At 40.9% G+C, this 576,716-nt stretch overlaps 10 protein-coding genes and 2 long non-coding RNA genes across 25 annotated transcripts; 7 read left to right on the plus strand and 5 right to left on the minus strand.

The window, feature by feature from the left end:
- The first annotated feature begins 7,816 nt into the window (after positions 1-7,816).
- Positions 7,817-102,232, plus strand: DENND2A (DENN domain containing 2A). 2 transcript variants are annotated; one of them, XM_032221559.1, is made up of 20 exons: positions 7,817-8,173; positions 54,046-54,144; positions 56,200-57,399; positions 58,266-58,393; positions 62,566-62,684; positions 67,475-67,672; positions 70,344-70,440; positions 71,315-71,365; positions 72,344-72,531; positions 73,569-73,678; positions 76,030-76,099; positions 78,363-78,440; positions 78,895-79,035; positions 80,437-80,585; positions 91,999-92,176; positions 93,563-93,604; positions 97,012-97,129; positions 98,411-98,650; positions 99,394-99,480; positions 101,473-102,232. In XM_032221559.1, exons 2-20 carry the CDS (start codon positions 54,059-54,061, stop codon positions 101,502-101,504), a joined length of 3,312 nt encoding a protein of 1,103 aa, XP_032077450.1. In that variant the 5' UTR covers positions 7,817-8,173; positions 54,046-54,058; the 3' UTR covers positions 101,505-102,232. The 2 variants fall into 2 exon arrangements, with proteins under 2 accessions (XP_032077450.1, XP_032077451.1); XM_032221560.1 differs by having other exon boundaries at positions 70,347-70,440.
- Positions 102,233-110,736: 8,504 nt separating this feature from the next.
- Positions 110,737-160,200, minus strand: LOC116511003. Its single transcript, XM_032220721.1, has 19 exons — positions 160,083-160,200; positions 158,588-158,709; positions 155,747-155,861; positions 152,888-153,062; positions 151,090-151,201; positions 146,563-146,669; positions 145,063-145,189; positions 139,617-139,737; positions 136,433-136,518; positions 135,452-135,582; positions 134,636-134,695; positions 129,793-129,859; positions 127,353-127,447; positions 126,378-126,506; positions 119,285-119,399; positions 117,478-117,615; positions 114,740-114,906; positions 113,091-113,179; positions 110,737-111,834 (listed from the first exon to the last, which is right to left on the minus strand). Exons 2-19 carry the CDS (start codon positions 158,697-158,699, stop codon positions 111,639-111,641), a joined length of 2,142 nt encoding a protein of 713 aa, XP_032076612.1. The 5' UTR covers positions 158,700-158,709; positions 160,083-160,200; the 3' UTR covers positions 110,737-111,638.
- A 14,061-nt stretch (positions 160,201-174,261) lies between these two features.
- Positions 174,262-187,160, plus strand: MKRN1 (makorin ring finger protein 1). Its single transcript, XM_032221013.1, is given in 10 exon segments — positions 174,262-174,401; positions 175,807-176,027; positions 179,397-179,620; positions 182,515-182,729; positions 183,443-183,551; positions 184,027-184,063; positions 184,066-184,103; positions 184,105-184,158; positions 185,435-185,489; positions 185,492-187,160. Coding segments are annotated over 10 exon segments (1,248 nt in total). The 3' UTR covers positions 185,647-187,160.
- A 3,872-nt stretch (positions 187,161-191,032) lies between these two features.
- RAB19 (RAB19, member RAS oncogene family) lies at positions 191,033-206,103 on the minus strand. 4 transcript variants are annotated; one of them, XM_032220973.1, is made up of 4 exons: positions 205,928-206,103; positions 195,735-195,958; positions 194,498-194,681; positions 191,033-192,239 (listed from the first exon to the last, which is right to left on the minus strand). In XM_032220973.1, the coding sequence occupies exons 2-4, from the start codon at positions 195,927-195,929 to the stop codon at positions 191,974-191,976; spliced, it is 645 nt and encodes a 214-aa protein (XP_032076864.1). In that variant the 5' UTR covers positions 195,930-195,958; positions 205,928-206,103; the 3' UTR covers positions 191,033-191,973. The 4 variants fall into 4 exon arrangements, with proteins under 4 accessions (XP_032076864.1, XP_032076862.1, XP_032076865.1 ...); XM_032220971.1 differs by having other exon boundaries at positions 205,680-206,103; XM_032220974.1 differs by having other exon boundaries at positions 206,040-206,057.
- A 52-nt stretch (positions 206,104-206,155) lies between these two features.
- On the plus strand, positions 206,156-246,842 carry SLC37A3 (solute carrier family 37 member 3). Its single transcript, XM_032220984.1, has 15 exons — positions 206,156-206,240; positions 211,860-212,040; positions 212,973-213,087; positions 216,360-216,452; positions 219,044-219,127; positions 219,867-220,012; positions 222,714-222,810; positions 223,040-223,124; positions 226,545-226,744; positions 228,595-228,736; positions 229,872-229,973; positions 231,188-231,235; positions 233,471-233,622; positions 242,574-242,639; positions 245,564-246,842. Exons 2-15 carry the CDS (start codon positions 211,946-211,948, stop codon positions 245,654-245,656), a joined length of 1,518 nt encoding a protein of 505 aa, XP_032076875.1. The 5' UTR covers positions 206,156-206,240; positions 211,860-211,945; the 3' UTR covers positions 245,657-246,842.
- Positions 246,843-296,124: 49,282 nt separating this feature from the next.
- Positions 296,125-297,709, minus strand: LOC116511451. The gene is made up of 2 exons (XR_004255747.1): positions 297,517-297,709; positions 296,125-297,206 (listed from the first exon to the last, which is right to left on the minus strand). It is a non-coding gene; the product is annotated as an uncharacterized LOC116511451 (long non-coding RNA).
- A 73-nt stretch (positions 297,710-297,782) lies between these two features.
- KDM7A (lysine demethylase 7A) lies at positions 297,783-356,546 on the plus strand. 2 transcript variants are annotated; one of them, XM_032221994.1, is made up of 20 exons: positions 297,783-297,962; positions 318,173-318,258; positions 324,011-324,128; positions 324,505-324,665; positions 325,028-325,169; positions 326,675-326,861; positions 327,120-327,282; positions 328,439-328,526; positions 330,609-330,715; positions 334,164-334,255; positions 334,363-334,452; positions 334,894-335,100; positions 335,942-336,066; positions 336,720-336,862; positions 337,630-337,727; positions 339,104-339,252; positions 339,380-339,585; positions 348,744-348,826; positions 349,657-349,930; positions 351,675-356,546. In XM_032221994.1, exons 1-20 carry the CDS (start codon positions 297,847-297,849, stop codon positions 351,767-351,769), a joined length of 2,730 nt encoding a protein of 909 aa, XP_032077885.1. In that variant the 5' UTR covers positions 297,783-297,846; the 3' UTR covers positions 351,770-356,546. The 2 variants fall into 2 exon arrangements, with proteins under 2 accessions (XP_032077885.1, XP_032077886.1); XM_032221995.1 differs by lacking the exon at positions 297,783-297,962 and adding an exon at positions 298,295-299,324.
- A 779-nt stretch (positions 356,547-357,325) lies between these two features.
- Positions 357,326-381,738, minus strand: LOC116511222 (cystine/glutamate transporter-like). Of its 2 annotated transcripts, XR_004255729.1 has the most exons (13): positions 381,218-381,738; positions 377,920-378,046; positions 376,329-376,444; positions 371,900-372,025; positions 369,552-369,651; positions 368,856-368,900; positions 365,409-365,532; positions 362,118-362,221; positions 360,871-360,967; positions 360,364-360,513; positions 359,535-359,712; positions 358,161-358,294; positions 357,326-358,055 (listed from the first exon to the last, which is right to left on the minus strand). XR_004255729.1 is itself a non-coding variant. In XM_032221091.1 (12 exons), exons 1-12 carry the CDS (start codon positions 381,429-381,431, stop codon positions 358,230-358,232), a joined length of 1,446 nt encoding a protein of 481 aa, XP_032076982.1. In that variant the 5' UTR covers positions 381,432-381,738; the 3' UTR covers positions 357,326-358,229. The 2 variants fall into 2 exon arrangements, 1 of the variants encoding a protein (XP_032076982.1); XM_032221091.1 differs by having other exon boundaries at positions 357,326-358,294.
- A 10,550-nt stretch (positions 381,739-392,288) lies between these two features.
- LOC116511376 (cystine/glutamate transporter-like) lies at positions 392,289-426,386 on the plus strand. Of its 3 annotated transcripts, XM_032221345.1 has the most exons (14): positions 392,289-392,406; positions 394,137-394,173; positions 402,849-403,152; positions 406,402-406,528; positions 408,522-408,637; positions 409,759-409,884; positions 410,818-410,917; positions 411,013-411,057; positions 416,189-416,312; positions 417,284-417,387; positions 419,803-419,899; positions 421,577-421,726; positions 423,332-423,506; positions 425,278-426,386. In XM_032221345.1, exons 3-14 carry the CDS (start codon positions 402,957-402,959, stop codon positions 425,340-425,342), a joined length of 1,425 nt encoding a protein of 474 aa, XP_032077236.1. In that variant the 5' UTR covers positions 392,289-392,406; positions 394,137-394,173; positions 402,849-402,956; the 3' UTR covers positions 425,343-426,386. The 3 variants fall into 3 exon arrangements, with proteins under 3 accessions (XP_032077236.1, XP_032077234.1, XP_032077235.1); XM_032221343.1 differs by lacking the exon at positions 394,137-394,173; XM_032221344.1 differs by lacking the exons at positions 392,289-392,406; positions 394,137-394,173 and adding an exon at positions 394,744-396,028.
- Positions 426,387-430,369: 3,983 nt separating this feature from the next.
- On the plus strand, positions 430,370-446,753 carry LOC116511770 (protein mono-ADP-ribosyltransferase PARP12-like). Of its 4 annotated transcripts, none has more exons than XM_032221955.1 (8): positions 430,370-430,880; positions 435,521-435,658; positions 437,745-437,868; positions 439,888-439,984; positions 442,461-442,572; positions 444,494-444,609; positions 445,308-445,459; positions 446,381-446,750. In XM_032221955.1, the coding sequence occupies exons 2-8, from the start codon at positions 435,563-435,565 to the stop codon at positions 446,659-446,661; spliced, it is 978 nt and encodes a 325-aa protein (XP_032077846.1). In that variant the 5' UTR covers positions 430,370-430,880; positions 435,521-435,562; the 3' UTR covers positions 446,662-446,750. The 4 variants fall into 4 exon arrangements, with proteins under 4 accessions (XP_032077846.1, XP_032077845.1, XP_032077847.1 ...); XM_032221954.1 differs by having other exon boundaries at positions 444,494-444,624; positions 446,381-446,748; XM_032221956.1 differs by having other exon boundaries at positions 442,491-442,572; positions 444,494-444,624; positions 446,381-446,745.
- Positions 446,754-458,396: 11,643 nt separating this feature from the next.
- On the minus strand, positions 458,397-540,470 carry AKR1D1 (aldo-keto reductase family 1 member D1). Of its 2 annotated transcripts, XM_032220545.1 has the most exons (9): positions 540,228-540,468; positions 497,613-497,780; positions 481,423-481,539; positions 477,481-477,558; positions 471,954-472,076; positions 469,293-469,402; positions 463,934-464,099; positions 461,803-461,885; positions 458,397-458,707 (listed from the first exon to the last, which is right to left on the minus strand). In XM_032220545.1, exons 1-9 carry the CDS (start codon positions 540,345-540,347, stop codon positions 458,665-458,667), a joined length of 1,008 nt encoding a protein of 335 aa, XP_032076436.1. In that variant the 5' UTR covers positions 540,348-540,468; the 3' UTR covers positions 458,397-458,664. The 2 variants fall into 2 exon arrangements, with proteins under 2 accessions (XP_032076436.1, XP_032076437.1); XM_032220546.1 differs by lacking the exon at positions 497,613-497,780 and having other exon boundaries at positions 540,228-540,470.
- Positions 540,471-550,850: 10,380 nt separating this feature from the next.
- On the plus strand, positions 550,851-558,065 carry LOC116511595. 2 transcript variants are annotated; one of them, XR_004255753.1, is made up of 4 exons: positions 550,851-550,983; positions 556,431-556,683; positions 557,187-557,337; positions 558,028-558,065. It is a non-coding gene; the product is annotated as an uncharacterized LOC116511595 (long non-coding RNA). The 2 variants fall into 2 exon arrangements; XR_004255752.1 differs by lacking the exon at positions 558,028-558,065 and having other exon boundaries at positions 557,187-557,519.
- Positions 558,066-576,716: the final 18,651 nt, after the last annotated feature.

Here is a 576,716-nt window from a genome sequence, read left to right on the forward strand (position 1 = left end):
CAGGCAGGAAACAATCAATATCAATATAAATCATAAGGATTCAAAGTTACAGTCCTGCAGTCATAAGTGGGAGGAGATGGGTGATAGGAAGCATGAGAAGACGAATAGTAATGCAGCCTTTGACCGTAGAGAGGGAATTATTTGTGAGCAGGTGATAAATCCTCCTAAAAGCCAGAGGATGAAAACCGAGGGGGGGTGGGGTGGGAGGTGGAAATAGGTAATTTAAGAATATCATCAAATACAAGTCAAATATGTTCGGGTATGCAACAATGCTGAGGCTGGTGTTATTTTTTCACATAGTACATGGAACGAGTTAACTGCAATTTTGATCTTATGTTTTCTTGACAAAACCCAACGCCCCCTACACCAAGAGTTCCATGTGTCCCAAGAACTCAGAAAATAGGGGTGAAGGAACCACAGTCCATGATTGCAGATAAGCCTATCAGAGGAGATCAGACTAAGAAAGTTGAGGCCACCATAATAAGAGGATTATTACCAAGGCAGGTCGCTCACTGGAATTTGTGCTTAGTATTTTTTAAGTACATTTCTCATGTAGAAATGTACTAAAAATTCTACATGTAGTCCTTGACTTACAACAGTTCATTTAGTGCCCATTCAAAGTTACAGTGGCATTGAAAAAAGGGACTTATGATCACTTTTCACCCTTAGGACTGTTGCAGCACCCCCATGGTTATGTGATCAAAATTTAGACACTTGGCAACTGGCTTGTATTTATGACCATTGCTGTCTCCCAAGGTCATGTGCTCACCTTTTGCAGTCTTCTCACAAGCAAAGTCAATGGGAAAGCCAGATTCACTTAACAACCATGTTAGTAAGGAAATCAACTGCAGTGATTCACTTAACTGTGGCAAGAAAGGTCTTAAAATGGGGCTGAAGTAACTTAATTGTCTCCCTTAGCAGCACAACTTTGTTGTCTCAATTGTGGCCATAAATTGAGGACTATCTGTGTTGACTTCTCTGGGAGTTTTGTGCAGTCCAAAACCCACCCTTAGTCTCTGAATGTCATTCAGGAACAAGCCCTTTTTATTTCAGCAATAGTAATGTTTACTTTTTAAAAAGGAAGGTAACAGTGTTCCATGCACCTTCGCTGTTTAGTCATGCCAGCCATTTGACCACAGAGACGTCTTCAGACAGCGCTGGCTCTTCGGCTTTGAAATGGAGATGAGCACTGCCCGCTAGAGTCAAGAATGACTAGCACATATGTGCGAGGGGAGCCTTTACCTTTTATACAGGAGAAAGAACAAACTGGATGTTATATGACATGGGAGCTATTTTATGGATGGTTGGAGAACAAAAACAAAAGTTGGAAATAAATGGAGATCAGTGAAATATAGGAAATACGTTAAATGAGAGATGTGAGCCGTGGCATGACATAACCGTGAACGTCAAAAGCGTGCCGACAAAACCGCGGCGCTAAAACCGCGATGTCAAAAGCGCGCCGACAACAGCGCGCCAACAACAGCACGCCGACAGAAGCGCGATTTAAGTTAAGGTAAGGTTTAGGGTTAGGGTTAGGTTTAGGTTTAGGGTTAGGGTTAGGGTTACGGTTAGGTTTAGGGTTAGGTTTAGGGTTATTTTTAGGGTTATGTTACAGCACGCTTCTGTCGGCGTGCTGTTGTCGGCACGCTTCAGCGCTCATTCGTCTCCGTGGTTTTGACGGCGCGGTTTTGTCACTGCGCTTTAGTCACACGCGCTTTTCTCGTACGCGCATTTGTGGTGGAACCGATGTGAGCAATATGATGATTCTTACAAATATGCCTATTAAGACCATTGTGTTTAATATTACTATTATATTCTTATTAGAAGACATGTTAGGAGAGAGAAATGAATAGGTTTATTATGCTTATTATTATTGTTGTAAGATTAGAGAATTAATATCAATGTAATGAATACTGTAAATTATGATTGCACAGAGATATTTGTGCCCAGATGACACACTGTTTAATGGAATATGAAATGTTCAAATAAAAAAATGTTTAAAAAAATATTTTTTTTAAAAAAAGGTTGTCCTGGCCAAAGCTGCCACTCTTCTTTGAGCAGTATCTGTGTGTCCAGGAGAATATCCAGGTTGTACACGAACCTCAGAAGGGGAAATGCTTCCTTTAAGCCAACTCAGATTTAGGTTACACAAGCCAACTGAGCACTCTCATCCATAATACAATCAAGGACAAGGGCAGACATATTTCAAACCGATTTGACATTCACAAGTAGCAGAAAGAGATTAGGCCCCTCACAGATGCAGTCACTTGGAACCAAGGCTGAATACTGAGGACTAGATCCCTTGATCATTACTTTGCAAAACAAGCACCCTAATACTAGACTATGTCCTGCTGCATTCAAAGTAATTTACAGTACTTCTTAATAAGCCTAAATAGAATTATAGTCCTGTTCCCATGTACTTAACTGCAGATAAAGTATAATTATCTGGATTAACCTGCTCTGCTTCTTAAAGTCTAATTACAATGATTTCTCATTATGCCTCTTTTCTTTATTAAGAAAATACCACATAGTGTGGTTGCCTAATGCACTGGTTTTGGATATATTTATAATATAATCTCCTGATTCTCTTTTCCATCTGCATGATGATTAAACGAAGTTTGGTAAAGGAGACATTTTTTCTTATCAATTAAATATAAAAATTAGCTGCTGCAGCTTGGAGAGAAGGGGTTTTATTTAATAGCTTCAGCTGACTTTTCTGTTTGGGTAACTGCAATAATGACCATTTAAAAGCTTTTTTTTAAATGTTCAGTGTTTGAAGAAAATTATTGTTTTAGATTTAAAATACGTGAAATTTTAGAATTTTAAAATATGGAAAAGGACAGCTAGTGTGGTCCAATGGTTAAGGCACCAAGCTAGAAACCAGGAGACTATGTATACTAGCCCTGCCTTAGGCATGACAGCCAGCTGGGTGACGTTGGGCCAGTCACACTCTCTCAGCCCAATCCACCTCAAGGGTTGTTCATGTGGGGGAAAAATAGGAGGAGGAAAGAGTATTATGTATGTTTCCTGCCTTGAGTTACTTATACAATAATGAAGGTGGTTAAAAATAAAGATTCCCCTCTCACATATCTACTTGTCGTTCCCGACACTAGGGGGTGGTGCTCATCTCCGTTTCAAAGCCGAAGAGCCAGCGCTGTCCGAAGATGTCTCCGTGGTCATGTGGCCAGCATGACTAAACCCCGAAGGCACACGGAATGCTGTTACCTTCCCACCAAAGGTGGTTCCTATTTTTCTACTTGCATTTTTACATGCTTCCGAACTGCTAGGTTGGCAGAAGCTGGGACAAGTAGGGTTTGTAAACTATGTTTCTTGGCTTAGCATGTAGCAGGATCCCAAATATTGTGTTTATTTTTAAAGAATTTCAGTTTTTTTTATGAAAGGCTAGTTAGTTTTATGTTTTGTAAAGCTCCATGGTCCCTGGGGCAAAAATACTACAAGTATCTGGCCCAATGAGTTTTTGTCTAGGATGTTTAATGTTGTATCCTAAAATATATCTGAAATGTTGTCAGGCTGAGCTTAAAAATCCCCTAGTGATGAAGAAATGTGATCATGTTCCAAAAACAGGAGAGCCATAATCAAACACCCACCACTGTGCTAGACTGTCCTATATTTCCTTTGTTTGAAGCCCAGCTGATAGGCGTGGCAGAGCAGATTGTGCCACACCCGAGCTGTTTTACTCACTGAAGGTAAGTTTTAGAGCTGTTTTGAAATGAACTGTGCGCACTCTCAACAAACCAGTTGTTACACCGGTTGAATCCTATTGCCTAACATGCTTGGAAAAAGATTGTAGAACCAAGCAATAAATGTTTGTTTAACATTACTAGTGTATTTTTTTTATCACCTGCATGCGAGGAAGGCCCTTCTGGACTTTGGTGACTGAGGTTGTTGGGTATTCTATGCCACAGGAATAAAATAATTTTCAATTTTTCTTGAGAAAGAGGCCGTTTGGTCAGCCCAAATGGGAAGAGACGGGCCTTAATTATGTAATTTATTCCTTACTCAGTAGGTGGCAGTCATAGAATTTACATGGAGATTGTTCAACCCTACACTCCTCTCATTGTATAGAAGTAACCTATAATGTTCCTTTGGGTCAGAATTTCCCACTTTTAAGGAACAGCATTTCTACTTAGTTGTCCCCTGATAGTTGAGAGGCAATATGTAAAAAAAACCAGAAGTTTTATGACCATGTTTTGCCATGGTTAAGTGAACCATATCAGTTAAGTCAGAAGTGTCAAACTCAGGTTGTCACATTGTCATCATGTGATATATTGTGACTTTTCCCCCTTTGCTAAACTGGGAGTGGGCATGACCAGCGCATGATGCATTTGGCCCCTGGGCTGGGGGTTTAACACCCCTGAGTTAAATCACATGGTATTAAGCAAATCTGGCTTCTCCCATTGAGTTTGATTGTCAGAAGGTGGCGGAAAAGATTGCAAAAGGCCATCAGTCTGGGATGCTGCAAATATCATAAAACAAGGCATTTGTCAAGCACCTGAATTTTGATCACATGACCATGAAGATGCTGCAATGATTGTGTGAGCAGTGATTGTAAATTACTTTTTCAGCATAGTTGTAACTTTGAATTGTCACTAAATGATTGGTTGTAAATCAAGGACTATCTGTATGTATTTTTTTTTAAGTCTGGGTGAATTGGATGGGATTAGGTCACATCTCTTTAGATGGGTGATTATATGAATAAACTGTGATAATTAAAACAGAAAGCTGTGAAGGTTAAAACATTATAGCTAGAGATAATGAGGGTGAAAAATGTGCTTGATGTATTTGTACAAACATTTACAATCGACAGATCTCTTCCTTTACTCCCACAATAAGTGACAGAGAAGAGAAACAGTAAATCTTGTGCTTCCTTGAAATTATTAAAGCAAAAAGTTTTTAATCCATTTCCATAGACGCACAAAATGTTATTTGACATATGGATAACATCATCATTATGTACACTCGCAAATTTGTCTACAAAAGAAAACTATGAGGTCACCTGGAAAGGAATTACAAATATACATACTGTCAATAACATCTTCATATGTTAAATCTTAAACCTGCAAATTGACAGCTCTACATAGATTCTAGTCCTGTTATATTAACTAATGAACTGAAATTGATGCTTCCATGTGAAAGTGTCTCGGTGAAAATCCTGTATTTAAGAATGCAAAAGTGGCTTGAGATATTTCCTTTGTTCAGAAAATTCCTCTCCAAATATTTCTAAATTAAAACACCAATAGCCTAAAATAATACAGTCAATGATGGTGAAGAAAATTGAGGGAACCATAAACATCCCATCCTCGGTTCTCTTAAAAACAACAAAGTTACTCCACTCAAAAATATAATAGGAAAGTAGATACAAATCAGTAGTGGGATTCAAGATTTTTTACTACCGGTTCTGTGGGTGTGGCTTGGTGGGCCTGGCAGGGGAAGGATACTATAAAATCACAATTCCCACCCCACTCTAGGGGGTAAAATCTCCATTTCCACCCCACTCCAGGGGAAGGTTACTGCAAAATCCCCATTTCCTCCAGATCAGATAGGACTCGGGAGGCAGAGAATAGATGGGGGTGGGGACCAGTCAGAGGTAGTATTTACTGGTTCTACAAACTACTCAAAATTTCTGCTACCGGTTCTCCAGAACTGGTAAGAACCTGCTGAATACCAGCTCTGATGTACTATGGAATCTGCTGAACACCACCTCTGGTGTACTATGGAAAGTATTTTCTTTTTTTTTAGAATGATCACTTATCAAGGGCTTATGTCCCACAGAGAGCCAGTTTAGTGTAGTGATTAAAACATCAGAATTAAGGCATGAGGTTAGAAATTGGGAGATGGTGAGTTCTAGTTCTGCCTTAGGCATAAAGTCAGCTGGTGACCTTGGGCCAGTCACTTTGTCAGCCCTAGGAAGAAGGCAAGTCACCTCACAAATATAGCCAAGAAAATTGCAAGAATTAGATCAGGCAGTCGCCAGAACCAGTTGTCAGAAATCAAAGACTAACTCAAACCCATCAACACCCCACCCCATATATTTTGATAGGATGTATGCAATTACTGGGTAAATTTATATCTCTTTTTTATTAAATATTGCATCACCATAGCCAACTACAACAGGATAACATTCAAGCAATGTTTATAAAAGGACCGGACACAAACATATAGAAAACAAAACAAAAAGACCCTAAGATAATTCAGACATACCATCTGGTAAATTAAGCATTCTGCAAGACAATTTGAATGAGTCAAATTCCCTCCTTGTATCACCAGTAGGGCTCTTTATTTATTTATTAAACATATTTCTGTGCAGCCACAATCAAAACAAGTCTTGGCAACTCACAAAGAAAACCACACAGTGTAAAATACGGAAATAAAAACACAAAAGCCTTCCACATTACAAAGAGAAGAAAAAGATGACAACATCACATCAAATCTAAACAAATCAAGAGAAGGGTCCCTGAAATAGCTTCAAAAACTTTTGGGAGCAAAGAGAGAACTGGGCCTCATGAATCCAAGGAAAAATCTCCCATTCCTTCCCATCCACTTCCCCCAAAGTAGGCATGGCTCTTTTTTGGTAGAAACTACAGTCATGTATAGTTACTGGAAAAAAATACTTTAAAACTTCCTTGTACAGGTGGCTACAGCATTTTTTTTTTAATAGAATAGGATTCATTCTTGGCCAAGTGTGATTGAACACACAAGGAATTTGTCTTTGGTGCATTTGCTCTTAGTTTGAAAGTAAATGATCTGAGGAGAAACTATTTAACCTTGATAAGCTTTGTTAAAAAGCATGAGTAGAGTTGTAATGTTATATGTGCATATATCTCTAGTCTTTGTCTAGTTTTCCCCCTTTCCCTTGTCTATTGTGAGCCGCCCGGAGTCCTTCGGGAGTGGGCGGCATACAAGACAAATAAAATAAAATAAAATAAAATAAAATCAGTTAAGCTGAGTTCCTATGTTCTTTTAAACTATGATTTATTTATGGTTTGTTGCCTTAGTTGTAACTGGTTAACATATTGTGCTTGCTGACAAGCCATGGTTTGCCATTCTTAGAAGCACTAAAGGCACTAGACTCAAAGACATTCAAATAACACAATGTGTTATTTGATTTTTTTTAATGTGATCTCAGTCGTTCCAATTTATAAATTTTGGTTTGTGTGTGATTTGTAAAACCCGCTAATTGTACTTTTGTCAACAAACCACTGTTAAACAGTACCTTAATAAAATAACTCAGTTAATAGGTATGGGTACAACTGTGTGACATTCCTTTGGACCGGATTCAGCACACTTAAGCCAAAATGCTAGATGAACTGGGCCAATGTGATTTCTCTAAACATGATTTATGACTAGGCATGTTGTGTGAATCCAGCCAGTTATTCAGCAAACTGTGGTGAAGCTAACTTAGCATGTTGTACTATTTTAATTCTTCTGCTTTCAGTCCCACAAGGCACATCCCATAAACACACCTCCTTTGATAGCAAAATCAGGGAGAATATTTTTTTAAAAGATTTTTCTTTCTTTTTTAAAGAGCAAAAGCCAGCAGAATTGAGATGCTTCCTCTCTTCAGTGCATCCTCAGGGACTCCGAAGCGCCAACAGCACCCCCTCCCCAAATTCTCCCGTATCCGGGGTTTCCATAGAAACAGGGCCTGTTTTTCAGCCAGCAGTAGATTAGCTCACTGGAAGGGAGTCAAGATGGGTCAGGCCGGGGAGGGGTGGGAAGAAAAGGCTTCGGAGGGAAGAGGCGGAGGGGAAAGAAAGGGTGGTATTAACATCCTAAGGCTTTGAAAGGGAGCGAGAGCGCGCCGCACGCTCGGGGCTTGGGGGCGGGGAGCCAAAGCGCCGATGCTCGCGGGGAGGAAACAGCCGCCGAAAGACGAGAGAAATCCGGGCAAGGAAGCAGCTGCGAGGGACGGAAAGCGGAGCGGGATCCTCGCAGAGCGCCCAGCGAAGGGCTAGTTCGCCGAGAGCCGGAGCGGGAGGGAGAGGCGCGTCCTTCGGAGCCGCGAAGGGCTAACAAAAGGGAGGAAAGGCGCGGGGGGGGGGGGGCGGTGAGCGAACTATGCGACCCGAGGCTGCCGCAGCCGCGGCCCCGCTGCCATCGGAGCGCCGCAAGATGAGGACGGAGAGCAGCCCGCGGATCCTCGTGGAGCAAAGTAAGTCGGCGCCGGGGCTGCAACCGCGCGCCCTTCTGCGCTCGCTGCCCGCGTCGAGGGAGGCGGAAAACGGAGGAGGGGGAGGGTTCGGGCGGAGGAATTCCCCGTGGACTTTTTGGGAAGAAAGGAAGGGGGGGGATTTTGTGGTTTCCTCCGCGCGGGGAAGCTTGGCGGGTGGGATGGATGCGTCGCGGGGGAAGGTGTTTTGCTGGGTGAAGCCGCGCTGGAGAAGCGGGCGAGCGAGTTTTTACGCGCGGCGTGGCGCGAACGGAGGAGCTGAAATAACGGGTAAAAAAAGGTCGCGGGTGGAAGGACGAGGGGTGCGCTCATAAGGTTGGACGTTGAGCGGGATCTTTGGGCACCTCATTCGGGGACGGATGGGTGTCCGGCCTCTCCGAAGATTGGAAGGGCGGGACGTGGGGCTAGAAAGAGGATGGTTTGGCGCATTGGATTCCCCAGAGGCGAAAAAGAGTGACTGGCTGCGAAAAGATGCGGGCGCTCCTGCTGGAAATGGTTAGTTTTACTACGAGGTTCATAGAAAAGATTTGCTTGATTGGGGGAGGGGGGCTCTTTGGGTTTCTCAATTCCGTGTTTCCTCAAACAGCTCCCCCCAAGGGGCTAAAACTTTCTAGGGATCTCTTTAAAAAGCAATTCCAGGGTTTGGCTGGTTTGCTACAGGCCTGTTGGATTTAACTCTATCGGGAGTCCATTTGTATTTTGCTACACTCTGGGTGTCAAAACAAGCTCCCCCCCCATGGAATGGGGCTTGCTTCTGAGCTACATCTGTCGAGCTACTTCTATGCTGTTCTATAAAACTTTTCCCTTCCCCTCCCTGCATTGAATAATTCATTTGGGCTTTGTGATGCTTTCAAGAAGACCAAGGGAGGAGTGATGGTGTGTTGTTAGTTGTGAAGTCATCCCAACCCCATGGACAATGTGAAGTCATCCCTGACCCATCACAACCCCATGGACAATGTTTCTCCAGAACTTCCTGGCCTCTACCATCCTCTGGAGTCCATTTAAGCTCACACTGACTGCTTTAAGTGACTCCATCCAGCCACCTCATTCTCTGCCCTCCCCTTATTCTTTTGCCCTCAGTCTTTCCCAGCATTAGGCTCTTCAGTGATGGTGTTATCTAAATTTAAAAGGAGAAAAGTTTCACAAAGATCTGATGGGGTGTAGTGAAAGAATCATAGATAATTCTTTAAGGTGGATAAAGCCTTGGTTTGAAAAGTACAGTAAGTGTAAAGGGGTGGGAAATTATTGCTTACAGATTCCTAGGTTGTTTCTTGTTGATGAAGGTTGTTGGATAATCCTCCATTTCTTAAAGAAAATGATTTCATGGAAGGGAATGTACGTAGCTCCTGGGCTGAATGGTGGAGCTCTTGCTACTCTCAGAGTTTGGTTGCTTGTAGACATTTCATTACCTGACTAGGGAATATCATAAGTATTAATGAGGGTGGGGTCAATAGACACATAGAAATAAACCACATTTACGTATCATTCAAGTGAGATAATTTAAGAAAGAAACAGACCACAGTACATCCACTCCAGCAGCTAGCACCTAGATAAGCAGAGATTAACACCAGACAAACAAGCAAGAAATAATACCCTAGTCAGGGAACTTTTTTTTTTGCTTTGTTCAGCTAATAAACAGATAAGCAGGGATTAAACACCAGACAAACAAGCAGAAAACAATACTTCAATCAAGGAACTTTTTTCTTCATTCAATCCTTTATGTGTGTCTGATTCTGAGAGACTTCCTGTGCAAGTCCCTGCAGTTTTCTTAGAAAGGTTTTCAAAGTGGCTTGCCATTGCCTCCTTTCTAGGGATGAGATAAAGTGACTAGCCAAAGGTCATCCAGCTGATTTTTGTGGCCAAAGTGAGACTAGAAGTCATGGCCTCCGAGTTTCTAACCTGATGCATGAGCCACATCCTCACCAATAATGACAAGGCAAACCTCACACTTACTTGCAGTGTTGATGTTACACAGTTGGAGAGGGTGAAATATCTGCAAGTAACAAAGTGGTCTCTGAGGTTGGTTACTAAGGTTTTTGTCCACACACAAATGCAATCCTGGAAAAAGATGGACAAATACATTTTGTGGCGACAGTTTTATTCCCTCATGAGCCACCTGTACATTCTTTTGTATGTTTCTGTGTCACACATGCAGGTATTCTGACATATACATTCCTGCCCACAACCTCATCAGGCTGTCTGTTGGTAGGTAAGGATAAGTCTAGATTCCAATCATACTTCCACAGTGAAATGGAGAATCACTGAATAGTTAGGAAATGGTGCATTTCAGGTGCTGATTATTGGGCTAGTGCAGTGGTTCTCAACCTGTGGGTCAGGACCCCTTTGGGGGACGAGTGGCCCTTTCACATGGTCTTAGGAACTGAGACATCAATTTTATGGTTAGGGGTCACCACAACATGAGGAACTGTATTAAAGGGTCATGGCATTGGGAAGGTTGAGAACCACTGGGCTAGTGCTTGTAAATAGTTGCCATCTGGCAATTAACATTTACCTTTTAAGCCCATGATAGCAAATCTATGGCACGAATGTCAGAGGTGGCATGCAGAGCCTCGTCTGCAGGCCCACCAGCCGTCGCCCCATCCCAGCTCCACCACACATGCATGCACACCTCCCGCCGGTCAGCTGGTCTCCAGGTCCCTGCCGCACTTGCGTGGGGTGCATGTGTGGAAGCTCACATGCCTGCATGGGGCACGCATGCACTGAGCCCGCATACATGCATGGAGGGCACTCGCATTGCATTTTGAGGGTTCACCTGTGGGTGCACCACACCGCACCCTGTTTTGGACCTGGAAGGCCTCCTGCACCAACCTGGAAGCCAAAAATGGGTGGAGGGGCAGGGCACATGTTTGTGTGTGGGGGATAGGGCGGGACACATGTGCATGGACATTTGCTTTGCATTTTGTGGGGGGAGGGCTGCTTTGAGCACTTGGCACCAAAAAGGTTCACCATTGCTGTTTTGAGCAATAGAAATTCGGCAGTGTTTTGATTTGAGACACCCTTCCAATCTTTTATGACATCTCCCCTCCCCAATATTGTGTATGTTTGGAAATGACAAGTTTTCTTAAAATTGTGATATTTGTTGCATTGTGTCAGAGCTTCTTGGATGTAACTATGAAATGTTCCATAACTTTGTGCAATGTTTTAAATTTCTAGCACCAGATGCCTAAGTAGAACAACAGAGAGACACATTTTTCCACTAAATTATAACATTATAGGAAAGAATGTGTGTGTGTGAATGGGGTGAGGTGGGTTGGGATGCGATAGAATAAGGAGGAAGAAGCCAACACATTTCTGAGACTTGTAGCAATGGCTCATTTCTACCTTTATCTTTCTACAGGTCTCAGTTGCCTCATTTTTTTCATCTTCAGGTACATTCCTTGTGCCTTTTTTTGATATCCTGGAGTATAATTGTAATCCTACCTGCCAACATTAGACAATTTAAGGGCAGAAGTGTATTTAAGATGGAGGCATTGATATTTTTAAAATACATGGAGAGGATGTATAGTTCATTAGATGTTTCTTTAACAGAAGAAAAGATGGCACTCTTGCAGCAGATTTTGTCTTTGATTACCCTTCACTATTTGCTTCTGGTGTATGCTTTTTAAGATGAAATCTACCATAGAAATACACAATCCAGATGCCGAATGAGCCACACACCCCTTCCCCAAGGACTGGATCCTCAAACAGTTGCCAACAAATTACAATAATGTGACAGAAGGGGAAATTATTAAATATACAGAATCATATTTTCAAGTATATTTTGCGAATGTAATGTAAATTACATATGTTTTGGTTTCTTCCCCCTATTTTTATGTCCTCCTCTTTAGTGAATACCTCTGCTCTGGCATGTCATAAAAAAGATAAATTCAGCTCATTGTCCCAGACAAGTTGGTATATTATATTGTACTAGGTTGGATGTATGTGATTTCTTTCCTGAAGGCAGGGTTTGCCTGCAGCGTGAGGAAGCTTTTTACAACATATAGTAAGTAGCTCCTCCTAGAAGTGTTTAGCTCCTTCTAGATGCTATTCTGGAAGTTCTGTTCTATGAGTTTTGCAAGTTGCAATCCCAAATCTATGTGGGGAAATTGACTTAAAGCAAGGGTGTCAAACTCAATTTCATTGAGGGCCACATCAGGCTTGTGTTTGACCTCGGGGGGGCATGGGGTCATGGTCAGGGTGGGTGTGGCCAGCTCAACGTCATTCATGTGGGGGGCACCTGTGGTGGCCAGAGTACTCTGCCAGCGAAAACTGAGCTTGGGAGGGCAACGTGCCGCCCTTTTGAGCTCCTTTTTTGCTAGCAGAATGATGCAGGAGGCCGTTGCAGGTTGGGAGAACCGCACACCACCCTCCTGACCTCTGTTTTCACTCGAAGGGGCACTGCGGGCTGGTCCTTCACTGTTTCCAGGGTGGCCCCATGGGCCAGATCTAAGCACCCTGCAGTCAGAATCTGGCCCGTGGGCCTTGAGTTTGACACCCTTGAAACTAGAGAATATTCTCTTGCTTAGTATTCTTGATATAACATAGTTGTATCTGCAGTCTCTTTAATCTATTCTACTCATGTAACAGGAAGTCCTTGACTTACAACAGTTCACTTAGGGACCATTTGAAGTTACAACGCACTGAAAAAGTGACTTATGACTGTATTTGATATTTAAACAGTTGCAGCATTCCCAATAGTCACATGATCAAAATTCGGATGCTTGGCAATGGATTCATATTTATATTTATCCCATATTTACGTGATCACCTTTTCCGACCTTCTGATAAGCAAAGTCAATGGGGAAGCCAGATTTATTTAACAACTGTGTTACTAACTTAACTGCAGTGATTCAATTAACAACTGTGGCAAAGGTTGTAAAATGGAGCAACATTGACTTAAGAGCCTTTCACTTAACAACAGACATTTTGGGATCAATTATGGTCATAAGTCAAGGATTACCTGTACATTTATAATACATATGGAGAAGAAATCTAGTTGCAGAGATTTGCAAAGAGAGCAAGGAATGGTTAAAATTAAATGGTATGGAAAATGCAAGGGCACTTTTGGTGGTAATAAAGAGTTTAGAAAGTGGCTGAAGACAGCTAAACCAGGAAATCAGCAGTGTGATATCTACCTACCTACCTACCTACCTACCTACCTACCTATCTAAATGTGTGTGTATGTACGTGCGTGTGCGTGTGTGTGTTCCAGCGTAACTCTGGAACGCCTCGAGCAATTTCAACCAAACTTGGTATACAGATGACTTACTCTCTGGAGAAAAATACTGTGGGGGTAAGACACCCCCAACACCCCTCAGGGTGTGTGTTCTGTTAAGATACAGCCGGTTGTGCCTTAAAATGGCTTCTTCTGTACTGCCATAATTGGCTTCTACTGTACAGTGCAGCGGAGTTGCCATGATAATGGCTTCACAGTACTCCACAAGGGGCTCCCTCTCTTAAGGGGAAAAATCCAACATTAGAAATTACATTGGGTCCAGACATTTCCCCCCTATAAATAAATACCCTGACAATCCTGGGTTATCGGCTAGTTAATAACAAAAATGAAATGCTTCACAAAATCTCTTCCAATCAAGTACGGTACATAGTTTCATCTATTGCCTTCCCTATCTAGTAATCTGGGTGTAACTGTGCAAATACAAACAGTTGTGCAGCCAATCCCTCGTCTTCTTGCCACTCCTGCTTACAAACTAAAACCTCACTAACATTTGGAGAATGCATCTTGAAGTGTTTAGGGAAAAGGTTCATGAAAAAGCTTCTTCCCTTCCTCCCACCTCGACAGACATTCCACATAACAGTCAGTAGCATCTGGTTTGTTCCAAGTTAAATTACCAGCTTGTTGGGTCTTCCATAAGCTCAACCTCAAAAGACTTTTGAAGGTTGTAATTTTTTAAAGATGAAATAGTAGGGGGACGGTTAAATGATTGAGCGACATAACTATGGGGCAAGTTAGTGTGTCTTCTACTGCTCCTTTTTCCTCTGTTCTTCTCTCCACCCCCCCCTCCCTTCCTTATTCCTGGGAGTTACTTGGTAGGTGTATTAAAGGCCTTGGTTAAAAAAAAAACCTAATGTTTTCAATGTTTAGGAGGAGCAGATGTGGCTACTTTAATCTGTTTACATCTGTGGTGTTCTAGATGCATCTTGAAAATCTCGTGTTAAGAGTGATAAACCACAATATTGCAAGTTGCACCTGGACTTAACTTAATGTTTGTTGACACTTTTGTGGTTATCTCATGTGACTCTTTTGCTCTCTGGTGGTTATGAATGTACTTCGGGAGAATTTTGTGTTACTGTCCTAATAAAACACACATGACTGTTTTTGTGGGGTTAGGATTGCAGCAACTGATGCGGAATTGAATTTGTTCCAGTTCTCCGGCAAACGCTAACACCCCAGAACTGTTTGCTTTTTAGAGGACATTTCAGGGGAGGATCCCCCCCAAAAAAACCAAGATGACAGCCACAATCATGTGGTGATCCTTTCAGAAACCTTGATCCAAGATCTGTCAAGTGAGAAAATTCACTCCTCTAGAACAGGGGTCAGCAAACTGCAGCTCTGGAGCCGCATGTGGCTCTTTCCTCTCTCTGCTGCGGCTCTGTTACCGGTCAGCTCGATGTTACTTGTGTCGGGGGTGTCTGTGGTTGCCTGAATACTCTGCCAAGAAAAATGGGCTCCCGAGCTCCGTTTTCGGCTGTGACAGCCTCCCAAAATCCTCTGCCAGAGAAAATGGAACTCCCTGTCAGGGTTCCGACCAATGCCCTAATTAAATCATGAGCCTCGAGCCAAACTTCAAAAGAAATCCAGTTATTTATTAGGAGCAGCATGTCGGCATTACTCAAGTGAAGCCACCTCTGACCCCACGTAATTTATGGCCCAGGTAATGACCCTGTTTCCCCCCTCCCCCCAGGGTATGTCATAAATCACATTCTCCATCGGAGCACTGCCTGTGGCCCTCCTGAGCTCCATTTTTGCTGGCAGAGGCACTGCAGGCCGGTCCTTTGCTGTTTCCAGGGTGGCCCTGCTGGCCAGATCTAAGCACACTTAAGGCCAGATCCACTCCTCTGGGCCTTGAGTTTGACATCACAACTTTAGATCTTTAGACACAAGAAGCTTTTATAGGTGCTTTATTGTGCATTCTTTCCTCAGGCATAATAATCGATTAGCAAGCTTTCTGTGATTAAAGAGTAGCTTTGTTACCCACATAACTATAGGCGCAAAAAGGGGTGGAATTCTGGAATGTTTTAAAAAAATTAATAAAGCATATTTTCTGTTCAGTTATTTGTGTGGCTGTAACCTCCTTCCTTCTTTGTGTGAAAGAAATTCCGTCTGGATTGATACAATGCATAATGCTGTAAATGGGGGCGGGGGTATTGGATTTTGAGTTGGTGGGTTGCATGAACCACACCAGAACGCATTACAATACATGTGTTGGGATAATGATCTCCATGAATGATTCTTTCTGCTCTAAGAGAAGTTTCCCTTTTCTCCACAATTAAGTTTGAGAGCACATTTCTCCCTCTCTGAAACCTCATCCAACCATCATGTGGAAGGCTGCCAAAAAGCCTAAGACAAGCCTTCTGCCACTTATATCTACCGTATTTTTCGGAGTATAAGACGGACCTTTTTTCCTCAAAAAAGTGGCTGAAAATGTGCATGCGTTTTATACACTGAATACATTTTTTGCCTCCTGCCCCCTTCACCAAAATGGCTGTGCATACCCTTATGGAGGCTTTCAGAGAGCTGCTGGGGGCTGGGGAGGGCAGAAATGAGCAAAAAACGGGCTGCTTTTTTGTTGTCCCCCCCTCCAAGCAGCACTAAAAAAACCTGGCCTGTTTGCACAAAAAATAGGCCATTTTTTGCTCATTTTTGCCCTCCCCCGGAGCACTCTGCAAGCCCCCCCCCCCAAGGCTATTCATGCCTTTTTTTAAAAAAAACAATGGGGCCGTTTTCGTGAAAAAGGGGCCGTTTTTGGGAGGTTTGCAGAGTGCAAAAACTTTTTTTTTCCTTTTGGAAAGCTCTTTAACTGATTGATGAGAATTAGATTGATCAGGTGCTGTGCCAGCAGAAACAAAGTCTTAGGTGCTGCAGATTGTCAGTGATTTCCTTCTCCAGCACATGGATAAAAATACCTGGAAATATCTACCTACCTACCTACCTACCTACCTACCTACTCTTTCTCTCCTAACCTACTGTATTTCTCTCTCCCCCCCTCTCTACCTACCTACCTACCTACTCTCTCCCTCTCCCTATCTATCTACTGTATTTCTCTCTCTCTATTTCTCTCTCTCCCTCTACCTACCAACCTACCTAATCTCTCTTTCCCCTGCCTATCTACTGTATTTCTCTCTCTCTTTCTATTTTTCTCTCTATCCCTCTACCTACCTACCTACCTACCTACCTACCTACCTATCTACACACACTCTCTCTCCCCCTACCTACTGTATTTCTCTCCCTCTCTATCTCTGTCTATTTCTGTCTGTCTGTCTATCTACCTACCTAACTACTCCCTCTCTCCCTACTTACCTACTGTATTTCTTTCTTTCCCTCTATCTATCCCTCTATCTACCTACCTACTTTTTTTTAAAAAATGGCTCTTCAAAACCTTGGTGCGTCTTATACTCCGGTGCGTCTTATTCTCTAAAAATATGGTAGTTCTTCTGTTGAGAAAAATGGTGTTGATAAAGAATTCAGATGAATCCCATTGGTCTTCCGACAAAAGTATTACTGAGGGCTTCCCTCCTTCCTATGCCTCCCTCTTTATTACCGTGTTTTCAGACTATAAGATGCACCAGTGTATAAGACGCACCAAGATTTCGAAGAGGTAAATAAGAAAAAAAAGTTTTTGTAATCCCCGGCTCCCAGGAGCATTCTACAGGCTTCAGCAGGGCTGGGGGAAGGCAACAAGGCCCTGTTTTTGTGGAAAACGGGCCATTTTTTGCAAAAATGGTGGCGTTGTTGCTTTCCCCCAGCCCTGCTGAAGCCTGCAGAGTGCTGCTGGGGGAAGGCAAAAAGGCCTCAATTTTTATGAAAAATGGGCCCTTTTTCACAAAAATGGGGTGCGGGGACGGGGTTTCAGGAGGCCAAAAATGGCTGTATTTGGTGTATAAGACACACCAACATTTCCACGCTCTTTTAGGGGGGGAGGTGCATCTTATACGGTACTTTAAATTGTAAGTTTAAATCAGCAATGAACACTGATGGACCGTATTTATAGACTTTAGTGGAGAGTAAATGCTTTTTCACATTGGCTCTTCCTTGAGTGACCAAGAGTAGCCAGTCTTTTGCAATTTGTTTAAAGGTAAAGGTTCCCCTTGCACAACGTGGTAGTGGTTCCTGACTCTAGGGGACAGTGCTCATGTCCATTTCTAAGCTGAAGAGCCAGCGCTGCCCAAAGATGTCTTTGTGGTTATGTGGCTGGCATGACTAAATGCTGAAGGCGCACGGGACGCTGTTATCTTCCCGCCAAAGGTGGTCCCTATTTTTCTACTTTTTTACATTTTTACATGCTTTCGAACTGCTAGGTTGGCAGAAGCTGGGATAAGTAACGGGAGCTCACCCTGTTATGCATCATTAGGGATTTGAAGTGCCAAACTGCTGACCTTTCTGATCGACAAGCTCAGCATCTTAGCCACTGAGCCACTGCGTCCCTGCAATTTATTTAGACTAGCTTAATTTAATAGATATGCTAGATACAGACTTCGTTCACCTGGGGAAAAAATCATGGTTTCCTTTTAGGTTATTTAGAGAGATGAGAAACTGATGGCTTTCCAGGAATTGTTGAACTGTAACTTTGGCTGATGCTCTTTTTTATTCTTCCGGGCAACTGAAACTATGATTAACATTCATGCGTCATCCTTAATTTGACTAAATGATTCAAAGCAGTTCCTTCATTGTGCCTATTAATAGAAACCAGTTATTACAAGCAGGCATCTTCACGGCTTATTAAAAATCTTAGGAAAACTATGTCTTATTCTTGATCGGGATTACTAGCCAAATATGATAGGTGGAATCCAATTACCAAATGTTAATTGGTTTACAATGTTAGGGTAGTGGTAGTGATATAGAAACCAGAGACATGGTGATCAGACATCTTTAGCAAATGCAAAAACAGTTAAACATTTGTAGTTCACAAGCTGATGAGGTCATGCAGGAATAGACAAAGCAAAGTCATAAAATCACGGGTGTCAAACTTGATCATGTCACTTGACGTATCACGATGTTTTTTGCCTTTGCGGAGCTGGGGTGGACGAGGTCTGTGTGTGACACATCCGACCTGCAGGCTGCCAGTTTGACAGCCTGACATAGATGATGCTCTTATATTAGTTTGTTCCTAATAAGGCACTGTATATCTTCTTCTGTATCTCTGGTTGAGATGCTATTTCTCTTCAGGAGTATCTTGCAGGCTTCTTATTCCTGTACTGTTAGGCATCTTATTTGTTCTGACCTAAGCTTCCTTAACAGGCAAGAAGTGGAGTCTTGGTCCCGGCAAAACCCCTTTTATTTACACGACTGTGGATTCCTTTCATTCACAGTTCACAAGGCTTAGCGAACAGTCTTTCAGAGGGTTGTTTATCAAATACGAACCTTATCTCGTTTGGCGAGCTGCCAAATAACTACTTCCAAACACAAGGCAAGGCGAAACTTGGCACAGAGTCTCTTATAGTTACAAACAGAATTTTTCTCTCTTGACATGACCAAATGAACTTATTGTTTCCTGCCAAAGCCCACTGCCCATTCACTCCTCTTTTGTTTCCTATGGGAGGGGCCAATCACCTCCAAGGTGTGGCTTTATTCTTAAGTCGACCCTGCTTTCTTAATTGTTTGTGTCTTCTGGCATCTCTGCACATGCACGCACAGGGAATAGGCTCCAGCTGTTCCTCTGCCTCGCTGCTGTCTATCTCCCTCTTTGCCTCCGATGCAGAGTCTTCATCTGAGCTTTCCTCAGCCCCCAGGACTGGCCCATGCTCCTCTCCAATCTCCTTGCTGTCCGACTCTGCTGCCATCTCCGCAGGCCGCCGGCGGGCTACATTATCCCATTCTAGTCAAACACTTTTCTATCTTTAGCTTGCTGTCTCTTGACTTGAATTAAGTATGCCTCTTGAGATCTCAGAACTTGATGAGATCTGTCTACAGGATTATACTTGGTTGTCAGCGCTCCAAGTGTTATTGGAGATATTCTTGTCACACCATCACCATATATCCTCACACAGGATTTAGTGGGTTCCATCTTGGACAAGAACTATCCTACAATGATCGGGTCAAAATGTGATACGTAATCTCTGAATCTTTTTGTATATATTGATTTGTCTTTTCATTCGTTTTTGAAAGCAGTGGGCTTATTTTGTCCTTTATTTGAGTGATGAAGGCTTAAGTAGAGCAAACAAACCTTTTTCTGTGCATAACTTCTTTTTTCCGTGCAAATATGCCAGTAGTGGACGTTTTGGATGTTGTATCTTAAATAGGGTATTGGAGGAATTCATTGATTGTAGAATGTAGAAGCAATCCTTATGATAAGGCTGCAAACTGTGTTATGTAGACTTCTCAGATTAGAATTTTAAAAATGGGATGAGGTTTTATATGCTGAGAAGAGTTGATAAAAACAAGTTTGGATTGAAAATTGAGCTGAATGTGGTTGGGTGTTACAAAGAAGAAAGATCCCCCAATATATCCCAATGGTTTAATGCCATTGATTCAGAAAGTTGCTGACTCCCCCATTCTAAGCTCCCCTTCTTGTTTTCTCCTGGTCCCATGATTCAAGCTGATCTCTTATACAGCATTTGGAAAGAATTTCATATTTATGCTGTGCAGGTTGCTGTACCTCATTCGAAAGGAATTGTTTTTAAAATTATCTAAAATGTCTTCCCGCACGATCTTCTAAACATGCTTGCTGCAGAATTGCAAACAGCACAAGAAATGCACTTCCTATTTAAAAGTGGAATTAGAAAAACAGGAAGATACTTTCAAAAGGGAGATAGGAACTCGGGCAGACGCTGGAGGCCTGGCAGCATAAGATGGGAGAGATGGGAGAAATATTTAGACTAAAATAGTAAAGTGTAGATAGAGACAAAGATCCAAGAGAGGAAAATGGGAGGCAAGTCAAAAAAAACGAATAAGAATTGAAGTATTAAAGTGGGCAAGAGATGATGGATAGAAAGGAAATGTCTTTTAATATAATGGTGGCTTGACTAAAAGCTAGAATAGAGATAAAAATAAGAATACACATTTTTACATAAGAGAATAAAAGCAATAGCTAGATGGAAAGATTAGAGGTTGAAAGATGGTATTATGTATGTTTAAATAATACAGTGACTGGCATTAGAATGGTATATTGAAACATTGAACAGCTAAACAATGAAGGACTATATTTCAATACAAACATGTGTATCAACACTAGGACTAGTAATGGTGGCCTGTCCAGAATCTTGTATAGAGGTAGACATAAGAAATAGGGGAAATATTAGTAACTTGATGCATAAGGGCTTGTTTTGCTCAATGATAGGACTTCATGTATATGAATTCCATTGGATTTGTTGGCATAGCTTGTAAAAAGGAAAGGGTATCATGGCTGGGAAAGATGATTATAGCCGGGGTGAGTGGGTCTATTTTTAATTTAAGAGCTTCTAACAATATTTTCATACTATGTAGACTGCTGCTGGAAATTCCTTCCTGTTTTGATACGGCACCGTAGTGCCCTTTTAAAGCATATAACTAATTGACCATTTGCTGAGAGGCCTGGGTAGATGGAACCCAACTTTCATTTTCTAAAAGAGCCTTTTCCACATGGTTCCAGTTACTGAAAAGACATTTACACAAATCCATCAAAAAGTTAGAATTAAGATTGCCAGGAGAAATATCAGCAACCTCAGATATGCAGATGATACCACTCTAATGGCAGAAAGTAAAGAGGAACTAAATAGCCTCTTGATGCAGGTGAAGAAGGAGAGTGCAAAAGTTGGCTTGAAACTCAGCATTAAAGAAAACTAAGTTCATGGCATCTGGCCCTCTCAATTCCTGGCAAATAGGTGGGGAAGAAGTGGAGGTAGTGACAAATTTTATTTTCCTGGGCTCCAAGATGGAGATTACAGCCAAGAAATCAAAAGACGCTTGCTCCTGGGGAGGAAAGCTATGGCAAATCTAGACAGCATACTAAAAAGCAGAGACATCAACCTGCCAACAAAAGTGTGTATAGTCAAGGCTATGGTTTTCCCAGTTGCCATATATGGCTGTGAAAGCTGGACCATAAGGAAGGCTGAGCACCAAAGAATTGAGGCCTTTGAACTATGGTGCTGGAGAAGTCTCCGGCGGTCAAACTGGTCAGTCCTAGAGGAGATCAACCCTAACTGCTCTTTGGAAGGCCAGATCCTGAAGAGGAAACTCAAATACTTTGGCCACCTAATGAGAAGGAAGGACTCACTGGAGAAGAACCTATTGCTGGGAAAGATTGAGGGGAAAAGAAGAATGGATGACAGAGAATGAGGTGGCTGGATGGAGTTACCGAAGCAGTAGCCGTGAGCTTAAATGGACTCCAGAAGATGATAGAAGACAGGCCTGGAGGAATGTTGTCCATGGGGTCGCAGACACAACTTCGCAACTAACAACAACAACAATCTTATGTACCAATTGCACACATTCCTGGCTCAGGAGGCCCTACTCACAGTCACTCATGCCTTCCTCATTTTTTTATCTGGGTTACTGCAATACCTATATTAGGATAGCTGTGACCTTACCTGCCATTCAAAAGGTTTTAAAGAAATGATTTTCTGTAGGCACTGATTGGGCAGGATATTTTGATTGTTTCTCATTATTTGGGTTTTTTTGAAGTTGCCCCTGTTGCAGTATGTTCTATTATATTTTATAATAATGGGTGCTACCCTGAATTGCAAGCCAAGGGGGCAGTTATATAAATCAATTTATTTTCTTATTTATTTAGTTATTAAATTTATACGCTGTCCATTTCACTGTCAGGCAATTCTACCCAAACAAACTAGTGAAAACCAGGTGGATAACCTTCAGATTGATCAGACTTTAATTCTCATTATTCCTAGTAAGTTCTTTCTAAAGTATATAGAAAATACATTTCGACACATGTTGACAGTAGGCATGTATGGTCAGCATGATAAAATCATGGTTGCAGATTCAATTTCTTTGTTGAAGTCTTCAGTGGCAGTCTTCATTAGTGCAATCTGTTAAGTGTGAGCGTGATGGTTTCTTTGCCAGCACTGTATAGGAACAGCAATGATTACATCAGCTGATTAGTATGTTGGACTAAGAGGCAGGGGTAGGGTCAGCATTACCTCCTTTTCTACTGCTATTAGAGCCCATTTGGCAGATTTTCATTCCTTTTCATGATAATCGGATGGCTTCTTATTCCACCTTTGCTGTCTATAATCCATGATGGTGAACCATGATGGTGAACCTATGGCACGCAGAGCCCTCTCTGTGGGCATATGTACCATCGCCAGATGCTCTTCTGGTTTCTGATGCACACATGCGCTCAGGCCAGCTGATTTTCACAGGCACCAGAGCGCTGGAAAATGGCTTGAAAACTGTCTGAAAATGGCCTGAAAAATGGCCCCCAAACAGCCCAATAACTCCCTTTAAAATGGCCTGGAAATGGCCCCCAAAATGCCCCCTAAACAGCCTGAAAACTGTCTGAAAATGGCCTGGAAAATGGCCTCCCAAATGGCAAAAAATGGCCTGAAAATGGCCCAAAACCAGCCTGAAAACTGTCCAAAAATGGCCTGAGAAATGACCCCCAAACAGCCCAATAACTCCCTTTAAAATGGCCTGAAAATGGCCCCCAAACACCCCAAAAACAGGAATGTATATGCCAGCTAGCTAGCTGGTCTTTGGGTTTCCGGTGCACATGCGCACACACATTCCGATTGGTGCACTTGGTGCTGAAAAGTTTTGCCATCACTGCTGTGGATGGTGCAGGCAATCCTTTAGCTATTCTAAGCTTTCTCCCTCAATTCGAGCAGCTGTTGTAATTTTTTGCAGTGGTGCTTATACACAGGAAAATACCGTCTTATCTTGCCCGAGTCAGTGGTGGCTAATAAGCAACAGAGTGGATTCTGAAATTGTAGTGTTTTGTCTGGAGGGGAATACACTATCAGTTTTGCCAGAGTTGAGGTGCTTATCACATTTATTAAAGAAAAAAGCCAGCTACTAAATAAAAGTTCAGCTGAAAACCTATCATTCCGGACTGGGAGGGGGAAAAATGACTTTAATGTTTCACATTTGCCATTAATGTTCGACAGGGTGCATTACTCAGAACTTGCAAGTTGCAAGAGAGACCCCCCCACTCCCCCAATTCATTTCTATCCCCCTCAATAATCTGAAATTGTACTGGTCAAATTTGACATCAACATTTGTGACAATGTAAGGCTAAAAATGAAGCAGCGGGGGGGGGGGGGGCAAAAGTCTTTCATCTTCTCCCTTTAACCCTCCAACATGGGAGAGGCGAGAGGAACAGCACAAAATGGCGCCCAGGGTTCAGCTTGTTTTGCTGTAAATAAACACCCAGAGGTAGTTAAAGGGGGTGGGGGTGGGGAATGGACAGCCTATTGTCTTCCTTCCTCTTTGCCATTGCCACCTTTAAAGTCACCTCCCCAGCCCCCAAGGAAAACATAATGTTAGATTGGTCATTCCTCACGGCCTCCTGCAGCCCTTTGAAAAATAAGAAGACTTGAGTTGCAATCTTCATGGCTCAGGTGTCGGCTTAAAAACAAAATTCTATTCTCCCTCTTAAAATGAAAATAAAAAGGCTCAAATTTCACCCACTCTGGAAGACACAAGGATGCTGGTTTGTGCATAGAATGGTCACTTAGATCAGGGGCCTCCAACCTTGGCAACTTTAAGCTTTGAGGACTTCAACTTCCTTTGCTAGCTGGGGAATTCTGGGAGTTGAAATCCTCCAGGCTTAAAGTTGCCAAGGTTGAAGACCTCTGACTTAGATCCTAAACAACCTTCCCAAACCTGTCGGTTGTCTGGTGGGCTGCCTTATCACCGGTGGCTATATTCCTAGCCAGGTTGTCACATCTGGAGTTGTAGACTGACACATCTGGGAGAAGCTTGGTTGGGGGGTTGGCTGGTCTAAGAACCGGCTTCTGCGCCAAAGGAGCCTTTCTAGCATTCAAGCACTAAAGCCAACCCAGAGAAAGAAAAGAAAAGAACCTTTCCTCCCACTCCCCCTTCTATTTTGCAGATGTTCAGTTATTTTCTTGCCAAGGATATTTTTAAAAAATTCTGCAGCCGTAATAAAGAGAGGAGTATATGATGCACACATCTGTGAATAGCCTAGGAGAGCTAAGGAAGAAGGGTGGAAGAAGTCCTTTGAGTAATGGTTTAGAAGGATTTATTGTTTCTGCTGCATTTTGAACATAGCAACATTTCTATTTATTGTTTGCCATGAAGCAGAGCAGAATTTCAAGGAGCAGCGTGGTAGGTTGTTTTTTTTTGAGGGAGGTGTCCAAACATTTTCTTCAATCACCAGCCTCAAGTGCATATTGTGTCTTAGGACAGTGATGGCGAATCTTTTTGTGCTCGCGCAATAGCACATGTGGTGGGTTGCAGGTGGTACGACCCAGTACAGGCATACCGGAGTCTGCCAGGAGCACTGGGTACTGTTCCAGTATGGTGCTCCGGAGGGCCCGCCCTCCCGAACTCCTTATCTGTCCTTTAAAGACTTCGGCGTTTCCAAGCATGTGCATGGCACTATCATGTCACAGGGTAATCATGAAGATACAATATATCTCTACCTCTATCTCTCTATATCTATATCTAACATAGGAGTGTCAAACTCAAAGCCCTGGGGCCAGATCCGGCCCACGGGGTGCATAGATCTGGCCCACGGAACTGCTCTAGAAACAGCAAAAGACCAGCGGTGCCTCTGCCAGTGAAAACAGAGCTCTGTTTTTGGCTGCAATTGCCTCCTGCCCAGAGTTGGGTTGCTCCCAGTTCTGCCCGGATCGGGTGAACCGGTCGTAGCGGTAACAGGAGGCTCCATCCACCCGCCGCAAAGTAACAAAAAAATGGAAACTCACCGCTGCTCCTGTCACCCCTCCACCCCCGCGAGCTCCGTTTTCACTGGCAGAGGGCTGCTGGAGGCTGTCACAGCTGAAAATGGAGCTTAGGAGCCCGTTTTCATTGGCAGAGCGCTCTGGTCACCACAGATGCCCCCAACATGTTGAACTGGCCATGCCCGCCCTGGCCACACCCACCTTGACCCCCCGAAATCAAACACAACCCTGATGCCGCCCTCAATGAAATTGAGTTTGACACTCCTGATCTATCATCTATCTATGAATCTTTCCCCCTCTCTTTCTGTACATGCAGGTACATGCTGTGGGAGAGGGAGAGGAACTTCGATATTATCATTTTCTGTAATCTTTTGAAACTACCTCAGCACATTTTTTTATAAAGTCCACCAGAACAAAATGGAATTGGATCATTCTCACTCCCTGGCTCAACTGGGCTAACTCAGAAATGTCACAATACAATATACATCCCATCAATTTAGAGGCAAACACCCTAGAAGTGATGGGATTTGTAGTCTGATATAATTGGAGAGAGCTGGACTGGGGAAAAATGTGGTCAGCCCCTTGGATAGAGTCAGAGAACATGTTTATGCTATGTCGCCTTTTCCAACTCTTGAGGATCAGTTTAGGATGGCTTTTGTTTTTAAAGAGAAGCTTGTAAGTAACAGCAAAGACTTTCTTCCTTCTCCCGTCTTTAGAATTGTTTCCAAGTGTTCATCAAGGGGATATTTCTCTCTGTATTATGATCTGGAATCAGCTACAAAGAACATTTTCTGCTAGTACTAAAGATCAGCTGGCTAGGATTACATGACTAGATTCAGTTCTTCAGTATAAAAGTCTTGGTTTCTCTCTTGCACATTCATTGGTATGTTTACTGAGTTTTTATATGCATACATATTTTTGGGAAGCCAACATATTTTGTGGAATATCAAATCCTTTACATTCCTGGATAAAAACTTTAATTTTGCAATCTGTATGTTTTCCTAAGCCTTCTAACTGATTTCATTTTGATCATCTAGACCAGAGGTAGGGCGCTATGCAGTGGTGGGATTCAAAAACTTTTACTTCTGGTTCTGTGGCCATGGCTTGGTGGGTGTGGCTTGGTGGGCTTGGCAGTGGAAGGATACTGTAAAATCTCCATTCCCTCCCCACTCCAGGGGAAGGATACATCAAAATCCCCATTTCCTCCTGATTAGCTGGGACTCGGGAGGTAGAAAATAGATGGGGGCGAGGCCAGTCAGATGTGGTGTTTACCGGTTCTCTGAACTATTCAAAATTTCTGCTACCGGTTCTCCAGAACTGGTCAGAATCTGCTGAATACCACCTCTGATACTATGGCCCCTTTATGACCTGCAGACCTTAACTCTCAGAATTCCCAAGCTACCGTAGCATGGTTGTTCTGGGAGTTGAAACCCCACAAATCATAACAGGGCCATAGTCCCCCACCCGTAGTCTAGACCAGTGTTTCTCAACTTTAGCAACTCTTAAGATGTACAGACTTCAAGTTCCAGATTGGTTGGCTGGGGAAATCTGGGAATTGAAATCCACATATCTTTAAGTTGCCAAGGTTGAGAAACACTAATCCAGCCCCTTGTCAATGTGGATTCAGTTCCATATTTGGCCGAAGATTGGTCTGGTCACCCAGGGTTTGTTCTGGAGAAAAGTTAGGGAGCACAACCTTGTTGATATTCCTAGATATTTTAGGGACGTTTGTTCCCATTACCTTGGAGCATTTGAATGTTAGAGACAGGAAGTTCTACTTTGCATTGCTTCTATTATTTATTTGGTTGCTGTCAGAAGGTGACACTGAGGGATATGCGCATGTAATCTTGGGAATTGGGAGTGATTCTATTTCTCTTTCATATTATTTAATGCTTATGAAGCCACGGGAAGATTCCTTTGCAGGTTTGCCGTTTAGCATCTCTAGTTGATACTTAGCTGTAGTTTTCTGCAAGCTGAAAATTAGATTTTTTGAGAATCTCCACGTATGTCTAGATGTTTGCGGACTGGATGTTGGGAGAACAACATAAAAATAACAAGATGGAATTGTTTCTGATTCTGAAAATCCATTGTTGAGGTGATAAGGTTGTGCTGGATGTAGCTGCTTTTCTGCTTAAGAAACAGCTTTGCAATTTAGGTGTTCTGTGAATGGAGAACTAATATAGAGAGTCCTTGGGTTATGTCCATTCACTCAGCACCTGTTCCAAGTTACGATGGTGCTGAATGAGTGGTGTTTATGACTGGCCTTTGGTGTTCTGGCCATTGCACTGTCCCTGTGGTCATGTGATTCCATTGTAAGAGTTTGGCACCCAGCTCATAACTATGACGTTGCAGCCAGCCAAGTTCATTCGATCACGATTTCTGATGTTCCCTGCCAGCTTCGCATCAGCAAAGTTAGTGGGAAAACTGGTAGGAAGTCTGAAGGAGTCCCACGAGTCCCACGAGTCCCACATAGTCCTCACTTAATGACAGCTGGAACTGTCAATAAGCAGCAAATCATGCTTTATGCTCAGCAACTATAATTCCAGTCCCAACTGCTATTGTTTGCCAAAGATTACCTGTTCCAGATAATTAGATAAGAAAAGTAACAAGTGGTTGTCACCAGCTCAAATGATTAATTAAACATAAATAAAAATATTTATATTTAATTGTTACGCTGCTAATGTTATTTAAGACTTTTTATTGTTTTCTTTTACTACCTTGCTTCTCTGAAAATAAGCCCTAGCATGATTTTTTCAGGGTGCTCATAATATAAGTCCTACCCCCCCCAAACAAGCCCCTGTTAAGATTGTCAGTCAGGGATGCATTTAATACCATGTTCCTCCCAAAATAAGACCTAACCAGAAAATAAGCCTTAATGAGTCTTTTGGAGCAAAAATTAAGCAGGTTACTTCTGCTTGCTGCCAGATGCCTGCAATTTGGCCATTCAAATTGCACCAGGCTCAAGGTTGACTCAGCCTTCTATCCTTCCAAGGTCAGTAAAATGAGGACTCCAATTGTTGGGGGCAATATGCTGACTCTGTAAACCACTTAGGGCTGTAAAGCTCTATGAAACAGTATATAAGCCTAAGTGCTATTGCTATTGCTATATATTGCCTAGGTTCATGTTTGTGAGATAGGCAGCTTTATAAATTTGATAAATGGATAATTTAGTTGCACCCCCTGCCTTGAAATCAAATGTGAAAGATCACATACTGAAGAGGCCTTTATCACTGGGCAGATCCCAACTGTTTACTGCTCTATTGTTAATCATATTTATGATTACTAAATGTGGAGGCGAGAGTATCGGTCAATTTTCTGTAGTTTTGGTGGGAGGGGCTACAACAGGGTTTAGTCACAGCCTGATTGGTCCAGAGACTGAGGGATTTTTCTTAAATATCCTCCTTTCCCTCTTGGCTCCCAGTTTCCCTCAGTCTTTGGTCCAAGCACTAGCTGTGGCTCCAGTGAGGTACAATTCAACTTGTGTATTAATTCAATTAATTGGATAGCCTAAATTTGATTAAAACAGACTGCAGCCAGAAGAGACTGTTTCAAGTCTCACAGAGAAAACGGAGGGGGCTTTACCTCCTACCCTGCAGCAAGTCAGAGAGATGTCTGCTCCTTCAGAGCACAGCGGCGGCAGTTTCTCTAATTACAGTCTCGGCGGCTCAAGTGAGGTCTCTAGCAAATTAAATCTTTCTGCTTGGCCGATATTCGATCTGCTTTCAGCGCCGATGCTGGGGCTTCGCCGCTGCTTCAAAGAGCTGCCACAGCCTGATACAGTACCAGAGGGCGCGCCTGTTTGAATTCACCGAACGGCGCGGCACAGCCTGTGGAAGCAGGAGGACTGCAAGTCCAGGCGCAGGAGTCTCAAGGACTCGGCTTGTCGCGAGGCTAACCCCTCAGAGCCAATTTCAGAACCCTGCGAACGCCCGATTCACTACCCACGAGGCACAGCAGCCATTTTTGGTGCGACCTCATGGGCGGTGGCCTCTTGCTGCAATATCAGCAGTGGCCTGCATCGGGGCTACTAATCGAGGCTCGCAGACGACGAGGCACGGCAGGATTTGCACAGTGCCTGCAGGCAATCACAGTCTATCCAACAAGCACATGAGTGAGGCATGGCCTCCACAGTTCAAGAACCTGTGCAGGCCCAAGGAGATCTAGAGGAGAAGGGCCAGGGCAGACTTAAGGCCAGGGCAGCGGCCTCTAGGCCTACAGCCAACCAGCGCCCTTCCAGAGCATCCATTTGAGATGAATCCAGAAGACCAAAAACCCTGGAAAAACAGGTGGCTAGGACAGAAAGGCTGGCCCAGGCAACTAGGCCTGAATCCCCCAGCAGATCTAGATCCTCGATTAAGCCCTGGTCTCACACCTCTGGTTCGCCTCCTAGGGGCTTCAGTCCTTCTTCTCCCTCAATTTCCCCTCAAGAAGGGTGGCCTCTCCTTCACCGCACCATCTCACCTAGAGCTTATAGGGAAAGGGTGGAGGATCCAGGAGAAAGAAGATCTCAGGACTACCTCCTGGCCACCCAACTTGCCCCCCTCTATCACGGGACCCTTCCAAGGAAGATTTGGAGGATTTGGACCAGCTGCCTGATAGCATTAGGAGACTCATCTTTGCAGCTATATCTAGGGGTATTTCCTCGGGCCTTGCCCAGAGGGACCGTTCCTCCCAAGGGGTGCCCAGACCATCCACGGTCTCCAGGCGCAGGTCCCCTTCCTCCTTCAGGGGACAGGATAATCCTAGGCCTCCTTCCCCTTCGGTAGTCAGCAAAGGTTCCATCTTGGGGGAGGTGACACACCCAGACTTGGGTTTTTTGGCGGATGAGGATTCCGTTCCTCCAGAAGCCCCAGCATTCCCGGGTCTCTTCCCTCACCCCTGCCTTCAAGCCCATGTTACACAAGGCCAAAAAGACTACTCAGATTGGCCCTGGGGCTCCCCCAGTATCCCAGCACAGGGGTCCCAACTTGGCCATGTTTATAAATCCCAATACAGTTAAAGAGGAGGTCCCAGCCCCTCCGCTTTTCCTCGAAGTGGTTAAAAAATCAGTGGGTGAGGCCTTCCCCCTTGCCCAATCCTGGGAGCAATGATAGGCGTTATTACAGTACGGAGCAGGCCTTCTCTCAGGCTCTGCAACTTCCCACGGTAGATGCCCCGATCGCCCTTCTTGCTAACACATCCACAGTAGTTTCGGGTGACGTGGCTGACAAGTTGAAGCCAGAGGACAAGCGTGTGGAGCTTACTCTCCATAAGAATTTCAACGCTTTTGCCTGGGCAGCCGCGGCAGCGTCCTGTTTCAACCGCACAACGGTCATGTGGCTGCAGCAATTGCAGGACTGCATCTCGAGCCAAGATGTGCATCTTCACCAAGATCTCACTAAGATCATTTCAGCTACCCAGTTCTCGGCGGACGTCGCCCTGGATTCCATTAAATTCATGTCCAGAGCTCTAATATGCCACAGTTGATAAGTGAATCACTGTAGTTGTTAAATTAGTAACAGTTGTTAACTGAATCTGGCTTCCCCATTCACTTTGCTTGTCAGAAAGTCGCAAAAGATGATGGCATAACTCCAGGACATTGAAACCTGTCATAAATATGAGGCAGTTGCTAAGCATTTGAATTTTGATCACATGACCATGTGGATGTTACAATGGTCGTAATTGTGAAAAATGGCTATAGGTCACGTTTTTCAGTGCTATTGTAACTTTGAACAGTCACTAAATGAACTGCTGTAAGTTGAGGACTACCTATAATATATTAGTATGAATGTACTCTATATTTGTCCATAAAATTCCAGGTATCATTGAGGCAGGTGATCTTAGCAATCAGTCGATCCAGTTAATTTTCTACCTTCAGCAAAGTAGCTGCATTATGTCCTTTCAGACCAGGGGTGTCAAACTAGCGGCCTACAGGCCGGATGCGTCACATGCAGGCCACGCCCACCTTAGCTCTACAAAGGCCAAAAATGTCACAATATATCACATGACACAACCGGGTTTGACACCCACATTTTAGTCATTACTTTGAGATCTGAAGTTCTGGGCTGGGGGAGAGATATAATGACCAGCTGAGACAAGAAAAAGATATTGTTTAAGCCAAAAGTTTCCTGTGTGTGGGGATTGTTGTGTCTCTTAGCTGCTACTACTTCTTAATTTTCAATCACTGCCTTCCTTTCTGCAGCTAAAAATTGCAGAGTAAAAAGCTAAACCGATCATACTGTAGAGCAGGGATGTCAAACTCGATTTAATTGAGGGCCCCATCAGGGTTGTGTTTGACCTTGGGGGGGGGGGCAGGGGTGTGGCCAGCTTGATGTCACTCATGTTGGGGGGGCCTAAGGTGGCCTGAGTGTTCTGCCAGTGAAAGTGGGCTCCCGAGCTCCGTTTTCAGTTGCGACAGACTCCTGCAATCCTCTGCCAGCGAAAATGGAATTTGGAAGGGCTGCCCAGGGCAGTGGCACCATGGGTTGGTCCTTTGCTGTTTCCAGGGTTTCCCTGTGAGCCAGATCTCGGCACCCCATGGGCCACATCCAGCCCCCAGGCCTTAAGTTTGACTCCCCTGTATAGAGAATACCAGGCATTAGGTAGCCATTTAGACTAGGCCTCTCAAACTGGTGGCCTATGGACCAGATGCATCACGCCCACCCTGGCTTCTCAAAAGAAAAAAAGTCACGATGCATCACGATACATCACATGTCACGATTGAGTTTGACATCCATGATTTAGATCTTGCTATAGTGATCAATGGGCACAATGGCATATTTGGTGGTTTGTATTTCAGCTCTCTGAATTTGGAGGCCAGGCACGCATTCAGATTGTATAATTGCAATAATGGGTGTCATGAAATAGTTAGGGCCAAATAGTTCTTTGACCTCTTTTGTCTCTTCCCATTTTATCTAAGTACACAATCCGATAAATCCACAGATTAAAATTCTAATCCTCCCTGTGGTTGAAGAAAAATTTGCTGCACACACATATTTTTGCTTTGCTTTTCTTTGTTTCCTAAAACCAACAGCTTTCGTTACACCATCCGCAAGAATATTTGTTCATCTGGGAAACTTTGGCTCTGCCCCTTCTGATTCTATACAATGCAGGTCAAAGTCTTTTTTGTTGTGACAATAGAGGAAATGGATATTTTGACCTATGCCTGTGCTTCCTAAGGGGAAGTCCCCACTTTCTGCACGCAGAACATAGTAATATTTTGTGTATGCTTCCCTGCCACAGGAAGTGCTGAAAATAGAGAAGAGGATGAGATGGAAGGCGTTTGGACTCATGTTTTCCCTGATGGGAATCCAGGGTTACTCCTGGTTTTCCTGTTAGCGTTTTGTCTTCTGGACATCCGTCCTGTTCACTGATGCTTATTGTTGTCTCGTTGGTCACTTTTTAAAAAGTTTCATTGTTTATTAATGTTGAGGTTGAAAACAAATCTCTTCCTGTAGGATTCAAGTGATGATGCGATGAAATGGCTTAACTAATATTTCATCACAGTTGTAACTGAACGATTGCTAAACAAGATGGTTTGGAAGATTTGGAATGTTGAGAGCGTGTCAATGGGCAGTTCTCGCAATATAGCCGTCCTTGAATTACCTCCACTAAACCAATTAGATCCCACAGATTAGGCCTCCTCCGAATTCCATCCGCCGGCCAGTGTCGACTGGCAACTACCCGGAGGAGAGCCTTCTCTGTGGCTGCTCCGACCCTCTGGAACGAACTCCCCGTGGAGATTCGAACCCTCACCACCCTCCAGGCCTTCCGCAAAGCCCTCAAAACCTGGCTGTTCCGACAGGCCTGGGGCTAAAGAGCTGTTGCCCCCGTCTCTAATGGTATGACTGTTGTGAGTTTTAAATTATATATTGTTATGTTTGTTTTTTTAAATTTTTGTCTGTATCCCCCTTCCCCGGTTCGAGTTGTGAGCCGCCCTGAGTCCCCCTTCGGGGGGAAAGGGCAGCATACAAATACAATAAACTGAACTGAACTGAACTCTAGGGTTCAGCAACAGCTGGAAATGGTCACTCATAAAACATTCGCTTATTAAAAGAAAAGCCATGAGGTTCTACTACCAACTGTTTCCAGCCCCCTCTCCTCTCCTCTGTCTGCTTCCTTACCCCCCAAAGGCTGTCTACCACACTGGTTCTGTCTTCACATCACATTAGTCTGTGTGTAGCTGGACATGCAGCTAAACCCACCTCTCCTCCAATAAAATAGACTGTGTGCGTAGATTTGAATGCTTTATTGAAGAACAGGATATGGTGAAAACGGGGAAAACAGGAATACATACAATGAGAATCAAATAGAAGCTAGGCAGCATTGAGTTACTGCTGAACATAACAATTAATAAATACAAGCAATCTAAATCTCACCAGCAATGCTTTGTGTGTGGAATGTTGGTTTGTTCTTGGATGACCACATGCCACAAATTAAGATGAATTTTTCTTTGTGCTTCTGCCTTCTCCAAATGTTAAAGGAAATGGAATCTGGCTTCTCAGTGTGCACTTGTTTTGAGAGTCCGGGCTGATGAGTAAAGAGGTGGCGTCATCTTCAAATCATATACTTGGTATTTGTCCCTACAGCCACTAGATGGGGCTAGAGAACAACCACAGTATATAAAGATAGTATGTTGGGCAATGTTCCCTCTAATTTTTTTTTCAGTGTGCGCGGAAAAGTATAGTGTTTGAGCGGCACATTTTCATGCCTGAGCTCCTGAATTTTTACTGCCCGGTAGCTGCCCAATCCCCCCCCCCCCCGCATTTTCCCGACCCCTTCCAGACCTTGACCTCTGTGTAGTTGGAAGTTGGGGGGGAGTTGTTTGCAGAGAAGGCTCAGCCATTCCTCCTTCATACCCTGAAGTTCATTCCAGCGGCCGTCCAAGAGAGGCTTCCAGAGGGAGTGCCAGTCAGAGAAGTTTGGCCGGAGGGAGAAAGAGTCTCTCTTAGGATGGTGGAGCTGTTTGAAGGGCCGTCTGAACATTCCCAGAGGGGCTCTTCAGCTCCGCCTGGCTCTCTCTACAAAATGCTTGGCTGAAGCCTGAAGGGCGCTGGAAATGGAGCCTCTCAGGGCTGCTGAATCCTTTGACTGCGGGGGCAGCAGAGGGAGCCTCGGTGGGGCTGAACACTTTTGGCTAATGGGGAGGAAGAGCACCCTCTGTAGGAAAACATATTTCCTCTTAATAAAATCACTGTGCGGCAGTTGGAAACTGCTACGTGGCGTTTTCTTGTCAGGTGCGCGGCCGCGCAGCTTAGAGGGAACATTGATGTTGGGGCATATTTGTCCCTCCGACCAATAGATGGGGCTAGAGAGCAACAACAGTGTATAAAAGTTGTATGCTGGTGCATGACAACATCAATTAATTTTGTCTTGATTGCTGGTCAGAAGAACCAGCTTTCAGCTAAGTATTTTCATACAGGCAGTCTGCAATTTACAACAGTTCACTTAGTAACCATCCAAAGTTACAACGGCATTGAAAAAAAAAAGACTTATGACCATTTTTCACACTTGCAGCATCCCCATGATCACATGATCAAAATTTGGATGCTTGGCAACTGACTCATATTTATGACGGTTGCAGTGTCCCGGGGTCCTATGATCACTTTTCGTAGCCCTCTGCCAAGTAAAGTCAGTGAGGAAGTCATATTCACTTAACAAGTGTCTTACTATCTTAACTACGGCAGTGATTCACTTAACAACTGTGGCAAGAAAGTTCATAGGGCAAAGCTCACTTAACAAATGTCTCACTTAGCAATAGAAATTTTGGGCTCAATTGTGGTCATAAGTCAAGGATTACCTGTACTGCCTCCAGATTGTACTTTCTGATATTATCCATGGGTCCCAGAGACAGTCTTCAATATAAATTAATATGAATGCTGATTCTGCTTTGTAGCTTGCCATGTTTCCATTTAATACTTTTTAAAAGGATGGAAAATCTAACGGGAACCTACAGATAACTGGTGTATTGGTTCTAAGGATACAATATTGCGGAGCCCAACCTGAACAAAGCTGTTCTGTTCTCCATCAATAAAAATAAACAACAGGGCATCCTAAAACATTGGTTAGAATTGAAGCTAAGGTGATGGAGTGGGCAGAGATGCCAAGATTGACTGTTTTAATTAAATAGAAGGATTTATCTAGTTTTGTTTCTACGTGGAACTGCTTCTGGAATTTGTGCTCGAAATTGAACAAGTGAAACTTTGATTTTAGGTTTTGATGACTAGATTAATTTTGCTATAGAAATAGTTTGAAATAGAAATGTAAAGAAAAGGGCTGAGGTTGTAGCTTTTTTGGTGTAGTTTACTGCACTGAAAAAGTCAGACCTCAACTATTTTTTCTTTCCTTTTCTTTGCACTTCTTTCTTCTTTATCTTTCCTGACTTTTGTTTCTAGTTGCATTTTATACCATAACACACTTTAATAAAATATTAAATGGAGCTAATCCTTTTGACAAATACTCCTTGATATTCTTCTGCCTTCTGTATTTTTATAGTTCAATTACAGTTTCCACTCCTAACCTACCAATAATATGGGTTGCAATTATGGGGGAAGAGAGAATTTAGAATCTGTCCTTTCAGATCCACAACAGGTCCTTAATGCTCTTTCTGTAGCACTTAATTTTCTTGACTTCTGAGACATTGTACATGCCTATCTTCCAGAATATTTGATGATTAGTATGCAGACCAGTAATTTTTAGTAGTTATGGAAAACACACATGCACAAGCATACATGAGTGATTGCTACATTCATTGTAAATAGAAAAAAGAGGATGCAGGTCAAATGATGGGGAATTTTAGATTACTCAGATGAACTACCCATAGTTTCCACTGGAAAAGACTCCAGGATGTGGAGTCCTAAAAAGCCACAGAATCATTGTGGATCTGGAGAGGATAGAAAGCAAAGCAGGATTAGGCATAGGAGATCACTACAAAATACGAAGATCGTGAAAGGAAGATACAAAGAATTTCCTTGCAATTGTCAAGAAAACGACATGGATAACTCAGAGGAGACTTTAACTTTTAATTGTGAATTATATGTTACACATATGTTATTTCTCACCAAGCTCCTGTTTCACATTGCCTATATATTACTGTTTTTTAAATGCTGTTATCAGCCTTCTCCAGATGGGTATCCACTTGTTTTATGATACAGCTCCACAAGTCCTGTTGGCTTAATTGTCAGTTTAAGTGGACTATTAATGTTTGATAAGGAGTGTATTCTGTTCAGCACTACTTTGGATTTGTACCAACGGAAAACAAAATGCGTTCATTTCTGGACCATCAAGTATCATCTGATTTCTATGGAAACTGGTGCAATATTGTTCATAGTTTCATTGCATTTAGAAGATCTTTGAATTTCTTGCCTGTTTAATTATGCCAGTTGCAGAAGATCTTTAATTTGCAAGGCCAAGAGCCATCTTTGGTGAGATGGAAAGCTATATAAATTTGATTAATAAATCATAAATAAGTTGCTTTTATTTATTTTTGACGGGGGGGGTAAAGGAAAGATTGGCAATAATTGAGATAGATACCAATTTTGTTTCTTAAAATAAGTTTGGGCAATTTCACAGAATCCTGATTTCAATATGATTTTTCTTTTAGGTAAATATATACAAGTGAAACTCGAAAAATTAGAATATTGTGCAAAAGTTCATTTCTTTCAGTAATGCAACTTAAAAGGTGAAATTAATACATGAGATATACTCATTACATGCAAAGCAAGATAGTTCAAGCCGTGATTTGCCATAATTGTGATGATTATAACTTACAGCTCATGAAAACCCCAAATCCACCATCTCAGAAAATTAGAATATTACATGCAATCAATAAAACAAGGATTGTACCTAGTATAATATCGGACCTCTGAAAAGTATAAGCATGGATATGTACTCAGTACTTGGTTTGGGCCCCTTTTGCAGCAATTCCTGCCTCAATGCAGCGTGATATGGAAGCTATCAGCCTGTGGCACTACTGAGGTGTTATGGAAGACCAGGATGCTTCAATGGCAGCCTTCAGCTCTTCTGCATTGTTTGGTCTCATGTCTCTCATCTTTTTCTTGGCAATGCCCCATAGATTCTCTATAGGGTTCAGGTCAGGCGAGTTTGATGGCCAATCAAGCACAGTAATCCCACGGTCATTGAACTAGGTTTTGGTGCTTTTGGCAGTGTAGGCAGGTGCCAAGTCCTGCTGGAAAATGAAGTCAGCATCCCCATAAAGCTTGTCTGCGGAAGGAAGCATGAAGTGCTCCAAAATCTCCTGGTAGATGGCTGCATTGACCCTGGACTTAATGAAGCACAGTGGACCAACACCAGCAGATGACATGGCTCCCCAAATCAAAACAGACTGTGGAAATTTCACACTGCACTTCAAGCATCTTGCAGTGTGTGCCTCTCCATTCTTCCTCCATACTCTGGATCCTTGGTTTCCAAATGAGATGCAAAAGTTGTTCTCATCAGAAAAGAGGACTTTGGACTGCTGAGCAACAGACCAGGTCTGTTTTTCTTTAGTCCAGGTAAGACGCTTCTGACATTGATTTTCAGGAGCGGCTTGACACGAGGAATATGACATTTGAAGCCCATGTCCAGAATCTGTCTGTGTGTGGTGGCTCTTGATACACTGACTTCAGCCTCAGTCCACTCCTTGTGAAAGTCCCCAACACTTTTGAATGGCCTTTTCCTGACAATCCTCTCCAGGCTGCGGTCATCCCTGCTGCTTGTGCACCTTTTTCTTCCACACTTTTCCCTTCCACATAACTTTCTATTAATGTGCTTTGATACCGCACTTTGGGAACATCCAACTTCTTTTGCAATGACCTCTTGAGGCTTTCCCTCCTTATGGAGGGTGTCAATGATGGTTTTCTGCACAACTGTCAGGTCAGCAGTCTTTCCCATGATTGTGATTCCTACTGCACCAGACTGAGAGACCATTTAAAGGCTCAGGAACCCTTTGCAGGTGTTATGGCTTAATTAGCTGATTAGAGTGGGACACTTTGAGCCTAGAATATTGCACCTTTTCACAATATTCTAATTTTATGAGATTGTGGATTTGGAGTTTTCATGAGCTATAAGCCATAATCATCACAATTATGACAAATCACGGCTTGAACTATCTTGCTTTGCAAGTAATGAGTCTATCTCACATATTAGTTTCACCTTTTAAGTTGCATTACTGAAATAAATGAACTTTTGCATGATATTCTAATTTTTTTTTGAGTTTCACCTGTATTTTAAAACTCTGAAAGATTGTATATCTTTATTCCAGTCTGCTATATTATTTTTTCTCATAACAAAATGCAGGGAACATCTCAGTAAAGCTGAAATGGTTTGAATAAAGTTTTGCTTTGGAGCATAAATTAAGTAGTTGCTTCTCAACTAGAAACCCATAGCAAGCAACAGAAAAAGGAAGATCTTGCCCAGATTGCACATTTTCTTGGCCGCACTTGCTGAAAATTTATACTATTTTGTTTTGTTTTTAAACATACACTACTTGAATTTCTTTTTCTTAGTTAAAAAAAACTTGAGCTGGTGGGAAAATAAAGCTGTCTTCAAAGAATCTCAGTGTTATTGACTGAACCCTTCATATAGCCTTCCCCTACACTTGATGTTTTGCTGATACATTGCACTGCACTTCTCATCAAAAACCACGTTTAGCGGAGGTGATGGGCTTGAAGTTCAATCCAGGGACCAAAATCCCATATTGGGAGGGTAGAGAAAAATATCATCAGGAAACATCCGAAGTAATTTTTTCCCTTTGAAAGAAAAGTAATCCATCCGCGTTTTGGTTCCTCAGGATAAGAGAGATCTGAAATTAGAAAAGAGCAGTCCAAGAGCAGCTGCTGGTGAAAGGTGATTACAGCTTATTTCAAGGCCATTTCCTGCATGCCAGCGATAGGACAGTAAACAAACGCCTCTTCAGAAGGACAAAAAAACCAGGCAGGAGCTGATGTGTGGAAGGAAAGGGTCATCACAGGGTCTTCTTCTGACTGGCAAGAGGAAGTGCTTGATCACGGGGCCCTGGGAATCCAAAGCAAGCATGCCTGTGAGGAGCTGTGCTCAGCCACTTGCTCTTCTGAAGTCTTCTTTTTTTAGTGTCCTTCCCACCATGTATCTAATCAGAGAACTTATTTGCTTCTTTTGTTACTCCTTCTGCATAACAATAGCACTTATATAATGCTTTCACAGCACTTTACAACCCTCCCTAAGCGGTTTACAGAATCAGCATATTGCCCCCAAATAATCTGGGTTCTCATTTTATCGACCTCAGAAGGATGGAAGGCCAAGCCAGTAAGAATCGAACTGCCAAATTCTGCCAGTCAGCAGAATTAGCTTGCAGTACTGCATTCTAACCACTGGGCTGCCATGGCTCTTCACCATGGATGGTTGTGCTTTGTGTGTCTACTCTTTTGCAAGGTGGAATTGACATTCCTAAGGCTATCGGCTTATAAGGGGACACGGTGGCTCAGCGGCTAAGACGCTGAGCTTGTCGATCAGAAAGGTAGGCCGTTACTTAGCTTCTGCCAACCTAGCAGTTCGAAAGCATGTTAAAATGTAAGCAGAAAAATAGGGACCACTTGGTGGGAAGCTAACTGTGTTCCATGCGCCTTTGGCATTTAGCCATGCTGGCCACACAACCACAGAATTGTCATCAGACAGCGCTGGCTCTTTGGTTTAGAAACGGAGATGAGCACCGCACCGTCCCCTAGAGTTGTGAATGACTAGCACCTATGTGCGAGGGGAACCATTACCTTTAAGGCTCAGGAGATCCAGGTGTGGCTTGACCCCTTTCCCTCTTGCCAGTTGATATCCCATGGAGGCTAACCACAGGACCATTCAAAAGTGGTAGCAATAGCACCTAGACTTATATACCACTTCACAGTGCTTTACAGCCCTCTCTAAGCGGTTTACAGAGTCAGCATATTGGGTCCTCATTTTACTGACCTCGGAAGGATGTGAATCGAACTATTGGCAGTCTAACCACTGCACCATCATGGCTCTTTGCTGCCTTTCTGCTCTTTCTCCAAGTTCCCATTATGATGCCATCTGTTTTTGCCGTTCTAAATTGTTTCCCTGCCAAACCTCTGATCTGATGGAGAGTTTACTTGGTGCCGAGTTTTATCTCGGTTGCGGTCAGAACATGTGAAGAAGCTGTAAAAGCTTTGCAGGCATTCTGAAATAGTAGTAGGCAGAACACTAAAAAGCATTTAGAATAGTAAACTTGCAGGGAACAAATCCCTTCATCTATTAAGGTTTTGAAGAGACCAAGCAAGAAAAGAGAATTTGAAACAGTTAAGTCTCTTACACGGTTTCCATGAATGTTCTTCATCATATATTTCCATAGTGCCCTCTTGGTGATTTGGCATTGGGGAAGAAGGGGGTCCATCTCATTGCCAATTTGAAGATTTCATTGTTCTCAGGAGTTCAGAGTGTAGGTTGGCAAGGACAATTGGGACACTTGCAGGGGTGGCTGTGGCTTCCCTGCTTTATGGAAAGCAGCCTCAGAGCCTTGTGGTTCTGTGATTACTTGCTATCCCATAGGCCCGTGATAGCGAACCTATGGCATGCATGCCGCAGGTGGCATGCAGAGCCCTCTCTACCGGCATGCCAGCTGTCAGCCCAGCCCAGCTTGACTACGCATCCACGCATGTCTCCCAGCAGCCAGCTGATCTTCAGGCCTCCACTGCACATGCACAGGGGGTGGGGCACATGTGTGGGAGGCACTCATATTGCATTTTGGGGGTTTGTGCATACGCGTGCCCATTTTGGGCCTGGAAAGCCGCCTGCACCTAGAAGCCAACCTAGAAGCATGGGGGTGCTGTGAGGGGGGGGCGTGCCCCGTTTTGGGCCTGGAAAGCCGCCTGCACCAACCTGGAATGCAAAAATGGGCGGAGGGGTGGGGCGCATGTACGGGGGCACTCGCATTGCATTTTAGGGTTTTGCACAAAAGCTATGGACACTCAGCACCAAAAAGGTCAGCCATCACTGCCGTAGGGTAAGGCAGGATGGAGGATAGCCAAAAGGGTGGGGAAGAAATCATTGGCCTGGGGGAAGTTGGGGGGCAGTTCTTTAACTTGCTGAGGCTTGGATTGAGTGGGTCAATGGCTAATGACCAGTGAAATTTGCATAATGATAGTTACTTGGACTGCCAGGATTACAACCGCTAAACAATAAGATGACCTGCTTTGCAACCACTGAAATTCTGATCCCAAATAGCGATCATAAGTCAAGGGTTACCAGCATGAAGGCATGATTTGTTTTACTCCTGGTTTGCTAAGATGCATTGGCTGGGGTTTCACAAAAGGCTAAACTACAAACAATCACCTGCCGTCCACAGTGGTTGTATTCATCCAGTTTGCTTAGCCAAAACCAAATAAACCACACTATGGCTTAGAGAGTAGAATAGCCATATCGGGTGTTGTTAATGGAATAGTACATAGCGGAATAGAAGAAGATGTAAGAAAGTAACTACATTTACAAACCTTTCCAGGCCACAATGTAGTTTGGCCCATTGTGCTGTGCGGTCAAGCATCACACATAGCTTAGTGCAATGATGGTTGTTAACCTTTTTGTTGTTGCGTGCTGAAAGCGTGCAGGGCACATCCATACCAGTGGTGGGTTCCAGATCCCGGTGCAACTGGTACGGTGCAACGGGGCCGGGTGTCCACCACATGAATGTGTGCAGCATGCGTGCACACATGTGTAGTTACCGCCTACAATGCTCTGTGATGTTTCTGCGAAGCTCCAGCTGCTCGGTGGAGCATCCGCAGGAGCCATATGCTCCGTGCATGTGCGCGGAAGCCCCGAACAGCTCAAATACAGGTAAGGATCGCAGGTGGGCGGGTGAGCCCTTCGGAGCACCATACCGGAATGGTACCTGGTGCTCCCAGCAGGCACTGGTATGCCTGTACCTGGGTGTACTGGTCACATCCCACCACTGGTCCACACGCATAATGCAATGCATGTGCGACACCCCCATGCCCCGTTTTGGGCCTAGCAGGCCTGCCTGAAGCCTCCTGGGGCCAAAAATGGGGGGCTGCCACACATCCCCAAACCCCTGATGCATTTGCATGCAACCCCCCCCACCTGTCATGCATGCACACGCATGCGTGGCAAAGACCCAAAAATAAGCTACGTGGCAGGAGGCACGCACATATGCGCAATGGAGCTGAGCTGGGGCGATGGTTCGCGTGCCCGCAGAAAGGGCTCCGATTGCCACCTGTGGCATGCGTGGCCTAGGTTCGCCATCACGAGCTTAGTGCAGTTGATAAGTAATCAGTGGCTAAGCTGGGTCCTTAATCCCAAATGGGTTTAAATATGCCGAGTTCTCCCTCCCTAGCCTTCTATCTGTAAAGAGAGAGGAGCTACTGATTTACTTTGCATGACTTTTGTGAGAAAATGAGAATATAGATGAGAAGCTTTCTGGATTGCGGGAGGAAGGGAAGCATAGTTAGATAGACTTGATCATTGGTCTCTTGATTTGCAAACATCACTTAGGGGTACGAGGCATCATGGGGGATGGATCCCCAATAAAGCTGCCCCTTATCCCCTCCTCCCATTCAGATCTTGGACTCCCGAGAGGAGGCTCCTATTTCTTTCTGTGTCCAAACAGGCCTCAAGAAGTACTTGTTGCACTGCTCTTATTTCCTGCCTGTCTTTCAGATGGGTAGGATCGGTTCTGCAAGATCTCATGGGCTTCATGGTCATCTCCCCCCCTCCTTTCCAAAAGGATTGTGTAAGAGACAATAACTTTATTCTTACAGTGGAAAAGTCCCCCCCTCTCTTTCTCTCCCCCCCCCCAATTCTTGGCTTGTGGGCTTAGCACAATGCCCTCTTAAGAAGCAGTGAAAGGGGAGAGGCCGAGAGCTGCTTTTTCCAAGCAAAGTGGGGGCAGCGGGAGCCTTTTCGCTTCGTTTGCAGTGAATGTGGAGCAGAAGCCCTTCCTCCTGCAGCTGTAGAATAGAACTCACTTTCGCAAGAACAAGGGAGCTGTGACCTCAACTAGCACCAATTATTCCTTAGAAAATCTTTAGAGACCCTACCCATCCATGGCCTTTGGAGCAGCACAGATTGCCTGCTGTTGCCCTGGGAATGAGCTGAGCTCATTTGGAGCCTTTCTCTGTTGATCAAACAATATCACAAAATGCTGCAGGCTTTCTGATTGATGTCCACTGCTGCCGTCATCATAAAATCTCTCCACTGTCTCTTGTGCCTCCCAAGAGATTGCCTTAACAAAGCACTATGTGTTTTGACAATCTCAAAAAGGGGTTCTTGCTGATTTCCCCTGGTTTGATAACTCATTTTTACTGCTTTGGTTTGCTTGCTTCTTTTTATTTTTATTTTGGTAAAATGAAAAAAAAAAAGAAAAGCAAATGTAACAAAACAAAATAGCACATGAATTTATGTTTCAGGTACTATATAACTGTGGTGCCAAACCTATAGCACATGTGCCACAGGTGGCACATGGAGCCATCTCTGAGGACACGCAAACCATTGCCCTAGGTCAACTGCAGCGTGAATGTTCATGCCGGCCAGCTGGTTTTTGGCCTTTGAAGGGCCTCCAGAGGGCGGGTGAGGTTGTTTTTGCTCTCCCCAGGCTTCAGGAAGGCCTTCTACCGGGCCTACCGGAAGTTCGGAAATGGGCCATTTCTGGCTTCCGGAGCGGCTTTGGGGGGAGGCAGTTTTTGCCCTTCCCCAGGCTTCAGCAAAACCTCAGAAGCCTGGGGAGGGCAAAAAAGGACCTACCAGGCCTACCTATGGGCCATTTCTGGCCTCCAGAGGCTTCAGTGAAGCCTGCTAGGCCCAAAATGGGGCAGGGGTGGGTGGGTGTCATGCGCTCATGCGTGGGGGAGATGTAGGGGGGGATTGAGTTATAGATGTGGCCACCCGAGCCAAAAAAGATTAGCCATCACTGCTATATAGTCTAGATTACGGTTTTTCTGTTTTAATGTTTGTGGAAGATATGGCATGGAATGAGAGGTGGATTTCACATAAGTTTACCACCAGTTCGCCCCGCACGGGGCGGGGCACGCATGCACACATCATGGAAAACGTGGCTAAATAGGACAGCATAGAGCTGGGGCGGAGGGGCGGACCCACCCGCAGGTCACCACTCCAGGTTCGCCCGTACCGGCTGAATACCACCTCTGCATGGAATGGATAAATACATGCATAGAAGTGAAGTGGAGTTGTAATTATGAATGAAAGGGCTTACCATCCAAGGAAATTCCCTGACTTACGGGATACAAGGGAAACCAATTTATGGAGGAGCCAAGGATTTGATGCCACCCTGATACTGGTGAGATAAGATGTGGTGAATATATGATGTAGTAAAGTAGGAGGGCAGAGTAAATGGTGTTGCCTGCTTGCTGGCCTTCTCTTGTTGAAGGTGTGAGTTGTTTGATGGCAGTTGTATAAGAAGGAGTAAGTGAAGCATAATGATTCATGTCGGGAGATGGAACCCAAGTGATAGAGAAAGTAAACCTATCTTGGTTGTGATGGGTTGGGGAGGATAAAGCAGGAGCAGGGGAGCAAGGCAAGCCCTTTTAGGAGAGCCAACAGTTTGATTTCAGGCCCCAGTTTCATCTGGTAGCCCCTGTGTATTGATGGCCTGTGATCTTAGTTTGTCGATGGTAAAAGTGAAAGTGCAAGGAGCATAAATCCTTCCGTTCCTCACCATCCAGCTGAAGAAGCTTCTTGGATGAGAAGGGAAACGTCTTCAAAGAAAAACTAGAAAGTCCAGTTGCCTCTTGAAAAAAGCACCTTTGGGATAACCATGACCTGGATGATTGAGAATCTCCATGGACATTTTGAAACTCTCATTTTACTGCTACATAATTTAATTCTGAGTTGTGTTTTGTTGTAGAACTGTTTGGGTTTTTTTTTTCCATTCATTTATTCAATTTCTATAGCCACCCACCTCAAACTAATGATTCTCGCCATCTCTGTGGTGCCTTCATTTATTATGAATTGGTGGCATGTACATGAAATTGATGGCATATAAATTTCATAATAAATGTGTCCTTGTATGAATCGTTGCAATGTCATTTGTGAATGCATATGAAAGTAGGAATCTGAAGTCTCTTGATAATTTTATGTTATTCTCCAGTGAGTGGTGATAAAGAACAAATCAGCGATGAGTTTGGAGAAAATTGTACAATATTGTGAATGAATGAGGGAAAATTTATCCCATTACATGACATGAAAGGATGTTTGAGGATGACGTAGGAGAGCTAGAAAAAGTGATAGGCCCATTCAGAAACTCAAGAATGAATAGGAGGGGTAACTAGTATATTTCTGCTTAGAAAAGGTGATTGTTTAGAATCACATTGTTTTGTTCAGAATACATGATTTGAGTATTAATCTGTATGTACACATGGAGGAAGAATAATATAAAATAATAAAATTAAGAGAATTAATATAGGATACAAGTGTAATAGGGATGCGGTGGCTCAGTGGCTAAGATGCTGAGCTTGTCAATCAGAAGGTTGGCAGTTCAGTGGTTCGAACCCTAGCACCGCGTAATGGAGTGAGCTCCCATTACTTGTCCCAGTTTCTGCCAACCTAGCAGTTCGAAAGCATGTAAAAATGCAAGTAGAAAAATAAGAACCACCTTTAGTGGGAAGGTAACAGCGTTCTGTGCACCTTTGGCATTTAGTCATGCTGGCCACATGACCACGGAGATGTCTTCGGACAGCGCTGGCTCTTCGGCTTTGAAACAGAGATGAGCACCACCTGCTAGAGTCAGGAACAACTAGCACATATTTGCGAGGGGAATCTTTACACTTTACAAGTGTAATGAGAGATTTTGAATGTTAGATGGACTATTGTTTGGTGGTAGAAAAAGTGGATCATTGAGATAAAAAAGTAGGCAGGAAAGAAAGAAAGTGAAAAAGTAGATGAATTTTTAGTGAAAGTATAAGTGTAGAGTCTACCAGAATGAATGAAAAAGTCAAACATTGTGAATATGTTGAAAAATTGTAGGTCTACAGATGATATACCAGACAAATGTTATGAGAGCCAAATAGGGTACAAAGGGGGTGTAACTGTGTGACTTTATTATCTGTGTGTATTGTGCATCTGTGTCTTGACAATTGGAAGAATGTTGTTATTATTCTCCTATCCAAAAGGAAAGGTAGCAAGTGTGAATGCAAGTATTACAAGTGACTCGCTTTGCTAAGTATACCTGGGAAACTGCCGAAATTCTGATTGAATGCGTGGAAGAGGTGCCAATGTATAAAGTTCTGGAAATGCTGACGGATGGATGGCAGAGCAGATATTTGCTCTTCTGCAGGTCATTGAGAAAAATTTATTAGGTTTATTGATTTATTAAAATATTTGACAATAAGAATAATGCTGAATTGTTTTCTGCAAATACAAGGTTCAAGATATGATGCCCTATAAAATATGTTGGGAATCCACTTGTGTGATTTCTTGGCACCCTGGCTGTGGAGAGTAATAGGAATTGTAATGCCAACACATCTGGGGAGCACTAAATTGGAGAAGGCTATTTTGAATTGTTAGATGCAGCAACAGACTCTCCTGGGAAATAGTTTTGTTTCTTTTGTTGAGAAATTTTGAAGCAAGAGTGGGATTGCTGTTTCTTGGGGTTGCGATAGCTGTTGAAAGATTTTCCAGCTCTGATTCGATTACCATATTTTTCAGACTAGAAGATGCATCCCCCCCCCAAAGTGTGTGAAAATGTTGTTAAGTAAGCTCCCAGTTGGGAGAGCGAGTACGTTCAGCGAAGCGTTGTGAGACTTGTGTTGGAGAACAAACAAACCAGCATAAAGAGACACTGCAGTTTAAATAGGCTTTTACTTCCGTGGAAATAGAGATATCAGAGTCCATCAAACAGTCCAAGTCATACACTGATAATTCAATCAGTCATCAATGTCTTTCAGTTAAGGGATAATCCAAATAACATAGTCCAGTATCATATAATCAGTTCAGTATCAAAGTTTGCTAGCAGTTGCAAAACCCAACCGTTAGATTATATTCCTAACAAATGTCTGTGTGTCTTATAGAGCAAATATTATGGCGGGGGGAGGGGAGTTTGTGTGGCGCTGATCAGCTGTTCTAGGTGGTGTTGATTGCCACCGCCTATTGCTGCCTATTGCCACCATTGCTATCCATTCATGGCAATCGGCGAACAGGCTGCAGAGGCAGTGAACGGCGTTGGCGAACAGGCCACGGTGGCAAATGCGGCCATAGTGAATGGGCCACGGCAGGTGCAAACGGGCAGTGGAGGCAGAAGCAGATTTTTTTTCTTGTTTTCCTCCTTTAAAGCTAATGTCTGTCTTATAGTCTGAAAAATACAGTAGGTCTTTTAAAGCAGTGGTCCCCAACCTTTTTATCGCCACGGACCAGTCAGCCTTTGATCATTTTACCGTGGCCCGCTGAGCGCGCGCAGGGGTGGGGGGGGGCATTGTTCGCGACGACACATTGATTGTTTATATATCAGATTGTTTTGATTAAACAACTTTTATTTTATTGTATTTAAACATGCCTTACAAAATAAAATACAATTACATAAATATAAAGTGCAAGGCTACGCTACTAGCGCTGTCTACGCTAGCCCTACGTAGCTGCGCAGGCGCTCTTAGGTTTTTTTCAGGAATCGGCCAGCGCTGAAGCGCTGAAAAGGAATGAGAAGGGCGGCGCTGGACACAGAGGTGCGGTGGGCCGCTGGTGATGTCAGAGTGCCACCAGCGGTCCAGTAACACCCCTTGTGCCAGTTAGCCCTAATTTGCATACAGAAAGAAACTATGGCCCCCGGCCGCTGCAGCGATCATGCCCCCCAGCCGCTGCAGCGATCATGGCCCCCGGCCGCTGCGCGGCCCGGTGCCAGGTACTCCACGGCCCGGCACCGGTCCGCGGACCGGGGGTTGGGGATCACTGTTTTAAAGTATTCTCTGGAGTCTGTCAATCTCCCTCTTGTGCTATTGGAGATTTGGAAAGAAGTTAGTGCTGTATTTTCTCCCAATCAACACAACAGAGTGTCCATCATTCAATGGCTAAAAGACATTCATGACACACTTTCAGCAATTGGGCAGAAAAGCCACAAACATTAAATTACCCTTTGAGCAACATTTGGCTCTGTGAAAGATGCTGTGCTATGAATTGTATTGTTGCTTGGACAAAAAGTATTCCTTCAACCTATGGTATTTTAACAGGCTTGCTTGCCAAGTTCAGCTCTCCAAACACTGACAAAATAGGAAGACATATGTAGCCTCTTCAGAGTAGCAAATCATGACTGTTATTACATTACGGCCCTATTGATTCATACAACATACTTAGCTCGGTTTTAGGGCTGCGGGGTAAAGCAGGACTTCAAAACCAAGTTATCTGAGGCAGTCATCTAACCTTGAGAGATTAGTTTTAGCTTCAAGAAGGTCTGGGTTTGTTTGAGCTAAATTAACTCCCCCAGGTTCTCTCCAATTACTTATCTGAAGTGTAACTGATCCTTCTAATAACCATGAGTGAGATGAAATTCTCTCAAGGTCCTGCAGAGATGCAGTTTCCTAGGCTCTCTGTCTCATTGGACATTTGGATTGACACACAAAAACATCTCTTTAGTCCTTCATGGGGACAAAAATAGGTATAAATGGGTGTGGAAAGGTTGGTACAATTATCATTCCTCTATTATTATAAAGTCTTCAAAATCTGAAAGATCTGCTTCCTGCTTATAGTAAGCACCCTGAAGACAAGGCAATCTTGAAGTTCTTTCTCACTTTCTCACCTCTTTCTGTGCTAAGCCATGTGAAAAACAGCTGCAGATTGTGGGTCTAGCTAGTCTAAAGAAAAGAATAATTAGGGGTGACATGATTGCAGTATTTCAGTATTTAAAGGGCTGCCACAAAGAGGAGGGGGTCAAATTATTCTCCAAAGAACTAGAGGGCAGGACAAACAATAATAGTTGGAAACTGATCAAAGAGAGAAGCAAACTGGAACTAATGAGAAGCTTCCTAACAGTGAGGACAATTAACCAGAGGGACAGCTTTGCCTTCAGAAATTGTGGGAGCTTCGTCACTGGAGGTTTTTAAGAAGAAACTGGACAGTCACTTGTTTGAAATGTTATAGGGTCTCCTGCTTGAGCAGGGGACTGGACTAGAAAACCTCCAGCTCTATTATATCCTAATTATTATTCTAATCCAATGCGTCTATAATAGCTTCTCTGGCATTTCCCCCCCCCCCTGAAGTTTACATTCATACTTCTCTACAACCCCCCTCCCTCAAAGGATGTCTGGAAAGAAGCTATTCTCTTTAGCCAGGAAAATAGAAAAACACCACAAAAATACATCTTGCACTGATGAATATGATGTCATTTATTATGTTAGTGAATAGATGCAATCTGATCTTTTCACATAAAAAGGAGGGAGGGCCCAACTCTCTGCATAGAAAATCTGGGACAAACAGACAAGAACATGGCTGCCTTGAAATTGCCTCTATGTCACAATTGAGGCTGGAACGGTTGTGTTTTTAACATTTATTTTCCTTCTAACAAATCCAGATAGATTTTCACACCGATTCATTCAGCAACTGAATGTTATGACATCACTAACCAAAGGGTCCTCTTATGTTCAGCCTCCCTGTGTGTTTGTGATTCAGATGATGGGTGATTGGTTTGCAATTATAACATCACAACCACTGTTCCCTCTAAGGTGCGCGGCTGCGCGGCCGCGCACATGGCAAGAAAACCCCGCGCAGGACTTTTCAACTCCCGCGCAGAGATTTCTTTCATAGCAAATGTGGGGAAGTCCTTTGCAGGCAGCTAGAACTGGCCGCCCGCAAAGGACCTCCCCAGAGGAATCTCATGTCCTGCAGCCCAAACTTTCTCCTCCCAGCAACTTGGCCTGTTGGATACAGTTGTGGCGGGGGAAGAATGGGCTGGGTGGGCTGGCTGGCTGGGGAGGAGGGAGCCCTTTAAAGCCCTGCTGCCGCATCTTCCCAGCAAGACTTCCTTTCGGCTCGCGGTTTCCCTTGCCTGCCTTAACCAAAGCTTGGTGCCCCGCCTCTGCTTTCGCTCTCCCTCCCTCAGCTGTGCAGCAGCAGCAGCTCTCAGCCTAGGGTGGCAGCGTCACGCAGGCTGTGGAAGGAGGGGGAGGAGGAGGGAACCAAAGAGAGGCTTTTAGGGGCCTGCGCCCCACAGCCAGGACCGTCCTTGCGCCTCAAGCCGCGTTTCTTCGTGCAAAGCCCTTCGGGCGTCAGGCGGAGCTCTCGGGTTGCCCAAACCAGTTCCTCCCAGGTTCAAAACTACGGAGGGAGGAACTGGATTGGGCAACCCGCGCTCACACACACACATACACACAGAGAGATTCGGCTGCGTCCGGCGCTCATTTGCAAAAAGCCCAGAAAAGGAAGTCGGTCGGGGGCAGAGGAGAGGGGGGAGACCCGTCGGAGAAACCTCCTGACCCGACAGTCCCGAGGCCGGAGGAGGGGGGTTCTTCCCCAGACAGGGCTCCCCAGGAGAGGGCGAGGCACCCCTCCCCCATCTCCCTACTGTCAATGTCGCACAGGAGGGCTGTTTCTATCTCGGTGCTTTCATGGAGAGTCAGCGAGAGATCCAAGCCGTCCAGCGAAGACAGACTGCTGTTTAGTAAGAATGTTTTAAATATTGCATTTCAGCTTATTTGTCATGGATTGGTGGTCAACCTACTTGCAAATACAAATTCTTTTTCATATGGCGTGCTGGTGCTCTGCAGATTTTATTTGATTTTAGAAAAAGAAAATAAAGGCTTCTTGGTCCACTTGGACCGGAAAGTCAAAATCCAGAAAATTAACCTTGTTTAGGAAAGTTTTGCACTGATGGAAAAATAGTGTTTTCCAGTGAAAGTTTTTTCCCTACTTTTCCTTGTTTGCTTTTTTGGCCTCTATTCCTTCTCTCCTCTCCTCTTTTCTTTCTTCCTTTTTTCTTCCTTTTTTCTTTCCTTCCTTCCTTCTTTCTTCCTTTCCTCTTTCTCTCTCTTTCTTTTTTCTGCCTCTTTTTCTTATCCTCCCACCCTCCTCTCCCCTTTCTTTTTCTCTTTCTCCTCTTTCCTTTTTTGTCTCTCCCTCTGTCTCTGTTTCTCTCTCCCTCTCCCTTCTTTCCTTCCTCCCTTCCTTCCTCTCCCCTCTTTTTTTGCTTCTTTAAGTGCTCCAATTGCTAATCTACATCAGTTGGTAATTTATTCATAACTTGCTAAATCACTGCAGACTATTGGATAGTAAGGGGGAAAGTATAGTCCTCAACTTACAACAGTTCACTTAATGACTAAAGCTACATCAGCACCGAAAAAAGTGAATTACAGCTGTTCTTCACACATGATCATTGCAGCATCCCCATGGTCATATGATCAAAATTTGGATCTTTGGCAACTGCCTCATATTTATGATGGTTGCAGTGTCCTGGGGTCACCTTTTGCAACCATCTGCCAAGGAAAGTCAGTAGGAAAGTCAGACTGACTTAACAACCAGGTTACTGATTTAACCGCAGTGATTCACTTAACTGTAGCAAGAAAGGTTGTAAAATGGGGCAAAACTCACTTAACAAATGTCTCATTTAGCAATAGAAACTTTGGGCTCAATTATGGTCGTAGATTGAGGACTACCTGTATAGGGAGATTTCTTTACTTAATGGATATTTACATGGTAGAATTGAGTTTCAAATAACACTAATTTCGTTGTCTTGGGTGACATCTATGAAAAATATCCAGGTGCTCAGGTATGAAAATGTGCTGCTCAAACACTATACTTTTCTGCTCACACTGAAAAAAAATTAGAGGGAACATTGATCACAACATCCTGCGGCCAAGTGATCACTATTTGCAACTTTCCCTGCTTCCTCTCACAAAGTTAATGGGAAAGCCACCAGGAGGTTGCAAATGGGGATCACATTACTGTGGGATGCTGCAACCACACAAAATTCATCTAATAATGGCAACTGGGACTACTAGAACTGTCGTCATGCCTTATGATTACATTGCTTAGCAACAAAGCTTTTGGTCCCAATTACCATCAGTAAGCGAGGACTACCTGTACTTTTAATGGGAGCTCTAAGCATCAAATTGCAAAGAGGAAATTCTGGCAAGATGCAGTCATCGCTTCCAAGCATTTGTAGAAGGAATTCTTGAGTGCAGTTGGATCTTTGGCTTACAGGACAACTACTGCCTATGTAATTATGGGGAGACAACATACTGTAGGTAATCCGGGCCTTTGTATATGCCCAGATAGCTTCGACTATAACCTAGAGCTGTGATGATGAACCTATGGCACGTGTGCCACAGGTGGCACAAAGCATCCTCTCTGTGCGCACACAAGCTGTTACCCTAGTTCAGCAGGCGTGCCTCTCGCTGGCCAGCTGGTTGTCTGGTCTCTGTTGTACATGCGTGGGAGTGGGGTGCATGCCAGGGCGCATGTGGGGGGATCATGCGCACATGCATGTGGGTGGGCATGTGTGGAAGGTGTGCATGCATGCACAAGAATGTGGGGCATGGGGAGGTGTTCATGCGTGGCTGATGGGCGCATGCACGGGGGCTGCGCGCACACACATTCACACGTGCACTTACTCTGAAAAGGTTAGCCATCACTGACCTAGAGCAGGGGTGTCAAACTCAAGGCCTATGAGGCCACCCTGGAAGTTTGTTCCCTAACTTCTGGTTGGGCCATTTTTCGCCTTCCCCAGGTTTCGGGAAAGCCCCTGGAGCCTGGGGAGGCAAAAACTCCACGCCCCATATGGGTGGTCATTCACATGCGCGGGGAATTGTGCACACATGCATAGGTGGGTGGGCACATGCACAATAGCGCATGCACACACAATTTTGGCACACCTTTAGAAAAAGGTTAGCCATCACTGACCTAATCTCTGCCAACTGAGCCAGCCTGCACCAATATCTCTTCAAGTGCCCCTTTTCTCAAAGTACCTTCTTCGGTTAATTCCCAAAGTGCAGGCTGAGAATCTGTTTAGTTTCAGAGTCTGAAAAATCTGACTGAACTCATTAACCTAGTTTAGTTTTACAACTATAATTGAAATGGGGGCATTTTATGTCAGCGTTGGCAGCAAACTTTCCTAGGCCCCCCCAGAAGGGGAATAGGATTCAAAAGCAAAGGGGAGAAAGGAGGCTGGAATAAAAACGTCAGAGATTACATAATCCTCATCAGTGGTTGATTACTGTCTTATCATCAGTGTTTTAAATGGCACTCTGTTTCCTAAAAGCAATTTCTCCATGGGTAACAGGACAGTTAACAAATTTGTTTCTTACATTTCTTCTGAGCCTAATCACTATCCCTGGCTTTTAATTAACGTAGCTCTTTTTCCAGTCTGTGGGCCCCAGATATGATTGTGCTAAGGATTATAGGAATAAAACAGTGGACCACCCAGAACAAATCAAGTTGGGGAGTTTTCATAGAAAACAACATAAACAACTACTAAATAATTGTAGCATCTCAAAAGCTGCATTTTGAAGAAGGATGAACCCATAGTATGAATTTAGGAATCTTATTTTCACCCTATTTTATTGAATAAATCACAATTTTATTCAAAATACTATGTTTTCCAAAATTAAGGCAGGGTCTTATTTTCTTTTGACACACACCCCTGAAATAAGCACCTGGCCTTATTTTTGGGGAGATCTTATTATATTTGAGGTACAGAAGGTGGCGAGCGTGGTCACCTCATGGCTGCTGCTGTGTTGCAATATTTTGGGGGAGGGTTTATTTTAGTGCATGCGCTCAAAAGCCCGATTGGACTTATAATCTGGGGAGGTCTTATTTCAGGAGTATAGATGAGTAAAAAAGTATCTACTGCAAATCACGGGTCGAAGAACTCAGCTTTTTATGTATGAGTTGTTTTATGTGTTTCTTCCTAGGTGGCCTGAAGCCATGCCAGCTGCTAACACGATGACGGGGAGCGCTGTCCCCAGTGTGGAGAGCAAGCCCGAAGTCATTATTTGCAAAAACATTGAGAGGTGAGTATTCTTAATATTCTGTTTGTGCTGATTTCCAAATGAGGGAAGGGTAGGCAGGTATTTAGGCAGTCCTTGTTTAATGCCCAGTCACTTACAACTATTTGAAGTTACGACAGACTCCCTAATAGTTAGTTACAACCTTTCTTTGAGGTTATGACTGACACAACACATATCCTGAGGTAATGTAGCCATATTTTGGGTGCTTGACAATTGGCTCACATGTGCAACCATTTGTTACCTCATGGTCACACGACAGAATCTTATGATTTATTTTTTTGTTGCTGGCATAAAATGACCATTTGAGAAAATGGATTCCCTTTAACTATCATGGTTTACTTAACGGCTGCGCAGATTCATGTTACAACCATTGTAAAAATAAAGTCATAAAGTCAGGACACATGAGCCCCTTAATGACTACCATGACTTACAACCAAAGTTTCGAGCTCAATTGTGGTTCTAAGTCAAGGGCTTCTTGCTTCCTCCCCCAACTTCTTTTTTTATTCAAAAATACTTAGCCAAATTTTAAACTTTTCCAGAAACATGCACAGATAATGAAATAAGTTCCTGCAATTTACAAGTGCATTCTGTTGACCTTACTTTCACTAAGGCGCTAGTGGGGGATTTATTTTATTGTTTTGCATGGGGGCAGGAGATATCTAATCCCCATATTTATTTCTGCTTTACTGTCATTAATCATGGCTTTAGAAGCTTATCCAGGACATATAATAGGGGAGAAGAGGGAAAATTTAAAAGAGACAGTCAAACTTATTCATAAATTCTTTTTTTTTTTTTGAACCAAGAACCGGATCTGGATTTTGAAAGCTTTGCTAGAAATACAAACCTTCATATTTCAGTACTACACAAACACATGTCCGTCTCAGGCCTTTTGTTATATTAATATGTTTTAACTATTGTGCTAAATTGATCTTTTTCTGTTACTCTGACAGCAGCTTTTATTGTTTATATTTAGGAATGAAACAAACCCCTTATATATTCTAAGCTGTGAAAATAATCATTTTGCATATAATTTTGTATGTTATAAATAGGACATAACTCTTAAAACTGTAATAATAAGTACTCTGTTTCCCCCAGAATAAGACCTCCCCCAGATAATAAATCCAATGGGGCTTTTGAGTGCAGGTGCTAAAATAAGCCTTCCCCTGAAAATACGTCCTCCCCAAAAATATTGCAACACAGCATAAGCCATGTTCACCGTCTCCTGCACCTCAAAATAATAATACCTCCCCGAAAATAAGGCCAAGTGGGTTCAGGGGTTAAAAGAAAATAAGACCCTGTCTTATTTTTGGGGAAACACTAATAAATTGCCATTTAAAATCCCTCTGTTTAATATGCCCTCCTTTCAATATATTAACTTGAGGATAAGATTTTAAGAAAATCTCAGCACTGTATTCATCTCTGGAGCTACATATCATTAGTTTAGCCTCAGATAATAAACTGTTAAGTAGAAAGGTTTTCAGTCTAGCTTAAACATACATTTGAAGTCTGTGTGCTCTAGTTTTTATGTGTAAAGGCATGAGTAGTGTCCATACAAATATTTTCTTAATATAGATAACCCATCTAGGACCTCAAAACTAAGATCTTATCTAGGCTTTTCAGAAAGGAGGGTTTTTTGAATAGTTTCCAGATGCCCTCAAGTTAATCGGCTAATATAGGGAAGGGGGAAAATACCAAATAGTTTTATGTTGACAAATGTATTTATTTTTGGCATGAGCTTTGGTGTGCTCAAACTAATGGATTTATGCAAGAGTAAATGTGTTTTGCTTTAAGGTGTTTTGTAAATAAATGAAGTGTGCTAGATGTTAATGTTTTGCTGAAAAGATAGAAAAGCACTCCTCTTTGCAAATAAATTTCGATTAGTGGGAAGACAGTAAAAAAAATGCAGGAAAAACTAATAATTCTACACTCCTGTATCTTTTAAGTTAAAGTGTCATACATTTAATATTCAGCTAAATATTAAATCCAGCTCATGACATTGTACTGAATGACGAATGGCAACCTGTACATTTCTTCTGACCCTTGCCCTTTTTTGCCTAGGATCAGGTTTGCAAGTCTAAATAATCCAGCTGCAAAAACAACATTTTGGGGTGGGCTTTCAAAGCATAATTGGTCGAAGAGTGTTGCCTTCCCAGCCAAGCTCCTGCTGAAAGCAGAACTAGATTCCAGGGCAGAGAGCCCATTGAAAACCGTAGAGAAATTGATGCTGGATCCAAGGCTGGACTGTTTTCAGCAGAATATGCTAAGTCCCAAGATGATCATCGGAGATCCCTCAGTCGATCTCAACGTGCGGGAAAGCAGCAGGATTCTAAGGAAGCAAATGGGTGGCTGTCCGAATCTTCGGTCCGTTGGGAAAGTCAGCATGAAAAACAAGCCCTTAAGTATCAAGGACAAGATTTCAGAATGGGAAGGAAAAAAGGAAATTCCAGCTCAGGTGTCCCTGTGGAAGGAGGAGGACCAAAGTGTTAAAGAGGAACCCAGTCCAGTTTTGGGTGTAATGGAGAAGATGGCTAGGCATAGTGTTGCAATGAGAGATGTGGATAATAAGAGGCTCCCGAGTTGCAAGGGGCCAAGCAAGGAGGACGACAGGCATGTTGGAACTTTTAAAAACGCCGGGCAGCATGTTGTAAGGAAAGCTGATGTGAAATCCAGGGAGGAAGAATGTCATTTCAATGTGGGTAAATGTACTGAGTTGAAGGACAGTAAGAAGGAAGTCCAGAAGGAGAACCTATCTGTCTTGAGTCAGGTCAAGAAGCTGGAGCAGGCCTTGAAGTGTGGCTCATCTGAAGCCCAACCCCAGCTACCAGGTACTTACTATTCTCCACATTGTCTGCAAGAGAAGACAGGAGAGGATCAGGAGCCACCTGAAGGCCAGGAAAGTACCAACCGCTTAGAAGTAAGTAAGTGGCTCCTTGGCTTGGACACTGAAGCCAGAGAGCCAATCTTCGGGACTTTGGAAGAGGTGAAAGCATCTTGTGTGAAATGCAGATCTCGCAACGAAGAAAATGTGTACACAGAGCCTGGCTTGCCGGAGAAGAAACCTTTTATCAATCCGCTTCCTAAGCCTCGACGGACTTTCAAACATGAAGGTGAAGAGGGATGGATTCTGCCAGCTCGGAATAAGAGGCTCCTCCCCCCTCTTCCTTCTATTCCACCCCCTCCTCTGCCTTCCTCACCTCCCCCCTCAGCCATTAGTAGGAGGTTGAGGAACGGGAAGCTTAAGGCTAACGCAGATCACAGGTATTACTGTATATACTGATTATATCTGTTTATCTTAGTTCTTTTTAATGAGCAATATAACCTTTTGTGTATTCTGCTACATAAAATGGGGATATACTTCTATTTAAATTTACTTATACCATGCTAGTGGGACTAACAGAATGAATCGAAAACTTCATGAACAGATTTTGAAGAAGGATTTGGAAAGAATGAAAGGTGGATTCATGCAGATAGTCTAGGAATTGATCCAAGGCTAAAGAACAGGGGAGAAGGGGGGAAAGGGGAAATCTCAGAAGCAACCAGAAATTTTCAGATAGCCTGAGACAAAGAATCTCTTGACATATTGGAGAAAGGAAAGCCATAGCCTAGGAGATTTAAGTTCTGAAGCAAAACTTTTTGAGGGTTGCTTAAAGATGAAGGTAAAGGTTTCCCCGTACATGCTTGCTAGTCGTTTCCGGCTCTTGGGGGCAGTGCTCATCTCCATTTTTAAGTCGAAGAGCTGTCTGAAGACGTCTCCTTGGTCATGTGGCTGGTATGACTAAATGCCGAAGGCTCAGAGAATGCTATTCCCTTCCCACCTTGCATTTTTACATGCTTTCGAACTGCTAGGTTAGCAGAAGCTGGGACAAGTAACGGGAGCTCACTCCGATATGTGGTGCTAGGGATTCGAACCGCTGAACTGCTGACCTTCTGATCGACAAGCTCAGCGTCTTAGCCACTGAGCCACTGCATCCCTTTGGGGGTTGCTTACTGTGATATAAAGCTATAAAAATACACGTTTTTCTCTCTCCAGTATTACTTTGAGTGATTTGCTTTATGGTATTCCTTTGAGATATCTACCTTTTTCCCCCACCGCCTCTTCTGCTCTTTCTAAATAAATGCCCTAGGAAGTCCTATGAATTTGAAGATTTGTTGCAGTCCTCTTCTGAGAATGGCCGAGTGGATTGGTACGCTCAAAGCAAGATGGCCCTAACCCGCACTTTATCAGAGGAAAACGTCTATGAAGATATTCTAGGTAAGCATTCTGGAGATGAAAAGCACCTAGGGTGACCTTGAATGTTACTCTGTGGATGTGTGAATATTTAGCGCAAGTGTATGCGGCATTTTTCAAACCAAAGGTTTTAGTAAATGGAATAGTATGTACTAATTGTTCTGACCTAGGCTTCCCCAGTATCACAAAGCCAAGTCCTCGTCCCGATAAACCCCTTTTATTTAATTTAAAGTGAATTCCTCTCCAGCAAAATCTTTCCTCTCCCACAGTCTTTCAAGATAGTTCACCTTTATCAGGCTTGGAGAGTGGCCAGGCCGATATCTTTCAGACCCCACAATATTTGGCAAGAATGCAGGAATGAACTAATTGTCTCCTGCAAACACCCCTCCCCTTTCTCTCCTCTTTTATTCCCTATGGGAGGGCCCATTCACTGTCCACCTGTGGCCTTACTCCCAAGTTGACCCCTGTTCTTTAGTTGTTCCCTTCGTCTGCGCATACATGGGAACAGGTTCCAGCTGTTCATCTGCCTCACTGATGTCTGACTCTGAAGGCAGTTGATAACTGTCAGACGGCCCTGGCCCCCTCTCTGCCTCTGACGCAGAGCCCTCATCAGAGCCTTCCCCAGACTCCAGGACTGGCCCATGTTCCTCCCCAACCTCCTCATTGTCCGAATCTGCTGCCAGCTCTGCTGGCCGCTGGCGAGCCACAACACTAGTTTTCTAGAAGACAAGAGGGGTAGAAATTATAATAATGCTCTGTAAAAGTAAGAAAAGGAAACCAACAGTTCTCCTGCTATTGTTGAACTCTTAATTTCTGCAAACCTGAGTATTGCCATGCTATTTGGGGCTGATCAGAATTCGACATCTGGAAAGCTGGGTGTTGCTAGTTTGCATGTTTAAAATAACATCTCCTTGGTCTATTAAGGCATATACGGTATTTTTCGGAGTATAAGACGCACCAAGATTTTGAAGAGGCAAATTAAAAAAAAATGTTTTTGCACGCTGCAGATTTCCCATTTTTTTTGTCAAAAAGGGCATGTATATCCTTTAAGAGGCTTATAGAGTGCTCCTGGATGCTGGGGGCAGCACAATGAGCAAAAAACGACCTGTTTTTCGCTCATTTTTGCCCTCTCCAGCCCCCAGGAGCACTCTGGGAGCCTCCTAAAGGCTATGCACAGCCATTTTTTGCAAAGCTGGTGGGGTTTTGGGAGGCCAAAATGCTGTGTTCAATGTATAAGACACACCCAGATTTTCACCCTCTTTTTTGAGGGAAAAGGGTGCGTCTTATACTACGAAAAATGTGGTATTTTCCAGACTATGCTGTTTCTACTGAAGGTGAAGTGATCCAGCATATTTCCAACTCCTGGGTTAGGTGCTCTCCCCTCTCAGATTTTCACCCTCTTTTTGGGGGGCGGGCGGGAGGAAGGTGCATTTTATACTCCAAAAAATACAAAAATATATACATAATTTTTGAGATTACAATGGATTTTTATGGCATGCAATATCCTCTCATTTGTAGGAATAATATGCAGTGCATGACAGAACTGTAACCCTGGCAAGTCAGCAGAAAATAGTAGATGAAACCAACACAAGTTAATATGAGAAAAGGACAAAATACACTATTTCAGTGGTGTGTGTATACAGTATGTCAAAGCAAGGCAGACATTAGCATGTATATGTATGCTGCTTCCCTGAGTAAAACCTGATCCAAATGTGATCCATCACTTTGCTAATATGTAGTAATTAATGAGTTCTAAACAAATTGTTAATGTTCACCTTAAATTAAAGTAACAGACACAATCCAATCCAACATAGAATAAAACATGAAAATCAATAGTCAAAAAGCACATTTTACTGATTGACTCATAATACTAGAGATTTTTTTTAAAATTACTCTGTAATGAATAAATTGGAATAGGCTGCAGCAGTAAACTGTGTGCTGAGCCCAAAATAAACAAATTTCATTATAGATTTAATATGATATGTGAATCCAACTTCTATGTTGAATTGTACCTATGAGAAGTTGAACATTTCCAGCTTAGAACACACCTTCAGCATATTCTTCTACTTCCAACACGTTTCAGTACTTTCTTTTTTAATATTTCCTTTCTTCAAAACTATCCTTCAATTTTCCTCTCCTTTTCCCCTCATGCCATCCAGTCATGATATTGGCATTGGCTACTGATGCTCAGGTATGACCTTCACTCTCTTAAAAAAAATGAATGAATGAAGAACAATTGTTGGATCCTGGTTTAAAAGCTCATTTTGGACCAGTCATTCTCTTTCAGTCTCAGAGATTTTTTGGGGGGATGGATAAAATTGCTTTCTCATTGTTTAGCATTAAAGCCAACTTTCTGCAAAGTTGAATGAATACTCATTCGTTAGATGCAGCTGTTTACAAATTCAGAAAGAGAAACTACTGTAATGAATGTGGTATAAAAGTTTGAATAGTTTTCTAGTTGAATCACTGTTACTTTTTTTAAATGTACAGTTATCAGTAAGAGCCACAGAGATATGATTCCTTAAAGGTGCAGGTGGAAACAATTCCACAAGTGAACAAATACCCTGATTATTCTAATAAAGTCAAGTTGTGACCTTCATTCACAGAGGTGGTGTTCAGCAGGTTCTGATCAGTTCTAGAGAACTGATAACCGAAATTTTGAGTAGTTTGGAAAACTGGTAAATTACCACCTCTTACTGGCCCTGCTCCCATCTATTCTCTGCCTCCCGAGTCCCAGCTGATGAGGAGGAAATTGAGATTTTGCAGTAATCTTCCCCTGCCATGCCCACAGAACCAGTAGTAAAAAAATTGAATCACACCACTGTTCAACCACCTTAGGCTCCCCTAAGTAGCCATCTGAATATGTATTTGAAAATGAAGATAGATGGCTCTGCGATTATTATTATTATTATTATTATTATTATTATTATTATTATTAATGTAATTCCATGTTTAATGAATAAAGTATAATAATACTAATCAAGAAATTGCAGCTTCCTGCAATAATACCAGTGGAACTGCAAAAAACTGTGCTACTCGGAACATATATTTTAAGAAGATACTTGGTTGATACGTAGGACGCTGGCAGCAACCCGTATCAACCATCAATACCAGTCAATGATATTTGTGACGCATTTTTAAATGTTCAGTTGACTGAGTTTCATGTTTAATGAATAAAAAAGATAATAATAATAATAACAAGCTACCAACCATGTCGAAGAATTTTACAAGATACATCAACAAATTGTAGCTTCCTGCAATAACACCAGCAGAACTGCAAAAAACTGCGCTACTCGGAACATCGTATATTTTAAGAAGGTACTTGGTTGATACCTAGAATGCTGGCAGAAAACCGTATCAACCATTAGCACCAGTCACTGGTATTTGTAATGCATTTTTGAATGTTCAGTTGGTTGAGTTTCATATTTAATGAATAAAGTATATAATAATAATAATAACCCTTCACATTTGTATGTGGAGATTGTTTTGACTTAGGCATATATTGAAACATATGATTAACCAGTGGGTGCCTGACTTTTTCATTCAATTATATATACACTGCTTTTAGTTCCTGGAAGAAGTTTCAATCTAATAAATGTATTAGTCAATCCTTCCTGTCCCGATGCACCCTAAAACAGATTGATTTGCGGATCATCTACTCATAGAGCTGAATTTATAGTTCAGTGTACAGGTAGTCCTTGACTTACCATGGTTTGTTAATGACCATTCAAAGTTACAACTACTTATGAGCATTTTGTCACACGACCGTTGGTGTGTGACCATCCCCATAGTCGCATGATCAAAATTCAGATGCTTGGCAACTAACTCATAGTTATGATGGTTGCAGTATTCTGGGGTCATGTGATTACCTTTTGCCACCTTTTGACAAGCTAAGTCAATGGGAAAGCCAAATTCATTCAACAACGTTGTTACTAATTTCACCACTGCAGTGGTTCACTTTAACAACTGCATAAAACAAGATTGTAAAATGGGGCAAAATTCACTTAACAAATTTTACTTAGCAACAAAAGTTTGGGGCTCAATTATAGTTGTAAGGGAGGACTCTTGCATATGCTGGAGGTAGTTTATGAATGATACGGAACCTTACTTAAACCTTACAACTGTTGTTTCCAAATTCTTAGGAAAAAGTTTTATTTTGTTTTATATGCATTTATTGCCTTGGTTTTCAATTCCAGATTTACCAGCAAAAGAAAACCCCTATGAAGATATCGAGACAAATAGTCATTGCCTAGGGAAGAAATGTGGCCTGAACTTTCCAGCATCTCCTTCTTCTATTCCTGGCACACCCACAAAGGTAACCTGGCCTAATCTGAACAGCTACTGCCTGCAAACTATACTGTCAGGGTTCCAGATGCCCTAATTAAACCATGAGCCTCAAGCCAACCTTCAAAAGACATCCAGTTACTTATTAGGAGCAACATGTCTGCAGGTACCCAAGTGAAGCCAGCTCTGCCCCCACGTAATTTACAGCCCAATTATGATCCTGTTTTCCCTCTCCTCCCAGGGTGTCATCAATCACATTCTCCAATGGGAGCACTTTTGCGGTCTGTAGAGATTAGTCCCTTTGGCTGTTGCAGGTAATCTGGGGTACAGCCTTGAGAAAGGTATGGGTGGAATATGCTTCTGGTTGCGGCTGCCCTGCTGCTCTGTCAGTTTCCCCACCTCCTGCCTATGGCAACTCGAGAGCAGGATGCTTTGCGAGTTGACATATACATTTTGATTGTTATTATGGAGATACAATGGTCAGAAAATTGATACCTACAGGGAAGAAAATGACAAATTCTTTGTTCAGCTTGGTTTCCCATCTTGGATTAACTTCCTAAGGGAGTTGATTCCTCCCCCTGCTAAGTGAATTTGGTGACTTTAAAGGAGTAAAACTAAGCTTTCTGAGTCATGATGGTTTTCTGGATTTAGAAATAGGGCACTCTAGACTTATTCTCACTGTGGATATTTATTGATAGTGCTTGCCAATTTGTAACCATAAAGAAATTCTGTAAGACCGTATACCACATTTCTAGGGTTGGTTAGAAAATAGAGGTTTGGAAACAACAGGAGACCTTGTTTTCTGTGAAATCATTCTTTCTGACTATGAGCTTATGAGGTTTGGCTTGGGAACTTATTGAATATGTGTGGGCAAAGTCAGGGGCCGCAACATAACCTTGCAGCATTCTGGAGCAGCGGTCACCAACTGGTTATCCATGGACCACCGCTGGTCTGTGAGAAAATGTTGGTGGTCTGCAGAAAAATTATTTCCATTTTTTATATTGCGCTAAATCAGGGGTCCTCAAACTTTGGCCCCTGGGCCGGATACATGCAATGAACGTTTGTGTTGCTGCAGAGAGTCTCCCCCTTCTGCGTCTTTTTGTGTGGGTTGGAGGGGGGGGGCAGAAATTCTGAGCTGGGGTCTGCTTCAGCCTCCTGGTGCGGCACTTTGGGCAAAGGCTGGAGGGAAGCACCGCTGGTGACGAAGAGCCAGAGGGCCTTGTTCCAGTGGGACTGCATCTGGAACTGGCTGACCATCTTAGCCTGCTGAGCCTCCAAGAGCTGGCACCTGACCTTGCATTCCTGCAGGTTTTCCCTCTGCTTGGAAAGCCTAGGCTCATAGCCCTCAGTGAGGGGCTTCTGCTGAGCCTTTTTCTCAGTCAGATCCAATTTGAACTGAGCCAGCTGTTTTGCCAACTCTTTCACATGGTGACTGCTTAGCTCGAGCAACTTCTTCCTGTTGGGGGGGCCCTAACGAACCCGGGCAGGCAGGTAAGGAGTGGCGAGTAGAGGTTGACAAGAAGCCCCTTGACATGAGTGACATCAAGTTGGCCACGCCCACCCAGTCACATGACCACCTTGCCACGCCCACCCAGCCAGTCATTAGGCAGATCATATTAGTGGTCCGTGGGATTTAAAACGATGAATTTAGTGGTTCCTGAGGTCCAAAAGGTTGGTGACTGTTCTGGAGGACTGTATGTAGTGTTCTGTTGACCTCATAAGAAGAGGTGAAATTCATTTCTCAATCCTTTTTAGGGAGATTAAGAATGAGAATAGGGAGATGGCTGGGCAACCAGCCCATTCTCAACTTTAATACTGCTTGCCCTCCATATAGTCTAAAATTCAGGTGACGAAGCAGTTCTTCAAAATATGATGGTTGAACAGCTGGATTTTAGTGGTGAGATTTTAGGTTATTGATGAGAAGGATTGAGAGCAGTCTTCTGTTTCCAGTTTAAAATCAATCCACTTTTGGAAATCCCAATTTTTGCTTCACATTTTGGGAGCTGTATCTTGGATTACTGGGATGTATGCATATGGCTTGTGTGGCCTGGAATTTCACACCTCCATTCTTTGAAGAGTTTCGGGGATTTTCAGTACTTGGTGGTAGGAAAAATACTGTCCAGTTCATTACCACCACAATCCATATTTGGGGTAGCGGAGGAGAGGTAAGAATGAGGTTAGAACAGAAGTTGAAATTTTCTATATAAAAATAAATAATGACCATCAATAGAGCAAAAGACAGAGAATATTGATTAATATGGAAAGTACAAGGGGCTCCATTAATGATTGTATGTGTTTAAACAGAAATGCAAATATTTAAGCAGGACTCTGCATATATATGTATTTGATAACCTATTTGGGATCTTTAGGTGTTCAAAGGTTAAGCTGCTGTACAGAGACAGAATACTCCTGTGTTACTACTGGCTACTAATCCCTAATTGTTCTCCTGATAATATAGGAATGAATCAGGAAAAATATTAGTCGTTTTGGATATAGAGTTTTGTGTAGGGAGGGATTTGTGGAGGGAGTTCATTTCAGCAACAGCAGTCTGTACTTTTGATATTCAGCCTGGAGATAAGATTCAGTGTAGCTGGCTGCTGATATTATTTTCCAAGTGATGGGGGATTATTTTTTGTTTTGTTTCCCATCTTAATACACGCCACTTCCTTTTTAACGCCATTAGCAGAATGAGAATGTGTTCTGAGAGGCTTTTGGTGCTCTCTGAGCTTGGTTGTTTTCTTGCAGATGTTTCATTACACAAAATAGGTAACATCATCAGTGCTGATTATTTCCCTGAGCTAGAAATACTGTCCCTAGAATGTGGTCTGTTGGAAAGAGTGATGACGGTGATGAAATTACTGAAGGCATTAACTGAGTATCTTTATTGGGGCAGCTCCATATCAAATTCTAGCAATTTAGGAGTAAGGCTGGACTAGACTCAATTCATTAGAAGAGTTAAGCACACACAAGAGATACACAAATGAAAAACCTGATGTCCAAATGAGTTTCAATCAAAATAGAGCAGGACGGGACCTTGGAGATCTTCTAGTCCAGCCCCTGCACAAGCAGAAACCCTTTCAGACAAGTGGCTGTCCAATCTCTTCTTAAAAACCTCCAGTGATGAAGCACCCACAACTTTTGAAGGCAAAGCTGTTCCACTGGTTAATTGTCCACACTGTTAGGAAGTTTCTCCTGAATTCCATGTTGTTTTCTCATTGATTTAGTTCCCATCCATTGTTTCTTATCCTGCCCTCCGGTTTATTTGGTTTGAATAGAAGTTTATCTTTAAGCACTAAATTGCAATAGAAACTCTAGTGAGTACAAAAGTCATAGGCACCTAGTGTACTGTAAGTGAAATTCAGTTTGAAGATGGAGTGAGGAGAAAAATTGAGAACTTGGCCAATGTTTCTGTTCTGAAAAGACTGGAACAAATTTCACAGTTCTGGTATTACTAATCCTTGAGTTCATTTGTATGTATTTAGATGGGTGTTTGAAAAAAGGGAAAATAGAGACAATTCCTCACAATCTTCATTATATAGGTACTTCGACCAGATCATACCATATTTTTTAAAAGCATCTAGAACTATAACTGGGAGGTGGTTTTTTTTAATCTCACAAAGATAAGGAACATTTATTTATTTATTATGCATTATGTAAAATAAATGCAAACAGGAATTGGCTAATTAGTAGTCTGATTTGTTGTATAGTTAGCACTTAATATGTTTTTGACTACTGCTCATTGAAGAGAGAAGAATTTCATTCAACAGTGTACATATTTCACCATATTGGTCTTTTGCGAATTAAAAAGAAAGTTGCCGTGGCTGCAATCAATACCTGGAGTTTCTTTGTAACCCTGATTTTGCTTTATGCTCTCACAACTGCTTCATTTCAGCTTTTCCAGGAGCCAGAAATTGAAATTGGTTTTCTTTAAGGTTTGACCTACTGTGTCCTAAGAAGCTCATGAACAAGTGCCAGACCATTCTGTTATTTTACTGGATAAAATCAATAGCTAAATAATAGGGTCAGGGAACGCACGGTCCATAAATATGCAATTGTATGGTTGCTGAAACTTGCTTCTGAAGCCACTGGTGATGAGCATTGGCTGACAGGCTATTGGACCATATAAATTCTGGGTCTGATGTGGTACAGTAGCTCCTTATTTTTCCAATCCAAGTGTCTGTGGTTGCTTCGCTGGTTAGTTTTGTTGGCTCTGTTCCATCGAGCTCCTGAAAGCTTATTGTGCAAGCAGTAAGAGCTGTTTCTGTCACACTAATGAGACTTCTCAGCAAACTTGTGGAAAATATACCATTTTTTTTTCTATTGATCACCTAGATCAGGAATTGGCAACCTTAAACACTCAAAGAGCCAGAAAGGTTCTAACCAGAAGCTCCCCATTCAATTCTGGAGCCAACCGGAAGTTGGGTTCCCCCATCATAGTCTCCTCCTAGTGTGGTGTCCTTTTTCCTTTGCTGACCAAAAGTCAGTTCCCCCACCATAGAGTCTCCTCCTAGTGCGGCTTCCTTTTTTCCTCTACCTGTCTTAACCAAAAGCTCTATCAATTGACCAGCGACAGGGAGCCGCAGCAGAGGGATGAAAGAGCCACATGCGGCTCCAGAGCTGTGTGTTGCTGACATCTGAGTTAGATAATCCTGTGGGGGGAGAAGTGTTAAGTAAGTGTTAAAAGTTTTTTGGACACTAACAACCAGCCAAGAATTCTTGCAATTAATGTTTTAATGTTTCTTATTTTGATTTTTTTAAAATTGTAGAGAAATGCAGTGTCTGATACTCCTCATTTGCCCTCATTGTGGTCTGTCTCCTTAGGTCCCCTCTAAGCCCATCTTCTTTAGGCAGAACTCGGAACGCAGGAGTTTCAAACTACTAGACATACGGAAACCGAATCGGGATGGGACTTATTCTCCATCCAAAATCAGTCCCCCTTCCACTCCTAGCAGTCCTGATGATACTTTCTTCTCCTTGGGTGATTCTCAAAATGGCAAGAAAAGAAGGAAAATTTCCAAGGTATTTTTTTTTCTTTAAAGATTTTATTTGCTGACTTAGAAAGGACTGTGAAAGATTAGAGGCAGTGTTCAGAAAGTGTTATTTTAAGTCTTGTCTATGGAATTAAGTATTAATTTCACATTGGTGGTCCTGATAATTCTCTGAATCTTGAGAATGTTAACCCTTTTAAAATTAAGTATATACATTGCCCTCCAAAATTGAACTATATAGATTTTGTTGTTAGTTGCGTGTCCGTAAGTCGTGTCCATAAATGATTAAAATTAACAAAACAGTAGCATTAATCATCATCAGAAGGTTATATGGCCATGATGGTGAACCTATGGCACGCGTACCACAGGTGGCACACAGTGCCATCTCTGAGCGCACATGAGCCATTGCCCTAGGTCAGCTGCAGCGCACATGTGCGTGCCCGCCAGCTGATTTTCAGCCCTCCAAGGGCCTCGACAGGGCTAGGGGAGGCCGTTTTTGCCATCCCCAGGCTTCAGGAATAGCTCTGAAGCCTGGGGAAGGTGAAAAAACGGACCTACTGGGCCTACCGGAAGTTTGGAAATGGGATGTTTCCAGCTTCCAGAGGGTCTTGGAGGCTGGAGGAGGCCATTTTCACCCTCCCCAGGCTTCAGAAAGGGGGGTTATGCACGCATGCACAGGGGGCGCACAGGGGTGATTGAATTATGGGTGTGGGCATGCGCGCTTTCGGCATCTGAGCCAAAAACGTTAGCCATCACTGTTATAGAGTGACAAGGCATTCTTGTTGTGTAATCTTTGAAGTAATTGTCAACTGATCAAGGGAAATACTTGCAAATAATTTTGCTTTCCTGATTACCGATGCAAATGTATATAATTTTACCTTTTTAACAAATATAGCAATAGCAATAGAGCCGAGGTGGCGCAGTGGTTAAATGCAGCACTGCAGGCTACTTCAGCTGACTGCAGTTCTGCAGTTCGGCTGTTCAAATCTCACCGGCTCAGGGTTGACTCAGCCTTCCATCCTTCCGAGGTGGGTAAAATGAGGACCCGGATTGTTGGGGGCAATATGCTGACTCTGTAAACCGCTTAGAGAGGGCTGAAAGCCCTTTGAAGCGGTATGTAAGTCTAACTGCTATTGCTATTGCTAACAAATATGAAAGTATCAGTGGTCCTCAATTACAACCATTTGTTTAGTGACCAGTTGAAGTTACAACAGCACTAAAAAATGACTTATTACTGTTTTTCACTCTTATGACCATTGTGGCATCCCCATGGTCATGTGATCAAAATTCAGATACTTGGCAACTGACTCATATTTATGATGGTTGTAGTGTCTGAGGAAGCCAGATTCACTTAACAACCATGTTACTAACTTATCAACTACAGTGGTTCACTTAACAACTGAGAGAAAAAAGATCATAATATGGGGTGAAATTCATTTAACAAATGTTTCATTTACCAACAGAAATGTTGGGTTCAACTGTGGTCCTATGTTGAGGACTAGCTGTACTCTAGCGAATTAGGGAGGCATCTGTCTAAGATGCGTCTGAATATTATCTAAACATTTCAGACTTAGGGAAAAGTTTTATCCCTTGTCACCTTGGCGATAGAGCTTGTCTATCAACATCAACTTCCTTAATCTCTAGTTATATTTGTTGAGGACTACCGTATTTTTCGGAGTATAAGATACACCTTTCTCCCCCTAAAAGAGGGTGAAAATGTGAGTGTGTCTTATACACTGAATGTAGACCCAACCAGCCACGGACCCAACCCTTTACCCTCTGCTTCCCAGCAATTTACCTCTTTGCAAGCAAACAGGACTTGTGGAGGCTGCAATAGGCTATAGCAATCCCTGCAGCCTGAAACAGTTGATGATCGGGAGAAATTGAAAGCGAAACTTGCTGTTTGCTCCAATAGCAATAGCAATAGCAATAGCAGTAGACTTATATAACGCTTCATAGGCCTTTCAGGCCTCTCTAAGCGGTTTACAGAGAGTCAGCATATTGCCCCCAACAATCTGGGTCCTCATTTTACCCACCTCGGAAGGATGGAAGGCTGAGTCAACCCTGAGCCGGTGAGATTTGAACCGCTGACCTGCTGATCTAGCAGTAGCCTGCAGTGCTGCATTTAACCACTGCGCCACCTTGGCTCTCTCCACCAGGCAAATTGCTGGGAGGCAGAGGCAGATATTTTTTCTTGTGCTAATCAGGCTGTTTGCTGCAAGAAGCTAAGTCAACAACTATAAATGCCTATAGAATGTTCAAATTATTAGACTTATTTTTTAAAGATTGCTTTATTATTATTCTAGACAACTTAACAAAATGAAGAAGTGCTATTGTTTTAAAAAGTGCTGTTCTTTTAAATAGCAGAGAATAACTATACTCCCAGAAAGCACATCAATTTTAACAGTATCTGTACAAGTATAGCCTGAAATATAACACTACAAACAGTGTATATTGTCTGTACTGTTTGCTGTTTGTTGCAAGGAGGAAAATTGCTGGGAGGCAGAGGCAGATATTTTCCCCTTGTTTTCCTCCCCCAAAAGCTAGGTGCATCTTATACTCAGGAGCGTCTTATACTCCAAAAAATACGGTACCTGTAAATTGCCTTGGTGGATAAAATGATGTAGGCATCATTATTTTTATATTAAAAAACTGGTTTTGTGGAAAGGAGAAAGCATTTACTTTTTCTTCTTTACGTTAAGCAGCTGGTGTTAAAAATTAATGCCATTTATGAGGCTCGAAGAGGGAAGAAGCGAGTCAAGAGACTGTCACAATCTACAGAGTCCAGCTCAGGGAGAGGTAAGGAAAGATTGTCGCTGGATCACTGGTTTTGCGGGCACCTTGACCTGGCTTTTGTGCCTACTCAGTATTGTTCAATATTAAAGGGATTTCTTTAATAATATAAAGGACATAATGCTACTGCCCCAGTTTTCTATGTTGAGCCGTGGTGGTTTAGTGGTTAGAATGCAGTACTGCATGCTACTTCTGCTGGCTGCTGGCTGCCAGGAGTTTGGCAGATCGAATCTTGCCAGGCTCAAGGTTGACTACCATCTGGTCTGCCACGCCCCAAACCAGTTCTGTTGGTGGCACCATTTTGCTTTTTGCTTCTGCACATGCGCAGAAGTATTTTTTAAAGTACTGTGCATTCACACATAGTGTGCATCAAGTATGCGCGCGACCCTGAGCAAACCACCAGCAGCCGGAACCTGCCTCTGTGGTCGGTAAAATGAGGACCCAGATTTTGGGGGGAAATATGTTGACTCTGCAAACCACTTAGAAAGGGCTGCAAAGCACTATGAAGTGGTATATAAGTCTAAGTGCTATAGCTATTTAGTACTACTTGCCCTATATCCTAGCATTGTTACAGGGTACATTTGAGCTTCCTCCCTCCATTTTCTTCCAATCTTTTTTCATTTTCCCAACCTAATTTTGGTGATGTTTGGGGTTGTTCCCAGTAAACAAAAATCGGAATGATTTACTGCAGTTTTCTAGAAATTCCTTAGTGGTTCCTGGCTTATCTTCTAGCTACCCTAACTAGACATCCTATATTTTGGGGGGTATAAGAGATCTTGGGAGAACTGATTCCGTGATCCATTCTAGGTTTTGCTTGCTATTCAGAAAACAATTTTTTTTTGAAAAGTGATGTTTACTGTGCTTTTCTATTTCCTCCTAGTTACAGATGAAAATAGTGAATCAGACAGTGACACAGAAGAGAAACAAAGAGGTATTAATTGGGAGATGAACTTTAGAGAAGGTTATTGATTCTTGGATGGAAAATTGTGGGTTTTCCCCTTCTAGTTTTTTTTCCTTGCCCAAAATAACAGGATATGTTTTATGCCTGTAGAGCCTTCAATTATTGCAAAAGTGAACTATCGATTATTTGTCTGTTATGATGGCTACATGAACATTCATATCCCTAAAAAAAAGTTCATTAGTCAACATTCAGCCCAATCTTTTTGTCAAAAAAGGGCATGCATAGCCCCTAGGATGCTTATAGAGTGCTCCTGTGGGCTGGAAGGGCAAAATCAAGCAAAATAACGGCTCGTTTTTCATTCATTTTTGCCCTCTCCAGCCCCCAGGAGCACTCTGGAAACCTTCTAAAGGCTATGCACAGCCATTTTTGCAAAGGGGATGGGGTTTCAGGTGGCCAAAAATGCTGTATTCAGTTTATAAAACGTACTCAGATTTTCACCCTCTTTTTTGAGGGAAAAAGGTGCGTCTTATACTCTGAAAAATACGGTATTTTCCAGACTATGCTGTTTCTACCAAGGGTGGAGTGATCCAGCATATTTGCAACTCCTGGCTTATGTGCTCTCCCCTCTCATTTTCTGTGAAAAAAATTGTCATATCCACCAACTAACAACACTACATTTTTTATCTTGATTCTCTCTGTATAATGTTTCAGAATGTTTTGATATCCTGGTTACAACACAACATAATTCCAGAATATTTAAGTTGACCTTTCTGTACTCTGGTGCCCTTTAGTTGGGTGGATTTCAGCGCTTACGATTATCATCTTACAAGGTCCTTCCTTGGGAATTCTTCATGTTGACATTCACACATCTGGAGGATGACCAGGTTAAGAAAGGCTGGCTGAGTTCATGGAGAATACGTAGTTTGAAGTAAGACAGAACTTCTAATTGCTGTGGGAACCTCACCCAAAACGGTTGTGTTGATTTTGTTGGCTTACCTTTTTGTGTAGCTCACAGTCAACGCCTTGTTCATGTAAAATCTCGCCTGAAGCAAGCCCCCAAGTATCACACCTTGGAGAGAGATCTGATCGAGTACCAAGAGAGGCAGCTCTTTGAATATTTTGTTGTAGTATCATTACACAAGAAACAAGCTTGTGCACCATACGTCCCTGAAGTTACCCAGCAGTTTCCATTAAAGGTAGGACAGGATGATGGAGATTGCCTGTTCGGAGAAAAGCAAAGGAAGGATTCCTCTGCTCTGTTGGGTTAAGATTCTCGAAGTTGAAACTCCGCACACCTCGGGGATGCCAGATTAGGAAAGCGAGTTGCTCAGAGGTGGGCAGTCAAGGGTCCACAACATTTTTAGGGACAGGGATAGTCACAAAAGACAGGGCAGTGAAGCAAGTGAACTTTCCAATGCATCCCTATGTTTTAAGGTGAAGTTTGTTGCTGTCTACTTTCTTAAAACAATGCTGAGTCTATTTCTGGATTTCAATTACAGGTTTTGTATCCCTTTCCTGAGGCTGATGCAAATCTGTGCTGCTGATTTAAGCAGTTGTGTTCATAACAAACACTGGGAACTGTATGCAGCCTATGATTTTTACATGGCTCATTCCTTACCAGATCTGAGGCAGTTTGCTTTGTCTGTTCATAACTCTTAACAGAATGAAATTCTTAAAATATGGACATCAGCATTGGTGTAGTAAGTAGCTAAAAGATAAGGGAATTCTCAAGATTTGGCTGTAAATGGGAGCAGGAGTGGTATTCACTTACTTTCCCTACCAGTTTGCAAATGTGAGCACATGCGCCCTGTCCATGCATGCACTCGGCCTTCCATGCATGCGCTTTGATCATGTGCGTGACTTGCACACATGCACACGGTTTGAAAACGTGCCTAAATAGGATGGCATAGAGCCTGGGTGGGCGGGCCCACACATGATTTCCGCTACCGGTTCAGGTGAACCAGTCCAAACCGGTTGAATACCACTTCTTAATGGGAGGGAGGGAGGAGGGAGGCTGGTTGGCTGAGTGATACACATACACATTTGTTAGACATAAATCCGGTGAACTAGGCAAACAGCTATGTTATTACCCTCCAGATGGACGTGTATTCTCTATCATCACTTCTCCATTTATTTAGGAAGCAAGGTAGATGGAGAGGGGAGGGGGGAAATCATGCAATTTTACTTCTACCTAAATAATTGAAAACATCTCCTCCTCCTTTTCTTCTACTAGCTTGAACGCTCCTTCAAATTCATGAGGGAGGCAGAGGACCAGCTGAAGGCCATTCCACAGTTTTGCTTCCCTGATGCAAAAGACTGGACTCCTGTTTCTCAGTTTAGCAGGCACGTTAAAGGATGGTTCCTTTCTTCCCTTCTTACCAGTTCCTAACCTGCCATTATGCATAATGTTAGCCAGGGGTGGCTTTCACCTACCTTCCCTACCGGTTTGCAAATGTGCACGTGAGCATCCACGCATGCGCCTAGCCTTCCGCTCATGTGCTTTGCTAAAAAATAGTCCATAAGTAGGACAAAAGAGAGCTAGTGCGGGTGGGTGGGCCTATGGGCCCACCCACGATTTCCACTACCGGATCGGGCAAACTGGTCCTAACTGGCAGAATACCACATCTGATGCTAGTTTTATTTATACCAGATTGGTTTTTTTATGATAACATCAAAAACAGTTTTGACTTCAGCGTGAACAACTGTAGAACAAGCACAAAACTAGTGACCGGAAATATTTAGGGAATCAGTACATCAATATTCAGCCATCCGATCCATTCTTGCTTTGTCTTTGACCGAAGCAAAGTGTAACATGAAAGCTACAGAATTAGTCACAATATTAGCAGTAATTTTAAAGTAGTCCTTATATATAATCGGTACAAAGAACTACAATGTTAAATAGATGTAACTGCACACATCTATCTAAACATTGCCAAGAAAATTGCCTGGACTTGTCCATGTAGTTGCCAGCAGTCAAGATTGATTTGAAAGGATGCATGACCACCAACAAAGAGCTAATGGTCCAATGGTTAAAGAAAATAGGTGAAAAACCAGGAGACCATGAGTTCTAATCCTATCTTAGGCCTAGAAGCCAGCTGGGTGTCTTTGGGATAGTCAGTATGTCGCAGCCCTAAAAAAGAAGGCAAGAGTATACAAATATATTATAAAGTTCGTGTAAAATATAATTATCCAAAATACTTTAAAGGTATGACTTTTAAAAACTATACATCTGGCCATCCCCATCCCAAATCTGGATGTATTAAGTGGCAATTCAGAGTGACAGCAGCACTGCAGAAATGGTACTTACCCCCAGTGCCCAAAGTAATAGCTGTTGCAGCAGCCCTGTGGCCGTGTGATCAAAATTTGGGTGCTTGGCATTGGTACAGATAAGGACAACTTAATCTGTGTCATTCATGGCCTGGAAGTGAGATGGAAGCAAAAACAGCCAGCTAGATGAGTGAGATGGGGGGGTATAAAAATTTAACAAATAAATAAATAACATAAGGGAATGACAGAAAAAGGATATTGTCAGGATAATTTTATGCTGCAACTAAGTGCTAGTGGGGAAAGGCAATTAGTAGGAATGCACAGAATTAGTATTCCTCTAATGGAAAGCCACCTTTCAAGTTACTGGGAAAAAAGGTAGAATGTATCGTATTTTTCAGAGTATAAGACACACCGGAGTATAAGAAGCACCAAGTTTTTGAAGAGGCAAATAAATAAATAAAGTTTTTGCACTCTGCAAACCTCCAAAAATTGGCCCGTTTTTTGCGGAAACGTCCCCCCCTTTCCCCCCCCAAAAAGGGCATGAATAGCCCTTAGGAGGCTTGCAGAGTGTTCCGGGGGTGGGCGGGGAAACAAGCAAAAAATGGCCCATTTTTATTTTTAAAAAGGGCATTAGGAAGCTTATAGAGTGCTCCTGGGGCCTGGGGGGACAAAACTGAGCAAAAAAATGGCCCATGTTTTGCTCATTTCTGCCCTCACCAGCCCCCAGGAGCTCTCTGAAAGCCTCCTACAAGCTATGCACGGCCATTTTGGTGAAGGAGGCAGGGTTTCAGGAGGCAGAAAATGCTGTATTCAGTGTATAAGACACCCAGATTTTCAGCCTCTTTTTTGAGGGAAAAAGGTGTGTCTTATACTCTGAAAAATATGGTAAACATAATAGAGAAAAATACGGTAATAGAGCTGGAAGGAACTTTGGAGGTTTTCTAGTCCAGCCCCGTGCTCAAGCAGGATACACATTTCAGACAAGTGACTGTCCAGTCTCTTCTTAAAGACCTCCACTGATGAAGCACCCACGATTTCTGAAGGCAAGCTGTTCCACTGGTTAACTGTCCTCACTTTTAGGAAGTTTCTCCTTAATTCCAGATTGCTTCTCTCCTTGATTAGTTTCCAACCATTGTTTCTTTTCCTTCCCTCCGGTGCTTTGGAGAATAATTTGATCCCCTCTTTGTGGCATGAATGAATGATGATTATTTTCCTTCGCCTTAACCATATGAGATCTTAATTAGGATGATGGCATATATCATGCATGTTTGTTGTGAAGTGTTCTATTTAGACTTGTAAAAAAGAAAAAGATGAATGTATAACTTAAAAAATATATAAGTTCTTTTTAGCATCCATATGCATATTTTCTAGAACTGAACATAACTTTGTCATTGAAGAAAGTTTCTTTAAAACTTTCTCTTTTTCAGTGAGACATTTTCATTTGTCTTGACTAGTGAAGATGGCAGCCGAAGATTTGGCTACTGTAGAAGAATACTGGTAACTATCTAGTTTCGTCTTCAGAAATTGAGTAGGATGGTCTCACAGCAGTGGTGGGATTCAAAATTTCTTACTACCGGTTCTGTGGGCGCGGCTTGGTGGGTGTGGCATGGCGTGGCATGGTGGGCAGATTAGGCAAAGGTTACTGCAAAATCCCCATTTCCTCTGGATCAGCTGGTACTCGGGAGGCAGAGAATAGATGGGGCGGGGCCAGTCAGAGATGGTATTTACTGGTTCTCCGAACAACTCATAATTTCCACTACCGGTCCTCCAGAACTGGTCAGAATCTGCTGAATACCATCTCTGTCTCACAGGCCTCCTTGGCAGTGAGGGAAGAAAAGATTTTGACCCACGCTTTGTGGCTATTATTGCTGAATCATAATTTTCTTTTGGTAGCCAAATCCAAGCATTCTTCTCTGTCTCATCGTCATTATGGAATATCTGAAATCATGCAGCTAGAAAATTAATGGTATTTTTCTTTTAATGGAATGCAGTACTATATTCTGCAGTCAATCTTTTGCAATTTGCTGCTTTTTAGAGAAATTAGGCTTGGATTAGGATTATGGGAAACAATCTAGCACAAAAGGATAACTGTAAATCAGGAAATAGGTGCCTCAGAAGTGTACAGATCAGGGCTGTCCAACCTGTGGCCTGCAGACTGGATGCGTCACACGCTGGCCACACCCGGTTTAGCGAAGGAGGGGAGTCGCGATACATCACATGATGACACCGTGACAATGCGGGTTTGACACCTGGTACAGATAGTCCTTGACTTGCACGCATTCGTTCAGTGATGGTTCAGAGTTACAACATCACTCAAAAAAGTGACTTCTTATGGTTTTTCATACTTATGACTGTTTCAGCGTATGGTCATGTGATCAAAATTTGGTTGCTTGGCAATTTGCTTGCATTTATGACGGTTGCACTAATCTGGGTGTGTGTGTGTTTCATATGATCACCATTTGTAACATTTCCAGCCGGTTTCTGATCATCAAAGTCAGTGGGGCAAGCCAGATTCACTTAACGACTGCAGTGATTCACTTAACCACCATGGTTAAATGAGGTGTAAGTCACTTAGCAACTGCACTTAGTCATGGAAATTTTGGCCTCAGTTGTGGTGCTAAACAGGGTGGGATTGAAAATTTTTAGCAACTGGTTCTCTAACCAATTTCGTTGTATTTAAGTACAATGACAATGAAGATTATACTTACTGTCTGGTTGCTGGGTGGGAGTGGCCATGGGGCATGGCCTAGTTGGCTTCCTGCACCACGGCCGGGGGGAGGGGGGATTTTCCCCTTCCCCAGGCTCTAGACGCCTTCTTTTAGCCTCCGGGAGGGTGAAAACGGCCTCCCCCAGCCTCCAGAGGCCCTCTGGAGGCCAGAAACAGGCCTATTTCCGGACTTCCAGTAGGCCCATTTTTTGTCCTCCCAGAGCCTTCGCACAGTCCCTGTACTTACCGCGCATGATGAATGGGCCACATGGAGACTCCTGAGAGGAGTGGGACGGGGTCAGGCGGTCCTTGTAACTACCAGTTCGGCAAACCAGATTAAAATTAATATTCAGTTCACCTCAGTGGTGGGTTTCAAAAATTGTTCGAACCTACTCTGTGGGTATGGCCTCCTTTGTGGGAGTGGCTTGCCGCCCATGTGACCGGATGGGTATGGCTTGCCGCCTATGTGACCGGATATGAAGATGCTGATGACACTTGTCAGAACCACCTTAAATTACCTCACACACAGCACTGCCATGTATAAGAATATGATGTAAACTTGTTTTTTAAAAGGCATCTTTGGTTTGCGTTAAAACAACTTCAACACATGCAATGTTCTGATTGTGCCGCAAACGCAGTAGTCATCCTTACCTTTCACAGAGGCACTGAGTTTTATAAATATGAGCATGATAGTGTAGAATAATCACATCCAAGGACCAGTGGTGGGTTTCAAAAATTTTTGGAACCTCTTCTGTAGGTATGGCCTGCTTTCCGGGTCCACTGGTGGAACCCCTTCTAACCGGTTCGGTAGATTTGACGAACCGGTTCTACCGAATAGGTGCGAACTGGTAGGAACCCACCTCTGGTTCACCTGAATCAGTCTGAACCGGCTGAATCCCACCCCTGGTCCTAGGTTGAGGACTATCTGTAGTAATAGGTTAAGTTGGAAGAACTGCTTTGTGCATGGAATAGAAGGTTATTGTGATTTTGGTTTCTTCTTGTTCATCACTCTCTGTTTATGTATATCTGTGTTGTGTCTGTCTCTCTTGAAAGCCCAGTGGGAAAGGGAAACGTCTTCCAGAAGTTTACTGCATTGTGAGCCGCTTGGGTTGTTTCAACCTCTTCTCAAAGGTGAGAGGGACAAGGGGCATGCAAACCGCCCCCAAAGCGAGTAGGGACAGAGGAGAAGAGAGATCCTTCTCTGGCCATATCCGGTCCATTGGAAGTGCAATTCAAACCAAGGGGATTGAACATTTGGTCCTGACTGATCATTCCGTACATTTGTTTGCTGTTGTCAGATAAGAATCTCACCCAAGTTCTTTTTAAAAAGGGCCAGTTGTTTCTGCTTTGGAGTATGTTAAATGCATTTTTCTCCTTTTGCCACCGAGAGTAGATACTGAAAGAGAGGCCCTTTCCACCAGTAACTTCTTTCATTGAAGTGGGATTCTGATGCTTGACTGTTTTGTGTGGCATCAAACAAGGATATGACAACAATGAAAAGCTAGCTAGAGGAGAAAAACCAGTAGATTCCTGAAGCAAAATACATAATGTTCTCCTTTCTATTTTTTCTTTCTCTATTGTTCAGATCTTGGATGAGGTTGAGAAAAGACGTGGCATTTCTCCTGCCTTGGTCCAGCCGCTCATGAGGAGTGTCATGGAAGCCCCTTTTCCAGCCCTGGGTCGGACTATCTCCATCAAGAACTTCCTGCCTGGTTCTGGAACAGAAGTAATGCTGGCTGGAGAATTCTGGGAGTTGAAGTCCACTAAGGGCAAAAAACTACCTATCTAGATTAGAACCACCCTTCAAAAGTAGATGAAGTAGCTAAGCTTGCAAGTTCCCATGTATATGTTTTCCTTTGAGTCCTTCAATTACCGTATTTTTCAGAATATAAGACGCACCGGAGTGTAAGACACATCAAGATTTTGAAGAGGCAAATTAAAAAAAAAGTTTTTGCACTCTGCAAACCTCCCAAAATTGGTCCGTTTTTTGTGGAAACAGTCCCCCCTTCTTTAAAAAAAAGGGGGGGCACGAATAGCCCTTAGGAGGCTTGCAGAGTGTTCCTGGGAGGGGGGAAATGCGCAAAAAATAGCTCATTTCTCATGAAAACGGGCCCGGGTTTTTCCAAAAAATGATATGCATAGCCTTTAGGAGGCTTATAGAGTGCTCCTGGGGGCTGGGGAGGGGGGTAAAATTGAGCAAAAAACGGCCTGTTTTTCACTCATTACTGCCCTCCCAAGCCTCTAGGAGCACTCTGAAAGCCTCCTAAAGGCTCTGCATGGCCATTTTGGTGAAGGGAGCGGGGTTTCTAGAGGCAAAAAAATGCTGTATTCAGTGTATAAGACGCATCCAGATTTTCAGCCTCTTAAGGGAATATACTCATATACTCCGAAAAATACGGTAAGTGCTTTCTGCAGATTTTTTTTCCTCAAAAAGGAAAGAAAATAGGCTTTCTGCATAGCAATGTGCCAATCCGGATCTTGCAGACACATTTAAAAATTAAAAATAGTGATGGCAGTCAAGTGTTTTTCTTTCAAGTCTGATTGTACAAAAGGGTGGGTGTGGGGGAATGCAGGGGCAGGAGACATTCATTGGATGTGGAGATAATAATTAGGAATCAGCACATTTGTTTCTTCCAGTGAAATTCAATTTTTTTACTACCGGTTCTGCGGGCATGGCTTGGTGGGCATGGCTTGGTGGGCATGGCAGGGGAAGGATACTGCAAAATCTCCATTCCCACCCCACTCTGGGACCAGCCAGAGGTAGCATTTGCCGTTTCTTTGAACTACTCAAAATTTCTGCTACCGGTTCTCCCAACTACTCGAAATTTCCGCTACCTGTTCTCCGGAACCTGTCAGAACCTGCTGGATTTCGCCCCTGGTTTCTTCATGATAGAAGATTCCAATGTGGAAATACATAGAATGGGGGACGGGCTTTTGAATAAGGCAAATTTGCCAAACAAATTTCCATTAGTCTGGAAAGGCTGCAATTGGTATTTTCAGAGTATAACACCTCCTCCACACACACACATTTACTCATTTTAGAATAGGACTAAATAAGTTGCTCAGGTCAGAACTGACTTTTGGGTTGATTTTACATCTTGTATGTCTCCTGCATTCTTCGTTTCAGGTTATAGAGCTGTGTCGACCACTTGATTCAAGACTTGAACATGTTGATTTTGAGTCCTTGTTCTCCTCGCTTAGCATTCGGCACTTAAGCAGAGTCTTTGCTTCCTTGCTGTTGGAGAGACGGGTGATATTTATAGCAGACAAGCTCAGGTAACCAACCGTCCTTCTCCTATTTCTCTGCCTTACCTGGTGGACCAACTATTATCCAGTCCATGGGTCTCCAACCTTGGGAACTTTAAGACGTGTGGACTTCAACTCCCAGAGTTCCTCAGCCAACTTGCTGGCCAAGGAACTCTGGAAGTTAAAGTCCACAAGTCTTCAAGTTCCCAAGGTTGGAGACCCCTGATCTAGTCTCCTTAAAGCCAGTTTTCATCAGTTGCCTACATCCTAGAGTAGTGGCTGTCTCTCTTTTCCTAGGTTCAAAAGGCAGAAGTGTATCTTCTGCACAATTAGAGTTCTGGAGCTGAGACATCTGTGATGTATATTTCTCCTTTCTTGGCTTCCACTGATGTTGGCTTCAAACGTTAATGCTTTCCATGTAAAAATTGCAGCGATCCCTAACTAATAGGAGTGTCTGGCTCATCTTGGTTGATCGCCAGCTATGGATATCGCTTTGGGACAGTGGGGGTGTGGCTGCTACAGTCAGTCTAGATTCCTGGGGACAAATTTGTGCAAGATGTAATGATAGCTCGGCTTTGCGGATGAACTCCAGAGCTGAATAACCCAAAAAAGACCCATATGAATAGCAGAATATATCAGAGGATGGAGACAGCAGGAGCAGCTGGGCCTCCGTATTCTTTCTGTTTCATGGTTAAAAACATCTAGCTGGCAGCTAGACAGATGATCATATATGTTTTTATAGATGCTTGTTTTTTTGCCTGGATAAATAAACAAAAAAGGCATGGCTTTGTAAAGTCAGATACACTGCATCTACTGGCAGTAGGCGGTCTCTCAAGTATCCAGATCCACTACCATGGAGGGCTTTATGGGTGGCAAGTAGCACCTTGAAGCACACCCGGAGATCGACAGGTAGCCAGTGCAGCTCGCGGAGGATAGGTGTTATGTGGGTGAAACGAGGTGCACCCACAATCGCTCGCGCGGCCGGATTCTGGACTAGCTGAAGTCGCCGAATACTCTTCAAGGGCAGCCCCATGTAGAGCACATTGCAGTATTCCAGCCTAGAGGTCACAAGGGCACGAGTGACTGTTGTGAGAGCCTCCCGGTTCAGGTAGGGGCGCAACTGGTGGACCAGGCGAACCTAGGCAAATGCCCCCCTGGTCACAGCTGACAAGTGATGTTCGAAAGTCAGCTGTGGGTCCAGGAGGACTCCAAAGTTGCGGACCCTGTCTGAGGGGCGTAGTGTTTGACCCCCCAGCCTGAGAGAGGGAATACTAGCCAAATTGGTGGGAGGGAAACACAACAGCCACTCGGTCTTATCTGGGTTGAGCACGAGTTTGTTAGCCCTCATCCAGTCACTAACAGCTTCAAGTCCCTGGTTCATCACTTCCACCGCTTCATTGAGTTGGCACGGGGCGGACAGATACAACTGGGTATCGTCCGCATACTGGTGGTATTTTATCCTGTGCCGCCGAATGATCTCACCCAGCGGTTTAATATTATTTATAACTAGCTGATATTTATTTATAGGGGGGAAATGTCTGGACGAAATGTAATTTCTAATGTTGGATTTTCCCCCTTACCAGAGGGAGTCCCCTTGTGGAGTACTACGAAGCCATTACCATGGCAACTCCACTGAGCTGCACAGTAGAAGCCATTTGAAGGCACAACAGGCGGTATAGTAATAGAACACCCCCCCACGAGGGGTGTTAGGAGTGTCTTACCCCCCACAGTACTTATTTCCAGACAATAAGTCATCTGTGTACCAAATTTGGTTGGACTTGCTCAAGGCGTTCCAGAGTTATGCTAGAACATACACAAACGCACACACAGCCATTTATAGATAGATAGATGATAGATGATAGATAGATAGATAGATAGATAGATAGATAGATAGATAGATAGATAGATAGATAGATGATAGATAGATAGAAGGACTTAAGATGAACATGAGTGTTTCTACATTAGTTGTTTACATTGAAACAAATACCATTTTGAACTTCAAAGGATCCATATCACGGGTGTCAAACTCGATCGTGTCACGGGCCAGATCGTGACGTATCATGATGTTTTTTGCCTTTGCGGAGCCTGGGTGGAAGTGGCTTGCGGGGAACGTATCTGGCCTGTGGGGCCGCCAGTTTGACAGGCCTGATTCAGATGATGCAGCTGTTGAACAGCTGAACAGAAGCGTTTGCAGGATTGCCCTTCCATCTTTTCATTCTAAGGATTTGTGTGACTTCAGTATCTGTAACTTAAGAAGTACTTGAGTTTATGTTTTACGTGTTCTGCACTATTTCAAAATGGGTTCTCATCGTTTTGAAGCAGAAAACACATATAAATAGTCCTGGAATCTGTTGATAAGCAGAAAGTAGCTTTCACTTCAAAAACAAAACAAAATCCTGACCATTATCCAAGTTCTCTGTTCTAATTATTGTAGTTTACAGCCATTCAAAGATATCCAGATTCTTGATTCTTTCCCAGTTGTACATAATCTGCATGATTATTCAGAACACCTCTCTCTACCTTTATTGGGTCTTCCTTAGTAGGATTATATACACTGCAATAGCTAAAATATGCTCACAATGTTGAGCAGGAAGTTTTCAAACCTTCTCATCCCCCTGCATAGATAGCCTTTGTTTTTCCGCTCACCAATTCTTTGGACAAAAACTTCTTCCTCCCACACCTTGGGAAAAAGGGGGCCCAGATCTCTTTAAGATTTTCTGCAGCTGGCGCCTGGCCCTCATCCATTTTTAAAAAGGATGGGGAGAGTAAATTTTTTTCCTCCCAACTAGAAAAGGCAAAATTTAACAGATGAGTAATGATTCCTATTCAAGTTTCAGCAGCCTGCCTGTTTTCACAATTCCCAGTGAGTCCCGCTGCATTCACGGGACTAGGAGAAGGAATGGTGAAGCTGCCAAAAAAAGAAAGAGGAAAAATCATTCATTCATTATATTGCTGTTTTTTAAAATGGACAAGAGCAGCCCAAATTGATATAGTAGATCTGTTGCATAAAATGTGAACTGAAGTTTAAATTCTTTATTATAAGTCAATTATAAGAGGACAGGCAACAACTGCAGCAATTTACTTAATAACTGTGGTGAGAAAAGTCATAAAATGGGGCAAATTCACTTAGCAACAGACATTTTGGTCATTAAGTTGACTACCTGTATAGTCAAGGTTTGTGGGAGCTGAAGTTTCAAATACCTAGCAGGTATCAGGCTACCCTGCTTTTAAGTGTCTTAAACAAGATTAGAAAACAGTAGAAGTGTTTGCAGAATTGTAAATAGTGTATTTAGAATCTGGGTTTTATATATACCATATTTTTTGGACTATAAGATGCACTGGAGTATAAGATGCGCCAAGATTTTGAAGAGGTAAATTCTTTGTCCCACCCGCATCCCCCAAAAGGGGCATGCAGAGCTTTTGTAGAGTGTTCCTGGGGGCGGAGGGGAGGCAAAAACGAGCAAAAAATGGCCCATTTCTTGCAAAGAAAAGGGGCATGCAGTGCTTTTTGGGAGGCTCTTAAGAATGCCAAAAATGCTTTATTCAGTGTATAGCAGTAGTTCTCAACCTTCCCAATGTTGCGACCCTTTAATACAGTTCCTCATGTTGTGGTGACCCCCAATCATAAAATTGGTGTCTCGGTTCCTAAGACCATCAAAAATATGTGCTTTCCAATGATCTTAGGCAACCCCTGTGAAAGGGTCGTTCGACCCCCCAAAGGGGTCCCGACCCACAGGTTGAGAACCGCTGGTGTATAAGAAGCACCCAGATTTTCACCCTCTTTTTTGAGGAAAATTCGGTACAATTTGAAGGAAGTACTTCCAGCAAGTATTGCACTGCTCTGCGATAGAGCTTCCTCCTCCTTTTTTTTACAAGCTTATTTGTGAACTCAAGAAAAAGATACTGCTGCTTTAAAAGCCATGTTGAAAATGTGTAACCTTGATGATTCAGTTTGTGAAAACAGCAGCATTCTCTAGCTAAAAAAAGTTACATTGCTTAAATGAGTAATTATATGCAAGTAAAGTATACATGACTGTAGTAATTGCACAGATTTTCTTGAGTAATAGATGTAACATTTGGCACAATCACAGAAAGTAACAGTCATGGAATCATTATTTCTGTGATTCCAAGGAAACATGTACACTTGAGGTCTGAACGATTTTATTTATTTATTTAAGGAGCATATTAAAGTTCAATCCTAATTCATGTAGTTCAAAACATTTGAAAATGTATTCAAATTCTCTTACCTGGAATGTTTGGTTTTTAACATGTGAAGGATATAAAAAAAGCATGTTCTGTGTTGGAATCCAAATATTTCTTTTGCAAGTTTTTCTTCTGACAAATTAAGGTTATCGCTTTGTTAACTAGATTGAGAGGTTTAAGCAAAAACTGTGAAAGGCCAATCAAAGTATGGGTTGTATTCATAGAGCCATGGAAATTTGAATGTTCCAGCTGGAATTCAGAAGAGGAGATGTTTGCTCAGATACTGTATATACAAATCGCATCATTCCATTGCACAGATCATTATTACTTGGACACAAACCAAGTGGTGATATCATAGTCACTACTTTAGTATGTCGGAAACATGTTTTATTAAGTGGGTGGGGAAATCATTTTCTATTGCAACCTGTCACTCTGCATTTTTCATCCTTTTTTCCTCTGACTGTATCGTATTTGGCAACTGTGGTCATCCTTAGGAGGTGTAGAATTACTCCAGGATCATCATAAAGGAGGCTCTACTTGCCTTAGGGATCTTTTCTCTGCCTTTTGTGTTATTTTCATACTTCTTTTATAAATGTGCCATGAAGAGCACTTTTTAGTATTATGGTGCACAGTTTAGGAATTGGAATGAAGGAGAAATCCTCAAGTTTAACACATAAACAATAACCGTTTGCTTGGGAAAATGGGAATTATTTTATGTTTCTGAAGGGAGATTTTATTTCTGTTTAGCTTCTCATTTGGTTTCCCTCTTCCCTCACTTTCTTTGTTAAAACCCAGACCTGAAGCAGCTGTTTGAAATTGTTCAATGGTTTGGAATGTTTCAAGTAATTCAACAGAAGGTATTTAATGAGTGCATGCCCATTTTTAAAAAGCATAGGAGAATTTGGATTTATCACAGTCTTACTCCAACCGGTCATATTCATATATGACTCACTTGTTCACTGAGAGAACTATTTACTAACTATACGTGAAGTGGCATATGGACCCAGGTCGTCTGGCATTGCCAGTTCCTCTTCCGGGTTTCTGGTGCACATGCGCATGCGATAATCAGCAGAAACTGGAAGAGATGGTCTTCCATTTTCTTGCATGAGCATGCGCGCTGGCCAGCTAATCGGTGCATGTGCATGTGTGGCAGTAACTGGAAAGCTTGCTGGCCACACGCATGTGCGCTCCAGAAGCCAGAAGTTCATTTTCCAGCGCACACATGCCTCCTACGCTTCATGCACACGCATAAAGTGTTCCCTTTTCGGCACTCGGTGCTACATGTGCATGTCATCACTGAACTATACATACCTTGGACATCAAGAGCGATTTTACATTTGGGGTAGTGGACTTAGGATCTTGTGAAACGGCAACCAATTCTGTTGGTTGTTTATTTTAACCATAAGAGAGGGGTCCTATGCTCTTTGATGGAAAGGATAACATTGACTTTGGAAAAATGTTTTGAGCCAGTTTTGGTACATGTGGTTTCTTCCATCTTTCTGCAGCTTTCCATGAAAGGAAGAGGCTTTGGCCAGTCTTGAGTGTACGTGTTGTGGAGCATTTTTGAACAAAACCCAAACCAGGTTTAATAAGCACATTTATTCATAAATAAATTACTGGATTGCCTTTTGATCCAAATAAGATCATTTTGTAGGCAACTTCACAATAGAAAACTTTAAAACAATGTGAAAACCTGGGATACCAACCAAAGCAAAACAATAGGAAAAAGTTCCCTTGAAGCAAAGAGAATACATTTGAAGTTATTTAAAAGGCATGCGGAATAGGAAAAAATGTTTTAACAGCCCATCTACAACTGAACAAAGATGCCAATTTAAGCTACGTGCAGAAAGTGCATATCTTGTTATTTTTCTTTCCCTTCTCAAAATCCTTTCTGTTATTATGAACCTAGAGAGTGGAAAGGGGGTGGGGAAAACTTATTTCTTCCTCCCTTCCCCCCACCTTCCCATAATATAACTGTAGTAATTGCTCTTGTCAGCTAAAAAAAACCTTGGATGTGCATGTTTTCATTTTTCTATTACATTAATTTGAGCTGCTCAACTCTTGCACAAAGCTTATCATTGAGATAGGAAGAATCCAATAATTGGTAATTCAAAAGAACTCTGATAGCCAAAGTACCTTCCTATTTTCTTTTTAAATTTATTTTTCCCTGGAGTGAAAATTACTCCATTGTCATTTACAGCAGCCAGCAGCTCATTTACAGTTTCGTGGTTTCATTTAATGTTTTACTTAGGATCCAATTTTACCAACATGTCATTCCATATTTTAATTAATTATATAATTAATTAATTTATCCCCATCCATGTATGTATGTATGTATGTGTATATATATATATATATATATATATATATATATATATATATATATATATGTGTGTGTGTGTGTGTGTGTGTGTGTGTGTGTGTGTGTGTGTGTGTGTGTGTGTTTTATTTGTGCTGATAAATAAATAAAGGGAGACTAGTATAGATCTATTTCAAGCTATTTAGCTCTCATCAGCTAGCCATACCCTTACTGGGATTTGAACCTGGGCTATATTACATCCTAGGCAAACTTCTTAGCCATTAGGCCACAGGCTCTTATCCGTTATCAGCGAAGCCAGGGTGAAAGGTATCTATTAGATTTTTACAACCCCTGGTAAGCCCCAATTATGGGAGGAAGCTAACTGCTTCCATCATCTGTCTATCGGCTCGTCACAAGAGTCCATCACGACAGAAACCCAACATTTTTTACTGTTGCCTTTGTAATATTTGTGTTTTTTTTATTTGTGCTGATAAATAAATAAAGGGAGACTAGTATAGATCTATTTCAAGCTATTTAGCTCTCATCAGCTAGCCATACCCTTACTGGGATTTGAACCTGGGCTATATTACATCCTAGGCAACAGTAAAAAATGTTGGGTTTCTGTCGTGATGGACAGAATAGACAGATGATGGAAGCAGTTAGCTTCCTCCCATAATTGGGGCTTACCAGGGGTTGTAAAAATCATATATATATATAAATATATATATAATCAATATGCATTTATTAATTATATATATAAACATAGATGGGGATAAATCCAACAAAATAATTTGAAATTGTTGCTTTAATACAGCTGTGACATTTAATCTTTTATTGCATTATTTGAAAGTTTTAATTTTTTAAAAACATGTTTAAAAAGCTTCTGAAAGCTTGCAGTGGCAGGATCCCAAGAGAAGTATAAAATAGTAGGATTGCATCATGGAAATGTAATAAATAAATATTATTAGATGAACAAATCACAATTAATCACATTCCTCCAATCCTCTCGGTTTAAACAGCCTGGTCTCAATGCAATTCCAAATCTGTCTTTTACAACCCAGGAATTCTAATTCCAGAGTATCCCTAATGATCGGAAATAGTGGAATGGTCTGTCTATGGAGATTCTCAGTCATCCAGGTCATGGTTGTCCCAAAGGTGCTTTTTTTTTCCCAAGGGGCAACTGGACTTTCTTGTTTTTGTTTGAAAACTTTTCACTTCTCATCCAAGAAGCTTCTTCAAAGAAGAAGATGACTGCTCCAAAGTGTTTGGTGATGAGAATAGGGCTCCATGGTTCCACCACAAAACCACGGTAGACTAAAGCGCGTGTGACTAAAGCGCGGTGACAAAACCGCACCGTCAAAACCGTGCAACAACAGCACGCCGACAACAGCGCGCCGACAGAAGCGTGCTGTAACATAACCCTAAAAATAACCCTAAACCTAACGCTAAACCTACCCTAAACCTAACCCTAAACCTAACCCTAAACCTTACCTTAAGTTAAATCGCGCTTCTGTCGGCGCGCTGTTGTCGGCGCGCTTTTGACATCGCGGTTTTAGCGCCGCGCTGTTGTCGGCGCGCTTTTGACGTTCACGGTTATGTCGTGCCACGGGGCTCCATTACTCATGATATCCTAACTTCTTTCGTCTTTCTCCCAAAAAGTCCTTTTAGCAACAATGGACTTTGAGAAAGATTTTGGGCATTGACAGATGTGCTATAGACTTGAGTGATACACTTTCCTAAAAGCAAGTTAGACTTGCTGTTTGGGTGGCAGGTTGATAACGAGGGCAGCTTAAAACCCATGTCGTCTTCTGCAAGCAATCTGAATCCAGGTTCCCGGAACGGAGGACAAGCAGTGCTGATCATAACGTTCATTTCTGTGTAGTTAAGAAGACCAGAAAGATAAAGGGGTGGGTGGGAGGAGTGAGTTTAGAATTCAACACTTCACATCTCATAGAAATTTTAGTTTTTACAAGCATGAGGGATAGAAATTTTATTCTGTTAAAAAAAGGTTCTTAGCCAGCCAGAATTGTTGCATACCACTTCAGTCCTCCTCCTCCTCCTCCTCCTCCTCCTCCTCCTCTGCAAGTTCTTTCGTTTTCTGCCACATAACTGCAGAAATTGTTGTCAGGCGTGGAATATTCTTCCTCCACCAAGCCTTCCCTTTTCCCTCCTCAGCATACATTCTCTCATGGTGCTTAACTCAAGCCAGCTGTAAGTGGTTTCCTGGCCATATGATTCCTTTAGGCAGCACAATATATCTCCCTCCTCCTTCTCTTCCTCCCGTCTCCATCCATTCAAGACCTGGCTTACAAACCAAATGATGTTATGGCTCTCTTTCAGTTACATGCGCAGCTTCTAGAAAAATTCGGGCCTACACACTGATGAGTGGCTTGTCCTCTTGCCTATCTCGGAGGGTGGGGTTTGAAAACTCTTGGTTTTGATTATGAAAACAGCATTACCATATTCTTCTTTTACAAAAAGACAGTTTTCTGGCAGTTCTTTTCCTAAAATCTGAAAGACCCAAAGTGTCTCCTAATCTGGGGGCTTTATTTGAGCGTAAGCTCCATGTCACCCATATCCAAACTGCAGGTCATCCAAACATATCTAGAAAGGCTGCCATGATGCCATTAGTTCTCTGCCTGTCTATTTATTCATTTTTCAAAGTACAAGACAGCTTACAAGATTCTTTAAAAATCATGAAAATACCACTATCATCATCATCATTATTGCGGCTCCATTATTCAAATGCACACTGATGAATTTTGCCAAATAGAAACAGCAAAGTTCTTTTTATGCCAGCTGTTCTCAACCAGATCTATTTAAAATGTATTGGACTTCAACCCCTGTTTCTATAACTTTGCTGTTCATTCCATGCTTTCCCTTATATTTCCCCTTTGATTAGAAGTATTTCAACTTGATCAACAGGAGGAATTTGTATTGGCACAATCTTGGTGTTTTAGAATCCCGGCAATTTGAGAAAATGATGGGTTGTGGTAGATCACTGGAAGAGCTGCCTATCAGTGGCTGTTATTTTAGATGACTGGATTCTCCCTCCAGAATTAAAAGCTCTCTCTCTCTCTCTCTCTCTCTCTCTCTTAGTGTGTGTGTGTGTACGCACGCACGCACTCTGTGTCTCAAAAAACCATCTTTTAAGGAATGGCAGTAGAAGAGGATCATGCTCATGAACCTTTTGGGCTCACCTGTCATACTACTATGACACACAAGTTAACTAGATGGGCTTTGAAGCTGATCCCACAAGGTTTTTTTTAAAAAAAAAATACTGTACCAAAATGCTCTGAATTATATGTACGTCAGAGGGTTCCATGGGATTTTTTTGTTTATGCCAACTTCCCCACAAATGGCTGATTTCAGCAGAAATGCAGGCTCGGTTTTGATAGCAATTCCATTAGCTGGCAGGAAAAAGTATTAGGAATTTGGGACGACTCCATGCCTTGCCACGTGTCAAAGGCAACAGTGTGAAATCCAAGCATTTGGTTAATGCTGTATTTCCAGGAATCCTTGTACTCAGGGAGAAAATGGGCCTGAAACTGAGATGTAAACCCCAGGAAGTAATTTTGAGAAATCATCTTGTCTGCACTGTAGATTGCTGGGAGAACTCAGCTAATTCTGATTAAATCAATCAGGTGTGCTTTATGGATGCAACACAATGGTGGGTTGCAGGAGGTACTCCCTGGTACGGGCATACCGGTGCCTGCCGGGAGCACCGGCTACCATTCCGGTATAGTGCTCCGGACAGCCCACCCGCCCGCCTGAGCTCCTTACCTGTATTTGAGTGCTTCTGTGCACGCGCATGGAACATACGGCGCCTGTGCGACGCTCCACCGAGCAGCTGGAGTGTCACAGAGGCGTCGTGGAGGTAAGGATGCATGGGCGCACTGTGTGCTGTGTGCTGTGCTGCGGGCTGTGCGAGACACCGGGCCCCGTTGTACCATACCGGTTGCACCAGAATCTGGAACCCACCACTGATGCAACAGAATTCCAGGTTTCTGTTGGGAACCAGTTTGGGTCTTTTATTCCTATAAGCATTAATGAGAATGCGAACACTAGCATTGAACAAAAGCCGTCAGCATTGTCTCTTTCAAGGATCCGAAAAAGGTATGGATATTTCTATGCAAAAAACTTTTAGCATGCAATTATTTTAAAAGCTAATATTAAAAAAAAAATCAGAGAGATGTATGTTTTAAAAGTCTCCCTAGAAAAATTAGTCTCAAAGAAAAAAGTTTTTTAAAAACTATTTGCATTTTTTAATGGTCTTGAATAATTAACATTAAGTGTACTTTAGCTGTGAATGTAAATGATTTTGCTTTTCTTTTTTTCTTAAAAAAAAAAGGTTTAAAAAGCCGCTTAAAATACTGTAGTACAGGGTTGTCAAACTCGCGGTCCATGAGCCAGATGCGTGACGCGCTGGCCACGCCCAGTTTAGCGAAGGGGGGAAAGCCCTGATACATCATGTGATGACGCCGTGAAGCCGTGACTTTGACAGCCCTGCTGTAGTATAAGCACAATAAGACAGACTAGATTTTTACAACTCAGTTTTTGGATTAGACTTTAAATTATCAGAAAGCCAGTTGTGTTTGTTAAGGCATGTTCATGTTGTATTTATGGATTTAAAATGCTTTGGAAGAGCTACTAGAGCCTCGGTGGCGCAGTGGTTAGAAAGCAGTACTGCAGCCTACCTCTGCTGCCTGCCGGGTGCCTGCAATTTGGCAATTCAAATCTCACCAGGCTCAAGGTTGACTCAGCCTTCCATCCTTCCGAGGTTGGTAAAATGAGAACCCAGTTTGTTGGGGGCAATAGCTGCCTCTGTAAACCGCTTAGAGGGGGCTGTATAAAGCACTGTAAAGCGATATATAAGTCTAAGTGCTATTGCTATTGCTACTACAAGGAATCTTGATTGCTTCTTTCATTTTTTTCTTCTAGTACCTTGTCCAAATGCTGCCATGCCACAGTGGCCCTTCTCTACCCCTTTGCCTGGCAGCACACTTACATCCCGGTACTTCCCCCTTCAATGATTGACATTGTCTGCTCACCAACCCCCTTTCTGATTGGCCTGCTCTCCAGTTCCTTGCCCCGCCTCAAGGAGCTGCCAGTGGAAGAGGTGAGATCAGAAGAGCTGGAGGTTGTGTTAAACCCCAATTTGGCTTTTAAGCTGCATGTGTGAAGTCAGATATGGGACATTTCAGTATCTTACTAGCCACATACTTTAATAATTTGCAGGGTGCATGTTTTCGGCTGGAAACATTATTGTGGCTCAGAGGGAGATCTTTTTAAAACAACGCTTTTCAAACGTGACATTGTTAAGATGTGACCTCAACTCCCCAAATTCCCAGTATGCCGGCTGGGGAATTCTGGAGTTGAAATCTGCACATCTTAATGTTGCCAAGTTTGAAAAACACTGATTTAAAACATGTATTAAAATTGCCTGCAAAAGTCAATAGACGGCAGTAGTTGAGCTACAGGAAACTGGGATACACTCTGTAGAAATTATTTCTTTGAGAAGTTACCCTAATGCCTGCCTTCTCGTATTTTTCCAGTCCTTTTAGTCTATTTTTTTAAAAAAATCTGAGGTGTTTTAAAGGTTATCTGAAGCCTTTTTTTAAAGCCCATATTTATACTTGCTTTATCTTCTTGTTCCAGGGTGAGATGTAGATTTTTTTCAATGTTGTTTTGCAAATGTTTACGTGAGATACCTTCGGGGGAGGGGGAGATTGCTTTGAGATGCAGCAGATCCATTTTTAAAACAAATAACCAAATTAAACACACATTGACAATCCTATGCTTCCATCATTTAAATGCAAGCAGCTATCTCTCATTTTAATTCAGCCCATTGCTGCTGTCTGTTATGTGGCAGCTCAGGCAGGAAATATTCCTGAGAGAAAGCTAGCTAGTGCTCTCCCTTTCCCTCCCTCTTTCTCTCTCTTCCTCTCTTCCTCACTCTCTCCCACCCTCTCTCAGAGAGAGGGAAGGAGGGAGGGAGGGAGAGAAAGAAAGAAGTGAAGAACAGCTTCCATGTGTTTCAGTTGTCAGCCTGTGGTTTTGTGGTTAAATTCATAAAACCACCCTATGATCAGACTGGCTTTCATATCTTTTTGTGGCTGATGGGATTAAATTGATGAGATGCAGCCTTTTCTCCTGAAAGCTGCAGAGCAGGCAATCCTTTCCTCAAGGACATCAGTCTACTTCTTCCCTCTATCCATGGATCAAACCCTGAAGGTGTCCTTTAACTGGTGCAATGGGAATGTCTCTCCCAAAGGCGTGGAGCCAGGGCAAAAATGTAAATTCAATTTCCCTCCTATTTACTTGGAAGAAACTTAGCTATACTTAAGGGAATTCTTCAAGAATTTCCTTTTGTCATACCTAAAATTACACCTTGCTTAACAATTTTTGAGGCATTTTGAGTCCTGTATGCAAGATATTTGGAGAACTCTTCTGCTCTAATGTTCTCTCCCTCTCTCTCCTTTTATGTGTATTTATTGGTGGCCAGGTCCTTGTGGTTGACCTTGTTAATAACCGGTTCCTTAGACAGGTAAGCATAACTTATTTGTTCAGTCTTTCCTTTTTCTTTTTAATTTGTTCGGGGAGAAGGGAAGGGTGGGGAAATCTTTTGCTTAAAATCATCTGATACTGAATATAGAATATAGGGCCGCAGTGGCTCAGTGGCTAAGATGCTGAACTTGTCAATCAGAAAGGACGGCGGTTCGAATCTTTAGCGCCGCATAACAGAGTGAGCTCCCGTTACTTGTCCCAGCTTCTACCAACCTAGCAGTTCAAAAGCATGTAAAAAATTAAAGTAGAAAAAAATAGGAACCACATTTGGTGGGAAGGTAACAGCGTTCCATGTGCCTTTGGCGTTTAGTCATGCCGGCCACATGATCACGGAGACGTCTTCGGACAGTGCTGTCTCTTCGCCTTTGAAACAGAGATGAGCACCACCCCCTAGAGTCAGGAACGACTAGCACATATGTGTGAGGGGAACCTTTACCTTACTGAATATAGCCTATCACTTTCTTAATTCCTGCAAATTCCTAAGAGAGTCATGGGAAATCTAGACTAGAAACAGATAGCCATTCGAAGCTGAGAATTTAGCTTTTGAGGTGGCATTGCTTTTCCCAGTTTGCATGCACATTTTCTCCTCCTGACGTCTCCTCTGATCAGCAGTTTCAGAAGCATCAAACCATCTTAAAGCCTGCCAGAGTTACTGGCTGCCAGTGAAAGCATAGAAAGGAAAATAATTGAAACTGTGACCTTTGGCTTTGAGAGAGAGAGAAAGAAAGATTGACTACATATCTACTCTTCCAGCCAGAATTCATGTACTTTGAGAATATTTTCAAGAGTGATGTCTTTTTTTTTTTTAGATCAGTACGTGTAGTATTAGAAACCCAGGAAAATCATTTAGAAATGAAAGTTATAAAATAGACAAAAGTAAATTCCACATCAGAACCAGCCCAAAAAACTTCAGATAACCGCCAAGGCCCTATCAGTAATGAATATACTGGTTCTGAATATACTTTTTGCCAACCGTATGGTAGAATTTAATTTTTGAACTTTTTTTGGCAGCTGTGCAGCAATTGCCAAAAAAGCCCACACAATTTTAGGCTGCATGAACAGAGGGATAGAATCAAGATCATGTGAAGTGTTAATGCCACTTTATAATGTCTTGGTAAGGCCACACTTGGAATATGCATCCAGTTTTGGTCACCCCGATGTAAAAAAAGATGTTGAGAGAAAAAGTGCAAGGAAGAGCAACAGAGATGATTAGGGGACTGGAGGCTAAAACATATGAGGAACGGTTGCAGGAACTGGGTATGTCTAGTTTAATGAAAAGAAGGACTAGGGGAGACAGTGATAGCAGTGTTCCAATATCTCAGGAGTTGCCACAAAGAAGAGGGAGTCAAACTATTCTCCAAGGCACCTGAGGGTAGAACAAGAAGCAATGGGTGGAAACTAATCAAAGAAAGAAGCAACTTAGAACTGGGGAGAAATTTCCTGACAGAACAATTAATCAGTGGAGCAACTTGTCTCCAGAAGTTGTGAATGCCCCAACACTGGAAGTCTTTAAGAAGTTGTTGGATAACCATTTGTCTGAAGTGGTGTAGTGTTTCCTGTCTAGGCAGGGGATTGGAGTAGAAGACTTCCAAGGTCCCTTCTAATTCTGTTATTCTAAGAATTTACCTATAATTCTTTGGAATGTGGTGTATCCTAGGACATTGTGGGAAATTTAAAATGGCTTCCCCCCCACCCCAATTTAACTCAGTTGCTATCGCCCAGAGGGCATTTTTTTTCTCAGCCCAATCTTATCTTGAAGCTGGCCAGGAAATGGTGTGGATTGGAGTGTGCATGGCATGTGCTGGTTAGCTATGCTCATATGGTGCACTGAAAAAGAAATGTCTTTAAATCCCGGGGGGGGGGGAGCGGGGTGTGTGGTTCCTTCTGGATCTTCTGGCAAAAGTTCATGTTGAAGAATCAGCCTCTGCATTCAATGCCTTCTCCTCCTTTCAGTGTAATGCTCCTAGTTCAACTTTCTGACATTGTCTTGACATCTAGAGACAATAGTTCCCAGGATATCCCATTAGCTTGGCTTGGAGTTAAAATCCCAATACATCACTAGGGTCATAATCTGCTCATAATTTGGTGTAGTGGTTGAGGCGCTAGCCAGGAGTCCTGACTTAGGTATGAAAGCTAGCTGGGTGACTTTGAGCCAGTCAATCTCTCTCAGCCAAACTGGTTGTTATGGGGAAAATAGGAAGAAGTAATATTGGTATTTTGCCATTGAGTTATATGTGTACATACCCACTCACACACACTTAGTGAAGAAGGGGGGCTGCCAAAAGCCCTGCTGAGGGTATCAGAAAAAGAGGTATGTACTGTATTATAATTACCAATGCAAAATTGTAAGGGTAGTTTGCAACTGCCAGTTGTATGCTGTGTTGTCTTTCATTGGCCATTTTCCTGTGTGTTCTATTGCTCCTTTTTCCCTGACCAAAGGAAACCAATTAAGGAGAAAGGATGGAATATCTTCTCAGTGACTTAAAGCCTTGGTAGCATTAGGATCTGTCCAATTAGAAGCTATTTTCATCCCCAGGGCTGAGTCTGGAGCTAATTACATGAAGCCAATGGCCCAAGATGGAATCTATTATAATTGTATTCCTTCAGCACTTGTAGGCGCCAAATGCCATTTAATGCCTATCCTTTTAACTTGACCATATCCACAAGGGGGGGATACGCCCTCTGCATTTAATACAAAGTGGGGATTTTGCACATGTCTGTGAAGGATCAAACAGACCAATTTCCAAAAAGGTTCCGTCATTCCTCCCCCCCCCCCACCCCGACTGTCCGAAGCTCAAATAGCTTTGAGTGTGTAAAATACCATATTTTTCGGAGTATAAGACGCAGCAAGGTTTTGAAGAGGAAAATTTAAAAAAAGTTTTTGCACTATGCAAACCTCCCCAAAACGGCCCGTTTTTCAGGAAAACGGGCCTGTTTTTCCCCCCAAAAAAGGGCATGAATAGCCTTTAGAGAGCTTGCAGACTGCTCCGGGGCGGGGGGGGGGGGGCAAAAATGAGCAAAAAATGGCCCATTTTTTGCAAAAACGGGCCCGTTTTCCATAAAAAGAGGGGCATGGATAGCCTTTAGGAAGTTTATAGAGTTCTCTTGGGGGCTGGGAGGGATGTAAAATTGAGCAAAAAACAGGCCGTTTTTCACTCATTTCTGCCCTCCCCAGCCCCCAGGAGCTCTCTGAAAGCCTCCTAAAAGCTGTGCACAGCCATTTTGGTGAAGGGGGTGAGGTTTTGGGAAGCAAAAAATGCTGTATTCAGTGTATAAGACGCACACAGATTTTCAGCCTCTTTTTTGAGGGGAGAAAGGTGCATCTTATACTCCGAAAAATACGGTATGTATGCTCTGTCACAAAAAAGCATGTTTTTCTTTTTTTAGATGGAAGACGAAGATTCCATTTTGCCCCGGAAGTTGCAAGGAGCGCTTGAACACATCCTGGAGCAGAGAAATGAACTGGCAAATGAGAAGGAGGAAGTCACACTCAATGGCAAACAGGGTTTGGATTCTGATTTGTTTTTAATTTAACATTTGGTAGTCTCTCTCTTTTTTTGCGGGCGGGGGGGGGGACAATGATTGTTTATCAGTTCAGGACTTTTGTATTTAGCATAACAGTGCTTATCAACCTTTTCACAGATAGAATAGAACAGAACAGAACAGAACAATAGAACAGAACACAACAGAATTCTTTATTGGCCAAGTGTGATTGGACACACGAGGAATTTGTCTTTGGTGCATATGCTCTCAGTGTAAATAAGGAGAATGAAATACATTCATCAAGAATAAAAAGATACAATGCTTAGTGGGAGTCAAGGTTACTAATAAGCTATCAAATCGTACTAGGAAAAAAAATAAAAACAATATAAATTGAAAGATACAAGCAACGTAATGGTTATAGTCATAAGTGGGGAGAGATAGATACTAGGGAGGAACAGAAGAATAATAGTAATACGTTCTTAGTCAAGTATTTGACAGTGTTGTGGGAATTAGTTGTTAAGCAGAGTGATGGCATTTGGGGGGAAACTGTCCTTGTGTCTAGTTGGCTGTGCAGTGCCCTATAGTGTTGTTTTGAGGGTAGGAGTTGAAACAGTTCATGTCCAGGGTGTGAGGGGTCTAAAGGTATTTTCACAGCCCTCTTTTTGACTCTTGCAGTCAAAGGCAGATTGGTAGCAATCGATTTTTCTGCAATTCTAATTATCCATTGAAGTCTGTGTCTGTCTTGTTTGGTTGCAGAGCCAAACTAGACGGTTATAGAAGTGCAGATGACAGACTCAATAATTCCTGTGGAACTGAATAAGCAGCTCTTTGGGCAGTTTGAGCTTTCTGAGTTGGCGCAGAAAGAGCAGGACATGACAGTATTTGAGTACCACCCGTACGGACGACAACACCTTAACAATATCTTAACAATAATTGTTCTAGAATAAGAAATGGCAGATTCTATATGGCTTTATAGGGGTGTTTAAACACAGATTGAATGGTTGTTGGGGTTGCTGTAGTAATGGAATCTTGCTCTGGGCAGGAATTGGGCTAGATTGTATCTCCGATCCTTTCTAGCTCTTATGTTCTGTGATTCTGTGTTGAAGATAGTACAAAAAACTTTTTGAATGCAAAACAGAATTGCTGTCCATGAAAGCGCTCGGTTTTCTTTGATGTAGTGGAATAGATCTGGAGGCTAGCCAAAAACAGTTAAGAAAGATCATTCAACCCCAGTATATTTTTTCCTGATTTTATTTCATTCTTTGTTTTGACTTTCCTCAATTTCCCTACCATGTCCCCTCAGAGGCCAGCCCTTTGAATGAGGTGGTGTCGGAAGCTTTCGTCCGCTTCTTTGTGGAGATTGTAGGACACTACTCTCTCTTCATGATTCCTGCTGAGAAGGAAGAAAAGGCTCTCCAGCGGGAAGCTTTCCGGAAGTCCGTTTCTTCAAAGAGCCTTCGGAGGTTCCTGGAAGTTTTTATGGAGACTCAGATGTTTGGAGGCTTCATTCAAGAACGAGAATTACGAAAGCAGGGAGCCAAAGGTGAGTGGTCCTCTTGACAAGAGGATAGTGCAAAGAATCCAGCAGATTCTTTACACCAAGTCATAGTATTGTTCTGTTTCCTTAGCATTATCATCACTGATACCAGTTTTCTAGGACAGGGATCTCCAACCTTGGCAACTTTAAGCCTGGAGGACTTCAGCTCCCAGAATTCCCTAGCCAGCAAAGCTGTTCTTGAAGTGCTCCAGGCTTAAAGTTGTCAAGATTGGAGGCCCCTGCTCTAGGATGTTGGAATAGAAGTTTCCAATCCTTTTTGGAGATGCCCAGGATAGAACCTGAGACCTTTTATCTACAAGGCATGAATTGTCCTACTGAGTTACAATAGATTCCTGATAGTTGGTAGATCTAAGTACAGTAGAACAAGCACTTCTGACCATGACTTAAATTGGGTGCTGACCAAAAATGTTGCAGATTTTCTGCATCTGATCATGAACAAATACTCGGGTGGTGATCAAACACAGCTATGGCGATTTCCCCTCCTGTGCCATTTTTTTTTGTATGCGCATGTGCAGTCAGTCTTGTTTCCAGTCACAACCAAATCGGTTGTGACCGAAGTTCTGGAACGGATTACGGTCTTGACCGGAGGTTCCACTGTACAGCCTTACTTGTGTAGATGTCTGCTTTGCTTTTTTAAGCATCATACTGTTCCCCAATTGGTAGTAGCAATAAAAACCAACGAACTTAATGGTTAGTTTTGTTATTGTGGCTGTTCTGGATCTCTCTAGGTTTGTTTGAGGTACGTGCCCAGGAATATCTGGAGACCCTTCCCAGTGAAGAACAGAGCGGAGTTAATAAATTCTTGAAAGGATTAGGTAAGGAATTCAAGCAAGGGCAGCTGCTACAGTGTTCATGATTTTAATATATATATATGTGTGTGTGTGTGTGTGTGTGTGTGTGTAGTATTTGTGCTGATAAATAAATAAAGACAATAGTAAAATATTGGGCTTTCTGTCTGGATGGTCTCTTGTGACAAGCCAATGGACAGAGAATGGAAGCAGTTAGCTTCCTCCCATAATTGGGGCATACCAAGGGTTGTGACTTTATATGTATATATGTATGTATGTATGTATGTATGTATGTATGTATGTATGTATGTATGTATATGTATATGTATATGTATATATATATATGTATATATGTATATATTTAAAGTCACAAGCCCTGGTATGCCCAAATATGGGAGGAAGATCACACTTCCATTCTCTGTCCTTCGGCTTGTCACAAAAGACCATCCAGACAGAAACCCAATATTTTTTTTATTTTATTTTTTACTGTTGCCTATATGTATATATATATATTTACTTTACCATGTTTAAATCACACAATTGTGCACCTGTTACCTATGTTTTAGATCATGGGTCTCCAACCTTGGCAACTTTAAGACTTGTGGACTTCAATTCCCAGACTTCCTTAGTCAGCTTCATTGGCTGAGGAATTCTGGGAATAGAAGTCCATAAGTCTTAAAGTTGCCAAGGTTGGAGGCCCCTCTTTTAGATCAGCGGTCCTAAATCTTTTGAGCACTGTGGACCAGTTCTGGGGAAAACAATTTTTCCAGGGAAGTGAGGGATGGTTCCACACACTTCCTAGATCCTGCATGTGTGATGAAGCTTTGTTTGCTTGTGTGGCCTGGTTCCTAACAGGCCATGGACCGGTACTGCTCTTCAGCCTGAGGATTGGGGACCCCTGTTTTAGATAATGTAAAATAAAAAAAGCATTTTTTAACCCTGCGATGGCAAACTTATGGCACGCGTGCCACAGGTGACACGTAGAGCCCTCTCTGCAGGCTGTTGCCCCAGCCCAGCTCCACCGCATGCCTCCTGCCAACCAGCAGCTCTTTGGGTCTCTGCCATATATGCGTGGGGGCGGGGCGCATGCACAGGGGTGCTTGCATTGCATTTTGGAGTTTCGTGCACGGTCACACGTGCATGCTTTGGGCACTTGGCACCAAAAAGGTTAGCCATTACTGTTTTTACCTGAAAGGTTAGCCAATATTAACTATAGTAAACATTTGCTTCTTACCTTCCAAAATATGTCCTGTCCCATCACATCCCTGCTTCATAAGAAAGGAGACTTGCACATAATTTGATGGTGAACATATAAGTTTAATAATCTTCATAGAATCACCTCCATCTTCTATGCCTACAGAATCATGACATTTCTAAAACAATCCAAAATTCTCATGGCATAATTTCTGCAATTGCAGGAGATTTCAAGTGAAATTGTAGGGCATGGGTGTCAAACTCTATTTCATTGAGGACCGCATCAGAATTGTGTTTGATCTCCATGGGCCAGGGGGCGTAGCCAAGATGGGCATGGCCAGCTCAACGTCACTCATCGAGGCCCCATTTTGAGCTACAACGGCCTCCTTCTGCCAGTGAAAACGGAGTGGGGGGGCAGCTCTATTTTTGCTGGCAGAGTGCTGGAGGCCATTGTGGCTGAAAATGAAGCTCGGGAGCGCTGCATGCGACCCTCCTGAGCTCCATTTTAGCTGGTAGAGGCATCGCGGACTGGTCCATCACTGTTTCCTGGGTGGCCTTGTGGGCCAGATCTAAGCACCGCATGGGCCGGATCTGGCCCAGATCTGACACCCCTGTTGTAGAGGGTCATTTTGTAATCTCCCATCAAGGCATCCTAAAAAATTGCAGAGCTCTCTGCAGTTTGGCCTCAGCTCCACAGAGATGCCACGTGGAAAGGTTGGAGACTCAAACTTTAGCCTTTTCTGCAGGTAAAAAAGTTGGCTTTTTCTTTCTATAAACATTCTCTCTCTCTCTCTCTTTCTTTCCCCACCATTAAATCCTCTCTAGGTAGCAGAATGAAATTTCTTCATAAGAAATAAGCATTTGGAGCACCACCAGGAGTGGAGAGGAGGAGATCTTTTCTAAGCATTTCAGCAGACACAGCATGGGCTCCGTTTGTTTTTCCCATTTTAAAACCAAGTCCAGCTTAGCCTGCTCCAGGGGTGGAGGAATCTCCAGAGAAGCAGGGTTTAAAAGCTGCACCTGGGTGGACAGCTGACCTTGTGGCCTCCTATACAGCATGGTGCAGAAGGATGAAGAGCATGCACTGGACAAAGCACTCCCCAACCTCTCTGCTCACTGACCCTTTTGCAGACTTTGTGGTGATTTTGAGATCTTATCTATTACGGTTTTTTGTTTTTTTTGGTGAAAATGTTTCTTATTTATACTGAGGTTAGGAAGACTTATTAGGCAGAGACATTTGTTCCATTTACTCTCCCAAGGGATGACAGCAAGGATAGGCGCGGCCTTAACTTGGATAGTATAATTGTAAAATGACATGAAGTGATACAGAAAGAGGAGGAAGACACACAGACGTAGCGATGGGAAAAGAAGAACTCGTATGCACCAGTAGGTGTGGTGGTAGTGGTGGGGGGACTACTGAATCCATTCAGAATTTTATCCAGCTGACCACTATGTGATGACTTTCTGCCCCTTCCTGGAGTTTGGGATATATGTCCACACTCTTCTTTCGGAGTAAGTCTGATCTGTTGTAATTGGAAGTATGTGTTTATTAAAACAAACTAAAGCATGTGCTTAGTTCAAAGTATTGTATATAGTTTGTTTGGTTTGTGTGTATCTTCTTGTTCTGACCTAGGCTTCCCAAGAGCATGAAGCAGACTCCTTGTCCCAACAAAAACCCCTTTTATTAATTTACTGTGAATTCTGCTCACTCACATCCAGCAAAATGTTTCAAGGGAGGATTTATAGTCACATACCTTATCTGGCTTGTAGAGCTGATAGGCTGATATCTGCAAAACTTGGCAAGGGGTCTCGGAGAGTCACGAACAAATTAAGTGAACTCATTGTCTCCTGCAAACTCCACTCCCCTTTCGCTCCTCTTTTATTTCCTCTGGGAGGGGGCCATTCATCATCCACCTGTGGCCTTAGTCCCAAGTTGACCCTTGTTCCTTAGCTGTTCCCTTCGTCTGGCAACTCTACACATGCGCGCACTGAGAACAGTTTATCCACCTGTTTATCTGCCTCGCTGATGTCTGACTGTGAAGGCAGCTGATAACTGGTATATGGCTCTGGCCCCCTCTCTGCCTCCAACACAGAGCCCTCATCAGAGCCTTCCCCAGATTCCAGGACTGGCCCATGTTCCTCCCCAACCTCCTCACTGTCCAAATCTGCTTCCAGCTCCACTGGCCACTGGCAGGCCACAACACTTCTGGAGTAAAATTCAGAGGGTGATTTGAAGGGCAGAAGCAGCCCTTTGGAGAACCTTCCCACTCACCCACTCCCCCCCCCCCCAAGCAACAGAAAAATGCCTGAAGGGTTTTAAAGGATGAATTGGATGGTTTTGATGATGGGATTGTATGCGCCCCCTAGTGGCCAGGACAGTTGTGAAACAGTTACCTTCGGTCCTTGCATTCCTCTTGGATTTATTCAGTGTTTGTTACACTGCATGGCGATTCATTCATACATGCAAGCATATCATTTAATTTTGTTACATTTATTTACACAACAGTGATGTGTGACATTATTGAAAAGTACCATACCTAATCAAACCGTGATGTGGAATTTGTGGCAACTTGTTTGTACCTTTGAATCAACCCAGCATAAAGGTTTGGGGATAGGGCCATGTTTTCATCCACACCTTTCTCTTTCTGTACATCTCAATAAAGAGAACTGTTTCTGCTCTTGCTGACAAGAAAGGGTTACCTTGAAGTCTTAACTTCAAGGAAGTCTTAACTTCAAGGAAGGCAGTTGATTGTGATGCCACCAGATGTGGGGTTTCAGTTTTAGGTGTGATAACTAATGGGAATGCACTGAAGGGATTCTGGATCCTGGAGAAAAGTGGAGGCTGACCACCGGTGGGTCTCTTGCTTAAAACATTACATGTGTACAAACTCTACTCTTACTTCCAGTAAACTTTAGCCTAGCGATAAAAAAGGGAAAAGCAAAATCATAGCTAAGTAGGATGGGATTCTACTGGTTCAAACTGGTTTGGGTGAACCACAGTGGTGGGATTCAGCTGGTTCGCACCTATTCAGGAGAACCGGTTGTTAACTTTCTAAGCACTTCGGAGAACAGGTTGTTGGAAGAAATCTCATTTTGTTTTTTTCCACTTTACTGGGCTAATCCTGTAAGGGAGGCAGGAAGGAAACAGTCTGGTGTTGTTTCTAGCCTAATCTTTAGTGCCTTGCTTACAGAAACTGACTCTCCAGTTAACCCTTATTGCATTATAACAGCTAAGGCAAAGCGCCCATTGACTGGAGTGATGTTGAGTTGGCCATGCCCACACAGTCACATGACCACCAAGCCACGCCTACCCAGCTCGTCATTAGGGCAGAGAACCGATTGTTAAATTATTTGAATCGGACGAACCAGTAGCTTTGATGATCAGCTGGGAGTGAACCAGTTCATTCCAATGATCAAGTGGGCCCACCTGCCCGCCCCTGTGCTTTACTGACCTTTTATCTTCTCAGTTGAGTTGCATGGCAGAGTGGATTGCCACACCTCAGCTGTTTTCCTCCCCAGCAGTAATGCGGAGGATAAGTGTTCTCAAAGCTGTGCGCACTCACCAAACCGGTTGTTAAACTGGTAAGATCCCACCACTGTAGCTAAGAAGTAGGGCACACAGTTTGGTATAGTCAACTCCAATGTCTTTAAGAGCAGAGAAAACCTATTTTTAGACATTCTGGAGAGCCCCTGAAGCACATATATGTACAGCCCCCATCACATTACACCCTTTCAGATTAAACAGTGTTCTACAAAATGAAGAACAAGAAGTAATAAAGCAAAATAAATAAAAGGAAGGTGGTAGGGGGCAGGGGGAGAAGGAAATCTGTTTGAGGGATTTACTGCTCCTCCAAGGTGAAATCATTAAGATAAAGGCATCCTCTTCCTTTATGACACCTTGAATAATGCAGGTAAGCTTGGAAAGGTTGCTTATTTGGCAGCAGTTTTCATGGCCAAGATTGTTTAATTCATCTCCATCCCCAAATACACTGTTTTGGATCAGCTTTTCACTGAGACGGTATATTTTATCTTTCCTGGATACTCTGGAGAAAGCCACCTGGAAAAGAAAAATACAGAATATGAAGAAAATATTCCTGGTTGACTTATCAGCAGCCACATCTTCCTGAGTGAACCTATGACTTATATGGATATAGGAAAAGCTTGGCTGGAATATGCCCAAGGATTGTAGTATTGCAATGGTGAACAATGACAGGTCATTGCATATGTTAAAACCACCCCTTGAAGATCAGAGTAAGGCTGGGGACACATGTTAGCGTTCCTTTTCCTTCCATCCTTCCCTCAGAAAGTTGGATTTTCTCCAGTCAAAAGATGGGAACACCACTGGAGCAACACTGAAAAATTACAAGTGGATATCAATGACAGAAGCTGAAGATGAGTGAGAATGTTGCAACAAGTCCCTCATTTGAAGCAGCTCTAAGCTCTTAAACCTCTTTGTCAGAGATGACAAGGTGAGAATTTGCCTTGGACTTATGAGGCACAGCTACTTGTGTAAACAGCATGCCAAGTCCATGTACCCCAATTTCCACAATAGCAAAAACATCGTAAGTAGCGAGAACATGCAACACCTAAGTGATTATACAGCATCATGCAAATGGTAGCAAATGGCTTCCCCTATGGTGCAATACAATTGGGAAATTAGTTCTTCCACATTATATTTTTATTATTAAATTTTATTAAATAAATTCATTTGCCACCCATTATGTATTTTGGGGTGACATTGAGCACCATAGACTTGCTGCAAGCAAGTCTTCCAAAAATTAAGTGTAATACCCTGTTTCCCCAAAAATAAGACCTCCCCGGATAATAAGCTCCCCGAAAATAGTGCAACACAGCAGCAGCCATGAGGTGACCACGCTCACTGCCTCCTGCACCTCAAAAATAATAAGACTTCCCTGAAAATAAGGCCAAGTGCTTATTTCGGGGTCAAAAGAAGATAAGACTATGTCTTATTTTTGAGAAAACATGGTAGCAACCTTGCTAATATGTGCATCACTTAAAAGTTTTGCATGACGGACTGAGGAGAAAAACACATCAGTGCCTTACATTGTAGAAACTAGAATGCCAGTTTATCAACATATCTTCCCCTTGTCATCTTCAACTCTGGAGCATTTCTATGCCAGGAAAACCTTGTCAATTTTAATCAAGTTTGAGATAACCACAACTACTGTGTTTCCCCGAAAATACAACATGTCCTGAAACTAAAGCCTTGCCACATTTTTCAGGTGGGCAAAAATATAAGCCCCCTGGACAACCCCCCCTCCAGCGAGACAGAGCACCACTCACCGACCTAGCAGTATCCTGAAGGTGCCAAGCTGTGGGAGCTGGGGGGGGGGGCGGAATAAAGGCACTCACGTTGTTTGGCACCTTCAGGATACTGCTAGGTTGGGGAGTGGCGTTCTGCCTGGCTGGAGGGGGGAGTTGCCGGGCAGCTGCTCCCTTGCGAGCGGGCTCCCAAAGAGCTGGGTACAGCCTCAGGGGCGAAGCAGCCATGAGGTGACCATGCTCGCAAGCAGCCACCCAGCAAACCCCCTCTCCAGTCAGGCAGAGCACCATTCACTGACCTAGGGAGTATCCCTAACGCACCAAGCCATGTGGCGCTCTGCCCGCCCCCCAGGTCCCACCGCTTGGCACATTCGGGATACCCCCTAGGTCAGTGCATGGAGCTCTGCCCACCTGGAGAGGGGGTTTGCGCGAGCGCTTGCTCCTCCCCTAGCTCTCATGCCTCCCAGCCTCACCATGCCCTGGGCCAGCTGTCCTTGCAGCAGCTGCCAAGCTCCGAGCAAAACGTCTCGCCCAGCTTCCAAACTCCAGAACTCGGCTTCTGATTCTTCCAGCAGTGGGTGCTCTAGGAGTGTTTTCTATGGTTATGGGCAGGCTGCCAGACAAAGTGTTTTTGTCCTTGGATTTTTTTCCTTGAAAATGATTTGCTTTTTTTTGATGGTCTCCAATTATGGTGAAATTCAGGTCTTAGAAAGCATGACAAAAAGCTCACTAAGAATTTGGGAAGTCCAGAAAATCTTGACGGTAATGAGTTAAGGATTTTTTTCCCTTTTCTTTTTTCCCTTCATTTGTGGTCCCAAGGCTAAGGTTTTGCATTTGACCCTCAAAACAATAAGCTGCAATAGGAAAGATACCCAAATTGTCAATGAACAGTGTTCATAGCTATGATGCCATTTTTTTCCCTAGAGTGGCATTTTGATTTTACATTTTGGGACTAGGTTAAAACTGATTTAATAGCTTTTTCTTCTCTTTGGATTTTTTAAAATCCCTGTAAAGATTCCCATCGCACATAGGTGCTAGTCATTCCCAACTCTAGGGGCAGTGCTCCTCTCCGTTTCAAAGCCGAAGATCCAATACTGTCCAAAGACGCCTCCATGGTCATGTGGCCAGCATGACTAAATGCCGAAGGCACAGGGAACGCTGTTACCTTCCCACCAAAGATGGTCCCTATTTTTCTATTTGCATTTTATGTGCTTTCAAACTGCTAGGTTGGCAGAAGCTGGGACAAGTAATGGAAACTGACTCCATTACGTGGCGCTAGGGATTCGAACCGCCGAACTGCCGACCTTTCTGATCGACAAGCTCAGCGTCTTAGCCACTGAGCCACCACATTTTTAATGTGCAAATTACAAGTCTGACTTTGCTTTTTTTTCCCCAATAAATAAACCAGGAACCTAATAAAATGTTCTCATTGGTGAAGGAGAGAAATATGTTGACTCTATTGCTTGATCCAAACTTAGCTAATGGCATGTATTTTCCCTCTCCTTCCTAAGAGGCATCTCCTGCCTAGTCACATAAACACAATTATGGAGAGATACACTTTATAAAATGTATACAAGTGCCTTGAATTAATCAGGGAATTATTTTTAAATAGGAATAGGGCCACCACGAGATCAAACATGAGCTAGATTATTAAGATCAAGGCGAGAAGGAAGGGCATCGTGGGTGCATTTTTAAAGGACAAGGCTTCGGTTTTGTTTTGTTTTTTTAATCATTGCAGGAGAAATTTGATGCCAAAGCCAATGGCAAAAACTTTCACATGTAGCTTTTTTTAAATACATGAGGAAAAGAGTAGCGTACAAAGATTGCAAAAGCATTATATCAGCTTTTCATTCGGTATGACCTTACACCGCCCTCTGTTGCCAATTGCTTAAAGGCAGCATTTGAAACCCTGGTTTAGCAGCTTTCTTACTGTGCACAAAGTCAAATCTAGTTCTAGACATCACTATGGCAGTGTGTATTTATACATATCTGGAAAGCTTTCACTGACCTCTAATTTCTTGTGGGAAATTTAATTTTCTTTCTTGTATTAAGGATCATAAATGTGCAATTTTCTTCTATGGAACGATCCAGATGTAAAGGCATTTATTTAGACATTCAGATTAGTCACTACTATTCCTTCAAAAGGAAGGAATAATATAATTTGCTCTCTTTTGGTGTTTCTCCATAACACCATCTGGCAAGTTTGGGTTGAGTTATAGAGAGAGTGAATATTCTATTGGGGGTCCTTTGATATTCTTAGGTGTTTTCTTGCAGACATTTCATTACCAAACTAGAAACATCTGCAAGCTAAGAGAACAGCAAAGAGCCCACAGTTCAACCCTGAGTTTCAAATATTCTCTTATATTGATAACCCTCTGAGCTTCATTGTTGAAGTTGAATTTTAGTTTGGTTCTTCCCCCGAACATCAATCCTAGTTCAATATTTTAGTCATTACATCACACTAGTGCTCAGTGAGAATAAGCACTGCATTGATCTTCATAAGGAATATTTGAAAACAGGAGAAGAATCTCATTCACTTTTACTTTGATGTACTGCTTAGTTTCCGTGGTACCTGTTTGTCGGGAAACTGCTTTGAAGTCACACCTTCCTTTTGGAAGTTTGCAAGTATAGAGGCCCAAGCAGCCATCGCAATCAGACGGTTTCCGGCAAGCTTTCAGTAGGATCCCAGGGCAGGAATACTGAGAAGGAAACAAAAAAAACCCTGCAGATAAGACGCATTGTTTGAAAATAAGAAATGCTGTCTCAGTAATTCATTAACTTGCTTAGTATTTCTTGCTAGACTTATATTTTTATATACATACATACATACATACATATACATACATACATACATACATACATACATACATACATACATTGACTCACTTAACAACTTTGGCAAAGAAAGGTCATAAAATGGGGCAAAACTCACTTAAATATCTCACTTAACAACAGAAAATGTGGGCTCCATTATGGTCATAAGTCGAGGACTATCTGTATTTCCTTACTGCGGCTTGATGAAATTAAAAAAAAATCTGTATAATCTCCTAACGAACTGCAGTTCATCCCTTCGTCACATTTAAGTGCCACACTACTGTTCCCCTGCTAATCTGCCAAAAACTCAATTGCAAATAAAATTTCATTTCCAGCAAGAATTGGAAGAGCATTTCAGGATCAGACCAAAATCAATTTTTAAAAAAATATACATGACTCACCGTATCTGTATTAAAGTTCCCATGGCCATCCAAGTGGGCCTCAAAGCCTTGACTCTTGCCCTTTGGCGGGGACACTGGGAGGAACGGCCTCTTGCCACTGGGCTTCTGCTTACTGGTTCCCAATTGCAAGCTGCTTGCTTTGCCATACTCTCCATCATCCAGTTGGGCTTCTCCTTCTGCAGCCTTCCACAATCTAGGGGAAGGCTGTTTCCTCCCTTCTACATCTTTGTCTCTGTGACTGGGGTGGAGGTTCTTCCTAAACGTTGGAGCTCCAGCCGGGTTGACTTCAGCAGCCAGTCCTTTCCCAGTTTGAATCAGAAAATAAAATGGCATGGAAAGCGCGAGGATGGTCATTTTGGATACCTTCATACTGTTGTCTTGATTGTTCTTGCCCAACTATCTCAAGACTTGGAGTGTATTGGAGCAATTTAAAACAACCACACGGGCCGGAGTGTCTGTGCTCTTCCATGCATGGATGGTGGAAGCCTTTTATGCCGTCAGTGTCCCAGCTCGTCCCCTCCCCCACCCCATCCTTCTTACACAAATACACATCCTCCCCCCCCTTTGTTATGATATCAATTTTATGGCTTGTATCGTCTCCTTGGAAATTTTCTTCCTCTTTCCTCCTCCCCCTTTCTCCATCCCAGTAACACCCAACCTCTTTGCAAGACCTGTGCCTAATGCCATCTTTCTCCTCCATTGTGATAATGGAACATTTCCTACTCCTCCCTTTTTGGGGGGATGAGCAGGTGCTCGAAGGCACTTTAAGAACTTTGCTGGTGAAAGAAAGAAAGAAAAACATTCTGCCTAATGAGCAAGTGATGAGTACATCTCTCCCCACCCCCCTTCTGTTCTTCTGTAGAAGTATTGATCATTCCTGATTTTGTTGTTGTTTCTCAACTGTTACAACTGGAAACAAACAGATCAGTCCATTTCAATGGCAGTGATAATCCGCTCTGTTCAGGGTTGAAATCCAGCAGGTTCTAACAGGTTCTGGAGAACCGGTAGTGGAAGTTTTGAGAAGTTTGGGGAACCGGCAAGTACCACTTTCGACTGGCCCCAGAGTGGGGTGGGAATGCAGATTTTGCAGTTTCCTTCCCCCAGAAGTGGGGAGGGAATGGGGATTTTGCAGTATCCTTACCCTGCCACGCCCACCAAGCCACGCCCACAGAACTGGTAGTAAAAAAAAAATGAATTTCACCACTGGCTCTGTCCCATTGTTGTTACTAAAACTATTATTTCTCCTTCTAAAGCTGAACTTTGAGGAATATTTGAGTTTCAATGTATTCATTAATTCAGGGAGATCATTTAAACCAGGGTTTCCCAATCTTTTTTTGGCCATGTCCCACCTAAGCATCTCTAAAATCCTGATGCCCCCCCTCCAATGACATATAATTCTTACTTTACTCAAAAAGTGAACTCTACTCATGCGGAGGAAGCCTAAAAGGCCACTAGCTTGGTTTAAACAAGGTTCAAAATTGCCCCCATGAAAAACCAAATTGCTCCCCTATGGGATGTGGGCCTCACTTTGCGAACCACTGGTTTAAACACTTATTTAATAATATAGCCTAAATCAAGTTCTCCAACATCATTGAATCAGTTTCACTCTATTAGAATTATGAGTAAAGGCATTTTCGAGATACCTCATCAAAAGACAATATATCTTACAATACTGTACTATTTCAATTAAGCAATATGTAAAATCAGATTTCTTAGAGCTTTGGAAAGAGTGCACAAAAATGAGAATATTTTTCCTGATTAACAGCATCTCTAACTGGAAGCTGCACTGCTTTACCTAATATAATGCTTATTCCTATAGCAATTAGAAGTAGAAACCATGCAGATTAAGGAAATACCTGCAAATGTGCATGATCAAATGTAGATATAATTATATAGTGTGTGTGTATGTGTGTGTGAAAGGTTTAGGATGAGCTTTTCTGTAGAATTTTTTAAAATTATTTTTCCATTAGTACACAGTGGTCTGTCCTCACTACACGCTAGTCTGTGTGCATCTTGACATGCAGCTAAGCCCACCTATCCTCCAACAAAACAGACCATGTGCACAGAATTGGATGCTTTATTGAAAGAACAGGATATGGTGAAACAGCAATGCTCTCTGTGTAGGATGTAGGTTTGTCCTTGGAAGAACATGTGCCACGGATTAAGATGGACTTTTCTTTGTGTTTCTGCCTCCTCCAAATGCTAAAGAAAAATGGAGTCTGGCTTCCCAACATGTACTTGTTTTGAGAGTGTGGGCTGATAAGTAATGGGGTTGGGTCAGCTTCAGAACAATCTAGATTGTTATTTGCCCTCTGGCCACTAGATGGCGTTAGAGAGCCAGAACAGCATATATAAAAATTATATGCTAGGGCACGACACCTAGTAAACAGAATTAGAATAATATAGAATGCGGCACAGGGAGACTCAGGCACCCCTTTCCCCACCTTCACCCATAAGACTGGAGAAGAAAGGGAAGAAAATCTTCAACTCCAGTTAAGACAGCTTCCATATCTTGGCCACAGGCCATCTCTGAGCCTTGAGCCTTGTCAAGCTCACACTGGTGCTGTTGATCAATGGTGAAACAGGCTCATAAGAGCGGAGGGAAAGACTGGCTGAGAGGAGGCCCATCCGGACGCAGTGATCTGTGTCTTCCCCAGCAAGCAGCCCAGCGATGATTCCAGCCATTAAGCTGCAAAGAAAAGAGAGCTTGTGGGCTGAACTAGACTAGGTTAGGGGATAAGCATGGAATATGAGCGTTCAGAACATTTTCCTCACCCTTATCCCTCCCTACCCTCTGAAGAAACTTCACAGCATATACTAGAAGCATCCCCAAAAATTGTACCCAGCAAGAACCATGCCTCATATTAGTGGTCCGCAGGATTTTAAATTATGAATTTAGTGGTCCATGAGGCCCGAAACATTGGTGACCACTGCTTTAAACTATTTCTCAAGGCATTTTCATGTCACAGTAAATAGGACATATAACACACTATTGTTTCTGTCACTACTGGACAAGAAAGAAATGTACACAGCAGTGGTAGGTTCCAGATCCCGTTGCAACCGGTATAGTTGCAATGGGGCCCGGCGTCCACCACATGAATGCGCACAGCGCGTGCATGTGTCTTTACCTCTTGCGACGCCACCACGACCCTCTGTGACACACCAGCTGCTTGGCAGAGTGTCGCACAGGCGATGTGTGCTCTGTGCGCTTGCGTGGAAGCGCCGAAGAACTGAGATACAGGTAAGGAGCTCGGGCGGGTGGGTGGGCCCTCCGGAGCACCGTACTGGAACGGTACCTGGTGCTCCGGACAGGCACCGGTACACCCATACGGGAGCATACCGCCTGCAACCCACCACTGGTACAGAGCCAAGAGTACTTTCTTACATGGTTTCTATTGGCACTTTCTTGCAATGAGATATATAATATATCTCATATTACATTTCCTAGCAATTTAGGTAACTTAGTGCCAAAAAAATATGAATAGGTTAATACAAAATATATACATAACTTGTGTACTGAATCACATTATCCATAAAAAGGAATAGTACATGAGATGGACTTCAATTGGACTTCTACATTAATAAAAGTACCTGACCCTCCTGGGGAAGACATCCTAAAAGGTTGTGTGATCTTTTCACAACAGTTGTGTCTCCAAGCACGTGGAGCAAAACTTCAATTATCTTCCAACAACGTAACCATAAAATATAACTCCATGTATTTTTCTTTCAGAACAAAGCAGAAAAGTGACAGCTTACAACAAGCTTTCTGTCTCTCATCATGTCCAAATAAATATTTGGGCTAGTGCTTTCCTTAGCAATGTGGCATACCTGTATGCACTGTTATGTCCTCATAGCAACCTAAGTTTCAAAGATCTAACAGAGGGAGGGGGAACACTGTAGGGCCACGGCATGCATTCAATGAACAATTAGCAGTATATACAGTACCTATCACCAGCTCCAGAGACATTCACTATCTCTTCGGTGGGGACAGGGAGCGCTGGGTAGTGAACAGCACGTAATTCCTCTGTACCATTCTGTAAAATGAAATGGGAAAATTCAAGGAACTAGGCCTGGAGGCAACTATAAAGTGCCTTCCTGTTCGTCTAATGAATACTAACGTTCTGGGTAGCTAAAGGTGAACATGACACAAGAGGATAATTTCCTTACTCGCTTTATCAGACCTGATTGGAGAAAAACGATGGTAGTATCATGAATTGAACTCATAGTCCTCAAGTATTACAGTTGAAATAGGGGAACTGAGCAGGATAATTCACTATAATCAGCCATTGAAAAGGAAGGACCAATGAGAAGAGGCACTATTCCCCATATTCAAGTCTCCATCTTCATGTTTACAAGCACAAATCCATAATTTAAAAATGATGAGATTTTCATTTTCAGAAATTCTTATGTTTGGTCTTTCAAAGGCAAGTCCTCACTATTAAAGGGGAGATTTCTGCACGGACTTCTGAACTCTCAAATCCAAAGACGGACTAGTGTTCTAATATTTTTCCTTTACCTTTTTAGTTTCATTTCTTTATCCCAAGGGTCGGCAACCCACAGCTCTGGAGCCGCATATGGCTCTTTCCTCCCTCTGCTGTGGCTCCCTGTCGCCAGTTGGCTCCACAATTGATAGGGCTTTCAGTTAGGACAGGTAAAGGAAAAAGGACACTGCACCACTCTATGATGGGGTAACTGGACTTCCAGTCGGTTCCAAAATTGAACGGGAGGCTTCCAGTTAAGACTTTTGTGGCTCTTTGAGTGTTTAAGGTTGCCGACCCCTACTTTTTCCGTAACAAATACCTAAAGGCATTTCCATATTGCCATTCTATCAGTTACCATTTCTACTATCCAATCTCTCAAAATCAGCTAGCGATGATCCATAATTATCTTCACTAGTGCCAAATGACCAATGCTAAGAACAAAAAGAAAGAATCACTGTCACATTCCAACCCACCACAAGGTATTCTCCCAATTATTATTCATATTGGGAAACTATCATATTTTTCACAGTATAAGATGCACTGGATTATAAGGTTTTGAAGAGGAAAATTTAAAAAAAATTGTACTCTGCAAACCTCCCAAAAATGGCCCATTTTCCATGAAAATGAGCCGATTTTTTTTTTCAAAAAACGGGCATGAATAGCCCTTAGGAGGCTTGTAGAGTGCTCCGGGGGGGGGGGGGGCAAAAACAAGCAAAAACAGGTCTATTTTTCACAAAAACAGGGTCATTTTTTGTCCAAAAAAAGGGCATGCATAACCTTTAGGAAGCTTATAGAGTGCTGCTGGGGACTGGGGGGGGTCAAAAAACGGGCCATTTTTTATCATTTCTTCCCTCCCCAGTCCCCAGGAGCTCTCTGAAAACCTTCTAAAAGCTATGCACCGCCATTTTGGTGACAGGGGCATTGTTTCAGGAGGCAAAATGCTGTATTCAGTGTATAAGACGCACACAGATTTTCAGCATCTTTTTTGAAGGAAAACAGTGCAGCTTATACTCCAGAAAATACGGTAATCACCTACAAGTGCCTATAGCTGTAGCATTTTCAAATAAAAAGCTAGTTTCACTATTTTCCCATCTGTTTTTCACATATTTTTACCTCAGAGCATGTTTGTGGGTGCAGAGAGACACTTCCACCCTTGCTTCGGCCACACAGCAGGACTCCATGTTGACCAAGAGTTACTACCACACAGTGTAGCCCTCTCAATAAAGGATAAACCAGAGCAATAGCAGTCTTGATAATGTCCTCCATCTTTGATGGTAGATCTGTAGGTTCCATTCCAGAAATGTAAGAGTGAAACCCAGTAAGATAGCATTGAATTCATAATCAGACCATTCACTTGAGGTTTTTCAATATCACCAAGAGGAACTAGAAATTAGAATTTATTATTTACCGTACTAAATTTCCATTTCAAAAGAAATATGGGAGTGAATGGTATAAGGAAGTATATCAGTAACTATATCTGAATAGTGCCATTGACAATAATTATCTTCACAATGAGAAATCTTTGAGATAAATTGCAAATATTTGACCGGCTCCAAATAATCTATGGACAAAGGATATTAAGGTTAACTTGTAGTTGCTATAGTAATCCCCCCCCCCCCAAGAACTGTCCTATTAGAACTTTCTGTGTGCTGAATTTTTAATCCTTTGGAAGTTCAAATCCTGTCATGGTGGAATTATTTCAGCTATCTGAACACAATAAAAGGAAGGAAATTGTTTTGGAATAATACAACGGCAGAAAAAAAACGATACTTCCAGATTGACTCCTAAAAAGGAGAACCATATTTTATGGAGTATAAAATGCACCAAAGTTTTGAAGAGGCAAATTAAAAAAAAAAGTTTTTGCAGTCTGCAAACCTCCCAAAAATGGCCCATTTTTGTCACAAAAAGGGCATGGATGGCCTTTAGGAGACTTATAGGGTGCTCCTTGGGGCTGGAGGGTGGAATGAGCAAAAATTGGGCCGTTTCTTGTGGCTGTCAGTTATCTCAAACATAGGGAGGCTGATATCAGATTGCGATGGAAACTAACAATAGACTACTGAAAAATAATTTACTAGCCTGGTTGGTCACTTATATTTCAAACATAAATAATCCATGAAAGTTGAAATATTTTTTAATTCCCTTTATGCATGCCTTTTTTTTGTCAAAAAAATGGGCCCATTTTTGGAAGGTCTGCAGAGTGCAAAAACTTTTTTTTAATTTGCCTCTTCAAAATCTTGGTGTGTCTTATACTCCGGTGCGTCTTGTAATCCAAAAAATATGGTAGATCAGCAAGTCTCAGTGAAAGGAAATCCCTTATAGACTTTCTGCTGAAAAAAAATATGAACTTGTGATTTATGGGCTTGAAGGTTAGAAAGGGTAACTTATGGAAAAAGAGACATTATGATGTAATTTTAGAGATGGGGAAAAATATAAATTTATCTATAATCAACTTTCAAGACATTCAGAAGCTGCTTCTTTATAATTTTTCTTTTCTTTTCTTTTTTCTTTTCTATTTTTTCACTATTATTTTCTTTCTTATATTTATTTTTCTTTTGTGTTTTTACTTGATTAAAAATTTCAATAAACAATATATTAAAATTGCAATAATTATTGCTGTCATTTATGATTTGCTTTTATTATTTGGTTTCCATATTGTGGCTACCAATAGAGGTTTTTCTCCCTTCAAACAGATTACAAGGTTGGTTAAAACATTTCAGGTTTCTTCTTTGAATATTTTTATTTTAACCAACTCCTAATCTGGCTGAATCTCTCTTCTGGGAAAGAATAGTTTTTTAAAAAATATATTTTTGTATGTTTTTTTTAAAAAAATGTGATATCATTTATTTCAGAAAATGTTAAAGGATTCCGAAGTGCAACTGAGAGGAAGAAAAGTTTTAGTAAGCTGAAATTGTTGAAGCTGGGGACGGGGAGCTTTTTTTCACATTCTCTTGATAAAGAAAAACTTTGACCCAGATAAATCAATTCATTTCACAAAAAGTAAAAATTCAAAAACTGCCAGAAGAGCAGCAATATTAAGAGATACCCCATCTTTATAGCTGACTGTAGGCCTAGACTAGAGCTTTTTCCCACTGCTTGGTCAAGATGTTATCTACCCAACTTTAAGTCAGCAGGACTACCCTGTCATGAAAAGTTATTTATCCACTGCCCATCTCTATTGTACTCTGTTGCACCGGCCCCTTCAGCCTGATTGCTGAAATGTGTTGTCCTAATTTTATTTGGGCAAAATAATTTTGTTTGGTATAAGTTGATTTCCTTTTTTCTCTTCACCAATGATACTGTGTTTCAGTGCAAATTAGAAAAGGCCCTGCGTGTGGTGGTGCCTCACTTATCATGGCTGGCTTAGGGGCCACAGATAGCAATAGCACTTAGACTTATATACTGCTTCACAGTGCTTTACAGCCCTGTCTAAGCGGTTTACAGAGTCAGCATATCGCCCACAACAATCTGAGTCCTCATTTTCCAAACTCGGAAGGATGGAAGTCTGAGTCAACCTTGAGCCTGGTGAGATTTTAACTGCCAAATTGCAGGCAGCTGGCAGGTAGCAGAAGTATTCTGCAGTACTGCACTCTAACCACTGCGCCACCACGGTTCAAAGGGGAACATAGCTGAGTGGTAGACTCCATGTTTTAAAGACATAAAGTTCCAGAAACCATCTTTGTTATCTCTAAAATTTTCTCACTAGCAACAAAGGCTTTGGGGAGCCACTCCTAAGCAGAAAGATGGTATGGAATTGTTAACCAGGGGCTGATAATATGTAATGTAAGTTTAACATTTCCAAGCTATAACTGATAAATACTTCTTTGTTACAGTCATTGCCAAATGTGCTTCACCTGTTGGCACAGGATTTCCCAGGGTCTGACTGATGGCTCGGAGTTCCCGAAAGTTGGGAGATACGCAGGTCAGACCTCTCCAACTCTCTGAAAGAAAAGGCTTTGAAGCTTTGTTCACATCCGTGGGTTCATAGTACACTTGAAAAAAGCATTGCATTTGGTCAGTGATTTTGACAAATATAAAGCATCCTAATCAGTCAAAACGCTTCTATCTTTGCTTTTTTGTTAAAATGTCAACAGTGGGGGGAAAAAGATAATCTGGTTGGCCACTGGATTAAACACAGCTTTGAAGTTTTAGTCAGAGACGCTTCTCATGTTCTGATCATTTGAAAGGATTTGGCTGAAATTAATGTGCCTGGATAAGATACACTTATCTTGCTAATTGTCTGATTAGCACAAAACTACTTTCTTTGTTGAGTTCTGGATGTCAAGTTTGATCCCAACATTTCTCCCTCAATCTGTGGACAAACTAATATATTTCTTAGCACCCTAATACTGGCTGAATGTTAGAATGAAAATTAGGACAGATTATAGGTAACAATAATATAAATGCTATAGATCAGTGATGGCAAACATTTATCACCTCAGGGACCAAAAGCACATGCGTGTGCTCTATTGCGCTTGTTCGTGTGCCTACCCCCATAATTTAAAGCCACATGCACGGCTTTCTTGGAGCCTAGGGAGGGCGAAAAACACCCCACCATGCAAACCAGAAGTTCAGGAATGGACTTCCAGGTTGCCCGTTGAGCTGTTTTTCTCCCAACGGAGGCTTCAGGCTTCCTTGAAGTCCGTTCCTGAACTTCCAGTTTGCACATTGGGCAGTTTTTCGCCCTCCAGAGACTTCGGGAGGCTTCAGGGAAGCCTCTGGAGGGCAAAACACGCCCAAAAATCAGCTGGCCAGCTGCCTCACATGCCTTCAGAAATGGTTCCGCATGCCACCTGTGGCATGCGTGCCATAGGTTCACCATCATGGCTATAGATGCATTTCACAATAAAAATTAAAACTTAAACACTGTGACCAAAATTGTTGGAACTACCCAATTCATTGCAAGCACTGGTTTATCCAGTGCTGATATGCCGAATGGGCTGCCTTGGACAGATTCTGAAGCTTCTTACTGTAAAAGCAGGTTTAACAAGCATGAAAGTCTCAAATGAAGAGCAAATAACTATCAAAATCCACCAATCAATAGTAAGGGCAAAAAGGAATACTATTATCTAGAACAGGACTGTCAAACCTGAGGCCCATGGGCTGGATGCATTACGTACTGGCCACCCCCACGCCCTGTTTAGCAAAGGGCAAAAAAGTCTCAATATGTCATGTGATGATACCATGATGATGTGAGTTTGACACCTCTGGTCTAGAAGGAAGCAACAACATACCGTGTTTCCCCGAAAATATGACAGGGTCTTATTTTCTTTTAACTCCCGAAATAAGCACTTGGCCTTATTTTCAAAGAGGTCTTATTATTTTTGAGGTGCAGGAGGCGGCAAGCATGGTCATTTCCTGGCTGCTGATGTGTCACAATATTTTGGGGGAAGGGCTTATTTTCGGGAGAGGACTTATTTTAGCACATGCACTCAAAAGCCCGATTGGCCTTATTTTCTGGGGTGGTCTTATTTTCAGAGTAGTTCAGATGGGAGATTAATTAGGTAAACTCTCATAAGATTACATTTGTAAGTAGCATCATTTGGGGCTCTGGAAGCTGCATTGAAGCCCCCAGATTCTGCTCCTTTGTAATGATAACTATTTAAAAAAGTAGAAGAATGAGACTGTATTTCATGCCTGTACCATCATGTTTCTTCTTACCTGCTAATTGATGTTCTCTGGCAATCTGACAGATGTACTCAATGGTAGAAACTGGCACATTCCCATCAATGCATATCATTGGAGCCAAGCACAGATTCTCCTTGAACTGTGACACCTGAAGGGAATAGCAGGAGACAGTTGCCAATGGAAAAACCAAGTAGAATCTATGAATGGGACAAAGGCAGGATATGAATTTTGTAGGTTGGTCATGTCCCATTTGGGCAAGATGATCAATCTAACAAGTCCTTTTGAGGGAGTGTTATCCTAAATCAATGTCATTTGCATGAAGGTGACGTCTCCTTTGCGTTGGGCTCAATTTAGAGTTTTCACAGTAATATAGAATTAGTTTGCTACTGTCTTCTAGGATGTTGCTTAACATCTTCATCTAACCTACAGCCCTGGGACCTTCCATACTGTTTAGCTCATATAATGCAATATCACGTCTACATTTCTCCTCTCTATGTGCTAATGTTTTTTATCATCCCACAAATTTACTACTGTCTGAATGAATTAAAGTTGACAATCAAAGTGCATATCTCTCCTTCTTTATCTGAAGGATCAGGGCCTCTTCCTTGTAGCCAAACTAATATGCATTCCTCAAGTCCTTGAAGGACAGAAAAGTATGCCTGAGTAATTTGTACCGCCAATCAAGCTGAACATTTTGCTCGATAGATTGCATTAGTCATGTTTGAGTAAGCAGCTGGTGACAAAGGTCTAACCTTGCTAAAGGAGAGTCCAACTGAGCAATGTGACACCACAAAATGGACAAGGCTCTGCTTTGCACTGCTGGTCTTATAGCTAGGTCCCCCCCTTCCCCCCTTTTTAAAGACTTAAATTTTCTTTAGGGATCACCTAACAGTCTTTTGTGTCTTCATTAAAACTTGAGAAAACTGAGCTGCTGATTCTCAGAAAATAGACTAGCAGCCTACATCAGAGTGGAATTCCCTGTGACAAAATTGCATTGCAAAGACACAAACCCACCTTTGACGTAGGTTTCCTGCCTGCCCTGCAACCTGCTTGTGTCTCAAATTTGGCTTAAAGGAACAGAAGGAAACACAGCCCAGTGCTTATGTGGTTGAGGACGACAAAAATTATAAGCAATTTTGTTGTTATTGTATAAGAAAATATATATCACTTAATGGTTATTCCTCTCTCCCCGCCTTGAGAGCCGAGGTGGTGCAGTGGTTAAATGCAGCACCGCAGGCTACTTCAGCTGACTGCAGTTCTGCAGTTCGGCTGTTCAAATCTCACTGGCTCAGGGTTGACTCAGCCTTCCATCCTTCCGAGGTGGGTAAAATGAGGACCCGGATTGTTGTTGAGGGCAATATGCTGACTCTGTAAACCGCTTAGAGAGGGCTGAAAGCCCTATGAAGCGGTATATAAGTCTAACTGCTATTGCTATTGCTATTCACTTCTTTGGTTTAATGTTTTTCTACTCTGGTATTGGAGAAGACTCTTGGAAAATACTGAGAAACCAATAAATCATCAAACAACTCAACACAGAGTTTTCACTCAAGGCACAAAAAGATCAAGTTCAAATGATCCTAGTTCAGACATATTATGGGAAGACATAGCTCTATGGGGAAAGCAGGAAAACTGGAAGGGGGGAAAAAAGAAGAGGATGACTAGGACCAAGGTAAATGTCTATGGAGATTCTCAGTCATCCAGGTCATGGTTGTCCCAAAGGCAAAGCCCAAAACAAAACTGGCCATTTTTTTTTTTTTTTTAAATATTTTATTCAATTTTCACATTCCATTTGCAATCATTTATATACAGGGTATTTACTATAAGAAAAGAAAAAAAAAGAAAAGGGGAATAAAACGAACAAATAAAAAGGAAACACAACTCATCATTCACAACCCCACCTAACCCTTCCATCCTCCATACACCCCATCTACCCCCTCCAACTTTCCTTTCTCCCTCTAACACTCCCCTCCTACTTCCCTTTCCCCTCAAACCTTCCTTCTCCCCTTACTCCCCGGACACCCTCCTTACATTCCCCTTACTCCTTCCTTACTCCTCCCTCTTCTTTCCCTCTACCTCCCTCCTTGGTGTATGCCTTTATTCGAGTGTTGTTTGATCTGATAAAAGTAAAATGAACCAAGGAAAAAAAAGAAATAAAAAAAGGAAAAAAAATAAAAAAAGAACCACCGTATATAAATACATTCTTGTTCTTATTAAGACTATATTAACACCCCCCACCCCACCCCCCACAATCCCCATCCCTAATCCTCCCGACTTCCCAGGGCCCACACCTGGCACTACCTTCTATCTAAAATATCTTGTATACATATGGATTAAAAATAAAAGTAATATATCAAAAAAAAAAAAAAAAAAAAAAAAGAAAAGCAGAGAAAGAAAAAAAAAAAAAAGGAAAAAAAGAAAAGAGAAAAGAGAAAAAAGAAAAAAAGAGACCACTCTTTGTGTTGATCTCAGCCCCCCATCTTTATCTATGCTTAAATAGTATAAATCATTCTATCTATATTTTATTCTCATCTCTTACTTCTTTGCTATTTACCCCGACCTTCTGTAGGCTCTCCCGTTCCCTTCCTAAACCTTATGATCCCTTCCAATAAGATTTAAGCAACGTGGTTCATGCCATATATTCAAATATAACTTTACAGACAAGTAATCAAACTTTCCCTTCTAGTAAAATTTAAACAACGTAAGTGATCTTTCTTTACCCCTTTTTCAAACAGTAATTCAAAATAATCTAACCAGATTTCCCCTTCTTAGTAAAGTTAAGCAGCGTAGATCAGATATTACTTTACACAGGAATCAATTTCTATCTTAAGATAATTCCAACCGACTTCCCCTTCTAATAGAATTTAAATAACTTAGTTCATTCCACATATATTTTACCCTCATCCCCCACTTGTCTGATATTTACCACTATCAAATTTATACTACCATTTGTTTAAAATATAACTCAGAGCGATTTGTAGCATAAATCATTCCACATATTCCAATAATACTTTCAGCAAGAATCAGTTAACCTTCTATTTTAAGGTAGTCGCTTCTAACAAAGTTTAAACAACATAAATCATTCCGCATTCTTTTTACAGTTATCTTAAAATAATCCCAAGCGGCTTCTTATTCTAATAAGCTTTAAACAACATAAATTTTGCCCTCTTCCCTTGCTTGTCTGGTATTTACCTCAAATAACGTAGTTCATTCCACATGCATTTTACCCTCATCTCTTGCTTGTCTAATATTTACCACTATCAAATTTATACTAGCGTTTATTTGAAATGTAACTCAAAACTATTACAACCAACTTTCCCTTCAAATAAAAGTTAAATAGCATGGATCATATTCAAATAATACTTTCAGCAGGAGTCAGTTAACCTTCTATTTTAAAATAGTCCCATCTAACAAAGTTTAAACAACATAAATCATTCCGCATTCTTTTAACCACTATCAAATTTATGCTAACGTTACTTTAGAATCTAGCTCAAAGTAGTTTCACCCAGCTTTCCCTTCTGATAAAAATTAGTCCACTTTTTCTACCGGAGAGAGGTCTCAAACCCCCATTCAGTCCTCAACTTTAGGAAGTCTTTTGAAGTATCTAAATTCTCGATCTGCGTTCTTCTGCTTCTCCGAGGGAGGAGGGGCTACCCCCTCCATCTTGCAGCCGCATGGCCAGCCGTTTGCTTTCTCCTTCCGCTTGTCTCTCCTCTCTTCCAAGCGCATCAGGAAGTCCCGCCTTCAGAATCCTACAATAGAAATCTTGAGCCTCTGAAACAGAATTAAGACGAAATCTTTGATTCTCAAATGTAACCGTGATGCCGGCAGGGGCCTCCCATCTGTATCGAATCTGTTGACTCCTAAGCTCTTTAGTTAAAAAGGTATAGTCCCTTCTTGCTTTCAACATCTGGGAAGGTATATTTTTGAAGACAATCACGTCCTGGTCATCAACTCGGAGACTGTTATTATGAAACTTTTGCACAATCGCGTTTCTAGATTCTTTGGTAGAGAAATGTATAATTATATCCCTCGGGAGCTGTCGCTGTTCCGCTGTCAATGAGTTCTGGCGATAGATTTTCCGAATCTGCCAATCAAAGTTAAGTCCCGGGCTTCCCAGCGCATGGCTGAAGGCTTCAGCAAAGGTCTGTTTCAAATTCTCTTGCTCCTTTTCACGGAATCCTCTGACTCTTATTGAAAATGCCTTCCTATCAAAATTTAGCATCATAAGCTGTTCTTCGTTATTTCTAATTTTTTCTTGTAAAATTTGAATATTGGTAGTCAAATCAAAATTAGCCTTCTCCAGACTTTCCAATTTGTTCTCTATTTCAGCAGAGTAATCCGACAGGGCAGACACGGCTGCAAACGTATTCGCCTTCATTTGATTAACTTTAGATTTTAGATCATCATAAAGTTGCAATACAAATTCCTTAAGTTCTTGCTTAAAGGCATCAAAAATTTTAAAGAGATATTCCTGTGTTAAAACTTCTCCAGTAGAGGGCGTAGGAGACAAAGGCTGTATTTCCAAAAAAGATTCTTTAAATTCTTTAGACACATTTGTAGCAAGACGCTTCTTTGATCTGGGTGCCATAATAAATAAACAAGTAAGCAGCGCTTCGCTCCCCTCTATTTCCAAAGAAAAAGAGTTTATTTTGTTAAGGAGCGGTCTGCAGGAAGATAAGCCCGGCTAAGTACATCCAGTAATCATCCACGGAGAGAAATCGCCATTTTGAAGTCTATTTAAACAAAGAAGTCTTTAAGACGAATGGTGCTGGTATTTAAGATAGTAATAAAAGCATAAATCTCACAGGGGTGGTACCCTCCCGTATCAAATCTAGCTTGAAAAAAACTTTGTTTTGTCCTGGGGGGGGCTAGCCTGTCTGGGGCTGCCAAAAAAAAAAAAAAGGCAGCTGAGAAGAACTGGCCGGAGATAAAAGCTCCGCTTCGGCTGGATCTAATCTCTTCCACAGCCAAAAAAAGAAAAAGGCTGTGGCTTACGAATAGACCCTAGTCTACAGAGCTACCCTCCCTGCCCCTTTCTTAGCCAAAAAGGGGTGCTATCTATGATGTTATTTAGATATACAGACCAGATCTCTGAGGAGCTCGGTGGAGCCCTCCTCGGCAACAGGCCACGCCCCCACTGGCCATTTTTTTTTAATTGAAGACATTTCGTTTCTTGGATGAGAAGCAAAATATCTTCAAGGAAAAGCAAAGTCCACCTGTCTTTTGAAAATGCACCTTTGGGATAGCAGCAAAGTAGGTAAGGTAAAGGTAAAGGTTCCCCTCACACATATATGCTAGTCATTCCTGACTCTAGAGGGCGGTGCTCATCTCCATTTCAAAGCCGAAGAGCCAGAGCTGTCTGAAGATGTCTCCGTTGTCACGTAGCCAGCATGACTAAATGCCAAAGGTACACAGAACACTGTTATCTTCCCACCAAAGATGGTCCCTATTTTTCTACTTGCATTTTTGCATGCTTTCAAACTGCTAGGTTGGCAGAAGCTGGGACAAGTAACAGGAGCTCACTCCGTTACATGGCGCTAGGGATTTGAACCACCGAACTGCAGACCTTTCTGATCGACAAGCTCAGCGTCTTAGCTACTGAGCCACTGCATCCCTCTTAGCAAAGTAGATAGGTAATGTATAATGGTGGTGGGAGCACCATTGGAAGAACGTAAGAACCACATTAGGGAAAGATCATCATAGAGAAAAAAAATCTATGTACTGGTAGTTGCTAAGAGTCAACAATGATCTGTTGGCATATAATCAAATCAACCATTTCTTTGGTAAAGCAAATGGGACTTTCAAGAGTGTGGTGATGCGGTGAGAAGAATGAACACTGTTTTTCCCTTTCAAAAATGAATTTTCAGTTTCTTAAAGGTCTAGCAATAAGTGATTTACTGACATGCATAATTCTTTCCTAAGAAAATATGATCAGCTGTTAAGGGCAGGGTCTTAGCATTCATGGGGGAAAGGGTGGAGTTGCATCTGAATCACTGTTAATCGCCTCTTCCATTAGAGTCCTAAAATATGCCTCACTCATCAAGCAACTCATGATTACTTGTATCTCCACAGGTAGGCACGTATTAGAAATCAACATCTGGAAGGAATTGTGGGTGGAGGCCTCAGAATTGAAAAAGTGGCTTTCAGCAGTCCATCATAAGCTCAGAAGAACAAATCCACTACAGGCAAAAATGTCTAGAATTACAGATTACCTGGGCCAGCCTTGAGGGTAATGATTCACAGGGGCACAGCATGGGGATTTTTCCAGTAGGAAAACAAACCTGGAACTTGGAAACATCATTTCTACCACCCTAAAATCTTTCAAAGGCAAATGAGACAGAAATAAATGAAAATGTAGCTAATGATAAAATGTAGATGTGATCAAATCTCCAGGGTAACACAATGCATAATATATCTTTTCAACTCTTTGTTTATTTAGAAGACGGGTACACAATACAGCCTAGAGGCTGCATGTCCCCTCTCCCAACACCTGTCAGAGTTAGCAGGGCCAATATTTGCTGGATCTTTTTGTTTCGGGGGGGAAATTACAGCAGGCTAAAATTGGATGACACAAGTGCCTTCAGCCTCCATATTTCATCTGCCAAAACCCTGATGCAACAAACTGGGAGAAAAAAATGGCTTCTGCTTATTTCATAGATGTTCTGCCATCATCAATCACGTTTTCTGTGGTCATTGAAAGCTCCTGACTGGAAAATACTAGAAATGGAAGTTTCACTCTGTGAACTGCAAGACAGATTGTGCTTCAATTCAGTAAAACATCCAAAATATATGATATCCATGAAAGTGATGACACAGTAATAGGATAATAATAGACTAAAGGCTAAAGGGATGAGGAGGAAGGAGAAACTACTTTTATATCTAATGATGACTTGTAGGCTGTCCAGTCAGAGGCTCAGGACCAGGTGAAGATGACACCGTGTGACTGAAGGAGACAACTGATATGGTCAGCACATGACTGCCCTATGATAAAGTGTAAATGAGGACAGGATGTATGTTGAATATGAAAAAGCTGCACTCTGCCCTTAAGAAAGCAGACAATGACAATGATAAAGAAAATCCAATCAATACCAGACACTGTAATCAGAAGAACACAAGAAGACCTTACATATTGCTCTGTTATCTGCTGATGGATTTCCATGTCTCCCAAGCCCAAGGTAAGTTCTCCAGTGCCTGTGATTACAGCACAGTAAGTTGCTGTGTTGCGTCCTTTCAGTTGTAAGACTCCTCTCATATCCTTAAAGCAAACCAAGAGAGACAAAGTCAGCAACGTTTATTTCGCTCTCAGAAATTGCTTTTCTACTCTTCACTTTTTCAGCTCTGTATAGCAATTGAGTTGCAGGATGGCGTACTCCTATAGACTCCTTCCTAAAAATGATCTTCTGAAGATGCTCCTTGGATGAGAAGCAAAACAAAGCCCAGCTGTCTTTTGAAAAAGCATCTTTGGGACAACCATGACTTGGAGGACTGAGAATTTTCATGGACATCCTTCCTGAACTCTTAGGACATTTAGGACTTCACGGAAATACCTTCTGCAAGTCCGCTTCTCTATGGCGCAACCTATACCACTTATCAATTTCATTTATTTATATTTATATATGACATCTCACCATTATTTAAGTGGTTTACAATGAAATTAATAAACAGTAATGAAAGTAATATTTTTAAGATATTAGAAACAAAACATGGGCATAATTTGCAGTTTAGGTACTGCCCATGCAGAGGGCAAATATTTAAACTTCATCTTCACCATGTCCAACTTGAAAATTAAGCCATGCAGCCTATGATAGAATATAACAGTTTCCATGGTATTGCCCACGTAGTCTGTTATTTAAAAGAAGATGCTGGTTTGATAAATATTGAGCAAACAAACATAAAAATTAAAACTCAAAGTTATAAAATTGAAAGAAAGGGAAACAAAAATTGAAAGCAAATAAAAGGCTTTACAGTAGTTTTGTTATTCACTGCCCAAAGATGGGCCGCTATATAAATTGAACAAATAAATAAGAGAAAATTGGAAGTACATATATTGTACTAAATGTTGTAAGATCATAAGTTAACAATGTCAAATGTTGTAAGCTACCATATGCCTGCAGTGTCGCAGAACAGATTCTGAATGCTCATCTTTCCCCATGACTGAGATAAAAACAGGCATCTTCCCAAGACGACTTAAGCAATCTAAAAAACAAAAAGGAAAAAAAATGTAGCTAAACTTGGTTGGATATTTGAACCAGAATATCAAAGTCAAAGGCTCTTGGGATTTTCTGCTCTTTATCTGCTGTGTCCTATCATTTAGTGAGCTGACAACAAGGAGGAAGAAGAGCTGCAACTATTGGCACCTTGTCTTGTGCCATTGTAATGTAGAGAAATTAGCATATGATACACTGCAAAGGAGGTTGCTGTGCATTATGAACAAGGATGTCATTGTTCCAAGGTTTCTGCTCAGCCAGAAGGCTAGGTGGATGCTTCACCATTTTCCCACTGAAATTCCAAATAGCTGTGTAGCAGATGGACAGATAGATGCATGGATGGTCTGCATTTATAAGGTTATCCAGCTCAGCAGTCACTCTGGATGGCATGCAGATTAAAACAGATACAACAGCAAAAAGCAAAGGAAGTAATAACACAGCAGCAAACATAATAGGGAGAAATAATGTATAATGTAACCAAAACTGAAACTGCACACCTTGACCTATGCTTTTCAAGGATTGTTTACATGTCCGTAGGATTGAATGTGCCTGTACCTCTGGAGAGGATGTTCTTTCAAAGGAAGGTGCTAAGACAGATGCTGGAGATGGAATTTGAAATCTTCTGGATGCAAAGCGTATAGCCTAGCTTTGAATTATAATTCTCTTCCATTTAGGGCTTAGTTTGCGAGGATCAGAGAGGAATAGAACCAAGCCAGTCAGGAGTAATTTGATCAGGGAAACGATATAGGTTTTTCAGCTGAATTAATAAGGGAGAGATGAATGACCACTCTGCTAAACAACTAAGTCCCACAACACTATCATACTATTTAGTAAGGCTCTATTACTATTATTCTTCTCATTTTTCCTATTACCTATCCTATTCTCCTTTTCTACTTATGACTATAATATTGTTACTTGTACCTTTAAGATTTATGTTGTTTTATTTAGTTTCCTAGTATGATTTAGGTCCGTGATGGCAAACCTGTGGCACGTGCGCCAGAGATGGCATGCAGAGACCTCTCTGTGGGCACCGGCACCCTCGCCAGCTGCTCTTCTGGCTTTTGGCACACACATGTGTGCTGGCCAGCTGGCCTTCATGAGTGCCAGAAAATGGCCTGGAAAATGCCCCCAAACCAGGCCATTTTCTGGTTGTTTTTCTGGCCATTTTTGGCATGAAAACAGCAGAAAATGGCCTGAAAAACAGCAAAAAAACAGGCATGCACACACTAGCCAGCTGGTCTTTGGCTTTCCAGTGCTCTGGTGCACGCATGCACACGTGTTCCGGTTTGGGCACTTGGTGCTGAAAAGGTTTGCCATCATTGATTTAGGTAGATTGCTTATTTAGTATCCTATGGACTACCATTAAGTGTTGTATCTTATGATTTATGATGGATGTATTTTTACGATCACTATGATCATGATTTATCACTTGTAGCTTTTATGTACACTGAGGACATATGAACCAAAGACAAATTCCTTGGGTGTCCAATCGCGCTTGGGAAATAAATAATTCTATTCTATAGAGAATTCTATGAAGCCTGTTTTCTTAGCCCAGTAAATTTGTTTGCTGTGACTCAAGAATAGAGTTTGGGAAAAGAGAGTGAGTATCGTAAATTACGGTTAGGGGCTAGGCTGGGTGAGGGTTGAAACTCAACTACAATTCTACAATGAAGAGAGAGGAAGCATAGTGCAGTGTATGTGTGGAGACTGAGAGTAAAGCAGCTGACTCTTGAACAGCATATTTTGAATTATATTAGTATTTGTAGAACTTCCCTTCTTAGAGCACATCATAGCTATCTCTCCCACCATTTTTAGCCTCGGTGGCGCAGTGGTTAGAGTGTAGGACTGCAGGCTACTTCTGCTGACTGCTGGCTACCTGCAATTTGGCAGTTTGAATCTCACCAGGCTTAAGGTTGACTCAGCCTTCTATCCTTTTGAGGTCGGTAAAATGAGGACCAAATTGTTGGGGGCAATATGCTGACTCTGTAAACCGCTTAGAGAAGGCTGTAAAGCACTGTGAAGTGGTATATAAGTCTATGTGCTATTGCTATTGCTATTTTTCTTCCAACCATATCCAGTGCCATGGATGCTTGCAGGTTGGGAGTACACTATTATACTAATTATATCATGAAGATGAAGCAAATTGAATAAGATCTGTATTTTTATAATGGCAAGCTTTAAAGTGAATTATACAATGAAACAGCCTTCCCTAGTCTGATGCCGTGCTAACAGAGGGAGGGGGAGAGGTAGTCCAACAGATCTGGATTGGTCAGAGGGAACTATGGTAGAAATTGTATACACCCACCCACTGTGGAAACAATTAGAATAAATTACCTGCTAGATTTTTGCCAACACCGCCAAAAGATTGTCTCACTGTAGACGGATTTGTCTGCCCCCCATCCTGAAAGTACAGAAGATAAAGCAATAAGGTAAAGCACAAATTGAAGTTCATTGGGATCTTGATTTGGTGGACTACAATCCTTTATCTTCGACATAACAACAGTTCATTTAGCAACGAAAAAAGTGACACGACCATTACAGCATCCAAAATTAGAGCATGTGAAATATTTCAGCTTTCAATTTCCAAACATTAGGGGTGCTCAAAAGTTGTGACAGGCCTTGGGGATCATAAAGATATTTTGGTTACTTTAATAGAATTTAGATGTGCTTGGTAAGTAACTACATAAATATCATAACTTTTAAACATTTTGTTAAAAAGTTTCATTTTGTGATCAAAATTCAGACGCTTTGCAACTGACTCATATTTATGACGGTTGCAGTGCGCGGGGTCATGTGATCCCCTTTTGTAACCTTCTGACAAATGAAGTCAATGGGAAAGCCAAATTCACTTAACCACCATGATATTAAGTTAAGAATTGCAACGATTCATTTAACAACTGTGGCAGAAAAAGTCATAAAATGGGGTAAAACTCACTGAACAAATGTCTTGCTTAGTCACAGAAATTTGGGGATCAATTGTGGTCGTATGACAAGGACTACCCCCGTTGAATCCAATAGAAATTTAACTCATACCAATAAAGATGTGGGGTTAATTTCCTTCTACTATCTCAGATTATAGAATAATATTAGTGGCATTCACACTCACTACTTCTTATTACCATTTCTAACTGGATATTTCACTTCTATATGCAATCAAAAGTATAAGAGTTACTAAATATTGTGATCAATGTTTCAGGGTTCTGATGGATGCCTTAATTAAATCATGAGCCTCAAGGCAAGCTTCAAAAGAAATCCAGTTATTTATAGCAATAGCAATAGCAGTGGACTTATATACCGCTTCATAGGCCTTTCAGGCCTCTCTAAGCGGTTTACAGAGAGTCAGCATATTGCCCCCAACAATCTGGGTCCTCATTTTACCCACCTCGGAAGGATGGAAGGCTGAGTCAACCCTGAGCCGGTGAGATTTGAACCGCTGACCTGCTGATCTAGCAGTAGCCTGCAGTGCTGCATTTAACCACTGCGCCACCTTATTAGGAGCTTCATGTTGGCACGTTCCCAAATGAAGTTCTGACCCCACGTAATTTATGCCCCAATCGTGACCCTGTTTCCCCCCTCCCCCCAGGGTCTGTCATCAATCATATTCACCAATGGAGCAGTTTCACCAAGTTGTAGAGATCACTCCCCTCTGGCCACGGTGGGTAATTCTGGGAGACGGCCTTGAGAAAGATAAGTCTGGAATGCACTTCTGTTTTTGGCTGTGGTGTTGCTCTGTCGGTTTCCCATCTCCCTTGCCTATGGCAACTCAAGAGCAGGCCAGGGATGCTTTGCGAGTTGATACAATGATCATTGTTAAATGAAGGAAAACATTGTTGGAGATACTTTGGCTCCTTCTGTATCTACTTAACTAATTCATCACTGCTCATTTGGAACTGGTTTAAGCAATAGGGAAGGTGAGGTTTGTGAACAGGCTCAACTAACATATCTATATAACAATTGGCAAGCAATACAGCAGAGGCAGAAGACAAAATTTTATGTAAAGGTAACAAACACCCCTTGGCATTTGTTAGCTTCTAGTATAAATGGATTGAAGCAGGACTCAGGAATCTGCAACTCTCCAGATGTTAAGAAGGAGGCTGGATCTGATATGGTATGAATTATAATCCACCATCTGGACAGCCATATGCTTCTGCGTTAGATCAACTAATTCAGGAGATGATGATTTTGCAAACAAATTGTCAAGTTGCATGCAACAGCATCTGAATTAATCTCTCCCCATTTTGACAGAAGATAGATAGAATTATTTATTAGCCAAGTGTGATTGGACACACAAGGAATTTGGCTTTGGTACATATGCTCTCAGTGTACATAAAAGAAAAAAAAACACATTCATCAAGAATCATAAGATACAACACTTAGTGATAGTCACAGGTTCCTAATAAGCAATCAAATCATACTAGGAAACAAATTAAACAATATAAATCGTAAAGATACAAGCAACATGGTTATAGTCATAAGTAGAAAAGGAGATAGGTAATAGGAAGGATGAGAAGAATAATAGTAATAGTGTCTCAGTAAATAGTTTGACAGTGTTCTTGTGGTAATTAGTTGTTTAGCAGAGTTTTTAAAAAGCCCAATCAAAACTCTTTTTGAAAAGTAGTGTATAATAAGCTAAAATGAAACAAGCCATACCGGTTTTTTAGCATGTTGGATAAACCCAGTTTTAAAATAAATAAGGGAATTTAAAAAGAAAGTGCTATAAATGAAGGTAAAGCAGCAAGTGGATTTCAAATTATTTCTATAGTCCGATACATTTCAATTAAGACATCTAATGTAGGAATGTCACTTTTTGGTCCTATCACAATATGTCTCTGTCTCCTGGACTGATATCAGGAATTCCTACAGCTGTCTTTTATTAAATTGATTCATTTACCTGCCTTGGTCCTTGCAAGTCTTCTAAACTACAGGTTGTCCACAATTTACGACAATTAAACCTACAATTTCTGTTGCTAAGTGAGACATTTGTTAAGTGAATTTTGCCCCATTTTACAATCTTTCTTGCAGGTCAGTCACTGCAGATGTTACATTAGTAACATGGTTCTTAAGTGAATCTGGCTTCCTCGTTGACTTTGCTTGTCAGAAAGTCACAAAAGAGGTTTAGTTTACTTTACTTTATGGTCATTGCACATCGTACAACGAAATTAAATGCCATCCTCAGTGTGCATTATGACTATAAAAATAAATCACACATCCTTCATATGCTATATAATCAAAATTGAACACCCGATCTTGCATTAATATTGCACTATACTATAGAATTCAATATGGTTACTGCCCTGGGATAGAAGCTGTTTTTCAGCCTGTTTGTCCTTGTTTTTATTGTCCTGTACCATCTGCCAGATGGTAATAGTTAAAAAAAAAGGGTGCCCAGGATGAGATGGATCTTTAAGAATGTTTTGAACTTTCTTAAGGCAACGGGAGCTATAAAGCTGTTCCAGAGAGGGGAGAGGGCAACCAATAATCCTCTAGGCAATGATGTGAACCCTCTGGAGCGGTGTCCTATCTGCCACTGTGCAATTGGCAAACCATACCCAGGTGCACATGACTCTGGGACACTGCAACTGTCATAAATATGAGTCAGTTGCCAAGTGTCTGAATTTTGATTGTGTGACCATGGGGATACTGTAATGGTCATAAGTGTGAAAAATGATTGTCCCATTTTTCAGAGCCATTGTAACTTTGAATGGTCATAAACTGTTGTAAGTCGAGGGTTACCTGTATAATAAAACATTTCATCTGGGCTCACAGTATTTATCACAGTGTGTGTTTTCTTTCTGTCTCTAAGCATTAGGAAGGTTTTTCTTAGTTCATGTTAATGAAATCTCATTAGCTGCACCTCTTTTATTCTTCTGTTGAGCCACCTGTCAGATAAATCACTGACAGTTGGAAATGCAACAAAGGTTGGTTTTCCCCAAAGTTGTCTTTATATCACCTGGCACCAAATGTTCCATCTAGGCACAGAACAAAGCAAACATCTCTATTCAAGCCATTGCTTAGGTAAGCAGCATCTGCTATGAAACATTTCCACTGCTTTTGATTTGCGGAATTAGCAATATATTCCCACTGGATGGGATTTCTGGACAGCTATTATTTTTGAACCAGTAGTATCTGTAACCCACAATCAACCTGCCCAATACATTACAATGGGACGGTGTTTAACTTAATGCTGCCATCTGTTGTAAAAGACGGCCTACCATTTCCCCCCCCCCCCACTTCATTAAGAGGCCAGGGTCTCAACTTGTTGCTTTTGATGGCAGAAGTCACTGGAATGACTCTCTGCATCTCAGATGTGTAACATTATCAAAACAAATAGATAAAAGAATGGCCAGGGGATAAAATGGACCAATAGGCTGCAACCTAAGTTTTGTGGTCTACAGAGCTGGGATTTACTTCCTTCCCTACTGGTTCGGGAATGTGAACACACTTCTGAGCTCGCTACGCTTGCAAGTGCCTTATCTACCCATGCACACCATCTTCTGCGCATGCGCAGTGCTCGCACATTATGTTGGGGTGGGTGGGCGGAGCATCCTGCAGCCGCCGCTACCAGTTCATCTGAACTGGAGAGAACTGGCTGAATACTAACTCTGGCCCCTAGTTCTTCAGGCTCAGGTACTGTTCAGATCCTGAGCAATCTGCACTTACAGTTGCATAGAGATTTCTGCTTATCCCTACTTTTGATTCTCTAACAACACAAAGGCTGCTTTTACATCAAAAGTTGAGGATCTCAACTTTCTGACTTCTGCTGCCGTATTGCTGCTTTGTTGTTCTGTGGTTATTTTTTTTTAAAGAAAATCTCTCTGAAAATATGAGAGATCAGCTTCATAAGGAGGAAGTGTTCAATCCTCCCTATATGTCTTTTTTTTCCAGAATAGATGGCCTTGGTGATCAGAATGAGGTTAGTCAGCAATGTGCACATTTAAGTTTTGACTGAAGACTCTAGAAAACGTTTTTTTCCTTTGCTTAAGCAGGCAGTGGGTGATCTTTGCTGCATTTCAAACTTACTTGCAATTCTACAAGCAGTTTGAATTTGACTTGGTCTCTACAGTCTATTATTGCTCGAGTCCAGCCTGCATACCTCTTATTCAAAGGAGAAGATAGCAAGTTCCGAAGTCACAGACCAAATGGAGAGTAAAATCTGAGTATTATTAAATGCAATTACTTTTATTGCTGCAGCTTTTGCCTTGGCTATGATGTCAATGTTGATGCCACCAATGACTACCTGATAAAGAAACAGAAATGAGAAAATGTTATTAAGCACTCAGTTGGACTTTGATTTGACTTTTACAGCTCTTCCACTTTAAAGTATGAGTTGAACATTCAAATAAGCAGATAAATTGATCCAAGAATGCAGAGCAACTAGCTGCTCAGGGCCTCCCATTACCTAAAATTACTTTCCTATCAGATCTTATGCTTTTCTATGGCCTATAATCCAGTGAATAGTGCTGGTTGATAGTACAAATATCCATTATCCAAGACATCTACACAGTGAACATTGACCTAAATCAGAGGTGTCATACACAAGGCCTGTGGGGCGCACCTGGCCATGATGTGGTTGGATACAAACCACGGGGCCATCCTGAAAACTGTAAGGGGCTGTCCTGCATCCCTTCAGCCCGGTCTACCCAATGCAAAGAGGAAACATTGGGCCAGTGTGGCTTTGGCCCAGTCTATCCAGTGCGAAGAGGAAACATGCCAGCAGTTTGGGCAGTGACATCAAGCTGGCCACGCCCACTCAATTGGCCACACTTACCCAGTCAACAACACCCAGTGAATGGCATCAAGCTGGCCACACCCACCCAATCACCCCCCCCCCCCGAGGTCAACCACAGCTCTGAGGTGGCCCTCAATGAAATTGAGTTTGATAATCCCGACCTAAATGATTCAGACATTATCTTTCGTGGTAACAATTAGAATGATCCAGCTCAGTCAATCAATCATGCACCAAAACTCTTAAAATACAGGATTAAGTACTCACTGGTCTTGGCACACTAGGTGTGTTTTCATTTTGAGACAAGCTGCCTCTCCCACCTTGACCTCTTTGGAGCCTGTTCAGGGCTAAAGCAATGCGGCTGCCCACTATGGCATTATTCTTGATCAATGCAATATCTGATACCAATTGATAAAGAAAAATGTAACAAGCCAAGAACTGGAACAGTCAGTAAGGTATGGTAATTAGGATATCAAACATAGAACATTCAGATATTAACTTCCTGGGTAATTGTTACAGGGATAAAAAGAGAAGGAATGTTTCACTTCCATGTAAATCACTTTGCATTCTCAGAGAAAAGATGGGATATTTATGCAATGAATAATAACCAGGAAAGAGAAACATGGACCCAAAACACTCAAAGCCCATCCTGTTATCTAAAGCTGCTTTATGCTTTCTGGAATGGTCATATAGACATTTTTCATTGAACTTTAAGCATTTTGCAAATAGGAATAACTTATCAATCACGGCTTTCCTGAAGGAGCCATTTGGATTCATGGTTGTCTGTCTCACAGGTGGAGGAACCATGCCTGCTTCCATACTGCCCTCCATTCTTTGCTTTCTGCCTGCTTCCCTTGGCTGCCCACCCTCAGAACAATTTGAGCTGTTTTGCTCCTCCAACTTAGCAAATTAGCAAAAAGATGCTTTGGGTGCAACTCAGTGACTTTTGAAGGACAGTTCAGGTAGCAATAGCAACAGCACATAGACTTATATACCGCTTCATAGTGCTTTTACAGCCCCCTCTAAGTGGTTTACAGAGTCAGAATATTGCCTCCAACAATCTGGGTCCTCATTTTATCCACCTCGGAAGGATGGAAGGCTGAGTCAACCTTCCTTCAATCTGAGTCAACCAGCAATATTGCAGAACTCTATATGGATAGTGCAAGAAGAAATCATAAAGTTGCATTTGGGGGGGGGGAGGAGTGGTTGAAAAGTTACAGACGATGCTGTGAGGTTAGGAAAGGATACTGGACTTCAGTGACTCTCCACCAGATAACTCATTTACCCTCTGCAGCAAAAAGGGTGTAAGCTCCTTTCCTGTGATCTTTTTCCCCCTGTAAGTGGAGCAACAAGCATAGCCATGTGTGATTGATAGCTAATCCATTTACAGAATTAGATCATTTGCAAAAGAAAAAGAAAAGGAAAAACCCCTTATCAAAATGTTTCTGATTGGGTGGAACTTAGCTGCCCGGAGTCCTTCGGGATTGGGGTGCCTATAAATTTAATAAATAAATTAATTAATTAATAATAATAATTAATAATAATTAATAATTAATAATAAACTGGTGGGAACATCAGCCTGAAAAAGTCACCGAAAATCAGATGGTCAAGATCTTGTGGGATTTCCGTATACAAACCGACAAAATACTGGCGCATAATACACCAGACATCACACTGGTTGAGAAAAATAAGGTCACAATCATAGACATCGCAATACCAGGTGATAGCAGGGTCGCTGAGAAGGAACATGAAAAAATCGCAAGATACCAGGACTTAAAAATCAAAATTCAATGACTATGGCACAAACCAGCAGTGGTAATTCCAGTGGTAATTGGCACACTGGGTGCTATTCCAAAAGCACTGGAATTACCGTATATACTCGAGTATAGGCCGACCCGAATATAAGCCGAGGCACCTAATTTTACCACAAAAAACTGGAAAAGTTATTGACTCGAGTATAAGCCTAGGGTGGGAAATGCAGCAGCTACCGGTAAATTTCAAAAATAAAAATAGATACCAATAATGTTTTTGAATATTGATTTCAAAGAAAAACAGTAAACTAGCGGTGTATTCAATGAAATACTTCACTCACCTCATGATGCTGATGTCCCGCTGTGATGATGATGTCCCGTGCAGCCGCGGGAGCGATGTCCCGCCTCCTATGACACACGGCACAGTGATTCCTATCATTGGATCACTGTACCAGAGGAGGTGGGACATCGCTATGTGGCTGCTTGCCATAACAAGGAGGAGGTGGGACATCGTTGCAGAGCGGCAGGAGGGGGAGGAAGGGGAATCGTAAGACAGCCCTGCATTACATTAGAACGTGAGGAGGGGGGATGGTGCGGTGCGCGCTGCGCGGCAAACTGACACAGAGGGAGGGGAAACTCACAGGGGCACTGGGCCATTCATGAGTGTCACCCAGCGGCATGGCCCCGCCCCTTTTTCTCCTCCATTTCGGGCAAATTTTTCACTGACTCGAGTATAAGCCGAGGCGGCTTTTTTCAGCCCAAAAAGTGGGCTGAAAAACTAGGCTTATACTCGAGTATATACAGTACATTTAAAACAGTTAAAAATTGACAAAATCACCATCAGTCAAATGCAAAAAGGCGCACTGCTTGGATCTGCATGCATATTACGAAAATACGTTACGATGTCCTAGGCCCCTGGGTGGGGCCCGACTAGTAACCAATGCCAAATCCGGCGAAACAACTGGCCGCTGTGATACAATTGTATAATAATAATAATAATAATAACAACAACAACAACAACAACAACAACTTTGAAGGAAGTTTCCACAAGGATGATACAATTTTGATGGGAAACACAGTAGGGGATCTCTGATTACATCTGCTCAAACAGTGAAAAGGGTGAATATTGGGGAAAGCAACCTGAACTGGGATCCCAGCATTATTTACCTAGTTCAGGGTTCAGCAACCTTAAACACTCAAAGAGCCATTTGGACCCGTTTCCCACAGAAAAGAAAACATCGGGAGCCATAAAACCATTCCATGACTATTTCCTGAGCAGCCACAGAACTAGCATATGTAGTTGAATAAAATGTTCTGTTTTCTTCTGAAATTTTTCTTTTCTTGGATTTATCCATAGTTGACCTACCAGGGGTTGAAAAGCTCAATAAATCGCATGCCGGCAGGTATCACACATTGTGATGCATATTTTGAGTGACAGGGAGCCACAGCAGAGGGATGAAAGAGCCACATGCGGCTCCAGAGCCGTAGATTGCTGACTCCTGACCTGGTTCATTCTGTCCCTGAAGCTGAAATGTTCAATGAATGCAAAACAAGAGTATCTCTTCCTTTGAATCATGGCAAGTTTTGAATTGTGTGCAAATGTCCCAGGAAAAAAGATTTAGCCATCTATCAACATTATGACCCTAATATTGTCTTTCAACAACATAGTAAGAGATCTGATTGTACTGTAGACAATCCACTACGTTAACTTCTTAACTGTTGCAGAAGTTGGAAAATATTCCTAGGTGTGTGCAAAGGTAAACACCCAAAAACAATCTTCCATGGAGGCAGTGGTATCCATGGGGGTAGGTGGGGGTATTAATTCGCCATCGTACAGATTTGCTGTTTAGTTAAAATTTAACATTCCTAGAATTTACATTGCTCTGATGCTGAATATTCAAAGGACCAACCTATACAAAACCACTACAGTATATATATGCAACCTGAAATATCAGAATGATCAAGTCCATGTTACACTTGGGAGATTGGGTGAGGACAAAATAATGAAAGATATAATGTAAAGGAATCTCATGAGCTGATCCATCAATCAATCAATCAGAATAGTACAAAATGAGTTTCAATCAGAATAGAGGTGGAAGGGACCTTGGAAGTCTTCTAGCCCAGCCCCCTACTCAAGCAGAAGACCCAATATGATTTCAGACAAGTGGCTGTCGGTTTCTTCTTAAAAATCTCCAGGGATGAAGCAAGCAAACCTTCTGAAGACAAACTGTGCCACTGGTTAATTGTCCTCACTGTTAGGAAGCTTCTCGATTCCAGGTTGCTTCTCTCTTTGATTAGTTTCCATCCATTGTTTCTTGTCCTGCCCTCTGGTGCTTTGGCAAATAGATTGACCCACTCTTCTTTGTGGCAGCCTCTCAAATACTGCTATCATGTCCCTCTAGTCCTTCTTTTCTCTAGACTAGCCAAACCCAAATCCTCTAACTGTTCTTCATATGTTTTAGTCGCCAGGCCTTTAATCATCATAGTTGCTCTTCTTTGCTCTCAACATCTTTTTTGTAATGTAGTGACCAAAACTGGATGCAGTATTCCAGGTACGGCCTTACTAAGGCTTTATAAAACAGTAATATGCTTGAATAGATTTGAACTGGAGATTTTGCACACCTATTGCAGTGTTGTTAAACTATAATGTGAATTGATCATGTATTAGAAAATAATCTTACTGAGCCTCGTCCAAAGCTTGCTGGATTGCTTCTTCAATAAGCTCCCCAGAAGCAGCTTCATGTGTAGGACAGGGAACTGCAATCAGGACTCCACTGCCCAGCTTCAAAGTTATTGACCTGGCTGAGAAAAAGAGAGTCATTGTTGGACTATGGCCCTATCTTTGTTAGCAATAGCACTTAGACTTATACACCATTTTACAATGCTTTTACAGCCCTATCTAAGCAGTTTTACAGAGTCAGCCTATTGGCCCCAACAATCTGGGTCCTCATTTTACTGACCTTGGAAGGATGAAAGGCAAGTCAACCTTGAGCCTGGTGAGATTTGAACTGCCAAATTGCAGGCAGTCAGCAGAAGTATCCTACACTACTGCACTCTAACCACTGCACCACCTCGGCTCTTAAACAATTCAATCAAGTTTTAAATAATTCAATCAATGGTTAATGTTTCATACATGACATATGAAGCCATTCAGAATTATTTGTTGAGATGGGTAACCCTGCAAAAGGAATGAATAAACAAAAAAGCAAACAAACATACATGGCACAAAAGTGTCTCACACATAACTCAAGGAACAAAAAGACTGAGATAGATAGATTGAACTGGGGCTGAAGGTGAAGACAACATGGGTCTCCCCATTCTGCCTCCATTGTGCTTCACTGTTTCCCACTACTGATTACAACACTTTATAGTGTCACTAAGTCATAGTGATATAAAGCCTATCTTCATAACTGATATATTGGTGATGGTTGGATGCGGCTGTAGATCAATAGTGAACAACAAGTCTCAGCAGAGTCTAAAGAGTACAAAACAAATGTTCTACTCTTGAAAAGTATCCAAAAGTTACAGTTGGTACAAAATGCGGTGTTTACCAGTGTAAGATAGAGTGGATCATAGGATTCTGCACTGAAAAATCTGCAATGGCTACAAATTAATTACCATAAATAATTTAAAGTTCTTGTGTTATATTTTAAAGTCCTAAACTACTCAGGTCTGACTATTATTTTCCTCCCAACTTGTACCTAACCAAGACATAAGCATGTCTTATCAGTGTATTTTCCTGTCATGCATTAAATTAAATTGCCTTCATCCTACCTTCTAGGCAACAAATGAGATAGCCTTAAGCTCCTTAGATGTATCGATGTTTTTTTTTCAATTTTGGCACAAAGGGGAATCTCCAGCATGTATTTCTGTCTGTCTACTTTGGAGAAAAGACAAGTAGTTGCAACAGGTTAAAGTAGGATGGGGATGACCCAGGGGATTAGCAAATTTCATGCTAGTTTTCTACCAAATCAAGCAGCATCTGAGTTCAAGAGAAGAGAAGATCAACTTAATAACTCAAAAGGAATTAGCACAGAAAATTAAAGCGGCCAGACAAAATTACTTTGAACAAGCCAACAAACCTGGACGATGGCTGGCATACAGACTGAAGAATGAAAGAGAAAAAAGGATGGCATATCAATTAAAAGATGATAAGGGAAGAATTCAATATAAAGCAGAAGAAAAGAAGCATATTATTCAGAAATACTTCACAAAACTATACGCGCAAGATAGTATGGAGGAAATCAAAATATCACTTCCCTTTGTTCTTTTGAGATTGGTGTTATCTTTTCTGTGTTTAATGTTTTAAACAGGCTAATAACATTAGCCACAGTGGAATTAGTCCTGAAAAACCAGAAAAATAATAAAACCCCAGGACCAGACGGAATACCGGTGGAGTTATACAAATATAACAAAATAATATTGGAAGAGCTAGGAGTGGAAATGTTTAACGAAGTTTTAGGAAAAGCCAAGATACCTGAATCATGGACAGAAGCAATAATATCGCTAATCCCGAAAGAAGAAACCAACCTACAAGAAATTCAAAATTGCAGGCCAATCTCATTACTAAATTCCGATTATAAAATATTTGCAGCAATTATGGCAGGAAGAATTAAATAGGTTTTAAATGAATGAATACACCCGGACCAAAACGGATTTTTACCTCACAGACACATTAAAAATAATACAAGAGTCATCCTAGACATAATAGAGTATTATGAGGCGCATCCAGAAAAACAAATGGTACTGGTTTTCCTTGATGCACAAAAAGCATTTGACAACGTAATCTGGAAATTTATAATAACACTATTGAATGAGATGAAATTCAGAGAAAAATTTATAAAAATGATAGAAGGATTTTATAACAGTCAGACAGCCAAAGTCCTGATGAATGGAGACTAACAGAGAAGATCGAAATAAAAAAAGGAGTCAGACAGGGATGCCTTTTATATTAACTTTGGAAATTTTATTAAATGAAATTCAGAAGGACCAGGGAATAAAAGGTTTAAGACTCAAAAATGAAGGATATAAGGCCCAAGCCTATGCCGATGCCTTAGCATTTGTTCTAGAGGATCCATTAGAATCTAGCCTGAAATTAATTCAAAAATTAGAAGAATATGGCAAAGTGACAGGACTAAAGATCAATAAAGACAAAACAAAAATGATAACCAAGAACATGACAAAAAAGCAAGAAGAGGAACTGGAAGTAGCAACCAGAATGCTAATAACTAAGAAAATGAAATACTTGGGGATCTGGGTGTCAGCAAAATGTTCCACAATTAAAGATGATAATTATAATAAATTAGCGATACAAATAAATAAAGATTTAGAAAATTGGAAAAATATTCAGCTATCACTCATGGGATGTATAGTGACAATTAAAATGAATATTTTACCAAGAATCTTATTCCTGTTGCAAGCCGCACCTATTAATCCGGGTAAACAATTCTTTCAAGAATTAAACAAAATAACCGCTAGGTTCATTTGGCAGGGACAAAAAGCGAGGATTAAACTAAAGTCAATGCAAGACAGCAAGGAGAGGGGAGGTTTAGCATTACCAAATTGGGATTTATACGCATCAGCAGTAACAATAACATGGGTGAAGGATTGGATAGAGCTAAAGAATAAAAGAATTTTGACCTTAGAAGGCCATGATTTGCAAGCAGGCTGGCATACATTCCTATGGGATGATAAAAATAAAATGCACAAATACTATCAAAATCATTTAATTAGAAGAGCGTTATTGCAAAATTGGCTAAAAATTAAAAAAAATCCACTATGTGAAAATCCTGAATTGGCTATCACCGACAGAAAGGACGACCTATCCAAATTTTATAGATTTGAACAAAATGCTAAGAGACAGAGACTTAATTGATAGACAGGGAAATTTAAAAACAGTTGAAGAATTGGCAGAACAGAACATGAAAGTTGACTGGCTAACTTACCTCCAAATCAAAACTAAATACAATAATGATACTAAATTATATGACATTAAAACAGAGCCACACAAATTGGATAAAATTATTCAAAGCTCAAATAGAAATATGATAGGGAGAATATATAAATTCCTCCTGAAGTATAAAATGGAAGAGGAAATTGTGAAAGAACAAATGATAAAATGGGTGCAGAACTTTGGCTATAATATTGAATTAGACAAATGGGAAAAATTTTGGAGAACAAACTTAAAAATGACACTATCAGTTGCATACAAGGAAAACCAGTACAAAATGTTTTACAGATGGCACCTGGCACCAATAAGGTTAGCTAAAATCTTAACAAATACCTCTCCAAAATGTTGGAAATGCGAATCAATACACAGAACATATTATCATTTATGGTGGACCTGTGAGGAGGCTAAAATTTTTTGGAAAAGGATCAAAAATTGGCTGGAGGCAATAACAGGGGTTAAAATAGAATAGAAACCTGAAGTTTTTTTAATTAGGAATAATGTCTGCGAAATACAAAAAAGAAATCCAGTATTTAATATACATATAATTACGGTGGCAAGGATTGCCTTTGCCCAGAAATGGAAAAACAAATTAACTCCAAGCGAAGATGAAATAATAAGAAAGGTTATGGATTGTGCTGAAATGGACAAACTAACTAAAGAAATCCAGGGAAAAGAAGAATCAGAATTCTACCAGATATGGGATAAATGTATAGGTGGATGAAGGAAAGAAACAAGAATCAACGAAGGAATATAACAAAACTCAAAAAATAATAGTTATGAGTAAAATAAGAGGGTTAAGAATGGTGAAATCCAAATGAAATACAATAGAAGGGGAAATAATATAAGGTGAGCGGTATCAATTGATAATTGCTATTAGAAAGAACAGGAAGCTCCTGTTTGCATTGTATTGTGTAAATGTGGTATACGTCTAAGTTTTGTGTGTGTGTATTTTACATGTTTGTAAATAAAAAAAGAAGAGAAGAACCATCTCTAAGAGATTGTCTATCCCATGATAAATCTGACAGATATGAAGAGTACCAGCAGAGGCCTTTTAAAGAAAGATGTCACACATAGATTCTTCTTTCTGAAACATGAAGGGAATCCTCTTCTGCATTTCTCATATGTTAAGGAATGCATTCTTTTCAAAGTTGAACTCCCTTCCAACTCATAGATTTGAATGTATTTATTTTCTCATCTTTTTAATTGCATTTATTTGTTAATTGAATCTGTAGTGTTATTTTTTATATTGTGTCTCCTTTAAATCTTATTAATGGCTTTGATTACTTGCCAGACCAGAAGGGTGGAATATAAATCAAATGAAAATAGAAGCCCTGATTGGGACAAGAAGTACTGAACAGATATGGGGATCTTATAAATTACTTAAAATTGGAATGTACCATTGGGTTAGGTTTGGTTAGGTTAGGTTAAGTTAGGTTAGGTTAGGTTAGAGGTTAGGCAATTCTCTAACCTCTAATAGGTTAGAGAATTGCAAAGATAAAAGCAGTAGAAGCAAGAGACGTTGATGTCTGTAGAAAGACAACACCTGCTTTGTACAACATGTGGCAACTGAGTGTTCGAAGGCTGCAGTTCAACAGAATCAACATGCTCTACATGTTCTGTTATATTTAAGATTTCATATAAGAATTTTAATGCTTCAATGCTTGTATCAGAAACAAAATGCACATTGAAAAACAGTGAAACAAGAAGTCAACTAGACCCATCTTCAGTGGGGTTTTGGTGGTGAGCATTGGGTGGGTTTTGCTCAGAGTGGGCCATAGATAGCAGTCAACATGTCAACTTCCAGTGCAATAGTGTGGTACAGTTCAGAAAAAAGTCTTTAACACTTAATTGTGTAGCATGTACAAATTGGGCCTCGGGAATTGCTGAATAATGGCAGTTGTGGGTATAGGATTCAAAGCCTGTAGAAGGATAGAGCAGAAGACATCAAGGAGAAAGAGAGACAAAACTGTTGAAGATAGGGGAATTTTGGGATGGCTTTAGTTTGATCCTATGTGTACTAATGTAGAAGAAAACCTTAATGAGGTCAGTGAGCTTTTGACTTCCACTAGGTGTGAAAAGCATTGCAGCTGTTGACAGAGAAATTGAAAAACTTATCAGCTAAAGTTCCATTCAGATTCCACTCATCCAAGATGCATCTTATTCTACTGACAGCTCACCAATCAGTTGAGCAGCAGCGTTCTCATCCTGCACCTGATATGGTGCTTGGAAGCCACTTTGGTGAGAGAAGAAGGCTGGGAATTCTCTTGATTTTCCAAAGGTGGCCACACAGACACCTTGAGTTTCCTGCAGAGGTAAGACAAGAAAGGTGAATTGAAAGAACACAATGCCATGTAGAAGGAAAAGCTCATACCCAGTGGAGGTTTCTTCTTTTAAAAATTGGATAACAATCTGTTAAGGTAATGATGATTTAATAGCTGACCAGCTGCTGTAAGGCTGTGAACCGAGATGATGCAATGAGAATGAGTCAGCAGGGTTATCACTTTAAGAGGCTGTCTATATAAGAGAGGCCCTGTGAGGGCGGCTCTCTCTTTCCGTGTGTGCTTCTGTGTTATAGTTGAAGATTGATAGATTGCCTGGTTTTGCCTAGTACATATATGTATGTATATATCAGAGGTGTAATGCTACCGGTTCGCACCGGTTCACACGAACTGGTAGGGATGAATGTCATTGGTTCTGTGAACTAGTAGTAAAAAAAAAAAAGCTTCCAAGGATCACGTGGCTCAGCTATGAGCCGCACAATCATCTGAAGCTTTCCCCTGCTTTTTAAAGCATTTTTTCCTGCCTATTCACTTGAACCAGCAGGAAAAAATACTTTAAAAAGTGGGGGAGGGGGAGCTTCCAATGATCACATGGACAGCTGTGAGCCATGCAATCGTGGGAACCTTTTTTTCACTTTTTACAGAATTTTTTTACTGCCTATTCACTTGAACGAGTAGTAAAAAAAAGCTTTAAAAATGAAAAAAAAAGGTTCCCACGATCGCACAGCACAACTGAACCTCCCCCCCCCCCCCTTCTTAAAGCATTTTTTTACTATCGGTTAGGGCAAATAGGTTGTAACAAATGCTTTAAATTTTTTTAAAAAGATGGCCATGCCCACCCAGTCACGTGACACCCCCCCCCCCCCACCAAGCCATGCCCACCAAGCCACACCCAGAGAACTGGTGGCAAAAAGTTTTACATATATGTCTTGTAGATAAACCACTGTTTGAAAGAAAAAATCTCTGTGTACTGTATTTTGCTTCTGGGTTGTCTCAAAATAGTAATGCTCACTCTGACACAATCTCTTAATGTTGGGATCATTACTTCTATTGCTGCACAACTTTGTTTATTATGGTCTAGAAATTTCAAAAAGGGATATGGTGGCTCAGTGGTTAAGATGCTGAGCATGGAGATCAGAAAGGTTGGCAGTTCGGCAGTTCGAATCCCTAGCACCATGTAATAGAGTGAGCTCCTGTTACTTGTCCCAGAAGTTGTCACAGAAAAAATAACGTACAACATTCCTAGCATTTTAACATATATGTATACTCCAGTTACCAACAGATTACTTCAATCTTTCCTTCAAATGGGCAAAGATCCCACTTCTTAGCATACCAGACCTGACATTTTGAGACATTGAACCAATGATTACTTTGAAATTCTGTAATTTTATAGCTTACTAGATACTCCAGTGTCCTGCCAATATCAAGTACAGACTTTACACCTGCAGAAATTACAGCAACTGGAGTACGACTTAACTCAGTCAGATCAGCACTCACGTCCAAAGCTGAAAAAGATAAAATATCAGTACAAATTATGGAGAACTTCTCATGTATCACCCAATTTCTTTCACGCTTCTCAGGAGAAAAATATTAAAATGCTATAATGAAATAACATATGAAGTTGCCCCAAAGGTACTTTTCCAAAATGTAATTCAATTTTCTTTCTTTTTCCTTGAAAACATTTCACTTCTCATCCAAGAAGCTTCTTTCATTTTAACTGAATGATTGGAAATGGAAGGTATCCATTCATCCTTCCATATGAAGTTGCCTTATGCCTGTGATGGCGAACCTATAGCATGCATGTCACAGGTGGCACATGGAGACATATTTGGTGGCATGCCAGCTGTCAGCTAGGCCATGCATGCGGACTCCGGCTATCTGATTTTTTGCCCTTCTGGAGGGCAGGGGAGGCCGTTTTCGCCCTCCCCAGGCTTCAGAAGTGCCTCCGGAGGCTGGGGTGGCCGAAAAATGGCCTCAACAGCCCAACTGTAAGTTCAGGAACGATCCATTTCCAGCTTCTGGAAGGCCTCTGGGGGGTCAGAGGAGGCCATTTTTGCCCTGCTCAGGCTTCAGGAAAGCCTAATTATACTCCATAGAAAGAGAAGAGAGATGTCATGGTCAAAAGATGACACCAACGTTGTTGTGAAGTGGCAAGGAGGAGAGAACAAGAATTGGATTAGGTGATGGCTGCATGACTCCAGGATCAGTTTTTTCCTGAATGCCATCACTCTGTTAAACAACTAATCCCAACAATACTGTCAAATTACCTACTAAGACTGTATTACTATTATTCTTCTCTTCCTTCCTAGTACCTATTTCTTTCCACTTATGACTATAACCATGTTGCTTGTATCTTTAAAATGTATATTGTTTTGTTTCCTAGTATAATTTGATTGCTTATTCGTAACCTATGACTATCACTAAGTGTTGTATCTTATGATTCTTGATGAATGTATTCTATTTTACTTTTCTTTATGTACACTGAGAGTATATGCATCAAAGACAAATTCCTTGTGTGTCCAATCACACTTGGCCAATAAAGAATTCTATTCTATTCTATTCTATTCTATTCCATTCCAATTTCCATTTCCATTCCTTTTCCCATCCCCATCCCCATCCCCATCCCCATCCTGAACCCCTTCCCTATTCTATTCTATTCTATTCCATTCCCCATTTCCATTTCCATTCCCCTTTCCCTTTCCTTTTCCCCTTCCCTATTCTATTCTATTCTATTCTATCAAAGTCAGGACAAATAACATAGAGAAGGAAAAACAGAGAAGATGTGGGCATGCTCCAGAATGACAACAGAAAAAATGATATGAAAGCCATTGACCAATGCTACTTACCACCCACAAAGCCCTCCATGGTAGTGGATCTGAGTACTTGAGAGACCGCCTCCTGCCAATTACCTCCCTACGACCTATTAGATCACACAGATTAGGCCTCCTCCGAGTTCCATGTGCCAGTCAGTGTCGACTGGCAACTACGCGGAGGAGAGCCTTTTCAGTAGTAGCTCCGACCCTTTGGAACGATCTCCCCGTGGAGATTCGCACCCTCACCACCGTCCAGACCTTCCGCACAGCCCTCAAGACCTGGCTATCCCGTCAGGCCTGGGGATAAAGATTCTAATCCGTCCCCACCCGAATGATGAATGAATGTTGTGTTCTATTTTTACTTATGTATTGTCTCATGTCTTGTCTTGTATTCCCCTCCCCATAAATTGTAAGCCACCCTGAGTCCCCTCAGGGGAAAGGGCGGCCTATAAATAATAAACAAATACAAATACAAATTGAGGAAAATTCTATGTTCATTATGGTTACATCAGATTGCACTACTTTTCTCTCAAAGATGATTTAACAGGTCACAGATTCTTAAATGTTAAAAGACGTTAATATAAGATTGAGTTACAATAAACGTTCCAATCTGACTGCTTTGGAAGTTGTACCAGTCACAGAAGTTTATGAAAAGAATTATTCTGAGAGACTAGAAAAGTGCTGTTATTCCAGACATTAAGGATTGGCTTTTGGAAATGTGCACTGTACCAGTTTTACTATATTTTCCAACTAATTAGAAAATGAAATAATATATTCTTCTTTGGTATAGATAATGTGATTGAAAATTCTAGGAGATATAATTGTAACACACCTAGAAGGCAGTAGAAGAACTAAAATTTGGTTAAAATGGTATTACACAAATGCTTTAAGGTATTTCTATTTTCTAGTCCTGATTCTGGTACAAAATGCATTCTAGAAAAATCCAAGTGGTTTTGACTCTTCTCTTTCTTGTAACTCTTCTCCTGTGTAAAGTAACTCTGAGCATGAGTAGAACTGACCAGAAAAAATAAATGTCATAAAGACAGTTTCTATTTTCTTCTGATAGACTAGAAAGAAAAATACATGCGGTCCTTCACTTATGACTACAATGGGGCCTCAAATTTTTGGTGTTAAGTCAGACATTTGTTGAATGAGTTTTGCCCCATTTTACGAACTTTCTGGTCACAGTTGTTAATTGAATCACTTTAGTTGATAAGCTAGTAACCCAGTGATTTCTGGGTTCCCTCATTGATTCTGCTTGTTAGAAGTTTGCAAAAGGTGATCACATGACCCTGGGACACTGCAACTGTCATAAATGAGAATCAATTGTCAAGCATCTGAATTTTGATCATATGACTATAAAGATGCTGCAAAGGTCATAACTGTGAAAAACAGTCATAAGTTACTTTTTTCAATGCCATTGTAATTTTGAATGTTTACTACACAAACGTTGTGAGTCGAGGACTACCTGTAGAGATGACTGAAATGTTCTATGTATGCCTGTGAGTATTCCTTTCGTAAGAATTTGGTCGTGACAAAAAATAATAAATCAGGTTTTATAACTATTTAGCTGCAAGAAATACATTATTTGGATAGGCATAGTTTAGCACTTAGGTGATTCTATCCTACCAGGAGAAGATTGAAGGAGCATGTGTTTGTTCATGTGTGCTTGAGAAAAAACACAGAAGGAAGTGACCTCAAATTAGCAATTCTTAGACAAACAGCAGGCAGAGAGATAGACGTGGAGAGACACAGGATACATTTTTAAGTGTTATCTATTACGGGTTTTTTATCAGGAAACTAGTGGAGCAAAGAGACATAGTAATCCAATAAAGAAAGGAAAATGAGAAAAATTTGGAGCAACTCAATCTAGTTGAATGACAGAATTGCTCTGACAGGCTTTCAAGATTCTGTTACATTACCCTCTTAACAATAAAGATCCTTCCTTACACCAAGAGGTTCTTTTCCCCTGAGTTTGCCATCTTTGCAGGACTTGACATAATTTCTACCTCGTTGTGAAGAGTTGAAAAGAAGGAAAAGAAGGACTAGAAGTGACATGATAGCAGTGTTTCAATATTTAAGGGGTTGTCACAAAGAAGACCATCTATTCGCCAAGGCATCTGATGATAGAACAAGAAGCAATGGGTGGAAACTAATCAAGGAGACAAGCAACCTAGAACTAAGGAGAAATTTCCTGACATTTAGAACAATTAATCAGTGGAATAACTTGCTTCCAGTAGTTGTAGGTGCTCTAACACCAGAAGTTATTAAGGAAAGATTGGACAACAATTTGATGGTGTAGAGTTTCCTGCTTGACCAGGGAGTAGGATTAGAATACCTCTAACTTTGTTATTCTTTGAAAAAGAGTTGCTGAAAAGTCAGTGAAGCAAAAAGTCCATCAGCAAAATAAGCCACCTCTTCTTGGACTGAGAACGAGTGATCAAATGCCCAAGATGCTTGTTCTCTTCTATTCTAAATGGACTGTCAATTTCAGACAGAACAAAAAACTTAAAATGAAGTTCCCCATCTATGGAATGAAGAGAGATATAGAGGGATTTTGTGCAATTGCAGGCCCAGTCATAAAACTGATCACTATGGGGCTGATTCCCATTAGAATTTCCATCACCGTAGATTTGCATCTTCATCTCCTTTGCCAATTCCCTATGTGCCTGAAAATAGCAGTTTTTGAAAGATAAATGAATTAATAATAAAATTACTACTCTCTTTATATTTAATAAATCTGATACATTGTTTGGTTCTTATGTAGAAATGGACTCCCCCTTCCCCCCCATGCTCGGTCAGAAGTCTTTTTTTAGCATCCATTAACTGGAAATCTTTTAAATATTATATACAAGACTCAGTGAATAAATGCATTACACAGAGAAACTATATTAAATATTTTGAACAAATGAAGTTTATTTCTCTTTACGTATTTACTTTATATCCGTTATTTAGCCAACTGTAGAAGAGAATATATGCTGAAACAGCACGACAACAAATAAGTATTGAGTACCTATTAGGGCTCTGTCAATAGGAGATAACAAAGAGGTAGATGGGTTTTGTAATACAGCATTTGGGAATTGATTTGTAATTAAAATGATGTTTGTCTTACTATTTTCTCCTCCCCGGTGGACTCCTCCAATTCCTCCAGTTACAAAAACTGGAATTCTTGCTTTGTGTGCCACAATCATGGTTCCGGAAACAGTAGTTCCCCCAGACAATCCCTGTCATGGAACAACCAATAATTATTCAGATTTCATATTTTTCAAATAAGGAATAAGTGATATGTGTGAAAGGTTGAAATGTTTTCAAAGATAAAGATGGAAATTTTTAAAATCATGATTTGTTGAACAATCCATAATGTCTTTCACCTACAATACTAAGCTAAAATATTAGATTCCTATATTATTCTGAAGAGAAAAACATAACAATATGATTTAGTGCAATGTGTGAACTAATCCATTGCCAATTCAGTCTGAAAATTCAGTTAAACCCCAACACGTCTACAGAGATTTTCAGTCATCCAGGTTATTTGTCATATGATATATAATATAATTATATTATATTAATATAATATAATCTTATATTAAAAGGCAATTGGACTGTTTTTTGAGAAAGAAGTGAAACATCATCTTCTTCCTCAAAAAACAGCCAAGCTCCCTTTTAAAAAAAATAAAATAAAGCACTTTTTAGCCCCAATACTTCGTATTTGCCTTATGGCATTATCTTTGATAACAAGGACCTGCCTTTGTTCCCAAATGTTTTTTCCTAGACATTCAGGCAGCGGTGATAATAAGTAGCGTAGGAGGAATAGCTGAGGAAAAATTACAGGGTGTCATAATAAAGACTTCAAATATTTCAAGAGCTCTTGTACAAATGGCATGTTCTCTGTTGCCTTGGACACTGAGATTAACACTTATAAATAATATTTGGAGAAAAAGCCCTGTCTTGTGAAACATTAGGAGAAACCTCTGAATAGTAAGTACTACTAAGCAGTGAAAAGAACTCCTTCAACGCCAGTGGGATTTAAGATGCTGAATGGGTATCTGAGCCTAACTCTTAAGGTTTTGTGACTCTATGAATTGAAAAGCAAACATGAGGTTACCGGATGTATGGTAACTTCCAAGCACAAGCAAAACAAATAGACTGAGAACTAGTTCCTTTTCATACTCACATGGAGTCAAACAGCCATGTGCCTCCTTTTTATAGGCTGGATGAAAATCAGGGTGGCAATGCCAATGTTTCTGACTCCAGTGTGAAAAGCTTGCTCATGGGCTGATTAGATTCCCTAGAAAATGAAGGCACTCTGTGAAAACACTAGGCTGAATGTAAGAAGGATGGAATAGGCTTGGGGCTGGTGGATATATCTGGAATGCTGAGAGCACATTCATAAGGTATGTCATCAAATAGCTTGTATAAGTGGCTTACCTATTTACAGAATGGATGCCAAGATGTCTGGTTACAAAACAACTAAAAAAAAACCAATTTGGCTTATGGTATAAAAGAGACTTCAATCTCTTTGTAGACAGAGACCACTCTAAACTAAGAAACAAATTTTACTTATTGTCAACTTTTCTGTTGACCTAATTGCTTGTCTGATTGCACTTCAGATAATTAGCTTCGTTAAGCAGCAAAGAGTAGCATAAATGAAATCCAAGTGTATTTCAACATGAAATGACAAATATTTGTTTGGAAATAGACTCTCCAAAGTTTCTAAGGAAAGTTCACCAAACTCTAGCTGCCAACTGGAGATGGTTTTGCTTAATCCTAATCCCCTGTCAAAAAAACTCTGACTCAGCTGTTTGAGTACTGGTTTTGCGGATTCACTCACAGGAAAATTTCCACCAATTGAGCCTTGTCCCTAATTTATGTAACCCAAGCAAATTAGAATAAGGAATTCCATCAAGTACCTGGCTGAGAACATAGGGGAAGTCTCTGCGAGAGACTTTCACGACGTCCTTGGCTGTTGCCAGAGTGTTCAGTTCTTCATCTTGGAGGCCCACATGGATGTGGCCATTTAATATGCCAATAGTTGCTGGCACACACCCATTTGCTCTGACAATTTCTTCCACTTCTCTGGCCATGCTAGAAAATTCAATATATGGCAACATAGACAGTGAAAGAAAAGTAAAGAGGGTAAAAAACCAAAATATTTAAGTTAACACAGAACTAGTTCCTTGGCATCGTATCATTTCATTTGCACAAAGCTGAGCAAAGACTAAAAAGTAAAAAATAGAAAAGATCAGCACCATAAAGATGGCTGTGTCACAAACAACTCTTACTTAGGATTTCTCTCTGCTTTTTCTCTTTTCTTTATATAAGTGACAAATGATAACTCTCAGATCCATCTATGCTCTCTGTTTGAGAGGCAATTGCAATAACAAGAACACTTAGACTTATATACCGCTTCACAGTGCTTTACAGCCCTCTCTAAGCAGTTTACAGAGTCGGCCTATTGCCCCCAACAATCTGAGTCCTCATTTTACTGACCTTGGAAGGATGGAAGTCTGAGTCAACCTCGAGCCGGTGAGAATCAAACTGCTGAACTGCAGCAGCCGGTCATGTGGCCAGCATGACTAAATGCCAAAGGCTCATGGAACGCTGTTACTTTCCCATGAAAGGTGGTTCCTATTTTTCTACTTGCATTTTTACATGCTTTCGAACTGCTAGGTTGGCAGAAACTGGGACAAGTAACGGGAGCTCATGTTACGCAGCACTAAGGATTCAAACTGCCGAAACGCTAACCTTTCTGATCAACAAGCTCAGTATCTTAGCCACTGAGCCACCACATCCCTCTATAAATCTATAAGAAACCAATAAAAATGGGGTCTCTTCGAAACTCTTCATTTCCAGGACCACCATATCTGGACTGTGTTTTCTCTTCATACTCCAACTGAATTTCTCCCCTCCATCTGCTCCCCAGTTTCTCACAGGCCTTGTGGGAAGAGGACACATGTCTGCATCAGCCTGAAACTGTCAATAAGTAACTATAAAGGAGAATATTTGTAGGCCAGAGTTGAAATGAGGAGTCCTTTGTGCTCTCTGAGCTTGGTGGTTTTCTTGCAAATGATTCATTTCCCAAACTAGATAATATTATCAATGCTAGCAAGGAATGGGATTTGTTCACAATTTACTAGTGGTTTGCCCTTTCAATGTTGGTGGGAATGGTCTTGGAGGTTATTTGGTTGGGCTGTTTACAATTAGCTTGTTTGGCAGTTCTTTGATTGGGATATTGTTTACTTTTGATTGCTGCTTTATGTTAATCTATGCTCATTCTAGTTGCTAATTGCTGGTGGGGAGGTGTTTTTGTCATTCTGTGCCTTTTTGGCTTGTTGACTATCTCTTTTGCCGACTAAGTAAACATTGTCTATGTCTAGCTTTCTATTGATGGTCATATTGTCATAGTGCCAGGCTTCCAGGAATTGTCTAGCATCTTTGAACTTGCTTTAGTTTAGGATGGTCACAATAAGTAACTCTCTGATCCCATGGACAACTGATCATTTGATTTTGCCTCTTATGTAATGGACAGCAAAGATCTCTCACACCTGCTGCTATCAGCCGAGGTGGCACAGTGGTTAAATGCAGCACTGCAGGCTACTTCAGCTGACTGCTGTTCTGCAGTTCAGCGGTTCAAATCTCACCAGCTCAAGGTTGACTCAGTCTTCCATCCTTCCGAGGTGGGTGAAATGAGGACCCGGACTGTGGGGGTGATATGCTGACTCTGTAAACCGCTTAGAGAGGGCTGAAAGCCCTATGAAGCGGTATATAAGTCTAACTGCTATTGCTATTGCTGTCATCAAATGTTCTTAGCTTCAGAGAGAAAATAGTATTTTAATGCTGGTATATGTAAGGATGATTTAAGCATGTCTGTTTCATGAGTGGGAATAAACCGAATGGTTTCTTAGAATAACGGCCTCCAAAATTTTGGCCACCAGGGACCGGTTCCGTGGAGAGAGGTTTTCCCACGGACTGGAGGGGGTGTGGTTTCATGTGCTGCCTGCATCCTGTGGTTGGGGCTTTGCTTGTTTATATTGCCTGGTTTCTGGCATATTGCAGCCTGGTGCCAGTCCGCAGACTGGGGGCTGGGGACCCCTATCCTAGAGGACATAGTAGAAAAAGAACAATTTCCAGAGCAGGTTTTTACTTATCTAGGTGCAAGTAGGGGAAGATTACCATATTTTTCAGAGTATAAGATGCACCTTTTTCCCTCAAAAAAGAGGCTGAAAATCTGGGTGTGTCTTATGCACTGAATACAGCATTTTTGGCCTCCCCAAACCCCGTCCCCTTTGCAAAAATGGCCGTGCATAGCCTTTAGGAGGATTCCAGAGTGCTCCTGGGGGCTGCGGAGAGCAAAAATGAGCAAGAAAATGGGTCGTTCCCTCCCCCCCCCCTTCAGCCTCCAGGAGCATTCTATAAGCCTCCTAAAGGCTATGCATGCCCCTTTTTTTGAGAAAAAAACAGGCCTATTTTTGCAAAAAATGGGGCATTTTATGCTCATTTTTGCCCCCACCAGCCCCCAGGAGCACTCTACAAGCCTCCTAAAGGCTATGCATGTCCTTTTTATGACAAAAGGGGCCCATTTTTGGAAAAAATGGACCATTTTTGGGAGGCCTGCAGAGTGCAAAAACTTTTTTTAAAAAAAATTCCTCTTCAAAATCTTGGTGCGGCTTATACTCCGGTGCATCTTATACTCTGAAAAATACGGTATTCAAAAAAGTCCATCCACCTAGTATTAATTGAAGCATCAGATAAAAGCTTGAAGTACCCACCTCAGATTCTGTGGATATGGCATGCCATGTGTGACTATGGTGCTTTCCAAGGCAACAACTGGTTTTCTACTCTCCATAGCTTCTTTTACCAAGGGATGAATGTTGAAGTCACCATCTAAAATAAAATATATTCAACTACTCGTTATTAATGATTCCAGAATGAACTAAACTGCATTTCTGCCTTTCGTCCATGTAACAAAACAAAAAAATGTCACGCTTATTTTTTTATTTTTTTCATTTTATTTGACATTTATAGGCCGCCCTTTTCCCTGAGGGGACTCAGGGCGGCTTACAATTTGTAGGAAGGGAGTGCAAGACAAGACACAAAAAGAAAATGTGAAATATAATAAAAAAAAACAATAAAACACAACATTCATTCAGCATTCGGGTGGGGCGAGATTAGGGTCTTATCCCCAGGCCTGACGGGATAGCCAGATCTTAAGGGCTGTGCGGAAGATCTGGACGGTGGTGTGGGTACGAATCTCCACGGGGAGATCGTTCCAAAGCGTCGGAGCTGCTACTGAGAAGACTCTCCTCTGCGTAGTCGCCAGTCGACACTGACTGGCGGATGGAATTCGGAGGAGGCCTACTCTATGCGATCTGATGGGACGGAGGGAGGTAATCGGTAATTATGCCATGCAATTGGTATGGTTTTATTTTCTTATGCCCTACAGGGCGTGGATGTTACTGCCAGAATAATATATTAGCATTTGATTGTGATAAATATAAAGTAGACATGTTTAGAGTTAGGCAGAAACACCCCTCCCCCCAATGAAATGTTGGACAAACAGAAATTGATCTAGTTTTCTCTTAATACCAACCTGAAATTTAATATTTCAAGCTGAAGGAATTTTTAAATAAAAGCATTAAGATGAAAGGCTGGTCCAAACAAGAATGGTTCCCTACTATTCTGGACCAACCTGGCAGCAGATGGTGTGCCTTATTCTCAGGTTATTAAAGCAAAAATTATAATACCAGATATTACATGGCATGAAAATATAAGGCTTATATTAACTTGATCAATTATATATCTTCCAACAATAATCTTTAAAATGGTTTTATGGATCATAAAAAGTACTCAAACTATTTGAGTATGGAAATAAGGACATAACCATTGTTTTTTCCAGCACATCAACATGTTAGCTACTAGCTAAAACTGACTCCTATGGCCTAATATACAGAATATAGGCTACATAAATTATTGTCTATGACTTATTTAATCCCATAAATAATTCTGGTCAGTTTATTGTGTTACATTTTACATTTTTTCTGTTGTATTTTTTCACTCACGTTTAAGCACTTATATAGTTTTTTTATTGTCCATGTGTTTTGTGTTTTGTTCCTTTTTTGTCATTATTTTAAGAGCAATTCAAAATTATTTTAAAAATTGTAATTCAAAAATTACATATTTAATTCAGGGGTGAAATGCTCTGCAGCCTGCTACCGGTTCACTTCGCTGCGTGATCATCGGAACATTTTTTTTTTTACTTTTAAAACCATTTTTTACTACCAGTTTGGGTGAACTGGCCAAAACCGATAGCATTTCACCCCTGATTTAAGTCATATTTCTTACAATTTGAACAAATCAGGCAAATGTACAATTTGAATAGAGAATCAGAGATGTGTTCTTAAAGTGTGATTTTTCCTTGTTGTGTAGGATAAATACATCTTCCTGGTATAATAATTAAAACCTAGACTGGGACATAGTTTTTTTTTTATATTAGACAATTTTTGTAATGAAAATTGGGTATTATTGTGTAATATTGTGTAATATCTCCATTTGCTGCATTATAGGGGAGACATAAGCCACTTCATTTGCATTAGGTATCTGTTAAATAACTTTCAGTTAGAAAATCTCCTATACTATCTGCAGAATATGATCGCTCCCTTATTCAAAAGATCAGAGATTATTTATTTAGATTTATATGACTACCCCTCTGGCTACAGAAGCACAATATAGGTCCCTGTTAAAACATACAAAATACAATCCAAAGAAGAAACAGTAGCTGACAATTTTTAAAAACCTACAAAATAATATCAAACCATCCAGATTTCACTAACCTAAGTTTAAAACAGATACATTTTCTTTTTTTAAAGGTTAAGAATTTTTATATAGCATGAAAAAAGAGATGCAAGATATTAAAGAGACAAAAGAAAATAACTTGTTTAGAATATATGAATAACTGCCTATCTTTTTAACAGGGAATTACAATCTTTTCCCCATTCCGTCTTAGACATCATCATCCCTTCAGCCCCTAATTCAATCACATCTTTCTTAATCTTTAAATCCACATATCATCATTTCTTTCAAAGACAAGGATATTTTCATGATAGCATAAAGCCCTTATAGTCTACAGTCTAGAAAATAGTGTATTTTTTATTTGAAAATCTAGAATTAAAATGACATTTCTTTTTACCCTGTTTTATTCTTATGACTTAACCATAAATATACATAATGATTTTGCATTGTTTAATTTGGCTTAATATTATATATTTCATTCTATTCGGCAATGATGTCTTATCAATCTGTTTTCATCTGGAGGTGGGTAAAGTTTAAAGAAATGTTTGTGAAAAGCAGGAGTCTGGTAGCAATTTTCCTAATTAACAAATGATATTCAAAGGCATACACTCTGTAATGATTAAAGTTGGAACTTTAATAAAGAAAATAAAATTTGGTCCATTCACTTAAAATGGAAACCAAACCAAACTCTGTGAATCTACAGTCCAGACACAACATTCCATTTTTAACAATTGCATGCAAGTTAAATTATGCCTGCCTCTTTTACATTTGATCACATCAGTCTCCAAAATAAAGGAGTAATCTTTTCAGGGTACACTCACTATGCAAAGATCTTCGCAAACAGGGTAGATAATGTGCCAATGCAGCATTGCTATTCCACAATATAAAGTGAGTCTTCCAATCATTTTTTGCCAGAACAGAAAACCAATTCATGAGTGCAGATCTGCAAAAAATAAAACGGTGGTAAATGTGAAAGACCAAATAAAAATATTTGTGTTATAGAAGAATGTGTAAAAATCCAGACAGAGATCAAATTGACAAATTAGGCAGTAACACAACTTGTTGATTGTCACTTTGATTGCAAAATGCAGCCATAAAATGTTTTGTACCTGCAATAAATTCAAATCATGGTTTTGTGGTATGTGTGAACCCAAGGCAGTAAGATATTATCATCTCCATTCAGATCTGTAATAGAACTGAAGACATTCTTGTGGCATTGGGACTGAAACTGATTATTTTAGTTCTACTTAGACTCAATCCTATTTAATCACATGATTTGAGTAATATATGAATACATATGTGTTATTACATTGCAACCTGAAATGAATCACTGTAAAAATGGGAATGCAATAAAAAAAATCTGTGAAATTTGTCTATTATATTTATATACCAATTCTCACAAATGAAGGCAACATATACATATTCCAGGATGATGTTGCAGGATCCAGTCTGGGTTCGTTCACCAGAGGTTTAGTCTTCAGACTTGTGCTGGAGCTCAATTCCCAGGGAATTTCTCTCTACCAGAATGTGTGTATACAGATTGAATTCTGCAATATACCAATTATTTTCACTAAGCTAAAAAGTGCTTTGATCTGTACATAGTTCAAAGATAAGTAGAATAGTCGGATATTTAACTGTAGTAGAGTACGTTAAACTGCCACTTTGTGCAGCAAAGGAGCAAGTGACTTGTGTCCTTCCAGACTTAAAAAGATTAACGTAGACAAAAAGCTAAATAATTGCATTGTGTTATGTTATATTTTAAAAGCATAATTCCAAACCCTTTCAGAAGTGCAACTCCACTTCAGTCTCTGTTAGGTGGGATCAAGGATAGCTTTTCTTTTTATCTTGTAACATTTTGTTTCTGCTTCTATTAAGAATAATTTAAAATATTTTGTAGGATTATTTCTTGTAATCAGTTTTAACCACATTCATTTTAATTCCAGCCTTGTATCTATTCCTCCACTTCAACATTGCAAAAGGTATCTCTTTGGCCTTGCAGATTAAAGACTTGTAACTCTAGTTCAGATTCCAAGGAAGGTTAAATTAATATACCTCTCAATCAAATGATGTTTGATTTAATTTCAAATCAGCTTAAACCTCTGTTCATGCTTACTTTAAAAATTAAGCACGTTTCACCAGTGTGTTTCTAAACTTTCCCATCTATCTCAGCCAATACTGTACAGTATTCTCAGTAAACTATTTTGGATTTTTATGCCAAGAAATTTTTGTTTCCCCGTCCATGAAGTGATCTAACATTTAAAGAACATTAATCTTTGTCCTGGAAAAAAAAAGATGGTCCTATAGCCAACTCCTTACCTCTGTCATGTATTCCTTGCGATCATACACTGACTGAAATTTTAATGGGAGCTGGGTAGAATTGCAACAGAAGAATCTTGGTGGCTTCATCTGTGCTGCATTTCAGCTCCAGACTAGTGTTGACCAAGTCCATTTATCATTAACATCAACAGAAAAAAACAGGTGGGAGGCTGGAACCATTCAATGCTCTGAAGAAAGGGGAGACTAAAATATCAAATTTCCAGCACCAATTGAGAAATTTCCTTTTGAGAAATTAAAAGCAGATTTGAATAAATCTGAGGCACTATGTTTTCAGAAAAGTTCAATGAAAGTTCAAAAGATAACTGTATTGCAAAAAGTAGTTTTGTCAATTTATCATCCAAAATAAGATGAACTTGCTCCTGTCTAGACACTTAACTTACATCCATCCTGGCTATTATTCATTATTCTTTGAAACCTCTACCACTATTAGCTGTCAGGGTTTAAATTTTAGTTGATTGAAATAAGACTCTCATCACCTGCTCAGTCAAGGAGCTATGATGGAATGTTTAGAAATATTCTTACTTTTCAGATATAAACTAATAAAAACAACTCTCCATGCTTAGGACAGAAGGACAGATGAAGTTATATTTCTGCTGGTGATATGTGTCTATTGATATGTTGATCAATTGATTCATGTATTATCCTAAATTGTAATTTAATCATTTTATCAAATAAGTCATAGTTGGGCTTACACGACATGCTAAGTTATAATGTTTAAAAACTAAAATATCTGAATCCACGGAATATGTTCAAACCAATTTTTAATAAACAAATTAATAATAGTGTTTAAATCCAGCTCCCGGGTTTACATTTTCATTAACCCATAAATCAACATTGAGTTCACAAATTGGTGAAACATATTTTAGCTTAAGAATTATGTGTCATTCCTTAGTACAAAAATCCTAGTTTTTCAATATTACTTAAAATAGCAAATTATTCATTTTAACTGAAAATATAGATTGAATTCATTAAAGTGGAACAGATGTCATGTTTCTTGTACCATTTATTTTGCATTGAATGATTTATCCCAAAGGTGCTTTTTCAAGAGGCAACTAGACTTTCTGGGGGCTTTCTTTGAAGACATTTCACTTCTCATCCAAGAGGCTCTTCAGCTCTGATGGGGAATTGAGTCAGAACCGAAGAATCTCCATGGACATTTAATGATTTAGTTTTGAATGTTGTTAGAAGTTTTTAATAGGACTCTTAAAAGTTATTCCATCAATGGGGAAAGTAAAAATATTTTTTCCTGCACTTTAGGATGGTCCTTGCTGTGACAAGTAGCAGCAACATAACCCTGCTGTGCAATGGTGGGATTCAGCCAGTTCGCACCACTTCGGGAGAACCAGTTGTTAACTGTCTGAGCAGTTTGGTGAACTGGTTGTTGGAAGAAATCATTAGGGCAGAGAACCGGTTGTTAAATTATTTGAATCCCATCACTGCTGCTGTGTGAAGTCACCCTGCGTCAAGAATAATCCAAGATCTGAATTTTTATTTCTACATGTATCCTAAATATAGGCACTGTATACACAGAATCTACTTAAGGGCATTTATTTTATTTTATTTATTTTGTCAAGCATGTATAGCAGATATAAAGATAAACATGATTATGAATACAGGGAATGGATACGAATAAGTGGGGACAGTAGGACAGCGATGGTAGGCACTTTGGTGCGCTTATGCACACCCCCTTTACGGACCTCTTAGAAATGAGGTGAGGTCAACAATAGACATTTAAGGTTAAAGTTATGGGGATTTGGGGATGAAACCACAGTGTCAGGTAGAGCATTCCAGGCATTGACCACTCTGTTGCTGAAGTTGTATTTTCTGCAATTGAGTTTGGAGCAGTTTACCTTAAGTTTATAGCTAGTGTGTGCTCATGTATTGTTGTGGTTGAAGCTGAAGTATTTATTGACATGTAGGACATTGTAGCAGATAATTTTATTTACTACACTTAGGTCAGATCAAAGATGGCGAAGTTCTAAGTTCGTCTAAGCCCAAAATTTCGAGCCTGGTGGTATAAAGTATTCTGTTGTGAGCAGAGGAGTGGAGGAATCTTCTCATGAAGTATCTTTGGACTTGCTTAATTGTATTAATGTCTGATATGCAGTGTGGGTTCCAGATGATGAGCTGTATTCGAGAATAGGTCTAGCAAAGGTTTGCAATACAAAATTACCAGCTACCAAAGATTAGGATGACAATTCTTAATGCCTTTTCGGCAATGCTATTACAGTGAGCTCTGGGACGTCGATCATTAGAAATGAGTACTCCTTGTAATTGTTACCCTGACATGGCACTGTCTTTTCAATAAAGTATTTTTTTTAAAAAAGGAATGAGTACTCCCACGTCCTTGACAGTGAGGGTCATCCATGAGGTCGAAGCTGAAAACGTCAATAAACGCCGGCTTTGACCTGCTTGTTTCTATTGCCTGAATGAGAATCCTTCCCCACGTGTACATGCAGCGCACCACGCGAAAGGCAACAGAAACAACACGCCACGCGACTTAATTTCTCCACGTCAACCCGCCCGCCACGTGCAGACCCGTGACGGTTTCCGAACGTTCCCTTCCACCTCCCACCCCCAATTCCCGCCTCCTTCTCCTCATCCTCCAATCGCATACTCCCCCCATCGCAGTTGGCGGGGCTCATCGTAGAAGAGCGCCAGGGAGCAGAACGCTCGCCTTATTTCCCTCGCCCCGCCCCAAGCGCAAAGGGAAGCCAAACTTCTCCTCCTTTCTTTATCGCCCCGCCCCCTTGAACTTTGCCCCGCCCCGTGCAGCCAGCCGGAAGGATGCGTTCCCGGAAGTTCCGGCGGGGCCGTCGCTGTGTGGGGTAAACAATAATGGCGGAGGCTGCGGTGGCCCCCGGTGGTGGCGGAGTAGCGGGAGCGGCAGCCACGGCAGCGGTTGTCACGGCTTCCAGCGCTGGCGACTCCGCCACCACCCTCACCACCACGGCCTCCAGCCTCCCCGCAGCCGAGCCTCAGCCACCGTCCGCCGGAGCCGGAGGGGGAAGCATCAGCTGTTGGACGAAGCAAGTCGCCTGCAGGTAACGTGCTGAGACGAGGGCGGCTGATGGCGCCTCCGGTTCCTCTTTCGTCCCGGCCATTCCCGGTCCTGACTCGCCTTTCTGGGAGTCCGTCGACGCGCTTCCTTTCCTGCTTCCCTCGCCCTGAAGACAAAAGCAGACTTCGGCCTCCGCTTAAGGTCATCTCCGACCTGGCTGGCTGGCTTTCCCTGGCATATTTTGTCCCTCTTTTTTGCATAGAAGAAGCTGCTTTAAATCGCGATTGCGCTCCCTTCTCTGCAAGTCTTGGCTGGTTTGACTTTATTTTATTTTATTTGAGTTAATGAAGCCAAGCTGACATCCGCAAAAAGCTCAGGGAAAAAGGGCTGTGCGAACACGGTGGAGACTGGCGGGAACCTGGCTCTGCCTCTTTTGTTTCCCTCGGTGTTTTTCTCCCTTTTGGAGCTGGCTGGATAGTATTATTATTGTTACTATTATTATAATGTACTTTATTCATTAAACATGAAATTCAGCCAACAACATTCAAAAATGCATCACAGATACCATTGACTGTTGCTAATGGTTGATACAGTTTGCTGCCAACATCATAAGTATCAACCAAGTACTTTCTTATAAGATATTCCGATTATTATTATTATTATTATTTACTTCATTAAACATGAAATTCAGCCAATAACATTCAAAAATGCATCACAAATACCATGACTGGTGCTAATGGTTGATACGGGTTGCTGCCAGCGTCCTAGGTATCAACCAAGTACAACCACAACAACCACAACAACAACAATATCCACCCAACGTTTTGCTTTGGTTACTACTTCCTTACAGCAAATATTCCCTGCACACTCTGGAGTCTTTTATATTTCTCTTTCTTCTCAGCCCTTCTTAAAAGTACCGCTGTGGATTCCTAGGCATCATTCTGGGCAGTTTAAGATTGCAAGTGTCCTTATGCCGTTGTTGGTATCTCTGCCAACAACCTAACAGTACTGCTCCGTCTTTTGGGTTTTAGTATTAAGGTTCACGGTTTTTCTCTCTCTTTCTTCTTCTTTGATGCTGCTTCTCTTTGACAAGGCAGCTGCAATCAGGATGTTTATTAGGTGGAAACGTTTAACATTAAAAGTAATTGGATTGTGCAAGCCGCTTTGTGATGGGCAAAGTTAAAAAGAATTGCCCAGTGTTTGAAACTTCAAATTGGAATGCATTCAAATTGCTATCGGATACAGGAAAGTATTAAAATGAGCTAAGTTCATTTTTAGGGTTTGATCTTGTATGGAAATGGTTGTACTACTGACTTATTGTGCAATGTAGTGTATTTTGTTCTCCAGTTTGATATTATTTAGAACTCTTTTCCCCTTCCTTCCTTCCTTCCTTCCTTCCTTCCTTCCTTCCTTCCTTCCTTCCTTTTTCTGTCATGTTTTCTTGTTTCAGAATCTAATAGAATTACCAAAAAGTCCCAAAAGCCTGTTCTATTAATGTATATTATTATTAGCCTTGAATAAATGTCATTATCTGTTGCTTTTTATTGTTTATTTTGGCTTTGGATAGTATATTTTTCTTCCTTGATTTTGATTTTTTAATTACTTGCAAATTATGAGAGGGACAGCTTTATAAATCTCTTAAATAAATGCATAATCTAATAAAATAAAGTTTGAGCTATCAGTAAGATTTGAAAACAAGAAATTAATATATTCAAGGAAATAATGAGTATTATCTGCAAAACTCAAATCAGTAAGGACCATATCTATTCTTTTTTTATTTTTGAAACAAGAACACATAATTTGGGAGAACTCCCAGAATCTTGTTCTGCAAACTTTTGCAACTTTTAAGTCATCAGTGGATCCAATCCAGTCTTAAAGGCCTAATAGTTTACCTTAGAGTAAATAGATGAGAATTTTGTTTATCCTTGTCAATTTGAATGCATTAATATGATTTTGCCATAAAGAGAAGTTGATATTTTCAACTTCCAGGAATGGGATATAAATGGAGAAATTGTACAGAAAATAAGTATCTCATCCTATTTCTTGGCTTATTTATATATTTTTGTAATTGTGGGAATTAGCCGTAATTAGATATTTTAACTGGTGTTCTAGATTATATCTGAACTTGTTTACCATCATCAGTTACTAAATGGCATTTGTGAAGGTCATCTGAAAATGTTATGAATATTCAACTGCAAATATGCGAAACTTTGTTGCTAGGCTCACTGCTGATGTGCCAAGTTAAAAAAATCTAAATGTAAGGAGAATATGCACACACTGTATTAGAGGGAAGAATTTTAATCTGGTTCCATTTTGTTCTTTGATAATGTGATGAACACGGCAAGTGTTTTTCTCTTTTTCAAAATATACAAAAATATCAATTCAGTGCTGTGTATGGCTAGAAAACTTCATAGGAAATCTGGATAATTAGACACAGAATTTTCAGTTTCTCTTATTCATAAATTATAGGTTTAAACAAGCATGTAGAGATTTTTCCTCCCCACTTCTGTCCAAGATGAATAAGCTAAGGATGGATTATTTTGGAATAATAGATGGTTCTATTTTTAACCTGATTTTGGCTCTAATGAATTTTGGAAAGTGTCTCTTTTGATGCTGATCCTGAATCTTTGAGCTACAAGTTTTTATTTAAATTTATATTGAGTAGGTATTCTAAAATTGAGCATACCTTAGACGTCATTCTTTTTTTCTGTCTCTTAAATTATTAAGTTAAGGTCTCTGGTTGTGGTCTCTTGGTTTCTAGTGGCATGTATAACATGAGTTGGTTTCTGATTCAAAATAGTCACCCACTGTGAATCTGAATAAAGAACAATGTGTAGTAATTAAGTCAGGAAATAATATAATTTCAATACCTTAAGCATAATTTCCTATGAGTGTTTATTACAGACTGAATTGGGTACAATTCCCTGATGTAAATAGCAAGGCAGCTTTTCCATGCCCCAATGAATGCATAATAGTCAGGTAGCTAAAATGGGTCACAGCTAATTAAAGGGTATAGAATCAGAATCTATTTCACTACTCTTCAAAATTGCTTTTTAAAAAAAAATCACATGCAATTGATTTAAAATGACTACATCTAAGGAACAGAGGATAAGAATCATGTTAATTATGCGATGTCACCTCAGGCTAAAGATTTCCTCTCAGTGAAATTGTTAAAAACACGAGATTTTGCTATGTTATGGGTTCACTTGAGGCTGTTGTTAAAATGAATTGGATTTAACCAGCTGGCCTAAAGCATCTGTACTGAATACATGATCAGGTTTGGAGTAGGCGTTGTTGAAACTCAATCTGTACAGGTCAAATTGTACTGCACAAAAGATTATTTAAAAGATTAACTGTTCACTTCATATTTGACAATTGTAACATTTACTGAGTCTGGCCTTGTGTGTATTTGTCTCATTATACTCAAACACTATATGAAAAATGCTGGGAAAACCTGTCTTCAAATAATGTTAGGTGAAAGCCATGAAAACTATTTACATTTTTTCAGTTTTATAAACATAATTAGTGTGTTTTTATTACAAATTATTTGCTCTACTACCATCTCATCTTATCTCTAACTTTCCCTTACCCAAGCACGTCTATTTCCCCATTGCTTATCTGTTAACAAAAGAGCTTTACTGTACATTATTGAGGTCATTGTAGAATCTAGCAGCAAATGTGCATGATCAGATTAAAGTAATGAAATCTCTGCAGGCAGCACATAATCCAAGTTAATGTTTCAATTAAATACAAATTAGAAACAATGGAGTGCCTTTCACCCTTGGAGGTATTGTGTATTTTAAAATCCCAGACTGGTTATTGCTACAATTGTTTTGATACTTGTTTCTACAGAAGAATGTGATTTAATAATAATGTAGCAAGTTTGACATAATATGTTGATTCAATGAAAGGAACGTCCTAGTTTTTTATGGGCTGGAGATTGCCATTGCAACTTTACAAATTAGGCAGTTGCTCTTTTTATAAATGACCTTTGTGCAATCAAACTGTTTGTAGTACATGAAGGGGTAAAACAGATTGTTTCATTGTACTGATGTGTGAAAATAATTTACTGTGTATATGGATTTTTTTTTAATGGATGACTAGGATGGGTTTAAGTGACACATCCATATGTAATACATTTTAACTGCTAGTGTCCCAGTTTACCTCATTCAGACCTTGCGCTTCATGGTTCCACCACAAAACCGCGGACGACAAAATCGCGGTCGACGAAAGCGCGCATTTGACGTCATCACAGCGCGATGAAAACATCACGCTGTGATCGAAAAATGTTAAAAAAAGCGAAAACCTTACCCTAACCCCCCCCAAAACCTAACCCTTAACCTAACCCTAAACCTAACTGTTAACCTAACGCTAAACCTAACGCTAACACTTAACCTAACGCTAAACGTAACCCTAACGCTCTAAACCTAACCCTAACCCTTAACCTAACCCTAACTCTAACCCTTACCTTTATGTGAATCGGCTTGCTTTAATTTTATTTTTATTTCAATTTTAATTTTTTTCGTCGCGCTGTGATGACGTCAAATGCGCGCTTTCGTCGATCGCGCTTTTGTGGACCACGGTTTTGATGGGTCACGGCGCTTCACAGCTCCCAACGATCCTTCATGCCCATCCGGATAGGAGCATAGAAAATGTTATGGTGAGCTGCTGCAAACTTTTTAAAAATTGATTATATGCCACCATAGAGCTGCGATGGCGAAGTGGTTAGAATGCAGTATTGCAGGCTACTTCTACTGGCTGCTGGCTGCCTGCAATTTGGCAGTTCGAATCTCACAAGACTCAAGGTTGACTCTGCCTTCCATCCTTCTGAGATGGATAAAATGAGGACCCAGATTGTTGGTGGCAATAGGCTGTTTCTGTAAACCGCTTAAAGAGGGCTTATATACTTCACAGCGGTATATAAGTCTAAGTGCTATTGCTATCAAGTGATTCTGACTTCTAGTGACCGCATTGACAGATTTTTCTCCGGATGGTCTATCCTTAAGGTGGTCTTTTAGGCCTTTCATTGTTCTTGCCACTGAGTCCATCCACGTTGCTGCTTTTTGTCCTGCTTTTTTTCTTTCCTGCCACTTGTTTTAGAATTAAAATCTTTTTCGGGGAGCCAAGTCTTCACATAATGAGTCTGAAGTAGGATAAATTTTACTATTATCTGTCAATTAATTTTCATTGAAGAGATTTTTTTTAGAGAGCAAGATAAATAAGTAAAAGAAACCCTGGTAAATGAATAAACAAGCAAACAAACAAGAAAAAGAGAAGAAGGTATAGAGAAGCAGCTTTAGATCTCTTTAGAGCCATTATAAATGCATTTATGTTTTCCTACCTGTCTCTATAGTTACACCATGATTCCTTTCCATATGCCACTCTTTCTGATATCAAAACTATCGTGTATGTGTGTTCAGCAAAAAAATCTTTAAAATAACTGATAAATGTAGTTTTTGTCTTTTCCTTAATCGGACAAAGTCAATTTTGCCCTCTCTGCAAATTCTGTCATTTTCACCAACCATTCCTCTGTTGTGGGTGTTACACAGTTTTTCCATCTTTGTGCATATACTAATCTCACTGCAGATACTACCAGTATAAACAAAAGCAATCTTCCGTTGGCCTTTTCTAGTCTGTTCATTAGTCCCAACAAAAATACTCTTCTATTTTGAATATTTAATATTAATCTTTAAAATTATTTCTATATGTATATTTGAATTAAAATGCTCTAGCTTCTTACAAGTCCACCAGGTATGATACAATGGCACTTCATGTTTTCCACATTTCCATCATAAGTTTGAAGTATCTTTCTACACTCTATAAATGTTTCTGGTGTGGTTTTACAGTAGTTTTAATGAAATTTATTTAATACATAGTCTGAATTTAAATAAGAATAGTAAACAATGGATGAGCCTGAAATTTTGTTACTAATTTTGTGGAGAATCTGACAGGTGTATGTGAAATACTATCACGGTGCAATCAGTAGTTAGATGAGCTGTACAAAATGTATTTTTAGCAATGGCCAATGTATTGATCTTAATTAAAAGAAGAATCACATTTTTTCCTTTTTAGAGGATTAATGCAACTCTATTAAGCAGCGGCTTTAAAACATCCTAGCTTAATAGAATATTTGGAATATTGCATCTAGCAATTCAACTGCTGAAGAAGTAGTAAGAAATTCTGCACTTAGGGCATGATCTCAAGAGCGCACATGTAGGTGACAAAGGTAGCATTATTCCAGCAGACACTGTATCCCAAATACGAGGTAGCTTTTGGGGAGGGATTTATCTGATTTCTTGATATATTTTTTTAAATTCACACAATTCTCTGTAAATTTCCAATGGAACTGAGTTTCTCCTGTTGGGAATGACTCAGGCCCTCATCATTTCAAGCTTAGACTATGCAGTGTGTTCTGCCTGGGGAACCCTTTGAAGGCTGTGGTAGAAACTTCAGTCGGGATAAAATGTTAGCTGCCCACTTCCACGTGAGTAAGAACCCATTTAACAACATACGCTTCTTTTATGGGCGTTTCAATCACTTGGCTAAATGATGGTCCACTCAAATTTAATGTCCCAGTGTTTATATATAAAGCCCTATTTAGAAATAAAGTGCTGGAATGGCCTCTTGTTGATTTTTTTCAGGGACCGGGTTTTAAATTTATTGTGAATGTTTTAACTGCATATTTGAATTATAGAGATGCATATTTTGAATTTTAAGGGATTATGTTTCAGCACTGTGGATTAGATAGATTTGAGATTAGGCAGTATATATATTTATGTAATAAACTTGTAAAAAGGCCATTTAGTGGGGTATCTGAAATCATAAAAATAAATTGTCAGTTACGTTAAGTCTCATCGGATTAAAGTGTCATTTGATTAGCAATCTGAAATGAATCCCCCCTTTCCTTTCACTTGGTTTTTTCATGATTGTAAAGTTTTATTTAATAGTAGGGATACTGTCTTATAATTGGTTAATTTTAGATATGCAATCAAATTATTCTTTGGGAAACATTGATAAAAGTGAATTAAAAATTAATATGTTAAAATTCTGTCTCAAATTTAGCTCTTTGTGCATTTCTTCAAATTGCAGCTAGATGTTTAATGATGCCAGTAGATTCAGGAGTGTTGAAAAAAGTGCTATAATATCTGCTTTTAGGAAGAGATTTACTGCTTTGAGCAAATGTATTTTTAATTGATGGCAAAATTTGTTTTGCTGCATGAAAGAATAGGGTATTTTACTATCCGTAAGTCTGGATTTTATAGTTTTCCCACTTATTTAATTAAGAAGACCTTTTGGCTTTCTATAAGATAGGGAACTTTTTAAAAATGAAGAGTATTTTTCATACTTGGAAAATTGTCTTTCAACTGATCTTTAGGGACTGAAGCTGTACTTATTCATTATATAATATTGATCCTGCTGTGTACAGCTGTCTGACATATTTTACATTCAAATATGCTGTTTCAACCCGACAAGTATTCCAATACTGTGAAATCTTAGTAGAAGTATTTCAAGCTCGAATATAGGATTGGATGTGTCAAAGTACTTCTGATAAGTTTGTGTCAAGCTTGAAATATTTTGCACATCTGTTCTATTCCGTGGTTTTCTTTTTCTGGCTGGATTTAAAAAATGATATATCTGTTTCTATTAGCTTTTCAGTTACTAATCATTTGCAAGTAGCTGTATTTTAATAAAATAATGATGATTATTAAGACATGGCATGAATGACTTCAATAAAATGCAAACCTGCATTTAAAAGCATACAAATTGCAGTTTAGAGTGGAAGGGCAAAATTACCAGAAGAATAAAAAGCAAGAATCAGACTATGTAGACATAGGCTTGATTGATCAATTATAGCTTCAGTTCACTTATTAATAAGTTCTCTGGTGAACTGTTCATCTAAAGCACCCATAAGCAGCCAAAAAAACAAAAATAAGTAGCATAATACAAAAAAATATTAAAATCTTAATTGCTCCATAATTCAAATATCTTAACATTTTGAAATCACGGAATGTCCTACTCAGGATTATAGTAGGTTTTCTTGAGACAATATTCTGTAAGTGTTGGATATTCCACAGCTCTGTCTGATGCATACCTGCCTCTGGAATCCATATGTGAGGTCTTTTTTCAATATAGGTTTATTTTCTCCAGAGAAAAGGAAATGCAGACAATTTGATACTAAATAGACTTCATTGATTGTCCATTATTAATGGTATCATGAGCAGTAACAGATTTGTTACTGTTCAGGAGCGTGTTCTAAAAAGAGGTGTTTTCTAATAAAGAGTCACTTTTCAGAGTGAGATGGGTGTCCTATAAATTTAATAAATAAACACAAATAAAATTAGACAACATCCAGTTCCAGCATTCCTTTTCTTCTCATAGAAAGTCACTCATAATGCTTATTCCATCTTTACAGGTAGTCCTCAACTTATAACAATTCGTTCTGGTTTTTTTGTCATTAATCATTGCGTTCATAAATCAAATCATCCCATGACCCGACCTGATTTTATGGCCACTTTTGCCATAGTGTAAGTTGAGTCTCACAGTTGTAAGCACAAACCCAGATTAACCAATGGCATTTTTTGCCAGAAATTAGCACATAACATAGCAAATCACGATCATGTGTGTGTGTGATGCCATAACACAGGCATGTCAAACTGGCAGACCATGGGCCAGATATGTCCACATAGGCCACTTGCCCCTTGGCTCCGCAAAGGCAAAAAAGCGGCCTGATATGGCTGGCGATGCAATCGGGTTTGATTCCCATGCCACAACCTGTTACAAATGTTAGCCAGTTGCCAGTGATCATATTGTCACCCCATGACCATGCGGTCGAGCAGAGGTTGTAAGTTCAAATTTAGGTCGCAGCTGACTTTTTGGGGAAGTTGCCTTAATTTGAATAATTATTAAGCAAAAACATATGGAGGGGTACCTATTACCCTCCTTGCGATTCCACAATTAAGGGTAAGAGGACTACAGACACTTTTGCAAATGCTCCACTTGCATAGGCACAATAAAAATAATATCACCCCAGATTGCATAAACGTAATGACTTCCTGTCACAAACCTTCATTTTTATTTTTTTTTTTTGCAAATGGTGGAGGATGCTCAGGATCAGCACCAAGACTCAAAGCGATGTTCCTCAGGAAGTTTAACAACTAATTTGCAAGGAGGGAGCTAGACAGCTAAGTACCAGCTCTGTTACCAACAGGCTTGGTGGTGTGTGTGTGTGTGTGTGGTGTGTGTGTTTTCATAGATTTTCACGGGTGTAGGTATGCTGGTCTTGTTGTATTCGGGTCTTTTCCCGTGTAAGATTGAGATTGTCTTGGCAACGTTTCAGCGTGGTCTCACTCGCCATCTTCAAACACCAGCCTGAAGATGGCGAGTGGGACCTCGCCGAAACATTGCCAAGACAATCTCAATCTTACACGGGAAAAGACCCGAATACAACAAGACCAGCATACGTACACCCGTGAAAATCTACGAAAACATGTGTTTGTGTGTGTGTGTGTGTGTGTGTGTGTGTGTGTGTATGTATGTATATATATGTAGGCAGCTAATGCCAGCCAAACTGCCTTTTGCTTCTTAATACGTAACAAATCACATTTAAAAGATGCCAAACATTTTGAGTGCTTGATGAAAAATTTAATATAAAATACTATACTATACTATACAAATACTTATACTGTCACTACATAATATGCAAGCCAATTCATAGATGACATAAAACTACACAGTGGACACCTAATACCATGCTATGCAGGAAACCCTGTAGATTTCCTTGCATACCTACATGCTTCCCACTTCCACTTGGGACACACAATCAACTCTAAATCTGTGGTCATGTTGTATACTACAATTAGATTTGTTTTGACAAAGATGCTCAACTGACGCCGACTTTACTTGCTGCTATTCTAGAATTTTTATTATATTTCTAATATCTTTGCTTTGAAAAAATAATTTGAGATATTTTATCTGTCTCAATCATCTCTCTCATTTAGTCTTTAGTTTCGTATAATATATGTGGGTATATGCATAATTTTGTATTTATTTGTTTATTCATGTTTATGTAGTGTATAGTGGAGGTGGTGACCCTTCGAGAGTTGTATGCAATGAAATTTCATTTTAATGTATGCCAATTAGTGTACGTTCAAAGTGACAATAAAGCTGTTCTGTTTGTTCTGTTCTATTATTTGACTTAAGTCATCATGTAACCATGCCCAATTTTATGATCTTTTTGCCACAATCATTAAGTGTATCTGGCTTTGCTTGTTGGAAGCTGTTTGGCAAGGAACCCTAACTCTGTTATATTTTGCTCTTAGGGTGTTAATTTCTGAATAAAGCTTGTGGTAGTTTTTTTTTATAATTTGACCATGCTCATCTGGTTTACACGCTTTCTTTTGAATTCTGCATGGCATCCTACCTTATTGTAAGAATGTTTATTTTGTATAATTTTCTTAGAAAATGATTTTCAAAGTTTGAATTTAGTGCTGCTTTGCTGCTTCATTTTATAATAATATGAATCCTGCAACAAAAGGGCATGCATTTTATTCAGATAAATATAAATCCCTCTCTAGGGCAGAATGTTTTTTTAAACTACAAGTAGTCCTTGAGTTACAACAGCAACTGAGGCCAGAATGTCTGTCGCTAAGTGGTTGTAAACTGTGACATCATGTACACTCATTACTTAGCAACGGCAATCCCAGCAGTTCCAGGCAAGAACTGTGGAGCACAGGAAATTCTACAGGCAGGAGAATCCTGTCGGCTTGCCACTATTAAGTGGAGACAGGTGAACAAGCAGTGGGAGAGGAAGCAGCTTCCAACTTCCTGCTGGCTTCCCAATTGACTTTGCTTGTGGAAAGCCAGCAAGGAACCCTCGAAACCACATGTTCGCATGATTACAATATGTGTTTATGATATTTTTAGTCACACACGTTAGTGGTGGCGATTGGTTTAGGTAGCTGTAAAATGTAGCTAGAAAAATCCATAATATGCCAATTATCAATACTAGAGCCCATAATGACTAACGTGTTGAGTTTAGCACTCCAGAATATTAGGATTATTATTCAGGAGTGTTTGTAATTTGTTTTCCATTGGGCATGATGGAATGCCATTAAAATGACATAATAGTCTTTCTGGCTCAGCCATATTTATAAATTTATGTCTTTCAGATATTTCATGCATGGTGTTTGCAAGGAAGGGGACAACTGCCGTTATTCCCATGACCTCTACACTACCCACTCTGGCATGGTGTGTAGGTATTTTCAGCGAGGATGCTGTGCTTATGGAGATCGTTGCAGGTATAGAAATGCTCTATGTTTTTACAAGGAGCAAATTGCCTATATTTATGGCTAGTTATCCTCAGTGGCTTTTTAAAGAGATAAACAAGTTTTAGTTCAATGAATGTGATAAAATGTGAGCAAGCCTGATCATGGAAGTTGCACATTACTCATTTCAGGTGTTACCACCAGTGCTGATGTAGTAGCAGCATTACTCAGTATAGTGGAAGCAGCCAGTATTATTATATTTGTAAGAACAGGATTGTGATTTGTGGTTTCCCATCCCTGGGAATCTTCACGTAGTGTGTTATACAGATACATTTTGTATTCTACAGAAGCTGGTGCAGATACTGAGAAAAAGGACTGTTAGGCAGAATTTTAATCATAAACTGAACTTGGAAATATAATGTCAATGTGAGACAGTAATCGCTACTGTGTTTATAACTGCCTTCTAATTGCTATTTTCTGTACAGCGCAAAACTTTTATAGAAGCAATTTAGAAAGCAGGATCACAACAAAATAAATATTTTACTGCTGTGTCCCATTTCATTGTAGCTTTGCCTAACCTGATACCTTCCATCTGAGATGCCTCTCTAAAGTCACTCTAATCCCCATTATCCATAAATGTAAACCATACTCCAGGCTACAAAATATGTGGAGATCAACAGAAGAGAGAAAATTGATCATCTCTCAAAAGTTCACATGTCTAATCCAACAACTATATTAAAGCCCCATAAAACATTGAAGTTATTTTGTTTTCGTTTCCAGATAATCGATTGGTGAACAGTCTACATGTAGAATAATAAAGTATATATTCTTTAATGCAAATGCAGTCATTGCAAAGGGGCTCAGGAAGAATGATATATAGTAATCCTACATGCATGCAGTTTAATTTCTTCTATTTTTTTTAATCTTCTGATGTAAAAATAATATATATCAAAACACTGGATGTGAAAATATATTTAAGATGAAATAATTGGAAGCAGAGAAGAAAGATAATTCCTAGGGTAGAATCCGGTACTGCAATGAGTGGAAGTCCACAAATATGGGAATGCAGATTCCTTTTCTCTCACTGACCTTCAGAATCTGCTTTAGCAACCTTTTAGAACAGATTTTGATTTCCCAATAATTGCTTTCTCTTACTGATCAAAAAAGTTGATAAGTGGATTATATCTCTCACATATAAGGGCACTTATATCTGATGGCTCTTCCAGCAGTGCTAGAGAAATATTTACCTCAGCAAGCTTAACAAGTCACTTCAAAATACATTGTCAAATAACTATTTAAGGCCACTTCAAGTATCTTAATGGGGCTCTCTTTCCCATCCCATTTTCATATAATGCATTTCTGTTTCCTTGAAGCAATTTCTTCCAACTGGAGTTCACATAGCATTGTTTTTGCAATTTCTGTCTTTGCTCCTGATCAGATATGAACATACTAAGCCATTGAAAAGAGAAGACACGACTACTGTGAGTCCAGTTGCAAAAACCTATCCTTCGGCCTCAACGGATGTGACCCCATCTCCTGGAACACTTGAAGTGAGCAGCGGTGAGACTGAAGACAAAGAGCTGGCAGCTGCAGGAGCTGGGGCTGAAGATTGGGTAAATGCTGTGGAGTTTATTCCTGGGCAGCCATATTTTGGTCGTGGTAAGTTGATTCCTTGTAATAGTGATAAATGTTCATTGCCAACTGCGGCTTTTTTGTTGTCTCCCTAGACTTCGTGTCTAAGCAAGAGCTGTATTCATTTGAACAGTTGTTCTGCTTTGTGTTATAAGCTGCCTTATAATAAATCAAACACTGATTTATGGGGTTCCTTCCCAGTCTTGCCACTGAGGGCAGTGCCTCCCTATGGCCCATTTAGTTTAGCCCAATTGGTCAGCCATCTTTTGTGGTCTGAAGGTGCCAAATATTCTAGGAGGCTTTTAAATTGCATATTTATTGAAGGAAGGTCCACTGAAGTCGCTCATCTAAAAAAATATATAAAACCCTATACATAATATAATAACAAATGAGGGATGTGGGCAGCAAGAGGAAGTTATATATGCAAAATGCTGCTGCAGTCTCCAGATTTTATCAGCTAGGAGGCATTGGATTTGCCTTTCTGTGTCATTGCCTTTCTATAGTTTAGAGATAAATAAAGAATACACATTTGTCCAAGTAATTTATCCCTCCTTTTATTAGGAATATTTCCTTATCCAAGTGATTAGATGTTCTTTTAAGATTGAAGTGGGGTTCATTTTGTGTGTGAAGTGAAAACATTGTAGCCTCTGAAGATCACAAGGACTGGAACCATAAAGTCTTTTTATCTTTAGATCCTCAGCAAACCACCATTTACAATAATACAATACAATAGCAGAGTTGGAAGGGATCTTGGAGGTCTTCTAGTCAACCTCCTGCCTAGGCAGGAAACCTTACACCGTTTCAGACAAATGGCTATCCAACATCTTCTTAAAGACCCAGTGTTTCTTCTCTGAAGATTAAATGTAATCTTATAACGAACAATATCTGATATAATTTATGGACTGAATGCAGAATTGTTCATTTGTACTTCAAGTGTATCACTTAAAATATCAGTTCTGAGGATTAGGCTTCTTTGATTCTTCCCTATGTCCAATTTTTGTAGTGCTTTGCTTAATTAAAAATACGGCAAACACATAAGCTTGCACTTCTTATATTTTAGTTCTAAATATTTTAGTTGGTTCTAATAATGATCACCATTCAGGTGTAACGTTTGGAGCTTTTGCCACATTTATAGCAATAGCAATAGCACTTAGATTATATACTGCTTCACAGTGCTTTACAGCCCTCTCTAAGCGATTTACAGAGTCAGCATATTTTCCCTAACAATCTGGAATCATCATTTTATCCACCTCGAAGGATGGAAGGCTGAGTACAACCTTGAGCTGTGAGAACCGAACTGCTGGCAGTTGGCTGTCAGCAGAATTAGCCTGCAATACCGCATTCTAGCTACTGCACCCCCACGGCTCTTAAACTTAGCTGTGATTGTTTTTCACGTTATTGTAGTAATTTTCAGTACAGGTTGTCCTTGATTTACAACTGTTAGTTTAAACAAGTGCTTGAATTCAACAACAGCCCTCTGAAATGTCAGTTGCAATCCAAATTTGAACTTACAACTGTTGACTATCCCTGCAGTCATGTGATTGCAATTTGAGCACTTGGAACGGGTTTACATTTAAAACCAGTTGCAACATCCCATGTTCATGTGATCACAATTTGTGAGGTTTTTTGGCCAGTTTCCTGACAAAACAAAAAACCTGGACAGGTATTACCATTGGTTAAGGACTTATGGGACTTATTTTATCTCCTATGCTTGACTTGGTGACATCAAATTGGGTCTGATCACAATAATTTATGATTGAAATCCCAATCGCAATTGTGTTTGTATGTTTGAAAAACTATGTGTATTACGTTTACATTGTTCAGATGATTCTAGCATTACTCAGAGATTCTAATAAGAGCATATGGCCGACATTGTTCAGCTTACTTCTTGTGACCTCAGCTTTTTGTTTTTTGGTGTGCCGATCTTGTTGATAGCCTTTGTTCCAAGTAATTTCTCTTCTAATCCAGTCAAGCTGTTGATTAATAACTCCTCTCTATTGCCCTGCATACATTTCCCAGTTGTCAGTCACTGTCTTTAATAATATGTTTAATTCTCTAATGACATGTTTAGGAAGGAACCTAGCTATAATTTGTTACATATTACTAGTCAAGTCCTGGATACACCAAAATAACGCAAACAGGCATGTTTTGAACTAAATCATTCCTATAGTTTTATCCTTGCCATGAAAACCTGATTTACACAGAAGATTTCTAACATTTTCCTGTATATGAGAATTATTTAGAAAATCAGCAGTTTTAAGGCACTGCCACTCTTCTAAGAGTCCTGCTACATGAGCAGGGTTCCACTATTAAGCTGATTTGTGTTAACTTTGGAAAAGACAACTGAATGCTTCATTCTCTGGTTTTCTACTACCAGATACCAAAATCCCAAACATCATGCACATGTTTATAATCATTGAAACTAATAATAACTGTCAATACTTACCACCCCCATGGTTGTCCTTCACATAGTAGTTTGGCTACACTTTTAAAAGTGGTTCTTTTATATGTCACTCTGCATGCATGCAAAATCTGCACATTAGCATATCTCCATGCTTTTCATATGCAGTACAGTGTATATGTTGGAATGGACCACTGAACTAAATGCCATATTTTCGGAGTACGTACTGGAGTATAAGTCGCGACGCAAGATTTTGAAGAGGCAAATTTAAATAAAAAAGTTTTTGCACTCTGCAGACCTCCCCAAAACCGCCCATTTTTTGTGAAAACCGGACCATTCCCCCCCCCAAAAAAGTGGCATGAATAGCCTTTAGGAGGCTTATAGAATGCTCTTGAGAAGGGGGGCAAAATGAGCAAAAAATGGCCCATTTTGGGGGGGGGGAAACGGGCCTGTTTTTTGTCAAAAAAGGCATGCATGGCCTTTAGGAGGTTTATAGAGTGCTCGGGGGGGGGGGGGGCAAAAATGAGCAAAAAATGGCCCATTTTTTCACTCCTTTCTGCCCTCCCCAGCCTCCAGGAGTACTCTGGAAGCCTCCTAAAGGCTCTGCACTGCCATTTTGGTGAAGGGGTAGGGGGGTTCGGGAGGCAAAGAAATGCGTATTCAGTGTATAAGATGTACCCAGATTTTCAGCCTGTTTTTTGATGGAAAAAGGTGTGTCTTATACTCTGAAAAATATGGTAAGTGTGTTTTCACTTCCTTCGTGTTTTCCGAATGCATTAAAAAGATCTTTCATGTTGTTTCAAATAATTTGTAAGATGGTAGTATTTTGTGTGGAAAAAGTAATTTTTGTGTGGAAAATGAGAAAGAGTGATAGAAGACTGACCTATTTTCCTTAAGTAAAATAATTTGTATGTTTTACATTTTTTTAAAAAGGGCTACTCAGGCTTTACCATTCAAGAATCAAATGTTCTATGTCTCCATTCTGATTGCTCTAGCTGCTCCTTCCTGCACTGAAACTCCTCTGCAGGGAATGGTAATGAAGAGGAATACGAAAAACAGCAACCAGCTTAGAGATGAAGAAAAACTATGTCCCTATGCTGCAGTAGGAGAATGTCGTTACGGAGAAAACTGCGTATATATTCATGGGGATATCTGCGACATGTGTGGCTTGCAAGTCCTCCATCCCGCTGATGCTGCACAGAGATCATTACACATAAAGGTAAGTGGGTAAAATAAGTGAAATAACTAGTTGCTGGAAAAAACACAGAAACATTTGAGTTATTGCAAAGGGTTTCTCGGGTCCAGAAAAGAGCAACAAAAATGATTGGGGGGCTGGAGGCCAAAACGTATTGAAGAATAGTTACAGGAATTTCATTAGTCTAATAAATAGAAGGAGGTAGGGAGGGGACAGACGGACATGATAGCACTGTTCCAATATTTGAGGGGCTCCAGAAAGATGAGGAGGACAAACTTTTCCAAAGCACCAAAAGAAAAGGCAAGAAGCAAAGGTTGGAAACTAAGGAGAATATCAAACCTAGAGCTAAGAAGAAATTTCCGAACGGTGAGAGCAATTAACCAATGGAATAGCTTGCCTTCAGAAATTGTGGATATTCTGTCACTGAAGGCTTTCAAAAGTGATTGGTCCAAGAACACTCCCAGATAGTGTGCCTGCTCTTTTGGGGAACAAACCCTGTCCAGAACAATTTCCATGGATCCCAAATGTTTCTGTACTTACTGTATTTCTGTCTCCTGCGATTCAGTCTTAGTCTGTCCATAGACTGGGATAAGTTTGAGTGTCATCAGTATATTGATGAAATGGAACCACAAACCAATGGATTGTGTTTCCCAATAACTTCAGGTAAATATTAAGCAAATATGGGGGAGAGGTACAGTCCCAATGTGTCCTCCAGTGAAATGCCAAAAACTTGATCCATCTTGGAATTCTGGCCAATTCCAGAAAAGAACTGCTGCCAAAGTATGCTCCTAGTCACCAACCTTCAGAGAAGATCCAAAGGATGCTGTGGTCCAAGAGATTAAATACCACTAAGACCATGATGGCAAACCTATGGCATGTGTGCCAGAGGTGACATGCAGAGCCCTCTCTGTGGGCACATGCCCCATCGCCAGCTGGCCTTCGCGGGTGCCGGAAAACGCCCCCAAAACAGGCTATTTTGGGAGGCATTTTCAAGCCGTTTTTGGCCCGAAAGCAGCAGAAAAACGGTCCAAAAAAACGTTCAAAAAACAGACAATGCACACACCCTCCAGCTGGTCTTCAGGTTTTCCGGCGCACGCACACGGGCACGTTCCACTTTGGGCATTTGGTGCTAAAAGGGTTCACCATCACTCTGCACTAAGAGGTCTAACAGGACCAAGAGAGAAGCACCCTTTAGACCTGTTGCAAAACAATTAAGGTTGCTTCTGTGCTGTATACAACTGAAAGCCTGAATACAACTGAAAGAATTCCAGATAAACCATCTGATCCAGAATATCCAGGCAGCAAGATGGTTTTCTGCACTTGATCATTCTCGTTTTCCTAACTCTTCCTTTGAAGAGGTGAGATAAACTACTTGGTGGTATTTTGCTTTCTAAGATATGGATTCTTAGAAAATAAAGTATTTTCATAACCTGCCATCTGTGTGGGACACATAGCATTATGTGTTTCCCCTTTGAAATAGATTGGAGCAATAGTTGGGAAAATATGTGTTTTAAGTTAACCACAGACTTTAAATATGAGAAACTCTTTACAGCTGACAGTGTGCTTATCATTATTGCACTAAACATCAGTGAGAATCTGATATGAAGTAAATTTCAATGATAATACGAAGGACCAACTTTAAAAATAAAAAATGGAAGAACTACAGACAAAGCAAATCAATAATAAATGTTTGTGAGAAATGATAGGATTCTGAATATCCTTCTGAAATGTGCTAATAGCACATTTTATCCAGCTCCTACCTATAACTATATATCATATTGTTATGGTCAGTAAATGTTAAATGTGATTATCCAGTTCAGGTTAGGTCATTCTTAGAGGGATGAAATACATGATTATATCTTTTACAGTACTGGTCTTCAAATGAGAATGAATGAATTTCAAGATTTATATTAAAATCAGTGTTCTCAATTTAATTGTATAGAAGACACAGCACAGAAAGAAAATACAATATCCTCGTACACAATATGTATATTTTCAGCTTACTCACTGCAATTTGATAGTATGTTTCATTTCCATGGATTTGGAGGGGTAAAGGAATAAAAAGCTCAACTATTTCTGAATATGAGATAGTTTGACTTCCTGTTGCCATTTTTCATTTACAATTTCTTCTAGTAGATACAAATGGAACTTAATTGTGGCTAGATACCATGGGGTTGTTACATTACATGCATTTTATTTATATATTACCAGTCTTGTTTCTGCTGAAATATAACCCACTTACAGTAAAAATGTATTTTATTTCAGTATTTTAGTTCTTTCTGTCAGAAGAATTAAAAAAACCAAAACAAAGACAAGTTGCCAAGAAAGCAATATAAAAATTAAAATATCACTCATTCTCATTCTTTCCATGCCAAGGGTGGCATTTTATAATCTGAAACACTTAAAGGAAAAAAAATGACATTTGAAGTTGACAGAGCAGTGATGGCGAATCTTTTCGGCACTGAGTGCCAAAAAGGGAGCCCACACGCTTGTCTGGGCCACAACCTGGAAGAGGAGCTGCCCAGGGCTCATATGCACACCTGAAAATGAACTTCTGGCTTCCAGCATGTGCTCCAGCCAGCTAGTCTTCCAGTTACTGGAGCTCATGTACACGCATGATGATCAGCTGGCCTTCATGCATGCGGCAATGCTGGAAACTGGAATAGCTGGTCTTCTGTTTTCCTGTATGAGCATGTGCGCCAGCTATCTGATCGTTGTGCACACATGCATGCCAGAAACCCAGAAGAGGAACAGGTGCCACCGTACGTGCCACTCCGGGGATGCATGCCATTGGTTCACCATCACAGGAGTAGAGCATTGTAGAAATTGTAGACCTCTCAAATACTTTCACAATTTTTTTCCCCTCTCACTTTGACTTTATGATCAATAGTGTCAGTTTCTTCTCCTTTCCTTCACAGTCTTGCATCGAAGCTCATGAGAAAGACATGGAGCTCTCTTTTGCGGTTCAGCGTAGTAAAGACATGGTGTGTGGCATCTGCATGGAGGTGGTATATGAAAAAGCCAATCCCAGCGAGCGTCGATTTGGGATTCTATCCAACTGCAATCATACTTACTGTCTCAAGTGCATTCGCAAGTGGAGGAGTGCTAAACAATTTGAGAGCAAGATCATAAAGTGAGGCACTTCCCCATGTCCGTTGTGCTTTGTTTCCTTGGGGAGAATTAGTATTTTGTGTGAACTGGCAACTTCATCCCTCTTTCATCCCAAGACTGCGTTTAATACATAAGTATGTTATCATTCAGCATTGAGGGGTTTTTATTTTTTATTTTTGGATCAATTTTCTGACCTCAGTACTCTTGACTGGTCAGCAAGATCCACTGAGTTTGAATGTTAAGTCATACTTTTTTGTTGTTGTTAAATGGAAGCAACCTGCTGTTCTGTTGGTGGTTGCTATACTAAAATCACTTGGGTTCAAATGGTGCAAGAGACAGAAACTCCAAACATGTGTTTCTTAAGTCTTTTCTCGTTCCTTGCTGAGCCAGTGGCCCATTCCTTTTTAAAATCTGCTTGGAGGAAAAAAAAACCAAACCAAACCAATATGGACATCCAAGAAAACAAAAGTTACAAAATAAATTTATTTATATCTAAAGAAAAATGAGTCTGTGTGTGAAATGTTTTCCCCTTCATGTCTTTGAAAACCTCAATCATGTCTTGGGTTGGGGGTGGGGGGGGGCTGAGGGGATGGGGGGGGAGTTTTTAAATTGTTTAAAGAAATGCAATAGACCTGACAGAGATCGATAGACTGCTTGTAAAGGTGGTTGTATGTCTGTGCTGGGAATGGCGCCCCTGTCATGTAGAATTTTGCAGTGCAGTCTGTCGTTTCCCAGGTCCTGCCAGAATGTCGGATCACATTCTAACTTTGTCATTCCAAGTGAGTACTGGGTGGAGGAGAAGGAAGAGAAGCAGAAACTCATTCAGAATACAAGGAGCAATGAGGTATGAGCATTGCAGCCTCGAACCGAGTTTGACTACGGAGGTTAAAGTAGGTAGCGTTACATGGAGAAAAGTGTTACCTGAAGTCCTCTCATGCCTCTTTCCCACCCCACCCCATGAGATGCATCTTTAACCACGAAGCAGATGCATGCTGCGTACACAAGTAACCTTTGTGCCAACTAGCCTCATGTGCTGTTCCCTTGTCCACCCGGTATACAATTAGTCATAAAATAATAGGCACATTTTATTCTGGAGTGTTTCCTCTGCATGCACTTATCCATACGCACACCTTTTCAGTATGCACATCCACGTAATCCACTGTGTTACATATGTTAATTAATTTAACATGGTTTCCGCAACAGTCTTACTTTTTTTTTAAAAAAAAAAGTCACCTGGCTTATAAAGCAAATACAGTACTGAAAATCTGATTGGCTATGCTGTGAGTAAGGGTTGCGATATTTTCCTTTCCAGCAACAAGCCATGCAGGTATTTTGATGAAGGCCGTGGGAGCTGCCCATTGGAGGGAACTGTTTTTACAAACACGCATATCCTGATGGGCCGCCGAGAAGAGCCCCAAAGGCAGAAAGTGGGAACTTCAAGTAGATACAGAGTAAGTCCCACTGCTTTTGTTGACTTTTTGTCCCCTTTGCAATAGAAAGATAAGTTTTGAAGTAGACAATTGAAGATAGCTGAATAAAAAACTATTTTGACCTACAGGATGGGACAGGGGGGGGGCATCAAAAGAATAACTTTGTGGAAGCAAAAACTTCATATCCTCTTGTAATTTTTTTCCTTCACTGTTTTTTGACATTTTTTTTTTAACCATGAAGGGGTAATCAACCTAAAGTCTGGGATTAATGTAATGGGCATGATTATATGTAACGTAGCCAAATCAGAGCAATGCCGATACTTATATTTTATGTTGAATGAAGTTTCTTGTAGGCTGACTTGAAATAGTAGTTGATTATTTTTGTGAAATGTACATTGTTCTACATACACATTAGCTTAGTGCTACTTAGAATAATGTAGTCCCCGTTACTAATGTCTACTTTAATTATAAAAGGGTGGATAACAATGTAGCTTAATATTTTATTTTATTTTAAGAACAATCAAGTACTCCTCCCTTGAATGAAATCGTATCAGAATTAGCAAGAGAGTGTTCCTACCAACTCTAAATTAGTAAGAAAAATTGAAGAAAGCCTGAGTGTATCCCACCCACTAGCCTGGAACCTATTAGGCCTCTATTGAGATCAACTAAGAGCTTAATTATCCCCTTCCATCATCCCTTGTTTGGTGTTTCTTGAAAGTGCAGAAAATGGATAGTAATCAAAGATACCTCCTATTAGGTAGATTGCAATTTGCAGGCTTGTTATAATGCTCTGGTATTTGTCTGTTTTCAGGCTTTATCTTTGACCCAGAGGTACACCTTGCGTGCAAGTATGCAGAATGTCTGCCCAACAGAAAAAATAGTTGTAAAAATATCAGGATCACGGTTATATTTTTATCATCCTAATTCCTTGCACCAGTATCTGTAGAGATTTTCTTTGACTTTCAGATACTGGTAGCATTACAGAGGCAATCTTGACACTCTAAATCAGGGGTCTCCAACCTTGGCAACTTCTAAGACTTGTGGACTTCAACTCCTAGAGTTCTTCAGCCAGCAGGCTGAGGAATTCTGGGAGTTGAAGTCCACAAGTCTTAGAAGTTGCCATGGTTGGAGACTCCTGTCCTAATAATCCCCTTTTGACCGAGCTTTCTCAGTTTTATTCAGTGTTTGATAATGAGGAAGGAGTAGTATTGGAACACTAGCTGTAGGAATCATCTAGGTCTAGGTTTGTTTGGGGAATGGCACTCAGGTGAGGCCAGTAATTCTGCTCTACTTATAGGCTCAGCGGAGAAACCGGTTCTGGGAATTCATTGAAGAGAGGGAGAGCAGCGATCCTTTGAGAATGATGAGGATGAGGTGGTGACCTTTGAGCTGGGTGAAATGCTTCTCATGTTGCTGGCGGCAGGAGGCGATGATGACCTAACAGACTCCGAGGATGAATGGGACTTGTTCCATGATGAGCTGGAAGACTATTATGACTTGGACCTATAGCACATTTTTGTGGTGTTTGGACTGTCTGCTCCATTTCCCCCCCCTCCCCTCCCAGGCAGTAGCTCTTTTTCCTGTGGTGTTGTGGCAGTGCCTGTGTTTTCTCCTAGGCAGGCCTATCAATTCCAGGTGCTGCTGTTATAATAACTCCCCACCCCACTCCCAAGATCTGTCTCCTTTTCCCTCCCCTCCCTCCTGTCCCCTTCTTCCAAGCCCTAGGAGTGTGTTTCTTTTTCTGTTAAACAAATGACATAAAATAAACCTTTAAAGCGTTAGTTTTTTTTTTTTTTTTTTGTAAAAATGAATTTAACTGTCAGAAGTTAGATTAGACTTGTTGCTTTATATCTGTATTCCTGACAGGATTCACCCAGTTCCAGGGTTCAAATGTTTACAGGACTTCCATACTCATCTTTAAGAGCCCAGATACAAACCTGAGAACACTGGCTGTACAGCAGGGGGGATGGGCAGATGTTGGCCAACTGCCTTGTTCCACAATAAAGAGACTCTGAAAACCAATTTTCCTACTTCAGATTTCAGGCCAGCACATATTTTCTTGGCTGGCTTTAGCTCCATTCCAACCCCCCCTCTCATGTACATGTGTTCATTTGTGGTTTTGGTCTCTTGTTTACTTGCACATTTACTATTTACTACTGTGTAACCAGAACCAGGTGCGAATGTTCCGGTTTTTACTGTTCGGCATGAAAGGCAAAATGTGTTTGTGTGTGAAAGGAGAACTTTCTATGTATGTATATACAAATAAAATACAGAGTTGTATCCCAAGGCTGGGCAACTTGGTATATGTGTGTATTAACCCTTCCCTCTGTTCTTCTCATTCCCTTCTTTACACAAACCTTTTGGTGCATGATATCTTAACATTCAACTGGATTTTGAAATGAATGTTGTGGTCTCAGCAAATTCTGTGGAAATAGTCTTTAAAACAACTAATAGAGTAGACACTTCCTTATTGACACCAGCACTCCATTCTCTTCCTAGTCATCCTTCTACTCCTTTTGGGTGTATCTGAGTCACACAGGTGTAGGAATATTGTTAGCCAGAATTTGGACCAAATTATCCACTTAGGGGGGTAACACCATATTGGGGTTCTTGTACTCTCTTCATCTTTGCAAAACTGTAGAACAGTGTGATAATTAATCAGAGTTAAAACCACGAAATCCCTGTCTCTCTCATAAGGATCCTTGCCTTGCAGAACACCTGAGTTCGCTAAGTAGCTGTATAACATGCATGTTGCTACATTATCCATAGAAAAAAAGCAGCCAGGCACCAGTTCTGCTAGGAACTCTTGAGGTCCTCAAAATCTTTCTCCCTCTTTTCCCCTCCCCTCTTCAAGGAATTTTAACTTTCATTACATTTAATGCTGCTGGGTTGTCCTTGAATTGTTCTGCTTATGTCCTTTTAGATTGCATTTCCTTTCACTTTTAATTGGAATCAAAATATGTTGCTGAAGTCTGTGTACTTTGCAGCTGCCTTTTGTAAGAAGCACTTTTCCCAAATAAAAAGCAAAAAAAAAAGTATGATCTCTGTATTCTTGAGATTTTATTGGGATGGGGGCCAGCGGTGGGATTAAAACCTACCGGTTTAATAACCAGTTCGGTGATTTCATGCTTTGCATGCCTCAGTTTTGAGAAAAAGTACCATCCGCATAAGTGCTGGGGAGGAAAACAGCGGAGGTGCGGCAATCCGCCCTGCCACATGACTCAGCTGAAATGATATAGGTAAGTTAAGCGCACGGGCCCACATCATCGTTAGAGCGAACCAGTTCACCCCCAGCTGATGGTTGGAGCTACCGGTTTGCCTGAACTGGTAGAATCCCACCATTGGGGTGGGGGGGGGGGCAGATCAATTCGGGAGGCGGAAAATGGCTTTTTTAAAATTTTGCAGCAACTTGAGTATCAGCATCAATTTCTATTTAAACACTATAATAATTGCAGTGATCTAAGGTAACCTACCATAAATCTACCTGGATTATAGATTAGGACAATTAATTTTACCTATAGATCTTCCAGGTTGTCACTGTGAGAAATCAGCCTTATTATCTCTGAATAAATCAGATGCCTTGTTTAATGGATCTAATTTATTTTGTTCAAAACAATTAACAGCTTTTGGGACACCTATTTTAAGTAAAGACAAAACTGGCAGAAAACGCAGTATTCTCAGTGAATTAAAATAAATGATTGTGCTAAGTATATTTGTGCTCAGTATATGATCTGATCCTTGTAAGTTATTAAGATGAATTGACCCAGTAATATCTAGTGTATTCCAAACCTCATTTCTTTTAGCCTTTCACCATGCTTCTGTTAATGTAAATAGCCATTAAAGACATTACTTTCTCATTTCAACCTTTCATCATTTTAGAGCTGAATAACCTTGGAAGAAAGGTTTTGGCTTTAGATATGGAGGTCTAAAGAGATAATGGGCTTTATGGCTAGAATTATAGAAACTCACTCCAACAATGAGTATATTTGACCATACAAGTCTGAATGACCAGAGACCTTTCTCTACTCACATGCTCTGCTTGTGGTTGTAGTAGAATGGGGGAGGGGGGAATGCAATACCCCTATTTGGGGATAAACACTGTCACATGGATTTCAAGAAAGCGAGTGTCTGGCACACACTTGTGTATGTTGTTCTGTGTAGTTCCATGCTCCGATTTAATAATGCGTCATTACTTTAATGTAACTGATAGAACTAGCTGATAGCCGATAGGATTACAGCTATCTTATAATATCAGACCAAAGCACTCAGAGAACATTTGCAAAATCCCTATCACTTTTTAAAATCTGAAATTGAAATAAAATAGCACTAGAGATATGAAGGGCTGAAAGACTCTGGTGGGAGCTATGAAATGATTTCTGAGCCTCTGAGATTACATAAAACTTTCTAACCCTATATTGTGTGTTATTTGTATTTAGAGCTAGATGTAATGAATTTTGGAAGCGGCATCCTTGGTTCTAGAAAGATTACAAGAGTGACTCCCTATATATTCAGAAACCCTAACTATACTTTGTCTTCTGACTGGGAAGTAAATATATTAAATAAGAAAGAGTAGGCACTATACCTGCGCAAGTTCTTTGAAGAGATATTTTGGAATGGATCAAGAGAGATGTTTGTTGTGAAGTCGTGTCCGACCCATTGCAACCCCATGGACAACGTTCCTCCAGGCCTTCCTGTCCTCTACCATCCTCTGGAGTCCATTTAAGCTCACGCGTACTGCTTCGGGGACTCCATCCAGCCACCTCTGTCATCCCCTTCTTTTGCTGTCAATCGTTCCCAGCATTAGGCTCTTCTCCAGTGAGTCCTTCCTTCTCATTAGGTGGCCACAATATTTGAATCTCAACTTCAGGATCTGGCCTTCTAAAGAGCAGTCAGGGTTGATCTCCTCTAGGACTGACTGGTTTGATGGCCTCGCAGTCCAAGGGACTCTCAGCACCAGTTCATCTCCAGCACCATAGTTCAAAGGCCTCAATTTTTGGCGCTCAGCCATTCTTATTCAAGAGAGATACAGAGCACCTATTTTTGAATTCATAAAGCAGCTGTTCTTTTTTCTTGGTTAATACAATGACTCTGAAAGTTGTTCCCGAACATTTTTTTCCCTATCTGATCAAGAATAGGACCTCAACCTAGATACAATTCATAACCATGTTCTGTTGCATATTCAGGTGGCCTGGTTCACACATGTGAAAACACTTGATTTATTATATTAGGACCTTGCAGAACATTCTAATTCATGAATTAAGCTTTACTGATTTAATCCAGTTAGCTGATCTCACACTGTCTACTCAATCATAAACTAACCAAACTGGCTAGTTTTATACAAAACATTGTGGCCCAGGGGTGTCAAACTCAAGGCTTGGAGGCCGGATCTGTTCCATGGAGTGCTTAGGTTTGGCCCACAGGGCCGCCCTGGAAACAGTGAAGAACTGGCCCATGATGCCTCTGCCAACAAAAATAGAGCTCAGGAGGTCCCTCTCAAGCTCCATTTTTGCTGGCAGAGGGTTGCAGAAGGCATCGCAGTTGAAAACGGAGCTCAGGAGTCCATTTTCTCTGGCAGAGTGCTCAGGCCACCACAGGTGCCCCCAACATGAGTGACGTCAAGCTGGCTACGCCCACCTCGGACCCTCGAGGTCAAACATAACCCTGATGCGGCCCTCAATGAATTGAGTTTGACACCCCTGCACTAACCAATTATATTTTTGTTTAGCTCATTTTATAGCCCAGTCAATTATGTCTTATTTTAACAAATCATGTAATAAAAACCATCACTTGGCATAATGTGTAACTCGATGGTGGGAGTTCTCACCCACCCACTGGGCGCTAGTTCTCATCTATTCGGGAGAACCGGTTGGTAACTTTCTAGGTAGTTCAGAGAACTGGTTGTTGGAAGAAATCTCCTTTTGTTTTTTTCCACTTTACAGGGCTAATCCTGTAAGGAAGGCAGGAAGGAAACATTCTGGTGTTGTTTTTAGCCTAATCTTTATTGACCTGCTTACAGAAACTGCCTCTCCAGTTAACCCTTATTACGTAACAGCTAAGGTGAAGCGCCCATCGACCTGAGTGACCTTGAGTTGGCCACGCCCACCCAGTCACATGACCACCGAGCCCCACCTACCCAGATGGTCATTTAGGCAGAGAACAGGTTGTTAAATTATTTGAATCCCACCCCTGGTGTAAATCCACCCAAGTACCATGTGTTTGAGTATCTGATCCATGTTAGTTATTTTAAAACAAATATTGAATTTCAATCTGTCTAGTTTATTTCCATAATGATACATTACTTCAGCAATAATGGAAAAATCCCTTATTTACTAGAATCTTCATTTTACCTTAAAATCATGTAAAAAGAAAAGGCTTTTAAATATATATTAGTGATAGTTATTCAGTGCTAGTTAGAGAACCAACCTTTCCCTTTAAAATTAGGCAATTCAGCAATAAACGCTTGGGCGTGGATAATAGGAAATTGACTTTAAACCAAAGATCAAAGCATCAACACTGTACTGAGGCAGGTCTTCCCCAAACCCATAGCTTCCAGATGTGTTGGGACTACAAGTCCCAGAATGCCTAGCGTATCTGGAGAGCCGATTTAGTGATTATTTCATTTCTCCCCCCAATGCTTTTTTTATCAAGTTGACAAACACAAAAAGCACCTAATCAATACAGAAAACTCACAATCTCTCTCTGTTTTAAGAAATAAATTTAGAATTATTTCTTAAGAAATGCCTTGCTTGGGAATGCAAGACAAAAGAATCACAAATACCTAAAAAAAGAGAACTCAGTTCTTTGATTATTAATACCCTGGTCGGTGATATTAGCCTTCCCATAATCAAGTAGTAAAAAATTTACCACTAAGCTATTGTGATGCTGTACATTGACAAATGCCTTTCAGTAATTTTGAAATGTTGCTATATTGACTTTTGACTTACTGAAAACATCCCCGCAATAAATTATGATAAATATTAAAAGCTATTGCTAAGTGCTATTTTTTTTTAAAGCTACATTACAATATATAGTTTATCATATTTATGGAAACTTATTAAAAACAGACTATTTTAGTGCTTGTAGTTTTAGTATATTTCTGGAATGGTCTGCATAAGTCTTTTGTTTTGTGGAACCATCTCTTAAATAGTTGTTACACATGCTGGAAAAAATGACATAACTGAAATCAACATTTAATTTCATTACAGGATGTTCTCCACGCACTCTTTTAGGTATATCGCTTGACCATCACAATCATTCCCTGGTAATCGGTGGGCTGCACAAAATCAAACAGTTAAGGAAGCCAAAATACAAACTAAATAAGATTACCTTGTTAAACATCAATTTAAACACACATTGTTATAGTAATCCGAGATAGGAAACTGACTAGACAGAGGCATTTCTTAGATAGGCAGAAAAACCCTGCAGAACTTGTTTTTGTACTTGTTCAGATTTCGATTTCTTTTTAAAAAAAATCAGTATTTACCTACAATAATTTGACTTGATTGCTACCAACAACTCTCTCATCCCTGAACTAAACACAGTATGTACAGTACAAGAAACTCACCATTTTTTTCATAGCTAACTAGTGAAAAGCAGCCAAAGGCTGATAGAAGCTTATCAGAAGTATTCACAGACAATCTTCTCTGTATCAGCTCATGTCTGCCAAAAAAAAAAAGTCCTTCATCCAGTGTTTATTGCTGATCAGTGGAAACAAGAAGCTGCCTATTTCCAAAGAACGACATTTCAGCAACGATGGCATGGCATCAGGATGGTATGGTGGAATGATACCTGGAGATTCTTGTAATGGAAGAGAGCGATGGGATACATAGCTCTTGATCAACATGAACAGTTGGATGTCTCAGTCTGTGGAACCATCACTGGCCTAGCGTCCAGATGGATGTTGTGCGAAGATCCATTCTCCCCATGAAGTTGTAAAGTATTCCTAGCCATCAGTTCCTTAGCCATCAAGATAAAAACCTCGTCAATATTTTGGGCCTCCTTGGCTGAGGTCTCCAGTACAGCTAGAAGGCCGTGTTTCTCTGCCAACGTGCAAGCGTCTTCAAACAGGACTTGCCGTTTCTCTGATTCGTCTGATTTGTTCCCTTTAAATTGGATTAAAGCCAGGTTTAGATTTCCAGTGGATAGTAGAGGCAAATAAACGGAGCAGGGAGGAAAAAACTAGGAAGCAAACCCAGGAAGCACAACATTCTTATGCCATCTCTTTGCTCCTCCTTCCACAGTGGTCCTACTCTTCACATTTTCTCTCCCGTTACCCTGGCAGCTGTTACGAGCATTACTCTGAGGATCATAGGTGGCACAAACCTTGATGATGTCATAAAATTATTGCATGAATTATACAAATTTGATAAGCGGTTGTGTGTGCAACTGATGCAAATTTACACAGTGTGTATCATTGTAGCATGGCATACATAACAGTATATCACCGAAGTGAGAACACCCTGTCACATTTTTGTTGCCAGCAGTTTAGACATTGATGGCTGTGTGTTGCATTATTTTGAGGGGACAGCACATGTACACTGTTATACAAGCTGTATACTCACTACTTTACATTGTAGCCAAGTGTAATTCCTTCAGTGTTGGCACATGAAAAGATATACTTAAATGTTTACAAAATGTGAGGGGGTGTTCTCAGTTCGGAGATATACTGTACTGTCACTTAAAAATCCCAATTCCACAGATATCTATGTCGAATTCTCAAGACGACACACTCTGAACAGCCATGGCAATAGCATGCCGTATACTGAGGACCACTTCAGAGCCAACAAAAATGGGTGGCTGTATAAGTCTATACAAAAGAGGTACAGTGACTTACGACCACAATTGAGCCCACAATTTCTGTTGCTAAGCAAGACATTTGGTAAGTGAATTTTGCCCCATTTTACCACCTTTCCTGCCGCAGTTGTCAAGTGAAGCACTGCATTTGTTAACTTAGTAGTAATAGCACTTAGATTTATATACCACTTTACAGTGCTTTTACAGCCCTCTCTAAGCGGTTTACAGAGTCAGCCTATTCCCCCCAACAATCTGGGTCCTCATTTTACCCACCTTGGAAGGATGGAAGGCTGAGTCAACCTTGAGCTTGGTGAGAATCGAGCTGCCGAACAGCCAGCAGAAGTAGCCTATAATACTACATTGTAACCACTATGCCACCACAGCTCTACTAAAATGATTGTTAAATTAATCTGTCAGAAGGTCGCAAAAGGAGATCACATAACCCCAGGACACTGCAACATCATAAATATGAACCAGTTATCCAAGCATCTGAATTTTAGTCATATGATCCTGCAATGGTCATGATTATTAAAAACAGCCATAAGTCACTTTTTTCAGTGCCCTAACTTCAAATGGTCACTAAATGAAATGATATAAGTTGAGGACTTCCTGTACTTCAGAGAGCTGTACATTTTTTAAATGCAATAGACTTCTCTAGAGGCTGGCTGGAAGAACAGAGAGTAGAGATTTGCTCCAATTCATTAGCCATCTCAGCTGATCAAACAGCTGTTTACTCCATAAAATGGAAGGCTAGCCCTACAGCAACATTTGGTCCCTTCGTTATCTAGCCCAATGGCCCTCAACCTTTTGGGCACCAGGGACTGCTTCCTTGGAGAGAGGTTTTTCCCCACAGACTGGTGAGGGCATGATTTCTCATGTTGCCTGCATTCCGCGAATGGGACTTCACTTGCTTGCACAGAGCAGTTTCTGGCATGCCAGTCCATGGACCAGGGGTTGAGTACCACTGATCTAGCCACAGGACAGGCATTGAAGGACATTTTATTATCTTCACTGAAGATTTCTGGTTTCAGATTAACAATATTTTATTTTTATTTTATTGTCCTGATTCATCTACCAAAATAACCTCATTTTATCTAATATTAGGGCTGCCCCCAGGGCAATTAATACCATAATTATCGATCATTTAATTGTCTAGCCCTATGATAGTCACATTTTATCACAAAAGATGCTTGGTTTTTTTTCTCTCAATTGTCTAAATTGAACAACAGACTCATTATTATTGTAAATGTTTTGACAAATAGATTAACTTGATTTTAGTATTTTACCTAGAATTCGTTACTATATAAGAGGATTCGTGTTTATTCCCCAATTATTGACTCTGTGTTTTAAGAGATAAACTTAGAACTGCATCTGTTAAAACACGAAGTCAATAACTGGGAAATAAATTTTCTCTTAAGATGTTTATACAAGATCTTCAATATTTCTTGCCCACCAATTCTGTTTCAGTAAAATAAGTACTATTTGCCCCCCTTCATTTTAAAAGTAACTCTCAAACTTTCCAACTAAAGGGTGGAGGGGAAGAGATGGGGTAGACTTCAGAACTTACCAATCAACATTAGGACCAAATTTGCTGCGCCAAATTTTTCAATTTCATAAATCCAATGAGGAATAGACTCAAATGTTGATCTTTTGGTTATATCGTAGGCGAGAATAGCGCCATGGGCACTGCGGTAATAACTTTGAGTTATTGTGCGGAAGCGTTCTTGGCCTGCCGTATCCCATACTTGTATCTGAAATTGGAAGGAAATTAAAGAGAGGCAGAAACAGAAATGGTCTCTCCAAGCACCTTAACACTAGAAATTGTTGCTCAGTCACAACTCTACCTTAAAAGACCAAGTTCCCCTTGCACATATGTGGTAGTTGTTCCCGACTCTAGGGGGCGATGCTCATCTCCGTTTCAAAGCCGAAGAGCCAGCGCTGTCCGAAGATGTCTCTGTGGTCATGTGGCTGGCATGACTACATGCCGAAGGCACACGGAACACTATTTGTTACCTTCCCACCAAAGGTGGTCCCTATTTTTTCTACTTGCATTTTTTACATGCTTTCGAACTGCTAGGTTGGCAAATGCTGGGACAAGTAACAGAAGCTCACTCTGTTACACGGCGCTAGGGATTCGAACTGCTGAACTGTCGACCTTTCTGACCGACAAGCTCAGTGTCTTAGCCACTGAGCCACCACATCCCCTTCCTCTATCTTAGCCTTGTGTAATTATATTTACAGTAAAATCTCTAACACAGCTATTCTCAGGCAAGTGATGTATAACTGTATTTCAAAGCTTTTCCTGACTTGGGTACTCCAGATCTTTGGGAATTACCAAATATTATCCCAACTGTAGCTGTAGAAAAGCTGCCAAATAACCTTTATACTAGCCTTCTCTGGGTCTGGAAAATTTACCTGGATCTCCTGACTCATGTGATTTCCCAACTTCTGGGATTTTCCCCATTCAAAGATGTGATGAAGCCAGGACTTATTCCCTTCCCCCTCTTTAGAAATGCTTGGAAATAGACTTTACTGTTTTCTTGGCCCAACTTCAATGATTGAAGTTATAAGGTTATAGTGAGGATGAGGGTGGAGCACTGGCTAGAATTCAAGTTTTACCTCTCCTCTGCTGCCCAGTTAAACTGCCTCCTTTCCTTTCTCATTACCCAAAGCCCAGGTAGCAGCTATAACGACATTCATACAATGGCATGAAAGTGCAAGAAAGATGAGAAGTGTGAGGCTAATGGCTGGGTGGAAAAAATCCTATCCATCATCAAAAGACACAATAGAGATATAACGCTCACCTTCACCTTCTTGCCATCAATTTCCAGGGAACGCACTGTAAAGTCAACCCCAATAGTGTTCTGCTGCTTCATATGGTATTGTCCAGACTTGAAGCGATGAACCACACACGTCTTCCCCACATTTGAGTCTCCAATCAGAATGATCTTGAACAGGTAGTCAAACGCATCATCCATCTCTGCATTGGTGAAAGCCATGATATTCTAGAGTTTTGAGAACTTTGGCCCTAGATTAACAGGGGAAGGGGGGGATGAATGCAAAAATGAAAACCAGTGTACATTTTAAAACCTAATTAAATTATAAGTCACTTAAATGGTTTTGATAATTTGGTGGTGCACACAAGTGATGTATTCTGATTTAGCAGATTCATCAGTGTTTTGTAAACAAATAGATTTCTTAGCTACTACAGATGGTCCTCTTTAACAATCACTTGTTCAACGACACTTCAAAGTTTTGAGGATTATGAACAAGTGGTAGTTATGACTAATCCTCGAAGTTCCAGCCACTGCAACACCCTTGTGGTTAGATGATTTTGATCCAGGTGCCCAACAACCAGCCCAGATTTCTCCCAGTCATATGAATGCTATTTGCAACCTTCCTTGACAGCTTCCCACAAGCAAATTCAATGGGGAATCTGTCAGAAACATAGAAGTCACCATCACATGAGGTCTTCACTTAAAGACCCACACAGTTCTGTCTTAACAACGGTAACCAGGCACTGCTGGAACTGCTGTTGCTAAGTAGCATGGCTACATGATATCACACTCTACTACTGCATCACATAGCAATGGAAATTCTGGCTATAATTATCATAGTTAACCAAGGACTTATCGATATTCCTAAAGTCAACAGAAAAATTTACTACCCCAGAAGCACCTGTAGCAAAAAATGAGGATTGCCAGAAGGTTTCCACAATTCTTCCAGTGTGGTTGCTTTCCTAGATTCAAAATTGTGTGGCAATTCAACTCTTGTTGAAATTCATCTTCTTTAGAAAGAGGCCATACAGGCTATTGCAGTGGTATGTTGGAGAAGCTGGGCCTTTTAGCCTACTGCTGAAACCAATGCTTGTGAAATCTAAAGATTATCAAGATGTAACCTTTTCTTTAATAACAACTTGTAAATAAGATTGCAGTAGTTCTCATCCTCATCATATATTAAATACATCAGGATTTTTGTTTTGTCTTGTGCCTTCAAATCAGTGTTGAAGTGGAGTATTCTCCAAAAGCTCTGCAGTTTGACAAGATTTTGGAAGTGGTTCACCATTGCCCCCTTCCTAGGGCTGAGGGAAAGTGACTGGCCCAAGGTCACCTAGAATGGCTTTGTGCCTAAAGACAGAATTAGAACTCACAGGTTTCAAGCCTGGTGCCTTAACGTCAAATTGGTACTCTATCACATGTATCTCATGTTAATATTAAAATTTTAAAACAGGAAGGATGAGACGGGGAGAGAGAGAGAGAGAGAGAGAGAGAGAGAGAGAGAGAGAGAGAGAGAGAGAGAGAGAGAGAGAGAGAGAGAGAGAGAGAGAGAGAGAGAGAGAGAGAGAGAGAGAGAATGAGAGACACATCATTTTGGAGGAAAATAAAAAAAACTTCAGTATCTTTCAAATTCATCACTACAAATACAGCTAGAAAAGGAGAAGAAATCTTTCCTTAACATGTATTTGAAAAAACACTCTCAACCGATCAGCTTTGCTTTGGGAACATTTTTAGAAGACATTTTAACAGAAAAATAAAATTATTAGATGAGAATATTGTATTATACTGGTGTCACCACTTAAAAGGTCCTGCTCCTTATTCTCTTTTATAGTGGAAACTGAAGCAGGACCCATTTTAAAGGTGTTCAAGAAGAAATCCTCCAGAGAAGTCTCACAAACTACCGTATTTTTTGGACTATAAGACGCACCAAGATTTTGAAGAGGTAAATTTAAAACAAACGTTCTTGCCCTCCCTGGCCCCCCAGGAGCACTCTGCAGGCCTCCCAAACCCTCTGCATGCCCCGTTTTTCACAAGAGAGTTTGGGAGGCTTGTACAGTGCTCCTGGGGGGCTGGGGAGGGCAAAAACAAGCAAAAAATGAGCCCGTTTTTCATAACAAACGGGGTGTGTAGAGTATTTGGAAGGCCTACAGAGTGCTCCTGGGGGCTTGGGAGGACATAAACACGTTAAGCACCCATTTTTGCTCATTTTTGTCCTCCCCAGCCCCAGGAACACTCTGCAGGCCCCCCAAACCCTCTGCACGTCCATTTTTATGAAAAACGGGGTTTGTGGGGCAGAATTTCAGGGGGTCAAAAATGCTGTATTCAGTGTATAAGACGGACCCAGATTTTCACCCTCTTTTGGGGAGGGAAAGGGTGCATTTTATACTCCGAAAAATACGGTAGGTGAATACCGTAGGTAGGTGAATACTATTTTACCTCAGCAATGGAGAAAGTTCTTTGAGAAAGATAACTCAAAAACACTTTACTTGGAGGGTGAGTTTAAAAGGGCCTAGTACTGCTGTTATTGTTACTGTTTGTTGTTATTACTGGTCAATATAATTAACCAGTCAGAAAAGTTGCCCCAGAGCGTCTTTTATTGTCTATTTGGCTTTCTCTTCTGGGGAAGAGAAAAGTGGCATAGCAGTAGAACTACAGTTGCTCGCCTGTGGGTTTTTTTTCTTTTTAAAGGAAACTGACTCTAGCCTGCATTACAGAGAATCATAAAAACAGGAAGGTGAAAAGTAACTCTTGACCGACCCTGGGGGACTGAACAAGATCAAAGTGACAGATTGCATCCAAAGAGATACCGTGCAACCATTCTACCGCCTCAGGTATTTAGGAAGCTGAGATATTATTAGCTTTTTAACTCTGTAAACAACCTCTGATTTTGCGCCACTGTTTCCCTTTCTCTTTCCCTGACTACACATCAGAATCAACAGAAGAGATGCTGTTCCTAAAGGTTTCCTGTAGCACTGTGGACACTCTATTTAAAAACACATATTACAGCCAAACCCTTGTAACCATCCAGCAATGCTATTTGGGACGGACTTATATTGTGGTCCTACTTAAAACGTATTACAAGAATCCTGTCTGTGATCTATGGGATGCTATTGTGAGTAGTACAGGCAGCTGCTCTCAATACTTCCATTTCCACTTTCAGTCAGATGTTGCACCAGTACTGCAGAGTTAAGGGTCAACCTATCCTCTAAAACTGGGATCTCCAACCTTGGCCACTTGAAGACTAGTGGACTTCAATTCCCAGAATTCCTCAGCCAGCAAAGCCCTGCTCTAAAGCACCTGAAGGCAGGACAAGAAGCAATGGAGGGAAATTAATCAAGGACAGAACCAACCAAGAACTAAGGAGAAATTTCCTGGCAGAACAATTCATCGGTGGAACCACTTGTCTCCAGAACCCTGTAGGTGTTCCATCACTGGAGATTAGACAACCATTTGTCTGAAATGATAGCTTCCTACATGGGCAAGGGGTTAGACTAGAAGATCTCCAAGGTCCCTTCCAACTCTGTTTCAATTGGTGGCCTCAGAGAGCAGATTGAGGGTATCAAAAAATGCTCAAAAATGAGGCTTATACAGTCACAGTAGCAAAATGGTCTGGTCAAGAAAAACGTATGGACTAGAAAGCTAATGGGTAAAGTTGATTCCTGTCACATTCTCTGCGCTCCAGTTTCTCTATCCTCTTAGCCGACACTTGGGTCTACTTTAGCACACTGTGAATTAAAAGTGTTTAACCACTGTGACTGTCATTTTTACTTGATGAATATGGGGTATTCTTGGAAAGGCATCTGAGAAGAAAACCAATGATGATACACCAAAGTTGGCTGTGAGTCCTAAGCTGTCTATCTCTGCCTGAGTTGAATGTGGTTAGATGCTTGGATATGAGAAGAAGCTTATTAAAAGAATACTGGGAAACCACAAGTGGTTAAAATGGGGAAATAAGACAGAAAGTTTCCCAAAAATGCCCATCTCTCCTCTAATCATTTGAGCTCTGAATGTAAGTAGATTGTGTCTTACCCAAGCTTTTGATGGTGATACAACAAGCAATTTAACTATTTAATTATCAAATACAATTGTGCACTCAGCTGCAACTGCTTGCTCTTGAGCTTCTAGAAGTTTTTAAAAAGATACTCTTCCCACACTGAAATAAATAGAACATTAAACCAACTAAAAAGCAAACCATGCTGATCTCTGAATAATAACATTTACTGCATAGCTACAATACCCATCCAAACAGATATCATCTTCAAAGTTTTGGAAAATAGAGATTGCTTTCTCGCTACTCCATACTTTAGTAAAATCTTTGCATGTGTAAAAAGGCAGCTGGTTAGAAGGGCACAAACATAAATCACCATTAAGGGCAGAAAGAGAGAATAGGTTTTCACTTCTTTCCTTCCGGTGTCTTTCCTTTGTAAGTTTGTCACATGTTGATATATATATACTTACTGACTTCAGTTTCTAGTCAGCCAAAAATAAAAGAAGCAGACCGTTTCCCATTATCAACAGATCTTAACCATCGAAACTATCCTTGTTTCCTTTTTCTACCTTTCCTGTTTTCAGCAACCTGTTTTCACAAAAAAATTCCCCCACAAAAAACAACAAACACCAACAACAAAGTAAAACTTTAAGCACTCAACATAAGTTATATGATAACCCAAAGCACCAGAATCCTTGCTTCTTTAAGCGTCAAGTCACCCCTTATTCACCCTTTTGTCTTACCTGCATGAACAGGTACAGCTTTCTTTCTATTCTCCCCCCACCTTTTCTAGTTTTCTTACCGCCTGATGGGAAATGTAGTTCATAAATTGAGCGCTTTCGGTCTCCTGCTGGTGAAATGAACCTGACCCAGTCAAACTTTTTTTTTTTTAAAGAAACACCACATATAAAAGATATGTTACCAGATTAGAAGTTTAACAGGGAAACAAATCACTTCCTCATTTAAAATATACTATGTCTGCAAAGGAAATGTTGCATTATTGCATGTTTATTATGTGTATATCCTCAGGTGACACAGGGTAGAAAATACTAAAAACTGGCATGTGCTTACATGAGAGTAAATCCTGCTGAATTGCATGGGGTTTCTTGTAAGTAAATATACAAAGAACTGTATTACATAATGATATAGAACACACGCTTTCGAAAGAGAATAAGCCTAGAGAAGACAAAAAAGCTGCTGCATTAATTTAACTGTGGTAGTTTTATACCTGCCTTGTTTTTTTAAAAAAAGCTTAACATTCTATGTGATAATTTTGAATATATTTCTGAAATTCTAAGTGGAAAAGGAGAAGCAAATATCCTAAAAGTAAAATCTTGATGCCAACATTTTTAAAGAAGTAATCCAGTTCAACTCTTTTCTAAATTTATGTATTAATTATAATAAAAAATTAAGCAGGTGTATGGTATCTTTTCCAGCTAATACATTTTATTAAAAGGCATAAGCATGAACAATTGATGAAGTGAGCTGCAATTCATGAAAACTTATGGCTGTAATAAAATATATCAGTTGTAAAAGATGCTACCAGACTCTGTAATTTTTGTTTTTTTGTTTGTTTTATTTTGTTTTTCCTACCACAGAGTAACAGGACTCTACTCTTACAATCAGATCTGCCTGTAGGATTCCATAATATGTGATATCAATACATGTGGATAGATATTGGTTGCAAGATAAGACTAGTACATAGTATTTGTATTCACATATCCTGTTTCCCCAAAAATAAGCCCTCCCCAGGTAATAAGCCCAATCGGGCTTTTGAGCATGTGCGCTAAAATAAGTCCTCCCTTGAAAATAAGCCCTCCCTGAAAATATTGCAACACAATATCAGCATGAAGTGACCATGCTCGCCACCTCCTACACCTCAAAAATAAGAAATCCCCCAAAATAATGCCAAGCACTTATTTCAGAGGTCAAAAGAAAATAATACCCTGTCTTATTTTTGGGGAAACACAGTAGTTGTAGATTCACATAGTTGCAAATAGTACATAAAGTTACAAATGTAAAACTTGAAATATTGAATTTCTGTAAACCATTCTATATTTTTTTCCTTTTATGCAAAAATAAAGTTCTCCAACTTTCTAAAAAGAGCCAACTATCAACAATTTTGTTCTAGTGGCTGTAAGAAAACCATTATTCAAACTTTGCAACAAAACCTGTTTATCTATTTCCATTTCCTCCACACATTTGAGGGTTTTTCTGTTGTTATCAGTATTTTATGCGTTAAGGATGTAGGCTTACAGCTATCTCCTTTGTAATGTCTTGGTGCTCTAATCCCCTAAATCAGCAGTTCTCAACCTGTTGGTGGCGACCCCTTTCACAGGGGTCGCCTAAGACCATCGGAAAACACATATTTTCGATGGTCTTAGGAACCAACATACCTGCATGCCAGTGTTTGGAGCCAGGGGAGCGGCAGTAGGTGCTCCCTTGCGAAAGAGAGGGGCTACCTGACAAGAGCAGTGGTGTGAGGACAGCCGGTGCCCAGCCAATTGCGACATGAGGGGCACTGGTGGGTGGATCGGACGGCTGCGCTTGACGAGAGGAGGGGGAGAGAATGGAGCACCTGAGCACTGGCAAGGCAGTGCCCTGAGAGATCTCCCAGCAGGGAGGGGAGGGGACGCCGGGAAGAAGAAGCTGAGAACTGAGGTGGGAAGGATAGTGATGATGTCCCTTCAGTCCGCAGCCTCCTCCTCGGAGACTCAGAAGTTCACACGGTCACTCTTCAGCAGCTGGCTCCAGACATTTGGGTTTTCCCTTTTCTGTAAAAACCTCTGTCCATTCACAAAGAGACCCGCCTTCGTTTCCTTCCCGCAATATCTATGAATGAATGAGTGGTTGGAAAATTTGGGATCGAGAGGATTCCAGGAGTAGAATAGAATAGAATGAAATAGGAATAGAATGAAATAGAAATGTTTCTTGGTGAAGTGTGATAAGATAAACAAGGAATTTGTCCCCAGTGCACCAACTCACTGTACATAGAAACAGCAAGTAATAGGTCATAGGTCATAATAATAATTACAATCATTAGTTACAAACAATAATTGATAAATCATAAAGAACTAGTAGGACAAGATGAAAAATATAATTACATATTGTTTTTGTGATTAATCACTATGCTTTAATTATGTTCAATTTGTAATAATGAAAATATATCTTTCATATCAGATATTTACATTACGATTCATAACAGTAGCAAAATTACAGTTATGAAGTAGCAATGAAAATAATTTTATGGTTGGGGGTCACAACAACATGAGGAACTGTATTAAAGGGTCGTGGCATTGGGAACGTTGAGAACCACTGCCCTAAGTGATGTGACAAGCAGAAGTTCAACAGGCATTCTTTTGCTATCCATTTCCTTCCTGTCCTGTAGCTGTTGAAAATACATGGGGAAAGTACACTTTAAAAGAGGGCATGTTAAAACCAGGATTTAGCTTTTAAATACATGAATGTCATACCCACAAGAGATGTAATTTGGCAATTAGAATTGTCTGATGGTACAAGAACAAAAATTGTGTATAGTCAAGGCTATGATTTCCCCAGTTGTAATGTATGGCTGTGAAAGTTGACCATAAGAAAAGCTGAGCATCGAAGAATTGAGGCCTTTGAACTATGGTGCTGGAGAAGATTCCTGTGAGTCCCTTGGACTGCAAGGTGATCAAACCGGTCGGTCCTAGAGGAGATCAACCCTGACTGCTCTTTAGAAGGCCAGATCCTGAAGATGAAACTCAAATACTTTGGCCACCTAATGGGAAGGTAGGACTCACTGGAGAAGAGTGGATGCTCACTGGATGCTGAGAAAGATTGAGGGCAAAAGAAGGAGACCACAGAGAATAAGGTGGCTGGATGGAGTCACTGAAGCAGTAGGTGTGAGCTTAAATGGACTATGGGGGATGGTAGAGGAAAGGAAGGCCTGGAGGAATGTTGTCCATGGGGGTCACGAGGGGTCGGACATGACTTCATAGCTAACAACAAAGGAGAAGCTATTCCCATGACTGCATCTCTTTGGCAGGAAAAGCTATACCTGTGAAATTTTACCATTTTACCCCTTTTAGAAACATAGAGCCTCCCACAAATCTCTGGAAATGAATTAGTAAAGAAAATATCCCCTCTGGTGTATGTGGCTTTTACTTATAGATTAAAATTCTCTCATATAAATATATTTCAGATAGTGGTCGGTAGCTATTTCCCAACAATGGTCTATTCAGTCATTATTTTCCTTTTCTTCTTGGTAAAGATTTCAGGGTTCTATAGCTTGCCTTTCCTCATTACACGACTACAGTATTAGAGCTCTTATAGAGCCAGTTTGGTGTGGTAGTTAAGGGACTAGGCTAGAAAGAGGAGACCATGAGTTCTAGTCCAGCCTTAGGCACATTCTTGGCCTAGTTACTCTCTCAGCCCTTGGAAGAAGGTGGCAATTGCAAATCACTTCCAAAAACCTTGCCAAGAAAACAGCAGGAACTTGGCAAGGGAATATGTGTGCACAAAAACACATCCTGTAGGGCATGGGTGTCAAACTCAAGGCCTGCGGGCTGCATTCAGTTCATGCGGTGTTTAGATCTGGCCCATGAGGCCACCCTGGAAACAGTGAAGGGCCAGCCCATGGTGTGTCTGCCAGCAAAAACAGAGTTTAGGTGGCTGCGACGGCCTCCTGCAACCCTTTGCCAGTGAAACCTGAGCTCCCGAGCTCCGATTTCACTTGCAGAGGGTTGCAGGAGGCCGTCGCAGCTTCCCAAGCTCCATTTTCTCTGGCAGAGCAGTCAGGCCACCACAGACGCCATCATGAGTGATGTTGAGCTGGCCATGCCCACCTTGGCCATGCGAACCCACCCCCAAGGTCAAAGACAACCCTGAGGCAGCCCTCAATGAATTTGAGTTTGACACCCCTGCTATCAGGTTAGAAAGAATGTACCTTAAGTATTTTCACAGGATGGTTCACACACACACAAACATTCAAGAACCTCCAGATACAAAAAAAAGAATTGTGCTTTGAACTGGAAAACTGTTGCTGGCCAGTGAGAATATAGGGCAAAAATGGTTGGTTGTCCTTCATGTGTTAAGTTCCGATAAGAGGTATGTTACAAAACTGCCTTCAGCAACTACTTCAGCAGACATGGAGATGTAGTGATAGTTGAAATGACTTTTGAAGGGTTTTTCGACACCACACCTCAGGGACGACTCACACCCTGGTCAGCCCTTTTTTACTCTCCTACCATTGGGTAGGAGCAGTGGTAGGTTCCTACCAGTTCTGCCAAATCGGTACTCGTTCGGCGGCCTGGGTCGCTGGAACCAGCAGCGACCCAGGCCTGCCACGCCTCCGAACTGGTTCTCTGTGTGGTGCCAGAGCCTCCATCATCTTGTTTTTTGCTTCTGCGCAGAACAATTTTTATTGCACTGCGCATGCGCCCACAGCGCACCCACAAGCAAACCGGCAGTAGTGCCTGCCAGAACCCACCCCTGGGTAGGAGATATAGAAGCAGAGGAAGCTGCACAAACAGGCTGAAGAACAGTTTTTATCCATGGGCTGTCAGACTCCTGAATGAAAAATAACCTTACAACAACATAGTACAATAAGATTTGCGGGCAGCCACAACATGCAATGCATTCATAGGACTGGATGTACGTTAATAGGATTCACTGGGCTAAGGACTTTTTTGACTTTCACTGAGAGTTGTATTGTGTGTGTGTGGGGGGGTGCACGAAAGGAGGCTCAGCCAATCTCTACACATGTTGTACCCTGGCAATAAAGGCTTGAAAAAGGAAGTTCAAATGTGTCAGGTTAGTTTGGGAGGACAGGCTAATAATCTGGTGGAGAGTCAGTGAAACCGAAGCCCCATTTACTTCTGTTTACTCTCGACACATATGCATGATTTAAATATGAATTATTTCCCAGTCAACTGAAACCTAGAGCCAGTTTGGTGAAGTGGTTAAGGCGCGAGGCTAGAAACAAGGAAACGGCGAGTTCTCACGCTTTGGAGTGATCTTGGGCCCATCTCTTTCTCTCTCTCTCTCTCTCTCAGCCATAGAAAGGAGGACGTGGCAAACCACTTATGAAATCTTGCCGAGAACACTGCAGGGACTCGAAGGAAAACCAGCACAAACTGGAAGTCAGCAGCACTCAGTCCTTGCCCGAGTTAACTTGGCAAGGCAACTCAGTGGACTGCAGGTCTGAAAGCAGCCCGATCGTTTTCACGTGTACTCAGAAGCAAAGAACAACCCATTGCTCGGTAGGGTCCCTCTCGAATAAGCAGGCAGAGCCCTATGAGCCCCCAACCGGTCACTCGGTCGCGCCACCGAAAGCTGCGAGTTCCATTTCCAGCCCGTTTAACCTCTTCTTTCGGGCTCCGGGGCAGGGCTAGTTCGGAGGTGCATTCGAGAATTCCAGGGGACTGCAATTCCCAGAGTGCACCACGAGGAAGGGAGACGAAACGGGGTGGGTGGGGGGAGGGAGGAAAGGAGAAGCGGAGCGCGAGCTCGGAAGAGGCGCTGGTCATGTGACTTCCAGGAAGTTGCCTTGGAAATGCGGACAGGTGAGCAGTGTTTACGTGGAGGTTCCGTGGAGGGGGATGTAATTAACGCGCCGGAGGGCGAGCGCGGGGCGGCTTGATCGCCGTGGGATGAGGCGCGGTTGCCCCGTGGCGGATGAGGCGATCGGAGCGCGAGGAGGCGGCTGTCTCGCAGCCTGCCCGAGACCGTGTTGGGTTTTTGCAGTGTTGGCATGCCAAGTCGGCTCCCGTGCTACCCTCCCGCTTCTTTCAGGGATGGCCCGGTGCCTCCGGGATTCGCCCGCTGATTCCGCGACTTGCGCTTTCTGCTGTTGTCTGTGACAGCGGTGCCCTGAACGGCAACTTTCTGCCACGTAGCAGTTGAACTAGGGACATCTTCCCCCGTTGTTGCAAAACCTTTTTTCAAGGGCTCACTGCATACCTTTCTTTCTTTTAATGAGTCTGTGTGGGTGTGCATGCGTGGTTTAAAACCTTGGGGATTTTTCTTTTTCTATATATGAATATGCACACACATATACATACATGCGTGGTTTAAAACCCTGGGGATTTTCTTTTTATACACACTCACACATAAATATAAGATTTCTCCCCAAACTGACTTAACACAAGTCCTAGAATGCCTTCTCCAAATGATCTGCATCAGATTAATTTCAAATTGTAGCCAGAAATTTATTATTTGTTTTATCTTCCCTGTGGATGCGATCCTAATGTCATCACTTGCTGATGATCCAGGATGGATTTGTCTTCCCCATCCACCCATATGATTTAGAGCTCATTTGTTTATGTTTTATCATCTGGGTTAACAGTGCTGGAGGCTAAATCAAAACTGCTCCCAAAGCAAGGTATAATTATAAATGCATATCAAGTCAAGATTTTGAATGTTTGTTTGGAAGAATCTTGGGGTTAGTTTTATTCTAATCCTAAACAGGAGGTAATGTGAAAATATGATATCGAAAACAGTGGAATGATTACTAATGGGGTTCATAACCTAAATCCATTTAGAAATCATACACTTCTCAAACTGGAAACCTTTCTGTCCTTTTTTGGAATTCCTTTGGGAATGGGGTTGTGACTGAGAATTCCTGGAATTAGCAGTCTGTACCTGCAATACATTGATTTGTTTAAGAGATTCTGATAGTTTTCTCTCTCTCTCTTTCTTTTGTCCTTGGACTATGTAATTATACACTGCAATAGAGTGTGTTGATCGATTGGATCAGGGATGTTGTACATAGTACCTTTACAGATAACTATTGTGGGCTTTATATACTGCAAAAATATAGTCCTCTCAATAACTGGACACAAAAATATCTCTATAATCAATGGTTTTTGTTCCTTAGTTGCATAGTACTTAATCAGAAAATGCCAGAAGGAACCATGTAATTGATGCTATCTGTTGAAAATTCTCATAGTACATGATTAAATTAGTTCTAATGGTAAAGTGGGCAGTACAGAATATAGAAATTTGTGATAGAAGCTACCATCCAAAATGTTAACTTTAATTGAATATGAATGGTTTTCTTTCTCACTAACAAGACATGCCCTTATACATTTCTTGGCAAATATTTGAAAATGTTTTGCTACTCCTGTGGTTTTTTAAAGAAACTTTCCAGTCTAACTTTTGTAGCCTTGGGATTTTGTGATAGTCTTCAACCTGAGTATTAATCGGATCAAGTACCAATCATTTACTTTTGAGGTCCTCTAAGGCAGGAGTCTCCAACCTTGACAACTTTTAAGACTTGTGGACTTCAACTCCCAGAGTTCTGGGAGAATTCTCAGAATTCTGGGAATTGAAGTCCACAAGTCTTAAATTGCCAAGGTTGAAGACCCCTGCTCTAAGGTTTCCTTTTTTTTGCCCATCTCTCGCCTTCAATCTCATGGTGGTTGTCAGGAAATATATGGATCAGGGAGCATTATATATGCTAGTTTGTGAGGCTGGAGGAAAGGTTAAGATCTAATAATAATTTAATGTATGCAAACACCCCAACATACATAATGTCAGCCTATCTTTACAAGCATAAGGTACAATGTGGCTTTCTACTCTTTTTAAAGAAGGGAAGGGACATGCTGAAGGAATACTGATTTGTTACCATACCAGATAAATTCCTTGGATTGCATACTTCCTTGATTACATCTCATTCTCTGTATAATTCTAAAAAAAAAAAAGATAGCAAATGTAACACAGATAGTCCTTATTTAGCAATCACCTTGTATGGTGACTTTTTGCAATTAAAACAATGATGAAAAAGTTAAAAGTAATATAAAAGTAATTTTATGACCAGTCCTCGCATACATGATAGCAGTTAGACTTATATACCGCTTCATAGGGCTTTCAGCCCTCTCTAAGCGGTTTACAGAGTCGGCATATCGCCCCCACAGTCTGGGTCCTCATTTTACCCACCTCGGAAGGATGGAAGGCTGAGTCAACCCTGAGCCGGTGAGATTTGAACTGCTGAGCTGCAGAACTAGCAGTTAGCTGAAGTGGCTGCAGTACTGCACCCTAACCACTGCGCCACCTCGGCTTCTCAGGTCTGTAAAGCAAAGCAAAGCTGAAATAAAATCATAGACACAGTCACAGTTTCACTTAGCGACTGTTGCACTTAACAGTTGAGTTGAGGGTCACAATTGTTGATAAAGGAAAATCAATGAGAATTTAAAACTTTCACGTTTTCAGGGAATAGAGTTTGGATCATTTTTTAACGCCAATGTACAGTTATAGGAAGAATTGCTACCAGAAAATCTTGCTCCACTTCTCTTGCATTTGCATAATGCAAATGTGCATTATGCACATGTGAATGTGTAACCTTGGAAGGAGAGTTGCTACTGATGATTTCTATCATGTGACAACAGTTCTGCTACCCTGGTTGAGACGTCCAAAGACTTCCTATTCATAAACAACTGGAATTTACAAATTAAAGTATGCATATAAGAGGAAAGACCCTCTCTATCTGTAGACTACTACTTACCTTTTATCTTATCTTTCTACTTAGTAGTTAATTTTCTTTGCCCTTCCACCTCCTGGCTCCTAGGAGAATTAGCTAGATAAAGGATAGATAAGGTAAGTACTGATAAACCATAGGAAGAATAATAGTCAGCATATTGCTGTTCCTTAGGTGTTTATCTACTCTTACCTCCAGAGTATCTAGCAAGTCCTAGCAGACCCTTCAGAGTTCTCCAATAGTGAAATGATTTCCTGTCTTAGAAATGATCTCCTGTCTTAGAAATGATCGTGTTTCGTGCAGTTACTGAAACCTGTTGTCAGATCTCTAAAAGTGATACCGCCATTCAATTGGGAGGAGGGGAGCCTCGGAGTTAAATCAGTAGCTACATCTGAAACAACTGAGTTTTACAACTTTACAACTGGTTTCCTGTCACCGGGAGACTGAAGGTCCCAACATCTCTGGAGGGATGTTTATGGTAGCCATGTGGGATATATAACTTTAACTAGCGATAGCCATGGGAACTTGTGCTTTATTGACTCCCAGGGCAGAAGAGTTAAGGAAGCATCTTCACACTTGTGTATTGGTCAGAATCTGCATTCGGAGAAAGGGGTGGGGTCATTATCAGCTTAATCCCATTTGCATGGCCTAAAGGTTTTCAGATGCTGCTTTGCTTCTAATGGTTTCCATCCTGCTTGATTAAAGGTTCCTTTTGAAATAATCCGTTTCAAGAGTCTTTACTTTCTCAAGTTAGGAGAGGAGCCATTACACCTGTAACAAGAGACACATATACTGTAACCTGAAAAACATAGTAGTATGTTCTAATTAATGTGCTATGCTTGAAGAAGTGAATAACATCTAGCAGCTAAGTGCTTCTTTTATTCTCTGTAGATGATCAACTGAGTGAATACTGTAAAGTTGAGAGGGAGGCTCAGCCCTTTATTTCATGGACCATAATCGTAGTTATGATGCAAAACTAGCATTAAAACTAGCATATAAGGGGAGAGGTCATAGCTTCCTTCTAGAACACAGACTTCACATGTATAAGGTTCCAAGTGCAATCACTACATCTTCAGGAAAGGTTTTCGGAGGTGTGGCAGTCGGAATACGAATAAGCAAGAAGATCTGAGCAACTTATAATCCATAAGCAGGGTGTATGTGATCTAGAGGGACGTGGTGGCTCAGTGGTCGAGCTTGTCAATCAGAAAGGTCGGCAGTTCGGCGGTTCGAAACCCTAGCAGTTCCCTTGTCCCAGCTTCTGCCAATCTAGCAGTTTGAAAGCACATAAAAATGCAAGTAGAAGAATAGGAACCACCTTTGGTGAGAAGGTAACAGTGTTCCGTGTGCCTTTGGTGTTTAGTCATGCCGACCACATGACCATGTAGACATCTTTGGATAGCGCTGGCTCTTCGGCTTTGAAATGGAGATGAGTACAGAACCCTAGAGTCAGGAACGACTAGCACATATGTGTGAGGGGAGCCTTTACTTTTATATGTGTTCACAGGGGTGTCAAACTCATCTTGACACATTATCGTCATGTGATGTATTGCAACTTTTTCCCGCTTCGCTAAACAGGTCATGGCCCGCTTGTGAGGTATCCTGATAGCGGGCCATAGATTTGACACCCCTGTCCTAGAGACAGCAGAGCTGAGAATATGGGACTCTTTTCGGTTTGGGACAGAGGTGGGTTCCCTACCAGTTTGCACCTATTCAGTAGAACCGGTTTGTCAAATCTACCGAACCGGTTAGAAGAGGTTCCACCAGTGGACCCGGAAAGCAGGCCACACCTACAGAAGAGGTTCCAAACTTTTTTGAAACCCACCACTGGCCCTTGGATATGATTATTCTATACCATCATGCTCATATTTATAAAACTCAGTGCCTCTGTGAAAGGTAAGGATGACTACTGCCTTTGTGGTGCAATCAGAACATTGCGTTTGTTGAAGTTGTTTTAACACAAACGAAAGATGCCTTTTAAAAAACAAGTTTACATCATATTCTTATGCATACCAGTGCTGTATGTGAGGTAATTTAAGGTGGTTCTGACAAGTGTCATCGGTATCTTCATATCCGGTCACATGGGTGGCAAGCCACTCCCACAAAGGAGGCCACACCCACAGAGTAGGTTCGAACAATTTTTGAAACCCACCACTGGTTTGGGGAGATTAAATTCTCCCGCATTTTGCCTTGTTTAATTTCCCCCCCCCCCCACACACACACAAACTCAAAAAACTAAAAGGAAACAAGTACCTTTGTTCAAGAACTTTTAAGCCACTGTAAGAATTTTGCATTTTTAGTCCCTCCAAAAAGATAAGAGGTAAGCAAGTATAACATTTTATAGGGGATCGTGTATGTTTGATCAATAGCATTTGCTGCAAACTCATGTCAATGTTTTTTATGAACTTCAATCTAATATTAGCAGTAGTAAAACAAACCCAAACCATATGAGTTAATGTACCAGTTCCCCAAATGTGTCTCCAGTAATACAGACAGCTAACCATTCCTTATTAAATTTCCTTCTGCTTTGTCAGGAAATGTGAAACATTATTTCCCTGATATTTCAATTGACATAGGATATTATATGTGCACATACAGGTGATTGAATACATTTTCTTAAAAGTAGGACTTAAAATGTTTATACTTTGCTGTTGCTGCCTTTGTTTCGATATTCCTTGACTTTATTTTGCTTTTATTTTATTTTTAAAAGGTGAAGAGAAATGACATAATTTACATTCCAGCCTTCCGGGGCAAAGAAAGCTGGGGGAAGAAATTGGAGAAACCTGAAAGGGAGCTATGCCTCTTACTCAGAGGAGGCAGTCTACTAAGAAAAGCCTTGTGTCACAGTTCACACATCATCATGTTGCTGTGTTCCTCCTCACTTTCTTCAGGTAGGTGGCTGTAGTTGCACCTGCATGGGATTCATCTGAATTCTTGAGCAACCTGGATGAAAGTAGAGCACTGAAAGGTTCCTTTTATAAGGTAGAATCAATATGTCGATGCAGAACAAATGTTGCCTACAAACTTCTCATCAACTATAGTTGTATCTCACCCATTTTTTAATCCATGAAAGATAAGTCTACCAATTATAACTATCCATAGCTATATGGTTGCTGAGGAAAACAGGATGCTGGATTTAGATAGGCATTTGGTCTGATCCCTCAGGCCCTTTTTTGAATGTCCATCATACCGTAATATCTATTAGTCCCAACAGCATAGCTAATGTCAATGATAGTTTCTTATTAAAGTATTTCTGGCATGGGCTATATTAATAAGATAGGCAATGCCATTCAGCAGAGACCATGAAGAAGAAAATTCACAATGCTCTATGATTAGAATACTTTATTACATTAGAATATTTTATTGACCAAGCGTAATTGGACACACAAGGAATTTATCACCGGTGCGTAAGATCTCAGTGTACATGCAAACAACAAAGTAATATAATAGTAAGTTACCAGTAGGAGAAGATAGTAGAAAAGATGAAAAGGATAATAATGATATAGCCCTACTGCATGGGTAAATATGTTTAGACATAAGACAGTGTTGTGGTAATTAGGTAATTCGCAATGCGCAATGATAGCATAAACTAAAATACAATTTAGAACACAATTGTAACATCATTTGCACCCCGCTGGTTCTATTTGATTCACTGACATTCTTATTCATAACTAACGTTCTCCTTGCTAGATGCAAGAATTAAAATTAAACATATATTACCTCAAATCTACAAGAAGTCTGACTCCTTGTATACTTGAGGTAATAATAATATATGTTTAATTTTTCTTTCTTTTTTTGTAATTCTTCTTTTTACAATTCCTAGCTACTCTCTTCTCCATGCCTCCCGAAAGACCTTTAGCAACGTTAAGGTCAGCATCTCCAGCCAATGGACCCCCTCTAGCTTTAATGACTCTGCCTTCATTCTTCAACCAAACGAGGTAAGGAGGTTGACTTTTACTGATTTTTCAAAGCCTTGCACAAGTTAGCATCTCCCCAGAGGGTTGGCCTACAGAACAAGCAAGCCAACAAGAGTTTAGTGAGGGATATCAAGGAAGCAAGACGCTTTTAAAAATGTTTCTCTTTCATCAGAGTAACATTGAGGTCAAAGGAATTAGGACCTGCAAGGTTATTTGGAGATGGCAAGAATTATCTTTGCTTATATGCCCAGACTATCTTGGACATGAAGAGGCAGAAGCTAAACCTCTATTTAGGAAAGAAGAATAATCTTAAATTAGGCATCAAAAAGTGACATGATAGAGACATGTAACATGATATGAAACCCTAATGTTATGACAAAGAAGTCTTATACTGTTATACTCTGGAGCTTCAGAATAGATTCCATATTTTTGCTATTGAGATGTTTGTAGATCGCTGAAGAGCAGCTACCACAAGTCTCAAGGACTGAGGAGGATTCTGTCGGTTTTGCAAAGGGAAGGATTTGCCTGCCTCTGCATTGAGGAAATACAGTGAGGAGTTATGGTAATTAGTGATTGTTCACTGAGGACTCAACAAATGTCTCATTTGACAACAGAAGTTTTGGGCTCAATTGTGGTCGTAACTTGAGGACTACCTGTACGACATAATTTAAATAAAGCCTAGTATGTAGCTTATTTACAGTCACCATTGTTGTTTATGTATTTATTAAATTTCTACACTGCCCATTCCCCCTAAGCGACTGAATGGTTTACAACATTAAAAAACATATAAATACACGAAGAAAAGCATAAAACAGTTAAAACAAGTTAAAACTTATAAGTAAAAATGAATAAAATTAAAATTCAAAGATTAGGAGGTTATTCTGATATTTTTCCTGGTTTTCACAATACATTCCACTTTATGTCTAGTATTTTGTACTATTTTAAAAGGGGATTTTTTTTGTTAAAAACTTCTTGCACATAGGATCATATAATTGCCCACCTATCCTTGTGCTTGCAGGATTTTAGAGGGTTTCAATGAATTTAGTCATCTTGAGCTTTGGATAATTCAAATTATCCCCTATAATTTTCTAAAATTTAGTGAAGGCAAGACACTGTGATAAATTCTGCAATTGGACAGGCTAGAAGTGCCACAACATTCAGTCAGAATTATGGTAGTCCACTGTATTTCTTCACTGATGTATAGTTGTGGGGTTTAGAAGAAGGGTCTGCTGGAAAGAAAAGACATCCCCTTCCAGATCCATGATGTAGAAAGAAAGGAGGATGGCCTTGATGGAGAGAGAGGAAGATGTATTAATATAATAACAAGGAGGGAAATGTTGCTTAAGCACAAATGGTGATGGAGGAATGCAAAGAAACCAGGCAGATCCCTCTTTAATTTATATTAGGAAGAAGTAAACCTGTGTTTTTCAACCTTGGCCAGTTGAATATAGGTGGACTTCAACCCCCCCCCCCCAAATTCTCCAGCTAGGATTCTGGGAGTTGAAGTCCCTCCTCCCCCACCCCACCCCCCAATCTTCATGTAGCCAAGATTGAGAAACATTGAGGTAAAGCATAAGTAGACTTGCATGATTCTGTTCTCTTAATGTGTAGTTCATTTCTTGGTCTGATCTATATTCTAGACACATGCTACCTGCAAATTTTTAGATTGGCTCAAGGGAGCAGAAATCAAAAGCAGGAGAAAGAATCTGTGGGTTGTTTTAAAAATCTGGGGCTTCTAGGAATTGTAATGCAGCAGGATCTGGAAAGTCATTAATTCTCACATCTCTAAGAGTGAAGAACTGGCTTTCGACTAGTTAAAGCAGTATCATGCCGGGTTTTTTATATATATATAGACAGGTGTTCAGAGGTAACCTTGTCTCCATTAAATATTTACTGAGGATTGATGCTGGATAGGTTAAGTATAGATAAGCTTCGGCAAACCAGGGGAAAAGGGAATTGTGTGATGTCTTCTTTTTCTAGTGATATGCTTTCTAGGAGTGTTCTTTACTCTGTAAACACTGGCATTTTCCATTAACAAGAAGTAGCAGGGCAAGCTGCTATGTTCCCTGATTAAGAGGTTGTCCTATGAGAATTAAAGGAAGCATCTATGCATTGTAAATTAGATATTCCAGTTTCAGTGTTTTGAGGCTTCCTTCTTTTCACTTTGTAACAAAGCCTGATTCATTCACGAGAAATGGTGAAGTTCTGTCTAACAAATTAGTTAATGAAGCTCTTTAATTGGATACCTCCAGTGGTGGGATTCAAATAATTTAATAACCGGTTTTCTGCCCTAATGATTTAGTCCAACAACCGGTTCACCAAATTGCTCAGAAAGTTTACAACCGATTTGTCAGGCCTGCAGCTGGTTCCTTTTAGGATCTTTGGCCTGTCACACTAATATTCTGTTGTACTATACTGTTTCATTAGTACGCCCAGACTCGATTCAGGAAGAAAGCCAGCTTATCTGGGGTCCCATCAAATGTTGATCGGAACCATGGGATGTTCTTGTTATTGTTGAACCATGGGTCTGCCGGGAGCGCTGATTTCATTGCTGTCGTCAGCTTATCCTGGTTTCGGATGGTGACTTGGGCCACCTTTTGGCAGGAGGAAGAAAGGATGGGGTGAACCATTTCTTCCTTCTTACTGTCGTACTGCAGTTTTCTCGACAAAGCATCCACCAACAAGTTCTTCCCTGCAGGGATGTGTTTCAGTTCGAATTGGAACCTTTGGAAGTATTGTGCCCAGCGAACTTGTTTTTGGGATAGTCTTTGATGGGATTTGAGAGCTTTGAGGTTTTTATAATCAGTCCAGACCTCGAACAGCATATCCCCCCTTCCAGGAAATGTCTCCCGAAGTGGTGCGAACTGGCTGAATTCCACCACTGGATACACCTGAGATACTTTCTACAGAAACCCAGCCAGATGTAGTTCTTACCGAAGGAACTTCTCTGTCTCAGAAACTGGAAATCTTTCTCTTTTTTGTAGAAGTGAAACTAGAGAGGGATCTTTTTAAAAATTCAGTTTTACCAGAAATTACAATGAATATCATGAGTCAGGATTGCTGTGTTTCTGTGTGCCTTAAATAGCTTGAGTGGGATGGTAAATTTAACACTTTATCTCCTAGCCTTTAGTATGGGGATTTGGATTACATGGCTTCAGAAATAACCATGGCTGGAAGGACTAAAGAGATTAAGTGGGGGTGTTGTTTAATATTTATGGGGCTATGTTGTATTAGCTACATAATTGCTACATAATTGCCATCTCATTTTATAGTAATCTGACTTTTCTTTGTAGCTTTGGAACAGCAGTCATCTATTTCCTAATGCTGAAGAAGCTACGTTGTTCCTTGGAACATTGGACACCATCTTCCTGTTTTCTTATGCTGTGGTGAGCAAATTCTCCTTCTTTGAACAGTTCTTGAATTTTGAAGAAAGAGGGAGATTAAATCCATCAGATTCAACATAGGGTATAATTTTACAGGATGACTTGGTGTAGATTAGCATTGATCTATGAAGCTCAGTATCATCTACCAAGCTCTCCAGGTGTTTTTCCACCGCTGCCTCCATTACCCTTCATTATTTGACACTAGAATTTATGACAGCTGGAGTTCAGCCCAGAAGATCTTGCATTGCTAGAACTGACGGGAGTTGGATTACAGCTTGCCTATAATTACAGGACTCTCTTAAGTCTTTCTTAGCTTTACAAAAAAATAATTGAAAATGGGATCTTTTGAAAGCTTTCACTGCTGAGCAAAGATTCCATGCTAACTTTATTGGAAAGCTATAGTTATTGTCACAAATGATAGCAAATATAAGTGTCCAAAAGCTGATAGGGCTAAACTTCTAGTCCTGGTGAATGACCCAAATTGGATCCTGCTGTATTCATTGTCTCTTATTAGCTCGTGGTGTTAAACACCAGGTTGTTTCATCATAGTTTGCTCAATAAACTGCAATGGATTAATTTTCTGTCACACATTAAGCTACAAAACATGACTTGTGCAGTTGTTAGATTTCCATCACACAATATGCCAGAGCCAAAGAAACCATTTTATGTGTGCATCCAGCCAAAATCTAGTTAATATTGCACAGTTTTTGAGTATAACAAAAAGGGTACAGTATTGATTACTTACACTGTGCCAAAAAAAGAAACAGACATGAAAAAGAAAGCAGCAATCTCCAGGCTGACAGCAGCAGCCTTTCCTGATCCATTTCTTCTACATGAGCTTAGTTATTTGCTAGTTTATATCCCACTTTTTATTCAGGAACTCAAGGAAGCATACCCAGTGCTCACTCTCCTCCTATTGTTCCCACAATAACAGTCCCAGCAAGTTTTCACAACTGATCATGGATTTGAAGATATGTCTCACTTGTTCAATCCAACAACTAAACAATACACCAAATTGGTTACAATTCCATCATTTGCTACCAAGGGGATAGACCCCTTACTTTTGACAGGCATCTGTTTGGAAAAAATCTATGGTAGTCTAAACAGGAAGAGTAATTTTTGAATGCTCTCATTTTATTGTGTAAAAATATTAATGCATCTTTCAAGTGGGCAAAATCATATATTAATGCTTGTGTCATCCCCCCCCCCCCCGGCCAAATATTTTAGAGTATTGAGATATTTTCCATTTGTTTTGTGCTGCTGATCATGTTCTCAGAACACATGAAATGTGAAAAGTTGTTCCTTGAGTATTTCTTTATTTTTGCTGTTTTTTTCTCTCAGATTTTAGCATCTTTTTCTCAGAGATGACAGGATAATCCAAATAACATAGTCCAATATCATATAATCAGTTCGGTATTCAAAGTTTGCTAGCAGTTGCAAAACTTACAATAGCTCACAGCACTTTCTAACAGCCAGCTTCCAAAACACTCAGATCAGATCAGCCCAGCATCTAACAAACAGAGAGCTAACAGTCATTCTGGCTCCCTTTTATGGCCGATTGAGGAAAACAGCAACCAATCACATTTTACAGTATGATTTAAAGAAACAGGTACAGCATTGTTACATGATTTATATATTGCCAACCCAACCGTTAGATTATATTCCTAACGTATCATTCCAATAGCAATAGCACTTAGACTTATATACGGCTTTACAGTACAGAATTAACTTTTAATGGGGCTGTTATGGCCTGATAGATTACTTCAAAGTTGATTCACATTTTATTACATCTGAGTTCTTCAGAGCAACTTCCTTAGGGTTTAATTTTAGTCATGATGAGGTTGCAAAATACTTCAAAGTGGGCTCTATGCCTTTGACTCCAAAGCCTGAAAATGTTTTGCCAAGTGCTGCATGTGGGGTGAAACAACAGGAAATCCTGGATGCACCTGATAAGATAGCACTTAGACTTATATACCGCTTCATAGTGCTTTTACAGCCCTCTCTAAGCGATTTACAGAGTCAGCATATGGCCCCCAACGATGTGGGTCCTCATTTTACTGACCTTGGAAGGAAGGCTGAGTCAACCTTGAGCCGATGAGGATCGAACTGCAGGCTTCCAGCAGTCAGCTGAAGTAGCCAGCAGTACTGCATTCTAATATTTGCTCAGTGGCAGATAAGATATTGCATAGTTTAGTTATTGATTTTACAGGGCTTGAAATTAGTCTCATCTGAATTGTATGACTTTATGACAAATACAACCTTAAAAAGAATAGGAGTGGTGTGATGGGCTAGAGATGGAGCTCTCACCTCACAGTTGGGAGACTGTGAGTTTGATCCTAGGTAGAGGCAGATATTCCTCTCTTTGGGCACAATGAGAGTATATCTGCTGAACCTCCGCATTGGCGACAGGAAGAGCATCTGGCCATTAAAACACTCTGCTAGTTCCATTCAGTTGCCCAGACTCCACCCTGAAAGGGATTATGGGGTCATTAGATGATGATGATAATCTTGAAAAGAATAATCATTTTATTGACTATCACAACTTTCTTCAGCTGATTCTTACTGAATAACAATTTTTATTATTATTATTTTAGGGCCTCTTTGTTAGTGGTATTATTGGGGATCGCTTGAACATGCGCTGGGTTCTGGCCTTTGGGATGTGCTCCTCTGCCTTAGTGGTAAGCTGGAAAATCAAAGTTGGGAAAATATGCTATCCTGGGTAGTAGTTGACTTTGAACATCTGTAACATTTTCTCAGAAATCACTTCTAAGTAAATGAAGATATTGCATTCAAGAAACTCAGTAGGATCTTCAGCTTTATAAAAGAATGCATGGACTGAACATTTTGATGTATCTGTGCTGGAGATTGTGTTTTATAGCCAAATGATTCATTAATTTGATAAAATATTCTTGAGATTTCAGCTTCTTAAAATATTCTTGAGAGCAAAAATAGGAAATATGATACTTGTTGCTAAAACCATTTTATTCCAATTATAGTTGTTATCGTACAGGGTAATTTTTATTTTAAAAAAATTAACAATGTGCCAGTTCTGTACATTCTCTTCTAGATCAGCTGAAGCTTGTGCTTGGAAAAATGCAGTTTTCTGTTTGGTAACAGACATAGGAAAAAAAATTACTAAAAAGTTTTCTTGCCGTAGTAATTAGAGACGTTGTGCCCAGATAGATCTTAACTTGTAGCCTATAAATAATTATATAGAGCAGTGTTTCTCAACCTTGGCGACTTTAAGTCCTGTGGACTTCAACTGGGGAATTCTGGGAGTTGAAGTCCACAGGACTTAAAGTCGCCAAGGTTGAGAAACACTGATATAGAGCATGGCTAGAAAGCATCGTGAATCTATTTGGCCAGACTAATTTGGGATTGACACTCCATTTTCTTCTTTTTCTTGTTTCTTTTTAGGTGTTTGTGTTTGGCACTGTTACCGAATGGCTGCATTTCTACAACAAGTGGTTCTACTGCTGCCTGTGGATTGTGAATGGCTTGCTGCAGTCCACGGGCTGGCCCTGTGTGGTAGCTGTCATGGGAAACTGGTTTGGCAAAGCTGGGTATGCGAAAGTTGGTTCTTCCCCTTGTATCTATTTTTTTAGTGGCTTTCCTCTCCACTGTGTGGTTATTGTGCAAGGCTCCTCTTCCTGTTAAACATATGTTGCCTGTGTGTCCACATTGTTTTGTTTACTGAATGCACTGGCCATGTGATCATAGTTGGTTGGGCTGCATTCCTGCCAAGGTGAAATTGTGAAACTCTATCCTATTTATAAGGACAAAGGCTGGTTGTCGTTTTGGAAAAGAATCAGTAAGACTTAACAAGGATTTGGCTGCTAGTGTTCGATTATTTAAGTACAAGATTTATTAGTGCCTCAATCTTCATGGACTCTAGTTTTATGGCTGTTAAGATAGCAGCAACAAATAACGTACTGTTAAGAATATAAAAGGGACGCGGTGGCTCAGTGGCTAAGACGCTGAGTTTGTTGCTCAGAAAGGTTGGCAGTTTGACGGTTCGAATCCTAGTGCTGCATAATGGAGTGAGTTCCCATTACTTGTCCCAGCTTCTGCCAACCTAGCAGTTTGAAAGCACGTAAAAAATGCAAGTAGAAAAATAGGAACCACCTTTGGTGGGAAGGTAACAGCGTTCCGTATGCCTTCGGCGTTTAGTCATGCCGGCCACATGACCACGGTATGTCTTCAGACAGCTCTGGCTCTTTGGCTTTGAAACGGAGATGAGCAGTGCCCCTTAGAGTTGGGAATGACTAGCACATATGTGCAAGGGGAATCTTTAAGAATATAAAGAATTATAACAAGTATGTCTTGCATGTTGAAGTGATACATATGCAAAGAAAGGTCTCTATGAATATGTGTGAGGAGCATCCTTATGTCCAGGGACAAGCTATTCCTCAGGAGGAGAACTGCTGCTGAGAATGCTAACTGTTGTGCCTATTCTCCTACGCTTCTGTTAAATAAGGCCCCTCTGGCCACCAGGGTTGAATGGAAGGAATCTAAATGAGAAAGGTGGTATCTTTGATGCTCGGGCTCAGAACCATTTCGGATTTTAAAAGTATCAGCCAGCATCTTGAATTGCATTCAGAAACACTGAAGCATCTCTTGCAGCAGTGGTTAGTACCAAAGTTGGCCATTGAACATGAGGACTGCTATTCTATATCAGCTGAAGTTTCTGGATGATCTGGATGGGTGAATATGACAGGGAGATAACAAGAGCATGAGTAACCCCCATAAAGCCTGCTGTTCCAGAATGTTTAGAAGTAGCTACCTGAAGAGCAATTAAATGCAGGGCGCTATCTATGACTTCAAAGACACTGTGTCTCATATCTCTTCTTATTTTCTTAATTGCTTGCCTCCAGAATCATGAGTGATCAGAAAAACATATCTGTATATTCTTGTTATGTATAGACTATGTCTGTACGTTAAGATATTGAGCTGCGGTGGCGCAGTGGTTAGAGTGCAGTACTGCAGGCTACTTCTGCTGATCATGGCTGCCAGCAGTTTGGCAGTTCGAATCTCACTAGGCTCAAGGTTGACTCAGCTTTCCATCCTTCCGAGGTAGGTAAAATGAGGGCCCAGATAGTTGGGGGCAATACCCTGACTCTGTAAACCGCTTAGCAATAGCAATAGTAATTAGACTTATATACCGCTTCATAGGGCTTTCAGCCCTCTCTAAGCGGTTTACAGAGTCAGCATATTGCCCCCAACAACAATCCGGGTCCTCATTTTACCCACCTCGGAAGGATGGAAGGCTGAGTCAACCCTGAGCCGGTGAGATTTGAACAGCCGAACTGCAGAACTGAGTCAGCTGAAGTAGCCTGCACTGCTGCATTTAACCACTGCGCCACCTCGGCTTAGAGAGAGCTGTAAAGCACTGTGAAGCGGTATGTGCTATTGCTCTTGCTATATAGCTACATGCTGCATATCATCCTCAGGTTATCTTAATTTTGGTGTAGATTTTTTTTTCATACAGCATACATTATTTTACATATGAACTTTTAAAATCAAATGAATACACTTCAGTTATTCAAGTTTTATTTTTTTTTAATCCAAAGGATGGCTTCTCGTTCTTCTCTAATTCTTAAATCCATTATTTTCAGTTGTCCCTTTCTGGGTCTGAAAAGTGTGTATGCTGAAACAAACAAGACATGCACAGCATGATAACACACTTTCTGTACCGTCCTACCCAGAATATTTCGAAGTGCTTGGTAACAGAAGCTTTCCGTTAGAACATTATTCACCTTTTTATGGGGTAACTTTTTATAGCAATAGCGATGGCACTTAGACTTATATACCGCTTCACAGTTCTTTACAGCCCTCTCTAAGTGGTTTATAGAGTCACCTATTTTCCCCAACAATCTGGGTCCTCATTTTAACAACCTCGGAAGGATGGAAGGCTGAGTCCACCTTGAGTCTGGTGACACTCGAACTGCCAGCAGTTGCCAGTCAGCAGAATTAGCCTGCAATATTGCATTCTGACCACTATGCCACCACAGCTCCTTTATAGTAGCAGTGTTGTGATAGTCCTAAAGAAATCAACTTGTAAAACTGAACTCCTGTATATGCAATGTTGTTTGAGGGAAGTGAATTTTAAAATGGTTTTTCGACGAGTCGATAGGAAATGCTTGCATCTGCCTTGTTCAAATTGTTAAAGGGGAATAATTGCTTTAGATTTTCTTTTCTTTTATTGCCTGACTCCCGAGTTATTACCCAACTTAATTTTTTTTTTTTTTTAAATTTCACATTCAGGAGAGGATTTGTTTTTGGACTCTGGAGTGCCTGTGCATCAGTGGGTAATATCCTTGGAGCATTTCTTGCCTCATCGGTTCTGCAGTATGGCTATGAGGTGGGTGAGGCTTCCTGTCATTGTCCTACCTGGATTAGAGCCAGTCGTATTTGAGCGTGAATTGTGTGTTTTTATTTATTAAACTTCTCAGCGTTTCACTGTGCCTTCCAATAAAAATATGTTGGGACTTCCTATACAAGCAAAAATAAAATACCGGAAGGATTAAGATAAGAGAATCCAACAGTCACCCATGAAATATCCTCATTGGTTTTTCCCTATCTCCTTTCAGTATGCCTTCCTGGTGACATCATCAGTCCAGTTTGCTGGGGGAGTTATTGTCTTTTTTGGCCTTGTGATTTCTCCCAAAGAAGTAGGTAAGTAGAAGCACCTTTTCACTTGTTTTGTCTTTCCTGCTCTCAAACCCAAACTGCAAGTGGGGCATAGTTAATTTTTGACTTGGCACGCCAGTCAAAATCCATATTAAATATTCAAAACCGCGTTGGATACTAACATTAAGGGCAAGTTTTTCCCCCCATTTTAAACGTTAACAGGTAATCCTCGATTTACAACAGTTTGTTTAGGGACCGTTCAAAGTTACAGCCGCACTGGAAAATGTGACTTGTGACCGTTTTTCAGAGTCATGACCTTTGCAGCGTCCCCATGATCGTGTGAGCAAAATTCAGACGCTTGGCAACTGGTTCATACTTACAACGGGTTGCTGTGTCCCAGGCTCACGTGATCCCATTTTGCAACCTTCTGACAAGCAAAGTCAACGGGGAAGCCAGATTCACTTAACAACCAGGTTACTAACTTATCAATAGCAATGATTTACTTAACAACCGAGGCCAGAAAGGTCGTAAAACAGGGCAAAATTCACTTAACAAATATCTCACTTAACGACACATGTTTTGGGTTCAATTGTGGTCATAAGTTGAGGATGACCTATACTGTGTATCCTGCCCAATGGTGGGATTCAAATCATTTAACAACCGGTTCTCTGCCCTAAAGATTTCTTCCAACAATCAGTTCACCAAATTGCTCTGAAAGTTAACAACCGATTCTCCCGAAGTGGTGCGAACTGGCTGAATCCCACCACTGAGCCTGCTTTTATAACAAGTCTAAATTGGTCAACACAAGAACAAAATGGGATGCACGTTTTTGAACTTCATAACTAAAAAGACAACTGCAAGAACAATAATACGGCAGTAATAAAACCGTTCCAACATTTCGCTTGGCAAAATGTCTGCAGTGCTGCATCTGAATCGAGGCTGATGACTCGCAGTACAGAATTAACTTTTAATGGGGCTGTTGTGGCCTGGTAGAGTACTTCGAAGTGGATTCACATTTTATTACATCTGAGTTCTTCAGAGCAACTTCCTCAGAGTTTAATTTTGGTCATGATACCTCCAAGAGGCAGATGAGGTTGCAAAATACTTCAAAGTGGGCTGTATGCCTTTGACTCCAAAGCCTGAAAATGTTTTGCCAAGTGCTGCATGTGGGGAGAAACAACAGGAAACCTTGGATGCACCTGATAAGATAGCACTTAGCACTTAGACTTATATACCGCTTCATAGTGCTTTTACAGCCCTCTCTAAGCAGTTTACAGAGTCAGCCTACTGCCCCCGAACAATCCTCATTTTACTGACCTTGGAAGGATGGAAGGCTGAGTCAACCATGAGCCTGGTGAGATTTGAACTGCAGCTAGCAGTCAGCTGAAGTAGCTTGCACTGCTGCACTCTTAACCACTGCGCTATCTCGGCTCATGGGTTGGGATGGAATTTCTATCCTGATGTAAGGCAGCCTCTATGGATTTGTGAGTGTGCAGATCTCTGCCATGAATCCAAAGCATGGCTGTTATATATGCCATCTTCTGTATAGCTAAAAAATGGTGGTTTAGATGTTCTAGATAGGAAGGGAAGAACCAAAGAGCAACTGATTTCCTTGTAAGGTTGGGAAAAGAGCTTTGTTGTTCACCTCTTGCTATTCAGATGCAACTAGGTAGATGCTGCTAGTGGTTATAAGACCAGAATGTTTATTTTACTTCAATCTTATTTGTTCTTGTGATTACCAAAGCACTTTCTTTGTTTGGACTCAGCGATAGCGTCTGTAAAGAAACACAGTATACGCATCCTTACTTTTTTATGCTTGCAGAGGAAGCCCAAAAAGTGGCAGAGAAAAAGTTAATTTGTTCAAATGCTGAAACTGGCTTGTAAAAACCTGTTGTGGGGCATCTTTCTTCAAGTCTCATCTGCCCATTAGAACTGCGTCTGGTAGAGCTTTGAAATTGTCTCTATTTATCAAATTAAACAGTACCCCACCCATCTTACAAACAAGTGATTCCAAAAGACGTACAGCAAAGCTAAAAATTAATGTAGTGACCAATGCAGATTGTGGAGCAGAGGTGCAATATGTATTCTAGGAACACACGTAACTTAGACTTAGTGTAACTTTATTGTCACTTTGAAGGTACACAAATCGGCATGCATTAAAATGAAATTTCGTTGCATACAGTTCCCAAAGGGTCACCACCTTCAATCTATCTATATAAAAATGGCTGTGTGTGTGTATGTTCTAGCATAACCCTGGATCGCAATTTCAACCAAACTTGGTACACAGATAACTTACTCTCTGGAGAAAAATACTGTGGGAGTAAGACACCCCTAATACCCCTCGGGGGTAATAGCAATAGCAATAGCAGTAGACTTATATACCGCTTCATAGGCCTTTCAGGCCTCTCTAAGCGGTTTACAGAGAGTCAGCATATTGCCCCCAACAATCTGGGTCCTCATTTTACCCACCTCGGAAGGATGGAAGGCTGAGTCAACCCTGAGCCGGTGAGATTTGAACCTCTGACCTGCTGATCTAGCAGTAGCCTGCAGTGCTGCATTTAACCACTGCGCCACCTTGGCTCTTGGGTGTGTGTGTTCTGTTAAGATGCAGCCTGTTGTGCCTTTAAATGGCTTCTACTATACTGCTGTAAACTGGCTTCTACTGTACAGCACAGTGGCCATGGAAACGGCTTCACAGTACTCCACAAGGGGGCTCCCTCTGTTAAGGGGGAAAATCCAACAGTAGAAATTATGTTTGGTCAGACATTTTCTCCCTATAAATAAATACCCAGGCAATGCCGGGTTATCGGCTAGTATACACTTAAAAAACATGATGAATAAATAAATAAATATGCATATACCCACATACCCAGTACATATTATTCTATGACACAGAAAAACACCACAGTCTAATTTGGATGGATACATGTACATGGCGAGAAAAATGAATCTTGCGAGTTTACTAGGCGAATGGCATAGGGAACAAAGCTGTTACAGAATCTGCAATCACCTACAGTGCTGCTCTCTGTATCAGATGAAGCTTCCAGATACTCTTCAAGGGCAGCCCCATGTGCAGTGCATTACAATAATCCAAATGGACTAGTAATACTGTAAATTTAGTCACACTGCAAGTACGTCATACCAGTCTTGCCGTTGGAGAAGTCTGACTCCAGTCCTAAAGGGAATGCATTAATTTGTTGGGTCTTCCAAGTAACGGCCAGACATGTACAGTGGAGAGAGTCGGTGTCAGGATCACACAGGATTCTTTTGAGTGTGTCAGAATAGAATTTGGGTGTTTCTGCACAGCCCCATCCAGAAGCATTTCTCAGCCCGAGGAAAGGGAAAGAAGAGAGCGTAAGGGAGCCGATTCAGAAGGGAAGAACCATAGCTCAAAAGAGCAGACACGAGAAGAGGGGATTGTCCCTTCCTTTGTTTTTTAGGTTGCCTTTCTGTGATTTCTCCTAGGCCTCCCTGAAATTGGCACAGAAGGGGAGGGTGAAGCTGTTGAGGAAGATGCCACTGAGCCATTAATTAGCAGCCACGAGAATGAAGATTTCGATGAGCAGAATCACACCATTCAGGCATCAGACCTGAGCAGTGGTAGAAATGCTCCATCCCAGGCCATTGGATTTTTTCAGGCGTGCTGTCTGCCTGGCGTCTTATTGGTAAGGGTATTGTTATCATCCCCTTCCAGTGATAGATAGATAGATAGATAGATAGATAGATAGATAGATAGATAGATAGATAGATAGATAGATGATAGATAGATAGATAGATAGATAGATAGAACGAACTAAGAAACAAGATCACATGATATCTATGGGCACAAGTATTTTTAAGGATACTGTCTTGGTGCCTGCCCCCCAAATCTCCTTTCCCCCCTCTGGTATTTTTAGTCAAGAAAGTTTTACTTAAATAAAAATGGAAGCTAGCATGCTGCAAAGCTTTGTTTTTATTTCTAGGAATATCTTTAGTGCCCACATGGGGCAAGAGGAAATAGAAGAAAAGGAACAGTGGACAGCTGCACACCAATTCATAGCTTAGCAATATACCAACCTGCCCCCCGCCAAAAAAGAGAGGCAGAAGTAAGTGAAGTGATAGACAACATCTTGGGGTGGTGAGGAGCAAACTAATTAAGTTTCCTTCCTTGTCAATGTGTGGTTTCTGACTGGCATTACCCTTGAGAATTCCGTTACATACTATCGACTTCCAAAAGTGTCCCATCTGCCCCAGGGGTGAAATCCACTTACCTTTGCTATAGCAATGTGAGCTCGTGGGTGGGTGGGTGGGTGGAGCCTGCTACTGCAGCGAACCGTGAGGGGAGGGGAATCCGCTGTGCCACATGATTTAGATCAGTGTTTTTCAACCTTTTTGTGCAAAGGCACACTTTTTTCATGAAAAAAAATCACGAGGCACACCACCATTAGAAAATGTTAAAAAAATTTAACTCTGTGCCTATATTGACTATATATAAAGTGTTTTTCCCACGGCACACCTTACACTATGTCACGGCACACTAGTGTGCCACAGCACAGTGGTTGAAAAACACTGATTTAGATTATCTAGAAAGCAGGAGATCCTGCTTTCTAGCTAATATAAATCGTGCATCACGGCTGATAGTCGGAAAAACTGATGCGCCCGAACCAGTAGCATTTTTTTTTACTACCGGTTCGGGTGAACAGGTAGCATTTTTACTACCGGTTCGGGCAAACTGGTCCAAACCCGTAGCATTTCACCCCTGACCTGCCCCTAAAGTCTACCTCATCCAGTATTTCTAAATCTTGGCAATTGTAAGATGTTTGGGTCTCTAACTCCCGGAATTCCCCAGCCGGAACTCTGGGGAGTTCTCCACCTATCTTAAAGTTGCTGAGATTGAGACTCACTGACTAAGTCAATATTAAATAATGCTGCGTAGACCTTGTGGGAAGAGACAGCGTCACTCATTCTGCATTTTTAAGAAAGCCAGGTAGCGCTTCCCATTGTTTGTTTCTCTCATACTGGTGCATTGAGTTAGACTGACAGGCGGTAACTGATTCCAGTTCATCCAACCTGTTGTCTAATGGATCAGGTTCAGATTTTTCTATTCAAGATCTGACAGTCTATGTCAGGCATTCCTTGAATAGAAAAAAATGAACCTGATTCACTTTTAAGTTAGCCAACCTTGGCAATAAATACATAAATCAAGAGGGCCACTTCCAGAAGCTGAATTCTAGAAATTACAGAGATCCAGCAAAATGACAGAAGGAATTTCAACTAAAGCTTATGATTCTTCAAAATCCTAATTATCCTAACAACTGAACAGCAACAATGTCACTACTCTCACTTGTGCCCATCCTACAGCTTTAATAAAGGTATAATCATCTGGCTGGGGAATTCTGGGAGTTGAAGTCCACAAACCTTAAAGTTGCCAAGGTTGGACACCCCTGCTCTATAGAATTACAAAGCCATGCTAGCTCAGCTAGGGTTGTTTTGATTCTAACAGATTTTCTTTTGGGATGGTATTTATTTGTTTCAGTATTCCTTGGCCTATGCTTGCCTGAAACTAGTGAACTACTCCTTCTTCTTCTGGCTGCCTTTCTACCTCAGCAACAATTTTGGTTGGAAGGAGGCAGAAGCCGACCAGCTCTCAATCTGGTATGATGTTGGAGGCATTATAGGTATGACTATGAAGCAAAAGACAAATTCTTTTTGTTGTTATATTTCATTTTCAGTTCATTGTGGGATTAGAAGAGGACGTGGCAGGATGTGGGTGAGAATTCTAGTTTCTAGAAACTAAGTAGACACCGCTTGTCTACCAATTAGTGACTGACAGGCAAAATGATGATGGATGTAGTAGGAGGATGTCAAATGTATTTATTTATTAGAGTTTATCCTGCCTTTATTATTTTATAAGTAACTCAAAACAGTGAACTTACATAATACTTCTTCCTCACACCCACAACAACAATTCTATAAGGTGGGTGGGCTGAGAGAGAGTGACTAGCCCCAAGCCGCTTAGCTGGTTTTTATGCCTAAGGCAGGACTAGAATTCACAGTCTCCTGGTGATTGGTCCAAAGTCCTTCCAGTGGGCTTTCATGCCTAAGGCGGGACTAGAACTCACCGTCTCCTGATGATTGGTCCAAAGTCCTTCCAGTGGGCTTTCATGCCTAAGGCGGGACTAGAACTCACTGTCTCCTGATGATTGGCCCAAAGTCCTTCCAGTGGGCTTTCATGCCTAAGGCAGGACTAGAACTCGCCATCTCCTGATGATTGGTTCGAAGTCCTTCCAGTGGACTTTCATGCCTAAGTGGACTAGAATTCACAGACTCCTGGTGATTGGCCCAAAGTCTCCCAGTGGGCTTTTATGCCTAAGTTTCACAGTTTCCTGGTTTCTAGACCACACCTTAACTACTATATCAAACTGGCACTATACCAATCTAATTGCCTACAGCAGCTTCCCCACAGTTGGGCACGCCCCCATCTTCAAATCCCAAAATTCTTACCAGTAGTGTTGCTATCTGGGCATTCTGGAAACTTCAAGTCTCACTTTGGAGAAAACCAAACTGGGAAAAAGATGGTTTAGAACAGTGGCTGGAGAATCTTCCAGTCAACACAATGTATGAAAGACAGCTAAATTTGTAGCCAATTGTGCTTTAAAAAAAAGATTACATTTATATGCCTACCATCTCACTGTCCAATGATTCTGGGTAGCTTCCAGCATTGTAAAAACAGTAAAGCAATAAATGTTGATTCTTGGTGCGCATAATGATTACGATCTGTTGTGATAGTCTTTATTCCTTCTATTTCTACAGGTGGTACCATCCAAGGTTTTATATCTGATGTGCTACAAAAAAGAGCTCCTGTATTAGCTATTAGCCTCATCTTGGCTATTGGATCTCTCTTTGGATACAGCCGTGAGTATTTTCGTGCACAATAGGTTTTGTGGCATGAGCTTGTTTATCTAGCCTCCTTATCTTATGCACGAAACATAGGGAGGCCCTGTTTTCTTTACCGTATTAAATCAGCAATTGAAATGGGTTACAATCAACTCTGCTTTTGAGTTTAATAAGAGATAGCATTCTCAGCAACCTTCAAAAAATAATAATTACAAGAAGCCTGCTGAATAAGCCGGGCAGGTAAAACTCTTCTGCTTTCCTGCTTTCCATCCTGCTTTCATTAGTGGTGAGCCAGGTGCTTCTGGGAGATCCACAAACTGAGTGTTCCATTGTGTGCTGGAATGAACAGGAAAAGGAGAATATTCTTTTCCAGTAGAGGGCGCTATCTGCACTTGTGCAGATGTACCTTTATTGGATCATTGCCGGTGTTCAGGCCACGGGCACAAGTGACAGTAGTGGTTTTGCTACTGCTCATTTCTTAGGGTAATTATGGCTTTGAAGTATCATAAGCTTTAGTTGAAATCCATTGCTTCTATCATTTTGCTGGAAGCCCTGTAATTTTTAGAATTGAGCACCTGTGGGTTTCCCCCTTGATTCATTCCTTTTGATTTAACCCTTTCTGGGTTAGAGCAGTGAGCAAAAGCAAAGCTTGTTATTATTTTGGAGGTTTCATAGATAGCCCTCAAGTCTGCACTTCCGTTGAAATATTGCACTAGCAGCTTCCATCACTCACTCTTGGCCATATCGCTTGATTAGATCAGTGCTTGGCAAAACCCCTTTTGCTGAATTCTTGCTTTCAGTAAGAAAGGAAACAAGCTGTTCCCTTTGGTTTTGTAGGTTCATCTATGAAATGTAAGGTCCTTTCAGTCCAGTGTTCTTGGCTGCCTTGCTAAATGTTCTATTCCACTTCAGGGAGAATCAAAGTTTTATTGATCCAAAATTGCTCCAGCAGTTCAACTATGGACCCAACTGAATACAGCTAGCATATAACTTCTCTTGTCTTCCTCATCTTCCTCCCCTGGTTTTGAGAGGGAAGCATACTTAACCATCAGTGAAGGCAAAGTTAAAGAAACCATCTGTTGCATCAGAAGATTAAGGCACTGTTAACATACCCCGTCAATGCATAATCTTGTAAAGGGTCTCTTTTATAATCCGCTTTTCATCCAATCCTGAACTTTTTATCTGTTGTGGCAAAAAGAATTATGACCTTTTTCTTTTCTTTGTTCCCATAGGTTCCCCAAATAATAAACCTATCAATGCTGTTATCATGGCGATTACAGGTAAAAGATCAACATATTTTCAGGGACAGTAAAGATCTGTTTTCATAACGTCATATCTTGGCTTGTTTCAATGTTTTCTTCCAGCCTTAGCCTGTCTGGCTTGTTGGTCTTTGCCTAGTGTGATAGGCAAACCTAACCACTGTTATTTGTAACCCAACAGATTTATAACAGCAACTTCTATAACCAAATGGGTTATTCAATACTAAAATCGTGGTTTACTGCAACGTGTGAAGCAATCATTTGAAGTCTAGTATGTTACAAGACTTTACTGCCGTCGGTGTCTGGGTAGATTCTCAGTCATCCAGGTCATGGTTTTTCCAAAGGTGCTTTTGCAAAAGGCCACTGGACTTTCTGGTTTTTCTTTGAAGACTTTTCGCTTCTCATCCAAAAAGCTTCTGGAGGAGAGTATAAATCTTAGTATAACTAAAACACTCTGGTTTCTCTTCAGATCGTATCAATCTTCTGGATGAGAAGTGAAACATCTTCAAAGAAAAACCAGAAAATCCAGTTGCCTTTTGAAAAAGCACCTTTGGGTCTACTGCCATAGCATTTAAGGAATACTGTAAATTTTGCTTTCCCTTCTTCCAGAAGTTCACAATCAGCAGCTTTGGGAGAGGGGAGCAGACACATAGGTGGTTATCTAATTTCCATTGACTAATGGGACACTATACCAGTGTCCCCCAACCTTTTGCGCACCAGGGACTGGTTCCGTGAAGAGAGGTTCTTCTGCAGACTAAAGGGGGTGCGGTTTTGCATGCTGCCTGCATCCTGTGGATGGGGCTTCACTTATTTGCGTGGGCCAGTTGCTGGCATGACCTAGACCAGTGATGACGAACCTTTTCCAGACCGAGTGCCCAAAGTGTGTGTGTGTTGCGTGTGTGTGAATGCGTGTGCGTGCCCAAAGCCCCAAAATGCAATGCGCCTATGGGCCTTGTGCATGTGTCCCACCCCTACACATGCGCACACAGCCCTACCCATGTACCCTGCCCCCCCCCGCATACACCCCACCACCTGCGCATGCATGGCAGAGATGCGAAGGCCAGCTGGCCAGAGGGAGGTGTGCATGCATGTATGGCAGAGCTGAACTGGGGCAACGGCTCGCATGCCATCAGAGAGGGTGCTGTGTGCCACCTCTGGCACGCATGCCATAGGTTTGACATGGACCTAGACTATGAAAACTTAACGATGAGAAAGGCACGAGCAAGATTTGCGAATAGGCAATAGTTTAGACCAGTGATGGTGAACCTTTTTTGGCTCACATGTCATAAGCGCGGGGGAGCGCAGGGGGGGTGCGTGGGCATCCCACACCCATAATGCAATGCACAACACCCCCCAGCAGGCGCTCCCCCATTTTTTGCATGCTTTTTTGTTTCCCCAGGCTCCAGAGGCTTTATAGGAGCTTGGGGAGGGCAAAAACAGCCTCCCCACCCCCACCCACCCGCCCCTCTGGAGGGCAAAAAACGACCATATGAGCAAACTGGAAGTCACTTCCGGGTTGCTTGTAGGGTCAATTTTAGCCCTCTGGAGCGTTCAGGAGCCCTCAGGAGGCTTCCCTGAAGGCTCTGGAGGACTAAAAACGGCCCTATGAGCAAACTGGAAGTGACTTCTGATTTGCTTGTAGGGCCGTTTTTCATCCTCCGGAGCCTTCAGGGAAGACTCCGGAATGCCCCTGAAGGCTCCGGAGGGCTTAAACCAGCCCTACGAGCAAACAGGAAGTTCGTTCCAAAATTCCGATTTGCCTGTAGGGGTGGTTTTTTGTGCTCCGGACACTTCAGGGAAGCTCCTGAAGCCTCCGGGGGGGGGGGAGGCTGTTTTTGCCCTCCCCGGGCTCCTATAAAGCCTCTGGAGACTGGGGAGGGCAAAAAATGGCCTGACAAATGGCTCCACATGCCACCTGTGGCACGCGTGCCATAGGTTTGCCATCCCGGGTCTAGACCAGTGTTTCTCTACCTTGGCAGCTTGAAGATGTGTAGATTTCAACTCCGAGAATTCCCCAGCCAATGGGGAATGATTGTATGATTGCAAACTAACAATGACTCTAAACTAAATCAGCACATTTTAATATTTCCACTGATGTTTGGATGGATGACTGGTCTGACTTTTTGACAGTTTTCTTTGGTTAAGGGGCAAGGTTGCAAGTTCAGATGAAGATAGTCTTGCTTTGTATCGGAAACAGAGCCCCGCCTCTTCCATCTTCTCATCCTTAGCTGCATTTTCCTTTTGATTGTTTCGTAGGCTTTTTTATTGGAGGCCCTTCCAACATGATCAGCTCTGCCATTTCTGCTGACCTGGGACATCAGGATGCGATCAAAGGAAGTAGCGAGGCTCTTGCAACCGTGACAGGGATTGTGGATGGCACCGGCAGTATCGGGGCCGCTGTGGGTCAGGTAAGACAGATCTGAAAAGCAATCAGGATCGTTGCAGCAATGAAAGAACTCATACAGTTGGTCCTTGATTTACAACCATAAGGAAGGTTGCTCATTCTGGGTGGAAGTGTTGATGGCCATAAACCAATCATCACAAGATAGACCCAATTTTACAATCTATTTTTGCAGCACTCATTACCGTGTTTCCCTGAAAATAAGACTGTGTCTTATTTACTTTTGACCCACAAAATATGGCTTGGGCCTTATTATCATGGGAGGGCTTATTGTTTTGGGGTTGCCAGGCGGCTGCTCCCTTGCGAGCGGGCTCCCAAAGAGCCGGGCACAGCCTCAGGGGTGAAGCAGCCATGAAGTGACCATGCACACATGCGAGCTGCGGCGGAACAGGCGCTCGCGCAACCACCCTCTCTAGCTGGGCAGAGCTCCATGCACTGATCTAGGGAGTATCCCGAATGTGCCAAGTTGCGGGAGCTGGGGGGCGGGCAGAGCACCACGTGGCTTGGCATCTTAGGGGTACCCCCTAAGTCAGTGAATGGCGCTCTGCCCAGCTGGAGAGGGGGTTTGCCAGGTGGCTGCTTGTGAGCGTGGTCACCTCATGGCTGCTTCACCCCTGAGGCTGTGCCTGGCTCTTTGGGAGCCTGCTCACAAGGGAGCAGCCACCTGGCAACTCCCCCCTCCGGCCAGGCAGAACGCCACTCCCCAACCTAGTGGTATCCCGAAGGCGCCAAGCAACGTGAGCACCTTTCCCTCCGGCTCCCGCGGCTTGGCACCTTTGGGATACCACTAGGTCGGTGAGTGGTGCTCTGCCTGGCCGGAGGGGAGAGTTGTCCAGGGGGCTTATTTTCAGGGGGGACTTATATTTTGCCCACATGAAAAATGTGGCAAGGCCTTAGTTTCAGGACAGGTCGTATTTTTGGGGAAACATGGTAAGCAAATCAGTATGGTCATTAAGTGAATGTGCAGTTGTTAAGCAAATGTGGCAATCATGAAATATATACATTGTTTGCTACAGGCCAAATAAAGTAGGTAAATGCCAGATTTGCTAAAACAAATATTGGTTATGTGACCACAGGATGCTGCAAACGACCATAAATTTGGACAGTTGCTCAGCGCTCAAAATGCAGTCATGTGACCGTGGGGGGGAAGTAGCAGTCGAAACTTTGGAATTGGGTTGTGAGTTTGTTTTGGGGAGAGGAGGTTGGAATCGGTTGTAACTTCAGTCACTTAGCAACTGGTGGAGAACAATTTGTACTGAAGTGAACATTTTATTGAAAATTTAAGATCCCACAGGCTTTTCTTTTCAGCATCGTTTCATTAAAGGATGCATTAATAGTAATATTTGTTATATCTCAAGGAAAAAAAGGTTAAATGTCAGAGAAAACATAACTTATTGGGGACTTTTGGTTTAGAAAAATATGCTTTCAGCATATCCAGAGGACATTCAAATCACTGCAGTCAAATTCCCATCCTGTGGCTCCTGCTGACTTATTCATACAAACGTCGTCTTTTGTGGGGCTGCTAACTTGTATGTTTGAAAGCCTGCTGTTTCGGGAGATCTTCCCTATGGCAAATTGCATTTTTTAAAATATGCTTTTTTATCTTGTCTTTATTATTTTTATAAATAACTCCAATATTGGTAAATCTCTCTCTATATATAAGTGTTTTTGTGTGTGTGTGTGTGTGTGTGTGTGTGTGTGTGTGTGTGTGTGTGTGTTTTCCAGCATAACTCTGGAACGCCTCGAGCAATTTCAACTAAACTTGGTACACAGATGACTTACTCTCTGGAAACAAATACTGTGGGGGTAAGACACCCCTAAGACCCATTTGGGTGTGTGTTCTGCTAAGATACAGCCTGTTGTGCCTTACAATGGCTTCTACCGTACTGCCGTAAAATGGCTTCCACTGTGCAGTGCAGTGAAGCCGCCAAGGTTACAGCCTCACAGTAGTCCACAGGGGGGCTCCCTCCGGCAAGGGGGAAACATTAGAAAATAAGATGGTATCACTTTCTTTGATGCTTCTGAGGGCACAGGAAAAACATTTGGAACTAATTTAATTGTTACCGAAATCAGGGCTTTTCCTGTCTAATATAAGATTAGGATAAAAAAATACCCAGGCAACCCCGGGTTATCAACTAGTAGCCAATATTATTTTTTCCTCCTATTTTCCCCACAACAACAACCTTCAGAAGTGAGGTGGGCTGAGAGAGAGAGAGAAAGACTGGCTCAAAGTCACCCAGTTAGTTTTTATGCCTCAGGCAGGACTAGAAGTCACAGTTTCCTGGTTTCTATATTTTATTTTTTTATTTTTATACATCTCATTGCGTGAATGGTTTGATTCCTGGGAGACATACAGTTCAATACAGTATTATTCCTAGTAATTACATTTCATTTTCATTTTTACTAATGTAATTTCTACTATCATCCTTCAATTCTAAACCTTCTCATAGTTCTACCATACATTGTATCATCTTAACATCGTTTTTGCTATTTCCCCCCTCTTATTTCTACCTCTATTTTAGCCCCCTCCCTCCCCCCCTTCCCCTTTCATTCTAATATCCAAAGACATGATCCAGTTTCCTGGTTTCTAATCTTGTGCGTTAACCACTAGACCAAGCTGCCTCGCTTTTCCTTCCCTTTCACCTTTCCAACCTCTTAAGGTACCGTATTTTTGGGAGTATAAGATGCATCTTTTCCCCTCAAAATAGAGGCTGAAAATCTGGGTGCGTTTTATACACTGAATACAACATTTTTTGCTTCCCAAAACCCTGCCCCTTCACCAAAATGGCCGTACATAGTCTTTAGGAAGCTTTCAAAGAGCTTCTGGGGGCTGAGAAGGGCAGAAATGAGCAAAAAATGGCCCATTTTTTGCTCAATTTAACCCCCCCCCAGCCCCAAAGAGCATTCTATAAACTTCCTAAAAGCTATCCATGCCCCTTTTTTAACGAAAAATGGGCCCATTTTTTGCTCACCCCCCCCCCCAGGAACACTCTGCAAGCCCCCTAAAGGTTATTCATGCCTTTGGGGGGGGAATGGCCCCGTTTTTGCGAAAAACGGGCTGTTTTTGGGAGGTTTGCAGAGTGAAAAAACTTTTTCTTTATTTGCCTCTTCAAAACCTTGATGCGTCTTATACTCTGGTGTGTCTTATACTCTGAAAAATACAGTATATGTGTGTGGGTGTAATGGGGAGGATAATGCACAAGGAGAGCCAACTTTGCATATTTAGCGATGTTGCTGTCCAGGAAGATGGAGATATAAATAATTTCACTTCCTACTATATTTCTATGCTTATGGCTTCCCTTACTCATCTCTGTGTCACCTAGAAAAGAGAATCCTCCCTGTTTCTGCAGCGGGAAGAAAGAGCCTAGGGCATGTTTCTCACTGGTTTGTATAGTATTTACAAGGCATCAAGTTAGAAGCCAGGAAACTGTGAGTTCTAGTTTCATCTTAGATATGAAAGCCAGTTGGGTGATTTCTAATCAGTCACTTTCTTTCATCCCTACCCACCTCAAATAGGAGGAAGAAGAAATGCTAGGTATGTTTGGCACCTTAAGTTATTTATAAAAAAATAGTAAAGGCAGGATATAAATACATAAATAAATCTAGCAGAAACAGCGAAAACAGAACTAAAAAAAAACCCCAGGATACAGAGAACAAAAGAACAATTAGTAGCTATTTTGATAAGGTAGGAAAAAGGAAGACTAACCCTTTATGGAGAAAGGAGGGAAAGATGTAACCGGGCAAGGAAGTATGCCATATTTACCATATTTTTTGGAGTATAAGAGGCACCCTTTTCCCCCCAAAAAGAGGGTGAAAATCTGGGTGCATCTTATACATTGAATACAGCATTTTTGGCCTACCGAAACCCCACTCCCTTTCCAAAAATGGATGTGCAGAGGGTTTGGGAGGCTTGTAAAGTGCTCTTGGGGGCTGGGGAGGTCAAAAATGAGCAAAAATGTGCTGTTTTTGCCCCCCCCCCAGCTCCCAAGAGCACTGTACAAGCCTCCCAAACCCTCTGCATGCTTTTTTTTTCACCTTTTTTTGGGGGGGGGGCAAAAAAACAGGTGTGCAGAGGGTTTGGGAGGCATGCAGAATGCAAAAACCTTTTTAAAAAATTTACCTCTTCAAAATCATGGTGCATCTTATACCCCGGTATGTCTTATAGTCTGAAAAATACGGTAAATATTATAAATAGAATTAAAACCAACCAACCTTTCTCAAAATTAAAGGTATCCATTTTTTCAGCAGTAATGTCTGCAGCCAGTTCCAACTCCTGCTCGTTTCTTTTAACAGCATCTTAGCAAATGTAAGGTGACACAATTAACAAGTCATATTTCTGTTGTGTAGATAGAACATGAAGCTACTTAAAAAAAAAACTTACGGTCTGTTGAATAAGCAGCTGGCTTCATGCAAAATATAAAGCTATAATGCATGAGTTCACGCATGACTTGAAGCCGAGGACATGCAAGTCCCAATGTGATTTCGTGCTTTGTGAAGGAAATCTGAGTGTGTAGAATTATATCCCAATGCAGTGGGCCTGTCCAAGTTGCCGCCCCCAATTTGGATGTCATTTCCAACAATGGCCAAGCAAATCTGAGGATGGAGAATGGGGTGGGCTATAAATAGCAGGGAATGAATAAAAATGTAAACGCAGGAATAAAAATGTAAATACAAGCTGTTCTTATTTATTTTTATTTATTGTCTTATAATATTTGCTATATGTAGCTGACGTTTCAGCTAGGGCCTGACCATTCTTACGAAAATGCATTGTCCCATCAGCTTTCTTTTGTTTTTTTAATGATTCATTAACTTCTTTATATACATAAGAATAGATGAATAAATGTACAATACCAACAGGTGGTTCTTCCAAGTAAACAGAAGGCAGGAGAGTTACAGGCAAACATAAACAGTTAGCTTCATTTTAGCAGACAAGCCCAGACAGACTGCTTTCTTACTTCTCAGAGCAGCAGACTGCTTAATACCCAGACTTCTTACTTAAGTTTCTGTTTCAATTCTCTGCACAGAGTTAGATCTGTTTAAGCTTCCATTGTCTGACTTAGTTGCTGTGTCTATTCATTGGCTGACCTTGTTCCCATGTCTCTCCCAGTCATGAATATTTTAACAACTTGCTTTACTTGCTGCATTGCTCACCTGCAAAATGGCTCATAAGAACTGAGTTCCTTCTCCCATTGGCTCCTTTTATGTAAACAACCAATATGCATTCATGTTTACAAGTGAGTCTCTTCTGGGGGCTTTTAGACTAAGCGAAGTTCCTTATGTTTGTCCCAAAGGTGCTTTTTCTGGAGGCAACTGGACTTTCTTGTTTGTTTGTTTTTCTTTTGAAGATGTTTCGCTTCTCATCGAGAAGCTGCTTCAGCTCTGAGAGGATAGTGGGGAATGGAAGGATTTATATTCCTTGCAGTCAGCAGCTGGTCATTTGCATCCTTTCAGAGGGTCCTTAAAGCATCTGGAGGCTTATCTGTGTCCTCAGGGTCACCTGAGTAGTGCTCCTGGTTCCTGTAGTCTATAATTTTTCCCCCTTCTGGAAATCCATTCTTACTCCCACACCGTTTAAAGGTGTTCATCCCAAATTGTATAACTAAAAGCAGGGGGGGATCCTACCGATTTAATTGAGTTGCACGCTTCGTGCACTATGCGCATGTGGGCGGTTTAGAGAAAACTTACCTTCTGCATTACCGCTGAGAAGGAAAACAGTTGAGGCATGTCAACTGCCGTGCGACTCAGCTTAGAAAATAAAGGTCAGTAAAACGCAAGGGCGGGCGGGCGGGCTCACTCGCTCATTGAAGCAAGCCGGTTTGCTCGCAGCTGATCTTCGGTGCTACTGGTTCGCCCAAACCGGTCAGCTGAGAAGATAACGGAGAGTAAAGCGCAGGGGCAGGAATCTGAGAATCTCTACAGATGTTCATTATGTTTGTTTCTCCTTCCCAGGGTCAAAGCTGCAAGGCAGCGTTCCTTGCATTGTAGAGTTCTCAGATAGGAAGCAGAGGTATTCACACAAGACAATACAGGGCTAACTTGGAAGAGATGTGAGTGCAATGTAGGAATGGGGTTAATGATTTGGCAAAGGTGTTGGCTACTATACAGACCGCCATAGAGGTACCTGAGGGACCGCCTCCTGCCAATTACCTCCCAAAGACCGATTCGATCGCACAGGCTTGGCCTTCTCCGGGTTCCATCTGCCAGCCAATGTCGGCTGGTGATCCCCCGGGGGAGAGCCTTCTCTGTTGCTGCTCCGGCCCTCTGGAACAAGCTCCCCGTGGAGATTCGGACCCTAACCACCCTCCCGGCCTTCCGTAAAGCTACCAAGTCCTGGCTGTTCCGACAGGCTGGGGGCTGTTGAAATATCCAGCCCCGCTTCAGTTGTGAATGTTGTGCATTTTTAAATTTTTTGTATTGTCTTATTTATTCCCCTTTCCCTGGTTTATTGTGAGCCGCTCGGAGTCCTTCGGGAGTGGGCGGCATACAAAACTAATAAAACAAACAAACAAACAAACAAAACAAAAGTGCCGTGGTTGGAAAGGGTATCTTTTTAAAAAACTTGGTTTTGGGGCAATGTTACAGTAACGCATGGGCCATCCTGATTTGAGGGAGCATAAGCAGTGTGGGATTCCTCTCAGCTTTCTTCTGACTCTGGAGTGGTTTTGCTCTAAGAAATTACTAATCCTTTGCTCATGATCTCGGGAAGCAACACGGTGCTTTTCAAAGCTGTAAGACCGGCCATTGTGCGAAGATAACAATGGCGTACCTTCTGTAGAATTCATTATTCCTAGCCGTTGCCATTCTTCCAATTGTCCAAACTTCCTTTATTCACGAGGGCTTTGTGTCTGACAAATTGTATCCTCTACTTCCTTCCCTACCTAAGATTGCTGTTATCTGTGACAGTACATCACCATAGCAACCAGCTGAGATTCCACAAACTGGGCTGTCTCCCCTAGTGGGAAGTCCGCGTCAGGAATATGTTGAACTTGTCAGAAAAAAGAAGAGCCTTAAAGAATGCAACATATGAAACATAAATGCACCCAGGTTTTTGCCAGCGGTTGAAATGAGTGCACTTTGGACCAAATCTCTCCAGAACCATTTGAAGTGATTTATGGAAGGGGATAAAAAGCAGAAACATTATTTATTGATGCATAAAATATCCCAAGTGAAAAGATGTAATTTCCATGCAAAAAGTAAACATGACAATATTTTGAACTGGTTTGTGTACCGTGCAACTATCTGGGCTGTTTAGCTTTCAAGCCCTATTAAGTTTGTCATTTTAATAGATTAATTTTACTCTATTAATTTTTAATAGATTAATAGATTTTAATAGATTAATCGATTCCCAGCATCTATCTTTCAGTCAGTCAGATTTAGCACTAAACTATTTGTATAATTTAGAGGCTGCCTGATTCCAGTCAGCAGTTACATGAAGAGGTTTCTCCCCAACCCTCTGATTTAATTTGTGCTATTTGATATGCCTCTTTCTTTCTTTTTTTTACAATTAAAAAAGAAATGTGGAGGAATGTGGAAATAGTACAGGAAGAGAGCAGCGCTTTGCCAGAGTGGCAATGCCAGTCTCTCAGGAGAAGAGGAGGCGGCATTTGGAAAAGATTTCCAGTGTGAGATCATTGCTCTGATCTTGTGGAAGTCAAAGAAGGCAGTGTTGGATTTAGACCAAACAGTTTATTGGCTGTTTTTCTTTTTTTACTAAGCCACCTTTTAAGGGCAGAAACTGTCCCACAGGAGGCTTGCCACAATAAAGACCCAATGAAAACATAATGTAATAGAATAATAAACCTTATGAAAGGTGCAGACCTCAGCAGCAGAACATTTTACTCCCTCAGAATTTAAAATCGAAGCAGCGTTGCGGTGCTGCAATTAAAGACCTTTTCGTTTAGAAATCTCCTCAGCTCCTGGCTGGGGCATATTAAGGACCATTTTCTCTCTCAGGCTTCCTTATTAGTCTCTGCCCTACTTGGCTCACTGATAGGTTCGGATGTGAGGAGAAGAAACGTGGGTTTCTTTAGTCACTTCTGCCTCTGGAGAAGTTTGTGTATATCGTTTCGGATGCTTAGATTTGCAAAGGGACTTTCGGGAGAAGGAGAGCCTTTCCCCTGCTTTGGTGATCATAAGACGGCGTTTTCAAGCATGCTGTTTGATACTCTCATAAAGGTCTAGGCTGGTGTGCCAGTTTTCTCCTACCTGCTGTGCTTCAGATATGATGGAGCAGAGCTTGCATTAGTCCACCTCTGAAAATAGCTGTGTGTGGAGCTTGGCTTAATGTTGAAAAACTACTTAGAGAGACAAAGAGGAAGGCAAAGGAGCCTCCGTGGGGATCCTTCAGAGGTGGTATTCTGCCGGTTTTGAACGGTTTGGCCGAACCGGTAACAGAAATAGCGGGTGGCTCCGCCAACCTGCCCTGGCTGTACAGCATTGCATTTAGCCCCCTTTTTTTAGGCAAAATGAATGCACGGTGGACGTGACACATGCGCTCACATTTATGAACCAGTAGGGAAAGTAAGTGAATACCACCCCTTGTGTCCTTGTATATGTTTATATTTCCTTGTATATACGGTATACTTGCATGTGCATAGACATACACACACACACACACACACACACACACACATTTTACAACCCCCGGTATGCCCAAATATGGGAGGAAGATCACTACTTCCATTCTCTGTCCTTCGACTCGTCACAAGAGACCATCCAGACAGAACCCAATATATATATATATTTTACTGTTGCCTTTTTGTTACATTTGTTATATATATATATATATATATATATATATATATGTGTGTGTGTGTGTGTGTGTCTGTCTGTGTGTGTGTGTGTGTGTGAGAGAGAGAGAGAGAGAGAGATTTGTATGCATAAACAAAGTAATAGAAAAATAAAACTTGTATGCATTCCTTGAAGGATGTAGATTCATTGTGTTTCCTTTCCTTCTAGTACTTAGTATCTTTGATCCAGGAGAGGTTGGGATGGATGCAAGTTTTCTATTTCTTCATTCTGATGGTAAGAAAACATTTCTTATTTTTCTTTTTAGATTATATCCTTCCCCACCAGGCAGCAAGGAACTCCCCCCTCCCCCCAGATATATGGAATTGTTAAGACAACAGATTAAAACTCCTGGTTTAGCATTATGTTAAACTGTAGTGCTAGAGTGCAAGACTATACATTATCCAGTTTAAATCAATGGCAGTTTCTTCTCAGTTAAAAAAAAAAAAAAGAATTGTGGCCCCAATGAGATAAAGGCAGAAGTTAAGAGTCAAATAAAGGATGTCTTGATTGATGGCTCCATCTTTTCACTGTTGAATTGCTAATAGCTGGCTGGGGTCCAGCCCCTTGGTCCCCATTCTGATGGCATCTCTCAACGGAAACAGTTGTAGGTGAATATTTAAACTTTCTGAATAAGGAGAATAAAATGAATAGTTTACATTCTTAGCTAAAATTCATCCAAAGAAGATGAAGAGCAGTCAAACCTTATAGAAGCTTTCAATATATTTGCAATGTATTTTAACTTTCTTGCCTTTTTATCCTGAAAGGATTACATTTCCTCAATTTGACAGGAGATGGCATTTGTATGAATCATCTGATTGACAACTGTAACACACGGAATATAATTTCTTCATAGGTTGCATGACATTCAATACGAAACAGCTCTCATGTGAAATTGAGATTGTTAGGGTTTGATCTGTATCCTTGATAATGGGTGTAATTTTCAGTCTGTAATTGGTCTGCCATCTCAACAGTCTGTATTTGAAGAAGGGTACCTGATAGGAAGGCTGCAATCCTGAACACATTTAGAGTATGCAGATAAGTTAGAACTCTGAGTAAATGCATATGGGACTTTACAATAACACCTCTTAAGATTTAAAACATCCTTCCTTAGTATGAATGCCCTCCAAGCATGGACTTCAACTATTAGAATTCTCTGCAACATCCATGTGCTGGCTGGGGCATTCTTTCAGTTGTAGTCCACGTATCTGGATTGGAAAAGCTGGGCTAAATGCAGTGGTGGGATCTTAGCGGTTTAACAACCAGTTTGGTGATTGTGCTCACTGCACGCGCTGCGCTTGCATGCACAGTTTTGTGAAAAGTTACCTTCTGAATTACTGCTAAGGAGGAAAACAGCTGATGCGCATGGCAATCCGCTCTGCCAAGTGATTCAGCTGAAAGGATATAGGTCAGTAAAACTCAAGGGCAGGTGGGCAGACCCAGCTGATCGTCGGACTGAACCGGTTCTCTCCCAGCTGATTGTCGGAGCTGCTACTGGTTTGCCCAAACTGGTCTGAACTGGTAGAATCTCACCTCTGGCTAAATGTGACCTCTACCATAGAGGTTAACTCAGCAGAAAAAATGGACAGCTGTTCCCTTGTGGGGAAATGCCATCAGTTAAATTAAGGGTGGGGAATTGAATCCAGACTGGAGTCGGAGGCAGTTCTCACTTGCCCTGTCATTCAGCAAGCACACATGAGGAGTCTAATTGGAGAGCCCTCTTTTTCCTTATGCTAACTATTTCTTCCATGCGGGATTATATAGTTTGACAAGTGAATGCTTTCCATCATCAGGGACAAGTTGCAGAAACTGGGGGGATCTTGGAGCCCAAGTGAACAACCATTTAAATATGAGCCAGCAGTGTGCAGCAGCTGCCAAAAGCCAACACAGTTCAAAGCTGCATAAACAGAGGGATAGAATCAAGATCACGTGAAGTGTTAATACCACTTTATAAGGCTTTGATAAGACCACACTTGAATGCTGCATCCAATTTTGGTCGCCACAATCTAAAAGGACTGTTGAGACTCTAGAAAGAGTGCAGAGAAGAGTAACAAAACTGATCAAGGGACTGGAGATTAAAACTAAAGAACAGTTGCTGGAATTGGGCACATCTAGTTTAATGAAAAGAAGGACTGGGGTTGACATGATACCAGTGTTTTGATATCTTAACGGGCTGCCACAAAGAAAAGGAAGTCAACCTATTCTCCAAAGGGCAGAACAAGAAGCAATGGGTGGGAACTAATCAAGGAGAGAAGCAACCTAGAACTAAGGAGAAAGGCATGAGCAAAGCAGAACTTTTGGCTCCTCTTAGAGTAGAAAATGGATCAGATGGATGCTGCTTCCATCAAAATAATATTGGGCCACTTGGGCAAACAGACTGATCAGGTATGAAGTGCTTCTAAGTATACCTGGGATGGCAAATCTGGATCTGCCTCTGTGTAATAGCAGTAGCAATAGCACTTAGACTTATATACCACTTCACAAAGCTTTACAGCCCTCTCTAAGCGGTTTACAGAGGCAGCCTATTGCCCCCAACAATCTGGGTCCTCATTTTACCCGCCACGGAAGGAATGGAAGGCAGAGTCAACCTTGAGCCTGGTGAGATTCGAACTGCCAAATTGCAAGCAGCCAGCAGTCATCAGAAGTAGCCTGCAGCACTGCACTCTAACCACTGTGCCACTGTGGCTCACTTTGGTTTGTAATGTTTGATACCCTCTAGAGAAGGCGTTTCAAACTTGTTTTCATTGAGGGCCACATCAGGGTTGTGTTTGACCTTGGGGGCCCAGGAGGGGCGTGGCCAGGGTGTGCATGGCCACCTCGACATCACTCGTGTCGTGGGCATCTGTTGTGGCCCAAGCACTCCGCCAGCAAAAATGGTCTCTTGAGCTGCGTTTTCAGATGCAATGGCCTCTTGCGACCCTCTGCCAGCGAAAATGGAACTTGTGAGGGCCACGAGCTGCCCTCCCGAGCTCTGTTTTCATTGGCAGAGGAACCACGGACTGGACCTTTGCTGTTTCCAGGGCAGATCTAAGCACCTTGCAGGCCGGATCTAGTCCCCGGGCCTTGAGTTTGACACCCTGGCTCTAGAGCTAGTGCCATAATTGCATTCAACCACATTGTGGCTCTGCCTTCAAAGCTCTTCCTATCTTTTTTTTTTGCAGACCAGTTTAACGGTGGTCTTCATCATGCCGCTGATAGTGAAGGAAACCAATATGCTCCTTTCGCAGAGGCGCTTGCGCAGGTTGGCTGGCTGACTCTCTTCTCTCTTCTGTCAGTGGAGGTTTTTTTTTTCCCAAGAGGGAACTTGGCTCTTCAGGATTTTTGCCTTCATTTCTTGATTTACATCCACAAAGACCGGATTTGCTGAGAAATGGCCACCAACACATCCATCGCTGAAAGATTGTCATCTGAATCCCGTCTGAAGATAATGCTATGGAAACCCACCACTGGGAAAGAGCGGACTGTCTGCTTGGAAGTCTTAATTGGGTGTATCAGTGAGAGATGTTTTCTCTTTTGATTTTTACCTCTTGTTTCCAAGGCTTGTGTGTGCGATTATCAAGATCAAATGATCAAATGTTGGGCTTGTGTGTGGGAGAAAAGTTTCTTGAAAGCAGAAAGTGATTGTGCCTAGAAAAAGTGTTTGTATAGTAAACCCTTGATTTAATGGATAGGGACCTGGGCAGGGGAAAGGGGTGTCTATTGAGCTGAATGAGATTGTTCAAGGCCAAAATGTACCTATACATGAAATTACTTTAATAATCATAAAGTATTTGGTGTCGCCTTTACCTATGAAGCCATAGGTAAAAGCCATAGCTGAAAGTACAAATATTTATACCTTCCCTTACAAAACATAGTCACCAACTCTTGTAAAAGAGTTTTGATATAGCCACTAACTGGCCAGGTAATTATTTATTAACTATTTTTTAAAAATAAATTATGCACGTGCAGCAGCAGGAAGCATCTCCTGACCTGACTTGATCCATTGTTTGGGATGAATTCTGATATGGCCTGAAATGCAGACAAAAATCCAAATCCAACCTCTTTTTGTCCACTGCATTCGAGATCCATTAAAACAGAGGATTTACTATACTTGCTTTCTTCCTATTGTGCTCGTTTATTGGTGGCAATCTGGAGGTCTTCCAGATGTTTTTAAACTTTAGGTTCCTTTGTGTCTCTCCCCGTTGGCTCTGCTGGCTAGGGCTATGGAATCGGAGTTAGGCAGCAAGAGGAGAGCCACTTTACCCGTCCTGATGCCAAAGGAAGATAATGTGATTTACAAAGGGAGAAATCCTTCAGATTTGCAAAGTGGAGTGGAATCATCAAGAAAAAAAAACTTCGCCAGCTGATGGCTGCTGCCTTTACACAAACCGGCCCTTGTATATTTCTTTGTACTGTAATAAGTTTGGATCTTTGTGTTGTAATCCAGGCGCCAAAAAAAGCTGCCAAACAGAGGAAATGGACAGCTCTCTTTGCATTTTCCTTTGGTGAAAAGGAAAGGCATTTCCAACTTTGTAGTAGTATCAAAAGAGCAGCCTGGGCCAATCCACTGCTGGTTCTTGCAAGCTTTTTGGTAGCTCCCTAACTGCATTTTTTTTAATTAAAAAAGAAATATACAACAGGGTACTATAAAAGCAGCTGAAATCCTTGGTGTCCTTATGTAAAAAGAACATTTGTAGGGTGTTTGTTTGATCTCCAAATATTTGTCCTATCCAGATGTTCATGTTAATTTAACCTTCTCTCTCTCTCTCTAGCAGAGCAACTGCATTCCGTACTTGATTTTTTATCTGTCTAATATTAACTGTCTAATATGTGAAAACAAGCTGGGTCTTTGGAGATGTGCACAGCCAACTATTTTATACAGAGGGGTAGGAATCACAGTTTTACTAAGATCCTTACATTTTTGTTATTATTATTTTTAAATAGGTTTGAGAAAATGGGAATAAAAGGGAATAATTATCAAAATTTGAGATTGTTTACTATATCTCCTTTACTGGAGATCACTGTCGCCTACAGTATAGGCAGAGACTTCTTGATTTCTTTTTAAGGACTCCGCCAAGTCTGATCCTTCCTTCCTTAAGACCCTATAACTATAGTCTATGATCCTCACCAAAGGCATTCTGTGGGCAGAGCTGGCCATTACATAATGTGCATAACTACTCTCTCCGCCCCGAAATCAAAGCTGCATTGGTTACTTTTCCTTCTTATCTTTAGCCTCTAGATCAGGGGTGTCAAACTTGATTTCATTGAGAGCCTTGAGTTTTATTGAGGGTTGTGTTCAACATTGGGGTCCAGGATGGGCATGGCCAGCATGACAACATTCAAGTCGGGGGGTGCCTGTGGTGGCCTGAGCACTGTGCCAGTGAAAAGAGGCTCCTGAGCTCCATTTTTGGCTCCGACGGCCTCTTGCAACCCTCTGCCAGTGAAAATGGAGCTCGCGGAGCCACACACAGCCCTCGCACGTTCCATTTTCACTGGCAGAGGCACCATGAGTTGGTCTTTTGCTGTCCCCAGGGTGACCCCATGGGCCAGATCTAAGCACCCCGTGGGCCAAATCTGCCCCCCGGGACTTGAGTTTGACACCCCTGCTCTAGATCAGCTTAATCCAAATTGAGGAATCATGCCATTAATAAATGCTTAGAAATATTTGGTATAATGAGGCAATTTGAACTAGACGTTCAAATTGATTTATATTTAGGGCTGCTGTTTCGAGCACTTGTCTTACATATTAGTGCATAGGTCTACCTTACAAGTGCAGTGATGTTGAGTTGGATCAGATCGTATCTGTGTTGTCCTCATCTTCCTTTTTTACAAGACGCCATTTTCACATATTTTCAGAAGTTTCCAGACAGGAATGTATTAACAAGTGCTGTGCTCAGTTGGCATCTATGGTTACCCCAAAATTAAATGCAAAACATTTGCTTTTAAATAGCCCAAATCATCAAATCGTATAAGATCTTGGTCTTTTTTGCTCAAATTATGTAAGATTCTGGGCGTTTTAAAAACATTATTTTTAGCGCCTCTGACACAACACTTGTTCTTGGGATAATATCTCCTGCCTAAAAAAAGCTTGCTAACTCTGTTGTAGAGTGTATGCTCCTGCAAACTGATGTGGATCAAGCAGTTAAACCCCAGGGTTTTTTTTTTTAATGTGGAATAACTACGGCGTTATAACAGGGCATTGGTGAAATTCAGCAGGTTCTGATAGAGAACTGGTAATGGTTATTTGGAGTAGTTCGGAGAACAGGTAAATACCACCTCTGGCTGGCCCCAGAGTGGGGAGGGAATTGAAATTTTGCAGTATCCTTCCCCTGCCACACCCACCAAGCCACGCCCACAGAACCGGTAGTAAAAAAAAAATGAATTTCACCTCTGCCAATTTCACCCCTGTTTATTCCTTATGCCCCCATTTGCCTGTTTAATAAACAAGGCATTCTCTGGATTCCCACTGTACAGAAGGGAGTGGATTTTTGCAGCATTATTGTCTGAGCTAGCCGGTGACTCTGTAGTTCAAAACAGTGGAAAAATTAGACATGTAATCTTCAGCACAGGCTCAGAAACCATGGATTCAAACAGTATCAAGCATCCCAGTGTTGTCCTTTTCCTGAAAGTGCACTTTGCCATTGCATGCATGCAACTGAAACTTCATTTTTCTGAGTCAATGTGTTGTGCAAATGTAGCCCTTTTAGTTAGTTCGCAGTTTGGTATATTGTGGGAACTCAAAAAAACCTATTAATTTAAAAACAAACTAACATTTTTTCTTAATGCAAATCTCGCCTTCAAAAACTGAAAACTAGATGAACACTACAAAATGAGTTTCTTTAGGGTGCTGGGATCCTCAACTCAACTTTCAAGACTGCTTTTTACCTGCTGATGTAAATGTCACCTTGACCCTAAATTTCTAATGTTTCGTTGTTATTAAGATTGAGATAAAAAGAACACTAAGCGAATTGTGAATTTGAGGGAAAGAAATTCTTCTTGTTTTTTTTTAAAAAAAATATTTTATATGTGCTTAATGGTTAGTTTCTTTTTTTTTTTTAAATGTATATGTTCATGTAGATTTTTTAAATCATGTTATGGCTGCTGTAAAATTTTTGATAATTTAAGAGCCTTTTAATTGTGTCGGTTTACTGTTTTGTGTGTTCTTTTCCTGTCATGCTGCTCTATTCCACTGTTCACAATACACAATAGCCTAATTTATGAACATTAAAAAAAAACATTTCTCAACATCTTTACTTGTAAATTAGAAATCTACTCCAAGAGGAGAAAAAAATTACAGTAAAACCAAATTTCCTTAATTATTTTCTCCTTTCTTGCTTCTTTCCGCTTGTGATATGTGGTGGCATCAACTCTTTCGTGGGATACCATGAAAAGAGATGCCCTCAACCATTGACTTTTGTTTTTAATCATTAAAGTACTTTCTTAAGAATTATGCTTAAGCGATTTGAATGAAGCACAAAAGCATGGTGTTGAATTCTAGCCCTGCCCTAGTAAAAAGAAGCTTTTCCAGATTTGGGGACATAATCACTTTTCTCACTTCTGGTGAGCTTGATGGGAGGCAGCCAGAAAGACCACCCTTCCTGCATATTTTCACCATGAGAGAAGAACAGGAAACTTTATAATCACATCCTTGAATCGAAATGTGAGAGCTCAGTCTATGGATTTCTTGGCTGACTGAAGGTGAAGACGGGCCAACACTCTGAAGCAGCAATCACCCGATCTGGCACCTTTGAACTGTTAGACTATGTCTCCCATTGTCTCCAGCCAGCATAGCTGAAAGTTATGTGAGCTGCAGTTCAATGCATACAGTATGGAAGGTTCCAGATTTGCCAAAGTCTGTTCCAGGGTATGGTAGAATTGGTTTTAATGCAGATTGCCTTCGTTTGAAATACTGTTATGTGCGTGGAATGCAACACATGTATGTTCAAACCATTTCTACCACATTGGGAATGTTTATTTGTTTTTTGCCTGGGTAGCTGTTAACTTTGATAGAAATTGTTCATCTTAGCAAACACAATGAAAACATATACAGAATTTTCCTCGCAAAGAGTTAATTTCGCTGCCCAGAGTCATGTATTTGTGATGGGCAGCCATAATGAATGAATGAAATGGAATGAATGAAATGAATGAATGAATATGAAAATTAAAGGCTGTCAGTAACAAATTCTTCATAGGGTGCTATGAAATGTTCTGTTGGTAATATTTTCTCTTTCTATCGTATATATTTCCACTTAAAATTCTCTGTGAAAGTAAGTAGGGGGAAAAGACATGCTGTCAACTGTCCAATTGAGTTTGATTTTATTAAATTATTTTTGGCAACAGAAAGATTCTGTGCATGATTTTTATTTTTGACTTATAATGAATGTTGCTTTTCCTCGTCTCAGAAGTTGTATTAAGTTGACCACAAAGCAAATCATATTTTAAAAGTTGTAAAAGGATCTTTCCATAAATAGATATTTTTCTACAGAGATTGGGATCATTCTATGTAATAGTTTATGCTCAGTGCCCCTAAATATCAAAGGAGCAATATACACAGTAGAATGTATTAAAAGGGGGGTATCTGAGGAGATGATCAGGAACTACAAATTAAGTCCTGTGCAGTGGTGGGTTTCACATTTTGTTACCACCGGTTCGCCCCGTGGGCCTGCTCACTTCACACATTCACGCACCCCTTCTGTGCATCCACCCGGCCTTCCATGTATGCGCTTTGCTCATGTGCGCGCCTTCTGTGCATGCACTTTGCTCATGTGTGCGCCTTCCGCGCATGTGGCCAGCCTCAAAAACGTGCCTAAATAGAACGGCATCGAGTCAGGGTGATTTCCACTACCAAACCGTCTGAATACCTCTGTGAAGAGACATGGAAGGAACTGGGAATATATAATCTTGGGAAAAGATGACCAACAGGGACATGATCCTCAGATATCAGAGACTCAAAAAGAAGGAGCTCAAAACCATTCTTTTCCTCCCTGTAGAATGCAGGATATAGAATAATGGATTTAAGGAAGCTAAACTTCAACAGAAAGCCAGTATCTATCTATCTGTGGGGTCTTTTTATTTAGACTTTTTTTTAAACTGAACAAATATTTGGATTCAACGGTTCCCTTTTAGCTTTACGATTATAAGATGGTAATGTCCAGGACCACATAAAATAATCAGTTTTTCAACATATCTACTTTTTTTTTAATTGCTGTAGCAATGAAAGAGGAGGAGACAGAGGAACAGAATGATGATTTCTATTTACAGTCTAGCTTATCTAATCTTGCATTTAAGTAACCTTTCATCTCCAGAACTGCCAAATGTAATTCCCCATCTGTTCTCCTGACAATATACTGGCAGCCCATGGAATATAGTATCAAGAGGCTGACTCTTCTCACCTTCCTCCCCCCCCCCCCCAGCTTTGGTGGAACCCGCTTTCCCTTTTACCTGTTAATGGGAGGTTGATCTAATTGGTGGGCCTTTAAGAACATCAGACGTTCTTTTTCACTGCACCTATATTTTACATCTGACAATACACATCTTTGTAGAGCTTAATCCAGATGAGTTCAGAACACTGGAACAAAGACTACAAGGCTCTTATTAAATAATACACATAATTCTCCAATTTTCAGTCATCTACAAAGGGCGATCTTGGCCAGTCATTACCCTTCATACGACCTTACTTCACAGAATTATTACAAAGGATGAAAAATGAACAGCAATGAGAGGCTGTTAGAGTAAGGATGGGGAAGCCTTTTCAGTTCCAAGCACTGAAAAAGGCGCCAGGATTAAAGAAAGACACACCACACTCTTTCCCTCCTGAATATTACTTGTTCTCATGCGCATCACACTCGGTCCCTTTCTCACAACCGATCATTGAAAGGGAGCAATGCAATTGGCTTATTAAAAAAAAAAAGGCACTGGGACACCTGAGATCAGTTTCAGCTCTTCCTAGTAGTTCTCAGCAAGGTTAGAAAACAGGAAGGCAGGAGAAAAAGATACAACACCTGTCTTTCATCCTTTTGCTAGCAAGACCCTTGCGGCTTATTCATTTTAATCCAGTGATTTAAAGCAACGTCACTAGAACAGGAATGGGAAGCCTTTTTGGTTCGTCTCTCTATCCCCACAATCACCAGAGGTTTCTTGATGCTACTGCTTGGGCAATAGGAAGGCAGGCTCTGAGCAATTGCCAATAGGAAAAGAAAGCAGAGGTCTACCGTTCAGTGCTCTTGAGACATGTGGACCATTGGTCTTAGAACAGGGGCGTCAAACTTGCACCATCCTGGCAGTGTCACGTGATGTATTGGTCTCCTCTTTGCTAAACCGGGCATGGATGTGGTCAGTGCATGATGCATGTGGCCAGTGGTGGGATCCTGTCGGTTTAAGAACCGGTTGAGTGATTGCGTGCTTTGCGTGCTTCACATGCTTTGCGTGCTTTACTCCATACGCGGTTTCAACAAAACTTACCTTCCAGGTTTCTTCTGGGGAGTAACACAGCTGAGGCGCAGCAATCCGCTCTGCCGTGTGAATCAGCTGAGAGGATATAGGTCCGTACAGCGCAGGGACGGACGGGTGGGTCCACCTGATCATTGGAGAGAACCGGTTCACTCCCCCAGCTGATCATCGGAGCTACCAGTTTGCCCGAACTGGTCTGAACCGGTTGAATCCCACCCCTGCATCTGGCCCACAGGCCGTGAGTTTGATAGCCCTACCTTAGAAGAAACAAAGCAGACCAGGGGATAAAATTAAATAATCTGGTGGAGTGGAGTAACAGCCTGTTATGTTTCTTCTCTAAACTCTTCCTCAACATACTTTATTTAACCTGGTTCCTTCGGGGGGCCAACAAGAAATTACATTGATTCCAATCGTAGATAAAATACCTTCCTATTGTAAATCCATCAACGTTTATTAGAAAATACTTGATTGTTAGGAAAACCTGGGATAGAATTGGACCAGGGAATACTGTAACTAGGAGTATTATCACAAGAGCAAATTCTTAGCCAGAGTTTATTTTTGTCCATCTCCTAGATATTTTTGAATGACAAGACATACTACACTACAAATTGAAGAAACACTAATTTGACCTTGGCATCAATGAAAATATTTATTTCAAACTGTTTCAGGTAATAAAAAAAACCTTTATCTTTCCATTACCAATTTAGGCCATCTGTGTTAGCGGGGGTGGGGGGGAGTGGAGAAATAAATGCCCTTCTGGTGAAATGATTGAATTTGCATATTATTCTAAGCCATGCTTTGCTTGCTCATTTTTTTCTTTTTTTGTGTGATAAATTTTTATTTAATTTTAAACACATAAGCACATCAACAAAAACAAACACATAACTTAAAAACAACATAGGAACAATAAGTTCCATCGTATATCATACCACAGTTCCAAATCGGTTTCTTTGCAGTTAGTGTTTTTCCTACTATACATTTTTATCTTTCATTCATAATCTCCTTATTCGTTATCCATTTTTGTGTACATTTCTTTATTTATTTAAACTTAGCTACTTATGACCAAATATTATTTACCTATATTATGCTTTATATTTTTACTGTCATTTATTCTCTTACATACAGTTATAGATATACATTCACATAATTATTCTTTTTCTTTGCCATTCTTATATTATTATTATTCCATTTGGAAGGGTATAAGGTATAGTTTAAAATGCTTTGTTTACCATCCTTCGCACCTGCTAAGACACCACCTTGTTTTCTCTTTCTTTGCTTGCTCATTTTTGTTGAATAAACCACAATTGGCTAGATTTATACCACACATTAAACTGAAACCAAGTAAACCACATTGTGGCTTAAGAATTCTTTGTGTATTTGTATTTCTTAAACTCTAATTTATTAACACTACTTCCAAACTGCATTTCTATGAAACACTTATGGAGATTTTCTGTTAAAAACAAGCCACAAACAATCAATGTAATCAACCATCCTCCAAAGGTTTGGGGTCTACAATTCCCAGGATTCCTACTAGCAAATTTACAGATTTGGACTTTTAGTTCTAATCCCTATGCAGAATATCAAGTTGCTGAAGTCTGGCTTTAACTTTCAAATACCAAGTGTGGGAAGTGAGAAGAAAATACATCCAGGTATTCGTTGACTCTTTTTCCCTAATGAGTACTTTGAAAAATTAACACAGAAGGTGGTTTGTGGGTAGGAAGAATGGCCATTAATCCGAAATGGTCAATAAATTCAACTGGGCTGGAGTTGCCAAACAGAAAGTTGTTGAATCCAGTATCATTTTAAAGAGCAATAGCTTCTATCTCAATCGTGTCTTTCTGTTTCTGCCAAAATGTGGAAGTCGTTATTGCTTCATTCCAGTCTCTCCACCTTTTAGCATTTCAACATACTATAAAGCCTCTGCAATTAGCTGTAGTTAGATAATTAAGCTTTGCAGTAAGCTTAGAGACTTAAGAGACATTAGAGATGAAGAGATGCCCTGTAATGCGTAGCTGAAAGTTCCTCTGCAAATGGAGATTATGTAGAGGTGGACTTGCATATTTTGGAATTAGTCCTGGTTGCCTCCCTTCATGCGTTCATTGATACTTTGGGTTTGGTACAATATAATTATTATTTCTGAATATGATAACAAACAGGAGACGAGATGAAATTTGCTATAATTAAAAAAAAGCAGTGTTGTGTTTCGGGGGGGGAATAAATGCTGATGAATGTTTGCTAACAAACATAGTTAGCTTAACACAGAATCTGATATTCTAAGGCAGTATTTGTCAACTTTGGCAACTTTAAAATGTTTGGACCAGTGGCGGGTTGCATTTACCATCACTACTGGTTCGCTGATCGCATGTGCATGTGTTCAGTTCATGCACGTGCATGCGCAATCCACCACCCCTGCAATAACCAGCTGATGGTTGGGGATCGCGTAGGCACAACACGTGGTGCATGCATGCACAATTTGCCTTTTGCCATAAAAATAGGTATAGAGGGCTATTAATTTGGACTCTTAACTCCTAGAATTCCCCAGCAAGCATGGGAATTGAAGTCCACATGTCTTAAAGTTGTCAAAATTGAGAAACATTGCTGTACTGGCTCATCTAGGCAGTTGGTTTGACATGCTTTCCTCCGGTGAAAGGAAAATATGCTACCATACTGTACATTGCTTTGCCCTGACAGATGGCCTATATTATTTACTGCCTTTCAAGTTGCCCAACTAGTAGGCTAATTCTAAACCTGCGTGTGGCATTTTGGCAGCAAGCATGCCAGTTTGATAGCTTGGTGAAGCAGAGGATGGACGCATAATGAAATGATAAATACAATACAATACAATACAATACAATAGGAGAGTTGGAAGGGACCTTGAAGGTCTTCTAGTCCAACCTCCTGCCTAGGCAGGAAACCTTATACCGTTTCAGACAAATGGCTATCCAAAATCTTCTTAAAGACTTCCAGTATTGGGGCATTCACAACTTCTGGAGGCAAGCTGTTCCACTGATTAATTGTTCTAACTGTCAGGAAATTTCTCCTCAGTTCTAAGTTGCTTCTCTCCTTGATTAGTTTCCTCCCATTGCTTCTTGTTTTACACTCATGTGCCTTGGAGAATAGTTTGACTCCCTCTTCTTTGTGGCAACCCCTGAGATATTGGAACACTGCTATCATGTCTCCCCTAGTCCTTCTTTCTATTAAACTAAATACAGGGGGAATGCCAGCTGGACTCTCTCCTGCTTCAACCTGTAAGGTGCCATTTTTGACAGATTGTCAAAGATTGCAGATCACATTATTATAAAGACCAATGTCCATCACTGCTCACACTACAGAAAACAAGAGAAATCAGCAAAGAGTGAATCTCATTGATGACCCTTGGTGGAAATCTTCATACTAATCTTGCCACTCTGTTTTCTTTCAACTCTATGGTAAGGAAACCAGGTGTCAGTTACCATAGAGATTGAAGGTGGAGAGACCATTGGAGAGAGAGGCAAGTAGGGAAAAAAAACTACAGAAGCCCTTCCCTTCTCCAAATAATACAGACATAGCCAGATATAGCAATAGCACTTAGACTTATATACCGCTTCACAGTGCTTTCCAGCCCTCCCTAAGCAGTTTACAGAGTCAGCATATTGCCCCCAACAATTTAGGGCCTTATTTTAACCACCTGAGAAGGATGGAAGGCTGAATCAACCTTGAGCCTGGTGAGATTTGAACTGCCAAATTGCAAGCAGCCAGGGGTTCAGCAGAAGTAGCCTGCAGTACTACACTCTAACCACTGCACCACCGAGGCTCATTTAGTTGATGGAAACCCACAGAAGATACATAATTGTGATTAGCAACAAATCAGACTCTTTCCAGTGAAACTGACTGACTGTGCAGACAAGCTTGTTTTTAAAAAGAGATTTTATTTATTTTTTTAAAAGGAAGATGTAGTACTCTCTGTAACATGTCTTTTGAAAATAGCCTGATGCTGTTTCACCAGAGTGATGAATGTGACATCCCCATTTCTTATCAGGACTAATCTTGCATTTCTTCCAAATGCCATTAAATCAATGGCATTTGAAAAAAAATATCAACGATTATTGCAAGAAGAGAAGAATAGCTCATTCTGAATTGTTAATTGTGATATTGTCACAAAACCAGCTGAGCTAAACTGCGATCAAACTGCTTAGAAACACAGATTACTCTCAGAATATCAGTATGATGTTGCAAGAACCAACCTGCCGGGGGTCCGACCCAGCTCAGTGTTGACCATTTCAAAGTCTCTGTTAACACAGTGCTTTTGTTTTGCCTAAAACATTCGTCAGCTGGTTTGGCAATGTCAACCTGACCCAAACTGCTGTAGCATTGTCAGTAAAATTGTTGTTTCACAAGCAGTTGTTTGTGCCAAGTTCTTAGAAAATGCCTTAAAAGGCACAACAGAACGGTTGTGCTTTGGCACGAAAGGCAGCAGACAAAGCCATGGTTCATTTAATAAGCCACAATCAACTAATTGCATACAACAGGCTAAGCCATAACCCGTGAATTAGAAAATATAATGGTTGGCTTTGCAGAAAGTAATAGGCCAGGCTTGTTAGGATATTGTTGCATTCTGTTTGTTCAGTTCCATATTTTGTTGTTGCATTCCTGGATCTTTGTGACTTTATTTCTTCCTCATACACTGTGCTTGTTGCTGAGCTGTATCTAAATTTTGGTGCGTCTGTCTCTCTCCTTTTAAATCTTTGGAAGAACTTTTTTCTTGTCACTGTGGAATGTCTTGGTATTTGTTGCTTTTCTTTGCTCCTTGAATTCCTATCAGGCAATCCTATCACACAGAGGTGGTACTCAGCAGGTTCCGACCAGTTCTGGAGAACCGGTAGCGGAAATTTTGAGTAGTTCAGAGAACCCACCCCTGACTGGCCCCGCCCCCATCTATTCTCTGCATCCCAAGTCCCAGCTGGTCTCGACCATGGTATCCTTCTGCGATGACTGCGGGAGGTGGGGGTGGGAGGCACTGTTTTACGGTGGTTCTCCACTTACCTCTCGGACAGGTCGCAGTCGGTGTTAGTCGGAGGGCAGAGATCAACCCCTAGGCCCCTAACATATGGGGTGCCGCAGGGTTCGGTCCTGTCCCCCCTTCTTTTTAACATCTACATGAAACCGCTGGGCGAGATCATTCGACGGCACGGGATAAAATACCATCAATATGCGGACGATACACAGCTGTATCTGTCCGCCCCGTGCCAACTCAATGAAGTGATGGACGTGATGAGCCAGGGCCTTGAAGCCGTTAGAGACTGGATGGGGGTTAACAAGCTTGTACTCAACCCAGATAAAACCGAGTGGCTGCTGTGCTTCCCTCCCACTAATTGGTCAAGTGTTCCATCTCTCAGGCTGGGGGGTCAAACTCTATGCCCCTCAGACAGGGTCCGCAACTTGGGAGTCCTCCTGGACCCACAGCTGACTTTTGAACACCATTTGTTGGCTGTGACCAGGGGGGCATTTGCCCAGGTACGCCTGGTGCACCAGTTGCGGCCCTACCTGAACCGGGAGGCTCTCACAACAGTCACTCGTGCCCTTGTGACCTCTAGGCTGGAATACTGCAATGTGCTCTACATGGGGCTGCCCTTGAAGAGTATTCGGCGACTTCAGCTGGTCCAGAATGCGGCTGCGCGAGCGATCGTGGGTGCACCTCGTTTCACCCACGTAACACCTATCCTCCGCGAGCTGCACTGGCTGCCTGTTGATCTCCGAGTGCGCTTCAAGGTGCTACTTGTCACCTACAAAGCCCTACATAGTATTGGATCTGGGTACTTGAGAGACCGCCTACTGCCAATAACCTCCACTAGGCCGATACGATCCCATAGATTAGGCCTCCTCCGAATTCCATCAGCCGGCCAATGTCGGCTGGCAACTACCCGGAGGAGAGCCTTCTCGGTGGCTGCTCTGACCCTCTGGAATGAACTCCCCGTGGAGATTCGTACCCTCACCACCCTCCAGACCTTCCGCGTAGCCCTTAAGTCCTGGCTGTCCCGACAGGCCTGGGGCTAAAGATTTTAACCCCACTCGAATTGCATGACTGTTGTGTTTTTTTTTAATGATGTATCATTTTTCATGTTTGTGACTTGTTTGTCCTCCCTCCCCTTGAGTTGTGAGCCGCCCTGAGTCCCCCCAGGGAAAAGGGCGGCATACAAATAAAGCATCTCAATCTCTCTCTCTCTCTCAATCTCAATCTCAGCTGATCTGGAGGAAATGGGGATTTTGCAGTATCCTTCCCCTGCCATGCCCACCAAGCCACACCCACAGAACCGGTAGTAAAAAAGAATCCCAGCTCTGCTATCACATCTGAGGAAGCCAGATTTGTTTTTTCAGCATTATTTTACAGAATCTTATTCATTCTATGTTCCTTAAGCTAGATTGGAGAGTTTGTGCTCCATTGATTAGAAAACCCAAGAACAGAGCAAGCTAAAACCATAATGAATCCAAGATGGAGGACCATGACATGAATTATCAAGTTCCAACTATAATTGGGACAGATGTTGCCATCACTAGGCAATGCAGTTGCAAGGGATGGTGTCGTGTGACCTCATTGCTTTGTGACAACAATTCAAGTGGCCTGGTTATCATCATAATTGAAGATCTACTGATTGTTAAGAAGGAAGTGGAAAGAGTCTCAGTTAAGGTGTATGGGGTACTATGGGGAGTTTAGGAGAGGCCTTGGGAGGCCTAACACTGGCTGCTCACAACTCAGCTGAGGGGGGGGGGAACTGCAGTGGAATACACAAGGTGGGTACAGGGGAAGTGGGGACAGAGTGGGAGGTGAAGGTCTATGTGCATAATTAAAAAGAGCTAGAGAAGGTGTGTGTGTAAGTCTCGAGAGGTCAACAAAAGAAGGCAAAGGATGTGTGTCAGTGAAGAAAGGTTAGTTGCAATTTTCCCTGCCAGCTTCCCCATTGACATTGGTTGTGGGAAGCCGGCAGGAAAAGCCGTAAATGGTGATCACATGACAATGGGTAGCTGGGTAATAATAGTGGTTGCCAACTGCCCAAATTTTGTCCACAAGACTGCAGGGGCACTGCAATGGTCCAAACACAAGTCATACATCCCTTCATTCAGTGCCATTGTAACTTTGAATAGTTGTTGAACAAATCTTTGCCATTCAAAGACTATCCAAATGGCAGTCATTGGAAAAGAGATGCATCAGGAGGGGCTTCTCCAAATGCTTCCTCTTCCTTCACACTTAATATTTGTTCATTTCTGTGGCTCAAATCTGCACTGGGGTTCAGATAGGTGATCATAGAAGTTGAATATGTTAGGGAAAAGTGTGTATGGAAAAGAACACAGTTGAAAACGTAGGAAGAACAATGCATGCAACAGAAACAGTAAGCAATAGAAGGGCACTAAGAATAATTATTTGTATGCTGTTTTAACTCCAGCTTCCACCCCTTCCGTTTTATTTACAAATGAAACCGAGCCAAAACTGACTTATGCTGGGAAGAAAAATATGACAGATTCACTTTAGTGGAGCACTACAACACGCAAACTTCTATCTTTTTTGGTAGAAGTGTTTAAACAGTGCTTAAAGGTAAAAGTAAAGCTTCCACTCGCCCATATGTGCTAGTTGTTCCTGACTCTAGGAGGTGGTGCTCATCTCCGTTTCAAAGCTGAAGAGCCAGCGCTGTCCAAAGACGTCTCCGTGGTCATGTGGCCAGAATGACTAAACACCGACGGCACATAGAACACTGTTACCTTCCCACCAAAATGGTCTCTATTTTTCTACTTGCATTTTTTAGGTGCTTTTGAACTGCTAGGTTGGCAGAAGCTGGGACACGTAATGGGAGCTCACTCCATTATCCGGTGCTAGGGATTCAAACCGCTGAACTGATGACCTTTCTGATCAACAAGCTCGGTATCTTAGTCGCTGAGCCACCGCATCGCTAAACAGTGCTTAGAGATAAATAAATTGAAGACAGTAAGGTTCATCTTGGAATAACAGCCTGAGGATTCTGCTTCACTCCTTTGTCTCCTTTGACCTCTGAGTTTTTTCATGGGAGGATCATGAAAATTAACAATTCACTCTATCCCACAGATGAAAAAGACTGGGCAGGGGTTGCAGGATGCATTCAAACAAAAAAGAATTGGCTTATCTCCAAAGCAGTCCTGAAAAAAAAATAATCTTAAATCTAGAACTTAAAAATGCCAAGCGACGCTACTTACCTGAACATCTTGCAAATGTTGGTAGCTTTACATATTTGCAACCTGAATATATTTCGCTAGTATTAAGACTGAAATGAGAAGAAGGCAGATTTGGCTTTTGCAGACTGTAGTCCATTGATATTTGCATGTCTTCAAATCTGAAATCTTCCTCTGTGAAACTGCTCTTGAGAAAGCACCTGTGTATGTAAGGAGGTCAATCACATTAGGTTCCTAATTTATGCACTGAAGATGCAACAAACAGACTTTATTTTGTAATGCTTTTGATTTTATGCCAAAACAAACTAGGAAATAAACAATGGATGCAAATTTAGGTATGGATTAGTGAGATAAGAAAAAAGGTGAGGAGCCATTTTTTAATGACTGGGATTGTGTACATGAAATGATCAAAGGTTGTCTCTGAGAAACAGACCTGAGGTGGCGCAGTGGTTAAATGCAGCACTGCAGGCTACTTCAGCTGACTGCAGTTCTGCAGTTCGGCTGTTCAAATCTCACCGGCTCAGGGTTGACTCAGCCTTCCATCCTTCCGAGGTGGGTAAAATGAGTACCCGGATTGTTGTTGGGGGCAATATGCTGACTCTGTAAACCGCTTAGAGAGGGCTGAAAGCCCTATGAAGCAGTATATAAGTCTAACTGCTATTACTATTGCTAAATAAGCAATGGCATTTCAATTCTTAAGTCTAGTTACTGGGGAATACAGGGGTGGCTAGGGGTGATTCTTGATTTACTAAAGAAATACATATGTGTGTCATACTATTCCTTTAATATTGGGATGGAATGATCTAAATTTAGGTATTAGACTTCACTAGAAAAGCCCAGCAATTATATAATTTGCTCACAAGTTTCTCATGCTGAAGCCAAGTCTCCCCATGAAGCAGGAGTGAGTAAACACCATACAAGAGGAAAAACAATTTACTCAAATATAATTGCAAGAGGTTAGTCTAAGAACAATTAGGAAATTATCCTCATGGGCTCCTGTTGTCCAGGAGTGGCAGGTTTGTTCAAGCAGTAGACAGTGCTGGAAGCAGGGCGGGGGACACCCTTTTCATTTCCCACAATACTCTGGGAATGCGGGGAATACCGTACCACTGCAAATGCTGAGCCACGTAAGATGTTTTAAATGGGGAGACGGTTTTGATCCCTGTCTCTTAGGCTTTGCTGCACATAGCAGAAGGATAAAGGGTAGCCAATCCCCCACAGATAAGAATCTCCTAGCTGCAGGGCACAGCCATCAAACTTGAAACATGTGTCTCCATTTCCACCCCTCTGGTCTGATCTTACAGAGATGTCAGATAACAGAATCAGATGAGGGTTCTTAACAGTTCTAATAGTATATAACAGTCAGTATATCTGACTACAATATAAATCCTGACTCCCTACTTAAGGCTTCAGAGCGTGGTAACGATATTCCTGCTGGCAGAACATTTGGAGCTATCCAAGGTTCTTATTCCTGCTGTGCTTTGGCTCAGCTGGTCTTCAGCTCTCCTCACTGAGAATAGTACTTTAATCTTTCCCCGAGCAGCTGAATTCTCCTTATAAATAGTTCGGCAACTGATTGTTCTTAGAGGCTCTCCACCAATTGCCTCACAGATTTATCAGTCAGTTTATTACTTTGACCAACGATCCCAACAACATTACATAGTGTGTTGTATTATGTCATATGAAGAAAATGGAAACGACACTGACAAAGAAAAGATGTGCAACGGTGGGGGGGGGGGTTAAGATGGAACCAATACTAAAATTAGGAGCTTAAAAATGTCTACATTTGAAGAAAGGAAGGCAATGGGAGCAGCCTCACGATCGATAGTTGGAATCGTGTCCACAAGGAAGTAGTTCAGTCATTTGGTGACTGAACTACTTTGTTTATCATAAGTATTTTCCCCTAATTTCTATGGGCAGCAGCAGTGGTGGGTTCCGGATCCCGTCGCAATCAATACGCTGTGACGGGGCCAGGCATCCACCTTGGGCCCGCTTGCTGTGCATGCATGCGCACCCACTACCCTGCGACACTCCAACTGCTCAATGGAGGTTGTGCAGGTGCCCTATGGTGCGCACCTTGGCTTGTACCTGGAAGCCCACCATCAGCCAGGGAAGTTTGTAGAACAGCATTGTTATATGCACATGACATGATATTTGGCATAAAACCTGGAAGAAATGTCTAAAAGTCACTGGAATGTTCTTGCTTATTCCCCCTTTTAAAAAATGTGATATATAATACTGCACTTTTTTCCTATTAGATGTAAACATGCTTTGTCTATCTCTGAGAGTCTAATCAGAATAGGGATCCATAATGGAGATTCTGCTTCTACACACCTGGGAATATCTTCTCTGAGGGCTTTTCCAGAGACTATAGCTGGTTGTAATATATTTTCCCTTTAAGATATCTGGTCCCTGTGGGGGTATTCTGAGTTCATTGTGAGCTGTGTTGATGCACAAAGGGCTGCTACATACAGAAGAGAAATATTGAACTCAATTATGTGGTGGGTGTGTATCTGGTGAAGTGCTATATGTATGTGTGTTGTGAGCCACTAATTCCCCAAAATTTCTCTCATTGTTTTGGGGAGGAGGGCATTATAGTGAGGACAGGCTCTCTCCATTGACCCCTATAATAAAAACACCTTTGCTTTTAATAGTTGCTTATGCTGGAATTGAAATTGGATCAATAACTCAATTAAAAAGCTTGCCTCTGAAGTCTACAGCTGTGATGAAACCATCCCTGCCTTATATTAATCTTTCTGAGTTGACATATAGTGGCCAGGTAAAAATGTAGCACATAGAATCATAGAATAACAGAGTTGGAAGGGGCCTTTGAGGTCTTCTAGTCCAACCTCCTGCCTAGGCAGGAAACCCTACACCACTTCAGACAAATGGTTATCCAACCAGGGATGGTTTTCTTAAAAACTTCAGTGTTGAAGCATTTACAACTTCTGGAGACAAGTTGTTCCACTGATTAATTGTTCTAACTGTCAGGAACTTTCTCCTCAGTTCTAGGTTGTTTCTCTCCTTGATTAGTTTCCACCTATTGCTTCTTGTCCTGCCCTCAGGTGCCCTGGAGAATAGCTTGACTCCCTCTTCTTTATGGCAACCCCTGAGATATTGGAACACTGCTATCATGTCTCCCCTAGTCCTTCTTTTCATTAAACTAGACATACTCAGTTCCTGCAACAGTTCTTCATGTGTTTTAGCCTCCAGCCCTCAAATCATCTTTGCTGCTCTTCTCTGCACTCTTTCTAGAGTCTCAACCCCTTTTTTATATTGTGGTGACCAAAACTGAATGCAGTATTCCAGGTATGGCCTTACCAAGGCATTATAAAGTAGTATTAACACTTCACGTGATCTTGATTCTATCCCTCTGTTTATGCAGCCTAGAACTCTGTTGGCTTTTTTTGGTAGCTGCTGCACACTGCTGGCTCATATTTAAATAGTTGTCCACTAGGACTCCAAGATCCCTCTGACAGTTACTAATATTGAGCAAGGTACCACATGTACTGTACCTGTGCATTTCGTTTTTCTTGCCTAAATGTAGAACCTTACTTTTTTCGCCATTGAATTTCATTTTGTCAGATAGTGCCCAATGTTCAAGTCTGTCAAGATCCTTCTGTATCTTAATCCTATCTTCTGGAGTGTTGGCTATTCCTGCCAGCTTGATGTCATCTGCAACTTGGTGTCATCTGCAACATGATTGAGTGTGCTGAAAATAAGAAACACAATTGAGTTTTGCAACTGGGAAATGCCTCTGATTCAGCATCTGCTGAGTATTTAGTAAAGCAATAATTTTCTCACTGAAGTTGGAACTCCACCTAAGGCAATGCTTAATCTGAGTAATACCATCTGGATTATAAAATCTCACTGGGAGAGGACTTGCTGATTGATTCACTGATGAGGGGTTTGCAATTATTAGTCAGAGAAGGCAGTATCTGGCTAGCTGGAATATTGAGCCACCAAAACAATGACAACATCACCCCACTACCTTCAGTCAATTAAATTGTGGGTCATGCCAGTTAACATGCTTTCTCCACAACCTGTCTCACCTGATGTATGCAACTTCCTCTCTTCAGAAAGTGACAGATATACAGGAACATGCTTATCAATTATGATATTACGCATCTGCACTCTTTCATATGGGAACCATGGCATGTATCTGACAATAGCAGCTTCTGCAAACAGAAAATAATGCAGAGACTATGCTGGCAGGGATGTCTGCCAACAAAGAAACAAGCTCCTTGGGGGAAAATGCATATGCATCTAACTGGTTTCAGCGACCAGCAGAAAACATGATGGGCTAGGCTTTATTCTGTGACATAAATGAAGCAAAGAACAAAGAATCGGGGAAAGCAAAGCTAAGCGACTTGCCTAAAGGGGAACCTACGTTAACGGCACAGATTCAACTGCTATCAACTCTCAGGTCTTAAGCTAGTAAAGCCTCTGGCATCTTCTAAATTGTATTATATAGAATTTGTAATCAGGAGTAGGAATGACTGGAGAAGGGGGAGGAAAGATGGTGAGTTATGATGACAAACAGTGCCCAGTAAAAGCTCAGATGGTTGAAATTGGAAGCAGTCCTCAGAGGAACCTCAAATGGGGACTAAACTTTTATTGGGGTGCCTTAAGGAGGAAAAAGTAGGGGTGGCTGGGGCAGGCACTTTCATGGACCTTTTAATGCATGTACAGCACATTCCCACTTGTTATAGATTTATATTGCTTCTCTGTAAATCTTCAACCTTTTTGGATGGAAAGACCTGCATAAGGATAGAGCAGGTCAGGAGTATCTGCAAATGTGTTGGGGAGGAGACACGGACACACGATAAGTCTGCTTTTAAAGTAGGCAATAAATGTTGTCTGCAGCTCTTGGCTTTGTTTAACTTTGGAGTTTACACAAGCAAAGGTAATGACAAGAAGGCAGCTTGTCTGCAGCCAGAGTAGTAGCTTGGACAGTGACCCCAGCAAGTTTGAACTGATAAAAGTTTAGAATCCCTCCCCCAATCTGCTCTGTTCTGTAGCTCATTATCCAGAATTTAACACCTATCTAGTGGAACAAAGACCAGTCTGACTGCTTAAGTATCTTCTTAGAGATGACACCCTACAGCTGTGTATTACAATCCCTAATGTTTAGGAAAGCGGAAATAATACATTCATAGATCAATTCATTAAATAAAAGAACAGTGAAAAATGGCCACAACAAAAAGCCTAAACAAATTACTTAAATTAAATAGTTTGACAAAGTTTAATGCTGATGATACTGGACACATCCTCAAAGGTAGGGAGTTTCATGCCTAGGGAACTAAGATTGTGACTTGAGAAACTGTTCCTAAAACTTTGCCCATTAGTCAGAAGTGGTATTTACCAGTTCTCCGAACTACTCAAAATTTCCACTACCGGTTCTAGCAATAGCAATAGCAATAGCAGTTAGACTTATATATCACTTCATAGGGCTTTCAGCCCTCTCTAAGCGGTTTACAGAGTCAGCATATTGCCCCCACAGCCTGGGTCCTCATTTTACCCACCTCGGAAGGATGGAAGGCTGAGTCAACCTTGAGCCGGTGAGATTAGAACCGCTGAACTGCAGATAACAGTCAGCTGAAGTGGCTTGCAGTACTGCACCCTAACCACTGCACCACCTCGGCTCTCCAGAACTGGTCAGAACCTGCTGAACACCACTTCTGCTACGTTCTCGCTCTCATGTTTTGAGACTGAACATTGTAGTGGGCTTTTTATGTGACTTGTTGATTTCTACTCTACTATTTGTTAGCTTCTTGGAGTAGGTTACGTATTTTAATTACAGTAAATCGTAGAGAGGAGGATCTGGTTTTTCTCTTATGGAAATTAGCTGTAAACAAGAACAACTTGCCCCAACACTCCTCCATTTTTAAAAGCTCTCTCTTTTTGTTCCCTAAACCAGTGGTCTCCAACCTTGGCAACTTTAAGATTTGTGGATTTGAAGTCCACAGGTCTTAAAGTTGCCAAGGTTGGAGACCACTGCCCTAAACAACAGCTTATTTAGTACTCTTCCCTTAGCATTAATGCTGCATTTTGAAGTGAACTTAGACATTTTTTAAAAAAGTAAGCAAACAGATCAACCAGGTCATCAGAGCAAAAAGAAGATGCTGAAGGGTGGGGTGGAGTCGGAGACGGGAGAAGGAACCTTAGGAACAAATCACTTAGGAACTTGGGCTGTCTGCCAGACTTCAACAATAAAAAGATATGGGAATTAGACCAAAGCAAAGTATCTAATCTTCTCTAACTTCATGCTATCTACACCCTTTCTCCTTACACTTTAAAAACATGATTGTACTTGTAGTCTATCAGAGAATGTAAAAGATCTTGGAGTAACTACAGACAAGATGTAAACATGAGAAGAAAGACTGCTTATCTTCTGATCATCTTGCACTCTGAGTAGCTCAGGCAGACAAAAGAGAATTCCCCCTCAGAAGCCGTTTTCTGACAGTAGAACTCTATGTTAATTAATATAAATTACCAGAGAGGTGGATCTTGAATGGTGTGATTCACTTAACAAGTGTGGCAAGGAAAGGTTGCAAAGTGGGGCAAAATTCAGCTGTCTTATTTAGCAACAGAGATTTGGGGCTCAATTGTGGTCCAAGGTCTATTAGTATCTGTATCAGTAGGTAGGGCAGTAATTTCTTGCTGACTCCCTTGAAGGCCTTTTGTTTTCTTTCTTTAAAAATAATTTTTATTAAGCAATTTTCTTCATTTTATATCCCAGTTTCCATCTTTACAACACTTCAGTATCAGTGTACTTCCTATATACATAGAAGTTTTTTTTCTATAGACATACTCATTTATATATACTAAATAGAAACATGTACTAATACGTACACAATGTGTAATTCTTATTGTTATATAAATATATATACTGTATTACATTTTATCGCATCTTATCATACTTTAATGTTACATATTCTTTATCCTTATATTTATCCTTATTTCTATTATCTAGTTCATTAATTCTGTATTGATTTCCTAATCTTTGCCTCTAGTCTCTAAGCAATTGTACTGTATATTCCAAATCAAATAGTATCCAGTTTCTCCTCTATCTTTTATTTCCATTGTCAGCCTATCCATTTCAGCACACTGTAGCACTTTCTTTATCACCATTCCATCCAAAGGTATATTTTCATTTTTCCAATTTTGTGCGTAAACAATTCTGCCTGCTGTTATTATATGTAGCATTAGATATTAGTAGATATTAGATATTTGAAGGCCTTCTTTAATGATCAAATTAATGTCCTTGTTTGTTGGACACATTCTAGGTGGATACCTTGAAGGTGTTTACTTTGCAATGTTAGCCAAGACTTCATCCTTTGTTATTGCCACCCAACACTAATCATACACAAAACCAGTCCAAGGGGCATCTTCTGGCTTTTTCTTTCAGTTATTTCAGTTGAAAATCAACTTAAGAGTAAAGGGTATTACTGTCTCATCACCTCCTTAAAATAATTCAACAAATTGTTTTGTGTGGATAGTGCTTCTTGCATGCTTTTAAGAGCCAGAAAAATTTCGAGATACTGAGGACGTGGAAGATAGCAGCCTTATCTTTGTTTTTTTCCTTTTAATAAGAAAATGTATCTTAGAAATAATGTCACTGGATTTCTCTGGAACTGAATTACTCCTACAGCAACCTTTCCATATCATAAGAATACATTGATGTGACTGAAATGAGATGTCAAGTTATTGAGCTTTTGAGTATTATAAAACTTTTTTTGGATGCAGTAGTATCTAGTGCAGGGGTTGGCAATCTTAAACACTCAAAGTGTCACAAAGGTCCTAACCCGAAGCCCCCCATTCAATTCTGGAGCCGACCGGAAATCTGGTTCCCCCACCATAGAGTCTCCTCTTAGCATGGTATCCTTTTTCCTCTACCTGTCCTAACAGAAAGCCTTATCAGTTGTGGAGCTGACCGGGATCAGGGAGCCGCAGCAGAGGGATGAAAGAGCCACGTGTGGCTCCAGAGCCCTGATTTAGTGGCTATCATAATACTATCTATTTTCCACCAAAACCAGCTGAGTTAACTGTAAGCTCTTATTACTCAGAAAAAGCCTGCTTAGCAGCAAATTCAGCAAGTGGTGGTTGACAAAATTTCTGAAAAGTGTTATTTTGCTGACAAAAGAACTGGTCAGAGTCAGTTTGGAATTGGACGGTGACAAACTGAATCAGCCCAATCAATCAGTCAATGAAACTGACTTTCATTGGGAAAGCAATGATGAGCTGAGGATGGCTCTGTAAGACCAGAGCCAATGACTGTAGCAGAATGAGGAGCTGGTTACTGGATCACCTCCTCTGATTTTCTCTCCAGAGCAAGGGGAGAACCAGGATTGTCCACACGCATTCCATACAGTGATCCCCATGAGGAGACTTGTAATTCTCTGGAAGGTTTTAGAATTCTGGGAGTTGAGAGGCTGCCATCTTGCCCAAGCTGCAGCTTGGCATCTTCCAGGTGGATACCTTGAAGATGTTTACTTTGCAACATTACCGAAGACTTCATCCTTTGTTATTGCCACCCAACACTAATCATGCACAAAACCAGTCCAAGGGGCATCTTCTGGCTTTTTCTTTCAGTTATTTCAGTTGAAAATTAACAATCACCTTCAAATCAACTTTGGGTTTGCATATTTCCTTTCTTAATCTCTTCTGGGAATTGTTTGTTAATGACTTTTTGGATATTACCGTAAGTACCTTCAGAAAGGCAAGTTTCATTACACCAGGTGAGTTTCTTTTTATCCTTGATGAAAAAAGTTTCATACAAGTTTAAGGATTTGTGGGGCGGGAAGCAAAATGGTAATCGGAACATCAATTTTGTAAATTTATAAACAGTTTAAGAGGCTACAGAAGGACTTGAATTAAGATATTGAAAATTACAAGAATCTTTCCTATGAAGATTTTGAAACTAAGTGTAGGAAACTTTCATGTGAGAAAATGTTGATTAGTTTACAAAAATGATAAGAGGGGTCTTTGAAAATGTCACTAAAGGAAACCAAAAAGAACTGAATATTATAGTTAACAGACCCATTAATACAGAATGGAGCAAAATAATCTGAATTTGAAAGGTTTCAAGGATATTTGGGAACTTCGAGGAGCTGAGGAGGGCGTGGCCTGCATGTGATGCATCTGGTTTTGTGATGTTTTTCCCCTTCGTGGAGCTGAAGTGGGCATGGCCTGCCTGTGACACATCTGATCTGTGGGCCACCAGTTTGATACCCCTGGTGTAGATTCTCCTGCTCAAACAGGGTTGGGATAGATGACCTCTAAGGTCCCATCCAATTCTGTTATTCTATGTATATTTGTAATCAAGACATTTATCAATTTTAAAGCAAAATAACATCAAATTTTATATATTCCACATGCATCACTACTGCCCCATTTCCTTTCCACATGCAGAATGGATACTGGTAATTGGACATTATTTCAACACTGATGGAAGAATAATAAACTTATTTGCACCTGTGGGTATCAGCCTAGATTAGAGTATGCTGGGCACATGCCTATCTCTCTCCTGTTTCCTACCTGAGGCAGCTTTCTCTGTTTAATGATAGGGCTTATCCTGATCCTTAAAGAAGACTCAGGTCACCACAGGTGTCTTTGTGGCTGTAGTGTTTGCAACCAGATACATCAGTGGTCTCCAACCTTGGCAACTTTAAGACCTGTGGACTTCAACTCCCAGAGTCTCTCCCTGCCTGACGATTTTCTTTGGGATTTATTTTGGAAGGGGAAAACCAAGAAGGTTACAGACTAAGATTATTAGGGGATTGGAGGCTTGAACATATAAAGAACGGTTGCAGGAATTGGCAAAGCTGGCTGAGGAACTCTGGGAGTTGAAGTCCACAAGTCTTAAAGTTGCCAAGGTTGGAGACCACTGAGATACATTACCAACTAAAGAAAATAAAGCCAGTTCTCTGCTCTTGAACATCTTGCACAGATCATTGCTCTTTAGTTCAGGCCTTTGAATCCACAGAATAACACCAGATAAATTAATTTTTCAAGGGACATTAATTCTCAGAGTGGTGGTGGTAGTGGTGGTAAATAGGATGTTGGAAGGAAATGTGCCTCAATGCCTTGGGAACTTCCAGGCACAAAAGAGATGCTGTGTTTTCTGTCTGGACAGATCCACTCCTCTCATTCACAAACTCAAGCCGAGCTGACTTTGAGACAGAACGTCTCCTGCTGAAATCATAGATTGCTCCAGGCCTTCCAGGCACAAAAGCTGTTTTGTTGTGGGAGAGAAAAAGGGATTCACTGATGCCTGGGCTGGATCCATTTGTCAATGTAAATGATTCTTGTAGCACCCAGGCGGAAGCGGGTTACATCTAAGAGGAGGTGGAAAGCCAGTAGGATCAATTTGCAACACAGAGAGAGGAGACAGTAAATCAAAGATGTCCACCGGGATCAGGTTTTTTTTTTATCCCCCAGAAAATATTTCTTTTTTATTGATGAGTGTTTGACTGATGTGATGCACACTGATAGCCTTTGCAAGCTTTCCTTCAGATACTTCCGAGTGTGATTAAGTTTCATGTGAATGACTCTGCTCTATTAGCGTTTTTCTTACAAGCCACTTAGGCCATTGACAGGACCTTCTGGGCTTAGTATTTGTATTTCAAGCTCCTTAACTGTGTTTGTGATAAAAATGGTCCTGTAAAAATTATTGCAGCTGTTCGCTATGATGTTTTGTTTATCTCAGCATTTAGGTCTAGGAAAAGTTAGCTGCATCTTCTCCATTAACTTAAATCGTTGAGATTTAACTTATAGTGGACTTCCTCCACTGATTTTCAATAGAGGTGGAAGTATCCCACTGATAGTTCTTTAGTTAGACAAGAAACCAAAAAGAGTGCTTAAGGAAACTGTAAACTGAAATTCATCTTCTAGTTTTATGATAGTATGTCTTTCCCACCAAAAAACCAACAACCGTAAATTCTATTTCAGTCATAAGGAGTATTGAATGTCTTTGGGTGGTATTTTTGAGTTTATTCCACTGTTGTGAAGTAAGGGAGACTCCTGTGTATTAATTTTTATTTCTGCTAAACTGAAAGTTCCATTTGCTGATCTAAAAAATACTTGTGAGTCTCTCCCTGCCTGACGATTTTCTTTGGGATTTATTTTGGAAGGGGAAAACCAAGAAGGTTACAGGCTAAGATGATTAGGGGATTGGAGGCTTAAACATATAAAGAACGGTTGCAGGAATTGGGAATGTCTAGTTTAATGAAAAGAAAAGATGTCACTTGGGGTGACATGATAGCAGTGTTCCAATATCTCAGGGGCTGCCACAAAGAAGAGGGAGTCAAGCTATCCTCCAAAGCACTGAGGGCAGGACAAGAAGCAATGGTTGGAAACTAATCAAGGAGAAAAACAACCTAGAATTAAGGAGAAATTTCCTGACAGAACAATTAATTAGTGGAACAACTTGCCTTCAGACGTTGTGAATTCTCCAACACTGGACATTTTTAACAAGAGACTGGATAACCATTTGCTGAAATGGCATATGGTTTCCTGCCTAAGCAGGGGGCTGGACTAGAAGATCTCCAAGGTCCCTTCCAACTCATTCTATTCTATTCTATTCTATTCTATGACACACCACTCCACGCCACTCTATACTCCATTCCACTCCACTCCACTCCATTCCACTCCACTCCACTCTACTCTTGGTTGGACCATATATCCTTGGGAATGGTGAGCAAATTTGAGGAAGGAAAATGTACTTGTGCTACATGTCAATCTGGTAAGACCAGATCAGGAAATCAACTCTACAGGAAGAATAGAACTACTTCTATTGAGATTAGCTATAATAACAGAAACGTGTAAGTCTTATTACATAATATATAATAAACTAGGTGAAAAAGGTTGGCATTAGATAAATCAGCCATTGTTTTAACCATAATTTGCTTTATTTATTTGTCATGGAACATTGTAGCATACAGTATTCTGTGAATACAGCAGTTAGGTTTAGAGTCCTACTTGAATTTATCCAAAACTTAGTTTACTAATCTTGATTATTAAGCCATTTCCTAATTTGAACCATACAGTGGTTCATAAGTTGACAAAATGGGCTCAGTTAGTAGAACCTATTAGACCACAAATGAACCATCCAAGGTTAAAACTAACGCCTTTTAACATGTTCTACAAATGCAACTCATGGGTGTTTCACAGATTTTCACTTACCTTCCCAGCTCAAATATCCAGGGAGATAGCCACCCTTCAGAGACTTGCAAAAGTTAACAGCAGCAGTAAATCTTACACTTATTTGATAAAATTTTAATATTGTACTATTTTTCAATGTAGAATGGCAAATAATTTTGATTTTGATTTTGCAGACCTCTGAATAGGTTTTGGGGGGAAGGCTTTCAGGGGTTCTAGGACCACCGTTTGAGAAACACTGTTTTGGAAGATTGAATTTATTTATTTAAGATTTCATTCATTCATTCATTCATTCATTCATTCATTCATTCATTCATTCATTCATTCATTCATTCATTTCCTGCCTTTATTGGTTTTTAGAAATAACTCAAGGTGGCAAACCTATTCAACATACATTTATTCCCCTATTTTTCTCCACAAGAACAGGACACCTTTATATCAGGGGATGCTGTTTTGGGACAGGCTATCCAAAATATGCCAGTGATGTGGTGGCTCAGTGGCTAAAATGCTGAGCTTGTCGATCAGAAAGGTCAGCAGTTCGGCGGTTCGAATCTCTAACGCCACATAGCGGAGTGCGCTCCCATTGCTTGTCCCAGCTTTTGTCAACCTAGTAGTTCGAAAGCATGTAAAAATGCAGATAGAAAAATAGGGGCCACCTTTGGTGGGAAGGTAACAGTGTTCCGTGCACCTTTGGTGTTTAGTCATGCTGGCCACATGACCCCGGAGACGTCTTCGGACAACGCTGGCTCTTTGACTTTGAAACGGAGATGAGCACTGCCCCCTAGAGTTGGGAACAACTAGCACATATGTGTGAAGGGAAGCTTTACATTTACCTTTTTATCCAAAATTTGGATAGCCTTACATAAAATCCTGTAGCTGAAGACTAAAAGAGCATTAGCAGTTCTCAAATCTACAAACAAGATTTGTATCTCAGGAGGATGGATACACATGGGATGTGATTTAGACATGCGATCCCTATGTGGCTGTTAGAATCAGGGATAATGAGATAGGAAATATGTGGAGAGATGCCTTTTTAAACCCTGCCTGATGCTGTGAATGACTGATAATATGAAAACAGCTTTCTGTGTGCATTGTACCTTCTTAAATCTTCCCCTGTCCTCTTCCTATCCTGTGTCTACCAAGGGTAAGATGATCTAAGACTGTTCTAATGATAGTAATTTTAGCTGATTGTAATGCAAGTTGTCCATTGTCCATAATTCAAATCAGGTCACTGACATCAATGTAAAAGCTGGTTTTACAAAAACTGCTATTTATTTATTTACATGATCCTAGCACATGGTAGCATCAGGCTGGCTTTGTTTGGATCTGAAGATTAAGCCAGAGTTGAGTTGTAAGCATCTTTACCACACTTATTCATTTATTTGATAGATTTGTATTCTACTGTTCTCCAAAAGCTCAGGGAGATTACATTCTCTCTATTTCCCCTCTCCAATGGAATATAAAGGTAAAGGTTCTCCTCACACATTTGTGCTAGTCAAGTGTGACTTGGCAGAATCTTTGTCATGTCCAGGTATTACTATACAAGATTCTTCCAGGTATTCTAGTACTTTCTTTGCCTTTTCAATGGCCCCATTTTTGGTTTCTGTTGTCCTTCAGTTCTTGAATTCAATACTTTGAGAAATTTATACCCTCACCGGCCTTACAAGAAAGAGAATCACAAAAATGACTGAAAGTAAGTGCCAAACAATAACAACAGCTGACACTGAATTGTAGGTAAATTAAAACATTTTTTTTTAATTTTTAAAATATGTTTGTTAAAAAAGGTTGAAAATTTTAAGAGCAATAATAAGAATACAAGTTAATTAGAACAGAGAAAATGAAAAAGAAAGAGAAAAGTAATAGAAAATAAAAGGAGAAAATATGAAAGAGTAGAAAAAAGAGAAAAAATATTAAAAAGATGTAAAGGCATAAAGAAGTAGCTTCTGATATTCTTCACAGCAGTTTTAAGTACAAATTATGTTTTAAACACACTGTCTGAAGTTACATCATGATCCTCTTCTTCCTATAATCTATCCTGACTAATCATTAAAACATAAACTACTAATTTATTTTTTTCATAGTTAGATGAAAAGTCCATAAGGGGGCTTTCCGGTCACCAATAAATGTAGATATTATATTTTCTCTAATCAAAGAAGTCAGAATCAGATTGTCCACCTCATCAAGTTCTGTCAGGTTCACCAACCATTCCTCCATGGTGAATAATGCCAAATCTTAATTAAAAACCTGATGATTTAATTATGGCATCAGAACAAATTACTTTTGAAACTTGAATACCAGCATTCTTTGATATCATTTAAACATGTTTGTTCTTGCTTGTGGCTTTTTTATTTTTTATTTTTTTAAAGTATAAATATTAAAGCTTTTATACTGTGTGTGTGTGTGTGTATGCATGTATGTATGTATGTATGCATGCATGTATGTATGTATGTATGTATGTATATGCTGGTCTTGTTGTATTCCCGTATCTTGGCAATATTTCGACGAGGTCCCACTTACCATCTTCAGGCTGATGCCTTCAGCTTCATGCTTGTGCAAGCAAAGCGTAATCGGAGCTGCCATCTTTCTATAAATATTGGGGGGGGGTGTGTGGAGTGCTGGCTTTGTTGCTGTAAGCAGATTGGTTGGCTGTGTTGTAACATCTTGATTAGTTGATGGAGTTGGTGTTTGCAGATTAGTCGACTGTTTCGTAACATCCTGTGTGGCTGAGGCACTGGCTGTGTGCCTATTGTTCTTTTGTGTTGTAACGACCTGGGTAATGGGCTGTGTGATGACATCCTGAGCTCTATTGTAGTGATATCCTGAGACCTGTGCTGCAACCTCCTGGGAGGTTGGCTGCATTGTAACATCCTGAGCCTTTGCGTTGTAACCCCCTGAGTTCTGTGATATAATGTCTGAGCAGATGGCTGAGGTGTAACATCCCGTGCTTTGGTTTGGCTCTGAGTTTGCGGTCTGGCCATGTGTTCATGGAGTGTGTCAGTTTGTTTTGTGTGGGGATTGGAGGGGGTGTGCAGCAGTTGGTGATGCTGCCGTGGTTTGGCTTCTGGATGGTGGTTGCATTTGGTCTATGGGATGGGTTTGGGTTTGGGTTTGAGTCTGGTGAGGGTGATTGGTGATTGCGTCTTGTGTTGTTCTGAGTTCGGTGTCGGTTTTCGTGGCTGGGACTCGTTTGTTGACTAGAGCTAGATGTCTGGTAGGCGGGAGGTATCATCACGTTTATTCATGTTGTGGGAGTGTTTCTCTATTTCGATGGCTTCTATAATTATTCTCTTGTTGAAGTGTTTAGTTTTGGAGATTAATTTGGTTCTTTCAAAATCAATTTCATGTCCTGTTGCTTTAAGGTGCTGGAAGAAGGAAGTTTTTTCTTCTTTTCTGACTGCGTTCTTGTGTTCTGTGATGCGTGCATTTATTCTCCTATTAGTTTGTCCAATGTATGTGGCTGGGCAGATTTTGCATGGTATTTCATAGACTCCTTGGTTTTCTAGCTGGATCTTGTCTTTGGGGTTTCTTAAGATGTTGGCTATTTTTTGGTCAGTGCTGAAGGCTGTCTTGATATTGTGTTTGTGGAGAATTTTGTTGATTTTATCTGGGGTGCCTTTGATGTGAGGGAGGAGGGCGATGCCATTGTCCTGTTCTGTATGTATGTATGTATGTATGTATGCATGCATGTATATGTGTGTTTGTATCTATGTATGTATGTATGTATATATATGTATGTATGTATGTACAGTATGTATGTGTGTGTATATGTATGTATTTATATATGTGTGTATATATATATATGTATATATGTGTGTGTGTGTGTATGTGTATATATATGTATGTATGTATGTGTGTATATGTATGTATGTATATATGTATGTGTATATATGTATGTGTGTATGTGTGTATATGTTTGTATATATGTATGTGCATATATATGTATGTATGTATGTATGTGTATATATATGTATATATATATGTATATGTGTGTATATATATACACACATACATACACATACATACATATTATATATACACACACAAAATTATATACATACATACATACATACATACACAGTATAAATATTATATATATAATCTCTTTTGGGAGATAGATAGATAGATAGATAGATAGATAGATAGATAGATAGATAGATAGATAGATAGATAGATAGATAGATAGATAGATGATAGATAGATAGAGATAGATAGATAGATAGGTAGATAGAGTATATTGTGTGGTGTACACAGTATATATTCTACATATTCTACTATTTCATTTCTATATATTGCATGAATAATTTTCAGAGCACTGCAGGGTAAGGCAGTGTAACAACAAACAGTCACAGCCTTTGCTAGCATTCTTGATCCTCTTATGCTTAAACAAAATCTTGCATAGATTTACATTCATTTGCTCTTGTTCCCTCCGTCCTCTGATTTGAACATTTCTGCTGCAAGAAATTATCCGAGATCCTATTTTTTCATCTGATTCTAAAAACCCTTTCCAGCAGCTATGTCACAAATTTAATTTGGCAGGACAAAATAATTAAAACAACATAAGAAGACTTCATCCTTGAATCCCCTTTCAGCAAACACACAGTTTCTTGAACCTGCCTCCCCTCAACGCCTGGCCTTTAGCTAATCCACGGGGGGCCTTTTCCCCCATCCTTTGTTTCCGATAGGACTCAAACAAGAATGCAAAGCCGACCTGGTGGAAACTTCATTTTTTAAAATCGTCCTATGCTGGATAAGACAAGTCCAATCTGACCTTCATTATGCAGCCTTCCTCTGGGAAGTGGGGAGAGAAAGAGAGAGAAAATGATGCTAACATACTGTAGCTCAGACGCTGCACTTGTACAAAAGGTCCTGGAAAAGTAATGAAAGATTTGGCTTAATTTACTTCTTCTCCCCATGTAGTAATAAATAATAAACATCGGTGCCTTTTGGGAGGGAGATGGGTCAAGATGACTTTGTCTATTGTTGGCGGTTGGATTTGGGGATCCGATGCTCTCTCCGTCTAAGCAATTTGCACCTTTGCCATGCTGCCTGAACTTCTTGTCTAATTGAAATGTCTAGGTTTCCACGGCAATAGGAGAAGGAGCCTGCCAATCACTATACAACGCACGTGCCACACATTTTTCATCTGGGGCAATGAATTCCACATATCACAATTTTCTGGAAGGAGCCGTTTTCAAGGAAAGAGATGGATTCAAGACGCATAATAAATGGCTTCCCTCTATGAAAACCCAAGTATTCTCTTCCCATCTTTCCTTGCATTAAAAGAGGACAGTTTATGTTACAATTAATCCAAGATTAGGTATTCATTTCCCCCCCCCCCCTCTTCTTCTCCTGAATTTAACTCCACATACTTGGAAACCTTCTCAGGGTTTTTCTTATCCAGGTTACAAAAGATTTTTTTTTTTTAAAAAAAGGAGCTGAAATTCTAGGAGTCAGACGATATACTGAGACAGCCAACCTTTGTAATTTTGGAATAACGTTCTGAGATGGAACAAAGCAAATCCGAGGATGATTGCAAAGGTTTGCATTGAAAAAAAAAAGAATAAAGATTGTTTGGGGCTATATAAAATGCTGGCTGTGAAATACATCATTGGAACAATAGTGAGCGACCTGCTACTTTGCTCTCTGCTTTGTGCTTCCCTCCTTGTCTTCCCCCTCCTCCTCGGGGAATTGCTGATGTTTGGAAACAAATCTGCTGTTTGCCTTTAATCGAGCAGGTAACTGTCGAGGGGAAAAACTGATCCTGTATTAAACCTGCTAAACTGTGAACCAATGCACATCCAGCCTATTCTCTCTCTCTCTCTCCCTCTCCCTCCCTCTCTCTCACACACACACCACAAATGCAAACACACACAGACAGACACACAAACACAAGCACAGACACCAGGTGTGGAATTTATGGTGTACAGATTTGCCTTTCTAGAGACTTAAGGTTGCCTTGTGTTTTGTAAGCAATTGTCATTCATTCTTTCCAATTGCTGTACCCAATCCTTTGGAAATTAAAAGGCCTTCCAAGGACAGTCTGTGCTCTTAAATAAGGAATTCTCATCACGGTGCCAAACTTGTATGTGTGTGTGTGTGTGTGTGTGTGTAGGGGGGGGGAGTTGTTGGTTGGTTGGTTGGAGGAGACCTGGAGTTCTGCAACTGCATTTTATTGCTACTAGCTAATCAGATTTATGGGATTAGGAGGAGGATGAAGAGAGCTACCTGCTTGCCAGAAAAGAAACACATCAGAACATATTGGTGTAAGGCTTTGCAGAACTTTCTAGCTAAGGAAGCTAGGCTGTAACATAGCACAATTTTGTTTCTTCCCAAGGTGTATCCCTCAAAAAAGAAGGCAGCTTCTTTTAGATTTTTGAACAACATGTATTAAAACTCTGATTGGACAGAATCTTAGCTTTAGAAACTAAGTTTTAGAAACAGAGAGGGATTTTTCTGGATTGTGTGTAAAACAAAAGCAGAACTACCTACACATTTGCAGTATAGCTAGTCCTTGTTAGGGACTGCTTCATTTAGTGACCAACATTTGAAGTTACAATGGAGTTGAAAAATTTAACTTCATGACCAGTCCTCACATTTGTATGGCAAATGCCCAGCCAGATATATATACAGATATATATATATATATATATATAATAGAATAGAATAGAATAGAATAGAATAGAATAACAGAGTTGGAAGGGATCTTGGAGGTCTTCTAGTCCAACCCCCTGCTTAGGCAGGAAACCCTACACCACTTCAGACAAATGGTTATCCAATATCTTCTTAAAAACATCCAGTGTTGGAGCATTCACAACTTCTGGAGGCAAGTTGTTCCACTGATTAATTGTTCTGTCAGGAAATTTCTCCTCAGTTCTAAGTTGCTTCTCTCCTTGATTAGTTTCCACCCATTGCTTCTTGTTCTACCCTCAGGTGCCTTGGAGAATAGTTTGACTCTCTCTTCTTTGTGGCAGCCCCTGAGATATTGGAATACTGCTATCATGTCTCCCCTAGTCCTTCTTTTCATTAAACTAGACATTCCCAGTTCCTGCAACCGTTCTTCATATGTTTTAGTCTCCAGTCCCAGCATCATCTTTGTTGCTCTTCTCTGCACTCTTTCTAGAATCACTGAATCATTGCACAAACACAAGAGATCCAGGATTGACCCTCCCTGCGAAACTCCTTGGAACCTTAAATGACTCTTCTCAAGGAAAGGCAAGAAGTCTTGGGAAATTCCTGTAATATAGGCAGAATACAATAAAGTAGTTAATTTGAACCCTACATATGTAAATCTGGTTGTTTGCACCTGACATTTTGCACCTTTGCCTGTCCGTAAAGGAAAATTGAAGTAAGAGCATAAGTCACAAACCAGTTTCACTTAGTGTCCCCTTTACTAAAAAACCAAGTTGTTGACACCAATAAAAGTGTGGTTGCTAAATGAGGACTACCACATATCAACAATAACTTTTTCAAAGAGACAAATACTGGATGAGACTTTTAATTCACAATTTGTTGTGCATTTCAGCAATGTGATGTAGTTCAGCAAGCCAATTTTAATAAAAAAGAGTTGAAATTCTTGATAAGGTTTGAAAAGCAACAGCTGGATATATGCATTATCAAGTTAATAAGATTAAAATCCAGCGGCTTTAGTTTTTGGTATTTCATAATGCTAATAGCGATGCTATTAGCTTAACAGTAGGGTATTGATTCTCTGATGGACATGAAATCATTTTTGTTTTTGATATGCGTGACATAAGGCCACTCAACTGTTTATAAGAATCCCTTCAGCTATATATTTTTATTTGTTGGGGAGAAATATAGCTGTTCTGAAATAATATATGTAGATATATATCATTCTTATTTCTTTAAAATAAATAAATTGACATCAGTTCAAATTTTCTGGGTGATTTACAATAAACCCCTGCATTTTTATTAAAAGTTTGCATAGCCAATTCTGCCATTGGGCAGAATGAGGCATGGGCCATCAGCTCAGCAATGCAGTGGGTGTGAAACACAAGACATTATACACTGAAGACAAAATGAAGATTCCCCACGTACCGTTTGTCTCCTAAACTAATCTGTTACCCTCAAGTCCTCAATACATGTTGAAGCTGCTATGAACTGTAGTCTGCGCAGCTTGGAATTATAGGAAAATTGGAATCTTGTTTTTCATTTGGAGGAGCAGAATGTCCTAGGTGAAAAACGATTTAAAATAAAGATCTATAGCTCCTTCATTCTTGTTTGTTATGTAACATACTACACTAAGAGTACCAATTATTTAAGCATCACTTGTAAGCCTCTGAGAGAACAGCAGGAAAGTCACTTACACACAGTAGTGCTTGCTCATTAATCTTTCAGTAAACACCTGCCATTATAAGGAGTAAATGGTTCATTTGGTCATCCAAGCCTGAACAACAAGAAACTGATTTTGCACTTGATAAGATAATGTAATTAATGAAATAGTTTCACCGGGGAAAAGAAATGGGAGAGAGAGAAAAAAGAAATATTTTCTCTTGTTTCTTTCTGATGTAGCAGACAAATCTTGCTGTTTTCATGAACTTATCATTTAGTAGGACTGTGAAATAAAAGTCTTCAAGTTAAGCTGTAAGACAGAGGTCTCTAACCCTCTGGGTCTGAATAGCAGATCTGGGATTTTGAGAGCGTGCTACTGGCATCCTCACAAAATGGCTGCCTTGATGGATACGGCTGGCCAAAGCCAGTAGGCAAAGTGATGAAGATGTTTCCTGGTATTTATCTACATACTACTAAAACTCTCCTGTTTGTCTGACTGTCACATTCATTTGGGCCAACGGTGCATTATAAAGCTACAATTTTTGAATCCGCATACTTCAAATGGGCTAACTTAAATAATGCATCCGAAATCTGGTTATCTATATCACTCCCTTGGGATTGCAATTTATTTATTATTTATTAATCAAATTTATATACCCATCCATTTCATAAGAAGTGTTTTCTGGGTGCGTGGCATGACATAACCATGGTAGACTAAAGCGCGCCAACAACACCGCGGCGCTAAAACCGCGATGTCAAAAGCGCGCCCACAACAGCGCGCCGACAACAGCGCACCAACAGAACCGCGATTTAACTTAAGGTAAGGTTTAGGGTTAGGTTTAGGGTTAGGTTTAGGGTTAGGTTTAGGGTAGGTTTAGGGTAGGTTTAGCGTTAGGTTTAGGGTTAGGTTTAGGGTTATTTTTAGGGTTATGTTACAGCGCGCTTCTGTCGGCGCACTGTTGTCGGCGCTCTGTTGTCGCGCGGTTTTGACGGTGCGGTTTTGTCACCGCGCTTTAGTCACACACGCTTTAGTCTACCGCGGTTTTGTGGTGGAACCTTCTGGGTGGCCTATGATAGTCAATTAAAACAATAGACATATAAAAACAGATATAGAAAAAGTAAAAAAAAACAGCATTAGAAGTGGAGATAATTAAAACTAGAATAGGTACAAACTTCAAGCACACACACACACACACACACACAGAGAGAGAGAGAGAGAGAGAGAGAGAGAGAGAGAGAGAGAGAGAGAGAGAGAGAGAGAAAATCCATCTCAATAGTGGAGCCATCTAAATGCGTCTCTGATTCCCTGGTACACCAAGATCTGATGGCATAATCAGGATTTGAAGGAGTTTCAAAACATTCAGAGATGGAGATGACTTACTGTATTTTTCAAAGTATAAGACACACGCACTAAAAAAGGCTCAACATTTGGGTGTGTCTTATACTCCGTTTTTGAAGCTTTTTTCAGCCCTAATGAGGTGCTAATGAGTGAAGCAATCTCTTTGCCTGCTTTTCTCATTGCTTCTCTCTCCGATGATCAGCTGTGCTTTAGAAGCAGTTTTTTAGCCCTAATGAGGTGCCAGCGAGTGAAGTGATCTTCTGTGCTTCCCCTGCTTTACTCATTGCTTCTCTCTCCGATGATCAGCTGTGCTTTAGAAGCTGCTTTTTATCCCCAACCAGGGGATAAAAAGTGTGCTCGTACGCACTCAAAATCAGCAAACCTATGTGCTGAAGCTGACCAGACTAAGGATGCTGGCAGATGAATACCTGGTAGGCAGATTCCCCCCCCCCCATTTTCCTCCCCAAAAACTAAGGTGTGTTACACTCCGGCGCATCTTAGACTCTGAAAAATATGGTAATATTTGAGAGGAAAATGTTCCAACGGGCAGATACCACAGCAGATAAAGCCTTCTACCTGGCACCTACTAAATATAGGTTCCTGGCAGAAATTTGGCAAAGTTGTGGCTGTTTTAGTGTCACCCTGCTGCTGTCCTCAGTCATGATCACATGGTCATTGTTTCCAATATTTTCTGACAGCTTTCCATAAGGAAAGTCAATGGGGAAGCTGGCAGGAAATCAGAAGTCACTCCCACTCTCACTGCTTTTTTTTCGCCTATTCATAGAGATTCTGTTTATCTGTGTAGATAAGGAAATAAGTTTGAAACAATGACCCAACAGGTTGTGGGTTGTCTAGTCCATTCTGGCTCCTGAACAAACTCTCCTCCCCGCTGTCACCTACTGTTTGTCTCTGGACTCTACCAAGAAAAGTATTTGCCAAAAGATAGCTATAAAAAGGCTGTAAGGATCATGTGAAGTCTAGGGATATTCTTGGAAATAAAGATAATGCTGGACATAAAGTTTTGCTTGGATCATGTTACTTTGCATTTATTTATATATTTTTGAAAGTTGAAAGGATTTTTAAAAACCCAGTAGACATTGAATAGGGACTGAAACATGTGTCTGGGGCAGTAATGGTGCCTATGAATATCATAATAATGGCCCAAGCAATCTTTAGACTATATACTACTAAAACTCTCATGCCTATAAGGTTTAACTTGGTGAAATGGTGTATTATAGGGCAAAATGTTTTGAACGAAGATACCTTACCACAAATAGGTCAACTTACAGAGTGCATCCAGAATCTGGGACTCATCACTCCCCTTCAATTGAAATTTGGCAAATTTTATTGTGGGAAGTTATCATCCAGCCCTCTCCCAGAAAAATGAAATATCCTAGGAAATATTGAAAAGGCAGAATATTTCTCTGGATATGAAAAGAAAGAAACATGTTTTAAAAGACAGAATAGTTCCCTGTAGCTTCCTGCCCATCCCCACTGTTAATGGGCCATGAAGCGGTATATAAGTCTACTGCTATTGCTATATTGCTATTGCTATTAATGGGCCATTAAGGCCAAGCTAGTCCACTTTTACATAATAAAGACTTCCCCACTGCAGCCCCAGAGAGGATGGGAGTACAGGCATGATAATATTGGCCCTTTACTCAACTGACCACATGGCATCTGAGAACTCATCCATACCTGGATTCAAAACACAGCCTAGAGAGTAGCCCTTGCATGGTCCCATGGGAGTCTGACAACCAATCAGAATACATTTCTTACACAGGAACAGGAAACAGAGAAGTGGGACTAAACAGGTTATAAAAAGCCTAGCAAGCCCCTCCTTCCGCCCTTCTCTTCTTCTCCACCAACATTGAAGCATGTGATCACCTTTTCTGTTCAGGGCTCAAGCCATGTGGCCCCGTCCAACAATAAACCATCTTTCCAAGCAGCCTCCATGTCTCCAGTGTCTTTTTCTCCACTTGGAGCTGAACCCAGAAGGACATTTCTTTCATCATTATAAAATACCTTTTGACATAAGAATTATCATAAAGCATTTTATGACATAACACAAAATATCATAAAACTTTTCCTGATGTTTGACTATGCTATGCAGTTTAACATGGACTACTTTCAAAGCAGATACATCTCTGAATATATCCCTGAATTTTTAAGAACTTTTCCGGTATATTAGAAGTTCTGTCATTGTGTGAAGACATTGAGGAATCTGGCAAAGAATCTGCTATCTCTGAAACGATGACCCAAGGAGTCATGGGTTGTGTAGTAAATTCTAATTTACAATTTTGTATTGCATATCTACTACCATTTCACAAACCCTCAATTCTCATACTATGGTTAGGAGTTTTAGATACCTTTTCTCCAGTGGTGGGATTCAAAATTTTTTACTACCGGTTCTGTGGATGTGGCTTTGTGGGTGTGGCAAGGGAAGGATACTGCAAAATCCCCATTCCCTCCCCATTCTGAACACCACCTTTGCTTTTCTCTCTCACTGTCATTATGATTAATAATTACTTTATCTTAATATTTGTTAGCATAACATTTCAATAATCTAGGATTCTGGGCAACTACATTTAGAGCAACTATTCTGAAACAAAGGAATTTCAATGAGGGAATGCAAAATATAGTCACTGGATTGCTATTAATTGAGAGATTCAGTTCTGTATTTTGGAAGAAAAATGGTATTTTGAAAGAAAATTGTTATTTTTAGGATAAAATATTTCTGTATGTGCCAGGTAAATCATTACCTAATGTTTTTGTAAACAATCTTTGTCAATAATATAACCATCATTCTTTCTATTTTCATTTCTCTCTGACCTTGTTATGGACAGTTCTACTACTGCCACTAACATTATGATTGTGGGAAAGATCTGTGTAATTCAAGATACATTCCAAGCATCTGAATAAATGGGTTGGAATCCACTAAAATGAATGTCTAATAAATTTATTAGTCTTTAAGGTATCACAAGTTTATTAGTCCTCCTGAAAATAACATTCATTGCATGGGATGAACATATTATTAAAGGTTACATAAAGATCTTGCTCATAAAAGAAAGTCATCACTACATAATAAGGATATGCAATGCAAAATTTCTTTTGCAACTATTTATGGAACAAATAGTGTCTCAATGTCCAAATAAATCTGTTGAATAGATAAATGATACAAACAGAATGAAAACAGTTTAAGGAAGAATCTTCGTATGTTCTTCTTTTTTTACTTTTGCTTCCTGGTATTGTAGCTGAGTGTTGCCCTTTGATGCTACTTCTTTTTAAAACTGGCAGTTTCAGTTCTAGCTCCCATTTTTAAGTTTTATTACATGGTTTCTATTTCTGAGATCAGTGGAGTCTTTTTCTGATGTTGTTAAACAAAAATGGTTATTTCTTGCCCCTTCCTTGCCTCCTCTACTAATGCGCAATCAAGACATGCTGTTGAATTAGACTATGCACAGTTATTTTCAATAACATCTATGTGTAGGCCATGTGTGGGAGAGAATTTCTTTCATTATAATTGAGTATTTGCTAAGAGCAATCTGCAGCCTGGGGACAAAACTGTGAGACTTGCTATTTTTTTCTTCTTCGCCAACATGTGGGTGAATCTTGAAAAATTTCAGCTTTTTTATTTTTGTGAGGAATGTGTGGGTGGAAAAATATGACTCAGTATTTTGCTCCATAGATAAAGACATAGCTGAGTTTTGAAGGTTTTAGCTGATCTTTAGATAATTTCTTTATTTCTAATCTTGTTTTTTTAATTAAGGAAAGTTTATGTCATTTACAACTTTACTAAATAGGATACGAATACTTACATATTTATTAAAGATATCTTGATACCTTCACTTCTCTTTCTAAAGAAGTTTAAAGCCACTTTTATTCATGTTATTCATTTAAATTTTGGCTCAATCAGTCCTTGAATGACACAGCTATGTATATTCAATATATGCAAGAAGGGCTAATTTCTCTGCCATATAATCTTTGAAAACTAAAAGATTAGTTTTGAAGCTAAATTACAAGTAAGGGGAAATTGCCATCAGAGGACTTTGTTGATATTATTGGCTCATAGCTTCCCCCTCAGTTACACATCATTTTTTTTAAAAAAATAATTATATTAGAAACAGCTTTACTTCCTTGGCTTCAGCTTGTGAGAAGGAAAATCAATCCCAAATTCAATCCAAAATTCAATCCAAACTTTTTCTATGCTTAAAACTTGATTTCAGGCAGTCTGAACAATCCATTTGTCAATGCAAGAAAGGAGGAAATACTTACAAAGTATTCATTTTTTTTGGTATTCAACTCATGGAATTATTTATTTATTTATTTTTCAACATGTACAAGGAAACAAGTATCAGTATAGACATAGACATGGACACATGAAAAAATGGCACAAATAAATGGATATAAATAAGCAAAACATAGCCATAAACACATAAAATAAGTACATATAAATGGGGACAGTAGGATAGGGACGGTAGGCATGCTGGTGTGCTTATGTATGCCCCCTTAGGAACCTCTTAAGAAACGCATAAGGTCCATGGTAGACAGCTTAAGGTAAAAGGTATGGGGGTTAGAGGAACTAACAGGATCAGGTAGAGTGTTCCACACATTTGCTACTCTTGCTGAAATTGTTTTTCCTGCAATCAAGATTAGAACGGATTACATTTAGTTTTTATCTTTTGATAGCCCTTGTTATGGCAGTTGAAGTAAAAGTAGTCATTAACAGGTTGATGGTTATGGCTGATGATCTTGTACACTAATCTCAGGTCGGAACATAGACAGCGTAGTTCAAGGTTATCCAGTCTTAAAATTTCAAGCCTGGTGGTATAAAGAATTTTATTATTCTTATTATTTATTTATTTATTATGCGTACTTTCTTGTAAAATACCTCTGGACCTTCTCTAATGTATTAATGTCCGAAATGCAGTGTGGGTTCCAGGCAGGTGAGCAAGAAAGTTTACTTGTATGGCATATCCACTATTACACATATTTAACTAGCACTATTATCTATTTCAATTTCCATATGATCTTCCTCCTAAAAGAGTTGAGAGCAGTTAACAAAAGAATAATAAAAGCCATAATAAAACAATAAAATAAAAGTGAAAAAAATGTAATGTTCTTTGTAAAAAGCAAAAACAAAAATAGCAATCAATGTATGGGTTGGGCCTAAAGTACTTGTTATTTTGCAAATATTAGGGTGAACAGATATGTCAACTGTTTTCCATAAGAAGAAAGCATGGAAGCAGCTGAACTCTTCTAGAGACAAAGTTCCCTAATAACAGGCTGTAAATTGCTTATAAATTGTTTAAATCTAAATAGGAGGCTGTCAATGAGAAGGCTCTATTTCTAACCTGAGCCATGAACTAAGCCCCTCCAATTGATTGCTATGAGGTGACATCCTCACCTCATAAAAATGGCTCAGTGATTAAATATGCTGGTGAGCTTCCATTACTTGCCCAGCTCCTGCCCACTAGCAGTCTGAAAGCATGCAAATGTGAGTAGATAAATAGGTGCCACTTTGGTGGTGTCTTGATGTATAGTCATTCTGGCCACATTACCACAGATATGTCTTTGGACAACACAAGCTCTTAACTAAGAAACAGGAATGAGCACCATTTCATTATGTTACTTACGTTTCCTTATTTCACATCATGTGTTCTAGAACTGGACCTTCTTCTAAGTCTACGATATCCTTTCAGTTATTTGAAGAATATTATTGCAGGCTCCCTCAGCTGTCTTTTTAAAGGCTAGACATACCTAGCACTTTTAACCTCTCTTCATTTAGATTCTAGTCCATTCATCATTCCCATTGCCCATTTCTGAATCTTTCCATTTTTTAAAAAAAATGCAAAGTATGGTCTCCATAAACTGGACATAGTATTCCAGATGGAGTCTGATCAATATAATATGAATTATTGGCTCCCATTCAGTTTACAATAAGCTGTATCTCAAGATTTTTCCCCCATGCACTATTACCAAGCCAAGTATCTCCCATACCATAATCTACCATTTATTTATTGATTATTTATTTATCTGAAGAATTTTGTTATTACTTCAGCTAAATTTCATCATTGTGTTATTAAGAGTATCAAGATAATTTTGAAATCTATTTGTTATGTGTGTAATGTATCCCTGATTTTGTATCATTTGCACATTTGATAAGCAATTTTTACTTCTCATCATTAATGTATTAATACCAATAGCACTTAGACTTATGTACTGTTTCATAGTGCTTTACATCCCTCTCTAAGCGGTTTACAGAGCCAGCCTATTGCCCCCAACAATCTGGATCCTCATTTTACCAACCTTGGAAGGATGGAAGGCTGAGTCAACCTTAATGAAAATATTGAAGAGTACAGGATCCAAGGCTAATTCTTTAGTACTTCATTTGATATTGCCCTCTAATTTGATGAAAAACCATTAATGATTAGTCTTTGGTTATGATGTTTGAGCCATCTGTGTAACAATTTGTTATTCTAGCTACTTCACACCTATCAGTATGTTATGCGGTACTTTGTCAAATGTTTTGTTGAAAGCCAAAATTTATTATATCTTCAATGAACTGGCAAAAATTGTTCTTGCAAAATTCAGATCAACTTCTACCAATTCCTACGGTTTCCAAAGTGTTTATAGATCAACCTATTTAAGTTCCAGAATTTTCCAAAATATCAATGACAGACTAATTAGTTTATAGCTTGCTAATTCCCCCCTTTCCTCCAGACACCTGGTATGGTGTACATAAAGTATCAGTGAAACTGCCAGCTAATTCCTTCATACTCCAAAATACAACAACCCCTGTCCACATTTCTACCAGTTCAAGGTTCAATCTTGTTCTTTCATCCTATTATTCACATCCCTGGTATAATGTCACTTTTTGTGGGAAAAGACTAAACCAAAACAGCTATGAATTTTATTAACAGTTAGCATCTTGCTATGTTCATTGCATACCTGGGGTACTGATTATTTTCATTTGTAATGTATCTAAATAAACTCAGAACCAGCTCTACAATTCCAGTTAATATAAATGATGGGTTTTTGTTGTTGTTCCATGGCCTCACTTCTGTTTCTTGTTTTTATTCATTTTCACATCTCCACTAGCTTTTTTATACTGACTTACTCTATGCTTTTTTCAATGGGATGGCAGCGGGACTAAGGAGAAAATCCAGTTGTGCATCAATCTTTAACTGGGGATTGTGCCTTAGCATGTTGTACAAAATAAAAATAGCTATCATCATGGATATCTATAACATAGAGTAACAAACTATTACAACTTTGAAGTCTGCTTTCTTGTAGCAGCCTCTGGCATAGTGTCTCCCTAGAGAGCTCTACCGCTAACACAGTACTGATTTTTCACAAAATGTTAAAAACTTGGTTATTCTCCAAGGCCTTGGGTTAGGATGGTCACTGAGCCCTCTTGGGATTTTGGGGTCATTTGCTCTTTCTACGTTGTAAGATCAGGTTTCTGGTTGTTGTATTCCTTCTTCTTTGATACACATTGCTTTCTTTTAAATGCTTTTTTCATGGGAAACCACTCAGAGTCATTGGGGAGTTAGGCAACCTCAAAATAAGAAATACTATATTAAACCTTTTGGTCTGCATGACACAGTAAATCATCAATTTCATTTAACAATGTGCAATGGGATAAAACTGCATTTCTCATAAGACCGTTAAATGAGTCTTATAATTGGCATGTGGTAGAAAAACCAGAGAGCTGTAGTGGATAGTTTTATATTTTTTAAGGTGACAAAAAAATTAAATCCAGATGAAATACCCTTGCTTTTAATCATTGTAAAATCTGTCTCAGGGATTTTGGAAAGTGTTGTGCTCTTTCTGAAATCTGATTTGTTGGTGTACCCTATTATTTCTGTAAAAAGATCTATCATGTGGAAAAAACGAAGTATACATCTCCCTCTTTCAGTCCTCCAGGCCAGTGTTACACATTTAGTAGCTACATTTTTTTCAGCAGCCATGAAATCTACTCTCAAGATATCTCTTGCAGATTGGGTTGTTTACCAAATTTGAAACATCTTCTAGACCAGGTTTGCACATGTGGGCCATCAAGTAGTCTTGTACAAGATACTGGTATTTTAAAAAATAATAATCCATTGCTGCCAAACTTCACAGTCCCTGGGAAAAGTGCACTGCTGTCTTTTTTCACAATTACTTCCCTTCTGAAAGACAGTCTCTAGGCCTTAACAACATTGCCAGCTCCAATGCTTCTGCCATACCACCAAACAATTCGTACACAGGATTCCTTTATGGCCATCAATTATTTTAGGGTATCAATCTGGCCTTTCCCATTCTATGAATTGTGCAGGCCTACTTACAGATTTTTAATTGTCCTATTTTGCTTTATTTGTAGCAATCAAACAAATAAATAGGTAAGTTTATTTATTATGAATAAACAGATAAGTTTACTCATGTTTTGTTGTTTAAATGTGATCCTAATGGTAGACCTTTATTACATTTGTTTTTACAATAGTTTTAACAATCTGATTTTAAGCCTCACCAAAGTAATATGTTTTTTGATAATTGATATAGTTTTATCCTTTAGTAATCTGTAGTGTTTTATTGCTTCTGTCATGTCCTAATATTTGGTTTATTGTTTATTACATTATATTTTTTCTATTACATTACATAGATCATCACCCACACATTTAATTACAGGAACAACAATAATGTAATGATGTTGGCAAGAGTTTCTTGTTCTTAAGCTGTTCCTGGATCTTCAAAAATCAAGAACTTCAAATGAACAACCTTGACTTACTTAAGTCTTTAGCGTCGGTACAGCATCGCCAATCCCTTCGCTGTAGAGTCACATGCATCCCGAATCAACGGGATCCATGATTCTAGGCTGAGTACTACTTGAGCTCGCCGGGCCCAAGAGTCGACAGAGCCCCTTCTGTTGGAAAACGGTGGGCACCTCGAGAAGGCAGGGGTTGTCTTGATAATGAGAGGCTATATTTTGCGCGTCAATTATCCTTTGCCCACCACTTGAACAACCAATATTACTTTTCCCATTTTCACCTTCATTCATTTCTATTTCATTTGGCAACATTATTCCAATACAGGCTATGTAATCTCTAATTATAAAGAACATTCAGTTGTTACACTAATCAGAATATATACAAAGCACATTAGAACTTCACCACCGCATATTAAAATAACTACCATATACTTTGGGAGACATTTAATCTGAAAGAATAAGTTGTGTAGTCTTCAGGAGTACACAGAACTATTATTTGGGAGTATGATAACATTAAAGGAGAAGGTGTGTGTGTGTGTGTGTTAATGGGTCTGAAGGAAAAGAAAAAACAAATGAAGCCTGAACAATCTATAATTCAGTCAGGATTGTTCTGAGTAAAGGTAAATTGTCAATAGGTTTGTAAAATAATGGTGCTGCATGGATTTCAGAACAGAGAGCATTCAAGAGGACAGGTGCCAAACACTGAGAATACCAGCTGAGGTAACATCTACCTTTGATCACAAGGTCCATCTACTGTATAACCTGTTCTCAAGATGAAATTGTCAGTTGGACATACAAGCACGATACTATAATATTATCTTAAAAATCAACTGATGCTTTAGTTTTGCAACTAAGGTGACATACATCATGATCCCAAGGTATCTAGAGGCTTAGACAGCAAAAGCATTTTGAACCTGGCTTAGTAGCCAATTGCTATGTTGTCTACAAAGCACCAGAATGACATGCTGAAAAACTATTCAACATCTGAGACCAAAAAACACTTTTCAATGAAGAGACTGGAAACATGGAAGACCCTAGTAGATGTAAAGAAGAATGATAGAGAAAATATTCATATGGGGCACCTGCTTGCATTGCTTAGTCTGATTGCTTCTAGGCATGCTGAATTTCCTATCAAATAGCATTGCTTCCTTCCTTGATCTCTTAATGAACCCTAAATATTAATTTTAACTCAAACACAGGATGCGTCCTACTTTTGGTTTATGGAACATTAATTGATCATTAATAAGCCAGGCCAGAATTAGTTTGTTAAATTCAGATGACATGCTTAAGGATTATAAAACATAGGTGGAACATGTGGTACTCCTGCTGCTGGCAGAAGCTGCAATGTGTTTAATTTCTTAGCCATCTTATTATAATAGTAGACATGTAAATTGAGCAACAGCTTATTTAGATGTGCTGATACAATAGAGTCAATCCTGCCTATGGGTAGAATATTCATCTATGTATCATCATTATTCACAGGTTTTACAAGTTTTTGTAGTATTATGAAACATGCAACATCTGCTTAATTAGAAATGAGGTAAGTCATCCAATGATAAAAAATTAGGCAATGAAGAACTACTAGTAAGAGTCAGAAGGGGTAAAGGAACACATTTGTCTGGAAAATTACTTTCTTCTTCTAATAACTAAGACTGAAGAAATGATAACACAAAGGCTGTATGCTTATCCCATGGAGTTCAACCTAACTGAATTCAGGGAAATTTATTTCCAAAACCTGAAACACAACTCATGCAAAAGGTAATGAGATCCAACATTTATATAAAAATAAATTCACTGCAGATTTCTCAGAATAAAAATACAACCATTTTGAACTTCCACTAAAAATTCTACTACAGAATCCCTTATTACAGAGCTTGACACAATTTGTAAATGGTAGCCAGAGACATTTGCTCTATTGCATATTCCAGATGAACCGAAGGATGAGATGATATGTATGGCATCTAGGCATTCAAATTTAGTGCATATCTGCAGCAGCTGCACTGGCAGCCTACCAGGTGCACAAATGCTATTTTTAATTACCATAAAATGGAGCAGATTGCAGCTGGCCTTATTGAATAGCAGGTTTTGGTTTATGAGATGGTGAGTTCCTTGCAGCTGGGACTTGTCACATTGCAAAGAGAGGACTGGTCTCAGAGGCAGGATCAGGCTGTCAGTCACCATCCAAAATGGCAGCACACTGTTAGAGATTGTTTTTTCCCCCTTAACTGAACAATACTACAAGTGCAAGAGCCACCATTTCACTGAACAACAAGCCACTTTAAATGAACTTTAGGAATCAAATACCCTATAAGTTGTGGTTTCAATAGTACCAGCCTCCTCCAGACCTCACAGATGAATATTTTGATATCTATGAGAACTCTAGAGTTTTCTTCTTCTGTTCCCTAAATCAATAACTTTCTCTTTAAAAATAAGAAAAAGTGATAACTTGAGAGCTTTAGGAAATTTGAGGCTATCTTATCTATGAAACTTATAATATTTGCAGGCATTATCATTTCTAGAACAATGAAGTATATCCAACAAAATAAGCTAGAAAGATGTATTATCCAGAACGACTATACTTTATAGCTCCGTGGTGTTCTATCTACAAATAATTTCCTTGTGACTTTAGTCTAGAGCAGGGGTGTCAAATTCAAGGCTCCGGGGTTGGATCCGGCCATGGGTGGGTTCCTGCCAGTTCTAACCTCTCCTATAGAAGAGGTTAGACAAATCTACAGTGCTGTTTAGAACCGGTTCCAGCTACCTCCCCCCACCCATTCGCACATCATCAAGATGAAGAGTGAGAGGAGGAATTCTGGGAGTTGAAGTCCACAAGTCTTAAAGCTGTCAAGTTTGAACACCCCTGCAGGTTTTTTTCTAAAGGGTTAGGGGTGCAAGGGTCTTGTAACTTGACAGCTTTAAGACTTGCGTGCTTCAAATGCCAGAGTTTCTGAGCCAATATTTTGGTTGCTAAGCAAGAGCGTTGTTAAGTGAGTTTCATCACATTTTACAAGTTGGCTATGCCCACCCAGTCACATGACTACCAAGCCACTCCCACCGTCACATGGCTGGCAAGCCACTCCCACCCAGTCACATGGTTGGGAAGCTACTTCCACCAGGTCACATGGCAGGCAAGCCACTCCCACCTGGTCACATGGCAGGCAAGCCACTCCCACAAAGCCGGCCACACCTACAGAAGAGGTTCTAAAAAATTTTAAAACCCACCACTGGATTCAGCCTGTGGGGTGCTTCAATTTGGCCCATGTGGCCGCCCTATAAATAGCGAAGGACCGGCCCGCAGTGCCTCTGCCAGTGAAAATGGAGCTTGGGAGGGCTGCGTGTGTCCCTCCTGAGCTCTGTTTTCACTGGCAGAGGGTTTCAGGAGGCCATTGCAGCTGAAATGGCGCTTGGGAGCCTGTTTTCACTGGCAGAGCACTCGGGCCACCACGAGTGACGTTTAGCTGGCCATGCCCACCCTGGCCATGCCCACCCTGACCCCCAAGGTCAAACACAACCCTGATGCAGCCCTCAATGAAATCGAGTTCGACACCCTTGGTCTAGAGTTTCCATATTTGTGCTGCAAAAAATCCATTTAATCACTACATAGTAGCAAATAGATGCAGAAAACTTTTGATTACTATCTATTGGTCATCTGGATTTTTGCAGCATTGCTATTATAGCACTAATATAAATCTGTTCTTCATAATCATTTTGCTTTGAGAGGCATAGCAAGGTAAGATTTATATTTTGAACAGTTATCACATTGAGTGATCTACTTTAGCCCAACTTTCTATGCTTTTACTATTGAAATTTCAATGCTGGTAAGCAGGACTGATCACCAAGTAGGATAGTAGCTCATTTACAATATTCAGTTTCCCAAAGCATTATTTTTAACTTTTATGAAAGGCCTTTGCTTTAATTTAAAGGAATATCTCTTTTTAATTCATGTTCACAATATATTCATTCATTATGAAATATGTAAGAATTTATTTGCAAAGATATTTACTTAGAAGTAAATCTCACTGAAAACTATAGGCCTAAAAGTGTTAAAGACACCAATCCTATGTTACTTTAAAATTATCTTATTGTCCTTAATATCAATTGCCCCTTATTTTGAAGCATTGGTATTTATAGTTAAATGATCATCATTTCATAATATGCAGTGGATTTGTTTTTCTTCAGAATATATTTCTAAAAAGCTCAGACAAGGTGTCCCTTTGACTCTGTAGTACAAGACAGAATTTAGAATAACTTTGTCACTTTGAGTGACACCAATCGCCGTACATTAAAATGTAATTTCATTGTATACAGCTCTCAAAGGGTCTCCATCTCCCATATACACTACATAAACATGAAAAAATAAATATTGACTGGAAATGCTAAATCTCACCGTCCCTCTTTTAGCCTAATACTTCAAGTCAGTCTGCACTTGGGGTACTTTTTTTTAAAAGTCAAGTTTTATTGCAACTCCCCCCCCCCCATACATACTTTATGGACAGAGTGTGGACCAGGTCACATCTTATATGCATCATATTTATAATCATAGTTTCAATTCTAATCTTCCCATTTTATCAATATTCATCTCTTTTATATAATCCTTTATGTTTTTCCATTAATTCATTTAAGCTTATATATCATTACTAAACACTCTTTTCTTCTTTTCTTCAATTACTATTAATTCATCTTTACAAATTAATCATTTTTAACCATAGCTTTGCAATTGCAGCTTCCATGGTATTATTCTTTACATAGTTCTTTATCATTTCTTATTCAATTTTACATATAGTTAATTAACATCACTGTACACCCTGTATTTCACCTTTTTTTAGTTTTTCCAGTTATTTACCCTATTTTTTCTTCCCAGAAAATATCTCACGAATCCCCCTTCCCCAATCATTAACATTTTAAATTCCCAACATTGTTTAAAGTACATTCAAAATTAATATCATTTATTTAATTATCTGCTTTCACATTCCCATCTACTGCACTTGGGGTGCTGAATCCCTTCAGCTTGGCAAGAGATCGCCGCATAAAACTGCAAGGGCAAATTTAACATCGAGGCGCTCAAACATAAGCAGCATTTCCAGAATGCCTTAAAAATATTGACGAGACGGGGAAACCCCATCCAAATTGTGTAACGGCTTATTTTAGGGGCACCGAAAGTGAACGGACGGACCAAAAAATAATGTAGTGGGTAAAAAACAACAACTGACGTGACAACCCAGTGAGGGGCTGTCTTTCGGCTCAGTTCTGAGAGAAAAGTATCCGAGGCGGGAGACACGGTGATGCTCGCTCAGCTATTGCTGTCAGAGCTCTTTCAGCCTCTCGAAACCGGAGAAACAAAGTCAAGAGCGATGTTTCCGTGCGGCGCTCCCTTCTGCCCGTCAACGCGCGGTTGCATAAGGAGGAGGGAGGGAGGGAGCGACGCTGTGACAGAACCTGGTTTTTATTTTTTTTTAAATCGTTTTCTATGTCCTCGCGGCACCTTCCTTCCTCACGTGACGAATTTCAAGCAGGACGAGGCGGAATGGGGCGGAGCCACCATGTGCTGGAGACTTCATTATCCGTTTGTTCCAGCGAGCTGGAGCCCCGCCCACAAAAAAAACACCAACCCTCAAACCCCAGAAGGGAGGGTTGTGTGGTGACACGTGCTCTCCTCTGCTGTCTGTTCAAGTCCGAAAAAAAAAGAGAGTTTACTGTACACACTTCCGGCAACGGTGCACGAGCCCCTTCTTTCACGCAACAGCCCCCCCCCCCCCCAAATCTCTTCTTTTCTTTCGCGCGCGTGTCTCTTGGAGCGGAAAGAGGCGCACGAATCCTCCTACGCTTCCGAGGTGTTTCCCTAGGATCTCGCCCTCTTCGGCTCTTCCACTCCCACCCCCTCTTCATCCCCCCCCTTCCCGGCACCCGCGTCCGCCGTCAGTGTCATTTCCCCAACGCTGTAATCTCTTCAGAGCGCATGCTCCAAGATGTACCTTACGTGACGGTTCCTTTTCATCGCGCGTGCCCTCGCCCGTTTGTTTGCTGGCCAGGAAGAAAGGGAGGGCGGGCGCGCGCTGAATGTGGGATACTGGGGCGCGCGCGGGCGCGCGCGTCAAGGGCCGGCGTTCCGCACGCGCGCTGTTGTTATTGGTGCTTGCCGACTTGACTGGCTAAGCCGGCGGCGGCTGTTGGTTGGGGCTCGTGGTGGCGGTGGGGAGGGGGAGGAGAAGGCGGAGAGTTGGGGAGTGGGGGGGGGGGGGCGCGAGACTGGAGACCAGGGTGGCTGAGGCAGTCACTCAAGAGAGTGAGCGAGTTCTTTAAAGATGGCCGGAACGGCGGCGGCGAACGCGACCCCTGTGTATTGCGTGTGCCGGGAACCCTACGATGTGAACCGCTTCATGATCGAGTGCGACATATGCAAGGACTGGTTCCACGGCAGGTAAAAAGGGGCTGGCTGGCAGCCACGCGTCCTTTTATTTTTCGGTTGGTGGGGGGGAGACGACAAAAACAAAAACAGAAACACCGTCCCTTCCACTTTCTCGTGAGGGGGGAGACCTTCGGTGGGCGCTGAGGGAATGAAACCAACGGAGGACAATGAGGAAAGAGGCGGCTGAGGGCTTCTCGGCTAACCAGGAAGCAGCGGCGTTTAAAGCAGCGGTCGCCCTCCTGTTCTCTTGTCTCTCTTCCCCCAACCCGCCCCCCCCCCTCTTCGGTGTGGAGTTATATAAGGACTCTGGAACTGAGGTTAGCGGAGAGCTTTAGGGGGTTTTCGGTGGAGTTTTGGAGGGTGCGGAAAAGTTTAGGTGCCCTAATTTCAGTCTCTCGTAACGACGCTGGGGAGCCCAGGCTGCATTCTCGTGTCTTTTGTGCGTGAGTAACGAGTAGCGAGGTTAGGGTCAGTGCCTCCGTCCTCTGCTCTCTAGGTATGGAAGGGGGTGGAGGCTTCGAGGGGACTCCTGAGCTCACGGGTGCCCGAGTTTCGTGGGCTTCTGGGGTCTTTTCTGACGTGGGACCTTGTCCTCCGCGGAGGCGCGTGTCTTTTATGCGTGGGCGCGTCCCGCGGGAGGGAGAAGCGCCCTCCCAAAGGCGAACGCTTCGAAAGGCTGGGTCGCTTCTGCCCGGATAAGGGGAGCGCGGGGCTAGTGGTGGTATCCACGGACCTTGAAACAAAGGAACAAGTTTCAGGGCTGCCTCGCCGGTGGCGCGGGGGGACTTCTTGTGTCTCCTTTCGGCTTTGATCTTTTAACTGCCGGGCTGGAGGAACCCGTGGCTGGCGGACGTTGGCGTTGAAGTTTTGGCAGGAGAGGCAGCTTTTCGGAGAGTAATTTATCCGAGGAAACCCCTCGCTGCTGTCGCGGCTTTGAGGGGAAGTGCTCTTTGATTGACAGCACGACATTTAAATACCCCCCCATTTAACAAAAACAAGAGTCACGATGGAACTGGCGAGACGGTCTCGGCTCCCCCTGCTGGCGTTCGGGAGAAATTAATTTTAAAGAGGCAGAGCCCCGGAATTCAGAAGCAGCCAGAGTGGGAGAGGAGGTCCTGGAGTACCTTAAAAATAAATAAATAAAAGCGACCACCGAACAGGTCTCGTAGCGGTTGCTTTGGTTCCCAGTCTTTACTGCGGTTGCATTGTTCACGCTTTGCTACCGTTCTGACGAGCCCTCTTCCAGAATGCAGCCGGCTCCTCCTCCTGCAGATGCGGCTTCCCCGCCGGGTTCTGCGTTTGTCTGCGACGGTAGGAAGGTGCAAGCTCTACCATTTATCGTACGTGAATATAACGTTCAGGCTTTTGAAACAGGTATGCGTGAGAAGGTATTGTAAATTAATAGTTGGTGTATTGAGAAAATGAGTACAGTAATGCTTTTTTTTTTAAAAAAAAAGGTTCTTGGAGAAAATAAACCATTCTTCAATGTTTTTCTGTAAATTCATTATGGATAATATGATATGGTAATTGGCATATAGGTTACAGATTACAGATTAACAGAGTTGGAGGGGCCCTTGTAAATCATCCTAGCCCAAGCCATACATCCTATATGTATTTGAACGAATACATTTGGTTATGTGCAGTTAAACTAAAATATTGCCTGCAAGTTTTAGTTAAATCAATGGAGTTTAATGCTGCATAAACATATAGAGATAGGAACCTGTTCTGAGTAACTTGTATATATTTTATTATATGCTTTCACATATGTAATTAGTTCCTGAAATTAGAATAGCTGGCAACTAAACCTAGCAGAAAATTGCTGTTATTTCCATGCCATGTTTAAATTTACGTAACAAGGACTAATAATGTTGCGTCTCTGCTAAATTTTTATTTCCAAAGTTATAACTAAAACCATACAGGTATTAGATGCTTATTACATTTCATGGTGATTTATTTCACTGCATATACGCCTATGCATATTAATCTGGAAACAAGTGTAATTGTAAACAATTATTTAAGTTAATGTATTTAAGTTCTCCAAAAGCTTATGAACCTTTCCATATATGTGTTTGTACTTATTGTAAATGTTTGCATTTTATGTTCATTTAATCATTTCATATGTTTACAATGTCTTTAACTGCTCTAAATGTTAATATTTTACTTAGCGCTTCGACATGCAAATGTTAGATTAGGCTAGGAATCCTACTTTTATTCCTTAACTAAGATATTTTATCAGCTCTTGCTGTGTTATCTGCAGTAGTTGCATCTAGCCTGTATACAAGACAGAGGAAGACATATGCCTACTTTGAACAATCACAGTGTATAAAGTATATTTACATTTGTAGCAATTAACAAATCTATAGATTTATTTAAATTATATTAATTGGCATATGGTCATTTATATAATATATTTTTCTCTGGCTACTATGTTATATATTTATGTATAACATGCCACATAAATAGTTAAAACTGCTTATTTAATCAAAAAGTGTGTTGAATATTGTATTTACAGAGTTCTTATACATGCTAGTATCATGTTTAAAATGGCCCATCCAAGTGTAAATGAGTTTTGCTATTCTTGCAACACATTTGTGCATAATTTGATTTGTGAGCAACCAAGAGTTTGGTTCAAGATGGGCAGCTGTATAAATATTTTAAATATATCAGATGAATAAATAAATCATGAAGTATCAAATATTTAGTCCATAATGTAATATTAACAGAGTAATTCATCAAATCCACAAGAATTTGAGAGTCTCACTTTAACCAATAATTTTATCCATATCATAATCTCCATGACCCAATATTGCATCCCACCATGCAATTTTTTTAAAATAAAACTTCCAACAAGTGTACTGGGCTTTAAGCATGCATGTTACTTGGTTCATGTTTGTACAGGCAGAAGTTTGAATTGTCTTAGTTAGTCTTAGTATTTATATATTTATTAGATTTTTATCCCACCTTTATTACTTTAATTCAAGACAGCAAATTTACATAATATTTCTTCTTCTTTTCCCCACAATAACAACCCTGTAAGGTGGGTTGGGCTCAGAAAGAGTGGGGGACTCAACATCGCCCTGCTGGTTTTCATACAGTCTCCTGGTTTATGGGCCAACACCTACACTAAACTGCACCTCAATTTATTTATCCATTTCTGTCATTTATGAACTCTTTCATTTACATTGAACAATCATTTGTCTTTCTCAACATTATTCCTAGAAACATTGAATTTGGGAAATACAAATCTAGTGTCAGTTGGGAATAATGCATATTGCCATTCATTATACACATTAAAAATTATGTTTTCTTAAATGTATCTTTCACTGTTCTGTTCTTAACAGTTCTTGTTCTAAAATTTCTTTAATCATGCAGTCCTTTTTGTCTTAGCCTTTTAAGATCTCTATTAACATGTGTAATTACTTTTTCTTCAATTAGCAGGTCTAGATTTTTTTGTAATAGAATTAAACAGGGAAGTTTTTAATTTGGTAGGCTGCACAACATCTTAATGTCATGATATCTTACAATCAAATAAATTTATTGGTTTGTTTAATTTGTCAAAGTCTATTCCACATTAAATATACAGAAAATGGCAATATGAAGATTTCAGCAAGAACATTGCATTTTGGGTAGCGGAACAAAACTACTTACATAAGAGACACATAATCCACTATATATGCCACTTAAGTGTCAGTTATTGCAGCCTACGTAAATTAGCACATCACTTGACCATGCTAATGAAAATAGATTCTGACAAAATATAAGAGCTTTATTAGACAGACTCTTATTCCAGAATGTGAACAGATAACCTGTCCCTATGAACTCTAACATTTGTAATCCACCTTGTACCTAGATATATCTTTGTTGTTTGCTAGCAATGTGCTTTTCCTCAGTTGGGATTCTGTCAAGTGCAATTAACCAGAAGAGTTTAGTTCGAAATACTTCAAGTTTATTACATGCTATCTATACACAATCTGATCAATTAATAATCAAGGTCAATTGGGCCTAGATAAGAGTCAATGCAATTCAAGAGGGATTGGACTTTAGTCTCTTGTAGGAGTATAGAGACTCCAAATTGATGATGTGTTTGACCTCACCCTCGGGCCCAGCGTGGTCATCTCCTACAGATACCTGATGTTAGTGATCCTGCGTTAGTAATATTATGTCTGAGTAACTACAGTAATAATGGTTATTGCTTTTGAAAACAGATGCTGTTTTTAGTGACTATAAAGCTTGGTTAATAATCAGGTTACAAGGCCAGAGAGCTGTGACACTCAATTTGTTTAATCTCTACCTAACGCGTATAAGACTTTGAATGGTTGGTGTAGATAGTTGTTGAACCAATTTCATAGCATAATGTTTTCTAGTTCTTTGGTACACTAGTACGAAAGTAGGTAGCATAGACAACAACATAAATAATAAAAAAGGAATAAAATATTTAATTATGAATGGCATTTCCTTTTACAATTTGATTGGCAGATTTACTGCTTTGTTTATAACACATACTAACAGAGAATACTGCTTTAACATCATTAATGATTCCCAACTTGGCATTTTTGAGGCGACAGTTTCCATTACTGTGGGCAACCTGGGCATGATAATAGATGTAATTGAACAGGTTTGGAAGCACCACATTCAGAAAATATGAGTTATTCTTAAATGCACGTTGAAATTCATAGAATTTGGGAATGACTCCAAAACTCATTTGATCTTGCTATTGTGGAAAATTCAGTATTTCCATTGTCTAGTATGTGGCCCTCCAGCCTGGTAATAAACTCAATCAATAAGTTTTACAGGTAGTCTTTCTCTTGCTCCCATGATTGGGTTCAAAATCTTGGTCATTGAGTGAAGCAGTTGTTAAGACACCATGGGACTGCTTTGCTCAACCACCACAATCTGAGCACTGTCAGTTGTCGTCATTAAGTGGATTGTCAAATATAATTGTAATTTAATAAATTTATATGGAGTTTTGGGGAAAGGGCAAAGAAGATTGCAAGACACTTGACAAACATTCGTAAACATGAACAGGTTGCTAAGTGCCTGAAATGTGGTTCTGTGACCAGGGGGTTCATAGCACAATGTTTTATGAAGTGACTATGAGCCATAAAGCACCTCTTCCAAGACCTTTCTGACTATGACCAGTTGTTTAGTGACCACTCACAAGTCAAGGTAAACCTGTATCACTTTCTAAGTTAGTTGGTTCTTTCTATAGTTAACAGCTTGTATTATCAGTAAGTTCTTCCTGAAGACAATTTGAAAAATAATGTCTTACGAACAGTTTAAAATAAACTTGCTAATAAAATTATATACGATAGCCTTTTTTATACTTAAAGGTCATTTTCATATCATATTTTATGCATCGAAAGTCTTTCACTTTGAACATTATTAATGAACATAGTTTATCAGCTCAGGCACAAAAAATATAATCTACTCTATATTTTACTAGCTTATTATCTAAAATATCAGACAAAGCTTGTTGAAACTCCCAATCATATCCTTTGCAAATTATTGACTCATTAAAAAGACAGTGAGAGAGATGTAGTGAAACAAAAGCTTTCTTACACAGTAATGTCAGTGGTTCATCTTATTTAGTGTTATGTAAATATTTCAGACAGGTGCCTTTCTTGATTATATATGGAGATGCTAGAGATTGAGCCTGGAATTTTAAAATGAAAGCTTATGTTCTATTAAAGAGCTGTAAGGATGGAATTCTAGTCAGTAATCTGGCTTGATATTAAACAGCTGTAATAATCAGATACTATGAGTTATTCTGTGAAGCCTATATGTCTTTGATGACAGCCCATTTTTTAAATTATATCAGGCTGTTAAGCAATAGGCTCTCTCAATATTTGTCCCTCTTCCCAGCTCTTTTGGAATTGGAGTTGACATACATATTATCTGCATTCCTGTCTCATTATTTTCCCTCTTGTATCCTTCTCAAAGTATTTCTACATTGCCTTTTTGTCATCTCCACTTTTATTCTACTTTATTGATATTGTTCTCAATTAACATATGTCTTGGAACCTTAAGTAGAATAAAAGTTCCAAGAATTATGTTAATTGAGAGCAATATCAATACAGGAGATATTAAAAAATCTCATACCACTAAAAAGCTCATGCTTGTATATTGTATTAAATTAAACACTCCGTTTGGCTCACTTGTGAAATAAAATCATGTTACTGTAATTGAAAACATTTTATGTTTTTCAATCAATTTACAATAAAATTTTGATTAGATGCTTTTATTTCCCATTTAGCAGGACTCAAAAGGACCAGATTTCTGTACCAACATCCCCTAAAATAATAGACAAGGCTGTTGTACCCAAAGTCAAGGCAGTTAAATTTGTTAATTTTACCATATCTATGATATTTTATTGCCTTCTACACCAGCAGTCCCCAACCTTTTTGGCTGTGTGGACTGGCAGCAGCAAGTGCCAGCGGGGGTAGGTGGGGGAAGGATATGGTTTTGTGAGCGCAGCCTAATCCCCTGCATGCACAAATAAAGTTATGTGCGCTTGCATAGACTGGTTCCCAATGGACTAGTATCGGTCCACAGCCTGGGGATTGGAGACCACTATTCTTCACCACTGAAAACAATTGAGATGATATAAAAATTAATAAAATTTTGTAATGGGGTCCTTATGAAAACTACTATGAATTACATTAAATAAAGTCCCTCAATGTTGAATGGTTAATCAAGAGTAATAGGCACTCCTTTCAATTGCTCTGTTAAATCATTGTTTTATTGTAATTGGTAATAAAACAGTTCTTGTTCTTGTTCATCACAGTCAAAGAGAGAGAAAAAATGGGTGGGAGAGGAAAATGGTTTAGAACCAATTCTTAAAATTGCTATTTGTATTCCAAACAATTAAGTTAATCTATTGCAAGATTTGTGGAATCCCTGGTGCTCTGTGATCTTGGTTGTTTTCTTGCAAACATTTCATTACCAAACTAGATAACATCAGTGCTATTAGGGGGTGAGGTTTGTTGTCATTTTATATACTATTGGCTTGCCTTGTCAGTGTTGGTGAGAGTGGTCTTGGAGGTTCCTTGATTGGGCTGTTGTGTACTGTTACCTTGTTTGTCCAAGTTGGTAATTCCTAGATTAGGGTATTGTTTGCTTCTTGATCATTAGTCTAATGTTAATCTTGGTGTTAATCTCTGCTCTGGATTGTCTTTTTTGAAATACACACAGATACACACAGACACACACACATGCTCAGATCAATTGGCCATCAACAGGAACATAGAGACAAACATACATGTGTTTGTCTCTATGTTCCTGTTGCTGGCCAATTGATCTGAGTGCCAGATTTCCAGGAATTCTCTAGCATTTTTGGACATGGCTTAGATTTCACAGTTAAAACTATGGTTAAGTCTGTGCATGTATTGTGATATTAAGGAGTTTTCATCATGTGTTCTGACTGCTAGTTGGTGTCCATGGATATGCTCTGCTAGTGTTTTGCCTATTTGCCCTACTTTGTGGCTCTTGCAGTCCTTACACTGTATGTTGTAGATGACTCCTGTTTTTTTCTTTTGGGGCTGCGGGGTCTTTTGGTTTATTTAGGAAGGTTTGGAGGGCTTTATTTGGTTTGTGTGCTATGGTGATGCCATGAGGTTGTAATAGTCTGTTGGTGGTTCTAAGATGTTTATGTCAGTGTTACCTTTTCACACTTTGTGTTGGTTATAGAACAAATCAATCCACAGTTCTCACACAAGACACACATGACCAAGCTCAAATTATCATATCGGACCCAGATTGTTGGGTGTAATATGCTGACTCTGTATACCGCCTAGGGCTATAAAGTATTGTGAAGTGGTATATAAGTCTAATGCTATTGCTATTATGCAAAGACTTATCTATAATACTCATAAAGGTAAAAAGGAAAGAAAATAAGAGAGTGACTTGCAGCAAGGTGAATGGACAATTACACTTGGTCCTCAGGTTACAATTACAATTGGAACTGGGACTGCCATCACTAGTTGATGCAGTTGTAAAATGTGATGTCATGTGACTGCATTGCTTAGATATGGCAATTCCAGCAGTCCCAATTGCCATCATAACCCCAGTACCAGTGATGTGCGGTGAGATTTATGGCTGGTGAGGCACTGACACAGCGGTGGGTTTCAAATTTTTTTAGACTTGTGAAGTTCAACTCCCAGAATTCCACAGCCAGGCATGCTCAGTTCCCATTTAAAGCAACAGCATTTGTTTTTCTCCTTTGCGAAATAAGTTTCCTTCTTTCTTTTTCTTTTTCTTGTTCTTCTCCCTTCCCCTCCTTCCTCCCTCTCTCCCTCCCTCCCCCCTCTCAAACACACACACACACACACACACACACACACACACACACACACACAAAGTTGGATTGGAGGGCTCTTGCCTGTCATCATGAAAAGAAAAAAAATGTAAAAGGAAAAAGGCGAGAGCTGAGATCAGGCTGAGCTAGTTGCTGCCTCACTGTTGATGACTCTGCTTAACTGTTTAAAAAAGCCTCTAAAAAAGTTCAGGAGATCGACGTGCCTCACCTATATCAGGAATTTTTAGGCTTTTAACCCTTGCTTAACTCTGCTCGAGTGGTCATAAAACGCCTAAAGTCAGACTAGATGAGGCACGTCGTTCTCCTGCCTCCTCCTGTAGAGGGCACTTTTTTAAACAAGCACTAAGCAGAATCATCCACGGTGACTCTGGCAGCAACTAACTCAGCCTGACCTCAGCTCTTGCCTTTTTCCTTTTACATTTTTTTTTCTTTTCATGATGACAGTGGTGAGGCTCTGCCTCCCCTGACTGCACGTCACTGCCCAGTACCATATTGCTTCTTAAATGGAAAGAGATGAGAGTCCCAGGCAAGGAGCAAGAAGATGTGCCTGTGCCATGGTGTGTGTGTGTGTGTGTGTGTGTGTGTGTGTGTGTGTGTGTGCTGCCAATAGATGTTAAGAAGTGCAGGTGAGCTGGCAAAGCTGGGGTGGGCCCAGGAGAGTGCAGGCAGGCACACACTACAGAGTGCCCAGGAGAGGGGAATGTTATGGGATACAAGATCCCTGGAAACCTGTAGCAACAATTTATGGAAGTGTTTACACCTTCCCTGCTGGTTTCTTCATTGATGTGGCTTGAGAGAAGCTGGTAGGGAAGGTTGCAAATGGTGATCATGTAACTGGGCCCCACTACAACTGTCATAAGTGTGAGCCAGTTGCCAAGTCCCTGAATTGTAATCATAAGACCATGAGAATGCTGCGGCAGATAGAACTTTACTTATCTTTTTGAATCTGTGAATACAGAATGGAAGGAGAGTCTCTTAACGAAGCTTTGATCCTAACTTTTATTTTTTGTATTTTTTTGTGGACATAATGATATTTTAAACCTAATTTGTAGTTGTCAATAAAACTTTTAAAAATTATTATTATTATTTTTCTACACAAAGCCGGAAATATATTTTTAAAAAAGGAATTAAAAAAACGTGAACAAACTGAGAAAAGGAAACAACAAAACATATTGGGTATTAAAATACTCTCAGTTTTTAAACATATCATTGAATCTTTTTATAAATGGAAAATGATCACATATCATTGATCCAGGGCTGTAAAATTGGCCCATACTATTTTTATAACACTGGTAAACATTTTTCCTTGCTATGGGTCACTCGGTAAATAATGTAGAAATTTTAAAAGTTGCTAATGCATCTGGATCAAGCTGTGAAATCAAGAGATAATTTAATTGAATGTATTCCACTTTTCATTTTAGATAACCCAAATTCATTTTGTAAGAACTCAAATGTTAAAAACTAGATTAATGATAACTGAGGTAAGATATTAATAACTCTATTATAGGAAACATAAACTACACAATGTTCCATTAGTACAAAGTGATTCTTTCTCTGTTTCCTAACTGACAATTTCCTTGAGTTTGCATTGAATGAGCAAGGTAAAACATTAGAATCTTCTCTGATAATTTTCAGTATGTTTGTGCTCTAGTTTTTTATTTCCTTCTTTTTATTGTCTTTTTAATGTCTCCTCTGAATGCTGTGTAAAGTAGCTAGCTTATCTTTGTGTATCAATTGATGACTGATTTGAGTTTGTTCAGATTCTGTGATTTTGATCTGAAATAACCGGAACACATCCTCTCCAGCAGCCTGCACCCAGATAAGCAGGGATTAATACCAGACAATCAATCAAGCAGGAAACAATATTGTAATCAAGGAATTATCAAGCAGAAACAACTACCCAGCAGGGCAAAGATAAACCCCCCCAAGTGGTCTCAAGAGCTCTTAGGGAGAGTACTAAGGACTAGATGACAGCAAAGAAATACAATTTTTCCATCCCATCTCAATTGTCAGTACCTATCTTTTCACCACCACCTGATCATCCCAACTGATGAAGCTTTTTGGGCAGGGAGCAAAATGTTTTGTTCTTCTTTTTCCTCAAGGGAAAAAGAATGTAGTTGCTTTTGAACAGTGTGGTTGGTTTTGAATAGTTGAGACAACTATGACCTGGATGCCAGCCCTGCTCCTTGCCTGGGACTACTCCCTTCTCTTCCTGCTTAATGAGCTACATGTGGTCCTGGGGTTATATGATGGCAATCGTGACTGCTACGATTGCCACTGTGAAGTAATGTAGTCACATGATGTCACACTTAATATCCTCGTCATCTAGTTGGGACCTTGTTTTAATCTATCAAGACTCATACACACTTGCATTTTGCGCTTGCAATACTTTAACATTCATATAAAAAGCAACAGTAGCTGTGAAAACTAAAAGGAAAACACATCTTAATCTATAGAAACAGTACCCTCATCTATGCTAATTAAAGTTATAGTTATGGCAAAATAAGTTTCAAAGGTTTTTCAGACAAAGTACCAGTAGCTTAGGGGAAAAAAGAGTGAGAAAGAGGAAGAAATACAAATGATATTAGAACCATCCCTAAATTAGATCACACTGATGAAGTAACAAAGGATCTTTAAATATGCAGATAGAGTCATACTAGGTAAGTGATGGCGAACCTTTTAGGCACCAAATGTCCCAAGTGCGCGCCCATGCCCAAACTGCAAGGTGCAGGTGCATGCACGCACACCCCATGCATGCACCCACGCCCTGCCCAAACTGCGCATCCAAATCCCCCTCCCCATGCATGACGGAGACTTAAAGACCAGCTGGCTGGCGGGAGGCGTGCACACATGTGTGGCAGAGACCCAAAACAGAGCTGGGGCAACAGCGCATGTGCCCACAGAGAAGGATCTGCATGTCACCTGTGGCACATGTGTCACGGGTTCGCTACCACTGTACTGGGTTATAATATAGATTGCATTAGCAGTCCTTCCAAAATCTGCAGGGATTTTTTTGTGTGTAAATTGTCAGGTTTGGAAAGATAGATTCCACCTATTTCCTTTTTACCTGTTCCCTTGTTTGGTGTATCAAGAAAAGTCTGTTAGCTCACTATAAGAAAATATTTTTGTTGTTTAAATAAAAGAGTTTAATGTAGCATCTGGTTTATTTTATATGGAAGATAGTTCCCCAAAGCTTGACAGTTCACTTGAGTTCAATCCCGTCTTTTAAATTTATATTCAACTGAGCAGTTTTGCCCTTTCTGATTTATTCCCAACATCTGTATGTGATGCTTTAAATATAGTCACTTGGTGGTACTGTAGTAAATATGTTTCCACTTAAGCATTATTTCTGTTCCTTTTATATTGTACAATACTATTCCAAAAATGGTCCAGTGTTATTTGTTTCTAGCTCTAATTAAAGGCAAGGTAAATTTGCTTTCAAAGTTCTGGGCATTATTAACATTCAGAAAGTGATCACTGAGATATATTGTCAGTATAGCAGATTGTCTGTTTGATCTTGTTTGAGAGATTTTCAATAGCCAACTTGGGATAATATAAGTTTAGAATGCTGCATTGTACTAATTCTGTACATTTAAATGGAAGTGTGACATTGTGTCATAAAATAGGTAATAGCAAAAATATTGTTTTGATGGGTGAAGTATTAATATTTTAATGATTAAAAAACTGGCCAGGATAAATATGGATTTTATATCTCTATATCTATCTATCTATCTATCTATCTATCTATCTATCTATCTATCTATCTATCTATCTATCTATCTATCATCCATCCATCCATCCATCCATCCATCCATCCATCCATCTATCTATCTATCTATCTGCTGGTCTTGTTGTATTCAGGTCTTTTCCCGTGTAAGATTGAGATTGTCTTGGCAACATTTCGGCGAGGACCCAAACTCGCCATCTTCAGGCTGGTGTTTTCGGCTTAAAGCGTGGTTGGAGCTGCCGTCTTTCTATAAATCTTGGTGGGGGTGTATGGAGTGCTGGCTCTGTTTCAGTAAGTTGATTGATTGGCTGTGTGGTTGTATCATGATTGGTTGATTGGTGCTGTCTGTGTGTCCATTGTTGTTTTGTGTTGTAACGGCCTGGTGGAGGGTGGGGCTCATTTGTTGACCAGGACTGGTTTCCAGATATCTGGTAGGTGGGAGGTATCATCACGTTTATTCATGTTATGGGGATGTTTCTCTAGTTCGATAGCTTCCATAATTACCAAAATAAAGAAATAGAGAAACTATCGAAATGGCAAGAAATTTGGCAAGATTCTGTAGAGGTGAGCCTATGGAGCTGACTATGGGTCTGAAGGTGTTCCTTCTTTGTGTATCTTGGGGAGGCCATAGAGCTTGGGGCATCCGGATGATTTCTTTCTGGGGATGATTCTTTGCTGGATCTCTTCACTGATGGGAGAGGCTTTTATTTTGGATTTGGTGGTTTTTTCCAGGTAGGTGGTGGGATCTGTGTTTAGAGGTTTGTAAGCGGGGTCTTGGACTGGGTTGGATAGTTCGGCTTGGTAGTCAGATGTGTTCATCACCACAGTGGTGTTACCTTTGTCTGCTGGGAGAATGTTGTTGTCTATCCTCAAGTTGGTGAGTGCTTTTTGTTCTTCTTTATGTAAGTTGCTTCTGGGTGGATTGCTGGAGCAGAGGACGTTGGTGACTTCACGTCTGATTTTATTGGCTTCATCTGGGTTGATTTTGGTTAGGGTAGCTTCAACTCCACATATGATGTTTTCAGTGGGGATGCGTTTGGGGGCGACTGCAAAGTTGAATCCTTTGGAAAGGACATTGGTTTCTGCTATGGTGAGGGTCCTGTCTGATATGTTATGTATTGTTTCATGAGTTGCTGTGGAGGGGGGCTGGGCTTCTGATGTTTTTCTAGTTGTGGAGTTTTTCATGTGTGTGTGTGTGTGTGTGTGTGTGTATACACACACACACACACATACATACATACACACACACACACACAAAAATACAAGTGAAAACAAGGATAGTGGGAAAGTGGGTAAGGGAGAAAAGTGGGAAGAGAGAAGTGTACGGTAAAGGGGAAACAAAAAAAGAAAGCATTAACTTTCTTCAATGCAGTTGAATAATGGTAATAAGACTCTAGCTTCAACTTTTTATTTTTGCATGCTTAATGTATTCTAGCTATTTTTATAACAATAAACTTATCAGTGATGAGAGACATAGTGGCTTAGTAGCTAAGACGCTGAACTTGTCAATCAGAAAAGTCGCCAGTTCAGCAGTTTGAATCCCTAGCGCCGCATAACGGAGTGAGTTCCCATTACTTGTCCCAGCTTCTGCCAACCTAGCAGTTTGAAAGCATGTAAAAATGAAAGTAGAAAAATAGGAACCATCTTTGATGGGAAGGTAACAGCGTTCTGTGCGCCTTTGGCGTTTAGTCATGCCAGCCACAAAGATGAGCACCGCCCCCTAGAGTCGGGACGACTAGCACATATGTGCAAGGGGAACCTTTACCTTAAACGTATCAGCAAATCCCAAAGTCAGAGTTTAATTTTTTTCTGTCTCAAGGATAAAATCTAGAAAAAGTTTTCAAGTAGAAATGAAATTGGATGTATTTTTTTCTTTTAATTAAAGCAGTTAATTTGGCCATCTCTGCTAGTTTTATCATTTTATCCAGCCATGTTCCATTGTGGGAATTAGGGTATTTTTCCAAATTTGCACACACAGTATTCTTGTTGCTGCCAACATGTATAACAACAAAGTTCCAGATTTTTTTCAAGTTCCTTACCCATTAAACCTAGAACAAAAGTGTCTGGTTTGATTTTTATAATCATTTTGAGAATTTCTATATTAAATTATGAATCTTATCCAAGTATCCCTTTGCTTTATCAAAAGTCCATCAAACATGGCAAAAAATTCTTCTTTAAATTTACATTTCCAACATACAGTTGCAATACCTTTATACATTTTTGATAAATAGGTGTTAAATATCAGGTGTTAAATATCCACAGAGTTTCATTTTATAAAAATTCTTGTTAATTACATTCAGTGTAAATTTTAAACCCTTCATCCATATATGTTTTCTTATTGTTCAAGTATTATATTATACCCGTTTAAGTTTTCATACAGTGCATGACATACTCAATTTCATTTTTTTAAAAAAAATCTCTTTGCCCACATCATGTTTCATTATCAGACACTTTCGATGTAATATAAAAGCCTCAAATGAATTTGGGTTCATAGCAATTGTTTTCCTAGATTAGGTCCTGAAATAGGTTATATTAATTTATTTATTGGAAAAATGTGTACACTCCACAATATTAAAACTCTAGGCAATTTATAGTAGAGTATGGGGATCATAACAACTCAATAGTAGATATTGATACTAGGTATAATTATTATATATTTTCTAGATTTAGTAGTGGTAGCATTGAATTGGCTGTCTGTCTTTCTACTTACATTAATAGCTTGAACTTTCCTTCACCTGAAATTGGTGATATTGATATTGGTGAATTATCATCTTCAAACTACTTCAATTGTTCAGCACAAATTAGTATGTCTACTTCATTTCAAACAATTTCCTATGCCTGTAATGTGATTCTGTACATGTATTGCAGATTTGTAGTTTTTAATTCCTAGGGTAATTCACATTATTATGATCTATTGAGTTTATCTTACATATGTTCTTCAGGAAGCACAGTCAGGGGTTTTTGGTCTTTGCAAAAATCATATATCAGATGAATATATACAAACATCCCTCCTCCCTCAATAAAAGTAATAACTTCATGGAGAGAAGAGTTGGGCAAGATATAAATAAATTATTTGTTAAATGTTCTTTCACTTTATACTAAACTGACTAAGGTTTACTTTTATCAGTACTCAGATAATTTTTTCATCTTATCCCAGTATCTAGAGGCTCTGAGATTTTGGATCAGAAACAGAAGGCTTCAGATGAACCTTGACAAGGCTGGGCGAGTCTGGATTTCGAGGCCCACTGGTTCCAGTACTATACCATTTTTTTTTTTGTTTATTTCATATGGTGTAACAGAATACAGTGTTAGTGCATAAAATTCAAAGAAACAGCATATAAAATGTGTATGAAAATATAAACCCAATAGAGTGAATTATTTTAAAATGCACAATAAAAATGATGAATAAAATTAAATTATGTATGAGCAATTACTAGAATGGCTAAACTTATGGCCAAATATCTAGATTGTTTAGTCATGGATAGCAGTGCCCTCTAGATGATGTAGTTCTTGAAGGGATCAGTGGAATGAAAAGTTTGTGGGGTGTTCCCACTGTCACAATTAGTCAAACCAGCTCCAATTCGTATTTCCAATATTGGCACCTGCCATGGTTAGTTCGGATCTGGTTATCCAGTTTTTCCTTGGAGGATCAAAGCTTCATTGTACTGGATCAAACACAAACAGATCTGGGTTAGAAGGTGCACATTCCTGGTGCCATACTCTCTCAATATCAAAGCCTTCTCTGACTAATTGCTTAGAACAGAGATGGTGAACCTTTTTTGGCTTGTGTGCCATAAGGGGAGGAGCACAGGGGGGGTCGTTCCTGGGCGTGCTGCACCCATAATACAACACTCGCTCCCCCCAGTGCACATGTGCGCATGAGGCACTCCCCCCATTTTTTGCATGCTTTTTTCGCCCTCCCTAGGCTACAGATGCTTTATAGGAGCCTGGGGAGGGCAAAAACAGCCTCCCCCACCCCCTGGCGGCCCTCCAGAAGCTTCAGGGACCTTCAGGAGTCACTTCCAGTTTGCTGGTAGGGCCATTTTTAGTCCTCCGGAGGTTTCAGGAAGCCTCCTGAAGGTCCCTGGAGCCTCCAGAGGGCTTAAACCGACCCTATGAGCAAACAGGAAGGGACTTCCAGTTTGCTCGTAGGGCCGTTTTTAGTCCTCTGGAGGCTTCAGGGAAGCCTCCTGAAGGTCCCTGAATCCTCCGGAGGGCTTAAACCGACCCTACGAGCAAACTGAAAGTCCCTTCCCAAACTTCCGATTTGCCCATAGGAAGCCTCTGAAGCCTCTGGAGGGCTTCTGGGGGTGGGTGAGGTTCTTTTCACCCTCCCCAGGCTCCTATAAAGCATCTGGAGCCTGGGGAGGGCAAAAAATGGCTTTTAAAAAGGCTGAACTCAGCTGACCAGTGCGCGCATGTGCAGTGGCCAACTGACAGAGCAACACCACGCGTGCCCTGACAAATGCGTGCCATAGATTCGCCATCCCGGGCTTAGAGGTTTCCACCGCGGGTGCCAAGATTTGAGTCTGAGTATTAGATTGTGACAGTCATTGTATCTAGGTAATAATTGCTTTGCCTTGCACTTCTGCCACTCCCTGTTTAAGGCTGTTTTTTTTCTAAGGTGTGAGGTTGATGTGTTAGATAGTAATGGTAGCCATTTGGAAGGTGTCAGTTCAATAGTGACTGATAATAAGCCTTATAGTATGATTAAGCTGGGTGTCCATTGTTTTTGTATGAACTCTATTTGATCATACAGGGTTAGGGTAATATTAAACCACCGAATATACCAAAGTAAGAACTGATTTCCTTCAAGCAGTAACACTTGCAGGTGCCAGAAAGTTTATGTAGGGTATTGTTCCTGGTTTTTATTTTATCCATTATTTTTATTAAGTGTTCCCTATAGGTTAAGGACCAGTCAAGGGTCACTCCTAAATACTTTGGATTATGATTATGACTTCAGCAGCTGGTTCCTAAATTTCACTTTTGGTGTATAGTTAGCTTGCCTATTGTTCAAGTGAAAACATGCAATTTCAGTTTTGTTAATGTTGGGTTTCAGCCTACAGATTTCAAAAAACTTACCCTTTTTAAAAAAAAAAATCATTTTTGAGGGCTTTTTCAGAAGTATTAAAGTCTTCATATTATTTTATCAGCATGATGTCATCAACATATAAAAACTTTCTTTCAGCAATACCTGGTAGATTGATGTGTATATATTAAAAATAGTGGAGCCAGCATAGAACATTGTGGCAAGTTGTCATTTAACCTATACTTACGGCTAATTTGACTATCTAGATCTGTGATGACTAATCTATGGCACACGTGCCACAGGTGGCATGTGGAGCCATTTCTGAGGGCAGGTGAGGCGTTGCCCTGTCAGCTCCAGTGCATGTTGGCAAGCTGATTTTCGGCCTTGATTTTTTGTCGTTTTTCTCCCTCCAGAGCTTCAGGGAAGCCTCCTGAAGCCTCCAGAGGGCGAAAAATGGCCCAACGCGCAAACGAAGTTTGGGAACGGACTTCTGGGTTGCACATTGGGCTGTTTTTTGCCCTCCGGATGCTTCAGGGATGTCCGTTCCTGAACTTATGGTTTGCATGTTGGGCCATTTTCCGCCCTCAGGAGGCTTCCCTGAAGCTCCGGAGGGCGGAAAACGGCCCAACGGGGCCCACCGGAATTTCACTAACCAATTTCTGGGTTGCCTGTTGGGCTGTTTTTCTCCCGCTAGAGGCTTCAGGAGGCTTTCCTGAAGTCTGAGAAGGGCAAAAAACAGCCCAACACACACCGTGGAAGTCTGGAGGCTTCAATGAGGACTGTAAGCATGCATGCAGGTGGTGGTGGTTGTGCGTGCATGTGCACGGGAGAGCATTGCATTATGGGTGTTGGCACACACGTGTGGGACTCCCCTGCTCCCCTCGCTTTTGGCACGCCTCGACAAAGGTTAGCCATCACTGATCTAGATGTACTTCAATGTATCTGTTTGAAAGCATAGTGCTGAGTAGAACAGCTGTTTTCTTACAAGGCACAATGAGTAAAATTTTTAGAATCATCCCTTCTAGCCATGACTGCCACCTGTTCAATCAGCAGGAGTTGTGAGTCTAGGAGGATCCCCAGATTGGGCATCAGGTCTGTCTAGAGCAGTATAACCCATGCAGCAGTAAAGAATAATAATTGTAGCCATCATTAAACCTGATAAGGAGGGGAGATCTGTAGATTTCAGACCTATAGCGCTCTTAAGCATTTATTACAAATTACTCATCTTAAACATCTTAAACGTGACCGAGGAACATATATCTGTAAAACAGGATGGATCACAAACTACTGCGGTCAGATATTATCACTAACCTCCCACATAGAAAATGGATTTCAGCAAAGACAAAAAATATGTCACTGTGTCCATCAACCTACCATTGGCCTACCATACAGTGTGGAGAGAAGGGCATTTGCACAGCTTTTTCTTGTGTACCAATTGCACCTGCTCTTGAATTGGCAGGCCTTATTCATGGTTACTCATGCCGTAGTCCCCTCCAGATAGGACTATTGCAATGTGTTCTACATGGGTTGTACTTGGAGAACTTCAGTGTTATGGGCAGCTACAATGGTCGTGGGATAGTTACATGTACTCCTACAACAGTGCATGTCAACACTTTGCTCTATGATCTGCTTTGGTTGCCAATTTGATTCTGAGTCCAATTCAAGGTGTTGTATTTTTACCTTTAAAGCTTTTTAGGGCATTTCATGGGTTATTTAAGTTACATCAGTCTGCCCCAATAGATCTGCCAGAGAAAGCATTTATTTGTTAAATTTATTGATTAAATTTATTTGTCACCCATCTCAATCACAAGGTGACTCTGGGTGAATACTATATCAGCTATGTTTGGTGGGTCTCAGGAGATGTGCCTTCTCTGTCACTGGCCTGCCTTATGGAACATTCTTCCCACTGAAATTAAACATAATTATATTATGCGAGCAGGAGGGGACAGGAGGAAGGAAGGAAGAAAGAAAGGAAGAAAGGAAAATATTTCAAATTTAACTTAGCACCTAATGAAAAATATTCTGGTTTTAAAGACTAGAAATTTAAATTTCTAGCCTTTAAATTTAAAGAATATTGATTTATTTATCAAACTGGTATTGAATTTCACTAATAGACTACTGCTGATTGATGGATAGTTTTGATACTTGTTTAGATTCATGGATTTATCCATTTTTCAAAACTTGCTCTAGCCTTTGCTTTCCTCTGCCCTCTGGGGGATTATTGGAAGACTCCTTGATGCTCTTTGACCTTGGTTGTTTGCAGACATTTCATTACCCAGTTAGGTAATATCAGTGCTGGTAAGGGTGGGGTTTGCTTCTTTCTTATGTACAGTAGTTTGCCCTGTCAGTTGTTGATGGAGATGTGGTTTTCTCCTTGGTAGTTCCTTGTATATGATGTTGTTTGATGATGTCTGGTGTTAATCCCTGCTTATCTGGGCGTAGGCTGCTGCAGATACTGTGTTCTGATTTTTTTTTGTTTCCTTCTTTGTTTTTTAATTGTTCATTTGTAGTACGTAAACATGGTTTATCTCTGTGTGTCTATTAATGGCCGATTTGTCTGAATGTCAAATTTCCAGGAATTCCTTTGTGTTTTTGATTTAGCTTGGTCTAGGATGCTCACAATTTCCAATTGAAACAATAGATGAATCTGTCATGTGTTGCAGAATAAAGACTTTTCATCATGTCTTCTGACTGCTAGTTGGTGTTCATGGATGTGCTCTGCCTGTTTGTCCTTCATAGTGGCTGTTAACATCCATACATTGGATGAACAAACCCCACACCGAAGAGCACTGATGGTATTACCTAGTTGGATAAGGAAATGTCTGCAAGCAAACAACCAAGGTCAGAGAGCAGCAAGGACTTGGTAGTTCAACCCTGAGCTCCATATATTCTTATATAAATAACTGGATTACTATACGAGTTTTGGTGCATTACTTCCACATGACTGCTCATATTTTTTTTTAAACGCAATCTCCTCAAAGTCCATTGGAGTCAAAATACATTGTAAAAATCTCATTCTATGAGACCAAACTGTGAGATAGTGATCTTCCTCAAATCATCATTTGAGCTAATTAGTGAGATTAAATTTTAACTTCTGGAAGGCTGATACTAAAATAAAGTTCCTGAAATTTGTTTGTTCTCTTTTTTTTTAGTTGTGTCAGAGTAGAAGAGCACCATGCTGTTGATATTGACCTTTACCACTGTCCCAATTGTGCAGTTCTACATGGACCCTCCTTAAGTAAGTGATGAATTTTAAAGCATTTTGCACAATTTCGGTTATGGTGGACTCAATACTGAATATAAATTATTTTTATAGCTGATGATATCATGGCTATCTTTGATAATTATGCAATGTCATTTTGAAGTTATATTTCAATGTGATTTATACTCTGATTTTACCTTTAACTGTTTGCATCATTAACAAAGAGGTATGCATTTGTCCCCTTTGGAATCTGCTATGTCTATTGATTAGTGCAAGAGATTAAGCTGTGTAATGTATAATAGCAATATATACCACTTCATAGTTATCTACAGCCCTCTCTAAGCAGTTTACAGAGTCAATATATTGCCCCCAACACTCTGGGTCCTCATTTTACCAACCTCGGAAGGATGGAAGACTTGAGTCAACCTTGAGCCTGGTGAGGATCGAACTGCTGGCAGTCAGCAGAATTAGCCTTTAATACTGCATTCTAACCACGGCAATAATATACTTGGGAAACATACAGGGACCAATAATGTTTGGTCAAATATGTCTAAGTGTATAGATGCATTTTCAGTAAATAAAATCTAGTGTTAATCCCAAACTCTGAAAATAAAGTGGAAGATACTTTACCAGAATACTTGGGCTGAACAAGAGATCAGTACTTCAGATCACTTGATTTCTAATAGGTTTTTTTAAAGACTTGAGAGATTATGTTGAATATGCTTTATCTACAACATTTGCTTGGCAGAATACATAATTAAAACATGTAACTAAAAATATGGCCATTGCTGCAACACTGTGATCATGTGATTTGCATGGATGGCAACCAACTTGTGCTTCTGATGGTTTGTGACTTGCCCTGCTGGCTTCCCACAGGCAGTCAATGGGGAAGCTGGCAGGTAAGGTCATAGGTTGCTCCTGCTCATATTGCAGCCCACTCATAATGTTCAAAACAGTCAGAAATGCATCACATCAGAAAAATAAAGGAAGTTTCTTTAAAAAAAACACACACGATCTTCTAAATAGTTGTAAGCTTATTTCAGATAAGCTTACAACAATTTTGCTGCCTCCTTTGTTGTACTCCTGCAATCCAGCAGCTGTTGTCATTGTCTACACTTCAAAACAATAATGTAGCCAAGGGTTTTTTTGCAGACTGAATAGTATCTATCAATATTTAAGTAATAAAAATTAGATTTTTTCTTCTTATTTCTTAAGTGACTTGTTTGGTCAGATAGCTGGTTATCTTCTGGGATTCAAGCCAACTGAACTGTCTTTTGTTCCTTTTTCTTTGTTCATCTTTCTCTTAAATGCAAAGAGACTAGAAGGATAAAATCAAAGATAATTACATTTTTTCTTTTACTACCCCTACTTCAAATGCACAAATGAAATTCAGAAGCAGATTTTTTTAAAAAAGCACGGTCTGATTTTTGTCAAATATAACAAACGACACATTTTATAATCTCTCCACCCCCTCCCCCAAAGTGCCCTAGTTTTCATCATTGTCCATCTGAAGATGTGACAGCCATGTATACTGCCATTTAAGAAGATGATTTTTAAAAATAATTATAATTGCAATCCTCCTCCTTCTCTCTCCTTTCACTCTACTTATTGCTCTGGCCATAAAAATATTCCATCTTACCTACTGTTTTATCTTGATAATACCTTGGTATGGAATATGAAGGAATATATATAAAACAGCTTAACTGCAAAATCAAATTTTGGTACTCTTATTTTTTTTTGTAAATCTTTATAGAAATTACCTTTATATGCTGTATAAAGTAAATTTGCCATTGTAGACTTCACAAGGGTAGCTCCCTGATGCCAAAAATAATTTGGGAATCACTCACCCAGTTTTTGAGTTTACAGGAAAAAATATTCTAGGCAGAAGAAACTGATTCATCCAGTTTGAGATCCACTGTTTTGAAACTTGACATGATACCATTGAATTCTTAATGTAGTCTTTGACATGGAAATGGTTTGTGTCCCTGTAAATCATATTTACTCTAAGTGCACCTCTAAACTATGTATCTTTTCTCTTATAACTTTATCTAGAATAGCCACTCTTCAAAATTCAAGGAATCTATATTCAATATAATGTAACTTTGCAAAATCAAGTCTCATTTCATTGATTTCCATCTGGCCCATGCTATGCAGTTTCTGCTTGGAAGATTCAGGAAAATACAGTTTGATATTGTTAGCAAACTGAAATAACCACTTCTAGCACTTTCATATATCTGTTAAACAATGTTTGGGACAGAGAGGATACTTACAGCTTTGTTGTGATGAGGCTGCAGGAACATGATCCTATTCCCTAAAAAATGTTTTATGGCTTTGAAGTTAGGTGTCCCCCTAATACAGTGAGCTGATTCACAGGGTTAGCATGATCAGTTATATCAAAATTGCACCGGTCCTGAATCTTGTTTAAAATAGGGCCAAATGAACTGTTTTTAATGAATATCTGAAATTGTACAGTTATTCTTTTCTCAAATAATTTTCATAAGGAGACATTCTGACTAACCAGTAGTTTTTTAGTAACTGTTAAGAATTGTAGCATCCAGAGTGAGTTTCTTGAGAAGTGGACATTTTGTCATTTCTAGATAGTTTGACACTTATCTTTTGACCCATTGATTCCATCTCACTGCTCAGACTGAGTCAATTGTAAAAAGATGGAGGCATGTCAGACTCTACTTACCAACTAAAATGGGGTGAGGGTGGAATGCTGCAAGTACACCAGAAGACTAAAAAATGGCATAAATATCTGAAGGACAATGAAAAAGATGCAATGAAACTAGTACACCATGAAGGCTTATTGAATATGGAGAGACCAAGCTGGCCTACAAGACAGAACAAAATAACAGTTGAAAGGCATCTTGGAGGTCTTCTAGTCTAGCCCCCTGATCAAGCAGAAAACCCTATACCATTTCTGACAGATAGTTGTCGAATCTATTCTTAAAATCCTACAATGTTGGAGCAACCACAACATTTGGAGATATGTAGTCAATTGCACAGCTTCAGTTATCGTATCCATATCTGTAGTCCCCAAGAATTCAAACTTGGTCCCACAATCACATGAAGTAAAAAAGGTTTGAGAATGCATCAAGTTAAGATGTCTTGTAAATATACTCTTAGCACATATCTTTGAGCTCCTACATCTTATTTGCTAGAACAGATATTTCAAGTCCCTGAACCACATAAAACAGTTACACTGGATAGCTATATGAAAGTCCAGTGATGACAATGAAGAACAATTTTACCTCTTTTTATTGTCATATGAAAAGCACAGTAATGTACTTTGGTCCTTAGTTGATCATCTTCACAAAATATCCGCTGCTTGCACCTACTCTGTTTTATTTCTTGTAAATCCTCAGGAAACTGTCTAGACTTTAGTGACTGTGGCCCATCTCAGTTTACTATTCCATATTTCAATGGTTCTGTCATGCCCCAGAGGTTTCAATGGTTCTGTCATGTCCCAGAACGTTTCATAAATTTTTAGGGCAGACCATCTTAGTGAGTCTCCTATATCTGTAAGTACTGTAGATAAAATGACCATCAGTCCAGAACTTATTAAAAGGGATCTGACATTGACAATTGAAGTAGTGACTACTTCCTTCTATTTTTAAATTACCATTTCTCTATTCTTGTACAAAATTGAAATTGAGCTCTGCTTCATGTATTGGGAAAGGGACATATTGACATAATTCAACAATTCTGGTTATCAAAACTAGTGGATAATGATTAAAATACCTTTGAGGAAGAATTTATAAATCCCTGAAAAAGTATTTTTGTTGTTCAATCACTAAGTCATGTCCAACTTTTTGCAATCCCATGGACGATAGCACTCCAAGCCCTCTGTCCTCTACTGTTTCCCAGAGTTTGCCCAAATTCATGTTCATTGTGTCAATGACACCATCTAACCATCTCATCCTCTGCCATCCCCTTTTCCTTTTGCCTTCAATCTTTCTTGACATTAGGGTGTTTTCCAATGAGTACTCTCATCTGATGGCCAAAGTGGCTTCAGCTTCAGTATTTTTCCTTCCCAAAAACAATCAGGGATTACTATGAGTCTACTATGGGGATAAAACCAATATGATTTTATGTACATAATTCACCCATGCTGCCATCTAAATCTCAAATTGAGTCACTATTCAAATACAAAAACAATTTAATGCTGATTAATGTATGTTATGTTCATCTGTGCAACAGATGTATTCAAATCTACTAGACTGCAGCAATAGTAATTTAGTTTATTAGTTTGATGTTGAAAGGGTGCTTATTAAATCCACTCAAATCTTTTTAGTGTCAATATTGAGCACCTTCTATGAAGTAATCATTTACCTTTTAATATATACTTTGTATGCTGTGATTATTTGTGGCTGTTAATGTATATTTTTAGCTGGGATCAGTTACCTCAGAGGCTTTGTCTTACATTTTCTGTAATTCATCTGCCTGTCTAAAAACTGTCAAATACCATTGGTTATTATCTAAAGTGGTGGTTGAATTTGAAGAAACAGTTGTATACATTTGGATAAAATGATATGTGTAGTTTACATACAAATATGCATACTGAAGATTGATAAATACAACATGGATACCAGGGCTATGCCTAAATGTTTCTTTTGCAGCTGCTATTGAATATAAACTGTTTGAGTTTTTGAAAGTGTGGCATTCATCCCCATCTGTTGTGATATGCAGAAAATCCTGCAGTTCCCATGGCAAGCTGTTAAATAAATTGGTTTACACTATGAGGACAACTTTAATTTGAAAATATTGAAAACAGTTTTCAACGCAGACGATCTTGTAATATTAGTCTTTTATAGACATATCCAGGCAAATGTAAACCTTTACTGCTAGGTTCCAATTACTCTAAAGTTGTATTCACAACATTGATAAGCAGAATTTGCTCATATGGATTTTAAAATTAAGTTTTCAGAGTTCCTTTGTATAGCAAAATTTAACTGGTACATTTGAAAGGCAAGTTTAAACTTTGTAATACAATTCTGTTCATTGACATAATTGTAGCAATAGAATTTTTTGGTTCAGAAATAATGGATGCTTTAGTGAGCAAGAAACATCTAGGTGGAATTGTTCAAAGCCTACAGTTACATGTTACCATACCAATATCTTGCACCAACACAGCAGACTGCAAATGATCAAAAGTGTATCTCTGTAATATATTCTGTTTGGCATGATACTGAATCTTGTCGTTTAACAATTTTTTAATGTATTATAAAGTTTCAATTTAGGATGTTGATATAACTGCAGTCATTTGTATGAAGCTGTATACAGTTTTTCTTATATCTTTAAAAATATTTCCTTTTATTGTGGATGAAGATTTTTTTAAAATAATAATTTACTGGTGGCAGGATCAAATCTGAAATTCATTTACATTTGCTGAGAGGAAATAGGGAGCTTAATTCAAATCCCTATTCAACAAGAAATATTCTCTCAGTGACCTCGAGCAATTATACGTGCTAAAATTAACATCTTGGGGATAATTAGAAAATAACAGAGTGACTCATCTGACTACAGTATATTGAAAGAGTAGAATTCACATTTGTATTATGTGTCATGGTAAAGGCTTTATTCTCCAAAAAAAATAATGTAGTATATTGTACATTTTCCTCTTTCCTCATTCTTTTCCCCTTCCAATGAGATCCTAGCAAAAACCCTGAGTAATGCCTTACTAATAGAGAAATAGTTTTGACTAAGGCTCCCAGAGAATTTCATAACTAAATGGGATTTGATTCTCTCTTATCTTAAATTGACGGTTACATTTTTCACCATGTAGTGAAGAAGAGGAGGAACTGGCACAGACATGACTATACAGAATATGATGATGGTTCAAAACCAGTTCAAGCTGGAACCCGAACATTTGTTAAACAGTTACGTGCCCGTTCATTCCCAAGGTAAGATCAATTGCATTTGAAAATTCAAAAGTATATGTAGTTGCTTCAAATAGTGATTCTGAACTCAGGCTTTTAACTATATTACTCTAGTGGATATGAGTCTCATCAGGATTTCAGTGTTTATTTGTGGAAGTAAAAACTAGATATCCAATAATACTAAAGACATTCTGAAAGAATTGTTTCAGTTCCACATGTTAACATTATGATCAATTAAAGCAATTTGCTAAAAATGCTCAGATATAATAAATGTTGGGAAGGACAGATATTTTATAGTTCAAAATATGAACTAAAAAAATTAAAAAAAACAATTTTTTAAATTTTTTTTTAAAAATTCTGCTTCTATTTTAAAAATAATATACATGTATTTCCTTTCTAGTGCTGATGAAATCATTTTGAAAATGCATGGAAGCCAATTGACGCAAAGATACCTGGAAAAGCATGGGTTTGACGTTCCCATTATGGTACCTAAATTAGATGGCTTAGGTCTCAGGCTCCCACTTTCTACGTTTTCTGTTCTAGATGTGGAACATTATGTAGGTATGGACTGCTGGTTCAAACACAAAAGGGCAAGGAAAAATAAATGGGTTTAAATATTCTTTTCCTGAAATATTATATGGTTGTGACATTTTCTGAGAACGCTTGAAGATTATTTCTCCAAAGCTTTGGTTTCAGTTGTAAGTTTTGAATATCATGTCTTGAGATTAATGTAACCTGAATGAGTGGAATACTCAAAACATTAATGGTTCACTTAGCTATATTTTCTCTTTAACAGTTTCAGGATTTTCAGAAAAAATAGATACAGTTACATATGCATAAATTACTATATTCCCATAATCCTGAGATTTCTACAGACCTTTGTTGGCTGGTTTATGCAGTGATTTAAATGTTTCATTTTACAGGTGGTGATAAAGTGATTGATGTTATTGATGTGGCAAGACAAGCAGATAGCAAAATGAAGCTCCATAATTACATTAAGTATTTTACAAACCCTGAGAGGCCAAAAGTATTAAATGTAATAAGCCTTGAATTCTCGGACACTAAGTGAGTATGCAATTTTCATATATGTATAAAATGCTTATATTTTAAACTGTAGCATATAACAATAATTGCAGATTTTCTGAATAGTTGCAATAGTGAAATATGAAGTTGAAAGGTAGAATATGACAATTTGGAGATAAGTGCAAATAATTGATTATTATGTATACTTAAAGCTTGGGGCTACCCTAAATAACTTAGGTTGAAAAGATGAATAAATGCAATTGCTTTTTCTTTGGAAAGGGCTTATCTATATATTTTTCTTATATGTTTAATGGTCTGTGGGAATGACCTTTGGGAAAATGAGGAAGAGATACAATCTAGGAAATAATCAGACAAGAGAGGCAGGAACCCCCAGTAGCTTAAAGGTCAGAGAAAGAAATTTAGAAAAGATATTTCCTCATGGATGAAACAGTTAAAAGAGGAGGCGGGAGATATTGTATTTTCAGACTTGCAAAATTCTGTTAATGTAGAATTCAGTTCTTCTAGTTATGTTTCCTCTCTGGCTTATCTGAGAGGGATGACAAATATATGCAGGACAAATAAAAATATTTTTAAAATGTTATGTTACTAAAAAAATACCTTTTATTTTTTTAATTAAAAAAATGAAAATGATGCCTAGATTTATGTATCTAAACCAAATCTATTAGCAAATGCTAAGTGCTAAACACATTGTATTTAATATTGTAGTTCTGCATAGCGATCAGCCTGTGTGGGATATTGTATATTTTAGAAAGATAGTCCACTAAAGCTACCCTGTAATTTCATACTGTTACATGACTCTAATTATTTAATTTATGAATTAAGGCTCCTGATATGTCTTTTTAAAATCCAAGCAGCTTGAAAAAATATTTTTATCATGCAATAAGGTAGTGATCTTCTCAATTTGAAACTACGTACACGAACACACCTATAGTCATAACCATATTTTTATGAATCAGTTATTTAAAATATGCAAAAATACTTGATTAAATTAACTCTCTTGAACATTTTGACCACTAAGAAAAACAGTTCTAATTTGAAATAAGGGACCATTAATTTTGCTATATAACCATTATATTGTGTTGAGATACATACATATATACATACATATATATATATACATACATACATACATACATACATACATACATACATACATACATATATATATATATATATATATATATATATATATATACATACATACATATACATATACATATACACATAAACATACACATACACAGGTAATATATAAAATTTGGATTTAGATGAAAACTTTCATTCTATTTTTTCTTCATTCAAATCTCATTATAGTCCATATAAGTTCCACTTCAAAGAATGTGTAACATAATTAAATACGTTATATAATGGACTCATTATCTATTTTTGGTGTTAACTGTTCAATCTAAATAGCAGTATGGATCAAAATATTACTAGAGAGGAAAGATTTTTCATATTTGCATATATTAAGAAAGTCCTTAATCATATTCTTGTTCAAATTGCATTTCCTGTTTTGAATTTTAAAGGATGTCTGAATTAGTGGAAGTTCCTGAAATTGCCAGAAAACTTTCATGGGTTGAAAATTACTGGCCAGATGACTCGGTCTTCCCTAAGCCTTTTGTTCAGAAGTACTGCTTAATGGGAGTTCAAGATAGTTACACAGATTTTCATATTGATTTTGGGGGCACTTCTGTTTGGTATCATGTTCTTTGGGTAAGAAAACTTTAATTTCTTTAATATGCAAATGTACTATATTCATTTTAAAAAAAAATTGAATGTAAATTGCATAGATTTCTGATTTTGTCTAACCAACTGGTTAGATTTGAGAATTTTTCTAACTCCAATAATTTCCGTTTAAATAGCAATAAAATTCTATACTTTCATTATGTTGTAGTCCTATGTGATATTAATGGTGGTAATGCAAAATTGTCAAAGATGTGCAGCATGTAATGAAATGTCTTCTATACATAGGGTGAAAAGATTTTCTACTTGATCAAACCTACTAATGATAATCTGGCAATTTATGAATCCTGGAGTTCATCTGTTACCCAGAGTGAAGTGTATTTTGGAGATAAAGTTGATAAATGTTATAAATGTGTTGTGAAGCAAGGACATACCTTGTTTGTTCCAACAGGTAAAAAGTTATTTCTCTGTCATTTAACATATTGATGTATTGGAGCTTGGTAACTAATGTTCAGAGAATTTTTAATTCAATTTAGCAATTAGGTTTAAATTTAGAAGATGGAGATAGAAGCTGAGATAGGTAAAGAATTTGAAAAAGAGTTAGAAGATAGCTAAATAATTATCTATTTGTATATTGTACATTTCCTACCATATTTTCAATAATTGTGTATTCAAACCTATGGCAGAATTTCAACACTGCTATTTGTTTACCCCATGCTCTATTAATGTATATAGAAATTATATTTATTGTAATGTGACCTTTGGTGAGATAGGTGGTATATAAGTTTCATAAATAAATGAAATATTTTTTTTCAAAAATATATTTATTCATTTAATTTTTCAAATATCATAGGTAGAATTATTATTTCTTCAAGTTAGTATAATCATTGATAATATGATAGGGCAGTGATGGCTAAACTTTTTTAGGTCGTGTGCCAAAAGTGTGGGGAGCGCAGGGGGAATCGTGTGCGGGCATGTCACACCCATAATGCTATGCGCCCCCTCTGCTTTTGGTGTGCTTTTTTCATCCTCCCCAGGCTCCAGAGGCTTTCTAGGAGCCTGGGGAGGGCAAAAGCAGCCCCCCAGGCCCTCCGGAGGCTTTAGGATCTTCGCTGAAGCCTCCGGAGGGTGAAAAACGGCCCTACAGGCAATCTGGAAGTTCAGGAACTGGTTTCTCTGTAAGGCCGTTTTTTGCCCTCTGGCGCTTTCAGGAGGCTTCCCTGAAGACTCTGGAGGGCAAAAAACGTCCCTATGAGCAAAATCAGAAGTCACTTTCGGTTTGTCTGTAAGAGAGTGTGACTGGCCCAAAGTCAACAGCTGGTTTTCATGACTAAGACAGCACTTGAATTCACAGTCTACCACTTTCTAGCCTGGTGCCTTAACCATTAGATGAAACAGATTTGATTTTAGAGATTTTTGGTTATGCTTTTGAGACAGCTGACCAGTACTGCACAACTGAAAGATACTAATATGTTGATAGTCCAATAACAGTAATACAATGGTAAAACTTTGATTTGAACAATGTGTGGGTTGTTAAAATAACTTGCCTCTGTTGTGCTTTTGGGAACAAAATATTGTTTATATATAGGCTTAACTTTTTGTTTCAGGATGGATTCATGCTGTACTCACTTCTCAGGACTGTATGGCTTTTGGAGGAAACTTCTTGCACAACCTCAATATTGGCATGCAGCTCAGGTTAGACTTGGAATTTCCTCTTTTATCCAACTATTTGCTTCTACAAATGTAAACACATGCCTTTGTTATATTGAGGTTAAGTCATTTTCTGGTTTTATAAATATATTTTGCTGATATTTTGCAAAGAACAGAAGGATTATCATTATTTGATGAGCTCCATATGAATGGAGTGTTCTGAATTACATTAAAATAGAAATTGGTTAAACAGGTATGAAAGATGAATATGTATATTTTAATTAAAGTTAATTGAAGGCTAGAATATCCTGGGGTGCTGATGCTAACACCCTACAAACAACAGCCTTGGCTTTGATTTATTCCACAACTAAATATGATGCCAACATGTGGCTTAACAGTGCCCACACCCAAATAATTGATGTCCAACTCCACAAGACAATGCATATTATCTCTGGTACATTGCATCCCACTCCTGTGCGTTCATTACCAATACTTAGCAATATCATACCTCCCCACTTTAGAAGACAACAAGCTCTCATTCGGCTATGGTCAAGGATGCTGAACAACAAGGCCCTCCCTATTCACCAGGGCAGTGCACAGCCCATCACAAGATTGAAATCCCATAGCCGAGTATGGAAAACAGCTATTCATTTAACATCTAATCAGCTTAAGCCTGAAAATGAATGGAGAGAGGAATGGTCCAAGGTATCTTCTTGTGGCCTGATGATTAGTCATCCCTCTACTAAAACAGCTAGTTTTGACCTGCTCGTTCTGTCAGGTCGAAATTGAATAGAATTAGGTGGGATACTGGAAGAAGTGCCTCTGCCCAGTATCAATAGGGATGGAAAGATACCTCTTGTTGTGATTGTGGTGCTGATATGTGAACTATTAAACATATTGGGCAAGATTGCCCATGACATGCATTCTCTGGTTCTCTACAAGACCTGCACAAAGCAACGCCAGAGGCAACCACCTGAATTGGACATCCAGTTAGGAGGAAAATACCATACCCCTATAGAAATTTATATATAATTACGTGGCCTATGTGTATATTACATCTTTTCTGTCATGTTCTCATATAACTAAATAATAATAAACAATAAACTAGAATTACTGAAAATATTATTTAAGTTATTGATAGTTCTCCACTTATGACTAAAGATAGTCCTTCATGTATGACTAAAATTGGCCCTAGAACCTTGGTTGTTGAGTGAAGTGGTCCTTAAGTGATATGTCACATGATCACTTCACCCAACAACCACAATCCAAATCCTTCCAGTTGTTAAACTGGCTGTTGGGGAGAGGGCCTGGACCTCCTGGGCATCATGGGGCAGAGAGAGGACTTGGACTTCTAAGCCAAGTCCTTGGAAGGACTCAGGCCCTCTTTCTGCTCCGTCCTCCCCAGGAGGAATAATGAGAACACTGGTGTTTGCTAGTGTTTTCGACTCTCCTATGAACCATTTCAGAATACTTCCAGAGGGGTCGGGAAAATATTAGCAAATGCCAGCATTCTGATCCATTCCTCCATGCGGGATGATTTCCCTCCCTACATGGATAAGAAGGGAAATCCTCTACTGGGAAAATGGAGTGGAATGTCCACTTTACTTGCAATCTTCCCTGCCAACATCCCCGTTGACTTTCTGGGAAAGCTGGCAGAGAAGATAGCATATGATGATCCTATGATTTCAAAGCACTTACAGTAGTCAATAAGTCATAAATGTGAACAGGTTTCCAAACACCACAAATAATCTTGTGATTGTGGGAGGCGGCATAATGTTCTAAATTGTCTAGAAATGCTTTATGGGCAGTAAAGCACTTCCGGGGCTATTGTGACTGTGAACAGTCATTAAATCATTGGTCAACAGGCAAGAACTACTTCTAATAATAAACATCTGTCCCTTAATGGTTGAATTCATGGAATTTATAAAAACATATTCATATATCTGAATGCAGTGGATGGAAGTCTTAATCCTAGAATTTATGAAAAACTTGTCAAGTAGGCTTTACTACACTCCACTAGGTATTTTAATGAATTTTTGTTGTTAGGGAATATTTTATTTTGCTACACATCATGAACAAATTGAAGTGATTGCATATTTATATAAAATAATCCTTCTGTTTATTTAGGTGTTATGAAATGGAGAAAAGACTAAAAACTCCAGATCTTTTCAAATTTCCTTTCTTTGAAGCCATCTGTTGGTTTGTGGCCAAAAACTTAATGGAAACTTTGAAAGGTAACTAACTAATTTAATATTTTAAGAAGGATTTGAGAGAAGGCTTTTTTTTAGAATGATTTAGTGGGTCTGTGAGCACATCATAGTCAGAGAAGCAAGTTATTTATACTTTGCAATTAAGAAAAATCAGGGTAGCCAATTTATTCAATCTTAAAGTATTATGCAAGCTATATTAATTTAAATGTTTTCACTTTAACAAATAGTAGCAAATCTTCATATATCATCCTTTGCACTTTTATTCAAAGGCTTTGACAAAGGAAGTAAATGCATTTCCCCCCCCTCTGGGATGTGTCTTCAGATAATGATGCCGAGTACAGTTTTATGGATATGAAAATAAATTTTTTTCCCAGTCTAAACTGACTGCTGCTTAATTCCCACTATTTTTTCTTAAGTGCCTACTCATTTTCACCTCTTCTACACCATTCTCTTTCTGGAAGGATTGATTATGCTGTTATTACGATGTAAATCCTGATCCGCAAGCTTGCCAGGTAACAGTTTGGCTAGCACATGATTCACAGGGAAGATACTCTATGGAATAGCTATCCCTGCAGATTATCCTACTATGCACAATTTTAGTGATTTGTACACCCATAGTGCTGGCACAGATGGCTGCACAGATGGCTTCCCATAGCTGCAGGATTGCCCATGCATGATTTAGAGTTCTAGTCAATCTCTTTGGCCTTTCCATGTTGATGATAATAATAATAATAATAAAACTTGGCATGGTTGTGGGGCTTGTGTGCACTGATGAAGATGAAAGCTATGCCAGAGGTTCAGCTATTCTGGACAGGTCTCTTGTCAGACAAAGAGTGTCTCTCCCATAAATAATATTGTGAGATGTAATTTACAGAAACTCATACTAGCTCCAGTTATCACTTAGGTAAACAAGGACTGCACTAGGTGTTTGAGTTCCTGAACATTTGGATAGGTTACAGAACTCAAGGCTGTTGACTAAGCAACTAGGGCCAGCTGCTGCAGGACTATTAGAAGGAAAGATGTTTACCTATCACCAACATACTGAGATAGAATACAAAGAAATAATAATCTGTTGTTATGGATCAAGCCCAACAAGAAGAAAATACTTGAAATGAATGCACCAGTTCTGGAAAGAGCAATATCCAGAATCAGAAATAACAGAGCAGAGGCTAGCAAATCAACATTTGATTTATAATACAAAATAAAGTATCCATGGAAGCAGAATGTAAGAATTGCAAAGGTCTACCAAGGACAAAGAAAGCCTTTAAGGAGCAGCTTAGATTGTAGAGGCAAACCAGGACGAATTGGCTGTAGAGGAACCCAGGATAACTATTTAATTGTTTTCATTCCAAACCAGGTACCCTCTCCTCTACTTAAGAAAGAACAGAGCTTTCTAATTAAAGAAGTAGAAGAATTGAAAGTGTCCAAACAGTAGAGGAGCAAAAAGTCAATTTCTAATTGACAAGATGATCTGGAAAACTGTAAGAGAAGAAAGACCAACTTGAATGTAGCATAGATTGATTAAAGAAGGCATTCAATCCCTGCCATATGATTGGATAATCAAATGCCTTGAAGGAGTCAGTAGAAACATCAGAAGATTTGTACAAGGATTGATAGCACAACAGAAAACAGGGTTCCTGGTCAATAGCGATGACTGGGAGAGGTTAATATCAAGAGAGGAATCTTCCAAGGAGACTCACTATCACCACTACTGTTTGTCATCGCACTGATTACTCTGCCAACAATACTGAATAACTTAGGCCATGGCTATCAGACATCAAAAACATCTGCCAGGTTATCCATCTCTGTTACATGGACAACCTGAAGCTGTATGGTAAAACATCATCTGAAGTAACATTTCTGCTCAACACTGTCCATAATAAACAGTCAAGATATTGCAGTGGAATTTCGACTGGACAAAATGTGGCAGGCACAATGTCAAACAGAAAAAATAGTGAAAACGTAAGGAATCAAGATGCCCTATGGAAATAAGATCTGAATGAAAACGATCACTACAAAGCATACCTAGATCCTTGGGAAGGTTCTGATAGTTAACTATATTCAGAATTATCTGGCATTATCAATTATCAACAACAACAACAATAATAATATAGTTCAAATAGTAAATGTATTTATCACAAATTCAAGTTGAATTCAAATTCAAAGTAAGGAAAACTTCAGATACCTGGTTTGTTTCACCAGGGTAAATATCAAGATAGCAGCAGTGTGGATAAAAACAAAATAAATTGATCATAAAAAAGGAAGAATAATAGGAAGTCTTGTGTCAAATTTACTTCTAAACCAAAATTGTTTAGTACTATGATATGGAAGAGATACTCTTGTGAGCATGCAAATTTCTAAACAATGAATCTGAACCAGGCAGCCATGCCCAGTTTAAGTTCAATTTAAAAACCAAATTGAGAAGCATTTTCATTTGCAGGTGAAACAAATTGGTCCTATGTCCTTTCTGTCACCCTGTGCCAAAGAACTGGAATCTACTGAGAATAGGGGCTCATTCACATCAGTAGCGTTATCTAACTAATGAAATGGAACATCTGTATTTCCTCATTGCTGTAATTTCTGGAGAGCTAACTTATTTGTTGCATAAAAAACAGAATTTTATGCTATATTAACCAATTTGCATAAGCTTTTATATGGACTACATATTGTATGCGATGCAGATAGAACTGTACATGCAGTTATGGTTTAATAGGTTTTTCATTTTAAGGGGCCACAAGTAACCCTTCACTATTGTTTGAGTTATTAAAGTAAAACAGTTATCAACTTTTCTCCTTATGACAGTTTTGAATTAATGGCAAATTAGAACATTTATATATAGAATACTAAGCTATTATGTAGGTTTTTAAAGAATCTTTCATTGCCTAATTTTTCCAATGCTAGCTCTTGCAAAATGTGCTGATTTGTTATTGTTTATTTTTAATCTGTGTTGATAAGAAAACAAGTCAGGAATTCTGTTTAGGCTATAATAATAAATAGCAGGTATAATTGTAACAACACAGTCATTTAACACTGTGTATGCAAGCAGTGCATCACTTTCTCATTATATGGAAACTGGGATTAACATTTAATGGCTATATATAATATGAACATTTCACAGAAGGTACCGAACTTCTGTGGTATGCAGTTCCAGAATATCCCATTTAAAGCAATTGATAAGAAAAGGAATTGCTAATCAGTTTTTAAGATAACCGTTGATGCGTCATATTTAAATAATCTTCATCTGTTTGCAATAAGAACTCTGTCCTTCCTCTGTAGTTTGAAGGTAAAACCAGTACATTTCTGGTTTTACTCCATGTTTGATTAACCTGCATTGGTGCAAAAGTCTCATTTTATTTTCATAATAATTTTAAATCTTTTGGTCAGATTTTACCAAAGGCTGAGATACAGTAGATACTGCTTGATGGAACATTACTGAAATAATATTAACCTAATCTTAAATTCTCATTTCTAGAGCTTAAAGAAGATGGTTTTCAGCCCCAAACATTCTTAATACAAGGAGTGAAAGCTTTACTTACTGCTTTAAAGCTATGGATGAAAAAAGATGTAAGTTTTATTTTCAAAAATGCAGTAGCATTTTTACTTTTCATAATGCAGTAGCATTTTTTATTTATATTTAGAATATAGCTGATTTTCTTTTATTTTGCTTACAGCTTGTAACAGAACATGCCTTTGAAATTCCAGACAATATTAGGCCTGGACAGCTAATTAAGCAACTTTCTAAAGTAATTCGATCTGTAGAGGTATGAATAAAAGACATTTAATTGTGATGGTGGTAATTTGCATCATTTTATAGGGAAACAATTAGGGTGGGATTGAATAATGGTTTTAATCAAATGGAAATTAGTTTAATGAGCTGGATTGTTAAATTTTCTATTATTTCATACTGCATACAGTCTCAAAAATGCTGTTTTACAAGAAGACACATTAAAGTAGGGATATCCTTTTGGCATCCAGAGGCTGCATTTGGGATGAGATAAAAGTTTCCTCTGGATTTTCAAGGGCTCCACAATTGTATCTTGCCCTTCCTCTCACTGTTGCTGGAATGATTGTCCATTGTTACAGTGAAAGAAAAGGAAGGAATAGCCCTTTCCAATATCTTTCCCTTCTTATCTTGGTACATTGTTATCTGAATGTGAAATTGTAAAAATGATCTGTTCTAAATGGTTTTATTTTACTTAAAGGAAGATAACAACAAACCAACAAAAACTCAGGGAACTGGTGTGTGTCAAGTTTCACACTCATCAAGTGAATTGGCCTCCATTCATCATTCCAGAAGAAGAGCAAGGAAGCTACGAGATCAGTCTATCAAAACACCTTCTAATCTGGACATTCTGGAGCTCCACACGAGGGAAGTTCTTAAGAGATTAGAAATGTGCCCATGGGAAGAGGCAAGTATTACAAGTTAGAATGAAATAAAATACAAAAAGGCTGGGTACAAAATATTATGATATGATTGTAATTTATTGCTGTTTAAAAATTGTGTGCTTACATAATACATCAGACCAAATAATGTAGCAAATGTAGATTAAATGAAATATAAGAGTTTAGTGTTAAAGATTATGTTATAAGTTTCCAGCCCCATCTCTGTCAATCTGATACCACAGTATACCATTGCTGTTTTATATTGCTTACCATTTGGATGCCAAGAAAATAATGAAAGACTCTGATATCTAGATCAAGTTTTGCAATAATGCTAGAGGTCATCAATTCCAGCTGTACTTGTGTTGGCTACTTTCTTGACATGTTTTATTTCTTTATTTCGTGTCCATATCAAAGTAAAGTGCCAAAATGAGGGTGCCTTTTTAGCTTTATGATTGGCCAGAAACAAATCACTTTTGGTGCATTCATTCGACAGATCAACAAATGGGTTGGACTCTGCGTTTCTCCACATTCGCACAGCAATACGCCATCTGCCAGCAACCTCCACTTGAGCATATTAGTCTTATCTCAACCTATTCAATATCCTTCTTGACATGTTGATGCAATATGTATAATTATTTGTGCTAAGCCTCATTAATCCAGAGAATAGAAGTAGGATCAGATATTATGAAGTACAGAATTTAATAATTTCCTATTTGGGCATGATCATTTGTACATATAAACCTATGTTATGGTTATTATTAATAATGCATTACTTCTTCTTTTGCTTATAGACAAACTTTGCATCACCACTAATGTGGATTACACAGAGCTTTTTAAAATGGAATCTTGTTTTGTTTCTTGCTTTAGGACACAGCAAATTATAAATTGAATGAAAGATTTAACAAGCCACTTCAACCATCTTCCACTGTTCCAGAATGGAGAACAAAAGACAATGATTTACGGCTTTTGCTGTCAAATGGAAGAATAATTAGGTAACAAACAAATGTTACATGAATTGTGTTTTGTTGAATTTTGCTAATTCTGTTCGCTTTTCAATTGATGGATTGAGGCGGAGTACTGGATATAGTTATATGTAACTTTTTAAAAGGAAAGAATTTGGGACAGGATATGTACTGTTAACTTGTAAGGCCATATTCAGGTTTGTGGGGGATCCTGATTTTCTTTTAATGAACTTTGGCATGGAATCAATAACACTCTAGGAAGTACTGTGCAGATTTGGTTATAAAAGGGAAGCTAAATCCAGCTAGTTTTTGCTATATGGACTGCTGTGTTCAAAAAAAAATATTGGTTCAAAGAAGAGATAAGTAAAGACTCTGGTAGCTACTCAGTATATCAAGTGTGAATACTAATGCTACTGATAGGGTAGTGCTTTAAAGTGGTTTAAAAGGACTTAAATCAACCTTTTATCAAAGGAAAAAACCCCTAACAATTCTGCATTCTCTTCAGAAATTCATCAGTAAAAACACAGTATGACTTTATAAAGGAGAAAAATATTTAAACTGATTTTTAATTTAGAGTTTTTAGTATGTATAATGAACATTAGATATCACTCTTTTAAAAGATGAGAAAATAATAAAGGGAAAACTCCAATGGATATCTTTTATAACCAATTATTTTGTGACAGAGATGAACGCAAACCCTTCAGAGATCCAAGTCTATACACAGCAGACAGTGAAGATGAGGATGAGAAGAAAAGAACTATTAAGACAGAAGAGCTGAAGTCCCAGGAGGCAGATGGCCATGCGGATACACAGAAACCACTGAACAGTATGTCTTTTTTTTTCTTGAATTAGTAATTCATACTTTTTCTTCCTTTATTTTTATATATCCAGTTGCTATATACATTATTAATGGATGTGATTTTATAATCAGGCTAGCTTCACTGCCATTGACAATGCCACAAAAGAAGGAGGGATAAAATTTTAGTACTTTTTTTGCATATTAAACAGGGGAACGTTAATTATTTCATATACTAAATAGAGAAACATTGATTTTGTTATATCTGACATCCTTTTTTTTACATATGCTGAGCAAGACTCTGTCCATATAATTATTAGAAATATACAATATTAAATGCTGCAAAGGTTTTAAAGGATCTATTTTGAATTTTTATATTTAGATTATTTATGATTTCAAAACATTTTAATATTCTCACAATTTTAGTTCTAAAATGGGTACTACCAGTGAAAACCAAAAATCTGTAGAGTTTAAAATCCATTAGGACATAAGCAAAAGTTAAGATTTTTACATTCTACCTAAATCTAGGCAGAGATGGTGTTTCTAAATACTATCTCATATGGATGTGTGAATTCATTCACATGTAGGGAAATGGATGTGAGTTTGAATTTATGGGAATGGGGCAAGAGAGAAAATTAGAAAAGAATTTTAAGCACTGCAGTTTATTAGTGCTCTGATACCAAATTTTATTCGCTTTTAAGCAATGAACTGTTGTGGGATGAACAGATTGGCAGAAAAAGAAAATAAAAGATAATGTATATGTATGAAAAATCTAATGTCCCTCTTTTTGTTTCCAGTGTTTTTTGAAAGTGTGAAATCAGAACTCAGGAATGGCAGCTCAGAGTATTCTGATATTTCTGATTCAGAAGAATCTGAACCTGATTGCACTAACCAGGTAAAGAATATTTAGTTTCAAATGAAGTACGGAAAAAATAGTGAAGACAACTTCTGTGTTTGACTAAAAAAATGAAGATTAGCTAAAAGAAGAGTGAGTTAGACTGAATACAATATATGCAATATTAGGAGTTTTACAAAATAATCCTTGTTTTTTTCCCCTGAGCCTAAGCTCCTGCTTTTTTCTTTTTACTGTAAATGGTTGCCTTCCTGTTCAATGTTCTTGATTCTTGGCTGATCATAACATATGACCATGATTTAAAATATGACTAATCCATATTGAATAACAATTGAGGGTCTGTAGTGGGTGGATACTCTCTTTAATTAAGTCCATTCACTCCAAATGCAAGTTGTTCCACCCCCAATTGTTATTCAGTATGGATTACTCATGTATATGGGGATATTTTTATTTTATTTTCTATCATACTTGACCTTTATATTCATTTATTTAAATTTAGGGCTTCCCAACTCCAAATTGACTAAATATCTTACAATATCAAGCAATAAAAATATAAAATAAAATGCTATTCAGTCTCTTACTGTAAAAACATAGGCAAAAATACATCTAACAAAGGAATCCAGCCATCTTAACTCAAGACTTGGGAGGAGTTTTTCAAGACCATATGAAATACTAATGAAGTGAAAGCCATATGGATTTCAGAGATCTCATTGCAGAGGGTAAATGCTGTGACAGAAGGCATGCTTCTTGGATCCTGATAAACAGCACTAATTAACTGAACAGGTCTGGAGCATGTTTAGCCTATCAGCACCAACTGGCAAGGCAAAAACTATAGAAAATAGGTGGTCCCACAAATAACCTGACCCTGTGCCATGTAGGGCTTTATATGTCCTATATGTAGGATTGGTACCTGTGATCCTACCTTGACTCGTAGAGGCAGCAACCAGTGCAATCTAAAAATATGTGTCACAAGAGTCATGCCTGTTCATGCTATTGAATCTGGACCTATTGGAACTTTTGAGTTAATTTCAAGGGCAGCTTCACATAGAGTGTATTGCAGTAATCAAGCCACAATTGTCCTAAGGGTCTTCTGATCCAAGAAAGAGCAGAACTGGTATACCAAATGAAGCTGGGAAAAGAGCCTCTAGGCTACAGCTGTCACCTATTTGATCAAGAATAATTAGTTCAAGAAGATTCTTAAATTGCAGAATACTCTTGAATGGGTTGTTCTAAATAACAGTGTTAAAGCTAGGACTTCGCACTAAGGCATTTCAGCAATCTATTCACATTCACTACAGTGTTATTTGAAAGGAAAAAAACCCACCTCTATTACTTATCTTTCTGATGACTCAACTACAGTTTAAATCACTGATTATATTAAATCAGTGGAATGCCTAAATAATTTTCTCTTCCTCCAGCGAAAGGACTCCTCCCTAGAGGAATCAGAAAGCTCAGGAGATGATGAAAAACACGAAGTAACTTCAAATTTTAAAGAGGAAAATCAAGTAACACAGGACCTGTTTCAAATCACAGAGAAGCCATCTAGAAATGAAAATGCAAATAAAATGTGAGTAATTGTATAGGAGATATATAGTACAGAAATTATCAGAGATAATTTGAACAAAATGACATTGAACAGGAACACACACAAACGCATACGTATATAGCTGTACTTCTGCTTTTTCCATTTTTAGGGAATGTCCTACCTCGACAAGTATGGAGGAAGAAGCTATTCAGGGCATGCTGTCAATGGCAGGATTGCACTATACCACTTGTTTACCAAGTCATACTCAGACCACAGATAGCACTGACCGAAGAAGCTTTGTTCCAGATCACAGAAGCTATTCCAAAAATAGGCATAAAGATAAAATGTCTTCTCAGAGTTATAAACCAGAATATGGTAAGTTGCCTTGTTGCTGAATATTTCAGGGTGGCTTGAAGACAAATTGTAACCCTGGTGATTTGCAATGGATCAGTAAGGTTTTTGTAACTCCCATTTGTTTAAAAATAACAGAAACAAAACAGTTTCCATTTACAAAATGAGATTTCTCTAGTCTAGCTACAAACGTTTGAGGTAATTAGTTGTGGATTTATATGTAGAAGAATTCCATCCTGGTTCTCAAACCTTGAGTTCAACATTGTTCATTCTAAGTCTGTGTCTTTTGACCAGGCTCCAGTACTTCTAAGTAAAAAGGAAACAATTCAGCACCTTCTGAAAGCCAATAATATTATCTAATTTGGGGTCATTTACCTATTCCAATTTTGGTTTTCAACAGTATCATTAACAGGATATCATTAATATCCTGTTGTGTAGCTTTACCTTAGGCCAGGGGTCTCCAAACTTAGCCACTTTAAGACTCGTGGAATTCTGGGAGTTGAAGTCCACAAGTCTCAAAGTGACCAAGTTTGGTGACCCCTGCCTTAGGCCAACCGAGTGATGCCATTAAAGTCCTAACTCAGTATTTGGAAGATCTATGACTTTAGAGGAGGCAGAACAGATACGGACCCTATCCTTACAAGACCAAATGGTATTTTTTATTTTGGCCTTGAGGTTCTCGCTTATTTTTCTGCTAGTCTTCAGTGAAGGTTGCATTTCCTCATTTGAGTCTTCTGCGCAACTTGAGGGTGCTTTTGGAGTCACAAGTCACAGCTTCTGTTGAAAAAGCAGGTGGCAACTGTGGCCAGGAGGAAAATTAATCAGTCATTGATTATTCAGAATAGAACCTGGTTTCTATGGCAAAAAGGATCCTTCTAAACAATTTCCTAGCATCAATAGGTCTGTCCAAATCAAACCATCATATACTCTGCAAATGTTTCAGTTTTATTTACAGGAAGGAGAATTTTTAATTCAGAATTCTTCCATTCAGCCATTCCTTGACTCTTAAAGAGTCTTCACAGACATCATCTTTGGTTGAGTACAGTATTTAAGAACTCAGGAAGTACACAGACAGACAGACAAAACCTTTCCGGTGGTAGAAGCAATCAGACTTTTCAGTGTTTGTGTTTGTGACCAGTGGTGGATTTCTACCGGTTTGGACTGGTTAGGCCAAACTGGTAGTGGTTTGGCGGCCTGGGAACCTGCCCCTGAACAGGTTTTCCGGGTGGTGCCATAGGCGCCACCATCTTGTTTTTCAGTTCTGCGCATGTGCAGAACAATTTTAATTGCACTGTGCATGTATGTGCAGTAGTGCCTGCTAGAACCCACCCCTTTCTCCTGTGTGCTGCTTCGGGAATCCAATCATGGGTTAACTTAGCCTTCTAGCCTTGAGACTGAGTATGCAAATTTCAAAGTCACGCCTCCTCTGACTGGACTTCCGTTTCCTTTCAGTTCTATTACTCAGTCCAAAGCCTACGAGACTTATTTTCAACTCTCTCTTGATTAATTGCTAATTTTTCAAGGTTAATGCTGGATTTACTTGGTTTCCACTGTGGATTTCTTGCTGGATTGGAGGTAAGGCGGCAGATTTCTGCCAGCCGATTCCTCCCTCGCTATTTCCCTTGAAGGGATATCGGATTGCTACAGCTGGAGTGGGGCGTTCTCCGCCTGCCCTCCCTTAACTTCAGCGCGCAAGGAAGCTGAGTCTCCCAGCGCTGCCCTCCACGCCGGATAGCACCCGCCTGCGAGCGCGGTCAGATCCGAGCCTGTGGCTTGTCGGAGCGGGTCTTCCCCTCCTCCCCGCCTCCCTCCTTTGTGCCCTCGCTGGAGCGGCTGCCGGAGGATTACATGGATCGGCTGTTTGGGAATTTCCCCTGCGGTTGCTTTGAATTTCGCGCCTTTGATGCCGGTTGCCTTATTTGGAAGCGTTTTTCACGCATGCGCAGTAATGCCTGGGATGAGAAGGCAGAATTTCTCCGCGCGCTTGAGTTTGCGCACTGCTTTCCGCCCCTCCCTTTTCCCTCACTCGAGTTTGCTGACTCAGGAAGGAGGTCGCTTCTCTTGGTCTCTGCTTCCACGTGGCGTTCTTGGCGAGTGCTTTCAATTGCATTCCTTTGTTTCGCTGATTGAGCTCTTTCAGATTCATATCATGGCTGATCAATCGGTAGTGCAAGGTACTGTCGGGCCAGTTTCTGAGCCCTGCTCCCCTGGCGAGGGGGGGGCCAGCCCTGGGCCTAGTAGGGCCGCGACCAGGGCCTCTACTAGCAGGCCTCGAGCCTCATCTACTGTTCGGGATAAGTCACACAAGCGCAAAGACAAAGCCAAGGTTCCCCCCAAGGCATCTGGGGCTCCCATTTGTTCCCCTCCGGTTCTGGTTCAGCAACCTGTGTCTCCGGTGAGGGTCGTTGAGCAGGGTTGGTCCCCTGATATTCAGCTTCCCCAGGGCCCTATTCCTGAGGTAGGGGTTTTCGGGCCTCGATCCCCCCCAATTATTTCGGAGGCTAGTGGTTCTTCTCTTCGTTCACCTCCACGCGCTGGGCCTTCTGCCACGTTCACCCCCACAGCTGCAGGCCTCAGGCCTCTGGAGGGCCAGGATTTGGGCCTTCCTGCTGATTTTTACAGCATGATCTCAGAGGCTATTTCCAGAGGGGTGGATGCGGAATTAGCGCGTAGATCCCAGGTCTCCAGGCCTACTCTGGCCTACTCAGGCCTGGCTCCCCAAGCAGTACAAGGGGATTCTTCCATTCTGCAAACTGATCCTCCTTCCCCTTTACACTCTGTGTTTAGCGCACAATCTCCCTTAGTGGAGGAAGGTGAAATCCAGGATAGGGAACTCTCTGGTGACGAGGGCTTTCCTGTGGACCAGCCTCCGGCCCCTGGGCTCTTCAGGCACACTCTTTTCAAATCCCTGCTGTACAAGGCCAAGACTACCGCCCACATGGGGGAGGCAATTTCTGCAGAAAGTGCTGCTGTGGGCCTGGATGCCACCGAGCGGCTCTTTGCTGAGCAGGTGGCTCTGCAAGATTTTATTCCATCTCCTAAGCTTTTTCTTGATTTAATCCAAAAGCAGTGGGATGAGCCGACCGCAGTTAAGCCCCCTGGGTCTGGTGATAGGAAGCTTTTCACATCTTCTCCAGAGTTGGAGACTCTCCTCCAGTTTCCCACAGTGGATGCTCCCATCGCTGCTCTTGCTTCACCGGCGTTAATTCCTTCTGAAATTTCGGAAGGATTGAAGGCCGAGGACCGCAAGGCCGAATCGGTCATTCGCAAAACTCATCAGGCAGCAGCGTGGGCCTTGCGCTCAGCTACTGCAGCTTCTTTCTTTAATAGGACTTCCTTAGTTTGGCTGAGACAACTACAGGAAAGGCTGGACCCGGAGGAACTGCGCCTCCATCAGGATGTCACCAAGCTGATAGCGGCCCTAGAGTTTTCTGCTGATGCCACCCTTAGCGCGGCAAAATTTGCATCCCGAGCTGTGGTTTCCAATGTGGTTTCTCGCCGTTTGCTCTGGCTCCGCCACTGGCAAGCTGATATCAAATCTAAGTGGCGTCTAGCATCCACGCCCTTTAAGGGCGGGGCCTTGTTTGGTTCAGTGCTGGATCCCATTCTCATTGAGACTCGGGACAAACGTAAGGTGCTTCCCTCCACAAGTGCCCGTGTGACCAGAAGACCACAGCCTTATAGTAGACGGCAGCCCTTTCGGTCTGGGGACTCGGGGTTTACTTCCGCCCCCTATGTCCCCAGCTATACCAGGGGGTTCTCCCAGGCACAGGATCGTGGCCAGGACCGAGCTGGGGCCAGAGACAGGGGGCGCCAGCAGAGTCAGGCGCAGAGTAGACGGTCATTCCGAGGAGCGGGCAACCGATCCTTTCGCAGATACCGCTGACTCGCAGGAGGTAGGGCCCATAGGAGGACGTCTCTTGGCCTTCGCCCACCAATGGGCGGAGCTCACGTCAGCCGCCTGGGCCCTTCAAGTAGTGAGTTTGGGTCTCACGCTAGAATTTCTATCCATCCCCCCGAGAAGGTTCATCAGGTGCCCTGTGCCCAGGTGCCCGTCAAAGCGGCGCCTTATGGACACCGAGATATTTCATCTTCTCACCATCAGGGCCATAGAACAAGTTCCCAAAGGGCAGGGAGGCCTAGGGTTTTATTCCATCTTGTTCCTAGTACCAAAGAACTCCGGGGGATGGAGGGCAATCCTAGATTTGAAACAGCTCAATCAGTATATCAAATACCAAAAATTCAAAATGCACTCTCTAAAGAGCATATTGGCTTCCATCCGCCAAGGCGACATGATGACTTCCATAGACATCAAAGAAGCGTACCTCCATGTGCCCATTCATCCGGCACATCGGAAGTTCCTGCGGTTTCACTTCAACGGCCGTCATTATCAATACCGGGCCTTGCCATTCGGCCTCTCCTCGGCCCCGCGCACGTTCACCAAACTTCTGGCAGTATTGGCAGCCTCTCTTCGTTCAATTCCAATACGCATCAATTGTTATTTGGACGACGTGTTGGTGCTGTCGTCCTCTCGAGATCAGGCCCTCCGAGACCTACAGGTCACGATGGACGCATTGCGAAACCATGGATTTGTCCTCAATCTGCCCAAGAGCCATCTGCGCCCAACCACGTCCCTCCTTCATCTGGGAACCACCATCAACTCGATGTCGTGCGAGGTTTTCCTGTCCCCGGAAAGGAGGCAGAGCATATACCACCTGGCGCATCATGTGCTATCTCATCGCCGAGTACCGCTTCTGTCGCTGTCCAAACTGCTAGGGAAGATGATCTCCTGCATCGGCGCGGTGCCCTGGGCCAGGTTCCATGCGCGTCCTCTCCAGTGGTTCCTGCTGCCCTTCCAAAGAGCGCATACCAGTCACTCCCACATCAAGGTGCAGCTCCCGGGCAAGGCCAGGCGGTCCCTGCATTGGTGGATGTCGTCCAGGCTCCTCCGGGGATGTCCATTCAAGGAGCCGGACCGCGTTCAAGTTACAACGGACGCCAGCTTATTCGGATGGGGGGCCCATGCCCTGGACAGGGTGGCCCGAGGTCGATGGTCGGATCAGGAGCTGGCGAACAGCATAAACTGGCTGGAGTTGCGGGCCATCCGTCTAGCTCTCCTGGAGTTTCGGGACATTGTATCTCATCGCCATGTGTTAATCTTGACCGACAATGTGGCCTCCAAGGCTCACATCAACCGCCAAGGGGGAACGCAGTCCAGAGCTCTGATGCTGGAAGCGGAAAGGTTGTTCCATTGGGCGGAGCCCAGACTCTCATCGATTCGGGCGGAGCACATCTCGGGCGAAGCCAACATTCAGGCGGACTGGCTGAGCAGAGCGACTGTGGATCAGGGGGAGTGGCAGCTCCACCCCATTCTCTTCCAGGAACTCTCTCGCCGCTTCGGCCTGCCCGAGGTGGATCTGTTCGCTCATCCGCACAACGCACAACTTCCCCGGTTTTACTCCCGATACCAGACTCCGGGGGCGGAGGGAGTAGACGCTCTACGAAGCCGTTGGCCGGCCGGCCTTCTTTATGCCTTTCCTCCTCTCCCGATCCTTCCGTCGGTCATTCAGAAGATCTTGGCAGAACAGGCGGAAGTGCTGCTGGTCGCTCCAATGTGGCCCAGACGTCCCTGGTACGCAGACCTCATCCATCTGTCCGTTTCGCGTCCTTGGAGGATTCCGGACGACAAGATTCAGCTCCACCAAGGGGCTCTCCGGCACCCGGGCCCTCAGCTGTTGCAGTTAGCCGTGTGGCACGTGAGCGGGAGATGCTAGCGGCCCTCCACTATTCGGACGAAGTCATTTCTACAATTCAAGCGGCCCGTCGCCCGTCGACTACCCGTATTTACGAGGCTACATGGCAGGCCTTCTGCCGGTGGTGCCGGCGCACCGGGGTCGATCCCATCAAGGCCTCGGTGCCCCAAGTTCTGGATTTCTTGCAGTCCGGCCTCAACAAGGGGTTGGCACCAAACACGCTTCGCCGTCAGGTCACAGCCTTGTCGACGGTGGTCGGGGGTGGCCAAGGCCGCTCCTTATCTCAGCACTCGCGAGTTTGAACCTTCCTTAAGGGTGCTTCCAACTTACGACCGCCGACGGTACATCGTTATCCCACGTGGGATTTGACCTTGGTTCTCAGGGCCCTAACAGCTGCCCCCTTTGAGCCTCTACATTCCATCAGCCTCCGCTTGTTGACACTCAAGACGGCCTTCCTGGTGGCCATAACATCGGCCAGGAGGGTGTCGGAGCTAGCAGCCCTTTCTGTTCGTGCGGATCTTTGCATCTTCCACCCGAACAAGGTAGTGCTTCGTTTGGATCCGACCTTTCTTCCAAAGATAAACTCATTGTTTCACAGAACTCAAGAACTTGTCCTGCCGGACTTTTGTCCTCACCCGTCTCATCCGCAGGAACGTCAGTGGCACCATCTGGATGTTCGCAGAGCTCTTCGTCGCTATGTGAAGCGCACGGCGTCGTTCCGAAGATCGGAGGCTCTGTTCGTCTCCTTCCAGCCATCTTCAATGGGACAGAGGGTGTCCTCCCACACCATCGGCCGATGGTTGAAAGCTTGCATTGCGTTGGCGTATGACACCCACTCCAGACCGGTTCCAAGGCGAATCACTCCTCATTCCACCAGGAGTGCGGCCACCACAGCGGCCTGGGCGACGCAAGCGTCTGTAGAAGAGATTTGCAGGGCGGCCACTTGGGCATCCCCCTCGCCTTTTATTCGCCACTACAAGATTGATGTCTTCGCCTCGGCTGAGGCGTCCTTTGGGCGGAGAGTGTTGCAAAGGGTCCTTCCGTCTGCGGAGGAGCCTGACCAGCCTAGCTCCCGCCCTGGGAGTTCATTGCTTTGATATATCCCATGATTGGATTCCCGAAGCAGCACACAGGAGAATGACCGTTGTCTTACCTGAACGGTCCTTCTATGGGTGCTGCGAAGGGAATCCAAACCCGCCCGCAGCTTCGGCTGGTCAGGGCTCCGTTTTGATTGTGACTCTGTGACTTGTTACTGACTGGACTTGACTCTGTAGTGCCGGATGACTTGCGGCTTGTTTGAGGATTGACATAATGCTCCTTCGGTGGACTTCGTAAAGAACTGAAAGGAAACGGAAGTCCAGTCAGAGGAGGCGTGACTTTGAAATTTGCATACTCAGTCTCAAGGCTAGAAGGCTAAGTTAACCCATGATTGGATTCCCTTCGCAGCACCCATAGAAGGACCGTTCAGGTAAGACAACGGTCAATTTGTGACTATGCATTTGTGGCAAGTAGGGAGAAAAGTTCTCTGAGAATCATAATAGGCACTTAGTGGAAAAAGGCTTTCTTATCTCAAGAGTGCAGACTAAAGATCCAGATTGTGATTCAGGAAGTGTTAATATGCAGCCTTCATTTACAGCCCAGATAAAGATGCAGCATATGATGACTGTAGTTCAGGATTTGGTATGATTGCATGCAAGGACAATACCCTGATTTCTTCTTTCATTAAAAGAAAGGAGTGCATTGATGTCATATTTAATTCCTTGCAGTAGGGGTGGTGGCAGCCAACTTGTATTGGTGAATGCCCTTGAGAGAGTCTTGTAAGGTCTGTATTGCCATGGATACAAATATGTTGGACTGGGGAACTCCTTTTCAGAATAATTAAATTCAAGGGCTTGGTCTCTAGAGGAATAAATTCTTTAAATTAGTCTGTTGGAGATGAGGCCAATTCACCTTATAGTAAAAGCTTTCCTCTGATTGAATGGCATCATATTATGATCTGCACAAATTAAACACTTATATGAATAATAATATAAGGACCATGAACCGTGCAGTATGCTTATAGCCCAGTGTACTTAGCACAGGGCATGCCATGATGATGAATAATAAAGAGAGGACAAAGGTCAAAGGGACTGCAAAAAGACATATATCACTTATTCCTCTGGTTCAAGAAACATCTACCTTGCCTGTTGGTTGAATATATGTAGGGTGCAATCTTTCAGCAAATTGGCTAAATTAATCTGCCTGAAGTTTTGTGGGGAGCCATAGGAAGTTTGAGGGTTCCATTTTGCATTGATGGAGAACAAAAAAGTTCCTGCATATATTCCTGCCAATTCCAATTTTAGCATTAGGAATGCGCCAAGTATGCAAGCTCAATGCACAAGTGGTAGGAATCATTCCCTTTTGGCTCAGAAGACTTGAGATGAGCTTTGAGGAACTGTGAAACCTTTCAATGTGTCTAGGCATCTTGAACCAGGGTCAGATTTAGCATCTAGATGTAGAATAGCTTTATCTCAGTGCAAGGAACATGTAACAAAACCAAATCCCAAGGACTTCCTGAAATGACAGCAGACATCATTTTGGCTTCTAAATGTCCAAGTATGGTTCACATATAACATTTGACTTGGGGAGTCCTAGCCTGCTGATCAGAAAAGACTGGTGTATTTGCCACAGGATAGTTCATAAAATCAGATCCTTGTTATATTCTAAGCACTAGTTCTATATTTTCTCTTTATTTAGTTTTAGAACTTACGTAAAGAACAGTTCATGTTATAGGTCATATTTATGCAGAAATAGTGACAATTCAAAGGATTTCTTAATGTTTAAGCATTACTGTATGACAGTACAGGTAGTCCTTGACTTAGGACCACAATTGGCCCCACAATTTCTGTTGAGGCATTCATTAACTTAACAACTGTGTTACTAACTTATTAACTGTGGTGATTAACTTAAGAAATGAGTTTTGCCCCATTTTGGGAGCTTTCTTGCCACAGTTCTTAAGTTAATCACCACAGTTGATAAGTTAGTAACACAGTTGTTAAGTGAATCTGGGTTCCTCATTGATTTTGCTTGTCAAAAGATTGCCAAAGGTGACCACACAACTTTGGAATATAGCAATGGTAATATCTATAGGTCTGTTCCCAATCATCTGAATTTTGATCACCTGATCATGGAGCTGCTACAAAGGTCGTGAGTGTAAAAATGGTCATGTCACTTTTTTCAGTGCCATTGTAACTTTGAACAGTTACTAAATGAACTATTGTAAGTTGAGGAGTACTTGTGTATGTGAACTGTGGATAAAAAATAGAGTAAACAAAACACTATGAATCATAACAATTGTTATCACTGCAGGGAAAATGGGAAAGAATTCTTCTCTTTTTTAAAATCAGAATTCTTGAAATGTTTTAAGTAACATTTTACATTTCCATGCAGGCAAACACATACAAAATGAAAAAGAAATGGGAGCTTCAGTATTTCTTACATCATTACATTCAGTTTCTAAAATCAGCCCTCAGGTGAGTATATTGACTTTTTAAAATACAGATTTGACTTTTTAAAATAAGTTTATGCCACATTTTGTGTATTCACTAATTATAACTCTAGTTCTTCCCTGATAAAATATGTGACTCTCTACACCAGCCAAGGTTCTGATATATAGATGCTTTGGTTTAAAAATCTCATAATCCACTGAGATTGGCAAAGCTGAGTCTGAGTATGATTGTAAAAAACAAGATTATCCATTTCTGTTTAATATGAATGTACACATTGTAAATCTTGCTACATTAATTAAAAGATTGAGATGTTTCTGCATTTTTTATAGCTGTAAAACACTCAATGGGATTGTAATAGGGCACAGGGCTCAGTATTATGTTGTTGTATACAATACTAAACTGTAGATGCAAATGTAGGTATGAAGTAGGAGATTTAACTATTTTTAGAGATCTGTTGTGTTAATATCAAGTAATGAAATAACAAATAAGTTCAGATAGTTATAAACAATTAGTTCTGATTGTAGCTTGCAAACCTCTGAAAATGTACTGTAATAACATTCAGTATGTCAAAATATATGGAACTAGATGTTATAGTTTTATTTTAATATTTGTTGAAATATGTAATGAATTTAGTATTCCTAATTTCATGTCTTTTGCACCACTTTATATAATAAATAATTTTATTTAGTTGGTATAACCCTTCTAGCATATAACTTTGAGTATAGATAAATCCAGTTACAAGCAATCAAGTTAAGTGTCTTATAATAAATGGTGCTGTTCACTGAAATCTACAAATATACTTGCAACATTTTATTAAAAGCATTATGGATTTAAATGCTTTTCTCCATCTATAGGAGACAGGTAAAACTCAAAAACATGTTAAGAAAGAAGTTGCATCTGAAACCTGTTATAGAATTCAAGAAAACCGGAATCCTGTGCAAAATAACGGAATAAACTTTCAGCATAGCCAATGTATGCGGGACTGCAACTTAATTGATGGGGAGTGTAGATTAAGTGACAGCGATCTCAGCTCCGACCGACCATATGGTGAAGCTTCCACTGTACCTCTTCATCCAACCAAGCGGCCAGCATCAAATCCACCCCCCATCAGCAACCAGGCAACAAAAGGTAATGTAATCATCTCTGTTCTTTCTTTTGGCAACCAATTTATTTGCTGTTGCCATTTGTACCACATGGTTATCTTAAAATGTGAATATTCAGAAAATGGGTTCAGTGTGCATCCCTGTAAACAGTTCTGTCCATTCAAATGTGATTTGAAATTTTCAACATCAGTATTTTTCACCCAGGGGATTATTTCATACAAAGTTTTTATCATGCTCAAATGTCAAATCTATGATATCACAGATTTCTTTAATGATGTAACCACTGGCATAATGTTGGAAAAATCATCAGTTCAAATCTTGCCTCAATTGAAATTTGGTAAATAAATTGGATATAAATTCTTAGCCCCAGTCTTCATCCATCTTCTTTGTCCCAGTTCTGAGATAATTTACTGTCTTCACAATAGAGCCTCTTTTCTGAAGCTGGAAAGTGGTGTTTATTTTCCATTAAAAAACATAACACAATCTCCTATGAAAACATTCTGGTTCATAAGAAGCAGCCAGAGTGAGGTCAGTGTCAGAGCATACTCAGATTGGCCTGCTGTAGGACTGGTATCCCCCCCGCTTCCATGACTATTTTGGCCATAGCTGCCCAAGAGAACAGAACTTCCCTGACAACCACAATCACCCTTAATCTATCCTTCCTTCCTTCCTTCCTTCCTTCCTTCATCCATCCATCCATCCATCCATTAAATACTGTACCCACTCTTCCTGTTGCTCCTTCAGCAAGGTTTTTGGAGTTTAAAAACTACATTCAGTGTTTTAATTTTGCTGTGTAGACTGTTTTGATATTATGGTGCTTGATATACTACATATTGATATTGATCATTTGTTGGTTTATAATGTTTTAAATGAGATATTTTATCATTTTACTACTTGTAATACAGTCACTGCAAAGTTCCATGGTTCAGCTTGGCTGATAGTATATAAATCCGTTAAATAAACAGCTGGTCATCACTACTACAGGAGCATTTGGAATCCTTGCTATATGACGTCAGGATTGAATACAACTAGATGATGGACAGTCTGTATCACCTGTGTTCATTTATGCTGCTTTAATTTCAACATGTGCCACAAAACTGTTTCTTGGATCCTATGGTGTTTTTATGCAATGCATTTTTAGTAGTTATTGGATGAGGGTATTGAAGGAAACACTTCAAAGCTAGGAGGATAATTAATGACTTAGATGAAAGAGAGAAATCTAGACAAAAAGATCCACACAGGAAATTGAACCAGGAGAAATGTAAAGTTCTATATATAGAATGAAAAATATAAGGCAGAATCACCAGCTCAAAGCAGCTGATAAAAAGGCAAATGTTTTCTTCGAGGACAGGAACATAGAATCAAGATCACTGGAGGGAATTGCCTCACTCTACTCTGGTTTGGGCAGATCCCATTAATGTATGGGATACAATAGCAATCTTCAGATATGAAGAAATTTCACACAGGAGAGGGCAGGCCCACAGCCAATGGGTTAACATGGAGAAACTCCTGGCAGTTGGAACTGTCAGCCAGTGGAACAGACTGCCACATAAAGTTGTGAGTTCTGTTTTTTTGTAGAGCTCTTCAAAAAGTCTGGAGGCTAATCTATTAGATATACTATTATGAATATTACATTGAGCAAGGGACTGACTAGGTCATCTCTACTTTAAATTCTGTGATTCCACAATATTGTTTTCTTAAATTTTGAAATTATATGTAAGGACTATAATATAATGTTCATAAATATATATGTTTCTTTCCTCTTTCAGGCAAGCGTCCAAAGAAAGGAATGGCAACTGCCAAACAACGGCTCGGGAAAATTCTAAAACTGAACCGAAATGGTCATGTACGATACTTAGTTTGATGTAGTAGCTGCTTCTGCTGTTCTTCACACATAGACCAGTATTGAGGGTAACAGTGCCTGGAGCTTCTGTTTTATTCCTCTGCTTAAAGCAGAATGCATGTATCTTATTTGAACTTTGCCTGATGAACAAAAACCCAATGCTGCATTTTCACTGTGCCACATCTGCTGAGCAATAACTTTTGGGAAATGAAAATATTTGAAAAGACTATGAATTGGAAAATGGTCTGTTTTTCAGGGCTCATTTTGATGCTTTGGTAGTGTCTGAGCTAATTCATGAACAGAAGAGTGTGATGAAAGTGGTAATCAATAATTTATTTGTCAGATATTGTCCAGGATTGAATTCATTTTAAGCTATTTATTTGAAACCTTTTGGGGGAATTATTTTAATTTTAAAATGTCAAAATGTGAAGGTTTTATTTGCCTTTAATGTCTGTCTGCAAATGGAGAGAGCTGCATTGTTTGTTCTGAATTCAAGCATTTGAGATAGAGATAATAGATTTAAAAGATGGACGTGATATATTATATGATTTATTAAGTTAAGGACATGAAAGCATATCTTAGATTCAGTTCTTTCTATACAACACCATGGGTGACTTTTTTACTGACTCCTAAAGTACAAAGTCTCTGATAGTTTAGTTCATTGAAATGTCTTCCTTCATTACTTCCATTTCCTCCTCTTGTTTCACCATTTAGTCTGGATTATAAATTAGCATAATGTGAGCAACATTTGCTTTATCCCTTCCCTTTATTTTATTTCTATGATGTGGAGAATAATCCATAGCCATCACCCATGTAGGAATACAGGTATTGATTTTAATTATAGACATTTAAATACATTTTGTGAAGAAAGACTGTTATAGTGGCAGAGTATTGTTTGATTGTCTACACATGCCAGCTGATTAAGGTCTTAAGTCATTTTTGTAAATATGTAAATATGTTTGATAGCTCTTGAAGTTTAGTATGACATACTTTATGTCATGCTTGGCAAAGATCTGATAGTAAATGCCGATTCTAAAATGCATGTATATAACCTAGATGAAAAATCATATTTTTGTAAGATAAAGTTGAATATTTAAGCTCTTTTGGGGAAAAATGGGAAATCATCTGACTTTACTAAGAGGGCTATTCAGTACTAGAGCAGGAATATTAGGTATACTGCTTTAGTAGTTTGGTTTTCTTACTGATCAAGAGTTAAAGCATGGCCAAAGCTACTCAGCTGCTTGACTTTCTTAAATAAACTTCCCAGCCTTCTGGGCCTATCTAAAATAACATATCTAGATGTCCCAAAATAGGACCTTTCTGTGCTGTACAGTTTTATATTCAGTATTTTCTGCATTTGCGTGCCAACATATCTGAATTAAACTAATTATATTTTTGTTGCATATCAAACTAGTCACTGCAGGTACTAGGTAAATTTCAAGGTTGTAGTTCTCAGTGACATTTCCACTGTCCCATTTAAATGAATAGAGTGATAGCCAAAAAAATTAAGCTAATATTCCTAGAAAGAAATCTGAAGAATTTTTTTTTTTTCAGGAAAACTGGCTGATTCTCTATCCCACATGCAGCATGTCCCTTTCAAATCATATTGGAGGGCTGAGGGTAATTTCTAAAACAGATGGGTAAATTAGAGAGGGAAGTTCAGTTGCACGAGTGCATTGCATTTGTGTAATAATGGATTTCACTTTCCATTAGGAAGTAAGCTGTCACAATAAATAAAAAAGATTTAAGAATACATTGAATGAAACTGAAGAATAAAGAAACAAAAACCAAACAGATACCAACCTATGATATATCTGAGGTTTTGAAAATAAGTCTTTTTTTTTTTTACCTTCCTTCCTTCAGTTTTCTTAGCATACAAATTTCAAATGTAGGAAAAAACAAAACTGGAAGAACCTCTTGACTGCTGGCATTGCCAAGAGAATTGATTACAGGGTGAAAACTCAATATTGGTTTTTGGAAAAAGAAGAAATTTACTTATCAGTTTTAACTCATTTTTTATCATAATAAAAAAATGAGAGTTTCAAGAGTCATATCTTCTAACTGGGCTACGGTACATTAAAATATGTGCTTGTACTGTGTATTTTCCATGTGTTTTAAACTATATTCTGTCTTTTAGGCAGAAAAACTGTTAGAAAGAACCTGGTTTTGATTTAGTTGTAATTTTCATAAGCCATATTTTTTTAAGCAGTTTATTTCTTCTTGTGATATTCTAGCATCATCTGTTAAGCAAAAAACATTGAGGCTACAATTAACTGAATGATACATTAAAATTATATATTCTTTATTGATCAGAATAACTGATAAGTGTCACAACTGGTCTGATTTCTCTGAGAACCATAATCATTAAAATGCATACCAGCAGAAAAGAGGTAGTGAGGGAGAGAAGGAGTAAGTTTTGGATAGATTATATTTTCTATTCCATTTTTCTCATTTTCTTCCCAGATGCCTATCCCCATCAATTGTTCTCTGTTATGAGTATAGAGATATATCTTCTTAGATTACTAAAATAAAAATTCTGATTATAAAATTCTGGATTTTCATGTTTCAAACACAATTTGAAGCAAATCTTCTGTTATCACCTCAGTAAGGCTATTTCTTAGGCTTTAAATGTTTTGAGGAAGGCAAAGTTAAATATCTCTATCAAAATTAATTTTGAAGAAGCAAATAAATTTTTTTTTTAGTAATACAAGGAAATTACAGTGGGCAATCTTGTTTGTATGCTAGTTGCTTCATTTATACAAATCACCATTGCACCAGATTTTACATTTGTAGCAGATGTCTGAATTTAATTATGTAGCCCCCTACTTGTTTTATTTTCTTGAGGGCAAAAAGGACATTTAAACCAAACTTGGCACAAGTTTGTTCTATCCTCAGTAGAATCTGTATTCAGAGAAAGATTCTTTTATATAAGTAGGCAAGTATTTCAGCTGTAGGTTAGAATTACTTTAGACCTCTTCCTCCCTAAACCAATTGGGTAAAATAAAGTGTTTTGGGTTATGTTGAAGACAGAAGGATTTTAGAGCAGCAATTTTAGCAGCAGCATTCTAAGCCACATTTCTCATTGTTCCACAGTCTTTGCTTACTGAATTCAGGCTGCAGTGTAGCCTCAAATGATCTCTGTGGTAGATTTACCTATGCAATCATTGTCATTGATGTATGCATTTCAAATACTTTTGATAGGATTGAATAACACAGTCAAAATTAAAATAATTACATTAATGTTCTTCAGTGTAACAACATATGTCATAATCAAATTAAAGATACATTATTTCACTGAAGTTTTTTATATACTTCAGATTACTTTGATTCACCAGAATTTCCATTATTAAACTTAGGGATATTAGGATGGAAAGCAACTCCAGTCTTTCTTCCAGGTTTTGCCAACTTTATAGCTGGTGACTGGAAGGAAATTGAGAGGCATTACTTTCTACACAATTCCTTGCATAGTGCCTCTTTGATCACAATTTCTGTGCCGCAATAAACAAACAGAAACACCTCTCCCCTTTCACTTTTTTATACTAACATGCATTCATGCTTCCAGACCATAAAAATCTGTTCATTGACTTAAGCAGGTAAACCCAGGGCAATTTTATTTTGTGAAAGAAATGTAAATTGAATTAAAGGCCTTACACTTTGTAGTTTAAACTGGATTAAGAGCTGCAGCTCCATTTTCCCCCAAAAGAGCAATGTTCTGTATACAATAAGATGACTGTATTGTGCAGAACAGGATGGTAATGAGATTAGCACTGATTACAAAATGCGGCTGCTGATAAAGCTGCATTTTTGCCTGGAAGAAAACTTTGAATATAAAATTTAAGCCATAATAGTTTCTTGCTGTAAGAAGGGAATGAAATAATTCACTTTAAGAGAATATATTAATAGGAATTATCACTTCTGCTGGGAAAAGTTTAACTGTGCCAGTGCTTTGGCATTTTTAAGATATTCATTACATTTGCAAAAAGGGGATAGGTCTTGGCTATATTTGCTAGTTTTGTAGTAGTGCTTTGCTGATGTGTCTGTTTCCCAATACCTTTTTCTACTGTCAATCTAAATTCTCAATTTTTTCAGTGTGGTGAAATAGCTGTCTTTCTGAATAGAGATTTGTGTGTTCTTTGCTCCTTTTTATACAAACACACTCCTATGTGGAGTTTTTGGTTGGAAAATGGGAGGCTGCAGCTTTAAGAGCGCCTACCCCCAATTTACTCAAATTTCCCATTCCATTTTTGCCTGCAGGCAGGGAAAGTGTATGTACAGTATTTATTTTGTTTGAAATTTACTTTAAAATTTTGTTTTTATAGGTAGCTTACTGATTTACTGTTTGGAAGGACAAGTGACTTGTTTAAATTTGTATTTGACCATAGGTTTCACTTTCTGTACTTTATAATATGGAAATTAAAATCTGTATTACTTATGTTTTTGATTTTTGCATTCAAGTGTTTAATTTCTTTTTTGTTTGCTTACTCAGATAAAGATAAAAGTATTGCTTAATTCCATCTCTTCTATTGCTGCAACTTTTGTTTTGGTGATTTTACCATTTCTCATTTTGAGCAAAGTTTGAAATCTGACTATATCCCCAAAATAATAGAAGTAGTTGTAATTATTTCAAAAATGGTGGATAATCAGCTTCACCTTTATTAGCTTAATTTATTAGCACATAAACTATCCATAACTTGCTTAAATATATAAGAAGGAGGTCTTGAAAGTCATAACATCTGAAAACTGATTTGCCACAAATGTGGCAACAGACAATTGTATCAATAAAAATTCTAAAACTGTTTTTTCTTTTCTCAGCTTGTTAAATTCAGTTATTATTCATAGACTATACTGTGGTAAATGGATATTTTACTAGCAAAAAGATGAATGTTTAGATTTTAGTGAACCCCCATACATAACTAGTAATATGACTATATGTCCTAGTGCAGGGGTCCCTAACCCCCGGTCCGTGGCATGCCAGAAACCAGGCCATGCAAACAAAGCCCCATCTGCAGGATGCAGGCAACACGCAAAACCATACCGCCTCCGGTCCCTGGAAAAACCTCTCTCCATGGAACTGGGCCCGGAAGCCCAAAAGGTTGGGGCCATTGCTCTGGTGTTCAAAAGTTGTGCAGTTTCTCTTTCTGTTTGGCCATGATAGCATACTCCCAATTATATTTCTTAAGATACAGATTTTACATACAATCACCTCAGTGGTGGGTTCCGGATTCCGTTCCTATCGGTACGGTTGGAACAACCCTGGCGCCAGCCACATGGATGCGCGCACCGTGCCCATGCGTCGTACTTGCCCGTGACACTCCAGCTGCTCAGCGGAGTGTCGTGCAGCCACTGTACGCACCATGCATGTGCGCAGAAGCGCCAAAGGCTTAAAGCAGAGGTAAGGAGCTCAGGCAGGCGGGTGGGCTCTCCGGAGCACCGTACCGGAATGGTACGCCCATACCAGGGCATACTACCTGCAACCCACCACTGAAGCACCGTGTTCCCTTCGTTGTTGATTTTAAACATGACTCTGGCTAGTGCTTCAGCATTCTTTAAGGCTTAGAAGCAATTATTTACGGAATGCACAGTTATAATTTATTATTTTCAAGGAATTAAAAAAATCTGATTACCTCCATTACAAAAATTACAAGTATATTTTTAAAGAAACAAATGGAACAAACATTAAAACAAATCATTGCAACACTTGCCCTAAATTTTTAGGGTCATATGTGTAGAATATTTACTTGGGATATGTCTCTCTAGCAGTAGTGTGCAGATCATTTCAAGATTTAAATTGCCAGATTTCAGAAACATCAGTCTCATCAGAAGTATTCCAATCTTAACAAAATTTTCTGGCTCTGAAAATGGTAAGTAGAAAAAGCTTATACTGAAATCACTTTTTTCTTTTGGTAGAGTCAGAGCAGGCTATTCCAATGGCAGACCATTTCTGATAAGGTTGGCAATGGTTTTGAGGCTGGAACATTTTGGATGTGGAAATTTAAACCTTGAAACATTTTCAATCTCTATTTTATACATCATTTTTGAACTGAATTTTCTTACTATACTTTTGTGCAAGGTTGAACATTTTTAGAGCTGCAATCCCACATTTTCTATGACAATAGATTCCTTATTTATATCATAAGAAGGAAGCGATGTATTGGACAAGAACATTATGGTTACTGTATATACTGAACTAAGACTTGCTTAAGGTTCTGCAGATATTGCTGTTGGGTTTTTCATAAAGGGTTTTGATTTATTTTTATTCCTTATAAACTGCTTGTTCAAGCTTCTGGGCAGAAGATCAGTCTTATACCTTTAAAAGACAAAATGAAACAAGGGGGTAATTCATGGAAAGGGATTCTCACATATTTTATCTCTTGCTGCTTGCTTTAAAATGGCTTGGAGGCATGTTCCTTACAGTAGTAGTGTGAGGATTTTGCGGGCTCCTTGCAGTCTACTGCTTTCCTTACTCAAATACACAACTCCTTCAATGCATCTGGACTTCCTGAAGAGTCACCTTCATCAGGATCTGTAGCTTCACTGTCATAGAGTCTAAATAGTTCCAAAGAGGAAACAATAAAATATTTCCTTTGAGAGCGCTATCGTTTGATGTCCTTCAGTTAAAAAAGAATAATTACATTGCTTCAAATACTGGCTTAGTAGCATCTTCTCACACTAGCACATTTTATTAAAAGACATACATTTTTATGAGCTACAGCTCTCTTGAACCATATATTTCCTTGTGAATACATTCCTATTTTGTTTGGTACTATCTTAAAATTAAATTTTAATGCCATTAACTGCGTATGGCTTATTTGAATTTCAGCAACACAATATTCATGTATAGGCGTGTTGGTGAAGAGGTTCTGAAAAATATTCACCTAAGAATTTCTTGCAATTTTTTTTTTTTTTTTGCTGAACATATTCTTTGTTTTCTCTAGAACTATATAGACGGAATATTAATAACTTATTTCTATTGCATATATATTCAGTAGTCCTAGACCAAGGGTGTCAAACTCAGTGCCTGTGGACTAGATCTGGCCTGTGGGGAGCTTAGATCCAGCCTGTGGGGCTGGCCTAGAAATAGCAAAGGATTGGCCTGCGGTGCCTCTGTTGCAAAAATGGGCCGCGGGGGCACCTGCAGGCAGCCCCCACACAGCCCATTTTTACCTGAATGGCCTCCTGCAGTACCCTGCTCTCTTCCTAGATCCCACCAGTCAAAACTATTTAACTCTTGGGACTAGCATACTTCCCTTTCCTGATGAATTGAGACTGGCTGATGAGATAGGACGAAACCTGTTGTGTAGGTAACCTGACCCTATGTCCTTTTCCTTCTACTGCCCAAGTAGTGGCAAAGTAGAGTGCAAAGAAGCACATGGACAGAATAGTGTGGAGCAGGGCGGCAAAAACGGCGCAATGAAGTAATCAAGGTAAACTACTCCAAACTCAATTGCAGAAAATACGACTTCAGCAACAGAGTGGTCAACGCCTGGAATGCTCTACCTAACTCCATTTTTACATCCTCAAAACCTCACAGCTTCAACCTTAAACTGTCTACCGTGGACACCACCCCATTCTTAAGAGGTCCTTAAAGAGGGCGTGCACCAGCATGCCTACCATCCCTGTCCTACTGTCCCCATTTATTTGTATTCATTTCCTTTGTTCATGTCCATGTTCATACTTATACCTGCTATCTTGTACATGTTTGACAAACAAAGTAAGTAAGTAGTCAGAGTAGTGAGCATATGACCTGGTACCTTCCCAATATAGTAGTATTCCTGGCTATACTTACTGAACTTTGATGTACAACAGCCTGGTATTCTAGTTTTCTGAACCACTAGATAGTAGACAGGTAAGCCAGATAAAGTTAAAGCACATCCAATACTGGTGTTCACAGGATCTGAATATAGTGATGTCCCCACAATGAAGAAACAGGCTACTGTGAATACCAGTGGGAAGAACAGAGGCACCTAAAAGAACGAGTCAGAAGGTAATCGACAGGCCATCTTTGAACATGCAAGCAACTATAAAGTTTACAACATGAGGAAGAACAATCAAAATATATTTATATAATCCTGCCAATCAAACAGCCAATAAATTATTCATGTGCTATGCAGGATTTTCTTTTTTGTGTGGTGAATCCTTGGTTTACTGTTGGTTTGAGAACATGGGAATTCAAATGAGAATATAAATTGATGTTTCTGTTGACAATGCACAATATGTAATTATGATTGTTACATTTAATCCTGATTAAATATTAAACATATTCCACAGTTAAAAATCAATTGTAAACTAGAATGATGGAATTTTATGTTTTAAATATTTCATTAGCAAACTACAGTCAAGATTTAGGGATCTTTACTTCTTTGCTTCAATCCAGAAAGAGAAGAAAGGATAAATAATTATGAATGAACGTGGATGATCATGAATATAGATAAAGATACAACACTAAATTAGAAGAAATAATAATTTATTGGACAAGAAACCATTTGTTTCCATTATGTCTTAACTGAATCAGTGTTTTATTTTTCTACTTATGTCTTCCTATGTTCCTATGTTAATGTCTTTCTTCCAGAAAACTAGAAGCACAACTCTGGTTTCTAATTCAATATTGATCCTACCTTAAAAGGTCTTAGTATTGTTGGATGTCGATAGCAATGTATCATGAACCCCAATGTGGTAAGTCCTATGAAGAACCAGCGGGAGAAGCTATAGAAGTTCAAAAGTCCATAAAGGTCACCAATGGACACCATCAAGTAGACCAAAGGTAACTGGGTCAAGAAAGAAAACCAACAGGACATATAAACATTTATTTTTGGTCCTTTTACTCAACAAAATTGAACAGTAGCAACAATTTTAATACAGATATTTAGACCTAATTATAGGTCAGATCAGAGAAACCAATTTAGTTTGGATTGGTGATCTAAGTGATGGGAATGTTAATTATGAGAACCTGTATCAAATGTTAGCTGAAGGGCTTTTGGGGGGAATTATTTGGAAAAAATGAAACATCTGTGATCATAACATAGGATTCTGCTAAATAAAGGACATATGTAGACTTCATTCTCAAATTCTTAGTTCCTTCATTTAAGAACAGGGAGGTAGAATTCTGAAACGTAAGCTCATACCATTAATATCAAAGCTGGGACAGGAGTGTGTCTTTCCAGGTGTATCATTGAAAAGAGAGCTGGCCACTGTCCTTCTCGTGCAGCTGCAAACAGCATCCTACGTAATAAAGATAGCTTTAAGTAAAGCCAAGTATTGGTTACAGTGAAGTACAAAAATTAATTTCATCGTTGTTTGTAAACTACAGCTTCTTGTCTTAGTTATGTGCTAACTATTGCTTGTTCATCAGACTATGGTTTAAAAAACCCAATAGTATCTTGCATAAGTCCAGTGATAGAATTATATTTTGCTTCTTGAAAGTTGGAACAATGCAAGATTGTTAAAATGCATCATTGCAATGCTAGTGATATTTTTTTTAAGTGTTTTGTTTTTTAAAAAAAATATTGTTGGAATCCAATCATCTCTGGTTTGTGGCACATGTAAACTTATGATATGTATCTGTTTGCTGGATTTAAAAAAAAACTTGCAGTATAAGAACTATAGTATGTTCAATGCTATATTAAGTTTTTCTTTAAACTGTATCAGAACATTACATAAATTCATATCTTTCTTTTTTATAGCCATCTCTTCTCTTTAAAGAATGTGGATACACACATAAATGTTTTATTTATATTAAGGATTTATTGTGATGGCTTGTTTTTCCTATAATTCATTAGAATTTAGAAGTTTCCCTATAAAATTGCTATTTGAAAAAAAGGAACCAAAACATATATTTCTAATACTATACCTCAGTATAGTATTGTATACTGTGGTATAGTGTTGGTGGTGTCAAATTCAATTTTATTGGGGGCCACATCAGGGTTGTGATTGACCTCAGAGGCAGAGGGTGTGGCCAGGGGTTTATGGCCCCTCACTGAAGCTCCATTTCATTCATTGAGGCTCCATTTTCAGCCACAACTACCCTCTCCGGCTCTATTTTTGGCCGCAACAACCTCCTGCAGCCCTCTGCCAGCAAAAACGGAGCTCAGGAGGGCTGCGCGTGGCCTCCCTGAGCTCCATTGTTACTGACGGTGGCACCATGGGCCAGTCCTTCGCTGTTTCCAGGGCAGGCCGTGGGCCAGATCTAAGCACCCTGCAGGAGGGATCCGGCCCCCAGGCCTTGAGTTTGACACTCCTGCTATGTATTTATACATGACTCTTTCCATTCTTCTTTTTAAATTTATTTTTATACCTTTATATTATTTTGATAGATCAGTAACCAGAGTCAGAATCCAATTTATGGTATTCAAAATACTTTTCAAGATTTTACCTGGATGCAGCAAATATTCCTCCATTCAAAGCACCAAAACATGAGAGAGCTACAAGGATCAGAATTCCAGAAGAAATGTTCTTGAAAACTTTATCAGTGAAACTCTAGGGGAAAAAATGAGGAATCTTTATTTTTCCCTTCCCTTCATATATTTGTATAACATTTAGGAGAAATTATTACTCTTTTATTTTACATATTTTTCTTTCTTTCTTTAGATATCTTTCAAGAGAACTAGCACAGTAATAAAAGGCAAGACAAATACAGTGCTCATTTTATTAACTTTAAATTTTTTTGTTAGTTGACATCTCCAAATGTATTCTTTAATTTATTTTATTGATTTTTAAAAAAATGGTATTTATCCATTGCTTCAATTCTAGTAACTGTAAGGCCCAGTTTACAATTATTCACATAATAATCATGAAATTAATTCAGTATAATGGAAAAGAATAACAAATCATAAATCAAGTATCCATCCAAAATTATTTATGGTCCAAGATCAAATACAATCAAAAGACCAGAACACAAAGCAATATCTATAAAAGGAAAATGTCAAATGTCAAGAAAATCCTAAAGCAAATGTTAGCAGCTAACATAGCATGAGGGAAGAAACAGGCATTTTTAAATAGCTACACATATTGACAAGAATTTGGCAAGGCCTTTGAGATTTCTGAAGATCTCAAGGGAAGGATAAGTGCCTCCTGTTTACAATAGGCAATTAAGAGTTATTAACAATTGGAAGTATTAATTTGATCACCTTTGGTGTTACAGGATATTTTCATGTATATGAGAGACAATTTCTTATATCTGAATCTGAACAGAAACAAGTTCAATTTTCATATGGGATATTTATATATCTGCCACAGAGGTGAAATGCTCTGAAGTCTGCTACTGGTTCACAAATGTGCGTTTCACGCGCATGCGCATTGTAGACACTCAGAAGCCTTTTCTGAGTCTGCAACGGTAAGTAGAACAGCGAGGGGGAGGTAACAGCTATGCCACATGATTTAGATTCGCTAAAAAGCAGGATTTCCCTCTTTCTCTTTTTAGCATTTTTAGCGAACTGGTATTAAAAATATGCTAAATTTTTTTTTAGAAAAATTCCAACCTTCAGTTGTGCAACAATCAGCTGTGCCGTGCGATTTCTAATGAATATAAATTGTGGGGCACAGCTGATTGTTGCACAGCTGACTGTTGCACAGCTGACTATTGACACCTTGTAAGAGCCAAGGTGGCGCAGTGGTTAAATGCAGCACTGCAGGCTACTGCTAGATCAGCAGGTCAGCGGTTCAAATCTCACCGGCTCAGGGTTGACTCAGCCTTCCATCCTTCCGAGGTGGGTAAAATGAGGACCCAGATTGTTGTTGGGGGCAATATGCTGACTCTCTGTAAACCGCTTAGAGAGGCCTGAAAGGCCTATGAAGCGGTATATAAGTCCACTGCTATTGCTATTGCTATTGGTTTGCATGAACTGGTAGCATTTTTTTACTACCAGTTCGGGCGAACCAGCATGAACCATTAGCATTTCACCCCCAATCTATCAGTTGTTATCCTAAAAGGAACTATCTTGATATTACATAAGATGTGATGGAAATATGTCCAGATAGACTGGGGAGGAGGAATATTTGTGCTATGAAAGGGATGGGAGAGGTTGGCTCTGGCATTTTGGATGTCCAGATCCCCAATCCTCTGTTTTTATCAAGTCCCAAAGCAGGTAGTGTTGACAAGACCACAAGATGCCACATTGTCATTAATTTGCCTTCTTATATTGGAACTTATCAAGCAAGATGAATAAACTAAGGAAGTTCCCCAAAACTTCTTTGGTTGAAATTTTGCTTCAATCAAAATTTAGCAAAACCCAAAGTGGCACGTGAAGCCATGTTGCCTGGCACACACAGTCTTGCCTGTTTCTTTTCCGGGTTTCTGGCGCACATGCATGTGAGATGATCAGCTGTGCATGGCACTGCCAAAAACTGGTGTGCACATGTGCACCGGCCAGCTGATTGTTGGGTGTGCATGTGTGCCAGAACCTGGAAGTTCAGCTTTTCCGAAGAGCGATCCCTTCGCGTGCGGAGCACTGCTGAAAACTAACCTGCACAGCTGCCGGCCAGCTGATTTTTGGGTGTGCATGTGTGCTAGAACCTGGAGGTTTGACTTTTCTGAGTGCAGCCCTGAGAAGCACGTGCACCGTTTTTGCACGACCGTTTTGGCATTTGGTGCCAAAAAGGTTCGACATCACTGCATATAGCATCAAACCCAGAGCTTTAGCTTTAAATAGTTTAATAGCTGTTGGACAGAATGGTTACAAAATTGACCTGCATAATTTAATTGCGAGAGGCACTTTGGAGACTTTTACTAGAAGCTCTCTTGTTTAAATAGATCAGTAGGAGAACATTGAATGTAGATGCATACATATTTAAAGGATTTTACCTGCTTGACTTTGTTGTTAATTGTTCATTTAATGGAGCCTTAAAGTGTTTCTTAGAGAATACCTGTACTTTAGTTTTGGAGCAATTAATTTCTAGATGTTTTCCAGAGTAATAAAGTGGTAGAGATTTAAGGCATTTTCAAAGGTTTACAGTTAAAATATCAAAGATATACACGTCCATCATTTTGACAACTAAAGAGACAGATGTATTATTACTTTACTTTGAAGAGTATGGGGGGAGGAATCAATTTTCAGATGAATGGACTATTTGGTAGACAAACTGAGACTTAAAGAATGTGACCTTGCAACTTCTACTCACAACAGTCTATTATAAGTTTTATAACAACATTATAATGCAGAATGCAAATTTCTTCACTCAGAAAGTAGCCTGAAATCTATCCATCATTACTTATGAATATGTATTACTTATGCATACATGTGCGTGTATCATTTCCCCCACCTTTCTGAAATGGATAAATATGACTCCATTTCTTTGTCTGCAGAATGTATCTTCCACTATTTGGAGGTCAGGTCTCCAGGATGAACCATCCAATAAACACAGCAGTGAGCTTTGATTTTTGGGGGGAGGGTGGGGGGTTCCTGAGTTTTGATTCCACATGAAGAAGTGTCTTCATTAATATTATGGCAACCATTTAATTTTGATTGTTTTTAGGTGCACAAAGCATTTTTTTACTGAATGCTTTGTGTCCTTGTTTTGTGGTCCATGAAACCAGTTTACTTTAGGCATTCATTTTTTTATTTTTTTAATGAACCTGATCCCCCCCCCCCCCTCCAGTATGTCTTCTTACTCCTGGTTTTACTAACAGCATTTAAAGAATTGCAAATAATGAGCAAAGGACACTCACCACAGCTACTGCATCTGAACTGAGAATTTCTTGTGGTGTCAAGACAGCATAGTAAGATACATTAGTAAGAAGGTAACAGATTGTAACAACAATTAAGGAAACTATTGCTGCCAGAGGAATGTTCCTAGAAAACAAAAACTTAATTTTAATGCAGTCCAGCAATAATTGTACGTTATCTTTTGGCTATGTCTAACATTAGATTAACCAGCCCGTATGCCATGATGGGCTTTATACATGGTAACCATTATTTAAGCAGTATACAACCAAAATTGCTCCCACAAGCTTACTGTTAACTGATGCAAAGTATAGAGCAGACGTGTTACATAGGCAGGTTGAGGCCTGCTTGCAATTGTGCCCCTGAAATCTGGACTTGCTACAGCTTCCTAGTAGTCTTCAATGGTATCTCATATAAAGTATGTTGCAACCAGTGGTGGGATTCAATTTTTTTTACTGCTAGCTATGTGGGTGTGGCTTGCTGGGCGTGGTGTGGCTTGGTGGGTGTGGCAGGGGAAGGATACTGCAAAATCCCCATTCCCTCCCTGCTCCAGGGGAAGGTTACTGCAAAAGCCCCATTTCCTCCCTATCAGCTGGGACTCGGGAGGCAGAGAATAGATGGGGGTGGAGCCAGTCAGAGGCGGTATTTACCGGATCTCCAAACTACTCAAAATTTCCCGCTACTGGTTCTCCAGAACTGGTCAGAACCTGCTGCATACCACCTCTGGTTGCAACCGTCCAACGATAAGATAACCGACTTATGAGTTGCGATAATTTTGGTATGGGAATAATTGGTGCACTACATGAATTTGTGTAAAAGCACTCAAAGCTATAGTTCCTATTTAATGCTTAAGCAAGATCTGTGAATAAGAGACACCCCCCAAAAAAATGCGCACTAGTCCAGAAAAGGGAAGTGCAATCCGGTTCAATACTAAAAATGGAACCACTCCAGATACAGGAGGTCCAAACATCCACAGCCACTCAGACTTGAGCTTAAGTGTTCCTCCCATTCCAAACCCACAAAGCTTCCATGCATTCGGGTAAAACCTTGATATAATTTCCTGACTGCTTCAGCAGGGGATTGGACTAGAAGGCTTCCAAGGTCCCTTCCAACTCTGTTATTCTGGATTCCAACAAATGACCTTACCTAGTGGCCTCATTTAGATGGTAAATAGGAAGGGTGAGAGCATTGAACTGTGAGGCCTGTTACATAAACAGGAGATTTGGAATCAACAAAAATGTTCAACCCTTTTGCCAGCATAATTTCATGCATACTCTGTAACAGTGTAAACTCTAGGCTACATTAAACTATTAGCCTTAGCTGTACAGAAGTAGAAGGCAAGCAAACCAGTTAACATAATCTGTTATTTTCCCCTTTTTCTGATGCAGAACTGATAAGTTATTTTCCTGGCTGCCTCCATTGAAACAGCTCTTTAATTTTGGTGATGCCAACAGATTGTCTGACATAAAGGTACAGTCCAGGATCCCAAATAATCACTCTGTAATAGTGAAGTTATAAATAAAACCTGAGAATAGGAGTTTATTCAGAGGAACTGCTGAAGTGACCAAGAATAACAGAGTTTTCAAAATCAGAATGCTGGGAAGAAAAAGGAGATCTTTGCTGGAAAAAGTTAATAGATGGCACTCTTAAGATAGCTGCAGATAGCACTAGATCTTGGTTGTAGTACTGAACAAAGTTAGCAGGTAAACTTGATAGACTGATTGCAGTTTTGAACAGACAATCAAGACATAGGAGCTGTTAGGAGGCATGGGCTTTCTTCAGTTAAGCCCTAATAACTCTTTTTGGTTCATCCTAGACCCGGGATGACGAACCTATGGCACATGCGCCACAGGTGGCACACGGAGCCATTTGTCAGAGCATGCAAGGCGTTGCCCTGTCAGCTGGCCAGCATGCATGTGTTCAGCCTTTTTTAAAGCCATTTTTCACCCTCCCCAGGCTCCAGAGGCTTTATAGGAGCCTGGGAAGGGCGAAAAGAGCCTCCCTTGCCCCCCTGGAGGCCCTCTGGAGGCTTCAGGAGCTTTCTGGAAGCCTCCAGAGAGCAAAAAACCAGCCCTATGGGCAAACCAGAAGTTTGGGAACAGATTTCTGGTTTGCTCGTAGGGTCGGTTTAAGCCCTTTGCAGGCTTCAGGGACCTTCAGGAGGCTTCCCTGCCTCCTGAAGGTCCCTGAAGCCTGTGGAGAGCCTCGGGGGGGGGGGGGAGATTGTTTTCACCCTCCGCGGGCTCCTATAAAGCCTCTGGAGCCTGGGGAGGGTGAAAAAAAGCATACAAAAAATGGGGGAGAGCGCCTCTCATGCATGCGCACTGGAGGGGGGTTTGTGTGTTGCATTATGGGTGTGGCACGCCCACGCACGACCCCCATGCGCTCTCCTCTTATGGCATGTGAGCCAAAAAAGGTTCGCCATCGCTGTCCTAGACCTTTGATAAAAAGACAAGAAAACTCGATGGACGTGCCAGAGGTGTACTGGACTTGATAGTTCCTTGTCATCTAACTCCTTGTTCCAAGTTCAGATTTTTGTCCTGGGACTTTGTTCGATCTGCACCCTCTGCTTCCTGACCTCAGAGTAGCAGAGTTTTTCAAAAGAGCCTTGGGAATAGAACTGTTACAAGTCGCAAGTGTCCCTCCCCCCCCCCCCGCTCCCTGGTCATGAATGTGCATGACAAGCAATTTTGGATTGGCATGATATATAAATCCACTCGGGTGGGCTGCTACGGGTTTGTCCGGGTTCGGGAGAACCTGTAGCTAACGTTATGGCCGGTTCGGAGAACCTCCAAATCCCATCCCTGGCTGGCCCTGCCCACCCTACCCCACCCCTCTCAGGAGTCTACACGTGGCCCGTTTTGGATGCAAGGTAAGTGCAGGGACCATGCGGAGGCTTGGGGAGGGAGGGGAATGGGCCTCCTGGAAGGCCTCCGGTGTGTGGGGGAGGAAAGCTTTGCACTCCCAGAGACTCGAGGAAAGCCTCTGGAGCCTGGGGAAGGCGAAAATGTTCCCCACCACCATGGTGCAGAAGGCAAGCTAGGCCATGCCCACTATGGCCAAGCCCATCCAGCAACTGGGCAGAGAATCTGTTGCTGAAATTTTTGAAGCCCACCCCTGAATCCACTACATATTATATATATTTTTAAATCCAATATATTATATAAATATATAGCATATTCTTGGACTCTAACAACTGCTAACTTCTCAGTTTTACTCATTTACAACATTTCAACTTCATCCCCTGATTTCTCAGTTGTCCGACAAATTTTTGCGAAACTTATGGATCTTCTAGTCTTTCTCTCCCCTCTTTAATTGTTTAGTTCTCTCCTGGGTTGAGACTGTAGTTTGTATAATACATAGCTACTAAATTTCCTTGGCAAGAACACTCTCTAGATGTCACATGATAACAACAATAAATGCAAAATGGCTGATTATTGTTGCACACTCACTTTTTAGGATTTACAATTTCTTCTGTTACAAAGTTTATATAGAACCTGAAACAAATAAGAGTCAAGAGTCAAAATATGCCCTGATCCACTTCAAATAGTTTGTTCTAGTACAGACTTTGCATTTTATCTTAAAGGAGAGCCGTAATTATTGGCTAATGCCTAATCACATAAACAGCATCAAGCCAATTACAAAAATGCCGTTATAATTTAAAGTTTTCAGAAATGGAATTCACAGTTCATTCAGACAGGCTCTGTCAACCTTAAAAAGGCAGCTCATAGCTTTAAAAAAGTTTGTGATACATTTAGGGAAAAATAGCAGACACACTGCAATAGAGAACATTTAAGGCTATTAATGCACTGCCCAACTACTGCTTCAGCTGATATATTGCATGAACTCATAAACCGTAGTATACAAACAATACTGTTTGCTCATAAAATATGCTAAACTCAAATCCCAGGAAAATTATCTTTGGAATGTCAACAGACATAATTTAAAAATAAAAGCAAACCAATCATATGGCTTAACATGATACTTGCATCCCGCTATGAATTTTGTGAAAGTTGATTACATGTGATGATTTCCAAATAAGATTTTTTTTAAAAAAAGAAATGAGTTACAACTCTGAGGGTGCATCAATGTCCCTTCTACCTTTTACAAATGGAAAAAGTTAAAAAGTTCATAATTTAGAAACTTACCATCCTCCATAAGCAAACATCCCAGAATAAAAAGCAAGAGGCAGCTTTTCAAGTGTTAAGGAACTTGTGTCAAAACTATCCTGGAAATTTTCATTATGACCTAGTTAAAAAAAAAAGGGAGAACATATTTTTCCTCTTTCTTGTAAAGAGCAATACAGATAATCCTCAGCGTGTGACTACAATTGAGCTCAGCATTTCTGTTGCTAAGTGAAACATTTGTGAAGTGAATTTTGTCCTATTTTACGACCTTTCATGCCACAGTTGCTAAGTAAATTGCTGCAGTTGTTAAATTAATAACACTTGTTAAGTGGAACTGGCTTCCCCATTGACCTTCCTTGTCTGATGGTTGCAAATGGGGATCACATGACCCTGGGATATGGCAACCGTCATAAGTATGAGTGAGTCAGTTGTCAAGCCTCTGAATTTCGATCGTGATCATAGGGATGCTGCAACGGTTGTAAGTGTGGAAAATGGTCATAAATCATCTTTTTCACTGCTGTTGTAACTTTGAACACTCACTAAATTATAAGGTAAGTCGAGGACCAGTGGTGGGTTCCTACCGGTTCGGCTGAACCGGTAGTGGTTTGGCGGCCTGGGTCGCTGGAACCAGCAGCAACCCAGGCCCGCCACACCCCCGAACTGGTTCCCCGGGCAGTGCTATTGGCCCCATCTTGTTTTTCGGTTCTGTGCATGTGCAGAACAATTTTAACTGCACTGCGCATGCACAAGCAGCACACACATGAGCAAACCAGCAGTAGTGCCTGCCGGAACCCACCCCTGTCGACGACTATCTTATAACTGGCATCTTTCTAATGTAAACTTTGGTATTATCTGAACAAGAGAACCAGGTAAACATCGAACATTCCTGGAATTTAAAGGCTACCTAAATCAATAGCCACCTTGTTTTAAAAAAACCACATATATATTCTTATTCTCTTCTAGAGTTTTCCCTCTCCTTTTCCCATAGAACCTCTGAAGATACTGGGGTATCCACAAGGTATGATTTTTTTAAAAAAACTGATGATGGTGCAGTCAAAGTCCTGCATATTTTTTATTATTGTGTTGCACATAAATAGACTGAGCTTCAGTCTCATCATTGTAGCCATCATTTCAATTTTTTTTTAAACATATCTATGGACAACCCTACAAGAAATGAAGTTGTTGTGCATGACAATATTTCAATCTGCTTGTAGAGTAAATGGAAAGGAGAGAGAGAGACAGAAAGTCTCAACATCAGTGTCTGGCAAGAAAATTAGGAGAACTTTCCATTCTTATTAACATATTTATTTGCCATCAGTTCAAGATGATTCTGAGTAGAAAATGCCCAGAACAGGAAACAAGGGGAGAAATAATTGCTGGTGGAATCATCTCAGAAGCATGTGTGAAGGATCCTTGCCCCATGGGTCCTTCTTTGACAACTTAATTGAGACTAAATGTTGCATAATTCCAGTTCTCTTACTCAGTCAGCCATGCCTTAGAATAGAATAGAGTTGGACGGAACCTTGGAGGTCTTCTAGTCCAGCCCCCTGCTCAAGCAGGAGGAGAACTTACACTGTTTCAGATAAGTAGCTGTCTAGTTTCTTCTTAAAAACCCTTAACAGTGACCATGTTAGTAGAGACTAAAAGCTGGAATCTAATAATAAAACTTTGTGGAATTCTGGGAGTTGTAGAGGTAGATCTCTGGAAAAGAACAAGAAAGCTGAGCTAGCAGAAATTACATTAGTTCAATTAATGTATGAATCTTTAAGAACAAAAAGGCTCTTGGCATCTTAGAACAGGGGTGTCAAACTCAAGGCCTGTGGGTCGTATCCGTTCCCACAGGGTGCTTAGATCTGGCCCTCAGGCCCGGCCTGGAAACAGTGAAAGCCCAGCCTGTGGGGACTCTTGTAAGGGAAAACGCTGAGCTTCATTTTCCCTGGTAGAGGGTTGCAGGAGGCCATTGCAACAGAAAATGGAGCTTGGGAGCCTATTTTCGCTGGTGGAGAGCTTGGACCGTCACAGGCGCCTCCGATATGAATGACATCAAGCTAGCCATGCCCCCTGGCCACCACCCCCAGATCAAACACAAACCTGATGCAGCCCTCAATCTAATTGAGTTTGACACTCCTGCCTTAGACTAGCGAATTAAGTCTGACTTGGATAAAAATAACCCTTCAAGTAAAGGATAAAAAACAACAACATTAAAGTATTTCTGAGAGTGGTCAGTCCCTAAGTGTCTTCTATCTCTTTTTCCTTTATCTTTCCAAGAGCCTCTTGGTGTTGTTTTGTTTTTTGTAATTTTGTCAACCTCCATTTCTTCTGATGCTCCCTCTCATCTAATTCCTCATGAGATTTCTGATTTGTCTTACCATTTCTAAGAGCCAAGATCCCAGGAACAATAATTAGGCCGACGGTGATCATCTTCAGGACAGTGAGTCCTGTCTGTACTTTGGCAGCCCAACTCACACTCCAACAGTTCAGGGCTACTGCTAAGGCTAAATTGGCAGAGAGAGAGAAATGATGAAGCCGATTTAATCATGCTTTCAGTTAGGGCTTCTTTCCTATATCCTAATTGCAAAACTGAAGAAAGTGATAACAACCAGTTTGGATAAGAGCAGCCCATAAACCTGAAAGCAAGCCAGATTCCTTTGGTGCAAGTAATTTACCTTAAAATTACGCAGGTGAGATCTTTTAAACTCTTCTTTTAAGCTAAGTAATAGAAAAGAATGTATACTGGACCGACAATATGATAGAATAAGAAATATGAAATAAAAGAAAATGACTTAAAATTGTTAACAAAATAATTAAACATGAACTGAAACTCTTCTTTTTTATTTAGTTAAAAAACACTAATGAAAATATTAGCTATACATAGAAAAAATGGTTCCACCACAAAACCGCACTCGACTAAACCGCACCCGACTAAACCGCGTCGCTGACGTCATCAACAGGCAACAACAGCGCGGAGACAGAAGCACGCTGTAAACCCTAAACCTAAAATTAACCCCTAAACCTAAACCTAACCCCCCTAAACCTAATCCTAATCCTAAACCTAACCCTAAACCTAACCCTTAACCTAACCCTAAACCTAACCCTTAACCTAACCCTTAACCTAACCCTAACCCTTAACCTAACCCTAAACCTAACCCTTAACCTAACCCTAAACCTAACCCTAACCCTAACCCTTAACCTAACCCTAAACCTAACCCTTACCTTAAGTTGAATCGGCTTGCTTTCAAAGCGCTATTTAAAGTGCCCTTCTTTCTCCACGCTGGCTGTTGTCGCCCTGTTGATGACATCAGCGACGCAGTTTAATCGGGCGCAGTTTAGTCGAACGTGGTTTTGACGGGTCACAAGCAAAAATATGCTGCTGCATATTGGTTGACTGATCTTTCCAATGTTGTTTAATAGATTTATGCAAAGAGGTGATTTTGAGCTGCCTTGAATAAGCAACTACATTCCAGAGAATCAATCTTTCTTTCTTTCTTTCTTTCTTTCTTTCTTTCTTTCTTTCTTTCTTTCTTTCTTTCTCTTTTTTCTATTTTCCTTCCTTCCTTCCTTCCCATCACCCACTCACTGAATGATTCATCAAGCTGCTTATATATATGTTGTCTGTTCCACAAATTCTACACCAATTTGCGGGGACTATCCATGCAGTGAACTTCTTATGGGCAAAGGTATCACATTATATAGGGTATTTATAGCCCAAGAGTTTTTACATGTTTTTGCAGCATGAATGCAACTATTAGAATTCCTGAATAAATAGGGATCTAGTATATGCTAAGATTTTAATGGTGTCAAATTGTAGCTTTTAAGCTGAGCACAGGAAGAAGCTGAATTCAAATTACTTTCTTATTCACACATTGTACTAAGCCATGATTTGTTTCAATCATGGATTACTGAATAATTTTCTGTCTAACTTTCCTTTGGAAGAGGAAATATCAATTTAGGATTGTCTTGGTGGTGGAGGTGAGGGATGGCTAGTCGCTAGAGAAGATGGTGTATTGATTGTTATTACCAATCCAGCATTTCCAATAATTTTCACAGTTTGCATTTGACTACCATAGTATTCAACTGATTGGCAATATTTGTAGTAAAAAAAGATAACTTACAAAGATAATTCGCAAAAGGCAGAAGCTTATACAAATGATTCAAAGGTAGCTGAAGTGCACTCCATGCTAGCAATGAAGATTTGATGGGGGAGGATGTTTTCATGGGGTGCACAAAAATTAATCACTGTTCAGGATGAAACTTTAAACTGATTTGATAAGAAAACTAATTAAGCAACGAACAGATATTAAGGTAGAATGTGGTATGTTAGATAATATGATCTAACAGATGTCGGTAGATACGTTGCTAATAAATTCAGTGAAAATAATTTTCTTCTCAAGTTTCAGAAGTTGTCCAGACTTCTGTTGCCTTTAGAAAAAAATGTGTTTGATACTGGAAGAGTTCAAAAAGATATTACAGACATTAAACCAATACCCAGGATCAGAATAAAAGAAATGATTTTGGAATTAGAGAACATGTAGAAAAGACTGATTAACTCTATATTTTATCTCCAAACGTTATTATCGTTACAAAGAAGAAAAGCTTTCAAATCTTTCCCAGAAAAAATATGAAAAAGGGGAATAAGGTATAAATTGGAGGTTCCTTTCAAGCTAGTTTTATTTCAACCACAAGAAAGGACGACTGTTTCTATGCTTCTAGAGATGAATAGAATTTTAACAAGAATTAACAGAGATGATGCTTAAAGAATGGATATATCTTTTAAAGAAAAAGATATGGTAAAAAAAGATTTTCTGGCATTAGGGACTTACAGGATGGCTGGTAATTATAAAACGCTCATAAGACTGGAAATAGGAAATAAATAAATAAGATAAAATACAAAGAATGGAAAAGAATTATATAGAAGTTAATATCAGATAGGAGAAATTGGAGCTCGGCATAGCTCTCCTCTAACCTAGAACAATTAGAGGAGAGCTATGCTGAGCTCCGATTTCCCCTATCTGATATTAACTTCTATATAATTCTTTTCCATTCTTTGTATTTTATCTTGTTTCTTTATTTCCTATTAGAGGATTTAATTAACTCTTGGTGAACCTCTGTTTATATGGGTCTAGTTGGATTGGGAGGTTGAGAGGTGGGGGATAAATGGAGAAGGGAACTGAGGGACAGTTTGAAAAAAGGATTTGGGAAGCAAGTAAAAAAATGGCAAAAATGATGTTGAAGATTTCACAAATAGCAATAGCACTTAGATTTATTTACCACCCCATAGTGCTTTACTATAGAGGGACGCGGTGGCTCGGTGGCTAAGACACTGAGCTTGTTGATCAGAAAGTTGGCAGTTCAGCGGTTCAAATCCCTAGTGCCGCATAACGGAGTGAGCTCCCATTCCTTGTCCCAGCTTCGGCCAATCTATCAGTTTGAAAGCATGTAAAAATGCAAGTAGAAAAATGGGGACCACCTTTGGTGGGAAGGTAACAGCATTCTGTGCGCCTTCGGCCTTTAGTCATGCCGGCTACCTGACCATGGAGCAGTCTTTGGACACTGCTGGCTCTTAGGCTTAGAAACGGAGATGAGCACCACCTCTAGAGCCAGAATTCAATTCAATTCAATTTATTAGATTTATAGGCCGCCCAATCCTGGAGGACTCAACTAGCAGGCATGTGCAGGGAAACCTTTACCTTTACCTAGTGCTTTACAGCACTCTGTGGAAGGTTTGCAAAGTCAGCATATTACTCCCCAAAATCTGGGGCCTCATTTTACCTTGGAAGGATGGAAGGCCGAGCCCCATGAGGATCAAGCTCCAGACTGTGGGTACAGTTAGCCTGCAATACTGCATTCTAACAACTGCACCACCAGAGCTCATATAATCACAAAAAAGTGGCTTATAAGTTAAATAGGGTTCTAACATTGGGGCTGAACAAAAAGTAATTGCATCCTTGAATAAACTACCTGGGTGAATTTGGTTCTAATGTGTGGTTTAAATATACCCAGTTATGTGTGTGGATGGAACAAGTTTAAGGAAATCATGACAATTCCGAGTATTTGAGAGATTGCAAATTTTGAAGCATCTGCATGAACGTTTTGCTATCTGGGGAAATGATGGATATTTCTATTAACAAAGGGATTTATATTTCTTTGTATTATTATATTTAGAGGCTGCCTGATTTCAGAATGATAATGGGCAGCTTGTACTTTAAAAGAGAAGAAAACAATAAAAGAAAAAAATACGAACATCTGGACAACCCACAAACCACCCACCACCAACAACTAGGGTTGAGAAAAATCCTGAGAACTGAGAAAAATTACCAAGTTCACAATCAGGCTAAACGATAGTTGGTTGAACAAACCACTGTTGGCTGACTACAGATAAAACATGAAAGAGAAAACCTGGTTTACAAAGCCTGTGTTCACCAAAACCAAACAAACCATATCATCGTTTATCATGTGTGTTAACCCATAGTCAAAACAAATAAGCTAAATTTGTACTAATCATTGCTACAGGATTTTCACTCTGCCCTACCTTGATTACATGTTAGAAATAGAAAGTGGGACATCAACTTAACAAGTTTTGGATTCTATGTTCATCAACTATTCCTGTACATCAACTGTAAAAATTTGGCTTCATTGATTTGATCAGAATCATTCTGCAGTTGGTAGCTATTAAATCTTCCAGTTGTTTATCTTACTTCAGAGTAAAGATACTTAAAAAAACATTGAGACTGGGTAGTAAATACTTGTTTATTGATAATAAACTACAAGTACTTTGATCTTGCATTCACTGATACTTACTAATTCCTGCCATTGTGACCAATTTCACAGCCAGAGGAGGGACATGGCAAGAAGCAAAGAAAGGCTCAATGAGGTATCGACCAAATGCCAAAGACACCACAGCTATATTTGCAGGTCTGAAATATAAAAATCAGAAATGACAGAATATCAGATTTTGCTTCTGTTGAGGGCTTATGGATTTTCACTTGTGAAAAATCTGCAAGTGAAATGAAGTTGAAAATAGTGAAAATAGTGTCTGCTTTCAGAATTATTCATCTGGAGGACTGGATAGAAGATGAGGAGAACTCATGTCTTTCTCATCCTTTCTCCTCTATGAGGAGAATGAGACAATGAGACAGGTCTACTTCTAATGTGTGGCAGACGAAAGTTTATGATTTAATCAAAATGGTGGACTTGGTCCACACCTTGCTCTAAGACATTGATGGTTCAGTTACAATGGAATAAGCCACTTCTGGTTTTAATCATTTTTTATTGTTTTTAATATTTAAATTAAAATACTATATCATTTAATGTTTAAATATTGCTTTTGTATTTTAGTTTATATTGTGAATTCTATAAGCTAGCTAAAGCCTAGCAGGTTTCAGTCAGTAGATAAATCACATAATTAAATGCAAAGTCCAAGTCATAAGCTTCAGCCCACATGCTAAATTATCAGTACAATGTTACAAATCATAAGAGACTAATAATTTTAACATATTAATAATAGGTTGTTTTGCAATGTGTGCTTTCCTCTTCACCTTCTTCTGGCTTATGATAATATAATAACAAAATGAAAAGGAGCAAGATTGCCCATAGTATATGGTCAAAAGAGTCAAGATGACTGTGGGATTATAACTCCACCCATTTTTATATACCTTACAAATAAAAAAAGCTAAAGTTTTGGTGCAACATCACAATCACCATCTTGGTCTTTTTTTTAACCACACTGTCTGTGGACTCTGCTGAAAGGAAATAAATCTGTATTGGTTGTTCTGACTATGGTGAAGTAAGTGTCTTGCAGAATCATTGTTTTGGCCTGAAATAGGAGTGGATCTACTCTATAGATGTAAGACTTGTCATCCACCAGCTACAGGAATCTCTTTCAAGTCTGTAGCTCCCAGATGTTCCCTGGAAGACAGTTCAGTTGATTGAGGAGTGATCTGGCTTAGAGGGGGAGGACAATGTCATTCAATCAATCCCAAATTGTTTTTTATAGAGCCAGAGAGGCAGGTCTATAGTTTATTGCAAGCAGGGCAGTGGTATCTGCCCCGCAAGAAATGAAAAAAACCATCCATCTTATGACTGAAAGGGAGAGGTCTTTGGTTTGTGATTGTTTTTCATCTGAAGTCTCCCTAGAGCTTTCTCTATTATTGCTTCCATTCTTCGTTCTTCCCCACTGTTCCCTGCCATTTCAGATGCTTTCCCCCCTCCCTCCTTCCAAACATTTGTTAGATCTCAGTGGTGCTCCATTCACCAGCTGTCTGCCTTTAAAAACACAGCTGGAACATGCCCCATTGAGAGATTTAAAGAGACAAAGCTCCCAATAAATCTTCCCATCATCTGGCATTCCTTCCTTTTTTAGACAAGGAAGGGAAAGAAAAGCCATCCTTACCGTATCATAATAAATTCAGCCCACAATCGGAGGAAAGCCGGCAATGGTCCTAGAGTCTCTAAAAGATAAATATAATGCCCGCCTGACTTTGTAATACATGTTCCGAGATCTGCATAGGACAGAGCACCTGGAATTCAACAACAACAACAACAAAAAAGAGTTGTAAGTCATATCCATTGTCCTGGGACAAAGTTCCACTAAACTCAATAGCACTTAGATTTATATACCGCTTTCTAAGCAGTTTGCAGAATCAGCATATTGTCCCCAACAATCTGAGTCCTCATTTTACCGACCTGGAAGGATGGAAAGCTGAGTCAACCTTGAGCCTGGTGAGATTTAAACTGCCAAATTGGAGGCAGCTGGCAGTCAGCAGAAGCAGCCTGCAGTACTGCACTCTAACCACTGCGCAAACTGCAGTGGTTAGAATACGTGTCAAATGGTGCAAACATTCATCTGTGCATCAACAACTATGAAATAGTTTGAATCAAAACAAAATGAATGACACAAAACAAAATGAATGACACAAGATTGCTTGGGAGGGAGGGGGATTTTTACCTGGTGATCTACAGTTATTTTATTTAAAATAGTTTTGTAATCTCTTTTGCGATTGTTCCCTAGCCACTCCAAAGCTTAAACCATCAGAAAAAGAATACGGTACATGATGGCAAAACAGGTATTAAAAATGCGTTCTAACATAAAAGGCTATCTCCTATTCTCTCATCAATGTTTCTGCATCCTATTTAGACAGAAAACATCTTGCTGGAAAGCTGTGAGTAGATTCCAAAGTATCTATTTGTTTAGTGACCATTCAAAGTTAGAATGGCACTGAAAAAAATGACTCATGACCATTTTTCACAGTTACGACTGTTGGGGCATCTGAATGATCATGTGATCAAAATTCAAATACTTGGCAACTGGTTCATATTTATGAGTTTCGGTGTCCCACAGTCATGTGATCAGTTTTTAAGCCCTTTTGACAAGCAAAGTCAATAGGGAATCCAGATTCACTTAACAATGGTGTTACTAACTTAATAACTGCAGTGATTCACTTAACACCTGTGGTGAGAAACGTGATAAAATGGAGGGGGGGGGGAAACTTACTTAACAACTGTCTTGCTTAGAAACAGAAATTTTGGGCTCAAGGACTACCTGTATCCCAGTGGTGGGTTCCGGATCCCTTTGCAACCTGTATGGTGTAACGGGGCCCGGGCTCCACCACATGAACACACGCAGCACGCGTGCACACATACGCAGCATGCACATGTGTCCTTACCTCCTGCGATGCCTCTGCGATGCTCCAGCTGCTTGGTGGAGCATTGCGTAGGTGCTGTATGCTCCATGCGCATGCGCGGAAGCGCTGAAGAGCTCAAATACAGGTAAGTAGGGTGGGCAGGTGGGTGGCCCTCTGGAGCACTGTACTGGAACAGTACCCGGTGCTCCCGGCAGGCACAGGTATGCCTGTACCAGGGTGTACTGCCTGCAACCCACCATTGCTATATCCCTTTCAGCTACTTGTGAAAATGTTATACAGTACTGTGAAACATTGCTATGCCAGGTGCACTGTGTGCAATTTTGGAGGGCTATACCAAACTGCCATTCTGACTTACTAACAGGTGTATAGGCTGACCATCTGCTTTACTTTTCATAGGATAAGCTTCTATTGGAGCATGTCCTTTTATTTGAAGGGATACCTAGCAATGTGTGATTTTTTAAAAAGAAGAAGAACCACACAAATAGGGATAGGCAGCCTCCTTCATCAAACATTAGCATCTGAACACACATGGCCTCTTCCTTCCTACAGCAAAGTGCATTTTATCTCTATTTAAAGACAGAAGGGCCACTCAATTTACATCAAAACATATAGACCAGTAAATGCAAACATTTAGAAAATTGCTGCCCTCTTTCATCCTCTTTCTTTGGCAATGATAAGTAGTGTAGACCCCTGAGGCATATAGATGCAAAAAAGAGGGAGTTGTTTTGAGCCAAAGAAAAGAGAAACCTCATATGCAAACGGAAATTCAGGGAACAAGGCGTACAGTGCCCATCTGAAGGGAATGTACCTCTTAGTCTATGCTAGGGATGTCCAAACTTGGGAACTTTAAGACTTTGGACTTCAATTCCCAGAGTTCCCCAGCCAGCCATGCTGGCTGGGGGATTGTGGGAGTTGAAGTCCACAAGTCTTAAAGTTCCCAAGTGTGGACACCCCTGGTTTATGCCATCCAAAACACATTCAGTCTTCAACATGTGATAGGCAAACTCAGGGAGAGGGGAGCGGGACATGGATGTTCATTTGGAAGAATTAGCATGGAATAGAAGATACACTGTCATTTCCCCTATTTCTCTTCCATTTTTAATATGAAAGTGATGGATTGAGAACAAAAGAAGCTATTCTGTAGGGCAGCAGAAGGCTATAACATAAGAGGCATAAACAGGCCCATGTTTCCGTGGTAGAAACCCACAGAAATTCTAGTAGCAAATTCTACTAGCAATAGTTTCTCACTGCCCTGTGGTGCGTAATGGCCCCTGCGGTTTCACTGGCATGATCATTGGGAGTCAGTAAAAGCCACATATTCCACATCAGCTCAAATATTAGATTCTCCCTCTCCCCATTTCATTTTTTAAGAAAATCATCATCTATCTATCATCTATCTACCTATCATTATCATTATCTATTTCTATTTTTCTATTTCTCTCTCTTCTATCTATCTTCTATCTATCTATCTATCTATCTATCTATCTATCATCATAATCTAAATATATATCTATCTATCTCAATCAATCATCTATCTATCTATCTATCTATCTATCTATCTATCTATCTATCTATCTATCATCATAATCTAAATATATATCTATCTATCTCAATCAATCATCTATCTATCTATCTATCTATCTATCTATCTATCTATCTATCTATCTATCTATCTATCTATCTATCATCTCTCTCTAATTATGATCTATCTATCTATCTATCTATCTATCTATCTATCTATCTATCTATCTATCTATCTATCTATCTATCTATCTATCTATCTATCTATCATCTCTCTCTAATTATGATCTATCTATCTATCTATCTATCTATCTATCTATCTATCTATCTATCTATCTATCTATCTATCTATCTATCTATCTATCTATATCTATCAATCATCTATCATCATCTCATCTCTCTCTCACACACACAAACAAACCTATCTCCCTCATCTATCATCTAGCTATCTTTTAATATTTTGAGTTTCTCAGGATGTAAAAATCAACATTTAAAAAATAAATAAAGGAAAGCTACACAACTCACCAAACAGAGACAGAATCCCACAAGCGAGCCATACAAGTAATGATAACCCTACATTGCCTGTGTTTTGCAATACCCCTTTAGGAGAAATGAAGATACCACTGCCCACCATGCTGCCCACAGCCAACGCAATGGCCCGAGTAAGGGTGATCTTTCTCCTCAGAAAAACAGTGTCCTCCTCCTCCACGAAAGCTTTTCTCTTCCTGCAGGATCCCATATTTTCACCTCTCTGTTTCCTCCAAAGTTTCGATGTCCGGCACCCCTTGAGTTACTGATTGTCTGGCAATTCTGCTCTGTGCTATCAATTCCTCTTTCTCTTCGTTTCTCTTTACTTAGCTAAGAGCACAGTTTGGCTGGGGATTCTGTGGAATAATGGGAGCATGAAGTAAACAAATATTTAAAGAAAAATATCAGGTGGGATAGGAAGTAGAGGCCAAAATCCTAAGGAACGATGTATGCTGGTGCTTTCACTGCAGTTGCTGATAAACACGTGCAGGTCCAATTCTCAATTTTGCATCCAAAGAATTTCATTTGGGTAGTTATGCACTCTCCTTGGCTTCATTTACAGTATGTACAAGGCCAAACTCCCAGACAGGGTATTGACCCAAAGTTTTATTGATAAGGGGCATATTTCAAAGAAACTTCAGTCAGATTACAAAATAATTCCATACCTTAATTTAAACAGGATGGTAGACAGTTTTTAAAAATAGTCACAGAGGGTTTATCTTTAACAAGATGTGCCCAGTTCATTTTGAGGATAAGCCATATGAACATTAGATATAGGGGGAAAAAATGTTACCCATATAGATAATCCTCAGCTTACAACAAGTTTATTTAGTGACCGTTCAAAATTACAATGGCACTGAAAAAAGTGACTTATGACGTTTTTCACACTTATGACCATTGCAACATTCCCATAGTCATGTGATCAAAATTAAGATGCTTGGTCAACTGACTCATATTTATGATGGTTGCTGTGACCTGGGGTTGTGTGAACACTTTTTGCAACGTTCTGACAAGCAAAGTCAATGGGGAAGACAGATTCACTTAACAACTGGGTTACTTATTTATCGACTGTAGTGATTCACTTAACAAGCATGGTAAGAAAAAACATAAAATGGGGCAAAACTTACCTAAGAAATGTCTTGGTTAACGGTCGAAATTTTGAGCTCAGTTGTGGTCATAAGTTGAGCACTACATGTATTCTTAAAAATAAAAACAACATAATAACTGAATTGTTTGTACAGAAAATCTCATCTCCACTGAAATTTAGTTTCTCAACTCGTCTTTCTTGAATTTTGGGACTAGGTGTAGCTTGCAAATGTACAAAAATGCAATTCTTTTTAAGTACATGTGGAAATATCTATTTAGGAAATTCTTTTCACGCATCCAAAGGTAAAAAATTATCAAATGATGGCACAATGTATTTTACAGCCTTGTACTCATGAACAAAAACAACACAGTTAATCCTCTGTATGTACGCACAATATGATTTCTGTTTATTATTACATTCTTCATTATTGCTTTTTATTGACACAATAAAAATGTTGAGTGATTTGTGGCATACTTACCTGTTAAAGAATACACCAGGCATAACTGGACATGGGAATAAAAAAAGCATATCAGAAAAAAAATATTTGTCTTTAATTCCTGGGATTTTGCAAAGCTGACCTATCTTGTTATTTCACATAACAAAAGAAAGAAGAACAGGTGATATGGAGGTGGTATTATTTCCACATCATGAAACACAACAGCTTGTATCTTAACAAAGTAATGAAGATAATGTAATATCTATTAAACCCAACCACCTCCAGTGCTCTGCTGTGGCAATCAATACTTCCATCTGTGGATCATGCAAGCTTCATGCCTACATGTCAGGCTCTACTATTTACATCACGTTCTCTTTTATTTATTCTTTGAGTATCTTCCGTTAATGATATCAGTATGTTCACAAAGTCTCAAAGTCCAGAAGGAGGAAAAGAAATTTCAAAATAAATACAGGAATCAGACAAATTACTTGGAATTCAAATGTAGTAGGTCATGGCATGGCTTTTTCAGAAAAAACTTACTCTTCCAAATTAGATTTTCTTCTAAACACATGCAGTTTTTTGTGTGTTTAAAGTACAAGTTCCAAAAACAGAGGAACCCAACTTTACCAGAAGTATCTAGATGGCCTACTATTCATTCATTTCCACTGATTTTTTTTTTAATTGTGGGAATTAAGAAGGCAGGCAATGTCGCAGGAGTGAAATGCTACCGGTTTGGACTGGTTCACCTAAATTGGTAGTAAAAAATGTTACCGGTTCAGGTGAACCTTTATTTCCGATGATCAGCTGAGCGACAATCAGCTGTGACGCGCCATTTATATTAGCTAGAATTGTTGGATTTCCTACTTTTTACCTAATCTAAATCGCGTGGCACAGTGGATCCCCTGCTTTGCTCTTCTACTTACCTTTGCAGACTCGTAAGGCTTCAAAATGTTCCTTTTTTAGCACTGCGTGGGTACGCCTCAGGCATGCATGCACGCTCTTGGTAGCAGACACACAAAACCGGTAGCAGACTTCAAAGGATTACACCGCTGGTATGTCGGCCATAATTTTGTTTGTTTGTGTTGTTGCCTTCATTTTTGGTTGGATAAATTGGCTAGCTAGCTTTGAGATTAGAGAGAGAACTATGATATCAAAGAGGAAAATCTAATTAATTTTTCATTTCGTTTTCCTTCCACCATGTAAGAACAGTTTTCCTGACAATGGAAAATTGACTTCAGATGGATAAAATAAAACAACAAAACAAAGCAAAATGAAAAAAGGAGGAGAATGTATACTACCATTCAATTCAATCTCTCTCCCTCCCTCTCCCTCTCTTCCTCTCCCTTTCTCCCTCACTTCCTTCCTTAAAGGCACAAATATATAAAAGGAAAAACACTATTATATTCTTAGGCATTTACACCAGGGGTGGGTTGCTGTTGGTTTTTACTACCAGTTTGCAATGTCCGTGCAATGCGTACGCCAGTGTTGGGTTGCAGGCGGTACGCCCCGATACGGGCATACTGGTGCCTGCCGGGAGCACCAGGTACCGTTCCGGTACAGTGCTCCCGAGGGCCCACCCGTCCGCCTGAGCTCTTTATCTATATTTGAGCTCTTTGGCGCTTCTGCACATGGGCAAGGAGCGTTCAGGTCCTGCACAATGCTCTGCCGAGCAGCTGGAGCAGTGCGGAGGCATTGCAGAGGTGGCATGGAGGTAAGGACACATACACGCGCAGTGTGCGTGTGCATGAATGCTGCGCACATGCATGTGGGGGCACCAGGCCCCGTTGCACCAGGATCCGGAACCCACCACTGGCGTTTGCGCTGTTCAATGTAAATTGTTCTTCATGCATGCACAGAACAATTCACAGTGAACTGCGTATGCGCAGTCACTAAAAACCAAAATGGCGGCTGCCCAGTAGCAGCAATGGAACCAGTTCGGGAGCTTGGCAGGTCTGGGTCGCTGCCGGTTCTGCGACCTAGACCTGAATTCCACTACCGGTTCCGGTGGATCATCCGAACTGGGAGCAACCCACCCCTGATTTACACACTATATCATCTAATAAAGATTCAGGGTCTTCTCAGCCTCCCCCTCAACTGAATGTTGATGTATGTAGAATGAATTTGTTTCCATATTCTGAGAGATTTTATGAAATTTTGGTGGTTTCCCCTCGGAATGAGCAGTGTAAATCTAAGATACCCTCAATCAAACGTGAAGTTAAAACAACCATTCCTTAAAAATCACCCCTTTCCAAAGCAACTCATCAATTCCTCCCAGCATAAAAACACATCCAAACCTAACCAACAAAGACTACATTCAGTCACCATCAGTCTTAAATATGAAGTGCCAGCTTCAGAAGAAGTTTCTTCAAGGCCTTCCATAAAGTCAACAACTAGGGAACTTATTGTTTTTTTGGAGGGCCTGTGTTCCACAAAACTGGAACAATCATAGAGATTATGTGTTACCTAGACTCATATTCTCCACTCATATGGAATACTCTTCTGTGGTGGGTGTACAGTTAAATATCTGTCTAAGTTGGATCTTTTACTTTTTTTACAACTGATGTTTAAAAATGCTTCAAGAAGAAGATATTGAAAAGACTTGAATTCATCCTTATTTTGGAAGATCGGGAAAGCAGGAACATTTTTACCCAGGGTCCATAAAAGAGCCCAGCTGTTATAGAAAACTGAGATTGAGCAGACCTGAAATCTAATAGAGAAGTTAAGACGATGACCTTCTGAGTGTCATCAAGTTTTACGAGGAAGCGTTTTTACAGGGAAGGGTTTTCCAACATATTTCATTACTTAAGCAAAGTTTAACTGGAAAGACCTTTACATTTCAACACAGAAATACCGAAACTGAGGTTTGTTGATTGGCTGATATGTTGTTTATCTCGCAATAAAGAATGTTAACTCCTTTCAGATTTTTAATTTGCAAAATTCACTTTTGCCTGTTCATAATAATAATAATAATAATATGGTAACAATACAGAAGCAAAGTAGATACTACATAATTATGTATATCCCAAAGGTGCTTTTTTTCAAGAGGCAACTGGACTTTCTGGTTTTTCTTTGAAGATGTTTCGCTTCTCATCCAAGAAGCTTATTCAGCTCTGAAGAAGCTCCTCCTGAAAAAGCCCTTTTGGTATAACCTAGGGGTGGGCTTCAAAAATTGCAGTGATGGTTTCACTGCCCCATTGCTAGGTGGGCGTGGCCATGGTGGGCGTGGCCTAGTTGGCCTCCCACACCATGGCAGGGGAGCTTTTTTCAACCTCCCCAGGCTCTGAGGCTTTCCTCAAGCCACTGGGAAGGTGAAAACTGCTTCCCCCAAGCTCGTCCAGGCCCATTTCTGGGCTTCTGGAACCTCCGGTAGGGCCATTTCTCCCCCTTCCCCGAGCCTCTGCATGGGCCCTGCACTTACCTGGCATGATGAACAAGCGGTGTGAAGACTCCTGGGAGAGGCGGGGTGGGAGGGGTGGGGTGGGAGAAGCAAGGTGGGCATGGCCAGCCAGGTTTGGCATTTGGGGGTTCGCCAAACTGGGCAGAATCCTAGCTAGAGGATTGCCCGGGCCCATGTGAACCCCCAACAGCTCACCCCTAATACACCTATGACCTAGATTCAGCTCTGAGGAGCTTTCTGGTTTTTCTTTGAAGACGTTTTGCTTCTCATCCAAGAAGTTTCTTTGCCTTCCTCAGAGCGGAAGAAGTTTCTTGGATGAGAAGTGAAACGTCTTCAAAGAAAAAACAGAAAGTCCAGTTGCCTCTTGAAAAACCACCTTTGGGACAACCAGGACCTGGATGACTGGGAATCTCCATAGATAATTATATATACTTTCCTTTTTTCACAAAATGTGAAAAATTGTCTTCTTGCACAAAGGGATGGAATGCTCTTTGATTTTGTTTTTTGTAGAAAGAAAAGATGAATATTAAACAGAAAAAGAGCTCTAAAATTAGCATATTAAATTAATAGAAATCATCCAAATAACAACATTTCAATGTAGCCTCCGAATGTGCGAACAACAACAATCAACAAGGAAAAGAATCTCCATCTGTTGCAAAAAGTAGATCCTCAGAAATGTTAATTGCACATGCATTAAAAAAAAAGTGGCAAGAATTTAGGGATGCAAGAATGCTCTTCAGAGTTCTAGAGCTGGACTACAAAACTCCAATCATTGGCTAGATACCAGCAAAGAAATCATTAGTTTCTTCTGTCATCCAATGGCTAGCAGGATATTTGCAATGCAAATAATAAGGTTTGATTTCACAAAATCAGAACTAAAAATCAGAGGCCGGTAGTACCTTTTTCTACTATCAAATTTAATTAAAAGGCATAAGCCCCTTTGAGCAGCATCTCACATCATTAGATACAAGTTTGTATTTGAAATGCAAAAAATGCCTAGAAGCCATATACCAAACCAGCAGTTCACAAAAGATTATAGTTTTTAATAAAATTGGTTTAGGAAAAGGTGCTACCAGGATCCATGTTATTTCTGTGAAGATAACCCTTCTGAGTATAGCATTTAGGTTATGAAGATGTCTCATATATATGACAGAATTTGATGAAGGATGATTGATTTGTGGTACATCTGCATTTAACATAATCACCAAACAGATTGTTCAAAAATAGAAATATTTTCTGCACTAATGTGGAAGCAGCTAATAGCCAGAAGATTCAGAACTGTCTAATCATCTTCTTTTAGCCCTCAGCAGGCTGGTAAAATAAATAAATAAATTTAAATTAAATTACAGGCTACAAACATTTATAGGCTTATTTAAAAGACTGATGGATTATAAACTAATTATATGTTCCTTCTCCAGGCTTTCTCAGTTGAGCAATTACATGGTTTGAATAATTGAACCCCTGAATCATTCAATCACGGAATCCCTTATAATAATGGAGTGCAATTTCCCTCCCCCACCCAAGCCGAAAACCACACTTGGACGTTAACTGATAAGCCAGGATTCACATTTTAAAAAGTAGCGAATGCAATGAGTGGAACAAGAAAAAAAAATAAAATTAAATATAACCACATATATAATACTTTCTGCTTTCCTTCCATTAAAAACTACAATTTGGTAACAGCTTTTGGAAGCTTCTGTAGATCTCACCCAAGGCTATTATTAGAGACCTATGACTGTGTTACCTTGCCTTACCAAATGCTCCCTTAATGGGGATATGCAAAACCTTCCATTCTGGGAATAAACAACTTAAAAAACAACTTCCAAATGTGATTCTTACCAATTTAATCATTAAAGGTAAAGGTAAAGATTCCCCTCACACATATGTGTTAGTTTGTTCCCAACTCTAGGGGGCGGTGCTCATCTCAGTTTCAAAGTCGAAGAGCCAGCGCTGTCAAAAGACATCTCTGTGGTCATGTGGCTGGTATGACTAAATGCTGAAGGCACACAGAACGCTGTTATCTTCCCACCAAAGGTGGTTCCTATTTTTCTACTTGCATTTTTTACATGCTTTCGAACTGCTAAGTTGGCAGAAGCTGGGACAAGTAATGGGCGCTCACCCCGTCACATGGCACTAGGGATCCGAACCGCTGAATTGCCAACTTTCTGATCGACAAGCTCAGCATGTTAGCCACTGAGCCACCCTGTCCCTAATCATTACAATATTATTAATGCTGCTCTCTGCCAGCATATGCCACAATAATGAAATGCAAGCCACCAGGTGATTTTTTTTAGGGGATGAATGAATTTCAAGACTACTTAGTATGTGAGTGTGCTGGGGGGTTTCATGGAAGGCAGCATGTGGCTGCTTCCTTCTAATTAGGAGCTAGGAGGTCTCTGCCTAAGGGACATCTCATATTTTTTAGGGTTTTCTCACTTACGTTGCTAAGTGAGACATTTGTTTAGTGAGTTTTGCCCCATTTTACAACTTTGCTTGCCACATTTGTTAAGTGAATCATTGCAGTTGTTAAATTAGTTACATGGTTGTTTAAATGAATCTGTTGACTTTATTTGTCAGAAGATCACAAAATGGGATGATGCGACCTTCGAACAGAGGTGGGTTCCTACCGGTTTGGACAGGTTCGGCTGAGTAGGTAGTAATTGCCGCCCATGCAGCCGAACCAGTTCTATTGTCGGCAGCGCCATCTTGATTTTCGGTTTTGCGCATGCAGAGAACAATCTCCATTGCAGAAATGTAATCCCCCCCCCTTTTCTAACGTTCTGCACATGTGCAGACCTTTTTAGGTATAAATGCGTATGCACACGGAGCAAAAGTTTTTGAGCGCCAAACCGGCAGTAATGCCAGGAGCAACCCCCCTCCCCCATGCCCTGGAACACTGCAACCATCACAAATACAAATCAGTAGCCAAGTGTCTGAATTTTGATCATGTGATTATGGAGCAGCTCAGTGGTGGGTTTCAAATTTTTTTAGAACCTCTTCTGCGGGTGTGGCTTGCTTTGTGCGAGTAGCTTTCTGGCTATGTGACTAGATGGGAGTGGCTTGCCAGCCATGTGACTCGGTGGGCATGGCCAACTTGTAAAAAGTGGTGAATCTCACTTAACAATGCTCTTGCTTAGCAACCAAAATGTTGGCTCAGAAACTCTGGCATTTGAAGTCTTAAAGCTGTCAAGTTGCAAGACCCTTGCAGCCCTAACCCTTTAGGAAAAAAACCCCAGGGGTGTTCAAACTTGACAGCTTTAAGACTTTAAGGTTTAGATAGGATTCTTAGAGGCGGGCAGGGCGATTGGTGAGCCAGCCAATCAGTGAGCGGTGGATGGGGCAAGCGTGGTGGGGACAGGCGGGGGGAGGGAGCTGGAACCGGTTCTAAACGGTACAGTAGATTTGGTGAACCTCTTCTATAGAAGAGGTTAGAACTGGCAGGAACCCACCCCTGGAGCAGCTGCATTGATGATAAGCGTGAAAAATGGTCACAAGCCACTTTTTTCAGTGCCGTTGTAACTTAGAACTTTGAAGTGAACTGTTACAAGATGAGGACTACCTGTAGTTTGAGCATGGTGATTAACCATGGTGATTATTGAAGTCTGTCAGGACAAATAGATGTCTGAGGCTGAAATGAACTCTGACCTACTGTGTCCACTCTAGACAGTGTCTGTATTCTGGACATTCACCTTTAGAAGCTGGCAAGCTATCTGGAAACAATAGGAAATCCACATCTGAACTTTAACTGGCTAATTGATGTCTGTTCTTGTTGTCGAGGTGCCTTCTCAAAATGTTGGATTTCAACTCCCATGAACCCTAGTCCATATACTTTTCCCAAGTTGGTGATTAATGAGCACAGTCTGCTCTTAAGTCTTATCTCCATTTTGTGTTAATCTAGAACAGGGGTCAGCAATCCACGGCTCTGGAGCCGCATGTGGTTCTTTCATCCCTCTGCTGCGGCTCCCTGTTGCTCAAAATATGCGTCACAACCGGCAATGTCTGACACCCCCCCCCCCGGTACATGATTTATTGAGCTTTTCAATCTCCCCGGTTAAATCCAAGAAAAGAAAAGTTTCAGAAGAAAACAGAATGTTTAATTCAATTACATATGAGAGTTTCGTGGCTGCTCAGGAAATAGTCAGGCATGGGAAGGGTTTTGTGACTCCCTGTGTCTTCTTTCTGTGGGAAACGGGTCCAGATGGCTCTTTGAGGGTTTAAGTTTGCCGGCCCCTGATCTAGACAATTATTAAGAGTTTGCCCCCCCTTTCTTTCATAGAAAGAACATCTTTCTATGTTCTCACATCTTCAAGTTGCCAAAGTTGAGAAACATTCATCTATACCAGGGGTGTCAAACTCATGGCCTGTGGGCCAGACCTGGCCTGCGGGGCTGCCCTGGAAACAGCAAAGGACCTGCCAGTGAAAATGGAGCTCAGGAGGGCCCCACACAGGGACCTTTTTTGCTGACAGAGGGCTGCAGGAGGCCATCAGAGATGGAAATGGAGCCTGGGGTGTGTGCGCGAAGGCCCCAAGTTCAATTTTCACTAGCAGAGTGCTAGCAAAACAAACTACTAGCAAAAGTAGATTCCTCCAGCCCCTCCCAGGCCACCACAGGTGCCCCCAACATGAGTGACATTGAGCTGGCTATGCCCACCATGGCCATGCCCACCCAGCCTCCTGAGGTCAAACACAACCCTGTTGCGGCCCTTAATGAAATTGAGTTTGACACCCCTGATCAATCCTATGTCTTTGGTGTTAATCTGGCCATGTTTTTGCGAACTATTATTATGACTCTTTGTCCTACTTCCATCACCTATCAAACCATTACTGATCAATTTTCATTGATCTACAGAAAGTTATTCATGGATATTTATAAAATGTTCTGAAAGCATAACATGAATATGTTTGAAAAGATAGGTTTATAATGAAAAGGGGGGGGAATAAAGGGTAACGAATAACAGTCTCCCCTTACTGTTCTTGCTAAGAGTTTCTCAAAGGCACCGTTGGGCACTATGGTGCGGAAAGTTAATTCTTAATAACAGCCTATACTAATGAATTGAATCAAGAATCCGTAAGATTCTGAGAAGTCTATAGCTCGTATGCCTTGTATGAAGGAGATCCCAGCCTGGGATTTCCAGATATAGCAGAAAAATCATACCTGATAAGTGGCAATGAGTCAATCTAAAACAATACCCAGCTAGAGTGACTTATGATATAATAGAGAGTAAGACTTATTTCTGTGTTCCTGACAGCAAAGTTTTGTTTCTAAAAGTGTTGATCCCATTAGCTTTGGGAGGATCATATGTCAAGCACAAGGAAAAACAAGTCTGGTTTGACGCCTGTTCCTCAAATGTGTTAAAGTTTAGATGGAGATAGACATTATATTTACTCACAGGCATCAAACCCTCTTTGGTCAGTGTTTCTATTTATTTAGTTTTGATCTAGTTTAGCTACTAACTGTTGCCACTTTGTCTGGCGGGGAAAGTCTTACTTTCTTTTTCTAGTTATTCGGAGAGGTTTTCCTTTTAAATTTTAAAAAGTAATAACAGGGAACAATTTGTTTTGCTTTTCAAAAGTAGTGCAAATGAATAATATACAGCTTTATGTACATAAGTAGATATCCTATTTGGATATCTTTCATGAATGATGAAAGAATAGAATAATAATGAATAAATAAATAATAAGAAAGCCCAACAGTATTCTGGTGCACTAAACAGGGGTAAGCAAAGATTATTCCAGTCTAAATTATGTAATCATAAGGAGAAATATACTCATTTGTTTTAGATTTTCTGGCATATAGGGAATAAACAACTCTCTGTCTCTCTCTGTCTCTCTCACTGTGTCTGTCCCTCTCCCTCTCCCTGTCTCTGTCCCCCTCTCCCCCTCCCACTCTGCCCCTTATATCTATCTATCTATCTATCTATCTATCTATCTATCTATCTATCTATCTATCTATCTATCTATCTATCTATCTATCTATCATCTATCTATCTACATATACTTTACCATATAACTATATATATAGTTGAACTTTAATTGATTAATAATTAAGAAAAGAGGATGAGGATGATAGCAGCTTCAGAGTTAAAAAGAAAATATGTTTGCTCAACTGCAACTTGTCCTTTTGGCTTATTTTTTTTTTAATAAATAGATAACAGCTGAGCTAAAAGCTCAACAGCAGAGAAAGTTTCCAGTAGAGCTCTGTTCTTGGTCCTGGAGGAGAATTAAGGTGCTCTCCCAAGTTAGTGGCTGGACATCTGCAAAGATAAGTGAGTAACTTGGATATGCTGAAAGAAATAACTTTTAGGCATAAAGACGTCAGATTCTGTCTCCAGAAGTGTTGGATTACAATTCCCAGGATGTTCAGCTGGTCATGTTGGCTGGGGTTTATAATTATCAGATGATAGATTGTGAAAGCTAGAGAAAAGTCTTGAATAGGTAGCATAGAAGCAGAAATTGTCAGAAGGTTAGAGAAAAGCCGGAGGATAGAACTGCCATCCTTTTTTTTTGTTTTGTTTTAAATGTCCCTTTAATTGTCCCTTGATAATGCATGTCCTGGTGCTGTGAAAAACTGTGATGAAATTCTGCAGATGAAGCTGATATAATGGCTCAGAAAAAAAAGCTACTTTGATGGGCAGTAGGCAGGCATCCTTAGCTAGAAAATCACAGTCCATATGAAAATATGGGGTTTTTTTGGGGGGGGGGTGTTGAAACTCCCTGGATACTCCTATTTCACAAACATCTTTGCGATTGGAATTGTGTTTGAATGTCATCTGCAAAGCCGATACTGTAATATGGGAGGCGGCAAGGAGATATTTCAAAAACAAATAAACCTTTTCATTTTTTTCCCCTTTATAACTGTGTAGATTTTTGTTTTATTTGCCTGAGGAACGTAAGAGCTCTTCCCACTTTTACAAAGCCCTTGTGCAAGGAAACCAAAAAGGGCTAGCAAATATCGGCTGTAAAAAACAGGATAACCACTAAGGCACCAAAGAATTTGATGAAATTCTTTTTGGCGGTGCTCAAACTGTATATTTGATTTTGAGGGTGGGGTTTTGGGGAATTGGTGCTTAATTGGTAGGTCACATTTTATTGTCTAACTTTTTATTGTGAGCTTCTGAACAGTCTGGATTGGTGTTTTTTTTTTTTCTTTGATAAAAATACCCATTAAGAAATCCTTCATCGCAATATCTGAGACCTGCTCTCGGCTTCTCCAAGCAAACTGAACAGAGTAGCAAGGCAGCTACATTCCTTCCATTCTATTTTTAGCATTTGGTAATGTGCCTTTGAGTACGAAAGCTCTGTTGCAATCCTCTTGTTGTTTGCTATCGATAGACAACATTCTCTTTAATAAGAGTCTTACCTACTTTGAAAGCCATGTAAGCCCATGAAGAGGTTGGCGTTTTGGTTTCTAAACAGAGCCCCAGGCATTCCTAAGACTTAGGAAAGCTGGCGGGAGCACTACTGGTGTCTTGCTCGTATGGGAAATACAAGTGCTAATTACTGGAGCTGAAATAGTTAACGGAATAAAAAATTGCTGGGAAGCTGTTGTTTGCTACAATATTGGACCCCTACAGAATGCTGGCCTTTATTTTTGTTTTCTTCAACACAGCTAAAAAAACAGTGGCAGAGTGAGACGAAAACCTCTCCTTGTCCTTGCGTGGATAAAGGCTGGCTTATTTTTCATTTGTTACCAACAAACTAGAGGGTCATGAGTTTCGTATGGGAAAAGGGGAGATCTCTTTGGAAATATCTACAACACATCCTGCTGTTCACAAAAGGAAATGGCCAAGAGGGGTCAGCAGGCTGCCTTTTTTCCCCCCTATTGACTTCCTTAAAATAATAGGATTGGTTGGCTGGATGTTGAAATCAACAAAACAAGCAACATTTGGGGCTTCTAAAGTTTTTTGAATCATCAAAGTTTTCTTCTGAAAGAGAGACATCAGCTTATTATTATTTAAGTTTTAATAATTTTCATGTCTATCTTTCTGTTTTGCAGAAAGTGGGTTCTTATGCAGGATATTGGGAGAGATATTGTAAGTTCTTTCGGTTCTTTTCTTTTCCTCAATCCAGGGGCCTTGGGAAAGATAAAGAGTAAGCTTATTTTTGCCACTGAATGGGGTGAATTATACCCACAAAGGTTGGTAGGTCCAAGAAATAAAAGTAGATGGGGACAGAGAAAAGGTTATGATTAATTTTAATTGAATTAAAATTAGGACAACTAATTACATGAGCTCTTATAGATTTACTATTAATGTAAGGTAAATGTAAAGGTTCCCCTTGCACATATGTGCTAGTTGTTCCTGATTCGAGGGGGCAGTGCACATCTCAATTTCAAAGCCGAAGAGCCAGCGCTGTCTGAAGACGTCTCTGTGGTCATGTGGCCAGCATGACTAAATGCTGAAGGCTCACGGAATGCTGTTACCTTCCCATCAAGGTGGTCCCTATTTTTATACTTGCATTTTTACAGGCTTTCGAACTGCTAGGTTGGTTGAAGCTGGGACAAGTAATGGGAGCTCACTCCGTTACGCAGCACTATGGATTCAAACCACCAAACTGCCGACAAGCTGATCGGCAAGCTCAGCATCTTAGCCACTGAGCCACCATGTCCCTACTACTAATGTATAGTAAGTTAGAGAAAATGATTCAATATTCATAAATGCATTATGTATAGTAATGCATTTATGAATGTTGAATCGTTTTCTCTTGGCATCAAAAATCCAAATTATGCAGGAGCTATGGAAATTACATTCAGGTCTTTGGGAAATTGCATCTGCTCCTGGAATCCTATTTTCTCTATAAGATGAGAATCCCTCATATGTTTATCACTAGGATAGAGAAGTGTGCCATTATAGAATGATGGCTCTCTTGATTAAAATTCTGCCAACCAAGATGAGGATTGGACTATTGGCTTCTACGTGCAACTGGATTTGTTTGACCGTTTTATAGAAAGACTCCCTATAGGATTTAATGTAATAGCACCAACAAACCTTCCCCAGTGCAGTCCATTTCAGATGATAGTTTCTAGAATTCTGAACCAGTGTAGCCTTGAATTCACCATGTATGTAGGACAATGTTTGAGAAGGTTGGCTTTGGGGATTGCACTGGGCTAATTATTTGCTTTTAAGTACTTATCTACTGTTAATGATAGCTTGGCCGTTTCCATCAGTGGAAAAAAGTGATATGCAGAATTTAAAAAAGATATAATGATTTCCATAACATATGATTCTTTATAGTGACAGATATATTTTTTAGAAAACATCAGTATGAATTTAGTAGAAACAGAAGCCTTTTTAAGTCTGCCAACTGAGATCAAAACCTGCTAACTTTTGATAGTAACTTTTATCCTAACTTTTTTTGGTGATTCTTTATATTGAACTTTGACAGTAATGTTCAGTTAGAATAGACTTCAACTAGAGGATTTTCCTTTGATGACTCTTTAAAAAGAAAACTACCTTTTAAAGCTGAACATACAGTCATTCTAATAATTAAAATCCAAACTGATAATTATGTTAAGCTTCTGATAAATTCCCACAGGATTCCAACTGGTTCCAAAGTTGAATGGGCACCTAAAAAGTGTGTGGTTTTGTTTTGTTTTTTTTGGCTAAGGGACTTGTGTCTGGCTCCTAGTTTACCGGTTCTTATTATTCAACAGTTCTGTGATCCTACTTATCTACACTGCTTAATGTTTTCACATTCCTTGCTTATTTTTCTAAAGAAGTTAAGATTCTTTTAACTCTTTGCTAAATTAGGGGAGCCTGAAGTTTGAAGTTTTTCCCCCCATTCTTGCTGTTAGAGATTACTTAAATGAGAGAATTCATTTTCAGCATTGTTCAGTGGATTAAGTAGCACTCCATCGGTCCATTTCTATATGGGTCCTTTATTTGCTGGGTAAGTGCCTTTTCTTATGTATGAGCTGTTATTAACAGTTGATGAATGTATACTAAGAATAGTGTAGGTAACCTAAGAAATTATGGGAATGGTGTGAAATTTAAATGAAAAATGAATGGTTGTCATCTAATGTGGTAAAGGCTTTTGTAAGATTGACTCTTACATTGGACGCAAAGTATGAGGCTGTACTGTATGAGGAAAATCCAGACATCAATACCTGTGTCTCTATAACTGTTAGGGGAGGATCTCAAATGCCATTCTTAACAACCTTTGTCTCCTTCAAGTCTCCTAAACTGAGGCTCTGCTGATTGATTCTTTCAATTGTTTTCAAAATTAGAAATTCACCTCACATTAAAGAAACATGGAGTGGTAGCATTATGTAGCAGACTATACAGTAGCTTTAGGTTGCTTTGTAAATGTGAAATAATCCTTTTAAAATGTTCATATCTTCTAGAATTTTCCTATAGTTTTCAATAAGAGATTGTTTGAGGGGAAAGGAGAGCATTACAATAAGTTTCACTTACTGTAAAGAAGAAAGATAAACAAGTAAAATGTCATACACCTCTTGTTTTAACCTGGAATAAAAAAAGTTAACCCAAAGAGCAAGTAAGTGATAAATACTATTTGTTAGAAAGAAAGTTAAGTGTATAAGAGAAGAATTCCTTCTGGTCCTCTATTTTCTTGTGAGACATATACATGTAGGCAATTTAAGATAGCGAGATTCTGAGTCCTTTTACTTTTCGGTATATGGGGAAGGAAGATTTCTCTTATGAAATCTTGGGCATTCTGCACTTGATTGTTTTAAAAATCACTTATCAATGTGGGAATCAGCTGACACCCAGAGGAAGAAAATGAAAACAGATGTTACACTTTTTATTTCAATGAATAGGCTTCTGATTTATCTCTTTGTTTTGTTGATATTCATAAGCTTCAATACTCCAGCATGGGCCCATTGATTCATATATCGCCAGTCACAGATCTCTGGTAATTTCTCTAAGAGGCACTAAAGTTGTATAGTTCTGAGGCACAGGAGGAGACTTAAGATGGAGAGAGATCCATTGCTGTTATCAACTATGTTTGTGGCAATGTGTTACTTCTCTTTTGAAGTGACTCCGTTGTGAAATTTCTAAATCCAGATCTAGTTCAGATCATATCAGAATGATGAAAGTTGTCTCACAACATGAGCTTGCTCATTTGGGTGTGTGTGTGTGTGTGCATGACATCAGAACACACATTTTAAAATGGTAGAACTTGCATTGTATAGGTGCTGCTTTCAACTTCCTGCCTCTTTACTCCTTTCTGTGCATGTTGTTGTATTAGTGGATCTCCGGATGCTATTTCTCTCCCCTACCACCAAATGTCACCAGCTAGCAGGAAAGGATAAACGTGCGATGGGGATAGAGTTTGAGAATAAGTGAGCTCTGACAGATGGGCAGATTAATCAACGTAGTCATCAATCAACACTCACTCCAGGTTTTCCACATACGGACCAAAAAGTAGTCCACAAACAGCTGAGAGGTGTTATGGGGGATCTCAGACCAAAGTGAGAGGATCACTTCCTCTGCACTGCTCTTTTAATTGGGTCATTTCCTTTTCCTGCCTCCATTCCCAGACTGGGAAAGGAAGTAGATTTCATCTGTGGGATTTGAGACTTAATAGCTTTGAAGAAGCCCAGTTCGTTACTTTTACCTGTTGACTATGTATAAATAACCTGGCTAACAACTAATAGCTGCAGGAAGGTATTTGTATTTGTGTTTATTTGTATGCCGCCCTTTTCCCTGGGGTTGCAGAGGTGGGTTCCTACCTATTTGGTCCGGTTTGGCTGAATAGGTAGTAACCCCAGCGGACACGTGACCGTACCGGTTCTATGATCGGCGGTGCCACCTTGATTTTCTATTCTGCACATGCGTAGAACAATCTTCATTAAAAATGTAATTTTTATTCATTTTTAATGTTGTGCGCATGTGCAGATCGTTTGAAATGAAAATGTGCATGTGCGCTGAGTGTGCATGTGAGCGTACAATTTTTTTTAGTAATGAACCAGTAGTAATGGCAGCCAGAACACCCCCCCTCCCCAGTGGGTTGCATCTTAAGAGCCTCGGTGTTGCAGTGGTTAGAGTGCAGTACTGCAGGCCACTTCTGCTGACTATCGGCTGCCTGCAATTTGGCAGTTCAAAGCTCACTAGGCTCAAGGTTGACTCAGCCTTCCTCCTTCCGAGTTGGGTAAAATGAGAACCCAGGTTGTTGGGAGCAATATGCTGGCTCTGTAAAACTGCTTAGAGAGAGTGGTAAAGCACTGTAAAGCGGTATATAAGTCTAAGTGCTATTGCTATTGTATGGCACAGGAACCCTAGCTATATTAGCAACCTCTTCTCCATATCTGTAATCTATTTAAAGATGTCTAAAAAAGAATAGGCATGGGCAAATGGGTGCTCTTCTACTGACCCACATAGCACCTGGAACCAATTATCCGTTAGTAGCGGGATAAGTTCTCTTTCTAATGCATAACTCTAAGTTGAGGATTGGCTTGAAGACCTGGACTTTGTAGCAACAGCTGGTTTGAAAGATTTAGACTGTTCCACTACACAAATTAGGTTGGCCAGGGACACAAGGCCCAAAGTTATTGCACGTAGGATCCTATTCCTTAGGATCCCATGCCTGTAAGTCACCTGGTTTAAAGGGATGGAGAAGAGCAGGGAGAGCTGAGGGTGGAGTTAAATGTGTCATAAGTTTAGAGTCTTTGCGTTGCCATAAGCAGTCCAGCTTCCTTGAATTTCATTGATAATTATCAATTGAGATTTGAAATGTAATTGACTAAATTCTTGTGTATAGGCTTGAGCAATAAATATTTCTGAATTGCAATTTTATTTATAGTCCTGATCCTTGACAGTTCGAAGACTGATAATATCTTTGCTAAATAAGAGGAAACCATTTGCATTCAGATTAAGGCTTAAATTTAAATTTAAGGTTTCCTCAGATGGGATCAAATGAATACTTGATGCTATGCAAGTGGAAAACCCTGGTGTTTGCACTGGAGCATTTGGCTCTGTTCAAATTATTGTTTTCAAATCTATTCATTTCACATAACATGGCTAAAGCTACAGTATCTATCTATGAACAAATATTTTGGGTCAGATTTTGTCAGTGGATCTACTGCTATTTGCATTTATACTATTCACATACAGAACAGTATTAAGCGTAGCAACAAGGATTAACATAGTTGAATTTTAATCCATTTTATTAAAAAATCAGCTTTAAAAGCCAAAGTGATCTGCTTTATTGAGATATTTCACTTTACGAAAAGTAAGCAGTAATATCTGTCCCTAAAATAGTAAAGAAGAAACAGACTTAGGTTTCATGTTTTTCAATGTCTGGTACATAGGCCAATGTAGCTTTAAATGAGCAAAACTATCCTCTTCTTTTCTGCAAAACAGAATGTGCTTGAGACAGACATTGGGGAAATTTCTTGCCTTTTTGTGATTGGGAATGTGGGTGGAAGAGATCTATTATTCCATTACAAGCCACCCATCCGTACCAGGCTTCACGTTCATTATTAACATTGAACTACACCCTCTACAAAGTTGGAAGTATCAATAGTGCACTCAAATGGATGTATACCTTCCAAATTCATGTGAGACAGTAATGGTTTTCTCTTACCTTTGCTACCGGTTCAGAACTGGGAGCTCACGTGTGGTGCTTCTGCGCATGCGCAGATCCTTCTGCACATGCGCAGAGTGTCCATGATGACATCTGGGCAGGTGGGTGGAACCTCTTACTGCCACTACCGGTTCGCCGAACTGGGGCGAACCAGCAGAATACCACATCTGATGTAGGAGGAAGAAGAAACAGACAATAAAGCAAAGGTACTCACATGTATCAAACATCTACAATATTAGCCTTGTTGCTGCAGCCCACCTGATTTAGTGCTACTCTGTTGCCTGTCTGTCTGCCTGCCTGCCTGCCTGCCTGCCTGCCTGCCTGCCTGCCTGCCTGCCTGCCTGCCTGCCTGCCTGCCTGCCTGCCTGCCTGCCTGCCTGCCTGCCTGCCTGCCTGCCTGCCTGCCTATCTATCTATCTATCTATCTATCTATCTATCTATCTATCTATCTATCTATCTATCTATCTATCTATCTATCTATCTATCTATCTATCATCTCTCTGTAATTACGATCTATCTATCTATCTATCTATCTATCTATCTATCTATCTATCTATCTATCTATCTATCATCTCTCTGTAATTACGGTCTGTATCTATCTATCTATCTATCTATCTATCTATCTATCTATCTATCTATCTATCTATCTATCTATCTATCTATCTATCTATATCTATCATCTCTCTGTAATTACGGTCTGTATCTATCTATCTATCTATCTATCTATCTATCTATCTATCTATCTATCATCTATCTATCTATCTATCTATCTATCTATCTATCTATCTATCTATCTATCTATCTTACTGTCTGTCTGTCTGTCTGTCTGTCTGTCTGTCTGTCTGTCTATCTATCTATCTATCTATCTATCTATCTATCTATCTATCTATCTATCATCTATCATCTATCTATCTAACTGATTTTTTCCTAATGATTCATATGCCAATAAATAAACTGTAATGTTTCATAGGACAATCATTCTTGGTATTACTGTACAAATAAACACAAATTGCTACATACAATCTTTGGACTTTTGTTCTTTTCTCATGGTGATGAAAAAAATAATGCTGTAATAAACTCATAAGCAGTTGCGGTCACGTAATATTCTACTTAGCAACTGTGTCAGTTAGTGATCGAGTTGCCAGTGCCAACTGTTGTCACTAAATGAGGACTACATGTAAACTCCATAGATCAGTTTGAAGTTTTCAAAATAATTAAAACTGTGAATTCTCAATCAGATATCGGTGGGTGTGCATAGGGGAAAACAAAGAAGTGAAAAAAATGTGGCTGGAGTTAAGGTCATATATCTCTATTAGATGGAAACCTGCAAATAATGATGGAACATCTTCTTTGTGAGGTTCCTTAATAGCTGGGAAACAAAAAACCAACAAGCTCCATGATTGCAAACCTATGGCATGCATGCCAGAAGTGGCATACAGAGCCACCTCTCCAGGCACACCAGTCATCACCCGTTGCTCTTCCAGGTTCCGGTGCGAATGTGTGCACCTGCCAACTGGTCTTTGCATCTGTGGGAACACCAGAAACCGGAACAGCAGCTCCCTGGTGCCAGCCGGCCTTCGTGGCGCATGCACGCCAGAAACTGGAAGACCAGGTGACCAGCGTGCGCATGTGTGCTGGGGAGCTGCTCTTCCAATTTCTGGCACACTTCTGCATGCACATGCTCCTGTTTTGGCACTCAGTGCCGAAAAGGTTCACCAACACTGAACCAGCTTGTCATTAAACAGGTAATCCTTGACTTACAACAGTTCATTTAGTGACAATTCAAAGTTATAATGGCACTGAAAAAAGTGACTTATGACCGTTTTTCACAATTACGACTTTTGCAGCATCCCCATGGTCATGTGATAAAAATTCAGATGCTTGGCAACTGCTTCATATTTATGACCGTTGCTGTGTCCTGTTTCGACTTTCTGACCAGCAAAGTCAATGGGGAATCCAGATTCACTTAATAACCAGGTCACTAACTTATGAACTGCTGTGATTCCCTTAACAACCAAAGCAACAACGGTTGCAAAATGGGGCAAAACTCACTTAACAAATGTCTCACTGAACAACATACATTTTGGGCCAAATTGTGGTCGTAAGTTGAGGACTAGCTGTATAAACAGTAGTGGACAAAATATAGCCGTGATAGTGAACCTATTGGCCACTCTGAGGGCATGCCAGCAATCACCCTAGCCCACCTCCACTGCCTCCTGCTGGCCAACTGGTCTTCAGGACTCTGCTGTGCATGCGCAGGGAGCAGGGTGCATGTGGAGGACATGCATGCATGCATCGGGGAGTGCAGGGGGTCATGCACACATGCACGGGGGTGGGATGCATGGGGGGGTTGCGCGTGCATTGTATTATGGTTGTGGGCATGCACATGCACACACGTTTGACACACGGCAACAAAGAGATTAGCCATCACTGTAATATAGGTTATTGTTGTGGCCCAGCAGGAGCCGTTGTAGCTGCCGATGGACTCCAATAGCAAGGAACCCTATGAGTCTGCTATGGAAGATGTGGAGGACCCTGGGCAGGGTTCAGACTCAGAGCAGGGACCAGAGAGGCTGGTTGGCCACCAGGAAGCGCCTGAGGCATGGAGCAGTGGGAAAGATCAAAGGGAGTTTGTCCCTGATTCCAGGCAACGGAGGGCGGAGAAACGGAGGCAGCAGTTATGGAGACAGACTCATAAGAGATAATCAAGCCCAGGTGGTTGTGGCTTGGCCCCTCCCAAGAGAGTATATAAGAGGAGACTTTGGGAGGAGTCCTTTTGCAGGATACAACCGTTCGTAATAATCTGGAGAACTCCTTAAGATTTAAGATTTAAGATTTAATTTATTTGTATGCCTTGTCTGGTCTGCCTTGTGTTCCCGTGTCTGTTGGAGTCTGGGTTGCTGCCAACCTCTTGCTAGTGAGTCGTGTCTGGGCTTTCAGCCAACAGGATTATAATTGCTGTGTATAAAAAATGGCAAACAGCTAAGCCTGTGTCTGTGTTCATTACTGGACGGAGGGGGCCAGAACAGGTTATTATGCCCCTACCATCACATTAATGCCAGGATGCAAATATGAGTATAAGAATGTTACACTTGCTTCAAACTTCTATTACAATTCTATCCTATTAACTTTAAAAATGAACCCTCTTCCTTGTTCAACGCAGGTTGGCCAAGAAACCAAGGAAAGATCTTTATGGTCCCTCAAAACATTCACCAGCATCAACATCTTTGACATTGGCTTATTCTTCTACTGATCCAGAATCCCGCTAGCCATGGGGAAGTCTAAGAAGAAAGAAGAGGCTGTCTTTCTGAGGAAGAAGATCACACTCCTCAGGGCCTTCTCACTTCTCATCGGGAGCATGGTGGGCAGTGGCATATTCATCGCCCCCAAGGGGGTCCTGAAAAACTCTGGCAATGTGGGCCTCTCCCTAATCGTCTGGTTTGCCTGTGGAATTCTCTCTATGTTTGGTGCGTGGTGAGTTTCTTTTGTGTTCACCTTTCAGGGGATCAGAAGAACTGTTGGTCTAATGTTATTGACGCTTATGGAGTTGGTAGCTATTGTTATATCTAGCGACCAGTGGTGCCCGTGGCCTAGAGGTGGAGCTCTTGCCTCACAATCAGTTTGATCCTAGGTAGAGTAGAGGCTGATATTTCTCTCTCTGGGCACAATGAGACTATATCTGCTGAAAAAATACTCCATGCTGGCGACAGGAAGGGCAGTCAGCCAGTAAATACTCAGCTCCATTCAGTTGCCCAGACTCCACTCCGCAAGGGACTTTGAGGTCATTCCTGGTTGCTTTGGATTTCTGAGCAGGAAATAATCTCCCTTTCAATTGTTTCTCTTCCTTTTGATCAAGCTGTATATTTTCTATATTCCAGGGATTATAAACCTTTTCGGCACCGAGTGCTGAAAAGGGAGTGCGTCCCCATGCATATGGGCATGCTCCTCTGGGATGTGCCCCAGAAGAGGAGCTGCCCAGGGGGCATGCACATGCTGGAAAATGCACTTCCAGTTACCAGTGCACATGCGTGCGTGACGATCAGCTGGTCAGCACACATGCTCACGCCGGAAAACAGAAGTTCCTCTTCCAGTTTTCTGGCACTGCTGGATGCATGAAGGCCAGCTCATTGTCACACACGCATGTGGGTCAGAAACCTGGAAGAGGAACCGCCATCATGGCTACATTCCAATCATGAGATTCACCTCACTGGTCAGTAATGTAGTTGTAAAATCAAAAGCAACAAGATTTTCTCTTAACCCTGCATCGAGTATTGAATTAAGATGGCTAGTTGCCAAAGTTTTGCTGTTGAAAACAAGCAGGAGAAATCAGTATGTTCAAGAGAATTCCAAGATTTTCAGAAATTAGAAAACAAGTTGGGAAAAAAACAAATTACCATATTCTCCCCCTTCCCCAGGCTCTAAGATGTCCAACATTATCAGGATGAAAAATGTGTATGGGGCTGGGGTGGAACAGTGAGAGGTGAGGATTCTTCCTACAGAAAACCTGGCACAATTTTGAAAACAAACATGATGTACTCCAATTCAATGGGGTTCTAGCATTTAGCCAGCTTCTCTAAATGTCATATCCGTGTTTTATTTCTGATGAGTTTCCATGGCATGAACATGGGGCTAGAAACTTAGCTGGAAATGTGTAGGCTAGAATGTAAGAATTATTTTTCCTCACACAAAACTAAGTTGATTTCAAAAACCTCCAGCTCATGGTTTTGTCCAATGGTGTTTGGTCTTGATTGACATGATCAAACAGAGAACATTTTGCAGGATCCAATCTGGGTCATTGGGACCAGAGGTTTAGTCTTCCAAACTTTCGGATTCATGCTGGAGCACACCCTCAGAGAATGTCTCTCTACCAGAATGCACATATCACACATTCTGGTACAGAGAAGTTCCTTGAGGAACCCCCAAATCTGAAAGCTTGGAAGACTAAACCTTTGGTCCCGGTGACAGACCCAGATTGGATCCTGCAACATTATCCTGGGACACGTGTATTTGCCTTCATTTATGAGAGAACTTTTTCATCACTTGATACTTTAAAATTCAAAGCCCTGGGAACTTACTGTATTTTTTGGAGTATAAGATGCACCTTTTTCCCTCAAAAAAAAGAGGCTGAAAATCTGGGTGCGTCTTATACATTGAATACAGCATTTTTTTTTGCCTCCTGAAACCCCGCCCCCTTCACCAAAATGGCCATGCAGAACCTGTAGGAGGCTTTCAGAGAGCTCCTGGGGACTGGGGAGGGCAGAAATGAGCAAAAACCGGCCAGTTTTTTTTCTCAATTTTGTCTCCCCAGCCCCCAGGAGCACTCTGAAAGCATCCTACAGAAATGAGCGAAAAATAGGCGGGTTTTTGCTCAATTTTGCCCCCTCCCCCAGGAGCATTCTATAAGCCTCCTAAAGGCTATTCATGCCTTTTTTTAAAAAATGGGCCCGTTTTCACGAAAAACGGGACATTTTTGGGAGGTCTGCAGAATGCAAAAAAATGTTTTTTAATTTGCCTCTTCAAAACCTTGGTGCATCTTATACTCCGGTACGTCTTATACTCCGAAAAATACAGTATATATATGGCTCTTCCAATGCTTCATGGAGAAAATCTATGAGGGAATTGAAAAATGATTGGATGGCACATAATCAATCAATCATGATGATTTCATGATAATGAAGTGTCTGCAAGTAACCAGACAAGTTTAGAGAGCACCAAAATAGCTCTTCCTTTCACTGCAAATAGAAAAATTTGGGCCCGCCCTGCATGTGACATGGTTCTATGGAGCTGGTACCATCACTTCATTCATTTTAGCTCTCATTGCCACTTAATTTGCTATGGGGGTATCCAGTGGTGGGATTCAATTTTTTTTACTTCTGGTTCTGTGGGTGTGGCTTTGTGGGCATGGTGTGGCTTGGTAGGAGTGGCAGGGGAAGGATACTATAAAATCTCCATTCCCTTCCCACTCTAGGGGAATGTTATTGCAAAATCCCCATTTCCTCCTGACATCAAGTTGGCCACACCCACTCAGTCACATGCCAACCACCTAGCTAAACCCACAAAACTGGTAGTAAAAAAAATTGAAACCCACCCCTGCCCTCCCCACTCCAGGGAAAGAGTACTGCAAAATCCCCATTCCCTTGGGACTTGGGAGCAGCTGGAACTGGGACTTGGAGATCAGCTGGGATTTGGAAGGCAGAGAATAGATGGGGGTGGGGCCAGTCAGAGGTGGTATTTACCGGTTCTCCGCACTACTCAAACTTTCCGCTACTAGTTCTCGAGAACTGGTCACAACCTGCTGAATACCACCTCTGGGTGTACCCATCCCTTGCAGGGGAAGGAAAGCATAACTACTATAGACTGGGAATGATAATCCTTCTTTAGTAAACGGGTGCATTTCCCCAGAGCTACATGTGGCGTAGAGCTTAAGCCAGTAGAGTTCAAGTGTACAAGAATGTCATTTCTTTCACTGAAACTCCTCTCTATATCTGGTAGGTCCACATAATGTATTTAACCATGAAATGATTGTTTTGAATCTATTCTGTCTCTGCCTTCATAGAAGTTTAGGCCAGAGTACATAATATACACGGGACTCCTATAATTTAGGCTAGGGAAGCCCTCATTTTCTCTTTTCATGGGACAGCACTTTAGAATGTACAAACCTTTCCGATATAAAGTTTTCATCAGCATTTGTTAAAATTGTAATTAAATCATTCCAGGTGCTTTAAGTTACGCAGAACTGGGCACACGAATTACCAAGTCCGGAGGCCATTATATTTATATCTTGGAAACTCTAGGTCCTCTGCCTGGATTCCTGTTTCTATGGGCTGAATACTTTGCTATCAGGTAAACATTTCCATCATAACAGATGTTCCCCCACCTTTCTGGCTCTGTGGGAGGGCAGAGGGAAGGGTTTCATTTTTTTTTCATTTTTTTTTTCATTTTTTCCCCATTTTATTAAGCATTTATAGGCCGCCCTTTTCCCTGAGGGGACTCAGGGCGGCTTACAATAATAGGGGGGGGGGGGGGGAGTGCAGGACAAAACACAAAAAGAAAATGTGAGAAAAAAATAATTAGCAGTAAAAACCCAACATTCATTCAGCATTCGGGAGGGGCGAGAGTAAAGTCTTATCCCCAGGCCTGATGGGATAGCCAGATCTTGAGGGCTGTGCGGAAGGCCTGGATGGTGGTTTTTGGGAGAACCTCTAGTTAAGATTCTGTGCAGTTCGGAGAACCCCCAAATCCCGCTCCTGGCTGACCTTGTTCACCCCCCCAGGAGTCCCCACGCGGCCCCTTTTAGATGCAGGTAATTTCAGGGCACGTGCGGAGTCTCGGGGAGGGAGAAAAACAGGCCTACTGGAAGTCCAGAAAGGCTGGAAATGGGCCAGTTTCTGGCCTTCAGAGGCCCTCCAGAGACTGGAGGAGGCCGTTTTTGCCCTCCCAGGGGCTCAAGGAAAGCCTCTAGAGCCTGGGGAGGGCAAAAACTCCCTCCTGTTGTGGTGCAGGAGGTCGACTAGGCCACTCCCACCATGGCCACTCCCACCCAGAGAACCCCTTGCTAAAATTTTTGAAGCCCACCCCTGCATACACCACTTGCACAAATGCAGCTTTGCGCCTGCCCACTGCTTGCATTACAACATTCAATAAACATGATAGTGAACATGAAAATGCTCTAAATCATTGATGGTCAACTATAACTTAACACACAAACACAAATGGAATACCATAATCTGCAGCCTTGGATACTGAAATAAAGGTTGATCTCGGCAAATTGTCACACTTGTTATATTTATGAGGCAAGAACAACCTTTTATAATTAGCAAAAGGATAGAATGTCTTCCCTTTATTTTGTTCTGAATCAGCTGTCCTTTAAAAAAAACTTTTTAAAAAGTTTTTTTAATTAGTTTATGTTATAACTAAGGTTATGTTATAGCATACAAAGACAATACAAAAGCAAAGAATCAGTTGTCCCAATTGGGAAAATACTGGGCAGGAGCATCCACAAAGGGTAGCCACAAAAGTGAAGTGGTAGGCATGACCATGTGAGCAAAGGCTTGGGGCTTCAAATGTGCAGTGGCTTGTACTATCTTGTCTTTTTTTTTACTCACCCACCCTGCCTGTCGACATCCCTAATACTAGGTGCAGAATATTCGTACTATGCCCTAAACCAGGGGTGTCAAACTCAATTTCATTGAGGGCCACATCAGTGTTGTGTTTGATCTCAAGGATGGGGGGGCGGGCATGGCTGGGGTAGGTGTGCCCAGCTTGACTTCACTTGTGTCATTTGTGTCAGGGGTGCCTGTGGCAGCCCGAGCACTCTTCCAGCAAAAACGGTCTCCTGAACCTTGTTTTCGGCTGCAGCAGCCTCCGGCAATCCTCTGCCAGAGAAAACAGTTTTCACTGGTAGAGGCACCACAGGCCGGTCCTTTGCTGTTTCCCGGTGGCCCTGTGGTCCAGATCTAAACACCCCACAGATCCGGCCTCCGGGCCTTGAGTTTGACACCCCTGCTCTAAACAATTATTAACATTAAAAACGATTAACTCAGATAGGATTTATGGACAGCCAATCAGTGCAAAAATAAATGTTTTATGGCTATTTATGAGAGGATGTTTGGTTTTGAAATTATTTGATGGTCTACAATTATATCCAATTGCTTCAAAAAAATGATTGAGAGTAAATAATTGGGGGAAGCTGAATTTTGCAGATTCACTCCCAGTGGCTGCTGCTGTTTCTTTCCACTTTCTCCTCTTTATCATCCTCTCTATCAGCTGCACTAGGAGGTTGCACTACGTGCTGTAACTCTTTCCAGTCTCCTCAAAGAGTATAATTTTTCCCTAGGCCAGCCAACAGCGCAGTTGTCGCCTTAGCATTTGGACGCTACATATTGGAACCATTTTTTGCACCTTGTTCGGCTCCACTCCTGGCTGTGAAGCTGGTTGCTCTTCTGGGTTACTGTAAGTCCCAATGGAAATCTTGGCCATTTTATTTCCCTAGCAATAGTGAGTCATGCTGATTTTGTGTACTTAACTCATGCAGATCAAGTATATACGGCGTGCATAAGCGCACCAGCGTGCCTACCGTCCCAGTCTTACTTTCCCCATTTATCTGCATTTACTTCCTTTGTTCACATTTATGTTCATACCAGTGGTGGGTTTCAATTTTTTTTAGAACCTCTTCTGTAGGTGTGGCCTGCTTTGTGGGAGTGGCTTGCCAGCCGTGTGACTGAGTGGGCCTGGCCAACTTGTAAAATGTGGTGAAACTCACTTAACAACGCTCTTGCTTAGCAACCAAAATGTTGGCTCAGGAACTCTGGCATTGAAGTGTGCAAGTCTTAAAGCTGTCAAGTTACAAGACCCTCGCACCCCTAACCCCTGACAGCTTTAAGACTTGTGGACTTCAATTCCTCTCGTTCTTCATCTTGATGATGTGCAGACAGGCGGGAGGAGGAAGCTGGAACCGGTTCTAAATGGCACTGAAGATTTGTGGAACCTCTTCTATAGGTTAGAACTGGCAGGAACCCACCCCTGGTTCATACCTATACTTGTTATCTTGTACATGTTTGACAAACAAACAAACAAACAAATCTATCTATATATATAAACTCAAAAACACTCATGCAGGAATCACGAAATTTCCAGAACCGTAAAGCCTACAAACCTGAAATTTGGCACCTATGTTCCTCTTGGCTTCTAGGTGCTTGCTAAGAAAGGATTTTTTGAAATGACCGCCAGAGCATTATTATGGTGTATATAATTATTAACATGCTCTAATGCTAAGGAGTTAGACGTTCTACCCCCTCCCAACCTGAAAACTTGGATGTGGGTGTGGCCAGCATGTGACTCATCTGGCCTGCTGGCTGAGAGTTTGGAGAGGAGCCTGAGGGAGAGAAGGGGATAGGATAGGGGAGGATTCTGTGGGGCCAGTCTGAGGGAGAGAAGGGGAGAGGAGAGGCCAATTGTAACTACTCATTAATTTTTAGGTGTCAATTTATCAAGCCCGATCATATAATTTCGTAGCAGAGCATGGATATTCAGCTAGTAAATAAATAAGTACTTTCCCTTTCTTACCCCTCTAGACATTGTCCTCATCTTAAATTCTTGGAGTGTCAGCTGGAGTGCCCGGCTTCAGACCATCTTATCCATCATCAAGTTGGCAGCACTTTCTCTCATTATTGTCCCAGGCATGATGCTTTTAGCTCAAGGTATCTCACATTGTTGTTCTTGTTCTCTATTAATCAGCACAATGATAAAAACACAAGGAATACTTCTGAGGACTGAAGGCTTTGAACGCAACCTATAAAATTTAACAGAAATGAAAAAGAAGGAGGAGGGTATTTTCAGGAACAGACTAGAAAGTTCTCCATAAGGAAGCCAATCATTATAGTTTATAATATGACTTACTCAACAAATGATAGTTAAAACATGGCTTATTATAATGTTAACCCGATGTAGTTGTTGTTATAATTCATTCATTGTCTATGTTTGGCAATGGCCTGTGAGATCTCAAGCAGAGGGAACATATTCTTATCTCCTGCAACAAAATCCTTTTTAGACAAGATGGTTGTTTTGAATCTGGGCCAGTGGTGGGATTCAGCCAGTTTGTACCTATTCGGGAGAACCGGTTGGTAACTTTCTAAGCAGTTTGGAGAACTGGTTGTTGGAAGAAATCTTTTGTTTTTTCCCACTTTACAGGGCTAATCCTGTAAGGAAGGCAGGAAGGTAACATTCTGGTGTTGTTTCTAGCCTACTCTTTATTGCCCTGCTTACAGAAACTGCCTCTCCAGTTAACCCTTATTACCATAAGGTGAAGTGCCCATCGACCTGAGTGACATTGACTTGGCCATGCCCACATGATCACATGACCACCGAGCCCCACCTACCCAGCTGATCATTAGGGCAGAGAACTCGTTGATAAATTATTTGAATCCCACCACTGATCTGGGCCCACCTGTCTTATGCAAATCACATCTTATACCACCAAGTTACAGGCATACACACACACACACGCACGCGCGCGCACGCACACACACACACACACACACAATAAAACCTGACTTTGGCACTAATCTATCCATTGTCAGAATGTCTATTTCTGCTATGATGCCTTTGCTTTGTAATTTTACTCTTTTCTTTAGGCCGTACAGAAAATTTCCAGGATGCCTTCAATACCCAAGGACTCGTTTTGGACAAACTACCTTTAGCTTTTTATGCAGGGATGTTCGCCTACTCTGGATGGTATGCATTCTTAATGTATATTTCTGAAAACTTCTCGTCATTTCTCACCGTTACTGAAACAGCCCTTTTTGTCTCTTGCTCCTCCCTTAATGCAGGTTTCAAACTAGTTTTGTACGAGAAGAACTGGTGAAGCCAGAACGGTGAGTTGGAAAGATGAAACTTCATTCTGGCTCAGATCAGTGTTTTTCCACTCTGGCCCTCTCCAGATGACTCCTCCGTTTGTAGGAAATGCTGGAGTTGCATCTGGAAGACACCAGGTTGGTGGAGAAGACTGGGCTAGAGTAACAGGCCTAACAAGATACATTTTTGTGGCATAGTACTTTCAGAAGAAGACAACAGGGAGGCAGAAATGATGAAACACTGCCTGAACTAAAACGTAATATTTTAATTTTGCAGTCGAATATCATTGCTGATGCTTTTGCCCTCACTATCTAGAAAACTGACAAGCCACATGAGTTCCCTATTGTGTAGATCAGGGGTGTCAAACTTGATTTCATTCAGGGCCACATCAGGATTGTACTTGATGTCGGGGGTGGTGGCCATGGTGGCCGTGGCCAGTTCAATGTCACTTATGTCGGGAGGGCACCTGTAGTGGCCAAGTGCTAAGGCAGGACTTCCCACAGACCTCCCCCTCTCATTATAATCTTCCTTCCTTCCTTCTCTTCTTTTTCCTTCCCTCCTCATTCCCCTTTCTTCTTCCTTCCCCTCTTTCCTTATTTTCCCCTTCTTGCTCTCTTCGCATCCTTCTTTCCTCTCTCCCTTTTTCCTTTCTTGTCCCTTCTTGCATGCTCAAATGCAAAAGGGGAAACATTTCTCCTCTTGTTTTGTTTTGTTTTGAGTTTGTTTTGCTAGCCCTCTGCCAGCGAAAACGGAGTTTGGTCCTCCTAAGCTCCATTTTCTCTGTTAGAGGCCCTGTGGGCCAGTCTGTTGCTGTTTCCAGGGTGGGCCCATGGGCCAAATCTAAGCATCCCACATGCCAGATTCGGCCCATATGCTTTGAGTTTGACACCCCTGTAGATAAAGAACAAAATGTCCTTTTTTCCTTCCAGCTTTATAAAGACAAGGACCACTGGCTTTAATTTTTTTTTACAAGATGAATGCTAAAACTTTAACAAAGTAGGTTTAAGGATATCTCAGGGGGACCTAACCCTAAGATTCTAGACCAGTGATGGCGGACTTATGGCACGCGGGCCACAATGGCATGCAGAGCCATTTGTCAAGGCCTTCTGACTTCGACCATCTTTTGAGGCCATTTTTCGCCCTCCAGAGGCTTCTCTGAAGCCTCCGGAGCATGAAAAACCGGTTTGGGAGCGGACTTCCGGGTTGCTCATAGGGCCGGTTTTAGTCTTCTGGAGCTTTCAGGAACCCTCAGGAGGCTTCCCTGAAGGCTCCAGAGGACGAAAACGACCCTACGGACAAACCGGAAGTCACTTCCAGATTGCTCGTATGGTCTTTTTTTGCTCTCTGGAGCCTTCAGGGAAGCCTCCTGGAGGGCCCTGAAGGCTCCGGAGGGTTAAAACTGGCCGGTTTGCCCATAGGGGTGTTTTTTTGTGCTCCAGAGGCTTCAGCGAAGCTCCTGAAGCCTCTGGAGGGCCTCGGGGAGGGGGGAAAGACTATTTTCGCCCTCCCCAAGGTCCTATAAAGCCTCTGGAGTCTGGGGAGGGTGAAAAAAGCACGCCAAAAATGGGGGGGCGTGCTGATCATGCGCACATGCACACTGTGATCATGCGCACATGCACACTGTGATCATGCGCATAGCATTATGGGTGTTGCACGCCTGCACATGACCCCCCCCCGTTCTCCCTGCGCTTTTGGCACTCAAGCCAAAAAAGGTTCACCATCACTGTTCTAGACTATTTATTTTTTTAAAAAACATTTGTACAACATTTGTACTATCTCATAACCAACTCTGAGCAGCTTCCAATCAAAGGCTGAAATACCATAAGAGCCCTATTAAATCTCTAAAAACTAAACCAATTAAAAACGGATTCTGAAGTTCAGTCACCTCAACTTATCCCAGTGCTTGGAGGAAAAGCCAGGCCTTCAAAGCTTCATGGAAGGCTAGGAGAGTGGAAGCCTGTTGAACTTAAGGGAGAAGACTGTTCTGTAGGGCAGTGGCTGCCATGGAAAAGGCAGAGGTCTTAGATCCCATCAAATAGCAATGTTTAGGAGAAGGGACTAGAAGCGTACCCACTTTATCTGACTTGGTTGGATGGGTAGATGTCCTTAGGGAGTGGCAGTCATATAGATAGATAACCCAGGTCTGTGGCATAATAGACAAGTCATTGTTTCAATATACTGTGGTTAAAATTGATTTCCTAAGAGTCCTTTACAAATTATGTACATCTGTTCAGATATAAACTCTATTAAGCTGAAAGGGAAGGCTTCCTTCTGGGTACATGCAATGCATACCAAATTGCAGGGCCCGTCTGATGAGTTCATGTGTGAAAAATAATGAAAAGAAGAGAGTAATTAAAGATACATACGAGAGCTGCACATTGCCAAGCACTCCACACCATGGGTACGATGCAAATGTCTGAATGAGTCAGTGGTGGGTTTCAAAAATTTTTGGAACCTCTTCTGTAGGTGTGGCCTGCTTTCCGAGTCCACTGGTGGAACTTCTAACCAGTTCGGTAGATTTGACGAACCGGTTCTACCAAATAGGTGCGAACTGGTAGGAACCCACCTTTGGAATGAGTTCTAGGAGCTAGAAAAGGAGTTCTAGGAGCTAGAATTCTACACATGCGAGGCAAGACCAGAACAACATAGAAACTAAACAAAGAGAGAAGCAACCTGGAATTAAGATTTAACAAATGGAACCGCTTGCTTTCAGAAATCGTGGGAGCTTCATCAGTGGAGGTTTTTAAGAAAAGACTAGACAGTCACGTGTCTGAAATGGTATAAAGTCTCCTGCTTGAGCAGGGGGCTGGACTAGAAGACCTCCAAGGTTTTTTCCAGCTCTATTCTGATTGACGTGCAATATATTAGAGCCAGAGGTGGGTTCCTACCAGTTTGCACCTATTCGGTAGAACCGGTTCGTCAAATCTACCGAACCGGTTAGAAGAGGTTCCACCAGTCGACCCGGAAAGCAGGCCACACCTACAGAAGAGGTTCCAAAAATTTTTGAAACCCACCACTGATTAGAGCACTTCTGGCTATTGGAACTGCTAGGGGTGGAACTGAATGAGGCAGCTTTGCCAATGTGCTTTGCCCTAATTTCTGCTCAAGCAAAGCTCTATGAAACTTTGCTGTGCTACAACTGTAGTATTTCTATGAAGAGGAGAATAGATAAATCAGAGAGTGAACAATGTGAAATATAGATCCTTACTCTCAAAACGTATACAAAGGTTTAATCTCCTTCGAGTCACACAAGTTTTCTGGACAAGTCCATGTACTTGAGCTCTGTGTAATTGTCATTAATTCAATTCTCATCCAAATATTAACTTTGGCTCCCTCTAGAGGCTTTATGTTATATTTAAAACACTGGATTCTGCAACCTCTTTAGCCAATGCATGGACATGAAGAGAAATGAGAAATTGTTCTGACAAATGTTTCTGAATTATAAAATTGTGTGTGCTTGAAAGGCAGTTAATAGGAACGAATGACAGCAGTGATAGACATTCAAAAAAGGAAAATTTAATGAATTTTAATAACCATTTATATATTAATAAATTAATAACAATAAATAGTAATAATACATGACATTTCATTTCAAAGTATGCAGTGGCTCAGTGGATAAGACACTGAGCATGTTGAGCAGAAGGTTGGCAGTTGGCCGATTCGAATCCCTAGCGCCACATAACGGACTGAGATCCCGTTACTTGTCCCAGCTTCTGTCAACCTAGCAGTTTGAAAGCATGTAAAAATGCAAGTAGAAAAATAGGAACCACGTTTGGTGGAAAGGTAACAGCGTTCCCTGCGCTTTCGGTGTTTAGTCATGCTGGCCACATGACCACGGAGACGTCTTTGGACATTGCTGAGTCTTCGGCTTTGAAATGGAGATGAGCACTGCCCTCTAGAGTTGGGAACGACTAGAACCTTTACCTTTTTAAATTTAATTTCATTTCTGAAATGGCATAGGGTCTCATGCTTGAGCAGGGGATTGGACTAGAAGGCCTCCAAGATCCCTTCCGGCTCTATTATGATTAATTGATTGATTGATTATTTTAAAAGCTATCCTATTCATGTTCACCTGCTATTTGAATTTAGCTAGGATTATGCTGTACAGCAAGATTGTTTAAAATTATTTTAGGATGCCAAGTGGAGGACAAATTGGCCTCTATTATGTCATATGGCCAAGAAGCCCAGAATATATAAAGGCGACACATTTCCAAAAGAACAATGACTAGAAAAAAAATCATCCTGACCTGTATTGGATATAAATATTACCTACCTCTTCATTCCAGCCAATTGATCTTCTACTTGTTATCCTGACTCTTACCTCCCTTTGGAACGGTTATCTGGAGCTTCCATTGTTTAAATGAGCTTTTGAGCTAAGTTCTGTTCTGAAGTTCTGTTTTACTTCATTCTTTACTCCCAGGAGTACAAGATAGTTTACTTGGCTTTAAGTTCCACTCAGAGCTGAAGACATTTCTTGGATGAGAAGCGAAACATCTTTTTTTTTAACTGAAAAGTTTTTTATTTTTTGTTCTCTATATACAATTATAGGTATACATTCACATAGTTATTATTCTTTTTTACATTCATCATTGTTATATATTTGTCATTCCATTTTCAGGGTTATAACATACTGTTTGGGTTGCTTTATTTACCATCCCTTGCCTGTTTTGACACCACCTTCTTTTCCCTATCTTTTCTCCCTCCCTTCTCTACTTTCTTCCTTCCTCCTCTCCTTTCCCTTCCTTCTTCCCCTACTTCTCCCCTACTCCTCTCTTCCTCTTCCTCTTCCCCTTCCAACCCCCTCTCCTTCTCTCCTTCTCCTTTCCACCTTCCTCTCCTTACCTAGAGAAGTGAAACATCTTTAAAGAAAAACCAGAAAGTCCAGTTGCCTCTTGAAAAGGCACCTTTGGGATTGCCACTCTAAGACACTCCGTGGTTTTCATCCGCTAACTGCCCTCTCATGGAAGCCGGGGAGCCATTGCCTGGCATAAGATGGTTGAATAATTTTGGTCATGCTTTCTCACCATTTGAAAACTGCACTTCCAATCTCTGTGGAGGGCATAAGGTCCAAGACAGCTGAATTAAATCTTAACTGGGACGTGGGCTATGGAGGTACTCACAAATGTCTCTCTTTCCTTTTCCTTTTTGTAGAAATATCCCTCTGGCTGTGATTGTGTCTGTAATCACAGTGATCGTGGGGTATATGCTCACCAATGTTTCCTATTACACAGTACTGACAGCAGCAGATGTCCTTGTCTCCCAGGCAGTGGCTGTGGTGAGTTGAAAGTCAAGGCTGTTTTTACAATCATTGTAAAACTAACACACACACACACACACCTCACTGCACCCCTCACTGCACCCCTTTCAACACAGACATTCCAGGGGGTTCAATTTGCAATGGATGAAAGAGAGGTTTAACAATTAAGTGGCAATTAAACACAGTTTCACTGAATAAGGCTGCCAAGAGTTTGTTTTGTCTCTGTGAAGCCTTGAAATAACAAACAGTATGAATATTCACACAGGGGTGGGGGCTCAGGTGGAGACAGCATGGTTATCTCTCTCTCTCCCTCTCCCTCCCTCCCTCCCTCCCTCCATATATATATGCATGCATGCATACATACATACATACATACATCTCTATCTCTATCTATCTATCTATCTATCTATCTATCTATCTATCTATCTATCTATCTATCTATCTATCTATCTATCTATCCATCCATCCATCCATCCATCCACCCACCCACCCACCCACCCACCCACCCCTCCCTATCTATCTATCTATCTATCTATCTATCTATCTATCTATCTCAAGATGTTTTAAATTTTCCATTATATATTATTATTTTTGTAGAACTGAAAGTTCTGAAATGGGATTTGGCATGCAACCTGAGGAATTCTGCAAGATGAAGTCCGCAAACTTAAAGTTGCCAGATTTGAACAACTACTGAGACAGAGATAAAAATATAGAGAGATAGATCAATGCATGCACAGATATGTACAAACACATAATATTTCAAGATTAATTAAGAGTATTTCCAAAGATTTTCTTAAAGACTGATGAAGCAAGCAGTTATAATATTAGAGACATAAGGAAGAAGCAGGTGTAAAACTAGAAATGAAATACTGTTGAGTTGGTGCCCTAACATCTCTGAAGGCCTCCTGGTGGTTTTTGTTCGCAACTGGGTTGATTCATGCAGCGTTTCACATATGTGAATTACAACCATGCCTTTCTTCCCCCATCAGAGTTTTGCACGGAAAGCTTTCCAAAGCCTTATCTCTGTGATTCCAATCTTGGTTTCCCTGTCTTGTTTTGGAACCATGAATGGGGGAATTTTTACATTTTCAAGGTTGGTAGCTGGCTAATTTCTAATGTTTACCTTTATATCTTATGATACTGTTGGAAGAAATGTCCGGGTTCATCTGGGTTCAGTTCCAAGTCGGGAGAAAGACACTGGAAACCTGGAAGTTGTTTGGAAAGATGGTTTAACGGGGGACAGGACTACATGGTTTGAGGTCCTGGGCAATCAAACATATGGGGGGGGGAGGGAGAAAGAGATGTATACCCAATTTTGGGCTTTGAACCTGCTTCCTGTTCCTTCCTGTGAAGGAAATGCATTCTGATTGGTTGTCAGACTCTCATTGGGCCATGCAGGGGTAACTTTGTTTTGAGCCCCAGTCTTGATTGAATCTTGCTGGGTGAGGTAAGGAAGGGATTTTGGACAATTCCTATTACGGCTTAACGGTTTTGTCCTGGTTTGGATCTTGAGTGAGGGCTAATCCTATCACCCTGGAGCTAAAGGTCTTTTGCCTTGTAGATAAGATGGTCCAGTCTTTTGTCTTGCTGGGATCAAAATATCTGCTGGGGCTGAGTTTCTGGGTTCTTTCAGATTTCTGTTTCTCTTTTAGGGGAAATATTCTGCCTTTTTAATATTTCCTAGAATATTTCATTCTTCTAGGAGAGTGATGGCTAACCTTTTTGCCATCACATGCCAAAAGCGGGGGGAATGTGGAGGGGGCCATGCATGTGCATACCCACACCCATAATTCTATGCACCCTCCCCACATGCATGCGTGTAACCCCTGCGCATGTGTGCACAACCCTGCACATGTGCTCAATACCTCCCCAATTTTTTGCACGTGATGGCATGATAGACCCATTTTTTGCCCTCCTCAGGTTCCAGAGGCTTTCTAGGAGCCGGGGGGGGGGGGAAACAGCCTCCCCATACCCCCCAGAGGTCCTCCAGAGGGCAAAAAACGGCCCAACGCACAAACCAGAAGTTCAGAAATGGACTTCTGGGTTGCCCGTTTTTCTCCCTGAAGCCTCCAGAGGGAGAAAAACAGCTCAACATGAAAACCAAAAACGAAGGCTGAAATTAGCTGGCCAGCGTGCGCATGTGTGCTGGACCTGACAGGGTAACGCCTCGCATGCCTTAAGTAATGTCTCCACGTGCCACCTGTGGCACATGTGCCGTACGTTCGCCATCACTATTCTAAGAGAAGGGTGGATGCTAACTTTCTACAATACCATGACACATGTCACAATGGTATTATTACGGCTTGTGGCAGACAATGATTAGGACCCAAAAGTCAAAGAGGCAGGATAGGGACTGGTAATCAGGATAGCACATTTGATACTAATACAGTTTCTCCCAACTCAAGGCTGATGCCAAATTCAATTCAGTCTCTAAGCTTGTGAAACTGAGTAACAGAATACAAGGACAGTTGTTCGTTTCAGAGGCGCATTGGAGGGACAATGAGCACCGAAATGATGGACAATAATGAATTTTGTATCTCTACACTTCCCTCTTGGGCCTTTGGTGTTAGCTGTTTCCACTCCCTAATTAATTTCATTTTCACTGCACAGATGTGAATGCATGTGGGGGGAAAAAGAGAAGTGGGAATTTCAGGGGGAAAAGATGAGCGGAGGAGGAATGAAGTCATTGTCTCCTTCAGATGATCCATTCTAATGTTTTGAAGCAAAGGAGGAGAAAATTGTGTTTTTCTCACGGATATACTCCTTTTTTAGGTGTTGAACATTATGCCGAGCCTTGCCTTGCTTAACATGGACTGTTAAATAAATCACTGTTGATCAAGTTCATACATATATAAACTTAGATTTGCAAACAGTAGTAACTGGGCTGATACAGCTGATAAGCAGAAATAAATTTACCAACTTTTCAGGAGGAAGGGCAGATTTTGATTGTGCATAAAAGACCCCGAATGATGGCTTTTTCAGTCTTCTCTAAAATTACCAAATGTCTTAGAAAATAGAAACCATTTAGATAAAAGAGGAATCGATCATTCTATAAATAGTTAATTAAATCAAAACCAATAAAATAAAGCATATTTTATTTTAGTATCCTATGACAATAAGGTGTCATATCTTATGATTTTTTATGAATGTCTTTTATGATGACTATGATCTTGATTTATTACTTATAGTTTTTATGTACAATGCACCAAAGACAAATTCTTTGTGTGTCCAAGCACACATTCTATTCTATTCTATTCTATTCTATTCTATTCTAGTCTAATCTAGTCTAGTCTTTTCAAACAAGAGAAATGAGAATTTTGAGGTACTCTGCTGACTGTTTTTGACTGTTTAGATTTTAAAAATATTATTGCCTGATTTCATTCAGAGCTATCATTTGAAGAATGGCATAAAACTATCTCTATGAAATGTGTTTCCAATCTACCAGGCTTCTACTAGTGATGTTTCTTACATTCGTGAGCTTTTTTTACAGCCCTTTTTCTACTTCTAGGACATTGTTTGTGGCTTCCAGGGAGGGGCAATGGCCCACCCTCTTCTCTATGATCCACATCCAACGCCATACCCCAATGCCAGCCGTCTTGCTAATGGTATGCTTTTTTGTCTATAGTGTCAGATGCATTTCTTACTTCAGTGCCTGTGATGTGGCAAGCCTGTGACAATCATCTTTAGCTGACAATAATGGAAACAGTCTGTGTTATTGATAACTTGACCAGAGTAATACCAATAATTGTGAATATGTGTTGTTTTGCTTTTAAAATCATGATGATTGTCTATATTGCTTATTGCTTATGATTTAGTGTCCTCAAGTCAATGTTGACTCTTAGCAATTACATACTATAGATAGGTCTTCCCCAAGGTAATCTATCCACTTTTGGGCCATCAACTTTTCTAAAGTTGCAAGTTCTGTAAATCAATCAATCAATCCATCACTGCTGTAGTTGAGTCGGTCATCCTCTTATCTTTTCTTCTACCTTTCCCAATAATAATATTATTTAAGTCTCTTAAATAAAAAAAAATTAGGTTAAATCACCCAGATTGTGTGGTGAATTGTGTCTGCATATGTATCTTCATGCATGCATACATAGTTTAAAAAAAGTGTTTTCAATTAATATGCTAGTCCTTTACTTGTATCTAATGGTATTTATGGCCTGCTTTGTGGGAGTGGCTTTCTGGCCATGTGACTGGGTGGGAGTGGCTTGCTGCCATGTGACTCGGTGGGCATGGCCAACTTGTAAAAAGTGGTGAAACTCACTTAATAATGCTCTTGCTTAGCAACCAAAATGTTGGCTCAGAAACTCTGGCATTTGAAGTCTTAAAATTGTCAAGTTACAAGACCCTTGCAGCCCTAACCCTCTAGGAAAAAAAAACCCCAGAGGTGTTCAAACTTGACAGCTTTAAGACTTGTGGACTTCAACTCCCAGAATTCCTCTTCCAGTCATGTTGCTCAGGAACTCTGGCATTGAAGTGTGCAAGTCTTAAAGCTGTCAAGTTACAAGACCCTTGCACCCCTAACCCTTTAGGAAAAAACCCCCAGGGGTATTCAAACTTGACAGCTTTAAGAGTTTAAGGTTTAGATAGGATTCTTGGAGGCGGGCAGGGCGATTGGTGAGCTAGCCAATCAGTGAGCGGCGGACGGGACAAGTGTGGTGGGGAACAGGCGGGGGGAGAGTGCTGGAACCGGTTCTAAACAGCACAGTAGATTTGTGGAACCTCTTCTATAGAAGAGGTTAGAACTGACAGGAACCCACCCCTGACTACAACTCTCACTCACCAGTCAGTTGTGTATTCTTGTGGAGTATGAAAGGCAGTTAATAGCAGTGAAAGACCATTGCTAACAGGGGATTGTAATTCATCCAGATGGTATCTGATTTTGCAGGATTTAGCTATGTGTTCTGTCTTTGGGTGAATTTTCTACAATGCTTTTTTTCCCATGAAATGCCAGGTGCTATTCCTAAATGAAACAGTCCATCTGCAATATTTTACCTTTTAAGACTGATGGAACCAATTAATATGCTGGTGCATTGATCATATGTTAAAATTCAAATCAACTAAAACACATTAACTGATTGGCAGTCCACATTGGCAATAGATTTCTGTTGATGGTTTATAAAATATTTCAGTCGATTTGTTCTTATTTAGTTTAAAATATTGTACTTAGAGTTTTGTCCAAAGCAAATGAGCCAAAGTTAGCTTTGGATTGCTGCCTTCTTCCAATGAAAACTCTGATGGTTTAGTTTACTATCTTTTCATTTTATCTCTTCAAGTTCCCTTTGGTCACAGCCATGATTTGTGTAGGAGATATTTACCACTTGTTGAACTTCTTCAGCTTTTCCCGGTGGCTCTTCATAGGACTAGCCACGCTTGGGCTTATAGTTCATCGCTGTCGCTATCCTAATATATTAAGCCCGTTCAAGGTAAGTTATGATAGTTTGAAGTATCTTAGGAACATAATGCTTTACCTTTTTTCATTAGCTCTGGAGAGATGAATCAAGAGTTCTTTGGTCTAATTCCTCTCAAATATAAATCAAATAATAAAGTGGCATTGTTATTATTAGTTGTGGTGGTGCAGTGATTAGAGTGCAATACTGCACTTCTGCTGCTTGCCGGCTGCCTGCAATTTGGCAGTTCAAATCTCACCAGGCTCAAGGTCGATCCATCCTTCCATCCTTCCGAGGTGGGTAAAATGAGGACCCAAATTGTTGGGGGCAATAGGCTGACTCTATAAACAGCTTAGAGAGGGGCTGTAAAGCACTGTGAAGCAGTATATGAGTCTAGGTGCTATTGCAATTATATATGCCACTCAACTCCTAGCTACTTTGGGCAATTTGCAAATTATTTGAAAAACAGGATAATAAAAATAACATGGAAGAAACAGGAATTATTATCAATCAATTGGCAAGTTAATTTGAAGCCAATATACAAATGGTGCTGGACAAGAGCTGGAGGTACCCTGGTTCAAACTTCAGTTTAGTCATGAAAGTGGCAAGGAGATCAATAATCGCTTACCTATCTTAATGGAAGTTAAGTCCTGGATCTTTGAGTGAAGGGTGGCATACAAATGTTATGTATGAGCACTAATCCAATTACAGTATTTACTTGCCTCCAAGAAGTCCTGAGGTTACTTTGTCCCATGAAGGCTACAGTAACAGAATCTTGCAAGTCTGAAAATACATATATCTCCCTCTCGCTTTTACAGTTCAAGAAAATTATGGAGGCTCAATTGCCTTTTATTTGACCACTAGCTGATAACCTGGCGTTGCCTGTGTATTTATTTATCCCAATCCTATATTAGACAGGAATGGCGATGTCAAGTGGCAACATAAGTGCGGAATGGGCTGTCCTCTCGCCTTCCATGAACATCATCGCAATTCCTGAAGAAGCGATAGCAAGAGCAACTTCTCCCTGATTTCTGCAACAATTAAATTAGTTAAAAATGTTTTCCCTCTGCCCCCAGAAATGTAATTTCTAATGTTGGATTTCCCCGCTTACCAGAGGGAGCCCCCTTGTGGAGTACTGTGAAGCCATTACCATGGCAACTCCACTGCGCTGTTCAGTAGAATCCATTTTAAGGCAGTATAGTAGAAGCCATTTTAAGGCACAACAGGCTGTATCTTAACAGATACAGGGGTGTCTTAGCCCTCCCCCCCTGGAACACACACACACACACACAGAGAGAGAGAGAGAGAGAGAGAGAGAGAGAGAGAGAGGGAGAGAGTTTATATATATCCTAGTGCAGGGGTGTCAAACTGGTGACCCAGGGGCCAGATGCATCACGCACAGGCCACACCCACTCCAGCTCTGCGAAGGGGAAAAAGTTCATGATACGTCATGTGATGGCAACGTGACACGGGGAGTTTGACATCCGTGGCCTAGTCTGTTGCTGCTGCTGTTTCTCAAGGACATTCCTACAGGTCATTACAGATTCTAACTATGATGGAGACTTTGATTACAATATGACAAAGACCTCCCAAGAAACATTTTTACCTAATAACAACATACCTTTCTCTCTCCCCCTCCAGGTTCCTCTTTTCATTCCCACTTCTTTTACTGTCATCTGCCTTTTCACAGTGGGAATGTCTTTCTACTCAGACCCGGTTAATATCAGCATTGGATGTGCCATCGTTTTAAGTGGTCTTCCAGTTTACTATTTGCTCATCAAACAATCAATGCCAAACTGCTTCCGTAAAACTTTCTGTGAGTTGATCATTTTGGATTATGATGTCCTTAAAATCATAGTATATGATACTGTAAGCTAAGGCAGGAGCAACATCCCCTGTGATGCTCAGCTTCAACTTCTGATATCTCTAGGAAGCTTAGCCAAATGGGTCAGGAATCAGGATGCTGGAGAAAAGCCCATCATCTACTAGGAAGTTTTGCATGCATTTGCCTCACCTGTAGTGCCCTGTATTTGATCCCTAAGATATATAATATAGGGATCATTTATAAAGCTCAATAAGCAAATATGAAATAGTCCATCTTACATAATTAACTTTGGATAGAACGTTTTAGGCTAATCTGTGTAAACAATAACACACATTTCACATTATAATTGTATTGTAAATTATTGTATTGTATAATTATTGTAAATTATTAAATTTTAATAATTTAAATATTAACAATTAAATAAATAATTGTTATAAAACAATTATATTAATTATATTATTTAAAGACCCGCCCAGTCCAAGAACTAACTTTAATTGTGGAAATTCAGCTGCGATTCAGCAAGGCTGGGACACAAAGACTATCTAGATCAGCGAATCTTTTTTGGCTGATGTGCCAAAAGCGGGGGAAGTGCAGGGGGGGGTCGTGTGTGGGTGTGCCGCACCCATAATGAAATGCACAACCCCCAGTGCGCATGCGTGCATGACCAGCTCTGCCCCCCATTTTTTGCATGCTTTTTTCATCCTCCCCAGGCTCCAGAGGCTTTATAGGAGCCTGGGGAGGGCGAAAACAGCCTCCCACAGGAGGCCCTCCGGCCCTCCTGAGTGCAAAAAACCGGCCCTATGGGCAAACCAGAAGTTCAGAAATAGACTTCTGGTTTGCTCATAGGGCCAGTTTAAGCCCTCTGGAGCCTTCAGGGGCCTTCCTGATGCTTCCCTGAAGGCCCTGGAGGATGAAAAATGACCCTAGGATCAAACCGGAAGTCCATTCCAGAACTTCTGGTTTACCCATAGAGCCAGTTTTTTCCATTCCAGAGGCTTCAGGGAAGCTCCTAAAGCCTCCGGAGGGCCTCTGGGGGGCAGGGAACGGGGGAGGCTGCTTCCACCCTCCCCAGGCTCCTATAAAGCCTCTGGAGCCTGGGGATGGCGAAAAATGGCCTTTAAAAAAAGCTAAAGTCGGCTGGCCAGTGCGCGCATGTGCACCGGCCAGCTGACAGGGCAACACCTCGCGTGCCCTGACAAATGGCTCCGCGTGCCACCTGTGGCATACATTCCATAGGTTCGCCATTCCGGATCTAGACCAACACAAATAATAAAATTACAGGTAGTTCTTGGACTGATCTGGTTCCTAAATTATGTTGTTGGGCTTCTGATTGTTCAAATGGAATTGCCTCCAAACATTCTGCCCACAATTCTACTTTTATTTATTTAATTAAACTTATAGTTTCCCACTCCAAAATTCTTTTGAACAAATTCAGGTTCCAGATATATTTTTTTCCTGAACTTGAATTCAGACTTGTGCATACATGTGAGCCTTAACTAGAAAACTGTTGCAGTTTGGAGTCTAACCTTACACCACAGCTATTTATCAATAAGGGCGTATGACTATACATTCCCCCAAAATGATGGAGAAGTTCTGGGAAACCAGTAGAGCAGCTACCACTGTTCAATCAGCATAGGGAGGCTATTCTTACCTTTTTAAATTTAATTTATATTTACATTTATTTTATGAATGTATAGACTGCTTCATCCAACCAACTGAAAGTACCACCATATTCATATTCTTCACCTTTTTCTTTCTGCAGGTTTTCTTACACTGAAGCTTCAGATCCTGTTGAAGGTAGTACAGCAGGAAATCAGGACATACTGACCAGTCCTTACTTTGAACTGTTGACTTTGGAGAGCCTTCTGTACAAGCTTGTATTTCCTATCACACTTAGAGTAGCTTTGCATGGCTGCTTCCAGTTTGGATTTCCAGCACCATGTAGAAAGTTCACCAGACATCAAAGGCACAAAGAAGCTTGCCTGGATTCTTGCTTACTATTTGATTGTTTTTACAAATGTAGTCTATGCTGCTGTTGGTATTATCCTCATCTGCAATGCAGATGCACTTAGGTGCAACCAATAAATCTGAGGCAGTTGCATCTGCATACATATTCTATTTCTGTACAAAGCTTGGGTAGAAACACATTACTTGTAGATTTTGAAAGACCATACATTTGTTATAGCTATGGTATATTTTGAGGAGCATTTCTGGGTAAAAGAGAACTTTGGATGCTTTTCAGCCTATGAAAAGCTTTACGAAAGAGACATTTTTCAAAGATCTAAGCGCATTTGGTAGGATTCAGGATATTTTTAAACATGACTGGTGTCATTATAGTGGGTTTCCGGCACATCAGGGTGCTATGTTGAGTCACCATTGACATTCCTTCTGACTTGGATGGTATACACTTGGAATATAGTTTTAACAGGATTTTTCAATCACAATGACACCCCACTTTCAGTTACTGTTCCTGGCACGTCAGCAAGTGTTAGTAACTCAAGTGTTAATGTAAAACACTTCAGTGCCATCACATCGGTTGGGAGGAAACTATTGTTCTCTACCCATTCAAAGGAATAATGATCTTGACACAGTTGCACTGCAGTGATTAGGATCTAGTCAAATCCTCATCCTCATCCACATCTTGTGGGACTTTCAAATATACAGTATGCACCTGTGTATGGTTTGCCAATTGCATAGTGGCAGATAAGGCAGTGCTCAAGAGGGTTAACATCATTGCCCAGAGGATCATTAGTTGCCCTCTCCCCTCCTTGTAAGAGCTCTATAGCTCCCGCTGCCTTAAAAATGTTCAAAACATATTTAAAGATCCATCTTATCCTGGACACCCTTTTTTTTTGAACTATTACCATCTGGCAGATGGTACAGGATAATAAAAACAAGGATAAATAGACTGAAAAACAGTTTCTATCCCAGGGCAGTAACCATATTGAATTCTACTATATAGTGCAATATTAATGCAGTATCAGGGGTTTTCAATTCAATTGTGTAGAATGTGAAGGATGTGTGTTTTTGTTTTATTTTTTAAAATAGTTTTCTTATGTATGTTGTACAGTGAAGATGGCATTTAATTTCGTTGTATGAGGTGCAATGACAATAAAACTTACAGGCGGATCGTCATTTAGAACACAACACACTAAATATCACAATCACCAAAACCTGAAGAGTACAATTTATGATCTCGCTGTACCAGGAGATGTCAGAGTCAAAAAAAAGAATTAGAAAAAAATCACGAAATATTGCAACCTGGCCATCGAAACTACGTGATTATGGATGAAACATGTAACAGTGATATCCATTGTCATTGGGGCACTTGGCACCATGTCCAAGAATTTTATAAAGACATCAAGAAATTGCTACTTCCTGCAATAACACCAGCGGAACTGCATAAAACTGGGCTGCTTGGAACATATTACATTTTTTTGCAGATTTTTAAAATTATTTTTCCCTTCTACAACACCTTACAGTCATGACATCAACATTGTTGTGTCATCATACCTGTACATATATATAATATTTCGCTTCTATATTTACACACCTTTATACACAGTTTATATATATTTATATATAGTTTTTTGGCTTAATTAATTTTATTCTTGTTTTGCAGCCATTTCTACCAATTGTTCCAAATTTCATAATATTCTGGCTCTTCTTTATCTTTTAATTTCAGTGTTAATTTATCCATCTCTGCACAATCCAAAGTTTTTTTTATCACTAATTCATCTGAGGGGGTACTATTTTGTTTCCAGCATTGGGCAAATGCTATTCTAGCTGTAGTTAGCAGATGTATTAATATGTACTTAATTTTGGAACATATTACATTTTAAGAAGATATTTGGTTGATACCTAGGATGCTGTCAGCAATGCATATTAACCATCAGTGCCAGTCAATAATATATATGATACATTTTTAAATGTTCAGTTGACTTTCATGTTTAATGAATAAAACAACAACAACAACAACAACAACATAATAGCAGGGCCATGGCCTCGTATGTACTGCAGTATTTTGCTTAAAACAGCAAGATTCCATTCTTTCCCCAACATGTTTAAGACTGATGTGTCAGACTGAAATGCATGTAAGACAGAGGGGAGAGCATGTTGTAAATGTTTTGTATATTAAATGACAGCGATGCTAATTCTTTTCAGTCTATGTCTGTTTCAGGTGTGTTCATTCATAAATACATACTATTTCTGCCTTAATGTGTATATTTCTGAAAAACAAAAGAAAAATATACTCATTTTATATGCATTTTGTCATAAAGTATACATTTTGCTGTAAACTATTCAAGTTTACAGCAAAATGTATTCTTGTAAATGTATCCAATGCAACAAAAGGGCATTGCCAAATTATGCACAGTGCAACTGTTGAATTATAATTGTTTTTTATATTTGTGCGGCTACGAGAATTATGGTGGGCATGCCTATTGAACCCATTTCTTCACAGTCCCTAGAGTTAAAACAATTGTTCTGCAATACCATTCTCCTTCAAATTATTCCCAATACATTTAAAAGTACAGCTGCATTGTCCACCCCATCTACAGATCAAAAATATGTTCAGCATGGTGCCATCCATATGCTTGTAATTCTAGAACTAACAAAAGGCACATTTAATCAATCATTGATTATTCAAAGCCAGCCAATAGCTGAATATAAGGAAAACCTATATTCTCTCTCTCTTTCAAAATTGCCAATTATTGAATTACTATCTTCATCCAACCGCACAAGTTCTGCCAGTATTCTCTAAATTAACAAATATCCATTAATTTATTAATTTGGCTTAGTTTGGTTTCTTCCAGGCAGACAAGAGACTCTTAGCATGCTACAATCTTAAAAAATAAAACACCAAAACATTCACAGTGCAAAACAATCAAATCAAAATGAATGAAAAATAAACTGGCATAAGCACAATAGCTTAAAAATGACAAAAACATGATGAAAAATACTGACACAACCAATAAATAGATGGTGACATTCTCAGTTTCACAGCTCTTCTAAATAGCTGTTTTGAATAATTTTTGAGAAAACAATTTCTTGAAAAATAAGTTTGTGGGATTCTTCCTGATAGGCAAAATTATTAATCTTGATTCTCCAGGTACTAAAGTCTACTATATATTCAAAAACTTGCTTTTAGCACAAACTTCAGAGACATGACATGGTTAAGATTACCACACAGTATTTTTTTTGTTGTAGACAACAAAGTAAGATAACTTCTACGTGCCTTTCTATAGAATGTAAGTGAAAAATATTTTTCTTTCAGGACAAAAATTGATTTCTTTCCTATCAATTTCAAACAATCTCATTTTAAAAAGTGAGTGTAATTTGACACACCTTTATCTCAAGGTTCCAATTCCTGAAAAGGAAAGCACCTGGACCAGTCTATGTAATATGGACTTTGACCGTTTTGTATTTTAATTGCTTGCTATAGTTTATTAATGCTTATATAACTGGTTTAAAGGTAAGAGATTTTATACAGAGAATTACACCTGACCATAGATCCAAATCCAGTCCTTCTCTGTCTATAGTTAATACTATTGGCATCACCAGAATGGTTTTCAAATCAGCAGTTGTGAAACAGAAATTTATCAGGAAACGCTGATGTTAACCATGCTAAAGTACAGAATTATAATTATTTTTGTTTCTTCGAAATGAACCATCTTCCTCCTGAACATGTGCATGCAACACCCCTGCTCCCCCAGTGCATGTGTGGACATCCCCACGCCCCAATTTGGGCCTCCCTGAAGCCTCCTGGGACCAAAAATATGTGTGCAACCCTCTGTCTCCCACGCATGTACATCTCCCGTATGTGCAGCAGAAACCTGAAAATTAGCTGGCCGGAGGGAGGCACGCATACATGTATGGTAGAGCTGAGCTGGGCAACAGCTCGCGTGCCTACAGAGAGGGCTCCGCGTGCCACCTGTGCAGTGGTGGGTTCTGGATTCCGGTACGGTTGGAACGGCCCCAGTGTCACCCACATGGATGTGCGCAGGGCACGCATGTGGCGTACTTCCCTGCGATGCTTCCGCAAGCCTCTGCGACGCTCCAGCTGCTCGGCAGAGCGTCACACAGGTGCCGTAAGCACCATGCATGTTCACCGAAGTGCCAAAGGCTTAAAGCACAGGTAAGGAGCTCAGGCAGGTGGGTGGGCCCTCCGGAGCACTGTACTGGAATGGTACCCAGTGCTCCGGGCAGGCTCCAGTATGCCAGTACCGGGGCATACCGCCTGCAACCCACCACTGCTCCTGTGGTATGTATGCCATATGTTTGCCATCATGGCCCTAGCTGATACAGTTATGTCCATACAATGCCCCACAATTTGAGAATGCATTTGCTATCAAGAGATGGTTAGATGTGGATCGCTTTGATTTATATGCATTTGTTTTAGGTTGTGGTTGTATATACGATACTGCCCCACTAACCAACTAACCACCTTTTAGCCTAGCAGATTGTTCCAATTCAAGTTCTCTGTTATTTTGAGGTAGTGTTTACAGAAAAAAAAGCAAGCAAATGAATCGAGTTAAAAGAATACAAGAGCCTGCACCACTGATTCTGAGAATAATTATAATTTCATGACTATGGAGAGTTTTCTGCCAGTATCCACGAAACTACTCCCTCCTGTTCTGAATTAATTTCTCTGCTCAGGAGAGAAATAATTAATAATGGAAATGCGTAACATAAAGGCTGTAAATGTTTTTTTTTAAAGCCTATCCTAGTTGACTAATATCTGCATGAATCATAGTTTTCCATAGGCAGGTGCTAATCCAAGAAAGACCTGGGAAGGGGTTAATAGGTGGACTTTTACCTTGGAGCAGCTGACTTGCCAGTTAATTATCCCAGAGGCCTGTTCTTCCTCCTCCTGGTTGAGCTAGGGAGCAGGAACACCGGAAAAAGTTCAGACAGAAGTCAAGGCTTGGCAGATTTTTTTATTTTTATTTTTTTGTATTTTTGTATCTTGATAACATTTAGAGTCCAGGAAAAAGGGGAAAAAAAGTGACGTCTGGATTTTGATTACCTACAACATGAAAACTTTACTTTAGAGTTAGGTGGAAGGGAGGTCTGTCATAAAATTTTGGAACTTAGAAAAGTTGTAGTGAGATTTTGTTTTGTTTCCTTGTTTTTATTTTTGTAGCCTTTTCTGATCGTTTTAAACCTGCCCCTCTGGCATGAATTTGATTAAGCCTCGTATTTTGCTGGGCTGGTTGTAAACTACGAGTATGGTTTGATTGCTGCAAATTTAGTTCACATGAAAAAATGGATATATACTTACTTTCTCTTGCTGTTTCTACATGAATATTGTAGTTGGATTTATTAAGAGAATAATCAAAGACAAGAGAGGAACTCCAAGAAAAGGTAAGTGAATAAATTGGTTCTCTAGAGGGTTTATTTTTTTTTAAAAAACCCAGCAACTGTCCTCAGGCCTAGCGAAGGACAGTTGTATGGAGAAGTTAAAGTTGTAACTCATCAATCTGGGAACATTACATTGAGAAAGGCACCATTTAAATACGTCCACAAGGAAGCCTCAGGGCAAAGTTTAATGTGCTCCTTATTGAAATCCTTTGAAAGTATTTCTTATTTGAAATATGTATTTCTAAGGAATTGGGGACAATAACAGAATAACCTATCCATTTAATTGGTAATGCAGGCTTGACCAAGCTAGAGAACAAGAGGAAGGAACTGTATGGACACAAATATGTTTAAGTTAGGTCAGTTGCAAACCTAGTGGTGGAATGAATGCAACATGCTGGCTAGTGTGAGATAGTTTTAACATATTGTGTGAATCCAGGGCATTTGTTCAGTTTATGGTTTATGATATTCAGCAGACTCAATAACCAAGTCAAGCATGTTGCAATGCCCATGATAGGGAGATGCCCATTGAGTGTTGCAATATAGAGATGGATATGTGGTCATTGGTTTTGGTTCTTAGATCAAGGACTAAGGGTGACATGATAGCAGTGTTCCAATATTTCAGGGGTTACCACAAGGAAGAGGGAGTCAAGCTATTCTCCAAAGCACCTGAGGGTAGGACAAGAAGCAATGGGTGGAAACTAATCAAGGAGAGAAGCATCTTAGAACTAAGGAGAAATTTCTTGATAGTTAGAACAATTAATCGGTGGAACAACTTGCCTCCAGAACTTGTGAATGTTCCAACACTGGATGTTTTTAAGGAGATGTCGGATAACCATTTCTCTGAAGAGGTGTAGGGATTCCTGTCTAAATTGGGTTGGACTAGAAGACCTCCAAGGTCCCTTCCAACTCTGCTATTCTATTCTAAAGTCCCTGATTTGCTTCTGTTTATGAATTTAGGAAAGTATCTAGTATTATAACCCATGGCTCACTTTAGCTGAATCTTATCCAAGCAGGTTTGATTTGAAATTTCAGGCAGCTTAGTAGTATATTCAATGCTACCCTAAATACTAATAAAATGGAGGCCTTTTGAAAGTAAGTACTTTGCTTTACAACTTTTCTGTTCACCTCAAATCCACCTCAGATAGAGATAATTTCCCTGATTGCATTGGCCAAATCTTTTCCTACTCTGGTAGGATATGCCCCACCTGAGCCTGATTAGGATTGTTTTCAGGAGAACTGGAGAAGATGGAAGAGATCAGCCCTGCATAAAGGATGGCTACTTAACAATTTTTAATATAAGACTAGCTAGATTCACAATCCATGTTGCAGTTAAACTTGGACTGGCACTAGGAAGATGGAGGTTCAAATGCACTTCCAGCCATTGAAACCGACTTGGTGTCTTTGGACCATTAGTACTGCCTGAGCCCAACCTACCTTACAGAGGAGATGTTCTGGGAGAAGACTAGAATTCAAGCTCCTGAGGGAAGGCAGGGTGGAAATCAAAGGAATAATCAAATACAAATGCACTAAGCCAAACATGGTGTTGGCAATACTACTTGGTATGTGTATCATGAGATTTGGGATTAAAGTGGACATAATGTAATGACTGATGAAGTCACCAATGGAGTTGCTATTTTTCTATTATGAGTCATGATGGGAGGTCATTCCTAGAGAAAGGAGGTTGACCGCCAAACACAGACTTTGCTTCTGTCAAGTAATATTGCAAGTCATTCAGTTTAGCAAGACAACTGGTAGGGAAATGGTTATCATTATTTATTCATCACATTTCTACAAAGCTCATTTCATCTAAGTCAGGGGTGTCAAACCAAAGGCCCAGAGACTGGATTCGGCCCATGTGGTGCTTAAATCTGGCCCATGGGGCCGCCCTAAAAACAGCAAAGGACCGGCTCGCGGTGCCTCTGCCAGCAAAAATGGAGCTTGGGAGGCCCACCCTCCCAAGCTCCGCTTTCGCTGGCAGAGGGTTGCAGGAAACCATTGCAACCGAAAACAGAGCTAGGGATCCCGTTTTCACTGGCAGAGTCCTCGGGGCGCTACAGGTGCTCCCCACACGAGTGATGTCGAGCTGGTTACACCTATCCTGGCCATGCCCACCCCATCTCCCCAAGTCCAAACACAACCCTGATGCAGCCCTCAATGAAATCGAGTTTGACACCCCTGACCTAAGCGACACTGACAGTTTACAGTAGAAATATATAATATTAAAGCATAAATAAGAACAAGTTAATTTTAAAAAGTGTTAAGATATTAAAAGCTAAAGGATCAAAATGTTAAAAAGGTTGAGAGAACCTCATCATGACACCAACAATGCCCAAGCTTCCATATTATTTTTGACCCACATCCTAATTGCCAAAGCCAGGTCTTAGCACTGTTTCTGAAGGCCAGAAGTATGGGGCCCTGTCTTATCTCTGGGGGTAAGAGATGAGCAGGGTAGGGACAATGACAGAGAAAGGTTTTCACCTGGATACCACCAGTTCAAATTCTTTGACTAATTGTATCCACAACATATCCTCCCTGCCTAACTGGATGGGATGGGACAATGTAAAGACAATTCCTCAGGTAATAGCAATAGCACTTAGACTTATATACCACTTCACAGTGCTTTACAGCCCTCTTTATGAGGTTTTAAGAGTCAGCCTATTGCCTCCAACAATCTGAGTCCTCATTTTGCCAACCTCAGAAGGATGGAAGGCGGAGTCAACCTTGAGCCTGGTGAGATTCAAATTGCCAAATTGCAGTCAGCTGGCAGTCAGCAGAAGCAGCCTGCAGTACTGCATTCTAACCGCTCCTCCACAATGGCTCTTGGTCAGACATGAAATGCTCTAATCTCTTCACTACCTTTGTAGGCGCAGAGCATCTGTGATGATGTCTGGGCAGGTGGGCGGAGCCTCCTGCCACCGCCACTACCGGTTTGCCCGAACCGGGGCAAACGGCATAATACCACCCCTGCTCTTGGTTGAGTAACTTGATAACTTGGTTGTATGTATGCCATTTTATAGATTACAGCCTGAAAGTAGTCACTATTTCTTGAACTTGAAATCAGAGGCCTTAAAAATGTATGGGATGCTACTTTCTTTGACTTATTTAAATTCATTTATTCATTCCCTGTATAAAATGAAACAAACAAAAAATGTTAGCAAGTTGTGAAATTTATGTAGTTGCTTACCAAGCACATCTAAATTCTATTAAAGTAACCAAAATATTTTGACAATCCCCAAGGCATGTTACAACTTGTGAGCACCGCTAATTTTTTGGGGAAAAAAGTTGAAAATTTTTGACATGCCCTACCATATCCTATTGATTTTGCCTGTCAACAGAATCTACAACAAAGTCTAACATAGAAAAATTACCTTTGCTCTAAAATTGTGAATCGGCAAAAATATACTGCACTGCCTAGATTTTTCTTATTATTGAGTAGGGAAATTTTGTGCAAGGACTTTGATTATAGGATGTGCTAACCCATGATTTCCTAAATCATAGGATAGTCAAGATAACTTCATTTTCTGGGTTTGCATAACACACTGAATTGTAGCCTGATGACATGGTTTTGCTTTGACTATCATTCTAGGCTGCCATGTTGTTGTTAAAGGTGGTGTCCATATCTGCAATTACTTTCTCTTTGCATGGTTGGTCTCTTCCTGCCCACACAGACCTCAATATTTTGCAACTCATCCTGGAGGGAGCTAAGACCATAACTTGATGGCACATATAAATTTGCCGCCCTGGCATAAAAAAAATGAAGGAATGAACACTACAGTTATATTAAAGTGTCATGGTGGAACAATGGTTAGAATGCAGCACTGCAGGTCTAACTCACTGCTCATTCTAAGAGTTTGATTCTCACCAGGTCAGAGTTGACTCAGCCTTCCATCCTTTTGAAGTTTTAAAATGAAGACCCAGATTGTTGGGGAAAATATGTTGACATTTGTAAATGGCTTAGAGAGGGCTGTAAAGCGGTGTGAAGTGGTATATAAATCTAAGTGCTATTGCTATTAATGTTCTGTTCATTTACTGAATGAGATGGTTCTGTGTAAGCAGATTTGATGGAAATTCGAGGTTATTTAAGAAAGGGGCAAAGTCTGGAATCTCTTACATGGAAGATAAAAGTTTAACCTGGTTCGATAAGACCTATTTTCCTGGATTTCCTTTACGGATTAGGACAGGGATTTGAAAAAAGATATTAGCCAGCTTTAAGGAAAATTTGAAATGCAATCTATTTTAAGCAATTTATTTTTAAAACATCAAGAGAGTTGCTTCCAAAGGTTGCGGATGCACCAACGCTGGAGGTTTTTAAGAAGAGATTGAACTGAAATGGTATAGAATTCCCTGCTTGAGAAGGGGGTTGGACTAGAAGCCCTCCAAAGTCCCTTCCAACTTTGTTATTGTTTTAAGAGCAGTGGTATCTCCCAAGTCATGTGCATCCTATTTGTGGATTCAGTTTTTGTTGTGCCTACAAAACAACCCGCTGCTACTAGATGTATTACAACAATAGGCTCCTATACAGAAGGACTTAACTGGAGGACATTGAATGTCTACCTCTTTGTCTCAGGGTAAAATGTGACTTAATTGATTTCCCTCCTTTGTTTTTATGTCCTTGCTGACATGCCTGATTTGTTCTTTTTCAGAAGATGCCTGGTGCCAGAATTCATATCTGACTCTCCTAGCGAATGCCAATGGTCATGCTGTTTGATTCCATTGTCAGAGTAGAGTTCATCTGGTATTGGCTGGATGAAAATGGCAAGTGGATTGAGTACGGCCAAAAGGTAAACTTTTATCTGCTGCTGCATCAGACCTAGGATGTTGTCATTGCTGCTTCAAACAGCTTGAATTTTGCTACACAAATGTATTAGCTGGGTTCACACTGCAACCATTTATAATGCAAAGCCATTTGACTGGACTACTGCAATGCGCTCTACATGGGGCAGCCCTTGAAGAGCATTCAGAGACTTCAGCTTATCCAGAATGCAGCCGCACGAGCGATTGTGGGTGCACCTTGGTACACCCACGTCACACCTATCCTCCGCGAGCTGCACTGGCTGCCTATTGGTCTCCGGATACGCTTCAAGGTGCTAGTCGTCACTTATAAAGCCCTTCATGGTATTGGACCTGGGTACTTGAGGGACCGCCTGCTGCCAATCACTTCCAATAGACCGATCAGATCCCACAGATTAGGCCTCCTCCGAATTCCATCCGCCGGCCAATGCTGACTGGCTACCACCCGGAGGAGGGCCTTCTCTGTGGCTGCTCCGGCCCTCTGGAACGGGCTCCCCGTGGAGATTCGGACCCTCACCACCCTTACGGCTTTCCGCAAAGCCCTTAAAACCTGGTTGTTCTGACAGGCCTGGGGCTGACGAGTTCCCCGCCCCCGCTCGAATAGTGTGGTTGTTGAGTGTTTTAAAATTGTTGTAGTTGTTTGTCCGTTGTTTTTTCCCCTCCTGTTTGTATTCCCCCCCCCCCCTTACTTGGTTTGTGAGCCGCCCTGAGTCCCTCTGGGAATAGGGTGGCATAGAAATGCAATAAATCAAATCAAATCAAATCAAATTCGTTTGTTTTTGGCTTAGTGTGCTGCACAGAGTGGACTTTGTGAATTGAGACACTGTGAGCTCAGATGTTAATATTCATAAGCTCAGCTTATTAAAACATGGTAAAGCAAACTATAGGGATGCGGTGACTCAGTGGCAAAGACGCTGAGCTTGTTGATCAGAAATGTCGGCAGTTCGGCGGTTCGAATCCCTAGCGCCGCATAACAAGGTGAGCTCCCGTTACTTGTCCCAGCTTCTGCCAACCTGGCAGTTCGAAAGCATGTAAAAATGCAAGTAGAAAAATAGGGACCACCTTTGACAGGAAGGTAACAGCATTCCGTGCACATTCGGTGTTTAGCCATGCCAGTCACATGACCACAGAGATGTCTTCGGACAGTGCTGGCTCTTTGGCTTTGAAACAGAGATGAGCAGCGCCCCCTAGAATTGGGAATGAGTAGCACGTATATGCAAGGGGAACATTTACCTTTACCTTAAAACAAACTATTGCTGAATATAATAACTGAACGTGATCATTTTCTGCTGCTCTAGGCATCACTACAGAGCAGCATCTGTGCCCGAGTCTTGAATATTGCTTGTCCCTCCTTTAGAGAATGGATGGTAGAGCTAAATACAGGCAGTTCTTGACTTGCAACAGTTCATTTTGTGACCATTCAAAGTTACAACTGCATTAAAAAAAAAGTGACTTGTGATCATTTTTTTACACTTATGCCTATTGCAGCCTCCTGATGGTCACACGATCAAAATTCAGACAACTGACAACTGACTCATATTTACGGCGGTTGTATTGTCCTGGGGACGTGGGATCCCGTTTTGCAACCCTGGGACAAGCAAAGTCAACAGGGGAGCCACTTAACAGCCATGTTACTGATTTAATAGCTGCAGTGATTCGCTTAACAACTGTGGCGAGAAGAAAGGTGGTAAAAGGGGCAAAATTCACTTAACAACTGTCTCACTCAGCAACAGAAATTTTGGGCTCAATTGTGGCCATAAGTCAATTGTTTAGCAATTGCAAACAACTGACCAGAAATTCAGTTGTTAAGTGAATTGATCTCTAAGGGAAACGGCAACTGTGCTTTTGAGACGTGGAAAAGTTGTACATGTGAATATTGGTCGTAAAATAATTTTTTTCTTCACCATCATAACTGAGAGAGTTGATGAAGAAGGACTACTGTAATGCAACTTCCTATTTTGTGTTTTGCTCTCCAATGTGTTCAAACACAATGACCAAAGTTAATCTACTCATTTCATCTCTTTCCCTTCGGTCTCTGTTTTCCTACCCTATTTTTTCTTTCTTTCTATTTTGCAGAACTCTAAGCACTGTGCTGCTGCCTCAATTTCATCCTCTGAATTGGAGGCTACTTTCCTAACTGACTGCAGAGGAGGTGTATTTTTCCAGGCTGGGACTCAGCTGTATACATTGAATTTTCAAGGTAATTTTTAGCAATAATAGTTTGGTATGTGACAATGACTGCTAACTGGTTCCCCCTGTGAATGTATATCAAGATGGCGGCTACAACTCACATGATGAGGGATGGAACTTTCATCACGCTGTTGAGGCTACCATCTTGATTTTTTTAAAAAAGTCCTGGAGAACCGGTAGTGGAAATTTTGAGTAGTTTGGAGAACCGGCAAATACCACCTCTGGCTGGCCCCAGAATTAGGTGGGAATGGAGATTTTTCAGTATCCTTCCCTCCGGAGTGGTGTGGGAATGGAGATTTTGCGGTATCCTTCCCCCAGGAGTGGGGTAGGAATGGAGATTTTGCAGTATCCTTCCCCTGGAGTGGATTGGGAATGGAGATTTTGCAATATCCTTCCCCTGGAGTGGTGAGGGAATGGAGATTTTGCAATATCCTTCCCCTGAAGTGGTGAGGGAATGGAGATTTTGCAATATCCTTCCCCTGAAGTGGTGAGGGAATGGAGATTTTGCAATATCCTTCCCCCAGGAGTGGTGAGGAAATGGAGATTTTGCAGTATCCTTCCCCCAGGAGTGGTGAGGGAATAGAGATTTTGCAATATCCTTCCCCCAGGAGTGCGGTGGGAATGGAGCTTTTGCAGTATCCTTCCCCTGCCACACCAACCAAGCCACGCCCACAGAACCAGTAGTAAAAAAAATGAATTTCACCACTGCCCTGCAGCCAACCCTGTTGCTTACATGAACATTATTAGCCTAATTTATTCAAATTGACAAATGAAAAAAAATGCAAGTAGGCAAAACAATTTCCATTTAAGATTTCCGAGTAGTACTGAGGGTTTAAAAAAACCTTTCTGAACAAATATCTACCTTTGCCAGTAATAGGCATTTTCTTGATAGATCATTCATTTAACAAATTTAATCATGAAATATTTTGTTCATTCAGAGTCCTTGGGGTATAATTTGTCTCTTCTTGATAATATTTTAGTAAGATTAAATTTCTATGAGACAGTTCTGACAGATTCTTGTATCTTGCCTTATTTTTAAATATTACTAAACCCGACACTGCCAGTTGTAGAATAGCACAGTGTTTTTTAGGAAGCAAAGATGGGTGTTCCTCTTGGTTGTTCTTTGGAAGTTTCTGATTTCCAAATATAAGGCTTCTCTCCATTATATTGAGAATCAGACGTAAATCTGGCCAAGTGCATCAAATATAGTCCTGTACTCTTTTCTGCATAGTCCACAAAGCTTTATCAGCAGCCCAAGAGTAGCAGCCTACAATGCCTTGCATTTGAGTTAGCAATAGCACTTACACTTATATACCACTTTATAGTACTTTACAGCCCCTTCTAAGCGGTTATAGAGTAGCCTATTGCCCCCAACAATCTGGGTCCTCATTTTACCCACCTCAGAAGGATGGAAGGCTGAGTCAACCTTGATCCTTGTGGGATTTGAACTACCAAATTACAGGTAGCCGTTAGTTAGCAGAAGTAACCTGTAGTACTGCACTCTAACCACTGCGTCACCGAGGCTCAGTTTATGCCAGCATTCCAAGTATCATGCAGAATTAAATCAGAGTCCAAGGCAGAGCTATCCTTAAAGTTCCAATTTAATAAGACAGACATGTTGGCAACGGTTGTGGACTCCCAATTCTGGAAGTTACATAGGATTCCCACCCAGTTGAAAGTTCATGATCGTGTTCCCACACCCACAAATCCATCACATGGTCCAATCTTCTTCTTCCATGCTGGCATCTCCACCTATCTGGTTCCGGTCAGGTGCAGAGGGGCGGAGACAAAAGATGACCTTGGGCTTCTAGAAAAGAATGACAACAACATATTCCACAATTCTACTCCTTTCTATTCCCCCCTCCCAACTACTACACTAATGAAACAGCATAATGAAATAAGAGAGAGTGTGGCAGGCCAAAGATCCTAAAAAGGAATATAACTGCAGGTCTGACAGTTTAATTGATAAGTGAATTAATTCTTACCAGAGGTGAATTATTTGACAGTGTGTTTTGCTGTTTCCTTCAAGAGATGGTTCAGAGAAATGTGTTCTACCAAACACAGAGGAGAGTCTGCAGATGGCCTCGACTTGTATTTTTTGGAGGTAGACGCAAAATTGAGAAGAGGTAATTAATATTTTTCACAAACTCATTTATAGGTAGTCCTTGGCTTACAACCACAATGGAGTCCAAAGTTTCTGTTTGTAAGGGAGGCAGTTGTTAAGGGAGTTTTGCCCCAGGTTGTCACCGTTCTTGCCACAGTTGTTAAGTGAATCACGGCCATTGTTAAGTTAGTAACACAATTGTAAAGTGAATCTGACTTTGCAACTGACTTTGCTTGTCCAAAGGTCACAAAAGGGGATCATCACCCCGGGATACATAACCATCATAAATATCAACCAGTTGCCAAGCATCCAGATTTGGATTCCTTTCCCCTTCTCCCAATTTCAACTCAGCCACTTCAGTAATTTCACAGTGACACTAGCCACAGTCCAGGTGATCCTTGGGCAGGTGCTATCCTCATACTTCAGACCTCTCTCCCAAACCACATAATATTGTGCGACAAAAAAATAGCAATTACCATATTTTTGGAGTATAAGACGCACCTTTCCCCCCAAAAAAGAGAGTGAAAATCTGGGTCTTATACACTGAATACAGCATTTTTAGCCTCCCGAACCCTGCTCTCTTCTCAAAAATGGACGTTCATAGGCTTTGGGAAGCTTGCAAAGTGCTCCTGGGGGCTAGGGAGGGCAAAAATGAGCAAAAAACGCTTTTGTCCCCTCAGCCCTCAAGAACACTCTACAAGCCTCCCAAAGCCTATGCATGCCCTGTTTTTTGGTCAGGTCTGGCTGTGAGGTTTGTTCAGGTGCCGGCTCTTTGCATCTGGCTCCCAGCTGGCGTTCCCTTACTTCAACTTCCACCATGGCTTGGAAAGGAGAGTAGATGGTGTCGACATAAATTGCCAAGCTGTCACTTACGGCTTCCTCTGTGGATCTCTTCCTCCATCTTCCCTTCACCCTGCCCGGGCTCAGTTCGATGCTGGGGCTCAGGACCCTGGACAGCACCCCAAAATTTGGGGTAGCTGGTAGAGTTCTTTAGAAGAGATTTGGGTTAATGTCAGGGTTCCAAGTAACACCCATAACGAAAGAAGACTTTGAGACTTGAGTTTCTTCAAAGTTCCCTTTTATTAGAGATGTCATATTGGCACATCTGGGAAAATATGAATCTGAAAGTTTCCAAGTTTTCCCCACCCAAGTGAAAGTTCAAGACCCTGCCCAGCACCCACATGTCCATCACATGATCCAATCAGGTAACTCTCCAATCAGGTAACTCTCCAATCAGGTAACACTCCAAACCAGGAGTTACCTCCCTGTCATCTCATTGCAGCTGTAGGGCCAGTCGACCTTGACTTTCTGAGCAAGAACGTTATTATGGCTACATATCACCCACACTCTGTATAATCCCCCCTCCCATTTTCCCATAGTAGAAAATGTGGCAGGCCAGAAATCCAAAAGGTAAAAGATGACTTCCAGGTCTGATAAAAGTGATGAGATTAGGAATAGCTTTCCAGTTCTAGTAGCTTTCAATAACTTGTGAAAGGGCTTTTTTTTCTCTTTTAATGACCCCATAATCCCTTGGATCAGGGTGGAGTCGGGGCAATTGAATGGAGCTGAGTGTTTACTGGCCAGATGCCCTTCCTGTCGCCAGTGTAGAGTTCGTAGCTGGTATTTACTCATTGTGTCCGGAGAGAGAAATATCTGCCGTTACCTAGGATTGAACTCACAGTCTCCTGATTGTGAGGCAAGAGCTCCACCTCTAGGCCACTGCACCACTCTGGGAAAGGCTAAATACAGTTGGAAAAATTAGTTTGAGGAACTAACACCATTTTTCTTGACCTGGTACCAGAGGTGGTATTCAGCAGGTTCTGACAGCGGAAATTTTGAGTAGTTTGGAGAACTGGTAAATATCAGCTCTGACTGCCCCTGCCCCCATCTATTCTCTGCCTCCTGAGTCCCAGCTGATCAGGAGGAAATGGGGATTTTGCAGTAACCTTCCCCTGGAGTGGGAAGGGAATGGAGATTTTATGTGTCAGGTTTCCGAAAGATGCCCTAATTGATTCATGAACCTCGACCCAACTTTCAAAAGAAAACTAGTTATTTATTAGGAGCACCATTCGGCAAGACTTTATCCTTTTCCTAGAGTGGAGTGAATCCTACATTTTTGAATCCCACCACTGCCTGATACCCTTCAGAGAGTTAGATCAGGGGTCCCCAAACCCCGGGCCATGGACCCGCACCAGGTCACAGCATGCCAGAAACCTGGCCACGCAAACAAAAAAAGCCCATCTGTAGGATGCAGGCAGCACACAAAATCACACCCCCTCCGGTCTGCAGAAAAGCCTCTCTCTGCGGAACTGGTCCCTGATGCCCAAAAGGTTGGGGGCCACTGAGTTAGATTACTGTTTTCATCACTTCCAGCCACATGAATATTTTAGCCAAAAAACTGCAAAGATTACTGAATTGGGGAGGTCTGCTCCAAAATAGAAAGAGAAAATTGGAAATTAAGTGAGACAGTAATGCTCTTTATTTCTTTATTTCCACAGTAATGCTCTTTGTTTATTTCCCATGTGCAGCTGCCGTTTTGAATCTTCTTTTCCCTTCCACTTGTTTCCTTCAACCTGGGATCAGTCAGCCCTTCCTGACGTAGGCTATAAGGTATTCTGTTTTATCTGACCATAGTAACACCCTCTGTTCCTGCCCTCATTAAAAAAACATCTTCTGTGTGCAGTTGGGTGACTTCCTTCCCTTTTTCTTTTATGTCTTTTCATCCCCACCCCTGAACACAACTTGGTATGTTCTTCCAGGTTTGTGCCACCCTGCTTCCTAAAACTTTCTCCCAAGTTCATAGGGGATCAAATGCAGTTTGTTGGGGATCAGCATTTCCTTTTGCTCCTGGCCATTTGACCATTGCTGTAATGTTGACCGAAGTCATTCTTTACAACATTTCTAGGGGGAAGATATTAGCCAACAATAAAAATACTGTTTGGTGGTATGGTTGGTTCATAAACCTTTCTAAGAGCCCTGGTAGCACAGTGGTGAAAGTGCAGTATTGCAGGCAAACTCTGCCCATTGCTTGGAGTTCAATCCTGACAGGGCTCAAGGTTGATTCAGCCTTCCATCCTTCTGAGGTCGGTAAAATGAGGACCCCAATTGTTAGGGGAAATATGCAAAAAATGCTTCTGTGTTGCTCAGAGAATACTGTTAAGTGCTATGGGGTGATATATAAGTCTAAATTCTACTGCTGTTCCCTATGCCCCTGTAAGTGCCTAGAGATGATACCCAAACCTTCTTACCTCTGACCTATGTCATATAAAAGCCACATAGTTTGAAATAGTCCAACATTTTTTTTTGAAATTAGCTTTTAGGTGGCTTGAAAGATACCGTATTTTTCGGAGTGTAAGATGTACCTGTTTCCCTCAAAAAAGGGAGTTAAAGCACAAATGAAAGATGATACTAACTTTCTTTTACTTTATCGTAGAATATGCTTGTTAAAGATTTATACCCTGTATTTGCTCTGGGAAGACGGGGGGGGGGGGAGGTTGGGAGGGGTTTGGGCGGGGAGGGTGGGGGAGGGGAGGTAAATATTTGTAAAAGCTTTTTTAAAATTTTCAATTAAAAAAGGGCGGCTAAAAATCTGGGTGCATCTTATACACGGAATACAGCATTTTTTGCCTCCTGAAACACCGCCCCCTTCACCAAAATGGCCGTGCATAACTTTTAGGAAGCTTTCAGAGAGCTCCTGGGGGCTGGGGAAGGCAGAAATGAGCAAAGAATGGGCTGTTTTTGCTCCTTTTGGACCCCAGTCCCCAGGAGCACTCTATAAGCCTCCTAAAGGCTACCCATGCCCTTTTTTTGACAACAAATGGGCCTGTTTTCATGAAACCCTGCCCCTTCACCAAAATGGCCATGCATAACTTTTAGGAGGCTTTCAGCGAGCTCCTGGGGACTGGGGAGGGCAGAAATGAGCAAAAAACCAGCAGTTATATATATATATATATATAATATATAATATATAATATATAATATATAATATAATATATAATATATAATATATATATATAATATATATATAATATATAATATATAATATATAATATATAATATATAATATATAATATAATATATAATATATAATATATAATATATAATATATAATATATAATATATATATATATATATATAATAATATATAATAATATATAATAATATATAATATATATATATATATATATATATATATATATATATATATATATATATATATATATATATATATATATATATATATATATATATATATATATATATATATATGGTGAGGCCATTGTTTATAAAGTATAGTGGTTAGTTTCACTTATTGTGAAAAATAGGTTATAGCTACTTAGTCCAATGTCTAAACCCAACTATAATTATTTTTAAAGAAATTTATTCTGCTCATAATTTATTTGATCTACATGGGTTGTGTTATAAGCCTCCATTTTGACCTGAAAGGGACAAATATAGAAAGAATGAAAAATATTTATAGATCAAAAGGAACTAAAAGATTCATTCCCTATGGCTCTGATCTTGTTCCTAGCTGGTAGAGGTCTCTAATTCTTCAGAAGAGTATCATGAAATCAAGATGATTTTTGAGAAGACAATGGAAGATTGCATTATACATAGACTTCAAAGAGTTCAGAATCCTTCTCTCTGGCAAGTCTTTCAGTGGTTTGTATTGGATTTTAATTTTCCTCCTGGGGAGTCAAAATCATGGTATAATAATTGGATCCAGTACTGTATCTGGAACTGATCTTCTGTGTTCTCTATTGAGCATTAGTACTGTTGTGAATTTATTTTTGTGTGATCGTATACCAGATCTATCTGGTTATGAATAATCTGTGACTTATAAGCAAAAAGTCGGAAGGGATCTTGGACATCATGTAAACCAGACTTTTCTAACCTGATCTGTTTGATCTACTCTCATTTAGACTTAGATCAATGCTGCCTTACCACATCTTTGAAGAATTCTAGCACATCTCCAATATGCTAGCAAATGAATTACATCATTCATGCATATCCATTGCTACTGAATGATAGCCCAACCTAATAGATCTGGGAAAAATAAATTTAGTACTTTGCTTGGGAAAGCTACATTAAATTGGGGCAATAAATTTAGATTAGTAAATTTAGCTTAAGTGTTCTTAGATCCTTTTGTGATATGTATTTGTATTTTATTAGTTTGTCAAACATTTACAAGATAGCAGGTATAAATGTAAACATGGACATGAACGAAAGAAATGAATACAAACAAATGGGGACAGTAGGACTTGAAAATGTCTTTCAAGTTGGAAAAGAGAAGTGATTTAAATTTTTCTTGACCTCATGTATAACTTGAAGTAGTTTGTTTCTAGGCAAAAAGAACAGATGAAGAAGTTGAATAGAGGAAAGGAAATTGATGAACGACTCTTGTTTCATGGCACTAGCACATCACACCTGCATGACATCTGTGGACAAAACTTTGACTGGAGAATTTGTGGCACACATGGAACACTATATGGAAAAGGTACTAGAGAGTTGGGGAAAAAGTAGTGAATTCTGGAAGAGCTAAATATTCCCTACCTTGACAGTTAGAAGTAATTTGCAAGATTTGAAGAAATCTGAGTTGCAGCATCTTCAAGTATTGTTTTTCTATCCATTTCCCAAATGTATGCATTTATGTCCTGACTTTTATTTGAGAGCTCAAACCTGCAGAGGTGGGAAGCCTTCCCTAATTTTATTCCCACAATAACCCTGTTCAACTGAAAGGTAATGGCTGGACCTAAATCACTGAAATAAACCTCTTAGTCCAGTGGAAGTGTGAACTTCCAAGTCCTTAACCTCTACACAACCACACTGAGTTTGAATTACAAATTATGCTATCAGGCAAGTTCATGTGCGAGAATAGAATAGAATAGAGTAACAGAGTTGGAAGGGACCTTGGAGGTCTTCTAGTCCAACACTACATCACTTCAGACAAATGGTTATCCAACATCTTCTGAAAAACTTCCAGTGTTGGAGCATTCACAACTTCTGGAGGCAGGTTGAGATATATAGTTGCAGTTTTGAATTCTTTGGTACAGTTTGCCACCTAATGATTTTCCATATATGCATACTCAGACTCTCTTTGGCACACACTGAACCTACTGATACATCCCTATTTGTGTTAGATTGTTATTTGTGAAGATTGTGTTATTGGACTACATAAAAAAAGGCCTTACTTTTGGACACTGGAAGTAAAAGGAGCCATCAAACACATTGGTGAATGTGTTATTTTGGGAAACGGGGGATCTCTAGTGTTGCTGAATCTGAGTATCCAGCAGTCCCAGCCAGCACAGCCAAAGGGATGTTGGGAATTGTAGTTTAGTAACATTTGAAACCTTGAACAATATATAGTAATTTTTTTTTTTTACAAAGGGTTTGGTTTTTAAAATGTGTTTTCTTGTAGGAAGCTATTTTGCCAGAGATGCCTGCTATTCCCACGCATACTGCAACTCGAAGAAACAAGCAAAGACCATGTTCGTAGCTAGAGTTCTGGTTGGAGACTATGTCCAAGGAGAAGCTTCTTATGTCCGCCCACCTCCTAGACCTAACCAATCAAGCAGCTTCTATGACAGCTGCGTGGACGATGTTCTGAATCCTTCTATTTTTGTCATCTTTGAGAAGCATCAGGTATACCCAGCCTACGTTGTTGAGTATGAGGAGTTATCCCATTGTGTGATCATGTAAAGCCATCAATTTTTTGTTTTTGTTTTCATGACGGTTCCTTTCTTTTTATATGTATATATAAATTTAAAATATTTCTTACTTAAAAGATGTCTGTGATTCTTTATTTTCATCTCTTGGAGGTAAAAGAAAGAAGACAAATCCTCTTTTGAATACTTTGTTCTGTGGTTTCATCAACACCAGCAACAATTTATTATGAATAATAAGGGAACCTGGGGCTTCTTGTTGTCATAAGTAAATCTTTTCTGAACATGCGATGTGTGTATATACTGATGGGGCTGCGTGCACAAATATGCACACAAACATTTACAAGGCCCTTTCATTTAAGATGCTGAACTCCCTTTAATCATGAAATAATAGCACAGCAGCTACACCTCTTTATGGTGCATAGCAAAATGAATGCTTTCTGAATAGCAATCGGATCTCTTCCATAATCCAGCCAATCGGTGCAACCATGATGTCTGTTGTGGAGCTCTTTTTGAAAAAGTCTGCTATGCTGTAGCTACTTGTTAAGAAATGGAGGGCTGCTTCAATTGGCTAACAGTAGAGGGCAGCAAGAGGATAAGTAAGAGATTCAACAAATCTTCCTTGAAGTCTCAGGAAGTTTGGTAATTTTTACATGATTGTGGATTAATAAAGGTGATATGATTGCAAATGCATAATACTAGTCTGGATTAATAAAGTTTAGAAGATATTAGGGCAGCAGATCTGGCTGGCATAAATCAACACACCTTATTAGCTCTTTCCTATAATCTAATGGCCACCTAATGAGAAGGAAGGACTCACTGGAGAAGAGCCTAATGCTGGGAAAGATTGTGGGCAAAAGAAGAAGGGGATGATGGAGAACGAGGTGGCAGGATGGAGTCACCAAAGCAGTAGCCATGAGCTTAAATGGACCCTGGGGGATGGTAGAGGACAGGAAGGCCTGGAGGAACGTTGTCCATGGGGTCATGAGGGATCGGACATGACTTTGCAAACAACAACAATCTAATGATATAGCCACAATTTTTGCAACTCGGAAAAAGATTCAGTTGAGAAGGAGCAGGTTTGGAGTCCCATAAAAGACGTTTGAAAAATGGCTTGGCTTATATTGCATCTTGCATGAAAAACCACCTATAAATCTTTAGGATATCTTCCACCCATTTCTTGTTAAAGAGATGTTGTATTCCAATGTTTCTGAACCTTGGGCACTTGAAGATGTGTGGACTTCCAATTCTCAGAATGCTGGCTCTTGAAATCCACACATCTTCAAGTGGCCAAGGTTCAGAAACACTTGTATTCCACAGACAGCTCATTTTCTTTAATCATTGGCCCATTAAAATGTCACGCATGAAAGGGTTGACTTTAAATCAACTTGAAAGTTACTTAATAGCTGTAGCATGATCATGATTACAGGCTTCTAAGTAACGCTGAAGCAGAATTCTCAACATTCCTCCGCTTTGGGAACCATTTGAGGGCTGTGAATGACTTGTAATCCAGCAACATCTGGAGAAGCAGAAGGCATGGGTTTTTCTTCAAGGAATTTTCAGGAATGTAATATATTGGATGGAAGGCATTGGCTCATATATCAGGGGACAAATTTTCAGGACAATTCTTTGCTGTTGTAAGTTCCTCGTAGAAATGAGCAGAGTGGGGGAGTTTAAATTCTGAATATTGGGTGTCCTATTTTGGAGGACAGAATTCAGCTATATAACTAGGATTAGTGCCAATGTGAACCTCCTACAATAATCTATCTATATCTATCTATCTATCTATCTATCTATCTATCTATCTATCTATCTATCTATCTATCTATCTATCTATCTATCATCTATCTATCTATCTATCATCTATCTATCTATCTATCATCTATCTATCTATCTATCTATCATCTATCTATCTATCTATCTATCTATCTATCTATCTATCTATCTATCTATCTATCTATCTACCTCTAACTCTACTCTAACTCTACATCCATCCATCCATCCATCTATCTATCTATCTATCTATCTATCTATCTATCTATCTATCTATCTATCTATCTATCTATCTATCTATCATCTATCTATCTATCATCTATGCAATATTTTGTGCAGTCTCTCTCTATATAAATCTTGGCGTTTCTCAACTTTAGCCAACTTTAAGCTTTGGGGATTTCCAGCATGCTGCCTGGGGAATTCTGGAAATCCACCCAGCATAAATTTGTCAAGATTGAGAAGCATAGTTTTAATTGCTGTGTTCCTAGTCCTGTATCTACCTTCCTGCAGGAGTCTAAATGGAATTTCCTCTCTTCCTACTTTCTTTTGCAAAGTTGTCTCTTAATGTTCCATAAGTGCAGAGAAAACTCATTCTTTATCAGATTATTTTCTGAGAGGTGAGGGATATCTTTCTTGCCATGAATGGAATACCAGTAATTCACATTTGATTTTTAAACACGCACACACAAACACCTTTTCCCCAACCTTGGTTTCTTGTTTATTGGTCACAGTTCATCCTGAGAATGATTGACAGTTGGCCCAACACTGGGGACTGAGTGAAAATTAGTTTTTGGAAGCTCAATGTAGAATTGAGAGGCTGGAATACTCCCTGCAATTTAACTTTCTACTTTTTTTAAATTATCAACCTATTGCAATGCATATAGTTCTGCCGACTATTACCAGTTTCCAAGTGATAAATTGGAAAATTGCCCCATATGATTTATATTTTCATCCTCACCTAGTGTAGCATGTAAACAAAGGAGAGGAAGGATATTTCTTGATAATTCACCAGAGAGCTGATGTGACTCTCAAGCCATGTTGCTAAAGCTAAACAAATCTGGGGAAAGATTAGTTTATGGATTAGAAGCCCATTGCTTGAAAGGCAAGATGTAAACCAGGAATGGGCAACATTTGAAACTTTGAGAGCAAATCCAGAAGCACATTCTAAAATGCTCGCTAAAAAGGCTTGCATAGTCATTAAAAGTCTGCTCTTTTAGGCATTCTAGCCATCACTTCCATTTTATAAGCAAAAATACTCCATCCTTCTGGTTATTAAGATGCTGTTTACCACCCATCTATTCTATATACTGTATGTTCCCGCATAATTAGAATGCCTTGAGCAATTTCAACCAAACTTGGTACACAGATGACTTACTCTCTGGAAAAAAAATACTGTAAGACACCCCTAACACCCCTCAGGGTATGTGGTCTGTTAAGATACAGCTTGTTGTGCCTTAAAATGGTTTCTACTATACAGCGAAGTGCAGTTGCGATAGTAACGTCTTCACAAGGGAGCTCCCTCTGGTAAGGGGGAAAAACCAACATTAGAAATTACATTTGGTCTGGATATTTCTCCCCTATAAATAAATACCTGGGCAACCACTTATAAGTTGTATTTTCTAAGGATGTCAATAGAGCAAATAAAGATAATTCCAGAGACCGAACTGTTGAAGCATTGCAGCTTCCCATTTGATTTTCTTTTAATTAAAAAGAGTCTAGAAAAGAAACCGGGGGGCGGGGGGGAGGCAACCTACACCAAGAGAGATGTTTCAGCATCCTTCCCCAAACTTTTATGTTCTCCAGATGCATGGACATCAACTTACAGAAGGTTTGGCTACAGGAGGTATTGCTGAGAGTTCTGAGAATTGATCCACATTTGCAGGGGTGGCTTCCAGCAGGCACTACTGCCAGTTCGCTCGTGTGCACGCTTCACGCATGCGCTTGATGTACACTGTGTGCACATGCGTAGTGCAATTAAAATTGTTCTGTGCATGCGCAGAACTGAAAAAGAAGATGGTGGTGCTGTCAGGGGCGTGGCAGGCCTGGATCACTGCCAGTTCTAGCGACCCAGGTCGCCAAACCACTACTGGTTCAGCCGAACCAGTCCGAACCAGTAGGAACCCACCACTGCATATTTGTAGAGGGCATTTTGGTTGGCTAAAGCCCATCTATGGCCATGTTGTTTATACCTTTTGACAAAATTAAAACTGAGGATAATACATAGCCTTCCCTGCATATGTAGCAACTGTCTTACATAACAGGGCTATGCAGATTTTTGGGAGTCCTTTAATGTGACAGTGGCTCAAAGCTGCTTCGGTAATCAGTGCCATCCCCTCACTTCTACAAGCCCAAGCCAACATCTGTAATGCTCCCCTTTGCACATTTTCTGAGATCTCCTCTGATAATTCCAAGAGCTAAAAGGAAATTTCGCAAGTCCAAGAGCAATTCCCAATCCAAAAGAGGCCTAGGTTGGTTTCCTTTCCAGTATATTTGCAGGAAGCTCAGTTTTGAACAATAGAATTATACAAATAAAAAGAACTTGTTTAATAATATATGGACTTCTGTCAGTAGAGCTACAATATATGAAAAGATCTACTTTTTGGCTAAGGCTATTAAAATATCACCTTTTATTCTGTAAACTCAGCAAGTTAGTTCTAAGTTTACACATCCGGATATGTGAATTTTAAATTTTACAGATGACTTAATGGAATACTTGGAAATGAGAAAACTGGTTTGTTCTGTACTACTAGACAGAAGAATAAAATTTCAAACAGCAGTATGTGAAACACATCTTTAATTTCATTTTAAAAAACTCTGCTCCTTAATCTATTAACCCATCTGCTCTATGCTATGTGTCCTAATAATTCACATTTGCCCTTGTACTAGGAGAGAAAAATGTGCAGTTGAATTTGAAAGGGCTTGTTGCAATTCTGAAACAAGGCCAGGATTTAAAAGAAAGTTTTACATTCCCCGAAACTCTATCTTTTTCAATCCCTTCTCTAAATTGTTGCCAAATTGTAATATTTAAAGTGTTAGATGTGTGTGTTAGATGTATAAATGTATGGGGGCTGTAACTGTAATCAATTTTAAACATTCTGTTTCATATTCTCATTTATTTTTTATAGTATGGAACTGGTTTGAACCTCAAATCCCTTAGGTTGTGGATTGGATTATACCATATTTCTTACTGAGAATAACAGAGTTGGAGGTCTTTTAGTCCAACCCCCTGCTCAGGCAGTAAGCTTTATAATGTTTCAGAAAAATGGTTGTCCAATCTCTTCTTTAAAAATTCCAGTGTTGAAGAATTCACAACTTCTGGAGGCAAATAGTTTCACTGATTAATTGTTCTATCTGTCAGGAAATTTCTCCTTAGTTCTAGTTGCTTCTCTCCTTGATTAATTTCCATTTGTTGTTTCTTGTCCTGCCTTCAGATGCTTTGGAAAATAGGGTGACTCCCCTCTTCTTTATGGCAGCCCCTTAGATATTGGAACACTGTTATCATTTCACCCTTAGTCCTTCTTTTCATTAAACTAGGCATACCCAATTCCAGCAACTGTTCTATATATATTTGAGGCTCCAGTCCCCTAATCATTTTTGTCATCATCCTCTTTGGATGATGAACTTCAAACAAGGCTTCCCCCCCCCCCCAACATTTTAATTCTTCTAAGCGCACATCATTCTTTTTTGGGGGGAATTTTTAATTGTTTTAATTAAACAAAAACACAAAGAAAAAAGAATCATCCTTCGTTACATCTTGTAGAAAGTGTATTGATTGGTTACAAATACATTCCGTGCGTTTCTTCCACAATCCTTACATATACTTCATTCAAATTGAGTTGTACATTTTAAATCAAAAAAGAAAATTTATGTATTTTACTATCCCTGTACCACAATTCTCATTTAGTTACAATTATTTAAACATGTTTTTATCTAGAAAGACACAACCACCACTGGCATTCATTTGCAGTTCCAATAAACCTCCAATAACATTACACTTTATGACAATTCAGTTAAGTAAGATATCTAAGCATCCCCCCCCCAATAACACACCTGTATGTATCATTAAATATTATCCATTAACATTTCTTTGTTATTATTGTAGTTGACTAAGAATTATTTACCATTTATCTCACCTCTCCTCTCCACAGGCCCACACAGGATTGTACCTTTATAGCCATCTTTAAACAAAGATTTATGAATAAGATTTATAGGTCTTTTTCCTCAGTCCCAAATTGGTTAATTACGTGTTAACAAAATAAACACTAAAAATCTAAAACAATCTAAGAGATGTTAACATTTCTACTTAGTAATCACCAAAAGTATACATTAGCATTTCCTTATTTATATCACATCTCCTCTCTTCTGACTCAAATTATTTATATCTTCATAAGAAGATCTAAACAAAAATTTGTAAGATTTGTACATTTTTTTTGCCAGATCCCAAATTACAATTTATGGCCCGGTTATTTATCCTAATTAAGGTTATCATTTCACTATTGGTATCATAGTAAATTATATGTTAACAAATAAACATTCAATGATAATCTAGAACAGTCTACAAAGTTCTAAAATCTCTACTTGTTAATCATCAATAATTAGCTAGCTTTTTTTTCATCAGCTAGCATTATTAACCAGTGTCTTTCCAGTAACAAAATGGTCTTTTCTCTCTCGCCAGCTGTTGTGTCAACTCTCTTTTCAGGACCTTTCCAGGGTTTAAGGCTTCTCTCTGCACTTTGTAGCTTAAAAGATCTCTCATGTAGTTTTGTTCCCCTTGAATTGTTATTAATATAAGCTTAACACTGGTTGTCAGACTTATTTCTGGATAGATTTGTCTTGTTAACTCCATCTTTTTTGCTCTTTCTTTTTCTCCTGCATCTTGGAATTTGGAATGAAGCACCAAATTATCAAAGTCACTTTTCCAGCTTCCCTTCTTTCCACCTTCACTCACATTTACTCCATTAATAAGTTCATCAAACGTCTTATCTTGGTTTTCTGTATTTTCATTTGCTTCTTTAATTTCTGGGGCTCCAACCCCATCATCTTTTTCTGTGATATCCCACAGTCTGTCCATTTTCTTATCAAATATCTCAAGTCCTTCTGAGATGTTTTGAAGTCCAGCCAAAATATTTTGGATTATCATGTTTTCTTCATCTGAGTATTGATCCGTTTTTCAGAGTTAAAAAAAAAATAAAGAAAAAGAAAAGGGGGAATTTGATAATTACTGACACTGTAGCTTGTCAAATTTTTTTGAAGAATATATCTATTTTTATTTTCAATCTTAAATGCAAGTTCTTTTATGGTTTTCAAAGTAGAAGGGTTCTTATCTTTTTCTTTCCTTTTCCTAGTCTTGCCAAGATATTTTCCACAAGTACCGGCAGTACATTGATCGTGACCTTGAGTCTTTATCAGGTTTTAAGAACCAGTTCCAAACTCTTCTGTTGCAAAGTCAGTGTAGTCAAATAGGAATGAACAAAGGATACATTGTTTCAACAAAAAAGAAAACTTCAGACTTAGGCTTCTAAGTGGCAGTTTCAACTATTTTTTAATACTTTTTCCTTAAATATCTTTAATGTAATTTTGTAACAAGTAGAAGGAGAAGTTTATTAGAATAAAAAAAGTTTTAGTTTAAGCCAAAAAAATTAAAGTAGTAAAAAGAAATAGAGGAAAAAAGATCAGTCCATTCACCTCAAGTGGAGAAACAGGAAATGTTGCAGTCACTTCAATCCACAAAACATTGTTACAAGCAAGAGCAAAAAACTTCTAAGGCAGTCCAATAGGGATTAAATTTGCTGCTTTGTTCTTACTTAAAGGACTAATTTAGCTTAAAAAAAAGTTTCTTAGGGCAATCTTCTAAAAGTAGAAGAACAAAAGAACCTCACCAGATGGAACACTTTCACTTCTTCTTTCTTTCCGAAGCTGTCTCTGACTATGTCAGCCTGGGGGCTTCCTGTTTGCCACCAGTTGGAAGCACTTCCCTTGGGTCGATCAAGGACTTTGCAGTGTCCTGCGACCAGCAAGGTCTTGTCTTCCCAGTCACCATCTCTTCGGGACGGTTTAGGTCCTGCTGGACCATCCAGGGGCAAAAGTGTCATTGGCAGACTTGGACTGTCGAGTCTGCATGATGTAACGTCGCGACGTTGGCTCCTCCTCTTCCTAAGCACACCTCATTCTTGCTTTTCTGCTTGACTGTAGCCAATGGAAGAATTACTCGGAGATAGGCATTTCCCCTTTTCTGTATTGATCCTAAACCATGAGCACTTATTTTTCATTTAAGCCATTGCAACAAAGCATTTTGTATTTTGGATTGCTTACAGTACCCAACTGGGTTTATTTTATGTTTCCTGCTGAGTCGTGATGCATTGTTTGATTATTGTTACATGTCTCTGGAATCAGTGGACGGCTCAAGAGAGTACGTTAGTCTTTCACAGTCTAGTGCCTTCCAGATGTGTTGGATCTATAATTCAATAATGCCAGGGAATTCTAACAAATGTTCCCACCTTATTGTTGTCAGTTTTTAATTTGAGGCATTGCCGTTAACCTTATGCAAATTTTCTTTGGATAGCCATGTGCATTTTTGCTTGTTTGTTTGTTTTGCCTTTGGTAATGTGTAATATGACATTCTTTTTTTGCCATCCCCTCACTGTATTTTCATGTTTTACAAAGCTGATGTTTGCAACTGACTTTATTGGTTGTTACTCTTTGTCTCATAGCACCGAGATTTCTCTCTCCAGACCCAACTTTTGCTGGGCTAGGTTGGGAAAGGTATTTTTTACATCAATATTTTTCAAATGTGACAACTTTAAGATGTGTGGACTCCAACTCTAGAATTCCCTAGCCAACAAGTGCGTGTGTTGTGTTGCTTAGACTGGCAGTATTGGCAACATCATATACAGTGGTGAAATCTAATCCCCTCCCACCGCATTCTGTTGGCATGGCTTAGTGGTGGATCATGTGACTGGGGTGGGCATGGCCACTTTTTTTTCACTTTCAGCTATTTTTTTTTTAGCTTTTTAAAGCATTTTTTTCCCTATCCAATGCTCAAGATCTCAAAAAAATAAAGTGGAATGATAAATCCCAAAGCCTTAAAATTGCCACAACTTGTGGGCCAGTGTCTTATTAAATGTATCCGACCGTATAAAGGCTTGAAATTTGCCTGGTGAACAAAGGATGGCATTAGCCAACACAGTTTTTTTCCATCTCTCCAACAGAACAATAACATTCTGCATATGCCCCTTGCTAAATGAAGATAAAGCTGATTGTCCCCAGTTCCAAAGTAGTAAAGTATAAAAAACTTTGCTATAGTTAAAAAAATGTTGCCCCATTATACTGAATTTTTCAGACTATAAGACGCACCAGAGTATAAGACGCACAAAGATTTTGAAGAGGTAAATTTTAAAAAAAAGGTTTTTGCACTCTGCAGGCCTCCCAAACCCTCTGCACGCCCCATTTTTTGTGAAAAATGGGGCATGCAGAGAGTTTGAGAGGCCTGCAAAGTGCTGCTGGGACTGGAGGGGGGCAAATATGAGCAAAAAATGGCCTGTTTTTCACAAAATAACAGGGCATGCATAGGCTTTGGGAGGCTTATAACGTGCTCCTGGGGGCGGGGGGGGGCAAAAATGAGAAAATGGCCCATTTTTGCTCAATTTTGCCCTCCCCAGCCCCCAGAACCACTTTACAGGCCTCCCAAACCCTCTGCATGTCCATTTTAGCAAAGGGGGGGGGTTGTGAGGCCAAAAATGCTGTATTCACCCAGATTTTCACCCTCATTTTGGGAGGAAAAGGTCCATCTTATACTCTGAAAAATATCGTAAGTTGGGAATTGACTGTCCTCTGGGAATGGAGTCTCTTTGGTTTAATTTGCTTTAAATCTTCAACAAATGAACAGGACTGGATTCACCAAGGTTTCTTTGGACCCATGAGTGGACTAATTTTACTATCTTTCCAATTTGGGGCCTTTTGCATCTCAGTGGAGATTTGTCATCTGGTATGCATTTGAAAACCAAATGGTCAAAGTTTTGGAACGAAGTCTCAGTCAAAGGCCGTACTTGTGCCAAGACAGTTATCATTTTTCTAGTTGTGGTTCGAGATAAAAGCAGAATGTCAGACTGCTGAAAGACTATCATGTTCTAAATGGGATGTACACACATCTAACTTTGGATGGGGGCCTTGATTTTTTTTTTTTAATGTCTTCTCCATCGCCAGCTATTTGATGAATGCATACAGCATTTAAAGGGCAGCACATTTTGTACAGCACAGAGTGTTACATTTTACTCCTACTGGATTTACTGGCGAGGCTCCACTAACCTTACTGGAGCAGGATTAAAATTTTACATCCCAATCAAGGATACATAAAGATGCTGCCCTTCTGTATTCCAGTACCATGCATTTTCTAATGCAAACTGTAACTGCGAAATGAGAATGACAGTACAGATCATCCTCAACTTACAACAGCAACTGGACCTGGAATTTCCATCGCTAAGCAATGCAGGACATAAAGTGCAACAGCATTGCTTAGTGATAGAAATCTCTGAAGACCTGGCTGCCTTCGTGAATTGAATCCTACAGTCATTGGGTAAGGGAACGTCTTGCCAGATTCCCACAACCAAAGTCAGTGGGGAAGCTGCTGAGAAGATGTAAGTCCCAGGCATGCAGGACAATAAATAGATTGGGCAGAGGTGGATTGCTGCCAGTATTGCTGCCGGTTTGGTGCGCACCCAATTTCGCCCATGAATAGGTCTGCGCATGCTCAGAACATTAAAGAATGAAAAAGAACCATGCTGCGCCAACCAGGGAACCGGTTCGGAGGTGTGGCAGGCCTGGGTGGCTGCTGGTTTCAGCAACCCATGCCAGCAAACCACTACCGGTTTGGTCAAACTGGTAGGAACCCACCTTTGTTGCTGAATGAGGGAGAGATGTGGGAGCAGTGGTGGGATTCAAATAATTGAACAACTGGTTCGCCCAGGGTCAGGTTTGCTGTCATGGGAGGCATGGCCCATTCCCATACTCCAGCTCCGCTGCACATGTGGAACAAGCCTCCTGCGATGGCCAACCTGAGCCTGGGTGAACCAGTTGTTAAATTACCACCCATAAACACCCCTGCTATCAAAGTGGATCCTGGGCACTGCACTGCCATGGAGAAACAGGCGACAGAGTGGCCGGCACGAAGGAAGGAGAAGGATCAGGGAGAAGAAAGAGGGAAAGCAGCCTTCTCCTTCCCTTGCACCAGCCTTTCCGCTGCCCATTTCTCCATTGGAGGGCAGTGCCCAGGATCCACTTTTGATAGCAGTAGTTTAACAACCAGTTTGCCCAAACTGATGCAAACTGGCTGAATCCCATGACTTTGTGGGAGGGTGGAGGGTGATCTGGGAGGGTGCGTGGGTACATGGCAAAGGTGAGCAAGGATATGAGAGTTGCTGCATGGATTGGAGAGGTGTAGTGCGCTAAACAGGAGGAGCCACATAGGCTGGGGAGGGGGAGCGTGGGCACACAAGTGGCTGGCATGGGGCAAGTGCAGAGAGACTGAGGGATGCTCAGGGAAGCTTATTCCTGCGCTCTGCAATCTTCCTGCCAGCTTCAACTTTGACTTTCTGGGGAAATTGGCATGGAAGGTAGCAATGTTGATCATGTGACGGCAGTGTGCTGTTCTCTGTTGCAGCAAGTGGCCCCTGGGAAATATGAAAGTTTGCAGCCTAGCACATCTGCAAGTATTTTCAGGGAGGCTAATTCAGGGGGATATACCATGTGATTATGCATACAAACAGTGTAATAGGAATGAAACATATAAGTCAGCTGTAAGAGTAAAGAGTGTTCTAACCGGGAAGGCCATTAAAAAAAAAAAGCAATCCAAACAATTCCCAAAAATTATTTCCAGATTTACTTGGAATAATTGCTGCCCTCAATCAATGTTTCCTGCCTTTGCATCCAGTAGTTCTGGTTCACTGCAGGCTTAACCAAAACTGTTCTTTCAGGTGCGTTAATCATGACACGTTTTGAGACGGCTGGAGAAAGATATATTTTTTATATCTATGTTTAAAAAAAAGGCAATCCTGTTTTCATCTACTAAAGTTTACATTTGGCAGTATTTGCACATTAAGTTTTAAAACATTTTTTTCCTGAATGGGCCTTATTTTCTATATCCACTACATAAATTGTAGCACTAAGGATTGGATTGGGTTAAGTGACTTAAGGACTACTACCAGATACAAACGTATAAGATATTAGCTGAGATCACTACAGGTGAATGTATGCTCTTGGATACCCCAGATTTTCAGTACTCATCATGGAAAGGATACTCAGGATGGTCCTTCCACCTGCAGGAAATTAAAAGTTAGGATTAGTAAGGTCAATTAAAAGAAACACTAACAGTCACGTAACTGGTTCACAAACAGTATTTGCTATGAGCAAAACTAGGAATGAAAATACTGCCTCTCTCCCAGAATTGCTAAACCAGAACTCTCAATATTGTTTTGTATGGCCCATGATGCCTTACTAGAAGTTGTAGCAGAAAGACCACAGTTGTGTATTAATACAGGGGTGAAATTCAACCGGATTGGACCGGCTCAGTAGGGACAATTTGAATCGGTCCCTCAAATCCGTAGAAATCAACCCCTGGTTGGCCCCGCCCATGCCTGCTCAGTTGCCTGCTTGGTCACTCAGTGTCCCGCTTGCCCAGTCACCGCTCACCTCTTTTGACCACTTGTGTGGCCCTTCCGACTTCTCGATCTGCCCACGCAATCTGAACGTTTCTCCCTCCAATCACAGCAGAGCTGCTGCAGCCTGTCCCTTTAAGGTAGTCCCTGGGAGAGAGGGGACTGGGGAGGACCTTAAGAGAGCAGCAGCTCCGCTGTGAATGGAGGGAGAAACGTTCGGTTTCTCTTCCACATAATTCACTGTAAGCCCTTCTTGTGCTCATCCACACCTTTTTTCCTACCAGGTTCTGTGGGTGGGGCTTGGTGGGGGGATGTCATGTGACTTTGTGGGCATGGCCGTGAGTGACATCGAGTGGTCACACCACTCAGTCACAGGAAACTCCCCTCACCAAACCATGCCCACAGAACCAGTAGGGAAAACATTTGACTGTCACCCCTGTATTAATATATTAAATGTCCTTCCTGACTCGCCACCTCCCTTAAAGCCTCTGAAGAAATAAAAATGCTGGTTGTCATGGCAACTTTGTTGAGAATTGTACTAAAATTCCTAACGGAGAAAATAATGATTACTATTAGTTCTAGTGTAGTGCCACTAATAGGCAGCACCAGGTGACCTTAAGATTAACCTCAAGAAGCTAAGGTAGATCAGTCTGGGTTACTACTTGGATGAGAGATTTTCAGCAAATATCTGGATAGGCTGGGAAGTTGAAAAAACATCTCATAATGAGACAGGTTAATTTTCATATGATTGACGGAAATTATGGACTCATCTTGGAGACTTGGTATTACTAGGAACATTAATTCCTTTTCTCTGAGAGCAAAAGGCCCCTAATCTTATTTGTTTGTTTGTTGTTATGAAATTTATTTGCTGTCCATCTCCTATCCAATGACTTTGGGTGTCTAACAACATAATCTTAACTCCACCTCACCTGTATGAATAGATTAGATTGAGACATTGGGGGCCTAAAATCACTCAATGAGTTTTGTGGGACAGGCTTGCTGTCTGGAATTTTACAATCTACATCTCCTAGCCTTAGGTCAGGGCTCTCCAAACCTGGTAACTTTAAGACTTGTGGACTTCAACTCCCAGAATTCCCCAATCAGCATAAGGAAGCCCACAAAGTTGCCAAGTTTGGAACTCCCTGCCCTAGGTAAAGGACATGTCCAAAGTATTGTTTGGCCATTGAGAAATAAAAGAAAATTATACCTCTTTAACACTTGCTGACTAAGCTACATATGCTGAGGACTAGAGCCATTATTGAATTTTATTTCAGTTCTCTGAACTGCCAACGGTTTCTGGCCTTTCTGGTTTGGCTAACTTTCTGTTAGTTTCTCTGGATTGCCAGGCATCCAATTTAAGATTGGCTATCCATTTTAATTAGGCTGCTGGGGCTAAATCTGGAACCTTCATTTGGTTATCTAAGGACACGGATGGTCTGGATAGCTTCCAGCACACAGGCGTATGTGAAATAAATCTTGGCGTCATTTCTTACTCCGCTTATCCTTCTGCAAATTTCTTGACCCTGATTTCAATGTTATCAATCCTGAAAGTGAGCAGTAGCCTCATCAAATAGCCTACTGTGCTCCTAAATCTTTTTTGGAAAACTTAAAGCCATTTTCTAGCTTCAAGATGAACAGAATTTCATGACAGAGACTGTTGCATTGTGGGAAGACAGGAGAATCAAAAGCAATCTAGCTGGCTAAACATTCTGGAGATTTTAATCCAATATACCTGTGATGGCAAACTTATGGCACGCATACCAGAGGTGGCAATCAGAACCCTCTCTGTGGGCATGTGTGCCATTGCCAGATGCTCTTTGCAGGCTCCGGAATGCTGGAAAACGGCCTGAAAGCAGCCAAAAATAATCCAACAGCCTGGGCTGTTTTTCAGGCTGTTTTTTGGGCTGTTTCCAAGCTGTTTGTCAGGCTGTTTTTTGAGTATTTGGGGCTGTTTTCAGGCCAAAACTGGCCCCCAAACTGGCCTGAAACCGGTCCAAAAGCAGCTGGAAAAATGCCCCCAAAACAGGCACATGTGCACCAGCCAGCTGGTCTTTGGGTCCAGCGCTCTGATTCACACATGCACACATGGTCCTGCTTGGGCACTCGGTGCCACAAAGTTTCGCCATCACTACAATATACCGATGAAGGAGTCATGGATCTTAGCATTTATCTATTGCTGTTTTATTCCAATTTCTGTCTGGAAACACAACCACACGAGGGATGTTCCTGTTTTTATAGAACTCTGTGGTACTGATGACATTTCTACATGCTGAGGTAAAAAGCTTGAGAGAAAGTGAAGCTACCTTTGAAAGAAAAACTGATCTATAATTCCCATATATTCTTAATCTTTGTTGTGCTCACAGGAGCATGAATATTAGGAGAGCGGTGAATGAACAGAAAATGGGTTTGTGCCAACTTCCCAGCCAAAGGAATTCTGGCTATTAGCAACTGCCCTGTGATGTCCTAACGATCATGGGACTAAGCAAAAGTGTGAAGCTCAAGAGATTTGTCCTTCGATGTGATGGCTATATAGGACCCTTCACACATTATTCTAAACTCTAGTTTTTAGCCATGTGTTATACAAAGCAGTTGGGCAAGTTCACAAGACATACAAATCAAGCAATCCCCAATCTCCTTACAAATCATTTATAGCCCCCATTTTTTTTTCTTAAAAAGTGACAGTGACGTACTGAGTATCCCGTAAAAACCACAAATTTCCCCCAATTGTCAATCTTTGGAATTATTCAGGGACTTACATTAAAAGCTCCACATAGCGGACATTTTTATTCAGAGCTTCTATATCTTTCATTTCCTTGTCAGTGAGGGAAAAGTCAAAGATCTTAACGCAAAAAAGAAAGAGACACATTAGTTCAAGCAGCATCTTATGAAAGAAAAACACAGTATAAATTATTTGCAAAAAGAATGTAAAGGTAAAGGTTCCCCTTGCAATAGCAATAGCAATAGCAGTAGACTTATATACCGCTTCATAGGCCTTTCAGGCCTCTCTAAGCGGTTTACAGAGAGTCAGCATATTGCCCCCAACAATCCGGGTCCTCATTTTACCCACCTCGGAAGGATGGAAGGCTGAGTCAACCCTGAGCCGGTGAGATTTGAACCGCTGAACTGCTGATCTAGCAGTAGCCTGCAGTGCTGCATTTAACCACTGCGCCACCTTGGCTCTTGGCTCTTGACTCTCTTGCACATATGTGCTAGTCATTCCCGACTTTAGGGGGCAGTACTCATCTCTGTTTCAAAGCCGAAGAGCCAGTGCTGTCCGAAGACGTCTCTGTGGTCATGTGGCCGGCATGACTAAACGCTGAAGGCTCACAGAACGCTGTTACCTTCCCTATTTTTCTACTTGCATTTTTACATGCTTTCGAACTGCTAGGTTGGCAGAAGCTGGGACAAGTAACAAGAGCTCACTCAGCTATGTGGCACTAGGGATTCGAACCGCTGAACTGCTGACCTTCTGATCAACAAGTTCAGCATCTTAGCCACTGAGCCACCACCTCCCCTAAAATAAGGATACGAAATGGCAAATTTAACTGACTGTATGGAAGGAAAGAAGCAATCCCTTGGAGAATTTTTTAAAAAAAAGAGGAGAGGAGGAGGACATTCACATTTATCACATATGTCACCCTGTAAGAACATGACTGGCCCTAGTTTAATCAGCAATCAAATTCATCAATCCATAATCTCTCTGGGGATATGGAATCTGTGATCCTTCAGAAGATATGAAATTTAACATGCAGCTGCCTTCACTATTAGCCACTCTGTCCAAGACTGCTGGGAACTGTAGTTCAGTAACATGTGAGAAATAGATGTTCCTCGTTTGTGCTATCTACTATATTTATTTGCTTTTTAAAAGGGGACAACTTGCAGCTTTCAAAATGTATTAAAAATGTTACAGACATCTGAAAGAATAAAGATGGAAAAAAAGACGCCTGATCTTTTATCCTTCTGGTTTCTAATCCAACCGGACTCCTTCCAAAGAAGCTGGATTGGAAAACTCCTCAAGAGCCATGCTGTGCTGGAAAGGATGGGACTGATATATTTGGAAGATGCAAGATTGAAGAAGGCTGCTGGCCAGGGGTGGGTTCCTGCCAGTTCTAACCTCTTCTATAGAAAAGATTCAACAAATCTACCGTGCTGTTTAGAACCGGTTCCAGCTCCCTCCCCCCGCCCATCCACACCGGCGCTCACTGATTGGCAGGCTCACCAATTGCCCCGCCCACCTCTAAAAGGCCTATCTAAACCTTTAAGTCTTAAAGCTATCAAGTTTGAACACCCCTAGTTTTTTTTTTCTAAAGGGTTAGGGGTGCAAGGGTCTTGTAACTTGACAGCTTTAAGACTTGCACCCTTCAATGCCAGAATTCCTGAGCCAACATGACTGGAGGAGGAATTCTGGGAGTTGAAGTCCACAAGTCTTAAAGCTGTCAAGTTCAAACACCCCTGGGGTGTTTTTTTCTAAAGGGTTAGGGGTACAAGGGTCTTGTAACTTGACAGCTTTAAGACTTCAAATGCCAGAGTTTCTGAACCAACATTTTGGTTTCTAAGCAAGAGCAATATTAAGCGAGTTTCACCACATTTTACAAGTTGGCCACGCCCACCCAGTCACATGCCCGGCAAGCCACTCCCACAAAGCAGGCCACACCCACAGAAGAGGTTCTAAAAAAATTGAAACCCACCACTGCTGCTGGCGTAGAATGATATTCATTCTTGGGTTACAGTGGATGAATCACAGCTGCAATATCTCCACCCAGATACAACTGGGGATAGAGTAATAGTAATGGCACTTGTAACAGACTCTAAATCTAAAAAACTGAAGACTGCCTCATTTTGTTTAAGTTGGAAAGAGTCTACATTGCATTCATTCATTGTGTTTACCTGGAAGTTTTCTCTAATACGCTTTGGGTTAAAGCTTTTTGGAATGACCACCACGCCACGCTGAATGCTGAAGCGCAGGACCACCTGAGCTGCTGTCTTGTTGTATTTTTCTCCAATGGCATTTAGCAACGGATCATCCAAGAGTGGAGGGGAAGATACATTCACCCTTGTAAAAAAATACACAAAGGGAAAAAAAGAATCAGATTTTCCTTAGGAGGAAGATACATAGATTACAACATGGGTTTGAAAAGGAGCTGGCACAAGACAACAACTATTGTGATCAAGTCTGAAAATAATCAAAAGTATATCCACTACTAAATCAAATGCAGTATTGATCCTTGTTCAAACTGAGGCATGGTACTTAATGGATCCAGATTTAGTTAACTGGGGAAATCTAACCATGTTGGCATATAAACAGATGATTAAAAGGACAATTTTCCAGTTGCAATGTACAGTATGGGTGTGAAAGTTGGACCATAAGAAAGGCTGAGTGCCAAAGAATTGAGGCCTTTAAACTATGGTGCTAGAGAAGACTCATGTGAGTCCCTTGGACTGCAAGGCGATCAAACTGGTCAGCCCTGACTGCTCTTTAGAAGGCCAGATCCTGAAGATGAAACTCAAATACTCAAATACCACCTAAAGAGAAGGTAGGACTCACTGGAGAAGAGCCTAATGCTGGGAAAGACTGAGGGCAAAAGAGGAAGGGGACAACAGAGAATGAGGTGGCTGGATGGAGTCACCGAAGCAGTTGGCGTGATCTTAAATGGATTCTGGGGGATGGTAGAGGACAGGAAAGCCTGGATGGGTTGGACACGACTTCGCAATTAACAACAACAACAAAAAGGACAATTGAAACTCAAAGGTTGTCCTTAGGCTGAAAGCATGATTATAGCTGCCATAGTAGAGAACAATTGTTTTTATGTGTAGCTCTAATATTTAATTAAAAATCTTTTCATTGGTTTAAAATACTCTAGCTTTCAATCTTGCATTCAGTTTTTTAAAAAGTAAATTGGCTGGAATGGAAGAATTTAAAACATCTGCAGTAGACATGACCTTAGAAGAGGTCTTCTATCTGTTCTTTCGGACAGTTTAATATAGAAAGAAATGTCTTTTCCAAATTGGAGCTGGCTGAAATCCATAATGGAAATCATGGCCAGGAAGACATCTATCTTCTCCTGAATAGTTTCATGCACAGAGTTTTTGCTCTGTATTGAAACAGTCCATTTTCCCCCCATGTTTTATATTTTCCTGTGCTGGTTGTTACTCGAAGCATATGATTTATTCATCTTTTCTAGATTTTTTATTCATCTTTTGTTGTTTTCAAATCAAAATTCATGTCTTCAATAATTACATAATTTCAGCCATGAATGAGGATGATCACGACTGTTAGGAACATAATTCTAATGGTTGGGTTGGCAATCATGTAACAATGCTATACCTGTTTCTTTAAATCATACTGTAAAATGTGATTGGTTGCTGTTTTTCCTCAATCGGCCATAAGAGGGAGCCAGAATGACTGTTAGCTCTCTGTTCGTTAGATGCTGGGCTGATCTGATCTGAGTGCCGTGAGCTATTGTAAGTTTTGCAACTGTTAGCAAACTTTGTGTGCCGGGCTGATTATATGATTAGTGGACTATGTTATTTGGATTATCCCTTAACTGAAAGACATTGATGACTGACTGTCTTATCCGTATATGACTTGGACTGTTTGATGGACTCTGATACCTCTATTTCCATGACAGTAAAAGCCTATTTAAACTGCAGTGTCTCTGTATGCTGGTGTGTGTGTTCTCCAACACAACTCTCACAATGCTTCTCTGAACGTACTCTCTCTCCCAATGGGGAGCTTACCTAACAACGACTTCTAATGTTGCTTTCTTCCTTGGTCAATATATTGAGTCAGAATATTAACTATGATTTTTTTTCCTATGAGTCTATGATTTAAACGGATGTGCAAGCAAGAGATGCTGCTTGTGATTGATGACTGGAGTGATGAAACTGGAAACACGAAGAAGGAAAATGTAGTTGGATTGTATGGCTTAGGAAAGTGAAAGGCACAGGAGACAAACTTATTGTTTGCTACTCCAATGATTTTTTTCATAGCTAACACTGTTTTCAAACATCCAAAATGATGTTTCTATACATGGGCATCACCAGAAATTAACCATATGAGTGTTAAAAGGAGATGGAGGCATTCGATTATACCATTAAAGAGACAGCTAGGTGCTGACTGTCCAACAGATAACAAATCGCTTGTATACAGGATCCATGTTATGCTAAAGAAGAAGAAAACCAGTCAGTTTCCATGATACAATCCAGGACAGGGGTGTCAAACTCAAGGATGCTTAAATCTGGCCTGGAAATAGCAAAGGACTAGCCTGTGGTGCCACTGACAGCAAAACTGGACGTGGGACGTGGACCCCATGCCCTGTTTCTGGCCTGGTGGACCTCCTGAAGCACTCTGCTGGCCAAAATGTGCCCTGTTTTGGCCAGCACACGTCCCCCCACTGTGCCCTATTTTGGGCCTGGAAGTCCTCCTGCACTAAACTGGAAGCCAAAACGGGGCATGGGGGCACCGCACGAGCCCCCAAAATGCAATGCAAGCACCCCCTGTGCATGCGCCCCCCTGCACATGTGTGTGTGTGTCCCACATGTGCCCTACCCCCCTTGCATGCGCGGCAGAGATCCGAACACCAGCTAGCCAGCAGGAGGCGCATGCGCATGTGCAGTGGAGCTGGGCTGGGACGATGACTGCCATGCCTGCAGAGAGGGTTCTCCGTGCCACCTGTGTCATGTGTGCCATAAGTTCGCCATCATGGGTGTTAGAGAAGATTCCTAATGATATCATGGGCAGCAAATGGATCATTGAACGAATCAACCCAGAGTTCTCACTCGAAGCACAAATGACCAGGCTCAAATTATTTAACTTATGATATATTATGCAAAAGACCAGTCCTGTGGAAAAGGCCGCAATGGTGGGAAAGAGAGATGGAAAGAAAAGAAGAGGGAAAACCAGCAGTGGATGGAGGGGTTGGATGGACTTAGTCATAGAAGCAATGGGTGCACCCTTGGGAGACATGAAAGAACATGTTACCATGTTTCCCCGAAAATACGACATGTCCTACTAATAAGCCCAGCCCTGGTTTTTGCCTGGTTTTTGAGGTGGGTGTAAATATATGCCCTCCCCTGAAAATAAGCCCTAGTGAAAGGGTGCCGTGGCAAGTACAGGAGGAAGCCCTTCCCTTCCCCGGTCACCTCAGTGCTTTTCGGCTCCTTAATCGGATCAGTTGAGCCGATCTGGCTGCCATTCATAAAACAGCTGATTTGCAGGTGCTGCTCAGGCCATTGCTTCCAGTAAGCGTGGCTGCTTTTGCCATCATAAAAGCAGCAGGAGGCCAAGTGATGCACCCCACGGGCTTTGCACCGGCCTTCCAAAGGGTACTGTAGCAGCAGTTATCCACAATTTTTTAATCATTATTTCGTCCCAACCCACATGGCAAAGAACACGGAGGGGAGGTGATGGGGGAGACAGGACATGCAGTCCCATGCTTGCTGCCTCCTGCATCCCCAAAATAATAAGACCCCCCCGATAATAAGACCAAGGCCATATTTCGTGGGTCAAAATAAAATAAGATCCTGTCTTATTTTCAGGGAAACATGGTAGGGATAGATCGTCATGGAGAAAATATATCTATGTGGTTGCTGGGAGTCAAAAATGCTTGGCACATAATCAATCAAAATGCCATTTTGAAATCATTCTACTCTTAATCCTTATTCAAACTCTTATTTTCATTAGGAAATAAAAGGAGCTTTGTTATTATCAGAAAAATGAACCCCTAGCTGAGGTTATGTTCTGATGGTTGTAGCATTGAAATAAAACAGGACTTGTAGGGAAATCAGAAATTGGAGGGTATATACCGTAATTAGAGAACTGATCCGGGGATGGCATTCAAATTGTTTCCCTACCAGTTCTGTAGACATGCCTTGGTGGTGGTCGGGTCCTGTGACTGAGTGGGTGTGGCCAACTCGATGTCACTCACACTCACGCCCACTCAGTCACATGACCCCCCACACCTAATCACGCCCAGAGAACCCGGTAGGAAAAAATGTGTGTATGAGAAGGGTTCATAGTGAATGCTGTGGCAGGGAGAAGCCAAACTTTTCTCCCTCCATTCACAGTGGAGCTGCTACTCCTTTTATCATCCCCCTGGCCCCTCCTTCCCGAGGACTACCTTAAAGGGACAGGTTGCAGCAGTTCCACTGTGAATGGAGGGAGAAAAGTTCAGATTCTCTCTCCTGCATTTAATGTTGAATTCTGTGGCAGAGAGAATCCGAACTTTTCTCTCTCCATTCACAGCAGAGCTGCTGCTCCCTTTATCGTCCCCCCTGGCCCCTTCCCTCCTGGGATAGGCTGAAGCAGCTTTGCAATGAATAGAGGGAGAAACTTTTGGATTGGTTGGGTGGATCGAGCAGCCGGAAGGGCCGAGTGAGCAGCGGGAAAAGATGAGAGGCAACTGGGCAACGAAGCAAGTAATTGGGCGGGCATGGGTGGGGCCCAGTGGTGGGTTGCATGCGGTACACCCTGGTACAGGTGTACCAGTGCCTGCCAGAATCACCAGTACCGTTCCGGTATGGTGTTCTGGAGGCCGTACCCGCCCGAGCTCCTTGCCTGTATTTGGGTTCTTCTGCGCTTCTGCGCATGCGCACGGAGCATACAGCACCTGCTCAATGCTCCGCCAAGCAGCTGGAGCATCATGGAGACGTAACAGAAGCATTGTGGAGGTAATGACACATCTGTGTGCTGTATGCATGTGCGCACTTGCTGTGCGCATGCATGTGGGGACGCAGGCCCCCATTGCACCATACCGATTGCAACGGGATCCAGAACCCACCACTGGTGGGGCCAACCAGGTGTGATTTTTACCAATTTGGCAAACTGATTCCAATAGTTCCTACCGGTTTGCCCGATCCGGTCCAATCCGGTCGAATTTCATCCCTGAACTGATCCCTCTCTGCTTCTCTATTAGTGCATTGTCAACTGTCATATGAAAAAAGGGCTGCTCTGTGAGGATGGATCAGGAAAATGTTAGAGCTATCATCATCCCTAACTGCGTGAGCAGTCCAGGAGAACTTCTACTTTGATAATTTTCCTCACATTTACTTCTCTCTTCACCTACATGGAATCACCATGTCAGTCTCAGTGATGGAACATCACAATGGATCCATGACAAAACATTATTTATTTCTGTTTCTCTGCTTTGGTCCCAAAGTTGCATCAGCATTGAACCATAAATCCTTTCACATTTGCTTCACTCCTCCTCTTCCCCTCCTCCTCTTCATCTTCAATGCAATAACTTACCATCTTTCATCTCTTGATGTGCCTAGTGGACTGTACCCGACAGGAACGATATCATGCAATTTGCAGAATTCTAAAAGTTTGGGTTGAGTGAAGTATGGATGACATTCAATCTACAAACAGTGGGAAATGCAGAATTTTAAAAAAAATCAGAGTTAAGAAACAAAAACAAAATTAGCTAAATTTATTTTTGCAGGAAGCAAAAGCTTGCAAAAGTTAAAAAAAATCAACTGTGGAAGTATTAATAAGCTTCCTTTCTTGTATAGATTTCTGTCTCTGATATAGCTGCATTTTGTAAAACTGGTAAAAAGTAGTTGCCAAGTAATTTAGGAAACTTCACTCAATTCAGCAGAGTTTGGCACAAGCAAGTTTTCTCTCTGACAGTGTGTGTGGACTACCAGGGTTTCAAAAGAGGTTTGCTGTTGCCTTCTTCTTCCTAAGGTAGAGAGAAAGTAACTAGCCCAGGGGTCAGCAACCCACGGCTCTGTAGCCACATGTGGCTTTTTCATCCCTCTGCTGTAGCTCCCTGTTGCCAGTCAGTGTCACAATTTTGAGAGGAGCTTCCAGTTGGGGGAGGGAAAGCAAGGCACACCAGGAGGAGACACTATGGCAAGGGGTGGGTTTTCCGGTCGGCTCCACAATTCATAGGGCTTTCAGTTAGGCCTGGTAGAGGAAAAAGGACACCGTGCTAGGAGGAGACTCTATGGTGGGGGAACCAGACTTCCAGTTGGTAGAGGAAAAAGGATACTGTGCTAGGAGGAGACTATATGGTGGGGGAACTGGACTTCTGGTCAGTACCAGAATTAAATGGGGGGGCTTTCAGTTAGGACCTTTGTGGCTTTGTTATGTGGTGCTAGAGATTTGAACTGCTGAACTGCCGACCTTTCTGATTGACAAGCTCAGCATCTTAGCCACAGAGCCACAACGTCCCCTATCTTCAATATTATTTTCTTGCAAAAGGAAACGGTGAAAGTTTGGAGCACGGAAGCTCATTCCATTGCATGACACTAGGGATTTGAACTGCCAAACTGCTGACCTTTCTGATCGACAAGCTCAGCATCTTAGTCACTGAGCCACCACATCTGCCATCTCTAATATTATTACCTTGCAAAAGGAAACAGTGAAAGTTTGGAGCACGGAAGGAGAAAATTCAACTCCCTGGGACCTTGAGTAGCCTGGCCAATTAAACAGCTAATAAGAAGTTATTGCTTCATTGAATTGTTCCAGTTTACTCCAGACATCTGAATGGTGTGTGACATTTATGGTAACAGTAGGCCAAGGGAACCATATGTTCTAATCCATAGCATCTCCTGTGGCTAAAGTGGGGCCCTCTAAAGGGGTGGAGGAAGATTTCAGTTAGGCTAATCCACATGTTTCAACTATAAGATCAATGTGGTAGAATACAATGACCTTTTACAACTGCCAAGAAAGTTTGCTTTTAGCAAGCTTGCATACTTAAAAACAACAACTATATATGCCTTAGAGAACCTCATTGTCTGCAAGATAATAATAATAATAAGACCCACAAGATTTTTCCATTGGCATAGCTTTGTGAGCTGTTAGCATCTCATTTCCAGTTGTTAATTGCTAAAGGAAGAAAGCCAAGTATCGGCTCTTAATCATTCATAATCAGTTTGATGTAAGGGATATGGACCTTTAGGAAGAGAAAGAACCCTAATTCCAGACATCACTTCCAAAGCTAACTTCTCTTCTATGATTCCTCCCACTCCTCCAACTAGCAACAGCCAATTCAACAAAATCCAGAATTTCTCTTCTTACTATGTTTTCACATGTTTGAGTTCAATGCAAGTGTTATGATCTCCTGTATATGGTGCATACATGGTGTGTTATTAAACTTTTGCCTCCTACTCATCTACTTAAAAGAATTATGGAACAGATGATCTTGATCAGAAAAAGTGAAAAAGCTATTAATTGGAGTAAGTAAGGCCATTCTGACTATTTGAATCACTCTCTGAAATATTACATATTTAGATACTACGAGCCAATAATCTGGTGTTGCCCAGGTATTTATGTATAAGGGGAAATGTCAGGAGCAAACATAATTTCTAATGTTGGATTTTCCCCCTTACCAGAGGGAGCCCCCTTGTGGAGTACTGTGAAGCCGCTACCATGTCAACTCCACTGGGCTGTACAGCAGAAGCCATTTTAAGGCACAACAGGCTGTATCTGAACAGAACACACATCCCAAGGAACATTAGGGTGTCTCCCCCACCCTATATATTAGATGGTTACTGTCCAAAATGCCTTCCTCCTCCCAAGGGTAAAGGACTCTTCTGTCAATATAATGAAATTAATTACTTTAATTTCCCAGATTAAGCCTGAGCAGAAAATTAACATGATTTTAATTTAGCCCAAAATGAAAGGCCTGTGGGGAAGGTTGAATGAATAGGCTAAGATTTTGTTTGGTTTTAGGAACATGTTTGTTTATCTTATGTAGAGGAAACCAAAAGCAAAGCTGAAAGGAGAAATACTATATATGAAAAATGATATACTTGGTTTTTTTATGCCAGGAAATCATGAAGATGCATCATGCAAGATATTCTGATGCTAGATACTACACTAGTCAAGGACCGATGGCTTATGCCACTCATTACATGAGAAAGTCAACATGCTTACATGGGCTCATCTATTCACTGTCATTACCTGGTTGCTGACAGGTTTGTACTTCAAACCGGGCTTGTTCAGAATCATTTCCAGCTGCCTCCGATTGAAGTTGGACACACCAAGAGATTTCACCAAGCCTGCATCTTTGCATGCTTCCAAAGCCTGTCAGAATGAAGTAGGCAAAATGGTGTAATAAACTGGCAAATAATATTCTCACCGCTTAGGAGTACAAAATCAATAAGGGTGATGGCATTATGATGCTGTTACAAGGAAAGAATCCACGACGAACTCCACCAACCCAAGTATTCCTCAGGTGGACCAATTCCCAGAAATGGAAGGTCCATTCTCAGCAATGGCCATGCTGGTTAGGGAACTATGGGAGCTCAGGTTCACACAGCTGATTGGCAGTCAGTGGAGGAGGGCAAAGGAGATGTAAGAAGGACAAGTTGAGTCATCCCCCACCAAAAGATTGTTCTTGGCCTAAATTTAGAACATTTGGGAGATGGGAGAGAAGACAAACAGGGAGAAGCAATATGAAACAGCAATTGCAAGAAAGGGAGAAGGTAGAAGATGCTAATGATCCTTATTAAAAATAGTATAAGTGCTCAAATAACCTCAAATCATATTTAATATTTAGTTACTCACTCCCTCTCTCTACACCAGGGTTAGGTTCCTGCCAGTTCTAACCTCTTCTATAGAAGAGGTTCCACAAATCTACAGTGCCATTTAGAACCGGTTCCAGCTTCCTCCCCTCGCCTGTCCGCGCATCATCAAGATGAAGAACGAGAGGATGAATTCTGGGAATTGAAGTCCACAAGTCTTAAAGCTGTCAAGTTTGAACACTTCTGGGTTTTTTTCCTAAAGTGTTAGGGGTGCAAGGGTCTTGTAACTTGACAGCTTTAAGACTTGCGTGCTTCAAATGCCAGAGTTTCTGAGCCAACATTTTGGTTGCTAAACAAGAGCGTTGTTAAGTGAGTTTAACCACATTTTACAAGTTGGCCGTGCCCTCCCAGTCACATGGATGGCAAGCCACTCCCACCCAGTCACATGGCCGGCAAGCTGCTCCCACCCGGTCACATGGCCAGCAAGCCGCTCCCACAAAGCAGGCCACACCTACAGAAGAGGTTCTAAAAAATTTTGAAACCCACCACTGCTCTACAGACACACACATACACATACATAAGAAAAAGTAAGCGTAAATAATGCAAACTAAATTGGACTGGAGAAAATGAAAAAGAAAGAAAAGCTAAATGCAATAAGAAAAAAAAAATGAAGAAAAAGGAGACTGTTACAAAGAAATATAAAGAAGTAGCTCCAATATTTTTCCCAGCAGTATATTATATTTTAACCTCTCTCTCTCTCGTTACATTGGGGCTCTCTTCTTTCTATAATATAGCTTCATCAAAACCATAAATCACAATTTTTAAAAATTCTTTTACTAAAAATAATCTATCGAGGGTTTCCAGCCTGGTATTTCTCTGGGGTTTCTCCCATGGCTTGAATTGATAGGCTGATAGATGGCAACAATTCTGGTCACACTGATTCATCTTGGGAGTGGGGGAGGGTTCAATGTGGATAGACAGGATAAACTTTGAAATAATTCTACTTCCCACACAAACCATATCACTAAAACCACCAAAGGTTTCTCTGCTGTCTTGGACGTGTACTAAGTTCAATAAAAACTTGAATAAATTGGGGGAAGGAGCTGACGTCGCGACGATACGGACATGCGATCTCGGAGCTCCGAGATTGCAGCCAATACTTTTATTGCTGGGTGGTCCATCTGGACCTAAACTGTCCCGAAGAGACGGTGACAGGGAAGAGTACGTCTTGCTGATCTCAGGGACATCGCAAAGTCCTTGACTGATACAAGAGAATCTCTTCTAGCCAGTGATAGAAGCTTAGCCCCAAGCTGCTGAAGTCGGGACAGCTCCGCAACCGGAGGAAAGCGGAAAGAGAAAGTGTGTCCATCTGGTAAGGAAATTTTATTTTTTCAAAAGAGACTGCCCAAAAAAGATTAAAACCAAATTAAACTTGTAAAGAAAAGAAAATAAGCGGCGAAGTTAAGCTATTTTGGACGGTGTGTTATCCTTTTTTTTAATCATCTTCTATGGATGGAACACTTCCTACTTTTTAAAGTGAAAATATTGGCTTTTCTTCTACTACTTTTTTTAATCTATGGATTAAATCTTTTTTTTTTTACTTTCACAATATTGGCTTGGATGGTTTTTTTCTTTTTATTTTGTTTCATTTAAGAGCCTTGTTTCTTTTAAGCTTGGAATATAAAGAGGATATAAAAGGTATATAAAGAGTGCAGTAACATCAGAAGGAAAAGAAGTTACACTGTCACTTATAGTTTATAGTTTATAGTTTATAGTTTATTTATTTGTATGCCGCCCTTTTCCCTGGGGGGACTCAGGGCGGCTCACAATCAAAAGGAAGAGGGGGACAGACTTTTACATATAAGACAGTACATGATTAAAATGCAACATTCATACCATTGGGTGGGTTACAATCTTTAGCCCCAGGCCTGACGGGATAGCCAGGTTCTAAGGGCTGTGCGGAAGGTCTGGAGGGTGGTGAGGGTACGAAGCTCCATGGGGAGATCGTTCCATTGGGTCGGGGCTACCACCGAGAAGGCTCTCCTCCGCGTGGTAGCCAGTCGGCATTGGCCAGCAGATGGAACTCGGAGGAGGCCTAAACGATGAGATCTAATGGGTCGTGTGGAGGTGATCGGCAGTAGGCGGTCTCTCAAGTACCCAGATCCACTACCATGAAGGGCTTTATAGGTGGCAAGTAGCACCTTGAAGCGTATCCGGAGATCGACAGGTAGCCAGCGCAGCTCACGGAGGATAGGTGTTACGTGGGTGAAGCGAGGTGCACCCACAATCGCTCGCGCGGCTGCATTCTGGACTAGCTGAAGTCGCCAAATACTCCTCAAGGGCAGCCCCATGTAGAGCACATTGCAGTACTCCAGCCTAGAGGTCACAAGGGCCCGAGTGACTGTTGTGAGAGCCTCCCGGTTCAGGTAGGGGCGCAACTGGTGCACCAGGCGAACCTGGGCAAATGCCCCCCTGGTCACAGCTGACAAATGGTGTTCGAAGGTCAGCTGTGGGTCCAGGAGGACTCCCAAGTTGCGGACCCTGTCTGAGGAGATTGGAGGCTGAGTTCTGGAAATATTTCTCTATCTCTTTTCTTTGATCATTTTGACCTTGCACTTCAAAGGTTTTAGCTTGCAAAGAAATAAGATGGGTTATTTATGCATGTGTCCTTTGGATGTCTCTTTGTCAGCAAGAGAAAAGTGAAAAACAAAGCTTTGTTTTCCAACTAGAGTGGCAGTGTTTATAAATTGGACAATGACACAATACCAAGAAGAAACCATAACATTACAACAGATTATGTTTAAAATTCAAAAATTATTAGAAACATCAGAGAGAATTGAGAAGAAATTGGAAAATATAGATGGTAATATAGCAAAATTTGATGAAATTGAAGATAGCCAGCTAATGGAAAAAGTGGAGGTTAGATTCTCAAAAACCCAGGGGAAAAATCAACAAAGAGGCAAGATAACTGTGGATATTGACAGTGATCTGAGCGTGGTTGGAAATGGAAAGAATGGAACATGGAAAGGGAAGAGAGATGGAAAGGAGCTCTACCCCAGATTTCAAGGTATAGAAGGAGAAAAAAGAGAAGAATTGATGGATTTAAGGAGAGGAACTTTGACAAAAGCATTACTGATAACCAAAGATAAGCTGATTAAAGAAGCTGATGGAAGGTTTTGAGAATTTATAAGACATACAACAAGCAACAAGGTGCGAAGAGAAGTCCACACAAAGTTGATTAAGGAAATAATCAGAAGATTAATCCCACATAAAGCAAAAGAAATAAGATTGTACTACTGGAACGACACAGGTTGAGATATAAAAACTATTAACAAAATACTAGCTAAATAGTTAAAATTAGAGCATTATGTTAAAAATGAAGTGATAATGGATATAGCTAGATAGATAATTGATAATGATATAATGTATACATATGCATTGGTTTGACAAGAGAAAATTTGGTATAAATTTTTAAATGGTGACCTTGAAAGGAAGTTTAGAAATTTTGTTATGTATGAAAGCCTATAATATTGAAATTGGATATAAATTGTAAACAGTGATTAAGAAAGGAGGTTTAGAAACTTTGTAATCAAACATAATTAATTTTTATTTAGAGCGTTTCACAAAGATGGAATGTTGTTGGATGATATTGAAAATAGACAATGGAATGCCATTATGTGGTTTTGCTTTGAATTTTGGAATATTTGTTATAAAGGGATATTAAAACAACTATAGTCATATGAAGGATGAGGTATGATGATAGTAATATATATAAATATATTTGATGTAAAATATATAATTTGATATGGATTATAGGTGATGACTGTGAAAGGGATGCACAAAAGTTCTTTGTAACCAATTGACACACTTTTTATAATTTGTAATGGAAAATGTTTTTATGGTGTTTGTTGTGTCTTGTTTGTTTGTGTCTATTCAAAAATACTTTTTTTTAAAAAAAACTTCAATAAATTGGTTAGAAAATGGAAGTAAAGATCAAGAATGTTAAATTAAATTAAGAGGTAATATATATAGTGATGTAATTATAATAATAGCATACTGTATAAAATAGATGCGTTCATAAAGGAAAAGGAAAAATAAGGTAAATAATTTGTACATACATATCAGATAAACCAATACCTGAGTGTTGTAAAGATTGTAATTGTGATATAAAATGAAGAAAATTGTTCAATAAAAATTAATATTAAAAAAAACTTCAGTAAAATAGTCTAAGGGGTATTGAATATAGAATATAGAAAAACAGAATTGTAAGGGACCTTGGAGGTCTTCTTCTTAGGCAGGAAACCCTACACCATTTCAGACAAATGGTTATCCAACATCTTAAAAACTTCCAGTATTGGAGCATTCACAACTTCTGGAAGCAAGTTGTTTTACTAATTGTTCTGTCAGGAAATTTCTCCTTAGTTCTAAGTTGCTTCTCTCCTTTATTTGTTTCTACCCATTGCTTCTTATCCTACCCTCAGTAATATATTAATATTAAAATAGTAATATATTAATATTTAATGTGCCATAAGACTGACTGTAAAGTTTAACATACACACACCCAAATATCGCAAAAATAATAATGTTTTACAAATTACACAATGCATGCCCGATTTATTATACCTGATAATCTGCTCCACCATTTGTGGCTTTGTAATTTTGGTCAATTAAGTAAACGGATCATCCCTACATTGTGTGGTGTTATGTTGCTATTTTATTTTGCCAAAATAATATTCCTCCTTATCGCAGACAGCTAGATTGATCAATCTTGAGTGTCCCTAGGTTGAAGAGTAATTCTACTGCTTCAGTATAACATACAACTCAGAATCCATTGCTTTTGAGGTGTCCAATGGAACCTAATTTTCTTTTCCCCTCTAAATTTATTGGAAAAGATGACCTAAGGACTGTGAGAAGGTTGTGGATACTGTTAGATACGATACGATTAATGCTTCCCAAATACTCACCTCCCATGTGGCACATAGATCTGTTTCATGATAAAGCCATTGACCATTTTCATCTTTAGGATAGGGGTTTTCTCCAGGCTGAAGAAACACAAAAAGGAAGGTGAGGAAAAGAGATGAAATCTCACAATGTTGCAATATTCTGTTAATTTTGGACAGGGAGGTAGTTTCCCTGTAGTTTGAAGATATTTGGGGAGAAAAGCTCAAAGCATGAACCATCAGATGTATGTATGTCAGATATGACAGACCAGAAGTGAGATTCAGCCGCTTCATCCTGGTTCAGCCGAACCAATTGTTAACTTTGTGTGCAGTTTGGAGAATCAGCTGATCCCACCACTGGCTAGCCTGGCCCCTCACTCTGCCCCCCCTCCAGGCACTCACTCCTCGTCTTGGCTGTCCTCTCCTGAGGCCATTTTGGCATCTTGGCACTCCTCTAACCACCACTCCCGGTCCCTTCCAAGCAAGTGATGTCCGCGCAGGCAAAACCCCAAGACAGCTCTGACAAGGCACTCAGAGTGAGGGGCTGCAGCTACAGACGGCCAAGCTAACTGCCTGAAGGAGCCCTCTGTCACCAGGAGTCCAGGCGCCTCAGTGGGCAGCGAGCGAGGCTTCAGCTGGGCTCCTTGGCAGGCAACGGGCCTCACAGGAGGCCATTAGTGCAGAGACCCTAATTTGAATCCCCCCACTGTGACAGACCCAATATGTGCCAGGTCACATGTAAACAATGTGCTCCAGATGTTTTCGGGTATATCTCTTACAATTTCTCATTGTGTGAGTTGACGCCTAAACATCTAAAGGATACTAGATTGCTTAAACTTGACCTAATTCCTTTATATTAATCTTGAGAGATTAGGATGTTTTTCTTTTGGTGGTTTTGCCAAAAGGCAACTAGACATTGGAGCAGAATGTTTTCTAACTAGAGAAAAAGGAACAAGATCCCAATACCAGCCAATTCCTAGTTGACTCTCTCAAGAGCTTTCTCTTTGAAAGAAACTGAATGAAGACTGGTGCTGTCTCTGGAATTCCTCTCCATTATAATTAACAGGGAATGGGTAGCTTTACAAATGGATATTCTGAATTACTCTCACTTTACTGCAAATTGAACAATATTAGCTGAACATTGATCTTTAGCTTGCTAAACCATGATTTATCAAGCTGGGAATGTACAGCTGGGCTCCCTCCCTCTCCTTAGGCAGGAAGCCAATGGAAACAAGAGCCCAAACAGAATTCTGGAATAATCCACATATCCTTCTTTTTGACGAAATCTCAAAGGAGTTTTGTGGGTCGGAGTGGGGAAAAAGAAGCAGCTGCCAATACTTTGTTAGTCATCTATATTCCAAATGTGATTCATAATAATCATAGGAATAGTAGGAAAAACACTATTTGTGTACTTCATAGAGGGGAAATCCTATTACTTGCATAGTGGCAGAAAACTATGCAAACAATGAGATTTATTGCATTGAAAAGGGTGCAAATTGTGCCTTATTTGCTTCATTCACTCGGTTTTAGAAGATGATATATGGTTCATCTTCCCTTAAGTTCTCAGAGCAGAGACATATTAATTCTGTCATATCTTCACATGAAGTTGCATACCCATTGTCCTGTCTCTTTAAGCCTTCTCCCCAGCCAGCAAAGTAAGGTTGGTAAGAAAAGCTATGCTGAGATACAACTGGTGCAATGATGGGTTCCTACCGGTTCTTCAGCTGAACCGGTAGTGGTTTGGCGGCCTGGGTCGCTGGAACCGGCAGCAACCCGGGCCCGCCACGCCCCTGAACTGGTTCTCTGGGTGGCGCCATAGGCGCCGCCATCTCATTTTTGCTTCTGTGCATGCACAGAGCAATTTTTATTGCACTGTGCATGTACACACACCTGAGCTGGTTTGTGTGTGTGTGTCTGTCAGGCTGTCTGACTGACAGACTGACAGAGATGTGTGTATGTCTATATGGAAGTAAAAGATCTAGAACAAGAAAGTTTTCTCCAGCGGTATTTCCAAAAAATAGGAATAGTTGTACTCACAAGAAGTAGTAGCTGGAATAGTAGTAGTAATGAGGAAGAGTGTAATGAGTAGTGAGAGCAGTCATGAGTAGTTAGTAATAATAACTTGTGAATGCTTGTGAGTTCGTGTTGTCTAGGCACCCATGTTGTGTTGCTTGTTTTGTGTCTTGAGCCCACCAAATTGGTGTAGTTAAAATTTAATTTATTGAATTAAAAGAACTAGTGGTACTCCTATGATGCATTTTACAGGTCACAATATAATTAATGCCATAACTATCTTCCAGGTTACAATATACTATTTACAAGTTTGGTAGAGTTTTATAATTGATGGTATTAGGTATGCTGCAAACATGTGACAGAAAATAAATTTATTAATAAACATGGATGTAGCAAAGAGTCATACAGGTTGAAAAGTGTAGGAAGAAAATTCATAGGACCATTCCAGGATATCGGAAGTGCCAATACATTTTTATTATATTTAGGCTGTTATAGCCAATCTTGTGTTTTGCATATATATTGGAATTCCACAGTCGGCATTATTTATCACAGTTAAAACCCAACTCATTTCATGGTGCCTAATTGAAAACGATCGTATTAAACCAGTCCAAAACAGTAGAATACACCTCTGTACAGAACCCCTCTCATCAAAACAGTAAAGCAAATGAATTTCAAAGAACCTCTTTGAAAAGTTTTGCACAGCCCTAATGTGTGTGCAAAATATTTGAGTACCACAGTTCCATATAAGTACATCTACATCATCTTCATATAAGTTCATCTTACTTGAGAGACCGCCTACTGCCAATTACCTCCACTCGACCAATTAGATCCCATAGATTAGGCCTCCTCCGAGTTCCATCAGCCGGTCAATGTCGACTGGCAACCACGCAGAGGAGAGCCTTCTTGGTGGCAGCTCCGACCCTATGGAACGAACTCCCTGTGGAGATTCGTACCCTCACCACCCTCCAGACCTTCCGCATAGCCCTTAAAACCTGGCTGTCCCGACAGGCCTGGGGCTAAAGACCTTAACCCCACCCGAATTGTATGAATGTTGTGCTTTTAACAATGTATTGTCTTATGTGTTTAACTTGGTTTGTCCTCCCTCCCTTTGAACTGTGAGCCGCCCTGAGTCCCCCCAGGGAAAAGGGCGGCATACAAATAAAATACCTAACTAACCTAACTAATCTTCATCTAGCTCTGGAATCCACGTTTGAGTGGATTCTTTATTGCCCGAATTGTTGCATATATGCAAATTGAAATCAATAAATATGCATTCATAGATGAATACTGTCATCATACAAAAAGCTTCACAATAGGGATATTAAAGTTATGAATAATGTGTCTTTTGACAGAGACAGTGAATATAAATCTATGAGCTCACATCCAGGTTTATACTTTTGCTAACTCAGCTCTTCATTTTCTACAATTGTGGATGATTCCTATTCTTGGCTGCTGTTTTGAACTGTATTTTTCTATATCTCCCTCTCAATTCTTTTTCTCTTTTTGTCTTTTTTTAGGCAGGTGACATGGTTAGAAATTAAAAGAAACAAAAAAGCTATTTAAAGTATGGTGATATGATTAAAAGCTAGAGTAAGAGATAGAAACAAAGGGAATATTAATGTATTTCATTTTTATTTGATAAAATGAAATAATAATGAGAAATAGGTTGAATAATCGAATAATGATAGATTGTAATCTAATATAGATGTGTATTGTTATGGGAACTTTATAAGTTGATTGAACGTAATGATAATGTTTAATCTGATAATCTTTGTTCATACTGGAATGTATGGAGCCTAGGTGCCACACTGTTCACGCATTGATTTGACATTTTTATATATATATTAAAAAAACTTAAAAAAAATACATTTGTGGAATTTTGTCCAAGGAGACTTTAAGTACTTACAGTACACAAACATATACACTAGGCGGTGCTCAAGCACAATACTTTACCTGAAAAGCCATCGGTAGTTCAATGATATAGAGATCAACATAGTCAAGCTGTAGAATTTTCAATGTCCTCTCCAGGGTTGGACGCACCATTTCTGGTGGGTGGCATGTATTCCACAACTAGGGCAAAAAGAAGGAAAGGAAAGAAAGCAGGATCTTTACTCCTTGGAACTATGGAATATAGAAACACAAATTTTAAAAATATACAGTTTTTAATGAACAGCATTAATTAAAAAAAAAAAACCCAGCGCTAGTTATATTAAATTCTAGAATAATAAACCACAGACTTGCCAAAACAAACCCAAAATGGTAATACTTTTTTCTAAGGGAATGAATACTTTGGACAAATGTTCTTTAAACAATAGCGTAAATAGGCTAAGATATTATTACAATTCTTGTGGAAATAACAGCCGTTCAAATGTCTAAAACTTATAGTAAGTCTGAGGAGAAATGAATAAAATTATGCTGCGAAGGATTGTCTACAGGGAGGTGAGAATTAAACAGTCAACTGAATAAATTACTTATAAGCTATCATTATTTTAATTGGAGAAAACTGCATTTTAACTGCAGAAAAAACGATGACTACCAACCTGCCTTCCATTGGCTTGTATACTGCATGAGTCAAAAAGAAGGCCGTGAAAATATTTACAGACCCCCTCGCATCCTAGACATAAATTGTTTAAAACTCCTACCTTCAAAACGACGCTATAGAGCACTGCACACCAAGACAGCTAGACACAAGAACAGTCCTCCCTGCCCCCCGAATGCCATAACTCTGCTAAAGAAATAATTCCCTCATCACTGTCAAACCATTCACTAAGGCTGCATCATCATCATCATCATCATCATCATCATTTAGTCTTCTCATCATTCCTATCACCCATCTCCTACCACTTATGACTGCATGACTGTAACTTTATTGCTTGTATCCTTACAATTTATATTGATATTGATTGTTTCCTGATTGCTTATTTGTACCCTATGATTATCATTACGTGTTGTAGCTTATGATTCTTGATGAATGTATCTTTTCTTTTATGTACATTGAGAGCTTATGCACCAAAGACAAATTCCTTGTGTGTCCAATCACACTTAGCCAATAAAGAATTCTTTTCTATTCTATTCTATTCTATTCTAAATCTTCATCCTGAAACTTCTTGAATTGTTGCTATGCTTCCATCTTCTTTTGGGGTGTGACGCCAGGCACTGTCTTTCAAAAGATGACCTTTGATATGATGAAAGTAGCACATTTGAGGAGATGCAAACAGTCACTGCACCCCATCAAAAAAAGGGGTATTGCATTATTATCCAGATATTTCAAAGCAAATGGAGTTTCATTGTATAAATACTCTTAATGAGTTCCTTTGGACCACAACAGTTACGTTTTTTACAAAAGCGAACCCAACTCTGCTGACCTATGATCTAACCCCCAAATCCTGAGTGGAGAACCCATTAATCCCAGCTGTGTTTAATAGCCATGGATGGAGTTTGTCAAAAGGAAGGAATTGAGTATCCTTGCAGTGTTTGAGATTGTAACTCCCATAATCTGTTCACCATGCTGCATTTTCTGTTCACCATGCTGATAAGGGCTAATGGAAGTTGCAGCCCCAAACATCTGGAAAGTTCTTAGGTTGTTTCCCCCACAGGAACAAATGACAGTGTTAATCTTATTAATGCTTTTAATGATCTAAGGCACCCCAAATCACTTTGAAATAAGGTGGGTAGCAACTCTCTCTCTCTCTCTCTCTCTCTCTCTCTCTCTCTCTCTCTCTCTATCTATCTATCTATCTATCTATCTATCTATCTATCTATCTATCTATATATATATATATATATATATATATCCTGCCAGCCCACCAGCAGAAGAATGGCACCCCATCTGAACTGTATATGTATATGTATATGTATATGTATATGTATATGTATATGTATATGTATATGTATATGTATATGTATATGTATATGTATATGTATGTGTGTGTGTTGTATATGTTGTATATACGTGTATATGTATGTATGTGTATATATGTGTGTGTGTGTGTGTGTGTGTGTGTGTGTGTATGTATATATATATATACAACCTTGTGATTGGGCTGAGAGAGAGTGACTGGCCCAAAGTCACCCATCTAAAGTAGAAACCTGATCTTTTGACACAAACATAAATTTAGGATTGCATTGCCTAATTGTAAGCCAAATCGTGGGTTCACTGCATCATTTTCAAAATTTACATAAAGAGCTACCTCTGCAAAATAAATCCCCTTCTGAGTGAAACTATGACCTGTGTTAAAATTATCTTTTGTTTGTATCCTGGATATTTAAAATAAGATAATCTTTCACAGTAATTCTTTTCCCTTTTTTGTCCCTATCAATTGTAAATTTTATTATCTATTTTGTAAAGATAATTGCCTTGTATGAGACCTTGAGAATGAGAGAAAGCTGCCAAGTGACTCTTCTGCCAAAGTTATCAGTTTGTCAGGAACAATATTTTAGCCTCATGAATGACTGCCATGCCTAGTAAAGACCAACTCACATCAAAAGAATTGGCTACTGATGGAGGAGTGAAACCCTCAGTGATTGTTGCTTGCCGATTAAAAAAAAAATCTTTGACTTTGATCAGCATGCCAAAATATGAATATTGATACTTTCCACCAGCAAGAATTTTAGGATTTGCATGCCCCATTCATCTGACAGCTCTTTCAAATTATCTAGGGTGCCTTGTCTTACCAACTCATGTCTCAAATTGTCAGCAACTCCCTCACTAAATTGGTTAAGTCAGAACCAGATCTTTCCATCCCACATCTCCGGCAAATAATTTTAAATTTATACATACAATACATCCACACTTTCTGCTGACCTTGCTTGAGTTTGTGAGTCTCATGAAATTATCAAAGGGGATTCTTAATCTTTGCATGAAGTGTTTAGTAATTGTCTACCATTGGTTTGTTGCCCTTAATGATAGGTGTATCCCATCTGACTGCCCATTTTTCAGCAAACTCAGGATGGGAGTCACTTTGGTGCAATCTGTGGGGAATTCTGTTGGTCAGCCTGCCATAAATAGATCACACTGAACCATTAAGTTCAGAAATTGGTCTTGGTCTCCTCCAATCATCTCTGGAAGTCTCATGAGAGTGAAGAAAGACGAGTTGCACAAAGGGATGCTGGCCAAGTTAAATTCTATCTCAACGGTTGCGTTAGCTGCCTCATGGCATTTTGCAAGTTATTCATAAACCTGTCTGTTGTTGGTGTTGCAGCAATGCTGCAGCAAAGTGCTTATTGAGAATGGAATAGCCTGAGGGAACCAAAGGTTATCTCTACCCAACAAAGGCAAGACCTTCAGCCTCTCTTGAAAGAGACTTGCAAAATCGATGGAACAGGAAAAAAATTCCACAGGGACATTATAACTACCCCAATAAAAGGTAAGGTAAAGGTTTCCCTACACATGCATGCTAGTGATTTCCAGGTCTAGGGGGCAGTGCTCATCTCCATTTCTAAGCCAAAGAGTGAGTGTTGTCCAAACATGTCTCCGTGGCCATGTGGCCGGCATGACTAAATGCCAAGAGTGCATGGAAAGCTGTTACCTTCCCACCAAAGTGGTCCCTATTTTTCTACTTGCATTTTTACATGCTTTCAAACTGCTAGGTTGGCAGAAGTTGAAACAAATAATGGGAGCTCACCCCGTTATGCGGCGCTAGGAATTGGAACTGCTGAACTGCCGACCTTTCTGATCGACAAGCTCAGCATCTTAGCCACCGAGCCACCGCATCCCTTAACTACCCTAATAGAATCCTGAAATCTGATTGCGCTGTTTTATGCCTTATTCTTATACTTCTATATTGAACCAAGAAGGCATCTTTCTGAGCCACTTTTAAATGTTATCTTCTCTCTCAAGGTTTAAGCCTTGTCCAGGTAATGGTTCTTGCATATTTCCATCAAGGTCATTTTTACTCTCTACAACTGTATACAAGGATACTGATTAAAAATCATCCTTTTCAAATGCAGATTATAAGGTCTTGAAGACCTGTCTTTGTGCCCAGACCTGCCCCCCTCCCCATTTCCTGGCTATATTGACATCAGGAGTGACAGTTTTTTTCTCCTGCAGTTGTTGTAACCGTTTTTAACTGTTTTATGATTCAAAGTCATTCGTTTGAGATGGGCAGCTATGGAAAAGGAAGGAAGGAAGGAAGGAAGGAAGGAAGGAAGGAAGGAAGGGAGGGAGGGAGGGAGGGAGGGAGGGAGGGAGGAAGGACAATACCTATTGTCAGGACAGATGCTCTTCAGATGTATTGGAACATAACTCCTATTATCTAGAATTAAATAAGTCATTGTGCTAAGTATGGCTAATGAGAAGTCTCCCATCATTCAATAAGTCATGTACTCATCAAACTAAATGGTAGGAGATTCAGTACAAAGATAAAGTTACCCCTATGATTTTACACATAAACCAAGTTGTTGATTAGTGTCCTGAAAATGGCTCTGAATCAAAATACACTAAGCTCCACCTCCTCCAGATATATTAAATTCACCAACAGCCATTTTGCCTGGAGGATTTTGGAGTTATTCTACATACTGTAGCTCAGTGGTTCTCAACCTTCCCAATGCCGCGACCCTTTAATACGGTTCCTCAAGTTGTAGTGACCCCCCAACCATAAAATTGGTGTCTCGGTTCCTAAGACCATTGAAAATATGTGTTTTCCGATAGCCTTAGGCTAAAGGGGTCCTGACCCACAGGTTGAGAACCACTGCTGTAGCTGGAGATTGACCGTTTTGGGAACTCCCATGTAAATTTCAACTCACAGAAAGTAGAATTGGGAGAGATTTCACCTAGATCAGGGGTGTCAAACTTGTGTCATCACAGCAGCATCATGTGATGTATCGCAACTTCCCCCCTCCCTTTGCTAAATTGGGTTTGGGCATGGGCAGTGCGTGACACATCTGGCCCACGGGCCGCGAGTTTGACACCCTTGACCTGGGTGAACTCAGGGATTCCACACAAGAAACTACATTTCCCAATACGTCTTTTTCTGAAATATAACCCAGAGGAAGATCCTGCCAGCCCACCAGCAGAAGAATGGCACCCCATCTGAACTTTTTAAAATTGTGTATGGGGTGGGGTACATGTGGGGAGGGTGGGGTGCATGTGCAGGGGTGTTTTGAAAATGTGCGCATGCACATGCTTTGGCCACTCAGTTCGGAAAAGGTTAGCCATCACTGGTATAGGATCTCATGTTTGAGCAGGAGGTTGGACTAGAAGACCTCCAAGGTCCCTTCCAGCTGTATCCTGATTAATTAAATTAAATGGTACCACTTCAATGGAAAGGTAACTGAGTTCTGTGTGCCCTTGGGTGGCCACATGATCACAAAAATTGTCTTCGGACACTGCAGTCTTCCTCCGCTAAGAAACAAAGAGGAGCACTGACTACTTCTGCCATAGTGGAGGTCATCAGGACTACCTCTAGTCATTTCGAGTAGGCATAGACAACTACAAGAAAAGTCTGGCCATAAACTGGGCCAGCAAAATCAATGCGCACCCTAGACCACGGTGTTGAGGTCGCTTCCACTCCTTAGTGGGTGCCTCTGGGGGAGCTGGTCTGGACTCCTGGCACGGTGTGCAGGTAGCCACCCATTCTTCGATTTCCCTGTCCATGTTAGGCCACCACACGTAACTCCTGGCCAAAAACTTCATCCTGACAATTCCAGGATGCCCTACGTGTAAAGCCTCTAATATTGCAATGCGCAGTTTGGATGGAACAACGACCCGGTCCCCCCACAGCAAACAGCCATTAACAACAGACAATTTGTCATGCTAACAATGGTACATTTTGAAACAGGCCCCTTGGGCCACCCCCTCCACACCCAGTTCGAAACCTGTTTGATCGTGGAGTCTCTTGCAGAGTGGCGGGCAACGCCACTAAATGAGACAGGACCAGTCTCTAAACAGTCAATACAAAGGACTGATGTCTCGGGGATAGGGTCTGTGAGTAGTTCATTGGTGCTCTTGTTTATATCAGTCACTTCTAGCCCCAGAGCTGGCCATTGAAGTTGTTGAAGTTCACCCGGAAGGTGCGCTGGCCCATGATGGGGACTCGGTTCCCCTGGTAATCGTGAAGGCCGATGTCCGGGGCGCATAGATGCTGCTCCTTCAGGTTAGGGATAGCCCACTTGAGTGTAGACCACAGCATGTTGGTTAATGTTGACCCCGTGTCGATCTCCATCTCGCATGGAGAGTCCTCAATGAGGACTTCAGCTTTTTTGACCACCTTGTGCAGACTTGGCCGATTGAGGTGTAGTAGGTGACTCTGATGTCGCCTTCTGAGCGCCGTGGTGATGGCTGCCATGCCCCTTGGTTGGGCCTCTGCTGGCGGTTAGGTCGGCTTCTTGGCTGCCAAGTCATTGTGAGGTGCTTGCTTCTGCAAACCTTAGCAATGTGCCCCTTTCACTCACAGCACTGGCAGATAGTGTCGCGGAAACGGAAAAATGATCTGGCATGGTATCCTCTGCAGCTAGCGCAAGGCGGGAGACACAGTTTGAATTTGCGTGCCGGCTTGGCACAGCTACTACACATGCGGCAGCTGTCATCTTCTTCGCCTTCTGAGCTCTTAGCCTCTGCAGCCTTGCGATGTACGTGTGTGTTCTTTCACGCATCTTGTGGAGTGCTTTGGCGCTGCAGGGTTTCTGTTGACTTGATGGCTGATTCTGATGCCCTGGCTTCATCCAAGGCAATTTATAGAGTGAGGTTAGATTTGGAGAGTAACCTCCTCTGTAAATTAATGTCCCGCACACCTCATATAATGCAGTCAAGAATAAGCTCATCCAGGTCTCAGAACTCGCAGAATGCTGCAGCCTTTGGCAGCGTCGCAACATACTCGTTGATTGATTCGCCTTCCTTCTGGTTGCGAATATTAAATTCGTGCTGGCAGACGTGCTTAGATGGCTTGGGAGTGTAGTGAGGCCTCAGTGTCTGCTGGAGCACGGACCAAGCGACCGATTGTAGCGGTGTTGGCTCTGACAGGCAGTTTCGAACACTTCCTGTCCACAATAACTGAGGAAAATGTTCTTCTTGCGACCTTCAGAAAGCCCCATGAGGTCGTTGGCTTTGAGGGAGCAGTCAAACCTCAGCATATACGAGTCCTAATGCTAGGTGACTGGGTCATACAGAGTCGGTGGGGCGTGCATGGCCATTTTGTGTTCTGAGGGTGTTTTGAGTTTGCCGCTCAAAAATGGCTCCTCAATGCCGCACTGAGCTCTGGGCTGAATTTACTTGCTGGATTGCTACACTCTTTTTGGTTCACCTAGTTGCCTTCCAATCCCATCCTTGTTGCCAGTGTTAGATCGGGTAATGGAAAGGCACACACAGGCTAACGGTAACAACAGCTCTCTATTAACTCAGTAGCAACTATGTGCAATCCAGTGAAGGTTGAGTCTGACAGCAGGGAGCTGTCAGACACTTCGACCAATGAGATTAAACCTCTGTTCCTGCTGGAACAGGGGATCTTAGTGGAAACCACTATAGCTGAAGCTAGTATCTAACAGTTTTTGTCAGATTTCTGGCAAAAGAAATCTTTGAGATAAATGAAATATGAAGGCTGCTACATTTATCACTCTCTGCATTGGAGGCATCATGCCTATCATTACTAACTGTTGGAAAATGTAAACAGAGGGATGTTGTTATTATATTTTTATCTTGTCTTTTTGTAGATAACTCAAGGCAGAATATAGATCTAATTTTCCCGCTTCCTATTTTCCCCACAGAAATAATCCTGTGAGAGAAAGCAACTGGCCCAACGTCACCCAGACAACTTTCATATTTAAGACAGGCCAACAACTCATAGTCTCCTGGCTAGCTACTACATCAAACTTGCTATTGCACTGGTGCCGTATTTGGAGACTTTATAGAAGTTTCTGAGGTCTATTGTGTGAGATCCAGAAAGGCAAACTGATTCAGAATCAGAAACATCAGGTGATTATCAGAGAATAGCAGTAGCCATCTGGACTGGTACCATAGGAAAAGTACTCCATAACGTAAGTAGTCTTGGTCCAGTGGTGGGATTCAGATAATTTAACAACTGATTCGCCCAGAGTCAGATTGGCTGTGGTGGGTAGCATGGTCCATCCCCATTCTCCATGGTCTCATCCACACATGTGGGATGAGCCTCCCGCAATGGTCAACTTGACCCTGGGTGAACCCTCTTATCTTATCAGGCCAACCCGGCTGGTTGAATTAATCATTAATTTCAATCAATAACGAAACATAAAAATCCAGATCTGGTTCTCTAGCCTACTTCCAACTAGAGTGTTACAATTACATTAGAAGCACATTTGGGGACAATTTATCTCAAAAGACTTGATTGCACCTGCCCTGCTGAAATGTGTATTCTTTTAACATAACCACCTGATTGTTGTGGCTTTTTATTTTTCACAGTCTTTGCTAAAATGCCGCAATTATTTATCTCACAATAATGCAGTAAATAGCAGAGGAGTGGACAAACTGTACTATTTCGCTATTCTTTGATAAGGGAAGCCCTCTCTAAAGCTAGAATGTTTGGGCTGATAATTACACAAGAAAGGTATTAAAACAATAGCAAAATTTGGAGTAGGAGCCTAAGAATTACATTTAACAGAATGAGCACACAATGCCCTTAGCCTGAGCACAACAGGCTTACTAAGTTTATACACATACAATGTAATACATACAAGCAAGTCCTCAACTTACCATCTTTCATTTAGCAACTGTTCAAGGTTACAACGTCACTGAAAAAAGTGAAATACAGCTGGCCCTCCCATTTATAACTATTGCAGCATCCTCTTAGACACATAATCAAAATCCAGGCACTTCGCAATCACCATGTGTTTACAAAAGTTGCAGCATCACAGGGCCGCATGATCAGCATCTGCAACCTTCCCAGATGGCATCTGAAAGCAAAGCCCATTGGGGATGCCAGATTCATTTATCAACTGCAGTGATTTGGTCAACAAATCTGGCAAAAAAGAAATTGTAAAAGTGGGCGTGACTCATTGAACTACCTCTCTTGGCAACTTCAATTCTGATTCCAAGTGGTGGTTATAAGCTGAGGATTGCCCATTATTGTGTCAAGAAATCTCCTTTATGGAAATGATTGTGGCAGAGTTGGAAGGGACTTGGAGGTCTTCTTGTCCAACTACTCCTGCTCAAGCAGAAAATCCTTCAGAGAAATGGTTGTACAATCTTTTCCTGCCTTTTCTTGAGCGAATGATGGATCTAATGGCAGGAAATCTTGTACGCTGGGATACAAGACTGGAGGTGGATTTCGATCTGTTTTATATCCACCGTGCAAATGAAGTAGGTGTGTATTGAGTATTCTTTCAAAAAAAAATGTCAGCATTTTAAAAAAGGAAGTTGATTAAACTTTCTGCTGGAAAGTTGGAAGATCAGTTACAAATTGCTGCTCTAAAAGTGTTATATCTTTAATCCTTTACCTTTGTCAGTTGCAGAGACAAGATTTAATTCTGCATTATACATTCATTCTAATTTTAATGTTTTCATTACTTATAGTGAAATAACTGTGAATCTCGATGGAAAATGTGGAAGGAACTCAGTAATGAGCCTGAAATTAGCTGACCTGTCCCTCCCTTATAGAATAAAATAGTAGAGTTGAAAGGGACCTTGGAGGTCTTCTGGTCCAACCTGTCTGCTCAAGTAGGAAACCCTATAGCATTTCAGACAAATGGTTGTCCAAATCTCATTTATAAAACCTCCAGTGTTGGAGATCCCACATTTTCTGGAAGCAAGTTGTTCCATTGATTAATTGTTCTAACTGCCAGGAAATTTCTCCTTTGTTCTAAGTTGCTTCTCTCCTTGTTTAGTTTCCATCCGCTGCTTCTTGTCCTGCCCTCAGGTGCTTTGGAGAATAGCTTGACTCCCTCTTCTTTGTGGCAACCCCTGAGATATTGGAACACTGCTATCATGCCTCCCCTAGTCCTTCTTTTCATTAAACTAGACATACCCAGTTCCTGCAACAGTTCTTCATATGTTTTAGTCTCCTAATAATATTTTCTGCAGTCTTTCTCAACATCACTTTTCCTGAAAATACTGTCAAAAGGGCACTACACAACCTAAAGCCATCTCTTTCTGTTGGCCCCAATGGAATATGTGCCTACTTTCTGGAAAAGCTCTTCACCACCTTATCTGAACCTCTAAGCATCATCTATGAAGTATCTTTTAGAACGAGCATCTTGCCTGATGTATGGTCATTAGCAACATTCATACCTATCTTCAAAAAAGGAGACCCCAGCCTTGTTGAGAATTACAGAACAATCTTCCTTTACTGCGTCACCTGTAAAGCCATGGAATCCATCATAAATCAATCCATCACCCTCCACTTAGAGACAAACAACCTACTTTCTAATAAGCAATTTGGTTTCAGGAAAAAATTGTCCTGTAATCTGCAACTCATACACTGCAAAAACATTTGGACCGCTCAACTCAACCAGGGTAAAGCAATAGACTTCTGCAAAACTTTTGATTCAATGACAAACTTCTGTTAAAACTAAGTTCTTATGGGATTTCTGGATCTTTGCACAAGTGGATAGCTGCATTCCTATCAAACAGGCAACAAGTAGTCAGAATTGGAAACACGATATCTAACCCTGTCCTGTAATCTGCAACTCATACATTGTTAACAGTGGTGTTCCCCAAAGCAGCGTTCTAGAACCAACGTTCTTTCCACTTTACATGAATGACTTTTGTGATCATATTATAAGCAGCTGCATCCTCTTTGCTGATGATGTAAAACTATTTAACACCACAGGCAATTCTACTACTCTACAAAATGCCCTAGATTATGTATCTGAATGGTCAAACAATTGGCAACTCCAAATCTTTGCTAACAAACGCTCAGTCCTACCCATTGGCAAAAAAATCAGAACATCAAATACAAGCTGGGCAGAAATGATCAAAAAGATGAGCCATACTATGTCCAAGATCTAGGAGTACTCATTTCAAAAGACCTAAGCTCCAGCGGTCATTGTAACAACATTGCCAAAAAGGCATTCGAGGTTCGAGGTTCATTTTATTTATATGCCGCCCTATTCCCAGCGGGACTCAGGGCAGCGCACAAACTCAAGGAGGGGAAGGGAAACACAAAAACTACAACAAAAAATACAGGGCATTTAAAAACAACCAACAGCCACATGATTTGAGAGGGGAAGGGAACTCATCGACCCCAGGCCTGCCGACATAGCCAGGTTTTAACGGCTTTTCGGAAGGCCTGGAGAGAGGTGAGGGTCCGAATCTCTGCGGGGAGCTCGTTCCAAAGGGCCGGAGCCGCCACAGAGAAGGTCCTCCCCTGGGTAGTGGCCAGATGACATTGGCTAGTAGACGGAACCCGGAGGAGGCCTAATCTGTGTGATCTAATGGGGCTTTGGGAGGTAATTGGCAGCAGGCGGTCTCTCAAGTACCCAGGTCCAATACCGTGAAGGGCTTTATAAGTGACGACTAGCACCTTGAAGCGTATCCGGAGACCAATCGGTAACCAGTGCAGCTCACGGAGGATAGGTGTAACGTGGGTGTACCGAGGTGCACCCACAATCGCTTGCGCGGCATTCAGAGTTGTCAACCTTATTTTACATAGTTTTGTCTCTGGTAACACTATGCAGCTAACTAGGGCATACAAAACCTTTGTCAGACCTATCCTTGAATACTGCTCATCTGCCTGGAACCCACATTGCATTTCGGACATTAATACATTGTAGAAGGTCCAGAGGTATTTTACAAGAACAGTACTAAACTCCTCTGCTCGTAATAAAATTCCGTATACCACCAGGCTTGAAATTTTAGGCCTGGATAATCTTGAACTACGCCATCTACATTCCAACCTGAGCTTAGTGCACAAGATTATCTGCCATAACTTCCTACCAGTTAATGACTACTTTTACTTTAACCGCAATAACACAAGGGCTACCAATAGATACAAACTAAATGTAATCTGTTCTAATCTTGATTGCAGGAAAAACAATTTCAGCAATAGAGTAGCAAATGTGTGGAACACCCTACTTGATCTTGTTGCTAGTTCCTCTAACTCCCATACCTTTGACCTTAAGCCAGTGGTAGTCAACCTGATCCCTACTGCCCACTAGTGGGTGTTCCAGCTTTCCTGGTGGGCGGTAGGGGTTTTGTCCGATACTAAAGCACTTTCTTTTTTTTAATTTAATTGACTTTTAAAAATAAACTTCATAGTAATTATTTAAAAATTTTCATTAGGTTTTCATAAAATCACCATTACTGTGGAACCGGTGGGCGGTCAGAAAATTTTACTACTAACAGAGATATAAAAGTGGGTGGTAGGTATAAAAAGGTTGACTACCCCTGCCTTAAGCTGTCTACCGTGGACCTTACATATTTCTTAAGAGGTCCCTAAGGGGGCGTGCATAAGCGCACCAGTGTGTGCCTACCATCCCTGTCCTACTGTCCCCATTTATATGTACTCTTTTTATGTGTTTATGGCTATTTTTTCCATTTATTTGTGCCATTTTTTTTCATGTGTTTTTCCTACTTGTTTCCTTGTACTTGTTGAGAAATAAATAAAATAATCAATAAAATGAATAAAATGAATAAAATGAATAAAATGAATAAAATGAATAAAATGAATAAAATGAATAAAATGAATAAAATCAATCTTATTTATAACGTGGTGACCAAAACTGGATGCAATATTCCAAGGCATTATAAAATGGTATTAACGTGTGATCTTCATTGTATTCCTTTGTTAATGCCACTTGCTTTGGCTTTTTTTGGCAGTTGCAGCACACTCTCCACTAGGACTCCAAAATTACTCTTGCAGTTACTGAAGAAATTTAGAGTATTGTAGGGAGTAATTTTTCTCTAGCCCATCAGCAGCAGGAAGCAGTCTCACAGGGTGATCTTGCAAGCAGAACTTTTTAACTAGGGATGGAGCTATTTCATTGATGAAACCCATCTGACTCCTTTACCAGAATTTCAACGAAAAGAATTTCAATAAATCTAAGATAATAACTCCAATTTTGAAAGCAAATTATCCAAAAAGTTTTTGTTTCTTCAGGAAAACAAACATAGTGTTCCACCAGAACTAAAAACAAAGATTAAAATAAGGATGGTGATCCTGATGATGGCCAGGATCCAAACAGTAAATCAGGTTTCTAAAAACTATAGATGCCTGTTCCAGAAAACAAATGCAAGTTATTTGTCAGTGATATGATTTAGTTCTTTTGTAAGGCATGATCAAGCTATGAATTAAAATGCCAGAGGAAGACTAACATGGAAGCTGTCCATCTGTTCAGAGGCCTCATGTCTCCTGATGCAGAGCAACTGTGGTCAAGAGAAAGAGTTTTGTAATTCCTAGTTAGAATGGAAAGGACACAAGCGTCTTCTTCATTGGCTGGCAGAACGCTGCTTCACCTGCTGAATGAAGCAATGGTCCCCATGAAGGAAGCTTAAGGAATTCACAGCTCCTGGTTGGAAGCTGTTGAAACTAATGCAGAGAGGATGTAGAGAGCTTCACTGATAAGGCATAGCAGGAAGACCTGGTAATTTTTGTAGGGCACAAATAGGCAACATTTTAATGCTTGGGACAAACACAACCCTGAGACAGCCCCCAATGAAATTGAGTTTGACACCCCTGATGCATATAAACAAAGCTAGGATTTTCCACCAGGCATATATACTTTATTATTATTTTTTAATGATATATTTCGGTTACAGAACTTACAGTTTTTGTATTTTCCCTGCTCCAACATGGCTATCTATTTAGGTTTGGGGGAGCTGCAAAAAAGAGGGATGGGAGCCAAGGTGGCGCAGTGGTTAGAGTGGAGTAGTGCAGGCTATTTCAACTGACTGCTAGCTGCAGTTCAGCAATTGAAATCTCACTGGCACAAGGTTGACTCAGCCTTCCATCCTTCCGAGGTGGGTAAAATGAGGACCCAGATTGTTGGGGGCAATACGCTGACTCAGTAAATGGCTTAGAGAGGGCTGTAAAAGCACTGTGAAGTGGTATATAAGTCTAAGTGTTACTGCTACTGCTAAGGGAATTGTAATTGCAGCTCATTTCATGTTGCATTCAGTGTCTTCAGTAACATAATTGTACATTATCAGAAATCAGCTCTATTTTTTTTATATCAGTAACTTGAACATTGCCTGGAAATGGCAACCTAATGAGCAGTCTTTTAACTGAGGGTTTAAAACTGAATTCTTCTTATTTCCAAAACTTTGCTTGATTGGAATTTAAAGATTTCTTCAGAGATTCTAGTGGCCTCTTCTTCCTCTTCAAGAAAATCAAGCTTCAGACACAAGAAATTAGCCATTTCCTGCAGCTCACAACAGCTTTTTCCAGCGTAGATCAATGAACTGCTTCAGAGACTGATCTCTTAACAGAATCTGACTTTTATTTGCACGGATTCCCCCCCCCCCCTTGCCTGAAAGCCCATTGTTTAAAGTGGCAGGGTCAAGGTTAATTAAAACCACATTCATATTTTCTATTCTGCTATCAAAAGCCTTTGTAATTTTAAGGAGGCTTCGCCCCAACATTTTTGGAGTTCCTGTTCCCCTTCAAACATTGGCGTTTCTGAGTTTAATTTTTAAAGAACTGCCAAAAAAATCCTGCAAATGTAAAACTGCCACTAGGGGATTTGGAGCAGCAAAATGGAGAGCTTAAATTTCTGCAAGACTTAGGGCACTCAATTAGCTTTTTCAAAACTGCCCACCCCCCCCCCCCCAAAATAGGCCCCAGGTTTTTTTTCTTCAAGTCACTCAGATGCTATCACAGCTCTGCCACAGCTTTCTCAGCGCCTTAGAGATGAAAGCCACTTTTTTTAAAAAAGAGAAGGTTCCCAGCCCCAAGAAAACTCATTCATGTTCTACTTAAAACATTTTGTTGATTCCATTATGTCTTAGATTGTAATGACTTATTTTTTCCCCCTCCAGTCTGTTCTGAAGTTGTGTTTTTTATCAGACTGCAATAGCTTCATGGTTTTTTTTTTAAATGTATAGCGGGTCAGGATGTTTCTTTTATTATCAGTATTGCCATATTTTCTTGGGAAAAAATAAAGAACAAACTTAAAAAGGGGGCAAATGTAAAACAGGTTCATGAGCATTTGGGGTGGTTTTTTTTCCCTGTTTATAACTTTGCTTTACCAAAGAAAATTCAAGAGGAAAACCAAGAAAATAATGAAATAAATGTAAAGGACTGCTTTCTGAAATAAAAGACAGTCCTTTATAATAGAGGACATATGGTTAGACCAGGGGTAGTCAACCTTTTTATACCTACCACCCACTTTAGTATCTCTGTTAGTAGTAACATTTTCTAACCACCCACCAGTTCCACAGTAATGGTTACTTATAAAATAGGGAAGTAACTTTACATTATAAAATTTATAAAGCAGAGTTACAGCAAACCCGTACCGCCCACCATGAAAGCTGGAATGCCCACTAGTGGGCGGTAAGGACCAGGTTGACTACCACTGGGTTAGACTAATTATCAGTTACTTTCAGGGGTGGATTGCTGCACCTTTGCACGGGTTTGGGAGAATCTCTAGCTAAGAATCTGCCCAGGAGAACACACAAATCCCACCCCTGGCTGGCCATACCCATCCTTCCCTCCCTTCCCACCCCTCCCCTCCAAGGAGTCCCTACATGGCCCGTTTGGGATGCCAGGTAAGTACAGGGCGAAAGCTCAAGGAGGGGGAAAATGGGCCTCCTGGGGGCCTCGAAACCTGGGAGAGACTGTTTTCACCCTTCCGGAGGCTCCCCAGGGAGGCCGACCCGCCCTGTGGTGCAGGAGGCCCACTCAGCAACGAGGCAGAGAACCCATTGCTAAAGTTTTTGAAGCCCACCCCGGGTTACTTTTATTATTACTTGTATTGAAAATCTCACTGAGAGGGTTCCTGCCATGAAAGGACAGCCTAAAGATTCCTCTAAAATCATCATCAACATAATAGCAGCAGCAGATATAACAGAAAGGAGCAAGAATTGCAGGATATTTGCAATGAAAAATGGTAAATCTAGGTTCTAGCTCAGAGGTGGCCCCTTTATGACTTGTAGACTTCAACTCCCAGAATTCCTGAGGTAGCCTCTGCTGCCCGAGCTTCCTGTCTGATCTGAGAAGGAGAAAAAGGAGGCAAAACACCAGTTTAAGCAACAATGTGCTTCATCCTTATTCCGAGGAAAGGAATGGACTCAGATGTCTTACTTTGCCACAATAAAATATGTCTTCGCGGTTGATCTTCCCCTCCGCAATTTTCTCCCGTATGGCCTGTCCAACTTCATGTTCATTGTGATACACAAAAGCTCCATCAATATGACGATAACCAGCATCAATGGCAATTTTCACTGATTCAGCACACGTCCCTTTGGGGGTCTGTAGATTAAGAGAAATCTGCAAGTTAGAGAAAATTAGAGCAAATTTTTCACAGAGAGTCACCCTTTTATTTAGAATAGAGCTGGAAGGGACCTTTGAGGTCTTCTAGGCCAGTCCCCTGCTCAAGCACTGTTTCAAATGTGACTATCTAGTCCAGTGGTAGTCAACCTTTTTCTACCTACCACCCACTAATGGATCTTTCTTGATGGAAAAATTCCTCACCGCCCACCAGTTTTTGCGCAAGTGCGGAACATGAGCATATTTCTTTTTTCAGACATGGCTTCTAAATTTGTTTCACAATTTAACAACTACTTTTACTCTTACATTTTGATCTGCACTCCACACAGTGCTTTTTTCCCTCCTCTTTTCCCTTTTATTACAAAAACCAAAAACAATCCTGTATTAGGTGCCAATTTTTATTAAGTGTCACCATCAAAACAAAATTCCTTTTCCTGTCTTCTTCTTCTTTACCTTTCTTATAGTATTTCACTATATCAAGGATCTCTTTTTCCCTTTTTTATTTTCTCCTTCTTCCTTTACTTATTTCTTTCTTTTATTTTATAAGATAACAAAACTTAATTTATGAGCCAGACTAAACACTGCTTACTCTCCTCCTTTATTTTATCCCCTTTTCTCCATTTTTCTTCCCTTTTTTATCTTTTCCTTTTTATCTCCTTTTTTTACCTTCCTTAGGGCAATGTACAAAAGTAAGGCTAAGCTAGTTAGCCCACTTATTATTATTAGCCAACAATTCTCTCCTACCTATTACTTTTCTTTCTCCTATTTTGCAACTACTCTGTTCGGCTTCTGCCTGTCTCTGCTATCCACTCCTCCCTTTCCCCTTCCCACGTTTGCTTCTCCTATTTTGCAACTGCTCCTTTTGGCTTCTGGCTGTCCCCTCCCCTCTTTCCTCTTCCCACATGTTTGCTTCTCCTATTTTGCAACTGCACTTGCTCAAAAGGAGGTTTAACCTCCGAAGTCCCTACCGCCCACCTGGAATCCTGAAACACCCACTAGTGGGCGGTAGGGATCAGGTTGACGACCCATGATCTAGTCTCTTCTTAAAAACCTCCAGTGATGGAGTGTCCACGATTTCTGGATGGAAGCTGTTCCACTGGTTAATTGTCCTCACTGTTAGGAAGTTTCTCTGCCAGAGAACTGAGAGCAAAGAAATGTAGATAAACACATCATGCAAATACACCTACGGTATATTCTCAGTCTACTATATTGTTTAATTTCCAAATCAACTTGGGTTGCTCCTTTAATTGTTATTTAAAAAAAAATGATTCAAGCTGCTTCCCATCAGCTTAGCCCTAATTCTGACATGCCTCTGATAGCTTAATGTTAAAGCTGTTAAAACTTTACAATGGTTTCTTTCAGAAGCACAAAGACAAATGTAGAAAAGTCCATTTACAATGCAATTCTATACAGTATCTACCCGTCAATGGCTTCCACAAGGGGCGAAGAGGTCAGATTGATGAAAGCAGTTGTGTAACATAATCCTCACCACTTTTCTTTGTGTGTCATGATGTCATGCCCATGCCCCAGAGCTCAGCTTGTAGCACAATGGGAGAAAAGCAGTAAAATCCTGCAGAGGATGCTAATACCCATTCAAAGTTAAATCCAACTGTTCACAGTGCTGACAATATCCCAGTGTCCCACGTTTATAACCCAAATGCATAATATATACGTTAATTATTGGTAAATTGCAAATATTTTTTTAAAAATTATCCCTTTAGTTTTCTCCATAACTGAGTGAGCTGGTAAAAGACAGTGATATAAATGGAAGCTTCAATAACTTTGAATAATTGTATAGTTGCAATAGAGATTCCCTGTCATGTGTACCTTTATTTCTGACAAGATCTTTTAAAACCTGCTTAATCTGGAGTAATTTGGCATGTGAAATTATACTTCATTTCAGTGACTGAAGTAAAATTTCATTTGCTAATAATGCTTTCCAATGCTTTGTCAAGATAGGATGCTGCCAATTTTTCTTTTTAAAAAAGCATTCTGTTCCTGGATGGTTGTGTGTTCACACAAAGCACTGGCCTGGCAATTGCAAGAGAACATCTGGTGACACAGTGACATTATCAGAACAGCCCCCCCTTTTTTTGGATGGTGGGTGGTGGGGTGGGGGAAGAGCTTTAAGAATTGAAGCAAGAGTAAAACCACACCAGTTCCATTCATTAAAATTATCCTAGTGGGTTGTGGTTGAAAGTATGTTATTGAAATCTAGTCATTTGTTGTTGTTTTTTTCATTTGGCAAATTAAGTGGGAAGCCATAAGTAATGGAAGGACCCTTTGATTCCTACCATGGATGAATGGTTGCAGAAGTTGATGGAGTTGGCTAAAATGGCAAAACAGACCACTTTGATTAAAGAAAAGAACATAAGTACTTTTGTTTCCATATGGAGACAGCTAGGGCTGGGCTTCAAAAATTTTAGCAAGAGGTTCTCTGTCCAGTTACTGAGTGGGTGTGGCCATGGTGGGTGTGGCCTAGTTGACCTCCTGCACCATGGGGAGGGGCATTTTTGTCCTCCGCAGGCTCAGGAGGCTTTCCTCGAAACCCTAGGAGGGCAAAAACGGCCTTCCCAGGCTCAGGACGCCCTCTAGAGGCGGAAATGGACCCGTTTTTGGCCTTCCTGAATTTCCAGTAGGCCCGTTTTTCACCCTCCCTGAGCCTCTGCACACGCCCTGCACTTACATGCATCAAAAACGGGGTGTGTGGGGACTCCTGGGGGGGCAGAGGGGGGGCAACCAAGAGTGGGATTTGGGGGTTCTCCAAACTGCACAGAATCTTACCTAGAGGTTCATATAATATATCTAGCGTCTGAAGTAATGAGGAGGCCTGTGTTGATGCAACAGGTTTATTCAGAACGTTAACCATAACAAGAACGACAATTTGCGCTCTGACAGCTCTTTTATACTCCCAGCTGTCAGAGCGCTAACCAATAGGAACGCACCAATTCTCCCGCCTGAATGTAGCCATAAAATACTCCAATCAACTAACACCATGCCTGATTGACGGAAAGGGGGCGGGACGCGTCAGGACGTAACAGTTCACCCCACCCCTGGAGGCAGCTTCTGAACTTCGTGCTTGATGTGGAGAAGAATGAAACTCTGACTTTGGGATTTACTGATAGAAATGACTTGTTCGTATTATTATGAAAAAGCAAAAAGCTGTGATTTGATGTCATTGCCTTATTTTACTGTAACAGAGAGAGTCGAAGTCAATGCTTCTTTTTCTTCCTTATCTTTCTTCACTTCTCTTTCCCCGTTCCCCTCCCCATTACTGCTTTTCTATTTATTTTGAATGTTGCATTTTATAATACTTTATAACTCAATAAAAATGTTAACGGAGGAAAAAAGTGGGGAGCCCTTAGCTTGGACCATCAACCTTTTACCAAGTAATCACGCCGAGTGCACTGCATCATTTTGGGTGTTTTTTTTCTTCTTTGAAAGCATATTGTATCACCTGATTGGGATGGATGGAATTTAGACCATTCGATAAGGTAGGGAATGTATGAGATCTAAAATCAGTTTTTATTAAAGAAATATACTCTGTTTTTTCAAGGAAGCCATGGTAGGATGCCTCATTCTCTTCACCTCCTCTAAGAGCATGCAAAAGGGGTCAACTAAATACAATCTACTAGAGCATTTAGTGGTAGAGTGGGGGGGGGGTTGAATTTGCACTTTCCTAGCTCTTTTGTGACCTTTTTCCCCACAATGCTTACGGAAAGCATTTTGGGTTGGACATTTAGTCATTTAGCTAATCTGCACCCTTTCAAGATAAAACTATCATTCTTCAAAGTCTGAGAGGGAACTGAGTGCATGCTCACCCAACTGAATGCCCTCCGGGCCTGTCTGGAATGTAACTCCTAGTAATTCTCCAGAAAGAGACTCTATAAAAGCAACAAAGATGATTAGGCGACTGGAGGTTAAAACATAAAGGTTGCTGGAATTGGGTATGTCTAGTTTAGTGAAAAGAAGGACTAGGGGTGACATGATAGCAGTGTCCCAATATCTCAGGGGTTGCCACATAGAAGAGGGGAGCAAATTATTCTCCAAAGCACCTGAGGGCAGGACAAAAAGCAATGGGTGGAAACTAATCAAGGAGAGAAGCAACTTAGAACTAAGGAGAAATTTTCTGACAGTGAGAATAATTAACCAGTGCAACAACTTGCCTCCAGAAGTTGTAAATGCTCCAACATTGGAAATTTTAAAGAAGATGTTGGATAACCATTTGTCTGAATCTATAGGGTTTCCTGCTTAAACAGGCGGTTGGACTAGAAGGCCTCCAAGGTCCCTTCCAACTTTGATATTCTGTTCTGTTCTGTTCTATTCTATTCTATTTCCCCAACACTTTAGGAATGAACTGGATTGAATAGGATTTTGGCCATGTTGGCTGGCAAATTCTGCAGATGATATTCCCAGCTGCAACATTGGACATTATAGTGGAAGAAGATGTTGTCCCAATGGCTAAAGGCAACTTGCAAGAGCAGAACAGCAATGCCACTTCAGGCTCTTTCTTATCATTGTTGAAATAGACCTATTTCTATTCTATTTCTATTTCTATTTATTAAATTTATAGGCCGCCCAATCCCGGAGGACTCCGGGCGGTTTACAGACCTACAGAGCAACCTGCTACTTCAGGAAAGTGTTGGATTACATCTGTCTTCACCTTTCAAGCAGCCTGCCCAGGTTGTGGAACAGGCCAGTTTATGGCTTTAAACAAAGGAGGAGAAAAGTAAATGAACATTCTTAATCTTTAGTGTTCTTCCCCAAAATGGTTTGATTGTAAACAACAACCCAATATCACTGTGGATATCTACTGTGTATGTCGTTTACGGTTAAAACAGTAAAGGTTCCCCTTGCACAGATGTGCTAGTCGTTCCAGACTCTAGGGGGTGGTGCTCATCTCCGTTTCAAAGCCAAAGAGCCCACGCTGTCCAAAGACATCTCCATGGTCATGTGGCCAACATGACTAAATGCTGAAGGCAAATGGAACACTGTTACCTTCCCACCAAAGGTGATTCCTATTTTTCTAATTGCATTTTTACATGCTTTCGAACTGCTAGATTGGCAGAAGCTGGGACAAGTAGCTCACTTCATTACGCGGCGATAGGTGTTCAAACCGCCAAACTGCTGACCTTTCTGATTGACAAGCTTAGTATCTTAGCCATTTAGCCACCACCTCCCTTATTCAGAATAAGAATGTCCAATTAAAGGAAATCACACTGCAGTCTTGTATGGATTTACCCAAAACTGATCCTTGATAAAGTAGGGCTTACTTTTCAGTAAATATGCATAGAATTACAATTCTATGTTTTTTTCCACTGGATCATCTGTTCCATTGAAAATTAAGTCGGGCTTACTTTAAAGCAAGCAAGCCTTCAATTCTGCTATTAATCCAATAGATTTAAATCTATTATCTGGTGATTAATTGAAAGAAGCATACATTACATCTGCATATGCTAAAACAACAATCTCCTCCCTCCCAAGCCAACAGCATAAAACTACTTTTAATTTTGCTGATTTGGGTTAGTCCTTATGCATGTATTTATTATCCTTATTGGTCCTTTTTTTCATATGAACCAACATAGCGACTTTAAAAAAAAATTCTAGGTGGCAGCTACTAAGACCTCCTTTGAAGGGGCATCCCTTGTTTATTTTTACAAAAAACAGAATACATCGTCACAGCTGGCCTGCCAGATTTGATAAGCTAACAACAAGTCAGGAAAGTATGCAGACACTTAGTTTCTGGAAGTCTTTCTAACTTTTAAATCCGGGTTCCCCAGCCAACTGAAACACTGAATTAGTCAATTATGAGGATTTCTGTCCATCCTCTTCCTATTATCAGACAGCTCTTTTTTATTCCAACTCAGAAAAAAAACGCCTCTTCAAAATGACAATTGTCAACTAGTTTAAGTCTATGTTAAAATATGTTAAAAGGTGATGACTGGGTCTTGGGGCAGAGATGGAAGGAGATAAGCAGGTGGGGTGTTCAAGAGAATTCTTAGATGACTGAGGCTCAGGGCTGGAAGGGACCAAGCCAAGGATGACTTGAATCAGTAATTAGAATAGAATAGAATAGAATAGAATAGAATGGAATGGAATGGAATGAAATAGAATAGAGCAGAGCAGAGCAGAGCAGGGCAGAATAGAATAGAATTCTTTATTGGCCAAGTGTGATTGTACACACAAGGAATTTGTCTTTGGTGCATATGATCTCAGTGTACATATGGAGAATAAAGTACATTCATAAAGAATAAGAAGATAACAGTGAGAGGCAAGGTTACTAATAAGTGATCAAATATAAATTGAAAGATACAAACAACATGGTTATAGTCATAAGTGTGGAGATATAGATACTAGAAAGGAAGAGAATAATAATAATAATAATAATAATAATAATAATAATAATAATATAATAATAATAATAATAATAATATAATAATAATAATAATAATAATAATAATAATAATAATAATAATAATAAAACGTTACGACGTCCTAGGCCCCTGGGTGGAGCCCGACTAGTAACCAATGCCAAATCCGGCGAAACAACTGGCCGCTGTGATACAATTGTACAACAACAATAATAATAATAATAATACCAGACATCACACTGGTTGAGAAAAATAAGGTCACAATCATAGATATCGCAATACCAGGTGATAGCAGGGTCGCCGAGAAGGAACTTGAAAAAATTGCAAGATACCAGGACTTAAAAATCGAAATTCAACGACTATGGCACAAACCAGCAGTGGTAATTCCAGTGGTAATTGACACACTGGGTGCTATTCCAAAAGCACTGGAATTACATTTAAAACAGTTAAAAATTGACAAAATCAACATCAGTCAAATGCAAAAAGCCGCACTGCTTGGATCTGCACGCATATTACGAAAATACGTTACGACGTCCTAGGCCCCTGGGTGGGGCCCGACTAGTAACCAATGCCAAATCCGGCGAAACAACTGGCCGCTGTGATACAATTGTATTATAATAATAATAATAATAATAATAATAATAATAATAATAATAATAATAAAAATAAAAAATTATTATTATTATATAAATAACTATTAAATATAATATAAATATTATATAAATATTTATAATAATAAATTATTGACAGTGTTGTGGGAATTAGGAATTAGGCATGGGGTCTCATTAATGACTGGTGAGATTCAATTAATAACATCAGTAGGGGCTGCTGGGATGTCCTTCTTTAAGTGATAAAGTAGTGTGATACTATTCTTTATCATGTTGCTTTGTAATGGAAATCCTGGGTCCAATTATTGTCATTAACCAAGGACAACCTACTGTATATGCATTTTATTATCCACAGCCTCTTTCATTTTAAAAATAAAGGTAAAGATTTCCCTGTTCGGTTAACTCCAGAGGGTGGTGCACATCTCTGTTTCCTAGCCAAGGGAGCCAGAGTTGTCTGAAAACATTTCTGTGATCATATGGCCAGCATGACTATATACTGAGGCATACCTTCCCACCGAAATGGTACCTATTTACCTATTCGCATTTGCCTGCTTTTGAATTGCTAAGTGGGCAGGAGTTGATGCAAGGACAGTAGCTCACCCCATCATGCAGTGCTCAGGTCTTGAACATGAGCTGTCAGCTTTTCAGCTGATTTCAGTGTTTTTAATTACTGAGCCATTACGCCCCTCTTTTGTTTTACCATTCCACAAAGGATCTTTTAATATAGTTTCCATTTGTATTTTCCTCAAAGGTGCTTTTTCAAGAGGCAACTGGACTTTCTGGTTTTTCTTTGAAGAGGTTTCACTTCTCATCCAAGAAGTTTCTTCAGCTGCAGTTTCTTCAGCTGGAGAAGCTTCTTGGATGAGAAGCGAAATGTCTTCAAAGAAAAAGAAAAAAAAGTCCAGTTGCCTCCTGAAAAAGCACCTTTGGGACAACCATGACCTGGATGACTGAGAATCTCCATAGAGATTAGTACTTTTCATTCTTTTTTAAAAAATTAATCTTTTTGTTTGTTTGTTTATTGGATTTATATGCCTCCCTTCTCCCAAAGGACTCAGGGTGGCGTACAACATTAAAAAAATCATATTACAAAAGTTAAAAAGGAAATTAGATAGAGTATTCAAAAACAAACCCAATTAATATTAACAATAACATTTTAAAAATTAGATTAAAATTAACAATTAAATCAATCATTTATTTTATTTTGTTCAGGCCAGGCCGGTTTGCTGGAAAAGCCAACTTTTTGGGGCGCGTCGGAAGAACCGGAGGTCGGGGATTATGCGAAGCTTTTGCACATTAGACCTGTCATTGTGCTTCTTACATTTATTTATACTTATACTTTTTCACTTAATTTTACAAACACAAGTTTTTCTTTCTGTTTCATTCACTAATTCACACTTTACCAGTAAAGGGGAATATTTGTACCTCAGGGTTGGAATGAGGGGTCCTTGGTGCTATCTGACTTTTGCAGACTTTTCATTAAATCAAACATGAGGTTGGGTAATGAAATATCTGGAAGAAAACAACCAAGCTCAGAGAGAGCACCAAGGACCTCTCCTTAATTCACATTCTTTACCATTTTCTTTGTTTGCATTCCAAGGGGTAATATAATATTTAATATGCTGTAACCATTACCATATGGACTCATAAGGTTTGATTTCTGCTGCTCATCATGGCTTCGGTCAATCAAGGCTTGTACAATAGAGAAGAAAAATGTTATATTAGCAGTCTTCGTTACTCATGTCACAGAAACATGTATTGCTGATGGCAAGGACAGTACTGGTGAGTTTGGGCACATTCTTGCTACTATGTCCCAAAACGTCATGCATATTAATATCATTCTATGCAAGATTAGAGACATACTTTATCGTTAAATCTGGATGTCGCCCACCTCACCAGAAGTAACTCTAGGTGGTTTATGGACATACAATTAAAATACACTGTAAAACATTAAAACTATAGAGAGTAATTTTACATTTAAAAAACTGACCCAGAGGAGGAGAGAGGGAGTAAAATGTTCACAGGGAAGAGGTGTTATCTATTCCATTAAGGTAAAGGTTCCCCTCGCACATTTGAACTAGTCGTTCCCAACTCTAGGGGGTGGTGTTCATCTCTGTTTCAAAGCCAAAGAGCCAGCACTGTCTAAATACGTCTCCATGGTCATGTGGCCAGCAAGACTGAACGCTAAAGGCGCATGGAGTGCTGTTACCTTCCCACCAAAGGTGGTCCCTATTTTTCTACTTGCATTTTTTACGTGCATTCGAACTGCTAGGTTGGCAGAAGCTGGGACAAGTAACGGCAGCTCACTCAGTTACATGGCACTAGGGATTCAAACTGCCAAACTACTGTCCTTTCTGATTGACAAGCTCAGTATCTTAGCCACCGAGCTACTGCATCCAATAGCCACCACTATTCCATTAGCCACCTCCAAAATGCCACACCTCCATTGGAGCTCCAGGCGATTTGGCACAGTCATGTCTTCAAGGACTTTCAGAAGGCCAAAATGTGTGTGTGATTCTCATCTCAGGGCCCATGATCTTTCAGAGGGTGGGAGCCAGGACAGAAAAGGCTCTTCCTTGGTCAACAGAGTCTGCAGCATGACACTTCTGCCAGCATAAGTGGGTAGGCCAATCTCATTGGTATGAGATGGCCCCCTCAGATAGCCTAGACCTTGGCTATGAAGGGCTTTAAAAGTTCTAACCAACATCTTGAGGGATCCGGTGGCTCAGTGGCTAAGACGCTGAGCTTGTCAATCAGAAAAATCGGCAGTTCGGTGGTTCGAATCCCCAGTGCCGCATAACGGAGTGAGCTCCAGTTACTTGTCCCAGCTTCTGCTAACCTAGCAATTTGAAAGCATGACATCTTGACAGAAATATTCAAGATTCAATACCAATCAATTAAGTCTTGGGGTAGTAAGAAACCAGGAAGAAGCAACTGAGGCAAAACTTCACAGATTCACTGGAATACAAGAATGAAGGAAAGAACAGCATAGTCAGACTTACAGGATTCCGTTATTATATCAATAAATATATATTATTCTGGTCTTCCTGTGGATTTGATTTCTGGTCTGATCTCCCTAATAGGTCTGTTTAATCAGTTTAACAAATAGCAATTAAAATTTAATAAGTAGCAATTAAAAATGAATTTCCAAAGGAAATGAATTATTGATCACAATTCTTGGGAGTTGTAAATTCTTTTATTTAGAATTTGTCTTCCATTCCCTTCATTTCAGTACTATTTCAATCTTGTATAAAACTGGAAAAAGTGAGCTAGAATTGGCTTTTAGTTAAGCCTAAATCTTGCTGCTAATAGCTTATAAAACATAGTTTATGTGTTAGTAAGATATTTGAATGCAACCATGAGCAAATCATGATTTAGTACAAAGTGTGGTCTCGCCCTTGGTTTTGAGATCATAGTGCAACAATATGGCTTCCTCAAGTTTAGTTTAGCATGGTGTAATTGCTGTATGAACCCCATACTTTATAAACCATGATTTATGATTTATCAGAAAGCTTAGTCAGTAAATCAGAATTAACCAAACCATGGCTTTGCATGATGTGTGACTGAGGCCACAGAGTGTAACCATCAAGAAAGTTTTCACCAACCTTTTGATGGCCCAAAGAAGAGGATAATGTCCAATATTTAGCACATGTTATCAAGAGACGTGATAACAGATTAACAGAGTTGGAAGGGATCTTATAGGTCATCTAGTCCAACCGTCCTGCCCGCTCAAGCAGGACACTCTACTCCATTTCTGACAAATGGCAGTCCAATCTCTTTGTGAAAGCATCAAGTGATGAGGCTCCCACAACTTCCAAAGGCGACTTCTGTTCCATTGGTTGATTGTTCTCGCTGTCAGTAAGTTCCTCCTTATTTCTAGGTTGAATCTCTCCTTGGTCAGTTTCCATCCATTATTTCTTGTCTGGCCTTTAGGTGATTTGGAAAATAGCTTGATCCACTCTCTCTATGGCAGCCCCTCAAACATTGTCATGCTGCTATCATATCTCTCATGGTCCTTCTCTTCACCAGACTAGGCATGCCTACAATGGTTCCTGTAACCATTCTTCATATGCTTTAGTCTCCAGTCCCCTAATCATCCTGGTTGCTGTCCTCTGCATTCTTTCTAGAGCCTCAACATTTTTTGTATAGTGTGGTAACCAAAACTGGATGCAATATTCTGGTGTGATCTTACTAGGGCTTTATAGAGTGGTATTAGTACCTCACTTGATCTTGATTGTATCTCTCTGTTAATGCAATTTAGGATTGCATTGGCTTTTTTTGGCTGCCGCTGCACACTGCTGGCTCATATTTCGCTGGTTGTCCACTAAGACTCCAAGATCCCTTTCACAGTTACTGCTATTAAGCCTGGTTTCACCCAGTTTATATGTGTCCTTTTGGTTTTTCTTACCTAAGTGTAGGACTTTACTTTTCTCTACAATGAATTTCATTAGATATGGCCCAGTTTTCAAGTCTGTCATGATCCATCTGGATCTTGAGCCTTCTAGGGTGTTAGCTATTCCTGCCAACTTAGTATCATCTGCAAATTTGGTAAGTTCACCTTCTATTCCCTCATCTAAGTCCTTCATCTTGCAGTGGATAAACAATGGCTAAAATGATGATGATCAAGAGGCATACAGAGAGATACGTGGCCTCTTCTGGCTATTGATTTTGGCCCTTAGTTGAGGAACTCCAAGAGGTGAGGTGAATGAGAGTCTGGTCTTTTGTTTTAGAAATATTCCTCTGAAAGCAAGAGGGTCTCACACATTTATTTGCCTTTTATATTTGCTCACTGCAGCAATATAATAGGCAGGCAGGGAGCAGACTTAGAAACCTTATGAGGTTAGGAAGTCATGTTCTTCCTCTGGAGCCTGAATTTATTTTAACAGCAGTAGGGAATCTTTATAAAAGGCAGGCAGAATCCAAATTTCTGAAAAGTCTGTCTGCAGCAGTGGTGGGTTGCAGGCGGTACGCCCCAGTACGGGCGTACTGGAGCCTGCCCGGAGCACCGGGTACTGTTCCGGTACGGTGCTCCGGAGGGGCCACCCGCCCACCCGGGCTCCTTACTTGTCCTTTAAGCCTTTGGTGCTTCTGCACATGTGCATGGACTGTACAGTGCCTGCGCGATGTTCCGCTGAGCGGCTGGAGCATCGCAGAGGCTCGCAGAGGCATCGGTGGACAGTACAACGCATGCTCATGCTGTGTGCATGTGTGCACACACTGTGCACATCCATGTGAACACCACCAGGCCCGTTCCAACTGTACCAGTTGGAACAGGATCTGGAACCCACCACTGGTCTGCAGATACCAAAGGTCTCCCGTACTTTCTGGTGCCCCCGTTTATGACACGACGTACAGATGTACGTCACCTCTTGTGTACAGTGTTGGCAGGCCAAGTCAGCAACGGGAGCTCCTCAAGGGCTGCTTCAGCCATTGCCGACCCCAGACAGACCCTGGGGAGCCGTGTCCATGGACTTTCTGACGGAACTGCCTCCGTCTTTGGGGTTTACCACAGTCCTCGTGGTGGTGGACATGCTCACAAAGATGACACATTTCATCCCATGTCGGAGATTGCTGACAGCCCACGCCACCACACACATGTTCATCCAGCACGTCTTCCAGCTGCATAGCCTACCCAATCGGGTCATGTTGGACCATGGGGCGCAATTCACAGCCCAGTTCTCGAAAGGGCTGATGGAGGCTCTAGACGTCCAGATTTGTTTGTCCTCGGCACACCATCCCGAAACCGACAGGGGGGTGGAGAAGGTGATTGGGATCTTGGAGCAGTACCTGCGCTGCTTCGTGAATCAGCAGCAGAACAACTGGGTGGAGTACCTGGCCATGGCAGAGTTTGCATTTAACAACTGTCAGCACACCTCCACACAGACGACACCCTTCATGGCTAACATCGGGTATCACCCTCGCTTCTTCTCTCTTACCCCAGTCGAATCCCCAGTCTCCGCAGGGCATGACTTCCTCTCAGAGCTCCAGGCGGTCCACCAAGTGGTGCGCCGTTAACTGAAGCAAGCTAAGGAGGACTACAAGAGGGTGGCAGATAGGTCTCAGTGTGCGGTGCCGGAGTTGGCTGTGGGAGATCGCGTGTGGTTGTCCACACAGCATTTTCCGTCCCACCGGCCAGCTAAGAAGTTGGACCACTGGTATCTTGGGCCATTCCCATCATCAATCTGGTGGCCTATCGCCTGACCATGCCACGCTCAATGCAAGTGCACCCAGGGTTCCATCGCTCACTCCTGATCTCTGAGCGGTCAGCTTGTCCTCTCCACCAACCCTCTCTGCCCCAGCCATCACCATGTGAGGCGGAGAAACAGGTAACACATGAAGTGGCCCGAATTCAGGACTCGAGATGGCTAAAGGGATGATTCCAGTACTTGGTGGACTGGAAGGACGATGGGTCAGACGGGGGGACTTGGGCCGATGTGACGGACATGCATGCACGGTATCCCTCGAGGCCACACCCTGACCATCAGACCTGGGGAAGGATCCTGCGGTGAGGGATAGTGTTGTGGCCCAGCAGGATCTGGTTGAGCTGCTGATGGACTCGGATAGTGAGGAATATGAGTCTGCCAGGGAAGATGTGGAGTACCCTGGGCAGGGTTCAGACTCAGAGCAGGGACCAGAGAGACTGGTTGGCCACCAGGAGGTGCCTGAGGCATGGAGAAGTGGGGAGGATCAAAGGCAGTTTGTCCCTGACACAAGACTAAGAAGGAAGCAGCAGCTTCGTAGGCAGACTCACAGACGATAATTAAGACCAGGTGGTTGTGGCTTGGCCCCTCCCAAGAGAGTATATAAGTGGAGAAGTTGGGAGGGGCATTTGCAGGAAACAACTGTTTGAAACAGTATTGGAAAACTCTGTCTGTCTTGTATCCGTGTCTTTTGGATTTGGGTTGCTGCCAACTATTCTTGCATGTGAGTCTTGTCTGGGAATTCATCCAAAGGAGTTGATAACTCCATGATTAAAGAGTGGCAAACAGCCAAGCCTGTGTCTGGGTGATTCGCAGGCCGGAGGGGGTGGTCAGAACAGTGAGCATGACCTGTGTGTGATGCACCCGGCCCGCCGGTCACCAGTTTGACACCCCTACAATAGCATTCTGGTTGTTATCATTTTTAAAAAGCAACTGATAAGTTATTTGTGATGAGCAGTTTCCAACTTTATTTTTTTTTAAAGACTTTCTTAAGTAAAACTTTTAAGATGCTCAGCCAAAAGTTGAGTTGAGTTGAGTTGAGTTTATTTATAGGCCGCCCTTTTCCCTGAGGGGACTCAGGGCGGCTAACAACTTGTATGGGAGGGGGAAACATACAATAACATATAACACAATGTATAATTAAAATCGAGCAACATTCATTCAACATTCGGGTGGGGGCAGGTTATACTCTTTACCCCCAGGCCTGACGGGATAGCCAGATCTTGAGGGCTGTGCGGAAGGTCTGAAGGGTGGTGAGGGTACGAATCTCCATGGGGAGATCGTTCCAGAGGGTCGGAGCTGCTACTGAAAAGGCTCTCCTCCACGTAGTTGCCAGCCGGCACTGGCTGGCAGATGGCACTCGGAGGAGGCCTAATCTGTGAGATCTTATGGGTCGAGAGGAGGTAATTGGCAGGAGGCGGTCTCCCAAGTACGCAGATCCACTACCATGAAGGGCTTTATAGGTAGTAAGGAGCACCTTGAAGCGCACACGGAGATCAACAGGTAGCCAGTGCAGCTCGCGGAGGATAGGTGTTATGTGGGCGAACCGAGGTGCGCCCACGATCACTCGCGCGGCCGTGTTCTGAACTAGCTGAAGTCGCCGGATGCTCTTCAAGGGCAGCCCCATGTAGTGCATGTTGCAATATTCCAGCCTAGAGGTCACGAGGGCGCGAGTGACTGTTGTGAGAGCCTCCCGATTCAGGTAGGGTCACAACTGGCGCACCAGGCGAACCTGGGCAAATGCCCCCCTGGTCACAGCCGACAGGTGGTACTCAAAGGTCAGCTGTGGATCCAGGAGGACTCCCAAGTTGCGAACCCTGTCTGAGGGGTGTAAAATTTGGCCCCCCAGCCTGAGCGATGGAACACTAACCAAATTTTTGGGAGGGAAACACAACAGCCACTCGGTCTTTTCTGGGTTGAGTACAAGCTTGTTAGCCCTCATCCAGTCCCTGACGGCCTCAAGACCCTGGTTCATCACGTCCACCGCTTCATTGAGTTGGCACGGGGCGGACAGATACAGCTGCGTGTCGTCCGCGTATTGATGGTATCTTATCCCGTGCCTCCGAATGATCTCGCCCAGTGGTTTCATGTAGATATTAAATAGTACGGGGGACAGGACCGACCCCTGCGGCACCTCATATGTTAGGGGCCTCATGGTCGATCTCTGTCCCCCAACCAACACCGACTGCGACCTGTCCGAGAGGTAGGAGGAGAACCACTGCAGAACAGTGCCTCCCACCCCCACCTCCCGCAGTCGTCACAGAAGGATACCATGGTCGATGGTATCGAAAGCTGCCGAGAGGTCAAGGAGAACCAAGATGGAGGCGTGGCCTCCATCCCTGGCTCTCCAGAGATCATCGGTCAATGCGACCAAAGCGGTTTCTGTGCTGTAACCAGGTCTGAAGCCGGACTGGAAGGGGTCCAGGTAATCGGCTTCCTCCAAGGACCGCTGGAGCTGGTAGGCCACCACCTTCTCAACAACCTTCCCGATAAAGGGGAGGTTGGAGACTGGACGGTAATTGTTAAGTACGGCTGGATCCAAAGATGGTTTCTTCAGGAGGGGTCTCACCATCGCCGTCTTAAGTGCGGCGGGGAAGTGCCCCTCCCGAAGTGCAGCGGTAATAACCGCTTGGATCCAGCCCCGTGTCACCTCCCTGCTGTTAGCAACCAGCCAGGAGGGACACGGGTCCAGTACACAGGTGGAGGCACTCACAGCCCTCATGGCCTTGTCCACGTCCCCGGAGGTAACATCCTGAAACTCAACCCAGCGATGGTCTACCAAATCGTCCACTCGTGCCTTGGCTGGATCTGCAAAGGTGGAGTCCAAATCCGACCGAAACCGAGCAACTTTGTCCGCCAAGAACTGGGCATAGTCTTCAGCCCTACCCTGCAAGGGGTCCCCCGTATCCCTCTTATTTAAAAGCATGTTGAATTGACTGGCAGTTGGTTGAAAGCACAGTAGTTGTAATTGTTGTAAATGCAACCCCAGCACTAAGTACCTGGACCACAATTACGTAACTGTAGAGGTGCTGGGATGGCCAGAACGTCAAGAACTTGTGGTAAGTACCATTAGGTTGGTGCTATTTTAACTTTAAACAAATTGTTGACCACTACTGTAATGCGCTCTACATGGGGCTGCCCTTGAAGAGTATTCGGAGACTTCAGCTTGTCCAGAATGCAGCCGCGCGAGCGATTGTGGGTGTACCTTGGTACACCCACGTCACACCTATCCTCCGTGAGCTGCACTGGCTGCCCATTGGTCTTCGGACACACTTCAAGGTGCTAGTCGTTACTTTTAAAGCCCTACATGGTATCGGACTTGGGTACTTGAGAGACCGCCTCCTGCCAATTACTTCCCATAGACCAATTAGATCCCACAGACTAGGCCTCCTCCGAATCCCATCTGCTGGCCAGTGTCGGCTGGCAACTCTTTGGGGGAAGGCCTTCTCTGTGGCTGCTCCGGCCCTCTGGAACGATCTCCCAGTTGAGATCCGGACCCTCACCACCCTTCCGGCTTTCCACAAAGCCATTAAGACCTGGCTGTTCCGGCAGGCCTGGGGCTGCTGAATCTCTCAGCCCCACTCAAGGGTATGACTGTTGTTGTTTTTTAAAAATGTGTTTGTCTTTTTATCTTCATTTTGTACCCCCTTCCCTCTTCGATTGTTAGCCGCCCTGAGTCTCTCGGGGATAGGGGGGCATACAAATTGAATAAATCCAATCCAATCCAATTCAAACCATGTGGTTATTAATTGACAGCTGACCAATTGAGAGGCCCATTCAATTCCCATGAATTCCTTCCAGTTTTTGACTAAGTGCAGCATTTTATGTTCTGTTATTTATTTATTAATCAAACTTACACACCTCACATCTTACTGTTGAAGTTGAACAACTAAGTAGCCCATTATATAGTACAGAGGAATACTCAAGGCGTATTGACAAATACAGCTCTTCTACCTGGAATCCACACTGAATATCAGACATTAATATGATTGAGTGGGTCCAGGGATATTTCACGAGAAAAGTACTCTACTCCTCTGCTCACAATAGAATCCTTTATGCCACCAGGCTTGAAATGTTGGGCTTGATCAATCTGGATCTGCGCCGCCTGCAGTCTGATCTAAGCATAGTAGACAAAATTGTCTGCTATAATGTCTTACTTGTCAATGACTTCTTCGGCTTCAACCTCAATAATACACAGGCAAACAATCAATACAAACTCAAGGTAAACTGCTCCAAACTCAATTGCAAAAAATACAACTTCAGCAACAGAGTGGTCAATGCCTGGAATGCTCTACCTGACTCTGTTGTTACATCCTCAAACCCTCACAGCTTCAACCTTAAATTGTCTACCGTGGACCTCACCCCATTCCTAAGAGATTTGTAAAAGGAGGCATGCATAAGCATACCAGCGTGCCTACTGTCCAGAGGTGGGTTCCTACCAGTTCGCACCTATTCGGTAGAACCGGTTCGTCAAATCTACTGAACCGGTTAGAAGAGGTTCCACTAGTGGACCCGGAAAGCAGGCCACACCTACAGAAGAGGTTCCAAAATTTTTTGAAACCCACCACTGGTCCTTGGATATGATTATTCTACACTATAATGCTCATATTTATAAAACTCAGTGCCTCTGTGAAAGGTGAGGATGACTACTGCGTTTGTGGTGCAATCAGAACATTGCGTGTGTTGAAGTTTTTTTAATGCAAACCAAAGATGCCTTTTAAAAAACAAGTTTACATCATATTCTTATGGATGCCAGTGCTGTGTGTGAGGTAATTTAAGGTGGTTCTGACAAGTGTCGTCGGCATCTTCATATCCGGTCACATGGGCGGGCAAGCCACTCCCACAAAGGAGGCCACACCCACAGAGTAGGTTCGAACAATTTTTGAAACCCACCACTGCTACCGTCCCTGTCTTACTGTCCCCATTTATTTGTACTCATTTCCTTCGTTCATGTCCATGTTCATACTTATACCTGCTATCTTGTACCTGTTTGATAAAATTACTTTGAAAGAACTAAAACCAAAAGGAATTTAATAACAAAATCTATTACTACACATTTTATTTTTAAAAAAACACAAGCTTTCTTGAGCTAGTTTATCAGGTTCATGGTTAAACTGATATAGGATTTGAAATGGGATGATTATACAAGTCACAGTACATTTGAGACACATCACGAGTATTTTATCAAGTGCCTACAATGCTTATAATTTTAAAGAGCAAGGGAATTGTCCCTTCTGCATCTTTTTTTGACAGTGAGGGGAGAGCCTTCTAAGTGGAAGAATGTACATACTGTTCTTAAAATGGTACACAAGATAAATTTTATCTCCCTTCAAATTCAACAGAAAGAGTTATTTGCCCTCAGATGACACAGCCAATCATTTTCATTCAAGTGTCCTCGGAAGCTTCTAATCTTGGAAAGTCCTTGGTGTCTGGAGCTACATTTCTACCAAGTTCTGTAATGTTTTGGCAGGAAAATCCAAGAAATCAATTAACCCACCTGGGATCAAAAATAAGTCGAGCAAGCCAATCTTAATCCACTACTATCATATGTGTAGGAAGACAACATCTTCCGTGCCCAGCTAGCAGTTATTCATCAAGGCTGCTAGACTCTGGGGAGATGCCACATAAGGAATACAGATTGTTCCTCATCTCTTAAAATGTAATTCGGTTCAGCAGAATCACGAGTCACAAGATGCTGAGAGAAGGGATAAGAAATCCACACCCACAAACTATATTTGAGTTTTATTAACTGTGAAAAGCTCTGTCTGGCTGCCAGGGTCATTGTTGTGAGATGGACAGCGAGAGGAATTGTTTAAAGCAACACAAATCTATCAGACAAAGGTCTTTCTCCCCTTAAATGTTCTAGAGCTCAGCTAACATTTCAGCCGGGCTCCAGATGCACAAGCCTCCTTTTGTTACAAGGAACCGCCTTTCCAAGCATCACCTGAATGATGCAGCCTTACGGGAAGATGAAGGGAGATGCAGGAACACAAAGGCAGACAGAGATGGCAGATGGGTCTGAAAAAGTAGGGAACGCAAGCCGCAAGCCGGAGCAGCCCCAGTGAGGGATCGGTAGAGAAGGAATTCCCACCACCAAATTCCATCACTGACTTCTTTTTGTTTCCGCCACTATTAAAGCAAAAGAATAAAGCTTGCGTTCCTAAGTCTTCCACCCTGGCTGGAAATGAGGGAGGGCGCTGAAGCCCCTCACAACTGGAGAACACCAGAGGGGGGAGCTTTCTTCCCAAGCTGACTATTGTTCGGAGCCATCTCTCTCTGGACCACGGTGGAGCGAGATGCAGCCATTACAAGCCCCTGGATGGATGCCTGGAAGGTCTTTTAAGGCCATGCTCCCATCAAGAGTAGTTAAAAGAAAGACCAAACCCTAACTAGCAAATCCTCACCCCACCCCACTCCAAAATTGATGGCCGGCGGGGGTATATTCAGCATGCATCCCTTCCCCCTCCTTTTCTTTTCATTAGCATCCTATGGAAGCCTCTTTCTTATTTTTTTTTCAAAGTCCACCCAACTCATGGGAGTTTGGGAGAAAACAAAACTTTAAACTTGGGAAGAAAGCATCCAGTCACTTTTGGGAGTCTTGAATCCAAACGGGGTGGTTTTAAAAATACCGAACCGCACTTGAGAAGGGGGCTTCTGTTCCCGGGTTCAGGCTAATTTGCACAACCCATCTCCCTTCTCCCCCCCCCCAAAAAGAAACAAAGGACAGCTGAGGTGCCTTCCCCAAAGAGCAAATAACCTTTCCTCCAAGAGGTCACATAAAAGCCCAGTCAAAAAGGAGATGGTTTTTAGGGAACCCACCCCTCCCTTTACTCCGTAACCCTCCCAATTTCCCCCGAGATTACACCAACGAAAGTTTCCCCTTTTTTCATCATCAAGCGAGTTTACTCAGAAACAAAGCAAACAAAAAAAAAGGCGCAGAGGTTAGGAGAGTTCACGCCCAGGCGCGCTTCCCACGAAAGATGCGCTTCCTCGCCTGGAATGCCCCAGCGCCTGGAATTGCGAGGGATCCGCCATCCGAGTTGCAGCGAGGGGGTGGTGGTGGTGTCCGTTTTTGCGCAGCGGCTGGGGATGCCCTTATTTTACTCGCGCACGCTGGACTGGGGGACTGGAGGGGGGGAGGGAGAGGGAGAGAGAGACTGACGGACTGACGGACTGACTGACTCAAGGGCACGCGAAGTCCCATGCAGCTTTTAGGATGGAGAACAGACTCCCCGTTTCGGATGGGGAGACTAAATTTGAACCGACCCATCCACGGGCAGAGTTTTGATGCCTGGAGCATGCAAAGTCAATTAACCAAAAGTCGCTTTACCGTCTGGGGATCCGCGTAAGTCCCGAGTCCTATCACCGGGATGGCGTTGCCGTCGCTGAGCATCAGGCGATGGTTTTCGACGGTGAACTGAATCATGGTGAGCAGCCAGGAGAAACTTCCCCGCACTTTATTTATTTTTCTTCTTATTAGTGGTATTATTGGTTTTTTCTTCTTCCACCCTTGCCCTACAAGCCAAACTCCCTGCAGAAAACGGCCGTCTTTTGTTGCTCGCCAACGTGCTCTGGGGCCGCCGGCTGTTCCGTCGGAAGAGGGAGCAAGAGAGCAAGGGAGAGACGCCGCCGCCGCCGCCGCCGCCGCCGCCGCCGCTCCCGCACGCGCTGCCTGGGTTAAATAGCAGAGTTGGCGACCCCGGGATTCCGTTGGCAGAAGTTATTGGTAGGCAGCCCCAGGTCCCCGCGGGACAGAAGGACGTTGCGAAAGGAGATTGCGAAAGCGCAGCTTTAAAAAAAACAACACAACACTAGATGCTAAGTGACCTGGATAAGCGCGCTGGGGGAACCCGATGGAGGTGATTCAAGAGAAAAGGCTGGCAAAAATTTGACCGATCCATCTCCCGTCGTCAATCTTATTTTATCGGCTGCCTCCCGCAAGCTTCAGCAGCGGGAGGCTGCCCCCTAACAGACAATATTAAAAGATAGAATTGGAATTGATTGGAATTGGAATTGAACTTGATTCGGCTGAGTGGGATTGGTCCCCAACCTTTTTTTGGGCCATGTCCCACCTAACCATCTCTAAAATCCTGATCCCCCATCCCCGTTACATAAAATTCTTTTATTTAAAAAGCGTTTTTATATTTTTATTTTTCCATAACCACTCTTACATCATTAATTTTACAGTGTCATCTGGGTACAATCTTTCTATCATCATATTTAACAGTTACATCGTTTTTGATCTATTTTTAATCTCACCTTTACATTTACATTTCAATTGCCTTTTAATTCAATGTCTCCCCTATAATTCTACGTTCTCTTCCAAATTATTCAATTTTCTGTTTCTTTTTGTCTATATTTGTTTTCTATCTATAGCAATAGCAATAGCAGTAGACTTATATACCGCTTCATAGGCCTTTCAGGCCTCTCTAAGTGGTTTACAGAGAGTCAGCATATTGCCCCCAACAATCTGGGTCCTCATTTTACCCACCTCGGAAGGATGGAAGGCTGAGTCAACCCTGAGCCGGTGAGATTTGAACCGCTGACCTGCTGATCTAGCAGTAGCCTGCAGTGCTGCATTTAACCACTGCGCCACCTTGGCTCTGGTGGGTATCTATCTATCTAGTGATAAAAACATCCTCATATCTTATAATACTCTGATTCTTCCTTCTCTTTAATTGCCAATGTTAATCTGTTCATTTCTGCATGGTCTAATATTTTTTAAATTACCCCTCCTTCTGAGGGAATTTTTCCGTTTTGCAATTTTGTGCAAATACAATTCTATAATTCTTACTTTACTCGAAAAGTGAATTCTACTCACGGGGAGGAAGGCTAAAAGGCCATTGATTTGGTTTAAGCAAGGTTTAAGTCTGCCCCCATTAAAAATCAAATTGTCCCCCCTTGGGAACTACTGGATTAGACAGACAAGGAATTTGTCTTCAGTACACAATAGCAATAGCAATAGCACGAAGACTTATATACCGCTTTACAGTGCTTTACAGCCCTCCCTAAGCGGTTTTACAGAGTCAGCATATTGACCCCAATAATTTTGGGTCCTCATTTTATCACCTTGCAGGGATGGAAGGATGAGTCAACTTTGAGCCTGGTGAGATTTGAACTGCCAAATTGCAGGCAGCCGATAGTCAGCAGAAGTGGCCTGCAGAACAGCACTTTAACCACTGCGCCACCGTGTGGGTGAAAAGCACCAGAATCATGATCATCATAATACCAATAAAAGGGAGGGGTAAAAAAGATAAGGCTAAATAATGCTATGCCCATGCTACATAGGTAAATATACATAGACATTAGACAGCACTGGGAGAAATGGGTATTGATGGCATCAGAGGAAAAGACTGTCCCTGTGTCTAATTGTTTTGACATGCAGTGCCTTATAGCAGGGGTCTCCAACCTTGGCAACTTTACGCCTGGAGTTGAAGTCCTCCAGGCTTAAAGTTGCCAAGGTTGGAGACCCCTGCCCTATTGTGCTATCCCAAGGGGAGGAGTTGAAATAGTTCCGTGTCCAGGATGTGATGGTCTGCAGAGATGTCTTCTCAGGGCTCCTTCTGAGCCGCAAAATGTATAGGTCTTCTATAGATGGCAGGCTGGTTGCAGTTGTTCTTTCTACAGCCTTAACTACCGTATTTTTCAGAGTATAAGAAGCACCTTTCCCCCCAAAAAAGAGGCTGAAAATCTGGGTGCATCTTATACATTGAATACTGCACACACACCCCCCGAAACCTCGCCCCTTCACCATAATGGCTGTGCATAGCTTGTAGGAGGTTTTCAGAGATCTCCTGGGGCTGGGGACGGCAGAAATAAGCAAAAATGGGCTGTCCTTTGCTCAGTTTTGCCCCCCGCAGTCCCCAGGAGCACTCTATAAGCTTCCCAATGTCCTTTTATTTGACAAAAACGGGCCCATTTTCACAAAAAATGGGCCTTTTTTTGCTCATCCCCCCCCCCCGAACACTCTACAAGCCTCCTAAGGGCTATTCATGCCCTTTTTTGGAAAAAAAGAGGGCTCATTTTCACAAAAAGTGGGCCGTTTGGGGGGAGGTTTGCAGAGTGCAAAAACTTTTTTTTTTAATTTGCCTCTTCAAAACCTTGGTGCATCTTATATTCTCGTGAGTCTTATACTCTGAAAAATACGGTACCTGTCCTGCTTACTTTGGTTCTGTACCAAACCAACGATAGATTGCAGGATGAAACTTCAACATGCAGACATCCACACCCAAAATGAAAGATGCATCTTCAGCTGCACAACAGAATGATGGAAGGAATCCCCTCCTTCAGATTCTGGAGTCATTAACCAATCAGAGGCTGTGTTCACACAATGCAATTACCCCCAGGCTTTAAAAAAAGGATATCCCACCATTTTTATGTGGATGTCCCACCTCTGCTTATCACTTTTATATATACTAAAGTCAGTGGGCTTCAAAACACAAGCAAGCCAACACAATAACACAGATCCCTAGGCAATCCATGCACAGACTAATACTCACTGCTCACCACTACTCCACTCTTCTTCAGTGCTGTTACCCTTCCTATTACTGTTCCTTCAACAACTCCTCCTTGGGAGTAGTACTTCTACTACTGGACTAAAATTCCAAGTTGGAATTTTTGCCCTCCCCCGACCTGAAAAAAAAAGACCCCGAAGGGGAAGACTCTCTGCAGCAAACAAGCATTCATTGCACATATCCGGCCCAGGGGCCATAGCTTGAGGACACCTGATTTAGTGCAATATAAAAAATGCAAATAATTTTTCTGCAGACCACCAAAATTTTCTCATGGACCACCAGTTGGTGACCGTTGATATATATCATTCAATCTAATTGTAGGCATCAGGTGGAAGTGAGGATCATATCAGCATCATTTCAAGGCATTGCATTCCAACCTGGAACTTAAATCCATCATGCCACATCTGGGGCTTCCTGGGGCATCTGGAGCCCCTTGGTTGTGTGGCATACCACAGGGAACCTGATATCTATAATTAATGTAAAGTCTGTATTAAGTTCCCTCCCAAATAAGCTAGACATTCTTTCTCTGGTCAGATGCAGCATGTGCAAAACAGGAAGAAATAGACCTCCACAATTGTGTCAACCACCACTCCGATTCCAATTACACCAGGGGTGGTATTCACTTACATTCCCTACTGGTTCGCCAGTGTGAGTGTCCGCACAGGCCCTCGGGCTTCTGGGCATATGCTTTGGCTCTAAAAAGTGCCTAAATGGGATGCCATAGAGCTGGGGCAGGTGGGCAGGGCCACCCGCGATTTCAGCTACTGGTTCGGGCAAACTAGTCTGAACCGGCTAAATACCACCTCTGAATTGCACCACAGTTGGGTCTGACAGGCTCCCAGCTTGTTTTTCTGAAGACGGGAAGACTCAAAATATGGCACCTGGCCACCCATCCAGGTATCCCTAATTGTTTTCTGTCTGCCCAGGAAGTTGAAAGAATTGATTTCAAGGAGACTGTGAGACTGTCTATGTCCTGTGGATAGAAAAACAGAGTAGAGGCTCTTATCCTCATGGTGCCCTATCAGATTTCTCTGATAATAAGTGAATGTTTTCCAGATGTGAAGAATTATATCCTTTGGGGTGTCTCTCAACAAAATCATTGCCATTTGCTGCACTTGGCAATGAGAAACAAAGGGAAAGTCCAGATGTCTACCTTTGAACCCGTTACACTGCAATGAAGAGCAAATTTTCACCATAACTTCTCTGATAGCCCTTTAATTGTTTGAGAACAGCTGTACTAGCATACCTTAATCATCTGACTTTCTGAACGGGCATATCCAGTTATATTTTTCAAATCCTTCATCATCGTACAACATTCATTTCTCCAACCTCCTCTCATTAATTAGGATACCCAGAGTAGGATTTATAACGTGAAACTCTTAACAGAACAGAATAACAGAGTTGAAAGGGACCTTGGAGGTCTTCTAGTCCAACTCCCAGGTCAAGCAGGAAATCCTATACCATTTCAAACAAATGGTTGTCCAATCTCTTCTTAAGAACCTCCAGTTTTGGAGCACCCATAACTTCTGAAGGCAAGTCGTTCCACTGATTAATAGTTTTAACTGGCAGGAAATTTCTCCTTAGTTCTAAATTGATTTGTTCCTTGATTAGTTTCCATCCATTGCTTTTTGTCCTGCCTTCAGGTGCTTTGGAGAATAGATTGACCCCATCTTCTTTGTGGCATCCCCTTAGTTAGTGGAATACTGCTATTATGTCATGCTTCATGTTACCTGACTACTATAATACAATTTTTTTTTATTTTTTTTAAATTTTTATTTTATCAATTTCATATATACATTCACAATTATATGATCTCATAACTGTTATTAATAATATGTATTTACCTACAGTTGACAATATACTTGAAGATTGCTTTCTTACCATCCCATAGATCCATCTTATCTTACAACGGTCCTGCTTCTTCTTCCCTCCCTCCCTCTTTCCTTCCCTCGTTTCTTCTCTCCTACTCTCCTTCCTTCCCTCTTTCCCCTTCCCTCCTTCTCTCCTTCCCTCCTTCCTTCCCTCCTTCCTTCCTTCCTTCCCTCCTTCCTTCTCTCCTTCTCTCCTTCCTTTCCTCCTTCCTTTCCTCCTTCTTTCCCCCCTTCCTTCTCTCCTACATTCCCTCCTTCCTTCCCTCCTTTCTGCTCTCCTTCTCTCCTTCCTTCCCTCCTTCCTTCCCTCCTTTCTTACTATAATTCAATTTTGTTATGGTCTATTGAAAATTTATACTTATAAACACACTCAAAACCATCGAAATGGTGGTAGACTTTAGGAGAAATCCTCCCATACTAGCACCTCTTATAACACTAGACAACAAGCATCAACAGTAGAGACCTTCACATTTCCAGGTTCTATCATATCTCAAGACCTAACATCAAAAACGTCATCAAAAAAGCACAACAAAGAATGTTCTTTCTGCACCAACTCAGGAAGCTCAAACTGCCCAAGGAGCTGCTGATACAGTTCTACAGAGGAATTGTTGAGTCTGTCATTTGCACCTCTATAATTGTCTCGTTTGGTTCTGCAACCCAACAAGACAGACACAGACTTCAGAGGATAATCAGAATTGCAGAAAAAACAATTACTACCAACCTACTTTCCATTGAGGACCTTTACACTGCACAAGTCAAAAAGAGGGCCGTGAAAATATTTACAGACCCCCACACATCCTGGACATAAATTTTTTCAACTCCTATCCTCAAAATGATGCTATAGAGCACTGCATTCCAAGACAACTAGACACAAGAACAGTTTTTTCCCTGAACGCCATCACTCTGCTAAAGGAATAATTCCCTCACCACTGTCAAACTATTTACTAAGTCTGCATTACTATTACTATTAATCTTCTCATCGTTGCTATCACCCATTTCCTCTCACATGACTGCAGGACTGTAACTTATGATTTGTATTGATATTGACTGTTTCCTGATTGCTTATTTGTACCCTATGACTATAATTATGTGTTGTACCTTATGATTCTTGACAAATGTATCTTGCCTTTTTATGTACAGTGAGCGCATATGCACCAAAGACAAATTCCTTGTGTGTCCAATCACACTTGGCCAATAAAGAATTTTATGTTCTATAATGTTAAAATGTAGTTCAGCTTCTACAGTCTTCTGTGAGCATTTCCTAACCAATTTCATAATGAAAGGTCTCTGCCTGAAGAGATCCAGGTTGATATGTGTAAGCATCCCATGTTATTTAGAACTTGGGTGATGAGAACTGTACATTCTGTTCCTGCCCATGCGAGAATTGGGAAAATGGCATTACATAATCATCTGAAGATAACCTCTTTAGCCACTCTGCTTAACTCTGCTGATACATTGTTTTTTCTGATATTTCCTCTGCCAAGCAGATTCCTTAAAATTATCACAACAATAGAGCCAGGAATCCTGAAACTCAGAAAGATTTGCCTTGGCATATCAGAGGACAAAGTTTTGCTTTGAATAGTAAAGAATACATTTTGGAACATTATGAAAGTATAGGTGTGAGTGTGGAATTTTCCTTCCCCACTTTCACTGCAGGACCTGATCCCAAATCCAACCTCAATTTGTTCTTTGGCCTCCTGTAAAAACTCTCCCTGGCTTTAAAGGCAACAGATCAGCCAATAGAAATGATGAGCAAATAGCAGAGAAGAGCAGCAAAGGTGATAACAGGTCTGGTGCCTACACTGTATGATAAATGTTTAAGGGAAGCACATCTGTCTAGCCCAGGGGTATCAAACCCGATTCCATCAGGGTTGGGTTCAACCTTGGGAGTCAGGGTGGGCGTAGCCAGCTTGACATCTCTCATATCAGGAGCATTGCCCAAGTGCTCTGCCAGCAAAAATGTTTTCCCTGGCAGAGGGTGGCAGGAGGCCATCGCAGATTAAAACACAGCCTGGGAGGCTGCACGCGGCCCTCACAAGCTCCATTTTCACTGGCAGTGGCACGATGGGCCTTTGCTGTTTCTAGCATGGCCCTGTAGGCTTGATCTAAGCATCCTGTGGGTCAGATTCGGTCCCCAGGCGTTAAGCTTGACACACCCCTGGTCTAGCCTATCAAAGTAAAGGATAAGGAGGGACATGATAGATGTTTTCCACTACTTAAGGGGCTGTCACAAAGAAGAGTGGGGTCAACCTATTCTCCAAACCACCTGAGGGCAGGACAAGAAGTAATGGGCGAAACCTTGTGAAAGAGGGTTCTAGAACTAAGGGGAAACTTCCTGACAGGGAGAACAATTGATAAATGGGAAAGATGCTTCCCAGAGTTGTAGGTGCTGCATTAGTGGAGGTTTTAAAGAATAGACTGGGCAACCCTTAACTGAAGTGTCCTGCGGGGGGTTGGACGACAAGGGTTAGGGTTAGGGTCTCCAAGGTCCCTCCCAGCCCTAAGATTCTATGATTGTAGAGTGAAATTATTGTTAGCCCTTTGAGATAGGCCAGTTCAGGAATGGAACAACACAAGGAATCCAGGACTACTTCTTGATGATTGTGGGGTAGGGTGGCACAATCAGGAAAGTCTGCCAGAATTTCCCTCTGCCCCTTTTGTACCAAACAGAAATAGGGTGGATTATGTTGACTTGTTCTCCTATCTTGTTCTTCTCCAGGGCTGAGTTATCATTTATTTTCCTTTGCTGTCTTCTTCAGGGTTATTATCATTACATCCTTCTGCATTTGTAGACAAAATATCCCATTGTGGGGCCACTCAGTTTCTACCACAGCACGGGTCAAGCAAGGCATACCGCAGATAAACCTACAGGAAGTTAAAAAGTTTAATTCATTTGCTTATTTTTATCTTGCCTTTATTATTTTTATAAGTATCTGAAGGTGACAGACATACCTTAGTGTTCCTTCCTCCCCCTCTTTTCCCCACAACAACCTTGTGAGGTGAGTTGGGCTGAGAGATAGTGATTGGCCCAAAGTCATCCAGTCAGCTTTCATGCCTGAGGTGGGACAAGAACTCACATTCTTTCAGTTTCTAGACTGGTGCCTTAACCACTAGACCAAACTGGAAAGTGTTTTATATAATATTTGTAGGATAGATAGATGGCATATAGATAGAGGATAGATAGATGATAGATGATAGATGATAGATGATAGATGATAGATGATAGATAGATAGATAGATAGATAGATAGATAGATAGATAGATAGATAGATTTGTACACATATCTATCTTATAACATATATAGATCATTTTTATGTTATATGATATATTAAACTGAACCACAATTCAGCAGTGTTTCAAATGCTGCAATAGCATCTTGCATCAAGAATAAAAAAATATACAGCTTGTAATAAAATAAGCTTGATACTGACAACAGAAGGCCCGATATGATAAAATTCATGATTTTCCTATTTCAAGACATTTTGCATCAGGTATAAATGGCAAAATAAGATATTTCTTTCCCCTGTCATTCTCCTAACATTAATAATAGTTTAAAGTGTTTGATTATTTAGATATATCCTTATAGTAGTCCCTCCCTCCATCTATCTCTAGGGGGTGGAAGCCCGAACTTCATGCGATTATTAAGTGTTGAGGAAAAGCTAAGATAAAGTGACCAGATTTTCAGATTGGTAAAGAGGGACAGCATTGACCGCGGGAGGGGGGGAGGGAGCTAGGCCACGGCGGTTACTGCCAGCCCGCAGCCTCACTAGGGATGTCTGGTCACCTTAATTATACAGATCCTCTCTCTCTCTATCCATCCATCCGTCTGTCTGTCTATCTGCCTGCCTATCTAGTTATGGTATCCCTCTCCCTCTTTCCCCCTCTCTTTCTCCATCCATCTATCTGCCTGCCTACCTATATCTCTCTCTTTCTCTCTATCCATCCGTCTATCTGCCTGCCTATCTGTCTATCTAGTTATGGTCTCTCTCTCTCTCTCTCCCTCTCCCTCCCTCATCTCATTATCATCTATCTCAGTGTTTCTCCACCTTTTTTTTAAATACTTTTTATTTTATTTTTTTTGTTACATAGACGACACATACCCACAACAATAAAAAAACACAAAAAACAAAACAAAAAGAAAAAAAACATCATCACATATAGCATGTCGTTTGGTTACAAGTGTTTTAACATTTATCATTCTTATACATTTATTATTTCATTTAATAGGTTATAATATACAGTTTGGGTTGCTTTGTTTACCATCCCTTCCTCCTGTTATAACACCACCTTATTTTCCCTTTCTTTTCTCCCTTCCTCCCTTCTCTACTTTCTTCCTTCCTGCTCTCCTTTCCCTTCCTTCTTCCTGTACCTTTCTCCTACTCCTGCTCTCCTTTCCCTTCCTTCTTCCTGTACCTTTCTCCTACTCCTGCTCTTCCTCATCCCCTTCCTACCCTCTCTCCTCCTCTTTCTCTCCTTTCCATCCTCCTCTCCTTACCTCTTTCTTTTCACCCTCTCTCCCTTCTCTACTTCCTTCCTTCCTCCTCTCCTTCCCCTTCCTTCTTCCCTTACCTCTCCTTTACTCCTACTCTTCCTCTTTCCCTTCCTACCCTCTCTCCTTCCTTTTCTCTCCCTTCCATCTTCCTTTCCTTTCCCTTTCCTTTCTCCCTCCCTCCCTTCTCTACTTTCCTCCTTCCTCCTCTCCTTCCCCTTCCTTCTTCCCTTACCTTTCTCCTACTCCTGCTCTTCCTCTTCCCCTTTCTACCCTCTCTCCTCCTCTTTCTCTTCTTTCCATCCTCCTCTCCTTACCTCTTTCTTCTTTTCCCCATCTTCCTTTCATTCTCGCCTCCTTTCTCCCTTTCTCCCAACTCTCTTTCTGGGAGTTGAAGTCCACACACTTTCAAGTCTCCAAGGTGGAGAAACACTGATCTATCTAATTAATATAATTATTTCTCCCTCTCTTTTTCACTCTCTCTCCAGCGCACACACGCAAATGCATAGGGCAGCTCACCTCACACACAGGTAACTCCGGGCGGCTTACAACATTATGATGCATGTCTCCCCATAGGAGAGGAGATGGGGAAGCCGGGGGCCCAGAGATCACCCTGGGGATGCCGAGGATGCCCCAACTCAGCCCCTCTTCCCGCTCCAATCATGTGCCGCTACTTCCTCTGAGCGCAGTGCTTTATTCACTCCTCAGAGTGTTCACAACTTTGCTCCTTCCAATTTCTCGGCCCAGGAGGCTCGCCAGGCTCCACCAACCCTGGGCCCCCATTGGTCCAGCGGGCCGAAGAATGCGAGAGGGGTGTGGTTGGGAGGGAAAAGCGCGTGAAGAAGGACTTTATAAGGTCTCAATTCTCAAGGTTGTTGTTCTCCAAAAGGTCTTAGACAACATTTTATTCACCCAGCAAGAGTGTAGTCAAGCAAGTGGAACCAGTTTCAAATTAAAAGAGGGTTGCGACTATTTCCACCGAGTATAATTAAACCAAACATTAAATAGAAATAATATAGGTGGACACCGGTTAGCCAACTATTCCTGTATAGGGCTTTAATCTTTTTTTTAAAAGGACGAAGAAAAAGGAAGCATGGAAAGAGAGGTAAAAAGGACCAAGGTCAATGATGGTGCATCCACACAGACACGAATAACCTCGTGTGAGGAAGGAAAGTAAAAGGGGTGCTTGAAGGCTAAAGAGCCAGGTGGGAGAGGCTTCGGGGAAGCGGCAGCATTAATGGTTTCTCTTTCTTTTTGCAGTGTGTTTGTTTGTCATCACACAAGTGAGTGTTAGGCTCCGCGGGTCTCCCCACCATCTCCCAGCTGAGGCGATATATTTTTTCTTCTTTCTCATTTAAAAAGCTTGTCGCGAGTCCAGGGAAGCGAGTGAGGTTCCTCATTCTGCCTGCCTGTGAATCTCATGACCGCCAGAAAAAGAAGGGGGGACTGGGTGGCACCCCTTTAATTAAAAAAAAAGCCTACCTCAGTTCCCCTCAGATTAAAGAAACTAAGCAAGCGGCAGGACGAAACAGCAGGAAGAATGCCTCTAGCCCTCTGCCTGAGTCCCCACGAGCTGTTGAGCAAAGCGAACGGGGGAAGAAGACGACGGCTCTCCCCAACCCAGGTCCTCACCTGGCAGAAAGCGCCTCTCCATCTGCGACCCCGCTAACCCGGCTCTACCAGCAAGAGACATAGGAGAAGGACAGGGCCCTTAACCAATCGACAGCTGGCATACCTCATCACAATGGGGGAGGGATTTCTTGCCAGGAAACGTGAAGATTGGACAACGGCCGAGGCTCGGTTTTTTTTCCCCCGGGAATAAAAGTGAGCATAGAGTAAGGTGGCCAGATTATAACATGGGGCGACTGACGATAGTTTGAGCGGGCGCGGCCGGCGCAAACTACCGTCAGTCACCCCGTGCTCATCAAAACAAGTCCGGGGAGAGTAGGTGTTGGGCAGGAAGGCTTCTGGTGGCTCCTGGGCGGCGATCCCACCGCCACCCGCCAGCTCACTCACTACGCTACCCCGCCCATGCTTGTCACTTACTCTGGGTGAGTTCGGAGAAGCGGCGGCCCCAGGAGTCAGGAGAGCCGGGACAGGCTGGGAAGTGGACGGAGCCAGAAGGGGTTCCACGGAGGAGTCTCCAGCCGCTGCGCTCGCCTCGCCCGCTGGCCCCTGAAGTGCACGAGGGATGCTTTGGCGGAAAGGTGCCGCTTCCAGACCCCGCCGAGGGCCACACACACAGGTGGCTCTTTTCAGAGAGGCAGAGGCTTTCCCACGGCTTGTCCGGGTGGAAGTGGGGCTGGAAAGGCAAGCTTGCTTCCCCGCCCATCCGCCCGCTCACTCGCTATGCTACTCCACCCATGCGAGTGGCAGCAGATGGGCGGGGGAGCGAGCGATCGAAGAAGGTGCCAAAATTAAAAAGCGGGATCTTTTGAGAATGGCCCAGGACGCGGGAAAAATTATGAAAAAGCGTGCCTGTCCTGCAAATGCGGGACGTCTGGTCACGTTAAGATAAGGTGACCAGATGTCCCGATTTCAGTGGGATAGTCACGCTTTATAACAATTTGTCCCGTTTCCTGCTGCGTTTTTAAAAAGTCCCAATTTTCTGGCTTCATGTTGAAACCCCAGTGGATTTGCTTAAGAAATCCTAACCGGGGCAAGACAAAAGACACCCTGTCTAATCCCTCTCTCTGTCTCAGTACTTTCATTGAAGATATTAAAACGTTAAAGCAACAAAACGGACCCCCCACGCCCCTTTTACTCACTTTTATAAGAAAAAATGACCAAGTACCATAGAGCTGCAGAAAACACTTGGCTAGAGAGGGAAGCGACTGTTACTTTCTGGATTTTCCGGAGGGCAGAGGCACCGAGGTTGGAGGTATGCTCCAAAATGGTGGCAAAGTTTCTTTGAAAAATATTTCCCTGACTAATTTCACCATTGTAAGTTGCTCAGTTCTTTGTATTAACATCTACATCATTCTGGATTGACTTGGAATGCTCATTTGTGCCTGCTGGTAAGTGAACTGGTTTTTTTTCTTTTATTTTTTTAATGTATTTTAAAATAATATTTTATTTATTGTGCATAGGATTTTTTAAAATATTTTTATTCTGTGTGGATTCTTTTTTTAAATTGTCTTAGACTATTTAAAAAAATTCTATCCAAAATAAATTCTATGCACAATACTTTGAAATGTTTTACTTCAATTTATTCTGTGTGGATTCTTTTTCTAAATTGTCTTAGACTATTTAAAAAAAGATTCTATCCAAAATAGAAAATACCAGCTGCAGTTATTCACTTAAGAACTGTGGCAAGAAAGGTGATATAGTGACCAAAGTTACTATGGCATTGAAAAAAGTGACTGATGACCATTTTCACACTTAGCGACCATTTTCACACTTAGCAACCATTGCAGCATCCTCATGGTCACACGATCAAAATTTTGATGTTTGGCAACAGATTCGTATTTATGATGGTTTCAGTGTCCTGGGGTCACCTTTTGACAAAGTCAAATGGGGAAACCAGATCCACTTATGCTATTAAATTATCAGCTGCAGTTATTCACTTAAGAACTGTGGCTAGAAAGGTGGTATAATGGGCTTAGTGACCAAAGTTACAATGGCATTGAAAAAAGTGACTGATGACCATTTTTCACATTTAGTGACCATTTTCACACTTAGCGACCGTTGCAGCATCCTCATGGTCACGTGATCAAAATTTTCATGTTTGGCAACAGTTACAATTTATATTTGTAAATTGTAGTTATGTTGAAATAAAAAAAATATTACAATACTATTTTTGCATTGTATGAAAATTTTTGTTGCTCCGTATAAAATTTTTAATCAAGCCCCCCCCCCCCCCGGTCAAAGGTGTCCTTCTTTACCAATCTGAAAATCTGGTCACCTTAGGAAAAGCAGTAGGGATTCCTACATCTGTAGATAATCAAGTGTGGGAGAAAGAAGGAGAAATCAGCAACAAACTAGTAGAAATTGTTAAGTTCTGAGTAATAAGTTAGAATATATATTTACTCCTGGTCACTATAGATAGACATATATAGGTAAACATATCACATAAAGTTTTATAAATGCTCTTAGTAGTGCTTTGTATAATAATAAGCAGCATTATCTTACTCTGTTCCTACATCTTTTTTCCTATCCCCATGCTTGAACAAATGAAAAGAGATTACAACTGATCTTGTGCATGGATTTCCCCCCTCAAAATCTACATCTTCAGTGGGTTTTCAAACTGTCAAACCCTCCATTTGAGCCTGGAGACTCTGCTAAGAGTTGGTGTGGATCCGTTTGGTATTGAGAAATCAAGGAAGGACACAAATTGCTTAACCTACCGTGATTTCATTATTTTATACAGCAATTTTGATAAGATCTGGGTGTGAAGAAGATTACAGGGCCCACATGGAGGCTCTGGGAGGGCGAAAAATGGGCCTCCTGGAAGTCTGGAAATGGGTGTATTTTTGGCCTCTGAAGGTAGGAGGAGGTCGTTTTCACCCTCCCAGAAGCTCAAGGAAAGCCTCCAGAGCCTGGGGAGGGCCTCCTAGAAGTTCCAGAAGTCTGGAAACGGGCCTGTTTCCAGCTTCCGGAGCCTGGGGGAGGCCGTTTTTGTCCTCCCAGAGGCTCAAGGAAAGCCTCTGGAGCCTGCGGAGGACAGAAAATCCCCCTCTGCCATGGTGCAAAAGTCCAAGTAGGCCACTCCCCCATGGCCACGCCCACCCAGCAACCAGGCAGAGAACCGGTTGCTAAAATTTTTCACTCCCACCCCTGATCCTAATCCAAGTCATGCCCAACTGCAAAAGTCTTTGAAATCTCCAGAAGATGCCATATCGATAAAAGTAACTAGCAACAGAATATTAAGCCATTTTGACTTTGCTCATAGTAAAGCGGAGATAGTAGACTGCTCACAATCTTTTAGGTTATTCCAAAAAACATTGGAATAGAGATGTGCTTGATTCAGTAGAAGAGGGATATTTTCTTTGCTGCATATTCAATTAAATCAGTTGAGAATTTTTGGGCACATTAAGATGATCAAATGTATTTATGGGGTAAGCTTTTGAGAAATACATGAAATTCACAGGTTTAGGCTGGGTTTCAAATAAGCAGATGGCTAGGAGGGAATTGTAAACATTGTTTTTCTCTTTTTGTCAGAGCTGGAATGTTTAAACTTTGTAAATCAACAAAACCTTTGTTACGATTACTAATTGTTACATACATATTTTAAAAATCCAAGCTTTCTTTCTATCTTTTTCTTGTTTAGTTTTCCTTGCTAGCTTTTATTGTTGTTTTTTTTGTTTATTACTTCGTCTTGATTGCTTTTTTAAAAAGGCAATTAAAAATTGCAATTTAGTGTCAGTTTGGAGCCCCGGGAATTATATAGGCAAAGCTATCAGATATAGTTGGGGAATTCAGATGGGGTAAATTACTCCAGGGGTCGGCTGCCTCGGGTTCGCCCGGGTTCAGGAAGACCCGTAGCCAATGTTATGGCCAGTTCGGAGAACCCCCAAACCCCTGGCTGGCCCTGCCTCATCCACACCTCTCCTCCCACCCCACCAGAGGTGGGTTCCTACCAGTTCGCACCTATTCGGTAGAATCGGTTCGTCAAATCTACCGAACCGGTTAGAAGAGTTTCTACCAGTTGACCCGGAAAGCAGGCCACACCTACAGAAGAGGTTCCAAAAAATTTTGAAACCCACCACTGGTCCTTGGATATGATTATTCTACACTATCAAGCTCATATTTATAAAACTCAGTGCCTCTGTGAAAGGTGAGGATGACTACTGCGTTTGTGGTGCAATCAGAAGATTGCGTGTGTTGAAGTTGTTTTAACGCAAACCAAAGATGCCTTTTAAAAAACAAGTTTACATCATATTCTTATGCATGCCAGTGCTGTGTGTGAGGTAATTTAAGGTGGTTCTGACAAGTGTCATCGGCATCTTCATATCCGGTCACATGGGCAGCAAGCCACTCCCATCTGGTCACATGGGTGGCAAGCCACTCCCACAAAGGAGGTCACACACACAGAGTAGGTTCGAACAATTTTTGAAACCCACCTCTGCACCCCACCCTTCCCAGAAATCTCCACACGGCCCATTTGGATGTGAGGTAAGTTCAGGGTTCCTGCAGAGGCTCAGGGAGGGGGCAAAACAGGCCTTCTAGAAGTTCCAGAAGGCCAGAAATGGACCGGTTTCTGGCCTCCGGAGGGCCTCCAAAGCCCAGGGGAGGATGTTTTTGCCCTCCAAGAGGTTCGAGGAAAGCCTCCGGAGCCTGGGAAAGGCAAAAATGGTTCCCCCACCAGGGTGCAGGAGGCCAACTAGGCCATGCCCACTCAGCAACTGGGCAGAGAACTCATTGCTGAAATTCTTGAAGCCCACCCCTGAAGTACTCTATTTTCTCTCTGGAACCCCCTCCCCATTTAAACACTGTTAACAAAGCAACAGTTCAACAGTAGAATAATTTCAAGAAGTGTTGACTTATTGGATGTCAGATACTTACAGTGTTATCAGTCTAGTAAATAGATTATTGAAAGATACATATTCTGAAAAGGAAAGAAGGACCACTACCAGAAATGCAGAAAATGCAAATCCTCATAGGGTGAAAATGATTCAGCATCCAATAAGGGTCAGAACAGGATCTTTTCCCTCAATCCATTTGTTATAATAGATGTGGCTAGCCTGTGGCCCTTCAGCCTCTTCTTCTGCACCCGGACTCCTTCCCTAATATTATGCTGTCAAAACTGGCAACCCGCTCAATTATAATATCACATTTGTTTATGCTTCTTTCAGCAAGCAAATATATCCTAAGAGTTTGTAAAGCCTTCGACAAGCTTAATGTACCTAATTTGTTGGAGAATGAAATGACTTGAAACAAACAACAAACAACAACAACAACAGAGAATTAAACTAAAAATTAAATCTAGGTGGAAAATTGATTGCGGAGAAGCCCAAACGTACCAATTATGCATTGTGTAGAATTTATATTCAGGAATATGAAAAACAGTAAATAGAAGGTCATTTTACCATTGTGACATTTGCGTTAGTCCCATGTCAGGTGTGAATTGAATCATGGTGATGGAAACAAGGTTTAAGGTACTTTTTCCCCCCTTCCAGTTTGCATGGAAAGTATTTCTATAAATGGCTGGGGCAGGGCTTCTTATGTGAGCAGTATGCGCAAGAGAATAAGGAATAGCCTGTCCAAGCAATGAAGTTTGATCTTTTGTGATTCCCTCAAGCTAACACTCCTTCAGTTAAGTGGTAAAATCGGCATCGCGGTAGTGTTGAGGCTTCGTTGGCAGATGTTTTTTCTAGGCATTCCCTTCCCATGGGATAGAGACTGTCCAATTGCAAAAGGATATTGCACAAAAGCAGCAGGAAAGCTAGGCCAAAGTAATTGGGACTTGCGAAGAAGCCCTGAGGCATATACAAACCATCTAAGTTTATTTTTGTCTCAGAACAGTGTTGTGTGAGATCTGGTTTGTCTTATGTTCATGTTCTTACCCAGCCTTAGCAGAAACAAGAAACAGACTCCTTGTCCCCCCAAAAAACCCTTTTTATTTATCTTCTGTGAATTAATGGCATTCACACACCAAAAAGTCCAGACAAAAGTCCTTCAAAGAGTTAACTGCAGTAACAAACCTTGTCGTTCCTTGCAATAATTGCCAAGCTGTAAGCTCACAGCGACAAAGCGGCACATTAAGGTCTGGCAAGCAGTCTCTGAGGCATGAAACACAATGAGCCAAATCTTCAGAAATCCAAACTGTTGTCTTCTACAACCATTCCTTCTATTTATTCCCCAGCCAGGGAGGGGCCATTCAGCATCCACATGTGCCTTGTTTCCCGAGTCGACTCCTTGTCCTCAGTTGTTCTCCTCTCCTAATTGCTCTGCGTATACGTGCATCTGGAACAGGCCCCAGCTGTTCTTCCTCTCCACTTATCTCAGCCTCCAAAGGCAGCTGCCTCTCTGGTGGGAAATGTCAAATGTCCCTGACTCTATCTGTGTCTGATCCAGTGGTGGGATTCACATTTTTTTACTACCGGTTCTGTGGATGTGGCTTGGTGGGTGTGGCAGGGGAAGGATACTATAAATTCCCACCCACTCCAGGGGAAGGATAGTGCAAATTCCCCATTTCCTCCTGATTAGCTGAGACTCAGGAGGCAGAAAATAGATGGGGCAGGGCCAGTCATAGGTGGTATTTCTCTGAAATACTCAAAATTTCCCCTACCGGTTCTCCAGAACTGGTCAGAACCTGCTGAATTCCAACTCTGGTGCCAACCCCCAAAGGTTTTCAGAAAAGTCAGTTTTGAACTTTTTCCATAAGTGGGATAATATTGGAGTCAATCAAACTTCCAATCGGAGCCATTCTAGAGCACTGGGCCTTAGAGTGGAGAACTGGCACCTCTAACCTTTAGTCACTTGAATTCCTAAATAACCCATGAGTACCTGAAAGTTATTTCTGAACTTGGTGACTCCTTAACAAGCAATCTTTTGAACCCCCAGTTCAGCAGAGAGTCCCCGAGGGGACCAGGGATGTGATGTGTGAAATCCAGCAACAAATAGGAGGCATGTATCGCCCTCGGGCACCGACTGAGAAGACCAGGCGGCAGGCAGCCTGGGAGTAGGAACTCAAAGGCTGAGAGCCAGACTAGACACGGCTTGTTCCTGGCAGGAGTTCAGCAATAACTCTAGACGACAGGGAAATATGGAAGTTGGTATGTGTGTTTGCATGTGTGCATATAACTTAAAGCAGCTTAGTTGTACTGTAGCAAACTAGCCAAGTGGCTGGGCATAAACCTGGCTTTTAAAGTAATTGAATGTATATACACCTTGTAAAAAATAAAACAGAAGTATAAAAATAGCCCAATTGTTTTACCCTAAAGATCCTTTTCCAGAAGTTAGCTACATGGTTCTAAGAGGTTCAACCAAGCAAGGCATGAAAGCAAGCGAAGACCTTGCTGCCCCTGCTGAGAAAAGTTCCCTATAGCTGAATAGTCTTTTCCAATCCCCATTTTGCAAAATCACAAGACAAAATGCCAGTATAATTGCTTTGTTTAGAATTATTCTTCAAGCCTTTTGCTTTCAGAATAACATTTTGAAGCTAACCTGCCAAAGAACTTTTGGCTAAGAATGTAGCTTCCAAAAGGAGCAACCTCCATGTCATTTATTTATTAAGCATATGGTGCTACTGTCATGTAGCCCTTCATGGTATTGGACCTGGGTACTTGAGAGACCGCCTGCTGCCAATTACCTCCCATAGACCCATTAGATCGCACAGGGTCGGCCTCCTCCGGGTTCCGTCTACCAGCCAATACCATCTGGCTACCACCCGGGGGAGGGCCTTCTCTGTAGCAGCTCCGGCCCTTTGGAATGAACTCCCCGCGGAGATTCGGACCCTCACCTCTCTCCAGGCCTTCCGGAAAACCGTCAAAACCTGGCTGTGCCGGCAGGCCTGGGGTTGATCAGTTCCCCTCCCCTCTCGACTGGTATGGCTGTATGACTCTTGTGTATTTTAATTACGTGTATTGTGTTTGTATCCCCTTTTCCCCTTTTGAGTTGTTCGCCGCCCTGAGTCCCTCCCGGAGAAGGGCGGCATACAAATAAACTAAATCTTAATCTTAATCTTAATGTATTGAAAACTTAAGTAAGACCAAAACAGAAATATTCATGATTTCACATGAGAAGAATAGGCCAATGGTCTGTGCATTTAGCAACCCATGGAGCTGTGATGACACGTGTGCCAGAGGTGGCACTCAGAGCCCTCTCTGTGGGCACGTGCACCGTTGCCAGCTGTTCTTTTGGTTTCCGATGCACCCATGCGCCCCGGCCAGCTGGTCTTTGAGCATGCCTTAGCACCGGTGCAGCGGAAACCCAAAGACCAGCTGGCCGGCACATGCATTTGCACCAACCAGATGGTTTTCAGGTTTCCAGTGCTCCGGCACGTGCATGTGCACACATTCTGGTTTGGGCACTCGGTGCCGAAAAGGTTCGCCATCACTGGCCTAGAGGTTTTCGCACACACAGAGAAAGAACATCTTATAAGTGGTATTGCAAAATCTTGTAGGTATTGTGCCACATACCATAATCATTTGCAACCATTGCTGAGATCAATTATTTTGTGGCGAGTTTTATAGTACAATTGTTTGCATTGCAATAGTGGTGACTATCTGTAGCTTGGGTGCAGGATGAGCTCATTCTCCGAGCTTGAGGGCTGGTTTCTGAACATTTCATTACCAGGCTAGTGGTTTAAACTCTGCTGAAGATGTTACCTAGCCTGAAAACGAAATGTTCAGAAACCAGCCCCCGAGCTCAGAGAATGAACCTTCACCCTCAATTGTTTACATAGCTTGGGAAATTCAGGATTATCCTTAGGAAGCATTTTCTTAGTTCTCTGTTGCTACAATGATTTCTGTCAGCCGCCCTCTGTCTGGTATAGCCAAATCCATTAGGCTCAAGTCTAACTTAAAAGAGCCTGATTTTTGTGTACTAGTATTATTGCAAACTCTCTTCTGCCTAACCACACACTAAAAAACAGACGAACTCAAGGGCAAAATCAGTGCTTTTCTTAACGACCCCATACAATCACCTTATCAGCTGCCTAGTAAAGTACTTGATGTTCTCATACCAAGTACAGTTCACTCCAGTGGTGGGATTCAAAATGTTTTACTACCGGTTCTGTGGGTGTGGCTTTTTGGGTGTGGCAGGGGAAGGATACTGTAAAATCTCCAATTCCACCCCACTCCAAGGGAAGGTTACTGAAAAATCCCCATTTCCTCCCAATCAGCTGGGACTTGGGAGGCAGAGAATAGATGGGGGCGGGGCCAGTCAGAAGTGGTATTTACTGGTTCTCCGAACGACTCAAAATTTCCACTGCCGGTTCTCTAGAACTGGTCAGAACCTGTTGAATACCACCTCTGGTTCACTCAAATGGCATTTGGGGCAATGACAACTGAAGTTCTTAGTCAACAGAGGCTATTTGGCCAGCTCAAGAGATCCCCAAGTAAAATGCTGTTGCTAGTGAGGTCAGGTTCCCTCCAAGGAGGGAAAGGTGGGGAACTACCACTGTCCCCCAATCTATATATTGACAGTGATTAGATCAGTAGTTGAATCTTCAAAGGTTGAATCTTTTATTAGTACTAGTACATTTGTGAAGGCTCCGTGAAGGTTGTTTCCACTCTCTGTGGCTTAGAGCTGCCATAGAACGCTCTGCTAAACTGGATGCTGTATACATATTATATTTCCCTTTATCGATGTTCAATAAAATACCATACAAGATTGGTAATTGAATGATTGGGATGATCAGCACCTGAAGGAGCAACATTAGGGCTGAGAAAGAACAAACAGTAACCATGTCTTTCTTGAGTTCAACCTTCACTTTGTTCTCCCAAAGATGCTTTTTCAAGAGGCAACTGGACTTTCTGTTTTTTTCTTTGCAGACTTTTCCTTCTCATCCAAGAAGCTTCTTTAGCTCTGACTGGATGGTGAGGAATGGAAGGATTTATGCTCCCTGCAGACAGTTACACATTCACTTTTTAGTGAATCATTAGAGATTCATCTGTGTCGTTGGGGTCATCTGAGTGTGGGTGCAAATGGGCATGGAACCTTCTTGGAACTGTTGAAAGGACTGTGTTGACACTGGAGATAGATAATGTCACATCCCTTCCCCTCTGTCGAGACAGGACTGTTCAGTTTTGTCATAGATGGCCTCTTTGATCCCTGTTTCAAACTAGCAGTTCTCTGTTCAAAATGTGGACTTCCATTCCCTACCATCCATTCAGAGCTTCTTGGAAGAAGCTTCCTATTGTTGATGAGAATGTTTGCCTTGCCCTACCTACACTCTTGGGGGCTCTTAGCAAAATTGAGATTCACTCTCCAGGACCAAAGTATTACTTGCCAAGTTTGAAAAGACCAAGCTGTTAAGGATGACCTTAATTCTACTTTAAAGCGACAAAGGATAGCATGGACTAAATATCTTGTGCCTTGGTACCTTGGTACTCAACTACTTTGAAACTTATCAGATTTGGTACTCAACACATTTTGACATGAAAATTTTGTTCCAGTACTCATGTTTGGTTTGGTACTCAACACACAAGCTAGAACTAGTCATTGTCGTCTGTGTTGTGACTCACTACATTATTCCTTATGGACAAAATTGGTTTGGTACTCATTGTTTTTGATACTCATCCTGCCTCCAGAAACCAATTAACTATGAGTGCCAAAGTACCACTGAATAGCATTTTATTTCTGGGTAGAGGAAACAAATTACACCAAGTCAAATCAGCTTCTATATCAGATAAAACAAATTAACCAATGAAGCATTGCATGGATCTTATGTTCAGGAACGTGAAAAACAGTAAAGAAAAAGTGATCTTACCTTTTCCATACCTGTGCTGGTACCAAGTCCAATCACTGGGATAGCATTCCCGTCATTCAGTCTCAAACGGTGACTTTTGGAGGTAAATTGACTCCTGGTGATGCAATTAGGGTCTCCCATAATTTTTCTCCGTACTCCCGCAGCCAAGCTCCTGAAGGAAATGATAGTTTTCTATGTGTGGCTTGGGTACTTTTATCTCAGTGCAAAAGTACAGGAGGTCTTGTGCAACTAACCGCTGCTGAACCTGTTGTAGAACAGGCTCTACAGGGCAAATATTTTCTCTGTTAAATACTGATATTGACATCCTTGGCATTTCATTGGCAGAAATTACTGGGAGGCAATTTCCTCCTAGGGAAAGAGTGTTTGAAAGGTAGCCTTTATGTTCTAAGTGACTTGGATGAGTGAAGATTGTTGATATGCTAGAAAGAAAGGCTGCTACAGTAAAGCTTTAGCCAAGCCCTGTGTAAATCTTATTTTATCATCTGAAGTGATTGCCTAGTATGAACAGCTGGGGATGATTTTGGCTGATAGCACTAGCAATAGCACTTAGATTTATATGCCACTTCACAGTGCTTTGCAGCCCTCTCTAAGCCAGTGATGTATTACCGGGATTGGCCCATCCCACTTTTGTGGGCATAGGAGGCAGGGTGCAGATCCTGTCAACTCAATTATTCCAGCTAGCGGAATCCAGGAGAAGATTGACCCCAACCTTCCTGATCTTTCATCTGGCTCTGCCCCAATGGGGAAGTATCACAGTGGAGGTGGTTGATCAAGTAACAACAGAGCCCATCTCCTCTGTCCAGACTCCACTGTTGTAACATAAGTGTAGGCATGCATAGGTATGCTGGAACACTATGCGGAACTAGTCAGCAGTAATGATTTACCATAAGGTCAGAGGTTACAACCTGCTGACTTTGAGTATTATGGGGGTCAGAAGTTTGCATGCTAGTAAAAGATTTATTGCTGACTATGAGCATTCTCTAGGGTCAGAGGTCTGTGTGGCATTAAATGAGTTACCATATACCATAGACTTGTACAACCATGATTGGCCCACATAGACCTTGCAACTCCACACTTTCTTTGTGTATGCTCAATAAAAGAGGCATCCGGACTCTGCTCTGGGTCGTCTCATCCCGAGGGAACTCGTGTCCATGTCTTCCTTCATCATTGGCCTCATGGGCGACCCACGGAGAAATCGCATCTGGTGACCCCGACGTGATCCGCGTCGCCCACCTCATCTCACCCCTGGCTGGGAAAGCCTCGCACCCAGGGACGGCCGTCGGCGAACGGAGCACCCTCTCATTTCGTGAGTATGGGGTCGGGTTTCTCGAAGGAACAGGTAGCCCACCTTCATGAACTTCGGGATATCTGTGAATCTTCCAGTGTAATTATTCAAGCGACGGGCAAGTTGCTTCCCGTTCCCCCCGAAATCATTTAATTGACTTATTGACATGTCAAAAATCATTGTCCAATCTACCCGGAAAAGGGGTCTTTAAAGCTCTCCTTATGGATAAAATTGGGCTTGAAGCTGTGGGGGAGGGGAGAGTAGTTAGGATTTAAGCTGCTCTCTGAGTTTCCCCACTGCTTGGAGAATGAGCCACAAGTTCCCCAAGGAAAGAAAATTGAAGATTTAAAGTGACAGAACCTCCCCCAGGCCTGAAAGTGTTGTTTCATGGTATGTGTGCATATATGTGTGCATGTGTGTGTGTGTAATCATTTTCAGACCTGGAGGGAAGTTGAGATCCCTTAATAATAGAAAATGGAGCTCATTGGCTTATGTACAGCTCCCTGAAATAATTGTAATAATTGCTTTGTATGAAAAACGAATGAAATGGGATATTTTTGTATGTGAAATTAATTTACACAAGCAGTCTGATTGCAGTGCACATGTATGTCGATGGTAAAAGTTGGTATGAATGTACTTTAATTCCTTTCATATAAAGAAACAGTAAGTTGCAAGGTTGTTTAATGGTATGTGTGTGTATGCTTGTGTGTTATCATTTCCAAACCTGAAGGGAGGGTGAGATCCTCTAATAAATAAAATGAAGCTTGGTGGCTTGTGAAAAAGCTTCCTGAAATAGTTATAATGATTGGTTGGCATGAGCAAGCATGAGCTCTGATTGCAGTATGAATGTATATGTCCCCAATGCCCCAGAAAGTGATAACTGAAGAGATCCAAAGACCTGTGATTGCCTGCGTGACCCCCCCCCTTTCCCTCTGGATCATTCTTTGGAGGGAAGGTGGGGAGAGTGTGTCTGCTCATTTTACAGTGAACATGTGTATGAAATGCCCCCAGAGATACCTGTGAATGCCTCTGTGCATTCCCCCCCTTCTTTCCTCATTCCTTTTGGGTCATTGAAGGGGGGCTGAAGTTTTCTGCTCACTTTAACTATTTTTTTCCACTCTCTTCTGAGAAATTTGGAGTAAATGGGTGACCTGCTCCTTCACCCTTACCTTTCAGTTATCTTTTCATCTATAAAAATTATGCAATTACATTTTCTTTTCTGCTCTGAATACAATTTTGATTTTTTTCTCTTTTCCTTCTGGAAATTTTTGAGGTTTAAAATGCTTAATTAAACCTATAAAAAGAAATGATTTTGAGATATTTTGCTTACATTTGTAAATGTTCTAACATACTTGATGAGAATTTGCTTCCATCTGAATGGAATCTAATATTTTGGAGTGTTGACTCAAAGTACCTTTTTTTAAATTGCATTTTTTAAAAAAGCTGTTTTTCTTCCCTTTCTCTTTTACACCTGAGTGCATTTTTAAAAACTTGTGAGTCAAGGTGCTCTACCCTATGATATTTTGTTTGTTTGTTTGCAACACAAGTTGTTGTCCCTTTTGAAAATTTACTCATCTTACTGCAAAAGTGTTTCAATCATAGAAGCAGGGGGAATGTCCTGTTCCATGAAATTTACATCATTTACATCGTCTGCCTTCTGGAATAATGTTTGGATTTCCACTTGGACAGAATGGGTGAGATTCCACAACATGAGACTAAAGATATGTCTGTAAAGAACTGTATACTTGGCCTCTCTTTTTCTTCACCTAAGACCCAAAGGACTGCTAGCTCCAACCATAACTCTTGAATTGGCTGCTGGTGATTGCATCCTGATAAAATCTGACATGAGGAGAAAAAACTTACCCAAGCCTGGGACAGACTCTACCAAGCCTGACTGACCACTCTTATCAGCAAGCTAAGCCTAATGCCCTCCAGCAGATATGAAAGAATGGACTCTGAGATGGAGAAGTAAAGACCGAAAGACTTTCTTCTATCCCCAGAAGACAGCTGTAAAGACCATACGGGAGTGTGAAAATTGATCCTAAAGTTTTCTTTCTTTGCTTCCTTCACAGAAATTCATTGTAAGGTTTCTTTCTTGTCTCATTTATACTGTAATCAGTTTAATGTATTCATGTAAGAATTGTATTTGAGAATGACTAGCACAGCAATTCTGAACACCTTGGATTTATGTCTGGTGGGAGGGAAAGTTTGTCCAAAATGTCTGTATTTTCTGTATTGTAGAAGCAGCTACACACACACACACACACACACACACACACACCCCGAGAGAGAGAGAGAGAGAGAGAGAGAGAGAGAGAGAGAGAGAGAGAGAGAGAAGAGCCTATTCAGAATTAGATTGAAGCTATCTCCTCCACACACAATTTTTCCTAGGTTGATTTTTGCCCCAGGCACAAAAGCCTAAACAGCGGTTTTTCCCTTTTAATCCCATTGGGGGAGGGTCAATTCCCCTCAGGCAATTCCCCCAGTTGAAGAGCTGGCAGAGAGGATCTCCAAAAACAACCCCAAGCCCTCACTGTGACAAAACAAACAAACCCACGCTGCCCAGTAAAGCAGGATATGTTGCACTGGTGGTCTCATGAGAAGAAGTCCCCAGGCTCATTCTGTGTAAATTTACAAATACTAGATAACCTGGATTGCACACCATCTAAACTCAATTTGGCCTCACTAAAATAAGAGCCAGGGCAGGTTGAAGAACCATCCCTTTTAAAATGGGCAGCCTGTAACTTAAAGGGAAAGCAAGGCTGTGAATAATTTTTGGGATTTCTGCTTGTTTAAAACCTGTCTGAAAGCTCACAGAAAGTGATATCTGATACTAATTGGCATGGAAAATTGGATACTGTAAATTTCTTTCCAGAAATTTGTGCCCTGGTTGCTAGACCTTCATGGTTGAAAGCTATCTGGGAGCCACTGAAGAGATCCTTTACTGTCTCTCTCAATGCTTTTTCATCAGAAGAATTAGATCTCCCTGATCTGACCAATTTTAATCTTTTGTCAAAACATGTGCATTCCACTCACATGTTTTGAAGAAAAAACAAAAGGAAGGGGAGTATGTGGGAAATTTAATCTTACAAATTGCTGTCTTCAAATTGATGAAACTGGCAAGGTAGTGGCCGATCTCACCGCGGACTTGCGGAAATTGGTGCACGTACCCGTGCAAAAGTGGACAGGATTAATGGATGATGCAGGTTTCCTGGGAGGAATTTTTCGCAATTGGAAGCAAGCCGCCTTCATGGCAGGCATGGCGTCCCTAGGGTTTCTCCTTTTGCCCTGCTTAATCCCAGTGCTCCGAAGCATCATTCAGTCCACAGTAGAAAGTATGACACAGAGCAAAAACATTAACACAGCAACCTTTGATTCGCAACACAAAGCCCTGCTAACGGCCCTCTCCGATGTAGGACCAGAGGAAGACGACACTCCTTTCTGACTCCTCAAAATTTAAAACAAAGGAGGAGATGTTATAACATAAGTGTAGGCATGCATAGGTATGCTGGAACACTATGCGGAACTAGTCAGCAGTAATGATTTACCATAAGGTCAGAGGTTACAACCTGCTGACTCTCAGCATTATGTAGGGCAGAGGTTACAACCTGCTGACTTTGAGTATTATGGGGGTCAGAAGTTTGCATGCTAGTAAAAAATTTATTGCTGACTATGAGCATTCTCTAGGGTCAGAGGTCTGTGTGGCAGTAAATGAGTTACCATATACCATAGACTTGTACAACCATGATTGGCCCACATAGACCTTGCAACTCCACGCTTTCTTTGTGTATGCTCAATAAAAGAGGCATCCGGACTCTGCTCTGGGTCGTCTTATCCCAAGGGAACTCGTGTCCATGTCTTCCTTCATCATTGGCCTCATGGGCGACCCACGGAGAAATCTCACTCCACTCTCCCCACCTGTAATTGGATTTTAGTGGCTGGTATTAACTTATTTGTCTGTGTGTGTGTGCAGGGGTGGGATTCAAAACATTTAGCAACCAATTATCTGCTTGCTTGCTGGCTGGGCATGGCCATGGTGGCCATGGCCTACTCGACATCCTGCACCATGGCATGGAGGAGTTGTCACCCTCCCCAGGCTCCGGGAGAGAGAAAATGGCCTCCCCTGGACTCCGGAGGCACTTTCCTAGACTTCTGGAACTTCCAGGAGGCCCATTTTTCACCCTGCCAGAGCCTCTGTAGAGGCCCTGCACTTACCTGGCATCCAAAACAGGCTGTGTGGAGACTCCTGGGAGTAGTGGGGAGAGGTGGGTGGGGCCAAGCTGTCCTTGAAACTACTAGTTTGGTGAACCAGATGTAAAATTAGCATCTGGTTTACTCAAACCGGTCCGAACTGGTTGAATCCAATGTGTGTGTGTGTGTGTGTTTGTGTGTGTGTGTGTGTACATGCACACACACACACACACACACACACACACACACATATATATATATATATAGCAATATAGCAATAGCAGTAGACTTATATACCGCTTCATAGGGCTTTCAGCCCTCTCTAAGCGGTTTACAGAGAGTCAGCATATTGCCCCCAACAATCTGGGTCCTCATTTTACCCACCTCGGAAGGATGGAAGGCTGAGTCAACCCTGAGCCGTTGAGATTTGAACCGCTGAACTGCTGATCTAGCAGTAGCCTGCAGTGCTGCATTTAACCACTGCGCCACCATATATATATGTAGGTCTCTAGTTATTCGGGTTTTCTCCCGCGTAGAATTGGAAAACCCGAAAACCCGAATAACTAGAGACCTACATACTAACACCCGTGAAAACCTCAGAACACACACACACACACACACACACACACACACACACACACACACACACACACACACATATATATATATATATATATATATATATATATATATATATATATATAATGGGGTGCAGTATATAGTCTATGTGTATGTGTGTGCATGTTTGTGTGTGTCTGTGTGTGTGTGTACCGTCCTTTCCCCAGCTCCTGCCATCTAGCACTTCGAAAGTACGCAAATGTGAGTGGATAAATAGATACCACTCTGGTGGGAAGGTAACATTGCTGCATGATGCTGGTGACATGACTGTAAAAATGTCTTGGGAATGTGCTGACTCAATGGCCTTGAAATGGAGTTGAGCACCGCCCCTGTATTTGGCTTTGACTAATGGAATAAAATCCACAGGGACTCCTTTACCTTTGTACCATCTATGAATTATCACTTCAAAGATTGTTCTAACGCTTGACGTTTTTTCTTTTCCTTTCCTTTCTTTTTTTAAGCGTACTACAGTTTGGAGTGTTTTAGAAACCCCTGTATGAAGCCATTCTAATATTTTAAGACTTCAGGAAGGCTTCACCCTTTTTAGTTATTTTCTGAAGACTTTGTAATGGCATAGCTGATCAGGTCAAATGTTAACCATTTCTATTTTATGGCACATTCCAGTTGACCTTTAAATACTTTATCTCAAGAGATAAGTAAATGTAATATTTACATTTGGAACATATACTTTATGCCTTACTTCCATCGCAGGACTAATTTGTTTTGGATCTTCGTCCCTTGGCTATTGCATGAAATATGAATACAACGTCAGGCACAACAATATTATAGCATTCTGCAGCATTCAATGATGATAAATTTTTAAAATGTCTATGGACAGTAAGTCTGATAAAAGCAACAAAGGCCTTTTTTCTTGTTAATGGGATTTTTTTTTAAAAAAAACCCACTCCTCAAGAGATTATGAACCATTGATGTGTACATTAACCTGCTTTCTACAGTTTAACCCCCTCTGTTTAGTTTAGGATTTCTGAGACTTGTAATTACTGAATCTCACTGGGAAATTGGGAAACATATGAAGAACATGTTTGAAAAGATACCAAGAGCAGAAAGAGGGAGACAAAAAATGTGTTGGAACATCGTACGAGATTAAACCACAGCAAATTATTGAGTTCTGATTACAGAATTCTTAGAAAACTCAAATGAACTTGCGTTTTTGATGTTAGATGTAATGTGGGTTTTGTATAGATTTGGATTTTTATGATTTGTACTTTCAAAGACATTTAATGAATCCATTAAAGAAGTCTGAGTAAATTCATGTGCCCATGGGGCATTCTGCTCTTTTATAATTTAATAACTGGTTAAAATTCAGAAAGCAAAGAATATGACTAAGGGTACCTTTTGAAATGACAGCTGTCTCTGCTTCAGCTCCTTCAGTGAGTACAACCACCTAGAGTGGATGCAGAAGGGTAAATTGTCCTTTGCTGCATCCCTCCTCCTTGACGTTAAGATGTTAGGCATATATAATAATGAAAAAAAATGATGAAATGTGTGTTTTATAGCAATAGCAATAGCAGTAGACTTATATACCGCTTCATAGGGCTTTCAGCCCTCTCTAAGCGGTTTACAGAGAGTCAGCATATTGCCCCCAACAATCCGGGTCCTCATTTTACCCACCTCGGAAGGATGGAAGGCTGAGTCAACCCTGAGCCGGTGAGATTTGAACCGCTGAACTGCTGATCTAGCAGTAGCCTGCAGTGCTGCATTTAACCACTGCGCCACCTCGGCTCATGTTTTGTTGTCATAATAAAGCCATGCCCTTTTGTATATATATCTACGGGTACCAGATGTAAGGAGAATAATCATCTTGAGGTTTACAGATTAAAAGATTAACAGAGTTGGAAGGGACCTTGTAGGTCATCTAATTCTAGTCCAATCCCCACCCAAGCAAACCCTACACCATATTTGACAGATGGCAGTCCACTCTCTTTTTGAAAGCTTCCAGTGATGAAACTCCCACAGCTTCTGAAGGCAACTTCTGTTCCATTGGTTGATTGTTCCCACTGTCAGAAAATTTGGATGAAAGGTTTTCAAAAGAAGTTTCTGGGGGGAAATATTCGAAGTGGAGTCCACTTGCCTAGTGAAAAAAGTTCCTTTAGGACAGTGTTTCTCAACCTTGGCAACTTGAAGATGTCCGGACTTCAACTCCCAGAATTCCCCAGCCAGCGAGTTGAAGTCCGGACATCTTCAAGTTGCCAAGGTTGAGAAACACTGCTTTAGGACAACCATGTCTTAAATGATTGAGAATCTCCATAGACACCGGAGGCTTTATAACTATCACAACTTGTTTGTTTGTTGAAAAAAAGCAAAAACATTTGTACCATTGTAATTGAATGGGTTGCCGTGCTATTCTGATGGCATCATGTTAGGGGACGTCTCAAAGTGCAGAATGAGAAGCTGCTGAGCCACAGTCATCCTACACCAAAGTTGGTATTCAACCGGTTCTCTCTGGTTCGGGTGAACCATAGTAGTGGCTGCGGGAGGCTCCGCCCACCCCCACCCCCGACATAATGCACAACCTTCTGCGCATGAGCAGATGTGGTGTGTGCCTGCTCACATTTGCGAACTGGTAGAGAAGGTAAGTGAATCCCACCACTGACCTGCACCTACTATAAGAAATGAGTTGAGGAAAAAAAATTCTGCGGTGGCCTTTGCTAGATGCGAAATCATTTCTATTTAAGAGGATCCACATTTCCTTCATTCTTTGTATTGACCATTTCATTACTTTTCAGGATATGTGAATCGTTTCAATAAACTATTTACTATCCTCTTTTCCTGAAAATAAGAACTCTCCAGATAACAAGCCCTATAGGGCTTTTGAGCACATCCGTTAAAATAAGCCCTCCCTCAAAAATAAGCCCTCCCCAAAAATATTGCAACACAGCAGAAGCCATGAGGTGACCATTCTCGCCGCCTCCTACACCTCAAAAATCATAAGACCTTCCTAAAAATAAGCCCAAGCGCTTATTTGGGGGGTCAAAAGAAATAAGACCTTGTTTTATTTGGGGGGAAACACAGTAGGATGACTAACCTTGAACTGATGATGATATTTTTCAGTAAAGAATAAAATGAAAGGGACTGTCAACGTGTTTCCAAGTATGTCGAAATCATAACCATTTAAGGTTTTCAATTTGCAAGAAATGCTATTTTTAAATATGCTTGTGACCAATTTTACTGGAACATTTTCCAAAATATTATTTGTTGCTGTATACATATTCTTGGAATTTGCTCACTAACCTTTTGAAGTAACCTATAACTTATTTTCCAGTGGGCATAAATATGCTGATAATGTTTGACATGCAATGGTCAACCCTGGTTAAAATTATTATCTATTAACAGTGGGTCTGCTATTCTGTGGAAACTTGTAATGTTTAAATTATTTGGGGAGGGGGGTGTATAAAGAAAATAAATCAGGCTGAAGCTCCATATGGTGTCTGAAACATTTGGGGAGAGTTCACAAGGACAAAATGAATTGCAATGTTTAATTATTTTTCTATAAAATAAACAAAACATCAAAACTAAACTCAAAACGAAAGCAAACAATAAAACGAAAGCATACAAAAACAAAAGAGAAATATAGTTGAGATTTTATAAACATCTACAATATACCATGTTAATCTCAGGTAGAAAAAATCAGGAGGGATCTGGTTTCAGGTAAATTTTAGGACACTAAAGCCATTTTTAATAAAATCTGTTAATTAGAAAAAGAGCTATCAGATCTATATGTATTTATGTATCAGTGGTGGGATTCAAATTTTTTTTTTGCTACTGGTTCTGTGGGTGTGGCTTGGTGGGCATGGTATGGCTTGGTGGCTGTGGCAGGGGAAGGATACTGTAAAATCTCCACTCTCTCCCCACTCCAGGGGAAGGATACTGCAAAATCCACATTCCCTCCCAATCAGCTGGGACTCAGGAGGCAGAGAATAGATGGGGGCGGGGCCAGTCAGAGGTGGTATTTAGTGGTTTTCTGAACTACTCAGAATTTCCGCTACCGGTTTTCTAGAACTGGTCAGAACCTGCTGAATACCACCTCTGGTATGTATGTATGTATGTATGTATGTATGTATGTATGTATGTATGTATGTACGTATGTACCTATGTACATATACAAATCTACAATCAAATCAAAACTTTCATTACAGCCTTTAAACCAGGAAAAAAATACATAAAAATACATAAGACAATAAACCTGTAATTACTAAAACTAAAAAGTAAACATGAAATAAAAATTTGAAAAATAAAGAAATAAAAAATAACAGAGAACAGTGGCAATCACCAAAATCTGTACTACTTTTGAGACGTAGGTAGGTCAGATGGTGACACAAAATCATCAGCTTTGCAAATAACCATATGTAGAAATACAAATTACAGACCAAACTTTCCCCTCTCCTTTGCCAAATCAGATATCAAGAGTGCCCTTTTTCTTCCCTCTTCCTCTTTCTCCTTCTCATGTCCTTTGCACTCAGTTCTTATCAGAAAATATAAAGTAATTAAAGGGAAAGGTTAGAGCTAGAAACCAGAAGCATGAAAGTACTTTTCCCACTCAGGTGTGAAAGCTGACCAGGTGACTTTGGGCCAGTCATTCTCTCTCAGCTCAACTCACCTCAGAGAGTTGTGGGGAAAAGAGGAAAAAGAAGGAATATTAAGGTATGTCTGTCACCTTCAGTTATTTATAAAAATAAAGGTAGGGTAAAAATAAGCAAAAAAATGAATCTTTTTATCTTCCTGCAACTTAACTCAGCTTAACTTCACCTCACCTCACTTCACTTAACCTTTAACTTTAAATAATTTTAACTTTAATTCTAACTTTAACTTCCAGCTCTAGTCTGATTGATCGATTATTTACTGTATGTCCCAAAGGTGTTTTTTCAAGAGGCAACTGAACTTTCTAGTTTTTCTTTGAGGACGTTTTCATTTCTCATCCAAGAAGCTTCTTCAGCTTTGACTGGATGATGGGGAATGGGAGGATTTATACTCCTTGCAGACAGCTGGTCATCAGCATTCTTTTAGCAAGTCATTAAGACCACATGGAGGTTTATCTATGTCATCAAGGTCACCTGAGTGGTGCAAATGGGTGTGGAGCCTTCTTAGAACTGTACAACACGATCCTTTGAACAGTTCGAAGAAGGCTCCATACCTATTTGCATCACTCAGGTGACCCTGATGACACAGATAAACCTCCAGGTGGCCTTAACAACTCATGGCGTCATGGAATCCTTGTGCTCTCCCTTTCCTGAGCTGGCCTATCTCAAAGGGTTAAAAATAATTTCACTCTAGAGTCATAGAATCATTGGGCTAGAAGGGACCTTGGAGGCCTTCTAGTCCAACCTCCTGCAAGAGGTTTATATCATCTCAAAGTTTGTCCAGTTTATTCTTGAAAACCTCCAGCAATGGAGAACCCATAATTCCATGAAGCAAGCTGTTCCGTTGATTAATTGTTCTCATTGTCAGAAAATGTCTCCTTGGGTAAAGCACAAGACGTACAGAAATGTAAAGAGTTACTGGAGAAAAGGGAATAGTAAACACCAACCCAATACAGAAACTAGGCAACTAGATCAAGAGAATTCTCAATGACCTCATCAAAAAATGTTAAATCACAAAAGAAAACCATGTGTGAAAAGCAGTGGACCTGTTCTTCCATGTAGCTCTCAAAATAGGGTTTCTTTTTTCTTTCTTTTTCTATTATGTTGTTATTTCAACACAGTGAATATTATTAAAGTTCTATTACTTGGATACCATAGAGCAGTGAAAATAGAAAGAAGAGAAATATATATTCTATCAATAGTAATTACAATTTAAGATAGCAATATTACAAGCATTAAATCCATTTGGCTTTTTCATTCAAAGTTGAGCAAATAATAACGACGACAACAAAAAGAATGGTGTGACTTAAAGGTTTTATTCTTAAGTTACAGCAATTATTTTATATCGAAATCTCTTTTGTGTTTGTGTGTTAATGAAAGGAAACAATAGAAGAATGGCACACATTTAATAAGAAATAAAATACTAAGAAAAGAGAAAAGGAATTAAAAAACCCGATTAGGTTTATGACCTCTCCCTTATAGTAGATACACTAATTTGCAACATTTGTACACATTCAGCCTCCTGAGAAGCTGAACAATAAGCGATTATATTTACATGCTGTGTGATAAGCATGAAAGATTTTCAAGCAGAGGCTTTTTTTTTTTTTTTGCATTCATTGAAACTTGGCAAATTTCTTTCACCTCTATTTCTAACTAAGTGAACGATTTTATCCTGTTTTCCTTATTGGTCTACTCATGATTTGTTGTTAGTGGCAAGGTCGTGTCCGACCTGTCAGGACCCCATGGATAACATTCCTCCAGGCCTTCCTGTCCTCAACCATTCCCCGGAATCCATTTAAGCTTACACTGACTGCTTCAGTGACTCCATCCAGTCACCTGGTTCTCTGCTGTACCCTTCTTTTTTTTGCCCTCAGCCTTTCCCAGCATCATAAGGCTCTTCTCCAGGGAGTCGTTCCTTCTCATTAGGTGGCCAAAGTATTTGAGTTCCATTTTCAGGATCTGGCCTTCTAAAGAACGGTCAGGGTTGATGTCCTCTAGGACTGACTGTTTTGATCGCCTTGCAGTCCAAAGGACTCGCAGGAGTCTTTTCCAGCACCATCGTTCAAAGGCCTCAATTCTTTCGCGTTCAGCCTTGCTTATGGTCCAACTTTCACAGCCATACATTTCAACATGGAAAACGTTATTCTTGACTATACGCATTTTTTTTGGCAGGGTGATGTCTCTGCTTTTTAGTATTCTGTCTATAGTTAACATATTCATGATAGCTTTCTATTAGCTACCTATCACTTTGAAATAGCTATTAAACCCTTGCAAGTTGAGTCTGCCTTTTATATCTTCTGTTTGCTCTTAAGGTGCACTTTGTTCTGTTACTGACGTATATATATATTGGCAAAGCAGTAAAACATTTTATAGGGTTATAAAGGTTATCTATTGCTTCAGCCATAACCAGAATGCTGATTTTGCTTAAATACTATTTATCTGATACTTCACTTTAGTAGCTGCATAACTCCCCGTGGAGATTCGTACCCTCTCCACCCTCCAGGCCTTCTGTATAGCCCTTAAAAGCTGGCTGTTCCGACAGGCCTGGGGCTAAAGACTCGTTGCCCCACTCGAATGGTATGACTGTTGTGCTTTTAACGATGTATGGGTTTTTATGTTTTTTGTTACTTGTTTGTATTTCCCCTCCCTTGAGTTGTGAGCCGCCCTGAGTCCCCTCAGGGAAAAGGGCGGCATACAAATAAATTAAAATGAAATGAAATGAATGAAATATATTTCTTTGCAATCCTCAGGTTGTTTTATTTTATTAACATTGCAAAACAGTGCCCATATCTAGCAGACTAGTGGGAAATGCATATAAAATTTACTCTGTGTCCATCATCCCAGCATTTCTGTATGATCCTCTGGCAAAAAATATGCTATCCAATCTATTGCGGAAATTAAATTCAATCACCTTCCCTGATGTCTATTACCAGCTAAATGAAGGGTTTTTAAAACAGAAAACAATTAGAACAAACCACACGGATGGTGTGTCTATTATAAGTTAGATGGTGGGTCTCTTATACGTTATTCTAGTGTAGCCTTTAACTTCTCTGACCATTGTGTCTCCTGGCTGTGGCTGATGAGAATTAGAGTCCAGCACTTTTGGGAAGACCAAATGTTCTCTACCCCTATTTGAAATTTTGACTGCTGTCATAGGAGGCTTAGAAAAGGAGAAACAAATTAAGGAACCTGTCAAGAAATTTGTTTCTATCCAAAACAGAAAACTCACAAAAAAGCATCTGACTCCATCAAGATAAAATTAACTCCACAGCCTCCTTGGGGCTAAAATATATTATGGTGGTATAATAGAATTCTATCAGAATCTTTGAAAGCCAAAAATGCATGTTTGGTTAAAAGTTTACAAGAGTTCCATGGGTCTATTCTGGTTCTCATTCCTGAGTTTAATTTTGACTGCAAGCCTAGATTATTTAACTAAAGTAACTAATAGGCAGGAAAACTGCATGTATTTTCCTGACATATGCTACCTGATCATATCCATTCCAGCTGTCAGACCACCCCAAAACAAAATATCCCATCTGTTCAGTATCCTTTAATGTATAACTGAGAAGGCTTTGACGTGAACTTAAAGCCCAGGGGCAGAGTGGTGTCCTCATTTGTGTTTCTTCTAGAAACTAGCTATGAAGAATTCCAGTCTTTGCCTGTTTTGCCCTTAATATTTATTGGGAAATAAATATTTGACTACTAGAAAGCTCTTGGCATTTCTCCAGTAAGTGCTAACAATCTTACTACTTTGGAATAAAAGAAGAGGTAGAAGAGAAGAGAAAGAGAAAGAGAAAGAGAAAGGAGAGGAAAGGAAAGGAAGGGAAGGGAAGAAGCAAAGTTTTTGCTTGTGAATCCTTACAAAGGCTTTTTTGTTAAAAATAATAGCGTCAAATAAAATAAAAGCTACAAATGTTTGTCCTTTGTTTTTCTAAGCTGCTTCCAAAAAGTTTCTCATGATTTTCCCAATTGGGCGCCCCTTCAGATCATAGGGGCTTCAGGCTCTGGATGTCAAGTTATCTGTAAATATTTAGTTTAACCAAAGAAAAATAATGGTCAAGAATGGGCAACATGCTGGGATATATTGCTGAGTCAATCAAGAGCAACAAGAGAAGAAGAACTTTCTGGGTAATAAGCCTACCCTTCCTCACCAATTTGTTCCGTTGCTGCCACTGATGGATAGTAGTCAGTGAGAGTATACATATATTATACAGTGATTATTATACATTAAATATCACCCCAAAAGGTGAGGGGCTGCCTACATGACATTCCCTTCCTCATAGGATGTCATCACAGCAATTCTCTAGACCAGTGGTGGGTTTCTACCAGTTTGGACCAGTTTGGCTAAACTGGTAGTAATTTGGCAGCCTGGGTCACTGGAACAGGCAGCGACCTAGGCCTGCAGCGCCCCCGAACCGGATCTCTGGGTGGCACTACATGCGCTGCCATCTTTTTTTTTCAGTTCTGCACATGCACAGAACAATTTTAATAGGACTCCGCATGCGTGTACAACATGTATCAAATGTGCGTGTGAAGTGCATATGCATGGCGGGCACACAAGCGAACTAGCAATAGTGACTGCCGGAACCTACCCCTGTTCTAGACTTGAGGCAGAAAAGAAAGAGAGAAAATGATTGGTCCATGGTATCTAGTGAGAATTGTGGCTGAGTGAATATTAGAATATTGGAGTTTTTGTACCCCAATTCCAACATCAAAATACCCACATCTATATGAATCATTTTGACTGCAGTATTTATCAATCTCTTCCCTGCCTTCTTCCCAGAGGTGGGTTCTTATGGGTTTGGCCCGGTTTGGCTGAACAGGTAGTGGTATGCAGGCCTGGGTTGCAGAACCGGCAGCAACCTAGGCTGGACATGCCTCCGAATTAGTTCCTCAGTCGCCATTGTCACCTCTGCCATCTTGTTTTTGAGTTTTGCGCATGCACAGACCAATCTCAATTGAACTGTGCATGCATGCGCAGTGCACATCCAGCGCACACACAACTGAACCAGCAGTAACACCAACCAGAACCCACCCCTGCTCCTTTCATTGAAAGTCTTCCTCTCCATGTAGTAGCCCAGGCAGAATGAGCAGGAATGAAATATAACACAATTAATTGCAACTGATTAATTGCCTGTTTGCAGGGACGTGGTGGCTCAGTGGTTAAGACGCTGAGCTTGTCAATCAGAAGGTCGGCAGTTCAGCAGTTCTAATCCCTAGTGCCACGGTACGGAGTGAGCTCCTGATACTTGTCCAAGCTTCTGCCAACCTAGCAATTCAAAATCACGTAAAAATGCAAATAGAAAAATAGGAACCACCTTTGGTGGGAAGGTAACAGCGCTCCATTCACCTTCAACCTTTAGTCATGCTGGCCACATGACCACGGAGATGTCTTCGGACAGTGCTGGCTCTTCAGCTTAGAAACGGCGATGATCACTGCCTCCTAGAGCCGGAAACAACTAGCATGCATGTGCAGAGTAACCTTTACCTTTTTATTTGTCTGTTTTCTAGGGTGGCCAAGACTGGGTTGTAAAGATCCAGCTGAGACATACTGCAAATTCTAACTACTTGATGCCTCATCTGATAGCTTCATGTTTCCCTGTGCATGAACTAGAGAAGAAAAATCCTTCTCTTCGGCAGAGAATGAGTGAGGTGCAAAGTAACAAGCTGCTTGAATCTTTTGTCATGGTTTTGCTTTGGTTCATGGTTTTACTTGTAGAGAGAGTTCCCAGGCAGCTGAAAGTCTTCAACAGGGTGTGAGCTGGTAGGCAAAACACTACACAATTTTTTTTCCTTCTCCTTTCTTTCCTCTTATCAGCTTTAATGAAACCAATTGCTTTGAAAGTCCATTTTCCTTCCTCATACAGAAGACATCGTCTAGCAAGAGCATTCAATAAGCGCCATTTGAAAAGATTAACAAGCTTTTCTCTAAAGTTTTTAGAAAACATACCTTCTGGAAAGTATTGACAGAGCTGACACCATCTATAGGATCTGATCTACTCAGAATCCTTAGTTGATTGTGGTGCTATATAAATTTGATAAATAAAGAAACAAGCAAACAAGTAAACTTTATTTTAGATATTAGTGCTGAAAGTGATCAGAAAGAAAACAAAAATATCCTGGGCTGGGTTCAAAACAGGATGATCTACAAGAGAATACAGAGTTGTGATAAAGATAAAGGAACACCATCCACTCAGGCTGGTAGGACAAAGCTTTCAGCCCTTTTTATAAGTTAATAATGATGCAGTTTTTTGTTTTTCCCCACAGGCTCATATTGCTATTAGGATGCCTTGAGAATTCTTGCATAGCATTGCGGAGAAAAGCATCTACAAATAAACTACCCAAGGACAAAGATAATTGTTTTGGTACAAGCCTTAAGTTATATTGTTGACTTATAGATGGGCATAAGACAGAACAGGTAAAATATTTCAGTTATCTTGAAGTGCTGGTCCATTCTTCTAGGAATTTGAAATGGCAAAGGGAACACACAGTGTTGATAGATCACAGGAACTCAACAGCTTTCCTGGAATTTCTCCACCCAGAAGAGGATGGTCTGGTACAGGTAGTCTTTGACCTGTATCACAATTAGGACCACAATTGAGCCCAAAATGTATGCTGCAAAGTGAGATATTTGTTAAGTGAGTTTTGCCCCATTTTATGACCTTTCTTGTTAAATGAGTCACTGCAGTTAAGTTAGTAACACAGTTGTTAAGTGATCTGGCTTCCCTATTGATTTTAGTTGTAGTAGTAGTAGTAGTTTATTCAATTTGTATGCCGCCCTATTCCCGAGAGACTCAGGGCGGCTAACAACCAAGGAGGGAAGGGGATACAAATTTTGCTTGTCAGAAGGTCTCAAAAGGCGATCACTTGGCCTGTATATATCTGAATTTACAACCTAAATGCTGGAGATGTGATTGTCTCGATGCTACATACTATCATATATGGTGGACTTGTAAAAAGGTAAAAGCATTTTGGATAAAAATATGGTGGATTATGCAAAATGTTCTTTAAAAAAGGATAAAGTTTACCCCTCAGTTATTCTTGTTAGGTATAATTACTGATTGTACAGTTATAGAGGCTAACTTGATTTTGCATTTAATAACCACAGCAAGACTGTTGGTGGCACAATACTGGAAGAAGGAAGATCTGCCTACTATTCAAGAATGGACATTAAAAGTAACAAACCTAGCAGAGATGGCTAAAATATCAGCATATCTCAAGGACCATTCAAATGAGAGATATAAACTGGAGTGGAGAAGATGGATTGACTATACTCAAAATAAATATGGGACTAAGAAATTCCAGATAGTTTATAACTGAAGAAACAAAGAATGATATAAATGGTTTAGAGTTAGCCTAGCAAAGAGGAGTTAAAGCTCAAATGAAAGATGATACTAACTTTTTAAAAGTTTATTTTAGAATATCTTTGTTAAAGATTTATACCCTGTACTGGTTCTGGGAAGTTGTGTGTGTGGGGGGGGGGGTTAGGTGAGGAGGGGAGGGGGAGGGAGGTAAATATTTGTAAAAGTTTTTTTTTTCAAAAATTTTCAATTAAAAAAAAAAGGCAATCACTTAACACCTGGACACTGCAGCCGTCTTAAATATGAACCAGTGGTCAAGCATCTGAATTTTGATCATGTGACCATGAGAATGCTGCATGTTAAGTGTGAAAAACGGTCACAAGCCACTTTTTTCAGTGTCACTGTAACTTTGAACAGTCACAAAACAAATGGTTCTAAGTGGAGGACTATCTATACTTGCAGCTGTAACATTTATTTCAAGCAAAACCATTGCCATACCTTCTCCATGGGCGCCACTTGTCGCCTATTCGAACTAGAGGGCATCTCACCGGTGTAAGTAGAATTCCTTGACTATCATATCACAGATATAGTAAAGCCTCATATTAGTTTATCTATCATGACAACATATGTGATTGCAGCTGCCTTTACCAGATGTTGTAATAAATGTGTTCACTTGTGTATCAGAGGTCGTATACTGCCAGTTCACACCGGTTCAGGTGGACCGGTAGTGACGGTGGCATGAGGCTCCGCCCACCCACCCTGACATCACCAAGAACCTTCTGCATGCCCAGACATGAGCACTCCCGCTAACAAACCAATAGATAAGAAAATAGAATACCATCTCTGTTGTGTATAAACTTAAGGGGCATAGTTATTTGTAATTTTCCCATCCCTTTGTCAACAGCAAAAGATAGATTAAAAACTGCTGTTCTTAAAGCTGACATTTATATTTCACACACCTTTATTTATTTGAAGATTAATGAACAATAAATGTTAATGTTTGAAAATTAATGTCACCTAATTAATGTCAATGTTACGCAAAATAAAGAGTAAATTCCTGACTGTGAGTCATATTCAGCTTTTGCATATCATGTTATTGCCATGCACATTGATCTATGTTCTTTGTTAAGCAGCTTAATGGTTACTTTCGGATTCAGTGTAATTTCTGAGTCACTGTATTGTATGACCCCATAATACGGGTTAATGCAGTAATTTAATCCAGTATTTCACGAGAAGAGTCCTCCACTTGTCTGCTCGCAACAGAATACCTTATACCACCAGGCTTGAAATTTTGGGCTTGGACAACTTAGAACTACGCCACCTACAGTCTGACCTAAGCGTAGTACACAAAATCATCTGCTACAATGACTACTTCAGCTTCAACCGCAATAATACACAAGCACACAATAGATACAAATTCAAGGTAAACCGCTCCAAACTCGATTGCAGAAAATACTGTATGACTTCAGCAACAGACTGGTCAATGCCTGGAATGCACTACCTGACTCTGTTGTTACATCCTCAAACCCCCATAATTTCAACCTAAGACTGTCTACTGTTGACCTCACCCCATTCCTAAGAGGTCAGAAGGGGCGTACATAAGCGCACCAGAGTGCCTAACGTCCCTGTCCTACTGTCCCCATTTATTTGTACCCATTTCCTGTGTTCTTATTGAATTTGAATTTATTGAATTGAATTTATTGCATTTATATGCCGCCCTTTTCCCCGAAGGGGACTCATTCATGTTTATTTATGTTTTTCACTTATTCATGTTTATTCTTATTGCTGTTATCTTGTACATGAGTGACAAACTAACTAAATAATTAACTATAAATAGACAAATAAACAAATATGTTAAGCATATTGTTTAATATAACAGATTTTAGCATTTGCTAGTGGAAATAAGTTATTAGACATTGATTCCAGCATTTCTTTTCTCTTTTAATTAAATACTTTTTAGCTCTGTTACATTTACCTACTGTAGCTTATATATGCAGATTCATTCAGTGCAAATGGTAATAAATGTTTTAAATAAGCAAATAAATCCAGGTGAGAATATTCAGCTCATGATTTATTTTTCAACATGTTTTAGACGACAACTCCCACACCCACAATGACTGAAATGCTGGGAGTTGAAGTTTTATTGTATCTGGGGTATTCCAGATAATGGGGAATACATTCAAACCACTTTGAATGGTCTGGAAAGAGTTGATATTTTCAAGGGATAATTGCTCATTAACAATACATTCAGGACCTTTTCCTTACCTAATGCCAATTTATAGAAACTACGCTGGAGACACAATATTAAAATCGATGGAGTGTCACTGACACCTTGTGGTTATTTATATCAAGAAAACTTTCTGCACAAGTAAAAGAGACCAGGGCAATTTTATACTGCCCTTTGACTGTTGTTTGTTTAAGCCAACTTGAGAAATTGTAGTGGCTTGGTAACAGGGCTAGACTCATGCTCAGTCTAGATCAAGGGTATTCAACCTCGGCAAGGTTAAGATTTGTAGACTTCAACTTCCATTATTCTGTTCTCACTGATTCTGATGTCTTTCCTTCGCTTTTCTTAGATAGTTGAAAACCTTGAATGGTTTCATACACAAAATAACAGAGTTTGAAGGGACCTTGGAGGTCTTCCAGTCCAACCTCCTGCTCAGACAGGAAACCTTATACTATTTCAGATAAATGCTTGTCCAATCTCTTCTTAAAAGCTTCCAGTGTTGGAGCACCCACAACTTCTGGAGGCAAGTTGTTCCACTGTTGATTGTTCTAACAGTCAGGAAATTTCTCCTTAATTCTAAGTTGGTTCTCTCCTTGATTAGTTTCCATCCATTGCTTCTTGTCCTGCCTTCACATGCTTTCTGAAGCATATGGAGAATATGTTGACCCCGTTCTTCTCTGTGGTATCTCCTTAGACATTGGAACACTACCATCATGTCATCCTAGTCCTTCTTTTCATTAAACTAGACATAACCAATTCCAACAACTGTTCTTTATGTTTTAGCCTCCAGTTCAGTGGTGGGTTCATAACTGGTTTACTACTAGTTCGTTGAGAGAGGGTATTTTGTGCGCACACAAAAGTTTTGTGCATGTAAAATGAGCACCAGCCCCTAGAGCAGTGATGGCAAAACTTTTTTGGCTCCCATGCCAAAAGCGGGGGGAGTGCAAGGGGGTTGTGCGTGGGCATGCCATACCCATAATGCTATGCACATGACACACACACACACCACCTGCGCATGTGTGCACAACCAGCAACCCCCTACTCTTTTGGCATGGTTTTTTCGGCCTCCCCAGGCTTCAGAGGCTTTTAGGAGCCTGGGGAGGTCGAAAACAGCCTCCCCCCCCGACGCCCATTGGTGGGCAAAAAATGGACCTACAGGGAACCCAGAGGTTCGGGAATTGTGACTTCCAGTTTCTCCATAGGGCCATTTTTGCTCTCCTGAACCTTCAGGGAAGCCTCCTGAAGGCCCCTGAAGACTCAGGAGGGTGAAAAATCGCCCTGCAGCCAAACCAGAAATCTGTTCCTGAATTTTCAATTTGCCCATAGGGCCAGTTTTTTGTGCTCTTGAGGCTTCAAGAAAAACGGCCTCAAAAGAAGGCCTATGTCAGCTGCCCAGCGCTCATGTGCCCTAACAAATGGCTCCACGTGCCACCTTTTCATTTTCATTTTCATTTTCCCTTTATTTGTATGCCGCCCTTTTCCCTGGGGGGACTCAGGGCGGCTCACAGTTCAAAAAAAGGGGGGGAGGACAAACAATTTCCAACATACAGACAATACAACATATTAAAAAACACAACAGCCACACAAATTCGAGTGGGGTTAGATTCTTAACCCCAGGCCAGCCGGGACAGCCAGATCTTTAGGGCGGCGCGGAAGGACTGGAGGGTGGTGAGGGTCCGAATCTCCACGGGGAGTTCGTTCCAGAGGCATGCATGGCATAGGTTCGCCATCACAGCCCTAGAGTCAGACACGCTGTGCAGGGGAAACCTTTACCGTTAAGAGCTCAAGTTTATAGTATACACTCTTTAGAAATTGAAAGACTGGAATAAGCAATTTTTAGGAAGTTTAGTTCACCCTCCCAACATATTCTGGGAAAAGTGAGGATTCCACTCTTCAAGTGAGCAAAGGTGTACTACAGCGAAGCTCTAGTATCTAAGCTGAGAATACTCAAAATATACGTCACCTGATGCCCATTAGAAATGAAAGTTAGAACAGCCACTAGATGGCACCTTAAAACCAAATGATGTATTTACCATAAAGACATGTCTGTCTTCCAAACAGATTTTTTTTTTAAAGAGAAGCTGAAAGAGAGACAAGAGGTTGCCAATATTGCTAACAGATGAGAGAAGCTAAGTAACATACAGGGAGTTATTAGAAAGGTGTCCTGGGTTTTAAAAGGAAAATGAAAAAATGAATACAATAACACCTGAGAGCTGGTTGGGTACCCTACTACATAATAATTTAGCAACCTAGAACTACGCCAATTAAGATCTGACCTAAGCATAGTTCACAAAATTGTTTGCTACAACGTCTGACCTGTCAATGACTACTTCAACCACAATAATACACAGACAAACAATGGATACAAACCAGTGGTGGGATTCAGGAGAACCGGTTGGTAACTTTCTAAGCAGTTCGGAGAACCGGTTGTTGGAAGAAATCTTTAGTTTTTTTCCCTCTTTACAGGGCTGTAAGGAAGGCAGGAAGGAAACATTCTGGTGTTGTTTCTAGCCTAATCTTTATTGCCCTGCTTACAGAAACTGCCTCTCCAGTTAACCCTTATTACCATTGTAACAACTAAGGCGAAGTGCCCATTGACCTGAGTGACATTTACTTGGCCACGCCCACATGATCACATGACCACCGAGCCCCGCCTACCCAGCTGGTAATTAGGGCAGAGAACTGGTTGGTAAATTATTTGAATTCCACCACTGATACAAACTCAAAGTAAACCACTCTGCACTCGATTGCAGAAAATATGACTTCAGCAATAGAGTGGCCAATGCCTGGAATGCACTACTTGACGCTGTTGTTACATCTTCAAACCTCAATAACTTTAACCTTAAACTGTCTAGCATGGACCTCACCCCTTTCCTAAGAGATCCGTAAAGGGGGTGTGCATAAGTGCACCAGCATGCCTACCGTCCCTGTCCTATTGTCCCCATTTATTTGTGCCCATTTCCTATGTCCATGTCCATGTTTATACTTACACCTGTTATCTTGTACATGTCTGACAAACTAAATAAATAAAATAAATTATATATATATATATATATATATATATATATATATATATATATATATATATATATATATATATATATATATATATATAATATGTAGTAGTGTACTTAGACTAGCAATCAGAAGATCAGGAGTTCCAGTTGAGTGACTCTGAGCCAGGCACACCTCTCCCAACCCTAGGGAAAAAAGGCAAGTCACTTCTGGAAATGTTGTTAGGAGTCAAGAGTGACTCAAAGGCAAGAGGAGGAGGAAGAGATTAAAATAAAAACAAAACCACCCCACCAGTGGTGAGATTCAAATAATTTAGCAACCAGTTCTCAGCCCTAATGACCAGCTGGGTAGGCATGGCTCGATGGTCATGGGATGGGTGGGCGTGGCCAACTCAATGTCACTCACGTGGATGGATGCTTTGCCTTAGCTGTTACAATGTAATAAGGGTTAACTGGAGAGGCAGTTTCTGTAAGCAGGGCAATAAAGATTAGGCTAGAAGCAACACCAGAATGTTTCCTTCCTGCCTTCCTTACAGGATTAGCCCTGCAAAGTGGAAAAAACCAAAATGAGATTTCTTCCAACAACCGGTTCTCCAAACTGCTTAGAAAGTTAACAACCGGTTCTCCCAAATAGGTGCGAACTGGCTGAATCCCACCACTGCACCCCACGACCCAAAGTCTTATATTCCTAACACTGTTACCTTTAGTAGAGAGAGAAAAGCTCTATAATACATTCTGTTCCCAATAACAGGTTACAGTTTGTATCAAAATGAGACACTTAGCTAATATTTCTATATAGGTAACTACAGTCTCTGGTGCAGCAGGAGTCCTAGCTTATTGGACACATCCCTAAGGGTCTATGACAATTTACCACGTTTAACTCATCGTGGCCAACTCGCCATAGCCAACTCGGTTGTCCTCATCACAGGACAACCTGCTGCAGGAAAAGCATTACACTAAATATCAAAGAAATGGTAGAATAGACTCATTAAAGTAAGGATGCAAAGGGAAGGACAGAGTAAATGTGAATGAAAAAAATTAAATTAATGTTTTATTTATTTAAATAATTGAATTGAATTATTATATTGTCCTGCAGTGAATTGTCCTGCAGAAAGTTTGCCTTAAGAGAGTTGCCCCATTTCGTTCCATTAAGGTGATTGAGGTGGATCTTCTTTGCCTTTCCAGTCAGTCCTATTTCCACAGGAAAGTTGGGGGGGGGGGAAACAAACTGGTGCAAACTGGTTGGGAATTGATATGTGGAAAAAATAAATCACATTATTCAACAAGGAAACCACATTACAAAAAAGATGTTGAGACTTTGGCAAAAAAAATGCAAAGAAGAGCAACTAAGATGATTTAAAGGCCTGGAGGCTAAAACATATGAAGAACAGTTGAAGGATTTGGGTTTGGCTAATCTAGAGAAAAGAAGGACTGGGGGGGGGGGATGGACATGATAGCAGCATTGCAGTATTTAAGACGCTGCCACAAAGAGGAGGGAGTCAATTTATTTTCCAAAGCGCCAGAGGATGGAGAAGAAACAATGGATGGAAACTGTTCAAGGAGAGAAGCAAGCTGGAAATGAAGAGAAACTTCCTAACAGTAAGGACAATTAAGCAATGGAACAGCTTGCCTTCAGATGTTGTGGGCATTTCATCACTAGAGATTTTTAAGAGACTGGACATCTCCCTGTCTGAAATGATATAGGGTAGTGTTGGCTAACCTTTTCGGCACTGAGTGCCGAAATGGGAGTGGGAGCGTGCACATGCGCGGGAGTGCCAGAAACTGGAAGAGCAGTTCCCCGGCACGCATGTGCACATTGGTCACCTGGTCTTCCAGTTTCTGTCATACATGCACACACAAAGACCTTGGCGCCAGGGAGATGCTCTTCCAGTTTCCGACCCTCCCGCATGTGTGAAGACCACTTGGCTGGCGCACACATGTGCACCGGAACCTGGAAGAGCAATGGGCGATGGCTGGCTTGCCCGGAGAGTTGGCTCTATGTGCCATAGGTTCACCATCACAGATATAGAGTCTCCTGTTTGAGCAGGGGGATGGACTAGAAGACTGCCAAGGTCCTTTCCAGCTCTGTTCTGATTCTGAAATGTAGAGATAGAGGTCATATAAAGGTTATGTAGAGGCCGTGCGCAGCAAACTGCCATGCCTCAGTACCTGTTTACCTCAAATGTCTATGAGCTCACTTAATTAGCACCACCAGGCATCACCAGGAACCATCAAGATATGCGAGACTCTACCCTGGCCTGATGTTCTTAAAGATTGAAAAGGAGAATACACCAATAACGATGCTGCTGCTATATATTCTTTGCTGCTTGTTAAAACTGTATAAAAAGCAATAAACTCTGCAAAGGCAGACAGACATTTTGGATACCCTGCTATGACTGGTTTCTGAATCCATCACTGAAATCAGTTGGAGGTTAGAAATCTGGATGCCCAGAGTCATTCGTTACATTAATCACAGAACAGAGGAAAGGGGATAGGAAGGCAAACAAAGGGAAGAAAAGCAATTGGATTCCAGGGAAAGACAAAGTGGAGAGTGCAATGATCTGAAGTGAGGCTTCTGATGCCTCTGGAGAAGCAAGGGGAGAAAAGAAATTTGAAGGGGGGGGGAATGACAATATGAAACTAGGGGGCAGGCATAATGGAATTGCATGCATGGAGAGTTAGGAACTCTGCTTCATGCAGTCCAGGCTTGGTCCACGGAAAGATAAAGCTTGGAGGAAGTGTCTAGGAAAAAGACCAGGAAGGGCTCAGTTAGACATCCTAAGGAAATGAAAAAGAATAAGAGGGGTTCTTTTAAAGAAATATACTTCATTTGAGATTAAGGTATAGGTAATACATAACTTATAACCATAATTAGGATCTAATTTCCAGTCATAATGTAGCCCAAAGAATCAAAAATGGCATGTAAATTTACTTCTGAGTAGTTCCTTTATTGTTGTTCACCTACAAACAGAATATTGCCAAACTAAAGCAATCATCTGCCTGCATTATTATAGATATGCTCTGTGAATTGCTATGGGAGGGCCTATGTTGCTCTCTTCCTACCACACCCGACATTCTAAGTTCCCCTGTCTCTTGGCCTCTGGGAAAGAATCCTGCCCTCCTGTGACTCTGGATTACATTCCACTAAGTGTAAGTTGTTGCAGTCATAAGTCAAGGTAACCTATAATCAGACTTGATTCTACAATAGTTTTGCAGTGGTTGTTAAGCAAATGCAATGATCATAAGTGGAAATCTGTTCTTCTGAATAGGCATTTTTTTTGCCAGAAGCCTGCAAGAAATGTAGCAATTTGTGATTACCTGACCACTGGACACGGCAACTGGTTGTTAAGGAAAGCTTTACTCTTGTGGTCATGTGACCAGAGGGCAGGCATGACATGACAATTTTACTATGGCCTGAATTGCTTTCGAGACATCAGCCATCTGTTCCAGGCTTGTTGTAATTTTCAACAGTCTTTAAGCAACTGTTCATAAGTTGAGGATTACCTCTACAGCAAGACAAACAAGTTATGCCTACAAGCATCCTGAGCTCAAGAAAGGTGTATTAATGGGCAAATTAAGTCTCTGAAGGAAATCAGCTCAATTTATTTTATTTGTTTTGTGTCCAGATCAAATCTTAAGCTGCCAAAATGTCACCTTTTTGGCTTTATCGTTGACCATAAACAAATTACTTTCGGTACATTCTGTTCCAACCTAGGCTTCCCAAAATCATGAAGCAGACTCCTTGTTCCAATAAAACCTCTTTTATTTAGGTTAAAGGGAATTCCTCTCCAGGCAAAGTCCCAGCAAACAGTCTTTCATGAGATTTCACAACTGCAGACCTTTATCAGACTTGGAGAGTTGCCAGGCTGATATCTTCCAAATGCCATGCTGTAGCAGCAATTACTTGGCCAGAAGTCAGGAACAGATCTTCACCCTAATGAATTAAACTAATTGTCTCCTGCAAACTCCCCTCCCCTTTCGCTCCTCTTTATTCCATATGGGAGGGGCCAGTCACCATCCACCTGTGCTTTTACTCTCTAGTCGGCCCTTGTTCCTTAACTATTCCCTTTTCCTGGCAGCTCTGCGCATGCGCACATTGGGAACAGGCTCCAGCTGTTCTTCTGCCCCACTGATATCCAACTCCGAAGGCAGCTGATAACTGTCAGATGGTCCTGGCCCCATCTCTGCCTCCAACACAGAGCCCTCATCAGACTCCAGGACTGGCGTTCCTCCCCAACCTCCTCACTGTCTGACTCTGCCACAAGCTCCGCTGGCCGCTAGTGGGCCACAACTCATTTTCTACTGGTAGTAATCAATAGACCAACAAATGGGATGGACTCTGCATCTATCCACATTCACACAGTGTGTTGTATCCTCCAGCGAGGAGGAGGAGGAGGAGGAGGAGGAGGAGGAGGAGGAGAAGAAGAAGAAGAAGAAGAAGAAGAAGAAGAAGAAGAAGAAGAAGAAGAAGAAGAAGAAGAAGAAGAAGAAGAAGAAGAAGAAGAAGAAGAAGGAGAAATATTTCTGCTTCTCATCCAAAAGCTTCCAATCCAGTTGCTTTTTGAAAAAGCATCTTTGAGACAACTATGACCTGGATGACTGAGAATCTCCACATATATTGAAGTGGCTTTTGGGATTAATGAACAACTATATTGACAAGTTACGATCAGCCCAATGTGATCAAAACATTGAGGACAAGATGGCTGAGGAGTAGTCTTGGCTGGACAAATGATATTCACCTGACCTGGATTTGGACTTTGGACAGTGAGGAAGAGATGCAAGAGGAATTGAGCCAAGAAGAAGAGGGAGGAAGCTGCTCTGCATAATTTTTGCAGTACAACTAAGGTTGTGGAATTGTATAAATGAGTTGGGGTTTAAAAGGTGCTGGATTTTAAAAGGAAGCCTGCCTAGCTGTTGAAAAAAAAACAGCATTTGCCAGCCATATTTTTCTGGACTGAGGGGGGGAGGGGGAAGCCCATTGAGATAAAATGTTACTATTGTGTGAAGTTACTTTTGTGTATTGTAGGAATAACTTTGTTATTTAATATAAACCAGATTGTAGGCAGTTGTAAGACAGAATTGTTCTCAGTCTTTGATTCTGAAAGTGAGAAAATAAAGACTTACAGTGTTGGGAGCACATTCCTCATTGTCCCCCCCCTCCCCCTCCGGCATATGATGTCTAATCAACTAACATCATATATCTTTCCAAGGACAGTGAGGCTGTTTAACCTGCAATACTCTCTATCACACATGCACAATTTGTGTTGGGCACTGGGAAGTCCCCAGCGAAGTTCTCCTTTTATGAAGAGGTAGGCCATAGATAAAATACAAAGACTGGGGAATTAAAATTATTCCATTTTCACTCACATGGTAATAGGTGAAGCTGCCTATTTTGGGGGAAAAACAGTTAATAAAAAGTATCAAAAGGGGCTACATTATCAAAATATTAAATTCTGTAGTAGATTAGGTGGCCAGTCTAACCAGACACTCCCAGTATGGTAGAAACACACATGCAGAAAGCAAGAACCAGAAGTGTGTTGCGAAGTTGGGCATAGATGATAAGCACAGCAAAAGATGGAATCCCAGGTAAAAACAGGCAGGATTTTATTCAGATGGTTACAGCCACCAGCTTGAATTTTTGGACTCCTCCAAGCTGTCCCTGGCCCTCTCCATCTTTGCCCCCAAACAATTTCTTACTTCCAGCCATCAGTCCCGCCTTCCTTATCCAAGCATTCTCATTTGCTCCTGATTTTACTCATTATGTCGCTTCCAGTCATTCTGCATATTTACCTGTCTCTTCCTTGTCTAGATTAATAGATGTTACTCAGCTGTTGTGGCCCTGCAGGAGCCGTTGGAGCTGCCACCAGACTCCGACAGTGAGGGGCCCTATGAGTCAGCTCTGGAGGATGTAGAGGACCCTGGACTGGGTTCTGACTCCGAGCAGGGCGCAGAGATACTGGTTGGCCACCAGGAGGCACCTGAGCCTTGGACCAGTGGGGAGGAGACAAGGGAGAGTGATCCAGAAGCCAGCAGTGAGTTGTTCCTGGATGCCTGGAATTGAAGAGCTAATAGGCGTCAGGAACAGTTGCACAATTACAGGAGGTAATTGCACTCAGCTGGTGGTCATTAGGCTCCTCTCCAGACTATAAAAAGACTGCTTGTGCACACGTCCCTCTTGCAGAAGTCAACGCATTGACTAAAAGTTGGAGAACTTTTGTACCTAACTTGGCACGCTGGATTGCTGCCAAGGTTTGTCCGAGTTGCTGCCAAGGTCCTTATCTGTTTGTTATGCTTGGCTTTCAGCCACCGAGGTTTTGGTTTCTTGCTATTAAAGAACATTCCAGTTAAGCTTGTCTCGGCATTCGTTACTGGACGGAGGAGGGGGTCAGAACACACAGCTATGGTCTTTTTGAGGCCAAAGAACATTTTCCAGGAATTGCTCTAAAATTTGCCTTAAAAGCTACTTCACTTAGTCCTCCCAAATTTGATGCCTTCGTTTTTCCCACAATACAGTACCACTTATAAATGATATATAGGCATGCTCAACTTACAGACACAATTGAACCCAACATTTTGGTTGCTAAGCAAGACAAGTCATTCATGCCCTATTTTACAACCATTTTCTTTACCATAGGTAAGTAAATCACTGCAGCTGTTACCGTATATACTCGAGTATAGGCCGACCCGAATATAAGCCGAGGCACCTAATTTTACCACAAAAACCTGGAAAAGTTATTGACTCGAGTATAAGCCTAGGATGGGAAATGCAGCAGCTACCGGTAAATTTCAAAAATAAAAATAGATACCAATAATGTTTTTGAATATTTATTTCCTCCCCTGGAGTGGGGAGGAATTGGGGATTTCATAGTATCCCTCCCCTGGAGTGGGGAGGAATTGGGGATTTTGCAGTATCCTACCCCTGTAGTGGGGAGGGAATGTGGCTTTCATAGTATCCTATCCCTGGAGTGGGGAGGATTTGGGGGATTTCATAGTATCCTACCCCTGGAGTGGGGAGGATTTGGGGGATTTCATAGTATCCTTCCCCTGGAGTGGGGAGGGAATGTAGATTTCATAGTATCCTTCCCCTGGAGTGGGGAGGATTTGGGGGATTTCATAGTATCCTACCCCTGGAGTGGGGAGGATTTGGGGGATTTCATAGTATCCTTCCCCTGGAGTGGGGAGGGAATGTAGATTTCATAGTATCCTTCCCCTGGAGTGGGGAGGATTTGGGGGATTTCATAGTATCCTTCCCCTGGAGTGGGGAGGGAATGTGGATTTCATAGTATCCTACCCCTGGAGTGGGGAGGATTTGGGGGATTTCATAGTATCCTTCCCCTGGAGTGGGGAGGATTTGGGGGATTTCATAGTATCCTACCCCTGGAGTGGGGAGGATTTGGGGGATTTCATAGTATCCTTCCCCTGGAGTGGGGAGGGAATGTAGATTTCATAGTATCCTTCCCCTGGAGTGGGGAGGATTTGGGGGATTTCATAGTATCCTACCCCTGGAGTGGGGAGGATTTGGGGGATTTCATAGTATCCTTCCCCTGGAGTGGGGAGGGAATGTAGATTTCATAGTATCCTTCCCCTGGAGTGGGGAGGATTTGGGGGATTTCATAGTATCCTTCCCCTGGAGTGGGGAGGGAATGTGGATTTCATAGTATCCTACCCCTGGAGTGGGGAGGATTTGGGGGATTTCATAGTATCCTTCCCCTGGAGTGGGGAGGGAATGTGGATTTCATAGTATCCTACCCCTGGAGTGGGGAGGATTTGGGGGATTTCATAGTATCCTTCCCCTGGAGTGGGGAGGATTTGGGGGATTTCATAGTATCCTTCCCCTGGAGTGGGGAGGGAATGTGGATTTCATAGTATCCTACCCCTGGAGTGGGGAGGATTTGGGGGATTTCATAGTATCCTACCCCTGGAGTGGGGAGGATTTGGGGGATTTCATAGTATCCTACCCCTGGAGTGGGGAGGATTTGGGGGATTTCATAGTATCCTTCCCCTGGAGTGGGGAGGGAATGTGGATTTCATAGTATCCTTCCCCTGGAGTGGGGAGGATTTGGGGGATTTCATAGTATCCTTCCCCTGGAGTGGGGAGGGAATGTGGATTTCATAGTATCCTACCCCTGGAGTGGGGAGGATTTGGGGGATTTCATAGTATCCTTCCCCTGGAGTGGGGAGGATTTGGGGGATTTCATAGTATCCTTCCCCTGGAGTGGGGAGGGAATGTGGATTTCATAGTATCCTACCCCTGGAGTGGGGAGGATTTGGGGATTTCATAGTATCCTACCCCTGGAGTGGGGAGGATTTGGGGGATTTCATAGTATCCTTCCCCTGGAGTGGGGAGGATTTGGGGGATTTCATAGTATCCTTCCCCTGGAGTGGGGAGGGAATGTGGATTTCATAGTATCCTTCCCCTGGAGTGGGGAGGATTTGGGGGATTTCATAGTATCCTTCCCCTGGAGTGGGGAGGGAATGTGGATTTCATAGTATCCTACCCCTGGAGTGGGGAGGATTTGGGGGATTTCATAGTATCCTACCCCTGGAATGGGGAGGATTTGGGGGATTTCATAGTATCCTTCCCCTGGAGTGGGGAGGGAATGTGGATTTCATAGTATCCTACCCCTGGAGTGGGGAGGATTTGGGGGATTTCATAGTATCCTTCCCCTGGAGTGGGGAGGATTTGGGGGATTTCATAGTATCCTTCCCCTGGAGTGGGGAGGGAATGTGGATTTCATAGTATCCTACCCCTGGAGTGGGGAGGATTTGGGGGATTTCATAGTATCCTACCCCTGGAGTGGGGAGGATTTGGGGGATTTCATAGTATCCTACCCCTGGAGTGGGGAGGATTTGGGGGATTTCATAGTATCCTTCCCCTGGAGTGGGGAGGATTTGGGGGATTTCATAGTATCCTTCCCCTGGAGTGGGGAGGGAATGTGGATTTCATAGTATCCTACCCCTGGAGTGGGGAGGATTTGGGGGATTTCATAGTATCCTACCCCTGGAGTGGGGAGGATTTGGGGGATTTCATAGTATCCTTCCCCTGGAGTGGGGAGGATTTGGGGGATTTCATAGTATACTAAGTCAGAAATAACATTGCTGCGTAGCCAGGAGTGTGTCTCAGTCACTTAAACCTCATACATAAATCATTGTACGAGGCGCTCGACGGCGCCTCTTACCTGCCGCGGGTCCCACCAGGACCGGCCAGAGGCACAGCAAGCTCCGGAACCAGAGCGGGAGCCTCCGCCGCATGGCTCAGCTCCGCCAGGGACACATCCGGCAAGGGGAAAGTGGGGTCCCCTCTCGCGCAGCGGGTGGAGGGCGCGGGGCGGCGGCAGGGCTGGGCTGCCTCCGGGTCCTGCCTCCCGGAGCCCTGGGGCGGCCGCGGGAGTCCATGGGCGGTGGGGCTCGCTCGGCTTCCAGCAGGGAGGAGAAGGGGGGCTTCCCGGAGCCGCGCGCTCGGCAAGCTCGCCGCTCAACTCAGCGCCAGCGCGCCTTCATCTCCGAGCACCCAGCAGAAGGGCCAAGCCGCTCGCCTCGGAGCCACTGGAGCTGGGACGCCGCCTCCGCCGCGGAATTTGCTCCAACTCAGCCGCTCCGGCCCATTGTCAGCCGGCTGGTCCCTGCCTTCCCTCCCCTCCTCTCTCTAGCTTAAAGAGACACCGACTTGCCTCGGCTGGAGGCCGGGCACGGGGAGGAGTTGGCGCCAGCCCGGGGAGGGGGCTGCGAGCGGGCGGGCGGGGGGACGGGAGGTAAAAGGCTGGATGGGTTTGGTTGCCAAACCGAGGCGGCTCGCTCGGGGCTCTTCCCTCTCTCCCCACGGGTGGGCAGCGGCCGGAGTTCCCACAAATGCCGCTCCCCGCATTTTTCTGGACGGGGTCTCGCAGGAAGGAATCCCCTCCTCCTCCAACAGGCAACAGCACTGCCGGATCCAGTTGTAGACTCGAGTATAAGCCGAGCCGGCTTTTTTCAGCCCAAAAAGTGGGCTGAAAAACTCGGCTTATACTCGAGTATATACGGTAAGTGAATGGTGTGGTTGTTAAGCAAACCCCGCTTCCCCCATTGACTTTGTTGTCAGAAGCTGGCTGGGAAGATCACAGATCACGATCACATGACTCCAGAATGCTGAAGCTGTCATACATGTATGCTTGTCGACAAGCACTTGAATTTTAGTCATGTGACCTTGAGGTTGCTGCAACATTTATCAGTGTGATAACTGATCATGGTGGGATGCTAGTATGATCAAAGTGCCATCCCTTTTATATATTTACTAGCTGATAACCCAGTGTTGTCCGGGTATTTATAGACATCGAAGTGTTTGTCTGACAGGGAGCCACTGAGAGGGGCCTTTCTTCCCCCTAATCCCATGCCCACCATCCCTGCCCTCCCTCTTCCCCCTCCCAGGTGCTCCTCTTTCCTCCACTGTCTACTATCCCGGCACTTTGCCCCCAATCCATCAGGCACTTCCCCATTGGTCCACTGGAGGGCGAATGCCACAGCTGACTTTCCAAAGGAAGCTATGAAAGAACTGATATCACAAACAATTGCCGCTTTAGGACGCCACACTCACTCTCCTCAATGACCCAGGCTCTCCCTTTCCCCTCCCATGACAACACAAATAATTGCCACTCTAGGGTGCCACACTCGCTCTCCTTAATGGCCCAGGCATTCCAGAGTTATGCTGGAACACACACTCACACACATACACATATACTTCAGGGGTGTCTCCCCCCCTCCCAGTCTTCGTTTCCAGAGGGTAAATCATCTGTGTACCAAGTTTGGTTGAAATTTATTTGAGGTGCTCCAGAGTTATGCTGGAACATACATGCATACATACATAGAACCTTTTATATATATATATTAATAATAATAAAGATAAAGATAGATTTATAGAAAATTAATTCTTCCTACAGACACTGGTGATAAGTACCAATTCAATTATTACAATTCACTTATTTGTTCATGTTCGGCCATTTGTGGCCTACTAGTGGCGTCCCAAATCTAAAAATAAAGTTGACTTATTTAAGAGAACTATAGGCTTCAAACACAAGGTTTTTTTTTTTAAAAAAAAATCAATTAAACATACTAGCAGATAAAATATTTGTCACTGAACCTAAACTTCTCTCCAGGAATGAAAAGAGGCACATGAGATACCCCCACTGAGGAGATTCAATAAATGAAACTGCAATAAAATTCAATAAATGAAACTGCAATAAAATGAATTTATTTGTGAATTTATGTTTCACTTATTTAATTTATCACTTAAAGTATAACTGATTTAAAAACAATTCAAAGATAGTGAATTTGATATGTTAACCACTGGCCAATTTAGATAGGGAAAGGTATGGGGCTGGGAAAGCATGCCAGGTTTTACCTATCTTTATTATGGAAATACTTTCTTTTCCAGAGAATCTCACATGGCAGATTCATTATAAAAGCAATGAAGTGCATGTTTAAGGCACATCTGTGGTAGATTCCCCTTTCTTTCAGTGCCAATGAATTCTCCCTTCCCCCCTTCCAGTATCTTGCAAAAAAAAAAAAAAAGGATTCATTGTATTTTGATTATTCTGAGCTGGGTCCATCTCAAATGTTTCCATAGAAACAGGATTCCTTTTCCCTCCCCCCTTGAATGCAGCTGCTAGCATCACCATGGTTAGTTTAGTGCTCTATGCAAGTCCAACCAGAGCTCCTAAAAACCCCTTTATTTGATCTCTGGTGTGCATAAACAAAACCTGCACATTTTTCCCAGTATCATCAGTGTCAATGGTAATAGAGTACCACTTGCTTAATGACTTTTTCACTCCAATGGTGAATGAGAGAATAATCTCTCAGTTCAGGAGCGCTGTTGCCACCCGGAAAAGGGGGAGGGGAGAATTAATAACGTGATCAACTTGTTAAAGAGGTGTAAATAGAGCTTTAAATAAAATTGAATCTGAGAACAGCCAAACAGCTCATTAATAATATAACCTAAGTGATAAAATACAGAGTTCTAGTTAATGTGAAATTATCTCTCTCTCTCTCTCTCTCTCTCTCTCTCTCTCACACACACACACACACACACACACACACATAAACAGGGGTGGGTTCCTACCAGTTCTAACCTCTTCTATAGAAGAGGTACCATAAATCTACAGTGCCGTTTAGAACCGGTTCCAGCTCCCTCCCCCCGCCCGTCCGCACATCATCAAGATGAAGAGCGAGAGGAGGAATTCTGGGAGTTGAAGTCCACAAGTCTTAAAGCTGTCAAGTTTGAACACCCCTGGGGAGTTTTTTTCCTAAAGGGTTAGGTGTGCAAGGGTCTTGTAATTTGACAGCTTTAAGACTTGCGTGCTTCAAATGCGAGTTTCTGAGCCAACATTTTGATTGCTAAGCAAGAGCGTTGTTAAGTGAGTTTCACCACATTTTACTAGTTGGCCATGCCCACCCAGTCACATGACTGTCAAACCACTCCCACTCAGTCACGTGGCTGGCACCCTGTCACATGGTCAGCAATCCACTCCCACAAAGCAGGTCACACCTACAGAAGAGGTTCTAAAAAAATTTGAAACCCACCACTGATATATATATTATTATATTGTATTGTATTGTGTTGTGTTGTGTTGTGTTGTGTTGTGTTGTGTTGTGTTGTGTTGTGTTGTGTTGTATGTATTGTATTGTATTGTATTATATTATATTATATTATATTATATTATATTATATTATATTATATTATAATATAATATTATATTATATTATATTATATTATATTATATTCATTATATTATATTAATTATATTATATTATATTATATTATATTATATTATATTATATTATATTATATTATATTATATTCATTATATTATATTATATTATATTATATTATATTATATTATATTATATTATATTATATTATATTATATTATATTATATTATATTATATTATATTATATTATATTATATTATATTATATTATATTATTATAATATTATATTATAGATTGTGTGTGTGTATGTGTGTGTGTGTGTCCCCTGTTTCCCCAAAAATAAGACCTCCCCTGATAATAAGCCCAATCAGGCTTTGGAGCACACGTGTTAAAATAAGCCCTCCCCTAAAATATTTAAATGCATGTGTAGCCAGTCCCCATTGCCTGGGGGGAAGGGAGGAAAATGCCCCACACAGACCTGCCATCCAAGCAGAACGGCCTTGCGGAGGCTGCTCTTGCAAATCCAAGCTACCATGCCCCTTCTCTTAGTGGCTGCCGCAAAAAGAGTGGCAG

Source organism: Thamnophis elegans, chromosome 7, assembly GCF_009769535.1.
Source record: "Thamnophis elegans isolate rThaEle1 chromosome 7, rThaEle1.pri, whole genome shotgun sequence".
Lineage (NCBI taxonomy): Eukaryota > Metazoa > Chordata > Lepidosauria > Squamata > Colubridae > Thamnophis > Thamnophis elegans.

What these genes read in the sequence shown, in the direction of transcription:
- DENND2A (XM_032221559.1), top strand. Translation starts at nt 54,059, where the DNA reads ATGCCAGCTGCTAACACGATGACGGGGAGCGCTGTCCCCAGTGTGGAG. An exon ending in AAAGAAGGAAAATTTCCAAG is followed by an intron (nt 67,673 to 70,343) that starts GTATTTTTTTTT and finishes CTTTACGTTAAG; the next exon opens with CAGCTGGTGTTAAAAATTAA. An exon ending in ATAACCGGTTCCTTAGACAG is followed by an intron (nt 93,605 to 97,011) that starts GTAAGCATAACT and finishes TTCTTTTTTTAG; the next exon opens with ATGGAAGACGAAGATTCCAT.
- SLC37A3 (XM_032220984.1), top strand. Translation starts at nt 211,946, where the DNA reads ATGCCTCTTACTCAGAGGAGGCAGTCTACTAAGAAAAGCCTTGTGTCA. An exon ending in ATCTCTCTTTGGATACAGCC is followed by an intron (nt 229,974 to 231,187) that starts GTGAGTATTTTC and finishes TTGTTCCCATAG; the next exon opens with GTTCCCCAAATAATAAACCT. An exon ending in TCGGGGCCGCTGTGGGTCAG is followed by an intron (nt 233,623 to 242,573) that starts GTAAGACAGATC and finishes CTTTCCTTCTAG; the next exon opens with TACTTAGTATCTTTGATCCA.
- LOC116511222 (XM_032221091.1), bottom strand. Translation starts at nt 381,431, where the DNA reads ATGGGATCCTGCAGGAAGAGAAAAGCTTTCGTGGAGGAGGAGGACACT. An exon ending in GCTGAATTTATTATGATACG is followed by an intron (nt 376,445 to 377,919) that starts GTAAGGATGGCT and finishes TTTATATTTCAG; the next exon opens with ACCTGCAAATATAGCTGTGG. An exon ending in ATGTTTGCTTATGGAGGATG is followed by an intron (nt 368,901 to 369,551) that starts GTAAGTTTCTAA and finishes TATTTGTTTCAG; the next exon opens with GTTCTATATAAACTTTGTAA.
- RAB19 (XM_032220973.1), bottom strand. Translation starts at nt 195,929, where the DNA reads ATGGCTTTCACCAATGCAGAGATGGATGATGCGTTTGACTACCTGTTC. An exon ending in TTGATGGCAAGAAGGTGAAG is followed by an intron (nt 194,682 to 195,734) that starts GTGAGCGTTATA and finishes TTCCAATTTCAG; the next exon opens with ATACAAGTATGGGATACGGC. An exon ending in TTTGGTCCTAATGTTGATTG is followed by an intron (nt 192,240 to 194,497) that starts GTAAGTTCTGAA and finishes TCCAATTTAAAG; the next exon opens with GGAACAAATCAGACGAATCA.
- LOC116511376 (XM_032221345.1), top strand. Translation starts at nt 402,957, where the DNA reads ATGGGGAAGTCTAAGAAGAAAGAAGAGGCTGTCTTTCTGAGGAAGAAG. An exon ending in ATGTTCGCCTACTCTGGATG is followed by an intron (nt 410,918 to 411,012) that starts GTATGCATTCTT and finishes CCCTTAATGCAG; the next exon opens with GTTTCAAACTAGTTTTGTAC. An exon ending in GAACTGGTGAAGCCAGAACG is followed by an intron (nt 411,058 to 416,188) that starts GTGAGTTGGAAA and finishes TCCTTTTTGTAG; the next exon opens with AAATATCCCTCTGGCTGTGA.
- LOC116511770 (XM_032221954.1), top strand. Translation starts at nt 435,563, where the DNA reads ATGCCAATGGTCATGCTGTTTGATTCCATTGTCAGAGTAGAGTTCATC. An exon ending in TTCCTGACGTAGGCTATAAG is followed by an intron (nt 442,573 to 444,493) that starts GTATTCTGTTTT and finishes TCTTGTTCCTAG; the next exon opens with CTGGTAGAGGTCTCTAATTC. An exon ending in TGGAACACTATATGGAAAAG is followed by an intron (nt 445,460 to 446,380) that starts GTACTAGAGAGT and finishes GTTTTCTTGTAG; the next exon opens with GAAGCTATTTTGCCAGAGAT.
- KDM7A (XM_032221994.1), top strand. Translation starts at nt 297,847, where the DNA reads ATGGCCGGAACGGCGGCGGCGAACGCGACCCCTGTGTATTGCGTGTGC. An exon ending in CGTGCCCGTTCATTCCCAAG is followed by an intron (nt 324,129 to 324,504) that starts GTAAGATCAATT and finishes TTTCCTTTCTAG; the next exon opens with TGCTGATGAAATCATTTTGA. An exon ending in AATATTGGCATGCAGCTCAG is followed by an intron (nt 328,527 to 330,608) that starts GTTAGACTTGGA and finishes CTGTTTATTTAG; the next exon opens with GTGTTATGAAATGGAGAAAA.
- AKR1D1 (XM_032220545.1), bottom strand. Translation starts at nt 540,347, where the DNA reads ATGGGAGACCCTAATTGCATCACCAGGAGTCAATTTACCTCCAAAAGT. An exon ending in ACATATTTTATTGTGGCAAA is followed by an intron (nt 481,540 to 497,612) that starts GTAAGACATCTG and finishes TTTTTGCCCTAG; the next exon opens with TTGTGGAATACATGCCACCC. An exon ending in ATCTATGTGCCACATGGGAG is followed by an intron (nt 472,077 to 477,480) that starts GTGAGTATTTGG and finishes TCATTCTGACAG; the next exon opens with GCTTTGGAAGCATGCAAAGA.
- LOC116511003 (XM_032220721.1), bottom strand. Translation starts at nt 158,699, where the DNA reads ATGAATTGGTTTTCTGTTCTGGCAAAAAATGATTGGAAGACTCACTTT. An exon ending in TCCCCTATGTTCTCAGCCAG is followed by an intron (nt 151,202 to 152,887) that starts GTACTTGATGGA and finishes GTTCCATGACAG; the next exon opens with GGATTGTCTGGGGGAACTAC. An exon ending in CAGAGAACATCAATTAGCAG is followed by an intron (nt 117,616 to 119,284) that starts GTAAGAAGAAAC and finishes GCTTTTTTCAAG; the next exon opens with TGTACTATGAACCCACGGAT.